The 538,474-nt window shown below is 49.7% G+C and overlaps 190 protein-coding genes across 190 annotated transcripts in view; 98 read left to right on the forward strand and 92 right to left on the reverse strand.

Annotated features, from left to right (window-relative positions):
• Positions 1-1,176: 1,176 nt before the first annotated feature.
• LTR84_002975 (uncharacterized protein) lies at positions 1,177-2,784 on the forward strand (the record flags this gene model as incomplete). Its single annotated transcript, XM_064846570.1, has 2 exons — positions 1,177-1,182; positions 1,465-2,784. The coding sequence occupies 2 exons, from the start codon at positions 1,177-1,179 to the stop codon at positions 2,782-2,784; spliced, it is 1,326 nt and encodes a 441-aa protein (XP_064705550.1).
• Positions 2,785-3,439: 655 nt separating this feature from the next.
• On the reverse strand, positions 3,440-5,368 carry LTR84_002976 (uncharacterized protein; the record flags this gene model as incomplete). The annotated part of the gene is made up of 2 exons (XM_064846571.1): positions 3,440-4,728; positions 4,789-5,368. 2 exons carry the CDS (start codon positions 5,366-5,368, stop codon positions 3,440-3,442), a joined length of 1,869 nt encoding a protein of 622 aa, XP_064705551.1.
• A 2,232-nt stretch (positions 5,369-7,600) lies between these two features.
• On the forward strand, positions 7,601-9,554 carry LTR84_002977 (uncharacterized protein; the record flags this gene model as incomplete). The annotated part of the gene is made up of 2 exons (XM_064846572.1): positions 7,601-7,649; positions 7,708-9,554. 2 exons carry the CDS (start codon positions 7,601-7,603, stop codon positions 9,552-9,554), a joined length of 1,896 nt encoding a protein of 631 aa, XP_064705552.1.
• Positions 9,555-10,548: 994 nt separating this feature from the next.
• On the reverse strand, positions 10,549-12,441 carry LTR84_002978 (uncharacterized protein; the record flags this gene model as incomplete). Its single annotated transcript, XM_064846573.1, has 2 exons — positions 10,549-12,183; positions 12,244-12,441. The coding sequence occupies 2 exons, from the start codon at positions 12,439-12,441 to the stop codon at positions 10,549-10,551; spliced, it is 1,833 nt and encodes a 610-aa protein (XP_064705553.1).
• Positions 12,442-14,626: 2,185 nt separating this feature from the next.
• LTR84_002979 (uncharacterized protein) lies at positions 14,627-15,226 on the forward strand (the record flags this gene model as incomplete). The annotated part of the gene is made up of 1 exon (XM_064846574.1): positions 14,627-15,226. The coding sequence occupies one exon, from the start codon at positions 14,627-14,629 to the stop codon at positions 15,224-15,226; it is 600 nt and encodes a 199-aa protein (XP_064705554.1).
• Positions 15,227-16,221: 995 nt separating this feature from the next.
• On the reverse strand, positions 16,222-16,907 carry LTR84_002980 (uncharacterized protein; the record flags this gene model as incomplete). Its single annotated transcript, XM_064846575.1, has 4 exons — positions 16,222-16,360; positions 16,415-16,470; positions 16,544-16,633; positions 16,713-16,907. 4 exons carry the CDS (start codon positions 16,905-16,907, stop codon positions 16,222-16,224), a joined length of 480 nt encoding a protein of 159 aa, XP_064705555.1.
• Positions 16,908-17,321: 414 nt separating this feature from the next.
• On the reverse strand, positions 17,322-17,923 carry LTR84_002981 (uncharacterized protein; the record flags this gene model as incomplete). The annotated part of the gene is made up of 2 exons (XM_064846576.1): positions 17,322-17,623; positions 17,683-17,923. The coding sequence occupies 2 exons, from the start codon at positions 17,921-17,923 to the stop codon at positions 17,322-17,324; spliced, it is 543 nt and encodes a 180-aa protein (XP_064705556.1).
• Positions 17,924-19,462: 1,539 nt separating this feature from the next.
• Positions 19,463-20,986, reverse strand: LTR84_002982 (uncharacterized protein; the record flags this gene model as incomplete). Its single annotated transcript, XM_064846577.1, has 1 exon — positions 19,463-20,986. The coding sequence occupies one exon, from the start codon at positions 20,984-20,986 to the stop codon at positions 19,463-19,465; it is 1,524 nt and encodes a 507-aa protein (XP_064705557.1).
• A 1,395-nt stretch (positions 20,987-22,381) lies between these two features.
• On the forward strand, positions 22,382-24,843 carry LTR84_002983 (uncharacterized protein; the record flags this gene model as incomplete). The annotated part of the gene is made up of 3 exons (XM_064846578.1): positions 22,382-22,417; positions 22,467-22,633; positions 22,713-24,843. The coding sequence occupies 3 exons, from the start codon at positions 22,382-22,384 to the stop codon at positions 24,841-24,843; spliced, it is 2,334 nt and encodes a 777-aa protein (XP_064705558.1).
• A 3,919-nt stretch (positions 24,844-28,762) lies between these two features.
• On the reverse strand, positions 28,763-29,449 carry LTR84_002984 (uncharacterized protein; the record flags this gene model as incomplete). The annotated part of the gene is made up of 1 exon (XM_064846579.1): positions 28,763-29,449. One exon carries the CDS (start codon positions 29,447-29,449, stop codon positions 28,763-28,765), a length of 687 nt encoding a protein of 228 aa, XP_064705559.1.
• A 1,037-nt stretch (positions 29,450-30,486) lies between these two features.
• LTR84_002985 (uncharacterized protein) lies at positions 30,487-32,255 on the forward strand (the record flags this gene model as incomplete). Its single annotated transcript, XM_064846580.1, has 2 exons — positions 30,487-31,663; positions 31,753-32,255. 2 exons carry the CDS (start codon positions 30,487-30,489, stop codon positions 32,253-32,255), a joined length of 1,680 nt encoding a protein of 559 aa, XP_064705560.1.
• A 423-nt stretch (positions 32,256-32,678) lies between these two features.
• Positions 32,679-33,959, forward strand: LTR84_002986 (uncharacterized protein; the record flags this gene model as incomplete). The annotated part of the gene is made up of 1 exon (XM_064846581.1): positions 32,679-33,959. One exon carries the CDS (start codon positions 32,679-32,681, stop codon positions 33,957-33,959), a length of 1,281 nt encoding a protein of 426 aa, XP_064705561.1.
• Positions 33,960-35,542: 1,583 nt separating this feature from the next.
• On the reverse strand, positions 35,543-37,601 carry LTR84_002987 (uncharacterized protein; the record flags this gene model as incomplete). Its single annotated transcript, XM_064846582.1, has 2 exons — positions 35,543-37,469; positions 37,519-37,601. The coding sequence occupies 2 exons, from the start codon at positions 37,599-37,601 to the stop codon at positions 35,543-35,545; spliced, it is 2,010 nt and encodes a 669-aa protein (XP_064705562.1).
• A 1,566-nt stretch (positions 37,602-39,167) lies between these two features.
• Positions 39,168-41,711, forward strand: LTR84_002988 (uncharacterized protein; the record flags this gene model as incomplete). The annotated part of the gene is made up of 3 exons (XM_064846583.1): positions 39,168-39,478; positions 39,566-39,760; positions 39,854-41,711. The coding sequence occupies 3 exons, from the start codon at positions 39,168-39,170 to the stop codon at positions 41,709-41,711; spliced, it is 2,364 nt and encodes a 787-aa protein (XP_064705563.1).
• A 2,590-nt stretch (positions 41,712-44,301) lies between these two features.
• Positions 44,302-45,320, reverse strand: LTR84_002989 (uncharacterized protein; the record flags this gene model as incomplete). Its single annotated transcript, XM_064846584.1, has 3 exons — positions 44,302-44,605; positions 44,740-44,873; positions 44,946-45,320. 3 exons carry the CDS (start codon positions 45,318-45,320, stop codon positions 44,302-44,304), a joined length of 813 nt encoding a protein of 270 aa, XP_064705564.1.
• Positions 45,321-46,315: 995 nt separating this feature from the next.
• LTR84_002990 (uncharacterized protein) lies at positions 46,316-47,238 on the reverse strand (the record flags this gene model as incomplete). Its single annotated transcript, XM_064846585.1, has 2 exons — positions 46,316-46,937; positions 47,003-47,238. 2 exons carry the CDS (start codon positions 47,236-47,238, stop codon positions 46,316-46,318), a joined length of 858 nt encoding a protein of 285 aa, XP_064705565.1.
• A 704-nt stretch (positions 47,239-47,942) lies between these two features.
• LTR84_002991 (uncharacterized protein) lies at positions 47,943-49,516 on the forward strand (the record flags this gene model as incomplete). The annotated part of the gene is made up of 2 exons (XM_064846586.1): positions 47,943-48,094; positions 48,163-49,516. The coding sequence occupies 2 exons, from the start codon at positions 47,943-47,945 to the stop codon at positions 49,514-49,516; spliced, it is 1,506 nt and encodes a 501-aa protein (XP_064705566.1).
• Positions 49,517-50,163: 647 nt separating this feature from the next.
• Positions 50,164-50,984, forward strand: LTR84_002992 (uncharacterized protein; the record flags this gene model as incomplete). The annotated part of the gene is made up of 2 exons (XM_064846587.1): positions 50,164-50,707; positions 50,773-50,984. The coding sequence occupies 2 exons, from the start codon at positions 50,164-50,166 to the stop codon at positions 50,982-50,984; spliced, it is 756 nt and encodes a 251-aa protein (XP_064705567.1).
• A 595-nt stretch (positions 50,985-51,579) lies between these two features.
• On the reverse strand, positions 51,580-53,295 carry LTR84_002993 (uncharacterized protein; the record flags this gene model as incomplete). The annotated part of the gene is made up of 1 exon (XM_064846588.1): positions 51,580-53,295. One exon carries the CDS (start codon positions 53,293-53,295, stop codon positions 51,580-51,582), a length of 1,716 nt encoding a protein of 571 aa, XP_064705568.1.
• Positions 53,296-56,655: 3,360 nt separating this feature from the next.
• On the forward strand, positions 56,656-58,485 carry LTR84_002994 (uncharacterized protein; the record flags this gene model as incomplete). The annotated part of the gene is made up of 7 exons (XM_064846589.1): positions 56,656-56,714; positions 56,782-57,006; positions 57,068-57,239; positions 57,299-57,637; positions 57,708-57,920; positions 57,968-58,294; positions 58,348-58,485. 7 exons carry the CDS (start codon positions 56,656-56,658, stop codon positions 58,483-58,485), a joined length of 1,473 nt encoding a protein of 490 aa, XP_064705569.1.
• A 431-nt stretch (positions 58,486-58,916) lies between these two features.
• Positions 58,917-60,714, reverse strand: LTR84_002995 (uncharacterized protein; the record flags this gene model as incomplete). Its single annotated transcript, XM_064846590.1, has 5 exons — positions 58,917-59,400; positions 59,481-59,531; positions 59,598-59,656; positions 59,711-60,297; positions 60,360-60,714. The coding sequence occupies 5 exons, from the start codon at positions 60,712-60,714 to the stop codon at positions 58,917-58,919; spliced, it is 1,536 nt and encodes a 511-aa protein (XP_064705570.1).
• A 403-nt stretch (positions 60,715-61,117) lies between these two features.
• LTR84_002996 (uncharacterized protein) lies at positions 61,118-62,663 on the reverse strand (the record flags this gene model as incomplete). Its single annotated transcript, XM_064846591.1, has 4 exons — positions 61,118-61,321; positions 61,393-61,720; positions 61,769-62,280; positions 62,337-62,663. 4 exons carry the CDS (start codon positions 62,661-62,663, stop codon positions 61,118-61,120), a joined length of 1,371 nt encoding a protein of 456 aa, XP_064705571.1.
• A 708-nt stretch (positions 62,664-63,371) lies between these two features.
• Positions 63,372-64,942, forward strand: LTR84_002997 (uncharacterized protein; the record flags this gene model as incomplete). Its single annotated transcript, XM_064846592.1, has 4 exons — positions 63,372-63,450; positions 63,510-63,777; positions 63,830-64,541; positions 64,598-64,942. 4 exons carry the CDS (start codon positions 63,372-63,374, stop codon positions 64,940-64,942), a joined length of 1,404 nt encoding a protein of 467 aa, XP_064705572.1.
• Positions 64,943-65,048: 106 nt separating this feature from the next.
• Positions 65,049-66,187, reverse strand: LTR84_002998 (uncharacterized protein; the record flags this gene model as incomplete). The annotated part of the gene is made up of 3 exons (XM_064846593.1): positions 65,049-65,508; positions 65,598-65,960; positions 66,054-66,187. The coding sequence occupies 3 exons, from the start codon at positions 66,185-66,187 to the stop codon at positions 65,049-65,051; spliced, it is 957 nt and encodes a 318-aa protein (XP_064705573.1).
• A 368-nt stretch (positions 66,188-66,555) lies between these two features.
• Positions 66,556-67,754, reverse strand: LTR84_002999 (uncharacterized protein; the record flags this gene model as incomplete). Its single annotated transcript, XM_064846594.1, has 5 exons — positions 66,556-66,731; positions 66,790-67,158; positions 67,217-67,303; positions 67,354-67,505; positions 67,567-67,754. 5 exons carry the CDS (start codon positions 67,752-67,754, stop codon positions 66,556-66,558), a joined length of 972 nt encoding a protein of 323 aa, XP_064705574.1.
• Positions 67,755-68,166: 412 nt separating this feature from the next.
• LTR84_003000 (uncharacterized protein) lies at positions 68,167-70,121 on the forward strand (the record flags this gene model as incomplete). Its single annotated transcript, XM_064846595.1, has 8 exons — positions 68,167-68,290; positions 68,342-68,502; positions 68,562-68,681; positions 68,733-68,897; positions 68,997-69,252; positions 69,304-69,594; positions 69,660-69,786; positions 69,836-70,121. The coding sequence occupies 8 exons, from the start codon at positions 68,167-68,169 to the stop codon at positions 70,119-70,121; spliced, it is 1,530 nt and encodes a 509-aa protein (XP_064705575.1).
• Positions 70,122-70,531: 410 nt separating this feature from the next.
• On the forward strand, positions 70,532-71,400 carry LTR84_003001 (uncharacterized protein; the record flags this gene model as incomplete). The annotated part of the gene is made up of 3 exons (XM_064846596.1): positions 70,532-70,618; positions 70,700-70,995; positions 71,076-71,400. 3 exons carry the CDS (start codon positions 70,532-70,534, stop codon positions 71,398-71,400), a joined length of 708 nt encoding a protein of 235 aa, XP_064705576.1.
• Positions 71,401-75,818: 4,418 nt separating this feature from the next.
• LTR84_003002 (uncharacterized protein) lies at positions 75,819-77,380 on the reverse strand (the record flags this gene model as incomplete). Its single annotated transcript, XM_064846597.1, has 2 exons — positions 75,819-76,830; positions 76,881-77,380. 2 exons carry the CDS (start codon positions 77,378-77,380, stop codon positions 75,819-75,821), a joined length of 1,512 nt encoding a protein of 503 aa, XP_064705577.1.
• A 3,525-nt stretch (positions 77,381-80,905) lies between these two features.
• On the reverse strand, positions 80,906-81,658 carry LTR84_003003 (uncharacterized protein; the record flags this gene model as incomplete). The annotated part of the gene is made up of 1 exon (XM_064846598.1): positions 80,906-81,658. One exon carries the CDS (start codon positions 81,656-81,658, stop codon positions 80,906-80,908), a length of 753 nt encoding a protein of 250 aa, XP_064705578.1.
• A 1,014-nt stretch (positions 81,659-82,672) lies between these two features.
• On the forward strand, positions 82,673-83,155 carry LTR84_003004 (uncharacterized protein; the record flags this gene model as incomplete). The annotated part of the gene is made up of 1 exon (XM_064846599.1): positions 82,673-83,155. The coding sequence occupies one exon, from the start codon at positions 82,673-82,675 to the stop codon at positions 83,153-83,155; it is 483 nt and encodes a 160-aa protein (XP_064705579.1).
• Positions 83,156-83,179: 24 nt separating this feature from the next.
• On the reverse strand, positions 83,180-84,004 carry LTR84_003005 (uncharacterized protein; the record flags this gene model as incomplete). Its single annotated transcript, XM_064846600.1, has 1 exon — positions 83,180-84,004. The coding sequence occupies one exon, from the start codon at positions 84,002-84,004 to the stop codon at positions 83,180-83,182; it is 825 nt and encodes a 274-aa protein (XP_064705580.1).
• A 331-nt stretch (positions 84,005-84,335) lies between these two features.
• LTR84_003006 (uncharacterized protein) lies at positions 84,336-87,611 on the forward strand (the record flags this gene model as incomplete). The annotated part of the gene is made up of 1 exon (XM_064846601.1): positions 84,336-87,611. One exon carries the CDS (start codon positions 84,336-84,338, stop codon positions 87,609-87,611), a length of 3,276 nt encoding a protein of 1,091 aa, XP_064705581.1.
• A 766-nt stretch (positions 87,612-88,377) lies between these two features.
• Positions 88,378-89,880, forward strand: LTR84_003007 (uncharacterized protein; the record flags this gene model as incomplete). Its single annotated transcript, XM_064846602.1, has 1 exon — positions 88,378-89,880. One exon carries the CDS (start codon positions 88,378-88,380, stop codon positions 89,878-89,880), a length of 1,503 nt encoding a protein of 500 aa, XP_064705582.1.
• A 472-nt stretch (positions 89,881-90,352) lies between these two features.
• On the reverse strand, positions 90,353-97,470 carry PRPF8 (Pre-mRNA-processing-splicing factor 8; the record flags this gene model as incomplete). Its single annotated transcript, XM_064846603.1, has 2 exons — positions 90,353-92,735; positions 92,804-97,470. The coding sequence occupies 2 exons, from the start codon at positions 97,468-97,470 to the stop codon at positions 90,353-90,355; spliced, it is 7,050 nt and encodes a 2,349-aa protein (XP_064705583.1).
• Positions 97,471-97,990: 520 nt separating this feature from the next.
• LTR84_003009 (uncharacterized protein) lies at positions 97,991-99,832 on the forward strand (the record flags this gene model as incomplete). The annotated part of the gene is made up of 1 exon (XM_064846604.1): positions 97,991-99,832. One exon carries the CDS (start codon positions 97,991-97,993, stop codon positions 99,830-99,832), a length of 1,842 nt encoding a protein of 613 aa, XP_064705584.1.
• Positions 99,833-100,936: 1,104 nt separating this feature from the next.
• LTR84_003010 (uncharacterized protein) lies at positions 100,937-102,049 on the forward strand (the record flags this gene model as incomplete). Its single annotated transcript, XM_064846605.1, has 4 exons — positions 100,937-101,105; positions 101,202-101,533; positions 101,613-101,834; positions 101,897-102,049. 4 exons carry the CDS (start codon positions 100,937-100,939, stop codon positions 102,047-102,049), a joined length of 876 nt encoding a protein of 291 aa, XP_064705585.1.
• Positions 102,050-102,096: 47 nt separating this feature from the next.
• On the reverse strand, positions 102,097-102,423 carry LTR84_003011 (uncharacterized protein; the record flags this gene model as incomplete). The annotated part of the gene is made up of 1 exon (XM_064846606.1): positions 102,097-102,423. The coding sequence occupies one exon, from the start codon at positions 102,421-102,423 to the stop codon at positions 102,097-102,099; it is 327 nt and encodes a 108-aa protein (XP_064705586.1).
• Positions 102,424-103,461: 1,038 nt separating this feature from the next.
• LTR84_003012 (uncharacterized protein) lies at positions 103,462-108,731 on the forward strand (the record flags this gene model as incomplete). The annotated part of the gene is made up of 6 exons (XM_064846607.1): positions 103,462-103,833; positions 103,882-103,955; positions 103,998-105,596; positions 105,645-106,321; positions 106,391-106,769; positions 107,213-108,731. 6 exons carry the CDS (start codon positions 103,462-103,464, stop codon positions 108,729-108,731), a joined length of 4,620 nt encoding a protein of 1,539 aa, XP_064705587.1.
• A 1,129-nt stretch (positions 108,732-109,860) lies between these two features.
• LTR84_003013 (uncharacterized protein) lies at positions 109,861-111,483 on the forward strand (the record flags this gene model as incomplete). Its single annotated transcript, XM_064846608.1, has 1 exon — positions 109,861-111,483. One exon carries the CDS (start codon positions 109,861-109,863, stop codon positions 111,481-111,483), a length of 1,623 nt encoding a protein of 540 aa, XP_064705588.1.
• A 478-nt stretch (positions 111,484-111,961) lies between these two features.
• On the reverse strand, positions 111,962-113,507 carry LTR84_003014 (uncharacterized protein; the record flags this gene model as incomplete). The annotated part of the gene is made up of 2 exons (XM_064846609.1): positions 111,962-112,590; positions 112,844-113,507. The coding sequence occupies 2 exons, from the start codon at positions 113,505-113,507 to the stop codon at positions 111,962-111,964; spliced, it is 1,293 nt and encodes a 430-aa protein (XP_064705589.1).
• Positions 113,508-115,140: 1,633 nt separating this feature from the next.
• Positions 115,141-116,589, reverse strand: LTR84_003015 (uncharacterized protein; the record flags this gene model as incomplete). Its single annotated transcript, XM_064846610.1, has 2 exons — positions 115,141-115,708; positions 115,796-116,589. The coding sequence occupies 2 exons, from the start codon at positions 116,587-116,589 to the stop codon at positions 115,141-115,143; spliced, it is 1,362 nt and encodes a 453-aa protein (XP_064705590.1).
• Positions 116,590-119,800: 3,211 nt separating this feature from the next.
• Positions 119,801-121,024, reverse strand: LTR84_003016 (uncharacterized protein; the record flags this gene model as incomplete). Its single annotated transcript, XM_064846611.1, has 1 exon — positions 119,801-121,024. The coding sequence occupies one exon, from the start codon at positions 121,022-121,024 to the stop codon at positions 119,801-119,803; it is 1,224 nt and encodes a 407-aa protein (XP_064705591.1).
• Positions 121,025-121,641: 617 nt separating this feature from the next.
• LTR84_003017 (uncharacterized protein) lies at positions 121,642-123,274 on the forward strand (the record flags this gene model as incomplete). Its single annotated transcript, XM_064846612.1, has 3 exons — positions 121,642-122,812; positions 122,871-123,035; positions 123,087-123,274. The coding sequence occupies 3 exons, from the start codon at positions 121,642-121,644 to the stop codon at positions 123,272-123,274; spliced, it is 1,524 nt and encodes a 507-aa protein (XP_064705592.1).
• A 444-nt stretch (positions 123,275-123,718) lies between these two features.
• LTR84_003018 (uncharacterized protein) lies at positions 123,719-123,994 on the reverse strand (the record flags this gene model as incomplete). The annotated part of the gene is made up of 2 exons (XM_064846613.1): positions 123,719-123,883; positions 123,935-123,994. The coding sequence occupies 2 exons, from the start codon at positions 123,992-123,994 to the stop codon at positions 123,719-123,721; spliced, it is 225 nt and encodes a 74-aa protein (XP_064705593.1).
• A 1,000-nt stretch (positions 123,995-124,994) lies between these two features.
• LTR84_003019 (uncharacterized protein) lies at positions 124,995-125,586 on the forward strand (the record flags this gene model as incomplete). Its single annotated transcript, XM_064846614.1, has 3 exons — positions 124,995-125,265; positions 125,326-125,460; positions 125,510-125,586. The coding sequence occupies 3 exons, from the start codon at positions 124,995-124,997 to the stop codon at positions 125,584-125,586; spliced, it is 483 nt and encodes a 160-aa protein (XP_064705594.1).
• A 168-nt stretch (positions 125,587-125,754) lies between these two features.
• LTR84_003020 (uncharacterized protein) lies at positions 125,755-128,766 on the forward strand (the record flags this gene model as incomplete). Its single annotated transcript, XM_064846615.1, has 5 exons — positions 125,755-125,868; positions 125,915-126,090; positions 127,031-127,753; positions 127,813-128,036; positions 128,111-128,766. The coding sequence occupies 5 exons, from the start codon at positions 125,755-125,757 to the stop codon at positions 128,764-128,766; spliced, it is 1,893 nt and encodes a 630-aa protein (XP_064705595.1).
• Positions 128,767-129,759: 993 nt separating this feature from the next.
• Positions 129,760-131,917, reverse strand: LTR84_003021 (uncharacterized protein; the record flags this gene model as incomplete). Its single annotated transcript, XM_064846616.1, has 2 exons — positions 129,760-130,757; positions 130,816-131,917. The coding sequence occupies 2 exons, from the start codon at positions 131,915-131,917 to the stop codon at positions 129,760-129,762; spliced, it is 2,100 nt and encodes a 699-aa protein (XP_064705596.1).
• A 2,933-nt stretch (positions 131,918-134,850) lies between these two features.
• CKI1 (bifunctional choline kinase/ethanolamine kinase cki1) lies at positions 134,851-136,470 on the reverse strand (the record flags this gene model as incomplete). The annotated part of the gene is made up of 5 exons (XM_064846617.1): positions 134,851-135,494; positions 135,554-135,959; positions 136,009-136,157; positions 136,213-136,282; positions 136,342-136,470. The coding sequence occupies 5 exons, from the start codon at positions 136,468-136,470 to the stop codon at positions 134,851-134,853; spliced, it is 1,398 nt and encodes a 465-aa protein (XP_064705597.1).
• A 1,910-nt stretch (positions 136,471-138,380) lies between these two features.
• LTR84_003023 (uncharacterized protein) lies at positions 138,381-140,507 on the reverse strand (the record flags this gene model as incomplete). Its single annotated transcript, XM_064846618.1, has 2 exons — positions 138,381-140,365; positions 140,414-140,507. The coding sequence occupies 2 exons, from the start codon at positions 140,505-140,507 to the stop codon at positions 138,381-138,383; spliced, it is 2,079 nt and encodes a 692-aa protein (XP_064705598.1).
• Positions 140,508-141,939: 1,432 nt separating this feature from the next.
• On the forward strand, positions 141,940-144,151 carry LTR84_003024 (uncharacterized protein; the record flags this gene model as incomplete). The annotated part of the gene is made up of 11 exons (XM_064846619.1): positions 141,940-142,058; positions 142,114-142,147; positions 142,214-142,327; positions 142,380-142,475; positions 142,553-142,642; positions 142,697-142,901; positions 142,958-143,408; positions 143,459-143,552; positions 143,608-143,861; positions 143,928-144,078; positions 144,131-144,151. The coding sequence occupies 11 exons, from the start codon at positions 141,940-141,942 to the stop codon at positions 144,149-144,151; spliced, it is 1,629 nt and encodes a 542-aa protein (XP_064705599.1).
• Positions 144,152-144,846: 695 nt separating this feature from the next.
• LTR84_003025 (uncharacterized protein) lies at positions 144,847-146,011 on the forward strand (the record flags this gene model as incomplete). The annotated part of the gene is made up of 8 exons (XM_064846620.1): positions 144,847-144,896; positions 144,970-145,114; positions 145,184-145,333; positions 145,393-145,500; positions 145,551-145,691; positions 145,748-145,810; positions 145,858-145,936; positions 145,989-146,011. The coding sequence occupies 8 exons, from the start codon at positions 144,847-144,849 to the stop codon at positions 146,009-146,011; spliced, it is 759 nt and encodes a 252-aa protein (XP_064705600.1).
• Positions 146,012-146,016: 5 nt separating this feature from the next.
• On the reverse strand, positions 146,017-147,279 carry LTR84_003026 (uncharacterized protein; the record flags this gene model as incomplete). Its single annotated transcript, XM_064846621.1, has 1 exon — positions 146,017-147,279. The coding sequence occupies one exon, from the start codon at positions 147,277-147,279 to the stop codon at positions 146,017-146,019; it is 1,263 nt and encodes a 420-aa protein (XP_064705601.1).
• A 584-nt stretch (positions 147,280-147,863) lies between these two features.
• LTR84_003027 (uncharacterized protein) lies at positions 147,864-149,169 on the forward strand (the record flags this gene model as incomplete). The annotated part of the gene is made up of 2 exons (XM_064846622.1): positions 147,864-147,951; positions 148,016-149,169. The coding sequence occupies 2 exons, from the start codon at positions 147,864-147,866 to the stop codon at positions 149,167-149,169; spliced, it is 1,242 nt and encodes a 413-aa protein (XP_064705602.1).
• Positions 149,170-149,599: 430 nt separating this feature from the next.
• Positions 149,600-150,625, reverse strand: LTR84_003028 (uncharacterized protein; the record flags this gene model as incomplete). The annotated part of the gene is made up of 1 exon (XM_064846623.1): positions 149,600-150,625. The coding sequence occupies one exon, from the start codon at positions 150,623-150,625 to the stop codon at positions 149,600-149,602; it is 1,026 nt and encodes a 341-aa protein (XP_064705603.1).
• Positions 150,626-151,425: 800 nt separating this feature from the next.
• On the reverse strand, positions 151,426-152,217 carry LTR84_003029 (uncharacterized protein; the record flags this gene model as incomplete). The annotated part of the gene is made up of 1 exon (XM_064846624.1): positions 151,426-152,217. One exon carries the CDS (start codon positions 152,215-152,217, stop codon positions 151,426-151,428), a length of 792 nt encoding a protein of 263 aa, XP_064705604.1.
• Positions 152,218-153,489: 1,272 nt separating this feature from the next.
• On the reverse strand, positions 153,490-154,377 carry LTR84_003030 (uncharacterized protein; the record flags this gene model as incomplete). Its single annotated transcript, XM_064846625.1, has 1 exon — positions 153,490-154,377. The coding sequence occupies one exon, from the start codon at positions 154,375-154,377 to the stop codon at positions 153,490-153,492; it is 888 nt and encodes a 295-aa protein (XP_064705605.1).
• Positions 154,378-155,640: 1,263 nt separating this feature from the next.
• Positions 155,641-157,179, forward strand: LTR84_003031 (uncharacterized protein; the record flags this gene model as incomplete). Its single annotated transcript, XM_064846626.1, has 1 exon — positions 155,641-157,179. One exon carries the CDS (start codon positions 155,641-155,643, stop codon positions 157,177-157,179), a length of 1,539 nt encoding a protein of 512 aa, XP_064705606.1.
• Positions 157,180-157,769: 590 nt separating this feature from the next.
• LTR84_003032 (uncharacterized protein) lies at positions 157,770-159,200 on the forward strand (the record flags this gene model as incomplete). Its single annotated transcript, XM_064846627.1, has 4 exons — positions 157,770-157,860; positions 157,937-158,037; positions 158,106-158,993; positions 159,072-159,200. The coding sequence occupies 4 exons, from the start codon at positions 157,770-157,772 to the stop codon at positions 159,198-159,200; spliced, it is 1,209 nt and encodes a 402-aa protein (XP_064705607.1).
• A 143-nt stretch (positions 159,201-159,343) lies between these two features.
• On the reverse strand, positions 159,344-161,203 carry LTR84_003033 (uncharacterized protein; the record flags this gene model as incomplete). The annotated part of the gene is made up of 2 exons (XM_064846628.1): positions 159,344-160,702; positions 160,757-161,203. The coding sequence occupies 2 exons, from the start codon at positions 161,201-161,203 to the stop codon at positions 159,344-159,346; spliced, it is 1,806 nt and encodes a 601-aa protein (XP_064705608.1).
• Positions 161,204-162,452: 1,249 nt separating this feature from the next.
• On the forward strand, positions 162,453-164,858 carry LTR84_003034 (uncharacterized protein; the record flags this gene model as incomplete). The annotated part of the gene is made up of 12 exons (XM_064846629.1): positions 162,453-162,614; positions 162,666-162,885; positions 162,953-163,014; positions 163,064-163,196; positions 163,249-163,533; positions 163,585-163,724; positions 163,773-163,803; positions 163,862-163,936; positions 163,990-164,230; positions 164,294-164,448; positions 164,511-164,654; positions 164,848-164,858. The coding sequence occupies 12 exons, from the start codon at positions 162,453-162,455 to the stop codon at positions 164,856-164,858; spliced, it is 1,659 nt and encodes a 552-aa protein (XP_064705609.1).
• Positions 164,859-165,565: 707 nt separating this feature from the next.
• On the reverse strand, positions 165,566-167,056 carry LTR84_003035 (uncharacterized protein; the record flags this gene model as incomplete). The annotated part of the gene is made up of 1 exon (XM_064846630.1): positions 165,566-167,056. One exon carries the CDS (start codon positions 167,054-167,056, stop codon positions 165,566-165,568), a length of 1,491 nt encoding a protein of 496 aa, XP_064705610.1.
• Positions 167,057-167,760: 704 nt separating this feature from the next.
• Positions 167,761-171,442, forward strand: LTR84_003036 (uncharacterized protein; the record flags this gene model as incomplete). Its single annotated transcript, XM_064846631.1, has 3 exons — positions 167,761-168,408; positions 168,460-168,498; positions 169,085-171,442. 3 exons carry the CDS (start codon positions 167,761-167,763, stop codon positions 171,440-171,442), a joined length of 3,045 nt encoding a protein of 1,014 aa, XP_064705611.1.
• Positions 171,443-171,684: 242 nt separating this feature from the next.
• Positions 171,685-172,761, forward strand: LTR84_003037 (uncharacterized protein; the record flags this gene model as incomplete). The annotated part of the gene is made up of 1 exon (XM_064846632.1): positions 171,685-172,761. One exon carries the CDS (start codon positions 171,685-171,687, stop codon positions 172,759-172,761), a length of 1,077 nt encoding a protein of 358 aa, XP_064705612.1.
• A 753-nt stretch (positions 172,762-173,514) lies between these two features.
• Positions 173,515-175,436, forward strand: LTR84_003038 (uncharacterized protein; the record flags this gene model as incomplete). Its single annotated transcript, XM_064846633.1, has 5 exons — positions 173,515-174,272; positions 174,318-174,524; positions 174,576-174,641; positions 174,704-174,740; positions 174,792-175,436. The coding sequence occupies 5 exons, from the start codon at positions 173,515-173,517 to the stop codon at positions 175,434-175,436; spliced, it is 1,713 nt and encodes a 570-aa protein (XP_064705613.1).
• A 488-nt stretch (positions 175,437-175,924) lies between these two features.
• On the reverse strand, positions 175,925-177,553 carry LTR84_003039 (uncharacterized protein; the record flags this gene model as incomplete). The annotated part of the gene is made up of 2 exons (XM_064846634.1): positions 175,925-177,492; positions 177,541-177,553. The coding sequence occupies 2 exons, from the start codon at positions 177,551-177,553 to the stop codon at positions 175,925-175,927; spliced, it is 1,581 nt and encodes a 526-aa protein (XP_064705614.1).
• Positions 177,554-177,994: 441 nt separating this feature from the next.
• On the forward strand, positions 177,995-179,944 carry LTR84_003040 (uncharacterized protein; the record flags this gene model as incomplete). Its single annotated transcript, XM_064846635.1, has 5 exons — positions 177,995-178,105; positions 178,159-178,644; positions 178,787-179,480; positions 179,540-179,643; positions 179,696-179,944. 5 exons carry the CDS (start codon positions 177,995-177,997, stop codon positions 179,942-179,944), a joined length of 1,644 nt encoding a protein of 547 aa, XP_064705615.1.
• A 272-nt stretch (positions 179,945-180,216) lies between these two features.
• LTR84_003041 (uncharacterized protein) lies at positions 180,217-181,874 on the reverse strand (the record flags this gene model as incomplete). The annotated part of the gene is made up of 5 exons (XM_064846636.1): positions 180,217-180,523; positions 180,582-180,664; positions 180,723-181,173; positions 181,230-181,303; positions 181,353-181,874. 5 exons carry the CDS (start codon positions 181,872-181,874, stop codon positions 180,217-180,219), a joined length of 1,437 nt encoding a protein of 478 aa, XP_064705616.1.
• Positions 181,875-185,119: 3,245 nt separating this feature from the next.
• On the reverse strand, positions 185,120-186,230 carry LTR84_003042 (uncharacterized protein; the record flags this gene model as incomplete). The annotated part of the gene is made up of 3 exons (XM_064846637.1): positions 185,120-185,463; positions 185,540-186,100; positions 186,155-186,230. 3 exons carry the CDS (start codon positions 186,228-186,230, stop codon positions 185,120-185,122), a joined length of 981 nt encoding a protein of 326 aa, XP_064705617.1.
• Positions 186,231-188,081: 1,851 nt separating this feature from the next.
• Positions 188,082-189,152, reverse strand: LTR84_003043 (uncharacterized protein; the record flags this gene model as incomplete). Its single annotated transcript, XM_064846638.1, has 2 exons — positions 188,082-188,296; positions 188,351-189,152. The coding sequence occupies 2 exons, from the start codon at positions 189,150-189,152 to the stop codon at positions 188,082-188,084; spliced, it is 1,017 nt and encodes a 338-aa protein (XP_064705618.1).
• A 3,109-nt stretch (positions 189,153-192,261) lies between these two features.
• On the forward strand, positions 192,262-195,271 carry LTR84_003044 (uncharacterized protein; the record flags this gene model as incomplete). Its single annotated transcript, XM_064846639.1, has 9 exons — positions 192,262-192,488; positions 192,750-192,969; positions 193,029-193,106; positions 193,158-193,439; positions 193,496-193,748; positions 193,801-193,957; positions 194,017-194,044; positions 194,129-194,394; positions 194,458-195,271. The coding sequence occupies 9 exons, from the start codon at positions 192,262-192,264 to the stop codon at positions 195,269-195,271; spliced, it is 2,325 nt and encodes a 774-aa protein (XP_064705619.1).
• Positions 195,272-195,966: 695 nt separating this feature from the next.
• LTR84_003045 (uncharacterized protein) lies at positions 195,967-196,981 on the forward strand (the record flags this gene model as incomplete). Its single annotated transcript, XM_064846640.1, has 2 exons — positions 195,967-195,974; positions 196,057-196,981. 2 exons carry the CDS (start codon positions 195,967-195,969, stop codon positions 196,979-196,981), a joined length of 933 nt encoding a protein of 310 aa, XP_064705620.1.
• A 496-nt stretch (positions 196,982-197,477) lies between these two features.
• On the reverse strand, positions 197,478-202,680 carry LTR84_003046 (uncharacterized protein; the record flags this gene model as incomplete). The annotated part of the gene is made up of 3 exons (XM_064846641.1): positions 197,478-200,939; positions 200,989-201,084; positions 201,136-202,680. The coding sequence occupies 3 exons, from the start codon at positions 202,678-202,680 to the stop codon at positions 197,478-197,480; spliced, it is 5,103 nt and encodes a 1,700-aa protein (XP_064705621.1).
• Positions 202,681-203,423: 743 nt separating this feature from the next.
• On the forward strand, positions 203,424-205,025 carry LTR84_003047 (uncharacterized protein; the record flags this gene model as incomplete). The annotated part of the gene is made up of 1 exon (XM_064846642.1): positions 203,424-205,025. One exon carries the CDS (start codon positions 203,424-203,426, stop codon positions 205,023-205,025), a length of 1,602 nt encoding a protein of 533 aa, XP_064705622.1.
• Positions 205,026-205,883: 858 nt separating this feature from the next.
• On the reverse strand, positions 205,884-206,946 carry LTR84_003048 (uncharacterized protein; the record flags this gene model as incomplete). Its single annotated transcript, XM_064846643.1, has 3 exons — positions 205,884-206,694; positions 206,764-206,804; positions 206,881-206,946. 3 exons carry the CDS (start codon positions 206,944-206,946, stop codon positions 205,884-205,886), a joined length of 918 nt encoding a protein of 305 aa, XP_064705623.1.
• A 1,873-nt stretch (positions 206,947-208,819) lies between these two features.
• Positions 208,820-210,400, reverse strand: LTR84_003049 (uncharacterized protein; the record flags this gene model as incomplete). The annotated part of the gene is made up of 1 exon (XM_064846644.1): positions 208,820-210,400. One exon carries the CDS (start codon positions 210,398-210,400, stop codon positions 208,820-208,822), a length of 1,581 nt encoding a protein of 526 aa, XP_064705624.1.
• Positions 210,401-215,769: 5,369 nt separating this feature from the next.
• Positions 215,770-216,438, reverse strand: LTR84_003050 (uncharacterized protein; the record flags this gene model as incomplete). The annotated part of the gene is made up of 1 exon (XM_064846645.1): positions 215,770-216,438. One exon carries the CDS (start codon positions 216,436-216,438, stop codon positions 215,770-215,772), a length of 669 nt encoding a protein of 222 aa, XP_064705625.1.
• Positions 216,439-217,104: 666 nt separating this feature from the next.
• On the forward strand, positions 217,105-219,546 carry LTR84_003051 (uncharacterized protein; the record flags this gene model as incomplete). The annotated part of the gene is made up of 1 exon (XM_064846646.1): positions 217,105-219,546. The coding sequence occupies one exon, from the start codon at positions 217,105-217,107 to the stop codon at positions 219,544-219,546; it is 2,442 nt and encodes an 813-aa protein (XP_064705626.1).
• Positions 219,547-220,925: 1,379 nt separating this feature from the next.
• Positions 220,926-222,519, forward strand: LTR84_003052 (uncharacterized protein; the record flags this gene model as incomplete). The annotated part of the gene is made up of 4 exons (XM_064846647.1): positions 220,926-220,934; positions 221,012-222,193; positions 222,244-222,382; positions 222,434-222,519. The coding sequence occupies 4 exons, from the start codon at positions 220,926-220,928 to the stop codon at positions 222,517-222,519; spliced, it is 1,416 nt and encodes a 471-aa protein (XP_064705627.1).
• A 2,055-nt stretch (positions 222,520-224,574) lies between these two features.
• On the reverse strand, positions 224,575-225,342 carry LTR84_003053 (uncharacterized protein; the record flags this gene model as incomplete). The annotated part of the gene is made up of 1 exon (XM_064846648.1): positions 224,575-225,342. The coding sequence occupies one exon, from the start codon at positions 225,340-225,342 to the stop codon at positions 224,575-224,577; it is 768 nt and encodes a 255-aa protein (XP_064705628.1).
• Positions 225,343-226,060: 718 nt separating this feature from the next.
• On the forward strand, positions 226,061-227,622 carry LTR84_003054 (uncharacterized protein; the record flags this gene model as incomplete). The annotated part of the gene is made up of 2 exons (XM_064846649.1): positions 226,061-226,419; positions 226,536-227,622. The coding sequence occupies 2 exons, from the start codon at positions 226,061-226,063 to the stop codon at positions 227,620-227,622; spliced, it is 1,446 nt and encodes a 481-aa protein (XP_064705629.1).
• Positions 227,623-227,963: 341 nt separating this feature from the next.
• On the forward strand, positions 227,964-229,469 carry LTR84_003055 (uncharacterized protein; the record flags this gene model as incomplete). The annotated part of the gene is made up of 1 exon (XM_064846650.1): positions 227,964-229,469. One exon carries the CDS (start codon positions 227,964-227,966, stop codon positions 229,467-229,469), a length of 1,506 nt encoding a protein of 501 aa, XP_064705630.1.
• Positions 229,470-229,586: 117 nt separating this feature from the next.
• LTR84_003056 (uncharacterized protein) lies at positions 229,587-230,345 on the reverse strand (the record flags this gene model as incomplete). The annotated part of the gene is made up of 2 exons (XM_064846651.1): positions 229,587-230,224; positions 230,279-230,345. 2 exons carry the CDS (start codon positions 230,343-230,345, stop codon positions 229,587-229,589), a joined length of 705 nt encoding a protein of 234 aa, XP_064705631.1.
• A 3,720-nt stretch (positions 230,346-234,065) lies between these two features.
• On the forward strand, positions 234,066-235,931 carry LTR84_003057 (uncharacterized protein; the record flags this gene model as incomplete). Its single annotated transcript, XM_064846652.1, has 1 exon — positions 234,066-235,931. The coding sequence occupies one exon, from the start codon at positions 234,066-234,068 to the stop codon at positions 235,929-235,931; it is 1,866 nt and encodes a 621-aa protein (XP_064705632.1).
• Positions 235,932-239,497: 3,566 nt separating this feature from the next.
• On the reverse strand, positions 239,498-240,263 carry LTR84_003058 (uncharacterized protein; the record flags this gene model as incomplete). Its single annotated transcript, XM_064846653.1, has 2 exons — positions 239,498-240,143; positions 240,256-240,263. 2 exons carry the CDS (start codon positions 240,261-240,263, stop codon positions 239,498-239,500), a joined length of 654 nt encoding a protein of 217 aa, XP_064705633.1.
• A 2,049-nt stretch (positions 240,264-242,312) lies between these two features.
• On the forward strand, positions 242,313-244,069 carry LTR84_003059 (uncharacterized protein; the record flags this gene model as incomplete). The annotated part of the gene is made up of 3 exons (XM_064846654.1): positions 242,313-242,355; positions 242,406-242,519; positions 242,574-244,069. The coding sequence occupies 3 exons, from the start codon at positions 242,313-242,315 to the stop codon at positions 244,067-244,069; spliced, it is 1,653 nt and encodes a 550-aa protein (XP_064705634.1).
• A 1,194-nt stretch (positions 244,070-245,263) lies between these two features.
• On the forward strand, positions 245,264-246,565 carry LTR84_003060 (uncharacterized protein; the record flags this gene model as incomplete). Its single annotated transcript, XM_064846655.1, has 1 exon — positions 245,264-246,565. The coding sequence occupies one exon, from the start codon at positions 245,264-245,266 to the stop codon at positions 246,563-246,565; it is 1,302 nt and encodes a 433-aa protein (XP_064705635.1).
• A 745-nt stretch (positions 246,566-247,310) lies between these two features.
• Positions 247,311-248,488, reverse strand: LTR84_003061 (uncharacterized protein; the record flags this gene model as incomplete). The annotated part of the gene is made up of 3 exons (XM_064846656.1): positions 247,311-247,462; positions 247,567-248,176; positions 248,276-248,488. 3 exons carry the CDS (start codon positions 248,486-248,488, stop codon positions 247,311-247,313), a joined length of 975 nt encoding a protein of 324 aa, XP_064705636.1.
• A 748-nt stretch (positions 248,489-249,236) lies between these two features.
• LTR84_003062 (uncharacterized protein) lies at positions 249,237-250,643 on the forward strand (the record flags this gene model as incomplete). The annotated part of the gene is made up of 4 exons (XM_064846657.1): positions 249,237-249,494; positions 249,558-250,011; positions 250,056-250,382; positions 250,429-250,643. The coding sequence occupies 4 exons, from the start codon at positions 249,237-249,239 to the stop codon at positions 250,641-250,643; spliced, it is 1,254 nt and encodes a 417-aa protein (XP_064705637.1).
• A 1,160-nt stretch (positions 250,644-251,803) lies between these two features.
• Positions 251,804-252,435, forward strand: LTR84_003063 (uncharacterized protein; the record flags this gene model as incomplete). Its single annotated transcript, XM_064846658.1, has 2 exons — positions 251,804-251,817; positions 251,904-252,435. 2 exons carry the CDS (start codon positions 251,804-251,806, stop codon positions 252,433-252,435), a joined length of 546 nt encoding a protein of 181 aa, XP_064705638.1.
• Positions 252,436-253,677: 1,242 nt separating this feature from the next.
• Positions 253,678-257,299, reverse strand: LTR84_003064 (uncharacterized protein; the record flags this gene model as incomplete). The annotated part of the gene is made up of 3 exons (XM_064846659.1): positions 253,678-254,242; positions 254,293-255,147; positions 255,210-257,299. The coding sequence occupies 3 exons, from the start codon at positions 257,297-257,299 to the stop codon at positions 253,678-253,680; spliced, it is 3,510 nt and encodes a 1,169-aa protein (XP_064705639.1).
• Positions 257,300-259,619: 2,320 nt separating this feature from the next.
• On the forward strand, positions 259,620-261,869 carry LTR84_003065 (uncharacterized protein; the record flags this gene model as incomplete). Its single annotated transcript, XM_064846660.1, has 1 exon — positions 259,620-261,869. The coding sequence occupies one exon, from the start codon at positions 259,620-259,622 to the stop codon at positions 261,867-261,869; it is 2,250 nt and encodes a 749-aa protein (XP_064705640.1).
• A 422-nt stretch (positions 261,870-262,291) lies between these two features.
• On the reverse strand, positions 262,292-263,374 carry LTR84_003066 (uncharacterized protein; the record flags this gene model as incomplete). Its single annotated transcript, XM_064846661.1, has 1 exon — positions 262,292-263,374. The coding sequence occupies one exon, from the start codon at positions 263,372-263,374 to the stop codon at positions 262,292-262,294; it is 1,083 nt and encodes a 360-aa protein (XP_064705641.1).
• A 1,483-nt stretch (positions 263,375-264,857) lies between these two features.
• LTR84_003067 (uncharacterized protein) lies at positions 264,858-266,489 on the reverse strand (the record flags this gene model as incomplete). The annotated part of the gene is made up of 1 exon (XM_064846662.1): positions 264,858-266,489. One exon carries the CDS (start codon positions 266,487-266,489, stop codon positions 264,858-264,860), a length of 1,632 nt encoding a protein of 543 aa, XP_064705642.1.
• Positions 266,490-267,212: 723 nt separating this feature from the next.
• Positions 267,213-267,997, reverse strand: LTR84_003068 (uncharacterized protein; the record flags this gene model as incomplete). Its single annotated transcript, XM_064846663.1, has 3 exons — positions 267,213-267,384; positions 267,439-267,779; positions 267,833-267,997. The coding sequence occupies 3 exons, from the start codon at positions 267,995-267,997 to the stop codon at positions 267,213-267,215; spliced, it is 678 nt and encodes a 225-aa protein (XP_064705643.1).
• A 1,118-nt stretch (positions 267,998-269,115) lies between these two features.
• Positions 269,116-270,117, forward strand: LTR84_003069 (uncharacterized protein; the record flags this gene model as incomplete). The annotated part of the gene is made up of 2 exons (XM_064846664.1): positions 269,116-269,193; positions 269,251-270,117. The coding sequence occupies 2 exons, from the start codon at positions 269,116-269,118 to the stop codon at positions 270,115-270,117; spliced, it is 945 nt and encodes a 314-aa protein (XP_064705644.1).
• Positions 270,118-271,007: 890 nt separating this feature from the next.
• Positions 271,008-272,322, forward strand: LTR84_003070 (uncharacterized protein; the record flags this gene model as incomplete). The annotated part of the gene is made up of 2 exons (XM_064846665.1): positions 271,008-271,108; positions 271,179-272,322. 2 exons carry the CDS (start codon positions 271,008-271,010, stop codon positions 272,320-272,322), a joined length of 1,245 nt encoding a protein of 414 aa, XP_064705645.1.
• Positions 272,323-272,729: 407 nt separating this feature from the next.
• LTR84_003071 (uncharacterized protein) lies at positions 272,730-273,471 on the reverse strand (the record flags this gene model as incomplete). Its single annotated transcript, XM_064846666.1, has 2 exons — positions 272,730-273,247; positions 273,468-273,471. The coding sequence occupies 2 exons, from the start codon at positions 273,469-273,471 to the stop codon at positions 272,730-272,732; spliced, it is 522 nt and encodes a 173-aa protein (XP_064705646.1).
• A 1,005-nt stretch (positions 273,472-274,476) lies between these two features.
• Positions 274,477-275,571, reverse strand: LTR84_003072 (uncharacterized protein; the record flags this gene model as incomplete). Its single annotated transcript, XM_064846667.1, has 1 exon — positions 274,477-275,571. One exon carries the CDS (start codon positions 275,569-275,571, stop codon positions 274,477-274,479), a length of 1,095 nt encoding a protein of 364 aa, XP_064705647.1.
• A 1,763-nt stretch (positions 275,572-277,334) lies between these two features.
• On the forward strand, positions 277,335-278,744 carry LTR84_003073 (uncharacterized protein; the record flags this gene model as incomplete). The annotated part of the gene is made up of 3 exons (XM_064846668.1): positions 277,335-277,818; positions 277,872-278,209; positions 278,268-278,744. The coding sequence occupies 3 exons, from the start codon at positions 277,335-277,337 to the stop codon at positions 278,742-278,744; spliced, it is 1,299 nt and encodes a 432-aa protein (XP_064705648.1).
• A 2,125-nt stretch (positions 278,745-280,869) lies between these two features.
• LTR84_003074 (uncharacterized protein) lies at positions 280,870-282,597 on the reverse strand (the record flags this gene model as incomplete). The annotated part of the gene is made up of 1 exon (XM_064846669.1): positions 280,870-282,597. One exon carries the CDS (start codon positions 282,595-282,597, stop codon positions 280,870-280,872), a length of 1,728 nt encoding a protein of 575 aa, XP_064705649.1.
• A 1,821-nt stretch (positions 282,598-284,418) lies between these two features.
• Positions 284,419-286,353, reverse strand: LTR84_003075 (uncharacterized protein; the record flags this gene model as incomplete). Its single annotated transcript, XM_064846670.1, has 1 exon — positions 284,419-286,353. One exon carries the CDS (start codon positions 286,351-286,353, stop codon positions 284,419-284,421), a length of 1,935 nt encoding a protein of 644 aa, XP_064705650.1.
• Positions 286,354-289,467: 3,114 nt separating this feature from the next.
• COX19 (Cytochrome c oxidase assembly protein cox19) lies at positions 289,468-290,379 on the forward strand (the record flags this gene model as incomplete). The annotated part of the gene is made up of 2 exons (XM_064846671.1): positions 289,468-289,470; positions 290,005-290,379. The coding sequence occupies 2 exons, from the start codon at positions 289,468-289,470 to the stop codon at positions 290,377-290,379; spliced, it is 378 nt and encodes a 125-aa protein (XP_064705651.1).
• A 1,841-nt stretch (positions 290,380-292,220) lies between these two features.
• On the forward strand, positions 292,221-294,330 carry LTR84_003077 (uncharacterized protein; the record flags this gene model as incomplete). Its single annotated transcript, XM_064846672.1, has 2 exons — positions 292,221-292,386; positions 292,442-294,330. 2 exons carry the CDS (start codon positions 292,221-292,223, stop codon positions 294,328-294,330), a joined length of 2,055 nt encoding a protein of 684 aa, XP_064705652.1.
• Positions 294,331-294,506: 176 nt separating this feature from the next.
• On the reverse strand, positions 294,507-295,071 carry LTR84_003078 (uncharacterized protein; the record flags this gene model as incomplete). The annotated part of the gene is made up of 2 exons (XM_064846673.1): positions 294,507-294,674; positions 294,727-295,071. 2 exons carry the CDS (start codon positions 295,069-295,071, stop codon positions 294,507-294,509), a joined length of 513 nt encoding a protein of 170 aa, XP_064705653.1.
• Positions 295,072-296,392: 1,321 nt separating this feature from the next.
• Positions 296,393-297,373, forward strand: LTR84_003079 (uncharacterized protein; the record flags this gene model as incomplete). The annotated part of the gene is made up of 1 exon (XM_064846674.1): positions 296,393-297,373. One exon carries the CDS (start codon positions 296,393-296,395, stop codon positions 297,371-297,373), a length of 981 nt encoding a protein of 326 aa, XP_064705654.1.
• Positions 297,374-300,652: 3,279 nt separating this feature from the next.
• On the reverse strand, positions 300,653-302,328 carry LTR84_003080 (uncharacterized protein; the record flags this gene model as incomplete). Its single annotated transcript, XM_064846675.1, has 6 exons — positions 300,653-301,301; positions 301,363-301,634; positions 301,690-301,955; positions 302,011-302,074; positions 302,121-302,207; positions 302,257-302,328. The coding sequence occupies 6 exons, from the start codon at positions 302,326-302,328 to the stop codon at positions 300,653-300,655; spliced, it is 1,410 nt and encodes a 469-aa protein (XP_064705655.1).
• A 4,481-nt stretch (positions 302,329-306,809) lies between these two features.
• On the reverse strand, positions 306,810-308,394 carry LTR84_003081 (uncharacterized protein; the record flags this gene model as incomplete). Its single annotated transcript, XM_064846676.1, has 2 exons — positions 306,810-308,292; positions 308,351-308,394. The coding sequence occupies 2 exons, from the start codon at positions 308,392-308,394 to the stop codon at positions 306,810-306,812; spliced, it is 1,527 nt and encodes a 508-aa protein (XP_064705656.1).
• Positions 308,395-309,030: 636 nt separating this feature from the next.
• On the forward strand, positions 309,031-310,302 carry LTR84_003082 (uncharacterized protein; the record flags this gene model as incomplete). Its single annotated transcript, XM_064846677.1, has 1 exon — positions 309,031-310,302. The coding sequence occupies one exon, from the start codon at positions 309,031-309,033 to the stop codon at positions 310,300-310,302; it is 1,272 nt and encodes a 423-aa protein (XP_064705657.1).
• A 619-nt stretch (positions 310,303-310,921) lies between these two features.
• Positions 310,922-312,927, forward strand: LTR84_003083 (uncharacterized protein; the record flags this gene model as incomplete). The annotated part of the gene is made up of 3 exons (XM_064846678.1): positions 310,922-311,162; positions 311,217-311,440; positions 311,494-312,927. 3 exons carry the CDS (start codon positions 310,922-310,924, stop codon positions 312,925-312,927), a joined length of 1,899 nt encoding a protein of 632 aa, XP_064705658.1.
• A 733-nt stretch (positions 312,928-313,660) lies between these two features.
• Positions 313,661-315,447, forward strand: LTR84_003084 (uncharacterized protein; the record flags this gene model as incomplete). The annotated part of the gene is made up of 2 exons (XM_064846679.1): positions 313,661-314,204; positions 314,267-315,447. 2 exons carry the CDS (start codon positions 313,661-313,663, stop codon positions 315,445-315,447), a joined length of 1,725 nt encoding a protein of 574 aa, XP_064705659.1.
• Positions 315,448-316,657: 1,210 nt separating this feature from the next.
• LTR84_003085 (uncharacterized protein) lies at positions 316,658-317,098 on the reverse strand (the record flags this gene model as incomplete). Its single annotated transcript, XM_064846680.1, has 2 exons — positions 316,658-316,772; positions 316,827-317,098. 2 exons carry the CDS (start codon positions 317,096-317,098, stop codon positions 316,658-316,660), a joined length of 387 nt encoding a protein of 128 aa, XP_064705660.1.
• A 678-nt stretch (positions 317,099-317,776) lies between these two features.
• Positions 317,777-320,256, forward strand: LTR84_003086 (uncharacterized protein; the record flags this gene model as incomplete). Its single annotated transcript, XM_064846681.1, has 3 exons — positions 317,777-318,076; positions 318,126-319,121; positions 319,204-320,256. The coding sequence occupies 3 exons, from the start codon at positions 317,777-317,779 to the stop codon at positions 320,254-320,256; spliced, it is 2,349 nt and encodes a 782-aa protein (XP_064705661.1).
• A 585-nt stretch (positions 320,257-320,841) lies between these two features.
• Positions 320,842-321,246, reverse strand: LTR84_003087 (uncharacterized protein; the record flags this gene model as incomplete). Its single annotated transcript, XM_064846682.1, has 2 exons — positions 320,842-320,993; positions 321,159-321,246. 2 exons carry the CDS (start codon positions 321,244-321,246, stop codon positions 320,842-320,844), a joined length of 240 nt encoding a protein of 79 aa, XP_064705662.1.
• A 1,924-nt stretch (positions 321,247-323,170) lies between these two features.
• LTR84_003088 (uncharacterized protein) lies at positions 323,171-324,610 on the forward strand (the record flags this gene model as incomplete). The annotated part of the gene is made up of 2 exons (XM_064846683.1): positions 323,171-323,176; positions 323,258-324,610. The coding sequence occupies 2 exons, from the start codon at positions 323,171-323,173 to the stop codon at positions 324,608-324,610; spliced, it is 1,359 nt and encodes a 452-aa protein (XP_064705663.1).
• A 256-nt stretch (positions 324,611-324,866) lies between these two features.
• Positions 324,867-326,591, reverse strand: LTR84_003089 (uncharacterized protein; the record flags this gene model as incomplete). Its single annotated transcript, XM_064846684.1, has 1 exon — positions 324,867-326,591. The coding sequence occupies one exon, from the start codon at positions 326,589-326,591 to the stop codon at positions 324,867-324,869; it is 1,725 nt and encodes a 574-aa protein (XP_064705664.1).
• A 508-nt stretch (positions 326,592-327,099) lies between these two features.
• Positions 327,100-328,521, reverse strand: LTR84_003090 (uncharacterized protein; the record flags this gene model as incomplete). Its single annotated transcript, XM_064846685.1, has 1 exon — positions 327,100-328,521. The coding sequence occupies one exon, from the start codon at positions 328,519-328,521 to the stop codon at positions 327,100-327,102; it is 1,422 nt and encodes a 473-aa protein (XP_064705665.1).
• A 2,241-nt stretch (positions 328,522-330,762) lies between these two features.
• On the forward strand, positions 330,763-332,013 carry HHP1 (casein kinase I; the record flags this gene model as incomplete). Its single annotated transcript, XM_064846686.1, has 2 exons — positions 330,763-330,774; positions 330,913-332,013. 2 exons carry the CDS (start codon positions 330,763-330,765, stop codon positions 332,011-332,013), a joined length of 1,113 nt encoding a protein of 370 aa, XP_064705666.1.
• Positions 332,014-334,742: 2,729 nt separating this feature from the next.
• Positions 334,743-335,893, forward strand: LTR84_003092 (uncharacterized protein; the record flags this gene model as incomplete). The annotated part of the gene is made up of 3 exons (XM_064846687.1): positions 334,743-335,139; positions 335,232-335,371; positions 335,480-335,893. The coding sequence occupies 3 exons, from the start codon at positions 334,743-334,745 to the stop codon at positions 335,891-335,893; spliced, it is 951 nt and encodes a 316-aa protein (XP_064705667.1).
• A 141-nt stretch (positions 335,894-336,034) lies between these two features.
• LTR84_003093 (uncharacterized protein) lies at positions 336,035-336,692 on the reverse strand (the record flags this gene model as incomplete). The annotated part of the gene is made up of 2 exons (XM_064846688.1): positions 336,035-336,577; positions 336,633-336,692. The coding sequence occupies 2 exons, from the start codon at positions 336,690-336,692 to the stop codon at positions 336,035-336,037; spliced, it is 603 nt and encodes a 200-aa protein (XP_064705668.1).
• A 431-nt stretch (positions 336,693-337,123) lies between these two features.
• Positions 337,124-337,820, forward strand: LTR84_003094 (uncharacterized protein; the record flags this gene model as incomplete). The annotated part of the gene is made up of 2 exons (XM_064846689.1): positions 337,124-337,727; positions 337,780-337,820. The coding sequence occupies 2 exons, from the start codon at positions 337,124-337,126 to the stop codon at positions 337,818-337,820; spliced, it is 645 nt and encodes a 214-aa protein (XP_064705669.1).
• A 580-nt stretch (positions 337,821-338,400) lies between these two features.
• LTR84_003095 (uncharacterized protein) lies at positions 338,401-339,660 on the forward strand (the record flags this gene model as incomplete). The annotated part of the gene is made up of 3 exons (XM_064846690.1): positions 338,401-338,646; positions 338,709-338,842; positions 338,901-339,660. The coding sequence occupies 3 exons, from the start codon at positions 338,401-338,403 to the stop codon at positions 339,658-339,660; spliced, it is 1,140 nt and encodes a 379-aa protein (XP_064705670.1).
• A 492-nt stretch (positions 339,661-340,152) lies between these two features.
• On the forward strand, positions 340,153-343,657 carry HIR1 (HIR complex subunit; the record flags this gene model as incomplete). Its single annotated transcript, XM_064846691.1, has 5 exons — positions 340,153-340,189; positions 340,312-340,386; positions 340,449-340,664; positions 340,724-343,453; positions 343,533-343,657. 5 exons carry the CDS (start codon positions 340,153-340,155, stop codon positions 343,655-343,657), a joined length of 3,183 nt encoding a protein of 1,060 aa, XP_064705671.1.
• A 569-nt stretch (positions 343,658-344,226) lies between these two features.
• Positions 344,227-346,039, forward strand: LTR84_003097 (uncharacterized protein; the record flags this gene model as incomplete). The annotated part of the gene is made up of 2 exons (XM_064846692.1): positions 344,227-344,982; positions 345,095-346,039. 2 exons carry the CDS (start codon positions 344,227-344,229, stop codon positions 346,037-346,039), a joined length of 1,701 nt encoding a protein of 566 aa, XP_064705672.1.
• Positions 346,040-347,103: 1,064 nt separating this feature from the next.
• On the reverse strand, positions 347,104-348,722 carry LTR84_003098 (uncharacterized protein; the record flags this gene model as incomplete). Its single annotated transcript, XM_064846693.1, has 4 exons — positions 347,104-347,156; positions 347,285-347,780; positions 348,018-348,575; positions 348,648-348,722. 4 exons carry the CDS (start codon positions 348,720-348,722, stop codon positions 347,104-347,106), a joined length of 1,182 nt encoding a protein of 393 aa, XP_064705673.1.
• A 1,421-nt stretch (positions 348,723-350,143) lies between these two features.
• LTR84_003099 (uncharacterized protein) lies at positions 350,144-351,736 on the reverse strand (the record flags this gene model as incomplete). Its single annotated transcript, XM_064846694.1, has 1 exon — positions 350,144-351,736. One exon carries the CDS (start codon positions 351,734-351,736, stop codon positions 350,144-350,146), a length of 1,593 nt encoding a protein of 530 aa, XP_064705674.1.
• A 344-nt stretch (positions 351,737-352,080) lies between these two features.
• Positions 352,081-352,930, forward strand: CRP46 (60S ribosomal protein L16; the record flags this gene model as incomplete). The annotated part of the gene is made up of 4 exons (XM_064846695.1): positions 352,081-352,101; positions 352,200-352,335; positions 352,420-352,732; positions 352,795-352,930. The coding sequence occupies 4 exons, from the start codon at positions 352,081-352,083 to the stop codon at positions 352,928-352,930; spliced, it is 606 nt and encodes a 201-aa protein (XP_064705675.1).
• A 793-nt stretch (positions 352,931-353,723) lies between these two features.
• Positions 353,724-354,443, reverse strand: LTR84_003101 (uncharacterized protein; the record flags this gene model as incomplete). Its single annotated transcript, XM_064846696.1, has 2 exons — positions 353,724-354,337; positions 354,404-354,443. The coding sequence occupies 2 exons, from the start codon at positions 354,441-354,443 to the stop codon at positions 353,724-353,726; spliced, it is 654 nt and encodes a 217-aa protein (XP_064705676.1).
• A 266-nt stretch (positions 354,444-354,709) lies between these two features.
• LTR84_003102 (uncharacterized protein) lies at positions 354,710-356,083 on the reverse strand (the record flags this gene model as incomplete). The annotated part of the gene is made up of 4 exons (XM_064846697.1): positions 354,710-355,578; positions 355,626-355,830; positions 355,884-355,893; positions 355,944-356,083. 4 exons carry the CDS (start codon positions 356,081-356,083, stop codon positions 354,710-354,712), a joined length of 1,224 nt encoding a protein of 407 aa, XP_064705677.1.
• A 1,062-nt stretch (positions 356,084-357,145) lies between these two features.
• Positions 357,146-358,789, forward strand: LTR84_003103 (uncharacterized protein; the record flags this gene model as incomplete). The annotated part of the gene is made up of 1 exon (XM_064846698.1): positions 357,146-358,789. The coding sequence occupies one exon, from the start codon at positions 357,146-357,148 to the stop codon at positions 358,787-358,789; it is 1,644 nt and encodes a 547-aa protein (XP_064705678.1).
• Positions 358,790-358,995: 206 nt separating this feature from the next.
• On the reverse strand, positions 358,996-359,976 carry LTR84_003104 (uncharacterized protein; the record flags this gene model as incomplete). The annotated part of the gene is made up of 1 exon (XM_064846699.1): positions 358,996-359,976. The coding sequence occupies one exon, from the start codon at positions 359,974-359,976 to the stop codon at positions 358,996-358,998; it is 981 nt and encodes a 326-aa protein (XP_064705679.1).
• Positions 359,977-361,354: 1,378 nt separating this feature from the next.
• LTR84_003105 (uncharacterized protein) lies at positions 361,355-362,272 on the forward strand (the record flags this gene model as incomplete). The annotated part of the gene is made up of 1 exon (XM_064846700.1): positions 361,355-362,272. One exon carries the CDS (start codon positions 361,355-361,357, stop codon positions 362,270-362,272), a length of 918 nt encoding a protein of 305 aa, XP_064705680.1.
• A 10-nt stretch (positions 362,273-362,282) lies between these two features.
• LTR84_003106 (uncharacterized protein) lies at positions 362,283-364,042 on the reverse strand (the record flags this gene model as incomplete). The annotated part of the gene is made up of 4 exons (XM_064846701.1): positions 362,283-362,880; positions 363,040-363,155; positions 363,206-363,492; positions 363,544-364,042. 4 exons carry the CDS (start codon positions 364,040-364,042, stop codon positions 362,283-362,285), a joined length of 1,500 nt encoding a protein of 499 aa, XP_064705681.1.
• Positions 364,043-364,599: 557 nt separating this feature from the next.
• Positions 364,600-365,709, reverse strand: LTR84_003107 (uncharacterized protein; the record flags this gene model as incomplete). The annotated part of the gene is made up of 3 exons (XM_064846702.1): positions 364,600-364,893; positions 364,964-365,560; positions 365,623-365,709. 3 exons carry the CDS (start codon positions 365,707-365,709, stop codon positions 364,600-364,602), a joined length of 978 nt encoding a protein of 325 aa, XP_064705682.1.
• Positions 365,710-367,000: 1,291 nt separating this feature from the next.
• LTR84_003108 (uncharacterized protein) lies at positions 367,001-368,802 on the forward strand (the record flags this gene model as incomplete). The annotated part of the gene is made up of 6 exons (XM_064846703.1): positions 367,001-367,200; positions 367,258-367,794; positions 367,842-368,495; positions 368,546-368,574; positions 368,620-368,647; positions 368,706-368,802. The coding sequence occupies 6 exons, from the start codon at positions 367,001-367,003 to the stop codon at positions 368,800-368,802; spliced, it is 1,545 nt and encodes a 514-aa protein (XP_064705683.1).
• Positions 368,803-369,310: 508 nt separating this feature from the next.
• LTR84_003109 (uncharacterized protein) lies at positions 369,311-372,208 on the forward strand (the record flags this gene model as incomplete). The annotated part of the gene is made up of 1 exon (XM_064846704.1): positions 369,311-372,208. One exon carries the CDS (start codon positions 369,311-369,313, stop codon positions 372,206-372,208), a length of 2,898 nt encoding a protein of 965 aa, XP_064705684.1.
• Positions 372,209-374,933: 2,725 nt separating this feature from the next.
• LTR84_003110 (uncharacterized protein) lies at positions 374,934-375,902 on the forward strand (the record flags this gene model as incomplete). Its single annotated transcript, XM_064846705.1, has 3 exons — positions 374,934-375,338; positions 375,392-375,457; positions 375,510-375,902. 3 exons carry the CDS (start codon positions 374,934-374,936, stop codon positions 375,900-375,902), a joined length of 864 nt encoding a protein of 287 aa, XP_064705685.1.
• Positions 375,903-377,161: 1,259 nt separating this feature from the next.
• GLE2 (RNA export factor gle2) lies at positions 377,162-378,299 on the forward strand (the record flags this gene model as incomplete). Its single annotated transcript, XM_064846706.1, has 2 exons — positions 377,162-377,419; positions 377,469-378,299. The coding sequence occupies 2 exons, from the start codon at positions 377,162-377,164 to the stop codon at positions 378,297-378,299; spliced, it is 1,089 nt and encodes a 362-aa protein (XP_064705686.1).
• A 1,744-nt stretch (positions 378,300-380,043) lies between these two features.
• Positions 380,044-380,785, forward strand: LTR84_003112 (uncharacterized protein; the record flags this gene model as incomplete). The annotated part of the gene is made up of 2 exons (XM_064846707.1): positions 380,044-380,460; positions 380,540-380,785. The coding sequence occupies 2 exons, from the start codon at positions 380,044-380,046 to the stop codon at positions 380,783-380,785; spliced, it is 663 nt and encodes a 220-aa protein (XP_064705687.1).
• Positions 380,786-381,764: 979 nt separating this feature from the next.
• LTR84_003113 (uncharacterized protein) lies at positions 381,765-383,366 on the reverse strand (the record flags this gene model as incomplete). Its single annotated transcript, XM_064846708.1, has 1 exon — positions 381,765-383,366. One exon carries the CDS (start codon positions 383,364-383,366, stop codon positions 381,765-381,767), a length of 1,602 nt encoding a protein of 533 aa, XP_064705688.1.
• Positions 383,367-385,392: 2,026 nt separating this feature from the next.
• LTR84_003114 (uncharacterized protein) lies at positions 385,393-386,512 on the forward strand (the record flags this gene model as incomplete). The annotated part of the gene is made up of 3 exons (XM_064846709.1): positions 385,393-385,596; positions 385,663-385,992; positions 386,072-386,512. 3 exons carry the CDS (start codon positions 385,393-385,395, stop codon positions 386,510-386,512), a joined length of 975 nt encoding a protein of 324 aa, XP_064705689.1.
• Positions 386,513-387,869: 1,357 nt separating this feature from the next.
• Positions 387,870-391,435, forward strand: LTR84_003115 (uncharacterized protein; the record flags this gene model as incomplete). Its single annotated transcript, XM_064846710.1, has 3 exons — positions 387,870-388,205; positions 388,268-391,011; positions 391,066-391,435. 3 exons carry the CDS (start codon positions 387,870-387,872, stop codon positions 391,433-391,435), a joined length of 3,450 nt encoding a protein of 1,149 aa, XP_064705690.1.
• Positions 391,436-393,379: 1,944 nt separating this feature from the next.
• LTR84_003116 (uncharacterized protein) lies at positions 393,380-396,138 on the forward strand (the record flags this gene model as incomplete). The annotated part of the gene is made up of 2 exons (XM_064846711.1): positions 393,380-395,710; positions 395,761-396,138. The coding sequence occupies 2 exons, from the start codon at positions 393,380-393,382 to the stop codon at positions 396,136-396,138; spliced, it is 2,709 nt and encodes a 902-aa protein (XP_064705691.1).
• A 1,150-nt stretch (positions 396,139-397,288) lies between these two features.
• Positions 397,289-398,084, forward strand: CSR1 (phosphatidylinositol transfer protein csr1; the record flags this gene model as incomplete). Its single annotated transcript, XM_064846712.1, has 4 exons — positions 397,289-397,340; positions 397,471-397,640; positions 397,703-397,809; positions 397,892-398,084. 4 exons carry the CDS (start codon positions 397,289-397,291, stop codon positions 398,082-398,084), a joined length of 522 nt encoding a protein of 173 aa, XP_064705692.1.
• A 1,580-nt stretch (positions 398,085-399,664) lies between these two features.
• On the reverse strand, positions 399,665-403,153 carry LTR84_003118 (uncharacterized protein; the record flags this gene model as incomplete). The annotated part of the gene is made up of 1 exon (XM_064846713.1): positions 399,665-403,153. The coding sequence occupies one exon, from the start codon at positions 403,151-403,153 to the stop codon at positions 399,665-399,667; it is 3,489 nt and encodes a 1,162-aa protein (XP_064705693.1).
• Positions 403,154-404,753: 1,600 nt separating this feature from the next.
• Positions 404,754-406,655, forward strand: LTR84_003119 (uncharacterized protein; the record flags this gene model as incomplete). The annotated part of the gene is made up of 3 exons (XM_064846714.1): positions 404,754-405,800; positions 405,854-406,042; positions 406,089-406,655. 3 exons carry the CDS (start codon positions 404,754-404,756, stop codon positions 406,653-406,655), a joined length of 1,803 nt encoding a protein of 600 aa, XP_064705694.1.
• Positions 406,656-407,288: 633 nt separating this feature from the next.
• Positions 407,289-407,990, forward strand: LTR84_003120 (uncharacterized protein; the record flags this gene model as incomplete). Its single annotated transcript, XM_064846715.1, has 1 exon — positions 407,289-407,990. One exon carries the CDS (start codon positions 407,289-407,291, stop codon positions 407,988-407,990), a length of 702 nt encoding a protein of 233 aa, XP_064705695.1.
• A 1,865-nt stretch (positions 407,991-409,855) lies between these two features.
• LTR84_003121 (uncharacterized protein) lies at positions 409,856-412,774 on the forward strand (the record flags this gene model as incomplete). The annotated part of the gene is made up of 2 exons (XM_064846716.1): positions 409,856-412,369; positions 412,421-412,774. 2 exons carry the CDS (start codon positions 409,856-409,858, stop codon positions 412,772-412,774), a joined length of 2,868 nt encoding a protein of 955 aa, XP_064705696.1.
• Positions 412,775-413,413: 639 nt separating this feature from the next.
• On the reverse strand, positions 413,414-413,995 carry LTR84_003122 (uncharacterized protein; the record flags this gene model as incomplete). The annotated part of the gene is made up of 1 exon (XM_064846717.1): positions 413,414-413,995. The coding sequence occupies one exon, from the start codon at positions 413,993-413,995 to the stop codon at positions 413,414-413,416; it is 582 nt and encodes a 193-aa protein (XP_064705697.1).
• A 2,772-nt stretch (positions 413,996-416,767) lies between these two features.
• On the forward strand, positions 416,768-417,925 carry LTR84_003123 (uncharacterized protein; the record flags this gene model as incomplete). Its single annotated transcript, XM_064846718.1, has 3 exons — positions 416,768-416,798; positions 416,865-417,102; positions 417,160-417,925. 3 exons carry the CDS (start codon positions 416,768-416,770, stop codon positions 417,923-417,925), a joined length of 1,035 nt encoding a protein of 344 aa, XP_064705698.1.
• Positions 417,926-418,544: 619 nt separating this feature from the next.
• Positions 418,545-419,451, forward strand: LTR84_003124 (uncharacterized protein; the record flags this gene model as incomplete). Its single annotated transcript, XM_064846719.1, has 2 exons — positions 418,545-418,815; positions 418,895-419,451. The coding sequence occupies 2 exons, from the start codon at positions 418,545-418,547 to the stop codon at positions 419,449-419,451; spliced, it is 828 nt and encodes a 275-aa protein (XP_064705699.1).
• Positions 419,452-420,060: 609 nt separating this feature from the next.
• Positions 420,061-423,296, reverse strand: LTR84_003125 (uncharacterized protein; the record flags this gene model as incomplete). Its single annotated transcript, XM_064846720.1, has 5 exons — positions 420,061-422,294; positions 422,350-422,665; positions 422,728-423,041; positions 423,089-423,198; positions 423,253-423,296. 5 exons carry the CDS (start codon positions 423,294-423,296, stop codon positions 420,061-420,063), a joined length of 3,018 nt encoding a protein of 1,005 aa, XP_064705700.1.
• Positions 423,297-424,213: 917 nt separating this feature from the next.
• Positions 424,214-425,519, forward strand: LTR84_003126 (uncharacterized protein; the record flags this gene model as incomplete). The annotated part of the gene is made up of 3 exons (XM_064846721.1): positions 424,214-424,340; positions 424,396-424,719; positions 424,768-425,519. The coding sequence occupies 3 exons, from the start codon at positions 424,214-424,216 to the stop codon at positions 425,517-425,519; spliced, it is 1,203 nt and encodes a 400-aa protein (XP_064705701.1).
• A 1,626-nt stretch (positions 425,520-427,145) lies between these two features.
• LTR84_003127 (uncharacterized protein) lies at positions 427,146-427,689 on the forward strand (the record flags this gene model as incomplete). Its single annotated transcript, XM_064846722.1, has 2 exons — positions 427,146-427,347; positions 427,400-427,689. 2 exons carry the CDS (start codon positions 427,146-427,148, stop codon positions 427,687-427,689), a joined length of 492 nt encoding a protein of 163 aa, XP_064705702.1.
• A 356-nt stretch (positions 427,690-428,045) lies between these two features.
• On the reverse strand, positions 428,046-428,792 carry LTR84_003128 (uncharacterized protein; the record flags this gene model as incomplete). The annotated part of the gene is made up of 1 exon (XM_064846723.1): positions 428,046-428,792. One exon carries the CDS (start codon positions 428,790-428,792, stop codon positions 428,046-428,048), a length of 747 nt encoding a protein of 248 aa, XP_064705703.1.
• Positions 428,793-429,394: 602 nt separating this feature from the next.
• On the forward strand, positions 429,395-432,103 carry LTR84_003129 (uncharacterized protein; the record flags this gene model as incomplete). Its single annotated transcript, XM_064846724.1, has 2 exons — positions 429,395-429,403; positions 429,629-432,103. The coding sequence occupies 2 exons, from the start codon at positions 429,395-429,397 to the stop codon at positions 432,101-432,103; spliced, it is 2,484 nt and encodes an 827-aa protein (XP_064705704.1).
• Positions 432,104-432,188: 85 nt separating this feature from the next.
• On the reverse strand, positions 432,189-433,485 carry LTR84_003130 (uncharacterized protein; the record flags this gene model as incomplete). Its single annotated transcript, XM_064846725.1, has 2 exons — positions 432,189-433,147; positions 433,416-433,485. 2 exons carry the CDS (start codon positions 433,483-433,485, stop codon positions 432,189-432,191), a joined length of 1,029 nt encoding a protein of 342 aa, XP_064705705.1.
• A 1,849-nt stretch (positions 433,486-435,334) lies between these two features.
• LTR84_003131 (uncharacterized protein) lies at positions 435,335-439,928 on the forward strand (the record flags this gene model as incomplete). The annotated part of the gene is made up of 4 exons (XM_064846726.1): positions 435,335-435,613; positions 435,674-436,064; positions 436,113-436,401; positions 436,451-439,928. 4 exons carry the CDS (start codon positions 435,335-435,337, stop codon positions 439,926-439,928), a joined length of 4,437 nt encoding a protein of 1,478 aa, XP_064705706.1.
• Positions 439,929-440,731: 803 nt separating this feature from the next.
• On the forward strand, positions 440,732-445,042 carry LTR84_003132 (uncharacterized protein; the record flags this gene model as incomplete). Its single annotated transcript, XM_064846727.1, has 1 exon — positions 440,732-445,042. One exon carries the CDS (start codon positions 440,732-440,734, stop codon positions 445,040-445,042), a length of 4,311 nt encoding a protein of 1,436 aa, XP_064705707.1.
• A 507-nt stretch (positions 445,043-445,549) lies between these two features.
• Positions 445,550-448,012, reverse strand: LTR84_003133 (uncharacterized protein; the record flags this gene model as incomplete). Its single annotated transcript, XM_064846728.1, has 4 exons — positions 445,550-446,780; positions 446,919-447,031; positions 447,108-447,546; positions 447,591-448,012. The coding sequence occupies 4 exons, from the start codon at positions 448,010-448,012 to the stop codon at positions 445,550-445,552; spliced, it is 2,205 nt and encodes a 734-aa protein (XP_064705708.1).
• Positions 448,013-450,820: 2,808 nt separating this feature from the next.
• On the forward strand, positions 450,821-451,790 carry LTR84_003134 (uncharacterized protein; the record flags this gene model as incomplete). Its single annotated transcript, XM_064846729.1, has 2 exons — positions 450,821-451,418; positions 451,486-451,790. 2 exons carry the CDS (start codon positions 450,821-450,823, stop codon positions 451,788-451,790), a joined length of 903 nt encoding a protein of 300 aa, XP_064705709.1.
• Positions 451,791-454,977: 3,187 nt separating this feature from the next.
• LTR84_003135 (uncharacterized protein) lies at positions 454,978-456,717 on the reverse strand (the record flags this gene model as incomplete). Its single annotated transcript, XM_064846730.1, has 1 exon — positions 454,978-456,717. One exon carries the CDS (start codon positions 456,715-456,717, stop codon positions 454,978-454,980), a length of 1,740 nt encoding a protein of 579 aa, XP_064705710.1.
• A 611-nt stretch (positions 456,718-457,328) lies between these two features.
• On the reverse strand, positions 457,329-458,060 carry LTR84_003136 (uncharacterized protein; the record flags this gene model as incomplete). The annotated part of the gene is made up of 4 exons (XM_064846731.1): positions 457,329-457,573; positions 457,631-457,786; positions 457,846-457,957; positions 458,046-458,060. The coding sequence occupies 4 exons, from the start codon at positions 458,058-458,060 to the stop codon at positions 457,329-457,331; spliced, it is 528 nt and encodes a 175-aa protein (XP_064705711.1).
• Positions 458,061-458,876: 816 nt separating this feature from the next.
• LTR84_003137 (uncharacterized protein) lies at positions 458,877-460,193 on the forward strand (the record flags this gene model as incomplete). The annotated part of the gene is made up of 1 exon (XM_064846732.1): positions 458,877-460,193. The coding sequence occupies one exon, from the start codon at positions 458,877-458,879 to the stop codon at positions 460,191-460,193; it is 1,317 nt and encodes a 438-aa protein (XP_064705712.1).
• Positions 460,194-460,833: 640 nt separating this feature from the next.
• LTR84_003138 (uncharacterized protein) lies at positions 460,834-463,032 on the forward strand (the record flags this gene model as incomplete). Its single annotated transcript, XM_064846733.1, has 1 exon — positions 460,834-463,032. One exon carries the CDS (start codon positions 460,834-460,836, stop codon positions 463,030-463,032), a length of 2,199 nt encoding a protein of 732 aa, XP_064705713.1.
• A 285-nt stretch (positions 463,033-463,317) lies between these two features.
• On the reverse strand, positions 463,318-464,366 carry LTR84_003139 (uncharacterized protein; the record flags this gene model as incomplete). Its single annotated transcript, XM_064846734.1, has 2 exons — positions 463,318-464,249; positions 464,330-464,366. 2 exons carry the CDS (start codon positions 464,364-464,366, stop codon positions 463,318-463,320), a joined length of 969 nt encoding a protein of 322 aa, XP_064705714.1.
• Positions 464,367-465,249: 883 nt separating this feature from the next.
• Positions 465,250-468,216, reverse strand: YSH1 (endoribonuclease ysh1; the record flags this gene model as incomplete). The annotated part of the gene is made up of 3 exons (XM_064846735.1): positions 465,250-467,566; positions 467,911-468,008; positions 468,064-468,216. 3 exons carry the CDS (start codon positions 468,214-468,216, stop codon positions 465,250-465,252), a joined length of 2,568 nt encoding a protein of 855 aa, XP_064705715.1.
• A 597-nt stretch (positions 468,217-468,813) lies between these two features.
• LTR84_003141 (uncharacterized protein) lies at positions 468,814-470,579 on the forward strand (the record flags this gene model as incomplete). The annotated part of the gene is made up of 2 exons (XM_064846736.1): positions 468,814-469,906; positions 469,957-470,579. 2 exons carry the CDS (start codon positions 468,814-468,816, stop codon positions 470,577-470,579), a joined length of 1,716 nt encoding a protein of 571 aa, XP_064705716.1.
• Positions 470,580-472,784: 2,205 nt separating this feature from the next.
• LTR84_003142 (uncharacterized protein) lies at positions 472,785-474,977 on the forward strand (the record flags this gene model as incomplete). The annotated part of the gene is made up of 5 exons (XM_064846737.1): positions 472,785-473,585; positions 473,637-473,715; positions 473,766-474,113; positions 474,162-474,712; positions 474,765-474,977. 5 exons carry the CDS (start codon positions 472,785-472,787, stop codon positions 474,975-474,977), a joined length of 1,992 nt encoding a protein of 663 aa, XP_064705717.1.
• A 1,468-nt stretch (positions 474,978-476,445) lies between these two features.
• Positions 476,446-477,129, reverse strand: LTR84_003143 (uncharacterized protein; the record flags this gene model as incomplete). The annotated part of the gene is made up of 1 exon (XM_064846738.1): positions 476,446-477,129. The coding sequence occupies one exon, from the start codon at positions 477,127-477,129 to the stop codon at positions 476,446-476,448; it is 684 nt and encodes a 227-aa protein (XP_064705718.1).
• Positions 477,130-477,876: 747 nt separating this feature from the next.
• LTR84_003144 (uncharacterized protein) lies at positions 477,877-478,862 on the reverse strand (the record flags this gene model as incomplete). Its single annotated transcript, XM_064846739.1, has 2 exons — positions 477,877-478,652; positions 478,703-478,862. 2 exons carry the CDS (start codon positions 478,860-478,862, stop codon positions 477,877-477,879), a joined length of 936 nt encoding a protein of 311 aa, XP_064705719.1.
• A 1,430-nt stretch (positions 478,863-480,292) lies between these two features.
• Positions 480,293-483,088, forward strand: LTR84_003145 (uncharacterized protein; the record flags this gene model as incomplete). Its single annotated transcript, XM_064846740.1, has 1 exon — positions 480,293-483,088. The coding sequence occupies one exon, from the start codon at positions 480,293-480,295 to the stop codon at positions 483,086-483,088; it is 2,796 nt and encodes a 931-aa protein (XP_064705720.1).
• Positions 483,089-483,765: 677 nt separating this feature from the next.
• LTR84_003146 (uncharacterized protein) lies at positions 483,766-484,987 on the forward strand (the record flags this gene model as incomplete). Its single annotated transcript, XM_064846741.1, has 2 exons — positions 483,766-483,778; positions 484,008-484,987. 2 exons carry the CDS (start codon positions 483,766-483,768, stop codon positions 484,985-484,987), a joined length of 993 nt encoding a protein of 330 aa, XP_064705721.1.
• Positions 484,988-485,597: 610 nt separating this feature from the next.
• LTR84_003147 (uncharacterized protein) lies at positions 485,598-485,966 on the reverse strand (the record flags this gene model as incomplete). Its single annotated transcript, XM_064846742.1, has 1 exon — positions 485,598-485,966. The coding sequence occupies one exon, from the start codon at positions 485,964-485,966 to the stop codon at positions 485,598-485,600; it is 369 nt and encodes a 122-aa protein (XP_064705722.1).
• A 1,033-nt stretch (positions 485,967-486,999) lies between these two features.
• Positions 487,000-488,262, forward strand: LTR84_003148 (uncharacterized protein; the record flags this gene model as incomplete). The annotated part of the gene is made up of 1 exon (XM_064846743.1): positions 487,000-488,262. The coding sequence occupies one exon, from the start codon at positions 487,000-487,002 to the stop codon at positions 488,260-488,262; it is 1,263 nt and encodes a 420-aa protein (XP_064705723.1).
• A 782-nt stretch (positions 488,263-489,044) lies between these two features.
• Positions 489,045-491,974, forward strand: LTR84_003149 (uncharacterized protein; the record flags this gene model as incomplete). The annotated part of the gene is made up of 3 exons (XM_064846744.1): positions 489,045-489,062; positions 489,126-489,270; positions 489,318-491,974. The coding sequence occupies 3 exons, from the start codon at positions 489,045-489,047 to the stop codon at positions 491,972-491,974; spliced, it is 2,820 nt and encodes a 939-aa protein (XP_064705724.1).
• Positions 491,975-492,485: 511 nt separating this feature from the next.
• On the reverse strand, positions 492,486-494,777 carry LTR84_003150 (uncharacterized protein; the record flags this gene model as incomplete). The annotated part of the gene is made up of 1 exon (XM_064846745.1): positions 492,486-494,777. One exon carries the CDS (start codon positions 494,775-494,777, stop codon positions 492,486-492,488), a length of 2,292 nt encoding a protein of 763 aa, XP_064705725.1.
• Positions 494,778-496,003: 1,226 nt separating this feature from the next.
• Positions 496,004-498,124, reverse strand: LTR84_003151 (uncharacterized protein; the record flags this gene model as incomplete). Its single annotated transcript, XM_064846746.1, has 1 exon — positions 496,004-498,124. The coding sequence occupies one exon, from the start codon at positions 498,122-498,124 to the stop codon at positions 496,004-496,006; it is 2,121 nt and encodes a 706-aa protein (XP_064705726.1).
• A 425-nt stretch (positions 498,125-498,549) lies between these two features.
• On the forward strand, positions 498,550-499,074 carry LTR84_003152 (uncharacterized protein; the record flags this gene model as incomplete). Its single annotated transcript, XM_064846747.1, has 1 exon — positions 498,550-499,074. The coding sequence occupies one exon, from the start codon at positions 498,550-498,552 to the stop codon at positions 499,072-499,074; it is 525 nt and encodes a 174-aa protein (XP_064705727.1).
• Positions 499,075-499,478: 404 nt separating this feature from the next.
• Positions 499,479-502,094, reverse strand: LTR84_003153 (uncharacterized protein; the record flags this gene model as incomplete). Its single annotated transcript, XM_064846748.1, has 3 exons — positions 499,479-501,681; positions 501,735-501,954; positions 502,010-502,094. 3 exons carry the CDS (start codon positions 502,092-502,094, stop codon positions 499,479-499,481), a joined length of 2,508 nt encoding a protein of 835 aa, XP_064705728.1.
• A 287-nt stretch (positions 502,095-502,381) lies between these two features.
• On the reverse strand, positions 502,382-503,166 carry LTR84_003154 (uncharacterized protein; the record flags this gene model as incomplete). Its single annotated transcript, XM_064846749.1, has 2 exons — positions 502,382-502,543; positions 502,600-503,166. The coding sequence occupies 2 exons, from the start codon at positions 503,164-503,166 to the stop codon at positions 502,382-502,384; spliced, it is 729 nt and encodes a 242-aa protein (XP_064705729.1).
• A 2,146-nt stretch (positions 503,167-505,312) lies between these two features.
• Positions 505,313-507,374, reverse strand: LTR84_003155 (uncharacterized protein; the record flags this gene model as incomplete). Its single annotated transcript, XM_064846750.1, has 2 exons — positions 505,313-505,515; positions 505,571-507,374. 2 exons carry the CDS (start codon positions 507,372-507,374, stop codon positions 505,313-505,315), a joined length of 2,007 nt encoding a protein of 668 aa, XP_064705730.1.
• An 814-nt stretch (positions 507,375-508,188) lies between these two features.
• LTR84_003156 (uncharacterized protein) lies at positions 508,189-509,452 on the forward strand (the record flags this gene model as incomplete). Its single annotated transcript, XM_064846751.1, has 6 exons — positions 508,189-508,222; positions 508,280-508,350; positions 508,412-508,626; positions 508,679-508,760; positions 508,831-509,122; positions 509,187-509,452. The coding sequence occupies 6 exons, from the start codon at positions 508,189-508,191 to the stop codon at positions 509,450-509,452; spliced, it is 960 nt and encodes a 319-aa protein (XP_064705731.1).
• A 2,274-nt stretch (positions 509,453-511,726) lies between these two features.
• Positions 511,727-513,693, reverse strand: LTR84_003157 (uncharacterized protein; the record flags this gene model as incomplete). The annotated part of the gene is made up of 2 exons (XM_064846752.1): positions 511,727-513,448; positions 513,604-513,693. 2 exons carry the CDS (start codon positions 513,691-513,693, stop codon positions 511,727-511,729), a joined length of 1,812 nt encoding a protein of 603 aa, XP_064705732.1.
• A 1,403-nt stretch (positions 513,694-515,096) lies between these two features.
• Positions 515,097-516,621, reverse strand: SSH4 (Rsp5p-dependent ubiquitination, sorting of cargo proteins at the multivesicular body; the record flags this gene model as incomplete). Its single annotated transcript, XM_064846753.1, has 3 exons — positions 515,097-515,872; positions 515,920-516,225; positions 516,282-516,621. The coding sequence occupies 3 exons, from the start codon at positions 516,619-516,621 to the stop codon at positions 515,097-515,099; spliced, it is 1,422 nt and encodes a 473-aa protein (XP_064705733.1).
• Positions 516,622-517,725: 1,104 nt separating this feature from the next.
• On the reverse strand, positions 517,726-518,706 carry LTR84_003159 (uncharacterized protein; the record flags this gene model as incomplete). The annotated part of the gene is made up of 3 exons (XM_064846754.1): positions 517,726-517,951; positions 518,008-518,098; positions 518,154-518,706. 3 exons carry the CDS (start codon positions 518,704-518,706, stop codon positions 517,726-517,728), a joined length of 870 nt encoding a protein of 289 aa, XP_064705734.1.
• Positions 518,707-521,731: 3,025 nt separating this feature from the next.
• On the forward strand, positions 521,732-523,134 carry LTR84_003160 (uncharacterized protein; the record flags this gene model as incomplete). The annotated part of the gene is made up of 2 exons (XM_064846755.1): positions 521,732-521,886; positions 521,943-523,134. 2 exons carry the CDS (start codon positions 521,732-521,734, stop codon positions 523,132-523,134), a joined length of 1,347 nt encoding a protein of 448 aa, XP_064705735.1.
• Positions 523,135-523,598: 464 nt separating this feature from the next.
• Positions 523,599-525,085, reverse strand: LTR84_003161 (uncharacterized protein; the record flags this gene model as incomplete). Its single annotated transcript, XM_064846756.1, has 2 exons — positions 523,599-524,982; positions 525,081-525,085. The coding sequence occupies 2 exons, from the start codon at positions 525,083-525,085 to the stop codon at positions 523,599-523,601; spliced, it is 1,389 nt and encodes a 462-aa protein (XP_064705736.1).
• A 420-nt stretch (positions 525,086-525,505) lies between these two features.
• LTR84_003162 (uncharacterized protein) lies at positions 525,506-529,759 on the reverse strand (the record flags this gene model as incomplete). The annotated part of the gene is made up of 1 exon (XM_064846757.1): positions 525,506-529,759. One exon carries the CDS (start codon positions 529,757-529,759, stop codon positions 525,506-525,508), a length of 4,254 nt encoding a protein of 1,417 aa, XP_064705737.1.
• A 2,025-nt stretch (positions 529,760-531,784) lies between these two features.
• LTR84_003163 (uncharacterized protein) lies at positions 531,785-536,512 on the forward strand (the record flags this gene model as incomplete). Its single annotated transcript, XM_064846758.1, has 9 exons — positions 531,785-531,895; positions 531,955-531,986; positions 532,039-532,083; positions 532,138-532,362; positions 532,445-533,415; positions 533,470-533,550; positions 533,616-533,713; positions 534,281-534,468; positions 534,517-536,512. The coding sequence occupies 9 exons, from the start codon at positions 531,785-531,787 to the stop codon at positions 536,510-536,512; spliced, it is 3,747 nt and encodes a 1,248-aa protein (XP_064705738.1).
• Positions 536,513-538,090: 1,578 nt separating this feature from the next.
• LTR84_003164 (uncharacterized protein) overlaps positions 538,091-538,474 on the reverse strand; it is a gene marked incomplete at both ends in the record, with an annotated part of 2,812 nt that continues 2,428 nt past the window's right edge. Inside the window, one exon of the mRNA XM_064846759.1 lies at positions 538,091-538,474. This exon is cut by the window's right edge and continues 1,334 nt beyond it. Within this exon, the coding sequence (XP_064705739.1) occupies positions 538,091-538,474 (384 nt within the window).

Consider the following 538,474-nt stretch of genomic DNA (forward strand, 5'->3'; position numbering starts at 1 on the left):
TCCCCGTTAAGGAACTACCTTGAACGTAACAGGCTTGGCGTGGCCAAGCAGGTTCGATTCATAACAAAGCGTCCCACTCCACTCTTGTACTTTGCCCGCAGCATTCTTCGCTCCTTGCACAGTCCCCAGATCACCTTCAATAAAAACAGCGCTTGCTGCTCCTTTGCTCAATAGATTATGGACTGTTGCATCACCAGCTGCGCGGCCGCGACCAACAACAGCTATATGGGCGCCGCCTGCGGCTAATGCCTCCGCAGCTGCTTGACCGATGCCAGAAGTCCCTCCAAAGAAAGCGAAATGCTTCCCAGTAGGATCACGGCCACCGTCATTCAACATCTCTGCGTCCGTGGTATTGTAGCTGGGACAAATTGACTGTGATATTGAGTATTATGGCAGGTCAGTAGGTCAAGAAATTGGTCCCCGCACCAAACAAATTGCAGGCTATTGTTCACCCTGAAAATTCAATCTGCGATGGACGGTCATCCAAGGTCAAGTGCAGCTCGAGTTTAAATAATCAACAGCGGCCCACTCGGCCTCTTTGTGGTTATTACACAAAGTTTTAGCCATGCAGCCTGTAATCTCTTCCTTGCCTTAAACTCACAAGCTATGGGAACGCCTGGCATAGTCTAGCCGACTTCCATCTACCCAAAAGCACTGCAAACCCGAACGTGGCTCGTGGAAAGTGGGCCAAAGGTAGTATGCTGACTAAAAATGAGGCGGGCCATTGTCAGGAACGGATGCACTTTGTATCCGCGATTTTATCAGAGGGGGTGGAGGGCCATCGAAGATTGGAGATATGTCATGATGAACCTGAGTTCACCAATGGGAGAAATAGTTCCTCAGATTGGCGCAGAGACGGAGGATTTCGTCCGAGTAGACGGGAAACCTTATTCAGTTGTCAATGGCATGACATTCCTAGAGATAACCAAGGTTTTTCATCGCCCAACACTTCATAGAAAGAAGTCTTCAGGAACTTTAAAATGGCTGTCGACGGCCCTGACTGTTCGGGGCTTCGGCAAACGAACGCTAAACGAATTGTCAATGTAGGATGGCAGATATTGCGGTCAACGGCGTACTGATACTACATTTCTAGGCGTGTCTTCGATGCAGAACTCGCAGGGCTCGGTGTGACGGCCGAGTCCCAAGCTGTCAGAATTGCCAGCAGCGCAGTGAGCCATGCCAGTATATCGAACGAAAGATCAGGGGGCCAGGCCGGAGGTACACATTTTACTAAGAACCCTAAATATTATTCTTTGCTGACTTTCCTCCTTCCCAAGCAAACAGCATATTCAGCAGCTAGAAGAACGACTGAATACTGTCGAATCAGCACTACGAGCAAGTGAATTTCAAAGGGGGCACGATGAAACTGTGGAAGCTGACATTCATGTGAATGCTTTCTTGCTCAGTGGGTAGCAAACTGTGCTACCCGTTTTATCGCGATGAGCTAGGACTGACTCTGCACAGCCTACAGAGCAGAATCCCTACCTGCTGGATGTGGTTGATCCTGATCATGACATGTTTCGGCAGTCTCATGCAGACAATCCGAAGCGAAGCTCCGCTGTTCCCGCTGCCGGTTCGTCCGAGAAAGACAATGTTAAACCTGACAGACCTAGATCTCCCGAATTCTTGAGTAGGATGTCCTCGATGTTGCCAGGACCAGACGCTTTCCCATCGATCATGACACAGCAAAGCCAGGGTCGCTTCTCGAGAGAAGTTCACGCTCCACTTCCGTCAAAGGCCCTCATCCTGCCCCTTCTAGGAGGAGCGCTAGATGAGATAAGCAAATTTTGGCCATTCCTTGACACCAAGTCCCTCCTGGGAATGATGGAAGAGCAATGCGCCGCAGGGCCTGAGAATTTTCACCAAGACCCGTGTCGCTGGGTTACGGTAAACACCCTTCTGGCAATAAGCATCCAGTGGAGAACCGCCAGTAGTGCTATCAACAACCTTTTCCCGGTGACATGGCCATTCTTCAAAAATGCGTTATCTGTCTTCCCACAACTTTCACTTCAGGGGAAGGACATCGCTGCATGTCATTCGGTATTGGTAATGGCCATTTTCATGCACGGAACGGGAGATATGCGAGCTACCGCCAGCCTAGTTGCTGCAGCAGCGCATCTTGCCCGAGTGGCTGGCCTACACAATCCTGACTGGTACGGTTCTATGGATGTCAACGAAATCGAGAATCACAAACGGGTATTCTGGTCCATTCAAATCATCAGCAACAATTTATCCATGAGATCCGGTCTTCCTGTGGCGCTCAACGACGACGAGATCGAGATTGACCTTCCAAGCGAACCTACAGTCGATGAGGCAGGCAGTTCGAGCGTGACTGCAGCCCACCTTTGCAGATATATGGCACAACTGTCGCTTCTTCAGTGTAGAATTCTCCGAGTCGGACGAGATGCAAAGAAAACATCCCAAAGCCCAACCGAGTTTTACAGAGATATCTCAAAATTGGATCATCGACTCGAAGAATGGAGACTCGGACTGCCTCTGGAGCTTCGGCCTGCAAGGGTTGTTCCACTGTCAGAAGATGATCTGGATCCATCGATCGTGAATTTACAGCTGACTTACTTCTCGACGGTGTGGAAGCTCCACCAAGACATGACCAACTACAACAGCCGTCCTGAAGTCAGCACATACCTATTGGCGATTCCCGAGCTAAGACAGGATTTCTTAGCCACACCATGGTTGTCGCCAACCGCAGCGGATGCTGCTCGCATGTCATTACTGCTATTTATGAAGCATATATCCTCGCCTCCCTTCCCGTTACTTTGGTGAATCGCTCCCGAGTCTAGTTGGGATTTAGGCTGATATGAATAGGAATCTCCTTCATCACATAGTTTCGGCGTGTCTAATTCTCCTTGCAACAACACTCGATAGCTCAGGCAATGCCGATGTGCTTCCGGATGCCGAGCTTCTTCTTCGGCTTGTGCCACATCTGCGAAGCCTGGACTCACGAGGATATGACCTACGCAGGCTCGTTGTCGGAATTTCAAAAATGCTTGACCTAGCATCATACGCAGTGAGTGCTCAATGGGACAAAACGTCCTTGGAGGATACGAATATACACGATGCGGACACAGCAGCCCTCCGCGAGCAGTGCAAAGTAAGTACATAGCCTAGTCGACCACTAGGTGATGACGCGCTAAGAAACGATAGCAATTCCATGAAGCTCTGGGCGAGGGCGTAGATCTGCAGCACATCTCGCAGGGATTGATGGGCAATATGCCGGATCCATGCGCAAATGCCACAAAGGCATTTTCTGGCATTCTCGAATTTCCCCTGCATTTTAATTATGAGTTTGGGCTATTTGTTCCTGCTGTGTTACAACCTGCACACCATCAATTCATGTCCTGACCCAGACATATGTTTCTCACAAGATGGCTACCCGGTAAATTGTGATTGTGTGATCGAGGTATCAGCCACACATTAACTACGTCTCTGGCCCGTCATAGTGGCCCTCAGGCATCTTCCTGCCTGGTTCCCAGACACCATCATCCCGATCGCCAGTCAGGTCCGATCGATTGATCACATCAACAAAGTATTCTCCAGATCCAAGATCCCTCACCCCATAGCAAAGCTGAAGCTTGCCGAGATGATCCACTATCTCGTCTCCTGATAGTATTGAACCCTTGGACCCTAGGTCGTCAAGTGCAGGCTTCAGCAACTGTGCTGCAGCAATGAAGCTGGTGTCCTTTATCACAGCCCTGGACGACAAAAGAGTGACGATTATTGCTAATATCAGCTGTGTTGCGGGAAGAGCGATCAAGACAAATATGACCCAATTCCAATCAACCTTCAGCTTTTGTTGATCCATTGGAGGGAAGCCGGATTCTCTGATTGTAGGACCGTGTCGATCCATGATCCCAATTGAGAATGATGAGAAAATCGCGATGCTGTATGAAATGTACTGGCTAGAATTGTCAAGAATTCCTGTACTAAATCTTGGACTCTGTGGATATTGGGCGTACATGGATCCGTCGTCAGATCTGGATGCTGGTGTCTGCCAGGCTATTCCACTGGCAAAGATCCGCGCTACTTCATCGGGGATCTGGGCATTTTCAGTATTCTTTACATTCTGTATTGTTTGCTTGAGGTTTTCGAGAGGTTCGATTACACCCACCCAGCTTTCACACTCGTAAAGGTGATACAAACCATCAACCGAGGTGTCATCAAGAATCGGCACCAATGCTTTGACAACAGTGCAACGCGTGTCACAGTCCACGCTTTGATCCGAAACAGCAGTGCAAAGCGCACCACACTCCACGGTATCATCCGAAGCCCATGTTGTTACGGTTCTAGATTGTGGCCCACTCCAAATCAGAGAGTTGCTGGTGCCATCCTCTTCCTCCACGAGTAAGGTGTTATCCGTCGAGAACCTGGAGTTCTTAGGGGTTTCACAAAAGGCAGCTGATATCACTCCGCGCGCTGTGACGGCGCACCTCTCTGGATCACCCTTCTCTTTATCTGGTTCAGAGCAATCTCGGAGTACCATGCTAGAGGCACAGAAATCTAATACTTCGTTGCAGTCCCAGAATACGGCCTCGTTTCCATCTGGATGCTGATCAAAATATGTCGCGTTCTGCAGTTCAAGTGAGAATTCACCGGCACGGCCGAATGCATTTGCTAATGCCTTTGGGGAACTATTCGGAGGCAGGAAGACAGAAATAGGGTCAATTGGACTGACTTTCAATTTTGAAAAGTCTGTGATGGTGATGTTGCCTGATCAAGAGACTAGTTAGTATGTTGCATACGTCAAATCTTTCGTAGGTTAATACCCACCTAGCTCCCTATTGTCGAAGCCTAGTTTGTTGACATCGGGCGCAACGATTAGTCCAAGCGCGGCCACAGCGACCTGCATAGCCAGGTTGAGTAACAAGGAAATTGCGCAGAACCACTGGACCTGGCTTGGAAGTTTCCGACCTTTGACTCGACCAGACCATAGTAGCTGGGCGCTGGTAATCATACTTTCACATCCCAATACCATGTCAAATTGTTTCAATTCAAGAAATCTTGAAGAAAGCAATTGCCATCTAATGTTTTGTGCAAAGCCCTTGAAAGCAGATGCAAGTTGAGCACCAAGGAAAAGCGACAGGCCAATATTAATGGCGTTGTAGTTCCTGAGCTGGCCGTCGGAAAGCTTCGCTTGTTTCGAGTAATAATAGTAAACACCCATCAAAGCAGCGCAGAATGCCGCGGTCAAGGTGACCTGCCAAAGGCCGCTGGTGAAGACCCTCCAGCATTGTTTTCTTCGGTCAAAGACTCGACTTGTACCTGAAGGGTCAGGTGTCGTGTGTGTTCTTTTTCGTTTGGTGTGTTCCCATGGCTCCGTTCGAGAAATCAGAGGCGTTAGTTTCTCCATATTGGTGGTTGACCATATTTTCTTCTTGATTTTGATGGGGACTTGGTCTTTATGCGTGACCACCTGGGTATTATTGAGTCTTGAGCCGCCATCAGTGCTTGACGAATACGAGAATTAGCGCCCCTGGGCGGAAGTCAATTTCAGCTGCCAAGGCCGATCGGGCGAAGCATTGATGGACGTGAGCGCCATGCCTTATCAAAGCTTAGATCTTTGGGATTCTAGATTTAGCAGACGGTAGCTCGCCAGAGTCATGAGTCTCGATTTGGGTGTGTGTGGCCCAAGCCTTCCCGTCTCTAAGCTCACCTTTGCTGGGTGTCTCACAGTCTAAGCATACCTTGGCGACAGTCCGTTTGGATGCTATAAAAATGAAAATGCTGTGACCCCTCGGACCAACCAAGGGCTTTTGGGAGCCTCGGGTCTTCAATTCACCTGATCAGACCATCTGACTGCTCTATTTTACATCTTGAAACATTTCCTGGAAGCGATTTGAAGCAACACTAAACGCCTAGAAGCGTCTTTCACACAATAAGTGTTGTCGGTTTGGCTCGACTCTCGTCATGTCTGTAGTATTTCACAACTTCAAAAACGTGCCTTCACTCCTTATGGTGGCTCATATCCAAATCGTTTGAAACCCTGTGCGCCAGTATATGCCTGATTGTTATTTTCCCTCACAGGGTTCGTTGTCAGCGAGGTAGGGCAATCAGGTTGAACGTCACAAGACGACAAACAAAGTTCAGGATCAGATTGTAAACAGGGTCCCATGGGTATATAAAGAGCCATCAGTCGACCAATATTTCTTGAACGAACTTACGTTTGTATTCATTCCCCCAAGTGGTTCATGGAATGCTCTTGCCATCCCCATTGACATTACATCTCGTCCTTGATACTCACTTGAGCATTCCATTCTTCCCAACATTGGATACTTCTGCTTGCAGTACATCCAGAAGCTGTGTGTGCAGTTCCTGCTCCAGTTATAAATGCTTGACTTAACATTTGTCTTAGGCTGTGATGTATCTCTCCACTTCCACCCAGCAAATGCTCCAGCCGCAACATCTCAGCTGCTTCCCCTGAGCCGCAATGCATTTGGAGTACCTCCTCGCGGTCATCCCTCACAAATGCAGCACTGCTAGCAATCGCTTAGTCGTCGTCCCTTCTCGCGGGACGTGCAAACGGGCCGAGAGATCTCAAGCATGCCTGTTTCCCAAACACGCCAAGTTCCTCGAGGTTAGTTCCCACGTTCGTTTGTCTATAAGTATCTCTCTTGCCCCCCCAACCTCTTCGTCTTTCTTTCTTTTTTCTTTTCGCTGTATATATATCACAAAAGGATTTTGCTCGCGCTATTACAGTGCTTGAGCCTCCCTCCCTTGCTGGCTTTGGCCTTTGTTGTGCAAGTGTCTGTGTGCGTGAGGCAAAGTGTATGTCTTTCTTGTTGTTGCTGGTGTTCTTTGTCCTTTGTGTTCCTTTGTCCATGTGTTCTCTTGCCACCTTTGAGATGCCATCAACTGACCAACTTCAATACAGGGGCGTAGTGGCAATGGCTTCATGAACCAGACAATCATCCTGGTGGAAATGACAGCCGAAGGTAAGTTGACTCAGTCTCTCCTGTCCGGGAACATCGCTCTGTATCTCACTTGCCAACACTCCTCTGCAGATCCTGTTGCGGATCTAGCCTGTCAACAACGAGGCTAACATCTTCCATAGAGTCCAGTCTTTTCAGACTGCGGCTGAAGCTAGATCTGCCATCCTCCACCACAACCACATCCCTTTCTGCTGTCGACATTAATGTTGAGCAACCCGTTGCTGCCGCAGTACTTCCCTTTCGAGGGTGGGCAGTCAACGCGGTTGAACAAAGCCTTGGGCGTAAAAGGTATGATATTCACTGCACTGACTTCCATCAGCTTCCACGCTAACCGTCGGCTATTAGTGGCAGTCTTGCAAGTTACTCAGCCTCGTCGTTCTGAACAAAGCTCCTGGCTGCTTCACTTTTGCGCTCTCCGGCGTTTGAACTCTTCACTTCACCTAGTCACTGGCACTTCATAGGCAGTGAACGGGAGTCGCAGCAGATTGCGCTAGCGCACACAACCTCGCACTGCTTAAGTTTCGATTCCTCTGCCCTTTTGTCCCTCTCTTTGTTTTTTCTCCTCTCCACCCTCAATAACAGTTGGCATTTTGCTGTCCTTCTTCCTTCCCTGCCCACCAATCTTGGTGTGGCACCCTTTATTCATCAACAGAATGCCTCCAAAGAGAGGCGGTGGTGCTCGTCGGGGTCGTGGGAGTAATGGTGAGTTTTCCCTCCAGCCGATCTTCAGGGTTTGACACAAGACTGACCCGTCATCCAGCCCCAGGTGACCCCAGCCTGGCCGAACAGGTCAATCTTCTCGACAACTTCCAGCAGAACATCTACCCAGGTGTTGCTGCCCGTGACATGATAATTGCAGATCTTCGGGCCAGTAACTGGAATTTGGACGCTGCAATTGCAGCATGGAGGACGAGACGGCAGGCCTTGCTCTCTCAGCAGGCTGAGGGGGAACCACAAGTCCCTGCCAATAACGCCGTCTCCGAATCATCCTCTTCGCCTTCCTCCCCGACTTCCACTGCTTCTCCCCCCTCGACTCCTTCTCCTCCACCACCAAACCGCCCAGTCACAGTGGGTCGTCCAATTCCTCGTCGCAATGCAACTTCGGCTCCGGCCAAACTCATCCTCAGACTTCACATGAGGAATTCTCGGCCACCACCACGAGCCAGCCAAGTCACAGCAGCTCAGTCGGCAGTACCATTCAATGAGAATCACGAGCAAGAGCGCCGTGACGCAGCTCTCGCATTGAGACTGCACATGGAAGAATTGATCGGAGAAGAGGGCCTGATCAGCCCAGCAGAAGCAATCTTGATGTTGAATCGACGTCGTTGGGACCTCACCCAGACAGCAAAGGAATTCAGAAAGTTGATAAAAGCTTCGCGTCGAGAGACAACCCTTCTTCGTCTAGCACGAACCTATGACCAGATGAGAACTCCACTTCAACAAGAAGTGGCACCTCCACAACAAGGAACCATCTCAATGCAGCAGAGCGAGCGTCTGGCTGAACTTCTCAACATCACGGGCCGCAACGACTGGCATTCTCTACGAGTTTGCCTCCAAAGCCACAACTGGAATCTTGTCGCTGCTGTCTCACAGTGGTTCACTCAGGGCATCCCACCAGTCCAGGCACCGAGCTCTGTAGAACACGGAGGTGTCAGACTGAATACCAATCTGCACCAGCTACCAATGCCCACATGGGATGACACAAGATCGGCATCAAGCCTTGAAGGCTGGGCCATTGAGCCAGAAGAATTCGCCAAACCCGGCGAAGCAGACAGTGACAGCTCGTCAGAAGAGGGAACTGGGCTCATCAAGCAGGACAGAAAGCGACTCCCTGGCTTTCTGATCAATGCAAGCAGAGCAACAGCAAAGAAGGGAATGAGAAACAACAGTCTGTTTCTCATTGAGTACATTTCTCGCGGCAGATACTGGTACAACCGGTTCGAGCAACAAGCGAATCTCAAATGGCCTGGCGTTGGATTCCCAACAGCCCCCCACGGCCAGAACCCAAAGCCAGACCAATCAAAGCTGGTAGAGTTCGACTGGACGAATCAACGCCATGTCGACTGGCTCAACAACTGGAGAAGACAGAACTGCGACCGAGTGACCGGTCTGAAGAAGCGGGCGGAAGCCCAGAAGTGGTCAGAAGAAGAGCTGCAATTCTTGTACGACTTGTCGGCAGAGCTCTTGGACAAGAAGAAGAAGGAGTCCCCACACCTTCCCGAAGACCACTTCCTTCCCTTGAGATTCGACAAAGACATCAAGGAAGATTGGCGAGTCCGCTTCAACAACAGATTCCGTGGCACAGTCCAGCCAGGATGCAGCCAGCCTCGACTTGATCGCGAGCAGAGCGCCATCATGACACAGCGAGCTCGAACCAGAGCAATCGTTGACCGATTCAGAGTCAAAGCAGACGTCGACTACTTCAAGAAGATCGACGCAGCCAAGAAAGCCCGAGAAGATGCAGCAGCTGAAGCTCGTGGTGAGAAGCGATCTCGAGAACATGAAGACGACAACTCTGACGATGGTGTCCTGGAAACCGACTCTGAGGATGAGGACAGTCATAAGGACAAGCGAGCCAGGACTGGCGAGGATGAGGACAAGGAGTAGGGGAATTTGCCATAGCAGCATAGCCCGGGGTGAGGGAGGAGAGGGAGAGGGGAATTTGCCTACAAGGCCTAGCCCGGAGAGGAGAGTGATACTAGACAGAAACACGCCAGACTTCGCGGAAACCAGACCAGCGAGAACAAGACTCTCAGGAAACCAGTCCATAGATAGAGCACAAAACAAAAAAACACCCAAAACAAACACACACAACGCTTCTTCTTCTTCTCCGGTTTCTTCGTAAGTTGTAGATCATTGCATTGAATTTGATTTCATTCTTCATTTGTCATCGTCGAAGAGAGTTGGTTCTCACTGTCGACTCCTTTTCTGTGGAAGTCCGTTCGGTTCTAGCTATGTATGTATGTATGTATGGGTCGCGTATGCCAGATCATCTGCAGCCTCTGGCGTCTCGAGCAAAAGCGACAGCGACATTTGGGTATGAGAAGGTGGTAGTATACACGGATTGTTTGGAGTACGGGGTTGGTATCAGTAAATCTAGATCGGGATCGAGAGCGAGATCGACAAGAAGGGAAGAGTAGCAGAGGCTGAATTTTTTATTTGAGTTCGTTTCTCCGAGGAGGTTTCTTCTCATCGTCTGTCCTCTCATCTGTGGATGTAGAGACTCGTTCTAGCTACAATTGATTATGCAGCCTTTGCTGTTCTGGGTCGACAGCGAGGTCACGGAAGGTTGAAGTGGAAGGGGCCTCAGATTGGCACGGAAGTCGATTGGTGGGTTCGAAGTGAAGCAACGTTGACATGTCCTGACATTCTAACGTCAGTTCCGGAGGACTGATTCTCATTGCTCATCATTTCATCTGCCCATGGGTTGGGCGGCTCTGCGTCTAGCTTGAGGTGGATGCAGCCTGTGGTGCCCGTGTCGCTGACGGCCGTCCGTGGACTTGGAGCACGATTACTGGATCAGATGATGGCAGGCTGCACTAAGGTTGGTAGAAACTTTTTCATTTCGATTCTCGTTTCGCTTGGTTCTCATAAGTCGATTTCAGCCACAGACTAAAGCAGCTTTTGGTATCTTATTCGCGTTCTCCGTAGATGAGCCTGGGGCGTTGTCAAGCCGCTGCGCCTCACCTTCGTCCGTTCTCTGGATCGCTTTTGCGTCAATCTCTGAAGCCGTCTTTACTGGTGCTGTTACATCTTGATTTTCGTCTGCCTTTTCCTGCATCTGCTGCTTTGTCTTCTTGCTAAGCTGCAATGCGCCGCTGCGGAGTGCGTCTTCAGGTAAGGGCCGGATGTGCGGCTGGCATACCCACCATGGTCGCTTATACACTGCGATCACCTTTTCAGTCGCAGTGAGCTCGGGCCGGGGAGGCTCGACTGCTGCAGAGACTTGCTGCAGTTCATCCGGTGAGTTTTGCTTCGCTTCAACGAGTGAATCTGGGTTTTGTGATGCGTGCTGATTTCCCGCTTGCGCAGATGATTCTGATGCAGGTTGCTGCTGTTGTGAGGCATATTCGTCTATTCCCTGCACAGTCACCTGTTCTACCATCGCTAGGATGCGTTCGAACGATTCAATGTCCCCTACTCGCGCCTTGGCCAGAGCATCCCGAATATCAGTATGGATTGATAACATTGGTCTGAGCAATTGAAAGAGGTGGCCCTGCATATATTTGACATTAGGGTCGTTGTACAGACGGCTGTTGATATCTCGTCTTCGCTTCTTGCTTTTCTTCTGCTGGCCTTCTTCGGAATGATCTTGGGCAGGGAGTCGAGATGAAAAGTCGGGCTTGTTCGGGTCACCAAAGACATACAATGGTGGCCGTGCGGGTGGATCGACTTCAACACTGTATTTGTAGATGATGTCCATATATCTACGGAACACAGCATCGATCCGATAGCCACTCCTGGCTTCTGTGTCTCCTCCATACCAGTATTCTCTTGGATTGGGTTCTTTGGGAGGTCTAGCAAAGATGGTCGGGTCTGAAAGGTTTCCCTCTGCACTCATGATCCCATCAACTCCTGTTGCAGCAAGGCAGGTTTCGAGGTCACCAGAGTTTAGAATATTGCCATTGGCAAAAAGAACTGTTTCCTGTGGAAGGTTGTCTCTCAGATACCGAATCATCTGCCAATCTGCCACACCAGTATTGTGCCCCTTCTGTTCTCTCCGTCGGCCATGAACTGTGAGAATGCTTGCGCCTGCGGATAGGATCATCTTCGCATATTCCAGAGTCTTCTCGCGAGTCTCAAGAATTCTCATCTTTGCCGTCACAGGTACTGGTAGTTCATTGTGTAGAGTATTGATCAACTTGTAAATTGTGTCCCAGTCCTCCTGCAGAAATGCTCCATAGTGGCCAGCTCTGGCGATGCCTTGGGGACAACCCAAATTCAAATCCACCGCATCGCAATATGGAGCCACATACTGCGCTGCATCCAATAGTTCTTCCGGTTTGTTCGCACAGAATTGTACAAACAAAGGTCTGTCAATTGCTGGATTTCCATCGAGCCAGGCAGGCGCAGAGGATTTCTCCTTCGACACCAATCCTTCTCTTATGGCTTGGAAATGGTGGTCTCTGAACTTTGGTGTTTCTGTAAACAATCGAGCATGCAGCATGGGAGTGTATGCCAATAACGATTTTGATCTTTCTTCATCGAGATAGGACCGTGTGAGGAGTCTCCAAGCCTGGAGAATGGTCAATAGTTGTTCGAACTGGGGCTTTGAGGGTGTTCAAGGAGGACGAACAAATTCTGAGCGATCGACCATTGGCGCCACAATCATTGTTGGGCTTCCGATACTTTGGTAGAAAGCCCTACCGGTGAGCTTCTGAGGGAGCTTGTGGCTACCACCATTTGAGGTTGCTTGTGTCATGGTTGGCTGCAAGAACTGTTTGGTGAGATGTTGAAAGATGTTCAAAACGGCAGAAGCAATACTGTTGGACATGGGGACTGCTTGCCCATACCTCAGTATTCGCAGATGATCACCTGTGGGTGTATTTGTACGAATGCATCCTCATGCGACCGTGCGAGGTCTTTGTTATGAGATCAAAGACTGAAGTGAGTTGAGTTGATGATCGACCAGAAAATCTTTGTCCATGAAAGCGCCCATAGCCCACCGTAGATCTAATCTAAATGGAACTCCGGTGAGTCATTCGGCTTCTCGAGTAGGATTGACTAAAGCTTCACTTCAGGCATGTTGGTGCTCCGTAAGGGAAGGGTTGCTACTGAATCATGGTCTAGGATTGACTGACTGACTGCGTTCGCCATCTATGGTACTTGACGTCATACTGTATTGAACTCCAAATGGTTCTCTTTACTAGTCTACGCGATTGACGAGTCGTTCAGGCTTGCGACTGTGTTGCGCCTAAAGCTGCGACGGGTATCATGGAAATAATTCTGGAGGCTTGAGATAAATCCCTGACCTCTATGTCGAGCAACTTATTATTTCGCTCTATCATAAAACGTTGATACTACTATTTCCCCCCCTCTCCGCCTGAACCAGGCTCATTCGTCAGCCTGACTATGAAGAAGAGTCAGGGTCAATGCCATTGACTCGTTGTAACAAGGCTGTGCTTTTCATTCACATTTGTGGGCGCTTCGTCTGATGTGATATTCAATTTTTGGAAACTTAATTCTCATCAGTTCCCTCCTCAGCAACCCCTGAAGCTAATAAAAGTGAGGTCCCGGCCCGTCTAATGGAGTCCTGGGCAATGGTCCATATACGGTGTTTACGCAATGAACATTGTGCGATCGAGATTAATATTCCTTCGCAGATAAGTACGGCTGTATGTATTCTCTCTGCTCGCGGAAGAGCGTTTGCATGGCCCGAGCCTGTCTCCGACACGCCGCTGTTGAGCCTGCATACACGAGGAAGAGGCTCGTGTAAATTCCTTGGCTGCACACCGTGGGACAACTCGACACAGAAACACGAACCCGTCCATTCACAGGGTTGTGAGAAATGGTGCTTGGCTGCCACAATCACACGAATCAAAACGCGGGCCAGATTGAGGCTGAGACTAACACACCACTAAGATCACACTCTAGATGAATGTCAAGTTTGTATTTCCACAGAAGTGCGATGCGGCCATCAAAATGATAACAAGCCCGAATCGTGTCCGGCCTGGATCCGAAGTTGTTTCAACAATCAACGACCATCACCTGCCGTTGACCTTGATATTCAGCATAGCAGACTGCAGCGTCTTTCAAGGGTTCTCTGAGCTATTACCTGGTCTCACACTGGTATCACGATCCCAGCCTTTCCGACCACACACATAAACCGACTCAAGACGAGACACCAACTCAGCCTGGGGGCCACTGTCTTCACTTCCTGGTCCTTGCAGATGAGATGGTGGACTCGTTTAGCACCGGTTCCCCGAACGAGGAGTTTACTCTATTGGACAGCTATTCGTACAGCCACTTTGGTGTCCATGGGTGACATCAGACCATCACGAAATCATTACACAGTCAATCTTTCAATCGACAAATGTGCCATTCGAGGCAAATCCGGTATGTTTTGATGCGTTGAGTGACTGCCAATTCTTCCAATTTGGTTGCCTGATGGACTTGTGGTGTGCATGTTTTGAGAAGGTTCACGAATCTAATATGGTCGCCACCTTCCTACAGGTGAGAGCTCAATCAAAGCCAGTCCGCGCCAGGCAGGGTTGGGAGCAGCAAATACCTTCTGCTCGAAACCCGTCCACCCTGGCAGGGCCTCCGGGGAAAGTGGTCAGTAATGAAGAGTAAGGGGTTCGGGAAAAGTATAAATTTGAACCCCATGCACGTCTCCGCCCCCTTCATATACTGTTCACGAACACCTAGATCTCATACTGAGCACATCTGTACGATGATGATTGAAAGAGAACCTTGACTTCAGAAATGCCTCGTGAATTATGATGCCTGTTGTGGCGGAGGAGGCCACAAATCTGCCTTGTTGAATACTTGCTGCCCACAGATTGCAAAAGGTTAATCGGTAAGTCGTGTGCTCACATACTGTGTTGGTCTACGACATTTAACTTATAAAGCCACTGCGATATGCCTCAGCTTTTTGGAATTATACAACATAATTTGCAATTTTCCTTCATTGTTCTTCTAATCCTTGGCCTTATTACAACCCAAACTCAAGTTTCGGCATGGCTGATAATGAACAAAACGATGCGACGGGCATTCGTCCAGGCCTCGGAAGGACTCTAACACACGACAGTGCCAATCCTGAATGGATCAGGTTTGCCCAGACTCTACAACATAAAACGCGCTTGGAAATCGAGGAGAAGAACAATAGCAGAAGTGGAGGTGTTCTCCCTGAATTCGCCAAAGGTCTCTTCACGGGTATTATCTTTCTCTCGACATTCGGCGGATCCATCACGTTCCAAACCATCATTCAAGACCTCGGAGACCAAGAGGACTCCAACCCCGGCCATCGCTTCAGCCGTAAGCGAGCAAGAACCTTCCTGGCCATCAGTTGGCTGCTGTTCGTCATTGACCTTGGCGTATCTGCACTTCTCATGGCCATGCTTTATCTCTACCGCGGCCCCAAGCAGAGCAGCTGGGCCGATACCATCTACGTCCGAGTGCTGTCGTTCATCTTCCTGCCTGGTGTTCTCATCGGAGCGCTGCTGTTCTCGTCACTGGCTGTCACCGCCTACTCGGAGCCTACTGGATGGACGGCCGTTGGCTTTTGTGGAGCCTTTGGCCTTGCAGTCCTCGTTTGGTGGTTTGTCGAGATCGTGTAAGTTGAAATCCCCAGAACCTTTCGGCTACCAGGCGTCGCGTGCTTATCATTCTCTGGGTCTAGCATCTATAATTTTGGAATAAAAGAGGAGTCAGTCTTCGGGAAGCAAGTCGGAAGCGAGGAGCAAGATGTCGAGAAATGCAGCAGTGAGAGCTCGTAAGAACATTCGACCTTGATGTACGACATGAACTTGGGTAAGCGCTGGAACTGGTGCCCTGGCTTGGCCGATTTTATTCTATGTTGGCCAGCACATTCGCTACAACCCACCTACAACCCACCTCGATTTCCTTTGAGCTTAGCGGTCTCTCACTGTTCAAGGTTATGCTCCAAGGATTTGGCTGTAGGAATTTGGAGTCTACATTCACTTTGACTCGTTCATTACCCTCAAAGACCTCCCACTTGGCCGCAACATGTTCAAGAGATTATTTTTGGAGTTCGGCTGGAAATGAAACGGCGGACAATTCGTATCTTCCTGGTTGCAATCAATCTTTCAGGCATAGTTATATATTGTCATTACCATATATCTAATTTTATACCTCCACGAGCATGCTTACACTGCAGCGCCATCGTGAATATGAATCGTGCTGACGACACTCACCTGCATCCTCGATCTACCCGGGTTACATGCCTTGATAATAAATCAGCAATATTGGATGCGGGAGATGTGACGTCAGAGGTCATCAGAGACGCGTTAAGTGCTACGCGTCGCGTCCACTACGCTACACGCGACCGCCGACCGAGGCAAAAGATCGAGTGGGTGATATTTAGTCCAAAATAAGTTCGTTCTCGAGTTCCCATTATCCAAGACATTGAGATCACAGAAGCTAAAACATGATGAAGGGATGGCATTGATCGTGTTCCATACCGTATTGCTGCTGCATCAGTATGCCCCGTCCATGGAATTCGCCTTGTCAAGCCTCGCTACCACATTCTGAGCCCTTCAGCCATGATCACCACTTCTTCCCACCCACACACTGCTCAAAATCCATCACATATCTACGAATCATAGACACATCGCATGCTGCCCACCGAATCATTGACGCCCTCGTATGCCAGGCCATCGTCAATGCCGGGTGTCCTCAAAGTGACGGTTGTCCCGTTGGCGAATTTGATGTGGTTGCTGCATTTGTCGTCGCTGATGTTTGGGGTTAGCTTTGTTACTCCCTACTGACATCCTGTGAGTTCTTACCTGTAGAATGCACAGAAACAGTCGGGATCTGGTCCGAGTGCGCTGAGGGACTGGTTCTGTGATGTTGGGTCATGTCAGTATATCTGATGTTATACGACCACGGCTCCGTCCACGGGAAGTGATACTTACCCACCAGCCCATGAATGCGAAGCACTCGCCCGTCTTGGGAAAGAGATGCTGGCACGGTTCTTCCCAGAAGCGGTTGATACAAACGTAGACCTAGTGGGGACATGTATCAGTAAGGATTCCCAGTTTCTAGCAAGATGCGGACTGGACGTGGAACCAGTTCTGGACATACCCCACAGGTGGAATCATGGGAGCCGCCTGCTGCTGTATGAGTAGCAACAGCAGGTATGGTGACGACATTTGTGCTTGTGCTTATCAGATGGATCGTGGTTGTTACCTCCCCTTCATGGTCGACGGGCAGGGCTGGAGATGCCGGGACTGTGTTCAAGGCGCTAAGGCCGAGGAAGATTACTTCTGAGATTCTCATCTTGGTGGCAGAACGTTCTTCGAGGCCTCTAAAAGTAGAGATGAGATGAGGGCAGCAAAGAGATGGTGGATAGACGCTAGTTTATCATTTCTGGGCATGGATTTTATGATCGAGGTTGTTGTGTCCTTACAGAATTGCTCCACATGGGCCCATCCTGATGTCGACGGCACATTTTCGTGTGGTTGACAAATGGGTAGTTGAAGGTGTACCTGCATCGCCTTCGTGACAAATCGAGCCACGTGGTCCCCCACGAGTCTCTATGACATCTCCATCTTGAGAAATCGGCTCGAGACATATTCAGGTGTGTCGCAAAGATAGTTCGACATAACGATAATTTCCTTACTGTATTCATACACTTCGTGGGATTGAACGGTTCCTTGAAAACCAAGTTTCAGAATCGGTCAAGAAAACACCTCAACTTCTCAGATCCACGCCGCCGTCCTCAGACCGAAGGTCATCTTCTGCTGCGCCGTTCTCACCACTGCCAAATATCTTGTCTATCCGCTGGTCACGATCCCATACAACCTCGGAATTCCCGTCCTTGCTAACGCGTTTGAAATACTTGATGCGGTGTTGCGGGATCCAGTCTTCTTCCGTGACCTCTGTGATCCAGTTCCTGGCGGGTGTTTCCTTGATGCCGTCAAATCTCTCGAGATAACCAACCTTGAACTGTGAAATATCAAGATCCTTGTCCCATTGGAGGCGGTGTAGAACATCTGTAGGCAAACATGAGCACAGTCTGGGTGCTGGTGATCCATGGGAATAGTTCACCTACCTTGAGCCGTCCTCATTCGTGAAGTCGGAGTGCTATTTGAACTGGGCATGCTGCCATCCTTCCCGCGTTTCCGCTTGGTGTAACGCTCGAGATCTTGGATTTTCCTGGCTTCGTCCTTATCTGCCTGTTCGTTTTCCTGCTCGATTTCCTGGAGATGGTTGCCTGCGATCTCCCTCAAACGGGCAATGCTATCTGAAGCGGGATTTGGTCCCTCCGATGTCTCTGCGCGAGTTTCCGCCATGACAATCACTGTGGTCCGACTGACGATTCTGATATTGTACGTAGAGAACGTAGTCCCTTCAATGCAAATATGGTTTTGCTAGACCATCAATAGCCTGAAGTCTCAGCCTTTGGCACGTGATGATGCCGTGATCTCGACGTGAGTGTTTGAGAATAGCGATGTCGAATTAGATTCTCACAAAGCCATTTTATTGCCGTCTATCATTGTGGCGCAGCTGCTGCGGAAGGACCAACACTGGCATGTTGAACGTGACTCACCTTCGCCAAGCCCACACAACTAAAATTGCAAGTGCGAACTTAAAGATGTCATTGACGTACCTACCTAGGTGTTCGAATAGCAAACTGGAGGGTAGAGAAGTCGAAGGCCGCTGAAAATTAGTGTAGCTCCAAAATCGAAAGTACGATAGAACGGGGTATCGGAGTCATGCACAGTCATACGGGCGCTCGATTTGCATGGTATGTTCCAGGCTAGTCAATAGATGCTCCACATCAGGGGCACTCCCGGATCAGTTAAGCCCAGGGCAGCCTATGAGAGCCTCCTTACCGGCCTTGCCACGACGGCGGATCCCCATCCGGATGTTTTGATGCCCGACTCAAGGCGGACGTTGGGAACAAATAATGGGAGAGTGCGAAGAGCGGTCCATAGAATACTTACCTTGCCGTGATAGAAATTACAATCTATCGATAAGACATTCGGTCAATCATCAGAGCCTATGGCCAAGCGAAACAAGGCTCGCTGGAAAGCAATTGGAGAGACATCAGCTAGCTTGCAATGGGTTCCCACTCCTGAGATGTCCGATGCCTGTCTGAGAGGACTTGTCACGAAGAACACATTGGATATGGCTCTTAGAGCGGTCAAGTTAGGAGCCATCCCTCAGCCAATATCCTATCAGCATACTCTGTGAGGCGATTGAGGGCTTCGAGCCCTATTTACAGCCTGGCTAAAACCAACTGATAATCCTGAACATGAGTAATGGGTTTCGGTTGTGAACTCGCCGAGTGAGGCTTGACACGTGTTGCGGTGTTGGAGGACCGATGTTCGTTCGAGTGGCCGAATAGGTTGGAAAGAGGAATCCTGAAGGTGGTCAGACTTCAGTGCATAACTTGATATGCACCGGGGCACTATGGCAATCAAGTTGGGTGACAGGACTGCAGGAATGGCCTGACGGCGCATGAAATGGAGTGATTCGAAAATGTAATTCCAATTTGGTGTAGAAGAAAAGAGAAAGACAGAAAGATCCCGGAAACAAGGCCTCCAGAGCCCCTTCTGCGCCGTCGTTCACTGCTAATCCCGCTAATCCATGCATGATCTGGCCTGTTGCTCTCAAAAGAGAAATTTTGTTGTATCCAAACCCCAAGCAGATCCGCTCACATGTATTCAAACAGCAAAGTGTAGTCTAGAACAGAACATTGAAAAGGCTGCGAGGTGGAAGCCAGAATGCCTCAGGAATCCAAAGCTAGATCTGTAGAAAAAAGCAGATAGGTACAAAAGGAATCAATGTCAAGGTATAGAACTTCTGATAATGAAAATTAATGTGTTTCAATCGCTATAATATTTAAGTGACCTGGCTTGGCGCGCACGTTCCAAAATTTCATTCGCGGTGACAGTAGAACTCAGCTTAAGAAGCGGTAAGGATCTGGGAGCAGCGACTACCATGGCGGCGCTTCGTGGGACATTGAAATGTGAATCAGCTTCGTTCTGCTCCATGGACTGCTGATCAGCGAACCTGCGGCGCTGTGCGAGTTCGCTCGGAGGAATGTCTTTGAACCAGGTCATGTTGATTAAGAGATCAAGACGTCGGGCATCTAGTTCGCGAGCACTTTCTCCGAGGGAGGATATTAATTCTTTCCACTGTGCATTTTCTCTGAGAGAATATGTGAATTCTTTCCACCGTTGAGGAGAGCTTTGCAATTCGTTCAACATCCATGCATTGATGAATTCTGTCGGATCGATCGGTGTCGTTTGCAACGGATCAAGATAACCCCAGACGGGTTTGGGCTCTCGTGGCAATTGTGGGTAAGCCGGTTCAGATGGGTCTGTTCCGTGGTATGCCTGTGATTCCAGGTCCAACAGACTGGTTTCATCTTCTAGGGTCACTTCTCCGTCACTAGGCGAGCGCAAAGGATGTCCCCCGGAAATAGTATAAATTTCATCGTCTGTGAGCCAGCGTCTCAAAGAGTCTAAAGTGGCTTCGGCAGCATGTAGCTCGTCAGATAATGCCTGATTCAACATGTCGAATGATTCAAGAAAGACCAAAGAATCTTCGTCTAGGCTGAGACCAAGCTCTTCGCGTGATGCTTTATCAGACAGGATCTGTTCATGCTCAAAATGCAAATCGAAGATTTTCTCACGTACAGCTTCAACGTCACCTGTTTGGGAGAAAAATTGTAGAAGCGCCGGAGAATGGAGAGTGTCTTCCAAAAGGACATTTTCAGGACCTTGTGACGGAGTGATGGTATGCGACTTGGACTGCACTGCCGGTTCGTTCGTGTTTGGCTGAAGGACATTATCAAAATACCTGCTGGAACGCCACAGGTCTTGTACAATGGGATTCTCTTGTTGCTCATATTCATCGTTGGCCGTTCGAAAATCCTGATAGTCATTACCCAAGATGTTGCTGAAATCACCATCGAGTCGACGGAACTCCTGATACAGATCGTCTGGTATAGCAGTGCTCTCGACGACGCGGGCCATATCGATCATAAACTTGTTGAGCGACGACATGAATGTCGTTAAGCTGGTTGTTAGAGGTGCTCTGACATCGTTGAATTTTAAGGTCTGATGCAACACCTTCTCGCTTGTGCGTTGTAATGAATATAGGACTGGGAGAAGGTTCTGAACTCCGTTGGTAGTTCTTCCAGCATCTGCAGATAGTAGACTGCCACGGGTCTCAGGCGGCTCAGATGGCTCACGTTCAATATAAAGGTGTCCGTCATCCTCTTCATTGATATTTTGTTCGGAGTGATTGGAGCTACTGGGGATGGGTTCTTGGGGATAAGCTGCATTTGGTGCTTCTGATGGCGAAGGGGTTGTGGGCTGGTTACTGTTCACATCTGTGTCCATATCTCTTTCTACTTCCGCATCCTCTCCTTCCACCACCTCCCATTCTTGCAAGAAAACGTCCGTTGTAAACGAGATCTACGGTGGCCTTCTCTTGCGTCAATGTTCTCCCAGGATGTGGACGAGTGTTTCTCGAGGTAGGCCAAAGGAGGTGTATTCGCGAAAACCCCTTTGAGTGCGGGCGGTCCTAATGTGTTTATTTTTAGCACGCGTATAATGCAACTCTCATATTTCTATATGCAAAAATGAACACCTACTCATACACAGAGTTCTTGGGCCAAAGGAGTCTTGACTCAAGGAGCCGAATGCCATTGACGAGGGCCTAAGATGCATGCGCGTTGCGTGCAAAAGGTCGAATGTCCTTGTGGGAGCTATCTCCACAATAGCGGACCACCAGAACAATTCTTTGGTGGCGCGGATAGACGCGAGTTAAGTACTTTAACACTAACTACTCCGTAGATCAGCCATGATGAGTTAGCCGGTACTTTCGGTCATGAGTACGTACTACGGATACTCAGCACTGAACTCCATGGGCGTGTTGTACCGCCTACACTGATACGAATTTACACATGGGAACTTGAGAAACGAGGCCCTTTCAAATCAAGCTATGCTCCAATCTTAAGGAGCACCCTTGTTCCCTGTTAATTATTGGCTTCTCGTTGGTACGAATATCCGGAAAACGGCAGGCTTGTAAGGGAGGCACCCACCCCCCAATGCCGTGATGGGGCATCCCGGGATGTTATAGGCCAAGAGCCCGAATGGTGATGCACTATGCTGTCTCCCCACGACCCTCAAGTTTTAACTAAACAGGCATGGCCGCTTTCCTGGACACCACCCTACCAAACGATCAGACAGTCTGCTGCGCGCCTGTGGGCCGATCCGCGCAACGCTTGGGCCGTACGAAGCATGTCCAGAGTTTGAAGGCGTGGAGCCGTGGACGAAGCTCTGGGGTTACGCTGTCGCTCCAGCATGCCGAAGGAGTTCCAGCAAGATACCGAGGACTTCCTGCAAGTGGAGGCATCTCCTCTTGGGCGCTAAAAATGCAAGTGCTCGTCTGGCGACCTGAAGACAGAATCAACAGTCACGAATGAGCGCTCCAACACCTGGGACACCCTTGAAACTTGAAGGTTCACTATTCGTTTGCCGTCAAGAGTAACTCTGGGACATGGCTTGGTCTAGCTTCCTCTGCCGCGGACTATGCTGTATTCACCCGACAGAGCATTTCCATCAACAGAGAGACAACCCATATTAAGGATGCATGTCCCATCTCGCAGCTACAACCTTGCCATCAATACATACATGCTTGTTATCCGGCGTGTGTCGTGATGAGTTGAGTGATCATGTCTGATCGAGGAGACTCGCCTCCCCGGCCTCCCAGGAAGCGTCCCTCGACCACAAATGACCGGAATAGTCCAACCCGTCATGCGGGGTCTCGTGAGTACTCGAGTTCCACATCTGTCGATACCCTGTTAAGTCGTGAAAGGACCACCGGTTGGTAGAGAGCCTCGATCGCCACCAAACGCTGAACAACGAACAACTCAACGGTATGCAGACTTCGGAAGTGCTACCGCACACGGCCACAGGTCTCTTCTTGCTAACAACCATAAGTCAAACCCCGAGATCCTCCGAGAACGATCCATCATATCGGAGGTCAGTAGTATACCGTCGCGACTCCGAACCGTTAGTAGAAGACCTCCCTCCTAGTCCCCAAGTACTGACATCTTTCAAGAACAAGCGAGCATTATGTCTACGTATCAGAGTCGCGAGAATCCTCGCGCCATCCTCCTTCCACACGAGAGCGGTCTGCGATCGATTCCAGTCGGCGGCTATCACCCGAGAGAACCATTGTTCGTCCAGCCCGCACCGGCTCAGGGAGATCACCATCGGCTTATCGCCGCCAGCAGCAGAATCAGCAGGCGTCGTCGGCCAGAGACCAGCCTGCACACCTCGCTTCAAGGGCGCATTACTCAGAACAGCACTCTTTCCAATCTCGACGACAAAGTTCTTCTCATCAGAATTCCGAGGAACTACCTTACCCTCCCAACACCTCCCGGCTTGGTAGAAATGAGGAAGCAATTTCGGATGACTATGAGCAGACCTTTCAGAGCCTGGATATCAGGGATCGGGCTCAACGGGAACGTCAAAGGGTACCATTGACGACACCAATCATTACTCAGCACAACCCTTCGCACATGCCTATCTCAAGTGGACAGACCCATTATGATTCCAATGCGCACATCCCACTTGGCCGTGCAACCGCAGGTCAGGTTTCAGCATCTGAACACACGACATCTCAAATCACCAGTGCATCGGCATCATCGAGACCATCTGAGAGTACATTTCGTACAACTTTGCGTTCTGCGCTATTAGTTTTCGCCAATGTTCCGCGAAATGACTGGGAGAAGCTGAAGAGTCGTATTCAGAAAGACCCATCACTTCTTGTCGCAGATCCTAAGCTGTTTCTGACTGAAGCCATCCATGCTTATGCCGCAGGAAAGGACGAGTACGCCAACCAATGCATTCATCGGGTCGCACTATTGCAACGGCTAGCCAAATGTAAAGTTAACACTGCTCTAGGCAGAATGAGCAATATTGAAAACCTTGAACAACCTGAGGCCAGAGAATTCTACAAGGAGTATGATCGAATACGGAAGTCAGGCAAAGAGGGCGCAAAATTATTAGCCTCAAGAGACTCCGGTTCAACAGCGGCTCAGAGTCGGCCTGCCCCCCAATCCATACCTGATGCCTCAGACGATAGGTATCCAAGTACCATGCCGACTAATTCAGTGGGTTTAGTCTCTGCACAGTACGCGGGTCGTACCTCTGGTAGTATCCCGATCAGTGCTGTGACTGGAACCGACATACACGGAGCGTCAGCCTATGGTTCAACGCCTAACAATAGATATCCCTTAAACACAGGTTTTCCGATCATCAATAGCCACCACCCGTATCCTCCAGTCCAGGGTTCTTCCATGAGTGGAAACCGTGATGAACGCGGCCCTGTTTCTCTCAGATCACTTGACATACAAATCGGCAGTATTCCTGGGCACTATGAGCCTTCTTCGCCTGGTCCACGCTCTGTGAATCCGAACCCTCCCCCACCAAGCCAAGAGGGCCCGGTCAACACACATATGATATCTGCACAATTACCAAATGTCGTTTCATACCAACTCAATCAGGCGGATGACGGGCAAGGCAGGTTTTCCACCGGAAGAAGGCGCCAGAGCACGAGCACCTTATCGATCGGTGATATTACGGTCACTGGAGAAGCCACTGTACAGCCTGTGCAACAAGGTAACGTGGGTAGGCTGGACTCGCGATACCAAGTTCGCACTGATGCTCGAGTCTTTTACAAGGTGGGGAGAGTTTTTTCTGTTTTATGGCATGAGCCCTACAGTCAGACGCCCCCCAAAGGTGGGGCTAAAGACTATACCAGCACTGCCAAACGTTCGACAATTGGCAAATTCGGTGAACAAATTTATAGCACAATTCGCCGGATGGTCGTTGTACGCGAAGGCCACGGCTATTGTGTGTGCATACAAATTAATACATATGGCGGGAAAGGTCTGCGTAAGTTTGTCACTGCTCGAGGAGTGGTCAGTCAGCAAGACGTCGATAGTCACTCAATAATCCACATGACGGACACCAGGCCCGGCTACTTTCAAGATGAACCTCGAAGCAAGAAGCGACCGATTGCAGTCAACAAGGCTTCGCCGGATCAAAAGCTAGGACCCGACAGCAGATTGTGCTACTCTCAACCGCACACGGTGCAGCATAACGTCAAGGCAATGCACGTTGGGCAAGTGTCAGAAGAAACTTTGCCCTACTTGACTTTTTACTACAGAGAAGCCCAGACGTAGGAAATGCGCCTCACAAGAGAAATCCGCCACTGACAGGAAGTGGTATGCTTCAATCATCAGGCACCAACCTTATATATACGTTTCTCCTCAAGTGCGTTTTCCAACAAGTACTTCGTCATGTTGGCGATCTATACCTTTACGACGGGGACAATTTCCCGATATCATCATACGCAACTGTCCGACCCACACGGACAACAAGTTTATCATGAACGACATTCATCTCTGACGGTCGAACCAAGGATAAGGAATAACACGAATGACTAGAAGTTCAGCCATTCGCACGACTTTTACATCAAAGCATACATCTATACGTATGGACTAGCCCCGAGCTACTCCCAACCATTTTTCTCCAGTTGATGGGTCAGTTCACCCAGACAACGATATACGTGTGGAGTAGTCGAGAACTACTTCCATTCATCTCATCTACGAGATTATTACGATATCTACGCAGGACACGAATTTCACTTCACGTTTGTATTTGACTGGGTTTTATTCACCGACCGGGAAGTTTTTCACGGCCAGGCGGCCGACCAACGGAACAATATCCAAGAACGCATTTTGATAACAACTGACTCGCGTTTTGATTGTGCCGCATCAGGCTTTTCCTTGGAAACAGGTGATGGGTTGGGGAGCAAGCATATGTTGTTCAGTTAGCCCGTGCTTTTCTTTCACTTTATGATCCATTTACCCGATATTTACGGCCAAAGCGTTCTAGCTTAAGAGAGGGAACAACAGGGTCTACCTCAAGTCTAGCTTATGTCCTACTCAGTTATTCATGGCTAAACCTCAAAGATTTTCAGGTTACGGGCAGGATGGCCATGTCATGCCTTCTGCAGGCGAGACGTTTTTGTCTGACAGCTATTCTACACATCAACCCTTGGGTTGGGTTGGTGGTTGCTATTGGTTTCATGAGCCTTCGGTGACGCAACAATCCGGGACCATGGCATGGTTTCACAGAGCTAGCATTCTCGGGCCAATATCAATGTCGAATGATTAGATGATCAAATAATCAAATGAGTCGTCAAGGGTTAATTTGAAGCTGTTAGCTTGAGACTATTCTACACCTGCCCTCTTGGGACTCTGTTTGCATGAAACCTTCAAGATAGTGACGATACCGAGAGATAATGAACGTAGGTCGTCCATTTGGGTGTCGTTGGAAACCCCACGCGGAGCCTCATGCGGGGTAGATGATCGGGTTTTTAAACTGAGGATAAGGGTTAGTCAGGCTCTTTGCGAGTTGGTTTGGAAGGTGGGTGCTGCAGGATACCATGCAAGGTTGGCTACTGGATAAACGTACTCGGAAGCATGCATCATGGACGAGCTGAGCTGCAGTTGCAGTGCAGACATCACCAATGGGACATCACGCGCAGTGCGACATCCATGTTGAAATTCAATCATGCCACAGCACTCTGCATTTTGCAAATGTTAGAACCCAAGTGCTGAAGATGTCACATGTATGTCGTTCGCTCCTGAAATCCCTTCCGTAGTTTTGGACATTGCAAAAGTACGGAATGTTGACCATGCTGCAGCGCCTCATCCGAAGCCGTAGAGGGATCATACAAGGCTGTCACCGCGAGGCATGACAGCTTATGGAAATAGCGAGCTCTGTACTCCAGTTCTCCGTTGAACAGCCGCGTCAGCGTTAAATGCTTTGGGCCAACCCTCTCAAATGTGCTTTACAGCTCGCGATTGAGTGGGTACTTGGTATAAAGGAATGCCCATCTCAACTCCTAGCCCGTACGTATACTCACGGCACTCGGCATCGTTGACCAAGGTTCGAAATCCCCGTGGGGGCTCCCAGGTTGTCCACACCTCATCCTGGTTCCCACCCCGCTCACCACACCTGAGTCCCGATACCTCGTGCGTCAAACCAGTTTGGCTCTTGCATGTCCTGCAACTAGTCCCATGAGCTAGACGTGGTGCATGCATGCATTGCTATCGTGGCACTTAGCCCACCAAGAAGTAAAGCCTAAATCGTCCAAGGACATTTGAAACACGTCCGCGCCCCAACCATCGGTTGTCTTCATGGTTGTATTGCGCCTTGGACCGGCAATCATGATACTGACTTCCGATAGATTTACGCCCGAATGCATCAATCTTCACCGTTTGTTTGCTACATTGCAGGAGTTGCAAACAAGAATCGCGATGTAATTGCAGGCTGAAAGTGATTTCCTCTGGCTAGGATTTCAGGAAGTTGCGAGAAGCATTTCCTTAGCACAATCCAGGGTTCTTGTCACACGACAAATCATGCTTGCTTCGACCACAAACTCGAGCCCTAGCCTGGCTGAATAAATCCGAACTATTCCTCGCTGGGCAAATAATGCATCCATTATTACAGCAGAACGAAACTTTAAACCATCTGCGCTCACACAGGTCATTGGACAATGGAGAAGATAAACCCCAGTCGTTCGAGGTGTTCCTTAGCTGCTAGCACTTCGGTATCTGTCCGATGTCCTGGACTGCAGTTCGCTATCGCTAACATCCAGAGCGTAGATCTCATCACTTGCAACTGCTGTCTTGCTTCTCCCCAGTAAATGATGGAGAACGGGTTGACCAGATAGCCTTTCTAACTAGACGCCATCAATGCATGCGCCTCTAGGAGTGCGCAGCATGACCAGTGATGTCCACGGAAATGGGGGTGCCTGGATCCCAGAGGTTTATCGCAAGAAATTTCCCAACGCGAGGTTGGCTATTCATGGAACGGTGGCTGCGAGTCCTGGGAAGCAGCACCTTGAGTTCCGATGTACAAGCGATCGCATGTGATTCCCACGGGATGAGATGTACTGTTCTAGTCACCAGCTTTGTGGCTCATTCCTAATGCATGCGCAAAACCTGGTTGTCGGCGTTGCTGAGCAGACTCTGAGCGGTGCGCATATGAGTCTTGCAGCGCAGATACAACATGATTAGGGCCGCGGTGAGAGGTTGAAATAGAAGGCCAAATGCCGGCTACCCACGACCTTGCTAGAATATTCTAAACTAGTTCAACTTTACAAGAGTCAGGATTCAAGACGTTAGAGTGGGCTTCGTCGCTGTGCACCCCAATCGAAAGTCAGAAATTTTATAGTAGCTTGTCTTTTAGCTACTGACTTACCTCGTACTCATCGAGAACTGGTGACGGCTCGGGCTCTCGGCTTGATGAGAGAGCGTTAGCCCTATGCACAAGCGTAATGGGGTACTTTACTATCTAGTCGATATCACTCTCCCTCCTTATACACTTCGTACGCCTTGCACACGTCAAAGAGGTCCTGTTTACCGACACGGCGGGCAGGTGAGATGTGCTCGACGAATTGCCCTTCACAATCGCCCAGTTGAGCTGAGCTCTCTACTTCCTTTCAGCAGTGGCGCGAAGGGGGCGCTCAAGCTCGCCATCTCAAACTCATCCTGTGAAACCTCCCGGTGCAATGCATCTGAGCAGTTTCCACACAATTCTGCTAGCCAACACTGTCGTGAGTCAAAAACCCACGCATTTGATGGCAGATTACTGTCGAATGGCTTGCACAATTCCAGTGATGGAGCTGATGAGGCCGAAAACTAGGGTGAGAATGATAGCTGCGAAGGCAGCCCACAGAATTGCCCAATCCACCGGCCGGCGACGATCAAACAGCAACTGTCTAAACGTTCTAGGTGTTGACTGGTCATAGTGATCCTGCAGTGCTTTCAGTCGACTGCCAAAATAAGGATATGAAACAAGGTCGAGCTGAGCGAATCTGTCATAACCAATTCGTCGCCCATAATCAGCCTCCACGTCAACGAGGTGTCTTTTTTGGAAGTACCTCGTTCGTCTGGCCCCACTTGTATCTATATTTGGGAAAAGAAGGTACAGTGTGCGACACACTTCATCGAGATAATTGTTGGGATATACCTTCCTGGTACATTTGTCAATCATAACCGCTTCCATTGGTCAGAGCAGAGACATAACCTACCCGTGGTCTTCGTCTTTGTACTTTTCAATGGCTGTTGCGTGACGAAAGACATGTATCTTTGTTGTTGTGGCGAAGTGTTCCATCATAAGATGGTCCCCAAGTACGCTCGTTGGCCAGAAAGAGAGCCCTGCTATATCGACCAGATTTTCGATGGTAAAGTCATACGACAATTTCCCACGCAACTCAAGCGGCGAAGGCATCCACTTCTTGGTCTCCTCTTGAATAGTGGTCCCATCAAGTCCTTTCATCGCCGCTGTGAAATCATCTCCTCGTTTGCGAGCGATCTTGTCGGCGTGTAGGGGCATGAAAAGCCATAGCCGGACAGCAAAGTCAACAATTTTGCTCAATGCGGTTGCATCATCCTGGCGGACGAGCCAAGTAGTTTGTCCGGAAGCTATCACGGCGGCTTTGATTTCTGATATTGGCCGGTGCAAGTTTCCCTTCACAATCTGCACGATTTCCGCCACCTTCTGGCATTGTTCGTCGATCTTACCAAGAGTGATTTCCTCTTTCCGAATCAATGAGGCATCGTAAAGGAGATCTTTGTAATGATCAAAGTATGACTGGGCTTGAGATTTGGCCAACGCGTCGAAATCATCAGTATTTGGACGGACCAACCCCCAGACAGAATCCAAAAGTGTAGCCAGCGCCTCCTGTTCCAAGTTCTTTGACGGATAGTTCATGATCACTCACGTCTCAGAAGATGATTGACTCACTGGGAGGAGTATTGACAGCTACACTTGATCCGTCTTTATCAGGGCCCAGTTTTCTCGTAACATAGCCCCATTGCTTAGCCACACGAAAGTCAGTCCGCCATTTTGTTCGAAGCGCCTTACCAAGCCCATGAATCCAGCCACCAATTAGGGGTGTTTGGTTGTCGACTTAAAAACTTGGAAGTCTCCCTCCCGTGCTTCATGCAATAGATGCGTAGGAGAGCAAATTAATCTAGTGGCTATTGCATGAATGTGGAGTTCCCTGGTCAAGCCTCTGTCACGCAAGTGGGGATTGAGCTGGACAATTATCACCAGGAACCTTGACCCGGATTGCACCGTGCCAGAAGCCAGCTAATAGTCTCAACCGCAAGACAGCTCTTAGGCTTACTTTCTGTCCTCTTCAGCTGCGGGTAGTTTTGAACATCTCTTCTCCAGTGGCCGAAGGGCCACTTGCACCGAAAGACACCTCCTTTCCAACAATCCAACGCCAAGTTACCCCTCGTCAGCCGCTTGCTTTTGGCCTGTGGCTCAGCATTGCCAGCCTGACTTTGGGCTCACTGAACTGAGAGAGCGAACTCATCTACCTCACATTGACGACCGCATCACATGCCACTACACATAGCCCACACAATACTCAGACTAGCTGATGATTCGGAGCTCGCACGGCATTTGGAGATCTGCCACAGCCTTGGGTCGAAGGAATCGATCTTATTTCAGAGGCATCCGCGCCGCTGAGCAGGATTCTTTGGAGTGTTCAATCACCAAGACCCCCGATTGAAAATTGCTCAGCCTTTTCAATGGAGATGAGTGTATCGACTACATTGGAATCTCCCCACCTTGTGTCTCAGACACTCCCTTTGACTATCCCTTCTGTACCCTCACACACATCTTCACAGCCTCCTGTAGGGGCTGTAGCATCTCATGCTTCGACGCTAGCCCCTCTCCATGGACCCCCTCAGTATTGCATCGATCCTGTCGCAGATGCTGCAACAATAACGTGCCCCCATATGCATTCTCGGCCTCATGTCGAAATCGTGGCAAATGAGGCTCCAATGATCCCCGATTTCATAAATTGGCATTCATTGAGCCTGGACGCAAAACTCTGTTGTATTGCTCCAATTGCAGATAGCGCTACTTACATCGGCTGGACCGCCTGGATGCCAACCAATCGCCTGGACCATAAATGGAACGACGAATGCGGCATTTTCGAGTTTATAAAGGATTTCCTGAAACAGGCCTCGAGCGAAGGAAAATTGTTTCGCCGGGCTAAAGGGCTGAATAGGATGTCTGCAGAGCTTCAATTGCTGAGCAATACTGGCCGACGAGAGGACGCTACTCCCTATGTAGTATTACTACACCCTGAAGAGTATCGGAAGGAGGCTGGCAAGCTCATTGAGCGCCTGAGAACTACGAAACTGATCATGAGACTTGGATTTAAAGTCACCGGATCGGTGCAAAACATTGTCATATCTGGGGCAGACGTGACCAGTGCTTTCAGCTCTGGCATATCGACAGTCCATGAGCACGGTCATGCAAAGCGCAGTGCTTGCGGAATGCAAATCAGCGTCCGGCCCGTCGCTACCGAAGCTAGTGGAGGTGGGCGACTAGCCACGATAGGGGGAGTGTTGGAGCTCCGGCCCAATCGGTATTTTGGGTTGACTTCAGCTCATATCTTCGCTGAGCCCAATGTAACCGACGAATACTCCGAAAATGATTCAGAGAATAGCGATCAGGAGTTCGGATTCATTGGTGATGGACACTCTCGTGAGGCACCAAAGGAGCATTACATTTTTAAAAGTGCTTCAGAAAAGCAAGATGGAAACTGGGAAGAATTCGATCAACACCGAACTAGCCTGGATTCCCCGACAAGACAAATTGGTACTGCTTTTTCGCCGGCTCAACAGAGTGAATTCTCCATTGATATGTTGTACAACGCGACCCTCGATTGGGCTCTTGTGGAGATCACTGACCCCGGAATACAATTCAAGAACTTCTATGAAGCGTCGGACAAAATCGTCAGACCGCGCCCAGATCCCCGTCGCACGAAGCCTTTCAAAGGCGATGTCTTCGTCCTGTCAGACGCCCTCGCCCCACAAAAGTGCAGAAGCAGTGGATCTAGATCAGCTATCAGTGTCGATTGGGGAGATGGCTTTGTCGAGGTTTGGAGAATTGAATGCAAGTCCGGTAAGTGTGCACTGAGTGATGAGATTTAGCATTGAACCACAACTGCCTGTTGACAAGATTTGTTGCTTACTTCGGGCATATGTGATTAGACTTTGGGTCATGCGGCTCATGGGTCGTGGATCCTGTCGATGAAATTGTCCTTGGCATCCTAGTAGCCCACAGTGAGGATCAGTCTCTCTCGTGGATGCTTCCTGCCGGCCCAATCTTTGCAGACATCGAGAGCCGGTGGGGAGTCGACTTGGCCGCTGGAGCCAGGCCACTAACATCTCGACAGACCGGCCAAAGAGGCCTTCGAGAAGACAATCCGGCACATGAGCGCGTGGCATGGGCTGCCTCGATGATATCCTCTTCTGCTACACTGGGATCGACCGATGGGCACTTACAAAGTCTCGACAGGGCTGGGCCACGAAAGGTTCGGGGAGAGGAACGCCCAAGCACCAGCACTGAAGGCCTTCAGTCGCCTTCAGCTGTATTGCGTGGACGTGGCGCAGGATATATGAGATATCCCGATGGACGGTGGAAGCGGATAATCATGATGAAAGGCAAGTCTTCGCATTGGTCGAGTCTGGACCAGGCTGATCGGCAGCATTAAGGTACACGTTTTTGGCAAGAACAACACAGTGGAGAGCTGGTGCCCTACAAAAGTCAGTACGACGTTTGGCCAGGGTCCCACGTGTAAGTCTCCAGAAATCCATGCTCTGGTCCTTGCCCTCTTACCAGCAATCTCCAGCGTCAGCCCTAGGCTTATTGAGCCAACCCAAACATCAAGTACTGCAAGCGGTTGGTATCATCAAAGCCAACAAGACCAACCGGCTATCCAAAGGGAGCGACTCGTGTTGGAACCTCCCGCTCCTTCAAGGCAGGTTTTAAGTCTACGCGGCTGTGCCACTTGCGATGTCGTAGAGTGTCCAACCGTTCCAAAGCTCGACGTCTGACACTAATAAATTATGGTAGTACTCAAACTGAACATCAATCAAGCATTTTACATTCGTCACTGATTCAGGAGAGCGATATAATGGGAGGGAGCAATGACGCCCTCCATACCTCCCGGTCGCGAAGCTCATTGCAAAGTCCAACATCTAGCACGAGCTCACCTACTAACTCTGGTGTTAGTCTGGGTGGAGTACCATATACCGACAGAGGTAGGATACACTCCTGGACTTCAGGATTGGAACCCAGCTATCAAGGAAGGCATGTCAATGTTACCACTGCGTCTAGTATCAGTAGAGGTGGACTACCAACGACAAGTTCAGATAGTCCTGCCAATCGTGGTGGAGTGACCTCGACAAGCTTTCAATATGAAGGAGATGATGCAGGACAACAAACAACTGCATACCGATTTGGATCACGATGGCCTGACCAGCCCAGTCCTTTCAGTGTACTCACACCTTTGTACCCGTTGTCAGATCCCCACCGCCCGATTGCTTTCAACCTCACTAGCGAGACCAAACCAGAAGCACAAGTCTCGTCCCAATTGACCTACTCGGATCCTCACCAGGGTGGAGATGGTACAGCCCAAGGTACCAGTCGAGCAGGTTTTGGGTATACCATACCAAATACTGGAGACGAGTCGACGACTGCGATTGAGAATCAAATGATTTCGACCCTTTTGCCCCAGACAAGCGATCTGCCTCCACCATCAGTGTACCCTCCACGGGCTATGAGCACAATATCCGAAACCTCAAGTCTCGATAGTGGCTACTATTCTAAAACTGATGGAGTTGATGAAGTACGAACCGCGGTTAACAAGATGGCTTTGACGACAGACACTGCGCGACTCGCTCCGGGCTATAATTTGAAAAACGGATATCTATTTTTTGAACCAGGGCGAGTATTCTCAACCATGCTTCCTGAACCAATGGGAGTCCGTCCAGGTGGTATTAGGGATTCACCTTCCAACGCAAATGTGGTCGAGGGTCTCTCCGGGGAGAAAATATACTATCACATCAGACGATTCATTGTGATAAAGCGACGCCGCGGCTACTCTCTCTGCGTACCGATCAACACCTATCTATTCAGAGGCGTCCAGTCGAAACTCGAGCAGGAGGCGCATTCGATTGTCTACGACAGCTCAACGAAGCAAGCCCCCAGCAAATCTAATGGAGAGAATAGAATGACGAAAACCCCTATCGCGGTGGACTTGAATCAGGGCCACAAGTTGAACCCAGCTAGCAGAATCCATTTTGGTAGGATCACGTCGATTGATTGGAACAGCAAGGTACTGGATATAGGACATGTTGCTCAGTCATCCATGCCTGTCTTCGAGAAATACTGGAAGGAGGAACTTCTTCAATGACGGTATGAGTGATTGCTGGTTGCGAGTTCTTGTAGTGCCTCATGGGGTTTCCCTAAGCAGCCAGCCGATACAACACATTTTGCAGATATTTCCTATGAGATAAAATGATAGGCGTATTTCTTGGACAGATTTGTGCTTTTCATCCCCTTCCTCGTGGTTCGATCATGGCAGCTCACGAGCATCAAGGACACAAGACTGGATAGACTCTCCTGGCCTTTGACGGCTGGATTCACAAGACGCCAAGACCTGAGCGAAATCGCATGGTCGCACAAATAACGAAATCTGTTCTGGCTCACTCATGAAATCGATACGGAACAAGCATCACTACCAGGGGGCTTAATCCGTTGATTCGAACCACCAGGCCCCGTGCAATCCAGGCTCTGCCTCGTCTATACCATACTAAGCAGAGATCTCGAGATACAGTCCTGACAAGGGGACTATAGGATTCAAGAATGTACTTAGTTAGTATCGGCTTAGGCTAGCTGCCAAGCATCCAAGTTTAGGCGGTAGGTAAACAAGCTGTGCAATACGATGCTACCGTAGACACTCCCCAGCCTAGGTCCGTATTTTTGGTCCTAAATGCAGCGAGAAAGGCTACGGAAGTCTAGTAGCTACCCCGGAGAAGAGTCAAGATTTCTCCGTGCAAGTAACATCGAACTCGGAACCTTCAGCCTCGTTGAGCAAACCTCCTATCGCTCTTCCGCCCGGAAATGCCAACACATGTTTTGGGAAAAAATTGATCTGAGCCGCAATGCCAATCTCCGTGATTGATTTCAGTCTGACATACGCTTCCCCTTTTCGACGCTACGGAGAACTCGGACATCACAACATACGATTCGGGTATGGTGATTGCCTTTTTTTATTGTCCCCGGATTTCGGCTTCTGACCTGTGCATCTAGCCCCCAAACCGCGTAATTAGTTCCGGGGGCTAGGTCCCGCTGCGGGTAGCTGCGATCTCACGTTAGCGAGAGGGGCGGACCGCGGGAGCGGAACTTTGGCGACGCAACTAACTACCCAACCAACGACTAGTAATGCAGCTGACTGTTTTCGTCCGCTCTTGCTTTTGCTGCCCGCATAAGCATAATCACAAGCTTCGAGGCCCGGGCCCGTGGTTCTGGGATAGGGATCGACGAACTTTATTTCGTCGCTGCGGGTCTGGATGGTATTCGCATAGTCTATCACAATCGTACCCACCCGATAGATGGTAAATTTCTAGCAATTCGCTGACGATATCTCGTTGCTGGGTGCTAATTACATCGTAAAGTGGACTGCGTTTGAGTGTAACAGCCGGAAGACTCTTTTCCTCACATTGAAAATGGTATACATAGAAGAAAGGTAAAGTGTAAAACATAAAACGCAGCGCGGGTATCTTGAAAAGCCAAACATCAGAAGAGTGTCAGGTCAATCGCGCACGGGTGATCAAACAAAAACCGAGCCTGATCCAATGCTGCAAGATTTTGTCACACTGGGAAACACTGATCGTATACAACCAATCGCGCCATGTTGTCACAAGGAAAGAGGCTCCGAAACACCAAAGCACGACATCTTGAGTAAGAAATGGACTGTCATGCGGAAAAGATTCATCATTGTGTGAGAGACTTTGCGTGCGAACTCCTCGAACGCCACCGCCGTAGCGGTGATCTCATGAGACGTCGCGCAGCTTTGGGTATAAATCGATCATCTTTCCGATGTGTTGTAGATTTTGGGAATATATTGCCATCGACCTGAGCCCCTACGGACCAGCGGGGGCTGGTCATTCCGTCCCTGGTGTTTTCATCAAAGTCGTCATCGAAGGTAAGAGATTTTGAAGTATGATGCCTTGTCGGTCTCTTTATAGACTTCCGTAGGCTAATATGGAGATCATGGTCGAACCAGGAAGTGAGCAGACGGGTTTTAATTGCTCTGTAATTAGGCGCAAGCATGTCATCCAGGTAGTGATAGTGAATAAATCTGGAGAATGACAGCCAGGAGGCTTGCTGGCACTTCAAAAACCAAAATGAGACATAAGCAAACATAACCTCCTTGCGCGTCCGCAGGACCGCCAAAGTCATTGATAACCAGCTTCTGGTATACTTTGGGTAGTGGATAGTCGTTGAGACTGGCCAAAGGTCGGTTGCGAGAGCCTCGAACACATCCCAACGTGCTTCCAAGTCCTCGCCATTACCAATACTGAGCGCCGATTCCCGATCATTTGTGCTGACATCTGCGAACTGGTCCATATGGAAGAATATCTGCGACACAAGAGCAACCTGTTCATTCCCATGATTAACAATTTGCGTGCAACGATTGATTTCAGACTCAATCTCAGCAAGTTGATTTTCAAGTGCATCATGAGTCTCCTGATAGCTATCGAGATATTCTTGAGAATAAGGATCCATAGCGATGCCGAAGGTCAGCTTCGTTTCAGCATCTTCCTGTAACACGATGAAGTCTTGTTGATCTTTCAGTAGGCGTGCGATGACCTGGTGCTTCTGCGGCCACAGCCTCGAAAGCCGGATCTCTGCCGCCGTGAAATGGTGATCCTGTCTTACTCCGACACTTGCGACGAGATTTTCCAAGTAGTTTGGGAGTTGCTGAACGGGACTAGAATGATGCTCAGGTTGGGATTTATGCATTTCTTCTCCTGGAGGACCTCCCTGCCTTAGCATTCCTTGCAACGGCTCCATACGCATCACCTCTAGTGGAATGAGCGTCTCCTCTCTAGGTCGCGATTCCAGCTGGTTTGCCGGTGGCCGTTTCGTCGGGAGTGCGTTATTGATCTCCCTTTGGCTTAGCAAATCTGTTGCCATGTTCTGGCCAGATATTATTGAAAGCGTCTGATTCGTGATCTCTTGCTCCAGTGAGACTTGGTCCATTGGCCATAAAATCTGTTCGTATATACCAATTTGTAGCCGTTCGAGTGTCCTTTCGGCAGGTTCGAGCATTGCATGTGCATCATCAATGACTACATTTTGTATTTTTATCTGCTTCGACAGGCTTTCAGCGTCCGCAATAAGAGCAAAAATTTTATCATGCTCTTCTCCACCAATTTTTGAATCTCGAAGGAATCGCGAAAGGTCTGACAGTACACCATCAAGTTGAGAAATTGTTGCTTCTCGTTGCCTGACCTTGTCTCGGGCTGTAGCTCGCAGGCTATGAACGACCTGCAGCTGAGAATCTACATCCTGAAGACCCCGTTGAAGCGAAACGTCGATTCTAGTTGTGTGCGGAATTTGGTTTCGATCTTGAGAACTTTGGGGGTATTTTGGTGAAGGCAGCATTTCGTTCTCCGCAGGTTCTGGGTCATCTCGGACAAGGGCAAGGCTATCGTGTCTTATAGAATGTCTTATGGGAGTATCATGATAATTGTCGTTTCTTGTGAGCGGTGGGGTATAAAGTTTATCTCTTTCATCCACCTGTGCCCGGCGTGCGCCTGACCGCTCGGAATCGATATGGAGGACACTGCCGTGCTTGTAGGTGAGATGTGTAGCAAAGGAGGGAAGTGAAGAGTCTTGAGTTGAAGGCTCATGGCTACACACAAACATTAGCAACGTAGAGAAGCTGCAGAGAGCTGTCACACTTCAATGAATATCGTGACACTGGAGTTCCTGGTGGCGATGATTGCGAAGACTGAACGATCCTTGCCAGAACTGTGCTGGCCATGGGGTGAGGGTAAGCCTGCACAGCCTTACTTGGGCGAGAAAGTAGCTAACGGGGTCCGAACCACTGTATCTGCAACCAATTGTTGGCCTGTAACTGAAGCTCAGGTGCTGCCTGCCATGGGTCCGAAGATTCCAAAAATTGGAATTTCCCGAAGACAGTCGGGAAAGTTGGAAGATTAATTAACAACATTCAAGGGAGGCACCTAGGCATTTGGGGAACTCATGGTGGATCCCTGACTTCCCTTAAATAACTGGAGAGCCTGGGGGATTGCTTTAAACTTGGACTACCCATCCGCTAGGTTTAGGTGGCTCATGGCTTGTGTAACGCTGCCCAGAATTGCCTATTTTGACTGGATTCTTTGCGGAGTTTCTCGTAGGCGCCTCACTCCAGAGATGAACGCAGGCCTCCAGCCACCTAACAAACTATCTACTTCTAGTTCTGCATTCCAACGCGGTGCCGCGAGTGGGTAGCACTCCGGGAAGTCCAACCAAAGTGCCCCTGAACTTCTCATGGACTACCTAAGTCAGGTGGGCATCACGACCCACCACCCGCGGCCCGAGCCCTAATTAACTCGATGGAACAATCTCAGGCTACCTGTTCCAACATTGGCTAGGTAGAATGTAGTACCTAAGGTGATTGCTCCTGCCTTCTGCTGCCTTCTGCTGCCTTTCACAGTACTGTTAATCCACCTAGGTAAGTACTCGTTGTCACATTTGGTCGCCCGTCAACTAACTATAATCCCGTGGTCGAAGGGAATCTGTTCGACCAAAGTTGCCATCCTACTCTGTTCAAATCCGGATCAACTCCAAGCTGAATTCAAAGCTGCCGCATTCAAACGCAAGCCAAGCATGAAGGCCAAGGGGGCGGTCAACTCCCACGAGATGTTGGCCGAGTGTAGTAGTTACCTACCCAAATACGTGGTTCCTTCAATTGGTTGTGCCGTTGAGGTCACCCTACCCTCAAGTCAGCTGCCAGTTCTTCGTGTAACCCTCCAGAAAAGCCTGAATGTCAGACAATATTTCATCAATCAACCCGGCTTCGGCGCTAAGCAAGCTGTTGTCCTAGGGGCCTCGACCTCATGAACCATTCACCAAGGACCAAGGAGCAGGCCGAGCGGCAGTCCTTAACGGTGGGCTGCTGCAACTCTGTGCTTTAGCGTCCAATGGGTGCTTCAGTTCTCCACGCGCTGCACAATGACGAACCTACGAACCTTGCAATAGCATGCAAGAGTGCCCGACCGCCATGCAGCTATCATCATGGCATTGGTGCATCTAGATGTACTCCGAACGAGAAATGTCGAATCGACGTTCTGGTTGAAAAGAAGTCGCCACCTGGCGCCATCTGCTTTGTTGCATCTTACCCCTATCAAAATTTGCCCGCTCCGCAAAGGAAAGGTAACTGATAGGCATGCGGCTCAAAGGTCAGCTTGGAATCGTCGGGGTTGATAATCCTTCTCCAAGCTCTCCGTGCCAATAATGGATTTGCTCTCGTTTCCCCCATTCTTCAGCCATAGAAACCGGGTGCCGTGGGCATGCCATCCGGCTACAAACTCTCTCGCCAGCGACGATGGGAAAATTCACGTTAGTCACCGACTACAAGAAGGACCCTGATGGTGTTGTCAGAGGCAAGGTCCGCGATAAAGATGGTCTGTTGAGCCAAACTCACTTTTTGGGAATTGGGACCCCTAACAATGACCCTCTGATCTTAGGCCGACTATACTGGCACGAAAAGGGGACCAACAATCTCGAGGAGATCCCCAGAAGTATGCCTCCAGTCGAGGGACTACGCGGAAGAAGTGTTGGTCCTTCTTCTCGGACTTCCAACGATCGACTCGAGGGGGCGAGACGTCGACCTTCCAGATCCCGTTCGCCCTTAACGTAAGCGACTCTCAGGCTGATAGTGTACCTTCAAGCCTGCCTCATACTTCCAGGCCCGAGATTATTTTGCTAATCACGTGCTGTTAGAGAGGATGATGAGGAACTGCCTTTATCATCTCCATCCACGGCAGAAAAGAATTTTGTTATTAGTACGTCTAACAAGAACAGGAATACTCGAGGGGCCGAAACCAGAGGTGGAAGGCCGGTAGAAATCAAATCTCTGCCCATAAGATCTGCCACGGGAATTGATCAAGTCGCGGAGAGGCCATTGATGGGTACAAGGTATGCTCCCTGCTCTGCAAACTCTCATGAGGGTGGAAAGTTACTGGCGTGAACCCGACTCGGATCGTTGGCCGCTAATTCTGCTATGCGTAGTCCCTACAATGCACATTTGGACCAGCTTGATTCTACAATGGGTAGAACAGCTTTGAACCAGGAACCTCGCGTAACGAACCATGTGGGAGAGGGCAGTGCTCCTTCACAGCAAAATATGCTTGCTTCGCCGCTTGCTAGACTAAATCTGCCTTCCGATGTTCTCGACTTCATCAAGCTTCCGATTAACAGGTTCCGGGGAATACTGACATTTCTTTCGGACCACCCAAGATTTCTTCGTTCAGGACAGATTCCCATGTTTGATGATGCAGCTGTTGAAGCTATGGTAGCCGGAGACTTGGTTCTCATGCAACAGTGTATTCAGCGGCGCATCATTGCTACTCAGTGCATGAAATCAGCAGGGTATGATCCTAACTATCTGAAGTGTTTGATTCAGAACGATCCAATCGTCGGCAAACACTTTTACGATAGTGTGAATCAATTTGTTCTCAGCACCAAGATGAAAGCCGCCGCAAGGAAGACCAACAAGCTCGGGTCGCTCTCTCAAACACTAGGCTATGTCCAAGTGAACACAGCTATGAACCCGGCCATCTCGTATCCTCACACAGCAGCTACTCAACCTACTGCACGAAGTCCTGGAAATGCTGTTCCCGAGACAAGGTATCCAGTGGTCCCTGGCCCATTCGAAGCTGATGGGAACGATCGATATGGAACATCGCTGCCCTATCCTAGTTCAGCGAATGTGCCAGTTTCAGCGCTCCAACCACAAATATCTGCTGCCCCTATGCACGCCGCTGCCTGGTCAGGCGACAATGGTCGTGATGATTATCATGACGACCAGCCAGGGCACTACCTGCCCCAGATGGGTAACATCAACTCAGGCTCAGTTCGAACTTATCGCCAAGGAGGGGAGCGCCAGCCACAACACAGAGAGCCAGGCGATACAGACCGTGGGGTGGGCCGTTCTGGTCCTCCAGCAAGTCACAATAGCCCACAACCCGGCCCTAATAACCCACAGCCAGGATATAATCACCCACAGCCAGGATATAACCACCCTCAGTCAGGATATAACCACCCGCAGATGCCACACCGGGAGCCAGGTGACACAGACCGCCAACCCACTTACGCTGATCACCAACAAGGCCAAAGTAATCCACATTATAACCAGCTTTCTGCGCGGACATACGCATCAACCTCCTCAGATCAGGGATTGCGAAGAGACTCACAGCCTACAGCTACAGTGACTTCAAATCCGCAGCGAGATGAGGACTATTTTAGTGGGATAACTCGACAAGCTGTGTCCAAGAGCACCCGCGTCTCTGGGAGGCAATTTGAAGACCCAGAGAAGCTGGACCGGAGATTTAAACTTCAGGATGGGAAAACATTCTTCACTCAGGGACGGGTATTCATGATGATGTATCCAGAGCCCAAAGGAAAGAACCCAAAGAGCTCAGACATCCTTGACACAGGGCCTGACAGTTCATTATCGGTCATTAAAGATCGTTACAAACAAGATGTCTTCACTCATGAAAAGCGATTTGTCGTAATTCGATGGCGCGAAGGTTACTGCCTCTGTGTGCCGATCAATTCATATCGAGATAGCGGCGTCGCCAAAAAAGGGATGCAACGGAGAGAAAAAGCAGCCCATGCTATCATATATGACAACAGCAAACGGCCAACAATGCCGATACTCCCGGGGGAAGAAGATATCGTTAAGAAACCTATTGCTGTGGATATGATTGGAAGTCACACGTTGACCAAGACAAGTCGCATCCATTTTGCGAAGATATACACCATTGAGTGGAATGTCAAGGTCATGGCAATCGGGAAGATTGCAGATAAGTCGACGGATCTCGTTGAGGAATACTGGAGGAAGGAATTGATCTATGGCGAGTCATGAGTTGCATTGGATTCCCGCCTACGTTATCAGACTCAGTCAGGTAACACTGACTCATTATCAGTCACCAAACGTTATTATCATCAACAAAAGAAAAGCCCTTAGCTTCTTTCTAACTTCGCAGGGGATGAGAGGGATCTTGCTGTCTACGGACTGTCCTCACGGTTTCCACCCATCTGCAGAGAATGTCTGGAAGTTGCAGGAAACTCTGGTACTAAACGCTGCTTTGCATTCCCTTCGAAAGTTTAGCATATCGACGATTTTCCAGTGTTCTTTTTAAATTTACAGCTATTTCTCGGCGAGCTTTTGGCTTTCGCAGCCCTGTTCTCCCCTTTGCAGGTCAGCCTTGCATGACTTGATTGGTGGTCCCGGGCGGAGACGAAACAGGCGGAATTCCAGGGCAAATCTCGTGTCCCCACGAATGGGGCCTTGTTGACAGAGGTTGACTCATATCTCCGCTCGGTACGCCACCCAGATTCAAGGTCATAATCTCCGATTGGATAGGAATCATACGTTAGCTTGACGCAGAGAGGGAGGAGACTAAGAGTGCACTAAACTGGGGTGCTGTACAAGCGTCATCTCCGCTTCCACGCTGTGATAGGCAACAACTCTAGTGCATGGGATCTCTTTGGGCAGGAGTACACGATTGAATTTGTTTCCTTGATTTAGCTCGCGCCTGCTTCATGTAATGACTGACGAATACTCACCTTTTCTGAACCTAAGATCTTCATCTTTACTTCATCTCTCATTTGTCAATGGGTCAAGAATTAGCCTGGCCACACCGCCCTCGTCACACAAGTCAGTGACCCAACTCGGCATCGTTCGCCACATATAATTGGTCAAGATTCGGAAAGGTGCCATGGTAGGCTTATGGCTAACATCCAACTGAAAAGCAGAAAGCAGGAAAAGCCGCCAGTCTTGTTCCATTCCCACAGCTGGGGGTTGAGAACGCCAGCCCAACCACCAGCACCCTTGCTGTCACTCAGCAGGGTCTCGAAGCTGTTGGGTATCATTCCCAGCCGATACGGAAGATCCTTCCCACCGAGGATCAATCTAGAGTCCCTCTTACGAGTCCATTGAGTAGGACTACCCCCAGAACGTGTGCTCGAGCGAGTGGATCTTCATATCTAGCGCAGCTGCAAGGTACTCTCTCCTCTCGCTTCCATCATTCTTGCTTGCCCATCATCCCAAGTTACTGTCATCCTGGAGACGAGCTAGAGAGAAGAAGACATCAACGATGAGCCTCAAGCCTTGCGACTGGTCAATACAGGCACCATGGGTCATGTGCCCGTCTTCCGCAGACATGGCTATCCCAGGGACCCCTGGCAATCTAGGCAGCACAGCCAGAACAAAAGTTCCAGATGAACTTGAAACACGGGTTGAATTCTCTCGCGAAACATTCGGAAAAGTTCACACCGGAATTACATCCCACACTAATAGCCCATCGCTTCCTCGTTGGATCGCAGTCTTCAGCAATCAGAACATGGGAACATAAGGGCGACCATACGGAGTAGATCTTGCGCCGAGCCCCTAAGAACGGCGGAAGTGGCTTCCCACTGATTTCGGTTACTAAGAATGAAGCGACCATAGAGAAACTTATGCGACTTCTCGGCGACGGGACTGAGATCTACTCACGCATAAGCCCTCAGCGGTGTCGAACCCAGTACTCGGTATCATCCGTGAGCTCTTTAGGCTTCTTAGGCCCACTGTTGCTGCTTACATGGGGTCCGAGTGGCCCAGGTGCCACTCGCAGCGATGAGCTGACGAGTAGGCACTTGACGGACAAGCTAGCACGAAGCATTTGCCCGACATTGGCACAAGGCCTCGGGAAGCTACTATTATTTGTCCAGACTGGGGAACTGGAGAGGAGAGTTCCGTTTCCAGCAGCCAGATACGTGTGATCTCTGAAGTACGCAAGACTTTGCTTTTTGAGAATCCATGGCTCCTGATTATCTAGTAGCTCTGCCACCTCACGATCGTGTCTGGTCGCCATTGGCTTCAAGATGTGCGTACATCACTGGATTTCGTTCGTGGCATCTTTCAAACCGCCGCACGACGGGAGTGTATTTCAAAGAACATTACCCGTGCCCGACATATGGTTGACCTCACTGCTGTTCCCCATTCACTTTCTGAGCATCACCGCATTGCTTAAATGCTAATTCGTAGCGTGGGATTCCGATGTTGTCCGATATTGCTCAAGTCTAGCGAACTGGACGAATATATCTGCAGTTGAAATGTCAACGTCCGAGGGTATCTGCAGGGCGCAGATTGAAATCCTCAACAACTGAATGCTCCGGTCAGCCATCAAGAGGCTCAAACAGCAGCATTGTCTCGAATCACGATATTGAGGCATTCAGCCCAAAAGTCGAGGCGACGGAGTCGCAAATACTGGGCACACTTATGGACTCCATTCCATTGCTGATGCTATATTCGTCTCACATTACGGGGCAACTAAGATTCTGCCCAACCAAGATGATACAGGTGGCCGTGAATCGTAATTATCGTGACGAAAACATGACGCCCCAAACCAAGACGCCATCCACTCCAACGAACCCAAGAAAAATTATCAACCCGCGCAGTCGGGCATCAACATCTACAACATGTCGTCCTTCAACTCGCCGTCGAGACTACCTCCATCCCCCAAGCCTCGGCCGCCTCCCAATTCACTGACCTCCGAACTCTCCCAGCAAACACTCGTCAAATCGAGCTGCCAGCGTTGGAACTGTTCTTCCAAGAATTCAATCGTAAGAGGTTTGGGCCAAGTCTTGAAGATGGACTCCGAGGCTGGGTCCTTCAGCATTGTTTCGTAAGACTTGAAGTGGACACGATGATGTGAGATGTTGTGCCAAGCATCGTCCATGTCGATGTGAAGCTGTGATCCCGAGAACAATTCAAATCTGGTACACCGTTAGCTTCAACCCGTAAATTGGTACTTTGTCCTTCAGGGCAGTGATCCATCATCATATCGGAATGAGCCATGGGAGTGGCGTAGCCTAGGTCCCGGATATGTCTCCCCCGCAAAGTGACTTACCCAATGTAGACACCAGCGGCACTTCCGAGACTAATAATCTTTGCACCGGGAGAAGTCTTGACCAAGTGGTAAATCTCGCAGTACGGCAGCAAATCCTGATGTCCCGGTAGATTGGGGAACAAGGGAAATTTCAACTACTGAATGTTAGTCCTTCCCGGTACCCCACAAGAATCGAAAATAAGTTAAGCTACTTAGTCAATGCTTACAAAGTGAAGATCCCTTGCCTTGTTCTCCTCGTTCTTAATCTCCCAGAAATGACGAAGCACGATCTGATCAGTCCTCGACAAATTCCCCACCGAATTCGACGGCAACGCCGTGATGGGATAATTCGTCGGAGGCCGATTGGCGAAGTCGAAGCTGGAGCTGGTGTTAACCGAGACAGGTCTCGAGTGCTGGGAGCCATGCTGGGAGGAATTCGTGGTTCCATTTGGGAGCATCATGGGCGCGTGGCTGAGAGGCGGTGTATATGAAGTTGGCGGTGAGTGTGGGAGGCGATCACGGTCACGATCACGCTCGCTTCGCTCGTTAGTAGCACGGTCGTTGTCGCGGTGGACTGATCCAGATCGGGAAAATCGTCGCATGTTGAACAGTGATGGCATATTATGAGGAAGAAGAAAGAAGAGAAGGAAGGGAATGAGAATTAGTCTAGAGCTGGGAGTCTAGCGAGATGCGAATCGGGCCAAGCGAGTGACTGTTGGAAATTGGTGTTGGTGGACTGCCTCGATGCGAAATAATAAAGATGGAGGTTGGAAGTTCCCCATCATCATCAAGTTTGGCGTTGAGATGGACCATGAGAAACGGTGAATCTTTAATGCGGATGTGTGACTTTTGATTTGCGCGGATCGGAAAATAGTGTCCGGAGTGGCTTCCATGCCTTACTCTTTGAGGTTAGCTGCCAGACAGTCCGTCCGGAAATACATCAACTTTTTTCCGGGGCTTCAATCTTAAACTTTGGATTTATTCCAACCGCCCCACGTCACCATCTGGAAATCCACCGCAGACTGGCTGCGGACTCCGAAGGAGGGCGAGCGCATGTCTTTGTCCGGCAGTAGAAACTGGTTGGTCACAACATTGGAGTGATTGACCAAGCTGCCTTGGAAAGAGTTGTTCATCGCGTCCATCTGCCACTAAGTTCTTATCAAGAAACAGTTTAGGATGGACATTACGATCACAAGTAGCCTCACAATTGGTCTTGAACTACAATGCTCGATCTCGTTCAAACACTGAGTGTGATCCAAGAATGATGGGGGCAAAGCCAAGTGAGGCGCAAAACGCTTCCACTGCGACTTTAAATCCTATATTGAAGCTAAACCTCAATCCTCTGCATGAGATTGGGGTATACTTGCGCCTATCGATCATTCCAGCTAGGTGTACGCGCGACAGATCGCTTCTTGTCGATGTGCCCCATCTTTGGTACACTGAAACATCAGGTGGGTCTCTGCAAAAAACTGAATAAACCACCCATTTCGCCATTCCGTGCCTCGTACTCGGTACTCTGGACTTGGAAATCATATCAGACTATCGAATCGGCCACTCGATTTTTCCAGTGCATGGAAGAATTGTGCACTGTTCTCCCTCAGGTTCTATGGCTCTCATACGCCGGAAGCTCTGGAACGTATGGTGTTCCCCTCAGCTCTGCTGCCATATGGCCTGTAGCCAACTCTGGCGGCGGTTGAACGGGCTGCTGCTCTGGAATGCCCGTATCGGTCTTGGTATCATGGGTCACAGTGGTTGAATGCCGCCCCTGTCTGCGCCTTCTTGCGAGGAACCAGATACCCAGCACTAGGACTGAAATTCCAGCCACGCCACCGACCACGATACCACCAATTGCACCACCGCTCAATCCATTGTTGTGATTCACTTGTGGTGTGCTTGTGTTACTTGCCTCCCCAGCTATGGCGGTGTTTGTCGTAGCACTCGAAGATGTGGAAAAAGCGCTTTGACTTATGGTATCTTGAGCGCTTGTTGTTGAGGTGCTCTGGGTGGTCGGAGTCGATGTGGCCGAAGTCATGGAGGAAGTTGAAATCGAAGAGGCAACTGCAGCTAGAGCAACCGCATCGAAATACAAATAGGTAGCTGATGGTTGTGCAAGGCTGAGTGACGTGTAAGTCTCGTTGAGAGTCGATCGACTGATGTCATTCAGCAAGTTGTTCAGCGTACTCAAGCATGCGTTATCTCGAGATTGATCGCACCGCTCCCTAATACTCTCCAATGTGAGTTAAGATCACCCGTCACGAACAACCCGAACTGCGGCAACACTGACCTTCCAGCGATGCAATCCCATGTTGCAGTCTTTCCTTGACATTTGAATGTTGTACTATCCGCGACAGCTATGTCGGCCCAACAAACATCGGTCTGGTCGCAGCAGAATGTTCGGACCGTCTGAGGGTCTCGTGCACAAGCGCTCCCAGCAGGATCACATCCGTACAGGAGAGTATCATCGCACTGAAAGTTCGTAAGCTGCGTTGTGAATTTCCATCCGTCAAGGCTGTTTGCCATCGCCAGTACCAGAATAGGAACGACGTTATGATAGAACGAGATGAGTCTGGACTATTTCCTTGAACCCGAAAGTCTTGTAATGCAAACCCAACAAGTTTCGCACCCGCACGTGCCAACACAGCTTCCCAAGCCCTTTTGGGCTGGATAACACTGCTCCTGCTAACCAGGCCAATTCCATTGCCATTGCTTGCCCACGCTGGCTCATGAATGGCTGGTGGAGAAATGGATGGCTTCTTGGTAGCAATCGTCTACCTCGTCTACTGTCCTAATAGGTATGGCGTGCAGCATGATAGGGTCTTTCTTGCTACCGCCGTTCCTCTAGCAGACGAGCCTCCCTTCGAATCCTGGTAGGTCCTTCATGCAGAGTCCTTTTCACAGAGTTGGAAGTCAGCCCGCCGCCAGTGCCAAATCAGGCCTGGAACCGCGATGAAAGGCAGCTTCCTCATAGGTTCGGTTCTCCCTTGGCGACTGCCTTACCATTACTCTACTTGGTCGCCTCTGATAATTGGCGGTTGGCCTAATCAGTGCGAGTCGCACGCGGGTTCATTGATCTTGGATCCGAATCTTCGTCGAATTCGTCAAGATGGAGTCCAAGATGTGCAACATCTCAGCAATCACTCCGCATTCAAAGGCCATATTTTCGAGGACGAGTCGTGCAGGTCGTGCAAGCGCCTGGAATCTCTGAACACTGAATCAGCCACATAATGAGTTCCGCGTTCATCTCGCAGGCAGCGTACGCCCGGAACAACGGCTGGGAGACCCACAGAGAGCGCATCACCGAGCTTTATTGCAAAAATGGTATGCCATTGAAGAAAGTCATGCATAGCATGAAGGAGGATTATTCCTTCGTCGCAAAGTAAGAAATACGAGCGTATCCGAACATTTGTGAATGCCGGCTCACTATTAACTCTGTTTCGATGTTAGTGAACGTATGTACAAGACACGGATCAAAAGGTGGCGACTGAAGAAGAACATCAGAGCGGACGAGGTAGCTAAAACGGTCCACTCTGGTCTTGCTCCTCGCCCGAACGGCAAAGCGTCTTTGCCAATGGTCCAATATCGACATATGACATGGTCAGACGTGGAGAAGGAACTCAAACGCAACCCCAACATTGTAGCCAAATTGGACAGTGGCTGCATACTCCAGATTGCACATATCGACGGAGACATTGTTCAAACGCCTCCGATTCCTCTTACCCGCGTCTGGCCAGCAATATCTCCTGCGATCTCGCTCGATGGCGCCGCAGAAGCACGTATCCCAGATGAGATACTCCGCCTGACGCGCGACTACTGCATTGGCGCTGTGGAAAGCGGGACATGGCGCCAACGCCCATCTGGACAAGGCAATTACGAGTCAAGCCGCGGTGGGGTCACAGCCTACAAACGCCTACAACACTGGGGTGAAAAGATGAAACTCGCGAGGCATTTGATAGGCAGTACCGAGCTGGACAGAGGGTTTCGGTTGCTCAACTTCCTACTGGACAAACTCTCATCCCTGTTAAAGGACGAAGATCCTTCTCTTCTGCTTCACCTCGTCCAAATCCTGTGCATCTTGCGCTCTGTCCCAGTTGACTTGCGGGATATTTTGTACAGACACTTTCAAGCATTGACTCGTGCGACATGGAAGCAAAAGCATCCCTTAATCCTCCTCGTGGATAAATTGGTCACCCTAATGCAACTCAGCCCACCTTATATGACTACTGCGTTACCTCTCCGATGGATGTCAGACAGTCTCGATCCATGCTACGACACCAAACTTTTCTATTTGAACTATGTCAGCGGCTTGTGGACCCCCCCTCCAGAACAAATGATTCATGAGGGCAGCATTCTTCGTCAGGTTGTATTGAGGTTTCAAGCCAATTTGGACCCTCATCGTTCGATATTTTACTTCAATCATCTTACTGTTGCGCTTGGTATGATGATCGAGCGAGAGAGGCTCTGGCAGGCCAGTCATGTGGTCGATGCCGTTGTCCACCGCATCAACACAACAAATAATGGGACGCACATCAAAATTCTTGCTGAGTGGTTCCAGCTTTTCAACCGTGTCAGGATCCTAGGCGCCATGGGTCGCGGTGATCAGGCGCTTTCAGTGGCATGGCAGTTGTATGAGTATAGCGAGTCAATCTATGGACACTACCATCGATTGACTCTAGAAGCCTTGGAGTTGTACTGGGATAGCAAAGCCGAGAACAAGCAGAGGGAGCCTACCGATGAGCTCCATCAAAATTGGAACGGTATCGTGGAAAGGCTGGTAGAGTTGGCACTCGATGATGAATGATGTTTGCGATGCCTTTTCAATACTTGCAGCCGGTTGCAATAGGGTTCGAAAGGTGGTATGATTCATTCTCCGCAAATGAAGTAGCCATCTTGGCTGTCAACAGCAACCAGGATCGCTAGGCAGTGGATCCGTGGAGCAGCAATTGGCCTTTGAACCGCAAACACCAGAGACCAGGGATCAGTTTCTCAATTCCGATGGGAGATTAAGGTCAGGAGAGGGACTATCATGTATTTTCGCATTTCAGGTCGGATTTGGACAGCCTTCTGAACTTGTTCTAGTGCCCGGAGTTCTATCTCACCGTCTCGAGATCCACCAATCACACATGGCCTTGGCCATCAGTATTGTGGCAGCCTGGTTTGAACATGCCGTCAGCTCTCGAGCACAGCCAATTGTGAAGCAATTCCCAAAACCTAGGAAATGATGGTCCTTTCGTCATGCCGACTGACGAGGCTGACCGGAAAGGTGGCTTGGTGATTGGTGCTGTCAGCTTTTCCAGCCTCATCTCCCATCGGATCAATTTATCCCGACTCTCGGGTAATGAATACTAAGTTTTCAACATCCTTCGAGATATAAGACAAGCCTAGGTTCCTAAGTTCTTCTAAAGGCGAATCGATCTTTCACTCTCCTCGTCAGTATTTTCCAGCAAAATGGCAACCTCGAGTACGAAAGCAACTTCACTACGGGTCGGAGTGCTCGTCATTCCTCCAGTCCAACTTCTCGATCTATCCCCAATTGACCTATTCGGGATGTGCAGCCCAGAATATCTCGAAGTCACATCTCTTCCAAGACCTCTTCTTGAACTCGCCATTCCAGTCACAATCCACTACATCTCCGCGTCGGGACCGGACTCCAATGTTCAGCTGACAGCCAATGCACAGATCCGCGCAACAGCGTCTTTGACGTCTCCGGAAGTTCAGCCTGGCGAGCTGGATACACTGTTACTTCCTGGTCCCGACCCTAATCTAGTTCCTGATCAACAATATCTGGACTTCTTGCGAGCACATGAGAAAGCTGGGAAGACTGATATTCTTGTGATATGTACAGGAAGCTATGCAGCCGGTTATGCTGGGATTTTGAATGGAAAGCGAGTGTCTGGACCACGAGGACTCCTGCCAGACTTGAAGAAGAAGTTTCCAGAGGCCAAGTATGTGGAGCGGAGATATGAGACGGATGGGCGACTATGGTCTGCAGGTATGTTTGCTTACGCCATCTTTCTGCAGTCTTGGTCAATGGGAATCTTACACGGACTTTGATAGGTGGTATCACAAATGGCCTGGACCTTACCGGCGCGTACCTTCGTTACAAAGTCCAACGGGAACTAGCAGACCTAGTCTGTGCCATGGCAGATGTTGACGACCGCGGGCAAGACTACGACACTGGAAAAGCGGGCAATACGCTATGGTGGATTTGGCTGATCCTGAAGTCAGCCATCAAGGGAAGCAAAGCAGAGAAGCCTAAGAAGCCATGATTGACCGGATGTCCTTGGCTTTTTGTCACTGATATTAGCCGCATGGTAGTCAGTATCATTACTCAGATTATACCCCGTGAATGAGGCAAGAACTAGAGCAACATCACCATGTACCATAGGACTGAACCTACACCGGCTCCTTGATGATTGACGTTCTTCGCTTAAACTAATCGCGAATTTCAGATTGGAATGCTTCGACCAATAAGAAATACAAATGGACTCAGATGTAGCAGTAAACGAGGACAGTGGAAGATTTTTCTTGTAGTACCATTCTACAACCTTCTACGAGGGTGGTGATGCCTTTGTAGAGGGATCTGTAGAGCGACAAGCGGCTCCTTACGCTTGACTAAGGCGGAGGATAAGGCAGTACGGTGGAGCACAAAATCATGATGGCAATAAAGAACCTGCCTTTATCACATCTCGTCAACCCAATTACCCCAGACAGATTGAGGATTCCAGATTCAGGTTGATATCTTACCTTCTATATGATGTCCTGCACGCTCGTTGATACACTCTGGCGATACAGCTGCACTCGAGCCCCGGATATTGCGACAGCACAAAGCTAGCCTCGCGTCCCGGTCGCCCAATTCTTCGCCTAATAACCCGAGACATCGGGCCAAGACGTCTCAATGCCTTCTGATAGAAGGATCTGGTGAAATTGATCGAAGAGATCTTTCTTTCCTTGTACCTCTTGTGGATGGAAACCCGTATCCAAGCAGTGCGCTGCCAACAACCCAGCAGCCTCGCCAATGTTCCATTCCACCGGATGCAGACGATAGCACCCATTCGTGATATGCGTGGTGCCAATGTTCTTGCAGCCGGCGAGGAGATTACTCCGTTGCTGTGGGATGAGTGCCCCGAGAGGAATCTGAAACGGACAGCATGCGACATCGATATAACTGTCTCCACCAGTGGAAGGGTGTAGGTCGATTCGGTACATGCCGACGCCAACGCTATCGGGGTACTGCACAGCTCCCTTGTCGCCACGTACTTCCAATGACAAGTCTTGCTCCAGGATCGTCGTAAGGGCTTTGATACGCCGGCTTTCCCGAATATACGGCGCCATGGCAAGTCCATGCTCAGTACCCATGACGTCGCCTCGAAGTCGCAGACCCGGATAGCCTTTGCCGCTCCCGTCTGCTCGTGGACATTCAGTTTGAAGGTAGTAGAGCATGCTGTAGGATAGCGAGGCCGCTCCGGTAAGCCGCTCTTCAAAGTCACGCTCGGGGACGTCGATTATGGGCTGCTCAAAGTAGTCGATCATTGGCCAATTCACTAGGCAGATGTCGGACTGATAGGCTCCTGGTTTGAAGTTGTCGCGGGCTGCGATACGGCGGAAGGTCCACAAGTTCATGTCTCCGCCAGACCGCCGTTGGTCGGCGAAGACCAGTGCAGGGTCGTCATTAGGGTTAGGCGTGAATTCACGCTCAACTAGTTCCAGCGTTCGTGGATGCGGCGCAACCAGGCCAAGGAGAGGTGCACCCCAGAAGGCGGGTTGGCATTTGCGCCAATAGTCGTATGTCGCTGGCTTGGGAATGGTATGATTTTCCCCTTCAGTGTGATCGACGGCGAAGCAGATGGAAACAGCTTGCGAGTTGTCTGGCTGGGCTTCTTCAGGTGCGCTCGGCTCACCAGTTTCTTTCCTGGATTCGAAACCTGTCACGTACGGAGTATTGCTCATTGGAAGCAGGTCTCCTAATTCCGTCGCATCAATCACGTAGTCCCCCTGGACTGTGAATGTGGTCCCAGTGTCGAGATGGCGGAACTCGACCGCACGAATCTGGCTGCCTTCCATCCGACATGAGATCGGCTTCGTCCGCCTCTTGATCAAAAGCTGCCTCGAGCCAAGGAATGGTGATAGCATAGCATCGATTACAGCTACAGCAACGCGAGGCTCATGACAGAGTTTGCTGACATGCCCAGCACCAGGATTGAGCTGCGGTCGTTTTCTGGCTTCCTCCGTCAGGGGATAATGATCACGGTAGTATTGCCGAATGCCATCACGCAATGCTCGATAAGAACGAGTGACGCCAAACTGCTCGACCCAGGTATGTTCGTCAGGTGGGACAGCCTGGCTGGTCAATTGACCTCCTAACCATTCGTACTCCTCGGTCAGGACGACTCGTCGTCCTCTGCGCAAAGCGCCTAACGCAGCAGCCACTCCACCCAGACCACCACCCACTACCAGTACATCGGTCGAAAATAATTGCGTATTCAAGTATTGCTTATGCCATGTTGCAGCGAATCTTGATTCACTAGACAAAGTGAGGTCCGGTCGTGCCTCTGACTCTATGTGGCCTAAATCACCCATGGTCGTCAATGTCGACAATGGACCGATGCAAAAGATTTTAGAGATATATTCAAGATTGAATGAAAATGAACGACTGGCGAAAAGGCTCACACCATGGTCTAGTCACCTTTAAGTGGCATTTCATGTTATGAGTGCGCTGTATTTGTGCCGGTCTAAAAATCTATTTCGCGACGATCAGCTTTGTCGCATTACATTCTTCCCGAGACTCCCCGGAGTAGCCTCGAGATCTCTGGGCATTTCTCAACGGCCTTGAGGGTTAACGAGGCCCCTTCCCCTTAGCAGGTAGTGTCGTTTTTTAGCTGCGGGGTAGGATGGGGAACCGAACGCAAGCCCGGAGGACCTTGTAGCACCACCGAGCGTCCCCGAACCCTGCTTAAGTATCTTCTAACCTACAACTGCGAGTTTCGCCTTCGACCGCTTCGCGACTTCGATCATATGCTTACAGCCTATGATGTCTGATCACGAATCAGGACGAATTGAGACTTGCAATCCGTCAACTGGCGCCAAACGTGCACGACCATTACAAGGTGACTCTCGCTACCCACGGAAAAGGAGCCTCAAAGCATGCCATGTCTGTCGTTCAAGGAAAACCAAATGCGATAATGTCCAACCTACCTGTGGCTTCTGTGCATCTCTGCAAATCCGTTGCTCATACGATGAAACCGATAAGGATCATTCCTCGTGAGCTGTTCTGTTACCGTGTCACAGTTACCACCACTAAATCATTGTCAGCTTTGACCCTGCGACCATAGAAATACTTAGACAGCTTGGAAAAATAACCGAGTCTCAAAATGATATTCTGCACGCAGTCCGCGACTTTTCCAACTCAAGTACACGACAATTAGACTCGGAGATTCCACCATCCACTCCGGGCTTTCCTCGTTCCCCAGAGGTAAGAAGGAACGTAAGCCAGAATGATCTAGGAGCGATACCTGAACAATTCCACGATACACCCTATGACTGGGTTGGGTTGCAACCCGACTCAGTGGCGTCAACGTCGGCTGTGTCTGCGAATATTGCTGCCGCAAGATGGTTCGACGTCTTGACGAATGACGCTCCTCGCGAGGCTCTGTTCGAGTCATTTATCATACCTGATCAGCATTCTAATGCCCTTGATCTCCCTAGCAGTAATGGCGACAACGACTTAAGTCCATTGCAACGTGCAACCAGAATCGTCGACAATTGTCCTCCAAGGCTGGAAAGATCTGAGGAATTCTACGGGCCTGGGGATGTCAACGCTTCTTTTGGGGACAGCCTCACATGGCAAGCATCCGAGAGCATATCACTGCTCAGAGAAGAGCAGGTCCTGTTTGAAAATTTTCTGCACGGTATCAGTTCTTGGGTATGCTTATCTCCATGAAAGATTGGTATGCGGCTACTGAAAATCAATCTTAGTTTGAGCCTTTTGACCTTGCTCGTACTTTTTCGACACGGGTGCCTCACCTGGCCATCAGGAATGCAGGTTTGTTGAACGCCATATTGGCATTATCTTCGTATCATGTATCGCTCAAGGAAGCCATGGATTCGGAGCGGCGGACGGAGCAACGTACTGCATTGCAATATTACTACCAAACACTTCATTACGTTCAGAAAGCAATGCAGTATTCTTCCTATCGCAACAGCCTAGAGCTAATGGCAACAACCATGATTGTTTCAACCTATGAAATGCTTCATGGTTCCTCCAATGATTGGCAAAGGCATTTACGAGGAGTCTTCGGAATTCTTCGGTCTCGACAAATCGAAGTTGAAATTTCAAGTCTCGAGAGCACGACCTGGTGGGCGTGGTTGCAACAAGATATATGGGTGGCTTTTCGCGAAAAGCGCCGGACGTACAGTACCTGGAAGCCCAAAAAGACGTGCTCAGAGCTTCGAAGCGATGAACTCGCGGCACGAGCACTTTGGAACCTGGCTCAAGTCGTTAACTTTTGTGCTCTGGAGTCTACCATTCAAGCAGATGTTCTGTTTCAAGAGCGCCGCGACTGGGCAGATCAACTCAAGGGCATGCTGCGAGAATGGCAATCGTGTCTTACAGTTGAGTTCTCCTCTTTGCCAGCCATGAATCGAGACAACTCTGGAGTGTTCGAGCCCCACCTGATACATCCTCAGTCCTATGGTAACCTCTACTTACGTACGCGACGACAATGCTTGTGCTAATATCATCACAAGGTTTGGCAATGCAGGTTTTCCACGTGTCCCAGATACTCATCTACGCGAACGAGCCGTGCTCAGGAGGGGTCGTTGGGTTTCTCAAACGGCAATCCTTGATTCAGAACAGCGTGGAGATGGTCTGCGGGATTGGGCTCACTCTCACGGACAACGCATCGAGTATACTAGCTTCACAGTGTGTGTTTATAGGTAAGGTCATACAATTTCAGAGCCACGTCACCACTGATCAATAACTCCCTTCGCAGCAGGACTATTTACCCAGCAACCCCAACAGAGGATTCGTATCTTGGAGCTGCTTGATGTGTATCGCAGACGGTGTACTTGGCCTTTGACATCTCTATCATCGGAATTAGAACAAATCTGGAAAGAACCTGACAGATTATGGGACAGTATGCAGGAGAATTAAAATAATGAAGCTAGAACCGCTCCTCAGGCGCGTTGATATACTTTCCGCGTAACATGTACAACAAGGCATTAAGAAGTTTCAAGTCCCCCATTTGAGATAATTAATGCTTGACTGAAAAATACTCGAATTACAAACTCTGAGTGATTTCATTCTCCTTTAATGTTCTGGCACTGTTCTCCAGGGCACGTTGCCAGCCATCGTTTCTACTACCGACACTCCCCGAACCCTACACGCCAAGACAGCTCGTCCTCGGCACAGAACAAACTCAGCAGTGATGACGCCTCGTTACCGAGACTCCCCGACGACGGAAAAGCCTTGCACTACCTACCCCTGCCGCATCTGTTCACGGGGACGTTTGGCGGCGACCTACTTTCGCGCATTATCGAGTTTTCAATCTTAGCTAGACACATGCAACTCAGGTTGTATACAACACGCCACATGATGCTCGACCACTACCACAAGGTATAATAATCTGGATCCGTCCTGTACGCTTCGAAATGTTTTCTAGTCCACGTGGTAAACCGTGAAGTCTAGTATCAGAAAAGTTAGGATCATCCAAACAGGCGCGATGACTATCTATGGCGTCTTGCGACGCATTGTTCGAAACGATGCGATTCGTGTTGACCCTCCAGAGATATACAACTGGCGTGTCCTGGCACTTGCTGCCTCTGTGAGTACAACCAATCCAGGTCCCAGATCTTCCGGTGCTCCCAGGAGGCTTAAAGCATTGAATCCCCGAAATATCAAAAGTGTGCTAACACCTTCTTAAGGCATGTTGTGCAGGAACCATGTTTGGAGTAGATGCTGGGATCATCGGCGGCGTTCTTGCGATGCCTGGTTTCAAAAGGTATATCTCTATCACTCCATCTACCTACACATCAAAAACTTGGATGGTGCTGATTCTGCAACGTCAGAGAGTTCGGACTCGACAAACTTCCCCCCAGTGCTGCAGCCAATCTCTCTGGCAACCTTGTTACCACCATGCAAGCTGGTGCGATTGCAGGTGCGTTGGTCTCAAGTCCACTGGCAGACCGAAAGGGCAGGAAGTTCTCACTGCTCGCCGTGGCTGTGACTGGCATAATTGGTGGATTGATGCAAGGCCTGTCATATGGACACCTTCCTGCCTTCTACATTGGACGGTGAGCTTGCGAGTGAATCTATTCTACGAATGAAATCGAATAGCTGACGGCGGAGTTCTAGCTTTATTGAAGGCCTCGGTCTTGGTGCTGGCACCATGCTTGCTCCTACTTACGTCTCCGAGAACTCTCCTCGCGCTATTCGTGGCTTCTTGGTCGGATTCTTCCAATTATTGTTAGACGCAGGTGGCATGATCGCTTATTTCATTAACTACGGCTCTCTGTTGCACTTTACAGTAGGAACAGCATTCGAGTGCAGGAAATTTTGCATTTGCTAACTTACTTTACCTTGTAGGGTAAGGCTACCTGGATGGTTCCACTCATGTGCCAGTCCCTCGCTCCAGCATTGCTCCTCATTACAATGCTCTTCTGCCCAGAATCGCCTCGCTGGCTCGCATCTCAAGATAAGTGGGATGAAGCCACAAATGTATTAGCAGATGTACGCCACCTGCCTCGAGAGCACGCATATCTTCAGCAAGAACTGCTCGAACTTCGCGTCCAGCTGGATCAGGAGAAAATAGTCATGGGCAACACAGGATTCTGGGCTTTACAGAAAGAATGTTGGACGGTTGCAGGCAACCGAAAGCGCGCGTTGCTTACCATCCTCATTCTTGTTTTTAATCAGTGGACTGGAGTGAGTATATCATGAACTTGACCTATGCCTTCATCTTCGGCACATTCTCAGAGACTGACAATGTTCTTAGACTGGAGCCATCAACTACTATGCACCAACCATTTTTCGTAATCTTGGTCTCTCAAGCACGACAACTGCTCTTTTTGCGCAGGGAGTCTACGGAATTGTCAAAACTACTGGTGCACTGATATTCGTGCTCTTCCTTGCCGATTCGTTGGGCCGCCGAATCTCTTTCATGTGGAGTGGTGCTGTACAGGCATTTTGCATGCTATATCTAGGTTTTGTGAGTGAAGCCATAGCCACTAGTCGACCATTTGCTAACCGACGCAGTATGTCCGGTTTGGACCTGATTTGGGTAACAAACAGACACCGCCACCATCCGGTATCGCCGCGTTAGCCATGGTCTACATCTTCGCCGCAGCTTTCAACGCTGGCTGGGGCCCAGTCGCATGGGTCTACGTATCTGAGATCCCGAGTAACCGGCTCAGGGCTTACAATGTGGCATTGGCTTCATTCACCCACTGGGTTATGAATCTGACCGTCTCCAAGACAACACCGGTGATGCTGCTTTCCACTCCGTACAAGACATACTTCATCTTCGGCTCCATCAATGTGGTCATGGCCATCACAGCATTTTGGATTCCGGAGACTAAGGGAGTAAGTCCTCGAGGTTCCGCTTGGCCCTATTCCGCAATTCTGACCACACACAGATATCTCTCGAACGTATGGACGAGCTTTTTGGCACTGCGGATTTGTCAAATATCGAAGACGTTGGTGTCGCTGCCCAGCAGGCCAAGCAAGAGGAAATGGCCATTGAAACCGAAAATGTGCATGCGAATAAGGTCTGATAGTGCTTGCCTATGCTGGAGGCCGCCATAGTTAGTGCTCTGAAGCAAAGTGCCCGGACATGCATTCGATGACGATCAGTAGTCCTGTCCAAGATGGGACACTACCAAGCGGGACGAAAATTATGCCACGGAGGCTGATGCTCGACGCCTTCAGACTAGTGAATATCTGGGTCTACACCCTATCATTCTTTGAGCAGTGAACTAAACCTGCCGTATGAGTCAAAAGAGAACTCACCTTGTAAGGACTTGAAGAGAGAACCACGCATACTTGAGGTCCGGTTAAGTTTAAATGAACCTAATAAATTTAGCAGTCGATATACTTGAGGGATCCTCCCGATAACAGGGGAAGCCTGGAAATTGTGGCCACCAGAAAGCTATGGTTCTCGCGATGCCTTTCAACTCTAGAATCTTGGCATTCCGTACGTGCTCAACTAGAAGAATTGATTCATAGGGAACGGTGCCGGACCTAAGTCTTGGAAAATGCTTGCCGCGATATCTTCCTGTGGGACGCAAGACCATTGACTTTGCAGGCCTGTCACAGGCATGGCTGAATATGCCAACGACCTGCGGTCTCGAAGGTTCTTGTCAATTGCCACCCGGCGTAATCCATCGCCGTGCTTTTTAGAATCTGGATTGAGGCCCAGGGCCCGTGGAATAGCCATATAGCCTGAGATATCGGATTCAAACTCCGGGAACTGATCAAACATGTCCTTGCAAAGAGTGAATGAGGAGAGGTCGTCCAATTGGCGGCGGAATAATGTAGAGAGCTCATATCTATCCGTCATTCGATTGTGCACATAACAGTCTCGAAGATCGTAAGGCCAGGCGAAGCGGAAATGCTGTGCTAATAGCGACCAGAAATGGTTGGAACAGTATTTGTGTTGGTGGTATATGAATCGCTCGCGGAGGCCAGGCCTGGAAGGAGAACGATCAGTCATCGCTTTGAAGGAATAAGTTTTGAGTTTCGAGGGTTCTGGATTCCCTCCATCACCTACCACACGAAAAAGTCGATCGCATAGGCGTGTTTCTGAGCCACTTGCGATGGTCTAAAAAATCAGTTAGCCATGTCATTATTGGAAGCCGACAAGCTATGGGCTCGATATGATAATTACCTAGGCCGGTACCAAGGGGGTAGTTTCGAAAGATTTTCTTCCGTGGGGTTCAGATGGCACTATAAGAAATCTGGTCAATCGTGAGCGAAATTACTCATATGCTCTCTCCTCACCTGCAGTAGCATGTTCATGATACTCAAGACCGCCAAGCGATCGACAGGGCGGGATTTCGCCCATACTTTCTGATCGACTCCCTGTAAGATTCGCCACGAGGCGCTCAACTTGCCCAGAGATAGATCATTCCAGCCCTGTGTCACAGCGCGCACCGCAATGTCATCGTGGTTTTCGCCACCAATGAGCTGATTCTCGGGACAGCTATGGGCTTTCCAGCCCATCAATGTTTCACTCATGGTCGACCATAAATTGGGGGTTCCAGGTTGATTCTGGTGCACACAATCGCACGTAAGCCCACTTTCTGGAAATGAGAGCTCGATGGAAGCGGCGCTTGGTGTGTCAAAGTGGAGATCATCCATAGCGTCCAGTTTCGGAGGTGCTGTGACATTTAAGCTTGCCTCATCGTATATGCCATCAAAATAATCTAAAGCTGGCGATTCGGAATTTGTGAAATCGAAGTCGGCCTCTCTCTGCCTGGTATATTCGCTCCTCTCTAGTCGACCCTCAAGTCCCTTGACGATCTCCCAGTCGACCGTGGGAGATTTGTCTTCGATGTTCGCAGACTCCGGGGGGAAATCGGTATAGTCTAACAAAAAGAAGCGTTAGCCTACTGAACAGAAGTTCGTACAATTTTGTTTCGGAACATACCATCTTGGTCAGTGTCTCGATTTACACTGGAAGTTTCGGTGCCGTTGATCTGAGCAATCGAAAGGATCGTTGCCAGTTTTTGTTTGAGAGATCTACACTCGGCACGACTTTCTTCGAGCTGCTGTTTCAATTCTCCATAGACCTCATTGCCCGAAAGACTCGTCAGGTGCGTGACCAGAGACTCTAGCTCGGCGATCTTGTTCTTATTGCGTGCCCGTGCTTCACGCTGACAGATTCGATCAGCAATCCGTTTCTTCTCACGACGTTTATCGCTCATTTGACTGGATCTCTTGCTGGCTTGACGCACACCGGCAGGTGCCTGCTTGTGTGGTGCCTCACTTGAGATGGTTTCCATTGCTGATAGATTGCACCGGCCTAGTCTGGCCGATGCCTGAGGAAGATAAGCCAAAAAAAAAAAGAAACAGTGAAAGGAAGGATCTGTTCTTGGAGGTTTTCATGCAGGGTTGCCCTCCACAAAGTTCGCAAGGCGGGGTGGCCTCGGCGTCAAAGCAACTCGGCTTGCTGTACCGACGAGCCGAGTACCACATATTGGGCGCAAAGGGTGGCTAAGCCACCTTACTCGTTGCCCTCTGATCTTGACGAGAGACATCTCACTTCCTGGAATGATTCTACCCACGGTTGTGTATAATATAAATGCTTTCCATGATAATTCCCAGGGTTTTTATTCTTACAGGTTTTGCATGTGATCAATAACTGGTGCAGAAGACGACCATGCCCATTCTCACTAACAAGACGATCTACAGCTTTTCAATTCGTTCCACATACTCAAACAACTCTGTCACTGGCATATCCCACGCCTTCGCTAATTGATGGTGCCTCTTCTTATACCCAAGATGCTTTAGCCTGGCTTGCGCTGCTGTTTTCAGCTGATCTCGGCCAACTTGATGTCTATGTGCAGCATCTGGGCCATCTGCGATCCGAACAAATCTAGCATATGTCCACTGCACGTCGTTGTTAGTAGGGGTGTGAGAGATTTTGGAACACCAATTCTGTGCGGCGGGGCAGATCTTACAGCTTCCGGGAGAAATGTGTGCTGCGTGAGGCCTTGACCACCAAGCAGCTGCATACATTCGTCGATGACCTTGGCCACTCCAATAGGCACCATGACCTTTGCCTGCGCAATTGCATATCTCCCCGCGACATTTCCCATCAGGTCCATTGTTTCTGCGGCATTCAAGACCACGAGTCGTAGAGCATCTAGTTCCATGCGCATATCGGCAATCCTTTCGATGTTGCTATCAAATTCACCGATCAACTTACCCCGAGGTTTCTTTCGCGTGTCGGTGGCTCTGATTAGTGCATGCTCATAGGCACGCTCACCTTGGCCTAATAGTCTCATACTGAAATATCTCAGTCTCCACAAAGCTTGTGTAGAAGGAGGGCCTTACCAATGGTGTATTCTTCCAGGTCCCAATCGGCCTTGGGCGATCTCAAATGCTCTGCCCTCTCCCAAGATAATGTTCTCCACAGGAATCCTCACATTCTCATACACATACTCTCCATGTCCCTCAGGGGCACAGTCGAATCCCATGATTGTCATGTATCGAACCATCTTCAATCCTGGAGCATCCCTGGGCACAATCACAGTCGAGTGTCGTTTCCACGGGTCAGCGTTGTCTGGATCAGAACAGCCCATGAGTATATAGAATTTCACATCCTCATTGGCTAATGAGTTGCCATACAATTTCCGGCCATTGATGACATACTCATTTCCCTCCCGCCGGATCCGACAGCTGATGTTTGTCGCGTCAGAAGCAGCAACATCTGGCTCTGTCATCGAGTATGCGGAAGACCATTCTCCGTCAAGAAGAGGCTTCATCCACTTTTCCTTCTGCTTTTCGGTGCCATACTTAGCCAAAAGCTCGATGTTTCCGGTTTCTGGAGCATGACAATTGAGGGTCTAGGGTTGATTTCAGTTAATCTGCACTCTTCGTAGTGGGGTGCCCTCTCACAGACCATCGGTGCCCAGTACACTCGCCCAAGAATTTCACAGCAACAAGAGTATTCCAGAATTGTGAGCCCAGGACTTTCTTTGAAATGATTAGGAAGAAACAGATTAAAAAGGCCCGCAGCTTTTGCCTTTTCCCTCAGTGCCCTGATATAAGGTGGCATTGCCCAACGGTTTTGCTCCAATTGAGCCTTGACAATGTGGTCTGCTGGAATACATTCATTCTCAACCCAATCGTATACTTTCGCGATGAGTTCAATTGCCTTGGGGCTGAGCTTTTGCCTGTACCCTGGAGGGATTCGGGCCAGAGATGGATGATCCGGTATCGTAGCCATCGCGTCTTTCTATTGAGCTCCGTACGAGATGCTTGACTTGAAATAAAATAAGCAGGTGGCCTCGATTTTTACCGCAACTTACAAGGCTCATGATATTGCTTAGAACTTAGTCAACTGGTGTTAAGTTTCTGACTAGGTTCGGGATATTTACCGGCGGACCGAGGTCAACATCATAAAGGGGGGTTGGGGGAAGTCGTCTCCGCACTGGCTCAGCGCCTGACGTCGACGCGTGCGATGTCGAGTTCCCATCTCGAAGGCCCAGTGCACAATCAATTACATCGTGTCGGTTCCCAAAGGGCCGAATGTACTGCCCTTGAGGCCTATGCGGGTCAATAACAGCAGCATATTTATCCGAATACCTTTTTTTCATATGGAGCAAATGCTCATATCCATTGCTGAGTACATCCATACACCCATGAGCTAAGGTAAAGTTGGAATTGCAAAGTTCATCCTTCCTTTTCCACGACCAGAATGTCTTTCGTTTCGAAACTTGAGTCCTTGCCTTTGCAGCGGTCCAGTATTCTGGATTTTCTCTTTCCAGACGATGCACTTATCTCAGACAAGCCTCTCTGGATCGATGCCACAGATACATCGCGCTGGCATTCTCCCAAGTCTGCATTGGCTTTGGCGAGAAGACTTGGCTCTGGCCTCGAACGGTTAGGGGTGCAATCAGGCGACAGATGTTTGCTCTTCACACCCAACCACATAATGGTTCCAGTGGCGTATCTTGGAATCGTCGCCGTTGGTGCCGCTTTTTCTGGAGCCAACCCAGCGTTCACTGAGAAAGGTGAGCTCAATATGCAAGACTTGGATCGTTGGACTGTCCACAGACTTACTGATATTCAGAATTGGAATACCAAATTGCAACTCTGCAACCAAAAGTTTTGTTGGTTCATCCGACGTTACTTTCGACCGCCAAAGCCGCTGCCGCGAAAGCAGCTGTTCCAGGTCTGCAATTATATATCTTCTCCGACCAGGAAACAGGCTCTCTTGAGGGTTTCCGTGATTGGAGAGTCATTCTTAGCACTCTTGAGCAGGGTGAACGTTGGCATTGGAGAAAGCTGAGTCCGGAAGAGTCCGAGACTACAATCGCAGCGATCAACTTCTCATCGGGGTAAGTCTGTTAAACTCCGGCAAGTTTTCGTCTAAAGCTCACGAAAACGTAGAACCACTGGATTGCCGAAGGGCGTCTGTGCATCTCACTTCAATGTAATCTCGAATGTGAAGCAAATCTCATCTCTGTATGACTTCGACCCCTCTGAAAAATGGGCAGGGTTTCTGCCTCTTTATCACGCGTATGGACAATGCTATGCCATTTTGATAGCTACCATCAACCAGATTCCTATTCTCATCATCAGCAAATTTGATTTTGTCGATTATCTCCGGATAATTCAAGTCCACAAAATAACCCGACTACAAATTGTTCCTCCCATCATGATCATGCTAGCTAAAAGACCCGAAACCTCGGGATATGATCTAAGTAGTGTCAAGGAGATACTTTGCGGAGCCGCTCCGCTTTCGAGAGAACTTGAAGCTCGGGTGTCGAAGAAATTCAACGTCAGGATCACGCAAGGTTGGGGCATGACTGAGACAACATGTGCCGCGACTGGAGTTCCATATTATGAGAACCATCGCACTGGCTCTGTGGGGATTCTCATGCCCAACACAGAGGTGAAGCTTGTCACAGACGATGGTCAGTATGCTGCTATTGGAGAAAGTGGAGAGCTCTATGTTCGTGGCCCACAGATTGCTATAGGGTACTGGAGGAACGAGCAAGCAACACTTGATACATTTGACCCTGTTGGTGGGTGGTTGAGGACTGGTGACGTGGCCGTGGTGAGCACAGAAGGATGGATGTCGATTACTGATAGGAAGAAGGTATCATGAAAAACTCGTCCGTCCCCGTTAACAATGAGCTAACTCGTTATTTGCAGGAGTTGATTAAAGTCCAAGCCCTTCAAGTGGCACCGGCAGAGATCGAAGCGGTACTCATAGAGCATCCAAGTATCGCAGATGCCGGTGTTGTTGGCATAACTTTGGAAGATAGTGAATGGCCAAGGGCATATGTGGCGCTAAAAGAAGAGGAGACAGCAAATGTAACGGAGAAGGAAATTCAACAGTGGTTGGACGCTCGTGTGGCAAAACATAAACGACTGGTTGGAGGGGTCGCATTTGTACCTGAAGTTCCTCGATTGGCTAGCGGCAAGATTCAAAGGAGAATCATGAAGGAGTGGGCAAAAAGAGATGCAGTGGTATTGAGCTCTCGGCCGAAATTATAACTCAAAATGCTATCGAGTGTCATTATTATGGTGACAAATTCAGCTACTGATGTCGGGAAGTAATTGATCAAGCATTTTCTTGACATTGATATTCTACAACAGCCACTCACGCTACACTGCCTAACATATAAGGTAGTCCAGAACTCAAACCACCATCCACTGCCCAAACTTGGCCATTGACATAACTAGCTTCATCGGTCCCTAGGAAGAGTGCAACTCTCGCAATCTCATCTGCCACTGCGCCCCGTCGAAGAGGGCATAGCTGGCCAACCTTATGAAGCGTGCCCCTTTCTCGCGCTGGGCCATAGAAAACCGGTTCCGTCATGCCAGATCGTGTCATCCCCGGAGCAATAGCATTGCATCTGATATTCCGGCCGGCATATTGGAAACACGCTGTTTGCACAAGACTAACCACTGCAGCCTTAGAGGCACTGTAATCAGTTGTCCCTCCGTTCGATCGGAGAGCAGCAGTTGAAGCAGTAGCGATGATAGAGCCGCTGGAATAAGGCTTGTCTTTGCTGGTGACCTGCATTGCCGGGCCTGCATGTTTTACTGCGAGGAAGACACTATGGTTGTTAGTTTGTCATTTTTCTCGTCTCCAGGATCTGCGTCTTCTTGGCTCCCAGGTGTTGAATGGAGAAGTGTGTAAGCTTACCTCGTCAAGTTCGTCCTCATAGTTCGCTCAAACTCCTCGACATCTGTATTCCAAACTTCCTTCCAAGTTCCTGAATTCGCTGCGTTGGCGAAGAATACATCCAGCTGTCCGTAGGTTTCCAGAGCATGTGCTACGACTTCCTTGGTTGCAGCTTCATCCGCCGCATCAAATTTTCGTGCATGCACACCCACGTTGGGATAGAGTTCATTCAACTCTTCTACGTGCAGATTCAGGTATTCATCCACGTAATCACAGATGTAGACTGCTCGAGCACCATTCCGAGCATACTGATGGGCAGTTGCTCGACCCATCCCAAGCGGCGAATTGCAGCCAGTGATGATGACCACTTTTCCCTGGGCGCGCCTGATCCGGTCCTCTTGTCAGTCTACACATACTTCTCAAGAAGTCAAACAAGAGAGATGCAAATGCCGCTCGTCTGAAAGGATAGCCACTCACTGTCCTACCGAGTCTCCAGCTCTCCGTGCAACTCGAGGCATCCCTTTGTACGTCCCTTCCTCAATGACAGGAGGCTGGGCAATCTGCCCGGCGACCTGGGCTAATCGCCTTTTCGGTGTACTGACGGTCGACATGTTCACCTTCAGATAGGTTTTGTCTGCAATAAAAAGATTTCACAAAGCCAAAAATTGGTAAATGACAGGATTTGAGACAGTTGTCAGACCTCTTGACCTCAGCGAACTTGATGGCTTCTTGGCACCTTCCGAAGTCGAGATCAATGTCTACTGTTGGCAAATTCTGACCCGTACTGCACTGACAGAGCTCTTTTAACCAAGAATCAGAGTAAAGGAGTAACGAGGAGATTGACTTAACTAGCCTCCAAGGGCCCGAGTCAGTTAACCGAGGGTTTGGAAAAAGCCGCTAGGTCGAAAGAGGAAAACAAAAACTTAATGGTGTTTGAATGAAGCTTGCTCAATGTCAAGTCCAACGTGCGCGTGCATTTCTAGAATACAGCTATAGCATTTGGGGGGCTCGCAATACCTCCAGGAGTATTCAATGGAGCACTAGTTAAGAAGAAGCTCCACCTTTGCTGGCGTTCACATTCCGCAGCCAGCGCTTCCAAGTCCCATAATTCACCCAGCGGCATTCCCCAGAGTGCAAGAATAAAGTCATGCATACCTAGATCGAAGAAAAGGTCAGCCTGGGTCCGGAAAAACATCCTATGAGGATGACTTACACCAAGGTAGCTGAGGTGGCCACGCCTCCCACCCAATGGCATCACCACCGACGGCAGCAAAATGGGAATCCCATAGCCATTCGACTACTTCTTCTGAGCCATCCACTCCAACATATTCCGATCCATTCTTGACCCGGGCAATTCGCTCTTCAGGGCTATGCTCATTGTACCATCGTATCCAGCCAGACCTAACCAGTAGAATATCTCCTTGGCGAAATGTCACACCCTGTTCCACAGCAATGGCTTTTAGGACGTCAAGGGTGATACGGTGCCTCGACATGGGGTCATACGCGATATTGTGCCGTGCTGCATAGGCGACATAGTCGAGGAGAACGCCTCTGCCAACTATACCTCCGCGTTTGCTCCAATCTTAGATGCACTTTAGTACGCATCCGAAAGAGCAAAGTACATCTCTGTCTTCACTTACGGTCAGTCCCTATGCGGTCAGTCTGCAAGAGCTCATCGTGGTGGATGCCGTTATAGTACAGTCCTGTGCCGCTATGGCCCCAATGCCCTGAGATATATGAGCATAATCGCCCAGATTTAATTTGCTCGGGTGCCTACTTAGACCGTCCCATTGACTTCCAGATTGCGTGTTGATGCTAATCTCATCATCGTATGAATACCAAGAAGAGCCTTTCGCTCGCCAGTCAGTTATATTTATCACTGGTTTGATGCGACCAAAGCCTGGCTCGTGGACATGGTCAATAGGCCAACTGTTAGACGGGTTAGAAGGTCGTGATCGGGTTCGCACACAACGATCGCTATTCCACATACTTCAAAACAACACTGGTACCTGCCCGTATCTCTTCTCGAGCCTTCAATACTGTTTCCGGGCTTAGGAGATTCAGAGTTCCAACCTCATCTCGAATTCCCTCCTTATCGAACAAGCCCCAGGCGCAACCGTGAGGCATGCCCTTCACGGGCGGTAGATTCTTCCATGACGGCAGCTGGAGGTCAGACATGCTGTGTATGTGATATCACGGAAAGCGAAGTCAACGGCTTTGCAGGTCTCGCAAACTGGAATGAGGGTGTTTCCGAAAATAAATCTAGAGCGCCAAGCAGCTCTGCGCTGTGTTGAAAATTAAGTCGTTCCTGAATGTCAGGAGCCCCCTGACCACAGTTGAATCCAGGTGTGGTGAGTGGGATCGATTCAGATGGGGGCGAGTCAGACACAATTTCCCCACATATCCCCGCAGAGCTGGATGCTCCGCCAGATCATAGACCGGGGCATTAATATCTCCACCATTTCACATCAAGAAACTTCGGGTGACGAGTATTGCGCATTAGTTTTGCAGCTCTGAGACCAGCTGGAAGGCCCATCTTCGAACTTTATCTACATGCAAAAGCACTTCTAGAGAACCTCGTACTAGCAGTATGGTTCGTTCAGAGGGTAACAAAGCCCAAAAGATCAACGCATACAATGTTTTCTTACTCTGTTTCATTGGCCTCGGGTCAATGACCTATGGTTACACAGCCTCGATTATAGGAACAACTCTTGGTATGTTCTCTCGTCAACTCGCCATTTTCCTTCGCTGACTTTGCTCTGTAGGTCAACCGTCCTTCATTGCTTATTTCGATCTTGCCACGAGAAGCGATGGAACCGACCTCATAAGTACTATGAATGGTCTTTTTCAGACTGGCGGTACCATTGGTACTTTGATACTCCCATATGTGGCCGATCGATGGGGTCGCAAATGGGCAATCGCAGTGGTAGGTGGACATAAAGCTGGAGAGTGTTGTTCTTCGTGGAAGCTAAGATCCTGGTGCAGCCGGCAATCATAGCAGTTGTTTCAGGAGCCTTCTTGGCTGGCAGCACGAACATCGGCCAATTTTTGCTCTTTCGATTCTTCGCGGGTGCCGCAGCCTTCATGATTCTTGCTGCAGTTCCGGTAAGTAAACTTCTGGCTTCCTGCAAGATATCACTGTCTTACACTTCACAGATATGGATGTCTGAAGTGGTTCCTGTCCAATTGAGAGGAGCATTGGTTGATGTACACGCTGTATTCCTCATTCTCGGTTACACTATTCAAGGGTGGATCGGGTTCGGATTCTACTTCTGGGATGGAGGCTCAGCGACCTGGAGACCTCCTCTAGCCTTGCAATGCGTTTGGCCTTTGGTTCTTCTTTGTGGGATCTATTGGGTTCCAGAATCGGTACGCTACCACCTAAGTTATAATGGGCGAAGCTAATGATATGTGATGTAGCCGCGCTGGTTGGTCATGAAAGACCGTGTGGATGAAGCTAGGGAGATTCTCTTCCGCCTACACTCCAATCCTGATGATCCTGAAAACGAGTTCGCCAGCGCAGAAGTGTACCAGATTCAGAAGCAAATCGCAATCGACAAAACGCTAGGCAACACGTGGATGTACATGATCAAAAAGCCATCTTACCGAAAACGATGTTTACTCGCAATTGGAACAACAGGAATTATTCAATGTTCTGGGGTGCTAGTTATCAACAGTAAGTTATGATGCGCACTTGGTTTGGTAACATTGGTTGACTTGCTCTAAGATTATGGCCCAACTCTATATGCAAATTTGGGTTTCAGTCCAGTCAAGCAGCTTCTGTATCCTGCTGCATGGCTTACCCTCACTCTTGGTATCAACATTATGGCGATGGCAACAGTGGACTTGTTCCCTCGAAATATATACATGGGATTTGGCGTTCTGGGCTGCATGGCCACCCTCATCATCGAGGCTGCGCTAGTTGCCGAGTTTGTGCCCTCTACCAATCAATCAGCACTACAAGCAGCTGTGGCGATGCTATTCATCTTCCAGATTTTCTACGGGTTCTGTCTTGACGGTAAGATTCAACGAGTCTGAACTTCACAGAGAGCAATCATTTGACTAAGCTATATTCATGAGCAGGTACCCAATTCAGCTATCTCAACGAGCTGTTCCCTACACATATCAGAGCAAAAGGCGTCTGCTTAGGAGTGTCTATGATTTCTCTGATGAACATCATCTGGCTTCAGGCAGCACCAACTGCTTTCAAGTGAGTGCGGTTGAAATACTGGCAATACTGTAAGCTTACAAGGGAACAGCAATGTTGGGTGGAAGTTCTACCTCGCTTTCATCATTCCTGGAACGATTGGCGGTGTCATCATGCTATTCTTCTTTCCTGATACCAAAGGCGTGCCCCTTGAAGAAATTGCAGCTATTTTCGGCGATGCGGATGAGGTTGCTATCTATCAGCGCGAGATCGAAATTGACCACACCACCCATACTGTCGTGATTCGTGGTCCTGATGAGGAGAAGACTGACCAACCTATTATGACTGAGAATATGGAAGGTCATAAAGCACCTATCAGTAATTCACAGCAAGCATAGCACAATCACTCTTTGTCATGGAGACAGAGATGAAATCAACACGCAATTGGCAACGCATCAAGTCATATCTCATGGACTCGAATATGGAAAGTGCAAATCCATGACCATAATAAGTAGGCCCAGAACTTCAGATTTTTAGTACTCGTGACAATAATATAATCGCGCCCAGAAGTATTCCGCGGCTTTTTAGCTATGGTTCACATCGCTCCAAAATGCCATTCATGAGCTGTCAACCTGACCACATCCGAGGCACATCGGAGTGACACTATTATTTATAGAACCTTGTTCTCTCGGCATGAGCATATATATATTCCACACAATTCCATTCCATCTGAAGTCTCTCTTATTGTATTCTCCAACCCAAATCTAAACTCCCCGTAAAGAGCAGAAACCCGTCCATCATCGACACAATGAAACAGCCAATTGATGAGGAATCCCTACACCTATATCTCGAACAACATGTCCCGGATGTTCAGGTTCCAGTAGAGGTCCAGCAGGTAAGTTTCAGACGAACCCGAACCTCCAACAGAAAAGAAATGAAGAAACTGACACGTTGAATCCTCTTCCATCATGTGCAGTTCGGCTTCGGAAACTCCAATCCTACATACAAACTCACGGACCGCCGAAGGCACCATTTTGTGCTTCGCAAGAAACCTCCGGGAAAGCTGCTGACTACGGCGGCACATCGGATAGATCGCGAATATCGAGTCATTCGTGCCTTGAACGGAACAGATATTCCAGTTCCAAGGGTTTATTGTCTCTGTGAAGACGAAAATGTCATCGGTACACCGTTCTACATCATGGAGTTCCTTGACGGTCGTATTTTCCAGGACGCACATATCCCTGGAGTGTTATCTTGGGAGCGAAATGCAATGTATGTATGCCAGTTATGACTGTGTTCTTGCAATCATCGTCCGGAGGTCGGAACGAGTACTGCGGACTAACTTCGAACAGGTGGAAGGAGGCAGTTCAAACACTCGCAAGACTTCATTGGGTAGATCCCATGGCGGTCGGGCTCAGTAGTTTTGGTAAATCACATGGCTTCTATACACGGCAGAGAAGGACGCTGGAAAGTCTCGATAATTCATATTCAAAAGTAGTCGACATTGAGTCGAAGGAACCGGTTGGCAGGACACCTGGCATGGATGAAATGCTAGCATACTTCGGGGATGACCAACACCAGCCACAAGACTGTGCCTCCATCATACACGGAGACTATAAGATCGATAATCTCGTGTTTCACAAGACGAAGCCAGAAGTAATTGGGATATTGGAGTAAGCTTCCTATACCACATGAACCAACGAACCCTCAATAACATGAACTAACCAATGTGAATGTGACAATAGCTGGGAGATATCAACGATAGGTCACCCTTTGTCAGACCTGAGTAACCTCATTCTTCCATGGACAGTGACACAGAAGTCGAAAAAGATAAAACAGTATTCGCATCCAGCATTCGACCTGGTCAGCGACACGCCCGGGATGCCCAGCAAAGACCAATGCCTTGCATGGTATCACGAAGTCGCAGGCTGGAACCCCGAGAGTGAGGTTGGCTGGTCTGATGCGTTTGCGATCTTCCGCACAAGTGTCATGCTCCAAGGAATCGCCGCTAGGTATGCCATAAGGCAGGCCAGAAGCGAGGAGTCTCTGATGTTGGGTCGGGAGAGAATTCCGTATGCATGCGCGGCTTTGAAGATGGTGAGAGAGATGAAAACCGTGGGGGAGCAGGGGAGAACTCCGTCAAACAGGGCTCAAAGTCAAATCGACGAGAGGAGCTTTAGTCGGCATTTGAAACTCTAAGGCATCTTTGATATGGGAATTGATGACGGCCGAAGAAGCCTGACTGCCGAAGGCTTGTCAATCTATGTACCTGCACACCAAGGACTTATATTCATACGAGTCTTTTGATAACCAGGGCCAACAAACCTTGGCCATGTCCAAAGCTAGTGATTCTCAGGCATGCGTGTTGGTCATGAGTCCAGATGAGCAAGAGGAAAAGTAATAGGCCGCTTCGACTTTGTAAATTCTGGAAGATCAAACAGCGCATCTCAGCACTACATCAGTGCTAGGTTTCCAAGCAGAGAACACAAACAAAGGCAACAGATTGTTACTCGACTTGTGAGGAATACCCCAGGTCTTTGAGTCTATGAGACGCTAAGTGGAAAAACAACTGCACGGAACTACGGATCATGATGATGTGAAGAAACACTAGCAGCAATGACACCAATAAAAAGCCTTCTCTGCTCGCGCAGGGTCTTCGTGAGTCACAAGGTAAAGAATCGCGCGGGATCTCACGCAGGGTCGAAAAATCGCAATGCAGACCATGAAAAGTGAGAAATTTTGTTTGTTTGTTTGTGAGTTTTTCTTCATTTTGAATTTTGTTCAAGTTTTGGCTATCGAATCTTCCTCATTTTTTCTGACCGCGATGTCCATGACATGATGTTCGCCCCAGGGCCATGAGACCATTCAAAACTGAGCTCTCAATTGCTTACTCTTGCCCAAGTTGCTTTTGTTTCAAGCGCTTCCAGATCTTCCTTCAGAACTCGCAGTTCCCTGTCGCTTGTCTTTCCTTCCGTCGGACAGTTCTTCCAGCAGCATTCCACTTCCAGAACAGAAGCCGAAAATATAGTGGTGCTGAAGTCCACAGATCCAAAGTTGTTCACTCCATCGTCACCGACGACTTTGCGGAGAAAGCGAGCCAGAGGCTTCTAGCCTTCTCGCAGAGGGCCACCAAAGATAAGCCAGAAGACTATCTTTATATATATAGATGGAGAAATACTCGTGGAGAGTATGATAAGACAGATTGTTTAGTCTGGCGTTTCCCGGCGCTCGAGCTGCTCGGTGGAATGTTGCCTTGTTGAATTATGGTTGAATGGAATAGAGGAAGTTGTGCTCAGAAGATCTTGAGGCATTATTGTTGATCTGTGTTCTCGATCTTTGCTGTTGATCTGTCTTGTTGATCTGTGATGAAAAACTTCTCTCTGATTCATGGTGAAATGCAGTCCACGCGCTCTCTGATTCATGGTAGAATGCAGTCGAGGAGCTCTTTTCACTGTTCAGAAATCCTTATCTCGATGCAGAATGAGTCCAGAGGCATTGATGATTTGAGGAGTGTGCAGACCCATCCAAGGCCATTGATAGGGAGTCCTCTGACACTTGTCATAACTCGCACGAATGTCTTATCCTCAAGTTCCAGACCATGATCATCAGTGTTTGGATACACAAGTTTGTAGCTTTTGAAGATGGTTCGATTGAGGCAGTCCTTTGCCCACAATCTGATATGGAGGTACGACCCATCATTCAGCTGAAAACTCCTTCCAAAGTGGATGATTGCTTGTCACAGGTTGAGCTGCTTGGTCACGTGCTGGTCATGTCATCCACAATGTGCTCTTGATGACTTCCTCCCAGAGTTGTGGTCCTAAAGCCACAGCATCTGTCTCGAGCATCTGAACAACAAAGTAGGAAGTGCTATGGAAGTCTGTTCTGATGAAACCAATGATCTTGGGCGGGAACGGCCTCAAGATCAGCATCCGCGGTAAATACCGCGATCGCTCGGCTACAGACAAGAAACATAGTCACTTGACTATTTCTATATATACCTGATGATGTTAATTGATGGTCTCGCAGGAAAGAGTTGAAGCCCACTTACCAAAAGTGATTTGATAGCTTGCTTGGCCTTGTAATGGCCTTTTGAGCTGGAAGCTCAAGCCATGCTGTGATGGCTGTTGAGGAGAATTGCTCAGTGGAGTCAGAAGGTGTATTTCAGTTGTGGCTGTCAGCAGTTGCAGGTGACGGAGCATGATTTGTTTGGAGTCCATTTGCCGAGAGAGCTACTGTGTGTGTTGACTAAACCGCCTACAAATTGATCTGTCTGCATGCTGGAGATTGATTGAGAGTTGAGCTGATTTTGAGAAGCCCCGAGTTGAATAGGGCTGGATCAGTGGCAGACTTCAATGCCAGGATTGCCAGCAACCCCGACCCGGCACGCTGGTGGTGATGGGTCAGCAGCTGCAGGGAACTTTGAGAGGATGTGCTACAGTGGAAGGAACTTACTTCGCAATGAACAATAATGCGCTGGGGGCTCCGGATTCGCAATGAACAATAGTGCGCTCCTTCCTGTTCGCAATGAACAGTAAGGCGCACACTAAGTTCGCAATGAACAATACTGCGCTCCCTCCTCTCCCACAGGGGAATCAGAGGGGGCTCCTGTTGCCAGCAACAGAAGACCACACGTTAGTTCGCAATGAACAACAGAGCGCTTTGTAACATTGCAGGCGATGCCCCAGATTTCTGTTGAATGGTGGTCAGCAAAAGTGGATATCGCGTGAGGTGGAGGACTTGAGCGGGAAGAAACGAGACTCGAAGCTGGGGAATGGATGGGAAAGGGAAAGGGGAACTCACATTTTTATATACATACAGCAGGCAGATCGGCTGCAGAATCTCTAATGTTTGAGAACCCTACGCTTGTCGACGAGACTGTTTTTGTTGGGAGAGAAGAGGAGGAGATATGAGGAAATGAAAAGTGTCATTGTGTCATGCCGATCTAATATTTCCAGGTCAGTTATCACCACAAAACGCGACAGTGTGAGGGTGGGAGAGGGATCTTACCAAGGCTGAGGGATCGAGAAGATGACGTGATGAAAGATGCAATATCTTTGCCATGCCGATCTGGAAACTTTATGTCAGTTATTCAGCAGTGCGCAGTGTGCACAACACCACTCAAGGCAACAATTTCAGTGGGAAAGAGTGCTCATACCTGTGATTCAAGCACAAAGACTGTGTCTTGTATGACATAGCTTGATGGAGGGAGCTGGGGTTGTTGGAAACTTGTGTCGCATTTGGTGTCTTGTGGTGTGAGTCTTGAGTGGAAAATTCAGGTTTGTGATAAAGTCTCGCGACATGAAAAACAAAAAGGGATCGTCCCAAGGAAGACACAAGATGATTGGAGGAGGAGACACCTATGGAGCAGAGATCGGCAGCATTGAATGGCCATACAAGAAAGGGAAGTGCTTTGATCTGTAAGAGAGAGGAAGAAGATGTTCAATGGGACTGAAATCCTCGCCGTTAAGCAGACATACAAGAGGAGGAATAGTGTTGTCTCGATTTGTGAGATGGGAAGATGATGACACAAAGAGAAAAAGAAAGGAAGAGATCAATTCTCAGGAATCAGACGGTGATATTTATAGACAGATTCTTCGGCTATTGCCAATGTGAGAGTTCACATCAATTCACGATGACAGCAGCGGCTATTGGAGGAGACCGTGAAGGGGGTTGGAGCGGGATTCTTATCGACGGCTATGGAAGGATTCCCGAGCGAGGCAGTTACGAAAACGTGACCGGTATTTGTCCCTTCGGCAATTGAACTCGACGGAGGACGTGAAGGAATGGGAATTGCTGAAGCTATGGATTGTCATGGAAGAATGGCCGGAAGAGGGAGAACTTGTCTCCGGCGAGGCTGGCTGTGATGGGGCATCGTCAATCTGGAAGGATTGGGGAAGATCGGTGATGAAGAAAAATAGAGAAATCAGGGATAAGAACGAGTATATGCTTCATTTGTCTCATTATCGGGATGGACTATCTATCTGAGGACTCGAATAATCATCAACACCATCGCCAACACCAGTCGAACAGAAAGAAAGGCCTGCAGAAGCCCGTTAAGCAAAGTGTACTCGAGCAAGAAAGTCACAAAGCAGGCTTCAAGCACCACGCTCAGCACAGTACTTCCGGACCTCCTTATCTAACTTCTCGTATTGTATGGTAGCATTTTCCATAATCTCCTTGACAACCTTGACCTCGCCTTGATTCTCAACATTGGACTCCACAGCCTGCTTTAATCCACTATCAGCATAAACCGACTGCATGAGGTCCATGACGGCAAACAGCTGATTGGGCAACCATGTGATGATTGGGCTACCGCCCGTAGCAGTAGGATGAGCTGAACGCTTAATGATGTACTCTCTCGCGAAGAGCCAATGGCGCCATCGGAAGCTTCGGACGTGGTTCAGTAGCTTGAGGTAGAGCGTGGGGAGGATGAATTTGTCTGCATCTGATGACGAACCTCCAGAGCAGTATTTCCTGACACCAAGCTCGGCAGACTTGCTCATAACCCAGGCGAGGAAGTCTCTGTGTGGCTTCGGGCGATAGGAGCGGAAGTCTCGCAAGATCTCGGTCAGAGGATTGTTGGGCATGGGGATTTCCAAAATGTGGTCGAGCATTGGGATGATGCTGTCGTTGGCGCCAGATTCGCCGCGGAAGTACAGTGGCTTAGAGTTGCCGTACCGTGTGCCTTCGTAGATGACCCCATTGGGGAACATGGATTGATTGGTGATGCCGAAGATGAAGGTGCGGTAGGAAATGTAATCTTTGGGGAGTGAGTTGGTCCACATCTGTTCCATGTGCGCTTCGATCGTTGTCATGGCGTCGAGCATCGTCTGGAATGCCGAAGCTGCGGCGGCGGTATCTTCGGGTTTGTTTTCAATGGTTGCGAGAAGAGATGTTGCACCGTCAATTAGCGGGCCAGTGGCTTGTACCATGTGGACATGAGTCAGAATGAAACCTGCTTCGGAGCTCTTGGGGTCAAGACCAAGTTCGAATGCTCGGACAAGTCGGATATTGTCGTAGACGCTGGGTCCGACTTCTGGTGATACCATGCTGTAATTGTACAGCGCATAGGAAGCTGCGTATGACATGAAAGGAGGGATGTCAAGTCTAGTCAACAGTGAGCTGTAGCACCATGATCTAGGTAAACAAGAACTTACATATCTGCAGCCTTGACCAGAGGAGACGCGATGCATTGAGGTAGGGTCGATCTTCCCAGTCCGAGCCCAGCACTATTGTCCTTAGACCATTTCTCCCAACAAGGCTCCAGCAAGTAGGCACTGGCCAGGAAACTGTAATCACGGAACAATGCAGTGATCGCCTCCAGATCGTAGTCACCACCTGGTGTGACCCGTAGCTTGTCCATTTCAGAAGTCAGGTCGGGCAGCTTCCCAGAGTCGATCAGTGGACCGAGCTTAAAGGTTGCAAGTAGACCGGAAGATCCATCAAGCTTGACAATTGGCATGTCCTCGACAATGGCTGTCATCTTGTCGAATGCCTCTGGTAGGCGGATGAGCGGTGGCCGACATGGTAGGAAGCCGGTCTTGGTCGTGATGGTGAAGGGATCCGTTGAGGCTGGTAGTGTGGTGGCATCGGAGTGCAGATGTGGGAATAGCGTTGAGAGAGGTGGTAGCGGTGGGGAGTCCTCGAGGTATGTCATGATGGAAGGTGTTTGGTAGTCGAAGAGGGAACAGGTTATATCAATGTCAACTATGCTGGAGCTCTGAGCACAAAGGCTTGACCGAACAAAGAACGTAAAAAGTTCTCCACCAGAGACCGCTTTAAGCCCGAAAAGTATCAAATTGGATAGGCCTGTGGTCTTTGACCTGATTTGGAGCGTATCAAGCCCACCTTGAGCTGAAGGGGGGGCAGCCGTATATATCATCGTTGGCCGGAATTAAAACCGGCCAATGACCACCAAAACTCTGAGCGATTGATAGGAGAAGAGCGATCATAATTTTCGCACATTCCAATCATTGTGAACCTAATACAACCCCTGCCAAATAAACTAACCGCGAAAGGAGAATATCTCCCGTATCATTTCAACTCGAAATCAATTTGGTGTCACACTGCACCGGGGGTGCCAGCCTTGTCTTGGCATTGTTTTCAACGTCGAGGAGCATACATAATATTTGGAATTCGACTTCAGAATAGTAAAAGAGACAATTTTCCCTTCTAATTGAACGTCTTGAAGATGTGGGCTTTTCATCATGGGATATCATGAAGTTGGTACTAATCTAGTGCCATGGTCGAGGACAATGGCAGAGACGCAAGCACAACATGACAAGCCAGCCATGGAGTGAAGGGCGCAATCATGCAGGAAAATTCTGGGAGCTGATGTAAAAGTGTAGGAGAAGCCCACCATGGCCCCTCTTTCACGATCTTGTTTTTAAGTAATTGATTGCATCGAGGCCGGAATTTGATACGCATTGTCTGCTGAGAATGCGAGGAGGTTAAATGTTGAGGTCGATTGTAATTGGTCTGGCCGGAATTGATACGGCCTCGCACGTGACTTTACCCAACGAGGCTGCGGAACGAGGCTGAACTGCTGGGTAAGATTATTGAAGTTCCTGTGATTGGAGGGAAATATGTCCCAAAAATATACTCGGAACTGTATTTCAACATCGGGAAAGGTCATCGTCCCGAGGGTTGTATGCCAGACATCTGGGTCATGAGAGACCCAAGGCAATGCTCTCACCCTTCATACCAACTCAAACTCCTGAAGCGCGCGTCCTGTCGCACTGAATGCATCAAATAGATCACTTGGATATAACCCGTGAACAGCACACTCACCAATAAAGTGGCTTCTGAGTGGTGCTTGTGGCAAGGATCGTATCGGGTTCATCAGGTTAGGATCAGTCGCTTCGCTTCCGTTTGCGTGTTCGGGACCATCGACCATCTGCCTCCCATCGCCCTCAAGGCTGTCATCATGAAGGGGTCGCAGAGCATACAAAACTCTTCCCCCTCGGAAGGCACACAGCCAGTCTCCAGCTTCCACGGAGGCAGATGTCCGTATTGATTCGCACTGTTCTTCTGAGTCTAGATAGGTTTGTCCAAGATCATTCGAGTATCCTTGGCTCTTCGATCGATGGAGCATCTTGACCAGTTGTGGACTGCTCGTAGTCAAGGAAGACACAGATTGTGAGAACTGCTTTCCGAAGCTCAACTTCCTAGACTCGAGTTGCTTGCGTGCAATCGTGTCTGCAATGAGGTGTGTACTCGGCCAAGAACCCGGTCGAGTTGCGATGCATCCAAGACGGACGCCTTGCACTATCAGTAATGGAGCTGGAGTCGGGAGATCAGGATATGGAATAAGGCCCATTCTGTAGACTGGAGCATCCGGTATCTCGTCCACAGGTGAGGATGGTGAACAGCCAAACGTTTCGTCGTCGAAAGCAGCTTCTGGACCAAGAATTGTTGGTTCGGTGAGAATCAAGGGGCGTAGAGGTAACTGTTGCCGCCAATCCGGTAGCCAGGATGGCCATCCTTCAGTTCGAGAATTGCCTTTGTAGAGTCCAGCAGCGCTCAAAACCGCCAGATCGTTCTCTTTGTCGAGGCAGTATCGAAAGGCACTCAGATAGAGTTCAAACAAAGTCTGCTCCACAGCGGCTGGACTTTGTGGTGCCGCCGAGCTTTTAGACATAAACTCTAGATGTGCTGTCAACTCCGGCAGCAATCCCAGAATGGCCAGGATAGCATCTTCGGGCTTCGTACTGAGTCTCGGCCGCGTCAGCATGAGTAGATTACTCAACTTGAGACCCTTGTTGACCTCACTTCTGATACTCATGATATTCTCGAAGAACCCGTCGGAGTCATACAGAAGGCTCGAACTTCGAAGTTTGGAGGCGTATTCGAAGTACCAGGCGCTCAAATCGGCCCATGCCATTTCGCGAGCTCCGCAGCAGATGATGGCAGCATTGGCAAGTACGATCTCTTGGAAGGTCCATTTTCTCCTGAACCAGGCGTGTTGGAAGATGGAGAGGGCATGCTTGAGCGATGGCGGCGTCTCCTTTCTTTTATTCTTTGGTCGGGTCGGGGTGAGACTGTTGAGGCTACTCAGACTCGAAGTGGAAGATGCAAGGCTCTCGCGCGAGCCAGACCGACGATTCAAATATTTTGAAACACATGAACGGCTGGGGATACGACGGGGCATTTTCACTGGTGTGGATGGTGTTGAGACTGATTGCAAAAAATCCGAGCGTGGCAGACTCGAACTCAGTGTAGTTCCTTCAAGTAAATCCCATGCCATGGCCATCCTCTTGTCACAAATACCCAGCCAAACAATGACTCGAGTAGCGGAAGAGTAAATGGCGCCCATCTGTCCGACTTGATTCATTAATTCTTCTTTGTCGATTTGGTTAATGGACAGCTGGTCAACCCATATTCTTCGCCAGGTATCGGGATATCTTAGATGGTCAAGAGCAGTGAAAAGCGACTCTGTAACTCTGAATCTGAATCCATTGCAATTGATTGTTCTTCGTGATTGAACCGTATCGCCCCAGACATAGCTCAACGCCTCATATTGGGTGGTTCTCGGCGTTGCGACCACACGCATCTCACACTCGATTGAGCTACCTCTCGCGCCCGGCGCAAGAAGGAGGATCCGTAGCTCCCTTGAAGATAGCTGGGTATAGACATCTCCAGAAACCGCTGTGGGGTCCAGCTTAGATCCACGATCATTCATCTCGAGAACTTCGCGGACAAGCTGCCTTGCTCTTACTCGTACACATCGATCTTCTCATGTCGCTACAGTACGCCCATCATATGACCGGTTTATCCGGAATAATGAGAAGCTCTGTTTTTCTGTACATTGGGATAATATTGTCACAAATCGGGAGGAATCAACTGTCATATCCCTCGTTATAAGCTGATGAAAAAGGAGTTTCCAATTAAGATTATTTTCGCCCCCAACCGGTGTTGACGAGAAGCCGTGGGGCTGAGTTGCAGATGCATATCCCACCTAGAAACGATCTGTTATGCTTGTACTACCGAGGCTCCGTTCTGCTTGAGGAACTCAAGCTTAAGCCGAAATTGTGAATCGGTCCGGGGCACTTGTAGGCGCAGCATGGGCACCTTGCATGTACATTACATTGACGTTTATGAAAAATATCATCCATTGGTGAACAATGAGATGGTTCGTGCCGAGAGGTACGATACCATTAGTTATTGATACAATCTTCAGATGTTAGATCCCTCTAAAGCCATCCGGGATCATCAGACCAGCAACCTCAGTGACGCCCCTTTCCATTGCCAGTAGATTATATGCCGCTGCAGCATTGCCCGTATCCATAACATCCACTCTGATCCCCAGCCTCTCGGACAGATATTCCCTCGTCTCTTTTCCCAACATCCACAGTTTCCTTCCAGTGCCAATAATCAGAAGATCCGGCTTGGGGTAAACAAGCTCCAAGACCCCTAGCGACGATTTCGGGATGTTAATGATCCCTCTCTTGTCAAGCAGCTTGCCAAAACCTTCTGCGTTCGATACTGCATTTGTGTCCCAGGGAGTCCACACGAATGCCTCGCCATCGAGCAGAAGAAGGCCCATTCCGCCGACGGTTTGTTGCCCATTGTTGAGATGGAAGCCATCGTTCACACATGCATCAATGCTAGTTGCAGGAGTCACTGCGCCTGCGTTCGCGAGGATGTCCATCTTGGAGAAATCGGTTTGTGTTTCTTCTTCGGAGACTGGACCACGGTCATGAGTTTTGGGAGCACGTGGATTAATTCGAGGCGGATCTGGACGACCACCTGAAAGCTGAGATCGTGATTGAGGTTGTGGAGCGACGGCGCAAAGTCGTGATGAGGTGGTTAATGGTCGAGTTGTGCGCACTGGCATTGTTTGCCGCGCAGCTCTTGCAAAGCAGGCATTTTGCGATGATGGGACCCGGCATGCAACTCGCATTGCCCAGAGGAGCTCCGACGATGGTGCGCGCATGCTGGTTTTGGGGAAATTTGTAGGTGTCGTGGAAAGAACAGGCTCCTTCTGATCTACAATATAGACGATTTGTGTCGTTAGATGGAAAGAACAATTGTACAGTTTCGCCCGATCATGATAGTAGATCTAGGTCATCTACAATCGCTGGTTTGATAGGGGAAAAGACCACGGTTCATGACGACTGGACGGTACAAAAATTCCCCCAATATTTAAGGTGCTCTATGACTTCATGTGTATGCGCAGCAGTTCTTCATCACCCACCGTAGTTAGTGCTGTCCTCAGCGGATCACTTGGGAAGGAAGCGCAAGGCTGAGGCCAAGCGAGGCTGCTTTCAACATCCTTCTAGGCTTCACTGCAAGCCCGCCGAATATTCACTCACCAACTCCACAAGGATATAATTTTAGTCAAGTTGAAATCTCCTCAACAATTAACAGGGTAGGGAGCTATGTCAGAGGCGGAACTCCTGGCCTTAACTGTTAGTCTGTTAGGAATCCCACTACTTGAAAGTCCTCTAACGAGGATGGTGGAGATAATACAAAATCTCGACAAAAAGAGGTTTTATCCTGCTTCGGCAGGAGTTTTTGTGGTTTCGGGGTTCGAACCCTGAAGGAAATGGTTGTTTTTTTGACCTTTTTTCTATGATTGTCTCGCTGAGTCTAGTATTACGTTCATGGTGAGAGTGACTCTTTTCCCTTAAGTTACTACTCATACCCTTGCTTTCTTCTCAGAGTTCGAATTATTTGATCAGTGAGTTGCATTGGACTTGAACAGTGCTTGACAGCATGAGTAAGTGTCGCTAGCTGCAGTGATTTTTGGACGTTAGTACCTGGCCTGTAAGAGTTTTTCAAAGTACCAGTGTTCCGCAGCAATGAGTCATCGCTCTCAAAGTGCATATATCGTAGCCCATGGTCTTAACTGCCGTTCCCGTGCTCCGCTACCAGTCATCTCAGAACATCCTACAAGCACAATCCGCCGTGGGCGCTCGAATTTGAACACAGCTACGGGAATCAAAACATGGATCCTTCACTGTTGAATCGGTCCTGGACACATGAGCAAGGGTTTCAACTCTCCACCAACCCAAATCAAATCCCTCTTTCCGACCTCAATGACTTCTTTTCCGATATGCCGTGGGCAAACCCCTTGCCAGAGGCGGCACTGAGAAACCTAATCCGCCAATCGCTGTGCTTCGCATTATACGACGTCCACAACGCAGACCACAAGCTCGTTGGAATTGCACGGTGGATCAGCGATTTTGTGTCGGTGGCATACCTAACAGATGTTTATCTCCTACCAGCTTATCGGTCGCAGGGTTTGGGGAAATGGATGATGAGCTGTATTGACGAGACTTTTCACTCAATGGAGCATCTTCGTGGTATGATCTTGATTGTCGACCGTGGTGGCGGCGAGGAGATACTTTACAGGAAGTACCTCGGCATGGACGACTTGCAAAGTCCCGCAATCTTACTGGATCGGAAAGGCCGTGGATCTGCTAGATAGACAGCCAGGATCTGACCTTCTGGGTCATCGTCGAGACTGCATAATCTTGGTTCCATGTTTTCTGATGACGTCTTCCATCTTGTTTCTGACCTGGCTGCAACCATCAACTCCAGTCGCCAGCATACTTTCCATCTTATTGTTTGAACCGCCGATCGAGATTCTCGACTCCATGATCAAAACTGAAACCTTGTCTTCCTCACCCTGGTTTCCCGCGACAGTTGCGAGAGAGAGAAATGGGAGCTCTTGTTCTTCAGCGAGGTTCAGGTCCAGAATAGGTTCCGGTCGGGCCGAGGAGTCGTCCGCAGGAGCAATAGTACCACCTGAGATCGCAGCCAGGATGGAAGGCATTGGAATACCAGCATCAACCAGTGCTAAGCTAGCTGCGTTCAGACATGCCACCAGTAAAGCACCATCCAGACTAAGAACGTGGAGAGAGATTGAGATGGTCGATCGCGGATAGAGGTGAGCAAAAAGGTGGCTTTGGAACGCTTGAGAAATGGTGGTCTGGAGTTCTTGGGTGCGCTTGTCATTTCGATTGCGCCTCCTTCGATCCATCTGCGCAAATGGAGCGAGATTGATTTCAGTCTCGACTGTTGCATTGAGATTATCTCGCCCTCGACTGTGAAACCGTTTAGCATTGACATCAGATTGCGCAGTTCTCAGAAAGTACCCTTCTCTTGGCCCTGTCACTGTACAGACAACCATTGTATTTCCCATTGTGAGTAGACTGCTTCCATCACTGGCAGGTTGAGTGGAAATTGACGCAGTAATTCTCCGCAGTTCGTTCCACCGTCGACCATCTTGACGGAGAAGGGTCTGCGAGTAAGTTGATAAAGTGTCCAGCGGCATCGCGAGACCAACGCTCGAGTGATTGTACTCAGCAGGCGTGGAAGGGAACGCATGGAAATTCTGAAGTTTCTCTGTAGAGATGGATCAATTGTTCGCTGCGCCCACGTGATGTGGTGGGGTTCTCGCGTTTTATGACGTAGCGCCACCTGACGCGGTCGCCAGCTACGTGACTGCCTCCCCTCGATTGATTTGGGACCTTTTATTTTGCCCCCGCATTTACACTTTCCTCGAACCTTCCCACATGCGCCTCAGGCATTCCTATTGATGCCCTCAGCGATCCTCTTTCCAGCATCATCGTCCATAATTCTCCATCTGATCGTGCACAATCAAAATGGTGTTCACTGATAGCAGTGATGATGAAGACTTGGATGTTGGCCGCCCTAAATTCAAGGTCTCAGTCAAGAACCAACCCTCTCAGAGACGACTTTCCGAAACCATTGATCTAGATCCGGCATCCGCCACAGAGTCCATCGTGTCCGATATATCAATCTCATCCGCCAGAAAGAGAAAGCGCAGTCCCTTCGACAGTACCGCGCCTGCTGAGCGGTTGGCCTGGGACGATTCAGAGTTCAGCGATAATGAAGACGAGATACGAGAGAAACACAAGCAGAAAAAGTCTGTTGGCAGGAGGAAAGCTCAAGCCTCCACACGTAATGCCAGAGCGATCGACAGCAAAGTCAATGGCCCTTCCAGATCGAGACCCGCTGGTGCAACCACTGGAGTTGGGCGACAAGCCACCAAGAGAAAACAATTCAAGGTCAAAGAATATGGCGACGAATCAAATCCTGATGAAGATTTAATGGAGTGGACAACGCCGGAGTATGTTAGAAATCGTCGGAAAAAGTTCGACGAACGCGCTGAAAAACTTACAATCGGTGGTCTGCATCTTCCTCCCTCATATGACGACGTTTACTTCTCCGATGACGAACAAGTTCAGACTCTGAAAGAACGCCCGGACTTTCCTGCGACCAGAGCCTCTAATCCGTACGCCGATATCCAACTCCCTTACTCTCTTGGGATCATACCGGCTTCGATCGCTCAGTTTCTCCGAGAATATCAAGTCGCTGGTACAGCATTCTTGCATGAACTATTTGTCTATCAAAAAGGAGGCATCCTTGGTGATGATATGGGGCTGGGAAAGACAGTACAAGTCATCGCTTTTCTTACTGCCGCCTACGGGAAGACTGGAGATATTCGTGACAAAAAGAGAATGAGGAAGATGCGCAAGGCTGGGAAGTGGTATCCCCGGACCCTCATTCTTTGCCCTGGCACTCTGATGGAAAACTGGAAAGACGAACTTCGACGATGGGGCTGGTGGCACACGGAACTCTACCATGGAGGTGTCAAAGCGAGACGTGAGGCTTTTGAAATGGCCAAGGCTGGTATGTTGGAGGTCATGATCACTACCTACCAGACATATCGAACAAACAAGGGAGAAATCAACACAATCCAATGGGATTGTATAGTGGCCGACGAGTGTCATAATTTCAAAGAAATGAAATCGGATACAGCCAAGTCAATGAACGAGCTCAACGCTCTTTGCCGTATCGGCCTCACAGGTACTGCAATCCAAAACAAATACGAAGAATTCTGGACATTACTCAATTGGACTAATCCTGGAAAACTCGGCCCAATCTCCACCTGGAAAATCGCGGTTTGTGAGCCATTGAAGCTAGGGCAGAGCCACAATGCCACCAACTACCAATTGGCACGAGCTCGCAAAACCGCGAAAAGCCTTAGAGACAATCTGCTTCCGCAATTCTTCATTAGGCGAACCAAAATGATTATCAAGGATCAACTGCCGAGGAAAAGCGACCGTGTTGTCTTTTCGCCTCTGACTGACACACAAGCGAAAGCCTACCAAAACTTTCTTGAAAGTGAGATTGTTCAAGCTATCAAGAATAGTGGTGAAATCTGTGATTGTGGAAGCCAGAAAAAGGCCGGCTGGTGCTGCCATAGCCTTCTTGAAGATGGTACGCCATGGCAGAAGCATGTTTTTCCAGCGATAAACAAGCTTCATCACTTGTCGAACCATTTAGCTCTTTTAATCCCCAAGAGTGATGACGCTACAGATAAACAGGCCAAAGATCTTCAGATGCTAGAGACCGCCATGCCAGATGAATGGGCTGAACTTTACCGCAACCGAGATCACATCTCAGTGACTGGTAACCCTGAGTTCTGCGGAAAGTGGAGAATATTGCAAAAGCTCCTCAAGTACTGGCACGATCAAGGTGACAACAAAGTCTTGGTGTTTTCACATAGTGTCCGTCTCCTAAGAATGTTGAAAAATCTCTTCATCAGTACTCAATACAATGTCACTTACCTCGACGGAAGCATGTCATATGAGGATCGTTATGCAGCGGTCAATGAGTTCAACACATGCCCCAGACAGTTTGTCTTCCTTATCAGCACAAAAGCTGGAGGTGTCGGTCTCAATATCACGGCTGCCAACAAAGTTGTTGTGGTAGATCCCAATTGGAATCCCAGCTATGATTTGCAAGCACAAGATCGGGCATATCGAATTGGGCAGCTGAGAGACGTGGAAGTATTTCGACTGATAAGCCAAGGCACCCTCGAGGAAATCATCTATGCTCGGCAGATATACAAGCAGCAACAAGCGAATATTGGCTATAATGCCACCTCGGAACGACGGTACTTTCAAGGGGTACAAGATCGTAAGGATCAGAAAGGCGAACTGTTTGGTCTACAAAACCTTTTCGCTTTTCAGAATGAACATACAGTTCTTCGGGATATCGTCAATAAAACGAATATTGCAGAGTCCAAGGCAGACGTTCGTGTCGCCGACCTTATCCTGGATGAAGATGAGCGGGACCCTTCTGATGATGATACCACCAACGAGCAAGATACCCTTTACGACCCCAGCAACCGCGATTCGACTTCAGAACGTGCTGCAATGTCACAGCTTGAAGCAGAGATTTTGGGTGAGGATGATCGGAAGAACACCCGGTCAAAAACAGCATTCCAATCCAACACCACTACTATTCGCAAACATGATCCCATTCAGGCGATCCTTGCCTCGGTCGGCGTTTCTTACACGCACGAGAATAGTGAGGTTATTGGATCCTCCAAGGTTGAAGCTCTTTTATCGAAAAGAGCAGAGGAAGCCTCGGAGCCCCATCGAAAATGGGGAACGCAAGAGCAACTGGCCAAAGTATTTGAGGATGAATCTGAATCTCAGTCAGACGGCTTTGGTTACAGATCAGCCAACAGCGTCATGACTCCCAATGGTGGTATACGCTACATCTATCGCCCACCACAGTCAGTCATGCAGCGCCAATTTTGCAGCATGGCTCGATGGGCCGGTTATCGTAACGATGTGGTGAACTTTGCCTTGGTTGTGGAGAGCTGGACACAAGCAGAACGAAGAGAATGCCTTGATCGATTCTACCAATATCGAAGAGATTTGATGGACGGCCTGATCAAAGAGGAAGATGTCAAGATAAAACCTCAGGCACGAGCAGAGGTGAAAGAAGAGTTCAGCATGAAGACCGAAGTCAAGGAAGAAGCAAAGCCCGATGTGAAAGTGGCAGTGAGGGATGAGGCTGATATTGAAACCGAAAGTGAGGATGAAGACGATGAGTTGTGATTTGGCGTGACTGAAAGGGCAAAAGCTCTGGTCGGATTAGATAACGATGTTACGAACCCTTGATACCCCCCAATTGCATAATGGAGCTTGACAACGAATGATTGATTTCTTTTGAATAACTGGTTCACGATTCTGTCGACCTTATGTCTCTGCTATTGCGACTCATGAGTGGCTAGCTGGATGACTTTAATTATATTGATTGAATCCGAGAAAAATTCCCACCAACGGCAAATAAATTGCATACATTAGTAGTGCCACCTGCATCCGAGGTCTTCTAGCCGTTGATCATATATCACAATAATACTTCTCGCTACAACTTTTTCTTGTGTAACAGCAAAATCTATCCGTCCATTGCCGCTTGATCTCCTAAGATCTATACCTTCCCCACCATTGGACTCGTTCGTACCTAGTCTCAAGCACTGGTTCAATATGCAAGTCGGCCCATGGAAACCCGAAAAGTTCATCAACTTGGCCAATTCCACAGACCATTCTAACTGCTTGTAGAAGGAGACATCGTGAATTAGAGTTGCGGAGACGAAAACATGGAGAACTGGAACTTTGGGGCATTTCCTGACCCACCTGCTTTTGATGAACTTCACATTTCTAGTCCACCATGAGATCATCGTCCTCCGGGGACGTGGGAAGCATGTCGTCGGGAGACGATATCGGCATTAAACTCATGGCTCTTTGATCTCAATATAAAGCTCTGTTGTCATAAAGACCGAATATTAGGGTAACAATTCCAGGTAGGAAAATCGGCACCGCCATGCAATCCCTCCTTTTCCTTGCGAGCCTCGCGGCTGCAGCCTATGCCCAAATCAACCTCACCTCGTGCAATGCAACGGACCTCGCATGTATCGTGAACCGCACTCTCGCAGACCAAGCATTACTGGAGACACCCAATTACGTGACGGTTCCCATCGAGGATGATCCTTTCTACAGCACGCCCTCGAACTTCTCCGCGCAAGATGCTCAACCAGGGCAGATCCTCAAGATCGAAGCCCACAGCAACATCTCCTCCTACGCCATTCCACCCGGCCAATCGCTCAGCCGGATAATGTACACGTCCGTCGACGAGAAAGGTTCCGTCGTCCCTGCCACCGCTGCAATCCTATGGCCGTTCACACCGAAACCCTTCAACAACTCTTCGCCGAACACCTACCCGCTCGTCGCCTGGGCGCACGGCACCAGCGGCGTGTTCCGGCAATGCGCCGTGTCCAATATGCGCAACCTGCAGTACGACTTCCGGTCCGTGTTCACACTCGCATCCGTCGGCTACGCCGTCGTCATCGCCGACTACGTCGGGCTCGGCACGGACCAGCCCTTCAGCTACCTGGCGTACAAACTGCACGCCAACGACGTCGTCTACGCCGTGCAGGCCTCGCAGTCTGCGTTCCCCCAACTCTCCGCCGAGTGGGTTTCCTTCGGCCACTCTGAGGGCGGCGGCGTCGCGTGGGCGATCGGCGAGCGGCAGGCTGTGGCGGAAATCGCACTGCCAGGGTTTCTCGGCACCATTGCCGCCGCACCACCGCCGTTCCCCATCGCGAACACTGCGCCCGTGGGCCATTCCGTGTTCGTCGCCTTCCTGTCCTTCACGATCGCGCACCTCTACGGTCTCAACCTGACCGAGATCTTCAACCCGGTCCCACTCCAGGCGCTCCAGCGCGTCCGGGATATCAGCGGCTGCAACGACGCCGGCTATGCCGCGCTCGCGACGTTCTCCGCCGACGACATCTACGCGAATACATCGTGGCCGTTGTCCCAGCCCGCACGGGACTTTGCGAAGGACTATTCCGTCAGTGGACGGCCGCTCGGGGGTCCAATGCTCATCATCCAGGGTGAGAATGACACGGTCGTGGGCACGGCGGGCGCGCAAGCCGGATTCAACGCGACATGCTCGCTCGCTGGGCTGAATGGAAGTGGGAACGAGACGGCAGCGCTGAGCGTCGAGTACGTCTCCGTGCGCGGCCAGGACCACAATCCCTCGCTGTACGCTTCGCAGCGTCTGTGGCTGCAGTGGATTGAAGACCGGTTCAACGGATTACCGACCGCGCGCAGCGGCTGTTGGAGGACGGAGTTGGGTCCGGGATCCAATACCAATGTCGACTCTGACTCGCAGGGTGGCAATGCTGCGGCCCAAGTACAGCTACCGGAACGCTTTGTTGTGCAGTATTCTAGACCTTGGGTCACCATCTTCTCGTCCACATTTTTGCCGCTCAGGCTGCAGGCGGAGAACTCGGGATTCGTGGATCCGCCGTCGGGTGCTTGAGTTGACCAAATAAGGTCAATTGCAACGATGGGATCAAATATGGGAGGAATCATCATGTCATTTATCGTGGGGACTGATTTATCTCCGGAACGTCGAATCGTATCTGTGGTGAATCTCAACAGCAAGATTAAATTCATGAATTGGTGAGAACACTGCAGGAACTGTGAGCATTTCATTCACCTGGGATTTATTTCTGTAAGAAAGATAGCTGCTGCCAGATTGTTTGCGATTCATAATCAGGAAAGGAAGTTGAGTGTGAACTTTTTATCCTTCGATTTTTGTCATGGTGGTACAATCACTTGATAGCTAACCAGAATAACCACTGGCGCCAATGTCTGAAAACAGCCATAATTGCGGTTTCCCACTGCCAGCTGTTTGCTTGCATTACGAACGCCGTCCACGAAATTTGCATAGTCCGACATAACTCATTCAACCCCCTCATGCGATTATAACACAATTTCTTCGCATTCAATCAAGCAAAGGCATCCTCCCTGTCAGCCCAAATATCCTCCAACTCATTAAAGCTGCTGAAATGCACGGGACGATGAAGATCATCGTAGAAGCGACGAGGAGTGTCGATCTTGACATAGATAGGTCGCTTCTCCACCGAGGAGAAACTGGCGCCCATAAAACTGTAGTTCCAGGTATCTGTTTCAGGGACCAAGAAGTAGCCACGGATCTTGTCAGACAAGAGAAGTTGAGTTTTGACGCCAAAGGCAGTTGAGAATCCAGCTGGGTTGTCGGATTGTGTGTCCTTGTTGGATGCTCCCCAGGTGTATCCTTCAGGAGTCAGTGACCAGGATGATAGGGAGACGGAGCCTGGTGTGAATGAGACTGCTAATGTGATGGTCTTCTTGTCCCATGATGGGTGCTGTGCCATCAATTTGGAATGCATCGTGACGTCGGATGCGGGCATGTAGCTTGTCTCGTTGCCTGCAGCGGTGTGGATAATACCGAGGGGCTCCATTGACTTGAGGTATTCATGTTGTGGAAGTTGGTGCGGAAGCTGGACTTCACGAGTACTTCCCACTTGCGGGACCATGACGATGGTTCGGATCTCCTTGACTTGGTCATTGTCCGGTGGAGATGATCCATACAGGTAGCCAGCCGTTTGCACACGGAGATCGGCAATCGTAATAAACTTCTTCAGGATGTTCTTGGGTAGAATGTAGGTGTAAGAATCGTCAGCCTCCTGAACATCATCACTCGAAATGTAGATGTTATTCGCTCGGGTGCGGAGATTTGAGGTTGCAATAGCACGAGTTCTCCATTCCGTCTTGGATGCGAATGACTGCTGTTCATATTGCGAGGTGGTGGTTACAATGATCTCTTCCCCTCTGACATTCTGAGTTTTGGTTGTCACCGCAGTAAGTTGTTGTTGCTCTTCTTGTTGCTTCTCAATTTCTGCAGCTTGTTGTCGTTGCATTGATGGTGCAGAAATTTCCATACCCAAGATGATGTCTCTGATTTCGCTGTTCGTGAGTGATTGAACATTGACATTGTTCTTCTTTCCGTAGTCGTTCAGGATAAGATCTCGGAGTTGAACTTCAACCTTGATCCAATCCTCATCGGATAGACTAGGCCAAATGTGATGAGCTTGGGTGATCACTGTCTTGTCGGGGCGTAGTAGAAGCTTGGTTTTATCGTTGTTGACATGAAGCGCGCGCAAGATTAGAACAAGTCTGGAGAATGCAGTGTATGATGAGATACTCTTCAACCACTCGTCGTACAGATTGAACAGTACCATCTGCGGTTCCTTTGCCTGAAGAATCATATCTGCGAGCTTCTCGACTTTCATGGCTGCTTGGAAGGGCAGTTGAAGCTCTGAGGCTCGGATTGAGATGTTGGGAAAGTCGAGTAAATGAACTTCCAAGGGATCCAGCAGACCCTTGCGCGTCACGATCAGCTGTTTGGGCTGTTCTTCAACAGGCAAAGATCTGATAAGAGCAGCGACTTCTTCAGCTGTTTTCCATTTTGCCAACTGACCAAGACGTTTCTGACCAGCCCACACACTTGTGTGAATAATCTTGAGGAAGAGTTGACCAGTCTTTGGGTTGAATATGAAGATTGCTCCGTTGATAGGCTTCGTGGTTAGATTGCCTTCGAATGTCTTGTGAATCGTAACCCGATAGACGTTGGTATCATCGATGAACAATTGTGTGACATTGCTGAACAGCTCGGAATAATTCTGTGAGTTCAGGAACTCTTGCGTACTCTCAGAAGCATAAAGTTGGAGGCCTTTTCTGATACGTTCGCGAAGAACATACAGTGCAGGGTTGGCTTTCATAACCTTCGCCATGGCTTGTTGAACGAGGGCTTTAAGCCCAGGGAAGTATTGGCCATAGGCAGAATAAAGATTGTAAGCCAAATCAATACCAATCATGAGACCGGTGGCTGAGGGGTAGATACTCATACTATCGGTTGTGTAGTCCAAGAATTTGGCTCTGACATAACGTTCAATATCATGAGAATCATAGTCACCATACCGCAGTTGAACATCGATCCAGAACTTGTTTGTGGTTGTTGCTTCAATCTGGTCCTTGGTATCGAAAAGGAGTGATGGTCGAGTGACGTTCCACTTATGGCTTGCAAACAAGAGAATGTCTGCACAAGAACTATTCATCTTGTACGACTTTCGAGGATGGATTGTCTCCTTCTGTACTGTCTCGATACCAAGCTGCTCAAGTTCTTGGTCAAAGACTTGACAAAGATCCATTACGACAGACTCGTGAATCTTTTGCCACAAATGGGCTCGGAAAATCTGAATCAGAGAAATCTTGAGCGTTGGAATTTTGCCATGCAGGAAGATACCAGTGAGATCGAGCTGGACTTGGAAACCGACATAAACGTTCGCCCTAAACCCAATTAGTAAAACTCAAAAATCTGTGAGAAGGAAACTTGCCTATTGATTGTGGGACTCCACCACAGCGTGAATCGACGATTGGGAATTTGGTTAAGACCAGATCGCTGAGCATTAGTGAGCTTCTTAAATTTCATCGATTCTTCGAAACCGCTAGCTCTTTCCCAAAACAGACCCTCCCATGATGGAAAAGCCGTCGCCTTGAACAGGGTGTGTTCGAGAATGGTTTCCACTCCACCTAGAGCTTGAATCACATCGGTTCGATAAGCATTCAGGTTCCACAATTTGCCATCATGACGTTGACTGGTCCACCAGAAGGGGTTGCTCTTCATGAGTTGGTATTGCTTGAATTCTGTTCTGGCTCGGAATCCTTTGTCGAAGCTGAGAGTACTTCTGTCTTTCTGGAACAAGGTGTTGATACGAGGCAAACCACGGTCCCAACTATCTTCAAGGTCCTCGAGAGTCAATCTGCGGTTCTGCTGGTTGGCTTCCAAGCGCTTCTGGGAGTATTCCGTCCAGACCCTCTGTGAGTCAATGAATTCTGCTTCCCAAGGGATGATGTATCGGAAAATATTAGGAATTAGAGTTTCTTCATCGTGGGTCATTCCAGAACGATAATGCGTCACGCCAGTATCTGTCTGCTTCGACCAGCGCTTATCGCTAGTTGGGATCAAGATGTGTGAACCAGAGATCATTCCCAAACCACCAAGCTCTTTGGGGGTGTAGAAGACCGCGGGCGGGAATCGAGAAGGCATCTTTGAGTTCAATCCAATTTTGACTCGAGTTTGGATTTTTGTTTCGCACTTGACAATGGTGTCCAATAAGTGAACTGTTGATACGGCAGCCTCACGATAGTATGTGAAAAGAGCTATCAACGTTGTGTTCCATTTATTGGCAATCTTGGTGAATGTTGTGGAGCCAGAAGACATCAATATTTGTCGGATCCGATTGTTGAATTTTTGTATGTCTTCTTCTGTGACCTGCAAGAATGCAAATGCTGTTCGTTCCTTTGTTTCATTATTCGCAAGAGCCCAAACACTGTCCTTGATTGGGAATTCATCGTTCATCGTTCGATTCTTGGGCAAGATCCGAACCTCGAATCCACACATGGAGAACAATAAGTTGGGGTTGTCGCGCGAGTAAACACTCGCAAAAGTGTCATCCCATTCGATGGTTGTGATTGAACGAGGGAGTCTGTTCTTCAGATCCCAGAATACGGCTCGACCGAGGTTAACATCATGTCTCATCAGCCGCATCCGCGAGTCTCGAGGCCAGCATTTCTTGTTCCGGTAACCAATGACATTTTCGAAGTTCGGGTCTGGTTGTTCGGTTAGGAATCGTTGAATCAGATCCTTTGATTCATCTGCGGTAAATCTGAAAAATACCCAGATTCTATCAATATATCTGGTGTAGAGTCTGATGGGATGTCTTGTCTCCGTCTCACGATCTCGGAATTGCAAGAAATCATTCGGACTTTGCGGGGGTCCTGCAAGATCGCTAGCGCGTTGTAGGCCGAGCAGAAGCAGGTCAATAACCAAGCCATAGTATTGGAAGACAAAGCCTGAGAATTGAAGACCACGAATCATACCGTAGCTGTTTGTATGGTTCATGTCCTTGTAATTCAGCTGAACGTTGTTCTTTGATGTGATGTAATCGGCCAAATTGTGATCCATTATCAGTCGAAGGAGTCGATTTAGAAGTGTCAAATCAATCTTCTCGTAGACCTTTGATAGTTGCGTTTCGATCATGACATTGCATTCGCCATCTGCAGTCTCCCAAACATTCGTCAGATTGTTAATTCCTTGGGCCCATTTGTAGACCAGAAGTGGAGGCACCTCAGAATCAGACGGCTTCACCCAAGAGGGGAAAAGATGTCTAGTATCTGCCTGATACCAAAGATACTGATCGAGATATGCATCTGTAATCTTCTCGATAGGCTCGATGTCATAGACAGGATTGATAGAGCTGTAGTTGTCGTTCATGTCAATGCCGACTTCCTTGAAAGCTCTCTGAGTGAGCAAAAATCGCTTGATGCGTGCCAATGTGGTACCAGGAGAATCATATGCTTGCTCAATTAAAGCCAACTCTTCTCTCTGGCTTTGATTCAACCTTCCTTTGACGGAATATGCTTCTCGCAATCGTTCGAGGGCCAGAATGAGAATCTTGGTGTCATGCTTGTACGAGACACTGGGGAACGGAATTGGCGAGAACTTTCGAGACTCAAGCCAATGAACTGTTGTGGTGTAAATGGCAACAGCCTCCTCAGAAGACACGTAAGGGCCATCTTTCATATAGTTGTGCTGCCTCTCTTGCTCCGACTTCAACCACAATCTTGTCAGACGACCAAGATTCTTTTTCGCTACAGTCTTGTCAACCGTAGCGCCTCTTCTGATGCGTTCTCGATTGTAGTGAGCCACAGAGATCCACCAATCAGCTTTGCTCTTCACATATCGAAGAATGATGTTTTCAATAGGTGCAGGTAGGCCGGGAACTTTCCAAGGAATGTTACTCTTCCAGCATCTCCAAGCTTCCGACAAATGCTGAAGAACAGTATTGACCTTGTTCTGTCGAATGCCCTCAGGCATCATATCCATCAAATCGGCCATGACGGAGGCTCGGAGCTCAAGATCGAAGTGTGACTCGACTCGCTGTTTGGTAACAGTCTTCGCAACACCTTTGCTGTGACGTCCTTCAAATTGTCTTGATAGAAGGTTACCGAGCCATCTTTCAAGTAAAGGAATAATACCTCTCATGAAAAACAACCAGACTCGCCAGGCAGGAGCCCAGAAGCCACAGCCAGGACCCTTGCCAACAGGTCCGGAATTGAATCGATAGTAGATAAGATGCTTGAGATCCTTGCAGGATCGGATCTGATGCATAAGTTTGTACTTGTATCGGTACATTCCAGTCAACTGACCAACATGGTTGAAGGCGTAAAGAATACCATCTGCAAGCTGGAAGGCGTCAATGTTGCCCAGTCTGTATTGTACTTGAGCATCGACAATCAGCTTGGTAAGTCTGAGGATTTCTCGCATCAAGTGGAAAGCATTGCCGAATCTGGACTTCTTCCGCTCTTTCGTCGTCAATGTTTTGACAGGCTTGAGATTGAAATTGTAATCCAAGTGCAGGTATGTCAAGTTCTTCCGGTGGATCAGAAGATTGAGCATGTTGAAACCTTGTCGGCAAACCTGAAGACCAGCCTCAACCCAGTCGATAGTGGTTTGTTGAAAGAATTTGGTCGACTTGAGAGTCTTGAGGAGATCTTGTTTGCTTTGAGCCTTGGGCTTCTTCTTGTGTAGCTCGTTGAGGACGAAACTCTTCAATAGCTTTTGGTATGAGACACGGACTTTTACCGGCTGTCCAGTCGGGCAGTGTTCAAGATACCATTGCTTGACGAGTGGAACATCTTGAGCACGAACCATTTTGCCAGATCTTCGATCGAATGGGAATGGCGCCCACCATAGTGAAATTGCCGATGCCGTTTCACTTGTGTATAACTCCTCATCGGCGAGGAAAGGTTCGACATTTCCAGGCAGCTCAAATTCGTCGTCTTCATCATTTCCAGCTCCGAAGATCTCGTCTTCGTGACTGATTGTAATATTCTTTGGCGCAACAGACCTGGACGAAATAGGATTGATTACAGGGTCGAAGTAGAATGCGGGCAGATTTGGATCTTCTGTCCGGGCATAGACAACTTGTGGGTGGGAATACCAGGAAATTTTGACACTTCTTGGTAGCGAGTTGTACAGATATGGGAAAGCCACTCTGTATTCTGTTCGGATTGGTGCGCGGAAGATGATGCGATCAATAGCATTGAATTCACCGAAATCCTCATCATTTGGATCAATGTCCTTGTAGAGCGGTTCAAATCGAGGGCCACCAGGAATGGCAACGTTCAGAGCCTTGGCGGTAAAGAAACTCTGTCTGTCGAACATGTGGAAGTAGTTCTTGTCAACCACATCACTCAGAAGTCTGTGCGATAAGTTGTACAGGGTAGCCATCTGAGGAAGAGTGAGGTTCCAGGTCCGATAACTTGGACCATTGACATGCGGCGTATCCAATAATGGTCGATGCTCGTAAAACCACTCAAGAACAGGCGCATCTTCACCCTCATCCAGTTCCATCTGAATTGGCTCCAACGGTTCAACATCCTCAATGTTCTCTGACCAGGATAGGGGAGGCTCTTCATCATCGAATGGTGGAAATCTCATACGTTTGAAGTGTCTGCGATCACTCTTTTCCCGTCGCATTGAGACCCACATAGTAGCCCATTGCGCATGAAATACCGGCTCGATAACTCGAGGAGTTTCGTTGACTAGCGTCAGACAACCATTGACGTGGTAGAGGACCTTGACCTCTCTAGCACTCTCCCACGGCATTGGCATATTTTCAAGTAGCTTCAGAACAGCATGGGGCATATATTTCAATGCACCAAGATAACTTCGCTTGTCACTGCTGAACTTCTTTTGACTAACATCACCAATATCCTTGACAATCTTTCGTAAATGCTCCGGTGGCATGTCTGCTTTTTGGGTTTCTACAAACCCTCCTTTCCGCTTTTCACCATAACGATTTCTTTGGGTCCGTAGCCATTCCTTCTTCTTCTGGGCGAACTTAGCGACCTGAGGATCGGAAGGCGGACGGTATCCTGGCGGTGGAGGAGCCATTCCAGGTGGTGGAGGGGGGCCCGCGCCCCATCCTGGAGGCGGTGGTGGAGGAATTGAAGCCATGGCGTTGCTATGGAGTGATGGGTGGCTGTAGTGGTAGAGTGGATGAATTGATGTACTCAATTGAAGTAATTGTTGAGGTAGCTTACCATTTGGGAAGAGGTTGTTGGTCTTCAATAACAACTGAAGAACAAAGACCTCCTAATCACCCTTGGATGTTAGCCTGTCACCCCGATTGACCAGACTTCTCGATAAGTGGACGAAGAATGTGATGGTCGGAGTCGCACTTTTGCCTGCGAAGAACTTCTTGATGTTTAAGATCGAGGTTTGACGGAATTATCTCCACGTGACTTTGGTCCGCATTTCACGTGACTTGAGCACTACACGTAATGCTTGGCAACATCGGATGAATTGATCCGGATGCAGTGACCTATGTTAGGTAGGCGACATCCAATTATCTGCCCCTGCGCCACGGCATGTGCTCGAGCTGGATTAAACCAAGTCCTTCACCATCTCCAGGAATGCACTTCTCACTCCCCTTTGTCGGTTGTACCTGAACCCCTTGCATTGACCTTGTCTCGTTATGGCCCAAGGGCAAGAACCTCTCCTGGCGCGGCCAACATCACCGGGTTCTTCCAATCAAGATATCGAGGAAGAAGATGCTCTATTGACTGGCCAACCTACGAATCGACACAGTGGTTCCAACAAAAACCAGAAATGGAAAGAACTCGGTCTTTTCTTATGGGCCCTACTGGCGACCGTTGCTGTTGTCATTCTTGCGGTGGTATATCAGCATGAATCCTCAATAGCACACTCGAAACCAGCGCGCGGCGGCGGTTGGGGTCCTGATGGAAAACCAACAGGGAAGCGAAACATGATCTTTATGGTGTCAGATGGAATGGGGCCAACCTCACTATCTCTGACCAGAAGTTGGAGACAATATACAAGCGGGTTGCCCATTGATGATGTCTTGGTCCTGGACAAGCACTTTATTGGTACCTCACGGACCAGGAGTTCGAGCAGTTTGATCACCGATTCAGCTGCAGGCGCCACCGCTTTCTCGTGTGCCTTCAAGAGTTATAACGGTGCAATCTCAGTACTGCCAGATCATACACCGTGTGGCACCGTTCTGGAAGCGGCCAAAAGAGCGGGATACATGACAGGGTTAGTGGTGACAACTAGAATTACGGATGCCACACCCGCATGTTTCGCGGCGCATGCGAACCGGAGAGAATACGAGGACTTGATCGCGGAACAAATGGTCGGACATTATCCTTTGGGAAGAGTTGTGGATCTGCTTATTGGTGGAGGTAGATGTCACTTTCTTCCAAACACAACAGAAGGATCTTGTCGTGCAGATTCAAAGGATGTGGTTGCTCTTGCCAAAGACAAATACGGCTTCAACTACGTTGATAACAGAAAAGATTTCGACAGCTTGACCGATGAAGGTGATGTCAAGCTACCGCTGCTTGCCTTATTAGCACCAACAGACATCCCCTACGAGATCGATCGAGTTCATGTGGCGGATATCTACCCGAGTGAGGCGGAGATGGCTCGCTTGGCGTTGAAGGCTCTCAAGGCTGCTACCAAAGACTCTGACAAGGGTTTCTTCATCATGATTGAAGGTTCTCGTATCGATCACGCTGGCCATGGAAATGATCCAGCTGCTCAAGTTCATGAAGTCATGGCTCACGATGAAGCTTTCGCGTCCGTCTTGGACTTCCTTGAGGAGGATGACACTCCTGGCGTTCTTGTTTCCACTTCAGATCATGAGACAGGTGGCCTTGCTACTGCTCGACAGCTACATGAGACATACCCTATCTATCGCTGGTTCCCAGCCGTTCTCGCCAATGCTTCACACTCTGGAGAACACCTGGCAATCCAATGGCGTGCATACCTCTCGGATACAGCTGAAACAACCTCTCGAGAAGACAAATCAGAAAAGGTTGCCGAACTTGTTCGTGCTGGCTTGGGTATCCATGATTACACACAAGCAGAACTCGATGCAGTTATTGATGCCAAGCCGATCTGGCCACCAAGCTATTTATTCGCCGAAATGATCTCTCGCCGCGCTCAAATTGGCTGGTCTACGCATGGCCACAGCGCGGTAGATGTGAACATCTACGCTTCCAACCCTGATCATGCTCCCGGCCTCGTTGGAAATCACGAAAACATCGAGGTCGGCCAGTTTATTGCAGACTACCTCGACCTGGATCTATCACCGATTTCGAAAGAACTCCGAGAAAAGAAAGTCAAGACGAGTTCCGACGATGGCGAGATCGAAGACTGGGGAGAATGGATGGGTCCACCGGGCCTCTCAAACAATGAAAACGGGCAGCTCATCCATCTGGACGACTACCATGGTGACTTCAAGCACCGCAAACGGGAAGAGCAGATGGACTGCAATTGTGGAATGAAACATTAGACTGAACCACCGTCAACATCAGGGCGCGGTATATGCATGAAGGTTTTGCTTTGCCTTCTTCTCCTCCTTTGCGCCTACTGGCAGTGAAATGAGCGATCGAAGAAGTCGGTATGGGAACATGTACACTTAGAGTCATCTCATTATGGGAATCAGGTCGAAAGCCGGATGGATTACCTTCGTATATCATATGGCTACGTATTGCAAGCATGATCACTCCGTTGTTATAAACTCAGCCGAGATAACTCTGGCGTTGCAGGAATTGGAATCCGAACTATTACCTTTTTATTCACTAACTTTCCTGTCTCTCAGCCGGCTATCCAGCCCACTAACATCAGCCAGTCAGTAACACATTACTTATAATTAAACAATTAATGCCCATGAACTTGAAAGCGCACCCGTTCCCAACTTCACAGCAGCCAGAGTCAACCCTCAAGCCCCCAAATCGGCCCCACGTCCAACAACAGTGGCGACACAATGAAATCTCGGCGCACGGCACAATTCTGAGCGAGTGCAGGCCCATGTATGCACCGGCGTGTGCTCCGGGCGAGAGCGTCCACCTCGGCACGACTCCTGGCGAGCCGGAGGGGGATCAGGAAGTCTACTGGGTTTCGCTCATCGTTACCCCGCGCCGTGGGGTTTCCTTGTTCCTTTTCCTTTTCACTGGGAAAATGTACAACCGGATGTACAGGACACTGCGAGTGCGGGCGGGTATTGTGGCAATAGGTGGTGAGTCCAGGTAGCCGCTGGTAGAGGGAGGGGAGGTTCCTCTTGGGGCATCTAGACTGGCGAAAACAGAACCAGATGTAATCCGTGTGGCTGTTGTTATTTGCGTTGCTACATACGACGCCCTTCCGAGAGAAAAATAAAATAATACCGACCAACCGACTTCGGGGTTCTCTACTCCAACTCGATCGTGATAACTTGTCTGCCGTTCGGCTTTCCTTGCATTCCCTCTTCTCCTACTGAACTTGTAATTGCCCATCTACACTTGCGTAAGAAGTACCAGCACATAAACCACATCAGTCTTTGAAATACTTCCATTGAGCCCATCAAGCCCCCCTACCATACTCCTCAGAACCTCCGAACCGGCAAACGACAGAGACGATGGCGAGCGTCATGAAGAACTCCAACGCGCTTCTGAAAGCGCTGAACAATGGGTCAGGCCTATCGTTCGGTGCATGGCAGATGCTGCCGGGAACACATCTCTCACGAGCGATTGCGCGCTCCGGGTTTGATTGGATTTGCATCGACACGGAGCATGGAAACATTGCTGGTGAGTTTTGAAATACATGTGTTGAAAGACATGAACATACATGCCCGTATATGCGAGTGGAATAGAATGCGCTGACCAAGAAAACCCCCGCACCAGATAATGAAATGCACGAGTCGGTCCATGCTATTGCGTCGGTGGGCGTGTCGCCGATCGTGCGCATTCCGGCGAATGAGGGCTGGATGGTGAAACGTGCGCTTGATGCTGGTGCACATGGTATTATTGTTCCACTGTTATACAGCGTTGAGGATGCGAGGAAGTTGGTGCAGAGTGCCAAGTTCCCTCCGGTCGGAAAGAGAGGATTTGGCAGTCCTTTCTCCATGGGCGCCTTTGACATCAAGGGCGACCTTACTGGATTTGATTATATGAAGAATGCCAATGATCATCTTTTGACGATTGTGCAAATTGAGACGAAGGAGGCATTGGACGTGGTAAGTGATTCTTGCAGGTTAAAGTTGCAATTTGTGAGCGAACATCTTGGCTGACTTGGTCTCGTTGCACCACATACAGGTTGAGGAAATTGCCAAAGTCGATGGCATTGATGTTCTCTTTATCGGACCGTGGGATCTGGGCAACAATATCGGACATCCCGTCACGGGTGATTTCTCCGATGAGTTGAAGGCGGCGATAGCTAGAATCTTGAAGGCTGCACGGGACGCAGGCAAGAAGTCGGGAATATACTGCCCCAACGGTGACTTTGCCAGAAGATACGCCGATCAAGGGTTCCAGATGGTGAGTTGACAGATTTGAGAATGGAAGACGAACAAACAGTAGCTAACCATCTACGGGATTAGATCTCCGTCGTCAACGACATGACCGCTATTCCCGTTTTCATGGCCGAGTCGCTATCAAAAGCCAAGGGCTCATATGGCCATGCTGCAGCACAGGCGGTGAAAGGAGCTGCATATGGAGCTGCGAATATCATATCGGGACAGCAAAAGGAGTAGAGCGCTTGATGATATAAGAAAAGATGGACTTTGGTGGCATGGGAGACTCAAGACGTGCTCTTCTCGACTTCAGCAACTGCCGATTCGATCTCTTCCACAGTGAAACGGTGCATGAGTTTCTTCGCAGCCTCTAGAGTCGTCGTATCGGCTTGACCCAAGTTTTTGTCAATGTGTAGAACAGGAACATCAAAATCGTAGACATTCCGCCATTTATCCTGTCCCGGGGCTGAGATGTCGATTTCTGAGTAGTCAATTTTTGGTCTCCTTTTTTGGAACTCCTGAATGCGGGTTTTGGCTGTATCACACAGTCCGCAGTTGACTCGCGTGAATAATGTTAGGCGCGTGATGTTGAGTCGAACGAGAGTTGCCCTCATTATGCAAGACTAGGTGCTGCGCTTAACCACAGCTGTTTCGAGGTTGGTCGTTTATCGAAGTCCAAGCTCTTTGATTGCTGGTTAATCGTGAGTTTTATGTTAGGGACATGTTGCTGCTTTAGACGGAAGCGTATGGCCACTTTACACAGCTAGCCTTCACTAATTACCTACCCTAAGTACCTAGGTAGATTAGTCCTGAGCAACGGGAAGGAGAAACTGGACAAGGGAGAGTCGACAATCACGTATATATTTGTGGCCGGAGCCGCTTTTCATCTGGTCTCCCGTGTAGTAGAACCTACGTCTGACTCCTCCCCACACGAATCTGATATCGCGATTGTCCTACATTTAGTCAAATCGTGTACTGGTCAAGGGTACGAGGTTGATGCGCATACGAACATTGGCAAGGATTCCTAACCAGCAGCGGGGTCAATCGATGCACAGCGACGTCGTCATTCCAGCCTCTGCTGCTTTCTTTACGTCAAGAATTGCTACGGAACCGCCTGGTTCAGAGTCTCTGTTTTTCATCCGTGATCTTAAGGTGGTGCACCTCCCCTTCCTGTCTCGGTCACCTCCCTCGTCGCTTACAGTGTGTCTTTAGCATTGAGTTGGACAATCAGGCTGAGATTTTGAAGTTCCAAATGGGTCGTATAAGGTCTCGCACCCTGAATTGCTGCAGGCGCGTTTCATTGGCCAGGCTGTCATCGTATATGCATGACGAGGCATTTGGCGAGGCGGCCACAAGATTCATTCGCCTGAAGAGCAGACACAAGATATTGAACACGCAGTTCTAGCCCTGAGCAAACTGGAGTCCATCGCACCAAGTTCTAATAGGCCATACTTTGCAGCTCCCACTTTCAGCTACAAGCACCTGGCCCCCAGCATACGGTCGATAAGAGATGTCGACCCCGCTCACCACCTTACTATTGCCTTGTCGCCACGACGATGAAGTGCATCCCTTCGCCGTGTATTCTTCTTTGAGCCTACTCTTCCTTTTTACTACGTGAAGCCTACTACTGACTGCTTTTGCTTCATCAAATCATGGCTCAACACAGAAGCACTCAATTTTTCCGCACGAATACTCAGGGCAATTGCCGTGATTACCCACAGTTCGCAGTTGAGCTTCCTGGCGATGGTGTCCATGTCCCTACCCACTATCCAGAAGCTGTAACATTCGAAAGCTACTCGTCGCTGGCTCGGGAACCGGAGACAGCACCAGCAAAACACCTTCCGCAGTCACAGACAAGAGGCTGCGATGCCAAGACCCCAGCCCAAGTCCAGCGGCATAGATCCCCTCTGCAACCCCCAAAACTGTCAGTAGAATGGTCTAGTGGCAACAATGCCTTCGACCGCGACCCAGGAGAATGCCACAACGAGGTTGCATCAGTAGACATGTCCAGATCAAGAAGTGCGGTAAGCATTACAAATATTGGGCAAGACAGCAATGAGTAACACTTTCAGGATACATTCCTGTGTGCAAATGGTCCATTCTATCAGCCTTCCAGTACTGAACACATCAATCCCCATTGTTCATGGTATGTACGCCCCAAAGTTGGAGACTACTGCTGAATCGACAGGACTCCGTCTGGAGCTGTTACTCCGTCGAATTCTCCTGTTGGTGGCCACACTATCCCTGTGAGAGGTTGTCCATCCATCCCAAGGCGGAGCTCATCAATGGATATGCATGATCAGCGACTTAGTGTGTTGCAGGCCATAGCTCAATCTACACAACGATATAGTACTGCGTCGCATGAACACTCGAGGGTTCGCGGACACTCTAGAGGCGAGTTTCACAGAACTCATTCGTCGAGCACTACTTCTCCAAATCTCATTGACGACCGTCAGCAAGGTGCAGGACATTACCGCGTTCCTTCCGTGACAGTGGACAATCATCCACTTGAAGATGCTCATCATTCTTCTCAGCAATTCGTGGTCTCGGTAGACACCAACCATCAAGACTTTCGAGGTCGAGAAGAAACAGGTAGTCGATCATCGGAAAGCCTCGCCAAGGGCACTGATGCTGGACATCAACCACACGTGCGCCACAACTCGCTGGAGCTTCCGCATGCGCACTCACAGCGGTCAAAAACGCCAAGTCCAGATTCTTCGTATGCTTATTGCCAACGCTGCAAGGCTAACCAGCATTTTGTGTCATTCTGCCCCGCATGCGCGTATAAATACTGCGTTCCGCACTGGGAGGAGCAGCCGCTCCATGACGCAGGCCAAAGGTCCATGCATGGCGTGCCTCATGAGAAGACCGATCCAAACTTGGTCGACAGGATTCTGTCAATCATTGATCCTCCCGACGATGATCACAAGCAAGCGCAGCTGCACTTCGAAGATGAGCAAACCAAATGGTTTGGCGTGTTGCCCGATGAAGCTGGACAGCTGCAGTTTCATGATTGGGGACGATATGAAGAATTTCTCGGACAATCACACCCACCCATGAGAACTCAGCAGCATCCTAGTCTGATCTCCTTCGTTGGTCCAACTGGTGCTGGTAAGAGTACGATTGTCAAAGCACTAATCCGAGACTTCGGGTCGTCTGAAGGAGCTCAGCAACTTCAAACCCCTGTTGTTGGCCTCGCGAAACAACGTGCGATACCAACAAGTGGAGAGGTCCATCTCTACTGGGATCACGCGTCTCTTTACGGTCCACGTCCACTTCTCTTCGCAGATTGTGAGGGCTTAGGAGGCGGCAGTTGTGCGCCCGCTTCAGAACGAGCAGTGTCCGCGAGGCAGCATCGGAAGGACTCCCGGCCTCGAGGATCGCAACGAGGTTCGAGACAGGACCGAGGCTCGAGCCCTGAGTCCCCTTCGACAAGTGGACGGCAGAGCCCTTCTTTGCGACCTCCTTTATCTAGGGTATATTCACATCTGGCACCGGGGCGGGCTCAGACCGGCCCTCGGCCACCGTCAAATCTATCCCTCAATACCACAGAGTTTCACTCCAGTCCCCCTGCATACGGGTACTCGCCATACTCTCCTATCGAGCCATCAGATCAAACAGAGAAAGGCTGGATTAGGGGATGCGACAAGAACACGAGAGGTTTCACTAGACCGATCAAGTGGGCTTCTGGAGAGAATAGTGACCGCCAGTTTATTGTTGAAAACCTATATCCACGCTTGCTGTACACCTTCAGTGACGTGATCGTGCACGTTATGCGTAATGTTAAGTATGGAAGATCTGCGGAAAGTTGATTCAACTACTGATACTAAGGCAGTTCTCTGGAAAATGAAATTGGCCGACTGATCCGTTGGGCTGCAACCGCTGTTGAGAAGTCGTCCAATCAGCCAATGCTACCTTACGCGATCATTGTCATTAATGCCGCTGATAACAGCAAGACGGACGACATAATGCTCAAGGTCGACTACGCGACAGACAGTCTGCTTCGCGATCTGGAAAGCGCTGTCTTCCAAAATCCCCATTTCAATACGTGGCACAGATTCTGGCTAGACAAGCACCGACTAGACATTCACACGACTAAAGAGCTTATTAAAGCTTACTACAGCGATATCCGAATCGTGCTGATTCCAGACAAAGGCTGGCCTGGCCAAGTCCATCGACAGTATAAAGTGCTATTAGGTGAGATCCGGAGAGCAGTGGAAAGCAGCAAGAGAAAACGTCAGAGTGCTCGGCTGCTGCTATCATCATTGCAATTTAACCCGTATCTTCAAATTGCCTATGGGCACTTTTCCGAGACTTTAGACTTACCTTTCGACTTTGTCCAGGCGTTCCATAATTTCAGCGAGCCTGCACAGGGACAAAACCCAATCCTTTCCCTATTCAGATGCTATTTACATTCCCGCCGAGAGTCAAAAGCCAATCAACTGCTGAACAATGTTGGTCCAATCGTCGGATCATGCATCGCTCTCAATGCCGTGCGAAAGGAGCGGCCAGGTAGGTGCTTGTTGCTAATGCTGATAGGCATGTAGACACAGTCAAGATACAATGCTGACGAGCACTCAGGATCACCCGAGACGCTGTTTCCGGACTATGAGCCACAGGTCAAAGCGGCATTGAAGGACCTTTTCGCCGAAGCATGGCCATGTGAAGCGATTCATCCGACACTTAAACAAAGATGTGTCATTGTCCGAACTACCCACAGCACGAAGGGACACCAACTTGCATCTGGCAAGATCTGGAGTGGGAGTTACGAGAGCTCACAGTCTTCAAATGTGGACGAAATATTTCAAACCTATGTGATGAGAATCTTCCAGCAGCTCTTTCGGTACATAGACGACAGCCAACGGGCGGCGAGTGGTAAGCGCGAGTCTGTCGATGAGAAACGCACTGCATTTGCCTTGCATAAAGACATAGTGCTTCGGCGACATGGCCACTTTCTGCGGTCGGAGCCACGGCTAGCAAGCCACTTCATTTGCCTGTGCTGCTTATTCGATATCCCAATGCACTCTCTGCCATGTGGACACACCATATGCGAGGAGTGCTTCGTAGCAGCAGCAGAGCACCATTGGGATACGATCCACGTGCTGCACACTTGCCCGATCTGCCTGCAAAAACTAGGATTATCCTGTGAGATCTCTGTGAAACCTTCCACCGCTGGTGTTCGCATCCTCACTCTGGATGGGTGCGTCATACAATTCCACACATGAGCAACGACTGACTTGACAGCGGCGGTATTCGAGCCATCGTCGAATTAACGATTCTAAGGCTTCTTGAGGACCGTATAGGCTTCGGCATTCCTGTACAGGAATTTTTCGACCTCATTGTTGGCACTAGGGAAGTTTCCACCAGCCCATAGAGCCCTCATCCGTTGCTGACTGGTCACAGTGGTGGTGGCATTGTAGCTTTAGCTCTCGGCGAAAGGAACATGCATGTTTCTGAAGCTACTGCTATGTTCAAGGGCTTCGCCACTGCAGCCTTCACACCGCGTCCGGGCGTAGACATACCCATCATTGGAAAGTGGATCATGATGAAATATCAGTCCCGATATCTCACCGATGGCCTCGAAAACAGCCTTCGTCCAGCTTTTGGCGATGACCTACTCTTTGGAGGCCGTCGGACTGCATCTCTATCCAAGTGCAAGGTCGCGGTAACAACGACAGACACCAATGATGATGCTCGGGTGCTGGCAAATTATAATCGAAAGCAACGCACCGAAAGTCTCCACATGTTTCAGCGCTTTGAGAGACCCGAGCAAGAGCTTGCGGTATGGGAAGCCGCGCGAGCAACTTCGGCAGCACCTGGATTCTTCAAAGCCTTTCATAAGGATTCTAATCGTCACACTTATTGGGATGGAGCACTGAAGCTCAACAACCCGATATTTGCTGCGGATGACGAACGTCGGAACATCTGGCCAGAAGCATCAGAGCTTCTTCATCTGCCGGACATCGCCCTATCAGTGGGGACAGGCATTTTCCCGGAAGCTAAAGCTGCCAGGCAGAAACATGATCCTGGGCCACGATACGGGGCCGGCGTGATAGACGGCGTCAAGACCTTTATCCATATTGGAGTGGACGCCGTCGCGCAATGCCTTGATTGCGAGAGGGTGTGGGAGAACTATGTTCAAGGCGTTCTTCCCAACAATAACAACACATCAATGAGGTTTCACCGGCTCAACGTGCCCTTCAGTGGTGACAAGATTGAGTTGGATCATGTTGACAAGATGGATGATTTGGAGAATAGAACAAATCAATACTTCGCCAGCGATACTCAACAACATTCCCAAAAACTTGACGAAATTGCCATGCAGATGACTGCAACACTTTTCTACTTCGAAGTAACGGGCTCGGAGAAACTTCAAGCTCCTGGTATTGTTATCCACGGTACAATCAAGTGCCGCTTTCCTCGCACGGTTAGCCCGGAGGGCAGTCTTGCCAAGCTGGCGCGCGGTCTAAAGGAAATAGCTCCAAAAAATCGACATTTCAAGATATTCACAAATGCTGCGGAGCCAAAATGGGTATCTGTCCCAATCGGAGATGAATTACTTGACCTCATCGTGTCACCCATCGAGCCAAACCCCGTACCTTTCGAAATCGGCGTCACTTTCTATTTGCAAAGTCAAGACATCACGACTGCCATATCTCTTCATCTTGGTGAGGCACACAGCCACATGCCGAAGCCCCAATTGATCAGCGGATTTCCTCGTGTTGTCCTGCCACGACAAGCCCCGAGGCCATCGGTTTCAAATCCCGAATTGTCAAGGTCCGGTAGCGTGCGAAAGAACCTGACACCTTCATCCACAGTCGAAAGCGTAACTCCACCACGTACGCAGTTCGCAAGGCTGTCGCCCTCGCCCTCTCGGACAGGACGAGATCTTTTTGAGCTCGAAGCGCCTCCCTTTGCGTGATCGGAAACACTGTGCGGCAGCAGTGCTCTCCAAACTTTTAGGTTTAAACTCTCTTGTTGATCAAATTTGATGAAAACGGAGCACGCTTTGATAACGTGCAGCTCCTGGAGATGGAGTGTTGATGCGGAGGACCCCCTTGGAGATAAAAATTGCTTAACAGTGGTCGAATCTGCCAGAGCTCGCGCAAACGTGTGTTTTCGTTATCCTGCGTTAGCCTACTACTCAAGACAACTACACTCCCTTGTCGTTCGCAAGTTTCAATCAATTTTTGTACACCTCCATAACCACAGTGCGTGATTATAAACTCCCAGCACAAGCTGTAAAAGATTTCGGTTTTTCAAATGGCTATGACGAACTTTAGTCGGTGTTTATGGGCCTTAGTAATTCGGGCGGGACACAAGCTCCCTCGGCCGGCACTTTTAACCAACCAGCGCGTTTGAAAACTCATCCAGACCTTAAGTAGAGGCCAGGTTTCTTTCCACTTGGTCCTTCACCGTAGGAGCGACTAGACGAACGGCTTCCATGTGTATCAATAGTAAACTTTGTAAAAAGTTCTTCCCTTGATATCTTCATTGATCGAAATTGCCCCCCTTTCCAACTCATGAACAAGCAGAATGATCATGGCTGATTCGAAGTTTTAGCAGTCTGACCATTCACCTTAGGATGTTCAAAGACCAACCAGGTAAAAAGTCTCGCCAGGAACCAACCGCCAGAAAAGGAAGGACGTACGCAAGACACGCACACGACCGCGAAAGATAGAGATTCAGACAACCCAGCTGTCCACATACAATTGGCCACTCCTGATCAAGCTCAATCATTAAGCATCAAACCATCATGAGTTTAACCGAGGCTTAAGCCAAGTAAGCACCTTGAGTGGAGCTCGTCCGATACGACCGATTTCTCGAATGCTACCCTGGATCTCTCCAGCCAACGGGATCGTTATCTATCGGCTGACCATCATGTGGCAAGCCCCGCACTTCTTGAGAGAGAGCTTTTATCATTTCCCAGCTTGTTTTACATATATATTCAACAACCAATTCCTCTGCCTTTTACTTTTCCGAACCTAATCCTCGCTTGAGTATTAATATTTCGGCTCTCGGGTTCGAAATCCAGGATCACTCAACCAACCATGGCAGCAATCTACGATGAGGAAAAGCAGCCAGGCACACATCGCCACGGCCACACGCAAGCATCGACTGTCAATCCCAGCGATGAAAAGGACCTACACAACATCCCCATCGACGGTGACTCCAGCGGCAAAGCATCCCCAACGCTGCTCTACAACGACACAGCCATCCGACCCAGCAATGGCCCGTTCTCGCAACTCCGCCGCTTCGAAGCCCGCATGGATGCCAAACTCGGCATTGAATCAGAAGCAATCGAGCGGAAACGCCCCGAAGACAAACGGCCTGTGCGCTGGCACGAAGAGCTGACCATGGCTCTGCTCTGGGCATCTGGGACGATGAACACGTCGTGCTTCGCGACGGGGTTCCTGGGCTGGGAATTCGGACTGAGCCTGAAACAGGCGATCCTCATCACCATCTTCGGCTCTTTGCTCGGCGGCTGCGTGACCGGCTACGCCGCAACCTTCGGCGCCGCCACAGGCCTGCGCCAGATCTCCGTCACGCGCTTCAGTTTCGGCTGGTGGCCGAACAAGCTGATCGCGGCGCTCAACGCTGTGCAGCAGGTTGGCTGGGCGGCCGTGTCGTGCATCACGGGCGGACTGGCCCTGACGGCAGTGGCAGACGGCCACATCTCCCTCGTCGTGGGGATCATTGTGATCGCAGTAGTTGCACTTATCATCAGCTTCGTCGGCCTCAACGCAATCCTCGTCTACGAGCGATACGCCTGGCTGATCTACTTCGTCATCTTCATGATCATCTTCGGCGAGACGGGAAAATACGCCGACAACACGACCCCCGCCTCCGTCACCGGCACCACCCTTTCAGGCACCGTCCTCTCCCTCCTCGCCATCATCTACGGCAGTTCTGCCTCGTGGTGCACCATGGCATCCGACTACTACGTGCACTATCCCACCCAGGTCTCGCGTGTGAAAGTCTTCCTGATGACCTCGTTCGGCATCGCGATCCCCACCTCCATCGGCATGCTAGCAGGCTGCGTCGTCGCCTCGGCACTCAACAACCGGCCCGAATGGAAAGACGCCTACGAGAACGAGGGACTCGGTTTCCTCATCCAAGACATGCTGTATCCCCGGGGCTTCGCGAAACTGCTGCTGACCCTGCTCGTCCTCTCCGGCATCAACACCAACATCATCAGCATCTACAGCTCGGCCATCTCGTGCCAGCAGTTCAGCCGGCCCTTCGCCCGCGTCCCCCGCTTCATCTGGACGTTCGTCTGCTTCGCGGCGATCCTGGGCCTCGCCCTCGGCGGCCGCCAGAAACTCAACACCTACCTGCAGAACTTCCTGAGCCTGCTCGGCTACTGGTGTACCAGCTACTTCGTGATCCTATTCAGCGAGCACGTGGTGTTCCGGAAGGGTCGCTTTGAGAACTATGATCTCGAGGGCTGGAACGATCCGAGCAGATTGCCGCATGGGATTGCAGCCGCGTGTGCCTTTGGATTGGCCATTGTTGCCTGGGTCATGGGAATGGTGCAGACCTGGTATGTGGGCCCCTTAGGCAAGTTGATCGGGGATTATGGCGGGGATGTCGCGAATGAGTTTGCTTTTGTCGTGACGGCGCTCGTGTATCTGCCCGCGAGATATCTGGAGTTGAAGGTTTTTGGGAGATGAGGAAGAGGCTGGACAGGGACTTATATTTGTTCACCGGACAAATGATTGGTTCCTGAGGGTTGACTGTGATGTGCTAGTCCATGAATTCCGAGTATAATTTGATCACGGAGACAGGACAGACGCCTCCATTCTGGGAGATGGCTGTGATGCAGTCAATGCCCCATGTAGTACAGAGATCGAAAGCTCGACCTAATGCGATACCACTCTTGATCTGCCAGAAGACAATGTGTGTACGAATCGAATGCTTGTGGTACAAACGACACTCAGGAGGAATCCAATCTGTATGGAATTCCAAATATCACACTATTCGCTGCCAGGCTGTTCAATACACGTACATAGAGCAAAGCTGTAGCCACCTTCCTCCGGGGCTATCAATACTAGTCATTTTATCTCGTGCCACCATCGATTCTCATATCATGCAGTGTTTTGTCATATCATGTCGTACAATTCAGTCATCCCGTAGACCTCATGGAGGATGTCATGACTCGTCCTTTGGTGGATCTTTAGGCAGATCATCATGCAGCTCACGCCCGGTCCCCTGTTTGTGAGCGGTGGCGTAATTATGCACATGGACCGCCAGTTGATTTTCAAAGTAGCGGACATGGTGGACTTCTTTCGCCTTGTCCTTTTTCTTGCCTTTGCTCTGTCCTTCTCCATCTTCACTGCCGGTATCCCAGAATTTTCCACCTTCCGTCCCAGTCACCTCTTGGTTAAATTCCTCTCCAGAACTCCCCAAATGAGCAGCCAGGAAGGACTCAAAGTTCTCGCGATCCATCAACTTTCCTACCGCACGCCACAAACTGACATCAAAGCCAGCATGGTCCAGCGCATATGTGGTGAACTCCAGCGCTTTAATCTGATTATTCCATGTGGCATCTGTCGCAGTCAGACGCAATCCTATGGTTCCTAGCGGGTCCAAGTCGCCGGAGATCAGGCGTTGACGCGCGCGGTTCAGGTCGAATTTATCTATTAGATTGGTGGTTATGGGCTTGTGGGCCGGGTCGGCGCCGCGGACGAGGAGGATGCGGTCTCGCAGGATGTAGGCTTCGGGTTCGAGCTTGCGGTTTTGTGGTGACAAGTGGCTGCAGAGGTAGCATTTGTCGACTTCTGTTGAATCTTGGAATTAGCTTGAGACGGAAGAATTGGATTTGAATGTGGAGGTAAAGTAAGGAATAGTGCTTGCTTGCCTCCTTGGGTTCGGTGATTTTTGAACTCGTGCACCTTGACTCTCTTTGCCCGTCGCGGTGCGTTTCTAGACTCGATGGTTGGAAAGCCTATCGAGATGGTGTTAGTTCACGAACTTCTCGAATTAAAGAACAGAATGAAGACAGGCCAGATCGGAATAAAGAGAACAACTCACTAGGGGAAGGACGAAAGTGTTCCGGACAATCACACTCATAAGCAATGAGTAGATTTGAATGAATCCTAGGCGTCGCGACCTCCTTTCTCAACCGCTGCACGACATAAGCAGGGAGACTGGCGCCACTTTTATACAGGCCGATGAGTTCGATCTTGCCAATCAACACGGGTAAGATCTCTCCAGACGGCATGCCATTCCACTCGGGCCATTTAGGATCATAGCTTTGCAATAATTCCATGAAGAGGAACTTGGCGATGAGACGGATGGTGTAGTCCTCATCAAGCTCCTCCGACACGATGCACACGACTTGACTGCTGGGCGGGGGTTGATCTGATTTGAAGGGGACGGCTTCCTTGCCATCAGGAGTCATACGACGGACCATCAGACCAGGGACGAAGCCTGTATAGATCGGCGGGATCAGGTAGTCGATGAGCTGGTAGTCGAGTTGCCAGATGTAGCCGTGCTTACCGAACTTGCTCTTGACCTTAAAGGCTGCGGTGAAGAGTTGCAAGAATTGTTGGAATAGGATCTTGCGCTTGGGCATGCTTTGGGTGAGATACCGGATGCCATGCATAATCAGATACCGGATGTAGTGCTCGCTCTCGTCGGACTTGGATGGCTCTACTCTGGGCACAAGTGCCTTATTTGTTACTGATGAAGACATAATCTCAGTATGGCCGGGTGGTTGGTTGAGGTGGTAAGGTTGTTTTGATGTAAGACTCTGCAGGAAGCAGGTCGAGTAAAAGTTGAGAAATACATGGCAGATGGTAGTGAAAGATTTTTCGATTCACTATCTACCTGGGTAATGTCCTTCACATTTCGGCCGGACCTAAAAGATCACACCCTGAATGTGAAGACATTCAGAGGCAGCCACCAGGGGTTGATGAGATGACAGCCTTGCCAAGACTGGCACAGCCTCGTGCTGCTCTTGATCCAAGATCTATACAGGCTTCGTCCCTGGTCTGATGGTCCGTCGTATGACTCCTCATGGTTGTACATGAAATTCATCGGCTCTCAGGGACAACCTTTTACATCCTTCAATGCACCGCATTTCCAGCTTAGGATAATCCAGACCTCTAAAGCAAGCACTGCCGATCAGGTATCATAAGCAAAACAACAAGAATGTTGCGCAGACTGCCGGGCAATGGCCTTGGGAATGGATCTCCCCTAGTCATAAACAATCACAGTCATGTTCCTACAGCTGAAACAACCATCGGTAGCTCCAACCCCTGAAAAACTTACGCTATACCGGAGGAACACGAGATACATGAAGGTCATATTAATGATGACTATCACAGGATAAATAGCGCGACTACGGCCAACTTGGTGACGAGGCTATGTTCGGAGATCTTTGTTGGGTTCCAAATGTACTACTGAATAGACGATGCTGGTACCTAGCTGAGTAGTATCCAGCCACGTTTGTCAAAATCATTCTCTCCGTGGTACTAATTCCATCACTCCTGCCAGTTTCTTCGTCTCAGCTCTCGAAGCTTTACTTCCTCTCTCGTTCGGGCGTCGTATCTAACTTTTCGCATCTAGTCCCCAACCTCCAATTTCTTCCCTAGCTTCTCATTTTGACGACAATATAAAGCAAGGACTTTTCTATGAGGTATGCAAAACATTCCAGCGAATTCTCACACCATCTTAGATCCGTCAGCTCCTCAGTGCCTCGATCATATATTTAAATTCTGAATAACGTACCAACCAAGTTACTACCCATCGCATCTATCATCGTCGCAACGAGATATAGGAACGGAGAGCAACCTGGGCATCATTACTCGACTGAGTATCTGGGTGAGCCCGCAACCGCAGGCATGCATGGCGGTCGGAATTAATACGCCTGAGTTAGGGGAATTTGAACGACTCATAGACCTTCTGCCCATGAAGAGGAGTGACACGTTGTCAAACACCTCCATCGATCTGAACGATATCTTCAACTAACCTTATCCCTGGCCAGTCATGAAGCTTCATGGGAAGCGTGTGGTCGGATACCCAAATCACGAATCAGACAGACGATGAAAGAGTTCGACATTGAATAGTGACACGCGCAATCTGGTCTCTACGGCGTGAACGGAGTGACTCAGGCGCCGTTTGACGAAGTAAAGAGAATCTTATGAGAAATCGTGCACTAACTGCTTTGGTCCGTGGTTCTTTGTTCTGTTGAGATGGCGAGGATTGACTATCAATGCGTTGGCTATTCCTGAGCTGTAAGGAGGGATCTTTGTGGGCATTCCAAGCATGGATATATTGCACATGTACCGCGTCTTGAGTAAGAAACCCAGCTCGCTACTTAACGCTCACAACGGTACAAGCTTGTACCATAGGGTATGATCCCCTCCTTCATGGAAAACAAAAATCTTGCCTTGGAAGATTACTGCGCCAGGACCGGTCGATGTCCATAGATGAAAGTATGGGCGATCTCCAGACCATTTGTTTGCCTTCCAATCATATTTGTTGCACCAAATTTTGTGGACTCCGCCAGATGCCTGATGGAATACGCAAAATCTCTCCTTCTCTTTGTCAAACACGACCGAGGGACTTGCTGAGAGGAGTGTTTCCCCAACATTGACGTGCGATTCCCAAGTCACCCCATTGAAGTCACACGACCATAGTCCACCACTATAATTCGCACCTTGGTAAAAGCAACCCAGCCTATCGTGGTGGACAACAACGGATGGTGACTCAGAGATGGTATTATTTTCCACCTTGTGCTCGCCTTCCCAGTTCTGGGCATCACTAGATGAATTGTAGGTGATTATCCCGTTTTCGCCATAGCCCTGATAGAAGATGTAAATTTTGTCTCTATAAACGCAAGCACTCGGAGAGAACGACATTCCACTGTTTTCGATCCTCTTGGGCCCTGAACTGTGAGAAGTCAGTAAGCAATGGTGATGCACTAAGATTCCGTGTGGAAAGTAAAGACCGTCCTTGCATGTGAGTCAAAGGGCTTACCATGTTCCGTCTGATGACAACACGCTATACCAAAGTTGTCCAATCTTTTGTGTGCCTTGATAGAAAACATAGATCTTGCCCTTGAATGATATCGCACTTGGACTGTAGCAAAGCCTAGCATCCCCACAGTTTTTTTCGTTCCGCCAATTCCAATTGCCGGTCCCACTCTGCTCATATACGGAGTACCAGAGGCCGTCATCATTATTCTGTCCGCGATGGAAACAATAGAGCTTGCCGTCATCGTGTGCGACAGCAGAAGGGCTCCCGGATAAATATGCACCTTCAACCTTAATAGGATTTTCAGCGCTCACTGTTAGCGAGACCTCAAAATCGACATCCGTTCCTTGTGGATTGTTGTAATCCATGGTCAGTTCTGTAGCATCTGTAGACGCGCTGAATGTGTTTGTCGATGAATAGTTTGGGTTGTCGAAGCTCATTTTCAGAAATCGACTGCGGTTTTGGTCAATTCCAGATACGATTTGATAATCTAGATTCCCTGTGATCCCTTTCATGGATCCTTCTTTTTTCTGCTCAGCCATGCACAATCCAGTGCTCCTGGGTCCTATAGTTACTGGACCTTCGGACACTGGATACTTTGATCCATTATGCCACTGTCCGTATGAGAATCCGGAGTAGGATCGTTGTAGGGTGTAATCAGTATCGTTGTTGATGATAATCAACACACTTAAGCGGTGGCCATCCCCTAGTCGATGTTGTGGTTTGGTCAGCTCATAGATGAGCTGGCCAAGAGCCATGCCGGAGTCACTTGCGAAGCCCGCTGTTGCACCAGCCATCTCAATTACCACCGAGGTGATCTGTTTGGGAAGAGCTAAGTTGACTCGTTATCTGCCTTGATAGAGTGTTCACAGAACCCGAAGAGGAACGGTTAGAGTAACTGGCAATGATTCCACATATCTTCACTTGATCTTGACCTAACTTCTGGCTCAAATGCTACAAACTCCGCATAATTTGGGCAAGCCTAGGGTCGCAAACCTAGGTTTGGAGTTCCAAGATCATGTGAACTATCGACAAATTTAGGTTTGGATTTTTTACTTAACCTTTGCTTGAGAGTCTAGGCTTTGGGCAAGCTGTGAGTTGATTGTTTGTGATTCGATTATCACTTGGCAAGTGGGCGAGTGTGGACAGAGATGCCGCGAGAAGGCAGAAGTCATCAGCTGTTGTAGCATTCACAAAGTCTAAGCTGTCCAGTAGAATCGTCCACATCTCGAACATGGTTGGGTTGTTGCTTATCGAGCGCTGGATAGTTTGTTGATATAGCTGTGACAAGCAAATTTCATATTTCCTTTGAATGCTTGTTCTCGTCCGAAAGCTTGTCGGCTTCTTGGTTCAATCCCGCCCTCGCCCCCGCCCCCTGCGGAGCATCATGTCTGTATCAGAGATTCCAGGTCGCTGATTACAGCATGGTTCACCGGCCTAAGGTTTCCATCGATGCAGGGTCACCGGGAATAATTCAGGCTGGACATGCATCTGCAGGCCAAAATCGATACTTGGCTTTCAGCTTTGCATCGAAGAATGTGGCTTGCGCGAACCAGCTCTCTGAATTAGCCTGATGAACTTGTCACACATTGAAAAATTAACAAGATGCTCACTAAGACTGGCATCCCCGTACTTAGAGGGGTCTCGACCCCTGCACGAAGAATAGAGGCCTGTCTTGAATCCAGATCGCTCCGCCCATGCCGCAAGACTCGATCACCATTGTGGAGAAGTGGACACTTCACTAGACCCCATAACAGGAACGACCTATTCAGACACATAATTTTACTCATAATTTGTCTGGGGTGCCGTAGAAGGAAGAGTTTCAGGCCACGAGAGTGGACATTTTGACTTATGAATGACTAAAGGCAAGTATGCTCTGCAAGCTCGAATCTAGATCATGCAGCCATTGTGGGTATTTCAATACTCATTTTCGCCCACATATGAGGAATTTGATTTGTAGCCACAGTATTGCGCGCCTTTATCCTGACATCCACGCTCTTCAGCGTCTGTGGCAGCATCAGGATATGGTACCTGGCTAGTTTGATTAATCTGAGAATTTTAGATCAGATGGATGGCAAGCATCGTAAAAAAAGTATCGATCGAACCAGTAGAGTCTAAAGTTTGCTGAAGCAACAGTAAGCTTTGTCAGTATCAGGTAAGCTTTGCCAGCTGGCTGGGTGACTTTTGAAATCAAGACCCTTGTGTGACCGCAGCCAACTTTGCATTGGCTATCAAAACTGCCTACCTAAACCGCGTTGCTCGACACCGTGCGACATGGTTCTTCTGTACCTCGTGATCTCGATACTCATAAAGAGGGTTCTTCACATGACAAGGAGTATCGCAGACTGGCTTAAGGCTTCACGTCTGCATGTCTACCACCTCCTGGCAGTAGTTTCTGCCCATGTCGGGGTCTAGGGCTCGTATCTGGAGCAAGCCTACGATTTTAGCAGGAGCTAGGTCGTCTTGGTTCCTAGATATGCTTTGGGATGAGCGGGTAGATGGCTGGCCTGAATGAAGATCTCGACGATCTCCACCTAGCCACAGTCTAGCTTCTGGCATCTAGGCACAGATATCTTTGTCTCAGTCCAGCCGGATCGGTTCAGCTAGCCTTTGGCTTTACAACAATGTGAAAGTAGGGTAAGTGCCAGGCGATTTGCGCTGTAGAATCGGACTTGGGCAATTGCCTAGCGACGCCTGCATCCTCTTTTCTTTTCTCTGTATTCGCGATATGCACCACGAGATCCGAGCGGAGCTAATAAGAAAATTGCTTAGGTTGGTCAAACAAGCTGCCGAAACGCCTATCAATGTACTTCTTGTCTGATCTAGTTATTATCCCGGAGAGCACGATCAGGATGTTTTCCTTCATTTCAGCGCTCGCAAAGCGGATGAACATCTGCTTATAGTGCGTAGTAGTGAGTCTCAGATTTGGAAGAATCCTTTGGTAACTGGTCTAGGTCCTTAGAGCTGTTTCCTAAGGACTTCTGTGAGCGTTCAATGTACTGGTTGTATAAGGAGTCGGCTTCTCGACCCTAGGGACGCTTTGCCATCACAACTTGAACCAACAAATACGCGCCAACAATCTAAATTCATGGCTATTTGGTCCTGTCGTGCTCGCTTTCTCTGAATCGAGTAGTTTGATGCTCTGCAGAACCCGCCAAAAGGTGAGTGCTAGTACAGCCCTGTCTTAGGTGCAAATAAACACAAGCTCCATTAGGAACTGTACACGGCTGGCTCACGTTACCACCGTGCTTGCTGTCAGGCACTCTGTAGAAAGCGGACCAAGGTAGTCATATAGCTCCCGCACTTCAGCCCTCAGCCTTTCTCGTAGATCAAAATCCGGAGGAATCGTTCCATCAGCTGCTGATATACAGAGGACGTTTCTGACCTAACCCTCTCCAACGACAAATTGCCTCAAAAATACAAAATATGCCATGATTCAACAGCATTGTGATTTAAGCAAGGTTTGTAGATCAGCCAACCATCTAATATATCAGGCCAACTATCCTTGGACCCCGGATTCACTAGGTGTAATTTCCAAGATGTATCGATAATCGTTTTCTCCGGCAGAACAACTGTCCCACCAAAGTGTATCGTCCAAGGTGTAGTTGGACTAGGTCTCTCAAAAGCACTGGCATGGTGCTCGCAGATCCACTCTTTTTGGGTGGTTCTACAATTCCTCCTTTCCACTGCATGTTCGAGTTGGAAACCCAAAATCCCAGCTCGGTGCGACTAATTCTTAATCATCGAGTCCAGTGGTAAGGATACTCTGTAGTGGGTGAAGGTTGCTAAGGCAATTCATGATTACCAGGAGATGGACTTCTACTGTAATTTCGATATCCATAACTGAAATGTCACGGGCATTCATCTCACAGCTTATCAGAAGGCAGATTCCGCGCAATGGGAGGCCGTTAAACGGGGCTCAGCTCTTAACACGCATTTTCCGAATGCATCCCCTAAACTCCATGCCAGCCTTCTTTTTCCAAAACGCGATGTTGAACGACGAAGCCATCACTGCAGGCGACAAGCTGTCCACCAGCGACCGGTTTTCTTGCTTCGCGCATCTTCCACGAGCACGCCTTTTTCCGTTTCCGAACTCTCCAATCTTTGTTTCAACCATGGAATCTCTTCAAGCGAATAGCGATAAGCACGAAACAAAGCATTAGACTCCGATGGCCAAAGTTTAGCCGTTTCGCTGTCGATATATTTTGAGAAATGTGGGTTGAGATACTCCCAGCAGATGTACCCGTCCGCCGTCACTTCGAAGATGCGCCCGTATGCGCTTTCACAAAGAACAGTGTTCCCATTCGGAAGTCTCTGTGCTGAACCCATGTATGCGGTGTAAAAGGCGTCCATCTGAGAACGATCACGATATTCCCAAACAATCCTCTTGGTTGCCACTTCCACCTCCACCGCACGTGTGAATGACATCGACACACCGTTGCGAAAGCTCCCATTATCGAAAATCAAGATATTTCCGTTTTCTAACTCAGTGGCGTTGTGCTGCTGGGCCAGAACATCAGAGCCGAGTTTCCAAACAATGTTTCCACTTGATCGCTCAATGATTATCACAGCCGAGACTGATCTCATCGATGCCAAAATGTGTTTGCCATCACGCATAGGATACACGGCATTGATGAGTGGATAATGCTCCCGAGTATAATGCGGTTGTAGAGGATATTCATCCCGGGGTAGACGCTCGGAAACTTTCCATTGCCACACAAGCTTTCCATCTGCGTCCACTTCATTTATCGTATCCGCGTACGTGATGCCGTCGACTTCAGATCCAGGAACACCACCAACCACTTTCGCAGACTCCTCAGGAGACATTGCTTCAAGACTTGTGTAAAGGATCCTCCCATCACCATAGTGATATTGATCATGATGGCCAAAAGGATCAACGAATCGACGCACAACCTGGCCTTCTGGGTTCAACTCGCTCATCACGCCACCGCCGTATTTGTTAAAAAATGGAAACGGATATATACCGCCATCTTTAGTTGTTTTCTTGAAAGGTTGTCGCGTATTTACTGCGAGATTGCCGTTTGGAAGTATTCTTGCGTGCCGTCCAACTCGGCCCGGTAGTTTCCAAGAATGTAATTCCTTACCGTCGATATCAACAAGGTAGGCCACATCGCTAGTCAAGGGACAGAACAAGGTATAGCCACCGAACGACCGTGTCTTATCAACACCAGTCAACCCAACCCCTCTTCTCTTCAGCGTGTTCTGTTCCATGTCGGGAGATATGGTTTCCGGCAAATTAAAAACTAATAAGACCTTTGGTAAAGGTGAGTCTGGTCGTTGTGGTGTATTAGCATCACTTCTTTTGGTCGGTGGGGAACGAGGTGACTTTTATGCTGTTCACGAAGCTACCAAAATCCAAAAAGTTTCCGAGCATCTCACCCTCCACCTCTCTTCTAGCAGTGTACGAGAATCAGGGCGTGTTCCGGGGGCATGCCGCGGCCGCTGGCATGCCGTTGTTTTACTTTTCGCAGATCCCTACGGTAAGCCGGTGGTTTGCCTACGGTTTGCCTACGGATAGATAACAACCCGCCGGCCCGGACTTCACTTTGCATTCAAAGCAGCCTTACGATAGGTTGATCCAATCAGCACGCCATACTGACTTATCATTGTATCTTCGACTTCTGAACATCACAGCATAATCATTTGCGACGTTGGTGATATGCAATAAAGACATCAGGCATGTATATATTGACCGACATCACCATGAAAGCTAGCATGACGACCCATCAAGCCTTGCGCTCTCGGATCTCCCAAAGATATCGCGATACAACTGGCCAACTTGCCTGCAAAATCCCCACTTGATTACACGAAATTCTACAAGTCAAAATATGACACCTCTCTCATTGAAATCGCCCCAGGTGCATTCGACTGACCCAATCAGGGCAGAGTCAGAAATCGTTGCCAACGAAGATATCCAAGTACCGGGCTACGATGCAGACCTCCAGTTTGATGCTACAGAAGAAAGAAAAGCTAAGTTGAAAGCCGACTTATTCATCTTACCTTTCATCGTTCTCTTATTCTGTTTCCTCCAATTCGACAGAACGAACATCGGAAATGCCTTGACCGATTCCCTACGAAAAGACATCAATGTTGGCAACAAAGAAATCAATCTGGCTCAGACACTCTTCATCGTGGGCTTTGTCATCACCGAGCTGCCTTTCAATATGATCAGTAAAGTCATTGGTCCTGAACGCTTCCTACCCATCACAATGTTCTTCTGGGGAATCGCAACCTGGTCACAGATCTTCCTCAAAAATGGAGCGACACTTGCTGCGGCCCGCTTCTTCATTGGAGCTCTTGAAGGAGGTTATATACCTGGTTTTGCAGTTTACATCGCCAAATTCTATACAAACCAGGAGCTCGGTTTGAGATATGCTATTTTCTGGGCCAGCAATTCTGTGGCTGGCTCCTTGAGTGGGCCATTGTCAATCGGTTTACTTTCCCTTCGAGGAACAGATGGTCTCAAAGGATGGCAGTGGCTATTCCTGATAGAGGGCGTCTTGACATGCTGTCTCGCAGTTGTTGCATACTTCTACCTGCCTCACAATGCAGCAAAGCCAAAGAGCTTCTTCGGCAAATCCTTCAACGTCTTTAGCCAACGCGAGGCATCGATTCTTGTCACGCGGAGCATCCGCAACGATCCTACAAAGGCACTTCGCTATGGTAAACCAGTTTTACCGTCTCATATCCTCGAGACTTTTATGGATTGGCGCCTTTATGGACATCTCATCGGAGCGTTCTTGTCAATGATTATGATCATGGGCATGAACACTTACGCACCTTCAATTATCAAGTCCCTTGGTTTCTCTGGTCTGCAAGCGAATGGCCTCAACTCAGTCGGGAGTATCTGCGCCTTGATCTGGTCGGTTTCCTTGGCATATAGCAGCGACAGATTTCAAGAGCGAGGATTCCATATTGCGCTTGGATACCTGTGGGGCGCAGCAGGCTTGCTCTGGCTGGCCCTGGCTCCAAGTAGCGTTGGAAGATGGGTTCTCTATGGTAAGTCGAATTTTTGCGGATGCACGATGATCAGACGTTAATCAATGGCCTCTTATAGGTGGTGTCGTTTTGACGCAAATGGGAATGGGCTCTGCCCAAGCCATCAACGCAGCATGGTTGACCTCAAAAATGGAAGACTACAAACGCCCAGTCGCTCTCGCGGCTTATGTGATGAGCATCCAGCTCGCTGGCTTCCCAGGACAACAGCTATTCCGCGCCCAAGGTACGTTCGCATTCATTCTATCTCCGACGTATTCACTAACAATCTGAACAGATGCTCCCCGATATCGACGTGGCTTGATCATTGCCGCTTCTTGTGTCATTGCTGGTGCCGTGGTAATTCTTGTTCTAAAACTGCTGTACCGCTTGTTTGATCATGGCGATGCTGGGGTCGAGGTCAAATACGGTGTTCCTCGTCAAAACAGACGTGAGTCAAGGGAATCAGAGACTGAGAAGGTCTGAATTAGTCTGAGATTTAGGGAATGAAATTCCATAGACCAATCTTGAAGCATTGAGTTACCACACAGTAGTATCAATGATCTGGTCCCATTCTCTTAAGTCATCAACCTCAATAAAAGACCGTCATCGTTGAGGATCTTAAGAGCCTTGATGGCCACATCTGGGACAGGATGCTGTGTAGTGTAGTTAGTGGAGAAAGTCGTTGTGTTCAAGAAAGTATCAACGGGTTAACGGTTGGGGCGCTATGGGCATCCATATACATATATTTTGTGTTATATCTTTGTATTAAAGAAGATCTAGCCACATAAAAAAGAGAGGCTAAGCTACTATGGTTATTTTCCACCATACCTACTAGGCAGTCAAGAATTCAGAACGAAGGGCGAGGCGATGGTTATAATCCGAACCGTTCTCATCGCTGCGCGAGCCTGCTTACAGCTCGCATCAGATCTAATCGGCCTTGCGGCATCCTAAGCCAGGGTAGCACCAATAAGTGGCGGTTTCAGCGACCCCAGCTTCGCCACGCTTGTCCTTGTCAAATGCTTCCTCAGCCGCAAAGACGAGTGGGTCGGGAGAGCGCTCCTTCAAGGCGCTGTTCGGCATGGCGTTAGCAACCTATCTCTAGTCATTAGAGGTGGATTTCAGTTAGAACGTGAACGAAAATACCGGTATGGCGGCGGCGACGCCAAGTGTAGAGATGACAGCAATGACAGTGAAGGCCTTCATTCTTTTTCTGTTGTTGGTGTAGTTGGCAGTTTTCTTTGTAATGGCGTTCGTAGATAGTGACACAGCACTCAGTTGTTGCTGAAATTTGGGAGTTCATGGAGACGGAACCGGGTTTTTATATCCAACTCGTCCCTCAAATTTCATCACGAGCACTCAACACGGCGCGGCGCGGATGTAGCTGGAGTTGCATGATCAAACGTTGGTCTAGCAGCTGAATGGTCAACATTAGTCTCGCAAGAGATCTTCCATCTCCAAGTTACTACGATTAGCCAAGTAGAGTGGTAATAATTTCCATCAAGATAAGTTTCATGACCCTGGCTAAGACGCGTGCTTGCCATAGGCGGTGGATCAGGAACGCTGATCCCCCCCTATTCCCGAAAACGCAAGCGCACATTCAGACACCTGCCCTTTTGAGTAGATTGACTCATAGCTGTTGAAGTATAGTTGTGGGTACATTTATAATTGAGCAGGTGTTCTTCGGGCAGCGTTCCGTTTCAATTAGTCACATTGCCTCGTTTGAGATGCCGTCGTGTTACCCCGCAGGTTACTCTGTAGTGGTGTGCATTGTGACGAGCGGGTCTAGCCACACATCCCTTGGTGATTGTCAACCAAGACGGGGAGAGCCCGAGAAGATCTGATAATAACGTAGTGTACTCTGAACACATAGTGTGGCTAGAGCCTGGTAACACTCCTCGTGGACATGTAGAGATTGTTCGTATCATCTAGCCATAATGATGCGGAAGCAGTCTCTACTACGCTGGCAACCAGGGTGAGCAGCAACATCAATGGATTCTGAGGGTAGCAGCTAGGATCCGAAACACGATTTCAGCTGCTGATCATCTGCTTGGATTCGACACATAGGTTATGTGTCTGAATGCGCAGCATTGGCAGAAGTCAACTCCAATTCATGATATCAAAGAATATATCCGAGATTTTGAACTTTGCGCCGTCTTCTCAACGATATCTTCTGAGTAACGCAACAAGTTTATACATTGTCAATATGTTTCCGGTGAATCTTCAAGGCTATAGCGATCTGCGACGCGTCCACTTTGCGAAGCCGGATATTGAGGATTCAGAAGCCTTTGATGGCGTGCAATATGAGCCACACCAGCAAGGTCATCATCGATGGTGGCTTGGCTATGGGCTCTTCATTCTACTGGGGGTATCCATCCTCGTCAATGGCATGCAGTATGTCAAGAAGTTGTTAGACGCCTCCAAACACACACCGCACGATATCGATGACCTTTGCTCTATGTACACTTTTGAGTACCGTATGTTCAGATTATTTGGGTATTTGAGTACTATAGTTTGAAGCTAATAGTGATATATAGCATCGCCGATACAGCAAGACATCAAGGTTAAATACAGGACCACTAAGTTCAATGATACTTTCCTAGAGCAGTCAAGGTACCGGGGGTCACCTGGGCCAGAGACAGATCGGCTCTGGCTGGAACTTGGGACAAGAAGTAAGTTGAACTCCGGCTTAGATACGTATATTCTGATAACGGCGTACAGATCGCCACTATATCGTGCCAGAAGATAAAGGTCACAAGTATGGTCTCAACCCGGGTCACGCAAAGATCGATCCCTAGTACGGAGGTGGCTACCCAGTTCTATTTCAATTCGAACATGACCTTCATTGCCTTAACTTTGTGCGACAAGCTCTCTGGTGGAACTATGAGTACTATTCCGCGAAGGGAGAGGGTCCCTTTAGCAACTCTCCGGAAGTCGTTGAGAAGCATGTTGGTCATTGCATGGACATGCTTCGTCAAGCACTGATGTGCAAGCCTGACTTGCAGGTCTTCGGGCAGTATTGGATCGGAGATACTGAAACTCCATTCGTAGACTTCAACACAAACCATAAATGCTTAAATGTAAGTGGAAAACAATCGTATTGAAAATCACGGCTTACTTTGACAGTTCTGGGGTAAGCAAATCTCAGGATCACTCCAAGGTTGCGGTGGGAGAAAACATGGCGATCTCGTCAAGAGCTTCGTGCCTCTAACGCCTCCGCGAACTGATCCTATTCATGAGGACTGGCTGACTGCTACAGAACTTAAGAATTGGGTGACGGAACATCAGATGACCACCGAGATGTCAGTACTGAAGGCTGTGGTCCGACGGCCAGGTGATACTGTACTGGCGCATATTCCCTAAATCAATTGTGGCAATGGTCCATCTGGCTTTCTGCTTGTTACATCAGTCTGAGCAAAATGACTCTAATCTAGTTAGTAGGGGGAAAATGAATCTTGTTCTGGTGATGGCCTTAGCTGAAAGCGACAAAGCCTTGCCCCGTATGCGTCGTTTTTAAGGCTGTTCGGATGATGAAATATAATCAGCCGGATATGAGGATTATTAGTACTAGAGACTAGCTCCTATTAGCTGGAGATGCTAAGGTTTGAGAGTTTTAGTGGAGGGTTAGACTCATACTGTACTTCGTAAGGTGTGATCGTAAGATGTCGCCATTCTGATAAGCATCCGATAAGAACATCCTTTCTCTTGGGTCCCTACCGTGTGAGAACTCCCGCAATGTTCCAGCATTGTACCAGCAGCTATGTCTTTAATACCAGGACATGCCACCACTGCGTAACGGAAGAGCCTCAAAAGCATGTGAGGGCTGCAGGCGCCAGAAAACTCGTTGCTATGCTTCTGATAACGTGAACGGCACTTGCCTCCGCTGCGAGACACTCGACCAGCCTTGCTCTCTCAAGAACGTGTCTGGTGCTTCGAGCCCATATCTCAATCGACCAAAGCATACTCCCGTGAGTCGCAACGCCGATGGAGACAGACCAGTGTCGGTGAACGAAAGGTACGTCTACTCTCAAGCGAGCTTCCAATACTTTCACCTGTGTCGCCTGGCAAATAAATCGGTTAATTCTTGCCCTTCCTCGCCCTGAATGACGACGGATATCCGCGGCTCAACAAGCGTGCCCAGGACATATAGAGATCTCTCACGTTACCACAAAGTCTCCTGCCAGAATTCATATCCTGTTGTCTCTTAGGGTATTCCGGGATAACTGACAAATAATGTTTCAGACTCGAACGTCTGGAGAATACTGTTTCCAATCTAGTTGAGCGACTTGACTCAAGATTAGATGTTGGCCGAAGGGAATCGCCCTCCCTTCCACCACCAGTGGCTTATACAAGATCGACTGCCTCAGCTGAACCAATACAAGCACCAGTTTTTCTGATTAGAGATGTCGCAAACGATGTCGGTATTCATTCTCCGGACGAAGCAGGAGTATATCAACCTCAGTACTCAGATGTAATCTCTGCAGGCTTGGTATCTTTAAACGAAGCTTATGACCTTGTCTCATTGTTCCACGTCCACTATGGACGATGGGTGAAGTTCGAAGAGACCATCTCTACAGAAGTTCTCCTTCCACAGGTCAGGAAGTCGCCTCTCCTTCTATGCAGCATCTGCTTGATAGCTGTGAGGCACACAACTGAGGTGCTCGTATCAAGACTTGCACCAAATCTGTTCGACGAAGCCAAGCGTCTGGTCACTTCATCTCTACTAGTGATCCCTCAAACGGCCGAGTTCTTCCAAGCAACTCTGATCCTGAGTTTGTGGTCGACAACAATCGGTCAAGTCCCCCTGAGCATTGACAGTTGGCTTCTCACCGGCTATGCACTGCAACAAGGTCTTGCGAGTCCTCATTTCTCTGAAGTCCTACGAGTTGGCCAACGGTCACCAAGCAGCAGACAGCACCTAGATGCATGGTGTTTATGGAATCACATTTGCGTCGCTCATTTGCAGTAAGCAATCTTATTTGTCTGGCATTCTCGCAAAGACTACGCTGATAGTAATTATCCAGATATTGTGTCGGTACCCGAAGGCAAGCACTTCTGAATCAGGGACAGGTCGATCGATGCATGCGCTTTACCGAGTCCGACCAGATCACAAATTTTGAAGCGAGGATGGTCGCCGAGGTCAAGCTTTATTGGATCATCTACGAAAACTGCTGTGGACCTCACATCGATCTTACGGTAACGAAAACCAATCTGCAAGCGTGGAAGCAAGATTGGGCAAACCTGTTCGGTGAGTATTTCTGCTGTGGGCAGAGTGTGGCGAGGCTAGTCCGGGAATCATATACTGACAGTATGCATGGACAGACGAACCTCGGGCACAATTCCTCCAAATGGGATATCACTTCGCTTTTCTCTTAGCCTATTGCCAGTCATTCAAGTCGGCCACTGTGGCTGCAAGAATGCGTGGATCTGTTCTGGCCGAAATGATCCAGAAATGCACTGCAATCATCAACCTCGCGATGGACACAACAGACGAACGTACCCGTCACTTGACTGACCATATCTACCACATCATCACATTCTCTGCCATCACTCTGTGCGGTCTGCTCCACAGCTACGAGCCCAAAATCCGCGGGGCGAACCACGACGTCACTGCCCTGGACACTCTTGTCCTCCGTCTCGTCAAATGGCTTCGGTCCATTGGCCTCCCGTGCCACGCCGCACATCTTCTCGGTGATATCCTCTCGGCACAGCACAAGAAGCTCCGCCCAAACGCCAGGATATTGGAGCCCATTAGTCCCTACACAGGCATGACAGGCTCACCGAGCACCCCACTGAGACAGAGACAGGATCCGGGGTACGACCAGTATATCCAGCCGCAACAACAGCAAACACTGCCTGACAATGTAGCATACTATTTTCCGGATTTCATCGGCTCCGAGCTGTGGGATGTCGCTACAGATGCACCCGTCTGGCCGCAATGGGAACAGATCATGTCTGACACGGATATGTCAGTATAGTCGTCAGAGATCTGGTCTCATCCGATTATTGCGTTTCACTATCGACAGAGAAGCATTTAAAGTACCCCAAGGTCCGCCCGCATCCACAGGTCATTTCCAGTTCCAAGTCTACACTTGCTTCCGTGGTCAAGGGAAATTAAATCGCCCGTCCGGGGTTTTCCGGGGCACGAACGATATCTCAGCCTTGCGGCAAGGCATACCATACCCACCCATCACATCACAGCCAAGAACAACAACAGCAGAAAATTCCTTTCCTCATGTCTAGGTACAAAGACTACAGCCATTCACGGACAATACATCCATCTGTCCGTCCACCCTACGACGACACGGTAGAAGGAAGCAGTTCAACTGACGTCTGCCTGGCGTGTACCATAGCCCCTCAATCCTTGAACCCAAAAACGTTGACTAAACAAGAAAAATAGACAATTCTGCCTATCTAACTAACAACCCATGGAATATCTATTCATCTTGCTTTTGCGAGATGCTTCGTCAAACATAACACCCGACAGGACGGAGGTTATGGTCTGAGCCTCAATCAATGATACATACGCCTCATTAGTTAGTTAAGTTACACGGGAACAAGCACACAAAGACGTGAGTTAATAGTTTGATTGAGAAAAAAGAGCTCGAATTCCAGATTCATTCCACGATGACGTCGTATCGCATCATATAATCTATGCACAAAACGGTGCAGATTCCTGGTATATAAACAAGGAAAAAAATTCCCATTTCGTGATCAAAAGAGCTTCCTCAAGAACGCCATTGTGCCCAAAAAGGAAAGGGGGGAAAAACCAAACAAGAACATATGGATATCGTCCGTCAAGTAATTTGACCCAGAAGACTCATCAGAAGTCTAAAACCTTCCACCAATCATAAATCGCTGTGAGATTTCAAGGCATCCAACAAATGGAAACAAAAGAACAGCACTGCAACATCATTGCATGACCAGATGCATCAAAAGGGTATCAGTCTCTCCAACAGTATTAGTAGACTTTAATTGCCGCCCAAGTACATTTGGTTTTGTCCAGGATTCGAAAAGTCAATACCAGAGGCACTGACATAACCGTCATTGAGCTCGTCATCATAGTATTCGCCACCACTCGAGCCATCAAAACTGGCTCGACCCATTCCAACATCGCTGAGATCTCCTGGGTCGTCACTGGTTGGAACTTGTGACCAATCGATATTTTGCAGCGCAGGGTATTGTGCCAAGAGTGCTGCTGGTAAGGAAAATCCTCCTGCACCAGTACTGGGATCCATGCCGACCATCATAGGCTGGGGAACTGGCTGTAGTCCACCTTGCATGTAGTGGGCCTGCTGTTGTTGCTGTTGTTGTTCCATCATGTGTCTGTTCTGTCTCTCCTGTCTCTCCTCCTCCAGAAGAGGCTTGATACAGACTCGACCTGCTTCAGAGCGGAAATGTCGTCCAAGTGCATCGGCTCTTGCAAATCTGCGCCCGCATCCCCAATGTTGCCCAGGTGATGAATGAAGTTCACCTTTACAGACAAATTTCTTTTCACCACTGTGTAGCCCTTCATGGCGCTTTCGATCGTGCTGTCTTGCAAAAGCCTTTCCACAAACAGTACATACGAAGGGTCGCTCATCAGTGTGTGTGCGTAGATGAGAGCGTAGGTTGTATGCCCGAGTAAATTTCTTCGGGCAGAGAGTGCATTGAAATGTGGCAGGATGTTTCTGAACTCGGGTACTCGTACCGGGTGGAGCATTTGGTCTGTTGGGGTCTGCAAGGTCGAGGATGTAATCTCTACTTTGGCTCACAGAGGATGTTGAAGCACGTCGATTCTTCTCCACACGACCGGAAGCCACGCCAGGTCCTGGCGACGAATCTCGAGATACCGAACCTCTCTCCCTGTCTGGAGATCGCGAATGAACAGAAAGGCTCGAAGTGACATTGGTTGATTGAAGCCCAGGAGAGGCTGATCGAGAAAAGGGCCGCGTAAAGGTTGAATCGGATTTGCTACGATTACGACCTCCTGAGAAAGAAGTTAGTTCAGAAATACTTCTACTGGGGTCATTTATGTATAGACTTACTACCTGTGTTGTTGGGAGGGCTCAAGGCGCCCTCGGTACCCTCAGCCTGTGGTCCAAAGCTCTGCTGTCTTGAGACTGGAGCGGGTTCAATGTTAATGGTCGGTGGTTCAAACAAATCGGCCTGACCGATATCAGAGACCACTGAGGTATTGCGCATATGATTGCTAGGTAGGATGGGCGGCTGTACGAAATTTGTCTGATTAGAGAAGACATCGGAGCCCGGAACACCAAGTGGTTGACTCAAGGTCAAGTCTGGATTCATGCCAATTCCCACTTGCTGATTCTCCGTCATATGCGGCATCAACCTGGGAGACCGATAGGCTTGTTCAGTCAAAGTAAAACTCTCCAAGCCAAAAGCATTGCTGGTGTCAGGTTGAGCTGGGAGATAAGGAGAATGGCTACCGACATCATGGAGTTCCGAATGAGCGAGATAAGGGGAATGCTGGGCCGATGGGATATCAGAATTATCAGATGGAGCTCTGCGATGCTGTTGAAAATTGGCCCCAGCATAGACATCTCCATAGGCGCTGTTAGGGTCTAAAGACACATGTCTCGAGTGCTGAGGGGTGTAGAATTGACCATTTGTCGAAGCGGGGGAAGTAGGTCGCGAGCTATGAGTTGTTTCAGGGGGGAAAAGATTTGGTGATTGATGATCTTGTGGAGAGGAGACTTTACTCAACTCGGCAGGATTGATGTTGGGTTGAGGATTGACATCGTAGGCATTGTTGAGGGAGTAGGGCTGTTGGAAGTTGTTGTTCATGTCGTCGCCTTGATACATGAAGTTGTTTGTATAGTTGGGATCCAGTGTCTGACCTCCGTACTGAGAGTCGGAGAAAAGATTCTGTTGGTAATTGGTCGTATTGTAGAAGTTGGGGTCGGTGGAACCCGGTTGGAGACCTCCCTGATGTTGTTGTTGCTGATGTAGAAAGGGGTTGTTGAACAGCTGTTGGGCCGTATTGAATTTGCCAGTCGTCAGGGCTTGCTGAACGGAGGGATCAACGCCTTGAACACCTGAGGTCTGGTAATGATTGGGAGAAGGCTGAGGACTGATATGCTGGGCGGCATTTCCCCTCGAAGGGGATCGACCTCGATTGTTATCCATGACGCTTGAACAATCTTTCGGCGTCAAGCCTTAGACAGGCCAATGGCCTCAGCAAGGTATGACGAGTGTACCTTGTAGCAGGACAAGGTCGAATCGGATTTCTGATAGCAGCGCAGACAAGGCCTGTAAGTCGATTGGCGGAGAAGAGGTGTGAGTAAAGACTTTCGCTTTCTCGATTAGCCTGGGGCGCAGCAGGTTAGCCATGTGGTTTCTTTGATGGAGTTGGATTGGACATACTCAGCCGCACAGTGAGGCTATGTTGGAGAGGTCTGGGCTTATAAGAATTGGTTGGTGCCGTGGAAGGTGCACTCGAATCAAATGATGACCTTTGAGACAGGCGCAACGACCGAGAAAGGCCCAATGCAGTTTCTGGATGGAGTGGACGAATGCGCGAGGATGGGAAGTGATTTATGGTGAGGTGGTGGTGTATGGTGAGGCTGTAAGATGATTGATGGTGGATGCCGCAGTTCGGGGAATGAGAAGAGTGTGCGGAAGAAAGCTTGCGAGATAAGGTATGTGGAGTATGACGCGAGATGAGATGGGGTGGGATGGTTCAAGTGGTGAGTGTAGGATGATGGGAAATCCAGATACCTCTTGCGACCAACTTGGAATCGAAACGTGTGAGATACTGAGGAGGGCAAGGTCGAGGGCGAGAACGAGAGGGAAGATGAGGGTGAGATCCGAGAATGTGAAAGTGAAGGTGAAGACACTGGCAACGGTACTTGGTTAGTGGCAGCTGGTATCGTGTTGGTCTGTATGACCGAATTACAGGTGCAAATGTCGGCTGTCTACTCGAAAGAAGTGCGAAATAGCGTCCAGGTTGAGCTAAGGTTCAACTTGGCGGCAAAAGGTGATGGTGACGGTGACGGGTGACAGCGGGGAATGGGGACCTGAACTTGAAGAAGGTTGAAAGGGGGAGGGAAGGAAGTTTGGTTATAGTTAAGAAACTTCAGTTGAAGCGTGTCTGGCACCACCCGTACTGACTGTTGCTTAACCAATTCGCTACTTAGGCATAGAGGAGCCCGCCAAATCCTCGGTAAACCTTCATCAACGGCTTGACCTGTTATCTCCTTGGTCCTTTGCTCTTGGTTAGTTGCCTTATGGAGCCCGAGCCTTGGGGATTGATACCTAAGGTACCTATGGAAGAAGCAGGAGACAAGCATCATCGTCGACCTGGCCCACTGGCATCATGCCTAGACCAAGTCCTTCTTGAACTGCTACCTAGGCCTACCTAACCCATGCACACTCGATTGTTTCGAGTCGAACCTCATCCGTCTCATCAAACAAGCGAATACATTCCTCCAAAACACAGTCACCCTGTCACAGTCCCCGACCATGTTTGAGGACCCCACTCCATCACCCAAGACCACGAGTGTCTTTCCCACCTACAATACACACTGGATCGACAAAAGCCTAGGTACTTACCCAGTAGTCATCGTCATATCACGTTCTCGAATTATTAATAGCAACATGAAAGAAAAATGCATACATAATCATCATCATTTATTCCCCATTGATCGTCAACCCAAGTCATCTATGTACCTGGTATGTACACAATTATGTATCCCAAAACCTTTAGAACCTTTAGCCTCGTAATCACCACACCACAAAATGCCCAAATCCACCGTCTTGGGATGTCGCGTTACCCATCCAGAAGGCGACCCCAAGACACAACAACCGACTGACACGCATGCACTGGCATGTGCCACAATCACCCAAGGCGGTCGGTTGCCTGGTGCCTAAATCCTCCCCTTTTCCCCCAAGGTTCGCATGCATCTCTGCACCTCCGCTATGGATGCTGTGGCATAAGTGTCGTATATGGTATATCCGTACCTGGAGATCATGACGTGGCCCTGGGCACTCTGTTCAAACATCAGAACCCCATTATCGTGGCTGTGCTGCCAGCTGGGAATCTTATCCTTCCGTTGCCTCAGATGTCAGGCACCCTCAGCCTTCAGGCACCCTCGGGCAACAGGACGGATATGACGAGCACTACTATCCGTACTGGCTTCTAGTTAGTTTCTTGAATAATGCAACTTCTCCTAACATTTGCATTGCGTAATTCTCGTCTACTCGTAAACTTGTTGACGTGCGGAAAGGGCATCGGATATTCTCATCCAGAATTGTGGCGGTGCGCGCCATATCACTACGTTCTCAGGCACCAGAACGAGCCTCGCGTTCAAGGTTGTCTCTTCAGACAAGATTGTCCCCTCTTGATGCGAGCAGTCGTATGTCTCATATCAATGCATGTTCAGTCAATTCAATAACGCAAGAAGATTTCCTGATATTTTGTTCATTAATGCCGACCCTCAAGTTCTGTTGTTGTGGTTTTTTGGTCTATCTTACAGAAACAACGGTCGTCCAAGACTCAACATCCCTCATCAATGCAAATGCACTTGCACCTCAATTGCTCCCATCCTGGTAACTCGCCCTTGAATTTGGAAACCTCCACCCCCACCTCTTCTAATCGCTCTTTGTTTTTTGGTCTTGTGCAGTGTGAGCACCGAAATTCTTTCGTCTGGCCCTCCATCCCCGTTCTTTGACTCGCCTTTCCTGTAAAAACGCCTTGCTCGCCGGCTGAAAATGCTTCCAAGAACAAAAACACCCGCTGTCCTGGTACATAATGAGATAATATGCACGCTACCCACTCACGTAGCCGCACACAAGTGATCGTGATTCGTCAAGGTATGCCCGCCCTTTCTCGGCCGCCAGCTTCCGTATATGAGTGAGCGATCTCTTGGTCTTGGGTTAAGCAATCAATACCGTGCATAAACGGTATCAAGAGTCTCAAAATTAAAGAGTATTCGTAATGCGCGAGTGGTCGCATCCTCCTTTGTCTGACCTTGTCGTCAGGGCATGCGACATTCTATACCCGGCCTCGTTGATGGCCTCGACAAGAATTGCGACCGTGTGTGAGAAAATCAGTAAGAACATCAACCACAGCAGAAAACCTTCGCCAGCTTCTGGAAGAATCCTGGTTGCTGTTCTTGCTGTGGTGTGGGACGGCCTTGACTGCTTTGTAAAGCTCCAGTAGCAGGACTGGTTCGTTGTTGTCCTCCCACCAGATTGGCATTGCTGTTCTGGAATTGTGCTTGTGTGCTGGCAGGAGGTGTATTCATATCGAGTTGTCCTGCTAGTCCACTACCTCTCTTTGGAATGTTACCCCCGGCGGCGCCGCTTGTGCGATCGCGAGCGTTCTTCCCCAGAGCTGCCACTCCTGGCTTTGCTGGTGATCCTGGGGGCGGGGGCTGCGCTGCGTTTAAACGATCGGTCGGAATGGCTTGCCGATCTCGAGTTTGTCGTGTTCCTTCTTGTCCACGAACAGCCGAATTGCCGTGAAGCGCTCGAGCCGACTCGTTCGCGGGAGGGTTGACATTGTGAAGATGAAGGTTGGATGGATGGTTCTTGACTGCTTCCCATCCACGTCCACCGTTGAGCTTCATCCAGTCATACTCGCCATCCTCAACTTCTCCAGTATTCTTGAGAGCTTGGGTGAACAGATCTCGTAGAAAGTCATAGTCAGGGGTGTCCTCAAATCCTAGATTGCGCACATAGCTTAGGTATTTGTTGAATTCCTCTGTCAATTGATTAGTCGTCACGGCCTTGTCTCCGATGTTGGTGGATGCCGAAACTCACCTGGAAAATTTTCACATAGGTCCTTGATGGCAGTCGTCTGTTTCTTCTCGCCAATCTTTTCGTACTTCTGCTTGTTGGTGGCTGCTTTCAATCCTTGCCATGGTAGCCCACCTCTCAGAAAGTACATGAAGACATGGCCCAGGGCTTCCAGGTCATCACGACGCGACTGTTCTCGTCCCAAATGTGTGTTGATGCTCATGTAACGAGCAGTGCCTGATAGAGATTTGCGCTCACGGTAAGGGATGTGTTGTTTCGTTTTGGGATCGCGGTATTGTTTGGCCATGCCAAAATCAACCACATGGATCACGTTGGCAGCTTTCGAGTTGGGCCGTCCAATGAGGAAGTTGTCGGGCTTGATATCGCGGTAGATTAGGTTTTTCTCGTGAATTGTTTGGACTCTCGACAGCTTCCAAACAAATTAGTGATGAAAGCAAACGGGGATTTCCCAAGCGTACCATTTGTTTTGCAACCATTACCACCGTCTTGATGGAAAACCGTCGGTTGCAATGGTCGAAAAGATCTTCTAGACTGGGCCCCAGCAAATCGATCACGAGGATGTTGTGTAAACCTTCCTGTCCAAAATAGTAGACATTTGGAATCCCAGCTGTAACAGTGTTAGATAAGTGATGTTCGAATTTCGAGGCCAGGTTTCGACTTACGGCATCCGACCAAAATCTTGTATGTTCTGTATTCATCACGAAGCTGTGGAGCATCACTCTTTCTCGGTTCCTTTTGGAGCTTGTCAATCGCAGGTCGTAAGAACGGTGAAAGAGACCAGTAACACTCACGAATTTGATAGCAACTTGTTGATTATTGAGAAGATTCGTCCCCTCGAAGATAACGCCAAAGGATCCCTCTCCTATCTTCTTTCCGACGCGGTAATGAACACCAACAACATTCGACGAAGAGGATGCCATTGTGGAGAGTGGTGTCGACAGACGAGACGACGAGAATATTGTGGTTCAGAAATGGATGAGATCGACAACTAGAGGGAAGGGAGCCGGTCGAGAGGATGACAGTGGCAGTGTGACAATAAGATTCGGGAGTTAGGCGGATGGCCCTCCGCGCTTCTGCAACCCAGGTGTTATTAGCGAAGTGCAGATGGATTAGTGAAGAATATACATACAACGACCAAGAGGTCAAGCAACAACAATTGGCATGCGTTGAAAGAGGCCTTTTGGAGTATTATCTCGAGGATAAGATGTGGTAAGGGTAGGGTGTTACAATACAAATGAATGGATCAAGGTTGTTGTGTCGAAAGGAACCAGAGGTGCAAGCGAGTCGAGCTCCTGCCAAGAGAGACAATGGAGAGGCTTCCTTCTAGTTCAGTTGGGAAGGCACAGGCGCAAACGGAGAACCACTCCCCGTCCCCTTTTTGCGGGCAGCAACGAACACCAACGGTCGGTGCCTAAGGGAGATCTTCTCAATGATAATCAAAAAAGAGAGGAAAAGATGGATTGAGATGGATTGGACGCTCTCAAGATCATCAACGGGACGGTGAGGAAATACGGGAAAAGTTGGACGGTGAGGCTCAGACTTTTAGTGGTCATCGACTCGCGGCCAACCCCCATTATTGAAGCTCGCTGGCATGGCAGGTTGTGGGTGAGGTGTGCCACTGATGGTGGTGTTGGTGAAGGGGGCAGCAGAACTCACATCCCGAGGCGGGTACTCGTAGGGAAGAGACCGGGGACTTGGGGATGAAGGCGCATTGATTTCCAGCACTAAACCGCCCAAGGCATGCACGCTAATCGAAGTCTGGATAAGCCTTGATGTTAGTTCCCCGTTTTCTTTCCAGGCACCACCACCACCCTAAACTCTGAATGAACCCGAGCCCTTCTTTTTCTCATGCCACCAACGATGAACTAATCTGCCACCGCCTATTCGGGCTCAGTCCGGAGAACAAAATAGGCCTCGATAAGGTTAAGAGACCTCTCAAAGTGCACCACAGGCGTACCTAAGTCAGCCAGGCCAGGCCTAACTGCCACTACGAGGTACTATGGCCCGTACTTCGCCACACCGCACAATGACCACAATAATATTTGTATCGGTCATCATCAAATTTGATCTGTCACTACGATGGAGATCGTATGCTGCCACTGATGGTACCGGTACTCTATAATTCGTAGATTGTAGGATAATACACCTACCCTGTCGCTTGTTTCGTTCGTCCACAGTGCCTGCTAATAAGCATCAGCCCCCAGCCAGCAACTGAGAGACTGACAGTGCAACACAGTGCCGCTTCACCGATCGCAAATCATTTCTAAACGACCAAAACATCGAGGACCATTGCTTGTGGAACACGTCGAGATGTCAAAGTGCTAACGCAAATGAACTGCAGGGATCAATAGCCCAATGCAAGTGTCGTCTGGGGCAAACCTTCGGAAACTGATCCACTCGAGGTAGGATCCAGAGCAAAATGGCCGATTCATGTGGAAGCGCCCGGCATTCCTAATCCGTGTCGACTCTCCGTCTGCTTCCCTGCTTCTGTCACGATCACAATTTATTCAATACAAGGGAAACAAAGCAATCAACCAGTAGAAGTTTGACTCATTGCCAGCTCGCATTTCTCCTCAGGAGCCTGTCCGAGAGACCCATACTGCAACGAAAAAACAATATATGCAGGCACCATGCAGCCAAGCCTCGAGTCCTAACTCTACCCACACCGTTCCCCATGCTTGGACAAAATGCGTTCCTCATCATGCTTCCCTACAGTTAGTCGTATATGTAGAGTCCATGCTGCTAATGACTTGCTAGTCACCGAGGACCCCATCTCGGATCTGACCGCCATTGTCCGTCCTGCTCAACCCCCTTTGTTGTTTCGAAAATTTCATGCATCCTGGGCAATCAGTGGAGGACTCTCTTGTGCAGTCGAATGGCTTCGACGAACACGAGTTACATTGCGCAATGGTGAAGGTGTCGTCGGCTGAAAGGCTATGCTTCGATCCCGTGGCGTGCTCGCACCCAAGGTAGAGCTACTTTCACGCTTGAAAAGACCACCGAAATGAAGACTCGGGCTCTTTCTGACTGCCTTTTCCTCATGGCTTCCCATCTTTTGATTCACATCGCGCTGTTGCAGAGCTGTCGGATTGGTTCTTGGAAGCACCGACGCTCTTGAATCATGTTTTGCTCCTTTCCCTGTTGACCTGCCTGATCTTGATTTGCTGAAAAGGCTCAAGGCGCTACTGCTCTTTCTCAGAGAACCTCCGAGTGTTGAGCCTGGTCTCTTTTCCTTCATAAGCACTCGCGTTGGGGTTGTGTCAATCACTACCGCCTTGCGTTGCTCTGGTCTTGTATGCTTGATTGATGGTGGGGTGTCCCGAGCATATTGGCTGAGATCTCCGAGTGAAGGTGAGTAGATTGGTGCATCTTCCAAGCTGATGGATCCACTGCCGTCAACGCTTTCTTGACTTGGTGTTTCTACTCTTGGCTGCTTCATGATGGACATGGGTTTTGTGTCTGGCGGATGCATTCGAAGAGGATGGACCCCTCTTGGATAACCGGCAACTGGATTCGAAGGTATGTACGCGTTTCTCGTTGTCGAGTAAATCATGGGCTCAGGTGCCACCTTGCGCGTGGCTAGTATCTTGGTTGGTGGCAAGTTGGCTCTTCGAGATTTGGTCATGACGGGAGCTTCTAATGTGTTGGAAATTTGAGGTCTCTGCAAGGAAGATGTTCTGGCCGGGGGAGACGTTTTGGAGATACCAATTTCTGGTTTCTTGGACTCTTGATACCCATCGTTATCAGTGGTGCCTTTCTTCATATTGAAGAAGGACGATTTTGATTTGAGAAACGACATCTCTCGCGGAGGAGTCTGAAAATCAAGTTTGTCAACGGCACTAGCGAAAGATCTGGTCAATGATCCAAAGGCCGAGTCGCCATCTTCTTGTACGGAGTTGGTCCTTGCCATATCACCATCATTCAGCCCACTAAGAAGAGGAGGATCGTTTTGTGTGTCACCGAGACCGGAATTATGGTTTACCGACTTGCGTCGAATATGACTGCTCCATCCGAATCCTTTCTCCTTCAATAGGTAATGATTGCATGGTTCTGCTCTAGGTTGGGCGTCTGGTCTATCGGGAAATGTGCTCTGAGTAGCTGATTTACCGACTAGGTTGGGTGGGTGCGGCATCAGCAGAGGAGATTCCTTGCGGCCACCAAGTGGTGAACCTTTGGAACCTTTGAGTCTTGTGCGAAGAGCATTGCCAAGCTTGAACACACGTCCGCTTTTAAACCTTCTGGTGTCGAGTGAGCCATAGTTCTGATGTGGATGCAGTGTTTCCGAACTATGGTCATGGCCAGATGGACAAGATTTTTCTGCAGATGCTTGAGGTAGCCAACCAACTTGGGAATCCCATGTGGATTCTGAGAATGCCGCATCAGATATCTCTCCACAGTCTACGCCCTCAGCTTGAGCAACTTTGACATTGGTGGTACTAGTCAAAGTAGGAGCGGAAATGATACTCCTGCCCACTGTGGAGGTACTGGAAGCTTTTGGTAACTGAGCAGAGACACTGCGAGGGTAGGATGGATCCTGGGCTGATGATCTCTGAAGGGAAAACCACGACAACGGGCGGAGTCTTTGGCTGACCTTGTGACGAGCCGAGCGTGCATGAGAAGCCAATGTAGTCGACACAGAGTCCCTAGCTAGCAGACCATGGTGCCCATGGTGGTCGAGAGATGCTTTTTCGTACGACTGGACAGTGGTAGCCTGCGGACTAGGAGAAGGAGGAGGTTGATTGTAAGGATCACAACGATAGGAGAGACTGGACTCAGTTCGCTCAAGAAGTTCATCTTTCGACGGGACTCGAGCAGCTGAATACTGATGTCAGTCACAGTAAATCGAGCGAGAAAGTGTCTCACCTTGTCGTGAGCCAGCACGACTGAGGGACCGAATTGTGTTGAGTGAAAATAGGGAGAATGAGCCCCTGCTCTGGTTGCGTTTATGTGTTGTCATTATGAGAGTGGTGGCAGATTTCTCCAAGAAAACTCGCGTCTAGTGATGTGGCATCAAAGACTCAGCAGAGCAGAGAAGCAGCGATGATTCCTTCAAGGACAAAGGTGCAATATGAGCATCTTGACATTTATACGGCCAATGATTTTGAGACTGTTGAGGTTGCTGTCTGCCACACTGGCAGCAAAGGAAAGACATTCGGACCAGATCAACAATGAAGGCATCCTTCTTGAGGAAGGTGCATGCCAGGAAGTGTCACTTGGGAAAGCACCCATCTGAGGAAGGAGAGACAACATTCTAACAGCATTCTTTGTGCCTTTCCTCACAAACTTCGATTCACGGAAAGCAACCATCAGTGTCTCGCTTGAAGGCTGGAAGATAATGCCCTTTTCCTCCACGTTGCTCCACGTTATCTTCCATTGTGAAGTGGCTGAGTTAGGGTTCAGAAGAGACCAAAGCTTTACAACAACACGCCATGCACAAACATTGTTGCCTGTCTCCGGATAGAAGATGAAGAGATTCACAATAAATGGGATCTGGCAAGTCATATGCTAATACAATGGTTGCAGCTTTATCGTACTACCACTTACCTCGGTCTCCACCGATCGTTGTGGCGGAAGATATACCACTTGCACTGGGAGATGGCTTCTGCCATTATTGGGCCACACTCTAAGACAACGAAGCTATGTGCTGAATTCCTCATCTTTCACTCGGAGAAACCATGAGGAGTACTCCACCATGAACATCTAGTCTCAGGAGACTCTGTGTACCAGTTCTATCGGAGACGCTATAAGCTGTACTAACCTTATACGGCTAATCAGTAGAAATTAAACCTATGAAAACCCAGATGTCAGCTTGTTAGATCTCACTAGCCAGGCACTAAGGCCACTAAGCTAGCCGAGGCTAGCATCGGCGTAAACTTCCTCGACGTCTCGAACCATTCGATCCAGAAAGCATTATCAACGGGAGTTGTTCCCTATAATCGAATGGAAACGACTTTAGCTCCGCTCGAGCTGCTCTGTTGCTTCTGATAAGAAATCTCGATTTGATCCTTTCAGATATCCACGGGATGTGGAGGTTGCCCTCCTCTCCCCGATGATAAGCGAAGCACTATCACTCTACATATCCCGTGTGTTCGAGACTCGAGGTTGATGGATTATATCATACTTGAGAACCAAAGTCTTTTCTGTCCCCCCGGGAGTGTATCTAGATTGTCGCCATGGATTTCCATCGTTTCCCATTCTGGCACTCGGGTATGCCAAGCAACCGATACGGAGAGCGCTCGCCCGGACTTCGATCAAGATAAATACTCAGCATATAAATATGCCACCCTGAACATGAGAGCCTTGTTCGGGTATTCTCTGTGCCTCAGGACCCTTTCAGGAATCAACGACTGCTTAGAGCGTTAGGCAATTCACTCGTTAACGCAACAGCCATGGGTGAGAAGGACATGCCAATCGCACCATTGCAGGAAGTGCTCAGTGATGGTGGCGAGCAACAGGGAACCGTTGAATCCAATCGTGTGGAAGAAAAGTATGGGCATATGCAACGGAGGTAATGTGATCCTATCACACATGCTGGTAGTGCCCGAAACTCATGATTGTTGTAGGCTCCAGAGCCGCCACATCCAATTCATTGCCTTGGTAAGCACCCTTGCAAGATGCTTCAGCATCAGGAATCCTCGGACGCATCGGCTGACAAGAGACAAGGGTGGTGCTATTGGAACCAGTCTCTTCCTTGGAATTGGCTCATCTCTTGCTAAGGCTGGTCCATTAAGCCTCGTACTAGGATTTGCAACCTCAGGTCTCGCTGTCTATGGCATGGTGAGGTTGATCGCTCGACTATTGTCCCGGATCGCCGTACTGACCTCACAAGATGGTGACTCTGGGTGAGATGACAACCTGGTTGCCTGTGCCTGGCGCCATACCACAGTTCTGCGCACGATTCGTGGACGATGCGCTGGGATTCGCGGTAGGATGGAACGTAATGCCTTCTCCTAATCAAGCCTTCTACCACATGGGGTGTCTCTTAACATCTAACGTTGCTAGAACTGGTATTTTTGCGCAATCGTCGTCTGTTTAGATATCAGCGCAGCAGCCTTGTTGATCGATTATTGGCCTGGATCAAGGTCAATATCAGTAGGCCACTGCCTTCTCATCCTTTTGAAAGAAGAATAACTAACCTTCTTTCAGCCTGCTGTTTGGATTACGCTCATCATCGCACTCATTTTGTTCCTCAACATTTTTGCAGTCTCCATCTACGGCGAGGCTGAGTTCTGCTTTGCATCCATCAAGCTCATCACAATCGTCGGTCTTCTAATCTTATCAGTTGTGATCATTCTCGGCGGAGGACCAAGTGGTGACAGGCTTGGGTTTCGCTATTGGAAGGATCCTGGAGGTTGGGATACCATCTACCAGTAGAAATATTGAGTCCCGAGTGCTAATTCCAAACAGCCATGAATGCCCTCGCGCCCGCCGAAGGAGCTACCGGTCGCTTTCTCGGTTTCTTCTCAGTGCTTATCTACGCGGCCTTCACCTACGCCGGTGTCGAAATGATTGCAGCAGCCGCTGGCGAAGCAGAGAACCCTCGTCGTAATGTTCCGAAAGCAGTCCGTCGTGTTATATGGCGAATATTGCTCTTTTATGTCCTCGGTAGTCTTGCTATTGGGTGCATGGTAGCTTCGGATAACGAAAATCTTCTTGGAGGGAAAGGGGCAGCCCGATCGCCTTGGGTAATTGGAATTTCAACAGCAGGTATCAAAGTCTTGCCACATATCATCAATGCCGCGATCTTGACATCTGCGGCATCATCGGCCAACGCCTTCCTCTATACTGGCAGCCGCTATTTGTATGCGCTAGCATCAGAAGGTCAGGCACCCAGAGTGTTGTTGACCTGCACGAAGAGGTTAGTTTTCGCAGCATATCATCCATAACAGGAATTGACCGATCGCACAGCGGTGTGCCAATATACTGCGTCCTGATCACAGGGTCTGTATCCGTTTTGACGTACATGACTGTGTCCGTTGCTGGCTCAACAGTCTTTCTCTGGGTGAGCAATCCCAGGTATGACGGAGGTCGAAAATATGCTAACAAGAGAGCCAAAGTTCGCCAACTTAGTCACGGTTGCCAGTCTTCTCACCTGGGTTTCCATCTGCATCGCCTTCATCCGCTTTCGCAAAGCCCAGCAAGTACAGGGACTTACAGATAGGAATCCCTGGTACAAGGGCCCATTCCAACCATACACCGCATGGATCACGATGATATTCTTCTCGGTATTGACTCTATTCAATGGCTTTCAGGTTTTTATGACGGGCAAGTGGAACGTCCAGGATTTCATCGTGTCGTATATTGGCATTCCGTGAGTCGCATCACTTATACTTGGGTATTGTCCAAGTACAGAGAGACTTACAGTAGTTGTGAACAGGATCTTTGCTTTCTTCATCATTTTCTGGAAGCTTGTCAAACGGACCAAGATACACTCCTTGGAGAGTATGGATCTGATGAGTGGACGACGTGAAATCGACGCAATGGAAGGCAAATGGGTTGAGCCGGTTCCAAGAAACTTTCTTGAGAAGGTATGTGTCTCGCGATCCTCCGCAATTTGCTGCGCTGACCACTCCCTTCAAGATCTGGTACTGGATTACTTGAAGCTGTTCGATACAAAATGGCGACTCTCCAAGGTCTATGGTCCTATGTTGCGTCCTGTGAAGTCAGGCCAAGATAACCACTCCGCGCCTTATTCCATAGATGATCAAGAGACTATCAAATAATAGGGTTCGAGCAAGAAGGGATGATGATTCCGCTGCGAGTTCTAGGGAACTCGGAGAGCAACGCTGTTTGACCCTCACGCAGAATCCGGAATTTAATTCTTTGCCACTCGTTATCCTTTGGCAGAAACATACCTACAAGCCTATTTGAACGTGATGCAATGGAAATTTCTCCGACGGACATTAATGTATCGGTGAGATTGTAGTTGAGAAGAGATCTCCAATATTGTTTATTAGCTAGTGAACAACCATCTCGTGCTGGTGACGTGGGGGAACACCGATGCGCCGTGTCCATGCCGGGTGTCCCCGTGCGTGAAAACCCCGCGATCTTCCAATGCTTCTGGGGACATGATTTATCAACAAACCCAAGCATGCTCTATTCTCCAAAATCCAGATAACTACCGCGGTGCCTCCACGGGCCCCTCCATATTCTTCCGACCCATAACCGAGCAGACTTGGTTAGTGATCTTGAGGAGATCTGAGACCTTGACAAAACCTTACCCACTTTGCTCAAACTGTTCATTATCGGAATCAAACTTGAAACCTTTAATCAGCATAGCATTCAACAACGCTAACATGCCGTATTCGCTGAAAGGCCGCAATGTGCTCGTGACAGGAGGGTCGAGGTCGGTCGTCCCCTTTTTTTTGAGAAGTACATGGTGTGCGGATGACATGATCAGGCTGACAAATGGGATGTAGAGGACTAGGTGCTTTACTGGCGGAGAAATTCGCAGCTGAAGGTGCCAACGTCGTGGTGAACTATGTGGCCAGCAAAGACCGGGCTGAGGAGGTCGCGGAGAAGATCAAGAAGGAATATGGCATAAAGGCACATGTCATTCAAGCTGTGAGTCCTGCTTGAAGGAGTGACAGGTATGATGGATGACTGGGGAGAGCTAACATAACACGAATGAAGGATATTGGCGTTGTGGCAGATACCCAAAGGCTTGTGAAGGAGACGGTGGAGGTTCTTGGTGGTCTTGATGTTATCATCAATAACGCTGGCTGGACCAGGTTCAGCACGTTTGGCGATATCAATGATCTGAGCCATGATGAGTGGAATAAGGTAATAATTTCAAACCGAAGCAATCTATTGTGTGGTTTGCGAATACTGACTTCAGGTAGTGCTGGTCGACGAACGTCATGTCGCATTTGGTCTTGCTTCAGGAGGCTGCCCCTATCTTCAATGCTAACCCTGATGGTGGCGTGTTTCTGATTTCCTCGAGTATAGCGGTAGGGTATCTCAAATCATTTGCTTTGCAGTTTGTTGAACATCGGTCTAGGGTATTGTCACTGGTGGCAGTAGCATGGCATATTCCGTTACCAAGGCCGCAGGGCTTCATCTGATGAAATGCTTGGCCTTTACACAAGGACCAAAAATTCGGATCAATTCTGTTTTACCAGGTCTCTTGTTGACGGAATGGGTGAGAAGTCAAAGAGCTCTGTGTGTACAGAGCCATATACTAACACACTCTCTTAGGGACAGAAATACGGCGAGGAGAAGATTCAGGCCAATATTCAATCGGCTGCTCTTAAGCATGAGGTTTGTCTAGACCCCTTCAGAGCGAATTGGGTACTGACAAGGACTAGACGTATCTCGATGACTGTGCAGATGCATTCATTGCATCGGCGAAGAACACATCACAGACAGGACAACAGATCGTCGTTGGTGGGTCAAGTCTCTGCAGCATTCTCGAACGGTGCTTTGCTAACCTTTCAAGATGCCGGTCTCGCCATTAGATGAGTCATTTAGCTCTTAGGGGCTACCTCGGAAAGGGGGTGGGAAAATCGATATACGAGATACGGTCCAAACTTGATAGGTTCGTCGAAAAGCTCTGCTTTGGCCGCGGTCTTTGCAGCGGCATCTTGTGATTTTGAGGGAATCGTGATATCCGTGATGACCAGCTGGCTGGGCCCTCCAAGTCGATCCGGTGTGACGTTGATAAAGAGAGGTGCTTGACATTCGCGGATGTTTGTATTTCGATCGATAAACGTATAGGGTACACCCTTTGGAATCAACAGCAATTCGTCTTGCAATTCCAACGGAATGTCGTGGCTAGTAGGCGATCGCAGCCACTCTGAAATTTTGAACCTGACCGGCTTTATACTCCCGTTGGGGGTGGCTTCCGCAATGAGTTTGAATGGCTGTATGGCACGATTTAGCCTGAGAATGGCAGCTCTGGTCATGGTGTGAAAGTCAACCATTCCTGTCTGTGGACTGATTTTAGGAGCCTTGGTGAGCTCACGCTGATCTACACTCGTTGACACAGGCACATACGGTGGCACATACAGCCTGTTCCTGATCGCGCGGACCAGCATTTGTGAGCCCAAGGTAGCCAGTGTCGTAGTCAGATCCTGTGGCTGTATGTTGTCGGGAATCCGGACACCAGGATAAGGCGTCTGATCAAGCACAATTCCGTGATCGAACTTGGTAGGATGCAGGGTTTGAACAGACACGCCTGTGTGTGAAAGACCTCGTAAAATAGCCCACTGGATTGGTGCCGCCCCTCGTAGATCTGGTAACATGGAGGGGTGCACGTTAAGTCCGCCATACTCTGAGCCGTTGATGATTCTCATTGGAATTAACAGTCCAAATGACACGGCAATGACTAAGTTGATCTCGGAATTGAAACTAGTGTTGTATACTGGAGGTTGCCAGTTATCGAAGGTGTTGATTCGATGGAGAGGGAGTCCATGCCTCTCGGCAACCTGCTTTATGTACGGGGTATATTTTTCGCGGTAGTTTCGACCTTTCAACTTGTCCGTCAATGTGACCACATCTATAGAGAGAATATGGCTGTCGGGAGACTTGAACTCTGCATATAAGGCATCGAGAGATGTCGCACTGAATTCATCGGATCCACAAAAGAGAATCCGTAATGGTTTGCTACTCTTGGCCTCGGGATTTGTAGATAGCCAACAACGTGATTGCTTTTGATAGAGACTTGGCTTGAAATTCCTGGGCCGAGGAACAACTCGTCTGATGTGTGACCAAGGAATGATAAGTTTCATCGAGCTTTTGATATCAAATTAAGCTTGGATTAGGATTGACTCATTCGGTTCTGATGGCAGACGAGAAAAATGTAGATGTTTAAGGAGCCACTAAGGCGAAATAATATACTGCTTTAATGGGTTAGTTCTGCTGGCGGTAACTTGATTTGGCAGCCTTGGGTAAATTGACTAAACAGCTTTAATGACATAAATGGTCTATTGACAAATCCTCGCTCTTCAATGCCTCGGTCCGGCACAGTAGTAGCCATTATTACTACTGATACCCGCGACAGCAGTTCGAAACTATCATCCTTTTTTAATCTGGTCAATCACAACGAGAATTCTATATCAGACTAGTGGATTCCACAAGTCCTGCATACTCTTACCATACAGGCGATCACAGCTTTTCCCTCAGGCCCATCAGGTTACCACCAGATACTTTTCCTTAAGACTTTACTACCCCGCAACTCGTCATCAGCCCAGCTTGTCGTTATCCAGACCGTCGAAGTTGCTACTCCCAAGACCAGAATTACTCACTGGGGCTCACGAAAGCCGCTACACTTGTCTGTGAGGACCAAGGGACGGTCTTCTCGATAACTATAAATATGGCTGAACCAACACAGCCAACGGCTTCAAAGCCACCTGACGTTGCCGTAGAGGACGATTCTGACCCCGACTTTGACGACCTAGATGGTACGTAGCATGCATTCCACAGTTCTCAGGATCATTTCGATGCTAAGATCTATCACTTGAACAGATGTACTCGACCAATTCTCCACCGCGACAGCCTCACAGCAACCTGCGACTGTCACCAGCGCAGCGAAATCCCAGCATGACCCTACGCCCTCATCATCTGGCCCAGGCAGACCAGGAGGAGACGGTCTGGAGCCAGGCACGTCTTCAGCAACAGCACTACCCTCTGACATTCCCATCCCATCGGGGCCCAAACCGAATGAATCCGAGGACGAATTCCTCGCAAGATTGACGGCTGAGATGTCAACGGTCATGTCAAAATTCTCCATGGATCCAGCGGTATCGACTGCATCGCCGGAGGACATTGCCAAGATGGGGCAGGAGTTAGAAGAATTTACACAAAGGATGGAGGCCGAGGGCATACAGCCAGAAGACATGTTGAAGGCAATTCTGGGCGAAGATGCGGGCAGCAAAGTCGTCGATGTGGCAGAGAAAGAGCGCGACCGACGGGAATCCGAGTCTCAACCCAAGTCAAGAAGTCCCGAAAAATCAAGGCCAAAAGACCAGACTTCGACCACAGCCGAATCTTCTAGCTCCCAACCCAAATCACCCGGAAAATCCAAATCCAAAGCAAAAGCCAAACCGGCGGATTCATTCGAAGACACGATCCGCAAGACCATGGCGCGAATGGAATCCTCATCCGCGGCGGCATCCAGCGCGACGCAAAAGTCGACGGCGGCGAAATCCGAAGAAGACATGCTCGCGGAAATGCTGCGGGCGCTCGACGCGGAGGGCGGCGGCGGCGGTGGTGCGGGTGGCGAGGACGGCGACCTCTCGAAGATGTTCCTCGGAATGATGGAGCAGCTGACCAACAAAGAGATGCTGTACGAGCCGATGAAAGAGCTGTCGACGAAATATCCGTCGTGGCTGGAGGAGAACACGCCGGCCAAGAACCCGAAGCTGACGCCGTCCGAACACGACCGATTCTCGCGGCAGCGCGTCATCGTCGATGAGATCGTGGCGAAGTTCGAGATGAAGGGCTACAGCGACGACGACCCCAAGTGTCGCGAGTTCATCTGGGAGAAAATGCAGCTGATGCAGGGCGAGGGCGCCCCGCCGGAGGATCTCGTTGCGAATCCGTTTCCCGGCATGGGCATGCCCGGGCTGGGGTTGGGTGATGGCGCGGAGGCACTGGAGGAGGGGTGTCCTACGCAATGAATGATGAAGGCCGTGTGGCATTCGGACGGCTCAGAGGTGTTGACGGCTCATAGAGTGATGGATGTAGGACTTGAAAAACGTTATGCCATGACTTTGGCAACCCTTCGGTACTAGAGCGGCACACGTAGACGCGGTGTTGAAAGGGCAGCAGCGGGCCTAGTCGACGACTTTTAGATATTGAGTTTACGATGGAAAAATTCAAGAGTGCATTCAAACAATTAGAGACATCAGTGATGAAGAGACTGACAGCCAAATATCATTCTGGGTAGTATCAATATCGTAACCAGTGTTCCGTGCAATCCAGCACAACGAGGTCCAGTACGGCTGTAGTCCGACGCTGGCAATCTGCCGTCATGTAACCCGAGTGGGTGGCTCATACAAACAACAACCACACAAACACCATCGCCAAGCTCGGGTACTCCAAAATCGCTCACGACATATCCATACTCGCATCAAACGACGGCTGCTGTTGCTGCGGCGGGGAAACCTGACCAGTCTGAATAATAGTCTGCATTTGATTCGACACCTGAGCAGAGGAAGAACCACTCCCACCCTGGAACAGAGCTTGGTCGAACAGCGCAACATACTCATCTCCATCGAGATCGTCGTCGAACATGAATTCCTGACTATCGTTCTTGGCATGTATCTCTTCGAAGTAAGCCGCCAGTTCTGCTGCATCAACGTCGTGCTCATCAGTTGGCGACAGGTGCCCCGAGTCCGGAGAGTCCTGCATCATGTCGGCGTTCAACTCGAGCTCGATATCAACATCGATTTCTGGGCTCGCGCCCTCCAGGACCGCTCGTCTCCGCATCTCGTCCTCCCACACCTTCCGTTCCGCAACGAAGTCCATACGTAATACTTGGTCGCCGGTATTCTCTGCGCGACTGTCGTCTCGTCGGCGTCGGATCCGGTCCAGGAACTGCGATTTCTTCTTCTCTCTGCCCTCTGCTGCATGCCGGACGATGCTGGCTGCTGGACTGGCGCTGCGGGCTCGGGATTCCCATTGCGAGGTGGTTTGGTTTGCTGATGATGAGGATTGTGGTTGCAGGGAGAAGTTGAATGTTGGTGATATCAGGTTTGATTGCTGGTCAGAAAGCGGTTGATGCTGGGCACTAGTGGTTGAAACAGAGTATGGCGGCGTGATTAGTTGAGAGTCGGTCCAGATTGCGTCTCTGCCTTTGTCGACGGGTGTGTGGAAGTGGTTGAACTCGTTGCCAGATGCTGCCTCATAGTGGTTCTCTTTCGTTTCCACAGCCCCAAACTTGCTAGCCAAAGGCGATGAGTTTAGCAATTGTCCTTGTCGCGGTATATAATTTCTCTGCCTCGAGTTTGACATCGAATTGGCATTCCTCGAGGTGCGCAGTGGCGACGGTGTGTTGGGTGAATAGGAAGAAGAGAAGCGCGGGCGGTTCGCTGCGAAGAACAGGCTAGGTTGAGGTGGCGAAGGAGAGAACATTGCACGATGTCGGAATTGAAGTCAGTTCGTGTAGACCAGAATCTGGAAAGATGGCCTTGTAGACGTATCACGAGAGTGGCTGTCGATATGAAATGGGACGTGCAAGCAACTGGAAGTGGGACGTGGAGTGGTCACTGGAAAACGCGAGTGACGCGAAAAAAGGCTTAGCGCGTCTGGCAAGCGCACTAAACCTTTTTCAGATTAATTACAATCACTGGTAGTCACGTGAGAGTGTCGTACGCGGCCTCAACTACCGAGCACGACTCAGCCACAAATTGGCCAGCTGCTGGTAATCAAGAATAGGTGCAATGTCTCATGTGTTTCGTGGTAGAACCTCTGGGCGTTGTGTCTCTACGATGTTGAGATGTCAATTGAGCATCAGAAGGATATTTTGAGCACGTGGATTGCTGACATCCGAGTTCCACGATTGCCGCCAGACGAAGAACAGGATGCTTTCGGGCCGTTCTCATGCAGGTACAGAAACCGTTGGTTCGAAGAAACTTGATTGGGAAGCACTCAGATTACCAGAACCTAGGACGCCTGAGACAGGGTAGTAATGACTATGAATTATACTACCATAACCGTTTCGGTCTCTATTCGATGCAATAACGCTTCAGAAACATGGCATCTCTGATAGAAGTGATGCCGGCATATGTGGCAAGCTGATGGCTGAAGAGCCCAGATTTGACCAATTTCGCCTGTACACAATCATAGCGTTCGTAATCCTTACAATCCAAATGATGGATCGGAGATGTGTTTTCAACCTCGATCTTTGAGGTCGAAACAAGAGGTTCTCGTTTTTAAAAGTTTGATGCTGTGTTGACTGGTCCAGGTTGATGATATTGATCCAAGGTAGACCGGAAGGGAGTGTTGTCAGAGCCAGTGGTTGCACTGAGTTTGTCTTGATTGGTGTTGGGGTCATACAGATCATCGTCGTGAAGGTTCTTCTTCTTGCCCCAGATACGCCAAGCTGTGTATGCCAATCCAGCGAGCAATAGAGCGCCTCCAATACCTCCAACCACACCTCCAATGGTCTTCTTGGCTGTCTCGCTGAGTCCTCCAGAACCACCACCCTTGCCATCTCCTCCAGTCAAGGAGGCAGGGTCAACACTGGTCGTGACTGCCATCACACTGCTGCTGGTCTTTGTGACTTGGAAGGTGCTCCCATCGCTCACAGTTGTGAATGTAGTAATAACTTCCTGGGTAGCACTGGTGGTGATCAAGGTGAGGTCTGGGGTCGTTGTCTCGGTGGCAACGGTTGAAGTTTCACGCTCGGTGGTGGTGACGCTTCCCTCCGAGTTGGTAGGTGTTCGGGTTGATGTTGTTACAATTGTGGTTACTGATGGGGTGACACTTGGAGTTGTAGTGATGGTTGAAGATTCGGTCACCACTGGGGGAGTTGTTGTAGGTGTGCTTGTGGGTGTGCTCGTAGGAGTAGATGTGGTATCATCTGAGGTGGTGTCGCTACTGGTAACCCCAGTGGACAAAGAGACGCTCTGTCGCCTGAAGAGTGCGATTGCATCGTCGAGAGGATCCGCGGACGCGGCAGATGCGAAGAGCATTCCAGCGAAGAGAAGATGAAGCTTGTGCATGATGAATTATGAAATCGACTCAACCCTTGAGGGGAAGGAAAAGAAAAGAGATAAGACGATGGATGATGGGGATGAGAGGCGAAAAAGGTTGACTTTGGGGAGTTGCAGTTGAGTGTATGTCGGCAGTGGATCAAATGTTGGGAGATGCAAACGAGAGTTGCCGGAACGAAGGTAGGGCCGGATGCACCGATGAAAAAGTGTGTGTCTGGTGACAACGATTGAAATTGTCCAGAAGATGATTTGATGTTGGGTGAAAAGGGTAGAGTGTAGAATGGGGTGAAAGAGAAGATGAAACAAGAGGAGACAAAGAAGCTGGATGGACAGGAATAGAGAGGAAGAATGGATGGGATGTGGGTTGAACTTTGAAGTGGTGAAGAAAACCCAGGAACAGAACCAGAACAAAGAAGTTTTTCTCTGACAGGCACTGGCACCACCCTCGTACCCTCGTGCTGCCGAGGAATAGGTGTTACGTCTAGGCGCACCAACCCCAGAAGACACCTAGAGGTTTAGTGGCTGATCCCCAGGAGTTGGCCTGTGGTCAATGGTTGGGTGGTCTGAGCAACGGGGGCACAGTGGGCATGTGCCAGGAACTGGACGGTTAAGCCGGGCAGAGCCGAAACGAGGGAAATTTTAAAAGGTGACATTGCAATCCAGACTTGGCACGAACCCTTGTTTCAAACTGTGCAGAGAGCCATCCACTCACATGCACTACACTCTCGCTTTGTCGTGATCTCCCTGACCTTAAAATTCGATCTTCATCAGTTAATTCGGTCACTGACGTACCACCCTTGCAGTAGAAGGCCAGTTTTTGCGAATGACGTGCAGTCGACTAAGCGATAACATGCTTCATCGTCTCGTATTCCTGTGTGCACACAGTCTCTTACCACCAAAGAGACATGTGCAATGCCTACCGATGAGTGAAAACCATCATACTGTTGCCCATGGTAAGTAATTTCACGCAATGAGGCTATTATCGCGATTAGTAGTACTGGCTATCCATACTCGGTCAATTGATAAGCATCGTCTCATCTCCATTTATCCCGTTTGCTCAAATGGGATGACTCCGCTTGTGAGACCTTGTCCATCATGAATCTCAACTAATATTGCTGACTATCATCATTATCTGAGTACTTACGGACACAAATCTCGCCCTGTTCCTGTCAAGAAGGCTACCTACATATGTAGCTATTTGGAAGATTTCAACATTCCATGTGTTACATGAATGCGACTACCTCTCCACCACAAGAACAACGCCTGGGTGAGTGCCTGGTCCTAATAGTTCGCTTCTATGTCGGCCAGCAGCCCGATTTGCGTTGGCTTCCAGCCCAACTCCCGCTGTGTTTTATCGCTTGAGGTCGGTTGATCCAGCACAAGAAGATGTGACATCAGACCCAGCTTCTCCTCTGCTTCACCAGAAGTCACACTTTTCACGGGCAACTGAAGACGTTTGCCTATTGCTGAGGTGATCTCCTTGGTCGAAATCCCTTGTTCAGCTACAGCGTTGTACGTCAAGCCAGCAGTGCCTTTCTCCAACGCAAGGCGGAAGAGCACTGCAGCGTCTACTTTGTGGACGGCAGGCCATCGTGATGCACCTTCTTCAATATAAGCAGCATAGCCATTGCTCCGTGCTGTCCCGATGAGCATCGGAATGAATCCCCAATCTTCCGCTCCATGTACAGTGGGGGCGAGTCGAACAACTGAGCCTCGCACTTGCTTCTCCTTTGAAAGTGAGTAAACGATGTCCGCTGAAGAATATCGAACGGCCATTGGATGGCTGCGATCGGGATCAACATCTTCTGTTGCGAGCTGGCCTTCCAATATGCCTAGTGTGCCAGAAGCAACAACAAACGGCTTCCCAGTGCCTGTGAGTGCTTCACCAATGGCTTTAATAGCCTCGTTGTCGATTCTCACACACCGGGCGAAATCGCTAAAGTCGTGGACGAAGGCCAAGTGGATGACACCATCGGCAGCGCGAGCACCCTCCTTCAGACTCTCCACATTTTCCAGATCGCCGCGGTGTACTTCTGCTCCAGCTTTTGTAAGTGACTCAGCATTTGCGCTGCTGCGAGCAAGACCAAGGACTTGATGGCCATGGTCGAGGAGTTCCTTGACCAGAACACGACCGATGAAGCCTGCAGCTCCTGTGACGAAGACACGCATCCTTTCAATTGGCCAGTAAATTTAAGATGTTGGAAAGAACTCGTTGCGAGATTAGAGGTGATCGATCGAGCCGAAGGAAGAAGGACACTTGATATATCCAAGAACTTTCATACGGCTCCTTTTACCTCACAGTCCAACAATGGATGCCCTTAGCCTTCAGGCAACATCAGATGATAATGTGAATTCCACTTCCCCACTGTCCCAGCTGAGTAATACGTTGCCTATTCGTATGTACGAGACTCATTGTCTGACCGATTTGCTCCAGGATCGCGAACTCGCATCCCAAAACGGGTTGTACGAAGCCATTCCACCAATTGGTAGTTTCAGGACTTTTGTTGCACCCCCATTAGTCAGCGGTCGACCGTGCTTCGCGGACGAGCGTGTCAGTTCATCTCTCAAGCTCGGCGTCCACGATCCAAGATAGAAAATATCAAGACCCACGCTCACGGACAAATGTCTTTCTCAACCCCGAGTTCTAAGAGCTCGGTCACCCAAAGTTGATCCGATTGTATGGAGGTCTTGGTTCTCGGAAAGTCCATGGTCCACTTGGTTCTCCATCCGAGCACCAAGCTCAGCCTTGCCCGTGTCGGTTGAACTACGGACGACTCCCATGTGCAAGATGTTACTTGATAGCACTGAGACATATGCTGGAGTACAGCGTAAAGCAGCCAATGAGGAATGGACAGCGCAAGAAGGTACATACCGTTTCCAGATAATTGAAGAACTGCTTGTCGTGGTAGAATCGGGTGGTGGATAAGGATATGGCTCTCTCGGCCTATTTTTGTTCGATGGACCATGTCCCCTGTATAACATTGTCTACATCACCATCTTCTCTGATCACCACCTTAATGATACATGCACCATGTCTCTTCATCGTTCCGTTTATCAATTCTATCGAGGGCGCGTTCATCCCTGTTTCTGATGCCCACATGTGAGCAAGGCTGAGTGGCGTATTTGGACCGTGGCGTATTGACACGGTTCAGGACTAGCTGATTTGAACAAACATCATCTCGTCGAAGCTTTCCCCCTCACCTACCCGCAGGGGCTTGGATAACCATCCAACACAGCCTGATGCTCTACCTTTTGGTGGAGGCGCAGCTTTCACTGATGCATCCTCCCTTAATGCCATACATGATTCTCTTCTCAAAGAAAGCGGCTACAAAGCCTGCTCAGTAACTTCGCTACTATCGGCCATTGCCTGGGTTAAGCTGTTGCCGCGAGTACTGATTACGCTGTGGGACATCTGGGTGGAATCATCACAATATGGCGGAACTCGGACTGGTGGCCAATCTTGCCGGCGTGATTGGGGCAGGCCTCGCTCTATCCAAAGGCCTCTACGATTTCGCGAGTGTGTTAGGGTCCGCTTCAAGAGACATCAAGGATCTCGCGACGGATATCAGCCTGTTCTGCTCTGTGCTGAAACACGTGCAGACAACACTGAATCGCGCGAAAGCGTATCGCCTGTCCATGACCGCTGTGCAAACCGCCGAAGATATCATCGATCGATGCCAACTCATTTTCAGTGACTTACAAGATACAATCGACAAGTTGCGAAAGGGAGACGCCAAGCTGGACTTGCTTACGCGTGTGAAATGGTACTTCAAAGAGAAGCGGGTACTGCTAATTCACGAACAATTGAAGACCTGCTCAGCGACGCTGCATTTGATGTTGACCACACTGATGCTGGCCCAGAAAATTGCCAATAAGAGGTTTGATTTAGCCCTTTTCCTCAGTCACAGCTATGGGACTTCGATGCTGATTGAGCTTTACAGATTGTCGTTAGAGCCCCAGGATGACCAGGACGACCAAGACTCCCAGGATCGCCTAATGACCCACGCCTTATTCATGGCACAGCAGGCGGCCAATGAGCGTCTCGAAGCCATCGAGGACGAGCTCGTTCTCGAAGATGCCGAAACTCAATCGGATCTCACCACCAGCATGAGCTACTTAGCAATCCCTGATGCAGACAGCCCTCCAGGTGGCCAAAATCGCGTGCACCGGAGGAACCGATCGTCTCAAATAATCTATGGCGCTGTTCATAGCCCCATCGCTCCTTCGTTATCCGACTTCAGCAAGCATAAGCGGGTTTCAGTGATTGTCGGTGATCACATCAATCGTCTCAGCCTCATCGCTCAAGATCCGACGCTGACCGAAAATCGACTCTCTATACTACAAACGGACGAGCTCCTTCGCCAATGGACAGACCAGTCAGACCCACTGGCCGTTTCCGAAGAGGACAATAGCACTTGGTTAAAAGATTCGAATGCAAAATCCGAGAACAAACAATTTCCTCTCGCTCCAGGCGTGCCTGTAACTCAACTACCTGGCTACAATATGCCCTATGCCGGATACCTGGCTTCGTTCTGGCCTAAGCCGGTAATGTCAGGGTCTCAAAACAACCCACTCCCACCAAAAGCAATGAGTTCAGGGGAGCCTGCACCGACAGCAAACATATTCAAAACATTTCGGGTCGGCCTGGACGACCCTTGCTATAAAGTCCTCCCTGCGGTACTGAAAAAGTACAATATCCACGCAGACTGGAGGCAATATGCACTTTATATCGTGTACGACGACCAGGAACGATGTGTTGGCCTAGACGAAAAGCCGCTCTTATTATTCAAAGAGTTCGACCGCCATGGGAAGAAGCCCATGTTCATGCTGCGAAAAGTTGCGAACCCCATCCTTGAGCCTCCACTTGCTCTCCAACCTGCTCTTCAACCAACTACGCCACCAGCCATAAAAACAGTTATGCCATCTAATATGCCGCCTGGGTGGATCCCATTGCCGGGTGGAGTACTCTAAATATCGGTCGCGAGCTTCACATTTTCATGCACTACCCTGCCTATCAACACTGTCTAGACGAGCCGTTCAACAGCTACGCAGGTGGCCACTCCAGTCAATTCGATGGTTGTTGTATAAGACTGTACGTGTACGTGCCTACCGACATCTTACCCGATAGACCAGCTACTATGAGTCCCCGATCCTCTCGGACAAATTAATCGGTATCGTATCATTTGCACCGGTGTGCGTTAAAAGTTGATGCAATCGATTGGAATTCTTGGTTTTCAGAAAGTCTAGGGGTTCCGATCACCAAGTCAACCACTGGTACACTTCCCCAAGCTCAGCCTTGTCCTTGCAGGCTCAACTCCGGCTGATTCCCAATCGGGAAGATAATACCCGACACCACACCGAGGCAGACACGGATCCCCACTGGGAAGGAGTTTATTGAGCTCGGTTGGACAGATGATCCATGACATGGAACACTTGCATCACGCTGTCACAAAAACTCTTTCCCGGAGACAGTGGCTATTGTTGTTCTTGCAGAAAGGCTCTTGGTAGGCTCGCTCAATTGGGTTCGTCACGAAGTCATCGACATTTGGGCGCACTCAAGGATGGACAAAGCAATGTTCGAAGCCGCGATGGCAGAAGCCGTCGATGGAGGCGTGATCTCAGGCGCTGCATGTATAGCAGGCCTCAGTGATGGTACTATTGCTCTCCCCTCGTTATTGTCATCTTTCCCGACAGCCAGCAGAAACTCATATATGCGTGAGCTGAACAGGGTCAACCCTCTACGAAGGTGCTTTTGGCAAGAACGGGGCTGAATTGGACGCCACGGCAATGCGAATGGACACAGTAATGTGGATTGCAAGCTGTACCAAGGTAAGTAGTGACGATCACATGAAATGCGGTGAGCGTTTGGAGCTTCCAATCTGATCGAACAATTCCAGCTCCTCACCTCCATCGCAGCACTACAATGTGTTGAGAGAGGCCTACTTGCTCTCGATGCCCCGGTATCGGACATTCTGCCCGAACTTGGCTCCCCTAGCATCTTAACAGGTTTGGATGCCGACAATGGGAAACCCAACCTTTGCAAGGCCTCAAAGGCCATCACCCTTCGACAGCTGCTGACGCATACTTCGGGCTTTGCGTATGTCGGTATGAATCAAGCACTTACGATGTACTCGGCACAAGTATATGGCGAGCCGCCGAGCTTCAAACTCGATTCTCCAAAGTATGGCTTTGAACTACCTCTCGTGTTCGAGCCTGGCGAGAGCTGGGAGTATGGGGTGTCGCTTGAATGGGTAGGGCGAATGGTGGAGCGTGTCAATGGCGACAAGAAGCTGGGAGAGTTCATGCAGGATAACATATTCGACGTTCTAGGCATGAATCTCACCACTTTCCGGCCTTGGGCTCGACCAGAGGTTTTGGAACGCATGGGAGGCCGCACCTGGAGGAATCCGGAGACGGGCAAAATCGCAATTGACGAAAGTGGGTGGTTTCCCTTCATCGAGCCCGAGGCGGACTATGGTGGTGGCGGTGCCTACACCTGCGCTGTAGACTATGTGAAGGTTTTGATGTCGTTACTCCTCAATGATGGGAAATTGCTGACATCGGAGACGGTGGAGATGTTCTTCACCCCACAACTGGATGATTCTACGGCGGTCGCTCTATGCAGAGAACTATCCACTGGACCTATTGCGGTGGGTGCTACTAACGGCCTCCCTCGGGATCGCCTGTTCAACCACGGACTTGGTGGTGCGATGTGTATGGAAAGCATTCCGGAGCATTGTGCTAGGGGCATGATGTTCTGGAGTGGGCTACCAAATTCCTTCTGGGTAAGTTTTGCCCTCTTCTGCATATTTCAGTTCACAACTATGCGAGGGTGTACGCTGACAATGAATTCTGCCGTCTAGTTTATCGACAGAGAAGCGGGCGTTTGTGGCATGTACCTTTCACACATGTTCCCGCCTGGTGACCAGCCCACTCAGAAATTGAATGCCAAATTCCAACAATTTGCTTATGTGGCAGGTTCACGACTTTGATCTGGGTACTGAAGAGAACGGGTCGCGAGATTTGAGCAACATTCCATCGAAGCGCATTCAACTTGAGGCCATAGCTAGCATGCTCATAGATCTCTCTGAAGTTGGGGAATGTTACGTATACTCATATGTTCTTGGGACCAGATTCATGCGCCCGTACGTGGGAATTCAAAGAATTCACCAAACCATTCTTGCACTGGATCATATAGACCAAGCATGTCCTCTGCATCAGGGCCAGATTCCCAACTGGCGGGCAAGTTGTTTCTCACATGGACCACGGCTGATGGACTGTCCAATGAACCTGTCATTCGTCGCTCCGATTCTAGTAAGCCAACTGCAATACCGTTGCCCCTCACAGCGTTGGTGTAGGGTGCTCCAGGTATAGTAGCCTGCCCGTATGTCGAATGTGGGTAAACTTGTGGAGTTGGAAAGTGCCCGGATCTGTCTTCGGGGAAGATGCCTAAGGTCTTACTCCTATGCACAATTCTCAGCAGGCCAATTGCGTGACGGGCAGAATCATAGACCTCTCGAAGCCTGTACAGTGACTGCAGAGTCTGGTCGAGACAATGCTCCGCCGCCGCCCGGACACCAAGTTCGCCGGAGTTGATGTCGCTTATATGTTGTACTCCCGCGAAAAGTAGGGTAGTGATACCAATAGGTGCTAAGTATTTGATTCGACCATCATTTGTAAGTCGCTTGGCAAGGTCTGTACATCCTTGGGCAGAAGCCCTCAGGATCGGCTGGGACTGTGCTTGAAGCGCCTGGGCCTGTGAGCCTTCAGTGTAAACCTGACATAAATGTGGTCGGTGAACCATACTACGGATAGTGTGGTAGAGAAGACCAAGAAGCGTGTGGTGCACGTCCAATATACAATACTTGCTGGTTGAATCGTGGCCTGCAAGTGCTTCAAGCTTCGCGCGGCATTCAGCTGCCCATCGACAGAGTTCTTGATCTAGAGTGATAATGTTCCCAGCTGCAGATGCACTGGTTTTCGGTACAAGAACAATTTTGGTCTCAACGTTATAGCTCCTCTGGTGGCCCCTTGGAATGTACAGTGTGTCAAGCACTTGTCCGAAGAGCATGCAAAGTTGAATCTTTTGGATAAAAAGCTCGGCTAGAACCTTAGCTTGTAGTAATGGCTCATCAATATGATAGCGTTCAAGTCGATCAGCAAGATACTTGGTCTCAAAATCGCACTCCTCAAGGGTGGGAAGCTCGACGACTTCATCACGAATGTTGATGATTTGACGTTCATTCAAGGAGATGATTCGATCTCTTGTGTAACAGCACCACCATAGGCGTTTCCTTGCCTGTTGCTCTTTAGCTGAGAGTCCAGCAAGCTGTGAATAGCGGTTGAGGCCAATCTCGTGAGCATACGAGAGTGCAATCTTTAGCCAGTGCGAACGGCCTTTTATGTCTTCTGGCATCTCGTACCAGAGAGTCATGAGCAAGACTGATTGGATGAGGGTAATTTGGTTGAGTTCCAGATTGAAATCAAAGAGGAGCTATGGTACCTCTTCGTTAGCGATATCTGGGGTATGCACCAAGAACGTACTTACCCTGACCTTCTCGAAACATTTTCTACGAGCTTCTTCTCGGCTCTCGTAGCCTTCGGTCTGAAGCAGGTATAGATCGACGAATGGAACGGCTGTAAATAGAACAGCCTGGAACAGCAGGAGTCCAATTTTTCTTGAATTCTGTTTGCCTCCTATTGCCGCGAAAAATTCCTCGAGGTCCAATAAAGGGAGAAATGGATGGACGTACAAAACATATTTGACCAGAAGCTGGTCTCGTAATTCCTCGTCGGGAATTCTAAAAGCGCCCTTTTTTTGTAAGAATTCTATATCAACCACGTCTATGTCTCCTCTCAGTGGCAAAATATAATCTGCCAAGTGGACCTGTGCATGTCGAGTGTCATCCTGTGCTGCCACATTTGCTGGATGGCTTTGGTCATCAGTCTTGGAAGGTCCGTTCATTGCGAGGCCATTGACGTTATCCGTCGACATGTGTACTTCTTGCGCGTGGGAGTAAATGGATGCGTCTTCCGTCTCTGCCTCTAGTCAGATGCTGAGGTTTCAGTGAATCCAGTGGCACACTACCTGTAGTAGCTAGATGTCCGCCGTATTCAAAGTCTAGCGAGTGAGGAGCGTTTGCCAGAAGATCATCGATTTTTGAGGTTGTATCCTTCGATAGACAACCCTTGTGTGCTACCTGCCTCTCTTCATCTGGTTGATTCATCGGGTCATTCATGCGAATGTCGAAGACATGTAGACCAGTCGGAATGCGGCCACGGGCGCTGATTCTTCCTCTTCGCCTCCTTACACTACTGACGGAACATTGATGTCCAGCACTTGAACAACCTCCACATGGAATCCCAATAATTGACACATTACACCGGACTTTCCTGTCACGGCAAGCAAGACAGGCTTTAGAACTCCTGGTATTCATACTCAAGATCTATCTTTCATGGTAGGTCGGGGTCATTTAAGTCGTAATCAGGTAGAGCCAAATATTGGTAAAACTTAATACCATCAATGGAGTTTTGCTTCTGGTTAGTGTAGATGAAGCCACCTTGGAGGGTTCATTTCCATTCTCCAGAGCAAAAGATGAGGATAAGATGAGAATAAAAGCTTGAGGGGTAGTTCGGGGGCCTGATCTGTGCCAAAATGTACGCCAAAGACCCGTAGAAGCTTACGGCTACTGAGATATATGTTTCTAAGAGGAATATCTTCTGGTAAGAGAGTTGCGCATTGCATCGTTTGATGGTGTCAATATTGGACTGTGAAGGGCACATGAGGAGATGGAAGAATACCGCCAAGCCGCAGAGAAGAGCAAGGACCAGTAGGGAAAAAGGCGTTGGTTTCCCAGAACCCGAATTCTGCCAGTGACTTGTGTTATGCTGCCAACCTCTTTCTATTCAGACCCTGACTTACTATTAATGTCCCGAAGCCACTTCACGGCTCTAGGTGGCTATCGAGGAAATCGCCGAACGTGCAGCCCTCGGGCAAATTGGAAAAGAGGGGCCCCGCGTTTCGCGTACGGCAGTGTATTTCCTCATGGGGCAATCCCCATACCAACCAGAATGCGACCGAGGCTTGCTTTGGGATGGGTGTTTGATTTGATTTAATCGCAGTCAGCCACAAGGTGGTCGAGCAAAGCTGCATCGAGGACATCTGACAAACCGGCACTCTAGCCGCCTTGTTCAGCCCTCAGCCGAAAGCATTGAATTCCACGATAACACGAAACGAATTAAACATGTCGAGGCCGAAGCATAATGTGTCTGGATACCACGAAGAGTATGTGGAACCGGAATCTGGTCAGGCTCGCATTGCCACCACCGCTGGTACAGATTTTCAAAATGAAATATATGCCTACGAGAACCGTGCTGTGGACCTCTGGACGGTGCTGGCATGTGTGGTATGTATGGACATATGCCTACGGCTTGGGTTTGACTGATTTGTTTGAAAGGCTCTTGCTTTTAGCTACGAAGCTTGCCTCTTTTCATTTGTCCTTCCTGCAGCTATTCTTCTGAACATCAACGCAGCCATCGGGCCATCAACCCGCTTCAACTGGATTGCCACAGCGTGGTCCTTGGCCGCTGCGGTTGTAACTACAATAGCGGGACGCTGTAGCGACATCTTTGGTAGAAGGAACTTCTTCATTTGTGGAAACTTGGTTGGTCTCATTGGTAGGTGCTTACCGGATCGATTTGTGCGGAAATCGCCATGAATCCAGCTTTTTCTGACAAGCTCAAGGTTGCGTCATTGCCTCACGCGCATCCAATGTGGATACTATCATCGCAGGATCTACTCTTATGGTTGGTGACTTGGACCACTCGTGAGGCTCAGCTATTGATGTTGTTTCAGGGTGTAGCTGCCGGTATTCAGCAGCTTGCCTTCGCTGCGTCCAGCGAAATTGTTCCTAAGAAGTGGCGAGGCACCGTGATAGCCTTGCTCAACCTTGCAGCTGTGCCGGGCTCTGCATTCGGCTCAGTTATTGGTAGGCTGAAAGGTATGGTGTTTCCTGAACGGCCCGCTAATAGGTCTGTCAGCATACGCTCTCGTCGCACATTTGAGTTGGCGGTGGACATTTTATCTGGGAGTGATTGCCAATGGCTTCGCACTGTCTCTCATCCTGATCTTCTACTGGCCACCTAATTTTCTCGACTTTCACAAAGAAGATGAGAAGACACGATTGGCGCAGATTAAGGAGTTGGACTTTGTAGGTATAATGCTCTCTGGTGGGGGCCTAACGTGTTTTCTGCTGGGAGTGTCTTGGGGAAATAATCCTTATCGGTGGACTAGTGCTCAAGTTCTTGTACCGCTGATCCTGGGTGGTGAGTTCTTGTCTCAATTCCTGATCAGAATCTCCAGTTGATACGTTTTAGCACTCTCTGTCATGGTAGCTTTCCCTTTGTGGGAAGTTTTCAGCCATGACAAGATCGCAAAACTATGTCCTCCAAAATTATTCCGAAACATCAGAGGTTTCACACTTCCACTGATTGTTTGTTTCCTGGGCGGCATGATGGTATGTGATGAAGTAGATCGTAACAACGACTTCTAACAGTATCGCAAGTTCATGGCTTTGCAAGTTTTATGGCCTCAAGGTTCGTGGTACCAAGCTGTCAGACCATTTTCCACTGCTTGTATTCTGACAGCCTGCAGAAATCCAACTTCTATTCACCTCTGTCCCATCCACCATAGGTTGGTACAGTCTCGCGTACAACGCATCTGCACTAGGTGAGCTGTAACTTCTAACCATGACTCTGAGCCTCCTTTTGACCCCAAAATAGTGGGGGGCGTCGTTGCAGGAAGCCTCTTTGCCATATTTAAAAAGACAAACTACCAATGGCTGATGGCCATCATCATTCAGACTATCTTCATCGGGTCAATGTCCACTGTGACAGAGCATAATCCTGGGAGGGCAATTGCTTTTGTTGCTATTGCAGCATTCATGGTCGGAGCGCAACAAGTTATGGGCCTGCTGATCATTCAATTTGGAGCTGAAGATAATCAAATTGGTATTGCGACAGGGTAATCGCCCCTTGCTTATGTGACACTCCTCAGCTGGTCTCAGGCTGACTTTGATCCTCTTAGCTTAGCAGGTTCCCTCCGCTCAACAGGTGGTGCAGTCGCGATTGCAGTTTATGGCAGTGTTATCAATAATCACATTGCAAAAAATCTTGCCTCAAGGCTCGCTGCTGCTGCCTTGTTAGCGGGTCTTGCTCCTGCCGAGGTGCCCGGATTTATTGGTAAGTGATCTTTGTCTTTGTGAGTGGCGATCAGCCGGATTAATGACTGACAAGCTGTATAGTGGCTCTAACTTCAGGTTCCGTCGATGGAATCAGTTCTATTGAAGGGATAACTCCTGGCATTGTTGCTGCAGGCATCGCGGCGCAAAAAAGCGTTTATGCGGGAGCATTTCGAGTTGTTTTTCTCGTCAGTATTGCGTTCGGTGGTAAGATCTTATCCATTCCCATCTTATCAGTAACTCTATGTTTTGTGGATCAACAAGTGGCTGACTTATTGAATCATCAAGTGCTGGCCTGTGCTGCCGCAGCGTTTGTGTCCAGCGTTGATAGTCAATTAACGAGGTAACAACTTCCGATTTGTTGAGATATTTCCTTGTAACCAGTATTGACAATATTCAGGCAAATTGTAAGTGGTGTGAGCAAACCACATATCATAGGGCATGACAAGAGGGAGAAGCTAGAGATGAAGACAATGGAAGATAAGGAAAGAGGGGCGGGATAAAATAGCCCAAAGCTTCCATCTGCGGGACCTTGAATTATGACGAGCTCCATCATATGGTCAGGCTAGAGTTCTGAGTATGCATCCATCGATAACTTCTACACAACCATCGTTTCGGACTATGTCGTGCCCAAAACCCATTGTGTTGGGCCGAGGCTGTCACCAGGCAGGCGACAGTACGAGAAGACAAGGCTGAATATCAATGATTCTAATTCTCCCTCCAGGCCTACTTGCTCCATCTCAAACTCGTGTATTCCACCCTTCACTGTCTGACAGTATGTACTTAATAATATCCTACTGCACAACCTCTGTCATCAAGTCGACTGGCCATCTGGGTGCGTCTTTTCCATTTCCTCTGGTTCCCACATTATATCCCAACAAAACTCCATCATCCTTGAATTGAATGATTGGACGGACAGTTCTGAAGATACAATCAATAGCTTTATTTCTTCGGTCCTCAAAAAATGACGGATTGAAAAGCGTAGGCCCATAATTTTGGACAATCATCGCAAAATACTCGCGAAGAGTATAATTCATGTTATGGTAAGATCTATGAAAACCAAGTTAGTTCATCGCTTGCTACAAATCAAAGGGGCTGGGCTTCGAAGGGCATCAGACTTACCGGAATACGCGTTGGCCGTTCTTCTGCCAAACATCTTGCCAAATCTCCTCCGGATACTCTCCGACTTCATCGGCTAGCCACTGGTTGTAGTAATTGAGAGCCAGATCAATCTTAAAACTCCCACCCTCTTCCGCCCTGCGCATTAGGGCACAGAGAACACTTACTACACCGGCAATACCGACCATGTAGTCGCTATTTGGAAAGACAGGAGTGACAGCCTCGTCATCTTCCAAGCCCATTGCTCGGCCAAAGCCAGTGGAAATGCCCACGCAGGCATCGCTAATTTGTTGCCATCCAGTGCGGTGACTCCATGGACCGTTCCAGCCATAGCAATTCTCGCGTACTGAGATGATGCCTCTCTCGCGATGCTTAACGAGCTCGATGATTGCATCTTGACTGAAGCCGTATTTGTCTAATACCCCGGGTCTGTACCCTTGGACTACGACGTCAGCATGGCTGATGAGATCTTGTAAGTCCTTACGACCTTTCTCGGTCTTCAAATCGATGCTGCATTGCCACTTTCCCCAGCTCAAGTCCACGGCGAGAACAGTAAAATCTACGACGTTTGGAGACGTGACTCGCATAACACTCGCCCCGAGCTCCGCGAGTCCGCGTGTAACTGCAGGTGCAGCTATGACACGACTGATGTCAACCACTTTTAGTCCGGCCAAAGGTCTAGAAGCGGAAGTCTGTGCTGTCGATGGCCACCACGCGGGTTTCTGAGATTGATGACTTGTGACGGGGATGATCTTGAACAACCCAACGTGCGCGTTCGCCTTCCCGTGCTCTGATGCTCGGAACGACTCAACTGATTCTGCAACAACACCAGCTTGCTTGTACACCTCACTGGTGAGACGTTGTATCTCGATTGAGTCAATGGTAGCCATTTTGTCGACGAATGGCTGTATCGCGTCATCCCAAGTTTTGAGTTCAGGTTTGTTTGACGGCAAGGAAAGACTGTCCAGGGTCGGATCTGGATTCATTCCACCATGAAGCTGAAAGAATCGGTTATCTCTTGTGCGATAGATACTCGTAGCACACTGTCGATATAGCGAGGAGCTCATATTGTGGAAGTCATAATTCGGAAATAGGCTATCAAGCTCTTCAATGTTGGTGCCGCTGAGGCTTATTGCTTGCTCCGTGTCAGGATTGATTGTCCAGAGGAAAGCTGACATGAAGAATAACTGTGCATGATCAGTATTGATCTCCGCGCCTTCAAGCTTGACCCCATATTTTCTTTTGATCAAGGCAGAGACTACGCATGCTTCCAAAGCTTTCAAAGCGGCAACCGATTCAGCGAAGCGCCAATTGATCGCAAGCGATGGAAGTGGAGAGCCGCTGAACCTGATGAGATGTGCAAAGTCAAGCGCTTCGGAAGGGATGTCGCTTTTGATCTTCGGATTTTCCAAGACTGATGTCGTCAGGAGCCTCATAGACTCTTCCTGGACTGAATAGGCCTCTAAACCTTTCTCGTCCATGACTTTCATGGTTTCCGATTATTGATATGGCACAAGGTTTGTGGACTCCGTGCTTGATCGTTGTCCAGAATTCTCCGAGATATTATGGGAGCAGCATAATATTTCTAATAACATGCTGCAAAGGAGCATATCTGTCCATACCCTCCACCTCGAACACGTCGTCGCCTTCGGATCTCGGTAACGCATGGACATTGGTGTAGCGCCGTCGTCTCGGGTCAAGCTGGAGCAATGCCCCATGGGGTAATCGTAAGCCTGGTAACCTCCTCGGCTTGGCTCGGGCTTTATCTTCTTGTTTGAGCATCTTGCCCGACTTTTGATTCGCGATGTTCCTGAGCTTGGGTAAAATATCTCTCAGCATAGCCATTCTGCTCGGATCGAGTAAATCACTGAAAACCCTTCGGACTTGACTCATTAGGAGTATTGCATCAGTCGGGAGACCTTCCAGTCAAAATCCTTCGAGCGCCCGGTGATCTGGACTGGTCACACCCCTGCTAGTGCTGCCGAGCCCCCACCTTGGCATTATTCAACGATGCCTAACATTTCAATTTCTGCTCAGCCTTACTATCTTGACCACATCATGCTGTCTTCTGAGAGTCTGGGCAGCATTTTGCTTAGGAAGATTGGTGTTCTCGTCCCGCCTCTGGCTATGATTGACACACCACAGACGGATTGACTGCACGAAGGAGCCCGAATTTTGGTTATTGCGCTTAACAATGGCGCCATCAGGACCAATAATCTGGTCAGAAGGCCAGGACAGGATCCAGGCGGACGTTATATTCCTCCATGGACTTCGGGGCCACGCAGAGAAGACATGGAGCAAGGGGGATACCTGCTGGCCTCGGGATCTCTTACCGAAGGATCTTCCACATGCGCGGATTGTTAGCTGGGGTTATGACTCGAGCGTATTGAAGCCGATCAAGGCATCGAGTCAGGCAAGCATTTTTAGCCATGCTGAGAATCTACTACACGATATCTCTCGGATTCGCGACTCTTGGGAGGCGGAGATCCGTCCCATTATATTCGTTGGTCATAGCCTGGGTGGCTTGGTCATCAAAGAAGCCCTTATTCGAGCCTCGGAATACCGGTCAAACGGTCAACATGATGATCTTGGTGCCATATTCAGCTGCACAAAGGGTGTGGTATTTCTTGGGACACCCCACCGCGGCAGTGGCAAAGCTAGCATTGGAGAGATTGTGTCCAACATCGCTAAACTTGGTCTTCAACGTCCCAACGACAAGCTCATTGAAGTACTTGCGGAGGACTCTCAAGTTCTCGAACGACAGATGAAATCTTTTACATCATTGAGCAGTGCGCTATCAATTGCTTGTGTGGCGGAAGAACTCCCTACCGGAATTGGCATGGTATCAATCAAGTGTTGTCTGCAGAGAACCAAACTACTAATGAAGACGTAGATTGTGCCCGCAGCCTCTGCAACACTACAAGGCCATTCGGTGAGAACTCATCCAAGTACTTGCGGAGGGTACTCTCTATCATCACAAGGTCTGATTAAGTCGTTGACCTGTCGGATGCAGTGCATCTTCTTCGTTGCGCCTTCCCTCCTAAGTAGACACGTACATTGGCCCTCGCGCCTTCCGTATCAAGAAAATGCTCAATAGCTTCCCAACAGTTTTCATAATGTTGGGCTTGCCACTTATTATGCTGGTTTACCTCCGCAACCATCTACAAACCGTCTTGTCTTTCATTGCTTGCCAGATCACCATCATGACTCGTCTTAAGAAATACTATCGTACTCGTTCGATATCCCAGAAGCGTTTCAGGCAAGACACTTTTGATGAGGCCGAAGACGAAATGGATGATGCATCCGCACAAATCTTTCCCACCCCCAGATACAAGACCCGAGGGGCAGTCCAGAAGCATATGAAGCTGATTCCTTCTCACGACTCTGAAAAGGGATCGAATAGACTGAAACCGGCCTCACATTCTGATCCTCATGCAAACACGGTTTCTGTGGCTGGACTCAAACGCTCCAGAGCGCAAAAGAGTATCAATATGAATGCTTCTACCGACTCTGAATAGGAATTGGATCGGCCAGAATCAGACTCAGACTCTACACCTCAGGAGAGGAGGGCTTCACCACCTCATCTCAATCGCCAGACTCGTGCAGAGATACTGAAGAATACACACCTGGCTATATCTACCAAGCCCAAAGAGCAATCAGCAACGCCCACATCGAAGCAGACTGGTGCTCCCGCTGCACAAGAGCCAATGGCCAAACCACACTGGCGTGATACCGGGGTTGTTCAGGATACTGAAGATGAGTCGGATCATTGTGGAAACCATATCACCCTTGAGGGCCAGAGACGTTCGAGACCAGATCTGGAACATCGGCCAATACTCTCCAACCTAGAGCAAGGTTTTAGATCTGATGATCATTCGATCGATCCGCTCACTCTTTCCGGTCAAGTCCAAGTGGCTGGCGAAACCATCCAAGACTACCAGCCGGACATCGCCCAGGGTAGAGATTCACACATCAGCTGTGACAGTGCTAGCGATTTTGATTCGGAGGCAGCTGATGACGACGAAACCGACGATGACGATGACGACGACACAGACGATGACGCCGAGATTGAAAATGTCGACATTGACGATATGCTTGGGAGACCAGAGGATTTCCCAGCCTTCAAAGTCCTACTCAACTCAACGGATGAGAATCCACTTCCCGTTCCTGAAGACCTACAGACCACGCCATCCCAAAAATCCCTCACTGACGCTTCAAAGCTCATAGCTCAACTAATGTTGGAACGATGCTCCGATCCCGCTATTTGCAATGAACCCCTCTCGGATATTCTGAACGAGATTGGGTCAGAAGCTATAGCTAGAGAAGCTAGTAATGTGTTTGACCAGAGGCTCCTTCATAATGACTTCTGGTCGATTGAAGATATGATTCTTATACTCCCTGATGTTCTCATCTCCCAAATCCCGAGCAAGGCGGCTGGTCTCTACATGTTATACAGCATCGGGCCTTCGGAGAAGGTCCACGCCTATGTAGGGAGAAGCCGTGGTCTTCGGAAGCGTCTGCAAGGCCACATCCGCAAAATCAAGGCCCTGAGAATAGCCAAGGAGTCTGATTGTCTACCAAAGACAAATTCATCGACCTTTCAAAGTTGCCATAGACACTTCGCCCGAATTGGTGGCCAAGTGAGGATCAAAATCCTTGGTCTCGTGGATAGAAACAAACCAGTTGCATATGACTGCTGTCTTGAATCTATTGCTATGCTATTTTTCAAAACCCTGCCCACGACTGACACTGCACGTCGTCCTCGCAATCGCGCCCTACAGGATCTATACGACAGCATATGGACTGGGCTAGATCTCCACAAACGTTTCAACAACCATGAACCACTGAACAGAAGTTTCCCCCCACTGGAGTTAGCTTCATCCAAACCTCCGTTTGAGCAACTATTCGGTCCCTGTGTAGGTTGTGGCATGAGCAACTCTTATCCTGGGAATGTGAAGTTTCTCAGAAATCCAAATGACCCCAGCCAGGAAGTGTGTGACGCATGTTACAGACGGGCTCGGAAAAACAAGCCTTTTCGGACCAATGCGGACATGCGGAAAGCCGAAGAGAAAGAAATCGCTTTTCTATCTAGACCCCTTCCGAAAGTTGGTTCACCTTGCGAGAATCCAGCTTGTGGTTTAGACAGAGGTACGAGAACACTTCGCATCAATTCATCGGAGATAGGGGCACTTTACGTCTGCACTCTATGCAGCGCCTACTGGGGTATGTTCAAAGTCTTACGATCAATAGAGACAGTGCGGGGAGGGCATAAACTTGATGGACGTCCTCAGCCAGAAGACAGGGCATGTGAAAACCCAAATTGCGATACTATTGTTGCCAAATCCGGGACCCAGCACTTTGCAACGATGCATTCTCATACCACAGAAGATGAAGTCGGCCTGTGGATCTGTTACCGCTGCTGGTATTACCACAAAAGGACTGGAAAGCTACCTGAGAAACCAAAGAAGCTCGAGAGACCAGACTTCTGCGACCATTGTCAGACAGCTATAAAGGAGTCAAAGAGTGAGAGCAAGTACATTTTCGAGCGGCAACAATGGTTGTGCTACATTTATTGGATGTCGTATGAAGCTACTGGTGAACCAATTGGTCAGCTTTATCCCATATTGACTGGGGATCCTGATCAGGTTCTGAGTTGTGGTGTTTGTGGACAGTCAGAATCAGGATGGAAAGGCCTCACAACCAGCAAGCCGTCAGCGGTCAGGCGTCGACAGCGCTACATCTGGGCACCATCAATTCAACAGTTCGTGTGTAACTACCAGAGAACGAATGTCGGCCGTGGTCGGGGTTTCAGGAACTCTGACGCCCGCGATTGCTCGTTCACTCCAACACCGATGGATGAAGTGAGCAGTTCTTGACCTTTGAGATCAATTCCGCGGTCTACTGGTTTGAGACTGCAAGGCAGGTCTGCTATTGTCGAATTATTCATATTTATTACTAGATAGAAGTCGACTAGAATCGCGAAAACTCTAACTAGTTAACGCTACGTACTACGCGTAAAGAGTATAATAATAGATTAGGTAGTAATCGAGCGGCGGTACTCAAGGATATGGACAATCATGGTGATAAAAGCCTCAAGTTCTCCCACTTGCATTGGACGATGACGGAGCCCAGCGTCAACGACGGCTTTGTGAATGAATCAGAGTGCACCAGTTTTATAACTCTATGCATCGAGTGCAACTTGGTTTGCTATGTCGAGGCCAAGCTCAAACAACGACCGAACGAGATCAAGGACAAAAAGGGCCGGCCCCTTCTCCACTATGCGCTGATGCCTATGACGAACTCATCGCGAGTCCGTCGTGCAGACTCACGGTACAAGTTCATAGCCTCAGGCGATGCCAATCTCAGCCTGGTCAAGACCTTACTACAACATGGTGCGGACCCGAATGAGGAGTTTACAGAGTGGCCTAGTCCCTGGGAGTATGGTCTGGACGCAAGGCCTGGCTTTCCCAGCAGCAGCTGGGACGGGGATATCCCAAAGCTCTTGATCTACTATGGGGCAGACCCCTTTGTAGGCATCATGGCACCCAAGAAGACTCATGCTCGGTCTGCATTATTCCAGGTCAGATGCAAGTTCGAGAATGCCCCCCAACGCAAGGAAGAACTTATCACTGCTCTAAAAGCTAGGGGAGGTAGGTATTTTGAAGGTGAAGAGATAGAGCTCGACTATCAAAGGAATCTGCATGGTCGTGGTCGTGATTCTCGTGCCAATCAGACTATTTCTTTCAACGGGCGTTATCGGTCTTCTCATGCAGATCAAGTTGATTGGACACCACAGCACGACTCCATCCTTCTCCAGCAGTTGATCGATAAGACTATAAAGCTGGGTAACGCTCGAGACGACCCATTTCAGACCCCTAGTTGGTCCCGTACGAAGAATACTCCAAGTCTCATCAAAAGCGACCTGTCGTACGCTCATCATTTAGTCCATGGCACTGAACGGAAAACACTGACCGAGAACGAGCAGCTGGTCGAAATCATACAATTTCACATCAGAAGGCTTGAAGACGTGGAACGATTTGGCGACACCGCGTTACTGCATTACGTGGAAATTCTCGATTCTCTTACATCCAGTCGTTTCACGAGGCGATCGAGGCGATACTTCGAGCCTTTCAAAAGTCGGGGACTTACTCCGATAACTCGAAACAGTGGTTATTACGACTACAATTATTGGTGAGGACTTAAAGCGACTCCTCTGTCGAATTTTATCAATCCTATGAAGCCAGAGAACATCCAAACTGTTTATTCTAAGCCAACAAGAAGTCCAAGAAGATCGCATACACATTACACGATCCAGACATTCAACCACAAGATAGTATCCGGAATCAATAACAATACTCCCACAACACCCAACTTCATGCTTGAAGCAGTACCAATGGTGGTTATTTACAGCGATACTGTTCTGGTCGGCCGCGATTCACATCTAGCGTCACTCGTGCTAAGATAGCCAAAATGCCCGAGAGAAACGAAGCGCTTCGAGTTCTAACGAAACTCAATCTTCTCTCGCGCCGGGAGTTCGATCTTCAACACGTGTTATGGAACTACACCTTTTCAACAGCGTTGAAGTAAAGCAAGTCGCTGATACTACCTGAAAGTCCATCGGCAGATCGACTACTTCGGTGACGTCAACAGTCTCCACATGGGCGGATCGAGAAGCCGCCTAACTTCCAAAGAAGGCAGCTCTCAGCGTGATCGATAACCAGCTTAACCACATATGGGAGTCTTTCGTCGAGTCCTGCTTCATTTGAGAATGTAGCCAAGGTTCCCCACGGTTCTCGTTAAGTATTTGCCAAAACATATTTTTACAACGTTCGCGCATATGCACGTATCTAAGGCGGCTTGGTATTAGAAAATATATATCACTGGCCGCGCACATGGGCACGGTGACCAGCAAGCTTGCCAGCCTCAATCCGTGTCTAAGCACATCAAGATGGACCACACACCTTCTCCCACATCATCCTTTGGGAAGGACCATAACCACGTACCTCTACATAATGAGAAGTCGTCGACGCCTGCAATCGTTGCCAGCGAGGCCGATGCTCTCAAGATCGCCCGAGAGCAGCGCTGGCAAGCCGACCAGTTCATCGAGAAGATGGAACAGGAGCTTGACCATGCCGGCCAAAGCAAGAGGTTCGCGGGCATCAAGTTTAAGAATCCCAAGCACTTTACCTGGGTCATGGTCATTTTCGCTTCCATGGGAGGAATGCTCTTCGGGCTTGACCAATCTCTAATTAGTGGTGCTAATCTATTCTTGCCTAATGACCTTGGCTTCACGGTCCGACAAGTCAGTTTGGTCAACTCAAGCATGCCTCTTGGTGCGGTAGCTGGTGCTTTTCTTCTCTCACCCTCAAACGAGTTCTTCGGTCGCCGCGGTGCGATCATTGTAGCTACCATTCTCTACACTGTTGGAGCAGCCTTGGAGGCTGGTGCAATCGACTATGCCATGATGGTCACAGCGCGGATCATTTTGGGCCTCGGCGTTGGCATTGAAACCGGCACCGTCCCAATCTACGTGGCAGAATCGGTCGAGAGAAGATTAAGAGGCAATCTCGTGTCGCTATACCAGTTCAATATCGCACTCGGCGAGGTGTTGGGGTTCGTTGTGGCGGCAATTTTTCTCAATGTCAAAGGCAACTGGAGATACATTCTTGGCTCATCTGTGGTTTTCTCCACAGCCATGTTCATCGGGTGTGTACGGCTTGATTTTTTCCAGTGGTGACTAACAATATTCAGCATGCTTTTCTTGCCCGAAAGCCCACGCTTCCTGATGCACAAAGGCCGGACTGTCGATGCATTTCGCGTTTGGAAACAAATTCGTGGGGTTGCCACATATGATTCACGAGCAGAGTTCTTTGTCATGAAGGCTACTGTTGACGAAGAGATCAGAAATCTGCAAAACCACGGCGCCGGAGTGCGCTTTGTCTGGATGGACTTCTTCACGTAAGCAGGCCAGACCCATTGCACCCATAAAGCACACTGACTAGGTTGTAGCGAACCTCGGGCTCGACGTGCGCTCGTCTATGCCAATGTCATGATTCTCCTTGGCCAATTCGTCGGGTATGTTCCTTAATGCGACTGACAGACCAATTTCCACGAATTTTGATGCTAATACTCTTCAGAATCAATGGTATTATGTACTACATGAGTGTTCTAATGGTTAGTGACTCCTTGCTCTACACGAAAGCGGTAATACTGATAACCTGCAAGAGTCAGGTTGGTTTTGATGAAGCTCAAAGCACGTACATGTCGATGGTGGGAGGTGGTGCCCTGTTCTTGGGTACTATTCCTGCCATCCTCCTGATGGAGCGTTGCGGCCGTCGCTTCTGGGCCATGACTATGCTGCCTGGATTTTTCATTGGCTTGGTCATCGTCGGCATCAGCTACCTATTCGACGTTAACACCCACCCAGGCACGACTGAAGGTCTCTATCTCACGGGCCTGATCATCTACATGGGCTTCTATGGTCCGTATGCATGTCTAACATGGGTCATTCCATCCGAAGTCTACCCTACATATTTGCGAAGCTACGGCATGACAACATCCGACGCCATGGTTTTCTTGGGCTCATTCATCATCACCTATAATTTCAGTGCAATGCAGGAGGCATTCACTAAGACCGGTCTGACCCTGGGATTTTTTGGCGGCATTGCTGTCTTGGGCTGGTTCTACCAGATTCTTTTCATGCCAGAGACCAAAGATATGACTCTCGAGGAAATTGATGTTGTGTTCTCGAAGCCAACTAAGCAGCTGGTGGCCGAAAACATTGCGAGCACACGCAGAACGGCTTCCAACTTGGTTCGTTTCCGATTCAGGGAGGCTTTCCCCGGATTTTACAACCGCAGGAGTGAATAATAGGTTTCGCTCTAGAGAAGGATGGACTGATTGATCTGGTGGAAGACCTTCTTACGAGTGGGATATATCGAAACTATGTAACTACGAAGATAACAAGTGGGAGGATGGCTCCTCTTGCTCTCTCTCTCGCTGCTGGGAATTGGCGTGGCTTCTTGACGCTGAGCAGCATTCATACATGCGGACATGCAACGTTTTGGCGAATATAAGCCACAGGAACAAACTCAACATCAGTAAATGCAAACAGTGCTGTAAGTCCGAGATAGCTTAGCCAATAGTATTCAACTTCAGTATGACATGTAGTCCTTTCGAATCAGTGACACTACCATGATAAGGATCCACTGGAAAAGTGTGCACCTGATCCATTCGTCTACCGCTTACAGCTTCAGATCTTGGAATGGAAAGTGAATACTATCTCAGTCCATTCACCAAACTCGATGAATAGGTTAATGGACTAAATTATGGTCATTTGTTACATTTGTCAATCAATGCTAAGAACTATTCCACTCGCTGCTAAGCTTCTCATCACACCTCGCTTTCGCCGAAATCATCAAACAGACAGGACTAGAATTGAAACGCTCGTAATGCGTGAAGCTTTTCTTGGCCTCGGGTGTAATGGTCCATTCAAACGACAGGACCATGGCCGCCACGCAGATACTCAGTTCCATGTAGGCTAGGTTTCTCCCGATACAAGCCCTGCCCCCTAGGGTGAAGGGCAGTACATAGTCCTTCAGATTCTGTCTTTCGGCGTCGGAAACATGATGGGTATCCGGAAGCCAGCGCTCGGGTATCCACTCTGAGGGATTGTGGAAAAGGTTGCTATCGCGATGCATGGTGTACACGGACGAGGAGACGGTGACGCCGGCCGGAATTGTGTGGCCTGATATTGTGGCACCGTGGCCAGTCGTGCGGCGTAGCAGCCCAAAGCGCACAGGGGGGAGTAGTCTAAACGACTCATCTAGGACAGCTCGAAGATATGGGATCTGGCACAGCTCGGTATAGGAGGCCACGGGCCGAGATGACTCTGGCAAACCTTGAAGCAAGATATCGTACAACTTTTGCTGCTTTTCGGGATGCGAAGCGAGCTCAAACATGGTGTTTGTGAGGGATATTTGCGTCGTATCATTACCAGCATTGAGATATGTATCGCACTCAGCGACTAGCTGATCAATATTGAGGGTCGTGCGCGACTTCTCCGATGCTTCATCATATGGAAGATTGGTGAAGAAGTCGGGCTCCTCTGGCTTCATTTTGATCCGCTGCACAGTCAGATAACGTGCCATGCCGGCGAAATGATCAGCTGCTTGCTTGTCCGCCGTCGAGCTCGTAAGCCACCGACCTAAGCTATATATAGGAGGTGAAAACTGAGCGCAAATCGTGTTCCAGTGTACCCCTGATTGGAAAGTTTTCATGGCGTTGACGGTTGTTACGGCCCCCTTATGGTCCATGGCGAAGCAAGAGTCGTTACCTCGATCGAGAAAGTTGTAGCATGACGACCACATCATGTTGGAGAAAGCGTCAAAGGAGAACATATTCATCCAGGGCCGGAGATCAAATACGCCGTTGTTGGCGGGATATTCGTCACTCGTTGACACCATGCGACCTTCAGCCTTGGCTTGAATGGCGTACAACAGCTTCTCAACCGAATACTGCACCTTAGGTTCCATGGAGGACACGTGCTTGGCAGCGAAGATGGCCGAGACTGCTTTTCTTCGCTCCGAATGTAATGGTCGGCTGGACGTGTTTGCCATCGCCGGGTTCTTTCCGGCCAAATTGTCGTAGAAAACGTCTTTGATGATGGCGGAGCCATGGCCGTATATCTCCTTATAAGCGCCAGGTGATGCGAAAGATAGGTGTTCAGGGCCGAGGCGAAGGACTGGCCCTCGTCGTCTGTGGGCTTCATCGACAGCAAGGAACCTGCGTCCATGCCAGTTGTGATACGCTGCCCATAGCGGTGTTAAGGCCCAGAATGATGGCGTCGGAAATCGACGGAGTCCCTTTGGGTCTTTGTAATGGTTAACTAATGGTACCAACACCACGAGAAGTAACAATAGAAAGGCTGACTGTTGTTAGCAATGACAAAGTATGTTGCAGCGATACAACTCACCGACAATTATCATCGTCCAGACCAGAAAATAAATTATCTGATAGCTATCAGGGCGAAGCACATTCAAGGCACCCCTCACGCTATTTAATTATCATAGACTACAACCACCATGTCTCGGCTTATTCGAACGAACAAGCCACACCTCTCAAGCATCCATTTGTTGATCGTCAGCCTACAATAGGAAGCCGTTCGCCGTAACAATCCCATTTGGGATATTTTCCAGATCAGACTTTGTACCGCTTCGAATGGGGTGTCACAATGAGGTAATCTGCCCCCTTGCTCCGCACATCCAGACACGCCCTTCATTCGCGGTCCCACTTCCCCAAAGCTCAAGGGCTTTCCAGGGTTTAGGTGGGGTTTGCCACTTGAAGATTTCGGCGAAGACGTCCTAAAAGCATCACTTCTTCGTTTCTCCTTTCTCACGACAACCAGGTTGTAGCATTGCGACCTTGCTATGCTATGCTACGCCATCCTCGGGGCGGCACCAGATCTCGCCTTCCAGGCTGCCGTCGTTGCCGGGAGAATCATCTTCGATGCGACCGCAAGAAGCCAACATGCTCAACCTGTAAGACGGCCAAACAGCCAGCCAAATGCACCTATGACCCGAAACCATTGAAGTTCAGCCATAGCAAATATTCCTCCGCCATCCAACATCTAGACAACAATACTGCCAACCAAGACTTTAGCATATCCGGGCACATTTCCGATCTTGCGTCGCCCTCTCCTTCTGAGGACAATATTGTTCCTGCATTCGTGGATTTAGTCGAAGGCTCCCAAAATGACCAGGGCCGAAGTCCCACCGAACCATGGGTGGGAACGACGATCAGCCCAGTGATAGTTTCCCCTGGAGTTCAACACTTATACAACGGCAGTCCGAGCTCTGTGCGGACTGGTTTCGATGCGGCTACGTTCACACATGTGCAGAGTCCGACGCAAAATAGGCCAACATGGACGTCTCCTCTTGCTGGCCTAATTCCAGGCTCAACACCCGAGCACGTGTCAGGCTACTCTTTGTCGCCCACGGCGAGGATCACTCCCTCAGTACTGAAAAATGAGCTGGAATCCAAGGTATTTGAGTTCTACATTGTATACATGGGACACTGGGTAAGTTCTTGCTCGTGAAAACACCCTTGTGCACATACATTGCTTGGCTATGGCACATTTCAGATGAGAGATGAATTGCATGGCGTCACATGCGGTACTTCCCAAGAACGCTACTGACACATGTTCCACTCGATTTAATCAGCTCGATATTGGCTCTCCCAAGCACTATTTCCAATCCCATATTCCACAATTGGCCGTGCGAGAGCCACTCGTGCTCTATGCATGCCTGGCATGTGCTGCGCAAATCATGTTCCTGATGGGCATACTGGATCGGTCCATTGAGGAACAGTACAACGGCAAAGTGCTAGAGATACTTATTCCTCTGCTATCCTCGAATATGGCCACGTCGGCCAACGAGGTTTTGCTGGCGACCACCGTCATCCTGCGAATGGCCGAACAATTCCTCGAGCTGGGGCAAGATGCTCAGCGACATCTCAATGGCGCTGCGTCACTCTTCATGGACGGGACAGACTGGCCACTGGCCGAGCACAATCTCGGCATCGCTGCCTTTTGGACCCATCTGCGCGAGACCACCCGCATATGCTTTCTGCATGAGCAGCCGCCTCAATTCGACCTTGCGCAGCTCAATATCAACGATTCCCTCCCTGACTCTGCAGCTCCCGAGGAGGTGTGGACCAACAAGATGACCTACTTATTATTGAAAGTTTGCAAGTCATGCTGGGGTACCTGCTCTGGTGATCTAGCAATTGCAGGCCAGCTACATGCATCATTGGATCTGTGGAAGGAGAACGTCCCGCCATCCTATAGACCGTGGTTGGTGCGAGAGACTGAGGAGCATCCGTTTCCAGTGATTAAATATTTTGAACCTTGGCATGGTAAGCGCAGCCTACTAGATGCCCGTGGCCGGTGACACTGATCTGACCAATTTTCAAAGTCGTGGCATGGCAATTTTACTACACGGCCAAAGTCATGCTGGCCGTTTATTACTCGAACAAACAACAAGCCGGCAATGTACACTGGATGAGGAATTATATTGAGGTAAGGGTCTGGCAGATCTAGTCCGAGGCATAGCTGACCCGCTTTCACAAAGTCGGAGATCGTCTCCCCAACACGATTGTTATGCGGACTTTGCATGTCATCGAACAACATTGGTACGAATCTCAATGGCAGCCATCTGATGGCATGGTGTGGACAGTATTTTTCTGGACAAAAGGAGCAGACACAGCTACTGGAATTCTTGACCAAGTTTGGGGAGAAGACGAAATGGCCTAATCAGACCAGCAGCAAGCGGTTGCAGGAGCAGTGGAGGAGTTCTCGTAGATCTTGGGTCGATTGCTAAATAATTGCCGGGGCAAGCACGACCTGATCATGAACCATGGATTCTTCTATGATGCATTGTTTGTGAACTCGGCTTACATTTTACTGGCGTTGAAAGAGAGGGAGAAATCGAAAACTGCTTTTCTGACTATCTGAAATGATACGTCTCACATTAGCAGGAAAGATTTGTGAGAACAAAATACGCCCTCTGCAGGCTCGGGAAGATGTCTATTATCAGGCTTTATGAACAATAGCTGAGCTGAAGATACAGATTCAAGGGTCATCACCATTGTCCTATGTGCTGTACTTCTCCCTGATCATTTGAGCAGCTTTCTCCGCAATCATATAGATTGCAGCAGTCGGATGCTGATCCACGAAGAGTGGCATGATCGAAGCGTCGACAACCCGTAACCCTTGCACTCCGTACACTTCAAGAGTTGGGCTTACGACGCCCTCATCGTCGAGGGGACGCATTGCAGCAGTTCCAGCCTGGTGGGCTGAGGAGACACTGGTCTCGCGAATAAAGTTGGCAATATCTTCATCCGATTGAACAGCTGGTCCCGGGACGATTTCGCCGTTCGCAGGCCCAGACGTGTATTGACTGAAATGCGGTAGTGGGTCAGCTGCATTCCTCACAATGGAAAGTTGCATGCACTTACGAAAATTCGCTCTGAGATATCAGAGTCCTAAGTCGCTTGATGGACAGAATCTGAATATTCAGATCGCTTGCAGCCTCGTAAAACTGCATAGCCAAAGTCAGTGAAACTTACACCATGATTGTCAGATCCGAGTAGCCTTACCGGTAGATTGATCAAAGGAGGAGCTGAGGCGTCCCGTGAATTAACAGTTACATTGCCGCCCGTTCCTGGCACCAGCATGTAAGATGCTAGCGAAACGTAGGATTCTTGGGTGTAGTTGCTGAAGTCGTAGTAGTTATTCAGGGTAGGTGTGTCGGAGGGTAAGGGATACAGAGAAGTCCACAGGATCACTTCGTAATGTGCCTGTTCAGAACGATTCACTGCAAGGTAAGATGCTCCTACTGCATCCAGGTCTGACATGTTGAGTGTAGCAAAAGAAAATGCTGGACCTGAATTTCCATCAATCGTATTGAGTGGGTTAGAGGAGCTATTAGGCTTCCGGGATTTCTCGATCATCGCGGCCTCGACCGAGCTCATGTCTTGCTGGAACTGATTGGTCGATGCTTCATCAGTTGTCCTGATAACCATGGATACAGATGGCGAATCGTAAAGGCTTGAAGAATTAGGTTAGAGGGTCTGAAACAAGGCGGGCAAGATTGCTGAACTCACTGTTTCCCCACCCACTCATTCTCGTATATAAGTGGGATCTGAAGATCTTCTAGTATTTGCCGTGGCCCTATTCCCTATGACCAATTAGAAATTGATAAAAGTGAAGACGAAAGAGCAACATACGGACAACATCAGCATTTTAGGAGTCTGCAGTGCACCTGTCGATAGAATCACTTCTTTGTTGGCATACACTATATTCTTGCGCTTTCGGCCATTCTCCACGACTGTATATTCCGCTCCATAGGCAACGGGTTGTTGGCTGGATTCGGTGTTGTGAAACAGGATTCGATCCACGACAGCGAAGGTAATCGCTTTGAAATTGGAGCTGCCGACAACAGTACTCCAGAAAGCTGAGTAGCTTGATACCCTCGTTTGGGAATGTGGATTCAGAGTGTTAAGTTCGTGCTTGCCACCAGTATTTCTACCAGAGTTGAGGTCTGTGACAATTGGAATTCCGATAGAGGGCGATGATTCAATAAAAGCGTCAATGGAAGGGGGGTTGAAGTTGGTGTAGCCGAGCGTCCCCGGCCCCGCGTCGGGCTCATACAAAGACGGATCGTATGATCTATAATGTGAGTCGGTTTCCGGTGGCTCAAGTTTCCAGGTCTGTAACATGTGAGTTGGTATATTTGGCATTCCGGACATTTATAAGTGTACTCGTTCGAAATATTCTTGTATATCGTCCCATCCCCATCCCGGGTTACCCATAGCTTCCCAGTTATCATAGATCGAACGGCTGCCACGTCCGTAGGTAAGACCATTGATAGAACTTGTTCCCCCAAGACAGTGGCCAGCGTGTTGCGCCAATGAACGTCCGTTCAATCCAGGTACTGCAAGTGAGGTGAAGTTCCAGTCAAGTGGTGTGCCTGGTTTGTGTCTTTAGTTGACTAGGAGTATGGAAGTCCATCATACACACTCACCAACCATCTCTCCGGTCAGGGAAGGAGAGTCGAAAGGCAAGCCATAGGCATCAGGAAAGCCGCCAGCCTCCAGCAATAAGACTGTGAAATTTGCTTCGACTAATCGGGCTGCAACCGTCAACCCAGCAGTTCCGCCTTTGCTATACGTCAGTGGCCGTAAGACAATCAAAGAGCTATCTCACCTCCAATCACGACAAAATCCGCTGACTTCGATATGCTCTTTCTGTTTCCTTCAGAATGAGAAGGGAATGGCGACGCATGGACACACGTCGTCAATACTGACAACACAATAACAACCAACTGCGCTCGCACGGCCAGGAGATACGCCATGGATCTGCTGAATAATCACAGAGCAAAGTAAGTGAATTATCCCACGTAGCAGTACTACCTCGCCAATCTCTATGAATTCTCACAAGAGAATGGACGATATGTTTGTACGAAGCGAATCTAGGTTGATGCAAACTAAACAATGTTATACCAGCAGGAAACGGTCCGCAAGTTTCCTTTAATTATTTTGTTGCACAGAAACACATGCCAAAAACAAAGACATCGAGCTTCGTAGATCTCTAATCGATCAATCATCCAGAATTGGCCACGCTAGTAGCATGCAGTGTGTGGGACCATGCTCGAACAGGAGCCACCATGACGTTCTTGGTATGTCGGGTTTGAGTTTCCGACAAGAGGAGCCTAAAGCGGTTCCGGAAGTCCAAATTAGTACATCACTGGGGATGTCATACTTAGACAAGGCACTGTTGAAATTATGGACCTGTCGGCAATAAGTATCCGCTCGGTACCCTACTGGGGGGAATTGACGTTGATAACAGTGCAGGTACAAGGGCATTTATCGAATCTAACCAGTGACCTTGGCCATCAGTTTTCTCCCGAGTGCTTGGCCTGAGCAACCAGCAACCTAACGTGGATGTCGAAAGCGAATGTTTTTTAAGCTATCCACAAATCGATCATGCAAAGGGTGGACCTACTGGGTGCCATGTAGTAAATGTTGACATAAACTGAGGCACTAGGTAGTTCCATTTAATCAGGGGAGGGGAGTTTTGTGGACTGGGCACCTGAGTGAGGTAATGGCTTTCATGTCATGATCGCTCCTCAGTTGTGAACTACGGTCTACTGCTCAAATCTTGAATATCCGTCCGGCTGCTCCCTAGGCTTGTCACCAAGATCAACTCAGACACCGTAGAACGCCAGAGAGTGAGACTTGAACCCACACAGCATTAACTATTCCATCCTAAGTGAAATCTATCTACCAATTCCAGCATGCCTATGAATTGCTCGACATAAATGTCAAAAGTGTTGGAGGGAGCAGATTTCAACAATTCATGATGGCTAGAGCAGGAGTGCTTGCTCAGATTAGCGTATGCTGGGTAGGGTGCTTACCGGGATCGGCACAGCATAAGCCAGATCTACTCCATATATGGTTAAGCATACGGATACAGCCTATGATACTTGATCATCGCACTCGCTTATCGAGTGTATGATTAACGGGTTCACTTCCATCACCTCAGAGAGCTTCCCATTGGTCATTTGCATACCGCATTTGATCTGATGGTGGTCGTATGAGCCGATCGATCTTCCTGTGGAATATGCGACCTCTTTCGGTCGCGGCGGATATAATATCCATCCGGAGAGCTTGCGAGCGACAACTCTAGTTAGTTCATGTTCTCCATTTGATGTTGGCTTTCCCAATAAGGACAACATTCCTGGTGAACTGGGAACCCTATGGATACGAAGTGCAATTTTCAATCTCAGCCACCACTTGTTGGCCCACTAAAAGGTGCTACACCGGAAATACCAAGAGCAATGATGTGCGAATATTTAGGAGTCAGTACTGCAGTATCGGCATGGGACACACAGCTACCCGGTAATTTCAGCCACCAATGATACGTGGCCATGTGATGATGATCGAAATCCAAATTTCTATCAGGTTCAGAACTACCTGCAGCTAGGAGATATTACACTATCAGCCCTGTTATGGTCTAAAAATGCATTGCTGCACCGGCCTAGTGTTGAAACTTGGCCTTGGCTTTGCTCAGCGACCATGCGATAGGATATAATTGTACTCCCTTGTTTGGTTGTACGTCTATCATCCTGAATTTTCGGTGCCTGCTGGGGAACACGATTGACTCCTGCAATCCTCCTGTGGCCTTGATTCATCACACCGGTGCCATACTCCGAAGTTGTAGAAGTTTTGTAGAAAGTTTCCATTTTGAGTCGGTTCAGCATCTTCCACTGTCTCTCACCTTGATCCCAGATTTCAATTGAGAGGCTCGCATTAACCTCCTCCGTGCCAGCAGTGCTCAGCCTGACCACGTTTCTATGTATTCGACTACATCACAGGCGTCATGGAGGTAACAGCTGTCGCATCGGATAACCAAGCGGGAGTGGTGACTTCAGAGGGGTTGGATCTTTTGGTGTACTTTTCTTGTCAATGCGTCCCCCTAAAGCCCTATTTCTTCGCCTAATGTAGTGCAGCGAAATGAACATTCATTCTCATGTACTGATTATGCAACCAAGATGCAGAAGCCTTGCTGTAGTGGCTACAGCAGTGGCTGGCGAGTTGAACACCAGTCGTGTGGCTCAAGCTTCCCAAAATGGCCAACACAAAATTGCAAATCAGCTGCCCAAGGCAGTCAACAAGAAAAGTCAAGTATGGCATGCCGATTGACTTGAACCTTCTGGCCTCCAGAAACATTCCGGAGTTTCCGTTACGCGGCGTCGAGGAAGCCAAATGTCGCAGCACTTCATCCGAACACAGGCACTGCATATCTATCATGTCCAAAGAAGATTTAGGGTTGATTGTACGTATAACGATCATAATACAAACGGCAAAGATGCCCGTAATTGTGCGTTTCCTGGCTGCACCACCAATACTCCAATATTTCTCATCCTTGGTGGGAAAAATATTTCTCCTAGTTGTCTTCGTCTCCTTCCACCAAGACGCAATCAATGCATTACTTAAATCAGAAAAATAGCACCTGCAATCACCGATAATACTCCTGCGACACCCAACTTCATCCCCGAAGCCCTACCGGCTGCGGCATTTGCAGCAGTAGAGCCTCCTGTGGCGCTGCTTGTAGACGAAGTACGGGTTGCTGACCCAGTAGCTGACGAAGCTGACGATGAATCGCCAGATGAGCTGCCAGATGATTGTGTAGGGGGAGGAGGGCTTGGATCTGTAGGGTCTTCTGGAGCCTTGTAGCTGGCGTCGGAGGTGGGGAAGTCACCAGCCGTTGAGAGGCGTGGACCTCCATCTTTGCCGGCAGTACCGGAGTACTTGACACTCGTGGTTTGCTTCATTCCTAGAGATGGAAATAAGATGTCAGTCCTGTAGGAAGTACGGATCTACGTCTTTGATAGCGACAATAGCGCACTTACCGTCACTGTCGGTGTTAGTATAGAGGATCTCGATCTCGGCAGCGTCAGGCGACACATGACCGGAAAGAGTCCATCCCCATTCAATACCGTCCTCGTATCCAAAGTTGGGCCAGATGTCTCCTCCATCACGACAGCTTGTTCCAGGCCAGTAGAAGTAATTGTTGGAAGGGACTTTGCCGATGAAAGTACCTGTGAGATCAAAGCCGTCACCACTCTTGGTGGCACCAAGCTCCCAGTGCTGTAGCTCTGTGTAGTAGTCGTCGGTGCTGGATTGGACATGGATGGCAATATCGGCGCCACTGGCGCTGGGAAAGAGGATATAATAGGGGTTCTTGTCGTACGATGACCGGTCGAGACTGCTGTTGCCTGGGACAGTTTGACCACCGATGGCGAATGCATTCTTCATTGTCTTGAAGACGGTGGGATCGTTGCAGTTGCCACCTCCATGGGTAATGCTTGTTGTACCGTTGTACCAGGCAAGGTAGGGTTGCATTGATGAGTCAATCCATGGATCGCAATTCCAATAGTTCGCACCGCCATATCCGAAGGCCACAAAAGAACCTGTATATCAATTCGATTAGAGAGAACAATAGACGAGTATGTTGATGTTCTTACTTCCACAATCCTGTGCAAATGCTGTCTTAAGTATTCCTGCCAACGCCAGTATAGAAACACTCTTTGTAAAAGCCATAGTGAATGAAAAAGAATGTTCTATCACGAGAAGTGAAATTCTACCTGAAATCTGTATAAAGAATGTCGGATGGTCCAAGAAGTATTCTCCCTCGACAGGGAACTCACCAGTTCATATACACTTCCCCTGAGTCTATACTCATCACCCTATCTTTCAAATTATATACCCAGGGCATTTTTTTCTTTCGCCAAAGGAGGCGTTTCCTGCTGCGGAAGACTTGGCATTCGTTCGAACCCGCCCGTCCGGAGTACAGGGGCCAGTTGGAGGAAAGCAATACAGCTTAGGTTTAAACAGACATCCATGCTCTCATGTGTTATCACGCGTAGCCATCGAACAGTTTGGGGCTCGAAACATGGCAAAATGGCCCTGAATGGGATTGCCGTCAAATTTTCGGTTGTCGAAAGTCAACTTCGGTCGGTTGTTATACATGGTCGAAAGTCCGCCTCGTATTCCTGGATCTCAATCTCTCTCCGCCGTCCTTGGCATTTGGGATACGAACTTCAGCTCTCGAGTCTTCCGCACCTTATTCGCTTGAGAAAGCTATTTAGCTTTTATAGCTCCCACTCCTCAACAACCCCTTGGTCTCGAACCGATAGTCGGAAGTTGGGACGGCTCAAGGCAGATTTTGTGGTCTTTTAATCATTTGCCAAAAGACCTCAGAAGTTTGCTGTCTAGTTTTCAGCGACATGCTTGGCGATGTCTGTGAAATCGGCACCAATCTTTCTGTCCCGCATAATCGTATAGTTATTTGACGAGATATCATAATACCAGTTCTTGTCTAAGATTTTGTGTGGCTAGGCATAAGGACAAAAAGCCCATTGGCCTGGGTGTATTGTGACGCGGGCATACCACTGATCCCGCAGTGGCTAGGCTGCATGCTTCCGAGTCATCGGTACAACTGTACTCAAGATTACCCTACCGGGACTCTTTCGGCGAGACCAAAAGATCATGACTGGTGTGTCAGCCAGTTCCTTGGCTTCAGGAACGTGATGGGGGTTTAGGTTTTGATAAACAGCGACCCTGCTCAGCCCTACAATGCTTGGCTATCGATCTCCCCCTTTCTGGCGCTGAGTGTGCCTGGGACCACGATGCCAGCGAGCAGAATGGCGTGGACGAGAATACGAGAAAACATCCCGCGTCCATGTGCCTTCTGATCAACCGCAATTTGTTTCCGGTCTGTTTACTGGTGGAAGGGAGTGAAGCAAGATGGCCAGACTCAAAGACGGGTGAAAAGTGTCAGTGCGGAGCTTGAAATATTCTTAGCATCAACCGCCATCTCGAACAATTGGACGTTCGAACAAGGGCTGTTGCATCGGGACCCGAAGCTTCGGCCATTGAATGGATGCTCGTGTATATAGTCGCATGTTAAGAATTAGGACTGCCGTAAATTTCCCGTGCCTTCAATCAGGTCTCCATAGCCATGAACAACCAACTTTGCCCCCAATGGCGCTGGCCTTAGTGTGACCCCTGGGGCACACTGTCTCATCTAAAGGCAGATTTGCATGGCGTCGAGACATCCATGTAGTCAGTAGGAAGCCCATGCTGAGGAAGATAGTGCGAGGCAAGTTGGATGACCTTGAGAGATATTTCCAATGATATTATGATATTATTATGTGCTTCGAGGCATGCACATATCTGGAGTACACTGCCCAAGCAACCCCACCTCTCGTGATTATGTTCAATAGTCGAAAAAGCTCGACTTGATGCTCGCTTTTGAAATCGTCCTGGGTCATTTCGATCATGCCCTTTTCATGAGCACCTGTCGACGAAACCCAACCTCCGGAAGACCAGCGAACCATTGCTTGCAGTCAGCAAGCACGCATCTAGTCGTGCATTTCATACCTAGTGAAATCATATGACAGCCTGTTCTGGTGCGGACTGGTCCCGAACCCTATACATGTGGAATTGAGCAAAAATGGTCACATCCTCGACCATGGTCCCCAGACTACCTATCAGCCAGGGTAAATTCTTCAGCACGTATGCTGATTCTGTTGAATGGCACAGAATTCCGGCGCCATAAGTGAGATTGCCCAAAAGAGATAGTATGAAGAAAAGAAGTGAAAGACCTGGATATCGTGTTAGCTGAAAACTTAGGGCATTCCATGATGCCTTGGTCTTACCTTCGCAACTCCGATCCCTCGCATTCTTAATAATTTGGGGAATTCTCGCTCCAAGATATGCAACAGCACTGAGATATCCTAGGATCTGTGCACCCGTTGCCATTTTCTCCTCGTCGGCATGACTAGCAAGAGGAGTTGGCTTCCAAGCACCAGATTCATATGCGATTGCCCAACCTGCCGCCCCAACCACTCCAATAGCAATGACACTCATTGCATTCTTGAACCAAAGCCTAGCACCATTCTCGTCGCTTTCCTCGAAGATTTGAGCAAGGTGCTCATCTGCAATAGCACTGCTTCTCCTTCGCCTAGCGCTTGCGCTACTTCGTCGCCTGTTGTCTGCCGACCCCGGGATAGTGACACTGTTTGTCCGTGTGCGCTTGAGTAAAGGTTCTTCCTCGTCGTTCTCTTGCGTTGGCCGTTCTGCATCTGCACTTGACGAAGAAGGCTGTGTGCTCAACAAAGCTTTTCCTTGCTTTCTCTTGTTGATAATACCATAGTACAGACATTGGCTGATAAGGACACCATCGGCGATACAAAAATATACACCTATTGCGACCACGACCGGGACCAGTCCCGCCCAAAGTGCGCCTGCAAGATTGGCGATATCACCGATAAACCAGACGAAGATGAATGCGAGGCTGATCGCTTCGGCGGATGAGTTGCGGTAGTTCTCGAGCAACTGAGGGACGAGGAGGAAGATCCAGCACGCGAGCGAGATGGAGCCAAAGATACCCGATAGCGCCTCGCGGGTGGTCAGAGGTATTTCCGCACCAGTGGTGAACAACATGAGGGCACTGGCCATTGCTGGTGAGGTGTTGCGAACACAGGAAGACTTAATGCATATTCATACAGAAATGTCTAAACAGCGAGAACTGCGCTCATGAAACCGCAGCTGAACAAGGTTGAGCTTCGAAGATTTTAGGTGGAGAGTGATCGGCATGGGAGGTCCTGTTTTTGTTGAAGCTCAAATGACGCGATATGACAAATTTTCGAAAAAAGCGCGCGCCCAAAATATACTGTGAACGACCGAATTCCCCGTCAGACGAAAAAGTCTTTATGTGCTGCAAGCATGCCCACGTGAAAAGACAACTCCGTTCAAAAGATAGCTTCAATGGAGTCTGAATCTGCTAGCCTCAACAGGGAGGAGATTTTGATCCTGACCCAGTTTCCCTACGTCCACTTTTCATCGCTGGATGCGTCGAGATTTCCGGAGCATCCCCTCGCCTGTGCCTTTATTCAGGCTGATGTCAAGTTTACCTGGAGTGCAAGAGGGGTGCCAAATGTCTTAATACACATTTGAAGATCGCTCTCTCAAGCGTACTGGACAAGGATATTTCGAACTGACGACGTACATGATATCCAGGAATTTTTGGAATCAATACGTCGAAGCTTGGTAGGCCATCCTCCAAATCCTTCTTCGCGGCCGACGCAAACTTTACGAGTGGCTCGAGGGCGGCTGTCTGCACGACCGCTGGGTGAAGATCAACTCCCCTTTGAGCTCGCGGTTGATGCATATTCATCTGACATTATCACTTCCTCTAACTCAAGCAGTTGACCTTCGAGAGAGAACACGTCAATATAGCGAAGAGATATAATTAGTATGCTATAAAATTCAGCTTGGACTTCGAAGGAGTCTTCTCGGGAGACTATGACTATGGACCAATCCAGGAGTCGGAGACATTTCTTGAGACATAAGCCAGTCTGAATGCGCCGGACTTATATGCTCAATACTCGTTACAGTCTTGAGAGCCAGATGAGCAATGTCTTGGATTTTTATGATTCAGGATCCCTAGGATCTCAAGCTCTGCTTGCAATCGCAACAACCGAACTTCCAGTGAGTGCTCCCGGCTCAGCTGGGTTGACACTACGCAGACCTTTGACGACCTCGACGTGAAGCCTTTGTTTCTCATCCTCATCATACCCCTCCGTGACGTTCTTCATGACAGGCATAAGCAACAGCATTTTCGCAAAGTCCTCGTGTGACTCATATTTAACCTCAGAACCCACCGAGAATGTCTGTACATCTGTAAAGCCCGTCGCCTCCAATTCACCCTTGGCACCTTCTTCCGATTTCCATGGCTCGGAGAGCAGCCTGAAATGTGTCCCTGGTCGAATAACCTCCACTGCATCCTGCAGGATCCCCATATGTTGACCTGACTTGCCACTGGAAACTGCTATTGCGCCGCCTGACTTCAACACTCGATATGCCTCATTCAGAGCTTTTCGAGGGTCGGCGAGCAAAAAGTACACGTGCCCACCAGTGATGTGAGACAATGAACCGTTGGCTATTGCGGACATATCGTGCGCATCGAGGTTCTTGGTCTCTAGCCTTTCCCAAACATTATGGCCGCTGGATATCTTTGCTCGCTTGGTTTCATCCAGCTTCTCCAGCATGGCTGCACTGTAGTCCGCAGCTAGAAGAGTGGCAGACTCCGGTATCTCAGAGCCGTATTCGTCCAGGATGTGCGAAATGATACCACCAGGGCCGCACCCGTTGTCCAGTATGCCGGATGTGTTGGCGAATGGTACTTTCTCGTTCATGGCAGCAATCATCTGCCGCACGGTGGGAGAGGTTTCCATCTTGGGTATCTTTTCGGCTAGCTCTTTCCACGAGTCCCCGGTCGCTAGAAGACTATCAGCTTATCGTGATCTTAGGATGGAGAGGGAAGGACATTCCTCACATGCTAGGATGTTCTTGCTCATGGTCTATCTGATATGATAATAATAAATTTAAGTCTTGTTTATGGGTCAATACTGGACTTGTAGAAGCTCTTGAGAATTCAATGACCGAGATTGAAGCATAGGGCAAGCCCATTCTTATATGTAGCCGTCCAGGCTAGCAAGTACTGCAAGGCTACGAAAACGGAGGGGTAAAGTTTCCGCAAAAGTTTCCGCGAAAAGTCTCCGACTATCAAACCCGAAGCTGCAGCACTTCGGACCTTTATTGGGGAAACACGGATACCAAGTAGTTGCAAGGCATTTTCTACGACAGGCCTGTTCCAAATTGCCTACCGAAATACTTTAATGTGCCAAGTGCTCTGTGTTCGAACTAGAAACAATGTAGCAATTTGTAGGGCTGAATTCCAGTGCTCTTAGAGCCTGATCGATCTTTGTCTACAGTTTTGCCCTCTAGCATAAGATGACGACACAGTCCTCGCTGTAGGTGCAGCCATGCCATTTTCAACGGTAGTTTCCTCCGTCGCTGCTAATGTCAAGGCCAGCTTCACGATTCTTGCAACTTCCGAGCGTCAACACGACCCCTCGCTCGCCGCAACAATGGCGGATATCATCTCATTGACAGTATGCACGACTCTGGTTTCGATTCTAGTGGGGCAGCTGCATTGACATGTCACATTCTGAATTCCGGAGGGAGTCCACGATGCACACGAGGTCCTGGCCTGCACATCGGCTGGCGCAGTCTCGCCGTAATGCCTTTCCAAAACGATATTCAATCTCTAGAGGGTATTCTTACGTGGCTTTATGTGTCCACTTCGATGGAACTTGAGATGTGAGGAACAATGACCAGAATGTGCTGTTGCAACATGCCACTACCTCGTATATTGTAACACGATACCTCGTAAGTCAAGCTGCAGCTGTCCACTAGTCTCAAATATCCTGCATCTAGGCTAAGCAATCACAAGCCACATTTCATGATAATTTAGAGCCACTCGAAGAAAACTAATCTACAACAGGTGAAGTGCGCCTCGCTATCTTCTTGGCTCATACTTCGTATCTGGGTCTCAGAGGGGCCAGCCTTGTGCAGGTCGCACTTGAGGAGTTGCCTCGCAACCTCAGCTTGAAATGAAAACGTATCTTCTTCTTTTCCTGAACTTAGCACCGCCTGATATACTTAATTTGCTCGTTCGGAAGCACACCGCTGCCATCAGAACTACTCCACTCTTACAAACGCCATGAGTTATGCTCAACGACGAACGGTCGATGACGCATTTAGCGTCCAGCCTAACGCACTACTTGCTGCTGAGATGGTGGTCAACGAGAACGATATTGCTCCTAGCGCTCTTCCAAGCGCGTCATACGAGAGTGCCTCCGAAGTTGCCGCTGTTGTCAATACCGTTTGCCGTCCTTCGCCTACAGCCGTTTCCGACAATGATCAGACTTCTCAGCCCGATGCCTCATTGTCAAACCATCCCTTCAGACATGTTGATGAAGGTAGAATCGCCAAGATATCTACACTTGAGTCTCTCCCTAGCTCTGTATCTATTCCTCTATCCCTATTCGTTCGCTCATGGTTCACTGACTAACTTCCCTTATGCACGTCGCGATTTCCATAACGATGATTTGTACTTCGTGGATGCACCTGAATCTGGCGAATTTGAGACTGAGTAGGAGTTTCAACTTTCATTGGGCACTTTTGTACAAAATTTAATGACTTACGCAGTGTCGTCTTCATCGGTTCTGGCAGACCGGAGCGAAGTTGGCTGAATACCTCTGCCCCTGGGGGCTATGACTACTTACCAAGAGACGTCACTGAGTACCTACCCCGTGCCCGCATTTGGGTCTGGGGCTTCGCTTTCGCTTTCGACGACGCGAACCCTGCCTCGTTGACCGCAAAGAACTTCCTCTTTAAATACTCCGATCAACGGCAAAGAGACCGCAGAGTAAGCACATATCCTCCAACGATGAGAATATATACATACGATGCTAATGATGGCGAAAGCACAATCCTGGATCAAGTATCTACGAACCAAAGCTGATTCTCATATCAAGTGGGAACGGCGGGATCATTGCGAAGAAGGTAAATCCTCCTATAGCTTGAAAGTGGTGTTACTGTATTGAACAAAGGCAGATCCTTCTTGAAGGACTGAGTAGTCATGGCACTCGACAGGAGATTGCACTATCTTGTATTGGCATTGTGTTCCTTGAAACATTTCACCTTCCCCTCCCAAACGACCTCAAGTCCGCTGCAAACGTTACAAGGCTCTACCCAAAATCGTTACAACGAACGTTTCTTGACTTCAATCTCATCGCTGTAATCAGAGAATTGGAGAAGGTAAATCTCGAATTTTTGAACAACATCAGATACATGCCTTCGACCTTCTCTGTTGTTAACAGGCAGAAAATTCTAGGGGTGAGGAACCGAGCACAAGACTAATCTAAGTTCTGCAGAGTTGACATTTGCCTTAGGCCCCTGACGTGACAAACGGACTTTTTCCTCCCGAAGTGAGGGGGGAGAATCGCGATCAATATATAAGCATCATACAAACCGAGCGGTTCTGGACACGGAAGCTACACAAGCAGCATCCTGTCTTCATCACCATCATGAATCAACTTCGAGACTGGACTCGAGAAAGTGGGTCATCAATCGCACCTTTGGCGAATACAAACTCAATCTCAATTGCGCAACAAGCCGTCGGGAGCGTGAACTTGCTCAGCATTGGTAAGTGCGACCCGCCAGCCATACAGCAGCCCAAATTTAGACAGTCCTTTAGATGGCGGAGGAGTTCGAGGTCTGGCAAGCCTTTTGGTGTTAGAAAGAATTATGCGTGAGATTGCCAGACTCGAGATTGCTGCAGAACCCGCCACCATCAACAAGATCAGGATACCAGCTGACTATTTCCAACTGGCCGGGGGCACGAGTACTGGGGGGTAAGTATAGAGTCACATTGCTTGAGGCAAACATCACGGCTGATACTGTCGATTTCCAGGCTTATTTGCATAATGCTGTTCCGCCTAGTAAGTTGTGATAGCCAATATGACCCTCGATAGTTCCGTTCAAGAAATTGAACTATCACTGCGACAGTCTACTAACTTTGCAAGCGCATGGACATTCAAAGCGCCATCGCAGAGTACAGAAGACTTTCACCTGAAATATTCCACAGGAGTGCAACACGATATATCGGTTCAGATATCGCGAAAGCCGCTATCGGTATGCCGTGGTTCAGAGCGGAGCCTTTGGAGGCAGGTGTGAAACGCATCATTAGTGAGCGGATATCTTGGCAGGAGCGGGAACAGCTGGGCAGCAACACTGCCGATGCTCTTCTCATCTCGCCTATTGCAACTTCGTTGGAGAACTCCTGCAAGACGTAAGTTTCATTCCAAGCCCAAGTCCCGCTCGTGAATGAAGCTTACCTCTTGGTTTGGCTTAGATTTCTATGTGCATTGAAGAAAGGAGATAACACTGCAGTCCGATTCCGAGCATACCCTACGCAGGGTAGCGGGAGTGATGCATTCCAGCAATGCAGGATATGGGAAGCAGCACGAGCCACGTCGGCAGCGCCGTTTTACTTCCCAACAGCCGAGGTAGCTGGCGTGAAGTTCTGGGATGGAGGCCTCGCCAACAACAACCCTGTACTCGAAGTTCTAGGCGAAAAATCTCGAATGTTTCCTGGCATGTCGATTAATTGTCTTATTAGCCTGGGCACAGGATTCAGCGAACGGAAGCCAACAAAATCTATCCTCCCGGTACTGGGGAAGGGTAAAAGAATCCTTGGGAACGTGACAAATGTCCATATCAACGATGCGAGAGCCGCAGAGCAGACTGCAACTCCTAATGCGGCTGACCGTTATTACTTCCGATTTAATCCGAGTACATCGGAGGATGAAATTGGACTGGCAGATCACAAAATGCTCGATGCATTAACTGCGCATACGGCGCGTTATCTTGATCGCGAAAATGTCCGGTCAGATGTGCAGCGTTGTGCTGAACTATTGTACCATCGAAGAAACATTGATGACACTAGCAGTCCAGCGGTCGATGCTTCTCCGGAAGGTAATCATGACACTGAACAAAGTTCTGCCAGTGAACATGGCGAAGCCTCAGGCACCCGCGCTCGGGCAACAGACGGACAGACTATTACTGCTGACGCCGCCTCGGAAGGACCCCAATCGACAGGCATCAACGCCCGTGCGACTGAGCAGGACGCTGTACGAGATGAGGGAGATCTGTATGGGAGTGACTAAGCAGATAAAGTTGTGGTTGGCATGCTGGTGATCGTAGTACAGTCCGGTGTACATCTGCCAAAATTTCCCATACAGGTGATGTTGTTGGCTGATGGATGCCTCATGGCCTGGATTCGCAGAAGGAATGCCATGGACGCAAATTGGTGCACTCTGGCAAACTTTTCTTTAGCAAAATCTTGTCCTAGTCAAAGGGAACATTGCGACTTCAAACCCCTTCGTCCTCCGTAACAGACGGTCACACTTCGTGTTTCCATCCTTTGCAGTGGGAGTTTCAGCTGCAGAGATAAATGTGGACGGTCCAATTGAGGCCGGCAATAGGCGAATGGAAACATTCTAAGATGATCTTATTTTGGTGCACTGAAGGACACTCACATGGAACCAAAGTCAGGGTTGTTGACATAGCTCTGCAGCAGTGCTTGTGGCTGCCAATAATTAATCGGCTTTATACATATCTTTGGTGTCCATAGAAACTTGATCGTGGTTTTGAAGCATTCGAGGGCTCTTTCTGCCAATAGCGTAAGGATTGTGTTGGCCAAGATGGGCTGAACTCTATGTCTCGTATTTGCACCGCTGAAAGATCAAGCCAACTTCTAAGGTTGCCAAGTCGAAACCCTTGAAAACAACGTTACGGCCTTGGATGTAGGTACCTACTTACTGGAAGGTAGACTCAACCACCCTAAAATTGAGGTCAATTCATGACGAGGTGATGTCGCGACCTAAGATTCTCCTCCTAGGCACCATTGACCAGTAAGTTCTCCACGCACAACTCTCCCGCTGTAGAACAGAGCACTTGTCCCTCAACTGACCCTGACCCAAAGCGCCCAGAAGCAATGGCAATCACTCTCGACACTAGGCGACCTGATAACACCTCAATCCAAGAACCGACAAGACTTCCTGGAAGAATGCCGGTCCGGCAAACTCGACGGCGTGATCGCGGCCTACCGAACGTTCTACTCGGCCGATATCACGGGGCTCCTGGACGAAGAACTAATCCTCGCGCTGCCCAAGACGTGGGAATACCTCGCGCACTGCGGCGCAGGCTACGACCAAATCGATGTCAAAGCATGCTCACGTCGTGATCCACCACTCCTGGTATCCAATGTCCCCGTGGCCGTCGACGACGCGACGGCCGACACGGGACTATTCCTGATGCTTGGCGCGCTGAGGAACTTCAACGCTCCAATGGGAAATCTCCGCCGCGGGGAGTTTCGAGGCTCGACGGCGCCACCTTTAGGTCGTGATCCCGAGGCGAAAGTCCTGGGCATCCTCGGCATGGGCGGCATCGGACGCAACATGGCGCGCAAAGCGCGCGCCGCGTGGGGCATGACAGTCATCTACCACAACAGGCGACAACTTGATGAGTCTCTGGCCGAAGGCGCCGAGTACGTGTCGTTCGATGACCTGCTCCGCCGCAGCGACGTTCTCAGTCTGAACCTGCCGCTGAACGCCAACACGCGGCATTTGCTCTCGACGCGGGAGTTTGCGCTGATGAAGCCCACTGCCGTGCTAGTCAATACGGCGCGTGGGGCGGTGGTCGACGAGGCGGCGCTCGTGCATGCGCTTGATAAGGGGATTATTGCAGGCGCCGGGCTTGATGTCTTCGAGGATGAACCGAAGATCCATCCCGGGTTGTTGAGTAATGAGCGGGTCATGCTACTGCCACACCTGGGGACTTATACTTTTGAGACTCTGGTGCGTATGATTTTTTGATGTGTTACATTTGATATTCCGAGCACAATGGCTAACCTTAATGTTAATCTGCAGGAGAAAATGGAGGAGTGGGCGATCGATAATCTGCGCTCAGCGTTGGAGAATGGAAAGCTCAAGTCTCCTATTCCTGAACAAGAACATCTCACAGCATAGAGGGAATCAATGTGCAATGTAACGCTGATTGACTGCTGCTAGAATGACTATGTGAGATTCAGTGGAACGCATTGTAGACAAATCTTAAGACGCTCAAAGGGATTTAATATGGACTTGTAGCCATGCATTCCACTTGGGGAAGGAAATCCATATGCCTAGCTGATGCAGGTTTATGAGCGCTCTAGAAATGCGAATGCTCTCTTGTCCAAACAACGCTAATGACATGTATCGAAGCTTTCTAACAGGCACTCAAGACTTATCCAACCACTTTAAGATAGGCCATATTAGTTTGTTTGAGCTCAACGCAAAATCATTTGTCTCGTAAGGCACAGAAAAGCATCGATCAATATACACCAAAATCCGCGGGTTCAAAATCATCATCCATGTCGATATCAAATGCGATGTGCTTCTCCTTCGGGTAGTGTTGGACGTTCTCGTCGTTGGCAGGGTCAAGCTCGTTAAACACATCTCTCAAGACTGACTGGGTGTCGAGCAGTTTCTGAACATTCCTCGTCTGGTTTCCTTGGGTTTTGATGTTCGGTTTGCGAAGTATGCCCTTCAATGGCGTCTTGGCGGGTGTTGTCTGTGGGCTTCGGAAGGCATTACCATCAACTGCTTGCAACGGGTTGGATTTTCGAGGCGAGCGCTGGGATCCCTTTGCTTCAGGGACAGGTTTTTCGAGAGTTTTCGCTGTGCTCGCTTGGGTAGCGCTAGTAGTTTGACTTGTCACAATGAATGAATGCGAATCAAGCGCTCCTGCTGGTGGGTCAAGCACCCAACCCTTGTCATGCATAATCGTTGTCAAGCCTTGCAGTATTGGGACACCACTTCCTGCTAGAGTGGATCGACTCCCAATGATGAGAAGCTTGCTTCGAGCTCGCGTCACTGCCACATTAACTCGTCTCCAATCCTTCAGAAGGTCTCCGACATGGTTGTTTTCGTTGCTTCGAACACAACTCAAAATGACGACTTCTTTGTCTCTTCCCTGATATTTGTCTGCTGTATGCATCTCCACTTCGCTTGCGGCGGTACGTCCAGCACTTGCTTTGAGATCATTCCTAAGGAGGGCAAGTTGAGAACGATAGAAGGTGATCACCCCAATGTTTTTCGGCGCAACTCCTGAACTTATCAGTGTCGTGACGAGTTGTACGGCCAATGTTGATTCAGTTGAGTTCGTAATCCGAGGCCCAGCTATAGTCTCCAGCCGACTTCCCAGAGGCGAAAGGTTGTCGGTGTTCAAGAAAAGACATCGAGAACTTGGAGCAAGTGATTTACGAAGCCAGCACGAACTGCTTGAGACGCAGACATTTGCCGAAGAGCTTGCCGTGCTGGGCAGGGATAACGCGGTTACATGGTGCAGGGCAAGACCACCCTCCAGAGCCGGTATGCTTAATGTTCGCTTCGCCACAGCTTCGTTGCCACACTTGATCCGTCCCGAGTAAACGAGCTCTTTAGAGAGCAGCATGATGTCTTCTGCCATGCGATATTGATGCTCCAGATTGACGACAGAGTCCGGTTGGGCATCTGAGAGCAACTTGAATAAGCTGACGTCCAAGCCACCTTGCTGTGCCTCCTTGTTCTGCACAAGTGGTGGAAGTTGATAGTGGTCACCAACCAGAATAAATGTTTTAGCCATGCGAATGGGTCCTAAACAAACGGGTAGAGTGATTTGTGAGGCTTCGTCCACAATGCAATAATCAAAAGTTCGAGCGTTGAAAATACCATGATTAACCCCAAGACACGTGGTCGCAACCACTTGACTTCCCTGCCATGAGGCATGTAGATCTTCGAGGGATCTTTTTGGGATCCCTGATACGTCCGCGAACGATTGGATATCCGGATGGACTTTGTTGATGGCTCCAATTCGGAAAGTCGGGATCTTATCATCTTTGATCTTCAAGAGAATGTTGTCTACCGCTGTGTGCGTGTACGATGCGAGCAAGACCGATTTACCTTGTGATACTAGTGCTCGAATGATATGAGCAATAGTCGTGGTTTTACCTGTACCAGGCATCCCCAGTACCAGAGCATAGTCTTTTGCACTCATGACTTTCTCGATCGCTCTGCGTTGGTCGCCGTTCAAATTCTGCTGGGAAGCAGGACCAGTCAAATTGTAAGCTGTGGGAGAGATTTTGAACTCTGGTGGCTTGTTCTCGACAATTAATTGTCTCAGTTCCTTCGCCTGCCAAAGATCTTTCTCCATTATGCGGAGGATATTATTTCGTGCAGTCGCCATTCCATTGGCAAATTCATCCTTGTCGATGCGGTAAAGAGTGGGATTATCAGAATCAATCGAAGAGGAGGACGAAGTATCATCAGCACCTAAAGTGCCCGAGAAGACTTGATTAGTCGATGGGTGGAAACCTGCCTTCCGTCGACGTCCATATTGCAATCTGCGATCAACAGAGACAACCACTCTCGTCGGACGTACATTAGTAACATAGCCCGCCGCGAAATTGAAATGGCCCTTCTCATCAGATATGACGATGGGTTCCCCAATGGTAATTTGAGACTCTGTGAAAGAAAACCCTGCTACTGGTTTATGCTTCACGAATGTGTACTCGAATCTGTTGATCTTCGAGTTTTCCGTATTTTCAATCACTGAACCAGGCAGAATGACAACTTCCGAAAAGCAACGCCCAACTGCTTGACGTTCTGAGCTTAACATGGTCCATAGTTCGCGACGAAATTTCATGGTATCTCGTTCCTCTTTGGTCAAAAGCTCATCCCACTTCTTGAAAAAGGTTTGATGGATTGGAGAAAGATGGTTGACGCTTTCAGTGAACTTCTCCCCAAGCCCACTAGTTTCGCCATCGCCATCCTCGGAGAGTTTGTGATAAGTAAAACAGGCTGACTTTGAGTAGCAACTTTTACACATATGTTCCTTTTTGATCATGGGTGGCAGGGCCAGCTTGTCATGAACATAGCATGCCAATTCATTGCGTTCGATGACCATATGGCGGATTTCGTTTCGTATTCCTTCCACTCGAAACGTCTTTGAGGTCTCCATGTAGTAAAGAACACCTGAGGCCACATTGATATCATATCGATCTGTGAGAAGGAGTGTGTACAAAGCAGTCTGAACACGATGTTGTTCTACATTGTCTCGCTTCCCAGTTTTCAGTTCCAGGGGAACCACCAGGGTTCTGTTTGTTGTCTCGTTTGGCAGCTTCATTTGGGCTTGAACTGTGGCATCGATGTTTCCCTTGAGGCCATACATTGGAGACCAAATATGCTCTTCAAGTTCCAAGACCTTATTAATTTTGGTGGGAACAAGAACACCATTGCGATCGCGGATGACAGAGTCGTCGGAAAAATTGTCACTAACAAACACACTGGCCCATGCCATCATTTCCGGCGTCTTGCTCAAAAGGTATTCTGTGGCATCTTGCGTTCGTACGCCAATTTCGTACAAAGGTTCGAGAAATGAAGGAAGAATTTTGTCAATGATCTCTCTTAATGAGTCAGGATCCCACTTGTTGAGCAGAAGTGCTTGTCCGAAGACTTCGTGGAGAATGTGTCCATAGACCTGTGGGGCTGTCGCTGCGCTTGTTGCTTTGACACGATCTTGAAGGACAGCACGACGCATACAGGTGAATGCATCACCCACCACAGTCGAAGATATCAGATGATCTGGATGGAGGATGATCATATTGTCTGCATCATTGACAATACATTGACCAAGGCGATCGAATTTGCCAATGACATGCACGTATGACCCTTTGGTACATCGAGTATCATACCATGAATCACGCAGGGAAATTATGTAAAGCATACCAGTCTTTTCGTCTTTGACTGAGAGCATCTGAATATCGTTAGCTCCGCAAAAAAGGAATTGTACAGGTGTTACTGACTTTTTCAGGGCGAGTACGGCCAGCTTTGTACTCGTACTGGTTTTCGAAAACATCAATGATAAGATAACGCTTGATAGCTCGATTATCCATTGAATTCTATATACACTATCAGCATGAGTACCAAGCAAATTGCTATTCAAGACGTACAGTATTTGCGCTACCAGCAGCTATTGTCCCACTAGCAGGTGTAGCTTTTGCAATGTTATCCCATAATTCGTCATCATCATCAAAGGCATCTTCAAACTCGTCAAGACTTTCCAAATGCCCAGTGGTGTTTTGAGGTTGTTCTTGTCGGGGCGGATGAGGATTCAAAGCGATACTTTCATTATCTGTATTGTGTTTTGCTTGAGATTCATATTTTGCTGTTAGATCAAGGAGATCATTCATCAAATCTTCGTCATCATCAAATTCGTCAACGAACTCGTCTTCATTAGGCGCTTTCGTTTCGTGGTCATAAATTTGCGAATTTCTTGGTAGAGCCACTGCCTGAAGCTGCGGACTGTGGCAACCGACTCCTTGAGAGGCTCCTGTAGTCTTTGATTGTGCAGTAAGGTCGTCGACCCTTGTAATACATCCATTAGTCGTGTCGTTTGTTATTGGACTACCGTCCATCACCTGTTGTTGCGATTGCTGAGCAATTTCCAGCTCAACACTTTCGAAAGCTTCAAGATCGAGACCATCCTCACTGAACTCAGAAAAGGAGGTCTGATCAATTTTGGCATCCATTTTCAGTGGTGAAGGTCTTTGCATCGAAATGTCTGGATTGACGACAGCAGCTTCTGCTGGTCGATCTCGACTTTTGGGCCGGGTAGGGGATATCAGATTTTGAGATCGTCGATCGGGTAATGGAGACGAACTCGATGGACCTTCCTCAGCTATTGGTTTGCTGATAAGACTTCGCTGAATTTTGTCCAGGAGCAAGCCCACACGAGTATTGTTGGATAAGTCTCGACTTAGAATGTCTTTTCTTGAACCAGCAAACAGATCTTTCGTCCGTCCGTGAGATTCGGCTATATCTGTCTTCCGGCGTTTGGGCATTGAGGTGGGCCATTCAACTCCACAGCTATGTGTACGACGTAAACCACCATCTTTGCTTGCAGTGCTTGGAGTCTGTGGGGAGGAGGGCAAGAGATGGGCGTAAGGAGGCAATGTTGGTTCAGCCTGGTTTGCTTTTGAAGCATTGGCTGCAGAATAGCGATTCCAGAGATCTTGCGTTGGGTCATTGTTTGGTGTGCGCAGGGATTTGTTTAGTACGTCGAGGTTCAAAGGCTCCTTGGAGGCTGAAAAATGTTCCGAAACTTCTAATTGAGATGAAGTTGGTGATGAGCTATGTGCACGCTTTCGACTTCTTTGTGTACTTCTAGCAGCTGCTGATGCATCAGAGCTGTCCGGACATAATTGCCAGGACACATGGTCTTTGGGAGTTGTAATAGGGATGGCACAATTGAAAGCATCCTCAGTGTTTGCGATCAGGTCTTCAATGGGTATTCGAACTGCTGGAGTACGTGGGAAACTGTCTTCCGGGGCAGCGGGACGCGGAGGTGAGACATCCTCAGGCATGATAGCGAGCACCACCTCTTCTAGACGTTGGTTTTCTTTGTCTTCTTTGTTTGCCAATAACTTCTCATCAAACTGAAAGGATTTCAACTTCTTCCTCGACTGTGACGAGATGGCGAAAGGTACCGAGGGCATGGTGAGAATGGCAAGCGATTTGATGTCCGCATGGCCGAATTGATGATGCTAGGTAATTTGGGGCAGTCCAAGTTATGAAAGGAAGAAGATGCCCTTTTGTTGTTTGTGTCGGCGGCAATGGTTTGCAGGTCCCACCATGCAAAGGCCATTTGCTGGTTGCACTAAACACGACGCGACCAAAGAAGCCGAGACGCGTCAAACTGGAAAGCGTCCCAAACACGATCACATGATCTCAGGCCCGATGACATCATATAACATGGCACACTGCAGGAGCATCCCTGAACAAACACAGCCTCAACTCGAGGTTCAGGGGACGGCTCCGTACACCCATACGAGTCTGGCTTCAGCTCATTGCTTGTTTCTGCCTGAATAGCTTCTTCGCACCTCTTATCCCCACAACATGAGATTATCTCAACTTACACTTTAGCATCTTACTATCTACTTCCGGTTCACGCCTGAACCGTGTCTAGGCCCGTCAAATATGAGTCGGCTTGGCCCTCGTCCTTTCGTGAAGACTGGAATTTTCATTGAGAGCCGTTCTCTACCGAATCGGCATTATCTCAGCCTGACTCGTATGACAGGCTGAGCCGCGAGACCCGTTTGGAACTTCCGGCTGACCTCCAACGACCTTGAAACCATATTCAACTATCGTTTGCATTCCTTTTACCAACGAGCGAGATCGAGCGCTTGAGATTCAAGAGGAGTGCCTTTCTCGATTTGACCTTGTGCGCTGGTCTTTCAACATGACTTCTTCGGCCCCACATTCTCCAGCTCGTTACAGGGACGTCGATACTGACTCAAATGCATCACCATCAAGACCTTCACCAGCGAAACTCCTTCGCATCCAACAAATAGAAGGAGATCCTCGAGCATCCTCATTGCCACCTCGTCGCATAGGATCACCAGCCAAGAAAGTACAAGTTCGTCCAAGATTGAATCAATTTTATACCATTGATCATGCTGTGTCTCTCTTGAAGGCGTCCAAGAACATCGTTGTATTGACCGGAGCTGGTATTTCAACATCACTCGGTGTTCCGGATTTCCGGTCCAAGGATGGCGTCTACGATCTACTGGAAGGGTCACCATACGCCGACCCTCAGGATCTGTTCCATATTGACAACTTCAAAGCAGATCCTAGGACATTCTTCAAACAGGCCCGGAAGATCTTCCCTAAAATGCAAGGTCTTGTGCCTAGTAAGAATACCAGGGACGGCTCAAAGTCGACCGAGCAACATAGCGTTCCCAAATACAGTACCACGCACGCATTTCTTTCATTACTACAAGCCAAAAACAAGTTGTTGACCAACTACACCCAAAACATTGATGGACTAGAGGCCGTTGCTGGAATTTCTTCGTCAAAACTCATACACTGCCATGGTACTCTGTCGACGGCAACGTGTATGAGTTGTGGTAAGCAAGTGTCTGCCAGGAAATACATGCCCGTAGTGCATGCAGGAGGGCTGCCGGTCTGCAAGTGCTCATTGCAAGATGACCCCAAGACGCAACCGAGGCGGAGTATGCTCCCAAGAGGCCGAAGTGGCAAGAAGAAGCGCAAGAGATATGAATATGAAGATACCGACTCGGAAGAGGACCAACAACCTTTCGAGAAAGGTCTATTGAAGCCGGACATGACATTCTTCGGTGAGCAATTGTCCAATACGTACGGCCCACGGCTCCAGACAGATAAACGCCAGATCGACCTTCTAGTCATCATCGGAACGTCGCTCAAAGTGAACCCAGTCAACGAAATTCCCTTCAAGATCCCACCAACGGTGCCTCAAATATGGATCAGCAAGGAACGGTGTCAGCGAGAGGGGGTCAAGGTCGACATAGAACTCCTTGGGGAATGTGATCTCATCGTCGACGAGATTTGCCGGCGCGCGGGTTGGTCCTCGGCTCTCAATGACCGCAAGTGGACGCCTGAAAAAGCCGAGCTCAAGCGATTGAAAGAGAAAGACAGCAACCTCAATCTGAAGAATTCAAGAGATCTGTCCTCCGACTCGAGTATGATGAGAACAAAAATCCGAAAAGCAATGTCGGCCACGTCCAGATCTCCGGCAGTGAAGTCTAAGAAACAGACACTCGAAATGCGACCGAAAGTCGCGGACAGAACACCTACGATCAAGTTGAATGGCAAAGATCTACCCGCAGAAAATAATGGAGATCTCGGGCAAAACCAATCCTTAGTGGCAGTACCAGTACCGCCAGCCATCAAGCTCGAAACCTCAGGGTCAGACCCAGAGCTAGCGGTAAAACGACAGGCATCGGTCCCACCACTGCCAAAAGTCAGCATCGAACTCGAGCTGGGCACGCACTCCAGATGGTTCGTCAAGCGTGCGACCTGAAATCTAAGGTCGGCTAGGTCACAGCACTTCAGCAGTTTACCCGACAGAGAAGACTGCTCAGCCTGTCAGGCGCAAAACCCCATATCATTATTGCAGGCCCATGGCAGATGACGTTTGTACGAACACAATCTCTCCTTTCAACACGGGAGAGCATATTCATCCCTCTATCTTTTTTTCTCAATCTTGGATTTCATCGGGGCTGGACAGCAGGACTAACTTAGGATCAGCATCAGAATTGGAGAAAATGCATTAGGACTCGGCATTGGGCAGCGGGCATTTTGGGATTAGCGACAGGAATAGCATCTCATGTATGTATGTATTAGGACTCGACAAAAACTTTGCAAACAACACCCTCATCTTCGTTCTTCAATTTCTTCTGTCTCCTTCCAACCGTAGTCCTTGCTCACTCAATCGGGAATGTCCAGTGATTCCACTCTCCCAGCCTCCCTCACAACCGCGAAGACAAAACATTGAGTAGACAGTAAGTATTGTATTGTATTTTGGGGGTGTGGTGGATGCGTCTATTTCTTCGAGTAGCAGTAGTAGCTTACTTAGTGGTAGTACAGGTCAAACCCATGGAAAGCAGTATGTATTTCCCGTGCCAAAACCCACCTGTCCTCCCAAAATGAAATCAAGTCGAGTCCATATGGCTTCACTGCGGTCTATTTCGTGTGTTGGGGGGGTATTTACACTGTTGTCTGAATTTCATCGTCTTCTCGCTGCCCTGTTTCACCTCTCCTTGCAAATCTCAATCCTTTCTCCGATTCGTGGAGAGGAAGGTCTCTTTCTCTCACGCACACACACACAGAAGCAATTCCTCGGGAAGTCGCCGTCACCAGTAACACACCAGAAAGCCATCTACTCGACAGGCTTGGCACCCATCTTTCGGAACCAATCCATGACGCCAGTGTAGACGACGAGCAAGACACCGCCACCTGGCCCCAATCTGAGAACCTTGGGGATGAAGCCCTTGTAGAGCGCGCCGAAACCTTCCTCCTTCATGATCGTTCCGAGACCAGGCCATGCCCAGTTGTACTTGGGGACTTGACCAACGACTTTGCTGGTGTTCTGTATCCGACTCTTGACGACGTCCATGGGGGTGTTGAGAATTGTACCGACAGTGCCTCCGATGGCACCCGAGGTGAAATCGATGAGCATGGCCTTGGTGGGCTCTGCCTTTTTGTCTGCTTTGGGCAAGAGTTGCTTGACTTGGAAGATGCAGCCGAAGTAACCAGCGTTCCAGAGGATGTGACGCCACAAAGTGGATTCGAGACCGTTGTAGAGAGCGAGAGGACCTTCATTCTTGACCGTCTTGAGCACACAATCAGCGATACCTGAGTATTTGCTGGCGGAGGCGGGGTCTTGCATGCGGATCTTGACGAGCTCGAAAGGAACGACAACGAAGGCTTCAGTGGCACCAGCGGTAGCACCTGTGAGGATGGCGAGCGGTTGGGTGGGCTTTTCCACGTTGAACAACCGTCGGTAGAAGATGCCCCAGGAGTCGTTGGCTGCGAATTTGGTGGCTCGCTTGGGTGCTTCCATCATGATGGGTGCTGCAATTCCTCGGTAGAGACGAGCTGGTCCTTCATTCTTGACGATCTTTCGGAAGCAATCTGCCATGCCCGTGTAGTAATCTTGACCGGGTACGGGTGCTTTGCCCTGGAGCTGTCTATAAGGAGAAGTGACGTGTGAGCTTGAGTTCCATCATGGTCTGGAGGTGTGGAAGAGGGAGACCCACACTCTTGTCTTGACGACATCTAGTGGGTACATCAAGAGAATCTATAGTAAACATGAGAGTTAGTATAGCACGTGGACCCTTTCACATACAACTCTAATATGAAGGGCGCGGGCGTACCTCTGAGACACCAGCAATGGCGCCAGCACCAAACTGGTAGATGAAAGGTAAAGGTTTCTCTGTCATCTTGTCGGTTGGTGCGCAGACAGAATTGGGACGTGCAATGATCGGCCTGGAAGTGAACTGCGAATGTGGCTGCGCAGGTGAGGAACGACAAAAGGAACGACGAAGGCCTATCTCAGAAAAAGTAAAGCGATGTACGATCGGATTGATCACGAGCAGTCAATCACCGATGAGAGGGAGTGCCAAGCACTCGGAGCTTCGGATAAAAACAAAAAAAATGGTTCCGCCTCACCGGTATCTTATCCGACCCCGGAGCTCAGCGCTCATCACCCACATCTCCCCCCTTGTTCCCCACAGCTTGAACAATCATGATCTCCAACTCAGCAGTCAAGCAAGCAGCAGGGATAGCTCTCTGATGTTCGACTCTTCACAGAGCCTGAGAACGTCCATCATCAGTCTTCAAGAATGCGAAGTCTGTCTCTCCTGTCTAATGGACATGTATATTTGTCTGCACGATGTGTGATCGACCTTGTGTGGCACGAGCGATAAGTTCATTATTGGAAGACCACCCTGATATAATATATCCGTTGTCATCCTTATGATCAACCACCGAAGTTGATGGCCTCAATCGTCAATGCTACGCTGGCCAAAACTAAATGACCTTGGGTCGGGCTTTCATCACCGGGTTTTTATAAGTGGTAATGGATCAGCTTGAAAAACGTAAACCCACCTCACTTATCCTTCTCTGGCCATACTCGCGAATAGAGTTTGGCTTGTCCAGGTACGTCATATGAGTTTTCAAACTACGCGGGCAGCCTCGTTGCATGAACCCTAGCTTTTCGACAACGTCTCGAGTTTCATGGTGGCCTTCCCGTATCCGAGGACTGGACACTATCAAAATACGGATCCTCTGTGACTGGCTGTCTGTCTCTTTTCCACTAGGATCCCAGAGTAGTATTCCATGGTTGATCAGAACGATGTAGAGATCTTCACCGGATTTCTTCCTGGTCCTCCGGGTCGTCGGAAGGAGGAGAGGATATATAATGTACATGTGATCTCCAGGGGTGACGCCGATGGCCGTCCGTTAGAGGCAGGATCGCATTTACTTAATTGGGATGCTCCGAGAGTATAAAAAGCGGCGAGGCTCTCGTTGATGGCATGTCAATGTTTCCGAGCTTTTATCCGTCGACCACTGCATGAGAGAAGGGTGCCCTAGCCATAGCTAGTCCCCAATTGCCAACCAAGTAAGAACGAGTGGGGGCCTCGGTGAATAAAAGAAAAGAGCGCACAGTCGATGTGGACATACACACATATAGATACTTCCTGTCCGTCTCGCCGGACTCAGGCAGCGAGAGAGGTATAAATCACCTTAAACAACTCAACAGACCAGAAGTGTAAATTATTATGACCTCCCATTCCAGGCAGGTCTTCCTATCAAGTAACTAAACTACCTAGGTACCTGCCTAGACAAATCACCAGGGCCAACACTCCGTGTCGTGCGTGTGATGAGTAGTTGGCTAGGTCCTTTGCGACTCTGAGACTCTGCATCATCACATCAAGCACCCTCAATAGCGGTGTAGGAAAAGAAAAAAAACAGAAGAGGAGATATAGAAAAACGAGGGGGTATCAAAGATCAGCACAGGAACCCATTCCATCCTCAAAAGATTATGGACAAGAAACACTCCCCCTAGTTTGGAAATCAAACGAATTCGGAGAACAATAACGTGGTGGGCGATTCATCCGACCCGACCATGAAGAAAATAACCGTCCCTCATATACTTTCGCAGCGCATTCGCCGTGATAAAATGCATTTGATGACAATGAATGAACCATTGTAGTTGCACCCTGTTGGTGTGAAAAAAGAGGAAAGTCTCTCTCAGATCTTTCATAACATCTCGTCAGTCTCGCTGCTTTCGTTCACAGTAATATTGTCGTGTCAATTCATCTCCATCAATTCATCTTCTTCCTTAAAGCTGATGCCACCATGTCCAGCCGAATGCCAGTACTGGGTTTGTCCAGCTCCATTGCTGCCACTGTTGGTGCCACTACCGCCACTATGGAAACCAGGACTCAATTCGAAATTGCTTTGCGGGCTCAGACTTGAATTTGGCGCTATCCGATCACCTGCGAGATTGGTATGTTGAGGCACTCGAAGTCCAGTTCCATCTGCTCGAGAATAGGAAAATGATGACGGATCATTCTTCTCCATCGCTTCCATGAGCTCAGAACGCATACGCTTCTCCTCATCAGTAATTTGGTATGGCCATGAACCTCCAAGCCCGGTGATGTATTGCGCGAGCTCATCCTCTTGTTGGTACTTGTGGTACAGTGCCCACATTAGATCTCTGGTCCAACTCACAGATCCATTGAGGATGTCACCTTTATTTGGACCCTTTTCTTTCTCGTCCAGCGGTAGACCAATCGTGATGTTGCCTGCTGTTCTGCGACCTGGACCCGCGAGAATAGAGGCAGCAGCACTACCCGCCGTTGGTGGACTCATGCTAGCAGCTCCAAGGGTCGGTGACAATGGACCCGTGTTCTGAAGTTGTTTCTTGACCTTGTCATCATCGAGTCGGTGTTGAGGGACCAGGTGTGATAGATCTTGAATTCGTTCGTTGATATTGTCACGTCTCCTCCGCTCCACCGCATTGTGTGAAGCTCTTCTACGACGCTTCTTAGCTTCGGCATTCTCTGCGTTGCTGGTGCCGAGACCATTCTCAACCTTGGCAGGCAATGACGCATGATGGCCTGAACCAAGGGTTTCAGAGATGCCTGCATGATGAAGTGCTCCGCCTGGCGAAGACAATGGCGAGTCCAAGTATGAATGAAGACTGCCTGGCGTGCTATCATACTGGCCTGACAAAGTTTTGGAGTGTCGGTTTTGAATGCTGGGAGCTCTGATTGGTCGTCCATTAACGATATTTGCCGACTCTGGAGTTCCTATCTGCAGAGAGGCCATTTGTGATGTTCGTGGTGTCAAAGGTGATCTTTGATCTGATGACTTTCGCTGAGCGCTTTGCATACTTGGACGTTTGGCAAATTGTGAGCCTGACAGGGGTGACATATGTGTTGGAATGGAGCTCATCTGTCGAAATTGAGAATAGTCAAAGCCAGCCAGATAAGGACTTTGAATGGGAGGTCCATCTGGGGTAGTGGAGTAGATCTGTTGATTCATAGGTATGGATCCTGCCACTCGGTTGGTGTTGTTCTGCTGTGGCATGTTGGAGTAGTCATCAAGCATGCCTTGTGGGTTGGTGAAGTCGAGACTTTCGAGTAGTTCGTTGTCGTCATAGCCGGAGTTACCCATGCTGAAGCTCGAAGACATGTTGGAAGCTCCATAGTTGTAATTCATACCATAGTTGTTCTGCATGGATAGCTCAGATGGATCTATACTAGCACCATCCTGGAGATTGTTGAATTGATTTCCATAATTCTGGGCGTTGCCATAATTCGGCGCCCGCATGAATCGGTTGGGATTATTGCCGAAATCATCAGGCTCGCTCTTGATGTACGGCATCGTGCCGGAGGAGTTAGTCATGGTCCAGGAGTAATAATTGACGAGGAGAAAAGAAATGTTTGATTCCAAAGATGGGACTGAAAATAACGGCGGGATTGCCCAATGTCTTTCACTGAAAAAGGCAACCAGGCAACTCAAGCCATCGGATTTGTGAAACCGAAATTCAACAGAGATATCAAGGTGAACCCAGCGGGGTAGATATCAAAGAGCGGAAGCTTCCCAAGAATGTGGGAGCGGAGGGGGGCCCCAAAGTTGATCCAAAGCCGATGGTCCGTAGAGGCGCAGGAGATAGTAGGCCAATCCACAAACGAATCTGACTGCAGAAAGTGCCGTAAGCAATGGCCCAGGCTGGTGGTAATGTTGCAGTGATAGACAAGCGCAGCCGGTGATATCCCGTCCCGTTAACCCCAGAAAAAAAATAGGCGATATCAAAAGTGACGCAGAGGCGGAACGAGGCGAGGCTCCCACAACGCAGGTGTAAGACAAAATGGCAGATGGTCGTAGGACAGAACCGTGGAGATGGAGTCGCCGAGTCGGTTATGACCTCTTGAGAGTGACTGCCTCTTTGGGGTTGTTGCGCAGGCCTTTGTCCGGAATGCTGCAACGGTCAAGGGCAGCGATGATGAGATGGTACAATATGCACCCCAATAACTTTCAAGTTCAGGCAACCCGTCCGCTTGTCGCAAACAGAGGACTATCACTGGTAGTGGATGAGATTGAGATTTGAAAGGAGGGGTGGATTTGGGTGGTTGCGGATTCGGGAGGTGAGACGATGCTGCGTACGAAGCGGATAAGAAGGATAGAGGTGCAGTAACCGAAGAAACCGGGATCTCGATTACGATTGCGATGTTGTTCTCGAGCTGATGGCAGAAGAGTATATAGATAGAAGTCGAGGATGAAGGTCAAAAAGTGCAAGGCTCTGAAAGTCGAGGGTTAGGTTTTGGGGATCAAGTTTGGATTCGGGAACAGAAGGATGGATCGAGGGGAAAGTTGGGAAGGGTGTGAGCAGGGTGAGTTCTGAGTCTGGAGTAGCTCGAGTTCGAGTCAAAGGCGGTGCGGCGGCGGTGGGCACTGAGCCAGAGAGGCAGTGCGGCAGTCGGAAGAGATCACGATCTGGTTGGTCTGAGGGTGACGCGCAAACTGGACGAGGGTCAGAAAGTGGGAGAAGTGGCGGTGGCCCGTCTCGCGCCGTCGTTGGTTCTCGGTTGGAGGCAGAATCGATTGTAGATGCTTGTTTGGTGGAGTTTTGACAAAGGAGGATGGGGTGGAATACGGACGAGGATGCAGTGGTCGTGGATCGTGATGAGGTGCTGAAAAGAGGACAAAGGACAGAACGAGGAAGAGATAAATTGCTGGTTCGAGTTAGAAGAGGAAGAGAAGAGTCATCGTCATCCTCCAGGCACTGGTACTGGTACTTACGGAGAGGGCAGAGGTGAGAAGTGGCAATGCCCGTAAGGACCCCTCCGGACAGTGACAGCAACAGGGCAACAGGGACTCGTGCACCGTGGCTTCTGGGCGGTGACAGTGGTAAAGGTGCCAATCAGTACCAGCCTCAGAAGGGCAATCGCTGCATCTGTCAGTCAGTACCTGTCAAACGTCGCAGGCTTAGGTGCAAGTTAGGGCCTAAGGGCCTTTTGCTTCGGACTTCTTAGGCATGAGATCAGGCTTACCGGGTACGGATAGTGGGCACTCGGAGCCTAAGTCGTCCGAGCTAAAACTTGAATCGTGAGCGTCTTGGCAGTTCAACCCCGCGTTCAAGTACAATGTTCGAGTTGTTCGCTCGTCTCGCTTCCTCGGACCAGTCTCAGCTTCCGATGCTTATGGGATCAAGCGTCTAAGTACAGTATGAGTTGAATCAAATCGCCACCCCGAGGTATTGATAGTGTTGGCTTGACAAAGGATTAGTCGGATAAGACAGGTGGGCCACTGTGGTATCTTCTCAGGATGTTCACAACAAATTCAGGTGCCTAAGATGGATGGCAGTAGTGAGAAGAACAATTAGTTACAGACGGATATCTCTCGCTACGGTGCAAGGTCATCCGGCGCCTTTTATATGTATGCAAGGCTCTACACCATCCTCAATCGTTCAGGGTCTTCTCTTTCATCCTTGAGCCAACTTGCAACCTACTTTGGATTGGAATATGTTTGCGGCGCAGCCACATGAGGCATCCAAGCCCCAAAGAGGACGGATACCTGCTTGATCAGACCTCGAACACGAAAATACCTTGCTGTACCAGGCAAAGACGACATACGAGTCTTGGTATCTCTGCACATTAGTGCGTGGTGGGTGGACCCTCGCTCAATCACAGGCACTCCAACTCGAAGGATTCCATGTCAACACGACTAAATACTCGCCTCAGATCCACTCCGCATCAAGGCTCAAAAGGCGATACCATTTCCCAGACGTCTTCCTCTCGATGACTCTTGCACTTCCAAAATGCTGGCCGTGTCTCGGGAATCTCATGGTCATTTTGGCCATTCAATCAACAGATGATCATCGCACTGCCACTTCCGACTACACCCATCGGACGCTACGGACACTAATGACTCTTATCATCTTGTGCAGCATGACTTGACCAACGACGGAAGTGATATCCTGCACCGTCTGTCGACAAGGTCAAGTGCCATCGAGTGATCATTCGCCGAACCATCCACAAGCCACAAGCCATGACGGCCTGTCAATGACCCAAGGCTGAAGGGTGCAGAGACACCATCCAACGTGGAGGCATGTTCCAGAAAATCAACGAACGACTTGGTACACCCTGTCATGATGCCCACCATTTGGGCATGTCCTGCCCGTTGGAATGCTATCGGGGGTTGGATTCATTTTCCCTCGATCGACCAGAGGAATGTCGTGTCACCTCCGAGCATAATGTAACATTCCAACGATTCGTAGAGGACGCGTAGAGTGGTCCATGCCGTGTCACTTCAATGAGACAAGCTCCTTGGGGAAGAGACCCGAGTCAACCGAGAAAGCGAAGTCTGCATTCAGCCGTACACACGAACGGATGGTTCGTACCGCTGGCTTCTGGCACCTACCCAAGGGTCGCCTCTTGCCTGTGTCCTAGTCCCGGACGCTTGTGCTTGTTCTTTGAAGCTAGCACTGGCGATTCAGTCCGAAAGGGTGCTCAGCCAGATATCACCCAGTGCCAGGCAAGGGTCACGGTCAGTATGCAAGTGATATACTAGCGACTGACCAGTCCGTGAAGGAGTAATGCCTCGAACAGTGATTGGAGAACAAGTGGGGGAGAGAAGCGAACATGGGTGGTTGGGCTGTTCGAGTTCTCTTTTGGTCCTTGAGCTGTCTCTATCACTTGGCCGCTAAACCCCATCGAACCTTGGAACTCATGCAAAGCCCGTACGCAGTGGCGTGGAAATGAAACTTGGCGTACCCCCGGATTGTCAGATCCATTCAGTTAGTGACGGGCCTGCGACACCCTCCAACCTTCAAGTTCACCATTCATATTAGCAACATCTTCATATGTACCGACACTCAACAGCAAGGAGCCAGCATACACCAAGTAACCCCCCATACTCCGTATTCAGCTTGTCCTTCACCTTGACGCCTCGCTTGATCCCGACGCAAAGTACCTCCTATACCTCCCAGACCACAAGCCAGCATCTAGCCACTTGACGAGATCTTCACCCAATACAGGCCGCAGTGGTGGTCTGTCCATTTCTTTCTCTCATTCTGGCCACCACCCTCACTGCCACTGCACCACCATCTCCGCTCTCTTAGCTGTCGATCGGTGAACCCCGAAGGCCACCATTGCCAAAAACAACCTGCAGGCAACCGCCATTTCCATTCTTCCTACTTCATCCGCCAGTTTCCACAGCGCCTGCCTTCACTTACCCCCAGACACGTCTCGATCCTCTATTCTCGACGCGCCTTGCCACGGGTAACCTGTTCCGCCCATCTACCTGCCTGAACTAGTGCCGCTAGTGCCCGGGCTGCTTAACTCCTCAGCCTTGGAATCAGTCCCATTTACATCCGACCTTGCCTACTTTGACCCCACGGGTTGTCTGCTGCCTCCTCTTTTACATTCGTATCAAAATTCATAAACAAGGTTCAAGGGTCAGTGCTCGAGAAGAAGCCCTCAATTCAGGTTTTCTGAGCCAAAACTGGTTGAACCGGAGTGTTACATTATCCATCACATTCAGCACAAGGGAAAACACATCGGAAACGCCGCGGATCATCAAGGATGGCTTCGAATTCTTTCAGAGACTCGATGAACTCTCTAGGCTGGTCTAGACGAGACCCAGACATACCCGTCAGCACCAATGCCTCAACGCCTTTCTTGTCCAAACTCAATCCCTTTGGTCGCAATGGTTTCGTTCAATTACCAACACATGAGGCTCCTGGGGCACCATTACCAGCGCCAAGTAGAAGAGAAGAAGAGGAAGGCTGGTTTGCTTGTAAGTTCGCATCTCTCGGCGTTCAGTAGCCTTGTCATTTACTGTGGGAGAGCATACACTGATCAACATGACTACAACAGTAAGTCGATGGGATCGCCTTCTAGTATTTGGTGGTTGCAATCTGGCCGCGTTGGCTTGTTTTGTGATATGTTTCGCACTTTTCCCAGTCCTATCCTTGAAGCCTCGGAAATTCGCCATACTGTAAGTTTCATGTTTACTTCACACCACCATCAACGGGCTCAAAGGCCATGTGACGGAGTTTTACCCCATGATGATGATGTCAGCATGTCTATGTCCATGCATTTCAACCAGGACATGACCCTTGGCAGCCCTCCCTTCCAACTATCGAACACCTACAATGCGCATGTGTCTTGGATTAGAGTTGAGTGTGACTGACGCGTCTTGATTAGGTGGTCTGTGGGCTCCGTACTGTTCATCGCGTCCTGGGCCTTTCTTATGGGACCCTATCAATATGCCACGCATCTCATGTCCGGTCCTCGTCTTCCTTTTACTGCCGCTTACTTTGGTTCCATTGTCATGACCATTTACTTTGCGGTCGGTGTAAGTCATGACATCCCACCTCTCTGTAGTACAGAACACATTGCTGACTGCTGCTGCCCTAGCTTCATTCCACTATTTTGACCTTGATCTCATCCATTGTGCAACTCGTCGCGTTGGTTTGGTATCTAGTCAGCTATTTCCCCATGGGCAGCACGGGTTTGCGCTTTGCTGCCAGGGTGGGAGGAGGCCGGGTAGCCGCGTGGATGAACGACTGATCTGTTCTCAAGGGGCGTGCTTGTCATATTCTGCACCACGCCATGCGTGGGGGTCAACCAGTAATCCAATTACAGCCTGACCGGTCACCGTTGTGGCACCTTGACGTCCCCTGCCGCCTCATTTGTTCGGTGTTATGTCCTCTTCCAGTGTGAAACATTGGAGCAGATTTCCACAACTCATCCTAGACGACGACGAACATCTCGCTCTTCATTGCCCACCCCTCTCACTGCATCAGTGATCAAATCCCGCAATTCTCTCTGACCCTCGTCGGTATGGAAGTTCTCTCTCCCTGCAAGCTCCTCTATGCGCCTTCTGAACTCGGGGTCCGGCTCTTGCGCCAGCTCCGGCGTGTCCTCCGTCGACGAATTGACATTTATAGTCACATTCGGCGGTAGTGCGGGCGGATCTTGTGCACCGTTGACTGATGACACATTGCCAGCAGAGGTGGAACTCGTAGACACGCCCGCATGGACTTTGAGGTATGCAGCGACCTCGGGAAAGTCCTGCTCGGACTCTATTTTATCCGCCGCAATTGTGTCCTCATCATTCTTAACATTCACATCCACGCGCAGTTCTTCCACCAAACACCTCGCCACCTCTACACTCTCGGCAACGAACAAGCATGTCTCACCGTCTTCGTCGGTCAAGTTGACATCCACGTGGAACTCATTCACAAGTAATCTGAGCAGGTTGACGTGATTGTAAGAGGCCGCCGCGTGTAAGAGGGAATAGCCATGTGCGTCTTGCGCGGAGGCTAGGGCTGGCTGCGAGCGGAGGAGGGGCAGTAATCGGGGATCGGGATCAGGGACAACGGCTGCCAAAAGGAAGGGATTGAGGGATGCCATCTCTAATAGGAGAGGTCTTGTCGGTGGTCAACTTGGTGGTCCAGAGATCTGTAGTTTCTACGTTGCAGGAAGATTGGTGGATGGATGACCGAAATCAGTCCTCAGTCTACGAAATAAATTCCCTAGTTTGTGGCTGAATGAGGGGGTCTTCCGACCAGCTGGTGGCTAGTGGGGCCAGGAGGGTTCCGATCCGGAAAAATCTCGACCGACAAGGCTGAGCTTCAGTTATTATTGCGGTGAAGCCTATGAGAGCTAGTGGGATGCTTCAATGAGGCTGAGTTCAACTTCACACTAGCAATTCGGTGGATGGGCAAGCAAAAAGCCATCGTGACTCGAAAGTGAATTGACACTCCCAGATTGAACATCGCGTGTGAGTCACACTTAGTAGTAGTCCCTTTCGCCTTGAGCAAACAGGCTGGTGACTCCCTCAGTCCTTCCTTTCAAAGTTCAATTGTCGGCCACAAAGTCTCGGATATGACATAAATATTCCACTTCTCAGCCTTCCCCATCGTCATATTTCAACACAACCATTCTTCGAGCAACACATTCGCTTTTTAATCTCTTGCATCAATTGCAGTTTCAATTTATCCGTCACTCTGTACTGGCCGTTCCTCCTGCTGAAAAGAATCGCTGCGTGTTCTGGGCTTTGCCCTTGAATCAACCACCATGTCTCAAGACCCCCACCAAATCTCTCAACTCGTGCAAACCCTAGAGACCGCCAAGGGTAAAGGCAAAGGCGGCAAGAAAAGCTTCTCTTGCAAAAAGACCACCTTCGATGTCACTGGCTCCAAGATCACTGTTGACTCCTGGCGTTTCAACGACTGGGATTACAAACGTGACGATCTTCCAACCTACGCCCGAGGATTGTTCACCACCAAGAGAGCAGATGGCACCCCCGAGATTGCCGTGAGAGGCTACGACAAGTTCTTCAATGTCAACGAAGTCCCATCCACGGAGTGGGAACACATCGAGAAAGATACCATGGGCCCTTATGAACTCAGTGTCAAGGAGAATGGATGCATCATCTTCATCTCCGGATTGGAAGATGGCACGCTTCTCGTCTGCAGCAAACATTCGACAGGTGCACGCTCAGATGTAGCCCAGAGTCACGCAATGGTTGGCGAGAAATGGGTCAAGCACCATGTCGAAAGTGTTGGCAAGACCACCCATGACCTGGCCAGGACACTGAGAGATATGAACGCAACTGCGGTGGGAGAACTATGTGACGACGACTTTGAAGAACATGTTCTGGAATACCCCCCTGATCTCGCCGGCCTCTATCTACATGGTATCAATTTCAACCGACCAGAATTTGCCACCATGTCTGGGCCAGACGTTCATCAGTTCGCAGATACCTGGGGTTTCAAGAAGGCCCAATATGTGATGATACAGAAAATCAGTCAAGTGAGAAATTTCTTGGAGGAATGTGCCGAGACGGGTTCATGGGATGGAAGAGACACTGAAGGATTTGTAGTTCGATGCAAGTTGAGTGGTCGAAATGCGTCTACAGATTGGTTCTTCAAGTACAAATTTGAGGAGCCCTACTTGATGTACCGACAATGGCGAGAAGCAACCAAAGCTATTATTGCCGGTAAGCCTCCACGGTTCAAGAAGCACAAGAAGATCACCGAGGAATACTTGCTCTACGCTCGGCGACAACTTGTGAAAGACCCACAACTGGGAAAGCTCTACAACCAAAACCATGGTATCATCAAGATGAGAGATGGGTTCCTCGCAGAGATTGGCAAGAAAGGATCCGACATTATCGCGCAAGAGCAGGGAGAGGAAAATGGTGCTGACGACAATTCTGGGCCACGAGATATTGTACTGGTACCAATTGCCACCATCGGATGTGGCAAAACCACGGTTGCAACGGCACTGGTCAAGTTGTTCGACTTTGGTCACGTACAGAACGACAATATCCAAGGACAAAAGGGACGCCCACAGAAGTTTGCCTACGCCATCACCAGTGCGATGGCTGCATATCGAGTGGTGATCGCGGACCGCAACAACCACCAGAAGAGAGAACGAGACCAGATCATCACTGATGTATCCAAGGTGGTTCCCAATGCTCGATTTGTTGCCCTCCACTATGTCCATGAACCTAAGAATCGAATGCTCAATGACATCCGCAAGGTGACACGTCAGCGAGTACTTGATCGAGGGGATAATCACCAAACCATCCGTGCAGGCAGCAAGAGCACGGAAGAAATTGTGGGTATCATGGAAGGGTTTCTCGATCGATTTCAGGGCTGTGATCGCTCATACCCAGACTCGGAGTTTGACCAGGTCATCAACTTGGATGTCACGGCCAGTAGCTTGGAAAACCTGGAGACTGTAATCACACATTTGTACAATGCGTACCCCGGATTGCTTCCTGATGAGATGCCTAGTCATGAAGAGATGCAGCAAGCGATTGATTTCTCCATGGGCAATCAAGTCACGACCAAGCACGACCTCTCATTCAACAAGGCACCCCAAGGGAACAAGAACCAGAAGCAACAGTCACCGGCGCCTCAACCAGCCAAAGAACTAACGCCAGAACAATTGATGGGCAAGCTTGAGTACTTTGGGGTTGTGGTCTCGGTCACCAACATCAACTCGGTTTTGAACTCAGTCTTCGACAAGGAGCAAGACGCGGAAGTAGGTCGCATGTATCATACGCTCAAACAGATGAGACGGGTTCAATCTCAGTTTCACGTTACTTTGATGCACCGAGCATCGGCCGTGCAGAAGCCGGAACTATGGCAACAGTATGTCAGTGCATACCTTGAGGCGATTGCAAAGAAGGAAAAGAAGTACAAGGATCAACTGGAACCTCACATGGGGCCTGCTAGAGTCAAGCTCGAGAGAGTGGTCTGGGATGATCGGGTCATGGCCATTGTTGTACGAATCTTCCCCGGAGAAGGAGGGCCTAGTTGGCAGAGTGCAAACGCGATTCCACACATCACCATTGGTACTGCACGTCCGGATATCAAGCCGGTGGAGAGCAACGCGTTGCTTGCCCGGTGGGAGGAAGGCGACACGACGGGCTCTCGGATCTACGATAAGGAAATTCCAGGAGGAGTGATTTTGGAGGGAAGTGTGAAGCCGGTTTTGCGACGATGAGTGGTGTTTGCGAGGAAGCGGAAGCGGGAACGGTCAAAAGTTAGATTGTGCATGAATGGCTCGGATATGGCAGCATCGCGTCAAAGTACGTGCGTGCGGTTTGTATGACATGGTTTTCTCTTGAATTGTAGATGAATGGCAGATGCTCGTCATGACTACCATACAATAATGATCATCTCCGTCATGCTTTATTGTACTCGTACGAGTAGACTTGTCCATGAGGTTTCGGAGCAAGACAAGGCTAGCTCGAGTGGAAGGTGGGGTTGAGGGTGGCACGAAAAAGATGGTTGCCAGGTGCAACCCCTCCACAAACATTGGGAAGGCGCGACTTTTGGAGCTGGATCCTAACCTAACCCGCCAAAGTGGAAGAGCTTCTTCTTCCGCGTTGCTTCTGGTGGTTCCCCCAGGTACCTGTAACACATACACGTTTCTTTCTTTATTGCTACCTCCAGAACTTGAACGTGTTTCATTTTGGGTGGGAATTGTAAACATCCTCTGCAGCATCCTCTTCTTCGTCTCATTAGAATCATCACATTACCTTTCAATTCCTCCAGCCGAGTTCACTCTTCAGACTTCCCTCAGAGTGGTTAGGTAGCTAGTTAGGCGTTGCGGGGCGCCTACGAAACCTGAACCACTGGCACTGCCGTGGCCGGCCCAGGTGACCACTAACCACCGACCAAAGTCAACTTGGACTTGAGCGCGACGACTCCCGTTGCCAAGGAAAAACAACTCTTTTCGACAGACTCCACTCCAACTCTGTCAACCAACTCTCAGCCTGAGCCTGAGCCTGAGCCTCTTCTTCTACCACTACTACTGTATGTACTCTCTACACGGGTCAACCACCTCCAACTTGCATGCTTCAATCCTCTCTCTGTTTTCCCTACGCGCCCTCCTCTCTGATTTCAAGTGCATTGCTTCTATCACTTGCATCTGTTACTTCTGAATCTCTTTGACAAGCAATCTCCTGATTCTCCAATTCAATAATCACAGAGAAGCCTTCCGCCGCGTTCAACGTGCCACGGCCTTCACTCTCCCATCCTCCAACGCGACGCCCCAGCAACCTCTGCTCTGTTTACCTCGATCCAACCAACACACTTCCTCCCAATCCATTCGAGTTGTTGAGCTCTTCAAGCTTCCCTCAGACATCCTCGTACATCACAACTGCTTGCCAGTTGGTTCACATAGCTCAGGCCCAGACACGTCCAGAAAAGCTCGTGCGTCATTCCCCATTTATATGGAATTCTTTCAATTCATGGTGCTAATTTACCACAAAACACAGGTCCTTGACTGCTTTCTCGACACGTCCTAATCACTGGACTTGCAGCCGAATTCTTTTCTACCTTCACCATCTCTCGCCACGACGGCGTCTTCCGCACACCATGGTTCTGGTAAGTATACACAACCATCCCGTCACTCGACAGGTATACCACGCGTGACTTGACACCACTTACTAAACACTTTCCAGCCACGTACCCGACAGCGAGTCGGTAACAATGAGAACGACGAGAATGTCGCCGCCCAATCTACACGTCTAACACGCGCAAAGGCCGCCGGTCTCTCCAACCCCGAAGAAAATTCCTCCAATGCAAAGAAGGTGGTTCAGACAAAGAAGTCTGCCAATGGCACATTGACTGGCGCACAACGTCAACGTGCATTACGAGATGTAACCAATGCTGCCAAAGGTATCGAGGTCGTTCAAGAAGGAAAGAAAGCTACAAAGGTTGGCCTTCAGTCAAAAGCTGCCCAGTCAACCGGCGGTGTTCAGAAACTCTCCAGAACAAACTCGTCGAGAGCCGCCCTTGGAGTCAAGGACAACAATGTCAAACCCAAGCCGGTTTCCGATTTGAAGAAACCGGGAAGTGGTTCAGGTGCACATCAGAAGAAGCGAACCCAAACATCCGCATCGACTATCCCCTCCTCCAAAGATGCCACCCCAGATGTCGAAGAGCCTCCTCGAAAGAAGTCATGCACTCAGGAAGATATCGAGACTGCCCAAGCAGATGATGGCACAGACATCATTGCTGATCTTGACGCTGAAGACATCGATGATCCTTCCATGTGTGCTGAATATGTGCGTGAAATCTTCGAATACTACATGGCCTTGGAAGAAGTCACTCAACCAAACGCCAACTACATGGACCATCAAGACGACCTGGAATGGAAGATGAGAGGCATTCTCGTTGACTGGCTGATCGAGGTTCACACTCGTTTTAGGTTGTTGCCCGAGACCTTGTTCCTTGCTGTCAACATTGTCGACCGTTTCTTGTCTCAGAAAGTCGTGCCTCTCGACAAGCTGCAACTCGTCGGTATCACCGCCATGTTCATCGCCTCCAAGTACGAAGAAGTTCTTTCTCCTCACGTTGGCAACTTTGTTCACGTCGCCGATGATGGCTTCACAGTCGACGAAGTCTTGAGTGCAGAACGATATACTCTATCCACATTGAAATATGACTTGAGCTATCCCAACCCCATGAACTTCTTGCGAAGAATCTCAAAGGCCGACAACTATGATATCCACACCCGAACTCTTGGAAAGTACTTGATGGAGATCAGTCTCGTGGACCATCGCTTCTTGGAATACAAACAGAGTCACATAGCTGCTGCTTCCATGTACCTCGCTCGAATGATTCTTGATCGTGGTGGCTGGGTATGTTGTTCTGATTCACCCTGTTGCTCATGATTGTTAACAATCTCTAGGATGCTACTCTCACCAAGTTTGCTGGTTATTCCGAAGAAGAAATTCTGCCTGTCTTCGAACTCTTGATCGATTATCTTCAGGCTCCAGTTGCTCACGAGGCACTATTCAAGAAATACGCAAGCAAGAAATTCCTCAAGGGTAAGCATTGACTTTGATTGAACTCGTCTCATGGATGCTAACATTTTACAGCATCGATCCTCTCTCGGAAATGGGCTAAGGACTATTGTTCCAGCTTACGAGGAGGTGGTGTGTCGCTGGTCGATACCAAGCAATAGCATGTCATCACCATCTGGTCAATGAACTCTGTCGTACCTTGCTTGAGGAAATAGAGAATTGTTCTCCACTTCTCAAAAGCTGGTATGGTACAGACTATCAACCGACTGAATCTTATCGAAGGTCATGATGCTTCATGTCTGTATCAGTCTTTATCACGATCAAAGCACGATATCCAAATAGAATTAGCATCAACATTATTATCACGGCACCGAATCGACAAAAAGCAAGCCTTCCGGTCATAACAGAACCTATTACCATTGCGAGCGAGCTGTGCATCTGAGTTTGCTGTACTTGCGCATTTCTCGATAATGTTCTTGCCTCGGGACGAGATTGACCCCCTCAACCAGGTCAACCGCGAGCAATCTCTACTATGGGTGGATATGATTTTCTGTTTCTGGCTTTTCATCGCACCTTTAGCGTTGGACAAACAAAATGGTGGATGGATGGGGATTGCGAAGGAGTCAACTATTACTTACTTTGACAGTGGGTTTTTTGTGCCAATCGGGGTATGCTTTTTTTTGTCATTATGGGGAACTCTGAAACGGCGAAAGACACGGCGTCATATGAATTGAAATGGGAAACTCGAATTGAGCACTGAATCCACCTCGGAGAACATGGGCGCGGAGATGGGATTGAACCGGAAGGGATGAATGGCAAGGGGAGACTGATTGCCTTGTATGTGTCTTCTCAGGCCCCCGAAGCAATATCTCGGAACTTGAAGGATCTGTTTGTGAATGGCCTTGACTTGAAAAGAAGTTCCTATCACTCACTCACCGGCCGGTGTGTTGAGTCTGTACTCTCTAGACTATCCATCCCAATCCCATCAAGCCTCCCTTCCTCCCATACGAATATCAAACCTTGCAAGCAATCCCTTCAGCTCAGTGGACACTGTCACCGAATAAACGAAAAGGATGCACATTGAGATCATTATCATCATCCTCATCATCATCATCATTGCCTACCTAACCCGGTATTCCGACACTCAGTCCCTCAGTCCCTCAGTCCCTCAGTCGTACCCGCTTATCACCATCGCCGCTTTGAAATGCTATATTATGTTATGCTACGTTACGCTATGCGATGCTCTGCTCACACTGACAGCCCTGCTCTCGTCTCGTCTCGTTACATCATGTCATGTCATGTCATGTCATGTCGCCTCGCTAACCAGAGTCCATGGTTGGGAGAAGTGGGAGAAATCACTTACTCCACCCGCGCTCCCTTTTATCTCCTATATATTTCCTTGGGCATTTAGGCAGGTATGAGTCCAATAATGATGAACACAAAGACCGGTGTCTCTTCCTTAGATAGGTCGAACTGGGTTGTGGGATGATATGCTGGAGGAAATTATTTAAACTACCCTAGGTAGGCAGGCAGGTAGGTATGAGTCTAATACTGGACACTGAAGACCAGTGTCTCCTACATACTTCCTAGTATCGACTCGGGTTGATGTTATGTTGGAGGAGATAATTAGGTAAGTGGGTGGATAGGTGGGTGTATAAATGTGTACATATTACTCTAGATTTATCTGTTTATCTTTCTGTTCTCCGGCTAGATGTCTAGATGCTATAATATAGTCCTATAACATGCATTCGTGTGTCATCATACATACATACATGTATACCTGTGAGAATTTCTGTCTGTCTGTCTTTTGGTGAATGAACATGAAGAGTCGTCGATTCGCGGAGAAATCAAACCTGGTCTGGAGTAGATGGAAGGCTGTCTTGATGGAAGGCTGGCTGGTATGGAAGATGTTCGAATGCTGATGACTGCCCATGCAGAGTCGGCGGCTAGGATGCGATGTCAATGGAAATCCATCTCGAGGAGCTGCTTGAAAATGGATCGGTTCGTTTGTGTAGAGTGTGAAACCTGCTTGATATGCTTCATTGGAGGTCGAGTGTTGGAGGCTGGCTGTTCAGACAGATAGTTGGATTGGGCCTTAGTGGCAATCTGATGAACAGCCCTTCTTGCCAGCCCGAAGATCGTGTCGGCTCATGCTTGGGCCCGGATCGATCGCAGAGCATCATCCACATGGAATGACCAAAGACGTCTTTGAGACTTCAGACCTTCCAGCCGCCTTTTCGACTTTTCGGATCCGAAGAAAGATCTAAGTTCTCCAATGAAGATGCTGCCGCTTGGGAGTCAAATTCGTCCTTGATATTCTGTCGAATCTCCTCGATCAGGATCTCCGATTCCTCCTCGTCGAGGTCTTCGCGGGTGCCACGCCCGAAGATGACGGCATTACGTGCCCTTGCTGGAGGAACTTCGTTCGGTGGATACTTTCCATGCTTGGGAGTGGAGGGAGCATTGGCCGATCGAGCCAGAGGTGGATAAGAGTAATTCAACGGCGGGCGAGGAATAACATGGAAATGGACATGAGGGACGACCTGGGCGGCTCCAGGCCCATTATTCTGGACGACATTGTAATCGACCTCGTCGTGCGGAATGTCAGGCAGCACCGACTTGAGCACCGAGCGTACGATGACGGGCAGGACACGGCCAATCTCGGCGCTCTCGTCGCTACTCAGATGCCCGATTTTGACGCGATGTTTGCGTGGCGCGACCAGAACATGGCCTCGTGTCAGAGGCATGATGTCTAGAAATGCTATGACGTGTGCATTTGAGAAGAGCACGAATGATGGAGGGTCGAGTTTGGTCGAGTCTAGATCTGATGAGCCTGCTGCTGACAATGGCGACACTGGTGGGTACGTCTTGGCTATCACACAGAAGGGGCATGATGGTTTGAAATCGTTGGTTTCTTGGTCGCTATCCGTCGAGCCTGGGTGTGCCGGGGAGTGTTCTTGGATCAGTTTGGCGTCTTCGTCCATCTTGCCGAGATTGTCTAGATATCCGCGGAAAATAATCTGGTATAGATTGACTTAACTGGATTGATATGAAGACAGATAAGTACTCAGTATCAGATTCAAGAGAGCAGAAAGAGTTGAGTGTTTCGAATATCAGGAGGGGAATGAATTGAAGGACAAGGCTCACAAGGCTCCCGGCAAGGCGAATTGAAAATCAGCCTCAGGTGCCTTAGCTAAGCAGGGTTTTAACCTCGGCACAAGTCCTGGCCGCCCCCGACGAGTTGCCTAATCACCCTGTCAGTCCTAAATACCTTCCCAAAGTATCTAGATACCTCCCTAATTTCCTAAATGTAACTGTTTTCGACGGTAATCTAGACTCATCACTGCTTAAGCCTGGTTCTGGTGGTGTTGAGTTCTGCCACATGGTGGAGCTGAATTTATCGAACTCCAAACAGGAGTTCAGAACACCAAGAAGAAGCAAACCAAAAACCTGTGCATCTTTGGCCGTCAAGACCTCGCTAGAATGACTCGAATAAGACAGCCTGCTGAATCCGGAGCAGATGAGAATGGGGGCCAGAAGAGTGGGGTAGCAAGGCTCAGCCTCATCCTCAGCCTGATAGAAGAATAACCTCGTGTCAACCTTGACTTCTCAACTCGAGCTGTCTGTCATAGAGGATCAATCATTGAATGGCCGTACAAATGGGAATCCAATATGGACCCACTGTCAATCACCACCGCCTGTATGGCCGCGATAGGCACGATCTCTAAGGCTTCAGTGGAAGTCCCTCGGTTCATCTCCAGCGTGCGTGAGGCGCGGAAAGACATGGAAGCCGTCCTCAGGGAACTAACTTCGTTGGCGTTATGTTTGGGTGTGGTGCGGGATGATGCGGACAAAGTGACTTTCCCCACGACATTACTCGCCGTTGTGAAGAGCTGTGATGAGATTTCTGGCGAGATCATCCGGCTGATGGACAAGTTAAGACTCAAGAAGACAGGCAGAATTCGGTGGAATCTCACTGAACGGGACGAAGTCAACAAGCTTCGATCGTCTTTGGAAAGCCATAAATCGTGCATCGATGTGGCATTGGATATGGCTTCTATGTGAGTATCTGCCATCACCGCACGCATCAAAGCTTTTCCTTGGACCTGGCTGTGATTCCATGTCAACTCTACGAGTTTTAGATTGAGTGATCCATACCATACTGAGAGTTTCATAGTCAACTTCTAGCCGCGGTGAAGGAAGATACGAACGAAATCAAGGTTCAAACAACAGCCATCAAGGCAGATACGGAAAACATCAAGCAAGACACACAGCAAATCAGTGGCTTGGTCGAAGAGATAGCACTGCTCCGGCTTCAAGTGTCGCAACTGAAACAGGAAAGTGGCAGCGCCGGTGTCACGCTTCAGAGATTCTTGGAAGAGACCAGCTCTTATGCGGAATCAGTCATTGATGCCACAGAACTGGATAAACTTGATCCGAGTGGGAAAGACAATCTTTCGGTAATATATAGTGAAGACTGGAGTGATAGCGATAGCGACAGCGACAGTGCCGGAGATGGAGATGGAAGCAAGATCGAAGACACACGCAAGGTATCCACAAAAGAGAGGGCTCCAGAAGCGTCTGTTACTGATCAAACAGGGATCGATGAGGGTTGGGGGACTGACTGGTTGGTGGCAAACGAAATGACTGCCCATACCTCTCAGGATTATGCCCAGTTCTCTCGGTATTATCAGACGATGGCCGAGGATGCCCAGCAATCTTGCTTGTTGAAAACACAACCGAGAAGAAACAAGGCTGCGGGAGTCTATGGGGTTGATCAGACATCGGCCGATAAGCTTCCAGGGTTTGCGAAACTACCACGAAAAAACAAATCTTCAAAAACCCCCTGGGCTAATCAGACAAGGATTGAGGAGGGGAAAGCCGGGAACCAAACATCATTCACCTACCCCAAGCCCGACGATGACAGGGGCAAGTTTTCAAGTTCTCGATCACCAGTCTCCGACCATTCCACGCGCGAGCGACAGTCCACGAGTCCTCGATTAATTAGTTCAGATCGTCCGGGCTCTAATGAAATTGCTACTCGGATTGCCACTCGGAATGCCAAAGCGAAGGAGGCTACTTTGAGAGCCGAGGATGTAAAACGGAGTGAAACGTCCAATAAAACAACACCCACTCCACATAAGACAAGACAAGCAGTACGCGCCGCCTCGTTCGGCCCTCCACAACCTCCAAGGCCACGCCGGACGTTGTATGGCGCCCTGCTCAAGGATCTAACTGCCAAATGGGGTTCGGGAGGATTGTAAACGGGAGCAAGTGTTGAGAGAGAAATGTCGAGACACCCGAAGCATTACCAACATTATAATATTTTGAGCCTCACATTGTGCGAATAGTCGTGGTCGTGGAGCAGAATAGTGTAATCTAAGCTCCCGTTGGACGTACTGTAAGTGGCCAGTGACGAACCTCATGCTGCCAAGACATATAAATTCTTCCCGTTTAGATTTGTTCCATTGTTCGCTCAATCGCATTTACCGTTTCACTCTCAGTCAAAACACAAACCGATCATAGAACGGGCCAATCGTTCTCATCCTCCCCAGAAAGACCGACAGAAAACCCAAGGTTTCATGGCTCGGCCGCCCGCTACAGAATGGAGTACGTGATCCGGTTCGCGCAAGCGCACGAATCCTTCCGCCGCCCCGAAATCGAAGCCTTGTCACGGCTGGCAGGACTCAGCTGTGAAATCGTATCGTACAAGCCGAAGTCACCGTTCTGCGTGGTTCGGTTTCCGGACCTCGACCGTGCCGGTCATTCCGCCGAGCGCGTGGATGAGGTCGTGCGCGCATTCTTCAAGCGCTCCGTGCTCGCCAAGAGTATTTACGAATTGTGGGCGAGAGGGCGGGATTATGACTCCCTGCATGAGACTCTGAGGGGGCGTGGGGACGGGTTCTCGGAGAGGTTTCGGCGCTCGACTTTTAGGTTTTCGGTCGATTGCTATGGGAGTACGCGCAGTTTGGCGGTGCAGAGGGAGTTGATTAATGGGTTCAAGTATCTGGGGTTGGAGGGGAAGATTCGCATGAAGGATCCAGAGGTCGAGTTTACGATCATGGAGTTGTGGCTTGCGCCTGGGACTACGGGTCAGGGGCCGGATGGGGAAGGTGAGGTCGGGGATGGGATGTTTGATGAGATCGCGGGCACGAAATTCAGAGAAGTGTTTCTTGGGCGAAAGCTGGGGGATTCCCGGAGGTATCTGAAGGACAAGCACGATTTGAAGAAGCGGCCGTATATCTCGACCACTTCGATGGATGCCGAGTTGGCCCTGGTCACTGCTACTCTGGCACTGGCTTCTCCGGGGAAATTGTTCATGGATCCTTTTGTCGGGACTGGTGGGTTCATGATTGCGGCTGCCGAGTTGGGAGCGATGTCTTTTGGATCGGACATTGATGGGCGCAGTTTCAAGGGAAAAGGCATTGGAATCGACACAGGAGTTGGTGCGAACTTCAAGAAGTATTCTTTGCAACATCTCTTTGGGGACTGTGTGACTTCGGATTTGACAAATACACCTTTTCGGATTGTAAAAGGACTTAATCATCTGAAAGATGCCAGATGGCTGGATGGAATTATTTGTGACCCTCCTTACGGAGTCAGAGAAGGTTTGAGGGTGCTGGGCACGAGGAAAGGCCTCATGCCACCAGCAGAGTGCGGTGGAGTAAACCCATCGTCAACACAGGGATCGACTCATCAAGTCCACCTGATAGGGGGAGTACCTGGCTACACATTGCCTGGGTATATCCCACCAAAGAAGCCATATTCCTTCATGCGGATGCTGGATGACATCCTGGACTTCGCAGCTAGGACACTCGTTGATGGTGGCCGAATCGCATTCTGGATGCCTAGTGCCAATGAAGATGAGTTCGGCCAGGAAGTTCCCACGGTGATCCCTTCACATACTCACCTCGAACTCAAACATGAATGCATACAGCGCTTCAATAAGTGGAGCCGCCGATTGCTTGTGTATGAGAGGCTCCGTGGACCGATCGAGATTGGGGAGGTGATGGAGAAGCTCTCTCTTGATGGAACTGCCGATGAGCTTAATCCTTTCCGGAAGAGGTATTTCCAACCTGTCGTGGACAGAAATGGTGGTCCTGTAGCATAGACGGTATGCCATAGATGACTTGGCTTACCTTGAAGCACACAACGCTCAAAGAAGCAGCTTTGACGTGCTTCCGAGCGCACACGAAGTGATTGACCCTTGTCCGCCGAGGATGGTCGGTTATTCTTTGATTTGCAGCTTTTCCACTGCTTCAACAGCATCTTCACCCTCAGCGTCGTCTTCGTCACCCTTTCCGACAAGTCCGCGCTCCCAGAGTTGTTTTCCCGTCAGCTTCTTCTCGTCAGACCTGGCACCGGTCTTTTTCTTTTTGTCTTCCGCCTCTTCTTCTTCCTTCTGTCTACGTTCTTTCTCCTGCATCTCCTTCTTAAAGTTTTCTCTCCACTCCAAGAACCGTTCTTTCGTCACCAGACTACCGTGGAATCTGCGATTCTCCTCCTCTTCTTTCTTCCGCAGTACTTGATCCCGAATAGCTTCTGCTTTCTGCAGTCTTTCAGTGATCATGTTCTCCGCACTCTCTTTCAAGGTGGTGACTAGCGTGAAGACCATTGCCATGCCCAGCGAATCTTCAATGGTCGGCGCAAGAGCTTGCAGTAGTTCAGCCTTGTCCTCGGAGACATCTAGCTCAGGATGTTTGTATGCATTGGGCGGAGATGTGATGTCCAGATAAGGGCCAACATCAGGATACGCTTCTGGGTAAACCACATTGAGTAGAATGACTGGTGGTTCGGCATCTTCGTCGGACCCATCATTTGGTACTTCGAGCGTGATGGATATCCGGTATGACGTGTCAGAGACATCTATGTACTGCTGTCAGTAGAGGGACATAGGGACGACACACGGCTACGACATACCTGTAATTTCGTCGGGGAAGATCGAGTCGAGAACTTCTCGCTCTTCCTTTTGTTCTTCAAGCCCCATGGCGGGACTTTGTACCGCGACAACGAATAAGGGCTGTTGCAAGAGAATAGAGCAAGCGTTTTACCCAAAAGTCTCCAGACAATGCGTACATGCAATTTACACAATTCTCTATGGTTCTGTCACTGAGGGGAGTTGTTTCTGTCGAGATTCAATAATGTGCCCGCATCGCTTCTACCCGAAGATAAGCCGACCGGATCATCATTCTTCCTGCTATGCACGAGGCTGAAGCCAGCCTTGTTGCACCTGTGTGCCCCAGGATCTGGAGGATCTCTGGAGTGACTGCATGAGGAGGGCGGTCATAATTTCAAACCGCGACAGGATGGACGTCAAACATTAAACATGAAATTTATGGTGGAGATCAGATTATCTTAAGCTACGAATTCCAGGATTGCACCAACGGCCATGAATTGCACCAGCTAATGACGTTCATTGGTATCATTTCTATGTCATCTCGTTCATTAACAGCAAGTGGTTGTCCTTGCCAGAGAATAATGCTCTTAGCAAAACTTGAGCAGGTAATCAGCTTCTCCAAGTTATGATATCTCTTCCTTGTGTCGGACAGGTGTCTTGTCGTCCTCATACAAGGTGTCTAAGGTTGAGAACCGGCTGCGGTACTGCGGGGGAGGGGTGTCGTAGCCAATGGTTTTGCTTGAAGGTTCAATTTCTAGAGCCTTCATGTCTTTGATCTCTTTTCTCTCACGGCATTGTTGATGGCCTCCTGTACAAGGACAGGGAATACTTCGCTCGAAAAGCAACATTGTCCTTGGTGTTCTGTCTTGCCTGTTCACGGGCACGGTGTGCTGGTTACCATCTTCGATGACACACACGAATTGCCTGGTCACAGATTTAGTGAGGGTAGTCACAGGCAGGTATATCAAATACCCACCATCCTTTCGAACGTTTGATATTGGAATTTTTCTTCAGCTGCGACTCGGCGAACCTGGATAAGGTCGCTAGACACTTGTCTGGTGTTATTCTCTTGTAACACCCTAAGTCTTCTTCAGGACTGAATTCAGCCTCATCAACATAAGAGAAGCTCCATCCATCATTTGTGCTCGACCGTCCATGCCAGCCCCAATCACAGAAGACGATTCTTCGTTGATTGAGCGACTTAGGACATTGAGGGCTGTTTGTCCTGGTCCGGCGCTTCATAAAATTCGACAACATGACTGATAGTGGATTGCGTTGGTCAATTGGGAGTGTGCTGCCGTCTGAGCGAGCAGTGTCCTGCACAGGGTAGAGTCTTCTTCAAATATCAATCTTCTCAGACAACGATTGAATGAACCGTGCTTGGAGTTCATGCACAGTTCTAACAGTGGTACGAAGTTCACAGACGCATCGGGCCCACTTACTGTTAAACTAACCCAAGGATACAGTTTCCGTCAGGTTTGGCAGACGCCAGCAGATGAAAACCAGCAAGTGAACTGACGTCAACAGGGAAACTCTGACCTTGAGGGGCTTTCAGGATCAAACGCCGAGGCGTCTGTGCTGTAAGAATGAGCGGCTAATTAAAGCTCGGACCAAAGCCTTGCCTACTCGAATCAACAATCGTCGATCATTTTTGTTGAGTTCGTGCAGTAGTTCGTGCGAGAAAGATGAGTTCGTGAGTAGATTCATCCGGCAAATTCATTAGCTCTGCAGAAAGACAATGCTTTCATGTCCTTCATCGAGGAGTTCGCCAACAGGAGCCATTGGCGATCGAGTGAAGAAGCTCAAAATTGGACTCTCTTGGGTCATCAACGGGCCTGGTCATCAAGACTTGTTTTGAGATGTGGTTATGTCAGAAGTCTGTCACTCGCTTCACCTTGTCGAATCTTGACGTTCCAATAGGGACTACAGTTGGCAAAAGCAGTGATAACCAAACTATCCCCATCGCTTTGTGGAAACAATCCAATAGTTGCTTGAGGGCACGGGCCCGTCTCAGCTTTGATAACAGGGCTCCAATGTTTTCAACGTCTTATTTATGCAATGTTGCCCTGGGAGAGTCGGCACACCTTCCTCAATGAGAAGAATCATGCACTCCTCCCCCGAATCCCCATGTCGTTTTTGGTGTTTTATCTCTGATTGCTACGAAGGATCTCCATCTGCCATCAACGGCCTGTGCTTCACTAGTGGTGAGAGCCTCAAATCGGTGGAAATTATGTTGATCGCTCTTAACCTATGTATCCTACTCCTCACACTTCTGGATTGAGGCTATTTTGGCCGACATTGAGGACTTCGTAGGGGAAGAAGACCAGCTCTATCGCATCAACTTTCCCACTGTTATCGCTATTGATTGTTACATCTCCCATGACGTCGACCAGGTGTATGAGGGATAAGATCACTGATCCATGCTCAGCTAAGTAGGCCAAACGACCTGATGAGACCTGGCTTTGCTCGTTCCGTCTTTCAACCTTTCAATAGCCAGACATCATAGTTTGTGGAGCACTCTTGTTTGTCGAGCAAGATGCACTGGCACGCAACCGAGTTTCGACTCGGCGTCATCGAATGCATCTGCTGACAACAAGCGGTTCTGCAGATCTGTACCAGCAGCCTCGATCACCTGACTCTTGGATCAAACCAGTCAACATGTCGCCCGATATGGAGGAATGTATCTGCCTTGCCTGTCGTCTGTTCTGGAGACCGGCACCATCCGCATTCGCTCTGCAGAGACTGTGGCTGGAGTCTGGCGCTTATGTACTTGTAGGGATATTCTGTACAGCGTGGTGACATCGCCCAGCGCCACACATCGCTATTCATGCACAACTCAGGGGTAGCGACTATCCAGTCTCGTGATCAACACACCTCCACCTGCCCTGACACTCGTGGTCCCCATGGATGTCAAAAGTACATTTGGCGGAGGACATTGTCTTCACATTCCGCCTTGACTGATCAATGCTTCAACCGGCCTTGCCGTCATGGTTCACGCCTAGCGATATGTCTCCTTCCCGCGGTTATCAACTGCAATCTGCACTTTTCTTCTGCATTATTAACCGAACCTGTCCATGAAAGATAGCTTACAACATTCTTGCTCAGCGCCCAGCCCCTTCTGCAGCATATTTTGATCCAGACCCTGGCTCATCCCGGCGGGGGAAGATGCAATGGTTTGCCTGCCCCTGCCCACATACGGAGTAGCCGATTCACTTTGGACATGACGAGCGCGGCTAAGTCATCCAACAGCCATTCTCCGACACAATCTTAGCGAGATTGACCCTCAGCTGCAGCATTTCGAGTCATGTCGGAAATCTAGGACATAGCTTCAACCTGGCCGTGATTCATGACGACCAATGAATACACTCTCGGTGGATATTGTTCGAGTTTGCCTTGAATGACAACGCCTTGTGCTCGGTGCGAGCTATTGCAAATGGCGCACGAGTGTCCGCATATGAGACAGCTTAGGCAGCTTGTGTCTGATGTGGCTCAAGTGGCTCTAATGACATGGACTGGACAGAGCATGCGGACCCGGTGCTTGCATCGATGAGTCTCTGAGTAGCAAAAGGCAGCGAAATAGCCCCCAATTCCACCGGCCTCCTCATTTTGACCAAGCAGCTTCTGAACCACATAGCCACTGCGAGGAGAGCGCGGTCTCATGTACCATCCATTGTTCCGCATGCTTGGTGGTTCATGATACCTTCAAGGGGCGGTGAGCAATTTACGTCCAAAGACTATTTCCACTTGTGTTGCGTCTTTCTCAATCTTTTCAACGTGATATATTCACAGAAAGTGTTAGGTACGAACACAATGTCAAAGGAGAGTGATTCTACAACGCCTTACTGGCAATATTTAGATAGGAACACACACAACACCGCAAAAGCACTTCTTCAGTACATAGCAAGGCCATTCGAAGGGAAGAAAACTGTGGCAAAAGGATTTGTCTACGTGTTACAAGAGCAGAAAAAAGGATATATCAAGATCGGTTCTTCTGGCGATACAGGTTGGGCACGTCCCGATGCTATCAAAAACTGTCGAATCACACCTATCGAAAGTCTTCGTACACCCCGGTTTCATGGAGCACTAAGATGCGAGAAGATTGTCCAGAAGATTTTGGAACATCGCGCTAAAGATTTGCATGATTGTCGATGTGGAAAGGTGGAATTACACCTCGAATGGTTTCACGTCGAATTCAAGTTTGCACTTGTTATTGTCGAGCTTGTTTATACATGGATGCTTGATCTCCCTTACGACACTTCGAACGAGGGCGCAGGTGAACTCAAAGATACGTGGCAACGCGCACTAGAGTCCTTCCAGAATGACTTGAAAGGCCAATTCCCTAAGGACTTGAAAGACTTCTTCCGCAAGGACGACTGGCAGCGCCACCATAATCATTGCGACTGGGAAGAGAATATGGTACGAGTGGATTGCCCACGAGATTTTGATATACCTACTCGCCCCAACTTTCTCGGGATAGCTGAACTTTTGACCGAAGATACAAACGACCTCACCGTGGCTCACTTGGAGAAGAACGACAGACGACCCATGGCAGTGGGCACAACCCTCAACTCGCGGAAAAATCCTACACCTTCTAAGAACGATACAACGCAGTGCCTTTCAACGCCCCCCAGGCAACCAGCTCATAGGTATCCACTCAGATCCAGGGACAGACCAAAGACTGCACCACCCGGATCTGGAAAAGGAAAGTTTAGAGAAATGGAAGAGACACTGCCTGCCAGTGCCCCTCTAGAATCGAGGTTCTCCGACAAGCATGATTTTTTCGATGAGACTCCTTCTAAGCCTGGCTCCAGGACCAAATATAAAGCTACAGGAAGTTCTCATATTCTATACAGAGCAAAAGTCAATGAGAGCGAGGATGAATCAGTGGACGATGATAACGATGAGAATGAGGACGAAGATTATACGGTTCCCGAGAGTAGCAGCGACGACGATGGCGATGGTTCCGAAAGTCCATGCGAAGAGGAGACCGAAGAAGAAGACAAGGAGCACGATGATGACAATGATGACGACGAGGATGAAGATGAAAGTGAAGAAGAAGTCGGAAGTGGGAGCGAGGAGGCGGAAACCGAAGAGGATGTCGAGACCGGCATAGATTTCAACTCCCATCCAGGATCGCGCTTCAAGGAAACGCTTGATCTATTGAAGCGAAATAGAAAACTTCCAGTTCAGAAAATGCACGTCAAATTGGTCAAAGACAAGCCGAAGGTCAAGGATTCCAAGCAATACATAACGATTTCTTCGGATTCGGAAGAGCAGACTGCAAGTGATAGCGATTCTACTCCACAGCAGGCAAAGGATAGTCGAATTGTTGGGCCCAGTGCACGGATGGCGAACAAGATTCCCCAGAGTCTTCCCAGATTTAATATTGACGAGGTGGGAGACTCAGCAGCCAGTGCCAGGGGTGACCCCAAGAGCGATGCAAGTCGTCTTAAGAAGCCACGAGCCAAGCATGGCCGGGGACGCAGTCTGGTCGAAAGCGACATTCGGTCTCTGGCAGGCAACGAGCTGGTTCGCAGACCACGCCGTGCGTCTGCTGCGACAAGCGCCACCGAAGTGATTGGAACGTTTGCCCAGCTCGGCAAGGAGGCTTTAGTGGCTGGTGCCAATATAACTTTCAACGTCAATATCAACTACGGAACGACATACAAACGGTAAGGGCGATGGTTCTCTTAATTTGATCCCTGGTGTCGAGCATTCTTGCTACGGCGGAATCTTGCTGGTCACAATCGGCAGTCAGGGTGCACATTTCAGCACGAACAACGATGGACGATGCCTGTAAGGGTTCGAGACACGCATACAGCATCGCCGACATGTTTCTCTGTTCACCTCCCTTTTCTCTACCCACACAAACACACACAAATATAAGTAAAAAAAAGATTGGAAAGAAAGCCTACAAACGCACAAGAAACATCTTCGGATCACAGTAGGCCCGAAGTAAACTCACCGAAGAGAAAACTCTACACCCCCGAGGAAGAAGGTTGGTTTCTAGGCTATACTCGCAGAAAGGGGTGGTTCTGCCTCCCTTCCACCGGACACCGCTCTGGATAAGGCCCCGAAAGACCCCTCCTCGCACCAGAGCAGGCAGTTGGTCGACGTAGTATGCTATAGGGATAGTATCATCGGCGAAACTCTGCCATTGACCACCGCGCCATCTGTTCGCCGTGTGACATTGAGCTTATGGCCTAATTGTGAGATGATTTGGTGACTTTGATATTTATTCCTCAGAGGTGCGGGGCGGGGCCGCGCTGGCTAGATATTCACTGCTGAGTAGGAAACCCTGTTTAGGGGACGAGGATTCACTGTCCCCTAAGATCAGGAGTGAATGAATATCGCAGCCTTGCTGGACGTTATTTTTGATTTCTAATTGGCCAGAATCCTCAGCCTTGCTACGCTGGTGGTCTGTAGGGCTCACCGTACCGCTACTACGTTGCACCATAAGACGACGAGACGCTGATATCAAAAGCTTCTTAATGAGATCACCGTTTCAGATCACCCATGTCCATTCCTTTATGCATCCTTGAAACCGATATCCCTCGCATTGTACATATATCTTGATGTTTCAAATAGACCCTACCGTAGAAACCCACCCTATCTGACCACTCCGCGCGCTCTTACACCTCACCTTCCACCAAACCCGACAACCCAGCATTGGACACCCCACACTCTCGGCCAGATCCAATGCCCTCGGCACCATCAAATCTGGCAGCCACCAACCTCAGTCTGAGCATAACGAACCCACTAGTCCTATACCGTGCACTGGTGTCGACGAAAAAAATCAGACCGGACCCGGCTCAACACCGACTAGCGCTTCAACTGCAGAAACTCTATTTCCGCCTGAAGGACTACGCACCCGAGGTCGAGTATCGGTACCGCCTGGAACGGATTGCACGGAGGAATGGCGTCCGGGACCGGCAGGCGAGATCCAAGGCCGCAGAGGATGTCGACGAGCAACAGGGTGAGGAGTCGTCCGGGAGGGGGAGAACGCGAGGCGGGCCCAACAAGGGTTTCAGTCTCGCGGCGCTGATCAAGGCGTACCCGGCCGAGACGCTGGCGTTGACGCGCACGGCGCCGCTGCATAGCTCGGCGTTGTCGATCTCGTCGCCTCAGGGCATGTTGCTCTACGGGGAAGTCGGGCGCGGAAAATCCATGCTGCTCGACCTACTGTACAGTTCGCTGCCGTCGCGCAAGAAGCGCCGCTGGCACTTCAACACGTTCATGCTGGACCTGTACCGGCGTATCGAGGCGACGCGGATCGAGCGCCTTGAAACGCGGGCGAATACTGGGCAGGATGGTGGCGCCGGGTTCTGGCTCTTCGGGTCCGGTACCGGCATCTCCGAGAACGAACATGTCGTGCTCAGCCTCGCCAAGGAGACCATCAGTGACAGTCCGATCCTGTTTCTCGACGAGTTCCAGATGCCAGATCGCACGGCGTCCAAGTTGGTGAATTCGTTCTTGACGGCGTTTTTCCACCTCGGCGGCGTGTTGATCGCGAGTTCGAATCGCATGCCGGACGAGTTGAGCAAGGCTGCGGGGATTGAGTTTGGTGGTGGGAGGGGGATGAATGGTGGTGGTAGTGGTGGTGGGTTTTGGGGTCTGGGTTGGGGTGCAAGGCGGCAAAGCGAGGGTGATCTGCAGGCGAAAAGCGATTTCGGAATGTTTCTGGATGTGCTGAAGGCACGGTGTGAGGTGTGGGAGATGGAGGGGGAAAGGGATTGGAGGCGGGACATGGGAGGGGATGAGGAAGCCGTGGCAGATGTTGATGATGAAGATATCACCGAGGTGGATTTCTCAGCGCCGGATGTGATTGAGAAGACGACTTCGCTTGCGGAAGCAAGTACAAAAGCTCTCACGACAGACACGGAGTTGTCATCAGACTCTCCACAGCACTACCATATCGCGCTACCCGGGACAGAGACTTCGACTACATCACTTCAGCAAGACATCCTCTCCCTTAACCCATCCGACATTTGGACGCCACGAAGCTTGACGATCTACGCACGCCAATTGCACCTACTGCATACCAATTCTGGGGTTCTCAAGGCATCGTTCTCATCCCTATGCGAAAGCTATCTCGGCCCCGCGGACTATGTATCACTATGCTCGACATTCCACACGGTGATCCTCACCGAAGTGCCGGTCCTAACGGTGCTGCAGAAAAACGAGGCACGGAGATTTATCACACTGCTGGACGCACTCTACGAGGCGCGATGTCGTCTGCTGGTCGAGGCTGAAGCACCACCAGACAAACTGTTCTTCCCGGAGAAGAGACGGAAAATAAATTCCGCAAATGGCAGCGCCAATCCCAGTGGACTACTGTCTGAAGGAGACAGCGACAACGACTCCATCATCTCGGAAGCGTTTTCGGAGATGTACCAGGACTCGACGGCGCCGTTCCGCCCCAACATCACGTCCTACACAGACAGCAACAACGCGGCGTCGATCCCATCCCAGCCGTCATTCACACGCTCTCTGCAATCGCCATCTCTGCGGTCTGTGCTGGCGGACGAAGACGCGGATTTCGGCCCCACGTACGGCAACGGCCGCAGCCAGGGGATGTCGTCGGGGAGAATCAATCTCGATGTCGGTCCGGCAGGGATGTCGGAGCACGAGTTACGACAGGGCCCGGACTTCACGCAGACGAGTGCGATGACGGGCGAAGACGAGCGGTTTGCGTACAAGAGGGCGAGAAGTCGGTTGTGGGAGATGTGTGGACGGCGATGGTGGGATGAGCGTGGTGCGGGGAGAGATGTCGACGAGTGGTGGCGGCCTGTTGGGAGGGAGGGCCGGGAGTGGGAGAGCGAGAACGAGAACGACAGGATCTTAGAGCGGTCTGCGGCTGGCGACAGGGAGGGTTCTGAAGACTTTGGCCAGGGTACGAGTCGCGGGAAGGTGGACTCGGATGTGAGAGCCGAGACCAGCGGTGATGATGTGCTGTTTAGACATGGTGCCAGTCCGTTTCGCACGAGTATGGAGCCACCTCCGAAGCTCGGGTGGCAGCACGCTTGGGGGATGATGAAGTGGGGGAAGAAAGCTGGCGAATGGGGAAAGGGTGTGGATGGGGATAGGAGGAAGGGGAGGAGTGATCAGACTTCGTGAGGTGACGTGGAGAAAGACAATGAATGATGACTGTATATACCGACCATATCCATCTGTCTAGATTATATCTACTTTCGGTTGTTCCGAGTCCGATCAATATTCGTTTTCAACCTATGTACACGACTCTAAGACTCGTCGTCGACTGCTTCAGGAGTGCTCAAATATCCCTTGTCTTCGAGATATTTGACGATGATCTTGACGGCATCTTCAACGCTCGTCTTGTCGCTGTGGATATGGATCTCAGGCTTCAGGGGCTCCTCATAGGGAGCACTGATACCGGTGAACTCGGGGATCTTGCCCTCACGAGCCTTCTTGTACAGACCTTTTGGATCACGTTGCTCGGCGACCTCGACGGGGACATCGATCCAGACCTCGACAAAGGGCACGCCGGCATCGCCACCGGGTCTCTCAGCCTCGTGGAGCTGGCGGGCCAAATCGCGATCTCCTCGGTATGGGCTGATGAAGCTGGTGATGGCGATGGTGGCCGAGTCGGCGAAGAGTTTGGCGACCTCGGCGATGCGACGGATATTCTCTTCGCGGTCTTTGGGCGAGAAACCCAGGTCTTTGTTCAGGCCGAAGCGGATGTTGTCGCCATCGAGGCGGTAGGCGGCTTTGTTGTAGGGTTGTCGGAGTAAGGCCTGTTCTAGAGCTACGGCGATGGTGGATTTACCACTGGCGGATAGTCCCGTGAGCCAGATGGTCAGGCCGGATTGTTTGCGTAGTCCGGATCGAATCTTGGGCGTCAGTGGGGTTGGGTGGTAGTGGATGTTACTGTTTTGGGGTGGTAAGTATATATTGTGTTGGTGATGTAGTGATGGTCAGGTTAGAAAGAGTCTTGGAAAACGCTGTGATATGTGAAATGATGTTGTGTAATGAGACTTACGTTGCCATGTTTGTGTGCCAGTTGCCAGTGGTTGAGATTAATAGTGTTGAGTATTGTGTACTAGTGTAGAGAAGGGCTGGTGGTATGAAACTTGAAGTTCTGTACAAAAGGGATTTCTCTTTCGCGTTCAAGTTGTACCTGAACGAATGACGAGATCCTTGGCCGTAAATTTCAATTCTCCAAAGTTCCGATGTCGTTGAGAGGTTGATTCTCTCACCAATGATGAAGCGAGGATGTTGGAGTAGTTGAACTCTGTGTGGATGATGACTTCAAGTTGCCAAGCCTGATCCTGAGTAAATCACCCCACTCATGCCTAGGAGTTAGTTAAGTAACAAGCCTGAAGTACCTATTAAATTAGTGGTTGATCCTCAGTTAGGCTGCTTACCGTGGCGTCGGCCAGGCCTGGGGAACGGGGGTTGCTTAACTACTTGTTAGGCTTGTTAGGGTAGGGCAACCCCACTCCATGCCCGGATCTGTCCTCCATCAAGATTGGCGATTGTCTTCAACTCATGCAGTCGTGTTCCAAACGACCAGATTCTTGACGACACCTGTCATACCTGTCACGGTTCGTTTGCACAAAGGACCGCCGGAATACGACGGGGGGCTCATCATCCGGGAAGCCGTCTGTGCTGGAGATGAAGATCTGGGGATTTCTCCCTCGTCTCCGAGATTCACTTTGATACTTTCGATGAGATCCATGGGTCTGCATCGAGTCCTTGTTCTTGTCGTGTTTGCTGCTTTCCTTTTGTTGTCAACCTCTCTCCATGGTTCACCAGTATGGTACCTGGCTGCCACGGCCTATTCTGTCAAAGGCCCAGCAGATATTCTTGTAACGGAATGACATCGATTCTTACCTTGGTATGCGTTTGATCTTTCCGGTTGCACAAGCTCGTTGAACCTCATCAAGTGAATGCACCTATCCCCTCCCTCCACATGAGTATCTCTTGTACTCGTACATCCGGGTAAACAGGGAGATCCCTCCAATGGAACCTTCTGGTACACATGCACCAAAGAAGTCGGTGTACCATTTGATATATGTGTTGATCCAGAGCATAGCAGGTAGTGTTGCAAACCAAACTGTGCTTGCACAAACCAAGGATTTCTGGTTCCCACTGGCGCACCTTGATTTAAAACAAAGCATGTCGCATTTTGTACCACCTCGACAACCACTCAGGGTTGGAAAGACAACACTCTTGGTGGGATCAGCACCAAGATACATGGCAAATAAGTACCTTTACTTCTTTCTTCTTTGTCCAGATGTCCCTGTCCGTCGCATCAGAATTGCGGTGTTGAAAGTTTGCCACCCTCAAATCTCTACGGTTGAGTTGATTTTATGCTGTTCATTATTGATATTTATTTGACAACCACTGAACATTGTGAATGGGCCAAACAGTGTAATGATGCTGGTTGTGACGGTCTAAAGATCAAAAAGATAACTCGGACGGCGCAAGTCCAAGTCGGTCAGCTTCTCGTCCTGGGGCTGCTGTTGGTGTGGCTCTTGCTGGGTCATATCGTGGAAGAAACAACGACGACATCGACATCGACATCGACATCGACACCAAGGCTGAATAGAGAAGGAACTCTTGAGCAGCTCAATTACCATCAGCCTGAGCCATCAATGGGTGGTGGCAACTGGTATCAGTCCTGCAATCACTGCCTCGCCTGCATCCTTCTCATCATCCTCTCTTTCACTTCCACCTTGACCACCATCTTGTCCGTCGCCTTCACTCTCTCCCTCACCCTCACCTTCACTCCCACATTTGTATTCACTCTCTCCCCCGCATCCACATCCACTTTCGCTCAACTGCCTGTTTGCAGGTTTGGACGCATGAATACGAAAGTCGCTTTTACTGTTTGCATCACTTTCACTTGTCCTTACCGTTTAATGTGCCTTCATCGAACAATCTCCACCTCCATTCGCGCCGTCGACGATAACCAAGTCAGCTCGTGAGGTTTTCCTTCTCCTTTCCCAGCTTCTTCACCTCTTCTTCCTCCCCGCCTTCAACACCCACAACGACATCCCTCATAATTGCCTCCCACTTTGACCAACCGCAATCATGGTCGCGTGGGAAAACTTAGTGAAGATGATCGTAGGTCGAGGTAACCAGTCCTCTTTCCCACTCCAGCGCCTTCTTCTAATCCGCAACCAGGATCGGCCGAAAAGAGCGAACAGCGACAACTGGACCGCCAATATAAACACGTCGAAGAAATGAACAGGAACACCAACGAGGTGACCAGAGAGTCCCCATTCGACATCCCCAGTCGTGAGTCCACCCTCATCAATCTTCCACCAGACTCAAATTGACCAATTCAATCAGCAACACCCTCAATTACCACAAGATACACTTCCCCAAATCCCAGCAAAACAAGCGGCTCCCTTCGATCGGCTCGTCCTACCATCTATATGAGATGTGCCTCCTCCCCCACCATCCCTACCCTTACCACTTTCAAATCACTCGATGGTCCACCAGACATAACTGCTCGCGACCTCACACACGAAGAGCTCAAAAGAAATTACAGTCAGGGCAATGTCTGGAACGTTCATGAACAGCCTCTCCCTCCAATGCCTCAGTTGAGTGGGTTTGGTCGATTCCGAAGATCAATTGATGCCACAACAGAGTGGCAAATGGAACATCTCGATCGTCATTTTGCCGATTGCAAAGGCCTGTTTGCCAATCAGTTTGGGGATCTTCCACCTGCCGGCCTTGACCTTCCATCTTGGAGGATGTACAGAGCTCAGCACTCTCGGACTGCCAGTGCCGCTAGCACACGCAGCTCTGAGGCTGGGCGTTACGTTACCAGACCTGAAGAATATCTGGACATCAAGACTGGTACCAGGATCAGTCGGGGTTTCTGTCCTTCCACCACTTCCAGTGCCAACAGCTCATTCAAAGAAGGCTACGGCTATCATCGCAGGGACTCCAACCTGTCTTCTCTGAGCATGACCAGCCCAACAAGTGACGTAGACCAAAAGTTTGTCCGAAGAACAAGTCGACCAGCATCTTCCCGCCGTGTCAGTCAACAAGGCAGCACAGCGTCAATGAGTGGTCTGGGTTCTATCATGGAATCACAGGAGGCTCTCCCTCAAGTACTTCGCAAACTTGAAAAACCTTGCGAGTTCGATGAGATGGGCAATAACGAAAACGCCGTCGCCTCTGACGACGATGACGACGAGGAGGACGAGGGGAGTAGTAACGACTGGAGTGATGTGCTAGAGTTCAATGGTGCCAATCGACAAAGCAACCTCACCAAAGGGCTCCAACAATTATCAATGTCTAAAGCCGGCCCAAATGCCAAACCAGTGTTGACCAGGCAACGCACAATTTCCGATGACAAGAACGGTTCACGTGGACTCAAGAGAACAATCTTTGAAAGGACCAAGTCACGCAAGCCTGTCAGTAGGATATCTACACACCCCCAACTCCACAAGAAACCTACGGCCGTCGTATCAAAACTGGTCAAAGACAAAGTCGAGCAGACCTTGAGTTATCAAGCAACAAGTCCAACTGCCAGTGGAATATCTCAACACATTGAGATACCTAAGAAGCGAACTGGTACCACTTTTTCACAAAGTTCAGGAAAGAGTTCCTGCACCTCCCCGACCCCTGGCACTGATGGTTTCGTTACCGCCACTCCATCCCCTGAACATGTAGCTTCTCATATCTTGGCATCAACACGATCAGACACTTCGCACGAAACCTTGTTCATTGGTGGTCTACCCAAAGAAGGTATTCATACTCCGTGTCGAGGGAGATATCGTTCTGGGACTGCCACAACAATTCGTCCAGGTCACTCCGTTGAGGGTGACTTGTGACCTCGGCGATCAACGATTGTATCAACCTGAAGTTGATGACATCCAGCACAATCACACGACTCAATTACGAATGATGAATGATGACGGCGCAAAATACATGAAACTGACTGATACACTAATTCCCGGTAATACTATACGGCTTCTCTTGGGTTTATACTTTTACAGTAAGAGGCAATAGTGGTTGCCACATTAATTATCCTATCGCCACAAACTATCCGAAGTGGTGGATCGATCAAGAACGTCTTGGCAGCCTCTCTGCAGTGGTCAACCCCTCTGGGCTCTACTCTAACAAGAAGGATGAAAGCGGATTGTGAAGGCAGCATTCAAGGATTTTGGGAAGGAGCATGAAACTCCTCACCTACTTCTGGTGGATTTGCCCCCAGGCAAGGCTTCAAGGACCGAGGCCTACAGAGAAGGTACACAGTGAAGCTTTGGGAGTGGCGGGTGCTTGCAAGGAGGAGTTGCTAATTTCGGGCTGAGCTTCAAAGGATGATGATCATGATGGAGAGGAATGCACAGAGATTACTTTCGGCTTTTCAAGTCCGGGATTGAACAGAGTGAGGCTATCAGTGCCTCCAAATTCAGACCACAGCAATGCAACGAACAATCCCACAGAAAACATGACAATCTGCGATGTACCAAACACTCAAAAGGCAAGGGTTCACAGCACTTGTTCGTTTGGAGAGTCGGTACACTTCAGACTACTGGTCTGTAAATGTAGCGGTAGCCACCAGATGTACTTAGGCTTATGTACATCAAGATTCGTTGTCACAGATCAAGCCGTTGATAGTTTCACGAATAAAGTAAGATCAACGATTCGAGATGTCCCCAAATTATGAAGTGGGAGTCCAGGATCCAAAAGCAGGTCCAATACGGAGGTTTCGCAACCTTTTGCCTCGCAGCGGGCTTCTCCAACTCGACGTTTTGACGTCAATCCTCAAGGCTGGTAGATGGTAGACAACTTTCACTTGTTCAATTGAAACCCACACCTTGTACCAGAAGCCCGTTAAAGGCGGAGGGAGGTATCAATCCAGTCCAGTGCTATATGGATTCTTCGAGATGAGAAAATACTGGAAAACGTATCTGTAGATCAATTCACACCACTCACCGTCCAGTAACTCACCTCTTCCATCGAACGGACCGGGACTTGGACTTGTAACTGGCGTTCCACTTCATCCCATCTCAGCCACGACGATGAGCGCCACCACGAACACGAACACGAACAACAAACGGCGACTCAAGGACATTGACACCGGCGAGGACGTCGCCCGTACACAAGACCGGACTGCAACCCAGAAAGTCTTCAAATCATCCCCGATCACAGACCGCTCATCGACATTCATCGCACACTTCCACCCGCACGACAACGACGGTCATCAATCCGGCAATGCCAGTAAATCGACGACGCAGACGATCAAAACACTGCAGAACGACCCGGCCTTCGCGTCCGCCGACCACCGCATGGCCGCGTGGCGCCGCGCATCGACGCAGCGCACGCTGCTGGGCGCCATGTCTGGGAGCGGATCTGGACCTGGACCTGGACTTGGATTTGGATCTGCGACTGTGCGCACCAGTGGTGGAGTGACATACACGACGAACTCGGACGACGACGGCGAGAAATACGCGGGCAAGCGGCTCGAAAAGGTACTCAACGAGCTCGACGTCCAAGGCACCGTGGTCGTCGCCCGCTGGTACGGTGGTGTTCTTCTGGGCCCGGTGCGCTTTGCCCATATTGAGAATGTGGCGCGCGAGGCCATTGGGAACTGGAGGCGGAGTGTTGGCGATGGAATTGGAATTGGAATCGGGGGTAAGAGGGTGAAGGTGGGTGGTGTAGTGGGGTTGCTGTCGTCGTCGTCGTCGCCTGCTGGTGTGGGCGTTAGTTCCAGCCCGGGTCCGGGTTCGGTGTCGAAGGAAATGACGGACGCGCAGAGAAAGGTCGATGAGGAGACCCGCGTGCGCCTTGCGGAACAGCTGGTGCGTCGTGATGAGAGTATCGTTGTACTCAGGGCGTTGTTGGCGGAAAAGAAGGAGGAGCAGCAGCAGCGCAAAGATGAGGAGGACAAGCGGATGATAGAGGCCGCGAGTTCTGCCATTCCAGCATCGAATCCCGCGCCAGATTCAATCCATCAAAATGGAGAGGGAGATGTGACAGCTCCTCAGCCTTCATCTCTACCGGACACAACACCTTTCTCGTCATCTGCACCGAGAGAACCTGCTCCTGATTCAGCTTCGAAAGACACTTCCACGTCCACGTCTGCGTCCGTGACCACCACCGCCAACATGGCCAGCTCGCCTCCTCTCCAAGCCACTCCAACGGCGACACCAACGACGCCCACAACAAAACCCCAACCCCAACCTATGGACTACGCACAAATGCCGCTTTCGCGCCTCCGGCAGCTGGAGAAAGCGCGCGACGCCACCATCGCGTTCATCCTGAAGCAGATCGACAAAGCGGAGGCTGAAGCGAAAGCCAAGCGAGAAGGAGAGGGAAGCTGAAAAGATTGGAAATCGAAGCGAAGGCCTTACACGATGCAGAGGTTATGCGAGCGGAACGGATAATGGAATGTGTGGGAAGATTGCGAAATGGCCAGCCAGCCAGTCTTGCGCTCGCAAACATCTTTGATCTTCGGGTCTTGCTCACTCACGGCAGAGCCGGATGGCGATGCTCTCCCCCAGCATGTCGGACGTCTTTCTTGCAGCGTAACTGCCACGGAGGCACGGGCGATCCATGATGCCCCACTGAGTATCAGGTAAAAGCCTAGTTCTCTTTTCACCATTGCTGGCGGCAAAGGGACAGAATCCTAGTGTTAGTGTTTTCATATTAACCTCGCAGCAGCCAGCTGTCTGATGCAGCGAGCGCGGGTGGGACCGAAAGTTGCGAGGACCCAGGCGCAGCGAGAGTTCAGTCAGAAAGCTCCGCTCCTTGAAGTGGTTACAAAGACACGGGTAAGCGACCCTACATAATGAGGGATATCGCGGAAGGGTACATTGCTCGACGTCAATCACATGAATCTACAAGGCGCGGACATTGGGGCTTCAGACGAGGTGCCTGTTCATGGCAGAGCCGAAAATGCTTTCTGAAGGGCACCGTTTGTCTCTCAACTATCCAGCCGTCTCTCTTACGGTGTGATATGCTACAAGGTCGAAATAAGTGCACCTTCTGCAAAAATTAAGGACCAACTTTCACACAAGACTGAAGCAGCATGTTCGAAATGGGCAACACTACTTGATGATATCAAACTCAAGCCGAGATAGAGACATCCTCCTGCGCGGCAACACTATATCCCAAGCTGGCAGTGCTATGTCTGCTGCTCACGGACGCAAGAGCATTTCGCTCTGCTTCCTCCTGCTTGAATTTCTCCACCACCATTTTCCGAGTCATTTGTTGGTAGTCTGTTGGAAGAGCACAAGTCAGTCGGTCAGTTTCAGAAGATAAAGAGAGAGCGCAAAACAACCGGGAGTAAGAAAGAAAAGAAGTCCCAAGAAAGAAAACTTACGCAATACACCACTCTCCTTGACCTGGTTCAGCACGCCCTGGGAATAAACGCCCCTCTCGAGGTTCTCCTGTGCGACCTCACACAACTCAAAGTCCTCGAGGGCGACCTTCCTCACGAACTTGAAATAATCCTCAAACCCTTCGACGCCACCGTTCCCATCGTCGAAGTAATAGTCAAACTCCATCCTCGTCTCGCCGACCTTTTCGCCAGGGCACACGCGGAAACTGCTCATGCCCCCGCCGTACAGGTTCAACGTGCACACGGGGAAGAAGTACAGGAACAGGCCGTCGTCGGGCTTGGCCGGGTCGGCGATGTGGCGGCTGTAGGTCGCGTGGTTGTGCACTTCGTAGAATGTCGGTGGGTATTTGACGCTGAACGACCGGTGCGTGTACTGGCAGTGCAGGCACTCTTGGTAGCCGTCGACCATGGTCTTCCAGTTGAACCGCCCGGGGTATTTAATTGACCGCCGGTGTGGCAGGCGCCGGAAATTATATCGTGATAGAAGCTCCAAGAATGATGCTGGGAACCATTGCTCAAATGGTGGCGCTGATGGATCTATGGTTGCGAATAGCAGGCCGGTGGGCGTTAGGTAGTTGGAGAGTTGCTGACCCTGAGGGGATAGGAATCATCAATGGACAGTGTCATAAATGAAATTGAGAGTATCTAGCATGAAGGACGAACGACGTTGGAACGAGATCATATCACATACATCAGACTTCCTCGTCACCGTAAAGTTCTCCTCGCCATCATGATGGACGGTGATGGTCACCCCAGCGAACTCGTAGTCGACATCGCGATCGACCGAGAATCTGGGTACCGCACCTACAAAATACCAGGCTTTGTAGAAGACTGCCCGTTGCTCAAGTCGATAGAGGTTTTGTGAGCAGTACCATGAAGCAGGAAGAGTCTTGGTGGCATCCATATCTTGTGATCTCTTTGTCAACACGACGAAATGGTCTCAATCTCAATCGTAGGGAAAGGGTAAGTTCCGTTCACAACAAGGAGGGCTAGGAAGCAATATTAACACATTCGGATTGAGAGATCGGCCCGTCATGAACATCCAATGACGCGGCAGGACTCGTGATAGTCATAGCCGCGAATTTCCAATAAAGAGCCATCCCGAGAAAGGTATCCAAATACCGTTTGTGCTGTCAGCGGAAGTGACGGCATAATCGGTATCAATTCCCATTCGCTCGAGTCGAATGTAAAGTCCGTAACAAAGAACAAATGATCAAGTGTGGCCGGTTCCCATGTGATAATCATTGACTTTCTGGAGGCGCGGGTTGAGGCTGATGGAGATCTGAAGGATGATGAGAGGGGTTGATCATCCTAGTCATCTATCATAACATATAACCAACGGGATCGCATTTCCACATTGGGACATCGCTCAACTCCATCTCAACCTTGAAAACACGTCAGGAAGGATATACTCGCCGATAGCAACTCCTATCTGGCCAAGTGTTGCTTGTGGTAGGATTAGCACTTCCACCACCGTCCAATGGAGTTTGTATCATGAAGTAGAGTTTCCCACCGGCTGCCCAAAGCCGGAAGGGCTGCACTTTAACGGGATGTGACATTGATAAGCTTAGGTCTGAGCGAATTTCCTTAAACTTGACGCGCACTCCCCTTTTCTCGGTCCTTGAGTAATTGTAGACAAAATTCCAACAAGAATGGCGATCTTGATATTGAAGGCCTTGGTTGATATACCTCTTCCAGCATATTTGTTCATCTCCTCATGTTTTATATATCTCTTTGGGAATATCGTTGTAAATCACCTGCATGCTGTATTTTCATCACGCGCTGATCAGAAAGCCACTGGTCCCATAAGCTCTAAGCTTGATTTAGCGGAGAGAGGAAACCTCCAAAGAGATGAGTCCCTGTCGTATGAAGAGGTCTTCCAACTCGAGAAGCGGGCATTTTTCAGTAGGGTAGGTTCTGGAATTCCAGACAGCATTTCCATCTGTAGAATTGATCTTACTGACAAAACAAAGACCTGGCTTTTTGTGTGTCACCAGAGTAGATTCTTGAAGATTGGCGACTATCACACTTTCGACATTGCTGGAATATCTTTTTTTGCTGTACTAGGCAAGGATTCTAGAATCCGAGCGTTCCACAATGTCTGCCGCCATCGAGCTTATACTGTGGTACGAAAGTCATGTGGTAATTCGACTCGATTCTCGTGCAAATATCATGGCTGGCAATATGATGATGAAGGATCATTGGTCAAAGCTCCAAAATTCGACGAATCTCCAGGGTTCAATGATGAAGAGAATGGCCTTTTCGAAGTCAAGCTGATATTGACAAGAGAGGGGCTAATATTTGTCAACTTTGACGCCAGCACAATGAAGTTACCGTTCAATGATGTCAAATCTCATATCAACCTTGGCAATTCAGTCTGGATTGAGAGTTTCGAGACGACGTCTGCTGCCAACTGGAAGGATATTGGTAAGCTCCTCATGACTGACGAAATCATAAGCTGATATAACCAGCGAACGAATTCTCAAAGCAGGCGCATTCTTCTCAAAGTAAGTTTCCATGGTTGAGAGGACTTCGTAAAATAAAGCAACATGAACTTCTTGGTCCGCTCAGTACAATCAAAGAGCTGAGCGATGGTCTCTGGTGCACAATAACGCTACTGCCACGTTCATTCTCGGAAGTCATGATCAGATGTGACTTGTACGGGAAGGAAGGGCACAAGATTCCAGAATACGCGGTAGAGAAGTGCAAAAACGGCCTGAGAACAGAAATGTCGACTTTTGCAAGCCGTGAAGTCTCAAATGATATGCCCAGGTCTTACTTCTCATACAAATGTGGAGGTAAGCGGGAATGCCTTGAACAGCAGCGCTGGTACTAACTTCTCAGGGCGGACAATTGACCTTTTCGCCATATTGTCGCAACACCAACGGAGCGAGAGGCTATCGAAGAAGCGGCTACAGCCAGCGATTCGAGTAACTGGGGCTGGTTTCATTGATACTGAGGCGGCCGATTTATGTGATGTGCTGGATGGTGCTGTAGCGCCTCCCACGTTGGAGCAGTGTTCAAAAGTGTCTAGCTGGAGAAGGACCGTCGATTGGTGAGCTACGAACAAGCTGAGCCGAAGTATTCTCCGTCAAGTAAGGTCGGCAAGGGATACGCATGAAAACGATTCCGTGTGCTGTCGAATAGACTTTCAAGGCGTTCGTAGCATTGGAAACGCCGAGAGAGGCGTCTTGCGAAACAGTGTCGTGCGTTGGCCGCCATTCCCATCTTCTAATTTGAACCGGGAAAGTGGAAGAGCAAGCAACAGGCCAAAAACACATTCAGTGCCACGACTTGGGGCAGAAACTGATAGCGAGGAGCGCATCTGAAGCCGCTTAAGTCGGTTTCCCATGGTAGTACAAGAGATAAGCTAAACACTCCGCCTATTGGGTATGCTGTGAGTGCCTCCTGAACCAATTGTATTGGTTCTTGTACTGGCCTGACTGAAGGGTTGGATGCCATGCAAGATAACGAGGAACGGTTGGCTTCCTCAATTAAGCATCACTGCCGGTGCCACTCGAAACCTCACAGCATGTATTGGCATGAGGCATCTAGTGCTATCGACGAGTATGATTCATCAAGGTCGACACGCTGAACATCGGCATGCTTGGAGAAAGCCAGCAGAGACTCCGTGGCTCATCTGCTTTAGCCGGCTTTATGATCATCCTCATAAGCGCTGGGAACATGTTGCCGTTTCAGGTATGTGCACACGGGTTGGGAGCTCTTGATCACCGTTGCATCCTTTTGTTATCGTCCTAGAACTTTGGGAGTCTGCTTTCCAAGATGGTAGCGATGTATTGGAGGATCAAGCTGTATGGCATTTTTCTGCCGACAGTATGCCTCCCTCCGTATTTGAGGAAGGGCCAGCGTAAACATGTGTTTCCGATGGCCAGTTCAAGACCGGAGCTCGGAAGCTCAGCTTCAGCATTCACCGGATTGTCCCCTTTCGACTTTGCTCTTACCTCATGTTTACCTTTGGGTGGAGGTTGATATGATTGATGCTCATCCCAGAGTGATGGAAGAAACAAGTCAAAATCATTGCCGCTTGAGCTATTCTTGGCATATGTAGGGTCATTCCCCTCATTTTCGAAAAATGTTTTTAAAGCGGCATGTTTCCCCTCTATCAAATGTCAAAGTATGGCTCGTTTGAACATCGCAGGCTCTTCCCGAGTAAACATTTGACAAACCGTCTCTCGCCCACGAATTTGGACTCTCGATCATGTTCAAGAAAGAGTAAGTAATGACCAGCGATCAAAATCCCATCACCCAAAGACCTCAAAAACACCCCAGCTGACCACATTCTCTCTGTCGTCCACCAGCCTCACCGCGGGCGCCAAATCAAAGGTGAAGTCGAGCGTGCAGCGGGGGATCCGGAGCAAAGTGCTGGAAACATACCCTCTACTCGAGCCACACATCGACGAGATCATCCCGAAGAAGTCACAGCTGGACGTGGTGAAAGTGCCCGACCGGGTGTCACTCTACGTTCTGGACAATGCACCGCTGTTCTACCAGCACATGGACGACCCGATCATCCCGCACCTGAAGGTGGTGCACCAGTACCCGCACGCGTTCAAGACGATCAAGATCGACCGCGGCGCGATCCGCTTCGTCCTCTCCGGCGCCACGCTCATGGTGCCCGGCCTGACGAGCAAAGGCGGGTGGTTGCCGGATCAAGACGAGGAGGCCAAGAAGGGCGACATTGTGGCGATTGCCGCCGAGGGTAAGGATGAGATTTGTCTGATTGGGCAGTTGGAGATCGGGACCGAGGAGATGAAGGCCAAGAAAAAGGGTGTCGCCATGAGTGCCGGCCATTATCTGGGCGACGGTTTGTGGAAGCTGGAGCTTAGTTGATGGGGTTGCGTATATTATGCAGAATCTTGCGGTCCGGATGGCTGAGAGATCCAGTCGGATATGAGAATGCTCGAGCGACAGCTACGGTGTCCCTAGATGGCGACTCCCACTGCACAAGTCGGTCAGCGAATGTCATTTTCCTGGGGAATGATTCTCAGGACCCTCGTACATGAAGAGACACCAGTACGGGGATGCTCAGATTTTGCTTGTCATGTTGAACGCTCATGGCACTGGCTTTGGAGATCGAGGCCGTATTTTGTGGTTGACTGATACCGGAATGTTAGAGCTCTATGGTACGATGTTTACAAAGATCTCTACTGGGTATTGGCAAGTCACATGAAATGAGATGAAGAGGTTGAACTATGTCGCAAGAGGCATTGGAACTCTACGGTCAAGCCAAGCTGAGTTTTTGAAGATCGATTCAATCGTCATTCCGATTGTTCTCATGGATACTGTGTACAAACTTTTATCTTCTTTCTCAACTTTGCTGATAATTGATGAACGGGGTAATTGAGGTAACTCCATGCATAACCCGGCGCTTCATGCTTTTTGGCCGATGAAAGTGCAATGAATTTCGACAGGGCGGTTCGCATGGTCACGCTGCTTGAAATGAGTCTCAGACTCTTTCGTTCGGGATGGGAATTGCACATTGAAATGAGCTCGCTTTTGTGAATAATCGTTCCAGCTCGATCAGGGGAAGTCTTTGATGGTTTCAACTCGTCCTCTTTCTTCCATTCCTTCACCACCTTCCTTCCCCTAGCACTTTGATTATGCAAGAACACAAGGAAATTAAAGAACCGTGCATGTCACATCCGACAGAAAACAGTAAATCCGGGTATGATGGTATCTCAATCATGATCGGTCGTATTTTCAAGCCAACAAGATGCGCCGCTTCGTGCAATGGTCACTGTCTTGACCTAAAGTTGGTTTGAGAGCGCCCCCAGTGCATGGTGAAAAGTGAGAAAATAACGGGAATGATTGATATCGGCTTTGTCCAGCAATAGACGCCTCAAGAGTGTCGAAGTTGGCTTATTTCGGAAGTCTTTTGGCTAGATGAGCTTTCAATGTACTGGTTTTTTTGATGAAATCATGATTTGACCCATGCCCCAGTCTGAAAAGTGATCGAGCACGAGAACTTTCGATAGTTTGCATATGATATTCACACAATCTAGTAAGGTAAGACATCTTGACCTTGACAAGAAGATTTCGAGAGAATGGGTGAGATTGAGCCATTGAGAAAACTCAGCCACTCTTGTCGAGCGGCTTCTTTTCATCGAGTTGCTTCTTCTCTTCGACCGTGAACTCACTGGTCAATCGTTTGATAGTTTTCAGGTGGGTTGCTCCATTGCGACAAGCGCCACGGAGAATTTGAAAAAGTGGACGGTCAGAGCCGTGGTCCTCGCGAGCAAGAGCAACCATGTCTTTGGCCAAGCGTTCGCTCACAGGGAGGGGGCCGCTCAATATCTTGGTATAATAGCGATTCAGGTGACCAAGACCAGCCCCATTGCCTTCTTGTGCTTCAAGCTGAGCCATCTTTGTGAATTCTTCATACATCCCAGAGTTGAACTTATCAGCTAAAAAGTCCGTCCAGAACGAATAAAGCGGTTCAAGTGCTCCATCAACACCAAGCTGCTTCTGTTGAAAAGCAGTATCATGCAGAGAAATGTATGTTTGATCATATTGGCCAGGTCGTGGAGGCGGCAGGTGTGTCTCCTGCCCATCTTTGGTGAAGTAGATGATAGAGCTCTCATCCAAATTTGAAACGCCGTTGGAGAATCCGAATGAGATCTTTCGTAGCTGTTCAAGTCTGTAATTTTGGTGAGTGATGGTAAGAAAATTTTGAAATCGCCGACTTACTGCTGTGGGCTTCCTGCACCGCCTCGCAAACTAGGCGCACGAGTCTGTTCAGGACTGGATGGTTCTAGTTGAAACCCTTTGGGCTCGGAAGCTTCCACTCGAGCAATGTTTTGATGAGACTCAGCCTCACCAGGAGACAGGGTGGCACGTGGCTGCATACGAATGTTGATGTTAGGAATGTTCTCATCTGGGAAGATGTTGGCCTCGATGTCGGATCGAGAAGAATGTCGGTGATGGCCATTTGTGTAACCAGTCGGTGGAGCGGCATTCTGAGTTGGGGATCTTATTGTAGTAGATGTGTTGGAATGCGTAGAGTGAAGAGGTGGGCGAGCGACAGTCTCTGCAGCTGGCTCTTCGAACGGTTGAGGAACAAATGTTCCATTGAAAACTTGAGGTTGCGTCGAACCACCAGGTACATAGGTCATGGGCGAGTTTGTATGAAACATCCCGTTGGGAGGGGCTCCAACAGTGCCCGGACTGCGAAGATGGCTTGGCACAAAATTTCCGTCGGCCGAAAAGTTCTGTTCTGCTGCCGAGGCGCGATTGTATTGCTCCGGATTGTGAATGGGACCTTCATGCCGTGCAGACTCGAATCGCTCCTCATAGGGCAGAACGAAATCCCTCCAGTTATCGCGGCGTCGCAGACGATCTTCACCATCAGGCCCTGGTAAGAACTCAACGCTCTTCACTGTCTGACAAACATAGCGGACGGTCTCAAGAGTCATGTTATCCTCGGTGAGCGTCTTGATTCTCTTGAAGTTTGCAATAACACTCAAGGGGACCCAACCTTGACTATCCATATGCTTTCTCAAAAACACATCCTTGCAGAGATTGTCGATGGAGAAGTAGTACTCACTGTGCAAAGAGGTTAGCAGTTGACATTGAGAGATGCAATCTTATCGCGAATCTCGACTTACATCTGAGTAATGACCATCGACATCAGGGCGAACGAATTGAGAGGGTCATTGTAGGGGACTGCGGTCATGATGCCAGGCTGCATGGGTAATTGTTGATAGCCAACGTCGGTCTGTAAAAAGGGAAGACCATGTCCAAGGTTCGGTGCATTGTTGAAATAACCTGGATAGTTCATCATCTGCACGGGAATCGATTGGGACCTCGGATTGCTTCGATTGCTGGATGTGGACTGAGCTGGTGGGAATGGTTGTGATGCCTGTCTCGCTCGACTTTCGGTATGCGAACTCGATCTAGTTGGCTCGAAGCCATTTTGCGGTAAGGGAGAGGTGTATGCGTGGTTGGGTGTGTGTGTGGAAGTATAGCTGTGGTTGCCCCGGGCTCCACGATAACCGCCACGACCACGTTCGCCTCGGACTTCACGACGAACACTTTGATCGATGGGAGTGTCCCTATCGCGCCATGACTCGACCTTCTCACGTGCCGAATCTGGCTTCTCCCGATTCCAGTCGCGATTCTTCGCTGCTGCACCGCCTCTACCAAACTCGGCGTTTCCGCGAGAGGTGGCATTTCCAGATCCCTTGAATTTATCGAAAGATTGGTTCAGGCGACTACTCTGCTCACTGTTGGCAACGCTAGCAATGGGATGTTCTACATGGCCGTTGAGATCTCCGTTCGTGGCATGAGCTGGAGGATGACCAGTATGCCGTGAGGACGATCTAGAAGTTCTGTCAACCTTGTCTAGCTCGTCTGCCTGCTGATGGGCGGATGCGGTGGATGGTATAGCATTGGGTGTGCCAGTTGGCTTTCCGGAAGACTGGGTTGATTTGTTGAAGGTTCCTCTGCTGCCCTCGACACTCGCTGGTCGCGTTGAGCTACTAGGATCAGACGCACCACGTGGCCCGCGTTGACCTTCGAACTTTCGACCACGATCCTGCTCACCAGCAGGTTTAGGAACCGGGGGCGGACCCATTAGTCCCGAAGCATCTGATTTCTCTGTTGCAGCCCCGGAATAAGCTCCTCGACCACCCGATTCTCGACCTCGGTTACCGCCACGGCCACCTCTTCGTGCAGCAAGTGTTGGTAATTGTGTTTCGAATTTGGCCGATGGAACGAAAGGAACTTGCACCCAGCTTTTCCCATGTGACTTTTGCACGGTGAATTTGCTATCGGGTTTGTCAACTCTTTCATAACTGGAAGACTTTCGTCGTTCATCTGCAAGCGAATTTTCTGGAGTTGGCCAGGATTGCGCGTCGCCTACTGTGGGTGGTGTCTCAGCCTCGCGTTTCTCACCCTGTTGGGAACCCGGTCGAGTAGCCCGCACAGGAGTTTCTTTGCGGTTACCACCGCGAGTATTGTCGACATTCTTTCCCTCCTTATCATGGATGGCACGATCTCGACCGGAAAAATTCTGTTTGAATTCCTCGGCCGCGACCTTGGTCTTTGGTGCTTGAGTGGGTGAGGCAGAAGAGGAGACCTTTTGTTGGTCTTGAACTTCTTTGACTTTTGCGGCTTGGGCTTCTTGTCGTTGCTTCCAGAAATTGACCAGAGGAATCGGGGCGGCTTTGAGCTCTTTTTCTGCAGCCACCGACGGAACAGAGACCTTCTCCCAGTCATCTTCAGATTCTTTCGATTTTTTGTCACCAGCGCTTTTGTCACGAGGCGCGGCTTCCTGGGATTGGTCGGCGGACGTTGTTCTTCTGCTCCGCATGGATGGCCTAGCGTCATCAAGTTGACTACCTTGACTCGGCGATGATACAACATCAGTGCTCATCACTTTTCCCTCACGCTCATTTTCTGATGAATTTCGTGGTGGTTGAACATCGTCTCTTTCGCCCATGTCATTTAATGACGAGACAGGAAGTGACCTAGTGGGAGTGGTATCCGCATTTTGTGGTTTATCAGCCTCAGGCTTGGACTTGGTAGTCTTGTTGGGATTGGTAGCATCCGACCCGAGCCTATCTTTTGTGCTCTTCTCCGAGGCGGCAGGACTTTCGTTCCTCGAGGTATTTTGAGTCGAAGTTGCCGGAGTAAGGCCTTTTGCTGCCTGGGCGTATGAGAAGACAGGCGCGGGGGCACCTGTCGAGGTTGACATGATCTCAGTAGAGATTGAGAAGAGGACGTGCCTAGCAGTGCACTACCACGAGTCGAGACTCCAACCAGCAACAAGCTGGTGACTGGATAGAGCGACCAGTATCAGCTCGGGCTATGTGCGAGCAATGAAACAAAGAACGAGGTCGTGGTTTCACAGTGACCAAACCACTCAGTGCTGTAAAATGCGATCTCGGAGGTCGGTAAAAGCGAATCCTGCTCTGTTTTGTCCAGACTCTTTCAGTCGGAATTCCAACACTATTGCCTGGCGGAGAAGAGTTTGCTCCAAGCTTTCCTCGGGAAGTGTAGTCGAACGCAGGCGAAAGGCCTCGAGTGAAGAGAAAAGCGAGCGTTGGCGTTTCAACGCAGGCGGCTCGTAGGTGAGAATCCCTGTTGTGAAATAGAGGTCTAGGGAGGAGTAAAAGATATCGAGTGGTCTCGGGAAGAAAACAATGAAAGGATTGGGTCCACGGTGCTGGGAAAGGATCGACCAGGGTGTGAAGCGCAGGCAGCGACCCGGGTTCTGATGAGAAAGAATCTGACAAACAGATTCAATCAAGAGAGCAGAACCATTGGCAGTTGGGAAAAGACTGTCTGAAGAAATATCGCGAGCGCAGAGAGGCACTGGCAGTCGGAGTACAGCAGAAGGATGGTGAACTGTGTAGGGTGGTTCGTGGTGGTTTGTGGCGAAGGCAAAGTGAGGTGCAATGAGCCCAAAACTTTTTAGGACGCCAGTGATGTCTAAGACTGAACCGACTCACAGTCACAGTACTGTAACTAGTGCCGAGAAAACGCAGGGACCCGCGAAAACTGGACTGCCTCCACTGCCACAAGACTCTCAAAAATCAGAGCCTGAGACTGGCAATGGACAATGGACCGAGGGAAAGAGAGGAAGAAGGAGTTCAACTAGGATACTAGGAGGATAGTATGTGTAAGCAAGAAGTTATGGAGGAATGTAGGCAGGTAGGTAGGTGGGTAGGTAAGTAGAAAGGAATGGGATGGAATAATGAGTCTAGTGGTGGTGTTTGCAGGTCTCGTGCAGTGCCAGTCCAGTAGTCCGTAAGGTGGTGACGGTGCAGGTGGTGTTGGAATTGTTCATACCAGTACAGATACAGACAAGGTTACTCACTTAATTTAGGTACCTAACCTATTCGTAGAGCCTACAGGTAGTGGGAGTTGAGTATTCTTTCGGTTGACTTGGAGTGCACACTTCTTTTTTTCTTTCAAGTTGGTTGTGGTGGTGGTGGTGGTGGTGGTGCCTCAATGCATCAGGGAGAGCTTGCTGGACTTAGTGGTGGTTAGTGCCTACCATTGCTCCTTAGGGAATGCTCAACTACGAATAGGCGTGTGGCTGCCCTGCAATGGGGGAGCCCACGGCCAATTTTTCTCCAAGAAATTTTTATTATGGGACTCTGTCTCCTACTATGAGTGACTATCCGCGAGTGAGACCGGAATAAATTATGACAAGCCTAGGTAGTTGTGACTTGTGAGTAGTGAACAAGATCAGGTCCCTGCTTGTTCCGTCCGTCCTGTCAACTGCCCGAGCCTCTTTCATCTACCGAGCACAATACATACCAACAGAGTATGGAGAGTCTCGTTATTATCATTATCACTGGACTATGAATTCACCTTCCCCCGAGTCCTCCAAACAAGAGACCCCTCCCCCTCAGTCTCACTTCTCGTAATACGTCTCCGTCGGATGAAGCCCTGGCTATGCCATTCGTACCGTGCCTTGGAACCTTGGAACTCACCTCTCCTATCCGACCGTCTGCCTGTTACGAGTATACTAACGTGCTGCAAGCATTCACTCTGCATCCTGCACGTCACTTCCTACCTATCATTCTCTTTCGCACCCTGCTCGAACCCCTCAGCTGTGACTCTTCATCGTTCCCAGCTTACCAAAGTCAGACTGTTACCCTGCTCTTTCGAGAGCTTGAGGTTGACTCATTTACACAAAAATTGTCAGCCGACAAATACTGTCTTCGTCCCTCCTCATGCCTTGATCGCTCTTGCCTCGGCGTTTGTGGAATTAAGCTTGATTCCACAATTGGTCTTGGCGTGTTTTTCAATGCCAGCCCGAGGTGGATCGCGATCATCGGCCGTCAACTTCCTGCTCCCCGTACGACTACCTACCAGTGCAAAGGTCCTCAAATGGTACAACTCGTACAACCCGACTAGCAATACCGAGATCCTCCGTAATCAACAAAGGTCGTCTGGACCTACCCAAGCGACTGCGGATAATCCCTAGACAAATGAAAATGGAGCATCTGTGAAAGACATATTTATCGGCACATCTTCAAGCAGCCACCCGTAGCCAGCACTCCATGTCGACCACCACCAGTTCGGGACTTCCTTCTCTCCTCACCATCCTCCTCGTTACTCAGGGTCGAACTGGCTCAGGCGCTCAGCTCATCTTCCACTATCCACCAGATCCACTCGACGCTGCCCGTGCTGCAAGTATATCTCAGGATGCTCAGGATGACGAGGCTGAGAGCTCCAGCAGTGACTCGGGTTCTTCTTCAGAGGAGGAAGATTTCGAGCTCTTCACCAAAAGGATCAACGGTGGTCTCGCTGCCAGCCAAGAAGTTCGTTCACTGCATTCCGATGAGGAGGAGGATACCTACAACCCCAAAAAGCCCCTGAAGGACAAGGCAGAGTGGAAACCCTCGTGGGAGCCATTACTAGGTCTTGGAGAGGATGGACTTGTCAGTCTGTTGGCCCCAGGTCGTGCTTGGCACAAACGAAAGTTTGAATTGGGCATCAACGACATGGTCTTCTTGGGACGACCCGTATATGCTCGTGAGGACGGCTTCTGGCGGAGGCCCAGGCCTAAAAAGCCCAGGGGCTCTGACGATGGTGAAGATCCCCAGGCTCCAGAAACCGCCGTAAGCGATAGTGGTGATGAGGACACTGTCGACGATCTACAAGACATCTCAGTACAAAAGAAATCAATGAAAGACCGTTCTCGAGAACCTTCCAAAAGCCAATTGACCATGTTTCATCTCGTTTTCGTCATGGATCCTCCTGCATTGGAGCGCGCTTCTCGGGTCAGAGAGATGTACGATCATGTCGTGCGCAAACTGTCCAAAGTCCTCAAACATGAGCAATCTCATTTTGACTACGTATGGAAGCAATCCGAGTTGTTGCAGTCGATCAAATCTGCCCACATCCACCAAAAGTCACCCACGGCAACCATGTACACAGAGATGGCCAAGCGCTCTTCCTTGGCTACTGCAATCGCAAAGATCTTCGACAATATATCTGCTTCCAAAATAGCTGCCGTGAGCTTGGGTCCCAGTACTTCCGTATCCCTTCAAATTCCACCAGTGACTTCGACTTCCTATCTCCCTTCCCTGTCTGAACCACCACTCGAACCAGGTCTATGGTTGACAACTGCTACAGATCCAATCTCTACAGCTTCTGATTTGGAAGCGGCTGCCTTTACAGGGGCTTTACAACTATCCAAGAACTTCAGTCTTCTTCTGAAGTCAAGCCCACATAAAATCCTCAAGGATATTCAGGCCGCTGGTGGGCCACTGGCCATTCCCCTGACCAATTTTGTTGCTCAGAGCAGACCGACCAAGTCATTCTATAAAATGTCCGTTGCCTCTCAGATTCCATTGATTGATATTCAACACCTAGCCCGACATCTTGTTTATTGGCGGAGGGCAGTTGCGATCCCCCCACTCCATCAGCGGGACATCTACATCGTTTCACCTAATGCGGATATGACTAGGTTGGCATCTGCTTGCAAAACATATGAGTCGACCTTCTCGATGATGCCCTCACTGCCCAAGATGCTGAACTCCCTGAGCGGTACTCCAATCCCCTTCGGCACCCTCATTCCAAGTAGTGACCACAAGGAAGAATATTACCGAGTTTTGGCATGGTTGATGCGCGATGGCTGGGTCACACAACTGCGAACGTTCGCCTATGTCCGTGTCGACCCAGAGGTCAAGAGAGCTGTACGGGAAAAAGATCGTGAAGAATCCCGAGGTGTCAAAACTCCGATCGAGAAAAAATCCCCTTACCTAAGTGGCAACGAGAAAGAACTATCAAGGAGTTTCAGCAGCAGCGCAGCACAGGGTCATAACCCAGGACAAGCCGCCAATTCAGCATCCTCTCCATTCAAGCGTCCAAGTATGATGAGCCGCCCATCAAGCGATGGTCGACAATCAATATCGACCGACCACACCAGCATTCGTGGGAGACAACCCACACACAACCCTAAAGCTGCGAGCCTCATTCTCTCCCCACCACGAGCCTCACTAGAGGAATCCCGCTGGTTGGACTGCATCGCTTCCAGATTTGCCACATCGACGGATAGCTCACGCACGGACCTCTCGTCCACGCCGTCTTCCGAAGTAATGTCTGAAGAGATTCGACGGCACTGGCCACAATTCGTCAAGTATTTCAACGGCACGGAAGCTTTGCAGCGCATTCCTGTGCGGGAGGGCTTGAAGAGGAAATTCGTCTGGAACATGCTCATCAAAATGGGGCTCACTTATGACGAGGCTGTTGAGGATGAGAAAGGTGAAAATCATAAGACATTGGTCACTTTTCGACATTGGTAACTACATTACGTCAACCTGTATGTAATGCGTGACTTGAGACGACCCAATGAGGACGTCCGGTACGTGGGATGTACTGAGATGGTTATGGATGACTTGGAATTGTTGACTCAATCATTGAAATTCGCCTTGGATTTCGCTTCCAACAGAATCGTTCCATATACGCTAAGGGACTTTGCTCCTGTATATCAAGTCTATAAATCTACTCACGATCTAGTGGGATATCAATGATTGAACTTGAGGGCAATTGGGATCCAAGACGCCATTCGAAGACACCCACCCACCTAACAAATCAACAAACGCCTCGCGGGCACAAACGGCGCCGCATGCAAGAAGGTCCCACTGCGAATGTGTCTCCCAAAAAACTCAAGGTCTCCAAATCCAGTGAACGCCGGAAATGACGATCAATTAATGACCAGATAGGCTCACAACTTAGCCCACTGCTCACGGTTCTGCTCCTTCAGTGGACGGGCTTCATGTGAGATCTGGTTCGGGGCTTGATCAACCTTCGGTGCCGCAGGGAAATCACTCTTCTTGGGCGCACTCTGATACCCAGCCTGTTGATTCTCCTCATTGACAACCTCTCCCGTGTGCTCGTCCCTCTGAATGCCCAACTCAAGCAACTTGGCAAACACGGCGGCGAAGTGATCAAAGAACAACTCCTTGTCCGCGGCATAGCGATCGACCCAGACGCGAAAGGCCGGGTCCTCCAGCAACGCCATGTCCGAGGGAAGCATCATGAGTCCCTCATCTTCCGGTTCTCCGTTCTCCCGTGCCTCGGCCGCTTCCTCCTCGTCGACATACACGTACTGTTCGAGCCCGTTGGCGAGTTTCTTTCGCGTCCACTCATTAGCCTTGAGTAGTTTGAAATACTGATTACTAAATCGTGTGGGATTGTTGACCCATTTCCCCTCGAAACCACTACGATCAGAATGGCAGCGCCCGAGATTATGGGCACCACTCAGCGCCACAATCTCCTGATCCGAGAATCCCATGCGATAGAAGATCCAGCGAAGATGGTCCGGCCCCTTGGACCCATCAGGCAAACGCCCACGAGGCGGAATCTTTGTATCGTCCGTGAAATCGGTGCGACCGCCGCGCCACGAGATATGTGGTCCGCCCATTTCCTCGAATGCCACGACCGCTGCGAGCGTCCACAGGTCGGCATAGGTGATCCAGGGAAATTGGCGCTTGATGGGTTCGAGGAACGCCCGTGCGTGTTGGAGACCGGCGTTGGCAGGGTCGCCGCCTTCTTTTTCATATCGCATTCCCGCGCCATTACTGCCGCCGGTATTTGTCGCCGCATCGTACGTCCCTGCGCTGTGCCAGGCTAAGCGCACCAGTACAGGTCCGGCGGATCCATCATCGTATGCAGGTTGGTGCAGGAGTGCTCGCACCGCGTCGCGGACTGCATCGAGTTGTGTGGTGGATGGTGAAGGTAGGGGTGGAGATGGGGGTAAATTCGAATTACTGTCATTGATATTGTGGTCTGAAGGATACGTCGACATGTCTGTGGTGCTCGCAAGAGTCGATTGGGGAGTGCAATTGATAATCCAAGTCCAAGGAAAAGCGAATTCAAGACACAATACTGTCGGACCGATCAAATAGTCAAAGAGGCAAGTCTGAAGTACGAGCAGACTGGGGAAAAATCGTGCTCAGTCGAAGTGGCAAAGGCAAAGGTAACAACACTCAAGGGAGAAAACACTAGGGTGCATACAGATACAGATCGCAGAACAGAAAGCAACAAGTAGCAGAAGAAGAAGAAGAAGAAGAAGAAGGCATCTTAGCCATTATCCGGAACAACAGACCCTACGGAACAGAACACCATGGAACCATCAATCGAAGAAAGTCGTGGATTAAATTAAGTAGCCTCGGCATCCATCATCTCTCACGACAGGAAGGAACAGCTCTCCTGTGCCTCCTAGTGGTAGGAAGTACCTAGGTAGTAAGCAAGCGAGCGAGCGTAATCCGAGCATGCCATGTCATGACATACTGTGCTAATGTATGCTATCTACCTCAACTAGCTAGTCAACATAGTACGCCGTGATAAGCACCGAGCAAGTACGAGTCCAGTGGAGTGGAGTGTAGTGTATTCGTAGTGTAGTGGAGTAGAGTAACTCAAGGGTTCCAGTAGTGAAAAGCACTCACTCGTGCAAAAACCCACTCAAAGGAAAGCCTCGAAGCACATGGCGCCGAGCGTAGAATTCGGACTTGGGAATGGGGAATGGAAGGCTGTGCGTGTCGGGGTCGATACGGGCACTCACTCACTGCAAGGCTGGGATCCATGATGATGATGATGAAACCACCACTCTAACTAAATTTTTCGCAGGGGTTGGCCGGATATCGGAGGGGATTGCCGCGTTGGGTGATTTGGGAGCGAGGCGAATGATTAGGTATTCGTGTAGTGTGGTCATTGGCCAGACATTGCCGAGGCAATGAAAATTGATGATAAGAAATTTATCGGATTATCAGGGTTCCTGGAGATTTGTTCCTGGGCCCTGGACTCCGGACTCCTGAGATGCATGTGCAGTGAAGTGGATGGCGGATCGGAGTTCACTGCGAGTCTACAAATCGTGGCATGATCGTCTCGTGGGCGTGTGTCTTGGCTGGCTGGCGGAGCCTGGCCATGTCGTGATTGGTGTTGAGCCGCTAAATGGATCTATCTACTCCGTATCTACGAAGAGTCTGCCTCCTCGTCAGTCCTGCATTCTATCACTCGAGAAATGGGTTTTGGATAAACAAAAGTTGCACATTGTGAATTGAGGAATGTGGGTCGAGGAAGGAACAAATTAATTCTATATGCGATCTCTCTCTGAGATCAAACCGTTCCCAAGTATGTAGAGCCGTACTGTGCTCCTCTGTCTATCACAGATCAGGCTTGATCCAAGGACCTTAACACCACGCTTGGCTGAAAACAGAAAACAAAAACAGAAACCAATCTTAGACATCTATAATTGAATAGCCTGTACCAAAGTGTCCAAATGAGCAATGTCAAAGACGTGAAGACATGGTCGTAAGTCTCGTCGCTTCACGCTCTAGTTCCATCTTCTCATCCGCCGTCAAATCGCTTTTCGCACGGGGGACACCACCCCAGATGGTGACGACGACCAAGCCCGCCACGGCAGAGCCAACACCGAGCCAGAAAGTGTACTTGTAGCTGGTTTTCAACCCGACTCGATCCACGGTGTTGGCTTGCAGTATATCGGAGAATCCCAGCATCAAGGCGACACCCAATTGAAGGACCGAGTTCAGCAGCCCGCCGGCCAGGCCCTGTTTTGCTTTAGGCAACTGTGTGGTGACAAAGACGGAGGCCAGGGTGATGGAGAGATCGATGCCGATGGTGCCGAGCAGCATCGCGGGGAACAGCCAGGCCCAGTAGTTCGGGTTGTCGGGTAGATTTGCGAATAGGAGTTGACAGCCCAGAGCGCCAAAGGCCGAGATGATTAACAGAATACGTCCGGGAACGAGATGCAGGATGAATCCTTCAATCAAAGCCAGAGCGAGGCCGCCTAGTACCATAGGGATGTACCATGCAACGACAAGAAGAGGGGTTGCATGAAGGATGTTCTGGAAGTACTGGGTGCCGTAGAGCAGGATGATTCCTATTGTGCCGTAGAAGAAGAGTAATGAGAACAGGAGGGGCGTCACAAATCGTATTGTGAAGAGATCTGCAGGGAGAAGAGGATGTTTGGCGACCCAGCCTTCGATGTAGAAGGCAGCCATCAAAGACAGACATCCAACCACGAACAGAGTGGGTATATAAGGTGTTCGCCAACCATGCTCGGCGTGGGCAGATTCCGTGATGGAGAAAACGACCAAGACAAGACCAGAGACGATTGTAGCAGCCCCGAGCCAATCCATAGAGATACCATTCTCACGCCTCTCCCGTGCGTCATTGGGAATGGAATATATCGAGGTGATGATGGCGACGACTGCGAGGATTGCTCCAATCCAGAAATACCACGACCATCGAATAAATTGGCCAACGGCACCGGCACAGAAGATGCCGGTGAAGAAACCAATGACGGCGAAGGTTCCATAGAGAGCGAAGACGACGTTTTTCCTTGGCCCGGGCCGATAGGCGCTGGCCAGAATCATGACTCCGGCTGGTACGAAAGCTGCGGAGCCCAGTCCTTGTAGAGCACGACAGAAGTCTAGCATAAGCGGGCTCGTGCTGAAGCCACAGATGATACTCCAAATGGTCAACCATGCTAAACCGGCCAGATAGACCGGATATCCACCATACATGTCGCCGAGTCGACCGAAGACCAGGAGCGTACTTGCAATCACTAATGAGAATGCAGTCGCGGGCCAGACGCTCGAGGCCTGGGGAATGTCGAGCTCAGTGATAAGAGTCGGCAGGATGACCGTAAAGCCCGACACAAAGTACTCGGTCAAGACTTGTGACATGTAGATGGAGAAGGCGAAGGCGATTTCGTGCCATATGGACTTGAATGCTGGTGGTCGTTCTCGCCCCAGTCGCTCGATTCGGGCTTCCATTGACTCCTCGACATCAGGCTGTGTGGCGACCTTCTCAGCCAGGGGTAGAGTGTTTTCCGATGTGTTTGAATCGATTGCTTCGGATGATTTATGCCTTGTGGCATTCTCTCCTTGGTTGGCCATCTTCGACTGGCCTATCGGTGTCCGATCCTAGACTTCGTTGCTCTACCAGAGGAGAAATGAACTGCTTTCTTGCGTCGAATGAATCACGTCGGTGAGAAAGATGTGTTAGCACGTGAATATATCAAAGGCCATATGGGACAATGGGATGTAGATATAAGTAGATGTATCAAATCAAATGGTAATCACCTGCAGTCCATGGGTGTAGGAGGGCCAGTCCAACCCGATAAATGGTCCATTGAGCATGGTCCATGGTCGCCACGCTAAGGCTGGAAAACCCCATGTGGTCGGCAACACAAACACGGGGCAGATCTTTCGTCGAATCATGATTGGAGCTGTTACTTCATCCTGCTCGGATGGCGTCAGGATCGCAAGGACATGATTCCAAAAATGTGAAGAGTTTCCTAATGAAAACGCGGGTGAAGAGGGCACTAAGGGTAAGCAACCTTGGCGGTGCCTCGGATCCGGTTGATCCTCCGGTTTCTCCGGGAAATCCGATGTTTCCGGAGATGTTCTCGGATATGCGAGCATTCAGGAGGGGCTTGGATCTCGAATAGTCATTATTGAATACATTTTATTGTCGGATGAGATCCATTATCCTATCTGCTCTACAATTCTATTGCCCTTGTTGTTCCGGTCTTCCCACCTTCTTTGACACCCGGCCTATCATGATCCTTTCCTCAAACCATCCTCCAGAGACAGTTGTACTTGAGCACAGTACTTTGTTCAGACAGTCTCGGCTGCAATTACCGGTTTCTGCTCAACCACCTCAGCCTCCGGTTCGGCTGCGGGCTCTACTGGTCTGGCAGTTCTATCGGCAGTAGTAGCAGCTCTAAGCTCAGTTCGCTGTTTGTGAAGGGCCAATCCAAACACCAGTAGTGTCACAGAGTAGAGGAAGCTGTGCGGGGATTAGTTTAAGTCACACGCTCAGTATCAAAAGGATGTGACTCACAACTCGAGGCCTCCGAGGCCTGTAGCGGTCCCTGCCAAAGCTACACCGACATGCCTGTTGCTGTGCCCTCCTTTCTTAGGCCTAAATCTAGGTGCTCTTTTGCTAAACCCAACATCCTCAGGAGAGTAAGGAGCATTCCAGAAGCCATAGCTGTCTCCATTACCGTACCATCGGTTGAATCCGTTGAAACGACTGGTCCAATTGGCAAGAAGCGCGAAGCTAACCAGCCAGAAGAAGACACCAAAGACTTCAAGACCAAGGACGACCCAGCGGTTATACAACGCGGGTTTGTGAGACAGGGCAATGATATAGTAGCCGAAGATCAAGAGTGTGGCACATGACTGTTTGATGTTAGTGTGCGTTCCCTGTGCATGCTGGTCGCTCGTATGCTTACTGTAAAGAGTGCAATGCCAAAAGCTGGGAAGACACCCCAGATCGAACAAGCAGCAGCGGTGAAACCAAGGACTAGAATCGCAAGAGCAACTCGAGCAAAACCAACCCATCTGGACCATTTTGGCATTGGGACGACATCGGTATGATGCCCTTGAGCTGTTGCCATCCTGAGCGAGGTGGAAGTGGAAAAGCGGGAAATAGGACGAATCTCTGGATCTCGGTTGGCTTGATCAATCATCAATCTGGTAAGTAGAAATATATCGAAGGTTGAGAAGCTCGGCTCCTAAAGCGTTGCGACTCGTCTCTCTGTTTTTATTCGAGGCTGTACATGTGATGGATAAAATCGTCTGCAAACGGTAATAAAGAATGGCCGTGCAACGACCCGGCAACGGACAAAGAATTTGGCAGTCTGGAGCACAGGAATCTGAAGATTCGACTGGCTCGATTGAATCTGGGTCGACAATCTATTTCGGCAATCCTCGGTCTTTGTTCTAAAAACAATGAAGCTCATTGCACGTGAACTGCGCGCCGGTTGTGAGGTACCTGGGGAGTGGTCTCAATCATCCTTTCACATTCCACAGTGTCAGAAAAACAGTGTTAACCCACGCAGGACCCACCTCAGTATATCAGGCGAAGCTTTCATCTCCAGTCTCAGTCAAGGCAATATGAGGATCTCTCACAAGAGATGTATATAGTAGCAAATTGTCCCTGGAAACAACAAGGAAGCAATGCGAGTGAAGCATATCGCCGTGTTAGAATGTAGATAGGCCGAAACTCCATCTGCATTTGTGCAGCATACGCGCATGAAAGGTCCTATTGAGATGTTACATGACATCCTCACGCATCTACATTCGTCTGATATGCAACCTCATGAATAGATAATTGTCTAGCAGATAAATTAAGATCCAAGAGAGAAAGTGTTGAGGGCTGAGGATGGAGGTGGTTGTTCGGGCAACAGGAGGTGTTCCAGCGGAGTCCTTCTCCGAAATCTCCTCAATTGTCTAGCTGATGTCACAGCCGAGCAAACGTCCCTACAGCAAAGAACGTGTATCACACTGCTGCTCGAGCCTCAAATCGGCGTTCGATTGCAATTGCGACTGCGTGTAGTGTCAAGTTATTTCTCGTCCCTTGTCAGGCTGTGCGATTTTCTTACTCTTTAATTTGAAGAGAAAAACACGTTCTTATCCCAATATGACCAAAGTCAAGATGTTATCGCGATTCGGCACTCAGACATGCTCGCGGCTGGCTCAAGTGTCGAGACACTTCCCTGGTCAAACTAGAACCATGGCAGGCTATTCGAAATCAAAAGCACAACTGAACACAGGCGCGGAGATACCGCTGATAGGATTTGGTACATGGCAGGTAAGATTGACCATGCATGGTTTTCATCCAAGCGTCTGTCTAAACTCGCCGTTCTAGGACAAGGACCAACAGGCCGATGCTGTCTTTGAGTGTCTAAAGAGTGGCTATCGACATATCGACACCGCTAGGGTATATGGTACCGAGAAGGGAGTTGCAGAGGCTATCGAGAGGAGTAATGTACCGCGAGGAGACATCTTCCTCACGACCAAGCTGTGGAACAATTCCCATCATCCCGACGATGTGGAGAAAGCGTGCGATGAATCATTGGGATTCCTCCGGACCGACTACCTGGACCTCTATCTGATGCACTGGCCGAGTCCTTTCAAGAGAGGCGACAAGCTGCGACCTACAAAGGACGACAAAATCTTGACTGGCGATTCCGATTTCGTCGACACCTACAAAGCGATGGAGAAACTTGTTGACAGTGGCAAGGTCAAGGCGATCGGAATCAGCAATTTCTCAAGGGCGGAATTGGAACGTCTGCTGAAAGAGACCTCTGTCGTGCCGGCAGTTCATCAGATGGAGTTACACCCTTACCTGGCTCAACACGACTTTGTTGATTTCCACAAGACGAAAGGCATTCATATCACGCAGTATTCACCCTTCGGCAACTCCAACCAGGTCTATACCAAGGGCCAGGATATCAGTAAGTTGATCGACGACCCAGTTCTAGTTGACATTGGGAAGAAATACGGAAAGAACGGGGCCCAGGTTGCACTGGCCTGGGGTATCGCACATGGTCGTAGCGTCATTCCCAAGTCCAAAACCCCGTCTCGCATCAAGGCCAACTTTGAGGGAGATTTCAAGCTCGAGGCAGAGGATGTGAAGAAGATCGATTCTCTCGATAAGAAGCTGAGGTTCAACGACCCATCATCATCGTTTGGTTGGAACTTTTATTCAGATCTGGACGGCAAAGCCAGCTAGAGGTTATGGTGATTGGCGATTGATGCATGACGCACTGCTGGGGTCTCTCATGCAAGCTACCCGACTGGAAGGAAGGTACAGAGATCAGGCATCAGCAGTCTGTATATTTAAAAAAACCAACATTTATTGACCGATGATCAGAATTCAACCAAGCATCACTTGAACTATTGTCCTCGAACTTCTCCTTCATCGAGCAGGCAGTCGTATATTCATTCATGATGATTGGTGGCTGAAGCATCTTGGAAGTTTCTGAAACAATGGCTAACAATGCAATAGCCTCACCGAAGCTGATCAAGACAATCGTAGATATTTCTGTAACGCGTACACAGTAAGCCGCAGACACGCAACTCGCAATTCATTGACCGCATGGGGCATGTTGCATTGCGTGGACACGTCAATGGTGGAAGCAAACGAATATTGGCTTTGCACAGCCTCAACCCCTAAGAAAAATCTTGACGGAGGATCATCGCAAAATCCCAAAGCTTATGGGTGGGCAAAGGGTCGATCAATCCCAGGCATCGTTGCCCATCATGCCAAGATGTGACGGGGTCCCTCTTTAAAACTGTTTGCTGATTCACTGGGCAGTGAGCATACAAGCAACACCCGGAAGGGGTGGGTGGACGAGCTGCCGCGGCACCTGCAGTGCCCCTAAGGATGCCGCCAAAGAATCGAGCTGGCCCCTTCCAGCGCCGTAGATCATAGATGACGTTCTCGGCGCCCGAGCACCACCCAGCCAATTCGAGATTGTCCTTAGCCCTGAGCCTGTGTCACCAAACACTCGCTTCCGTAACAAGTTATATGCAGGGCTGCTTTCCCGAGTCGCCAACACCACCGCCATTTCTACCTAATTCTCGTTCACAGTGAGCGTGTCGTGTGCTCACCTACCAAAAATGGTCGCCCCCGCCAAAACCGTCAACAGTCTCGCTGCTGGTGCTCGACATGTCTCCAAACGACTCGTGGCTTCTTATGTGTTGGATTGGATTCTCATCCTGTACGAATAGGCTTCCTAAACCTCCCTGTTTCGTCATTATCTTTTGTGCTGACTTGTTTGCGTTCTTCAGAGCCACTGCAGCCCTGGGAGGTGGATTGAGTTACGTTGACGGCGCACGACACAACTTCTCGTTACAAGACCCTAATATTTCCTTTCCTTATCACGAAGATACCGTCACCGTGGGAGTCTTGTTGATTGTCGTCATTGTCGCACCCGGTGTCATCACCGCGATCATCTCATTACTTCTTGTTCCCGGCCCGACTGCACATCCCTCGACTCCGAAGGCGCTGATCTGGCGACGAAAGATCTGGGAATGGAACACAGCATGGATGGGTTTGGGGCTCTCCCTCGCAAGCGCTTTCATGATCACTGAAGGCTTGAAAAACGTCTCGGGCAAACCAAGGCCGTTCATGTTGGCCGTCTGTGACCCGGATCTGAGCGAGGAATCCCTCAGCAGATGGCAGGTCGGTGGACTTGGATCCTCCATCGGTTCGGCAGTCCCCATCATTGTCGACTGGCATATTTGTCGAAGCACCGATAAGAAGAAGATGCGCAATGCCTTTGCCAGTTGGCCTTCGGGCCATTCGAGCTTCGCTTGGGCCGGTCTACTATATCTGACCTTCTTCATCTGTGCAAAGTTTGCTGTTCAGATCCCTTATTTGTCCAATGCAGCATCTAGCCGGCAATATATCTCGACCTTTGATGAGGAGGAAGACGATGACACCAAAAATCCAACGCAGTCCTCAAGAGCCTCTTCACCAGTCGCCGCATCTGCCCATCATCAACTCCCTCCTCGAAACGAGTCCGCAGCTCCTCCGATCTATCTTTTGATCCTCGCATTCATCCCGGTCGGCGCAGCCTTCTACATCTCCACGTCCCGCTGGTCTGATTATCGACATCATGGATTCGACATCATTTCCGGGTCTTTGATCGGCATCTTCTCTGCATGGTTTGGTTTCCGATGGTATCATCTGCCAATCCGTTCAGGAGCTGGATGGGCATGGGGTGCAAGAAGCAGAGACCGAGCTTTCTGGTTGGGTGTTGGTCGGGCGAACTATGTCGGGGACGAAGGATGGGAGAGTGCCAAGTTCGCGCGTCGTAGAGATGTCGAGGCAGGTCCACAGGTCAGCGGGCCTGGCCTACCTGATCAACATGAAGCGACCGAGCAGAATATTGCGGACCAAGCAGCCGGCCCGAGTGATCTGAATAGGTGAATCTCGTTGTTCTTTCCAGGGAAACGAAAAAAAGTCTTCTCGAGCTCGGCGTTGGATTATTATACTCTGAGACTGGTTTCTCGAACATTTGGTTTCCAAGAATCAGACTTATTCTCTTGTCCTCGAATTATCCATACATAGATATTCAATGGACCATTAATACATACCGTAGTCGATGTTTTCTGACGTCGTGAAACCTATATGAGGGCGTTTGCACGACGAGACCTCAGGCTTTCAATGCGCTCCCAACGGCTGTCTTTTCGACTTCCACATAGCATGCATGCTGTTGCCCGTCGCAAAGTCTGCTAGAGGTTAGTCAAACACTTCAGCTCGTACACTAACACAAGCACAACAAACTTTTATCGTACAGCTGAGCTAACAGGGCCAAGCTTGAGAGCATCAACGATTCAAGTTTCCGATGTCGCTTCCTGCCCCAGCACCTGTCTGAAAGTAGATTTCGGAACGCTGGCGACCTCCATCCCGAGCAGATTGGCCACGATCAAGCGCTTGTCGGCTTGATTGCTTGTGCGGCGGTCTTTCAGGGCTTGACGAAGCATTGCGAGATGGTCGGCACTCCCCGCGGCAGATGCGGCATCGTTTGTGCCGCAATGGTACTGCCTGAGGTGTATGTATGCCAGAAGTGGTTTGACGGGTACGTTGGAACAGTCCTCGCCTGTGGCGGATCTCTTGACGACATCCTCCAGCTCCACATACCCGTCACGCAGTTGGAAGAAGACTCTCGGCGTGAGGACGGCTTCTTGGAGCGTCCACATCCGTGAAGACCAGCTGCAATAGTTGATGCGGAGGAAGGCTTCCCGATATGTGAAGTCCTGAGGCAGTTGTTGGATGTCTGCGTCCAAGACTAGCGTCCCCACTGCTTTCTCGGTACTTTGCTTGAACGACGCACGCATCTCTTCCGTGTATGCTGTGCTGATGGATAGATGGGACGGTATGCACAGCGTGTCCATCCAGAACCACCTCGAAGTCGTGTTTGGACTGGCCGCCGTATGGATCAGGTGTACATCATTGTCTATTTGCTGGAGTTGACAGAGTGGTAGTGCCGAGTCAGTGGTGTTCCCCCTCCCATCTGAAATGCTGCCTGGGTATCAGATCGCTTTGTCATGAACCATGTGGTTGCCACTTACGCATGAGAGATCGCAATGTACAGTAAGCCAGGCTGATAAGCCTGGACTTCGAGGGACAACCCACCGTCCCTTGTAATCAGGGACACCACTGGGAATGACCCAGCTTCATATATCGAGAGTAAAGTTTTGGGGTCCGTGTGCAAAAATTTACATGTACATCCGTCTTTGGTATGCTTCGTGGCATATGTACTTGGATGAAGGTCGTTAGCCCGGCATTCCTCTTTATCACACATGCTGTGATCTTTGGTCGTTTGAGAATAGCCTAGTTCGGCCCATGCAAGCAAAAGGCTCTGATCCTGTAAGTCGCAAACTCTTTGGGAAATGTTCGGACATGGCCCCACAGCCGACTCATCCTCTGTCATTATTGCAAGAGGGCACCTTCGATATCGGTAAGGACGGCGGCAGGTTGTGTTGGGCGCAAAGGCGTATGCAGAAATTGCCTTGATTGAGGCCCCTTCAATAAAAGTTTGTCATTCGCGTCCTTCCAAGCAGTTCATGGCATTCGACAATAGAGAATAGTGACCTGAGGACATCATTGGTAGTCCTCATACGCTATCGTATGCATGTCGACCGCAACTTCTTACACGTCATTGTCGTGAGGTGTATCGAGAAATGATTGTTGGTTGTGTGTGCACAGCCTTACCCAGGCTAAATGACGAGGCTAAGAGGGAAGATCTCTGGAACTCGGCACCTAGAACTTGGGGGCTTCGGGGGCACGTGGTCAGCCCAGAGTGGCCCGTGTGCAAGGGTGTCCGCACCCGCATCAGCCTAAAATACTTCGGCAATATCGCAGATTGCCTCCTTTATTACCTAGGTAGATATATACCTACCTTCTCGGTCAATTACTCATGAATCTCTAGTACGTTGGCTACGAAGTAAGTAAAGATATGTCACTTTTCACATTTACATAGTTCGAGGAGAGAGCCATGTTGTGCCATAATATCATCCAAGTACTATTCTTTTCCCGTGCAAATTGCTTTGACAATCCCAAATATCCGCTGATATCACTTCATTGCGTTTTTGAAGCTGCTTGTTGAATAATTGCGGCTGGATGAGCTGGCTTTTTTTTCTCGTATGCCGTGTAAAATGTATTTGTTGCACTCACCCCCCTCAGGGGGAGAAGGAACCAGGCTTCCAGAGCTCTCTCCTCATCAGGTGTTGGGTCTAGTTCCGCGAAACAGTCTCGTCGCTGTTGCTCCGGTGGCGATGAGGTAGATGTGGCCTTGAGGAGCCCCCCAAACTCACTTTCGTCGCATCCCATTCGAAAGATAGCTCCGACAGTACCGGCAATGAGGAGCCCGACGGACATTAGTTGTGCAATCAGGCTTGATTGGCCTATGCAAATGACATGGATCGAAAATGCGAGCCAGCCTACAAGTCGCGCGAACCTGTAGCTTTGCTGGTGGGAGCTTGCTAATGGGAAAATGAAGCAGAAAAGGAGGGCCTTGGGAAACTTGTTCACAATGAGTTTCGTGCTGCTAGGCGGCTCGACAAGAAGTATCTTCTCTTGGAGATCCTCTGGGTTTGGATTTTGCGCGTTAAATTTCTCGCGCGCTTTCTCTGCATACTCCTTGAGCTTCAGTCGGTTCTGACGTAGTAGAAACCATCTGACCACCACGGACAAAATCATACCCACTGTGTTGGCAATGCCGTACCAATCTGCTAATAAGATACAGATGACCAATAATATGGAGTTGAGTAAGATGCTGATCATCAATGGTGGGCACCGTCGGCGCCATGACGTGGCGAGGTCTTGTTCAGGTGCCAATGTCCAAGTAATAGTCGTAATGCTGGAGTCACGTCGAGAGCTTGAATATATGTGATTATCAAGCCAGCGGGTAAAGGCTCCGTTCAATGCTGGAGGAATAATACCATCGGTGATGTTGTATGCCTTGTACCCAGGGAGAGGATCCGTAAATCGATTGGCCGCGATCAGATAAGCACCCATCAGAGGTAGGTACTCTGTGATGGTGCTGTGCTGGAGACCTCCGATGGCGCGACTTACTTCTTCCGCTCCCAGAAGAGTGACCAGACCCAAGGCATCAAGACGAAAGGGCTGCCATGGGAAAGCCCGATGGAGGGGCAAATGATCTGCTGGCGCCATAGCCTTGCCTTTGGAAAACAGGATCAATAGGAGCGTCTCCCGCGACGGAACAGAAAATGAAATCCGGAGGTGCTGCTCTGGCAATCTTCAGGGGGTAAGAGGCAGTGCAAATCGCGGGTTATGTTCACCTGCAATATTTGCTTGTGGTTTCATAGAGTAGAAAATGAGACGGAATGCGAATAATTTCTGTAGGGCGATAGCTCCCACAAGGCTAGCAAAGTAAGGTTGACTTCGTCGTACGAGGTGCCCATCTGCGTTGGCAGGCGTGGCTTGCGCCTCGTGCCTTATGCCGCCGGGCGTTCACCTACCAGGCCAGCAGGGTGGGGGACACGGGATGAAGATCGAATAAGCTTAAGAAGCAGAACAGACGTGAAGGAACTATTGTAAGGCCTAAAGTTGTCTAATAGCATAGAGCCGCCTAAACCTAATTAGGTAGGTAGATATGAGGTGCAGACGGGGTACCTAAGTACCTTAATTCTGCCGTCATGAGCTTAGTAGCGGTCCGCGCCATGTCAATCCCACCTTCCGGAAAATCGTTCTTGAATCTACCCCCTCTCAAGTTCGAGGTCTGCTTGGTACGCCTTCAACGACTTTATCCTTACCTTGTTAAGCGTCGTAAACGAACAACCTATTCCACCCCTTTGGCGCTTGTATGATCTTGTCTTGAAGTCTCTTGTCGATGGGTCGCTGCCTTTTTCAAGACACTACTTCGCCTGTGTCTCTCCTGGGTATGTGGAAAAAAAGGCCAAGCCCCACCTGAGGGGTAATATCGAACACACCTACGTACCTAGGTAGACAATCTTGCTCATTGGTTTATTTAGCCTGCGCAGACTGCTCTCACCTTCTTTCTCGACACTAGAGCTACAGGCTTCGAGTTTCCCCCGAGACTAGCAATCTGGCTAATTGAATGCCGATGACTCGAAAGTCCACTTTCCAGCCTTGGCTTCCAGGTTGGGACTGAATCATTGGATCACGATATCGAGCAGTGTCAATCTTTTTCTCTTCTTATGCCAACGCCAAACTGCAGAGTTACTTCGTCTGGAGACAATCTCCATTGCCGTGCTCTTCGACTATGATTAACCTCCTCAACTTGCCACATGAACAGCAATCCTTATGAAACAGGCTTCTTTACTCCCATGCCAGTTTAGCACAGATAACTTGCAGTAGTCTTCCGATTGCTAGAGACGATCACCTCGCCCAGATGTAGTTCACGATCGCGCATTTTGGTGTCCTCTTCTTTATCTTGACACCTTTCGTTTGATTTCCCATCTCTCATTTCTCTTCGTTGTCGTTTTTCCCACATCACATCCAGTATGGGGAATCTCAAAGAGACAAACAGCATGGAGATGCGTGAAGCCGGCAATGTTTTAATTGTCCACTCCGATCCAATATCCGATGAGTCCAAATCTTCCAGGCTGCCTCAGACGAGTGTCGCCCACGCATATCCTTCGGATTCGAGGGAGGGCGCTTCCCTCCGGGTAAGATCTTGCCCAAACAAGAACTGCATATCAGTATACTGATACTGTATCAATTCCAGAGATTGTTCAGTTTTGCCCAGTTGTTGGCATTCTCCTTGACTTTCATGGAAAGTTGGGAAGTTGTGGCTATGTAGGTTGCTGCTAGCTTTTGTTTTCGACTAACGTAGAGCGATATTGACAGGTCGACACAGGAACATATCCGCGACCTTCTGGAACGGAGGCCCTCGAGCACTGGTTTGGGGGTCTATCTGCGTGATCCTTGGAACCCTGACCCAAGCATACTCGATGGCTGAGCTTGGCTCCATCCTTCCCATCGCTGGTGCTCAATATCATTGGACCCATATCCTCGCTCCCGATAACTCAAGGAAGTTCATCACTTGGATGCAAGGATGGGTCACTTGGTTCGCCTGGGTATCAGCGCTCGCCGGAAGTACGAGTGGTGAGGCTGCTATCCTCCAGGGCCTAATCGCAGCAAACTTCCCCGGGTATACTCCCGAGAGATGGCACCTCACTCTTATCATGTGGGCCCTTCTCGTCAGTGTCGGCTTGATAAATACGTATACTTTTTGGATCATCCCTTGGCTCGAGTTGACCGCTGGTATCTTACATGTCATTCTGTTTATTATCTTCGTCGTCGTTCTGGTCACACTTTCTCCGAGACACGACGCCGATTTCGTCTTCTTCCGAGAATCTATACTATCAGGATGGGAGCGTAGTAGTTTCGTGGCATTTAATCTAGGAATGCTTGTTCCAGCTTGGGGTTTCATTGGTCAGTATTCCAGAATATTCTCGAGGCTCAATACTAATCTGATCATCTTACAGGATTCGACGGCGTCGTACACATGTCTGAGGAAGTCCGCAAAGCGAAACACGCAGTGCCACGATCCATGATCCTGACCATCATCATCAATGGGGCTATGGCCTTCGCCATCATTCTAGCTATCCTCTACACCATGGGTGATCCCGATGGAGTTTTGGACGCTTACTACCCAATCATTCCGATCTGCCTCAACGCCACTGGCTCCATGGCTGCCGCAAATGCCATGGTTTCTGGACTAATTATCGTCACCTATTGCGTGGTGGCCGCTTCGGTAGCTTCAGTCTCCCGAATCACCTGGGCGTGGGCTCGTGATGGTGCACTGCCTAAACAGCTTGCAATCGTGAGTATCGTCCGATGAAAACCCAACCACCTGTCGATATCCTAACTAGAATACTCAGATCTCCCCAAGACACCACGTCCCCATCAATGCTCTCTGGGTTCCCATCATCATCGTGATGCTCCTCTCCCTCCTGAACATCGGCTCCACCGCCGCGACAGCCTTCTCGGCATTCCAGTCTCTCTCCTCCCTCGGCCTGTACTCCTCCTACATCATTGCCATCTCCTGCATTCTGCACGCACGCTGGAGCGGCCGACTGAGCGATAAACCCGGCGCGGCGGTCCCCTTCGGTGGATGGCGTATGTGGAAAGGATTCGGTGCGCCGATGAACATTATCGCGCTTTGCTGGACGATTTATATCACGATTTGGTTGCCCTTCCCCACGACTCTTCCGGTTGTGGGCACGAATATGAACTACGCCTTGCCGATCTACTCGTTTGTGGTACTTGCTGCGTTTGGGTATTGGTTTGCTTGGGGTAAGAAGCATTGGCCTGGATTGAATATGGCCGCCATCGGCATGGTTGAGGCTCACGACTAGACCATTTTTATTACCGGCGACCACCATTTTCCAGAGGGTGTTGGAGGAAGTAGATTCAAACTTGAGGGATAATCTTGTGAAGATCAAAGTAGTCTATTCACATACACTAAGCTGATATTGGAAGGATACATCCTAGGTCCTCTTGGGATGATTTGTGCAAAAATAGCCGGACCAGCCCCACATTTCCCCTGTGTTAAGCGACGACCCTGTATCAACCCCCTGTCTCACCAGAGCCCTAGAGGCTACCACGAACGAGCCAACTCCTGAATACGACTCTCCCGAAATTGTCCAGTATTAATGCATCTAAGCATAGATATGTTGCATGTCACCCGTATCATATCGTTTGCTATGAACTTGAGGTGAGTCGTCTTGTAACGGCTCAAGTAGACCGTGCAAATCGGCCATTTTCATGTCCACTTCGGTATCTAGAGGTCGCCTGAATATACCCCATACCCAGCTAGCCGATACCGTGGTGATGCAACGTGGGTACTATAGCAGACAGCCGAACAGGAGATTACTCGTAGGAGTGAACTGTACTCCACGATACTCCACGAGGTACGTAGTACAATTAGCAATATTCTAGATTTTGCCCGCCTGCCACGTGAGTCCATCCTGGTTTCATGTCTTGATGCGACAACTCAGGTGTCGGCGTCGTCAACCCGGCTCAAGTTGACTCTAGCTTTGTGGGGAAGCCGTTGGACTACTGGAAGGAACATGCGAGAGTTCACTCTCCCCGGGCGTTATATAAATCTCATCTCGCTCCCTCATCTTGTTGATCTGGTTCTTCAGCAGTGCTCACCAGTCTTTCCTCGCTATCCATCTTTCAAAACAGCCACTTCCTTTCGTTTCGCTGGTCGAACTTCTTGCTACTTGTACATCACATACACATCTCAACATATAACATACCCAACTGAACATTTAAGATGCATATCCCACTCACCGCAACACTCTTCACCGCCCTCTTCGGGCTTGCGACCATCTCACCTGTCTCGGCTGGAGCTGTCCTTGCTCGAGTGCCTCAGAACGGAAACCGACCCGTCCCCAGCGGAGCATGCTGCGTTGCCAACACTTCGTTAAAGCAAGACGCATGCACCGCTACCAACGGCGCGGCTGGCAGATGTGTGCCTGGAGGAAACAACTGTAAGGACCTTCAACAACCAGATATACCCCTTTCCCTTCAGACATGGAACAGTGACTAACGTGGGATCTGGCCCATTAGGCGGTGGAAGACTAAGCTGTGTGGCGACAGCAAACCTCGAATGTGATGCCAATGTTATTGAGCGAGGAAACACTCTTTGCCGAGCGAAAGCTCCAGGAGGTGGCTTGTTTGATGGAGCGAACATTATTCAAAGTCTGGCACAGGCGACGGTGAACTGATCTTTTGGGCGGAGGAAATCAAACAAACAAACAGAAGACAGTCGTCGGGACTTATTTCTACTCTATTCCCCAATCAGATTCACTTGTCACTAAATCATATTTCCACGTGCAATTTGTTTTGATACCAAGCTGCCGTCTTGGATATTCTTTTTAAAGTCTGGCGTCAAAGGAGCGCCAAAAATGCAAATTGATCCAAGTTGACAGCGAACCCGAATGGGATTTCTAGAAGCTATAGGTACCACAGGGATCAGTCATTGCGTGGCTCCGAAGCTCCTAGCAGCACGTAGACTGGAGAATGGGATGTGGAGCAGCAAAAAATGCCTTGATTGATTTTTCCGCCAGCAAAGACTTTCACCGAGCGGGAGTGGTTATGATGGCCCCGAAACCAAGGCACGCGGTCTGTATGGCATACTCGGAGCCGGAACATTTCCTGCCCGATGTTTATCTCTCGTCAAGACAGAGCACGATGAAGCAATGTTCTTGTCTGAGCATGAACAAACCGAGTTTGTCTCTGTGGAAGGCTTTGGCTCCTTGCTGCATGCATGTTTGGCTGTCAGAGACATGTGCTATAGGGGCGCAATCCTTCCACACCCGACCTCGTGGAACGATATACACTGTACTGTCCGTACCGTGTTGTTGAGAAGTGCGCAAAATCATCAAGCCTCCTTCCTGTTATCAAGCCGCAAAGCCATGTACGATAGTATTCAAAATATTCATAGTACTCGTTCATTCAGGCGTAGATCGGGGATCAGTTTTCTGGCAGATAAGTGATGAATTCATCCAACGCCTTGCCAGCCGGCACAATAGGCCAAACACTGCTATTTTGTTCCGTCATGACCTCCAGCACGGCGGGTCCCTTTGACGTTATTAGCCAGTCTAGCATGCGGTCGATGTCTTCTCGTTTGTCACACCGCTCGGCCTGAACGCCCAGGGCGCGCGAGGCACGCACAAAGTCCGGGTTCTTCTGACGGTTCTGGTTAAGGCGGCCGCCGAAATAGACTCGCTGTAGATCTGACACCATGCCCATCTGCTCGTTGTTAAACAGGAGGACTTTAACGTCGATACCGTCGCGCGCCGCCGTCGACAGCTCTGTCATAGTCATATTGAAGGACGCATCTCCGTCAATATCAATCACCAGGCACTCGGGACGAGCGAGCTTTGCGCCTATCGCCGCAGGGAGGCCGTAGCCCATAGTTCCTAGGCCGCCCGAGGTGATCATGGTACGAGGATGTCGCCATCGGAAATACTGGGCCGCCCACATCTGGTGCTGGCCCACTCCTGTCGAGATAAGTGTGCGGTCCTTGTACGAGTCCGTCATGTCGCTAAGTCGCTCAATCACCTCCTGTGTGCGGATAAGGTCGGGTTCAGGCGTTGTGGGCACCTTTTTGTATGCTGACAGCGGGTATCGCTGTTTCCACTCGGAAATCTGCTGCGACCAGGCCGGTCGACTGACTACTGGAGTAACCAGCGGACATAATTGAGCGAGACGAGTAGCGCAGTCCCCATAAATACTCTCTGTCACTTGGACAATCTTATTCACATTCTTGGGCGCGATGTCGAACTGCACAATGCCTCCTCTACCCTGGCTCGCTGCGAGGGTAGCTTGAGGGGCGAACTTGGTAACGTTTCCTGTAACGCGGTCGTCAAAGCGGGCCCCAAGGGCGAGAATCAAGTCGGCCTTTTGGATCGCATGGTTGGCGTATCCTGTCCCGTGAAGTCCAAACATGTGTAATGCTTTTGGGTCGTGCTCGTCAAATGCCCCGAGTCCTTGTAGAGATGTCGTTACCGGTATTGAGGTCCGGTCAGTGAAATCCTTGAGAATCGATGGGCCTTCGGGCAGCGCGAGCATCCCTTGGCCGACGTACAGTACGGGTCTTTGCGCCATGTTGACCAGGCGTGCCACTCTAGCAAGAGCTTCGCTGACATCTTCCTCCTTAGGTACTCCTGCTGCACTCCTTCCGAGTGGGGGATTCATGGGTAGCTTCCTTGTCGGGAGTGAGTCTTGAGAAGGTTGTTTCATGGTTCGTGGTAAGTAGATCAACACGGGACCTGGACGGCCGTGAGTGGCGATCTGAAACGCCTGGGTGATTCTTGTTGGAAGGTCTTCGACCGCTGACACTTCCACGTTCCATTTGGTACAGCTCTGCGTCAAGAAGAGCACATCGGTGTGTTCCTGGGCACTCGAGTCTGCCTGGCTCATCCACAAACCAGTGCATAGAACCACCATTGGCGTCCCATCACATAGTGCGTCCTGCATGGGAGTGACCATGTTGGTGATACTACTGCCAGTTCCTACGATGACCACACCCGGCTGGCCAGTCGCTCTAGCATAACCTTCGGCCATATGTCCCGTGGATTGTTCGTGCCGAGCAATAAACATCTTTGGGCATTTATGCTCAAATTGTGCAGGGTACTTGAGCACGGGTCCTGGAGCGGCACCAACTGCGAAACATCTTAGCATTTCGCCTCCTGCCATGCTTTGGCATGTTATACATACACACTTGTTTCACCCCATGGTACGGTAGTATGTCTTGGAATACGTATTGCATGGCATGTGGGCCGCTAGTCGTATTAACGGGTATTTCTTTGGTCGGCGATAGGTGTCGGGAATCGACCTTGAAACTTTGTGATAACTCATACTGTGCTTGCCCTCGGAGAGGCTGGAAACCCTTTGGATTCAGTATGGGGGGAGACTGTGAGATGGAGGTATCGGCATCGCTGGGTCGAAACTTTTGTTAATTTTTCAATTTCGAGTCATGTCGAGCGCATTCAATCATGCAAAAAGGAGAACCATACATACACTTGTAGTGCCGTGCCCAAGCTGTAGCTTCGGCGACCTGTGCAGGAGCCGTTGAACTGAATTTCTGGCGAGAGGCTACAATCTCGTGACGATCGCGATCTATGGTTGCAGTTTCTTTCTACCTGCACGGATTTGAGGCAACTGCGAAAGCTCGCCGCTATTCTCATGGTGAAGGCCGAATGTTTGAAATTATGTGCATTCAAGTTGTGGAGAGAACAATCGAAGTATTCAGATAAAGTTAGGTCGATATTGAGATGTCCCTGGCTCCCGATAACGGGCCGTCTCCTGCAATCACCAATATGTATCGAGAGATGATGACTGTTCAACGGTCAAGTGTATCGACGGTCAGGGCATGCTCAGGTCTCTACGTTGGCGTTGTTCATGACTCATATCCCCTTTCGTTCGGCATCTTCTTGAGCTGTGGGGGCCAGTGCTCCGAGGATAACCGTCTGCGCAAGATTAGAGTACCCAATAGTGCTGCAGAAACAGATTTCCTCTCCGCTGCTCGTCCCATGAGGATATCCTTGGTCGCCATGGAGCATGGTTCCCGACCTATCGGAGCGTCAGCTCTGCCGAGTCCGGAGTTGCGTCCGGGGAGACTTGAAGCCCTCCGAGGTGAGAGGAGAGTTGCTGAGGTTGGAGTCTGCATCATCTTGACCAAGAGCATAGAATTGAAACTCTTGATAGCTTATCTGGGCCTTAGCAATGCCGATAGGACAGCAGGAGTAACTTGCTGTATATTTTTAAAAAAGACAGCAAGGACAGACCTGTGAGAGAGAAATGATGTTCTTCGGGGAAATGTCTCCGTGATGATGTGGCATGTGTGGTCGCTTTAAGGAGAGCAAGGGCGGCATCACTCCGTATCCCGATTGGGGGAAGCCTCGCCACCACCTGAGGGCGGTAGGCTGGTGACAGACTCTCAATCGTTTTATACCTAGGTGTTCATATGTCGACATGTTCCATGAAACCGCCAAGGAAGAGCGAATTAGCGGACGATTTCTGCTTATCGCTACACTATAATATGGGCCGAGTGATAATCTGCAGGTTGTTGCCTGGAATGGAGGCAATACTTCGATTAGTTACCTTGGTAAATGCACGGGAAGCCCCTCCTGCTATGGTAACAATTTAAAAATGTATACACTATCGCGGTTTGGTGAGCGCCAGGCTGCCACGACTAAAGGACAAATTTCTAGCCAGTAGAAATTACATTTAATGGCGGCTGTCCCATTCTTACAGCGTGCGTGCGCCGATAATTCCCAGTTCTAATTAAGAATGCCACCCAATATGCATACAAATTTAACAATCATATGTGCATAAATCGCATTTGGAGCCAGCAAAATTGCACTGAAAAAATAGCCAGGCATGTTCGAGCATCAATTTTTCCCCCATAATTTCACTCCTCGTAACTATCCCGATTGCATCCCCTCACAGGGGCGTGAAGGAGCACGTTTCTTCGTTCTTTCCGGGCGTGATGTAACTGCAAGAGCCATCGGTGCATTAGTGCTCTTTGTAAACGACAACACCCGGGAGCTGCGTGACATGTTCGTCATATCCGGGTATTTCGTTGAATTCGCAAGAAGTGAAGACATCCCCCTCGAGTCCACCAGGCGTGGAGGGGGAATAGCTTTCGACGAAAGTGATTTCAGTCATCTCGTAGGACATGCGCTTATAGCCCGTATGCTCAGCGGAGTTGTCAGCCTGTCTTGGAGGGCTGACATTTGCGTTGGCTCTATTATCGTTGACGCTCCCTGGACACCCAGGCAGATCTTGTGAAATGTCCGTAAAAGGGATACTGATAAACGACGGACTCTGCCCGAGATGAGATTGTTCTGTACCTGGGGGAGAATATATAGATGTTGCCGGTAGCGATACGGCAACAGATTCATCCACCGCGACTTCTTTAGTGCGACTAGCCATTGATCTGCCTTTGGCGACGATGACGGAATCCCTAATGTGGCCTTTAGCCTTGGATCGGGTAGTGACTGGAAATGAGCTCCGCAACACAGGTTCTCCTTGGTTCAATTGGGTATTCTGTTCCGAGTTAGGGCCCGAGTAATGCCGATGAAAACGCTCAAGACTCGGAACAGAATGCCCAATTGAACCAAGGAGAACTGTTTGATTTTCGTTGGTTATCGTTTCTCGGGCTCGATATTCGTCGGTCTCGGGGCTGGTGGCGAAGGGGCTTGGCTGTAAACTACTTGCATGCATTTGGGTTGAGGGAGGTATGCCGGGATCCAATGATATTACGCTTGGTGAACTGCCCAGGACAGTCGTGGCTGGTGGAAGATGGGGTTGCATGCTCAATGGTGAAAGCGGGTTCCCAGTTGTGCCGATGCGATAAGCATAAGCTGCAAGCGCGTCCTCCAAGTTCAGGTAGGCATAAGACTCGTGGCATCGAACATCTGTCGCCAGCGTCTGACGTTCAAGCGTGAAGGCGAGGGCCTCGAAAATCTTGTCGTCCAGCTTTTGCCAGTCGCATAAATTCCAGTTGTACCGTGACATTGCGCGCCACAACTGCATCGATGCCATGGACAACGAACTCACCAGCTGTCCCCGTCCCCATCCCTTGACTGGGATATAGGAGTCTCGCTGCTTTACCACTTTGAGGTCTTGGTAGTGTACCGTCTCGTGTTCCTGCCACTCCCCACGGGTGTGGAAACAGCTCGAGCACACAGGACATCCCCATGCCTTTTTGCTTGGATACTCGTGTAATGCAGCCTTGGCAGCGGACTTGGGCAGATGGGTTTGGCATGGTGCAGTATCACTCCAGTTGCAATTTTCACCGCAGATCTCCGGATGCTTGTCTCGCAGGTGGTTGCGCAATGTTTCCCAGCGTGGAAACTGAAGTGGTTTGCGTTTTGGGCAGCTAGGACAGACATAGATGCCCCGACTTTCGCATGCCTCGGAACGATGTCTTGATAGGCTGCCCTTCGTGTCATACCACTTTTGACATCTGATACAGACATGTATTGTGTTCTCGGCTCCTATGCCACCAGCAGCAGTCGTTCCCGAGCGAGGAGAGTTATGGTTGAGTTGAAGTGGATGTGGCGAGGGCGCAGTGATCGGAAATGGAGAGGACGAATCATAGTGGAATTGGCTGGCGGTGTTCGAACCCAGAGGGAGCTGATCAGGGAGCATTTCATATGTTGTGCTGCTTCGCGAGTCAAACGAAATAGTTGAACCACGGGAGAATTGTGAGTATCCGGAGGTATGCTTCGAGCTTGACGAAGGCGGGTGGGTTTGCCCATATTTCAAATCTCTGCGACATTGCGAGACGAACGCCATGATCTCATCTTTTGAGCTCGAAGGACTGGTGAAATAGTCGTAGAGTTGTTCAATTTCCGTGTAGCCACAAGTCGGACTGATTTTGCGGAGCACATCAAGCGCCGGCTGACCAGAAGCACCAGGCTGCTGCCAGAATGAGGGCGGCATATTGTCTTTCTACCCCGCGGGGTGCGCGACGAGAGTAGCGTTATGCGTCGGACATATATGAGGAAAAGACCACACGGTAATCCGGGCGGAAAGGATTGACCATGAAGAATATGAAGAAGCGAAAAAACGACGTTTGCCAGACAAGCTGGAATTGTTCTCGAGCAAACAGATGACTGCCAACCAGCCAGGAGAAACGGTCAGAGAGACTTACCAGGACGACGCCCGATAAACGGGAAGCTTCTACGCACAACCATGTGAGGCTGAGGGGCACTCAGTGGTGGCATTCCACGGCTTGCGCAGCCAGCACATCGAACTTAGAAAAGAGGATTAGCCTTCACACCGGCGGGAGATTGCGATCTTCCCCCGCGGCATAGCGGGCCCTACAAGGCAGGCTGACGGCATCTCTCTCACGTGCGAAGCAGTCGCGAAGGTACCATTTCATTCCACCATTGCAAAATGATCAGACGAAAGCATTTGGTTGTTCATATTTAGCCAACATAATCTGCATCACGATTGCTATCCTGAGTGCAGGGTCGTGTCCACAAGGGCTGATCCTGTACCATGGTAAGTGGGGGTTGGCTGACTACGGCTTCGGCTGGTGGGCTTGTGGGATAGAGCCTACTGGGATGCCGTGGGCGAATTAGCGCCGCTCTTGGGTTCACCCCTGCTCCAGATCGGTTTTGGTGCCAAAGGATGATGTCTGGTGAGCAAGCATGTTTCGAAACTCAGAGGGACTACAGCTGTTCATCTGCCCTTGGATGTTGCCTTCGCCAGGAGCTTTGCCATGGGCATCAGGAGGCCATCATCATGTAGCCCATCGATGGCCTATATATCTCTGCCCACTATTGTGAGAAGGGATGTATATTATTCCAGCTCGTCTCTTCTCGAACCAACCACGCATACACAAACTATACAGAGACGGCGCAGTGAAGAAACCTTGAACAAATCCCAAGGCCTAAACGACGTGAGTTAAAACTATCATCTCCGCACTACGCCCTGAGTGACTTGCAATTGTCGGCCACAAGGCTACCATGCCAGGAGAGCAGTATGATCGACAACCCAAAACCGATTGCAATGCAGCCATTTCCGGCACGACCCGCAGCGTGAATCCCACTAAAACCTACACGTTGGACCGATGGTTGCAGCAAGCCGCATGGGAGGAAGCTTGGAGGCCCGGGAACGCGGGTGGTAGTGGACACCACGTGAACGAGCAACCCAAGTCGAGATTGTAACTGGCCATTGAACAGAAAATTATGCATGATGTGGACTTGGATATATGGGTCTCTGTAACCTTTTGATGTGCGACTATGAGGAGAGGTAGAACTTACAGGGAACGGAAGGAGGAAGCGGTTTGGGAGAACAGCTTGATCCTTGGAAGCGAGATGTTGGGGACACCTGGACTTATGTCGCAATGCTGCGTCCCTATAGCTGCTCTAACTAGAGCGGCTGGAACAGTTTATGAATTGAAGGAGAAACCTTTTCCTTTGCGTGGCCTGTTAATCGGACTTTCCCAAGAAGTGATACCTGGGACTGTTTGTCACGCTAGGACAGGATTCCTGGAAGCAAGGAGGCCTTGGAGTCGGTCTTGCGCTGGGCACACCGCTCCAAGCTCAGTGCTGTCCTGGGCCTTTTGTCCTGGGACGGTAGGCCATCAAGGCCGAAATTTTGCCCAGGTTCAGAGGGGTCATAGGGCGTCCGGTCCTGTGCCCAAACTCTGCCTATGACTAAAGTTGCCCTCGCCCAGTAGGTGTCCTCAAACCTGTGGCCTACCACCAAATCTAGCTCTGGGACTGCCCTCCTAGTCATCGGCGGAAGTTGGGACCCCCATTGATTGATTGATTGATCGTTTCATAATCTGTGCCAGCCGACCTATCCCACGGGTTGGTCTTGGCAATCACCCCGACTCGTTCGCACCCAGGGTGAGTGCAGGGCGGCATCACCTCCAACCCGATCTGGGGTGACATGCGAGCTGTTTTCCCAAACCTTGGCATTTGCAACACCTTAAAAAAATCTTGACTCCAATTTGTTCCTTGAGAACTCCAACCCTCTTCGCATCGCTCTCGCGTGGACAACTTGATATGGATTCAAGACAGTGCGGAAAGATGTCATCTATTCCGCGAATGGCGTGTCTTTAAGCCTTCATATGGTGAGTTCACGCAAAGCAGTCCATCTCCATTGCATGATGAACATTATACAATCCAACTCCGAGACATTTCTCTGAGGACATAATTTACTCTAGAATTACACTGACAAGCACTTCCCCTTACACTACGGTCATCGCTGTGAAATGATAACGCTGACCTCAAACAAGATTTCTGTAGATGTCGTCAAATTCTCCCTGCTGTGGCGCTTGCACCTTTGGCCCCCAAAATTTCATGAAAAGGTATGGATCACCGATCACCATCTCTTCATTCTCCTCTTCTGTGATGACTCTACGACACGAAAGGCATTCCTCAGACTTAATTCTCCATGTGGAAACTGTCAACTATAAGTTTCAGCCTTGTCTGATCCAGTACAATACCAGCATTCTCTTCCGAGCAGCAATTGTTGAATCTCCCACTAACATTGTCCTCGATTAGGTACTTCTTCCAACATTTTCCCTCGATTTCTTTCCCTTCCATGACGAATACTTGACGAACGGGCGGACAGACTGCGTGCATATCGCCCTGTATCTTAAAAAGCAGGACGTACAAATCCTGTGGATGCATGGGAGATATGACACTTGTTGAGAACTCGTCAGCTGATTGATTGGAATTCTGGGAATTATCTGAACAATTTGCGCTGATAATCTTGGACGAATGTGCTAACGACGTCTCGTGCAGGTAACTGCATACTCCCCCACAATTCTTCCTGTTGCAGCATCTTATGATGAACACTATTCACACTGTTTGAACCGAGTCCACGACTTGGGTATGAACGTATACACTGAAAATTCTGATTTAATGAGGTTTGTTTTCTCGTCCCATCTCGATATCACCGCTGACCGTCTGCTAATAGCCTGATTAGATGCTTCCTTCTCCTACCACGAGCATTGAGAAACAATCGAGAATGTGACTGACTCTTTTGTTCACAGGTACTGTTCTGCTACATTCGTGAACTCTCGCCTTTGAAGACATGGTAAGTCCGCTCTCTGACCCTTTCCTGCTTTGTTATGATGAACTCTTGTATTCGCTGTGTTCTTGCTGAATTTCTATGTCGAATATACATCACCTTGGAGAACTGACAACGACTGCTCCTTACTTCTTTTATGTTCTGCAAACGAGTATCCGTTCATTGCTGACTATTGTCAGTGTCTAGTGATACCCAACTGTAGCATGTGCACTTGACGCTCAGTTCAAGCAGAGATGATGGCTTGATAGATTAGATAGACAATGTTCAAGTCAATTTTCATAACACCTGTTGCAAATAAGTCCGACAACTATAAGGAAGCGCACGCGCCTAAATCCCTAGGGCCGACTGTTGCTCGCATTTGAGTTGTACTTGTAAAGCGCGAACCATTGCTCACGTGAGAGAAATGAGGTGGAACCACTTTGTAACTCCAATTCAAATCGAACCTGCGGAGTCAAAGAACTTTGCCGAACCCTTCGCGTCAGCAACCTTCTGTCGTCTGCTCATCACCCTTGAAAGATCAAGTATAACTACCAAGACCAGGTTTCCATACAAGCCGAGGCTCAGAGCCGCTCGAAAAGTGATCTCGCAGATCCCCGGCCTTCGACAGCAGGAATGTCCGGATTTGGAGCTCCTGGTGGCCGCGCCGCCAACATCAAGCCATCACCACCAGAGCGAGGCTCCTTCCCACTCGACCATGACGCCGAATGCAAATACATCATCTCCTCTTACCTGCGCTGTCTTCGTCGGCAGAATCCACCCGGCAGAAACACAGACGAGTGCAGATTGTTTGCGAAGGAATACCTGAATTGTCGAATGGAGAAGGGATTGATGGCCAAAGATGAATGGGGGAACTTGGGTCTGGAAGGACTACACCAGGACCAAGCGGCGGGTGAAGTGGACAAGAAGAAGAGCTGAATGAGCTGTGCGATGCAGTTTACCTATTACTGAGACATTCTGGCAGCTGAACGCCACCTGCTCAGGGCTTTCCTGGCGACAGACGCAATGCCCGTGTGTCGTGGAGCCGCTATAAGACCAGACCTCATATGCTACTTCCTGGTGGGGCATGACCTGGCGTCGCATGGACAACGTGTCCACCAGCATGGCCTTCTTCCAGGGGAGAGTTCGGAGACCAAAACTATTTGGCTGCTAAGCCATTCCTTACTTTGATACTCGATGTGGGATGATTGTCCTCCCTCTGGCAAGCACGGAGCTGCTGCGATTGACCCGGGAGAGATTCTGAAGGCCACCAGAGTGGCTATAACAACGACCGCGGCATCTGAGCGTGCCGAGTGACCAGCACTTCGTAACGAGTCTCCTGTTCAGGGAAGGGTGTGCTATCCTGTGGGAAAGAAGGAAGGCATTCTTGGACCAAGATTGGCTCTTACACTAGCAGGAACACGGTCATAGGGAGTGGTCACCTCGATGAATCTCTACTATTGTCGTCTTCCAACATATGCCTTGGACATCTGCTTGGAGCCAGGCTCTAATTTGTACCAATATCAAGCAAAATGTATAATACCATGTTCTGTATTTCACCATGCAGTAAACCATGACCCCCGGCCGTTACCTTTTTATCATTAGCCTTTCATTTGCGTAGCACACTCCTGCCTGACTCGTACCTGCGATTCTCTATAGCAGTATTGCATACGAGATACGTTTGGGAAGGTCAGGAGTCAAGAACGAAAGCGTCAAGGGCCAAGGCATCCAGCGGAACGGCCCATGGCTGGGATATGCGTGTTTCGGCCCTTGATCCGTACTCCGTAGGCCAACGCCTGCAAGACATATCCAAGCCCAACGGGTTTTTCACGCTGCTGAGAACTGCCCGTCTTAAGGCTTAGCTAGACATCTCGCCCATGATTCATCCCCGACTTTCATCAAACATACTACAATCATTAAGAATTCCCCGTAAGACGTGATTACAAAGGTATTTCAGTGTGGCAATTCGCGGCGAATATCTTACCAATTGCCACTAACCGCCCCCAGAGTTACATGCCATCCCCTCGGCAGGTCTGCGGTTCTGTATCGCGATGGACGCCCGCTAAAGCAGGCGAACGACCACTCAACAACGCCGAGGAGATCGAGCGACTCCGGTTAGCCTTTTCAGGAAATGACTTCGACAATTGTAAAGCCCCTGTTGGGGGGTGCGTGTCGCTAATTTTAATGACACTTGGGTTTCTGGTTCACGCTAATGGCCATCAGAGTTTGGGCTTCCAGGGAAGAGCTTCTGGGCTTCCTGGGGCTGCGACAGCGGCACGGGGTCGAAGGAGTTTTTGAGGGCAATGTTGGGTACAGCTTTGCCTCGCTGTGTCACCATTCGCAGGTGCGACGACAAATTGAGGCTTTTAGAATGCACATTATCGATGTGCATCGTCGTGCAATATCGATTCAAGCACTGTGGCAGATGGGGGCCGCAGCTAGAGGCTGGCGGTATTGATCCCGCGTACACGCCTTGCGCCACGGACAGAGCCTCCTGGTAAGGCCTCCTGCATGATTACTACTCTTTCTGAAACCCACCACGACGACCAATTTAGGTATCGTGCAACATTGGTGTTTAACACAGTTTACATGGTATATCGGCACATGCACGGGTCAGGAAGCCAGACCATGGCTGCCTTCATATATGAGCCGCCTGGTATCCACCCAGTTCAATTTCTGTTCTGTCGCCCTAGCTGTATGCTGGATCAGCACCGTTTGTGCTGTAAGCACTTGCAGTTTTAGTTTAATCCTCAGGCTTCTGGATAACCTCAGTTGTGGTAATGGCGAACGACCAGCCTCAGTCCTACCTGCCACTATCGGCTGCAGATGACTCTCCTCATGATCAAGTAACAAATGGCGTCATTCATTCAACGCCCATTGACGAACCCATCTCTCCTTTGGAGCCAACGAATAATGCTGAAACAATACCGCGTCGAACGACTCAACGTTTGTCTTTCTCCGCGCTTGGGCAATAGTTCAGGTATCTAACTATGATGACCAGGTACAAACACCCAACTCACCGATGTCTCTGAAACATTTGAAGCGGCGAGGAGGCATTCGTCACTCAGTGTGTTTGCTCAGCGATTTCATGGATCCGTGGACCCGTCATTACACAGTCTGATAGAGAAGGACGGATCCACTCACAAGACGTCGCGAGAGTATCGCTATAACAAGCAGCGCAAACGATTACTACGATTGACTATAGGGGAGTGGTTCAACTCACTCCTTCTGTGCATTACATATTTCGGAATTCTCTGGGCTTATTCCAAAATGGAATTAATCGACAAACCGCAGCGAAGAATTTTCAACTCTTTGACAACCGGAAATTCTCTTCTCCTCGGTGTCAATTTGGCCGCATCACTGAGAAGCTATGCGAAGTTGCTGAGATGGAGGATGCTGGCCATGTCTTATCGGCCCCTCGAAACATTTGATCTTGTCATGGGCTGTGATAGCTTGATCAATGTCATATCACTCTTGCGCAAGGCGAAGAACAGCAGGAATAAGTGGCTACCATCAAGAACACAACTGTTGTGTCTGTTGTGGCTGCTAATTCATCTTGCGATTACGATTCTGGTTGGCATTATTGGCCTGAACTACAATCTCGAAACATCGACGGATTATGTGGTTCTGACCAAAGGGACAGTATCCATTCTCGATTTGGATGCATTAGCTACTGACAACTATCTTATGGATCTCGCCACGGTTCAAAGCTGGGGTGTTCGCGGGACGGTGACGACTCCGTTGGACTGGGACGCAGAATTGGAGTACACGCAATCATACTTTTCCACGTATGATGGACACACATTTTATTACTTTCAAGATCTAAACGCGAATGACGGCACCACGGGCCATGTTACGAGTCGCTACATTGAATCCTATGCATATTGTCATGGCTATCGTGTGACGGAAGGTCAATATGGTAACATGTCCTATGTTGTTTATCACGATGGTGACAAGGACGTCAATCAGACAATCCCAGCACAGCCTGGCCCTGGAGGTCTGCTCGCCATATCAATGTTCAATTCCACCTGTGGAGCGCGCTGCACGGACATCAATGCGTTTCAGGCAGAATCCCTGCCAACCACACAACTCGACGATTCCGACGGTTTCGATCTCTACGAAGCCAGGTTTTTTGTCTGTAACAACACGGTTCCAGAGATTGGAGATGATACCGAGAGTGTACAGCCGGATTACGCTGTATCCGATTTGACTGCAAGGATGCTCGCTGGGATGCTTGGCTGGAGCTCTGCTGTTCCGTCTGCAGACGGCAAGTCTCTTTACATGACCTATACCAACAATTCAGAAACCGGCTTTCTGCGGACACCCAATTCCACGCATGTGGCAAATCTGATCTCGAGTTTCACAATGGGGGGAGTGGCATTCATGGACGACTCGTTCGCGATGAGCCGCAAATACGTGACAAGTACCGATCGACCCATTGCCGCTCAATATCTGCATGTCACTTGGAGATTTGCAGGTTCGATTCTAGCCGTCATTCCTTTTATCCATTTCTGGACACTGATAGCCGTCATCTACTGGGCAAACCGCGCAATCATCAAAGACGACAGCCATCTTGCCATTGCCAAGGTGTATCATACTCTTCTGAGGGGACTTGGCGATAGTGGCTGCCTTTTGCAGGGCGATGATATTGTACGCGTACTGGCGAACCCAATGGTCAAGTATGGTGCGACGAACAGTCGAGTAGATGGTGGATACCTCCATGTTGACGTCTTACAACGAGGAGCCGAGGACATCCATCCGATGGATGGTCCATTTCGGGAAGGGTGGTATGATGGAAATGGAAAGGGTCAGGAACGCAATCATAGAACAGACCCGGCGGGATCACTGCACCGCCGCTATAGGGATGTCGACGCCAGAGACTATTTTTAAATGTTCGAATGAATTTATCGCTCAACCTTACATCTCATCGATTTGAAACAAACGCACAGAGTGGTAAATCAGGATTCTTCAAGCCCAGTCCAGCTCAGCAAGTATGAATTGAGACAAGTTGGCCCCCGAGGAAGGACTCCAATGCTACCACTTCTGTCTACAAATCCCCCCTCCTATCATCTTGCACCAGTGACTCCTTTAGGGTAAGAAAGTGTGCTTGTCTTCTGCTGCGAACCGTTGCCAGCAGGCACCGATTGCGAAGATGAGTGCGCATTCTTGACAGGGCGCAGCATATCTTGAGGATCCCCGGCCGTTTCAAGGTATCTGCCCAAATAGAGCCAATACTGTGGTATCAGTGTTAACATCAATCACAGCACAGAGAACACGAAGACAGACCTCATTTAAGACTTCCTGGGTACTGGGAGGAGCTTCGTGGTTATTATGAAAGGATGCCATCACTGAATCGCTTTGTTCCATTCTGGATTCAGATGAGCCAGAACCTGAATGCTGTGCAGAATTGCGGAGGGCGCCTTTGGCTTGGCCGTGATTAGATGGGTCCATCGAGGCAATAGGCTCCTGAGATGTGGGAGAGATTACGCGAGAAGGTGTGACCGGGGTATCTGGGGATTGATCGAAGATGTGGTGTGCTGCTCCTGTCTCCTCTTTGACAGAAATGTAGTCTTGGAACAGCAGATGGTCGGGTCCCGTCTTCATGTGATGAGCTTCATAGGAGGGTAGCATACTTTAAGTACCTCTTTTTGAGGGAATCAAGACCAGGTCTTGCAACAAGTCCGGCATCACTCCCCGAAGCGCGAACGGAAATGAAATGCACCCTTGGGAGACAAAGACACCTAGAGCCACTCATCGTCTTTCACATTTTGGTTGCAGACGATCTCGATGCTCGAGGTCTCGCCGGGCTCTGTGCAGAACCACCAGAGAAAGTGGAAGGTACAACCTACCTCTTTGGGTATATGATTGTGGTCTTGGTTGCTGTGGTTTTGACATCAAATCAAATAAGGCAGGGGCTTCACAGCTCGCCGTTGGTGCAAACTCCATAAGTGGACAGGGCTCTGCGTCATCATGGGTATCTTTTTGCCAATGTCTCGATCTCGTTTCGTGGCATCAGCCCCGGTCAGCTTCATTACCGATCATCACACAAACTTGAAGCCAGAAATGATTGGGCTTCATCCGGGCTTTCAACTGTCGGTCAAGGGACAAGACATAAAATGCCATGGCACGCGACTCAAGTCCTTGGCCAGTCTCCAGCCGAGGCCAGGTAAGTATCGAGAGCAAGGACGAGCCTCAAACTATGGAGGCTCTGCACAATGCGAATCGTTCGACGTGAAATTGTCATAAAACTCTAATTGCTGGCCCGTCATCGATCTGGCAATAATGAGACTTACTTAAGTCTCTACGAAATAAGTATTCACGGCCGTTATGGTGGTTGACACTCAGCAGTTATGTAATGCACCTGACGTGGCTCTTTCCTAAGTTGGCATCTGCATCGTTCTTTTCTCGGCATCGTGGGTACCGGTGGCCAATCCTGTCCTTGATGATCCTGGTAGAGAACCCAGCCAGGTAGGCACTTCGTAAGAGATAACCTAGGAAGGAAAGAGTCCCTATTCAAAGACTTGGTGACTACGAGGTACTTTAGTGCTAGGTACCTCTTGCCATTGGAGATATCCTGAGTACGTCAATGTTCATGAAACGTTTTTTTGTTAAGGCTGATTTAAACTTAAGCTTAAGGCCCAGGCCCGGAGATTGTCCGCCCGAGGAGCTCGCCTTAGTACACCTACCAATTTCGACCTAACCTCATCTTCAGATCTTTCCTTCTCGCCACTGGCACGCGCTTCGAGCTTCACCCAAAGCTCGGCCGTAGGTAACTTCCTTTCATCTGCATATCAGTGTTCGTACCTCGGCGGTCGACATCTACCGGAAACTTAGATCCTGTCTGTGACGAGAATCGTTGAATGGGCGTGAAACGTCTCCGGCTATATCACGCCAATCATCAAGATCTTGAACTCCCTCGCAACCTTGCACATGTCACGACATCCCGGCTGTCATGCGGTTAGCACATATACATTTCAATGGGTCGATATCATATACCCGCTCGCTAGCTTTGCAAAACGCCCTTCTAGAAAGACATTTCGCGCACAAGGACTTCCTCCGTAGGAACCCGAAGAGGCTCGAGGACGAGAACACTGGTGGAGTTGCTCAGAAATCGCCGGCGACATCCCACGATACGGGAACATCAGGCAATGGCGCTCGAGCAGAAGCCCAGGAGACGACACCTCCAGATCCCACGCTGATCACTTTCTCCACCACACCCACCTACACCGTAGGGCGACGACACCTCCAGACGAATCCCATCTCCGACACACAGCAATCATTTCTATCCGCGTCCGGGGCAGCAACGTTCCATGCATCCCCACGCGGCGGACTTCTCACCTACCACGCACCAGGTCAATTGACCGGGTACGTGGTAGGAGATCTTCGACGATTCGGGATCACGCCGCGGTGCTGGGTGCGACTACTTGAGAACAGCGTAATGCGGACGTGTGCAGCGTTTGGCGTGGAGAACACCACGCGCACCGATGACCCCGGTGTTTGGATCAGGGACAGTGATCGTAAGATATGTGCTATCGGGGTCCAAGTGTCGAGGGGTGTTACGAGCCATGGGGTCGGGTTGAACGTGTTTGATCATGTTATTCCTGTTGATGTTACAGAAAGATATGCTTTTACCAAGGCCCAGGTGGCTTCGCCGTCATACGACCCTGCCACTCGAGGCTATCTCTCCTGGGGATTCAGTCGCATTGTGGCTTGTGGACTGGAGGGGAAAAGTGTCACTTGGATGGACCGGGAGCGCTCAACCAAACCGGGACCTCTCGCGGAAGTTGTAGAGGAGGTTGTTCACAGGTCGAAGCTGATGTCTCTGGTTGGAGATGTTTTCGCCAAGGAGATCTCGCAGAGCATCAATAAGATGAAGGGAGCTGGGAAGGAGGAAATTGAAAGCGTGTACCGGCTCGAAGACCCGGAATCCTGATGGACGAATTCATCCACGAGCAATCTGGACAGGTCATGTCTCTCAGCTATAGAACAGTGCATCAACCAAAGACCAATAAGGCCCACGGCCAGCATGGACCACGGACGAAGCAGATGTGGATTACGGTAAGGCTATCACCCAATCCTCGACCGAAGCACGCATGCAAGACAGATGCATGATCCTGAACACGTGGCCTGATGGGCTCCAAGGTCCCTCTCGAAAAAGTCTCGACCAATGGACCATACTGAATCAAATATCGATAAAGGCTGCATTCGTGCAAGGCCCCTACATCCGCATCCATGCACGACCGCAGCACAATGGTTCCTGTGACAAGGGAAACCATCCAACAGAGAGGAATAAACAAGTCAACCTTGTTCCAACCCACACTCATGCAGAACAGTCATACGGTACCGAACTTTTTGCCTATTCGGACGCAGCGGCCCTTGAATGGAAACGAACAAGCAGAACGCGACCACTCGTATGTTGCGTGGTCTAGCCCGGAAGTATTTTCTGGGCCGGATTCAAGTTCCAGGCTTTCCCCCACTACGTATCATATCCAACTACCGCACCTCAATACTAACCAGATTACCGAGGATCAGGATCATCTACGCATCACGGATAATTTGGAACAAACACACTTGACATTATATTCGCCGTCGATATTGCCGAGACACGAACGGGTACAGGTCGAGCCGATGCCAGCAAGCCACGATAATCTAGCAGGTCACGATTGTCTGAAGGATGAGCAGCGCGATCCTGCCTCATATACCACAGAATCGATCTGATATTCGTCGTGTGCACTTTCCGGAGAAAAAAGGAAAGATACGGGCAAATCTCATCAGAGAGGGAGTCTTGAGACAAAAGGCTTGTACAGAAAACGAAAAGAAAACTCGATCTCCATGGCCCGCTACATCTCAATCTCCAATGCACACATGCAATGCAATGCAGACTGGCCGTACTACTGATCACGGAGAGGTGATAGACATGACCGCCGCCACTCTTGGCAACAGTAATATCATCTTGAAACCCCGTCCGGTGGAGCGCAAAGGGAGTGTAGGGTCGGGTCAGTGGAGCAGCAGACTGGGAAATTGAAGCCGTGGAGTTTTGTCAGAGGTCAAAAGGCAGGAAGACGTGTTCAATCTCCTGTCTTCCATTGGCAATTCAACATAGCACCAGCAATCGCAAACCCATGACAACACCTCCATGGACGAGGAGTAGAAGATCGTTGCGGTTGCACTAGGTAGGGCAAAGAGGTGGGCTTGAATCTCGTCGCTGTCCATGGCGTCTACTTGTCTAGATAGAGGGGGGAGCGAGCAGCAAACCTCCAGGCCGGATCTCGAGATTTACAGGGAAGATGAAGATGTCGGCGTTGATTGTGGAAGCCCTCTTGGTATTGGTATTGAAAAAACAGGACAATGAATAGTCCAAAGCCCCCATCCAGGTGCAATCCCACGCCACGCACACTGTAAAGGACGGAGGATAAGGGCCGCGGGGATGTGTGGGATGGCGTATGTACTTGACTAGAAGCGAGGTTGGTTATGGATACTGCATATCATACGGGGACCAACTATCCGTACGGAACAAATGCCTAAGTTGTAGTGAGGAGTCGTGGATCAGAAATGAGGGTGGTTTAGTTGATAGTCCCCGTGAAGATCCAGGAGGGGGAGTGGAAGCTTGGAAGCTTGGAAGTCTGGAACCCTTGAAGCCTGGAAGCCTCGATAGGAAGATCGAAGATCGTCGGCATAGCTTCTGTCGGAGGTGGACGACTCGACACGCAAGACGTCATCCGTCGCGGGCCAGGTCGGTTCTAGGGCTAGAGTACGACGGTTCGAGAGAGGACGATCAAGGCCCCGGCCAGAGAAGCCATGGAATGCTACCAAGGCAAGAAAACACCGTATTCAGGGTTTAAATACCACCGAGTACGAATCATGTCACAATCGGAGAGATCTACCTCGTACTCAACTTGATGGTAGTGGTATTTTACGAGCGATCTACAGCGGCGCGACGATCCCCCGAAGGTCAAAAATTCGAGAGTCAGATGGTCTGTGGGCTGGCCGGTGTGGAACCTGGAAATCGACGATCTGAAAGAGGGTTTCAGGCGTTGGAAAAGTCAATTTGGACATCTCGACCAAATTATGGGTTCGTTTCTCCACTTATGGTGGAAGCGATGTCTGGGGAGGGTCTCCCGAACTGCATTTACATGGGCTCATTGTTACCTCCGTAGGTAGCTGGCTAGTGTTGCGGGGGTTGATCTTCTAGATATTTACGTCTTACGTCGGAGAAGGAATCCGGCTATAGTGTGTCGTCTACCGGTAACTGGTTAGAATCCAGTCGGTTATCAAACATGGGTACCGTAGGAACTGAGTAGGGCTAGGTCTGCTGTTATTGGCGGTCCAAAAACATTGATCCTGCCTAAATTGATCAAGTCAATACCTCTAGGGTATAGACATCCGTACCCGCAGATTCCCATCAGCTGCCAGGTACCCCTATCATCACAATACCTAACTAGAGGGCCCTGGAACCTACCAATACGTCTACAAAGAACCTGAGGAAACATGTACAGTCTCGGACGGCGGTCCATGCACCCGTGCATCGAGTATCAAAGGGTCGAGTCTTCAAGTGCAGAAGTGGTAAGAACATGATCGACTTAACATAGTGAGAAGAGGCTTTTTAAACCCCCTCCATGAATTGAATTGAATGGTATTGGTTCTTGCGGATTTTAGACGTTCGATTCCATGCGCGGTCGGATGGAATACGTCCACCATGAAACTCTAAGAACGCCAGCCTCAAGTTTGCAGTATTGACTGTGCATCCGCGCCGTAATTCGAGCCCAATACTTCCTTCCACCTCAGTGACCTGAAGTGGCGCAATAAACTGTGTTTGACGGTAACGACAGACTAAGCAGACATAAATCAACGCCTTGTGGTAAAGACAGGCACAACCTTCACTGTGATCCGCAAAAATGCATCGCTTTCCAAGACATAAAAAGGAAATCGTCCATGTCGCCGGTAAATGCTTCTTCGCAAGATGATAAACACAACTGGGGGTTTGAGATCACAAGTATCAAAAACAACTCGAACTCCTTGCCTTCTATGTGAGGTGTGTTGGCCTCAATTGCCTTTCCACCACTATTAACTTGCTCGAGGCATAGCGACCAGGTCAAGGTCCTTGATGATCGTCATAATGAAAAATGAAACCATCCCCTTGAGAGAATACCATGCATCAAATCGTCATCATCAAATATGCCCATTTTCATCGTACTCATTCAAGTGGTCTGATTCAAGAATCATGCCGTCCATATTCTTGTTCTGCATTCCACATCTGTGGCTGGAAATCAGAATTGGTGAAATGAGCCTGACTCAAGGCCGAAGTGCCAAACGATCCAGGGTCCAGCGGAATTGTCTCATGCCTCCGAACTTCGTACTTGAAACAGTTCTCATTCATCCGAATCTGCGGTTCTCTGCCTTTACTCGATTTGGGAGCGGCGAAATTCCCATTCGGAGTGATAGGTGATGGTGACTGCGGACTCTGGGGTGAGGACGGGTATTGTGTTTGAGCCTGAGACACAGGACCAGAGTAATAGTAGGATGGTAAAGATTGCGATCTTATCGGCTGCTGTCGGTGGCAAGTGGGCTGTAAGGCGGGCGAGAAGTAGGATGGTTGTGCCATGGTTGTGGTTGGAAAAGGTATGTGACTAGGTTGTTTGTGGTTGATGCTTAGTGTCATGTTGTTGGAGGGATATGTGGTAGCTGGCACGCCATGGAAGGTCAAATCATTGGATCCGGGAAACAAGTACGAGGTCATGTTTAAGGATTCTTCGTCTCCTTGAAACTCTTCTGTGGCGTATGTTGACACATACGGGGGATTGTGGGTTTGCAAGAATACTTGTATTGGCTTATCGTCCTTGTAGATGAGGTCGTAATGACCACTGAGATACACTGCTGGTTAGCGTACCCACACGAAGAATGGTCCCTTGATGAGGAACTCACGGGCGGTAGATCAGACGAATGGCTGGCCAGTCCTGAGATTCGAGTACAAACGAGTGTGGAGTAACTTCATCCCCGGTGCTTCTGTCAAGATACGAAACTTCAACTGCAATACAAGCTGGAGCGACCACGGCATCGGTCAACGCTTGTAAGCCAATGTGATCGATTTCTTGATTCGCCGGATCGATTCGAGTCAGGCGATATTCAGCAATCGGTGTTTCGAGAAAAGGCTCGTAGCGATCAGGTTGGAGTTGCATGAATGAGCTGGTCATCATCTGTATGGGAATGAATTAGTCAGATGGAAAAATTGACTAGAAATGAAAACCCCACCTTGATGTGATAGACGATGGAATTGGACTTGTTCTCATCATTCATGGTCTCGAGGAGCACCGCTTCGGAGCGGTCGCCACGTCCAATGGCATTGTGAATGTCGTCGAACAGCTCCCAGGTGTATTCAAACATATCAACAATGATGTCGTAGTCAATCCCGACAGCTCGCATGGTCTGCTCAAAGCTCTGTAAGCGAACCTTTTCTTGTACAATCAAGTCAAGGTCGCCCGATTTGAGGAGGATTTCAAAGTAAGCGAAGACAACACCTGCATACTACTGGTCAGATGAGCGCGACCGGTGGTTATTCATACATGTTCTTACCACGCCAACCACACTGACCATCGCCTTTGATTGGACGATATGCGGAATGAGTTGCTGCAAGCGCCTGAAGATGGTCAGCGAGCGGGTGAGCATGGAGGAAGAAGACCTACAGTGGTTTTGAGAACATAAGTGGGATCCGCCTGGGCGTATTCCGTCACAAGTTCAGATAGGCTTCTTTTGTCACCTATCAAAGGACCCTTGAGGATGAATCAGTGAGAGCACATTTGAGGCGATGGAGATAATTACCGGCAGGTTCGCTTGATATTGGTCGGACAGGCGTTGGAATTGCTCCATTTCGTCGGCATCTGGAGTGGCCATGGTTGAGCCTGAATAATTGGAGGGTGGAGGGGTAAAGTAGTCGAAATTCTGGTTCCAGGCGGCATTAGTCCTGCGAATGGGGAGGCTTTGACGTGGAGAAAGGTAGGGCCATTGAGCGGGAATGTGCTGATAGTGGTGATGAGGTGGATGGGGATGGTATTGAGGAAGACGTTCTCGGTAAAGACTGTGGTGTTGTGGATGATAGAGACGAGATGGCATTTCCTCGGGCGATCGAGAGTAAGGCAGGTTGACAAGTCGCAACAATGATGGGAATGTAGGACTCGATGCAGAATGATCAACGAGGAACGGGGCAAGAGAGAACGGGAGAGTCTGGATCAGAGAAATTCAACCATGGTCATGGTCAAGCGACCAGGTTGGATGGAGTAGAGGGCAAGAGGAGAGGAGAGCGAAGGTGAATTGGTTAATTGTAAGATAACAAAGCAGTGGATCAACGATGAGTGAACTGACCTGGTAGGAAGGCAATACTCAGAGTCGTGGAAGGGAGTCACTATATGCAGCGGTGCAGGCGAAGAAGGACTAGTCGATACGATGGTGAGAGAAAGATGAGCAGTACGGTGGTCAGGAAACACTGGCAGAGGGGAGGTTGAGCAAAGGGTTCAGGTTTAGGCCAATGCGGGTAGGCGGGCGTGGATTAAGCCCTGGTTCGGGTGTGGAGAATGACAGTGACTCGGAGCGAGTGTTGGCAATAATGACAGGTGTGTGTCGGGACCAATCGGCGGTAGCTTCTCAAGGCCTTGTCGCAAAGTCGTCGACAGGGATTGTCAATGGCGTGGAAGTTGGAAGTTGAAAGTGCAGTCAATGTGGCAAGTGGATAGAGATAGAGACAACGCAACGACTTGGACAATTGAAAGTTGGAAGTTGCGGTGGGCGTGGCGCGTACAAATTACGGAGTCGAGGGGTAAATTGTGCAAGTGGACGTGGACGTGGAAGTGGACTTGGATGCCGAAGATCAAAGGACCTGGGGCTACCATAGGATGACGAATGTGTCGTTGATCAACATGAGACTTAAGCGAGAAGCAAGACGATCAAAGTTATAGTCAAGGAGCGATAACACAGCCACCGGGAACAAAGAATCAGGTACCAGATAATGAAGATACCTGGAAATGGTAGCAGGGCAGTCGATATACGAGGTACCACTTTCAGAAATCTGCTGCGTACTTACCACGGATTGATGTATGTACTTGCCTGCCTTCAACATCCGTTCTTTCCTCAAAGTCGCGGATCACTGCATTGCAGACGGGCAAGCTCCTCTGGTAGTTGGTCACAGCCTTGGTCTTTGGGCTCGACACGTTACACATGGCGACTGCCATGGTCGCTGCCACTGCCACTGCCTCTACAACGACGTGGCAGCTGCACCCGCAGCAGGCACAATCACTTTCCCATCCTTTTCCTCTTTCCCATCTCTTATGATACCCGTCTCCATCCACGTCCTGACACACGGGAGCCCTGTCAAACCTCAGGATAGCGCATCCGTCCCAGTCCCGCATCCTCACTCAGTTAGACCCTCTTCCTCATGCGCCGGGGAACAGAGGAACCCATTCCCTGCCGCCCAATCTCTGAACTCCAGACCCGACCTTCTTGATGTCTTTTTCCCACTCCCGCTATCATCCTTATCCATCAGCCAATTTAGTTCCCGCTTTCTTCCTCAATCAGCCTAACTCTGCACTCCTCCGGGTCATACTTCGTATCATCAATCCTGGATTCCGGATCTCTTGGACACAGTCCCTATTCTATTCCGTATCTCACCATGTCTCCATCGAGTTACATCCGGCATGTTCTGGCTGCAGCCCCCCATCCACAAAGGGCATGGCACTGCGGCTTCTGCCAGGCGCCGTCATCCCTGCGGAGCCTCCAAGGTCTATTAGAACCTCATGCTCACCAGTACGAGGTATGATTAACTAATCACTTGCCTGTGGCGAGGACGAGGCCCTCACGCTCTTCAAATTGTGGACTTGACACCCAAACAAGCCACCGGCTTGACCTTCCACCTTTGAATGACGTTCTTTCCTGGTTCACATCTCCAAATGGATTTCTTCCTGTTACTGGTTCAGTCACAGTCTAACCTCTTTCGACCTTGGGCGTTTTCAAAGCAAGACCCCTGGTGAGGAACTAGTCTTTCACCAGTCCTAGGCTTGAGTAGTCATCTCCCAAGCTTTTCGATCTCACTCAAGCCTCAGATCTGACCCTGCCTTGCCCCCTTGCTAGCCCTAAAGGCCCCCTGGTCGCTTTCGTTATTAGGGCAGGCCATCCGGACGGAGGCCGCGCAGCCAAATTCAGTCCCAGAATCCAGAATCCTTGCAAAACTTGCCTAGTGCTCAGAAACTCAACTGCGGCGATATATTTCCACCTACTTCGTATGCCAGATTGTCCTCTGCTTGGTCTCCAGAAGACCCCACATCCTACCCACCTGGGACTCGGCAGTGAGGCACACATGACCTCGTACAACAACACCGAGTACGGATACCGCTTCCTCTGTCCAGTTTGTCAAAGTGAAATTCTATCTGGCAGATTCCTGGCAAGCCCCGTGCACTGTCGGCATGGCTCGCTAGACTATCAGAAATTAAATACGGCCATGCCGGGCTCTCATCCCTCATTCCGAACACTACATACCTGGCGTCTCCATCCTCGCTTGAGGCCTCGATTTGTCTGTCCAGGCGCATTGAAAGATCCCATTCTGCACCAGCGTCCATCTGCGCGAACAGGAGCCCTCGCCGTTCGATCTGATCATCACCTGAGACTCGCATGCCATGTCTCGGTACAACAGGCGTCAGAATCAATCATTCAGATCTACCTAGTAGTATCCTTACCTAGCTACTCGCTTCCTAATGTGGAATGCGTATATCTCCATGATCATTTTAAGGTCCTTGAGCAATGAAAGTTTGACCACGTCCATAAGCGTGCAAGCCACCACGGAGACAGCTTGCAGCCAATGGGATCACTTCGAAGGGCTGTATAAACACCACGGATCTTCCATCCTGGAACTCCAGCTTCCAAGTCGTGCAACAACAGATCCACTCTGGCAGCACCTAATAAAGCAGCATTGTTTACTGTCAATACTGTCAGGGTTGGACACGGGTGGGGAGTTTGACGGGTTTGACATTGCATGAATCCCACCACGAACCCCAGAACACGTTCTGTGACGTTAGCAGAATAAGGTAATAATCTGTGGATCACCTCGCTAGGCCTTGCTTGTACGAGTGATCTGTGAGTCAAATCCGACTCCCAACGGTGAGAACACGGGCCGCGAGGGCCTTGTCGCTAGCTGGGAAAGAAATTGAAAGTACGCAAATGTGATATCATATTCTCCGGCAGCTGCAACACTCGCCTGTATACCTATCAGAACCCGCGTCCTCGCCACCAGCATCGCTACCCGCATGCAATCAGCATTCCAGCTCCACAAGGGTTTGGCGAAACTCGAAGTCGCAGCTGTTGAGTAGTGGATCCCACATGATGTCTACCACCAACCATTACTCGGTACTGTGTCAGGGTTCACGTTCACCTCTGCTGCGAATTAACCGAGGCTTGTTTATTCTAATGAGGGTGTCGTCCAATAAACAAGCCGAAGATACATTGGCGAGCACAACGATCACGATCAGTTGAAGCTCTGCAAGACTGCGACCAATCAGATTGAATACGGAGTGGGGTCCGTCAAGGGGGCACTTGCTTCCACGGCTCTAGCCCTCGCCACCATTACCGCAGTCGCGGTCTCCTGTACAAAGTAGTGCAATGCATTCACCATGAGGATAGCACATTGCACATTTGCCCATGGTCGCTTGCTCGCTTGCTCACTGCTTCCACGCAGCACGCTTTCCAGAGATGGAAATGCTCTGCACAGGCTGAGCAAGCGAGGTGGGTATGCTCGTTGAGACAAGTGCGCAAGATTACAATCCATCCATCCACCCATCCATCCATCAATTCGTTTGCTTGGTCTTGCGAGTCGCTCGTGTCAATGGCGAACCTCGTACGGCATTGAGAAAAAGCCATCCATCGCAACCAATCTCCCACCCCATTCTCTCTTCCTAGCAGTCACTTCCCGTGACGAAAAAGACATGTACCACAAAGTCAGTAGCGCTGCCCTGGGGAACAATGCTGGTCTTCCAATCTGCATATTATACTCGAAATGTCTTAGCGTCAAATGATAGGATAGCGTGTTCCTCTTCCAGGAACAGAGATCGGCGATGCGATCTGAACCCTGAAACTCGTTACCGGCATTTCGTTTCGCTCTCAAGGGTAAGCAAATGCAATAATGACTGCCGAGTGTGAGTGTTGCAGTCGGCAAAGCAAAAGCGGGAGTGGGAGAGGGAGAGAAAGAGAAAAAAAGGTTCGGTCCAGTCTGCAGCCCGCCAGATTGCAAGTGCACCCATCACCATAGTCACGGAAAGTACGGTTGGGTGGAATTCTCCCTTCTGTGTTCCCCTGGAAGTGCTGGATTCGCAGGGATGCGTCGTGTCAGGCGCATTTCAAACCGGAGTAAAGCCTTTGCCACCACCACGACCACGATGTCCACCGCCGAGACGACGGGCAGAGGCGCGATTGGGGATGCTGTTGGTGGAATCCAGGCCCATTGAGAAGTTCATCATGGACCCGAAGCTCCCCCCGCCGCCGCCTCCGCCCTGTAGTGTATCATCGAGCTTGAAGCCTTCGCCGTCGTGCAGTACCGAAGACCACAATGATTCGACGGCTGTGGTCCACTCGCGTAGACGATGCAGGTGGTCCGTGGCGTTGCTCGTGCTGATGCTGTCGACGATCACTGTGCCGTTTTCCTGGTTGATTTTGGCATTGAGCTTCTTGTCGACTATCAGTACGCCGAGAATGTCTTGTACTTCGCTCACGGGGATTTTGATGTGCTTGGAAATGAATTGCAGAGAGAATCGTGTGTAAGGCGCTATCAGCTTGAGCACTGCTTTCGTGCGCATGTTGCGGCTGACTTCGTCGATATTCTCGGCGATGAATGGGTCGGCCAGTAGATCCTGGTTGTCCTTCAATATCGATTCATACCGATGAATGTCATCTCGTTGGTAGGCGTCCACGAGATCAGTCATGGCAGAAATGCGAGGGTCGTTCTTGTATGGCTTGGTCTCTTGTGAATCGAATGGATTAATGGTGGATTTCATGAGCATTGTGGTTAGAACCAGATACTTGAGCACTTGAATCCGTTGCATGGAGCCGGCTTCATCGTAGTTCTTGAAGGACTCGAAAAAGTCGCTCTGTGCTTCCTTCCAATTTTCTTCGCTCATGTGCATCTTTCCTCCGCACTCACGGATAATGCCTTGAACCTTAGGATGAGGAACCGCTGAGCGCACGGTCAATGCCTTCTGGTACAGGGACTTGAGGCGTTTGTTGTTTTTCATTTCAGCATACATCTGGATTTCCAGAGCATATGCTTCCAGCGAATATGTGCCCTTTCCTGGGTCATCTGTTCCATCTTCTTTCTGACATGCGGTGTGAATCTCCCTCACTTTGCTAGTCAGCTGATTGTAATCCTTCTTGTCAAGGTACAGCTTAGCCAGCTTGACATTTGTCTTGAGGGCCAACCGCTCATTGTTGGTGCTTTGAAAGGTCTCGAGGGTCAGAGAGTAGAACTCTTCCATGCATTTGTACGCGGTCTGTTCGGTGGCCACCTTCTCGATGTAGTCCAACATATTGTTAATACTCTTTTCGCTGTAATTTCTCGTGACGGCGGACTTGACGTAAGTGAGGAGTTCCTTGTAGTGGGAGACGGCATCGTCGAAGCGACCGAGTGCGAACTCCAACTTGATTGCTTGCTTGAGGCCCTTAAAGCCCCAATCGCCCTTCTCAGGTTCGAGAGTCGGTACGCCGAGAAATTCATCGACAGCGGCGGATGGATCGTCACCCTTCAGTTGCTTCGCATTGTAGTATTTGTTCTCAATGTCGACGTCACCAGTGGACCCGTCCTCGTCGTCTTCGTACTCAAAATCGTACCTGCGATTTAAGTTGTCAGTTCACTGGGAGATCAGTCGATAAGCGAGGGTTGTATTACTGCTCCGGGTCAGACTCCTGCATGAAATCATCGTCGTCTGACATGATGACGAAGAATGTGGTGTTGGTTTATTTGGTGCGCGCAGACCGGAGGGAGGATTGTGGTATGTGTGGGTGTATTGACATAAGGCGGTGTTGTGAACTGGAGAGTGCAAAGGTCAATGACGAGAACGCTAAAATGCCGGTTCACACGAAACAATGAATGAGGATATGAGGAAGAAAACAAAAAGAGAACCAGTCTATGTCGCGCAAGCCTGAGTAGGAGATGAGGCCGTACTGAGTAGAATGAAAATGCACCTAAGATAGAAACACTGCCTTCGTAACCAGCCTGAGCCTGAGCCTCGCCGGTAATTGCGGGGTAATCTGGGTCGCTCCTGCCTGCCAAACCACCTAGCGTTACTTCGCGCCTAAGTTTCTTATTTAGGCATTGAGTTCACTAACAGAATTCCCAACCTTAGGTAATCGTTCTTAACGGTTCAAGGCCTTCTTTGTTCGGTCTTCAACTCTGATTAGGAAATTTATGCGAATTCCAGGCTGGCAGTACATCACACTCCCCGGCAATCATATTCGAGAGCATTACACCCAATCGTTCACCTCTCAAAGTAACTAAACCGACCAAACACCCTCGACCTATCTTCCTTAACCAGCAACCAAGTCCGCAATTGCGGCATCCACGCCAACATGGGTGGCGACCTCAATCTCAAGAAATCATGGCATCCGGTGCTCATGAGCAACCAGAAAAAGGTGTGGGAAGAGGAACAAAAGGCTCTCGAAGAACGCAAAAAAATCGACCAGATCATGAAAGAGCGTGCAGAGGAACGTCAAATCCAAGAACTTGAAGACTTGCAGGCAGCGGCAGGTGGTGCGAAAAGACAGTCTCGTGTCGATTGGATGTATTCTGGTCCATCTACTGGAGAGGCCGGTACGACCGAGGAAATGGAAGGTTATCTATTGGGGAAGAGAAGGATTGATGGTCTCTTGAAAGGCACAGAAAATCAGAAGTTGGAGAAATCGGCTAAGGAAGATTCATTTTTGGCAGCGCAAAATGCAAACACTTTGAGGGACACTGCTATGAAAATACGTGAGGATCCCATGTTGGCTATCAAGAAGCAAGAGCAAGCGGCTTACGATGCCATGATGAACGACCCTGTCAAGCGCCGTTTGTTACTGAAAGCTGCTGGAAAGGTTGACGAACCAGAACGCGATCACAAACGAAGAAAACATCATCACTCTCGCCACCACCACCGCCACTCCAGAGACGATGGGGAACGAGATGAAGCCAGAGACAGACGCAGCCGCAGCCACCGCGATCGGGATGGAGGCAGGGACAGGCATAGGGACAAGGACAGGGAGAGGCGCAAGGATCGGGAGGAATTTTCAAGACACTACACTCGTCGCGACAAGGACGGCGATGGCTACGATCGCAGCGACCACAGAAGACGGAGGTCCAATACTTCTTCAGCCTCCAGATCACGCTCTCCGCCACGTCGCGAGGAGCGATCGCAGCGGTCCAGGTCTCCCTACAGAAGACGCGGATCCCTCTCAAGAGACGAGGACCGGAAACCGCGATCTCGTTCGCGATCATATTCTCCACCTCGAAACAATGGCCACAGCAATGGTGTCCGCAAGACGAAGAGTTGGCATACTTCAAGACCCGAACGACGAAGGTCACCCAGTCCAAGCGGGCAGCAAAACGGAGATGATCGGGCCGCTAAACTCGCAGCCATGCAGCAAGATGCCTCGGAGCTCGATCTCCAACGAGAACGGAGACTTGCAGATATCGCTGAACGAGATAGACAGCAGCATGAGCGCGATGAAGCCTCAAGAGCGAAGAATGCCAGATATGGCGGACGAGCAGACTTCGTCAACAGTTTCCACAAGAAAGCTGGCGATATGACTCTCAGTCAACGAATGGGAAGGGCTGGCGTGTCAAATCGAGAGGACGGTGATTGAGTGAAGCAGTACCGAGCATATACACTTTAATCCCAAATGATTCTCCATTTCATCTCAATGAGCGGTACAATCTCGGCGAGAATGTATGCTTGCATACCGAGTATGTCACTCGGATTGAGAGGGTGGCCCCTCGACCGTACTTCGGCTACTCCTTCCTCGGTCCCAATGTCCCGTGCCAAGAGATCTCTTATCAAGATTGACCAACGTACCCTGGCCTTATGACTCTGACTTTTGCATCCAGATCCATTCCAATTTATCTGTAAAAGCCCTGGCATTCCAATCTCTGTGTCACAGATTCTAGCCGCCAGCGGTGAAAACTCCTTCCATGGAACGGCCCGCGCGTGGATAAAGCAGAGTTATGTTGTTTTTACGTAGCCTTTTTGCCTTGACATCCTGTACTACAACGGGTGTTTGCCTCGAAATTTCATCCGTGGCGAGACACAAACACAAACACTGTTGGCCAACGATAGCCAGGTAAATAAGTCTTGATCATATGACATGCGCACTATCGTGACAGCGCCGACGTTGAATCACTGACCTTCTTCTTCTTCTTTTCACGAATTTCATTCTTCTGCTTCTCCTCTTCGCCACATATCTGTCTTGCTCGCGTAGTCGGGATATGGCCCCGGCTTTGGCCTCACTGATAACAATAGGCGAACACAAATACTACTTTTCCACCACATCCAGACCCGTTATCCTTCCACAGAATTTGATAACCAGACTCGCCTTCTTTGATCAAGAATATATTCCAACGACTTTGTTGCATTGGGACCAATCCGACTTTACTCCAAATGACCTCGAGTCGATCTGTCAGGGCTTTGAGAAGCAGGACGATGTGTGGACTCGCAGCTTCTTATCGGGTAAGTTTCTCGTCGACGTTAGCGAGGCCTTACATTGATTCGTCCCCTTTCCAGTCATTGTTCTCTTGCAACCACCCGAGATAGGAACTGGTGTTAGAACCAAACGCATTTTCTCCGTCGATTCATCAAAGTTGAACCTACCGCATGGTCCATATGTGGTAGAGAAGTCTACCGGCCATGTCTTGCCGGTCTTCAAATGTATGGCAGATAGCCACGAAGCCTTTGTGAGTGGACTGCTGCCGATATCGAAATCGAGGTCAACCTTCAGTGAGCTACCCGTAAGTCAAGTCGTGACATTCTCTAAAAGCCAGTCCAGCTGATAGGAGAGCAGACCAGGAATGGTATTCCTGTGCCTTCTAAGTTATACAGTCGTCAAAGTGATAGACCACTCACCGGATTGAGATTCGCCGTAAAGGACACGCTCGCCATACAAGGTCTGAGAACAGGGTTTGGCAATCAAGCCTGGCTCGAAACTTACCCACCAGAGAAGACAACGGCTCCCGCAATACAGATGCTCCTGGACGCTGGTGCGACATTGATCGGCAAACTGAAGCCCACCGAGTTTGCGGAAGGTGTCGACCCAACTGAATGGATTGACACCATCTGTCCATACAATCCGCGCGGAGATGGTTGTCAAAAGCCCTCCTCCTCGAGTACCGGAAGTGCCGTCGCTGCTGCGGCATATGACTGGGTGGATTTCACAATTGGCACCGACACAGGTGGTTCCATCAGACATCCTGCTGGCGTAAACGGCATTTTCGGTCAGAGACCTTCACACGGCCTCATAAGTCTGGAAGGTGTACTTGGCGCCACTGACCTTTTCAACACCGTTGGGATTTTCGCTAGAAATGTACAGACATTCTCTGATGTGGGTTCACACCTCGTCAGTCCTCGGAAACTTCCACAGCTGAAGCAACACGGTCGGAGATACAATCTGCTTTACCCGACTCGTGCTCCACAAACCCAGACACCTGACCAACATCACGGCGGTCAGCATCGTTGGTTTCCTCACCCGTCGGTGGACTCGGCATCTTGGACAGAGGCCGAGAAGCAGATTGAGGGAATGCTACTCCAGCTTGAATCCAAGCTCAACTGTAAGCGGATCCCATTCAACATCAATGAATTGTGGCGAGCCACACCTCCCTTGGGTCAACCCAGATCGCTCGATGAAGCAGTGGGCCACATTTATTCTGCAATCACCACAGCGTCTGCCATTCACGGAGGATTGGACAAATTTATATCCGACTTCCAGACCGCCAATAACGGCACATCCCCTAAGATATCTGAATTGGTCAGCAAGCGCCTCGATCATGGACGTTCTCTCAAACCTGCAAAGCTCGCCGAAGCCCTGGAGGCCATGCAAGCCTTCAGGACATGGACTGAGACAACGCTTTTCAGTTCCTACGACCAAGAAGCCACCACACTACTGGTCTTTCCACAATCATGCGGCCGGCCGGACTATCGCGACGATATCCCCGATCGTACCGTTCTCTTCAACGACACCTTTAGCATCTATTCGTTTGGTTATCTGGTGGGCTGTCCTGATTATACCGTGCCTGTAGCCGAGGTTCCATATTTTTCTACAGTCACAGGGCAGACCGAGTTTCTCCCTGTGTCCATCAGCCTGGTTGGAAGACCCGGTACCGACGTGGAGTTGTTCAGTCTCTTGCGACATTTGCATCAGGAAGGCGTTATTTCCGATGTATTGGCTGGTCCTAGACTTTTTGCGAGCGAGCACGGCGTTGCTAATGCGGCTTCTAAATAGATAGACTCTTTTTCTGACGCCCGGAGTGGATGATTATCTATTCCCACGACCAGTAGATTGGCTTGGAGTTGCGTTGTAGCCACTCGCCAGGCTTTCAATTTATTGTGTCTCTTTCTCCTGGCGGTTAACAATTTTACGAGCAATGGTTCCATCGAAGCCAGTAGTTTAGCTTTATCTACTTTGAATCTGAGCGAGAAGCTCTTTATTGATTGGTCGGCAATTTCATCGGTCATGATCCATTTTTCAATCACCGAAAGGGGCAAGGTGTGAGATAGACTTTGATGTCACGACGTCACAATCAATGCCCGGTATCCCACAATCTCCTGCTATCTACCAATCCCCCACAAAGCCTGGACCAAGGTTCAACGATGCTCTCCCGTTCAAGTTGCCGCCTGCTGCGACTTGGAGGCACTGCTGACATGATGGTGAACAGGGCTTGCTTGGGCCCGTTCGCTCATGCGAATGATGGCCCTGGTCTCCTCACTTTACTGGCCGGACATTCCTGTCTCGTGCCACAGCACACGTGGTGCTTTTTTGATATTTGATACATCTAGGCTCCTGTCCATCTTCAATACAACCCATCGTTATTGTGCCCATACATTCGAACAGTCACCCTGCATCTCCGTGATGGCGGTAGAAAAATAAGCCAGCGTGGGTGTACTCAAAGGTACTCGAACTGTGTACGATAAAGGATATTTAAACACACTGTAGTGTGTCTCGAGTTGTCGTGATTATGGATTCGACAGCCCGAGACACGGAGGTCTTATTGTCTCGTGCCGAGTCCATCCATGCTGACATCGATCTCTATTCCGACGGCAGCGACGCAGCAAAAGACTCCCTGGACGACCATGACAACATCAACGATGATGTGTCCGACGGCAATGCCAAGCCTCCATGTCTCTCTATCCACTCGCAGAAAGCACTGCTCGTAAACCGTGAGCTGGATGAGCAAGGCATGGGCCGATACCAATGGATGGTATTCTTCCTCTGCGGCTTTGGATACCTGCTTGACCTGCTCTGGGCGCAAGCGTTTGGCCTGGTGGTTAGCCCCATGCAGAGAGAATTCGGATTTGACGATACTCAGCTGGGGAATATCTTCACGGCATTTTCAATTGGACTGACGGCTGGTGCCTTGATATGGGGAGTGTTCGTGGATTTACCTACCGTGGGTCGCAAGGCTGCGTTCAACTATACCGTCTTGATGTCAACGGCATTTGGGATCTGTCTTGGGATTCCGGACAGCTATGGTGTGGTCATTGTGTTGACCGCCTTCACAGGTATTTCTTCCTTTCATCCTTTAGGTATACGGGAGTTCATCCTACTAACTTGCAGTACTCAGGTTTCGGCATCGGCGGAAACATCCCCATCGACACGACAATATGTCTCGAATGTCTCCCTCAGGATCGTCACTGGCTCCTTCCAGCCTTATCGATATTTCAGCCAGTGGGAGTAATCCTCTGCAGTGGTTTAGCATATGTTTTTATCCCAGCGTACTCCTGCGCGGAGAACTTGGTCTCATGCAATCGAGTGCGAGATGCGGACGCTGTCGGGGCCTGCTGTGGCAGGGCAGACAATCAAGGCTGGCGGTATCTCATGTTCACGATCGGCGCCATGACGTTTTCTGTTTTTGCGCTTCGCTTCCTAGTCTTTCGATTTCAAGAGTCCCCCAAGTTCCTCATCTCGAGTGGCCAAGACGAAAAGGCCATAGAAGTCTTGCAGTACATCGCCCGTTACAATCATCGAGAATGCCGGCTCACTTTGGAAAAGCTCATGGCCCTTGGTCATGAGCAAGATATAGCTTCTTTGCCCCCAAACGCCGCCGATGATATTGAATCACACGCCCTGCTCGACTCCCCAAACACCAGCAAGCGCCAATCCACCAAAATCAAACAAAAACTATACTCCGAGTTATCACGACTCCAACACCTCTTCTCGACGCCATCCATGACACGCCTCATCATCCTCGTCTGGATAATCTACGGCTTCGACTTCTGGGGCTTCACGATCGCAGGGTCCTTCCTGCCAACAATCCTCGCACGCAAGGGCCAATCCCTCGGCCTCTCCCTCACCGACACCTACCGCTCATACATCTACATCTACAGCTTAGGCATCCCCGGCGTCCTCGCCGGAACACTGATGTACACACGACGCCAGTACCGACGTCTGGCACTCGTCCTCTCCTCCGCCCTGTTCGCCACCTGCCTCTTCGCCTTCACCGCCGTGCACGACCACGCATCCTACATCGCCGTCAACGCCCTCGTGTACTTCTTCCAGAGCATGTTCAATGCCCTGCTGTATGCCTGGACGCCCGAGGCGTTTCCGCCCGAGGTGAGGGGCACCGCGTCCGGACTCGCGAGTTTCTGGGGCAGAATGTTCAGTATTGTTGCGCCCGTGGTCGCGACCAGGGTGTTGGCGAGAAGTCTTGATGGCGTGCTGTATCTCGCCGGCGCCAGTGTTTGGGTCTGCACGTTGGCCGTGCTGGCTGTCCCGGGGAGGTTCTTTAGCGGTCGCGATTATTAGGTCAGGTGGTTTGCTCTAAAATAGAATCTTGTAGATATCTGGGTTTCTGGTTGCTACTACCACTACTACTTCTCCTGCATAGTTTGCTTGTTTCCGAGACGGTTTCTGATTGAGAGGCTGAGGGTCACAATTAGGCAGCATTCATCCCTCTGGATGTACACATGTACGCTCGACGGAAATCGCTTATTGATACGAAGAGATGTTTTTGTTTATCTATATCCATTTCTCTCTGTTTTGGAGATAATCGTACATAGGTATGGTTAGAAAGCTTTCTTGTTCGCGAAGTGACTCGTGCGAACGCCATTTAACGAACAACCATTCCTTTTTCGGGAGGGCCGTTCAGTACTGCCTTGTATTCGGAAGATTAGCAATCATGGCCAAATTAGGCATTTGCAAGGCTGCACGTTAGTTGCATATGGTCGACGCGGCTAGAAGTATGCAAGAAGCCATGCAAGGCTCTCGGTTGCGGGTGTACGGCTGAGTACCTAGTGGCTACTGCAACAGGTTACAGCTATCCTCATCTTGGTCATCCCACTTCCCAAAATCGACCAGAAACTGCATTCAACGGCTAATCGGCACGATTAATATGTAGACTGTTCCACCGTTTTCGCAATCCTTGTCGTGGACCTTGGAATGTAAATTGCCAGGGGTCGGCATGAACTCGTCTGGATGAACTGCATCAATGGGTGGACGATATGGGTGTGAGTATGAATAGTGCAGCATTGCATTTTTACCGAAGTGCTCGTGTCGCCGGCTGCTCCATCGAATTGGGTATGGAATCACAACTCCTCAATTGAGAAAATGGTTGTTCATCTGAGAGTGGAGATTGCATGACTCGTTATCCGGTGACTTGCCGGCAGTTCCAGGGCATTTAAGAACGCGAGATTCAATGATCGTGTAATGGGTGTCACTGACGAATGTCGGGCTCTCAAGTCATGAGGTCGTCCTTTTCAGGTTCGATCCTCCGATTATCAAGCGGTGAATGGGGATGCCCGCAAGGTCCTCCGCTAACCAGGTCCTTGGTCTCTAGATGTTGTTTTTGGCCTTGAGAATGGCGACAGAGCGACGCGCACCATGTCAAGGTATATCGGAGCCCTGGAAGTACACGACAATGAAGGTGGGCCGGCCTGAAATCGGCTGTGTCTGAATCACATTGCTTCCGGTGTAAGCTTCTTCCTCCTCCTCCTCTTCTTCTTCTTCTTCTTCTTCTTCATATGGCCAGGCAAGTGCCGAGGCTTTCATTCAGCATAGTCAAAGTGGCTGAGAATTGCAATCGAGTCTGTAGGCGGATATCGCGAGTGTAATCATTGTTTGCAGTTGTAAGCCTTTGGCTGGTCAGTGGGAACATCAGCCATAGCAGGAAACTCTCTTGAACTTACATGGTCTTGTCTCTGTTCATTTTCTGCCAATATTTGACCATGGTCAGGTTTTTGACGATTTTATGTTCAAATCCATTCTGTTGTTTGGCAGTTTCGAGAAACTCGATCGTATTCTTGATTCGGAATGCACTGAAGGCCGTGGCAGGTTGTTCTCTGAAAGCCTCATTGATGATGTCTCGGACAGCGAATCGTGCTGGCTTTGAATATTGAACTGCTTGAAGGCTCGTTCGCATCAGCTTGCGATAAGCGTGGAGGACCTCCTCTTTACTCATCGAGGCATTGAGCCCAAGATAGTATTTGTCTTTCACGGAAAAGATGAACAGGCAGTTTCCAGAGCGCAGCTTCCGTCTTGCCCAAGCTCCGCTATGTGTATTTATGGTCGACCCTATCCTTATCATGATCCACCCTAACGCTAAGCGCAATTTATGCCAAGACCCAATCCAGATCGGTCTAGTCTCAAATCTCGTGTCTGGCCACTGGAAATCAAGTCAACAGCGCAGCCGCTTCGCTCCATCTGCTTTCCTTCTTCATCACAACCTCTTCTCGTTACTCCCATTGCACCGGCGCTTAGGCACTATTAGTACACAGGAACTCGAAGGTGCCAATATCTCGTGTTACTGTCGCTGAACTTGTTGCTCTTTGCTCCAGATTTATCTGCTGCATTTGAGCAAGAAGCTGACCCTTACTCGAGAGATTTCTGCTGCAGTCAGAGCTCAAAGTCACGTCCCGACTGCCTTATTCAAGTTGTGCCTGCAACCTGCTTTTTCCTTTCTGCAGTAGCCTGCTACCACTGCCACTGCCATCTATCCGGACACCGCTTTTCTTGCCCTTGTACGACCTTGTTGTTGAACTAATTTCTAGTTTACTTCGTCAGAACCATCTCGTTTTCCTTGCTTCATGTTACCACCCTGTCCCATTCTTGTCTAGGCGTAGGTCAGAGTGTCGTTGTCATGGCGCGTACGAAACCACCTGCCAGGAAGGCAGGCAATCGTGGTGCACAGGCGGCCAAAAATCGCAACAAACACAAGATGGTGCTCGATATAACCTCCAAGGACAAGGGAAAGCACTTACAAAGTGGCGTAAGAAAGACTGTCGCTGCTGCCAGTGGTACTGCTCACCCGCGTCACCAGATCGCCTTCAAGGCAGAGCCCCCTCCCGGTTACACTTTTATTCCCGCAGGAAATCCAGAGCTTACAGCGGCTCTCAAGGAGTTTTCTCGACAAGGAGATCATAAGATCTTTGCTGTCACGGTAAGCTTGATCTTATCAATCCCTCCCTATACTCCCACTAATCAAGTAGACCACCCCACATGCTGCTCGACATGAGCTTTCTAGAGAGGTACATCGAATCGGTTTTCATTTCCCTACTCAAGTCGTTTCCCAAGTGTGTAATTACTATGGTATTCGCCTCACAAGTGGAGGAAAGGTGATTGATGAATCCAAAGAGGACAAAATGTTCTCTCATGTATATTCCAAAGGGGGCCGACCCAAAGCAAATGATGAACCCAAGGACCAGATTACCATCAACACTGAGGCAAAACAAACCATCAAAGATTTATTTCCCAATATCCCGGACAAGGATCTATTCCAGATCATCAAGACTGCATTCCAATTAGGAGACAATAAAGTTGGCACTGCACAGGAAATCCCCCAAGTTCGACGAGCTCAGTTATCCGTTGTGGCACATATTCGACATGTCTACACTGACTATGATAGGCTGTTGAGGCAAGTGGCATATAATGATGCTCGACATACTGTGGAGCAGGCCACACTTGCCAAACTTGTCGAGTGGCGTGGTGATGATGATCAAGCGGACGAAGCCGCCAAGCATGCAGCCGCTGATGCTCTTCGCGAAGTTATTGTTATCTCTGACGAGGATGATAGCGACAGTGAAGGTTCTTATGAGCCAATTGCTCAGGCAGACCTACGAGTCGAAGAACTTCCTTCATCAGCCTATACCTCTGCTCCTGGCCGTCATATGACCCCTGATTCTGGAATTCGCTATCCGACATGGCATAATCGCAACCTTCCACAAGCCGTTCCCCATCACCGACCCACTCAGGACGAGGTTGCTCAACGCGACCTGAGTAGGTATGCTGTCTGGGACCAAGCTAAACAAGATTATCGTTCTAGTGTTGTTCAAAAGCCCCCAACGGTTCTGGAGAGAATCTATGAACCGGAAATACTCCCACGATCTCGTGTTCTTGTACCCCTTGACCCTCCAGTCACCCATTCTTCGCCACATGTCCTGCGAACTCCTATTTCATCCACTACAGCCACTCGAATTGAATATGAGGTAAGTCTGACGTTTTTTCATGCTCAAGCATTCGCTACCTTTGCAGAATCTTGTCCCAATGGTAGAGACTAACGACTTGCAGCACCGCCCAGTACGAACATCCAATGCCCCTTCATTCATCCAGGACCATAATGGTGTTCTGTATGAACGAGTTGTACGAGAACATGTACCAGAGAAAAGCTCTCAACGTTTTGCCAACTCGTCGCCTCTTCACCCATCTGCTGTTACCTTGGTAAGGACACGACCTTCATCTCCTGAAGATGTCTATTATCGTGGAAATCGGCACAACGCCAACCTTCATGACGATGGTCATAATATTCTACCTTCAATTGAAGGAAGTGATGGGCTTCCCTTGTCTCCACGAGAACGTCGTGTTGCCTTTGACAGGAGTTCCCAACCCCGTGACACGCATGACCAGATTCATGAACGTCGGAATCTCCGAGATCCGATGGTCGTTGAGTACCCACAGGGGAACGACTTTGCACCCAGACGTCGGCTCGTGGAACAAGATGATCATCGTCGCCCCATTCAGCAGCATCACACACTCAGAGAAGCCTCTCCTGTGAGATATGCCGAGCCTATTTATCGTTCGCGAGACGAACCAGATCCTCCTCGGTTCGAGACTCTTCCCGCAAAACATCTTGGCGCTCCAGCAAGCCCTCGACTGTTGGCTGAGAGATACACTGAGCGCAATCTAGTACATGATTTCCGTAACTTACCTTACAGCAGCACGAATGTTGATAGAGCCACATTTGTTGCGGATGACTCACATGTGAATGGGCCTTATCCACGAAGTCTTGCCCCGAAACACGAGTATGGTATTGGCCGTACCGCACTTCCCTCTGCAAGATTGCCCCAGGATGTACCTGAGCAGCGACCGTTGCAGTACGGGACCCGCACCTATGAGGTAGCGTTTGAATCACGGCCTTACGACAACCATGTTGCGAGGGAACGAAACATGGCTGTTGGTAGAGAGTATGTGCAACCCTTTCCCCAAGAAACGGGTGTGTGTTATTCCTATCCGGCCGGAACCATTGTGCGTGAGGCCCTCGAACCACTTCCACGCCAGCAAGCGGTACACTATGAGTATGCGCCAGGTCCAGCTCGGTCCCATGCTCTTCCCAGTTTTCAGTGATTGTGAGTTGATCTGAACAAAGTGTCCTGTCACGGTAAGAGCTCAGGACATGCCATGAATCCATGCTACCTCTTTCCTTTTAGAAAGTCCATTACTAACATTATTTTAGGATGGAGTTCAAACTTGAGAAATTGCTTTTTATCTTTGATCGATAAATGTTGGAGTTCCATCTCCTGGCATTCGCATAGCGAGGAGGTCGCATTTTTACCACGGGAATAGCGATGGTGTTGGACGTTGGTGTTTACTGGCTTGTTTGGAGGACGCTGTCATAGAAGATACCCAACTTTACGTTTAGCGAGTGACGAATGATGATGGATCTCAGGCTGAGGCTCATAATCTGTGGGAGTGTCCTCATTGTGAACGTCAGAATTGCACAGATTGATCAATTCCAGCGCAGGTCTGGTTTCTCCTGGAGAGATCTCGGATACCTCGAGTGTCTACACAATCAATACAGATACTCGTTGTTGTTCAAATGAATAGTTATCTATTGACTCCCTAGTGATTTATGCTATCATGTCCCACGCCACATCCGCAGGTCGTTTATCCTTGTTGCTTTTATCTGATGCATGCCACAGCGCTCCTGATCTAGATGGGCTGAGGGACACCGTCGGCCTCGCCAGAATTGACCGTCTTGCCAGTCTTCTTGATCTTCTCCAGCACAGTCTCGTAGGACAATGAGTCTTCGGCCGTGATATCGGCGGTCTGTGTTTCGAGGGAGACATTGTACTCCTTGACGCCTGTATGTATGAGATCGTCAGCCAATGGGGACATCATTCATGAAAATTGGCAAGGGAAAGAGCGATAGGCGTCGGATGGCTGCGCTGCTGCTGCTGCGTCGTGCTGAGACCGAGCTGGGGTGCAGCGCAGTGCCAGTGCGAAGAATGTGGTTGCGGCGAACTTACCATCCAGTTTCTTGAGCACGCGCTCCACGGCCCCGGAACAGCCGCCGCAGCTCATGCTGACGTTGAACTTGTAGTGGTGTCCAGACATGTTTTGGTGGATGAGGTGGTGGTGTTGGTGGTGGAGGAGGATTGGTAATGGAGAGGGAGACTACTGAGTCGGAAGATCAGGGTGTGGGCGCGGTGCGGGCACGCCTATTATTATTGTATTGCGAACGCGAGTGGAACAAAGAAGCTGTTATAGTTTCGGAGTCCGATGGGACAAAATAAGACAATATGGTTATGGGAGGAGAGAAATGTTGTTGAGACGAGGAGAGTGAGTGAGTGAGACGTAGTAATATAATATCAGCACGATTGGGTGGTAGTAAGGCGAGGCTGTTGCGGCGGAACGAAGACAAACAAGTGCGGTGTGCAAAGCGCGGGGCTGATATATATGGACGGGGAGTGATGAATTTGTAAGAATATGAATACTAAACAGAGCGTACGTATATAGGTACTTATGGCACGCGGCTGGCTACCTAACCTACCTAACCTACTCTGTAAGATGAGTGCTTCCATCGAAATTGGCATTTGAAGCATGGGCATGAGAAATGTGCTCAATCAGCCCTTGAAAGTTCGAAACTCGGTCTGAAGAATGTGCTCATTGTTCAGTTGGCGTCTCAAAATAAGTCGGTGTGGCTGTCCCTCAAGTTGCGCATTGGTAAGCCACAGACGGTTTATTTGATAGGGGGTGAGATGACACCGTTTGGGGTCCCAAATTGCGTGATTCCAGAATATCTGGCTGAGGATCCAGGCTGCCCAGAGTTCAGGCCATGGCGCTGTCACTTAAAGCAAAGACGAACCGCCGCCTCTTGGGGCTTCCTCGTTCCAGGTCCTGGTCTCAGGCTCTCTAGGCCCAAACGCCCCTGGAACGGATGTGGCAATTTGAGAGAGGCTCAAACCGTCCACCAAGGTCTCCCACATCTCACCTCACTGGCTGGGCTGGGCAAGACTGACTTCAGGGCGACCTTCTTGTCGAGCTTGAATATCGATACATGATTTCTACAAGGCTGACTCTGGATCTGGCTAACAGTACATCGCTCTCAAACCCCCAGTTAATTCTGTTTGTACTTCAACGACATGTTATGTGATGACTGCCGACATTTAATTCAACAAGCTGATCACGAGTTTCATCTTGCACATCCTCCTTCACCAGTCAAACAAGAAGTCTCCACTAAAGACTTTTTGAGTTCTGTTGCTGTCAATTGCTATCTCTGCACAAGGCTACATACAGACCTCGGGGAGCAAAAATGGAAATACCTTCGTTCCGCGGACTTTTCCAAGGCGCACCTCATCGCGTTTGACAAGTCTGCTCATTGTCATGTCTCCAACAATCACATCCTAGTAAGGTTGGGTTGTAAATTGACGCCATTCTCTGGAATCGATCATGCCGGAGAACTTATCTTGGGAAAGAGCAATTCGTATGGCTATCTGCAGGTAGCCCTTCTACCACGCAACATTCAAAGGTTGGAATTACTTTCTTCTTGTGCACTGTTGTTGCCTTGTTACTACTTCTCATGACCATATCCGAGTTCACGTATCACGAGTATCTGACGGATCCCAAGTTTGGCCATTCCTGCTCCTGCTGTCGCTGCCAAAAATGCACTATCAACTTCAGATGCCACCGTGTTTTCCTTGATTGGCCGTTGGCTCAGCGTGTGCTTGGGTTCATCCGACCACGAATTGTGTCGCCAGCACTCCGAGCAAGGGAAGGTATATCCCACGCGGCTGATCGATGTTGAACCTCCAGGATTGCCACCTAATTTCTGGAGGCTGGTTGAGGTGCAACACGAATCCATCACTGGCCATTTTATGACACTGTCCCATAGATGGGGCTCAGGTAACATCAAACTTGAGCGCAGGACCCAGCACAAATTGCTAGATGGGATGCCTTTGTCAATTCTACCTGGCACTTATCAAGACGCTATCAAGGTGGTCAAGACTTTGCACGTGCGATATCTTTGGATTGATTCGATATGTTTGTATCCACCTAACAAATCTGTTGTACTATATCTCTGACCATATGAGAAGGTATCTTCCAAGATGAACGCACAGACATTCAGAAAGAGGCCACTCGAATGGCAGAAGTCTACGGTAACGCCATTTGCAACATTTCTGCTCTCTCAGGCAAAGATGACGGGCTTTTCTGTGACAGAATCCCCGCGACAATGAACTGCGACTCCGTCATCCTAGATCAAACCGCCTTTCAGCTCAATACGTCGTATCTCATCAATGACTTCCAGCTTTGGAGAGGTGAGCTTATTCACATGCCCTTGACCACGCGAGGTTGGGTCTTGCAAGAAGAAGTACTTGCTCTTCGTACTATCTATTTTGGCACTCGACAAGTTCTATGGAACTGTGTATCCGCCCGGGCATGCGAGACTTATCCGGCAATGCATAAAAAACCCTCGGCAGAAGCTGAAGTCCCACATCATGACAAGGAAATATTTCTTCGTGACGACGAGCTCCAACCGATCACGTCTTGGCTGTCCCTTGTCAAGACACAATCGGAGAGCATGCGCATCGGAGGCCTTGACCGCAATGAAGTGGATCAAGAAAAATTATATCGTATTTGGACTGATTTTGTGTCTCATTACTCCCTTCGTCAATTGACGTTTCCCATAGACAAATTGCTCGCCATTGCTGGTGTTTCCAAATTGTTTGGGACTGTCATGAGAGACGATTTTGTCGCGGGACTTTGGCGCCAGCATCTTATAGAGGGTTTGCTATGGTCTATTCGTGCAAATACGAGAACCGCCGATCCATCAGAATATAGGGCCCCAACCTGGTCATGGGCGTCAAAGGAAGGTTATGTCATGTATGCCGAGCCCTTCAAAGTATCCTGGATTGTCGCAAGGCATCTGGATGTGCGGTGCAATGTGGCAGCTAACGACCCATACGGACCAGCAGAAGAATTTGGCATTGTTTCCTCAGGCAGTATGACCCTCCAAGCGCCTCTCATACTTCTGAAACTTGACGAGAATCGATCCTGGACTGTACCCACGGGAAAGAGTCAGTTACCTCGACTAATGATCCGGCTTGATTCTACCAAAAACATGCCTGCCGAAGGAAAATACGTAGGTGCAATCATCCGGACGACAGCTTACCACCTCACGGATGCACCATCTGACAATCGTCGGAAGGCCCTCCTTGCTGCTCAAGGCATCATCCTCAAATCTACCGGCGAGCTGGCTAAGAACCACGATCAGGATCTTTCCAGTGAACCAACATATTCATGGAATAGGATCGGCTACTTCGCGCTCGAAGATAAGAAGTCCGGAAAACTAAAACCAAAATGGCTTCCTGCGGCGGAGGGAGCGAGGATTTTCCCATCGCCAGTCAAGAATGTTGGTGATGTCGACGTTTTCGATTTCGAGAGTTCGGCGTCCGCCATGAGTGTCGTGGAAATCTACTAGCATCGCGTGGACATGATTCAGGTCCTGAGGTCACTTGGTCCAAGTCATGATAGGGCAGATCCATGTATCCGAGCACTATGATGGGCGATTTAGACGCAGTCATCTTCGACCAACACAGCGCTTTATTCTTCGTATTGACTATCATGCTAGAATCATCAATCATGTTTCTCTTGACAATGGGACGGAGTTTCACCCCCTGTATACTCTCAGTCGATTATCGAGAAACCCTTTGTACAGCCACCTGTATTGGACTGATCTACACATCCAACTCCGTATCCCTCTCCACACCTCCTTTCTGTGCCTCCCAAACTGCATCCCAAACCTGGATCCCACGCTCCCACAACTCGTCGACACGATCGTCATGTATCCTCCCTTGGGCATCCAACCACCTCAAACGCTCCTCGCTCGCACCCTCATCCGCCCCGCCCCAGTTAACCTCTCTGCCATACAAGAAGTCTCCAAACGGCGCGAGAAACGCCTTCACTACTTCTTTATCCTCGGGCGTGAAATCCGCCCGCCACCCCGACACCCACCAGATCGGCATGTCTCCAGCATGACACACCTTGACCTCCGGCTTCAGCCACGCATCGAGCGCCGCAGCGCGCCACGAGATACGGTACCGAAGCACTCGATTCGACGGCAAGGCTTTGACCCTGGGATTCTCTTGCGGTGGATTCAGCAGAATGCGCGTCATGCCGCGCAGCGACGCGTGCACCTGCCCGTCGGAGACGATCTGGCTGAACACCTCTGCGTAGGCGGCGGGCGTGGCGGCGGGGGAGTCCGGCGCGGGGATGTCGTAGAGCTTGACCAGCGCGTCGCACACGGCCTGCGGGTAGTAGTTTGCCAGCTGGACGTGCAGGCCCGCGCGTGTGGACGGCGGGTTGACGAGCTTGTACAGCTCCTTTTCGTCGCTGACTTCGCCGAGCAGGACCGAGACGCCGGCGTCGAAGAGCCGCGTCGTGAAGGCGCCCGAGTGCAGCGCGGAGAGGAACGTGGACGGGATGAATGCGTTGTCGGTGCTGGAGCGGAAGGTGTGGATTTTCAGCTTGGAAATGGCGGCGACCAAGTCCTCGGATGGGATTTTGCGCAGCCCGGCCAGCTTTTCTCGCGCGCTGCCGGTCGTCGGGATGGAGAAGATGGTGCACAGGTCGTTGAATTGCGTGGTCAGCACGGGCGCCGTCGTGCTGTTGGGCTGGATTGCTACCGCGTTGGACCAGAGGTAGACGCGGCGGATCAGGCGCTGTGATGGTGGGAGGAGCGTGTCGTAATTGAGCTGGAAGAAGGTCGAGTTGGCGCCTGCTGAGAGTCCGCCGACCGTGATGTTCTTCGGGTCGCCTCCGAAACATGAAATGTATTTCGCCGTCCACTCCAGTGCGGCGCGCTGATCCCACAGGCCGTAGTTCGACGCTGAAGCATCTTCCTGCAGCGATGCCAGGTCTTCACCCGCGAGGAACCCAAACAGGTTCAGTCGGTAAGTCGGCGCCACGATGATCCGGGCCGTCGTGTCGGCGAGCAGGTCGTATGGGTTATGGTCGTCCTGCTGCAGCGCATCTCCAATCTGGAGCCAGCCTCCATGGATGTGGAATTGGACGGGCCAGCCGCCCTCCGGCGCCGCTGAGGCTGGAACCCAGATGTTGACGTACAGGCAGTCCTCGTCTTGGACGTTCGGGATCGGTGGCGCGGCATTGGGGTTGTCGACTTTCGCGTGCGTGTGGTCGTACTCGGGCTGTGGACAGATGGGTCCGAAGTCCGTGTAGTCACCTGGATGGTCTGGGTTTTTGGCATCGTTGAATGTGAAGTCCTTGGGAAGTGGTTGCGGGCGGCGCCACCGTAAATCGTCTACTGGTGGGAGAGCATAAGGGACCTTGGTGAAGCGGTAGAGGATCGGCTTGCCGCTGAGATCTCGTTCTTCAATGCCTTCGAGATTGCCGTGTGGTGTCTTGAGAGTGTAAGGGTGACCTGTTGATAGTGCTGGTCGCATTATGGATTATTTATTTAGATACCTGCTGGGTTCGAACTTGGGTAGAGACCTTTTATTTCTATATGTACAGGGCAATTGCAAGATTGCTCGACTTCTTCGTCAACACTCTATATACAGAAAACGGAAAGAATCTTAATGTAAATTGAACCTACCCGATCATTTCACCTCGAGTAGTCGGAGATGTCCTATGTTCAAGAGAAATGGCGGAATTGCTAGAACATGAGGAGTGAACTCTATTGCGCACCCCGGGGATTCAATTATACCCGGGCCAATGAACAATGATATCGTCTGACGTTGATTCAAGCCAGAAGGTATGAGTAATTTGTGGAGATATCATTTTTATAATCGGGTCATTCCAGATGCGTTTCTGAGCCGCCTTATCCGGGGTCAGCCTCATGTCCGGGATCTGGGCGGAAACAACCGCGGCATGGAGCATAGCCGAGACATAAATGTCCCATAGAGGAATTTGAGTTCAGACGACCTCTAGATGGTGAACGCTGTCTTCAACTCACATATCCTCATCGGAGTCTTCTCTCTCCAAATCGACTGATGCTGCATCATTGGCCATGCCATAAAGCCTTTCTTCTTCGGCTGCCAACAAGGGGGCCCTTTCTTTTGGATGTCTTGAGAAATGCCCAACAAGACTCATAACGAATGGCGAAAAGCCATGGACCATGATGGAGCATAGAACGATGAAACATACCACTGGGTAAACGGTCTCCACGGCCACATTGTTTGGAGAGTCTTTTGGTGGACGTGGAAGAGGCAAAGAAGTTCCGGTTTCGAGTCTGGCCCGGGCCTCGATGGCAAGAAATAGAGCTCCTACTCCCATGGGACCAAAGTGGCCAGTAAACAAGGATTCATGGTAGGTGTGTAGATCCGGAACAAGTCTGGTAATGGCAAGCATTACCGGCAATCGTCTCAGTGCAAGGATCAGGAAAGCACAAAGTAGCATCTTGCCGACGCCTAGATTGTTGTGAAAGAGTTCCCACGGTATGATCGAACCAAAATAAACGAAGAATGCCGAGTTGAGCATAAGATCCAGTATACTGGGTAGCTTCATCCTTGCGGTGCGTTTGGAGAACCAACCATCCCAGCAAAAGGATGAACCTGCGGTAAAACAGACCAGAAAGTCATCCAGTCCCAACGTACTGCCTACTGCAACACAGAAGATGGCAAGGAGAAAGTAAAACACGAAAAGAGTGGATTCCTGGACGAAGCCATTAGCCTCGCTATAGCGAAGCAGCTTGTTTGCAGTCAAGCCGATGACGATGCCAATAGCAATGCCGAAGAGACACTGCCATATGAGGAGGTTAGTAAACCAGTCTTTAACTCCTTCGCCAGCTGAGGTTGCCAGTGATGCATATAATGCGGCATATAAGAACGGAAAGGCTGTGCCGTCGTTACAGCCTGACTCTGCAGTCAATAGATGGCGGACTCGTTTGGGAATTCTTTGTGAAAATCTCGTTTCCGCAATGACACTTGCCGACAAGACAGGATCTGTCGGAGTGAGGCAGGCTGCCACGATCAATGCGTTAAGCCAAGTGGTATTGAGCACGAGGTATATGATGAGGGCTGATATCATCCACCCAGCAATCATATTAGGCCCAAGGAGAAGGGCAATACTCTTCCAGTGGCATTTGACATATTTTGCCGGCAGCTCAATGCCAACTGCGAAACATTGTACGCCAGTGATGACTCGAGCGAGTTCCTGGGTGATGTTGTCTTCCCAACCCCATTGAGTGATTGGGTCGAGGATCGTCGCACCTTTGGGACCAAATGCAATTCCTGCCAAGGTTGCCAAAGGTGGCTCTGATAGATGTGCTCTGTTTCGAATCAGATCGGAAAATAGTGCATAAAGAATGAGGAAAAATGAGAGCAGTAAATATGTGAGATGAGGTGATGTGGGTTCGATCTCTGGCCAGCTCATATTGATAGCATAAATAATCGACGGCTAGCAACAGATATTGATGTATATCCGTGAGCAGTATATTTCAGGTTAATACCTTGTCTAGACCTCGTAAAGAGGTATGCGGTGATGAGGTAGTTGAGTTTTCAGTTAAATCGTCATTGGTCCACTTGATAATGCGTCACCACTTCTGTATTGATACGTGCGTCCAGCCTTTTATCGAACCGTCCAGTGCCTGTGCTCATCGAGGATCAGCCGCGCCAAGCCCGAGGGGGTTGCCTAAACGCTTTCGCTTGGAGCCTCGACGTCACGGGGCTCTATTTTAAGCCTGTAAACTGTACGGATCGCCTGAGGCTTCTGCACTTGTTGCATACCCTTTGCGTTGGGGACTGCAGCAAGCCGTCCCTCGTTACGGGCACGACAGGGATCACTAATATCCCTTTCGCTACCATAGTGCCCAGGTGTGGACAAAGCGTATGCAAATCAGTCACCTTAACTTGAGAAACAATGATTCTTCTGAGCTGGTGTAGTACATCTGTATTGGACATGTGTGGTGGGAAGAATCCACTTGTCAGGTTCGTCGTCGAAACGGTCTGGAATGGTCCTGGACGTTGATTGACATGTACTCGATACTAAGATCGCCAATCGATTTCTGGATTTCCGCGTCAAGCTGTCTGAAAGAACGTTGAGCACTTTGATGTGAACGTAAAGATAGTGATCATTGGTCCTTTTGCCGACCGATCACAGTGCATGTTGGAATCAGGCATATGATCGGCATATTGCTGAGAAATCTGGTTCAGCATCTTTGACATCTCACGAGGCAAATCTAAGGTACAAGTGTATCAGTTGCTTCAGGGAAATTTTACCATTCATGTTTTTGTGATCAAAGGACCCGTCATTGTATGGAATGAGAGAACAGCATAAAGCACATCTCGAGCCCAATGACCGACGAGACTGGAATTGCTTCGGAGGGCTGCTGCCCAACCGACGAGGCAGTCCACTTGGCCGGGTTTTCTGATTGATACATGACTGGCGAGTGGATCACAATTTGAGACGACAAACACCACTGTAGCAAATTGACGATGATAAAGATCCGTTTGTTTTAGAACCCCATACAGTGCTGGCAAGGAGTTTTTGTGAGAAATGGATGAATCGTAGGTGTTCATTCAATTCAGAACACATTGAATGGAAAGGCGGAACCTTGAATGTTAACATACTTGGCCAGAACCTGGAGTTTGGTGGCGCTATCTCCTGGTTGCAAGTGCCTAATCAGAGGGTCGAGGGAGCCGAGGGGGGCCCGGAGAGAAGGGGATGACCTAAAACGCCGGTGTCCATACTGCCTATCCACAAGGCAAACACTTTGCTTGATTGCAAACCAGAATTGTGCAGATGGGAGGGGCGCGTAGGGGAGAAAGGAGCCAAGCCCCGGCGTCGGAAATGGTGAAGTTGCAGTTCTTTGCTGGCAGTCCCAAGTGCCAGTGGGCCAACAACACGGAAGCGACGGTGCCCACCTACTACCTAAGTCCACCACCGAGGCGACCTACATTGGACCTAACCGCTACTGCCCACGGCCCCAGCTCCCAGAGGCAGTAGTTCACTGAGTGCCACTGCCACTGCCACCGCTACTGCTACTGCTACCGCTCTCGCCCTTTTGCTGGCACCTCCCCTTCCCTGCGCCTGCGCCTTTCCAGTAGTACTGTGGTAGTTAATCCACCTGACTCTGACCTCTACTTCCTCTCTTGTTCTTATCCCTCAACCCCCCTCCTCTTGACAACCTCAACCATCCCATCCCAACCGGGTCTGTGTCGACAAACAACCTCAAGACCGGTGGGCGTCGACTCACTTGTCACTTCAGGCCTTTGATCCCTCTCGTTTCCATCTTTCAAATCAAGGTTAGTCATCTTCTTACAGCTTTCCGTGTTACCGCTCCGGAATTGCCTATGCCCAGCCCACACCGTCCATTGTCAACCTCACTTGCACCTCGGCCAACGGCCTTCTACTTCTCTCTTCCATCATCCTCTTCCTCTCTGCACTTCCACAACTCAAGTGCTTGGGAGGGACCATCACGGCTAGAGCCTGCCTGTGCAGCCGTTTACTCACAATTCTCCGTGACATTGCTGATCCTTTTGAAACCAGGCTGAGATCAACCTCACCCTCTCTTCCTTTCACCACCCTTCGAAAAACACCTCAAATCACCTCAAATCAACATCCGTATCACCCAAAAATCATTTGCAGCTACATTGCTGCCCACCTCGAGTCAGCATGACGACAATGGTACGTAACAATCCGCCTTGGATGGAGTTTTCACAAGTCTTGAGGGGTTAGCGAGACACGCTGGGACATGACAAGCGTCGAATCCTTCCAGTCTACACGGGGTACACATTACGGATAGAGGCTAACTGTGCTCTTCAGGATCTGCGTGTTGGTAACAAGTACCGTATTGGACGAAAGATCGGCAGTGGCTCCTTTGGTGACATCTACTTGGGTACTAATATCATCTCGGGCGAGGAGATTGCCATCAAACTCGAATCAGTCAAAGCCAAACACCCCCAGCTTGAGTATGAAGCCCGTGTCTACAAGTCTCTTGCTGGAGGTGTTGGTATTCCATTCGTCCGTTGGTTCGGTACTGAATGTGACTACAACGCCATGGTTCTCGATCTTCTCGGCCCCAGCTTGGAAGATCTCTTCAACTTCTGCAATCGAAAATTCTCCCTCAAGACTGTTCTCCTTCTGGCCGATCAACTCATTTCCCGAATCGAGTACATTCACGCCAAGTCTTTCATCCACCGTGATATCAAGCCCGACAATTTCCTCATGGGAATCGGAAAGCGAGGAAATCAGGTCAACGTTATTGACTTTGGTCTCGCCAAGAAGTACCGTGACCCCAAGACTCATTTCCACATCCCATACCGTGAGAACAAGAACTTGACCGGGACGGCTCGTTATGCCTCTATCAACACCCATCTCGGCGTTGAACAATCTCGACGTGACGACATGGAGTCTCTTGGATATGTCATGCTCTATTTCTGTCGTGGCTCACTTCCATGGCAAGGGCTCAAAGCTGCTACCAAGAAGCAGAAGTATGATCGAATCATGGAGAAGAAGATGACCACTCCAACCGAGGTGCTCTGCCGTGGTTTCCCCAACGAGTTCGCCATCTACCTCAACTACACTCGCTCTCTCCGTTTCGATGACAAGCCAGACTATTCCTATCTCAGAAAGATTTTCCGCGATTTGTTTGTCCGAGAATCATTCCAGTATGATTACGTCTTTGACTGGACTGTCTACAAATACCAAAAGAACGCCCAAGCCATTGCCCAGGCTGCTGGAAATCAACCTGCTCAAGAAGAAGAGGAGAAACAACCCCGACGTGGTGGTACTGCCGCTGCGACCGGGGCCCCTACTCCGCAAAACACTTCTCAAGCCGGCAAGCCAGCAGCCATTTCCAGCTCTCGCCGCAAGTTGATCGACCGCGGCAATGGCAACGACCAAGGAGGAAGTGACAGGATGTGAGTACTGAAACCTTCGGTTCCGTGTAAGGGATCTCCTCTGCGTTCTGCTTCGGTTTGCGTAGAGGGTTGAAATAGCATCTGACTAATACTCTAGTCTTCGACGTTAGGCTTCGTTCCGGCACGAGGATAACGACCGGCAACGGCGATTATCGTTGAAAAGGAATGACGGCTACGTGTTCTCGACGTTGAACTCGTTTCTTCAAATCTTCGAAGACTCTTGTCTTCACACAACAAACCATGGGAATGTCGGATCCCGCGCGGGGTTTGCTCTAGCACATGGCAAATCCGGAATGGGATATGTGGAACGCAGACTTGATCTGAATGGCTCTCAACTCAAGACCTCATGCAACAATTGACGACCACCAATGACTTATGGGGATCGATCCAACCACGCTTCAAATGCGTGATGCTAGCATGCAACATCAGATAACAACGAAAGTTTAGCGACATAACGACAACATGGCTTAGACAATGCTGTCCACCACTACAGATCTGATACCAAGGATATTATATCCAATTTTCGGACTGTACATCATCAAAGTCGATCATCGACTACAACAACACCACTCAGAATCACCACCGACCAGCCCCAAACACTCTACTACACGTTTTCATTTTTGTTTCTGGCTTCCATCGATCGAAACACGCTTATCACCAAAGTAGAAGTACTGGGCACGGGGAGAGAAGCACACGCTTGAAGTATGTCGACTTGTGGGGGAGAGGTTGGCAAGACGAATACAGACCATGGAAAGCTATGACTTCCTGTCACTATCTCGCAGGGACAATACACATGGGTTTGGTACCTGGCGAAGGAACTGTTAAGGGCAGCTTCCGGGGAGGTTTGTGACCAGTTACTTCTGTTGCTTGGGATGGCAACGTAATTTAATGACTTCCAGGCGAGAGAGTCTTGAACTCAGCTAGCTTAGTCAATCATGATATCAATGTGCTCAAAACTCTGTGTCTCGTACTGTTCTTATGGGCAGTCGGTACCTCGTAGTGCCTATTACTGACTGTGAGATAGAGTCGAGCACAAAATCACCCATGGCCTGACCACATCGGTGGCGTTCAGAGAACCCCACAAATCTTGAAAGGATTAGTCGACCTCGTGTCACAGCCTGAGGTTGTCCCACGCTTCCAACTTGATGATTACCAGCCACTTCAACACGAGCAGCACAGGTGGGGATGGAAGCTTGACGCAACCACAGGTTGGACGAAGAGGGGATGGCAAGGGTGCGATTGTTCCGTACTTCCAGACCCGTGGAACCTCACCGTTCTCGCACGAGTTGTTTAATATACTACGAAGCAGTAATCCAGTACCCGCCCGGGTCGAATTCCTGAGGTTGGACAACAACCAAACCATTTGAAGCGTCTGGCCGTGTTTCAGTGCTGACAACCGAAATCGTTGGCAGCTCCCATGAGCAAGCCAATGAGCAAGCCAATGAGCATCCCAGTCTCAGACTTAAGCGGCAAGCTTACTTGTACTTTACCATCGCAGCTTGCCCTGCCCTCCAAAGGATAATCACGAAGAAGACTGGCAGATGTCGTTTGAGAAAGTCAGGAAATGATCCGCAACTTTAGTTACGGCCTGGCCTGGCTTTGCTGGCTGGCTGATGGTCCGGCTGAAGCTCCCCTTCCCTTTCCCGAGGACCGGACACAAGCACAGTCGCTTACCAATTTCCAAACTGCCTTCGTTAGTGTTAGTTCTTGTAGTTCAAGTTTACTTAGCAGTCGTAGCTTGTAGTCTGGCATGTCCTGTGCCAGCCAGTTCAGTGGGTGGTGTCGGTGACGTGAGAGCGACGTATGCCATTCCACATCCACACCGACCCTTCCCCCAACTCACTCCCGACTCCATCTGATCTGAACCTGAGCTATCTACCTTCGCTGTCGTAAATTCATCCCATTGCGGTATTGACTCGATTCTTATCGGTATACCTTCACCTACCGTTGTTGTATGTCCCTGTCTGCTCTTTAGGTGTCTAACTCCTCTCTACCAATTTATGGCGCTCAGTTCCCACCCACACAGTGTTTCTGACCAAAATTGGCATACAGGTCGAGCTGCCAGTCAGCAGTGTATATTCCATCCGGCATAGGCATCGACAACTGTCGGTGATATCAAGTGAGTCTATACCTTTTATTTAAATCCCCCTTATGATTTCCCAATCCTTGCCTTTCACGGGGCGAGCCGGGCTGGGTTGCTTTCTGCGGATGTTACGCCCATTCATCCCCTGGAGCATGGAGAAGACTTCCGGGCTGCTATATATGATGGATAGCCCGGCCTTGACCTTGCTTTCTACGTGTGGCTGGCTCTGGTTGCCATGTACCGAGTCCGGCCCCAGACATGCATAACTACGTCCTTGATCGTCGCCGGCTTGCTCTGGTCTTAGTCAACTGACTCCTACGAATCTCGATATGATTTGAGCTTTCTGGTGAACGTGATATGGGACACACTTTCCCGTGTAGTGTCATCATGCATTAAGACATGATACATGGCCCTTAAAAGGCCCCAAAAACCAAGCAGATCGACTGACTGACAACTCCTCTTGAGAAGGTCAATTAGTGCTGGCGAAGACTCTCAAACAATAAAGTCCCCAGCCGACAACCACCGCCGCGACTAGCTTTTTTTCGAGGGAGGCAGCAAAAGATCAAATCCACCTGCCTAACTCGACAGGAAGGAAGCTGACCCCGACGGTGTGATTGTCAAGACAAAGACACCATCAACACACCGCCAACATGCCAGTCGAACTCCGGAAACGCCCACCGCCAAAGGAAACCGCGACTCCACCACCGACCGCCAAACGTAGCAGCAATCCGGTCAAGAAACTCGCCGAGAAGGCCAAAGAAGCCGTCTCGGGAGGTCCCAAAAACGGCGGCAAGAAGAGCACCAATGGAACTGCCACCGCCGCTGCCCCTGCTGCCGTTGCTGCTGAAGATCCAACCCCAGCTCCAGCTGTGACGAAGAACGGCGGTGCAGGTTCCAAGATCGCCGTTGGCGAGACGGTCGACCTCGAGGGGTTTGGAGGCACAGTGCAGACCCACGATGGGAAGGACACGACTTTGAAGAAGCTGGTGGAAGAGAGTTTGGCAGGTGTGGTTATTTTCACGTATCCAAGGGCCAGTACGCCTGGTTGTATGTCTTCTTTTTCTTTCTTCCCTCTTCTGTCTTTTTGGACTCCCACAGCAAAGAGGACTGACTTTTGGAATGCTTTTCTGGAAATCTAGGCACCACGCAAGCCTGTCTGTTTCGAGACAGCTATGCCCCCATCACCGGTGCTTCGCTCGCGGTCTACGGTCTAAGTACCGATAGTCCCAAAGCCAACACGACCTTTGCGACGAAGCAGAAGCTGCCGTATCCGCTGTTGGTAAGTTTGACGGTCCTGTTTTCTCCTGTTTCCTTCCCTTGCCCTTTCTTTCCACTATGGAATCCCTAAAGCCCATACACTAACAACTCCACTTCCGTGAATCTACAGTGCGACCCAAACGCGACATTAACATCCGCGATCGGGCTCAAGAAGCCCGGGCCGGGCAAATCGACCGCGCGAGGCGTGATTGTCATCGACAAGCAGGGCAAGATCCGCGTGCACGAGCAAGCCGGTCCGCAGAAGACATTGGACGTCGTGCTCGAATACATCAAGACCGAGGGCTTCACTGAGACCGGTGCTCCATCTGCCGTGGCAGCTCCACCGGCTGATGATCCCGCCGCGACGGAGGAAGCGGCGAAGCTGGCTGACCCAAAGTTGTTGGCCGATCCGGATGTCAAAATGGATGAGGCGCCCTTGATTTCGACTCCGTCCAGAGAGGAGGCGGAGGCGGCGGAGACGGCCGCGCAGGTGGGCGAGACGGCCGCTAAGATTGATTCGGCTGATGGTGCTGTCAAGGCATAAAATGGGTGCTTGAACAAAAGGGAAGGAAAAATTGCTAGTTCTGTATCGAGCTTCATGTAGCAGTTCGAGCAGCCTCGTAGGTGGTGGTCTGGGAATGTGCGTATTTCGATCCTCTTAGACTGTGGAAGCAAACCATATCCCTCACACACTTGCGATCCCAGGCGTCCAGACTTTCCCTATCCTCTGCAATTCATTGATGAACTTCTTACTTGTGATCTCCGGGCTCTTGGCCCCGTAGTTGGCGATCTGTAGAGGAGTGCGATCATCCGGAGTGTAGAAAGGATTGAGCATCAACTGGATATATGCGGTCTGGACGGCACGAAAGGCGGGTCTCAAATCGGCATCTCGTAGCCCCATAACGGCGGGCAGCTTGTTACGCTTGCTGTCTTTTTCCTCGGTTGGAGAGAGCGGTGAGAGTGAAGAAGATGGATCGGAACTGTTGGGAGGACGTCCCATCATGTCAACGACAATCACGAATTTGATGCTCGTGTTGGTCTGCCATCCGTAGCAGGAGAGGCGCTCGTCGACGGCTTGCAACAGGCCCAGGTCCTGGCTTAGTGAAGTGTTGGTGGTGTTGTTGGATGCGCGCAGGGCGAAGATGTCGAGACATGAGTTGATCAGGAACAGCATCTGCAGAGGGTCGATTTGGTGGGGTGGGAAGTGTGAGATGTGTAGTGGGTTGTCCTGGAGGAGGGTGTATTAGTGAGGGCAGTGAGGTAGGAAAGGGCATTTCACGCACATGTTTGCCTATGATTCCTATGGCTGCTATAGCTGGACCAGCATTGAGATTGAGAGCCATGATGGGTGTTGAATTGTGAGTTCTAATGTGCTCTGTATTCTCTTGAATCCATGCTGTTCGTAGAAGTTGATATGCGTTACGAGTCAGTCATTGTCAAGCTGCTCCGAAAGTCGTGATTGTGCATGACTCGCGAGGCCCATCAACCAATCACAAAGCTCTTATTCCCGTGGGGACGACTGGGCCGAAGATGAACATCCTCTCCATCATAGATATTTCAATCGCCTTTGGTCGTGGTCTTTGCCCCCCCTCTACCGACTCTCCTCTCTTTCCCTCTTCCATAACCCAGAAGCATCACCTTTGCCGGCAAGATGATGTCTCTATCCAGAACGGTCGCTCCCAGAGCCCTGAGAGGTACGCATTCAAGCTCCTGTGCACCACGATTCCATTCCGTCGAGATATTGACTCGTCGCCCGTCTACAGCTTCGACCACCATGCCTTTCTCCCTGATCCGCGCCACACCCGCCGCATTCATCTCTTCCTCATCACAGAAATCCGCCACTTCAGCAGCAGTTGCTACAGCCGGTGCCTCGGGCGATTCTTCACGACTTCCAGTAACGGGTGGCATCCGTCGCGAAGTGCCTCTTCCCAGTCAAGAACCCAAACAAGGTGCTATGCAATATGCCCTGACAACACTCGATCAGATCGCCAATTGGGCACGTCAAGGTTCACTGTGGCCGCTGACGTTCGGTCTGGCCTGTTGCGCCGTGGAAATGATGCACTTGTCTACACCCCGCTACGATCAGGATCGTCTTGGTATAATTTTCCGTGCCTCGCCTAGACAGTCGGATGTAATGATCGTGGCTGGCACTCTTACAAATAAAATGGCCCCGGCTCTGCGACAAGTTTACGATCAGATGCCTGAACCGAGATGGGTGATTTCCATGGGCAGCTGTGCCAATGGTGGAGGTTATTATCACTACAGTTATTCCGTCACCAGAGGTTGTGACAGGATTGTCCCTGTGGACATCTATGTGCCTGGATGTCCTCCAACGAGTGAAGCGTTGATGTATGGCATTTTCCAGCTGCAAAAGAAGAGTAAGTCGGTTCCCCTGGTGGCTTGGCCGGTGTTACTAACATGCACCTTCAGTGAGACACACTCGGATTACAAGGCTGTGGTACAGGAAGTAGTTCTGGGGAGAAAAGCAGAAAGCATCGGCAAGGCAAGGCAAGGCAAGGAACAGCACCTTCCATTCCTCTTCTTCCCTTTTTTGGTATGGTGGCAATGGGCGACTTTCGCATGGCAGTGGGTTTTTAGATACTTTATCCTGCCGTGCCCTTTAGTTTACAGTGTGAACTATGTACAGAATGAAATGAAGCACCGTTTATATACATTTGTGTTCGACCCTGCAAGTAAAGGGCATCACTCATCCAGAAAGAGTGGCCGCTGGTTGGTGAGTCATGTGACATTACCAAATTGCATCTCGGAGTTACCTTAGTTCGCCGTAGTCTTTCTCCATCTCCAAAGAGTCATCGAGCATCTCCATCTGAATTGCTCATCGAAGTCGTCTTGCGCCGCTCCAATCCTCTGTCCGTTCACCCTTTCCTCCCTCTCTCAGTGCGACCCTCCCACGACAATCTCTTAATGATGGAGGTCTCAAGGATAGCGGTCCGTTCTGTGCCTCGACGAACAACCTCGCACATCGTTCGAACCTCTAATGGCCTTCGCAGTGGAGCCATTCTGTCGCCTGCCACTCTTGCCTGCTCACCCATGGCCATATGGAGTCGTCGCCAGATATCGTCAAGTTCCAACTTCGGACTTCCAGGCCCTCCCGGTCTAGGTTTTGGTGGTTCTTCAGGTTCTTCATCTCCAACATACTTCCAACGCCAGACCAGTTTGCCCGCCAATACCATTATCCGCTTTGTTCCTCAACAGACAGCCTGGATTGTGGAGCGCATGGGAAAGTTCAATCGGATATTGGACCCGGGTTTGGCTATTTTGATGCCGGTCATCGACGTGAGAACATCTTTGCATGAGACTAAAGGCGGGAAGATTATACTGACAAAACTCCCATATAGCGTATTGCATATGTTCAATCATTGAAGGAATCGGCCATTGAAATCCCGAGCCAAAGTGCGATCACGGCAGACAATGTAACGTTGGAGTTGGACGGTGTATTATATACAAGAGTCTTTGATGCCTACAAAGCAAGGTTGGTTCTAGATCTTGGACTTTGCTGATGTGAAAATTGTCGCTGATGCATATTGTAGCTACGGAGTAGAAGATGCAGAATACGCTATCGGCCAGTTAGCACAGACTACGATGCGATCGGAAATCGGTCAATTGACATTGGACCACGTGCTCAAGGAACGAGCAAATCTCAACTCGAACATTACACAAGCCATCAACGAGGCAGCACAGGAATGGGGTGTGGTGTGTCTAAGATACGAGATTCGAGACATCCATGCTCCGGAAGGAGTTGTAGCAGCCATGCATCGACAAGTCACCGCAGAAAGATCCAAGCGAGCGGAAATCCTGGAGTCCGAAGGTCAACGACAGAGCGCCATCAATATCGCTGAAGGTCGGAAACAATCAGTAATCCTAGCGTCCGAGGCTTTGAAAGCAGAACAGATCAACACTGCTTCTGGTGAGGCCGAAGCAATTCTGCTCAAGGCAACGGCGACCGCCCGGGGAATTGATGCCGTTGCGGAATCCATCCAAAAGGGTGCTTCGGATGCTCAAAGTGCCATCAGCCTGAGTGTGGCCGAGAAATATGTGGAGGCTTTTGGCAAGTTGGCCAAAGAGGGTACGGCTGTGGTGGTACCTGGAAATGTGGGAGATATGGGTGGAATGATCGCCAGCGCTATGGCGGTCTATGGAAAGGTGAGTGAAGGACAGAAGAAAGTTTTACAAACGAGGACGATCGAGGCAGGATCTTCGACAACTGAAAACTCTGGGACGACAGGAAGTGCCGATGCCAGAGATGCAGTGCTCGAGTCCTTTGAAAAGACTGCTCGGTCGCGGAAGTGAGGAATGTCAACCTTGGGGATTAAATTGTACCAGCGGACTTTCAGCTCATTCACAGCCCAAGGGAAGCGATCAAAAGAATGTTTCGGATGGGCATGCAAACACTTAGCAGATGTACTATTAACAATCACCGGATCAAAAAGTGAAAAGGGTATACTGTCTTCATAGATACCTCAGCATTCAGACTCCAGGGTGAGTTGTATAATCAATTACAAAAAGCTTGGGTGGTTGGGTTCGAACTATTAGTGCAGTACGATGTAGTGGCATGTGAAGCTGAATTGTAATTGTAGAAAGTATGCGGAGAAAGTTGGTCCACTTCAAAGTTCCACCTCAACTCCGACTTGACATTTGCTTGACTTCACACCCTTTTACCACGACACCTTTCCACACCTCTGTCGCTGTAACTTCTCAAAGCTATCCTCTACTTCATTTCTGATTCCTCCCCCTTCCGCATATCAACTATGAAACTCCAGAAACCGCGCAGATAGGCCCGCCATGCACATCATTAAACCCGTCTGGCTCACTCACGGAGGTACCACTTCCCTGCAACGAAGAAGGAGACCATTCCACATCTCCCGACGCGTCGCAAAGCGCGCCATTCCTGTCGCATATCTTTGATGAGGCCCTTCAAATGCTAATACATCGGGTCCGCAGGCGAAAAGAAGGATTTTGAGGTCTACAGCTGCCACGTCTCCCCCGATGGCTCACGCCTGGTCACTGCCGCTGGTGGTGTGTTGAACCCCTCCCTTTGGTCCTCCGAGTGCTTTGCTGATTCTAATCTTCTACACAAGATGGCTACGTCCGTATTTGGTCTACTGAAGCCATCTACAATGCTGGCAACCCCAAGTACGATAAACCCCGCCAGTTGGCATCCATGAGTTACCACTCAGGTACCATTCACACCGTCCGTTTCTCCCCTGGCGGCAAGTTTCTCGCGTCTGGCGCCGACGACAAGATTGTCTGTATCTATTCCCTCGATTCGGGTCCTCCTCAACATGCGACTTTTGGTAGGTGAAGAGATGAAATATCGTCAAGTGATGACTAGCACTAAATAAGCCCCTTCCAGGCTCCAACGAAGCCCCTCCCGTCGAGAACTGGCGTATCTTTCGAAGACTGATCGGTCATGACAATGATGTTCAAGATTTGGGATGGTCTTACGATGGCACTATATTGGTCTCGGTTGGTTTAGACTCCAAAGTCGTTGTCTGGTCCGGCTTCACCTTCGAGAAACTCAAGACTCTCCCCAATCATTCCAGTCATGTCAAGGGCATCACGTTTGATCCCGCCAACAAATACTTCGCTACCGCCAGCGATGATCGTAGCATTCGGATCTTTCGATTCACCTCCCCGACTCAAAACTATTCTACTCACGATGCGGTTAACAACTTCATCCTCGAACAGACCATTCTACAACCATTTGTCAATTCCCCTCTCACCACTTACTTTCGGAGATGTTCCTGGGCCCCGGATGGTCTACACATTGCGGCAGCAAATGCCGTCAATGGTCCTGTGAGCGCCATCGCTATTATCAATCGAGGTTCATGGGACGCCGATACTACTCTCATTGGCCATGAAGGTCCGGTCGAAGTCTGCGCATTTTCTCCTAGGCTCTACGGTCAAGACCCAGATGATCGTCCAATGGGAGATGGTCCTGCACCACCACATACCACAGCCATCGCCTGTGGAGGAGCAGATAAAACCCTGAGTATTTGGACAACAAGTAGCCCTCGGCCTCTAATCGTCACTCAAGATGTTTCCAGCAAGCCCATATCCGACCTGGCATGGAGCCCAGATGGGCAGAATCTATATCTTACTGCATTAGACGGCACTATCTTTGTTGTCATGTTTGAACCAGGTGACCTGGGCTACGCCAGACCTGTCGAGGAGAACGATCGATCACTTAGTAAGTTCGGTACTTCGAGGAAAGGTCTAGGCTTTCCAGAAACGACGGATGCTTTACTGTTGGAAGAGATGAGTAAAGCAGGAGAGTTGAAGGGCTTGGAGGGTCGCATGGGTGCATTGATGGGTGACTCGAATTCATCACAACCTGCTGCAACCTCAACAACCACAACCACCAACACCGCACCGGCAACGAATGGTACTACAACCACAGAAACTCCCACAAATGGCACAGCAGTCACAACGAATGGTGTTGCTGCAGCTGCCAAATCGCAAGATGACCAAAACCAAGCCAAGCTTGAGCGACTGAAAAATAGAGTGGAAATCACAAAGGATGGTAAGAAAAGAATCCGTCCGCTACTGGTCTCGGGCGCCGGTGGAGCAGAATCCTCCCTACCTCAGACAAAACTGGTCAGTGCAAGCGCGAATGTTCAGACCTTGGATACGCCACAATCAATCCTTGATCTTTCGAAACCGTTCGATGGTCTCCCTAAAGGCGGCCTAGCCGCCCTTCTACTTGGGAACAAGAGAAAATACTCTCAAATCGATGGTGAAGAGGACGGGACAACCGAGAAGAGAGTGATTGCCGCAAGCCAAAAAGGAGCAACACCAATCCTTGTCAATGGCACAGAAGGTCTTTTGCCTGCTCAACCTCAGCCGGCCATCAGTGGTCAGCAAGTGACACCCGAATTCATTCGTCCTGCTGTCATGAATCCAGCTTTAAGTGTCAGTCAATTGAGATTGGCAGTGCCTCGAATACGAACACATATTGTTCAAGGTATTGACTCGTCAGGAAAACCAGGCGATGTCTCAGCTGATGCTCTGAGCAAATCACGAGCAGAATTTGTGTTTGAAGCGAAGAACCCATCAGGTCCATCCTTGACCCAAAGAGCTCAAGATCGAGAGCCTTGTCGAATTACTTTGACAAGAAAAGACCAACCTCTGTGGCAAGACTTTCTTCCTCGAGCGGTCCTTCTCGTCACCGGCAATCAGTCCTTCTGGGCAGCTGCTGATGAGACCGGGTCGATCTATATGTGGACTCCATATGGTCGACGACTCAACAGTGCTATCGTCATGGAAGCGCAGCCTGTCATCTTAGCGTCATATGAATCATGGCTGCTATGTATCACGGCAGTGGGAATGTGCTATGTTTGGAATGTCAAAACCATGTCATCACCACATCCTTCCGTGTCATTGGCTCCCGTGCTGGACGCTGCTATTCATTCATTGGCGGCTCATCCCACTGGTGCTCCGGCTGTCACGCAAGCTCGTCTCAACTCAGAAGGTCGGATTATCATCAGCTTGTCCAACGGAGAAGGATATTCATATTCACCTCAGATGTACTGCTGGCAGAGGCTGTCCGAAGTCTGGTGGGCAGTTGGTAGCCAGTATTGGAATACCACTGATACTTCTGTCGGCAATATTAAGTCTTCCAAGGCGCAGTCCAGTGATGAGAAGGCCGTAGATCTGTCCTCCGGAGTGATTCCGTGGTTGGAGAGAAACACCACGTCAGAAACACTGCTACGCGGTCGAGCATACTTCTTACAACGACTCATCAAGGTCCTGCTGTCACGAGAAGGGTTTGAGAGTTTTGAGTCGGGTGTATCTATTGCGCATCTCGAAAACCGAATTGCCGCTGCATTGATGCTTGGAGCCAAGGATGAATTCAGGATCTACGTTTTGATGTATGCGAAAAGACTCGGTGCAGAAGGATTGAGGCTGAAAGTCGAAGAACTTTTACGAACGCTGGTTGGAGGAATCGTGGAGCAACCTTCGCCCGAGCAGGGGATCGCTGCCAATATCAATGTTGTAGAAGGTCGTAATTGGCAGGAAGATTCGAAGACTATCTGTGGATGGCCTCGGGAAGATCTTCTAAAGGATGTGGTCCTCATTCTTGGTAAGTTTTCTTCTCTGGCGGTACCAACAATGTCACTGTCCATATATGAAGCAAAGAATACTGACTCTCCTCTTTACAGGAAAACATCGCGACTTGCAACGAATAACGGTTCCTTTTGCCAAAATGCTTGGCCTCGTTAACGACACCGCCTCGGCGTCGATGGCGAAAGCGACAGATGGGGGTGGAGAGGCTATGGATTTGTAGAACAATTACTATTCACTGATAACTCAGCGTCGGCGCAATGGCGTCAACAAGGTCATGGTGAACTTGAATTTGAACTGGGTCAAAAAGGTCGATTTGGTTGCAGTCTCGAACTTGGAGCATCTAGCACCAAGCACGATCATATTTGGTGACAGCTTCAGGTTTTCTATCTGATGCTGTTGTCTAAGCGCGGAGGAATGCAGTTTCTGTTCGCCGAGCATCAAGGAATTCTTGAGATTCCATGACAGCATGAATTACTATGGCTTTTATCTGGTTCCAGTCTCAGGTGCGGTAAGAAACCTGTAACCCATTCCAGCGTCTGTCATTCCATGAGGCGGCATGCGATGATGTCCAAGGTCGAGGTGTCTCATGAAGAATTGATTTTGAACACTTTACTCTTTTCTGTTGTCCATCACATATCTCCCTGAGGTCTTCCATCCTCCACTTTTCACTTCCACTAATCAATGCAATCCACCGAGTGACTGGTATTCACCTATCTCCATATCTCGCACACTTACCTTTCCAGCGGTGCCAGCACATGTCCAACTTTCCCACGGCCCACATTCTCAAAAATGGGCTTCACAAGGAGCAAACAGCCTCTCACTCTACGACAACGCGCTCAATCTGAGAGTCTTCCGTCACCACGTTCCTCCACATCCTTCTTACCGCCACCGACAGCTAGATTCCATAACGCGTTCTTTGCGCATGTTGCTGAACAGGCTGCTTCTTCACCAGAAAGACCGTCTTTGATCATAACTGCGAACGAAAACAGCGACTCTCCTCGACCAGTCTACACACGATTCTTACACCGCACCCGACTCCTCTCCCGGTCCATCAAACCCGGCATCTGGCGATGGCTGATCCTGGTGTTGATCGTGTCATTGTCGCTCTGCACGCTCCGCCAGCTCTATCAAAATCGCCATGGCCAAGGAGAGACCGGTCGTCATCTCCTTTCCCACCAGGACCAAGCCACCAATGCAGTCTTCCTCTTAAGACCGCACGATTTCCAGGGAGCTACAGGAGAAGGGAAGGCCGGCCAAAACACCCACCCCTACAAACACCACAGTCCTGAGCATTGGCTGCGCGAGAATTCATTCCACAACTTCGACGATGGATTTACCGACCACGACGAGGGAGAGAAAGAACACCAGGCCAAAGTGTTCCGCCAGATCTCCCGTCGTCCGCGCGCCGCACTCATTAGTCTCGTACGCAACGAGGAGCTCGAGGGCATCCTGCAGAGCATGCAGCAGCTCGAATTACATTGGAATCATCGGTTTGGATATCCGTGGATCTTCTTCAATGAGAGGCCGTTTAGTGAGGAGTTCAAGGTGAGTGGTATTGTCGTGATTGAGGACTTCTTTCACTCGTCCTTGCACACATTAATGGCCATCTCCATCACTTCGTCTGTCAACTAACAACATCCCCTTCCCGCCCACCTAGGCAGCGACCCGCAACGCGACATCCTCCAAGACCGAATACCACCTCGTCCCGCGCGCCCATTGGTCCACCCCATCATGGATATCACCCACCCGCTACATGGACAGCCTAGACTACCTGGGCACGATCGGGGTTGGCAAGGGCCACATGCTGAGCTACCACGCGATGATACGATGGCAATCGGGCTTCTTCTACCAACACCCGGCCCTGGCCTCCTACTCGTGGTACTGGCGGGTCGAGCCCGACGTGCATTTCTTCTGCGACATCAACTACGACCCGTTCCGATTCCTCGCGGAGAACGACCTCGTCTACGGCTTCAACATGGCCATTCTCGACGATGCCCGCAGCTTCGCGTCCCTCTGGTCCGTGACCCGCGACTTCATCGCCAAGAACCCTGAGCTAATCCACCCGGACGCAGACGTCGACTGGCTCCTCGACCCGCACGCCGCCATGGAATACAACAACTGCCAATTCTTTAGCAATTTCGAGATCGCCAGCCTCGACTTCTTCCGCGGAGATTCCAATGTCGCCTTCTTCGACCACCTCGACCGCAGCGGTGGGTTTTTCTACGAGCGCTACGGCGACGCACCGGTACATACGCTCGCGCTTGCGCTCTTTGCCCGGAAAGACCAGGTCTGGTTCTTCAGGGATATTGGCTACCAGCATGATACGGCGCGACATTGTCCTCCGCCTCCACCGCGGATCTATGGCGGTGGGGGTGGCGGTCGCCTACAGCAGTATCGCTGCACGTGTGAGCCGACATCCCTGGACGAGAACTTCTACAAGCTCGTCCCGATGGAGAGTCCCCAGGTCAAGCCCCGTGATACGTGCATCCGGTTGTGGTTGGGCGGGGAGTGGTTGGATAAGAAGCCCAATTGGAGTCAGGAGGTTGAGAGGGCTTTTGGTGGCGATGGGTATGGTGGGTATGTCTTGGATGGCTTTGGATGAGTTTGAGCTTCGGGAAGAGGTTGCTTGTGGTGGCGGTGGCGGTGGCGGTGGCGGTGGCGGTGGTGGTGAGGAAGAACGGTGGAATGAAATTAATCATTATGATTGTGAGACGGTCTGGTCAAAGCTTCTTGAGGAAATGTGCTAAGTGAGGGTCATGGGAAGTGCAAGCATGCTGGATACAAACTGAGGGAGAAGAGTCTCAAGGCTGATATCCAAAGCAACTAGAAAAGAAAAGCTTAGAACAGGAGACCTCACTGAGTGGCCTGTGATAGCTGAGAAGGCTGAGCTACGCGAAGATACACCGACTGGACAGTCCAATCCAACAGGCCAATAGCTACATCTTACCAGCGTCGTGTCTCTGATCTCATCGCGAGTCTTCCTGTCCTGCCAGAAGTGAGGAAGGTTTACAACCGCGCCGTGATCTTGACCTTCATACATGCCGTACTCCTGTGAAGGTCTCAAATCACATGAGGTGATTCACTGACATGCATCCTATGCTTGCACCGAGGGCAGGAGTAGAGTCTGTTCACTTTCAACCGCACCCTCGGTATGAGGCTGATAGAATGCTTTCCCTTGTGCGCGGAAAGACCCCAGATAGACAGGGTACTAGATGAATACACAGGAGACTGCAGCGGATTTGGAAATTCTTGTCTTTTCATTCGTACGGCATCAAGGGCACGATGGATGTGCCATGACTCCCGGTGGCATCCAAGCCGTGTTTGCCTGTCGTGACTAGTTAGATGTCCCTCGGACTGCTACATGTCTGATTGAGTTTCGTAGATAATTGCCTGGCGAGATCACTCGGTGGTAGGTAAAGGAGGGGTTTGAAACGTTCACTGGACGTTGCACGCGTCCATGCAAGATTAGCTAGCTAAGGGTATAAAGAGCATGCCTTGCATGGCACGTAGCCATACAGTCATACAGAATACGTAGATATCTTTCGTGAAGGTATGCATCAAGGAATTGCCTTGATCGGAATGGTGGATGAACCAAAATTCCATCTGGCTCTCAATCGAGAGTCGGCTTGAGCCTTTCGCGAAAGGGCTGTCTCTTATTGCTCGGCTCTATGCCTTTGCGGCACCGGCCTTGATGAGCAGGATGTCTCCGTCTTCGACGACTGTTTCGCAGACACAAAATGTTAGTCGAGATTCCCCGAATTTAGTTCAAGTTGAGTGGTGACGGAAGATGTCGAGGTTGGCGGGAGCAGGAGTAGTCATGCATGATGAAATGGAGGAAGAGACTTACCATATTCCTTTCCCTTGGTCAAGACTTTACCAGCTGCCTGAACGGATTTCTCATCACCGTATTCCTTCAGCACGTCGTAGTTATACACAATACATTGGATGAAAGTCTTTTCGAAATCGGTGTGGATCACACCTGCCGCAGCTGGGGCCTTGGTATTCTTCCGTATCGTCCATTGTCTCACTTCATCGGTACCTGTGGTGAAGAAACTGGCGAGGTTGAGTGCTTGACGCATGGTGACAATGGCCTTGGGTAGTGCGGACTTTGTGTTCAAAGTCTTGCATTCTTCGGCAGCTTCTGCGTCTGTCATGCTTGCCAGGCGTTCTTCGAAACTGACTGAGATGGGGAGGATTGGGTCGCCAGGTGAGTTGGTCTTGATCCATTCCATCACTTTGGGAAGATACTTGTTCTTTTGTCGGAGGTAGTCTTTTTCTGATAGATTGATCATGTAGACTACTGGTTTGGCTGTGAGGAGTAATAAAGGGTTGATGACTTCGACCTATATTTCAAGATAGTCAGGCAATTGTCTCGCACAAGAAACATGTTGAGAACGATTCAATAGTGATTGCTTTTCTTTCTTTCAGGGTTGGACTTCCTCTCATTGCAACCTCGAACGTGATATATAGTGAGGCTGCTGTCGACGAGCTGGGATTATAGAGCTGAGAGCTCTTGTTCATCATAGTAGAAATGCAAAGGGGGAGTGGTATGGTATGCTCTTTACGCAGCACGGGCTTACCTCTTTGGGACTCCAATCGTTCTTTCGAACTTCTTTTCCATCTTTCAAGTGAGCCAAGATCTTATCGATGCATGCTTCTTCTTCTTTCAATTTCTTCATTTCCAAACTCTGACCTCCTCTTCTCGTTAGTTTGGAAATGTTTTCTTTGGCCTTCTCGACAAATTCGATGTCTTTTAATCTCAACTCATCGGAGATGATTTCAAGATCTCGAACGGGATTGACATCTCCCTCGACGTGAATGATTTCTGCATCATCAAAACATCGTACCACTTGGAAAATGGCGTCGACAGCTCTAATATGTGACAAGAAAGCATTACCTAGACCAGCACCCGTTGATGAGCCTCGAGTGAGACCAGCAATATCGTAGATGGTCAAATTCGCCGGTACTTGTGACTTGGGTTTGTAATGGTCGACAAGCCAATCATATCGGGCATCTGGCACGATGACTCGAGCCTCTTCAGGGTCGATTGTGGCGTAGGGAAAGTTTGCTGGGTTGCCCAAAGAACATTTGGTGATAGATTGGAAGAGCGTGGATTTGCCAACATTAGCCAATCCGACCTAGAAACCATCATATTGTTAGCGCATCATCCTGATATGGTCTAATGTGGGGCATGAGTTGTCCCTACATACGATGCCACTCTTCAGACTGTTACCTGGTCGACCCAGAAGGACCTTCTTTTCTTCGACGACTTTCTTGGGAGGCATCCTTTTCTTTGCGTAAGAGCGACGTTGTGAGGTGAAAGTGAATAGAAGGGGTTTCGGTTGAAGAGCTTTGATGGAGCAGGGCTCAAAAGCAGGACCGGCTGCGCAAAATGAAATACGGAGGGAAGAAGTGAAGAATTTGGGGGTGAAGATTTGGGAGGTCGTGATGACAAACTTTTAGCGCAATCTCGAGGCACCAAGCACTCGAGAATAATGCGAAGGATTGGCCTGTTGCCAGGAGGTACACAGCGTTTTGAATTGTGAGCTTGAAGGATGAGGCTTTGGTCAAAGTAACGACCAGACTTTTTCGCGAGAGCCATCAAAATGTGCCAAGGCCAAACATACGGCGGATCTAGCACACATAAAGCGTACCTATGCTTGGCATTAACATCGAACGTTTACTGTGCAAGATACCTACTTAGGTACATACCTAACCCAGGTAGGTATCTCCCTGGTAAGCTAGGTATGTTTTCGAGATCACGGTGATGTTCTAATTCACACTTAATCTATGGAACGCTCTTGATTCATGTAAAGTTAAAATGGGGCTCGGCCTGGAGATGGTTCAATGAAGACCTTTGCATATGTCGTGGTGGTTATTGCCACAGATACTTCCCACATTCGCAGAATGGAAATGTTCTAGATTTTAGATCTTCGATTCATCCCTTGTGGTCATCATGTCTCGCCCAAACCCTCAGCATGAGATATTGGTGCGATCGGGACCGTGTTTGATCTTGGGTATGCCCGCTGAGGGTTCTCAACCCAAACATGAAGCAATTGAGACTTGGCGCAAGTTACGTTGAGAGCAATGATGAGTGTTGCATGTGAGTGCTAAAGCTCGAATCGCACCACTTTGGACCACATAGTTGTGCTCAATCTTTAAGAGGCCGCTTGCTCATCTTGTCGTTCGGTCAAGCATGCTGTCTACGTAGCGGACATTCTTTACCGCACCTCTGCCTTAGCGCCTTAATCCCTCAAGCCATGAGGATAAGTAGTCAATTTCGATCCGCAGTTGACCCAGCTTAGCGCCCAGTTGATCCAGTTCATCATGATGGGCCTCCTGTTCAAGCCTCAATTGATTGAGCTTAATCCTCAGTTGATCCAATTCATCACGCTAGTCAAGCCTCAATTGATAAGATTCGGCTTTGAGCTGTACCCTCATTTCTTTCATTGCTCGAGTCAACCATTCAGCCCATACCTCCATGATGGGATTTGTGCATTTGTTTGCCTCTGAGATTTCGTTGGGTGAACATGTCATTGCTGAATTCATGTAATGGTGTTGATTTGTCGTTGTTTGCTTTCCGGGCGTGATGCCACTAGAGCAAAGCTTGGTGCAATAAGAGTGTAGATACTGTTGTGAAATCCAAACCAGGATTACTTCTCACGTTCGATCCAAGTGCAGATTAACGGGCAATTGCTGCCAAGAGTCAGTCGGTAATCATACGGTCGCCGCCGTCTCCATTGTCACTTTCGTCATCAAGGGCTGCTTCTTTTGCTTCCCACCTTTTCATTGCCAACTCGCCATCTTTCCCTTTTTTCTTCGCCTCAAAGTATGCTTCGCGTTTCTTCCTTCCCAGTTCCTCCCGCTTGTCGATCTTCTCAATTCTTCTCGTCTTCCGTTTCTCCTCGAGTTCGTTAAGGGATGCAAGTTGTTGCTTTAGGAAAACAACTTCATCGGCAAGTTTCTCTGCCTTGAATTCAGCGGTTGCATCTGCTGGTAGTGCATTAGTTGTTGCAGAGCCAGTGACAAGGGCACGAAGAGCATCGTCAATCATAGACTGTGGAAAACCCGGCCCCGTTAGTGCCTGGTAAACATCACTCTGGCTGGCTCGCGCTTGAGCAGGTGCTATCATTGCGTGGAAATTATATTTTGAAGGGATCCCTATTGTACCATTCTCCTGAAGGGATGCAAACTCGAGGTTTGGTTTGACCACGTTGGTGAATTTAAAGCCTGGTGTCTTCCTCGATTGAAGACCATCGAGCTTCAACATTTCGATGAAAGTTACCGGTTGCCCAAGATTAATCAATTCATTCTGAATTCTGTGCTTGGCAACATCCCAGCGCACTAGGTTGCCACTCAAATGGCCCGATAGCAGTGCTGTGCCATCATACGATAGTGTCAAGCAATTGGTAGTGCCAAGCTCGGATGACGGCGCTGTCCACCGATCCTTGCTCGTGATTTGAATTGTCGACGAGCCGGTAGACTTGGTTATGCTATTAACAGAGTGTTGAAGCATGTCCCAAGAGTAAATATGCCCGTCCTGTCCACCGAAATAAAGTGCACGATCAGCAGGATCCATGGCGATGGAGATGGCATTGGTAGGTAATAAGATTGTCCTTAGAGTTTGACATGTATCAATATGCCAAAGAAAACAGGTTCCATCATCCGAGGCAGATACAGCAAAGTTTGTATTACTCCTGGAATGACCGCAAGCAATGGTACTGATGGCTGTTCGATGTGCAGTAAATGTGCGGACGGGGACATTCGATGGCTCACCATCTTCATACGCATCTGAGTTCTGAGAAAATGAGACGAGCTTTGGCAATGACCAAATATGAATACTGGTATCAGCAGAGCCAGAGATGATATAATCATTATTGGGCGTAATGCAGACTGAAGACACAGATTGAAGATGAGACGCCGAAGAAGTCGTCAAACGTCCCGTAGCAACTTCCCACAGTATCAACTTCCCCTCTTCCGTTCCGAGGACAAGTATGGTAGCTCCTTGAGCGTACGCTATACAGTGTATTCGCTCTGGGAACGGGACTGTCACTTCTTGATCCCCTCGCTCCCTGCTGTAGACATTGATGACTGCCTTGTCTGCTTGCGCCGCAAAAATGTGCGAGTCACTGATAGCGACACAGCCTGGTCGAGCCGAGCTCTTTTTATATCCATGACTGAAGACATTCTGTGGCTGATACTGGTAGAGAAAAATGCCTACATCCTTGAGAGCGGCACTTGTATTTCCTGGAGCTTTGTTTGTTGTCAGCGTTGCTGCAAGGAAGCTTTCCGTGGGCATCCTTATAAACAAGAATCAGGATCATTCATGTTCCATTAGTTGTGTTGATGGAACAGCCTGTGCAAGTGGAAGGTAGACAGATCTATCTAGTCCAAACAAACTTTTTCTAGACAACCGAAAGAAGTCGACAATCTGTGAAACTGCTGAGTCAGCCACGTGATTTGCGCATTGCCAAGACTTTGGTGACCATCGCTCTTGGCACACCGCACTTGCTGGCATTTTGCAAAGGCATCGTTTCGGCAACTTCAAGTTGCGAATTTCAACCACGACGACCATCATATTCCACAACCTCGCGTACTTGCGAATTTTCTATCTTTGATTATTTGCAGGAGACTCGGGGTAAGATGTCGACATTCGAGCCTGTCGTAAGTTGCTCCTCCTCGCATTGAGCGCAAACCCGAACTTGTCAACCGCACCACCATTGAGAGATGACACAAAACTGACATGGAGGTGATAATTCCAGGTTGTTATTGACGGCAAAGGACACTTGCTCGGTCGTCTCGCCAGTACCGTCGCCAAACAACTTCTCAATGGCCAGAAGATTGTCGTTGTCCGAACCGAAGCCCTCAACATCTCTGGCGAATTCTTCCGTGCTAAGCGTATGTCGACTCCCACACAAATACCAAAAGATGTTCATGCCATCGGCCATATCAGAACTACAAACTAATACAACTGTCTCACAGTGAAGTACCATGCATACCTCCGAAAGATCACTCGTTACAACCCCACTCGAGGTGGTCCCTTCCATTTCCGTGCCCCTAGTCGCATCTTCTACAAGACCGTCCGAGGCATGATCCCACACAAGACCGCCCGCGGAGCTGCTGCCTTAGAAAGACTGAAGGTTTTCGAGGGTGTTCCTCCCCCATATGACAAGAAGCAAAGAGTGGTCGTTCCCCAGGCTCTCCGTGTTCTCAGATTAAAGCCTGGCCGAAAATACTGCACAGTTGGCAGATTGGCTCACGAGGTCGGCTGGAAATACCAAGACGTTGTTGCCAAGTACGTAACGGATGCTCACTTGGAGGCTTTTAGGTGTGTTACTGACGATGTTCTCTCTACAGGCTCGAAGAGCGAAGAAAGGTCAAGGGTTCGGCATATTACGAGCGAAAGAAGGCTGCACGAAGACAGCTCGCCGAAGCACAAAAGGGCTCCTCAGACAGCAAGGCGAAGCAGGAACTCGCCAAGCTGGGCTACTAGACACACCACCCCGACAAATTCTTATCGATCACCGACAGTTCATCTTCCAAACTCTTTTCCAAATCGACATTTGTTCCCTGATAGTCCGACTTTGCAACCAACTTGGCAGTTTCATCCGAGGAAAATCTTTCAACAGTCGTTTTGGGAAGGGGTGCGGAGTGCCTGGACGGTCGGTGTGCTGGTACGGAGATTGTTATTGGTTATGGTGCGGCTTTAATTTCTCTTGAATTCGAATCAATCAACGGAACAAAACTTCAACGTCGAAGAACCTCGCACACCTGATCACACGAGATGGAGAGCTCAAGGGTATGTGAAGCCTTTTTCGACCTGGTTGTGGTGGGGGTGGGCCATGACTCAATGTGCATGAAGAAAGGAACAAAAAGTGTGTTGTTCTCTGCAGAGTGGCATTGAGATGATGCATGATGATGGCATTTGCAGGTCAATTTCTTGAACTCGAATGAAATTACCGGAGTACAATGCTGCTGCTTAGACTTGCGTGGCTTCGAAAGTGCTTCAGCTACGGCTAGGAATAACTCAAACGAGTCACCGAAAACATACAAAACGATGAAATCTGCCAAAAAAGAAAAGAACAATAAGCTTCATGATTCTATGCTATTGGCCCTGCCTGCTGGTGACTGACTGTACGTGCTATTAGCAATCGTGCATATCGGTAGGTGTGGTACATATTAAGCTGCCGATCGTTCACTGCCCCATACGACTATTGACTCGTACAATTATCGTGAGCCCATTTCAGCTTCCCCTCCCTTTATCGGTCGATTACCATTCAGAAAGTCTAACAGGTGTGTCCATTGCCTCTGAATGCAGAGCAGCGCCTGAGAGCAAGGTGGTAGCAAAAGTCACACATTGTACCGTTGTTACATTGGTACGACTGCATGTTGATCATTAGTTGCTTGTCGCACTCCATACACTTCGGCTTGGACTCCTCAATAGCTGGCACTGTTGGCTCTGGAGGAGCCTCCTCAATGACGGATCTCGGTGGTGCTGAGACTTGAGGAGGCGCAGCTGAGGGGGAATGGGTATTGAAGTTGTTGCCCCTTCCGAGGTTGATGAATGCAGCTTGTTGCTCTGGGGCCATGCTCAGATACGTCTCTGGTCTGAGTGATACGGAAAATCCATGATAGCCTTGAAATGAGCCAACGGCAAATGAGGTAACGGCTTCCTCTTGCTGGCCCCAGTTCACAGGACCAGGGAAGCCTGAGCCAGTGACCTGAGTAGCTGATGGCGGACCACGTTGAGGATTGTTTGTCCATGTCATTTGTTGTGCAACATTCCCAGGATAGTTGTTGTAGTACTGGGTAGCCCCAAACTGAACCAACTGTCGCTCAGACGAACGAGCTCCTGGGTTTGATACCTCAGCAGCCGGTGTAGGGGTCCCAGCGTCAGATGCTGGATCGCGAGTCAGTGATTTCCAAAAAAGTGGTTTCCAGGCGCAGATTTTCTTGACAAACATACCGGCAGCTGAGCCTCCGGCTTGAGAAGCGTTGTCCGGCATGGGAATTGAATGTTTGACGAAGTAAGGACCTGGTTGATGCCGACAAAACGAAAAGTGAAAGGGTAATGTCCACAGATTGACTGTTGCTGGAAAAGGAGAAGATGCAAGGTCCGGATAGAATGGAGGAATATATAGCTGAAGAAGCAGGTAACCAAGTGAATCGAAATGTGGTGAGTCAGTTTTGGATGATTCAAGGGGCGACTCTGGAGGATGAAGCGGTGAAGGGCAACAAGTTGTCTCTGGTCGTCTCCAATTCGAAGGCTGCATTACTTTGACTTCTTAACTTCGCCATCCTGTTTGCCTTCCACGTAGGGGTGCTTTATGGTGAGACACCAAATGTCTAGGTAGTCACAGATAGTTGTGATGACATCGTGAACGAAGCTGCCGTAGACTCCGAGAGCAAGACCCAAGCAAAGAAATATGAATGCAACTTGGTAAATGTCGTCACCAAGCGCACTCGGCCACAATCCAAGTCTTGGTCCCAGGCTGTCTCCCACTGCGAATGCCAGGGGAACAACCAAGACATTCTGATAGGGAAATCTAGCTTTGACCAGATGAGCGACAATCATTTGGCCGACCGAGTAAGCATTCACCATACCCGCAAAGAGGACGAACGGGATGAGATGGTGGTGGAGAATGACCGGATTCAGAGCGAGATAGGCAGGGATCAAGGTCCAGGTTATGACAAGCGGAAGCAAGCCCAAGAGTGGCTTATAAGGATCCTGACCTCTTTCTCGGCGGACTTTCATGACGCCAAGCGCGCTCGAGACGACGTTGAAAACCAAGACGAGCCCACCGTAGAGCATCAACCATTCGTTCCATGCCTTCTGGTAGATCGCATTCGGGATAAGGTCACTCTTGGGAACTCCTAGAGTGGGAAGCATGGGCTGTTGCCAATAGCTACCACCTCCCTTGAGGAAAGTGACGAAGTAGACAATGACCAGTGATATGATTCCTTCCACAGGTCCGGAGACGACGCCAAGAGTCAATGTATGAGTGTGATACTCGTCCCATGTTTGGATGTAGAAGGTAATGACCGCACCAAAGAGCGTCAGGACGGTGTTCCAGGACTGTCCAAGATTCATCGCAGCTGCAAAGATGAGAACTTCCAAGCTGGTGTTGCATGCGTCAACGCCTAGATTTGTTAGAAACATCCGGTGTGCTGCGTAACAGTAGACGTACCATGGTCGAAGAGTTCACCCAAAGGACCACTTTGGTGAGTTCGGCGGGCTTGTGAGCCGTCCACTGCATCGAACGTTTGGTAGAGAAATAGCCCAATGGACCAACTCAGATAGACCCATGGAGGACAATCAGTATCGAGGGTTGGGTTATACCACAACATGGTCAATATGTTGATAATCACGAACCCGAACCCTGTCAAAGTAATCTTACAAGCCCAGTTAACTATATTATCAACGTCTTGCTCGACTCAAAACATACCATATTAGGTCTACAAAATTGGTTAGCACTGTTTCACTGTTGGTTGAGAGAAGCACTCACGCCATTGACATGGGGAAGCATTTGATCACAACATTTGTGTAGAATGGCTTCAGCACATACTTGGACAAGAGCGATTTGTCCACGCCCGCATATTTATACTCGTGGAGCTTTTCGAGATTTCGCTGCCTGATGTAGACCATCTTTGAAAAGGGGCAACCTGTTGAACCCTTGTTCAACAAGATTTGAAGCAATTGGGAGGTCCCGAAAGCCTGTAGAGAGGTCTCGTTGTGCAATGTTTGTGTGGTGTGTTGCTCAAGGGAAAAGAAGTCAATCAAGGGGAACAGGGAAAAAGAAACAGGGACTTGAAAGTGTTGTAAACATCAACGTCATAACGTGTCCAATATTTTGCAGGCGCCACAGCACGTGCAAATTGATCTTTGGTCTGCACGTGACCGTATATCTTGGCAATGTCGGATGATGTCATAAGGCTAGCCTGATGGAACCGGGCCAGGTGCATCAAAAGGCAACCGAGTCACCTTCTAACTTCAGGCTTCTACCCTTGAAGTGTCTGGGTAATCAACGAGCCTGGCCTGGAGCTGCCCTACTTCGATTACATTGGACCAGCGAAATTTCGAGGCTCCGGTGGTGCAGAATGCATGTAGGCCTACGGTTGCAAGACGCGCAAATGCCAAAACAATGAAAGACCTCATACTCCTGATTCTTGAATTGCCATGTCAAGGCATCAGCGGGTGAAGACAAGAGAGTGAATGGCTTACTGCACCATCAATACCATGGAGATGTGCTTCTCTTTTTTTGCAGCTTCTTTCCAGCTTGTGACTACTTAACTAAGCCAAAAGTGGAATTCGTCTTCACCATCGACCTATTCAAGGTTTTCACAATAGCTCCAACCGCCAACAAGATTCACATTTTCAGTACCGTCAATGGCTATTCACCTAGTCATGCTATTATCTTGTCTCGTCAAATGTTGGACTTTTGGAACAAGTCTGCCCACCAACCATTCTGGATTCCGTGAAGGGTGAGGACTTCACTTGAGGACCTCATTCTAAGGCATGTGTGAATACTTTCCGGTCTACTGGTACCTTTGTCCGCTTTTCAAAATCTAGGATCTTTTCCTTCTCGTTTGGCATACATTGATTGCACAGAATTCTCTTGCTTGTCTTCCGCCTTCATCTCCCACTCGATCTTCTCTTCATTATACTACTCTTTCCTTATAAATATTCATACAACTATCGGCCATAAATATGAATGTTCCGCCCGCATCAGAGCTTCTGGGGAAGCCAGAAGAGCTCAGTTCAGCAGAATTACAGTATCTTCAGCGGCCAGCAAGCTACAACGAAGTCCTCCTGGACATAGCAGAGCTGAAACGACGTTTGAAGTTTCACCCTTCGTCTCCATCAACAACATTCGCCGCCAAGTCGAGCATCATTGACGCCGGAACCATCAGCAAACTGCCTGCAGAAGGCCTCATCGCTATCTTACGCCACACTACAATCTCCAATCTTTTCACACTACGCAGTATCAATTCTACTATCAAATCGGTCATTGATCACTGGGAGCCATTCAAATTGATCACAACTTATGGAGATACTACAGTCAAAGCTCTTCTGGTTACAGGTGCAGGTCACTTGTGGACAGCACCACAGCTTGTCAGTGTTCTGTTCACCACGAAATGTGAGTTTTGTAGCGAACATGGTGAGATCATTCAACTGTTGAAGCTGAAAAGATGCTGCTTCCACTGTCTGTCTGAAGAACGCGGGCTTCTGGCTGTCGACATTGAGTATGCGAAAAAGTCTTTGGGCCTCTCTGAGGAAGAAGTACAGACACTGCCGATGCTCACGACCTTCCCTCAGAAGAATCTTTGGGGCTTCTCCAGTGTCCCTTTTACTGTTCTCGATTATGAAGCAGCATTGAGGCTATCAGGCGATCGCGCCTTGAAGTGTCCTCCGAATACCGCAAGACTCGGAATGTTTCCTTTCAAAATCAAGAAAACTGGAATTTATCTTGATGAAGTGTTCCGAAGCACCCATACGAGAGTTGAGAAAAGACTCCACGAACGCCGAGGAAAGTCCTCCATGAAGCTCGCATCAGCAATTATCAAATGTCCTGAAACGAACTATTGGCAGCATGCCTGCGCTGTTCGACAACGAGCAATGACCAGAAAGCGGGCCAGGCTCGCAGACGACACTCTCAAAGACAATGTCACCATCGTCGGTGCCATACACTGTGAAAGGTGTGCCCGTTACTGGAACTATCACTCCCCTCTGCCGTTTTACTATCACAAAATGTACCCTCATCGCCCTACAGGCGGTCCTACAGAGTTCACTAATCACGTGAAGCACTGCATCTACGCTCATGCCCACTGGATAATGCTCGAGTGTCCTTGGGACCCATTGTCACCGAGCAACAGGCTCATTTTACTCGAACGTCATAGGCATATTACCTTTTCTCGGATTCCAGGTGAAACCTTGGAGCAGTCATGTGCGAACTTCGAGCGCATACCCACTGGACTTAGACAGCTGGGAGTGCTATATTCGAGCGACTTTAGGAATTTCCAGCAACCCTACGATTGGCCACAAGCTGGAGAAGGAGAAGTCGTGGAGGGTGAAAAAGCGGTGACGCTGAGACGGGTGATGGAACGAGGAAAGCAAGCTGCATGGATGCATCACCAAGATGACGATAGAGATCGATATTGGGACATGCTTGTTGCTCCAGAAGCCGCCAGCCAGAAAAATTGGGCCTGTGCGAACCTGTACAACGGGAGTTCTACCCTCTTCAGGGGGCCAACAGCGTTGCATGAGAGCAAACGCCTCCGCCTCAATAGGAAGGGTGGAAATTCACCTGCAGATGACTGGACGAAAGCGCAGTGGGGCTTGGACAAGTTGTGATGATAGGAAGGTTGTCAATTTGGGCAGTATCTGAGGACACAAGATTGAACGTGAGACTCGGAACGGAATTTGGTTTAAAATGGTTCAATGTTAATGCAATCCACTACAAAAAGTACAAAACTTGGTTTGAACTATACAATGCTCCTCAACACTGCCGTGACATAACCTTTCCCTCGTCATCACTTACAAGCAGAAGTCGGTATCGTCTAATACCACCGCGGAGTGTAGGTCGGCCAACGGCTCAAATCAGCCTGATATTTCTGCAGAACCGCACTGCCAGAACCAAAATCGACACCCTCGCTCTTCAACTTTTTATGATCGACCTCACCATCGACATACTCAGCCGCGTATGCCAGGTCTCCCCAGCCTTCCACCATCTCCTGGACATCCCTGGGCAACAGTATCTTGCTACGGCCCTGCCACCAAGCCGGACTCGCGACAAACGCCAACATGACCCTGGGCTGATCCGTCAGGTTCGGCATGCCGGCATGCCACAGGCGCAGGTCGCGGATGATCAAGCTCCCGCGCTTCGTGCGGGCCTGGATCGGGGGCGAATGCTTCCGCCGCTCCTCGAGCAGCTCGGGCCGGATGGTCAGGAGCTCCTCGCACTCGTCGGCGGGATTGTGGGCCTCCTGGACGCTGACGTGGTGCGAGCCGACCCACACCTCCGTGCCGCCGTTCTCGGGCGTCACGTCGACGAGATTGATGTTGATCACGTACGCGAAGGGGAAGTATGCCGGGTGCGCGAACTCGCAGTCCGAATGGACCGGTTGGCGCCCGTGAGGCGGTGCCTTCAGCGCCGTGTTTCCATTCGCGTAGTGGATGACGGGCTTGGGGCCGAGGACCGCCGCGAGGATGGCTGCGGCGAAAGGGTTGCACCACAGGTCTTTGAACATGAGGTTCTTGGTCGGTGGCGGCGCTTGGTCCATGTTCCTCGTGTGTTTGCCGAAGTTGAAGTGGTGGTCTGGGTCGTTGGCGATCTCCAGCGCCTCCGGAGAGAGCTTCGCGTTCAGTGTGTCGATGTGCGATACGTCGATGGCATTGTCGAGCACGATGATGCCGTCTTTGTGCAGGAAGGCTGCGCCTTCGGCGATTAGGTCCAGCGTTGGGGTTCCTGACTTGCGTACATCCTCTGGTATGTAGATTGTATGGATCTCCTGATCACTCGGGGGAGTGTAGGAGCCCATTGTTGAAGGTCAGAGCCGACTGTTGCTGTCAGTAGGTCCCCGGCGAATGCTGTCGTGACGCTTTTGCTGGCGCCTACGCCCTACCTACCTGACAGACCACGGACTGGCGGTTATCAGGTTCAGATTCAACCCTTGTCACTTCTTCAAGATATCTCGACGTCGTCCGATAAAGAACAAGCTTTTCAAGAAGCGAAGTCAAGCAGTTGTGGCCACGCGACAGGCCAGGATGCCCAATGCCATGAGCGCCGTCAATGGCCAGGTATGGTTGTTATCATGCATGTCCCTCAATGTTGCACTGCTAGCCATGCGGGGTAGACGCAACCCTTCCATCTTGACGAGGCAAATGCTATCTGGATTCTGGAGAGATACGAGAAGGTAGCGGAATTGACCGCCGCAAGAGACTTGAAACATTACAGGAAACACGTGAGATATGTATCGATCACATCGTCATGGTTACGGAGGAGGATTGGTTAGGATGATGCAGCTGTAAAGTTGCTGCCTCCGGAAATGGAGGAAGAAAGTTTTCAAGAGCGGAGAGATCATATGAGCCAGATGATAGTCGGAGAACATTTGCGCCGCGTACTGGCTATCGTGCCAAATATGACCGAGGTCACGGACGGATTCTGCCGAGTCAAAATCATGTCTTTCGCTCTCCTTTAGCTGCTCCTTGACGCAAAGATAAGTACTCCTTTGCAGGCAGTGAGGCTGATAGTAGCTGTAGCAGGATTCGACACGTCGATGAGGCCCCCCTGCCGAGGTAATTGTGAAGGCTCACAGTCTATCTAAATAATGCTGAAAGTTTCGACCAAAGCCAACCCGTCTACCTAGGTACTTGGCCCAATCCAGCGAACATCTCCTGTTTAGGATACGCCACTTTAACGGATGTCTCGCTTCCGTGTGTCTTTGGGTCACTTATCTCAAAAAAATGAGCAAATATACAGCCTAAACTGGATATCAGACTGCTGAACGAGCTCTTTGACTTTGCAAGGCTCTCCATCCTCCATCTTTCTTCTGCTCCAAGCCGGTTCCTCGGCAGAGTGGGGCATAAACACCTCGAGGCCGTTTAAAAGGCGAGAGAAATGAAGGCCCATCAGGTTGGAATAATTCCTCATCTGGCCATGAATTTCCCTTTTCGAGCAGATTGATTTGGTTGCTGGTCCGAATTCCTCAACTTCCATCAGTTGGTCCCTGGAGTACCCTCTCCTCGTTACTGGGCTTCTTCATGGGCATTCGACTTTCACGAGTGTATAAAAGCCTGAATGAAATCACATCTGGGATGATCTCCGCATCCGTGCAAAGCGAGTACCTCCCCTGGAAGTGAGGTTAAATTTCAAAAGATCGCTTCCTCTTTGATATTTTCAGAGGCTTAGATTTCGCAATGTCAGCACAAACAGCTGTTACTCAGTATATCACCGCTGCCAATGGCGTCAAGTATGCGTATCGACGTATTGGCGATAATCTTGGAGTCCCCCTAGTCATGCATATTCACTACCGGGCCAACATGGATCTCTGGGACCCTCTATTCGTCAATGGTCTTGCCAAAGCAAGACAAGTTATCATTTTCGACAACGCCGGAGTTGGTCGAAGCACTGGAGAGGTTGCAGTCACGTATCAGGGTTGGGCTGATACAGCAATAGCATTCATCGAAGCTCTCAACCTCAAACGAATCGATCTTTTGGGATTTTCGATGGGCGGATTCGCTGTTCAGATGATAGCACTGACAGCTCCACAATTGATCCGACGACTGATTTTGAGCGGGACGAGTGCCTCTCTTCCATCCGCTGATCACGTTCCAGGAGTTGTCTGGCCTCGAGAGAACGCTGCTGGACCGGCAATTCAGGCTCTGATGAGCTCGGTGACTACCGAGGAAGGGAGGCGATCCTTGGAGTTTTCTTTCTTTTATGATGATGAACGTGGCCGAGAAGCCTTTGACCGATACTGGCGAAGGGTCCAAGAACGAACCGCAGAGCCCCTAATTCTCGATCTCCTGACCAGTGACGCTGGAGCCCAGCGACAAATGGAAGCAGCAATGCACGCGAGCCAAAAGAACCCCAATAATTCTTTCGACCGCCTCGGTGAGCTGAAAATGCCAGTTCTGGTTGCCAACGGAGATGACGATCTTCTAATCCCATCAAGCCGCAGCTGGGAATTAGCCAAGCAGATACAAAATGCCCAGTTGATAATCTACCCCAAGGCTGGACACGGCTTCATATGGCAATACGCAACCTTGTATGCGGCACATATCAACCAGTTTCTTGATGGAGCCGAATATAACGATCTTTCGCCGCGACTGTAGATCAGTATCCCTAGAACGCCATAGGTGGAAGTAGGTCAACCCAGAGGGCTTCGCCGAGATTGTCATGGATTCGTTCAACCCATAAGACTGCCATGAGCTGCGACTTCATACTCTCCCATATGACTACGTCTGTCTGAGAACCTTGACAGACCCGTAGGCGTTGCCTGAACCAGTCTTTTTCAGAAGTTTCAGATGAGACTAAACCTCCCATGATGAACAACCAAAATCTCAGTGGGGAGCTGACCTCGGCTGTATCAAGATTCAGTAAGGAGAGCTTTAGTTCTTTTGACAAAGCTTCTGATGATGACTTCATAAAAGGTGCGGATCGTGTTAGGGTTTGCAGGTAGATCAGGGCCCCCAAAGTATATGCTTTCTCGAGACCTGGGCTAGTAGAGAGAGCGTGAATAAGAAGGTTATACTGTAAACACAGCAACTCTTCCTCGAACATAAGGGGATCAATTCTGGCCTGAGAATCCATTGCATGCTCGATGGCAAATGATAATTGGGAAAGTTCCAAGAGGAGATCCGAAAGTGTTGCTGAAACTCTACTAGTTTTGAGGAGCAATTCGAGTTGTGAATTATGCGTTCCTTCTAGCTTCAGCATTTCACTGAGAGATTGTGCAGTTCTCACTGGCTGCGGAAGGCGTGGATTCGAGAATGAATCAACCGCGCCAGATATATCGGCCCTTGTGTCTCATCAGAACGAGTCCGGCACTAGCCTGCATCGAGCCATGTCATTCTTATATCAGTGCAAGGGACAAGCGTACCGGTAAATCTTCATCTGCAATTCGTGCCGAATAGCTGACATCCCTCCCCTGACTTTGATCATTTCAGCCATGCCGGACATATGCATTGCAGTGCTTTCATGCTTGCCAAGCGTGTTCTACCAATCGTCAGTTCCCGAGAAAGATATTTCTCATGCTAGCATCTTACCTCGCACATTGCTAAGCAAGACACCGCTCCAATAGTAGCATCAGAAAGCGTCTTGTTCCGAAGTCTTCGATTTAGCCTGTCTAATATCACCTTCATCAACAAACTCGCGTCTTTGAAATCATGGCTATCTGAGACGTTGTGGAGATGCGAAGCAGATGCAAATAAGATAGTGTGGAGAAGAACCTCATCAGTAGCTGCGACTGGCAGCCAGATCTTCTGTAACGTGTTGTACTCGAAATTCAGATACTGTGACATGGGGAATATTGCATCCGCGAGGCGGGTGGGGTCTGTTAACAGGTCAGCGCCCACGGAAATATCCTAGTATGGGAAGAACGAACAGTAGACGATGAATTTCTCAAATGAGCTCACTTCTGGATCAATGACGGTGTAACATGGCGAGGTTGATCTCGAAATTGAAGTGATGGACAGGGTTGAACGGTCCGATGCTTCGTCTGCCGATTGTGAACCGGCAGGAACGAGAGCCGAGTTTTGCGCGCTTTCCGACAGTGATCGGGAATCACGCTTGTTGTTCTTGACTGATTTCGTTGCTTTGGTTCGTTTGTCTTTCCTACTAAGGGTGTGAGGCTCATAGCTCAAGAACTGTATGTTGTTGACTTTGGATGGCTTCGATGGGGCGCGCTCAGGGGCCGTTGCAGTGCCTGAGCTCCTCTTCTGCGAGGTCTTGTTCCCATTAAGCACTGTTATTGTGATCTCTGGGACTCGTGACGAATTCTCAAATTCCCTGGATGACGGAGAAACCTTTCTGCCACGCCTTTGCCAACTTCTGTCCACCATGAAGAGAGGCTGCGGCGGGAATAGGACAGCTTCTGCAGCCATCTTGGGCGTTCGTGATCCTTTGCAGCGGTCGACGCAAATCTGCAGATGGATTCATGCGAGGATTTCTCTCCTTGGCTAGGAAGCGCTCAAACAATATCGCAGTTGTGGCTGAGTGTCAGCAAGGTGATGACTGAACATCTCCGGCGGGGTCAAAAGATGGACAAATGCGGGCTTACCAATACCAAGAAATCAAAGGCCAAGGGGGGTCATCATGCCTAGGCTCTAGCCTAAATCCTTCGTAGCAGATCGCCTCCCGATGCCCGACTGGAGTTTAGTGCGCGATCTTTGATGGGTCAGGGGTCTTCAGCCTTGTATGGGAGACGCCATGCCCCCTCTATCCGATGGGAAATGTGAATACTGATCATTAAGTCCACTAATTTCACAGCTTGTACAACGGCGCCTTGTGCCCTTTGTCAATATGTTTTTTGGACACATCTCGGTACTCTCTTAGAACTCTTCCAGCATCTGGAATAGTTATCTTATATGGCTATGGCTCTTCCCCCAGACATAAAAGCACAACCGACAAGTTTTAGGCCATCGCGGTGCAGCAGTCAAAATCACATATAAGGGCCGACCTCTTCTTCACTCCACCTCCAGAAAGCCTCAGCATTTCCCGTTCCTCCCTCTTCCTTGCTCCTACCGTCCAAGATGTCTTGTCGCAACCTACCAATTCTACCCCATGGTCTGATCCAAGCCCCGTTCTCTTCCAAGGTAATGTCTGGAGAAAACCCAGCATACAATTCCGTATAAGCTCCAAAAATGGCTTCATAAGAGATGAGGGCCATCAACCATCGATTGAACCAGTTGAACTCACGCTGGAGCTCTGAAACAAGATTCCCGGGATTACCGCTCTGGAAACAAACGCTCATGTCAGTCTAAGACCTTTTATTCTCCACAGATATGGAATGCTGATTAGCTTACCGTACTGATCACGCCTTCTTTCCCATAAAGCTTTGCGAAGTGAAGAGCATAGAGTGCATCGCCAGCTTTTGACACGGCATACATTTCAAATGGAGAATAATGGTGACGTGCAACTAGTCTCGCCACATCCACACCCCCTGTGGGTGCCCCCAGGTATGTGGCGGATGAGGATACAAACATGACTCGAACCGATCCTGGGGTACTTATCTTCGCGGTTTTAAGCAGCATGGGAGTCAGCAATTTTGTAAACAAGAACGGTCCAAGTGTGTTAACACTGAGTTGTTGATCGTAGCCTTGTTCCGATCTAGACCCTGCTGGTGGTGCCAGAATTGCAGCATTGTTCCAAAGGATATCAAGTCGGTTCTCTTTCGATAGGAACTCCGTCACAGACTTTTTGACGGTTGTCAGGTCGTTTAGATCAAGGTGGAGGAAGACAAGGTCACCAGTCGAAGTGGAATATCTGTTCTTGAGCGCATAGATTACACCTTCTGCCTTTTCTGTCGATCGAGCTGCCACATAAACTCGGGCATTCCTTGAATACAAGATCCCCGCGAGCTCTTTGCCAACACCGGCGGTTGAGCCTGTAACTATGAATACCTAGATTGTTTTAGACCTTTTACCCAAGAGGTAGATGAGATAGGAAGCGGTCATGAATATACCTTTCCACTCTGGTCGTCCAACTCCTGCTCAGTGATCAACGGTTTGGGAGGGTATGTTTCATTCACGAAGGTTAAGATGTTACCCATTTCCCTTGGTGATAGATCAATAGACCAGGTGACAAGTTAGAACTGTTCTACTTTCTCCCGTCCAAACACCTAGCATTAGGTATCATGGTGATTGAGATACTGAGCATCTTTATTGTCGTTCATTTAAACAAATGCCTTTGTTCAGCAGAATATCGTGGCTTAGGCCCTCCACTTGTATCATTGGCTCGCTCGCACAAGAATCAGCAGGTTGCATGACCTTGACTTAGGCTTCTTGCAACTTGTTCGAGATCCGGTCGAAACTTTCCGAGAATCAGTGCGACAGTTACTGGAGGTACATCTAGGGAAATTTTCGACCGCCTGGGTGCATCTCACGGCTAGATTTATTGCCCACTAGTCAGCTCGCGCACTCTTCGTCCGAGTTCCTCCATGAGAACATGAGCCGCCAAAATAAGATGTCGGATCAAGAAGATATGAATGGATGATTGAAGTTGGAATTCTGATCCGATTTATCCTAGGGTAAACCTTCCATGGATCATTGCCTTGGAGCTCACGATGAGTTGATGATATGACTTGCGGATTGAACTTTCGTTTTGAGGTCGAAATGCTTGACCGGGTTCATTCCCGAGGTCCATCATGGTTGAGGTGGCATTTGTTTCGCTTGGTACCGTATCCTGATTCCTGAGCTGCTGTCACCCAACCTGAAGCTACCACGGTAAAGCTTATCTCCAACTTCTCCTCCTTTCAATGCAACGTTGCTAGCAGCAATCCTCCAAGCTTAACATAATCAAGGAGTAGGCCTACGCAGATCCCCGCTTGGAGGATAAGCTTGACAGTGTTGTGGCTTATCGAAGTGAAGCTTGGCTGGCCGGTGGCTTTTGACCCGGAAATGTTATCGAATGACTTCTGACCACCGGCAAGTGTATCGAGATGGACGACATTACGAGGGGGAGTGAAGAGGAAAGTCGACCTTTATTGGGCGCCAGCTCTGGCGCCCCTCATCCGTGGTATTCTAGTAAGTCTGTTTCTTGGGCGTTCGATTGGAGTCCTCTCTGTTTATCACTTTGCCCGATTTGAGGAATGAGGATGCTACCATGCCTAACCTTGGGCCTGGGTGTGGATTTACGACCTCGAGCGGTCTGTATCTCGCTACCACCAAGAGGGGTCGAACGCTAACCAGGGATGCAACTTGTTTCCCTTATCACTGACATGCAGATAAGTTTGTTGGTGCTCGGTCCGATAAATAAACCAGTTGCCCACACTCTTTAAGTTGATCTTGTGCTCGAAGCCTGTCTTTCATCTGCCCACCACTAGGCGCTCGAGCCTCGCTGACATGGCCCAATCAGATATGGACAAAGACATCGAACAACGCAAAGATGCTGCGGCGATGATAGCCACAGCGTCAATTGATGATATCAATGCTGAAGCACGTGTTGCTGCCGACAAAGAGCATTCGCATACCTTTTTCGAAGCAGTGAAGCTATATCCTTCTGCAGTGGGATGGTCGCTTTACTTCTCGCTGGGAGTGATCATGTAGGAAGCCATGTCATGTGTAGACTACCGCTATTTCTAACACTCTCAATCTCCTAGGTGCGCTTTCGATCCGCAGCTCCTTGGACAATTATATGCGACGCCAGCATTCCAGAAAGATTTCGGATACTTTTACAAGGATAGCTATATTGTCTCAGCTCCATGGCAAACAGGCCTATCCATGGGCAGCCCGATTGGTCAAGTAGTCGGTGCATTCTTTTGCGCCTATCCCATGGAGCATTTTGGTCGCAAAAAGACTTTTGGGGCCTGCGTCATCCTCACCACTGGATTTATTTTCATCCAATTCTTCGCCAGATCACTTCCTGTTCTCCTTGCTGGGGAACTTCTCGGAGGTCTTGTACTTGGATGCTATGCAGTCATCGCACCAGCTTATGCCTCTGAGGTTTGCCCGTTGGCTCTTCGAGGAGTTCTCACTAGCTGTGTCAACATCGCATTCGTCACTGGCCAGTTACTGGCGAACGGAGTGATTGCGGGGACTCACGTACTGACAAGTCACTGGGCATACAGCTTACCATTCGCTGTGCAATGGGTTTGGCCACTGGTGATTCTGATCGGTTTGCCATTCGCCCCAGAGAGGTAAGGTATAATTGAGCTGGCATCTGATACCGGCTAACATGAGGTAGTCCATGGTGGCTTCAAAGACAAGGCCGATATGAAGATGCCGAGAAATCACTAAGACGACTCGCATCTTCCAAGGTCGATATTAAGCCCACGCTCGCGATGATTATCGAGACTGATCGTGTGGAAAGAGAGATGGAGGCTGGATCAACTTATGCAGACTGCTTCAAGCCAATCAATCGGAGGCGAACAGAAGTCGCGATCGGTGTTTACACCATCCAGGTCCTGAGCGGAATTTACCTGGTCGGCTACGCAACATATTTCTTTCAACTTGCAGGACTTCCTACTGACCAAGCGTTCAATATGGGTGTTGGATTTCTTGCCATTGGATTTGTTGGAACTTGTTTCTCCTGGGTCCTTTTGATTCATTTTGGTCGCCGACGAATTTACAATGTTGGTCTGGCGACCTTGGCAGTACTCCAACTGATCATCGGTATTCTCGACTGTGCACCTAATTATGACAACAGACCTGCTATCACGTGGGCTCAGAGCGTGCTGATGCTTATCTGGAATTTTGTATACGACTGGTCGATTGGCCCAGTGTGCTTTGTACTGATCAGCGAAGTGTCCGCCACTCGCGTTCGATCGAAGACCATAGCATTGGCGACTGCAGTCCAAGCAACGGCAGGCATCGTCATGACGGTCGCAATTCCCTACATGTAAGTGGCGGAGAATGGGTCCTGTGGGAACTACACTAACATCTCTCTAGGATCAATCCAGATCAAGCGAACTTGCGTGGTAAGTTAGGATTCTTTTTCGGCGGCCTTGCATTGGCATGTCTAGTCTGGTCATGGTTCAGAGTCCCAGAATTGTAAGTTCCACGCCCCTGCCTTATTGTTGTGGAAGGATGTTAATCCATGTCTTCACAGGAAAGGGAGAACGTACAAGGAGGTGGATCTGATGTTTGAGCGTGGGGTGAAAACGCGCGATTTCAAGAAATATAATATCACCCAGCCAGCACAATAAAGATGACGGATGTGGAGCGACTTGAACTAGAATGAACCAGCAGCAGCATCAAAATGGTCGTTGGGAGTATCTCATAGTCCAGATTGACCCCATATATCACTGTCAGATGTAATCAATCAAAGTATTCTAGTTGGAACAAAGACCCGTGGCACCTTGATTACTCACGTGTCCGATCCGGATATGCATAGTCGTACTCGTCTGAGGAAGCAAGAATGACTTGCATGTGCAATGTTCAAGTGACGCGACTAGTACACGCTAGGTGCCACCCCAGGCGCAGTTTGGACCATTTAGAGACCTTTGGACACCCAGACTCAACTGTGATGCGGGGGTCCTTCACCTGAGCTTGCCCGTTGCTGCCAGTTTCTTGATATTTCACAACGGGCCGCACTGCACCTTCCGTCATTCATTCACGGCAGGCTGTTGCCTCGAACTGCACATCACCTCCTCCTCCTCCTCGTCTAGCCTCATGTCTTGTCCAGCTCCCTAATATCTACCACCGTCACCTTCAATGGCGAGATTGTCAAATCCCTTGGGGTTTACAAGAGGTCCCGTTACCGTCATCACTACTTTGGTCTATCTTGCAGTCATCATTACACTCATCGTTATTCAGACTGGTGTCCCTTCCCCACCAAAGTCACCCACTCCCATCCATGGCATCAACTTGACAGAAGCATGGCAGGATCTACAACTGCTTTCCTCCTCCTACCATCCCTATAACAGCCGACAAAACGACCATGTTCATGACTGGCTGCTGGACAGAGTCCAATCCATTATCAACGAGAACAATGCGTCCTCCAACTCCTCCACCACAGCGCATGTTTTCGAAGATAATGCCTCCAATTTGACCTTCTCGTCGGGTGGCTTTGCCACTGCTTCAGGAGTAAGTGTCTATTTTGAAGGCACCAACATCATCATCTATGTTCCCGGCACTGAAGATGATCAAAAAACATGGTGGAAAGAGCCGAATGGAAAACCATCCACGCGCAACGCAGTATTAGTCAATGCCCACTACGACAGTGTTTCAACTGGTTTCGGGTCAACAGATGATGGTGTTGGGGTCGTGACTGTCTTGCAGCTTCTCAAATACTTCACTACCCCCAAGAATACGCCGAAGAATGGTGTGGTACTTCTTTTGAACAATGGTGAGGAGGACTTCTTAAACGGGGCCAATGTTTTCAGCCAGCATCCCATGTCAAAGGTCGTCAGCACATTCCTCAACCTTGAGGGTGCTGGAGCTGGTGGAAGAGCGACGCTCTTCAGAAGCACAGATGAGGCGGTGACCAGAGCATATGCCAAAAGCCCATATCCCTTCGGCACAGCCACATCCAACGATGGCTTCAACCGAGGTCTGGTGCGTAGTCAGACTGACTATGTTGTATTCAACGGTATACTAGGGCTGCGAGGTCTTGACGTTGCTTTTATGGGCCCCCGTGCACGATACCACACTAATCAAGACGACAGTCGCCACACTGGGCGAAAATCATTGTGGCATATGATTTCTGCCGCTGTACCCACAACCAAGGCTTTGACTGAGGCATCTCTCAAGACAAACCTCGAACCCGGCCATACTCCTGGCCACTCTGCCGTTTGGTTCGATGTCCTCGGTCGTCGCTTTGCTGTCTTGCGAACGCACTCGTTCTTCGCACTCTCTGTTACTCTTTTGGTGGCTGGTCCAGTTTTCTTGATACTGACATTGGCCCTATTGTACCGTGCTGACAAGCTGTATTTGTTCTCTGGATCCAGGTCCTACCACATGCCCAATGGTGATGATTCGGTTCAGCTCAATGGCTGGCGTGGCTTTTTCCGATTCCCACTCATCCTCCTTGTGTCTTGTGCTGCACCAGTTGCACTCGCTTATCTCATACTCAAGGAAAACCAATTCATCGCCCACAGTAGTGAATGGGCGGTATGGAGCACAATGGTCTCGTCCTTCATCTTCGTTGCCTGGTTCCTTTGCAGAACAGCCGACTTTGGGAGACCATCGTCTTTAACTCGTGCGTACGGCCTTTCTTGGCTCTGGGTCGGATGGTGGGCTCTGTTGGTCGCCTCTACCGTTTTCGAGGAACACTACCACCTTCTTGGGACGTATTTCATTCTCATCTACACTGCCTCGGTCTTTGTTGCAACTTGGCTATCGTATCTTGAACTATTCTCTCTGCCTAAGAAGTCGACGTACTGTCGTGGCAAAGTCGGCGACGACTACTCTTCGTCTCGTTCGGACAGTTCCATCCATGGAGCTCAGGGCCCTTCGGCAACTACGCAGGACGATGATGCTGGCAACAACGAAGACGATGGGGAAGACGAGCCAACTGAAACATCAAGTTTGCTCAAAAATCGGGGCAGGTCTTCGTTCAAAGGCTACACCCGACCAGCTGATGAACAGAGTCCTGATTCGACACGCAAAGATGAAAAGGGCGATAGTTACGAAGAACAAGAATGGAGTAAATCTCAGTGGTCCTCATGGTGGTTGCTGCAGCTTCTGGTCCTGGTACCTGTCAATGTCATCATCGTCGGGCAAATCGCCCTCTACACGACCGAGGCGTTGCATCAGACAGGCCAAGATGGTAGTTCCATGTTCTTGGTCTATCTCATGATGGCAGTGTCGACAATTATTCTTTTCTCTCCGATTGTACCCATCCTGCACCGCTTCAGCTGGCACATTCCTATCTTCTTACTGCTCGTGCTGATCGGCACACTTGTCTACAACTTGGTTGCATTCCCTTTCTCTGCCGACAATAGAGTCAAGCTCTTCTTCATTCAACAAGTTGACCTGGATATTGGCAACAACACGGTGTCCCTGCAGGGCGTGACTCCGTTCTTGCGAGATGCGATTGAGCAGTTGCCTAGTGCAGCTGGGCAAGAGTTGAATTGTGTTCAGGCGGGATTCGCTAACAACCTCGAAAAATGTTCGTGGGAGGGGCTGCCACCTAACGTAGCCAATCAAGCTGCAACTGTCTCTTCGAAGCTCAAGTACAAAGGCTGGGTGACCTTCAACTCTACCCGTGTCAATGGTAGTGACAGTGACAACAAAGCGCGTTTCGTCGTAGCCGGGAGGAATACACGGGCATGCAAATTGACCTTTGACACTCCAATCACCGCATTCAGTGTTCAAGGACAGGCAGCGCGGGACAAGAGGTTTTCACCTGTCCCAGAAGCCGGCAGTGGTGAAATTCGCTTGTGGTCACGAACATGGGACCGCAGTTGGACGGTAGACGTTTCTTGGGACAACTCTGAGGAAAAGAATTCAAGCATGAGCGGCAAAGTGGTCTGCTTATGGAGCGACGCCAACCAGAATGGTGTGATACCTGCTTTTGACGAGGCACTGCATTATGTGCCTGACTGGGTAGCCGTGACCAAAGCTGGGGACGGTCTGGTGGAAGGATATAAACGCTTCACCATTAAGTGATGGGACAAGCTACTGTTGCTGTAATTGTAATACTGTGGCGGGCGTGCTGGTCTACAGAAATTGTGTTGCCAAACAAAGGATTTCCGCCTTTGCTTTGTCTGATGATCATGAGCGAGCATTCCTAAACGGTCTTTTAGAACGATGTGAACATTGAGAATGGGCGTCCATGCCATGAGCCATGGGATAGTGTAGAAAGGGTCAGCGGGAAAGGCTTGCTTCGGCCAGCTTTCTAGCTGTTCAGTGTCCAGCGCTCATCTATCTGTGAGCGATGGTTCTTGCCTCAAACCCATTCAAGATTCGGAATACAAACACGACCGACTTCACACGATTCCACTTCATGAATGTGTCGGATTCTTTACAAGAGCATCATAACAGTCTCATCCATCGGGCTGTGCAAGAGTGCTCCCAACCTCCCACAGAGTGACGAACTCACGATATCACTAGGCCGATAGCTTCAGACGATTACATCTCAAATCATGTCGAAACCTTGTTGGTGGCAGATCCGATCTTTGTGACTAAACTTAGACCACCCTCGCAGCCTATTGTGGTTTGTGTCCGAGTGTTTTCTCCTAGGGTAAACTTTTTCGAGACAATGACGCTGGCGGCCCTCGGCATAGAAATCATCGTAAAGATCATGATTCGTCGAGTTTGAGCCGGCGAAGAGAGTCATTGTTGGCCTCTATCCGTACGAAGCACTCTACACGGCCCACGGGTGGACAAGGTTCGTAAGGGGGAAGTCGTGTTTGACTTTGGTCCCAAAGCGAGGAATGATGCTGGATGCCAAAGCCTTAAGCGAAACCTCACTCAAGCAGAATCGGAGTCGCGATGGAGACTTCGAAACACAACCGCAATTGCCCGATTGGCGGCTTGCTCCCGACACTCCAAGTTCTTCTTCCAACGACCACAGTCTACTCTTTCCAAACTCTCTGCTTGTCTCATGTGGTGGGGTGGAAGGCTGCTCGTCGAAGAGCCGCTGCCTACGGATAGAGGAAGTTCCGTTCGTTTGCAGCAATTGGTGTGGCTATGCTTTACATTCTAGGTCTAGTCTAGCAGCCTTCCAGCTTGGACACACAGTTTCGAGCCTCATCGCTTCGAATTCGGTCAGCTTTTCGACGCGAGCGAGGTGCCCAAGCCGGCTTTTGTGCTTATCGATACAGCTCAAACTCTCACGCAACAGTCGTAACTCGAACCTGTGGCTTCAATGGACTTTTACGAGGTCGACCATCGCACGATCCACAATGCAGGCTAACCTCTTCCAAATGTCTCGAAGCCTCCCATATGTTTCCAATTAGAGTTCGACTCAATGGCATTTGGTCTCATGAACATTATTTTTTCTCATGTATCAGTCCCCACAGCACATGAGGAACAACTGACCAGATTCGTCTTTGGCGGTGTCAGACTGCTCTTATCGTGGCCCAGACCACCACTGTTGGCCTCGGCGGCGCGCAGTTGTTCTCTTGACAGCTCCGGGTTGAACCCTCGTATGTGAAGAAGGTGAAACCTCGAGCAGAGCTCCACAGATCTTGTGATATCTTTTGGCGCCATTGAATGCAGGCTGCTGATCCCACGGAGAGATATCCGTACCTGGTACTGGAGTGAGACCTTGCAGTGAAGCAACCCCTGTCTTCCCCAGAGGAACAAATACGAGGCAGGCCACTAGACGTCTAGCTGTAGATGGCGGCTGCCCGAGACGGGCAGTTGCTTGTCAGAAACATCAACCAAGGACGACTAGTGGTTGTTCTCTCGGGCACGAAACTGTATCCGTACTCCAGAAGCTGGATAATCGCATAATCCCACACGATTGATCTCTCTCTACTTACTGTTTGGTAATTGGCAACACCAGTGTACAACGCAGGTGTCTTCTTACTGTTGAAGTCGAACATGGGTGGGGAGTGAAAGCACTTACTACTCCAATCAACATTGCTGTGAGAACAACCTGTTGTATGTGTGTGACGAGGCTCGCACATCTCATCCTCACTCTGCGCCATGTCTCGCTAAGAAAGTTTTGCGGCTTACCAAGAACATTACTAGTCTAAGAGAGCTTTGGCCCCGTACTCCATTTCTGTACTACTATACAAAAAAGGAACTAATGCACTTCCGGAAGTTTGGCTGACAATCCTCTACACTCGCTCTTGAAAAGTGCGAGGTATGAAGAGGGTCCATCCACGGTGGTCAGTGCACTCGCCCAAGCCTACTACCTTCGGACGGTCTAAACCAAGATGGTAGCATCCAGCCTCGCCTCTGAACCACTAGAGTTGGGAACACGGAGGCATTCGAAACTGGTTCCAAAAGAGAATAAAACATTCCTTAGTGTCTGTCGTCTTCAATCCACCAATGGGAAGCACGCCATGCTCCAATTGGCGTCTAGTATACTGCGTGGCACATGCAGACGGTAGAGACCTCAGCTGCATGAGCAACGGTTTCAACCACATCTCCGTGACTGACGATGAGAATAGACATTCCAAATCGTAGCCATCGTGGAGACGGATCACTGGCCGCAGTGTTTTGTTGAGATACAGTTCATGCAAAAAGCAGATCCAACATGACAAGATCGAGGCAACAACAGAAACATAAATAGCGACCTTGTTCCCTCATCAAGTTGTGGTTGTTCATCAGCATTCAATCAGCATTCCTCTCAAGTCAACTATCTTCATCACCATCTTTAGTCTTTCATTCCAATTAAAAGGCAGGTCCTTTGTTACATTATTTTCAAAACCTCATCAGAATGGTTGCCTACTCATCTTTGTTGACCTTCGGGCTTCTTGCGGTCGCAGACCTCGTTGCAGGACACGGCGCAATCATTGCCGCGACCGGTGATGCTGGTGGCAGTGGTTCAGCTCTTGGCATTGACTCTTCTACCCCCCGTGATGGAACGAGAAGACGTCCATTCCAACAAGATACCACTCGATTCCAGGGAGACGCTGCCGAGACATTTGGCGAGACCCTTCAAGGTGGCGACAATGATCCAGAAGCCGGCACGGCCGCGATCATGGCTGAGTCCGGGGACGATCTTCCTCAGATCACTCCAGGTGGAGAAGTCCAGATGACTTTGCACCAAGTCAACGGCGATGGTGCTGGCCCTTACACATGCATGATCAACGCTGACGGCACAGGTGCCACTTGGACTCAGGTAAGCTTACCAATCAAGATCCAGAGATGTCCTTCATGCTAACCATGACCTAGATGACCGTTACGCAGCAGGTTCCTGGTCAGCGAGGCCGAGACCGAGATGGAGCTGAGACTGATTTCGTGAGTACTGGTAGCATTATTCACCTGACACACTTACTGACCACTACTCTAGCCTCTCACTGCCGCAGTTCCTGCCAACCAACAGTGCACTGGAACCGTCGCTGGACAAGACAACGTCTGTATGGTTCGGTGCGAGAACCCTGCAAGAGCCGGTCCATTTGGTGGTGTTGTTCCCGTACAAATGGCCGCCGCTGCCGCGAACAATGCTGTCGCCACAGGAGCTGCCACGAATGGAACAGCTGCCGCCACCAACGCAAACACCGGAACAGCCGCACAGATTGCCAATGACAATGCGACTCCTGACACAGCTAGTGCTAAGCAGGCTGCTGCTGAACTGAAAGAAGATGCCCTCAAGAAGCGAAGACTCCCGCGCCGATCTTCTCGCGTCGTTCGCGGCACTGCTTCAGAAATTGCTTACCGCGCCAGACGTGGTCTTGATTGGTAGATCCTTGAATCACATACCAGCTAGCAGCCAGCCGCTGCCGCAACATGGTCCAGCCTCATCAGTGGAGCCACCTCGAGCGACAGCAAGGACACAGAAAAGCGAGCAACAAAAATGTACCAACTATTGACGAATTTCCTTTTTTTTTTACGACTTGGGCCAAAACCCATGCCTGAACACTCCTTTTGGAATCTAGTTGACTTGAAAGAATGCAACAATCACAACGTTCCTTACAAGGATGTCATGGCAAAACATCTAATCAGCGACACAGTCGAGACGTAACAAACGCACGCACGCATATTTGGGGAAGAATATTTGCATTGGAGGGACGGAAACAATTGGAATAGACTGGACAATCTGCGATTGAAAAGCATTGCATTGGAGGATGACCTGGTACGAACCTTACGACGACTGTAACAAGACTAGCTTTGCCATGATAGCCACACTCTCCTTAATATGATGATGAGTTTTGAAAACAATGCTTGAGTCAGTGAGTTTCTTACTAAGTGAAGAGGAGCCAGGAGACTTTGTATTCCGGAATATTCTGTGGAAGGCATGTTCCGTGAGCCTCACTCTACCCTTAGAGGATTCCTCATAGGTACTTCACCCCGTCACCAGCACAGTAAAATTCACCTTGATAATTTTGAATCTGCCAAATTCTGTCACCAAATCAGCACCGCCTGGTTAAGCAGCTTTGTCTCATCCTCTCTGGCATGGAAGAAGGTTGATGGTTCAAACCTGGCTGACGGTAAAAAAATTGCGTGGAGATTTTAATCAAAATCTCGGTCTCCAATCCACTACTCGTCCAAGTCAATTGGCAGCTTTCGGATCAGGGCTAGGGTTTTCTAATCACAGGATCTAAGTTACTTCACCTCAGGCAGGTCTTAGGCGGGGTTAGTTTTTTGCTTTTTGATAGAATTATGCTTTAGATATTTTTGACTGGTTTGAGAATGTGTATGTGCAACTCGGATAGGGGCAAGGCTGAATCCTTCAGTACCATGAGTCACCCAAGATTATCACGTGCAAGATCGTGACTCGCGCAGGCAGCAAGCCCGCACGTTTAGGCTTCACTGCTAACTACTGCCTCATTTCTTTGCGGAGTATGGACCTGGAGCCATAAATAATTCCTACGCGCCAGGATCACCGCACTTCTTGGTTTCTATATCCCATGAATATCGGCCGTTGCACGCCTCCCTCACGCTCGACTGTTCTTTCATTCAGACACGCGTCATTAACAACACAGCACCGCGAAAGCGTCAACAATGTCTGGGCTATTTGGGAGTGCCTCTTCTACCCCGGCTGCCACCAGCACAACAGGTGACACGTCCAAAGATGTTGCGCTCGTCTCACCCCCGGAGGATAGCGTGTCGGATCTTCAGTTCTCTCCAACACATGACTTCTTAGCCGTTGCATCATGGGACAAGAAGGTCAGGATATACCAAGTCAGCGAATCAGGCCAGAGCGAAGGGAAATTCTCCATGGACTTCGATGGCCCTGTTCTGAGCTGCTCGTGGTCTCTTGTAAGTCTTCCGGAATCTTGCAGGGTGACTCTCCACTAACTTGTCTTAGGATGGCTCGAAAATTGCAGGCGCGGGTACAGACAAAAGTTTTCGAATCATTGACCCTGGATCAGGCAACATGACCCCCCAAACCCTTGTTGCACATGAACAGCCCATCTCAGCATGTAAATTTGCGGAGATCAACGGCCAGCAGATCCTCGTCACCGGGTCCTGGGACAAGACGGTTAAATACTGGGATTTAAGACAGCAGAATCCAGTCGCAACTCTCCAGTGTCAAGAGCGGGTTTACACAATGGACGTCAAGAACAAGCTTCTAGTCATTGGAACTGCTGATCGCTACATCAATATCGTCGACCTGAACTCACCTGAGAAGTTCTACAAGTCCCTGCAATCGCCTTTGAAATATCAAACCAGAGTCGTATCCTCCTTCACGGATGCATCAGGTTTCGCCGTCGGTAGTGTCGAGGGTCGATGCGCGATTCAGTACGTGGAGGAAAAGGACTCGACGAACAACTTCAGTTTCAAATGCCACCGCGATACGCCGCCCACCACTGGCCCGAACTCGAATGTCGCCAACGTCTACAGTGTCAACGCCATCTCGTTCCACCCCATTCACGGGACCTTCTCCACTGCCGGTAGTGACGGCACGTTCCACTTCTGGGATGGCAACGCGAAGCACAGATTGAAGGGATACCCAGCTGTTGGAGGACCAATAACGGCCACTGCGTTCAACAGACAAGGAACGGTGTTCGCATATGCAGTTTGCTACGATTGGAGTCAAGGTTATCAAAAGAATACTCAGCAAATGGTTAACAAAGTTATGTTGCACGGTGTACAACCCGAGGAGGTCAAGCCGAGACCTGGCGGCAAGAAGAGATGATGATTGCAGTACTTGACGAATCGCAATCAATCAGTACCATTGTTGAACCACGACAAAGAAGGCTCTACACGACCGACGAGACCATGACACAAATATTATCCCGCTTCGGTGATAGCTGTAAGGATGATGGAGGACAGTCTGAGGCAGCTCAGAGGCCTTGTCACACTAGGAGGAAACCTTCCACTACTCTTGTCACGGTGGCTCCCTATTGATTCCTGAACATGGCAACCATCTCATGATGAGGCAAATGTGGTCTTGATCGGTAAGGGTGTCTTGATGCAGGGCCTAAGGACGGTAAGGCGAGAGCCCGATATTTGTTTGGATCCATCCCTCAGCAAGTACTGGGTTCCTTCACAACCACATGTTCATCCCCAAGCTTGCCAAAAGAGGGTTCTGGGCCTGAGTCCGTCCAGTCGAGCGAGTCTGCCAGGTATTGAAATGAACCTCCGCCAGCCAGAAGGGTGGAGATCTAGGTAGTTACTCGGTAGATAGCCATATCACATCCACCCTGCATCAGCCCGGCATTTGGATGGTTCAATGACATTAAATAACAACACAATCTCACTGCACTCCTGAGCCTGCCCCGGCATGAGTTGACTTTAGTCTTTCAGGCGTTACTAATTTTCACTGAGCAGATATCATGGTATTGACGGCGGTCTGACCTAGGTTGGCTGCATCACAATGCGGCTTGTACTTGGGGTTATGCGGCTCTCCAAGACCTCACAATCGCTCGCACGGTGGCGGGCGACACTGTCTTCGTTGCTCATACCATAGCACGCTGTTCCACTCGATCCCAAAAGACTCTCAAAATGTACCCAAGCTGGAATTTCAGTCTGACCCTGCCCTGCCAGGACAAGGTCATAGACCATACACACAAGAAGCTAACTACTCGGGGCCACAGACGCTCGCCCACGCAAAGCTAGTGGCTCGCCTGAACAGAAATTCAATAGCGTTGGTGGCTTTGAGCCCTTTCAAAAAGATCGCGTGTTGTCCAGAGAGAGCACGAGGCCTCGCCCCCACCCTTTCTGGCCACGCCTATCGAGCCGATGAATCCTCGTGCCATGGCTCGGCTAGGACGATCGTCTGCTAAGCCTGGGAATGGTGGGGACAGGATTAGATCGAGAGATTCGAACGAGTCATTCTTTCTCGTGAGTGGGGTGGGGTTCTGGAGCAACTGTTCCTGGATTCGATAACCCCTGGCTGGTGTTACGTTTTTCAGCTTGCCTTTGTTCGGCAAGCGTTGGCGATTCAACCACCCCATGTCCAAATTATGCATGCTATTTGCGCTAGGATGAGGCTTCGTTTCTACACGGGACATGATCCGCACCACCATCTAGTTTGAGTTTATACAGGTACAGCAGCCACGTGCCATAGGGTTGACTCTTTGCAGACAACGAGATTGACTCCAAGCCTAGGACTGTGGCCCTTGGAAGAAAGCTCATATCCCAATATCTCGTATACGAGATGACTAGCTTCGAGGAGCTTGAGTAACGACTAGCCGCAGCATGCCATGGGTAGAGGGCTCGGGAATGCGGCTCGAAAGGGACTCACGCCCCATATTGGACAGCCAGTCGTCCCAGGGAAAGATGGTTGATTGTCAAGGCTTCCATTGCCATTGAGGTAGTTAACTAGGTCCTCAACTGGTATATAAGACAAGGATAGTGCGATTCCTGCCTCAAAGGATTCGATCCTTCACACCTCCTACTACACTACTTGGAGAAGCAATCAAACCCTCGAAATAAACATGGCCTGGTCAACACCCACACTCAGACTTCTCATGATCTATCTCCCGTTCTTGCTGCACCTCGCACACAGCCAAACAACCTCAGCCGACTACTGCCAAGCGCTGGTCGACGTCCTCTCGATCTGTCAACTCGAAACCTCGGGTTTCACCGCCCTGCCCTTCACGCAGCAACAGTCGTGTTACTGTGCCGATACGTTGGGCACGCTGGCGTGGGGTCCTTCCACCTTCGACAATATTGCTTCGCTCTGCGCTTCGCAATACGCTACTATCGATGTCACCATCGCCAGCGACGCTAGGGTGCTCGAGGGTTTCTGCACTGACTATGTCCCCGCGTCGCAGACCTCGGTGGCGCCACAGTCGTCAGTCGCTTCACTGACGGGAGCTGGTGTTGTGGCGACAGCGACGCCGCAAAACACGGTGAGTTTCGATTTCCCCTTCTCAAGTTATAGTGCAAATATTCCTGTGAGCTGCGGTTAACTAAACATTGGACACTCAGATCCCCAGCACGTTCGCAAGCGTGACGAGTGTCGCGGGTGGGGCAGGCAGCGGTGCGCTCACTTCGGCAGGCCCAACGCCTAACTCTCCAGGGACGGAGATCAGTGTGCTTACCGTGACGCAGACTTCTGTGCCGATTTCGAGCAAGAATGCGGCGGTGGGGGGGATGTGTTGTCCGGGGATGCAGGTTGTGGGCTATGATGTGGCTTTTGGTGCGGTGGTTCTCGGTGGATATCTGGTTGCATGATCTTGCGTGAAATTGACTAGACCAGTTACGAGGGCTGTGCAAAGCCTTCTTCGAGGGCTCTTGATCAATGATGGTGTGTAGATACTCAGTAGCGTACTAGCGAGGCTTTCCAGACCTTCGAGGCGTATTTTGCAGGCCAATGGATTGTGGAAATTCTTTGCAGCCATACTTAGCATCACATGAAATCAATGTGATTATCCTTAAAAATCTGACTATAGCCGCCAGGCACCCCCTTCGCTTCGATCATAAGTCCAGAAATGAGCAGGCGCAACACAGATGGTTCAGATTGGATCATGGGCAGTGTCGACAGGTTTCCCAGCTTTGCTTCTGTCTCAATCCAGGGACGATGGTGGCGAAGCATCAAAAAGCTAGCGGCTCGTATTCGAGGAATTGACAAAGTGTACGAGGCAGCCTTGAAGAAACGCTCCGAAGTAGGTGCTCAGTACCGAGCGGTCGATCCATTTCGAGAGAGAGAGGACCAGTTCTAGACTTGGAAATGGAGGGGCGATGTTACGAGCTGAGGCTGAAAAACTAGTTAAGCCTCCGAGTCAAGCTTATTCAAGATTTCGCCGGAAAAGCTTAGCTTGAGGCTGCATTGTACGAAGAGGGGTGCCTGGAGCCAGGGGAGCGATGTTTGGGTTCAATTTGTACACACATACACTCCGTATTTTGCAGATTACCCCCTCCTGTTCCCCCTCCCAGACTGAAGCTGCAACTCGTTATGGTTAGAGGTAGATCTCAAGAAATCAAGGTGTCTGGCCTATCAAAGTTTCATGTACACCACCTTGAGATCTTTTTGTCTTAATTCTCGTGTCCAAGTTCTTTCGTTCATGGGCGCATCCACTACCTGAGCTCTCTTTTGTCTTGCACCTCGTGATGAGGGAATTCCTTTCATGGTCACGCAGATCGTTTCTGACCGGTTATGGTGACAAGAGACTCGTTTTCGCTTGGGTGGCGTGGCTCTGGCACCATTCGCTCTCTAGGTCGGTCTCGTTTGTGCTGCTGAGATCCAATGCTCTCCCTTCTGCCATGGGCCAGGTGAGGAGAGGCTAAGCGAAGTGCCAATCTCGCTCATCGCCTTTGGTAGCTGGGCTGGACCGAGGGAACTCAGATTTGAGTCTTGGGCTTTTGTTGAACTTTGATCTCTCAATTGGCTTCTCACGGGCTGGTATTCTGGTTCTGTGTCCGTCTGCATAAGTTGGAGGCACTGATAGTTGTATGACGGTGTAAGGCTCCAGTTTTTGAGGCCTGGGTGTGTGATGGTGGGTGCGACCTCTCCAGTCGTGATCACTGCCTGTCGAATCCAATCCAACAAACCATTCGGCGTGTTATCAACGACGAGTTCGTATCGAACGGCCTCACGCTGTCGTAATGTCCTTAGACAAATCAATAATACCGCCAGATATAGCGTCAGGCCGATGGTGAAGACCGTGGCAAGGATGAATATCAAGATGGCCGCAGCCGGAATTCTTGTCTTCGTTGCAAGACATCCTTGAGTCAAGTCGGGGATCTCTGGAGGTGGGTTGTTGTTCCCTGCCTGATATGCAACTGACATCATCACGATGATGTCAAGAATCGAAGCAATTTCCACTCCTGGATCGAGTGGCATAGGTACATTATCAGTGAAATATTGATAGATACTTGCTCTGAAGTTGTTGCAATATGTGGTCAATGTTGTGATGGCCTGAATTTTGCCAAGTTGATACTCCAATGAGGGTGCATCAAGCGTGCAAAGAAATGTTCGCATCAGCTTTTCATCTGTGGCATTGGGCGACATGTCTACAGCCGCTCGAACATCCCAAGGATGAGATATCGGGCTGTTGATAATCTCGTCGGGAGTGAGACCGCTAAGCTCTTGCGACCAGTCACCTACTGAACTCGATGTTGCCATGACCTGAGTATACCAGTTTTTGCCAATGTAACTGGTTTCGCAGCCCGAATAATTTCCAAAGAGCTGGTTTCGGGAGACAAGGTCATCAAAGATGGCATTCGGATCCACTCGAACGTTATATTGCACATCCTTTCCGTCTTGTGTACAATTCCATCGTCCAATAATATCATCAGCATCTGCGCGAAAGTTCAGCTCGCCGTTGGCCTTCTTGAAGATGCCGGTCAGTCCACCATTGGATTGACTCGTGAATGTGGCCCTGGTAATTGTGTCCCATAGCGCACCTAAATTTGAAGGTGCCATGGGGCCGAAGCCACTTTGTTTAATGTATGGGACCATATAATTGTTGGTGGTGTTGAAAGGGCATCTGTCGACGACCATGACCGGCATCACCAACGTGCTCACCACAAGATCGGCTGCAAACCAGAGAAGACTTGCCAAAATCATGATAACACCCAAAAAGCCGGCGGGACTGCGTCTCATTGAATAGATGACATATGCCGCACTTGTTCCCCGAAGCCATCCAGTGGTCTGTGTTGCATCCACGGTATTCTTTTTCATCATTTGGAGTTGGGATCTTCTTCGACAACATTGGTCTCCAATGGCTGCTGCCAAAGGTAAGGTTATGTTGAAGTACACACGAAGAGCGAGTCGTACGTATGAACTTGACTCATTGAGTAGAATTTGAGCCATTGTAGCAGTTTAGCATCGAGATCATAAGAGACACTTCAGAACACAGAAAATTGGGGTATTTGAGTAAATCCTGTGTGGAATCTGAGAATCGCTGGTCGCCGGTGACTTTGAACATAGCCCGTCCGAGGTATAGTCAAAATTGTCAAGTACAGGTCACTGAGGTGGTTGCAGCTAGTGCGAAAAGCAATTGTTCAGCTCGTTTTCAGTAAGACTAGGTTCAGGGCTTGCCAGGCTGGTGAGGCACACTTCGACCACAAGATCATCCGATAGACCGGATCCACCCACATTGAGGCACATCCAGTCGCCCTGGTGCTCTTGCTCATAGTACGGCTTCAAGTGTGAAGGTGTGATCGATTGTTCGGCGCCACAAAACAAGATCAAAATGAGCCTCACGGACGAGAGTGTTCGGGATTCCGAAGATCCTCTGAGTATTTGGGCCCAGTCTCTCGAATGTGACCCTCATCATAGGTGCATGATCTAGATGGGGTCGCAGAACAGCATTCGGCAGCCTAAAGTCAGACATCCTACCCAGGGTTCAAGTCCACAAATTCAAGCAAGACAGTGGTAGATCGTAGTATGGTCAGTCATGCTTTCTGTCTGGACTGGGCTTTGAGCTTCTGGCTGTAGCTAGATTAAGATGTAGTAGGTTGGTAATTTGCTGCCTGTGTGGAATTTACCCTTGTGAAAGACCAGGACATCCACCGACTAGGAAACACAGCTCCTCCAAGCTGCTCCTTTCTCAAGAGATCAGAGCATTGAAATCGGTGCGTTTCAACCACGAATGAGCACTTGCAGAAATACTTGACGGGTTCCTGCTGTATGCCCTGTGACTTTCATCTTTGTATACTTGGTTCGGTAAATTCATCCGCCAGCCAAGGACGGCTGACGGAATCCATCGACACATACAATCGATAGATGTAGGGACTAATCTTCGGCTGCTTTTAATGATGATTCAGGAATTAAAACAAGCAATTCAAGTTGACAAGATAAGTAATTGTGAACTCCCGAATTTGGCTAGCTTGGGGAAGTCAGGGATACCTCGACGCTCTATGTTTGACCATATGCTTTCGTTTTCGACATGTGTCAGCTTCCACGAGATGTATTCTGGGTCACGGAGACTTTCAACGAGTGGGATGTCACCGGCCCTGAGTCGGCCCGCTTTGCGGTGTGCTTTCAGAATCGTATTGATGGAGCAGGAAGAATAGATACGAGATATTCAGGTACCAATTGCGTAAGACCGAATTATGGTGTGGATGGTCTTCGGTCGACGATATGGGGAGCTGCTTTAAGAGTCAAGGTAAAACAGCGACGCATCAAGTTTGGGTGAATGTTTAGTTAGTCAGGAAGTGACGTCACTTTCAGGGCCGTCTGGATTATCCCTTCGCGGGAGGGAGTCAGCTCCAACGACTTTTCTAGGCGTCAACACATCAACCCCGCGGAGGTCAAAGATAATGTGCCGCCAAATCGCCAAATCGTTCAACCGTTGATGCAGGTATTACCTTGGCATACGAGGTGCTGGATATTCTATCTCCGGTCCTTTCAATTATGCTCACGGGTAGGCGCCGTATTCGGGGGGGCTACTGCTCGAAGCCATTAGTTTCTGCTCCCCCGTTGGCTGATGGCGTGCATTATTCATCTGCTGATGACTCTTTGGACTCGCTTCATTCCCACAACTGTTCACCTGCTTTGAACGTGCGGAGAGGTTACTTCTTTCGTCAAATTCACGTTGCGTGGTAATGCATGCCGTTGTATGCTTTGCACTCGGGCTCGTGTTGGATTAATCAGAGCATGGCTGCATGGCATCAACACCAAGACCTTTGCCTAATGACATGGAAGGAAGAGGTATAAAGGTCGACTATGTCGTGCCCGAGATAGAGCTGGGAGCAATTCAAATCCAAGCAACTTGATAACAACAACCAAAACTCCAAGCACAACAGCATCGACCAATTCAACGAGCATAGTACCAGAAGTAACTACTGACAACCATCCATCCTCAGATCAAGACAAACCCCAAGAACTAAACACCATGTCCAAGCTTCTTACTGTTGTCGGCGCTACAGGCACCCAAGGTCTTTCACTCATCAATGCCGCTCTCAAAGATGGCTCCTACAAGATTAGGGGTTTAACGCGGAATCCCAACAGTGAAAAGGCCGCTGCACTTAGCAAACGTGGTGTGGAAGTTGTCAGGGCAGATATTAACGATGGAGCATCTCTGATCGAAGCATTCAAGGTTCGTGATCCTGTATCCGGTGCACTAGACCCCATGGCAAGCTAACGTGGAATCCTCCAACTCCAGGGCTCCAATGCCATCTTTGCCACGACGGATTTCTTTGAGCCATTCAATAACCATGGACCGGAAAAAGCCATCGAGATCGAAACTGCCCAGGGCATCAACATGGCTCGAGCAGCCGCGCAAACATCTACCCTCGAGCACTATATCTGGAGTACGCTCCCCAACGGCGGAAAGTTGACGGGTGGAAAATATCTGATCCCTCATTTTGTCGCCAAGAACCGTATCGATGACTATATCAAGGCCGACGAGGTCTTGTACCCCAAGACGTCGTTTCTGTGGATAGCCTGGTATGGTAACAACTTTCAATATCCAGTCTTCACACCGAGTCTGATGGTAAGTTGAATTGAGCCTCCGCCTCCTCCAGGGGCACCCCAATAGAAAGAACAGGTCCTAACCTCAGCTCTCTTTACAGAAACTCCCTGGAAAGTACGTGCAACTGTCGCCTGTGCCCGCGGACGTCCCCATCCGGGCAATTGGCAACCCGATCATCAACATCGGCATCTTTGCACTCGCAGTATTGAAGAAACCGGAAGTGACTCTGCCAGGACGCTACGTGCTGGCCGCCAATGAAGAGAGCACCACCGGCAAGCTTCTAGAGGATTGGTCTGATGTGACCGGTCACGCGTCACAATACGTGCAGACCTCGACGCTCAAGGCTTATGCAGACATCTTCCCTGCAGGCTGGGGCTATGAGATGGGTGAGATGATGGTGATGTGGGAGGAGCTCAGGGAGAAGAGTTGGTCCGGAGAAGAACCGTTGGTGACGATTGATGAACTTGGTCTGCGTGATAATGCTGAGTTGACTACGGTCAAGGACGCTTATAAAGCGATGGAATGGAGTACGCTCTTGTGATCTGAGAACGATCAGAGACGTAATCTCGCACGGTTCTGTGAATGAAAAGCCTTGAAATCAGTGAAGAATTGGTGGTATATTTTAAGTTTCTGGAATAGTCATAATGCCATGAGGATAGATTTGCTTAAAGCTCAGTCGACAGATTAGTCAAGTGGGTCAGTGGTTTCGTCGTACCTCCCTCACCGTTGATCAATTTGCATTTGATATCGCATCCGCGAGACAGTCGTTCCTAATGAAGTGAGATGGAGATGGGGTAAGGAATGGGCATGGAGGCACCAGTGGCAAGGAAGAGCCGTGCGAACAGAGTTCAGCAAGAGTTTGTTGGGGTTAGTCAATCATTGGGTTCTATTTGTTCCGTTGAGGCGACTGCCAAATACATAGCTGATTGCGTCCTACCGAATGAGTAGGTACCTAGGCATATACAAGTCTTGAAAGATCAGCATACGAATACGCCTCAGTCATGTACGAACACGTCAGCTCGCAGTCTAAGCCATTTTTTTTAAGAGAAGCGCATACTGGAGGGCCGGAATTGATTAGCTGCATGGTGATGCTCGATGATGACAGGATCAAGGACGATTGGAGATGCAGGTACCAGAATCTCTGGTGAATGACGTGGGGTATTCGCTCAAGGAGGGAGGCAGTGAGGGAGCCGGGTGCGCCCACATCTTTGTGGGTGTGAGAAATAGAGACCTCTAGTTCTCGGCAGCCCTGGAGGTACCTCGGATTAGGCGTGTCCAGCTCCCCAACCAAAGTACTTTAATAATAATGGCCCTGCATGATTTTTCCCTGTTCTCCCCATCGTTTATTCTCCAGTTGAGTCTAGCTTCATTTCCAACCGGCTGGAAATTTTATTTGTGATCCACTTCTGCTTCTGCTTCTGCGTCTCCTTCTCCTGCTCGTACGATACTGAGGCCACTAGATTAAGTACCTAGCTCACTTGAATCATGAATTAATCAATCCCATATCCGTACAGTCAACATGAGAGCATCCTCTTTATCGATACTATCCTTCTGTCATTCTTTCTTTGTCTAAAGTTGTTCCTTCTCATCCCACCCGCTCCCCATATTTCATCTGTCGGTATGTAACGGCCATCCCAACACGCATCGATCCTTGCATTCCCCAGACCGCCACTTGCCTGCTTCAACTCTTCTCAACTTTGCATCGAGTCCCGCCCCTGCCAAAAATTCCCTGCCGCCCGCTCTTCTTTAAAGTTGTTACTGACATTTGCAAGCCTTCGACGCAGGACACTGTACTACCCTCTACCAGTACCTCGAGCATGGCAGTCTAAGCTGTTTTTCTTTCGTCAATCCTAGTGCTACCTAATACCCTTCCACCCCCTCGACTCACGCCGGCCAATATGCGTGGCTCACATCTGCTCCCGAGGCAACTTCGGGCTTTGGGAAAAAGTGATGGGTGGCTGAATCGCACTGTCACTTCCAATCTTCTCGCCCTGTCGCATACGGCTTGCCAGCACCCTATTCACACGATCGTCATCATTGCATTGCTTGCCAGTACTTCGTACGTTGGACTATTGCAAGAGAGCCTATTCGACAGTGGCGTCAAGTCGCTCCAGCACAATGGCCGTGTCGATGTTGACTCTCTCTTACAAGGAAGCCGAACATTGGAACTATCGAAACGTACTCTATGGAAATGGCAGGTTTCTGATGATTCCAGTGTACCAGAATCGTCCTTGGTATGTGGTCACACCTTCATCCCTTCAATATGAACAAAAACTGACAACCTGCTATCCCACAGGGCGCTCACCATTATGCTCTGAGCACATTTATTTTTCCAGACTCATCCACCTCTCAATCCACCCCAGATGCTCATTCTGTTCCTGTTCCGGCCAATGTCACCGCCACTAATGTTCCAGCTACTTCAAATCTCCTCTCGCCGATATCGCACGACACTTCTTTAGCCTTCTACACTTCTTTCTCCGAGATCGCTGACTTTCTACGAGCGGTTCAGACTTTACCAGCACACCAGACCTCCCTGGACAACGACCAGACACTGTGGATAATGAAAGCCGCTCGTCTGAATGGAAACGGTTCTCGTGGGGCCTATCGAACATGGCTCAGTGAAGGCTGGTCCTCATTTGTCGACTTGGTGAAGCATGCAGAGACCCTGGACATTGTCATCATGGCGCTAGGCTACTTGTCCATGCACCTGACCTTCATTTCCCTTTTCCTTTCCATGAAGCGTCTTGGCTCAAATGCTTGGTTGGCCATTTCCGTTTTGCTTTCTAGCCTGTTTGCTTTCTTATTTGGACTGGTCACGACCACTAAGCTGGGAGTTCCAATCAACATGGTCCTCCTGTCCGAAGGACTACCATTTCTGGTGGTGACAATTGGTTTCGAAAAATCCATCATTTTGACCAAAGCGGTCTTGTCTGCCTCCTACGACACCAAAAGACGCCCCCAAGAAAATGGGGGTACAAATGGTCACGCCATCGGACCCACCTCCAATCTACCACACTCGATCCAAGATGCCATTCAGATTGCCGTCAAAGACACGGGGTTTGAGATCGTTCGGGACTACGCCATAGAGATCACTCTCCTCATTCTGGGTGCGGCTTCCGGAATTCAGGGAGGCCTCAGGCAATTCTGCTTTTTGGCTGCCTGGATTTTGGTGTTTGACTGTGCACTTCTGTTCACCTTTTATACCACAATCCTGTGCATCAAACTCGAGATCAACCGAATCAAGCGACACGTGGCACTCCGCAAGGCCCTCGAAGAAGATGGAATCAGCAACCGAGTAGCAGAGAACGTGGCCACCAACAATGATTGGCCCAATGGTCAAAGCGATGCGTCTGGAGGCTTTAATATCTTCGGCCAGAAGATCAAGGCCAGCAGCGTGCCCAAGTTCAAGATATGGATGGTCACTTGCTTTGTCATCATCAACGTGATTAACCTCTGCACCATTCCATTTCGCACTACACAAAACAGCAAATCCTCTGGAGCTACGATCCCCAGTGTTCTTACTCCATCGCCCATCGACCCTTTCAAGGTTGCAGAAAATGGTATTGATGCGATATACGTCACGGCGAAAAGCAAGAAAATAGAGACCTATGTGACTGTGTTACCACCCATCAAATATGAGCTCGAGCATCCTGCATTAGATGCTAGCGGTTTAGGAGATGAACTTGGATTTTTTGACTACCAATATACCGATCAGCTCTTCAACGTTGTTGGTGGCCGGGTGATTGAGGGTGTCCTTAAAAGCCTTGAGGATCCCGTCCTCAGCAAATGGGTATTGATTGCGTTGACACTCAGTTTGATTCTCAACGGCTATCTCTTCAATGCAGCAAGATGGAGTCTGAAAGAACCGCAATCCACGACACCCTCGCCAGGTGGAGCTGCTAGGGTGCCTCAACTCGAACTACCGACAACACCCCGACCGAGACCTGCTAAGCCTGACCTCCCAGCCGGCTCCACCAGATCACGGGCGGAGTGCGAGCAAATGCTCAAGGAGAGACAAGCTGCTTACCTTACTGATGAGGAGCTGATCGATCTGTCGCTGCGAGGCAAAATTCCAGGATATGCAATCGAAAAGACATTGGAGAACCCAGACGTAATGACACGCCTGGAGTCTTTTGTCCGTGCTGTCAAAGTCCGGAGAGCGGTTGTGTCACGAACACCAGCTACGAAGAATCTTGCATCGGGCTTGGAGAGCTCGAAAACTCCATATAAAAACTACAACTACGAGCTTGTCCAGGGTGCTTGCTGTGAAAATGTTATTGGATACCTTCCCCTGCCTCTAGGTGTTGCTGGACCCCTTGTCATTGACGGACAGCAATATTTCCTCCCAATGGCCACCACGGAAGGTGTGCTGGTTGCAGGTGTCAGCCGTGGATGTAAAGCGATCAATGCCGGAGGCGGTGCTGTCACGGTTCTCACCGGTGACGGTATGACTCGTGGTCCTTGTGTTGCATTCCCCACACTTGCACGAGCAGGCGAGGCTAAAGTCTGGCTCGACTCGGAAGATGGACAGCGTCAAATGAAAGATGCATTTAATTCTACAAGTCGTTTTGCACGTCTCCAGTCAATGAAGACTGCCATGGCCGGAACTTACCTCTATATTCGATTCAAAACCACTACCGGAGATGCTATGGGAATGAACATGATCTCCAAAGGCGTCGAAAAAGCACTGTCCGTCATGTCAATGGACTGTGGTTTTGAAGACATGATCACTGTTACCCTATCGGGTAATTTCTGTACCGACAAGAAACCAGCCGCGGTGAACTGGATTGATGGCCGTGGCAAGGCAGTTGTGGCCGAAGCCATCATACCAGGCGATGTGGTCCGCAGTGTGCTCAAGACTGATGTTGACACGCTTGTCGAACTGAATATTGCTAAGAATCTGATTGGCAGTGCAATGGCTGGTAGCATTGGTGGCTTCAATGCCCACGCATCCAACATTGTGACGGCCATGTACCTTGCTACAGGTCAGGATCCTGCTCAGAACGTGGAGAGTTCTAACTGTATCACCATCATGAAAAAGTAAGTTGATCACATATGCATCGCAAGAACCAGCGACTAACAATTTCTTTTTAGTAACCGTGGCAGCCTACAGATCAGTGTGTCGATGCCCTCAGTTGAGGTTGGCACGATTGGTGGCGGCACAATCCTCGAAGCACAGTCAGCTATGCTCGATCTGCTTGGTGTGCGCGGCTCACACCCTACCACACCGGGTAACAATGCCCGGCAGTTGGCAAGAATCGTTGCAGCAGGCGTCCTGGCTGGTGAATTAAGTCTCTGCGGAGCTCTTGCTGCAGGGCATCTGGTAAGAGCTCACATGGCACTCAACCGAAGTGCAGTCCCCACTCGGAGTACCACACCTGTGTCTTCGGCAGTCGAGCCTTTTGTACGCGCACAAGCAGGGTCAAACCTCCCTGCGTCATTGAAGATGACCAATGGTCGATGAGCTGGAATCGGGGAACACATTATACAATGATGTTGTTGTACCTATAACATGGGACTGTAAAAATGGGATCTTAGAGCACGGCGTTTTTCAAGGGGCAGACTACTTATTGAGCTATTGGTTGCTCAATCGGATGGTTATCAAGCTCTTGAGTGCCAGAGCAGGCGCCAACTTAGTTCGCCATTGCATTGGAGTTGGTGGTACAAGCAGTGATTCAGCTGCTCAGACATAATTCTACGTATAAATCCAAAATCCAAATCCAAAGAGATCAATATAAAATCATTGGAAGAGGATTACCCATATGCGATGTCCTGACGCGATGCAGACAATTCAGCCTTGAATGGCAAATAGACTGTTCATACTGACGACTACCAGGGAATGCCATTTAGACGTCTGGCTCAGGTGCTCTATGGACACACTGTGAAGGCCTCAAAAAATAATTAATCCAGCAGATAAGAAAGATGGAGATAAGAAGGATGCAAAAAAGTTTGAACAGCAGTGGAGCTTAGCGGCGGCAAGCCGAAAGCCACTGAAAGAAGATTATCGAATGAAAAGGAGAGATTTGGGGATGATGGGTGGGCACTCTCGGGCCACCAGTGACAAAGGAGGGGTTGACGCCCTGGCCAAACCCAAAACCAATGGCTTTCACCGCCTAACGCGATGGGATAAGGGGTAATGCCAAAAAGTCTTGAGGGCAATGATGGAAGGTTCTGATGGGATGTTCGGTGGAGGCTCCAAGATCTCGTGGCGGGAGGTGATCATGTCTTGCATGCGGGAGCAATAAGCCCAGATACGGAGTGCCGGTATAGGCAGATCATGGGACTGGGACTGGGACCTGAATTCTGCGAGTCTGTGCTCGTCTCTCCCAGGCACCCTGACCATGGAATCCAACGCAGACATAGGAGTGGGGGAAACTGGAAAGGCATTATTGTTGTGAGAAATTGGCCATCCTGGACAAAACAAAGGACGGGTTTCGTAGATACCTAATGCAGGCACTTTAGCTAAGGGACTTAGGTCCCCAGTGGTACTATGTAAATTGCATTAGGTACCTACCTAGGTACCAAGGTAATTAATGACGACGAGTACTCTCTAGGCATGGGGAGCAGGTGCAAGCCTACCTAATCATAAATAATAATGTACTGCACCATAAGTAAAAGAATGGTGCAGGAGCCTTTGATGGTGAGGTAACTCACTGCGTACCTACCTAGGTATGTAAGGATGCACCTAACCTTAATGAACAGAAGTCGCGTTTCCAGGTCCTCAGATGATGCCTTAGGCATGTTTACACACCCAAGTGTACATAATTCATTAATAACTTGATAACTAGTGATGCTAGGTGTTGACCGCCATGGTTCGACATCTGAGAGCCCGTCTCGTTGTCAAATGTCATTCGCCCTGCGAAGGTGCGCCAGGCCCTAACTTACTCCGTACTCCGAGTCCGTGCTCGTACCTGACTTTCATCCGCTTCTTCACACCCCTTGCTAGTCGCAACTTCAAGTTAGTTGCAGGTTCGCTACATCCCAACCCTACCACCACCGTCTTCACGCATTTCCTTTCCCACTTTCTTCAACTCGTGTCGTGCTCTTCTTCGACACTTTGAGTCTTCTACACCTAGACCAAAATTACACTCGTTTAATCAGCTCAACACGCCGTCTGCTGGACAGTTCTGCATCTGTGACGTTTGGTCCTCGAACCCCCTCCCTCTTTCGTTACCCTGGTCAAAGGCTTGATTCACCATCGCGCTTGCACATTGGTCTCTCTCCCTCCCTGTCGCAGGACCATCCGACACCTCCTGCTTCAGATTATTTTCTTTCATACCCTAGCCAGATCTACGAGCCCGACTCCGTTATCTCAATCGGGCTGTATCCCGGCTCACCTCTCTTTCGCCCATCACACTTTACCTTCAACCTCTTTCTCGACCTGCACACTTTCTACCAGGCCGCAGGTATGCAGGCCGTAACCCTCCCACCTTTAAGTCGAGGCGAATTGTCACCCGTCTCGACTGCCGGCAGTGAATGGTCCGGAGTCAATGCATACAATCAAATCCCCAGGAATGAAGCTCCTCTGAATACCTACTCATTACCGAAAGACGACTTTGGTCCGAACAAAGCACTCCCAGCCCTTCGCTCACCGCCCTTCAATGGACCTCCCAGTTTTGGTGGGCAGGGCCAACTCGAGCCTTTGGGCCAGCGACGGCCCTCTGACTCGGGATCGAGAGGTTCATCTCGCGCGGCGTCCATAGCGAACTCGCGCTCGAGCGATGGCACGATATCCGATCAACAAAGTAGAAAGTATAAAAAGATGGAGATTGAATTGTTCCAACATTACACCGTTCTCAAAGGCTATCTGCGAGGTGGTTCGCAAGCACCTCCACGTCCGAACAAAGCCAGAGACAAACTACTCCGACTCTCACCCGTTCAATTCCATGAGCTCAGCACCGATGTCTTCGATGAATTGCAGCGGAGACAAGCCGGTGCCACTATTCCAGGAAGACCTCCCCGCCAGATGAACATTCCCAACTTTCTCCAACCCCGATCAGATTTCCACGAAAAACGAAACCAAGCCCGTCAAAAGTTATCATCCTTGCAGGTACCGCGCTTCAAAGATCTCTCCACAGATGTCTTTTGCGAGCTCGAAAGGAGATTCCCTCAATTTGCATCTCGACCCGACACGGGGAACCGGCCTGGTAGCCGTTCACGTTCTCGAGGTCCTGGAAGTGTTTCATCTAACAATGGTCTTCCTGCTTTTCCTGCACCCCAAAGAGCCCAAACTTTTGGTCCTTCGGGGTCGCAAGGGTTTCAGAGACAAGACTCTAGTTCGAGCCTTCCACAATTTGAGAATCCTCTTCCTCCTATGGATTTTGGTCGACCGATGGCTAAGCAGTTCCAAAGCAACACCATCACTCCTAACAAGAGCACCATGGTTGAGGACGAGGATGATACACAAGCAAGTGACTCTCGATACGACCGCTCCAGTGACGCGTTTGGATTGGAAAGCTCTCTCACAAGTCCAAGAAGTGACCGGGACACATCAGCGACTTCTCAAAGCGGAGCGAGTATACCTTACAACTCCAAAGTGAACCAAGCGAACATGATCGAGTTGCAAGAGAAGATGTCCCAACTCGAATCTACCATGGACATGAAGGATCAGCAAATCCGCGAGATGACCTCAGAAAAAGCCGAATGGGAAGCTGCCAAAGAAAATGTGGAGAAGAAGTTGGAGGAAGCCCAAAACCTCAACAAGTCTCTACAACAAGAGATAGATAAACTCAAGGCCGAAACACCCCATTACAGCGGAGAGAATGTTCTTTGGAAAACAAAATATCTCAAACTAGATCACGACCATAGTATTATGCAAGAACAACTTGATAAGCAGAGAAATTTGACCGATGAAGTGAGTCGACAAGGACAACTATACCTACAAGAAATGAGAGATATGGCGGAGTCGGGGACCGGGAGTTCGGAGCGTGAGGAAAGGCTCCAAGAACAGGTACACAAACTCGAGGAGGAAGTCAAAGAATGGAAAGGGCGATACGTCAAGACCAAGACACAACTCCGGAGCGTTCGTGCAAGTTCGATAGGGCTCACGATCTCCCGGGCTGACGCTGCTCGACATGGGGCAGGTCTGCAAGATCAAGAGGGCTTGGTCAAGGATGTCCACGTCACCAAGTTCCAGATTGCGATTGACGAGCTACTTCGGATCGCTCGATCGGAGACACCTGCTGCTGTACTGGACCATATGAAGGTAGTGGTCTTGGCCGTACGGGGTATCACATCTGACATAGATGCTGCACCTCCGTCGGATAAGGATGACGAGGTGTCAAAACGAAGGGCGAAGATGAAGAGCAAAGTGTCAGCTACAGCCAACAACCTCATCACGGCGTCGAAGAATTTTGCCTCAGCCCAGGGCCTCTCCCCTATCAGTCTTGTGGATGCAGCTGCCTCTCATCTGACAGCTGCTGTGGTGGATCTTCTCCATACTGTCAAGATTCGACCAACGCCTGCAGGAGAACTTGAAGATGATGACGAGCCTAGTCTGGAGCCTTTGCAGAGCAATGGATATTTCAATGTCGTCGAGTCCCTTCGACGAAGAAGTGCGGTGGAGAGCGTTTACAGCGCGTTGAGCACTCCTTCGGAAGCAAGGACGGGCAGCAACCTGGCAAGTTCAGGTCTTTACCAGCGTGGAGGTTCGGCATATATCAATGGTGCCGGACTAGGGATCAAACCTGGAGCTGGATATGGTACAAGCCAAGAGGAGGCTGATCTTGAAGACCTCAAGGTAAGCATATGACTATGTTTCATTGACATTGCCACTAACCATGGAATCAGATGTACCTCGAGGATCAGACAGATGGGCTAGTACAATCCATTACTTCTATGGTCGATGCGATACGTGGCGACCAAGGGACAGGGACCATCCAAAATCATATCACGACAATTGCAGGTACAATTGAGAATATTGTGCGTTCGGTGGAACGAACAGGAGGAGAACCGACATCATATAAAGCATCGTTGGCTGACAAGACCGGGTCCATCATTCAATTGCTTCAAGACTGTCGTAGCAACATCCTGGGAATCAACTTGTCGGATGGCCGAGAGGCAACGCAGAAACTACCACCGTTGGCATTCCAGGTTGCACGCGAGACTAAGGAACTCGTGTCACGGGTAATGGCCATTGAGGCCCGACGGGAGGAAGATTTTAGCTGAAGTACAGGTCGGCACCAAGTCAGGCACTGCGTGTTCAAAAGGCGAAGTGGGAGATCTATCCGGTATTCACGTGTGCATATGTATTGTAATGTATCATCATAACCACCAGTAGAAGATAGTTAATGCCATATCAGTCGGCTGACGATAGATCAACTTGAAATGGTTCGGGGAGTTCAAGTTGTTGCGTGCGAGTCATGCTGAAAAAGAGAAATGGACAGACTCGATTCGAGGACCCGCCATGGGAATGGGACTTGGCAGGAGGTGTGCTATATTTTCTTGATGTGTTTATTACGGGCTGCAGCTCCCAGTTCCATCTCCAACCCGAGCCTCCCTAGTACCGAACCATTGAAGTCGAAGCATTCTTGTACCATACCAATTAGCTGCTTTCGTGTTGTATCATCGACCTATACTTGCATCCCTTGAGACTCCCGTACCGGCTCAGCGGTGTCCATTTTATCAATCATATTGTGCATTGTCTCGGCCACCTATCAAGAATTCAGCGATTATTATTGCCTTGGATCCTCCATTTCTATTGACACTCGAGCGAAGCATTTACCGTAAGTTGACTCATCTCTCTCCTGGATGTATATATGTATACATTAATGAATGATTGCGATGGAATGAGCTGACTGGAATCAATTACAGAGTATCTAGGTATTGAAGCTTTGAAAGGGGGATTCTTGGACTATCACGTCACGTGCAGCTCGTCAACTTGAAGGTGTGATTGAACTCCAACTTGAAGTCGTACAGTACTCGGTACCTACCATATCCGTACAGGTATGCCCACTATTAGCACCCGTCGTTTGCCCCCCCCAGCGGCCACCCAGCTTACAAGTGACAGCATTGCATTTCAGGCTCTCTCTGTCTGTCTCTCTGCCCCGACCTCAACTTGAAAAAGTGAATCCCACTTGCCAAGACCGTTTCACCCTGCGCAGCTGCCCCTCACTCGGTCTCCTTCACTGAAGCCACTGCCGCTTCCCTGCCTTTGGCCCTTGCTTCAAAAATGACCTCTCTGCCCCTCCGTGTCAACTCTTTCAAATCATTCCACACTCTCACCCCGCTACGAGCAACATCTTCTCTTCCTCGTCAATTTCTTGTCAACAGCCATTTCAATTCTTCCGCTAGATCCTTCTCTTCATCACCCCCAAATATGACTATCACCGCATACTTCGATGTCAACTACGCCGCTAAGAACGCGCAGCGTAAGTAACTTCTCGCAGCTCTTCATTCCTGTCACACCCTCCTCTATTTCTTTCTCCTCTGTCCCAACAACCACGAAACACCTTCCCTCTCTTGACTTTAACCTGTTGCTGACATCTCTCCGTCCTCCAGCCAAGACCGGACGTATCAACTTCAAGCTCTATGATGATGTAGTCCCCAAGACCGCCGAAAACTTCCGTGCTCTCTGCACCGGTGAGAAGGGCTTCGGCTACAAGGGTAGCTCTTTCCATCGTGTCATCCCATCTTTCATGTTGCAAGGAGGTGACTTCACCCGTGGAAATGTCAGTATAAACACCCAGAAAAACACAATCGTTGAAACCATACTGATTCGGCTTGTTTGCAGGGCACTGGTGGCAAATCCATCTACGGTGAAAAGTTCGCCGATGAGAACTTCAAGAAGCTACACAGCCGACCTGGTCTCCTCTCCATGGCCAACGCTGGTCCCAACACGTTAGTGACCCTTTTCATTTACAAATCCCATTCCACATCCGTGTCCAATGGCTTTGGCTCTGTACTAACTTTATCATTGCAGCAATGGTTCCCAATTCTTCATCACCACCGTCGTCACCTCCTGGCTCGATGGAAAGCATGTCGTCTTCGGCGAGGTTGCTGATGCTGAGAGCATGAAGGTCGTCGCAGAGATCGAAGCCCTAGGCTCTGGCAGTGGAACCGTCAACGCAAGCGTCAAGCCCACCATTGTTGACTGTGGTGCTTCCTCCTCTTAGAGGACTTGCATTCTTCACCGGTCAGACTCGAAAAGGGAAACATACTACGAGCTGGTACGGATGGGTTTCTAGCATCAGTGGTTCAGATCAATCTGCAGCTGATTGTTGGTGGCCCTTGCAAAGAAACTCCCCAAAAGTGTGTGATACAAGAGAGCATTGTTTCCCCACGCCCTCGACAAGTAAACTTAAGACTACTTGGCGAGGACGTCAAGGTTTACCGACATACCTTTTAATAGTCGGTAAATGAAAAGTTGATTCTACCCTGATGTACATGGTGACTTTCCCGTTCGTGGATTGTGAGCAGTCTTCCCAAGCTCCCGTGTTTTTCTCCGCCGCTTGCATGCAGAGATGAGCAATGCCACCCCACCTTGAAAAGCTCAATAAACAAGTTCCCACTGCCAGTGGCAGCACTTTGCGTGTTCTTCCGATTGCCCCGCACTTCACATGTCTCGGCCCTTTTCCCAACCTGCCTGCCAGTATTTGTAGTGATCCAAAACCCACCTAGCAGACTGGCAGTGCAAGTGATAGTGAATCATCAGGCCAGCCAGCCAGCCAGCCACTCCCGTGAGCGCACGGATGGTGCCACAAAAATGACCGGCTCGGCGGACACTTCCGCCGGGGGGGGGGTCCAGTCTGGTAGTAGTAAGTAGGTAGGTAACAATTCCCCTTTTTTGATAGTAGAGGAGGTATGGGATTCTCGACGTGGGGAATTTGTGTAAACACTGACTGAATGCGACTTGACTTGACTTGACTTGACTGGACTTGACTGGACTTGACTTGATCGGACATCCGAGTCTTGATTTAACATGCTTGTCGCCAAACCTCTGTCACCAGAAACAGTCAGGAGAAGGGATCGAGAGATGGATATGTATTGGTGATTATTGGTGCGAAGTAGGTAGATATGTATCCCCGCCATGCTTGACTTGGCCTGCTTCTGGTGGATATCAGACCGTACGCCCATCGCTGATCACTATGACTTGTCTGCGAACGAGTGTTCGATGAGTAGGTCGACAAAGTGCGCAAGTTGGAAATTAATCTGTATTAGGTAGGTAGTGTCTCTGTGGTATGGTTATGTATGGTGGATATATCTTCCCATCTCCTTGCATCATGTCAAGTGTTTTTCCCCTCCCTTCTCTGTCATCAAAAGGTGAAACCTGGAAACCTTTCATCTCCTTCCTCTCCTTCCTCTTCTTCTTCTTCTTGTCTCTCCGGTCGTATGTCTGTCCACACGGATGTGTGGGGGAAAATTATGTAGTACTGCAGAAAAAGACAAGAGGTTGTGCGAAATTGGATATCCGCTTTCGCTCTTTTTGGAGTCTCCGTGTACGCCTCGCTAATAACAAAACATGAAATGAATGGAATGGTCGATATCTGAATCATGAGATTTCAAAACCTAGGAATGGCAAAGCTTGGGTTGAGAGCTTCAAGAACAAAAGATGATGTTGAGCTTTTGGTGGCAAACTGTCAACCATGGTCAACCCGTAACAACTTCCCACTGGAGGGAAAACTGTGTTCTCCTAAGATAAGACAAAATTCGTATGACTCGTCAATAATCAATGTGTTGCCTGTCAGAAAAGCTTTTACCACGCAGGCCGCCCGTAAATTTCGGCCGCGCTTCCCTCGAATTCAGGTGAATCAGGACTGTAATGTATATGATCGCTCGCTCGATGTTGTTGAACAAATCCCATGTTAGAGGGCCTATCATTGCGAATATCGGCTCCATGGACACCCAGCGCCGATGAGGAATGTTGGAACTGTGTCGTCAGGGATGGATTTGTTGGAAGATTCTCATCTGTGTCCCTTAGCACACTTGAATTGGTCGACTCTGCTCCAGCTGAATAGCGCTTGTTTCGTCCAGGTGATTGAGTGTTGGAAAATGGAATTCGACTCGCACTCAGGGTTTGTTGACCTTTGTATGGACTTTGATGGGTATATGCTGAAGGCCCCATTGCGGGAACTCTCGGTCGGGAAACATTTGACCTTTCGCCGGAATCGCCTCCAGATTGTCTCCGTGAACTCTTCCGCGGAACGGCTGGTACTGCTGGTACATCGGGAATTTCTCCAGGTGGAGGTCTTCTCCGAGATTTGCGAGAAGCTTCGGAACCAATCCGGCTGGGTAGTTCTATTGCGCCAACCGAGTCAATCAGAGGTAATGATGGTGGTTGCTTTGGAACGCTCGACACAGGCCGTTCATCGTCATCGGAGTCATCTACTGATATATCATCATAGACGCTATGTCTTTGTTGAGCGGGTGATGCAACCCGCATACTCGTCCGATCTGGTCGGCTACTCTCACCTTGTGGTGGTAGCTCTTCGTCGTGATAGGGTTCTGGTTCTTGATTTTCTGGTATGGGCGTTGGTGGGAACAAGCCGGGAGGGGGTGCTCTTGCACTTCGAACCACCTCAAAGCCTTTGTTTTTCTCCTTGGTCTTTCCTCCAACAATTCCCTTAAACCAGCCTCTTGCTGTGGAAACAGGACCTGTGGGATCAGCCGGGCCAGTTTTCAGTTTTCTTGTTCCACTTGAAAGTGCCGCACCTCGAACACCATAATAAAAGTCCACCTCTCTGACAGCATAATCGGTCTTGGGGCCAGGACGTTCACTGATGGCGTCTTCGAAATCATCATTCTCTGCTCGTATGGGTGTCGAAGTACCCTCTCCATTATCATCCTCTACGGCCACTTCATTGTTGTTGCCCCTGGCTCCTCCACTTAGGGGGATTTTGGGTCTGGCGTCCCCTGCTCCGAGCGCATCCATTGTATTCCTCCGCGGAGGTCGATAGTAAGGATCTTTCGATTCTGTTTGTTTGTGATGAAGACCAACAATAGCACCGATGGAGCCAGTACCACTCAATCTCTGTGTGAGACGTTTCCCAATAGTGCTTCCACCATCAGGGGTGACATTTCCCATGGTGCGGCTATCAAGATTTGAGCTGATTCTGTTCGAATTTCTGTTCCCATCCAGTAATACGCCTGAAGTTGCAGACACACTTCGAGATCGTGTTTTTGCCATTTGCAACTGTTTCTGTTCATTGTCCATAGCGGAAAGCATTGCTGCATTGGATGACATGCTGTGGCGTGTCTGCTCTCTTCGTGGCATACGCCGTGACAGTTGTCGCATACCAAAGACCTTGTTCAGTCCACCTCTTGTAGCACCACCGGTATCTTCATCACGTCCTCCTGCGCCAGCCAGCCGAGCAATGACCTCAACAAGAGTCTGAATGGCATTTAAAAAAAAGCCAAAAACCAGAGTACAGGCATGGATTATCAGGATTGCATATCCGAGCCAGCCTCGGGAAGAATCAGCGACTCCGAGTGAAGGTACGAATGCGATTGACAAAAGAATGGTAATGAGCCTGATGACCGAAAAGCATGTATGATAGATGTTCATGGATGTGGCCGATGGGAATGGTCTAAAGGCATTGATGGTAAGAATGAGAACAATCTCACAGATGGCGAGTAATACCACTTGTGCAATTCCCGATTGTTGAACAGCACCAATTGCAATACCGCGCATGAGGTTGACCATTAAAGGAACGAGTGCAAAAGTGGCAGCATCGTCGCAGTAAGTGTTGTACAAAGGCCCATAGGCCAAGAGAGTGAGCAAATCGTCGAAGAGAACAGATCGTGGTCTTGTCCGCATGAACAAAAGGACAAGTCGACCCGTGAAAGTAAGTACGATGACCAGTGCCACTACAGATAGTGCCACCGAGTAATTGGGCCCACGCCCAGCAATGACTAGTTGATAAAAGGACAATGATGTTAGGGGGAGAAGGAAGAAGTTGAATACCACGCGAATGATGCTTCCCATGGTGAAAGGAATGTTCTTTGATCGGAGATCTTCTGGTTCGACGTTCGCAACTCGGCGATAGAGATAGCGTCCGGCGAAGCCAAGTTGGGACAAGACGACAACTGCAGCAACAATGACGACGAGCCAGATCATCATATCAGCCCAGAGATCTCGATCGGAGGTCATGCCGACAAATTGACTCATATTGTCGAGGCCGTATTTTGAATTGTTGCGAAGCTCATATATGCCATCGACGATTGGCTGGGTACCGTTGCCGCCTGTGACGAAGCTTTCATTGAACATGAGAGATGACCAGCTCACACGACTGACTGCAGGCTGGTAGAATCCGGGATAGTTCAGGCTCAGACTACCCGTCAGGACGACGAATTGAATGTATTGAAGGCAGTCTCCGAAGCCAGGAGTAACGAGACGCAAAAGATCTTCGTCGCGACCGAAATTGCTGGACCAGTTAAAAATATCACTGGAGCCCCAAGGACTGAAAACGGCGGCGGAAATGGTTGCAACGCCCACCACGATCAGGATTGCCAAGGGTAGATATCTTAAGAGGCCTTTGAGGGTTGTACCAATATCTGGAGTGATAGTGGCAGAAATACAACCCAGATATGCACCGTCCGCATCTCCAGATTGTATTTGAACGGTGGCTTGAAGAGAAGCGAATGCGTAGCTTGAGAATAAATCGTGGGCAATAGAGAAGGCGGGAAGCCGACTGAGATCTGTTGAATTGACAAAAAAAGCCGGACCAAGCGGACACTCATCGTTGAGGACCGAGTTGCAAAAACGGGTTGGCTGGGCGGTCCAGGGCGTATAACTCAGAAAGTTATATCGAGCGAAGAGAGTGGTGTATTTGTTGTTGGCTTCACTCAAGTCGGGGATTTTTCCAAAGGTGATGTTGGGATTGTCCCATGAAGGATCATCGGGAGCAGGGTAAGGTGCGTCGGTAGTTCGTCCTGTAACATTGCCATAAAAAGTGACGTTCAGGTTGTTATCGCCTGAGGTGTTAAAGACAGCCCTAGCTTGTAGAGGGTCGAATTGGAGGAGTTTGGGCTCCGCCGAGACGTAGGAGCTTGATAGACAATTCCGGAATTGAACGCGGGCACCTTTTACCGTTGAGGTACAGAAAGCAAGTAGACAGAGGAGAGTTGGTAGCGAGAAACTGAAAGGCGACGACCGGAGAAGTCGAGAACGTCGAGACCCAGGTGGATGAGAGATTTCCAATGAATTGGTATCCATGGCCACCTCTTTCTTTTGAGTCGAATCCATCTTAACAGTATGACATGGTTCTTAGTTGTGGCTCGAGATTCGCAGCGAGGAAAATAGCGTCGAGCAAGAGTGAAGAGAGTGCAAGACAAAGGCCCGGGCTGCCAAAGTTGAATCGAATCGAATGCGCACGAGAGAATGCAGATGGCAAAGTGCACAGTGCAGAGCGATCGACAACAACGGAAGAAGCGGAAGAACTTGAAGGACGCAGAGGGTGAAGAAGTCGAAGAATGTTTCAGATGGGAGAGTCGGTGGTGGATATGCAGCGAATGACGGGGAAGATTTAAATGTGGTGGTGATGGAATGGAGTATGGAGTAAGAAAAATGGTTGAATCAATGAAAGTGAAGCATGAGTGAGTTGAGGTCACCAGGCGGAAAGACTCGAACGAGGCGAAGGCGCAGGCGCAGGGAAGAGGAGAAGCAAAATGACCGCGACCGAGACACTGCAGAGTCACACACAGTGCAGTTCCAGTTCTGCGACTCCAACTTGAAGTCAAGAGCTGGCAACTGCAGGCACTCGCATGGGCAACTCTAACTACTCCATAGGGGCCCTGCCGAACTCGTTAGGGCCTCTCAGGCCACATCGAAGCCTAAAACCTGGCCTGGGATTGAACTTGAAAAGGTGTGGTACGACTTTCCTCGACATGGTCTAACCCTAATCGTTCCAGATCAGCCAGCCGGCGTCAGGAAGAACCACTTAATTCCTACACTATCCGAATCCATCAAGGCCCGCTTTGCTATTTCTGGCTCAATTCCCTTGCTTCTTCGAAAAACACGCCAAGTCCTATCCAGGACTTTGAGTATTGCATCTTTAAAACACACGTCCTTCTCAGACTCGGAGTGCTGGAACAAGGGCCTGCCACATATCACGCCTCAGCTTGTCCTCTTCCTGTGAACTTCTCGTGCACCGAATCTTGCACTTCGTATTAATTCCAATGCAAGTTCTACTTGTACGAGGTCCCGAGTACCATTAAAATGCCATGACAAACTCCCCGGAAAGCCGTTCCCGGCCTTCTCTATATGTACTGATCCAGAGGTGCCCACCAAGGCCACCACCAACAACGCAACCTTAACCAGCCATGCCGCTGATAGTTGAGTTTTGAATTTCTCTTGTCCGTATCCGGATCGGTGACGATCACTATGATTACTGTGGATCATTGCGTCATTTTATTCAAGACTTACTTTTGCCTGTGAACTAGCTCGATACGGTTAGCTTTACGGTGAATCATAGAAGCGTGACATACGTCGGGTTCCACTCCCGTCAATCCGTGACCCTGAGGCTCCACCGCCCAAGACTATCGTATCAGACTGAATGTGAGTTGAACGACAGATCAAGAACAATAACAACCATCTACTACAAAGCCACTTGGAATATCATCACTCTCTTTCCATGTCCTCTGCCAACATGCGTACCTAGTGACTGGCCAACGATATTTTTCTAACCATGTAGATGCTTACCATTGCAATACTTCTTGTTCCTTCTCTTCTCGTCCACAGCCTATCGTCAACTCGGACGCTGACGTGCTTCTCCCACGTGCTCATGTTATATCTTTGATATCGTTCTTTTCATCATCAATTTGGATATTCTCTCATTCCTCTAGACATGTCATCATCCGACAGTCTTAGCTCCCAGAGCAGCTTCGAGCCTTCGTCCACTTCCGCCGCCACCCGCCATCCTTATCCTTCACAGCGGATCCTTCCCAGAGCCTCGTCCAATGCATCCGCAAATCGTCCCTTACCAGACCTCCCTCGTCACTCAACTTCAGGCCCTAGCGAACAAATCCTCTCAAGCATACTTCGAGATCGACCATTACCCAATCCCGAGGAGCAGACTGTCGAGGAGCGAAGGCGCAGTCTGATCGCTCTCGACCGCAAAAGGAGGCTGACAAACCCAGACAATGGTGACTCGCGAAGAAGATCAAACCACTCTACTCTTCATGGGAGAAGGTTGGCTGAAGATCATCATCAGACCGAGGTTTCCTCCACCTCATCTACCCCCAGTCGAGCCTCTTCCAACACCCCTGGACCACCAGAGGTCATTGATCTGACGTCCTCTTCTCCTCCACCGCACCAAGATACTGGCCCGGAAGATAGATTGGCAAGGACACCCTCCGATAGATCACGACAGTACCTGGTTCCCCGCTGGCAGCCGGATTCGGAAGTGAACGAGTGTCCCATATGTCATCGACCATTTACTTGGATGTTCCGAAGGCACCATTGTCGAAAATGCGGTAGAGTCGTCTGTAACGAATGTTCACCCCATCGTATCACCATACCCCGTCAGTATATTGTGAATCCACCAGGTCCAGAATTTCCCACATCACCTACTAGGGGACGTGAGGACTCTACAGACCTTACACAAGCAGATGACGGCAATGCCCGTTCCCGCTCAATCTCCACTCCCGGTTCATACGGGGCTTCTGGAATAACGCTGGAGGGTGGTGAGAAAGTCCGCTTATGCAATCCTTGCGTTCCAGATCCTCAACCAGAACCGCCTTTGTACTATCCGAGCGTCAACGATGGCACTTCCCGTGATTCAAGGTGGAACAATAATCTCGTCCAGGGATTCAACTCGAACTATATCGGGAGGTCCGGTCACAGGCAGTCTGCTTCACATTCAGGAGCATTTGAAGGGCCCATAACAATAGCAGTAAGTGTTCACCCCAGTGTGACCAGAGTCATGCACTGATGGCAAGTGAGAAGAGCCCGCGAGATGATCTTATCCGTCATCAAGGTCAACGTCCAATCACCAACCGTCATGCTCCTTATGGCAATGTCGACAACAGTCAGACTGGTGCTGGTTGGTTTGGGTCTGTCATGGGGCCAACAAGATCTCGTTCTGCAACCTCAAGTAGCTCTCAAGTGCTGCACCACCAGAGTGAACATTCACGAGTAAGTCAGCCGCTCAATTTCTGTCTTCTGTCTAATGATTTTCCAGCATCCTCAGTCCCAAGGCCCATCATTGCCAATGATACGGCCGAACCCCCATGCCAATCGACAACCTCGGGATGAATACACCACCATTGCAGCCTCCATGCCCAATCGAAGCCGAGGCATGTCCCTTCTCGACGATAATAATATAACTGGTCACCGACCGCGACCATCGCAAAATCCATTTATCATGTCTTCTCGCCCACGTTTAGCCGAGAGTGATATTTGCCCAGTCTGTCGCCGAGCATTACCTCCCCGCGGACCCGGTGGAGACGAGTCCGCACGAGAAGCTCACATAGTCGAATGTCTTCAAGCTCGAGATCCTACATACCATGGCGAAGGCAGTCCCGGTGGGCCTTCTCAGATGCGCATTCACATGTTACCATTCATTGCAACCGAGAAGGACTGTGTAGGGCACGACGGCAGCGGTCAGGAGTGCTCGATATGTATGGTCGAGTACGATGTTGGGGATGAACTGGCAAGACTAGAGTGTCTTTGTAAGTTTCACAAAGAATGTATCGTGGAATGGCTGAGCAGGAAGCCTGAGTGCCCCCTCCACAAGCTACTCAACTGAGCGGGATTTATGAGTTTACGATTTACTTTGGATGATTACATGAATCTGGTAGCGTTTGCATGCAAGTCTTTTGACGACAATGGCTGACTAGCTGGATATGGGTATTGGGATAGACCATACCCTTGGTTTCAGGAGAACTCAACTGATATTCTTCAGTCCCAAAGAGCTGTTGATAACTACTCAACTTTGACAAAAAAGAACCTCCAGCTCACAATATTTTGTGGTTGATAACCCACCCCTCGTTGTGCAATATAGCAGGCCTCGCGAGGCCAGTGTGATCAGAATTTAGTAGCAGCTAGTTCCGAACTGGATAGTCATATATCGCTACACCTTCCGCAAATGAGGATGCTGAAGATTCTCTATCCACCGTGATTGAAGTTCGTCTCCAACTCAAGTTGGAGCTCAAAGTGCAATTACACTATCGCGAATACTCTCCGGAAACCTGGCTACGAAGTGTACCTTCAATAGCACACTCTTCATATCAACACAGAGTACTTTTCCCTGCCAATAAGGAATGATTTACTAATCAGTTCCCCGCGATTTTATCCCTCCTCTTTCGGCGGATCACGAATGCTTCTCTAAGTGGGCTTTGGCCGCATTTCCCATCAAAGCGCTGTGCGCCTGTTCTCAACTATGTGGCCTTTCAACACCTCTTCACAGCCCGTAGCCCTCGAAACGGCGATCAAGCAAACAGAGATTGCCATTGAGCCACAAGTTGTGAACCCACTTCCTCCCACGTCGGTTCCCGAACCAACATCGAGCACAAGCATAACATCTGATACCTGGGAATCGCGATCACTCGAGCGACTCTCTCTACCTTTCACCGCTCGAGCTCCTGTCATGATGGGCACTTCCTTCCTGTCGGGCTTCATCTTGGGAACCACCAAAGGAGCCACAACAGGAGGAGATCTCTTCAGGGCCGAGAATGCCCATCGTTTGCCAACCGAGAAGAATGGATGGTATCAATACCACAAAACCAAAAACTACCGGGCCATGATGAGCGGACTCAAGGAAGGTGGTCGATACGGAGCTGTCTGTACTGCATGGTGGTCCTTGTTCATGGTTACCGAAGAAGTGATTGATCGATCAAGAGCTCGGCTCTTCGAAGACCGCGATGACGATCATGTTTCGGGACAGCGAGACGCAGCAAGCACAGTCTTCGCTGCCATGACCGTGTCTGGCGTCTACAGCTGGACCAACGGATTGGACCATTTTGCCGCCGCCAAGATCGCCCGAACAGCACTTCGATTCTCTCTCGCGTACGGACTGATTCAGGATCTGGTTGCATCGGCCCGAGGAAGACCTCCTGCGTATATTGCCTGGCTACGAAGCTGAGATTTACCGCGCACTGAGGTTATATAAAGCTGGTCCTGTGGCAGATCTTCTCTGAAGAACTATCCATTATTGAAGCAGGATTGGCAGTGCTCAACAGCAATAATTCTGCTATTATGGCTTGCTTATACCACCGACCTGGTTGGTGTTCCATACACCTTCTACCCAGCGTTGACAATTACACTTTTGAGTGGTTGGCGCCCCAGTAGGTTTGATCAGGATTGCAGTCACGTGCGATACTATCAAACTGACCAACCAGGGAATCATTCATCCTGGGTGAGCCAGGATGTCCGAAAGGATATGAACTACTGATTGTCATCTTGATCTGCCACCGTCCGTCCTGGCATGGAAGGCAGTAACCGTCCGGAGTGTGCTGACTGTTGCCCTTGAGATTTGGAAAACCACCAATAAGATCTAGGCGGCAAAGTGGGTATCTAGAAAGATTCTAGGCGGCTTCTAGGTAAAGCACAGAACCCCGGTCGATCAGCCGCAAACCCGAGTGGTCGGAGCCTATGGCCCGCTTGTGTCTTGGAAATGGGGCAGCGAGCAATGATTTCAAGATGAGAGGTGGTTGGATCGCTTGACCATTGCTTTAAATATTTCCAAGGCAAGGCATAGAAGATTGAAATTTGAATGGTTGTTCGGACGGGTTCAACATCTCACTGACGCAGACGCACACACTCCTAGACGAGCAATGGGCAACGCTTGGTCCACCACCTTGATGTTAAATTGGACCCTGCCGACGTGAGACCCTGAGGTGACGGATAGATACCTTTGTAGTTGGCTAGACAGTCTTTCTCGTATACGCACACGTGGGGTCTGGTGAGGGTTTTGGAACTGTCTATGAAATCCGACATGTTCGAACAGAAATCTCGGATTCTGTTGACTTCCTGTAACCGCATCTAGTACGGATACCAATCCTTCCTTTACTCCTTGATGTTGAAGCCAGTTACCCCTTGGGCTCCAACGCGTCGATCCAGGGGGTGGGCTCCAACTTGCGGATAACAAACTTCTGGGGAAGGATTCCTTAAGGCTCCGAGTGTCATGCAAGCCTCAGAGTCAGCAGGGCCAGAATCGACCTTCCCCGCTACTAGTTGGGAACTTGGGATAAAGCCCAAGACCAGGCCGTAGTCTTGTACGAATGAGAATGAAACCAGCTGGGACTCTGCAAGCCTGAGGGAGTCAGGCTGGTCAAGCTGGAGATCCACAGCCCTCGGCCCCTCTCCCAGTAGTCGTATCCCAACCCAGCTCGCCAGATAGCCATCCTTTCTACCCGTAAATCAGCATCTCTTGTTTCGTGCTCGTCCTCGCTTCCTGAAATATACTAACCAACTAACCAAGCCAGACGAATTTCTTCCCAAGCCCCTCTATCCTGCACCCGCGGCCAATTTTCTTATCGACGACGTTCTTCCATTCTTCCACTTCGTTTCTGTTTCCATCTCCAATACCCTGAAAACACCCAAACATCACAATAGCCATTCCCCTGTCCCGCATCCCTCTCCCCCGGCTGCGCGCTTGCTGCGGTTTGCTCCTCAATTGCGCAATCTCCATCCATTTGTAGCTTGCGCCTGCACCTGCGCCTGCGCCAACAACTACGAAACCCCAGTGACTAAGCCAATTGACTCCTCACCCAACCTGAAGCACAAACACATTACAGCTTTTAAGTCTACAGGTTCTTCAGACGCTTCCACCATCACCTCTCGCCTTTTCCACCCTTGGAACCTTGCGGGCGAGCATCTATTATTGATAGCATCTTTCCCGCCTTCAAAAGTCGCACCATGACTGCGACTGGAGGATGAGGGGCACTCCACACCGAGCAGCAGTTCATTCCTGGTGAACAAGCGCTCGACAAGAGTTCAATTTCCAAAATGCGGCGACATCATGGGAGGGCACTGTCCCCATACCACGGTCGGACCGCCTCCCCACCATCCGCTGAGGTATCCTTAGTCCGCAGCTTTGACTCCCAAGTCAATCCATCACAACCCGTCAGACAATCTCCTTTGGCAATGTCTCAAATACAGGGCATGCCTCTAGATTTGATCGAACGAATTCGCTCCTTCCCTCTGTTCCAGACCACTTCCCAGAGCTTTCTCGCCGACATTGGTCTCCTTCTCAAACCTCAATTACACAACACCAATGAATATATCATTACTGAAGGCGATGACGCAAAGGCTATGTATTGGCTGGTTCGAGGTGCCGTAGCCGTCACGTCGCGTGATGGTGAAAGCACATTTGCAGAATTGAAACCCGGTGCTTTTTTCGGAGAGATCGGTATTCTTATGGAACGTCCACGCACGGCAACCGTGGTGGCTCGCTCCAGGTGTATGGTTTTGGTCCTGAAGAAGGAGGACCTACAAACAATCCTACCAAAGTATCCAGATGTTGAGCGATCGATCCGTGAGGAGGCTCTGGAGCGTTTGACCCAGCTGGAAAAGAAAAAGAGACAGGTCCTTCTGGGAACCGAAGATCTTTCCCCACCTGAGCGGCGAGGCTCTAAGCGCGCCCGAAATGCCTTCGGTGAGGATGTTGACATGGAAGACGGCTCCAACGCTACAGTTTCATCAAAGAGACGAAAATCCCCCAGCCCGGGGACGGCGGAAGTCTCAACCGCAAGTGCATTAGGTCATGGACTGGTCAATATCAGAGCAACGTTGAAAGAGCTGCCTTTATTCGCCTCTCTTCCTTCCGAAATGCTTCATTTTCTCGGACTTAGCGCCCAGCCAAGAAGCTTCACTCCATTTTCAGATATTGTCAAACAGGACACTCGGGGTAGAGAAATCTACTTCATCGTCCGTGGCGAGGTCGAAGTCATTGATGAGAAACACGTTTCCAGCCCGAGAGGGCGACAGGGTGGTGTTCCAAATGGCTTACCGAAAACACCACACGTGAAAGCACGACTTAGACCAGGGCAATATTTCGGAGAGGTGGTCAGTCTTTCACTTGCTGATCGGAGAACGGCCACTGTTCGCTCCGTAACTCAGGTCGAATGCCTTATGATTTCAGAGAATGTCCTTGCGGATTTTTGGCGTCGCTGCCCACCTGATATTTCACGGCAGATTGAGGCGACGGCGAAAGAGAGGTTAAAAACAGCTTCCGACAACGACGTGATCATGAATGGGCCTGATACAGCTCCTACCATTGAAACTTTAGCAATTGGTGATCAGGATACTATTCCGAGAAAAGGCGCTCATGGACCCAGGGTCACATTCACTGAAGCTGTTGCCCCCGAGTCGATCTTGCCTAGCCAGCCCGATGAGCCAAGCACCCTGGAACCTTCTGATCCCGATCCATTTCTGAGTCAAGGCTTAGAGAAAGTCAAATCTCGCTCAAGGAGAGGATCTTTGGCTCCCCCACCGCCAGATGAACCCTTAAAGGATATGAAGCGGCGATCCCCCAGATCGTCACCTATAACGACAGCAAGTCCAAGCCCTCGGAGTTCAGCTTCCGGCACCCCTTCACCTATTGCCGAACATAAAGGATTGGGCTTTCCGTTTGTAGACCCGTTCTCCCCTGGAGGAAGACCGAGGCCCATATCAAGATCAAGTCGTGGACTAAATCGAGGCACGATACCGGAGAAATTGCTACCCTTGATACTTGAACATCTTGAGCTTCATGAACTCATGCGACTACAGGCAGTTTCTCTACATTGGCAAAATGTTCTCACTAATGCTCCGAATCTCCTTCACAAGCTGGACCTATCCAAATATAATCGCAAGGTCACTGACGATTTGCTGGTCAATCGCATATGCCCTTTTGTGGGTCAGCGCCCTCTGTATGTTGACATCAGCAACTGTTTTCATGTAACCGACGAAGGTTTCGCTGCACTTGTGAGTACATGTGGCAGCAACGTCGAAACATGGCGAATGAAAAGTGTTTGGGATGTTACCGCTCCAGCCATACTGGAAATGTCCAATCGGGCAAAAAATCTGAAAGAGGTGGACCTCAGTAATTGCCGCAAAGTCAGTGATACACTTCTGGCGAGAATAGTGGGCTGGGTGGCGACTGGACATCAACAGCCACAGACTACGAGATATAAAGCCTTCGGACAGCGTCCGGTACTCAATACCAAGATTACCAACACCGCTCCACCAGCTGCTGGTACTGTCTTTGGCTGCCCGTCGTTGAAGACTATCACACTAAGCTACTGCAAGCATATCACGGATCGAACAATGGCTCACATCGCCACTCATGCCAAGGAACGTGTTGAAACCATTGATTTAACTCGATGTACAACAATTACCGATGCAGGATTTCAATATTGGGGCAACGTCAAGTTCCCACGCCTCAAGAAGCTCTGTCTGGCTGACTGCACTTATCTGAGTGATCAGAGTATTGTGTGGTTGGTCAATGGAGCTGGCAGTGGGTTGAGGCATCTGGACTTGGTAAGTGCTTACTCAATCAATCTATCTGGATCATGGCTAATTTTCATCTAGTCTTTTTGTTGTGCTCTTTCAGATACTGCAACGGAGGTTCTTGCACTAGGCTGTCCAAATCTGACCCACCTCAACATGTCCTTCTGTGGAAGTGCAGTGTCCGATCCGAGTTTACGATCTATCGGTCTACATCTGACCAAACTTAAAGAGCTCGCCGTACGAGGATGTGTCCGTGTCACCGGCCTTGGTGTCCAAAGCATTGTCGAGGGGTGTCAGAAACTCAAACTGCTCGACGTAAGTCAGTGCAAAAATTTGCAGCCTTGGCTTGTGTCCGGTGGTGTCGAACGATATCGCTCAGTGGGCCGTGACATTAATTTCATTGTCGTGAGCGTTGGTACCAAATTGGTGAGATGATCCATTCATATTTGACATTTAGCATCGGTTTGCGGGCTACATGATGAGACGAAATTCGATTTACTGAATTTGCATTGCTTCCGGTTTGGAAAGATTTGATGGATGGTATTGATGGTAGATCGACCACACAGCTGTTATGAACAATTACAAATCAAGCTCTTTTTTGGTGAGGGTCATCTCTGTTATGTATGAGGAAAACATGGAAATGCAGAAAAGGCCCAGGACAACCACAAACAGGGGATGGAGTTGCGATTATGAAAACCAGATTCGATACATTTTTGGAGCGGTGCAGCTGAAAACAGACAACACAAAGTTGATGACGATGGTTATATACTTTACCTGGGAGCATGGATGGATGGCGGATGATTTTCAGATGGTGTCTGGCTGCAATATCGGAGCCCCTTTCTTGATCTCTTGATGTTTGACACCAGGATGATGGCTTTTCTCCTGTACAGATACCCCCAAACACTCTACAACATCTAGTTTATCTAGTGGAGTTTGATTATTGATGACAGACATGGCCCAGAACATCATGTTCCATAATTACATTTGATCGAACGTACCTCTATACCCGCCCATTTCCATCTCCCCAAGATTACAACACTCTGCCTCCCGTTCTACCTACAATCCATCCCTCCCTTACAAGTTCTCCACGGGCTTATGAACAAACAAGCCCTCTCCCCTCGCCAACACCACCCCATTCTCATCCACGAACTCGCCATCAACGAAATACTTCCTCTCCCCTTTCACCTCCCTAACCTTGGCGGAACACAGCACGACCGAGGGCGTAAGCACGGGCCTCAAATACCTCACCCTCAAATCGGCCGTGACGTTATCGGGCCGCAAACCCGTGGACTCGCGACACACGGCGACCAGCAGACTCATGACCTCGTCGAAGATGGTCGCCGTCACGCCGCCGTGGCAGATCCCGCCGTAGCCGTCGAGGCCGGCGCGCAGGGCCAGCAGCGTGCGCACTTCGTCTTTGGCGTTGCGTGCCGACGTCGAGGGTTTGCGGTACAGACTGCACCATGCAGAGATGGTGGATGTCGTGTTGAGCGTCAGTGACAGGAGGTGGTTCTCCGTCGTGTGCGGTTGCAGGTGTCGCGTTACCGTGGGCTGGATCGCGAAGTCCGGGTCCGTCAGGATCGGGATGCACCATGGGATGCTGCGGAAGTGCTGTGCTTCGGTGTTGGTGCCGGGCGGCATGTTTGTTGTTGTCATTGTTGGTATTGGTGTTGATGCTGTGGTTTGAAGTAGATTTCGATGTTTATGTTGTGGAGCGATTGGAGGTAGATAGATACCCTCACCTCCTCGAGTCTGACGAGTAAAGCCTGCCTTCTTGTCCTTCTCAATAACTCCTCAAGTTGTTCTGGGTTTTTAGTACGCTGCCGCTCCTGTTCGTTGAATGGGTGAAGCAATCTGTACTAAAACAGGCATGTTCCACTTTATGAATACTGAAGATCGACGAGTATCTACATCGTACATCAGAGCACTGATGTCGCGAGAAGTACCTCGGTACATTTCCCGCTAGGGTAGAATATATTCATCCGCTGAAGATCAAATTAAAGTAAACTTATCTTTACTTCCTCCACCCTTAGCCACGACCCATGGTGAGTAGCGAATACGATGAAGCTCTTGGACCGAATCTAGACTGGATCGGTTCTGAAGCCTTCTGCATCTCTCGACTTCTCCTCTTGAAGCTCAAATGGCTCTCAGCTACTCGTAAGCGCGGCTCCGCGCTTTCCAAATTGGCTTGGCCCCCAAACCTCTGAGATATCTACCTAGTTGCCTGGGTAGGTAATTGGAATTTTAAATCGATCCTTCCTTCTTTCGGCGGGATGTTCAACCAGGACCATGGACCACTGCATCTGGTGTCTTGTCACTTGCAACTCGCAAGGAGATCCTGACCCCAATTTGAAGATGTTTGCTATGTTAGCAAGCGCGATTTCTGAAACACGGCGCCACCGTCTGAAGTTTCTCCCGGTTGCTTAAGCATTGGAGGTTCCCAGTTCCTCACCACCAATATATCTTCACGAAGGGCCACGGGAACGAAGCTGAAATTCTGATCATCATTCCCCACGATTGATTGCTATTTGGTCACGACGCCTGTGTCTACATTCGTCTGCAATCATTTTCTGTGAATGATCGTCAAAACCTGTGGCTCTGCCAATTGCCTTCCTAAAGGATGCAGACCACCAGCTGGTCTAGCCAATTTACATGCCGAAATGTCGACGGGATTTCTCTCAAGATGCTTTCAGCCTGTCATCATGTTTATCATGTGCCTCTTCACCCCAACATCTGGTTAACCCTTCAGCCACGCTAAGTTGGATTTCTGAAATGCCCAATGGCTGCCTTCTTGAAACTGGAACCTGTCGGACACCGGCAATGACACTTCACGTTACCAACTTTGCTGCCATATAACATGCTTCAGATGCCGTCCGGGAGGGCGCAGAATCTCCATCAACCAGGTATGATGGTAATCATAGAGAACAGATCAAATTTGACATGCTCCAGTCTAAACATCCACTCGAGCGCCGTGGTTGACGGAGTTGCGTTGCCAACATGATCATGTGGGAGAAGTGCTATTAAGTGTTTCGAGTCGCTTGAAGCTTATACCGTGTCTCTTCCCCAGAGCATTTGTTGTTTCAATGTCAAGAAACGAGAATATCAAAACTATCCAAGAAGATTATCGTACTATTCAACTGTCTTCCCCTGATTTGTATCAGTCATGCCATCTCACGCATGACTTCTCAGATTCTCTGGCAGCCATCATGGAAACACAAGGGAGCTCTAGACGACGGAATGTATGTTTTCATTTTCAATGCGACCGCTGTCGCTTCGGCATCAATTGTCGATTTAGCCATAGTCTTTCAACGACGGCTGTAGGCCAATCAGGCACAGCAGTTTCGACAGTTGGAGAGGAGAGTCGAACAGAAACATTGTGTCGAGAATGCACATACATGATTCCCAGATTTGATACGAAGCAGAGTCGTTTCAATGCTATTCCGGACCTGAAATAGTTCTGACAAAAAGGTTGGGAGCTTGTTGCAAGCGAGGATCCTGGGGCACGCCAGCTTGTTGTCTCTAAACTGGGAACAGAAAGTGGACTTGAAATCATCAACAAGTTAAATCGAGACGATGCGTGATGACTAAAAGAGCCACACTATTGTCTCATTCTTTCAGGAGAGTGTTGTGTCCCTGTTCAGGATTACTTCACACCCCGATGTACTGTCCTCCCTGTTACTGGAGACTAGACGTTGATGCCATAACTAGCATTCATGTTCAATAAAGCGGCAGGACTTCGGGGCATTATTAGAGCTCGGAGTGCTTTTGACAATGCCAAGCCATTAATCTCAATTCAGCGATGCGGTCATGCTCAACCGGTTTTCTCAAGTGAACGTGACATGTGAAAATCCCGAACTTTGAACGTCTATTCCGTTGTTACTCATCATCTTTGAACCATCTCACTCCACTTTCATACACACCGAGACCGCTGCTAATGCCAGTCCACTGCAGCAGACTATCTATCACTACTTCTTTCTGTCAACCTTCGCCTCTTATACCATTCGTCACTTGTCGACCCATCAAAAGCATTAAAACCCAACCTACCTCCCACTAACCTTGCCTAGATACAGTCTACACTACTACCAGGATCCCACAAAGTCACTCTGCCTCCCACCACTCGTACTCCCTTCTCCACGCCTCGGGCGCCCAGTGCATGCCCAAGTATCATCATTTCTCCAAATTTCTCAAATATAACCATCTCGCCCTGATGATTTGAGTACCGGTCCTTCGCCTAACGACTCCTCTCGAGGTTACCATCTGAATTGCAACACATGACCTGATATCCAAGGATACACATCGCATAGGCTATGTCCCGCTATTTAAAGCGCTCTCTTTCCCACGTCTGAACATCCTGCGCTTTCCCTTGATACTTTTGTGTGGTACTTAGTGGTACTTTTAAAGGCGCCTTGGTCGCCGTAAGAAAAAGAGATGGAGAAGTTCTCGCAATACCGTGACAAGGGTGAATATCCCTCCAGCCATCAGGTTGACCAATTTGATGTCACATGCAACTAACAGGTAACCTTAGGTTCTGGTATTGCTCCATTCCTTCCGATTCCTCCTGAACCAAAAGGGTTGCAACTTCCCTTTCACATCTTCCTCTTCGTCTGTCGTGTGCCTTTACTGTTGATCTTCGCCTTTTCGTATTTTGCATTCCTTCAATGGATGCCGATCGGAGTCTTTGGTAGAAAGGCGTCTTTGTGGTGCATTCTTGGGATACCGGGCATATGGTGGATAGATCTACAGATTGATGGCGTGAAGAAAGGGTAAGAGATGAATGGAAAGGAATCGAGAGCCCACACATTGACATTGCTTGTCTACAGATCTTTGGCGCAGAATAATGCTCGCCTGCCTCAAGATGGTTCCATCATTGCCTCCTCGAGAGCATCTCCCATCGATGCTTTATATCTTGCCGCCATCTTCGACCCAGTCTTCGCAGCCACGTATCCATACACTCGTCAGGTGGAGCCCATATCTCTTTTCCAAGCCCTTGTTCGATCATTCACTCATCCAAAACTCCATCCCTCGAGGGGAGCCAACTTGGTCGATTTGGATGTCTTTTTGAGGCGCAACTCGAATCGCATTGTGGTCGTCTTCCCCGAATGTACTACAACTAATGGACGAGGTATCCTCCCGATGAGCCCAAGTCTTTTGACAATTTCAGCTCGCACGAAGGTATTCCCCGTCAGTCTGAGGTATACACCTGCAGATGTCACCACGCCAGTGCCTCATAGCTATTACACTTTTCTCTGGAATCTTTGCAGCAAACCTTCCCACTGCATTCGAATTCGAATTGCAGAAGCAGTGTACAATATATCGAAGAGACAAATTGACCCAGCAATTGCAAAGAGTTCATCACTCAATGCCAATTATCTTGATCCATTAGTATCTGATGGTGCAGCCAGTGATGCGGACACATTGGTTGGCAGCGAAGAAGGTGAGGGTCCTACGACCAAAGAAGAAAGAGCATTCTTAGACAGAATTGCCGAAGCATTAGCTCGACTGGGACGTGTCAAGAGAGTGGGCTTGGGAGTCAAGGACAAGGTCGACTTCGTGGCCATGTGGACGAAATCACAGAAGAGACGATAGGACGAGAAGAAGTCCTTGATGCGATACGAGGTTAAAACCATGAAGCAAAGCCGTGCCGAAGCTGATGACGATGACGGCATTATGACCACAAGAACGAAAGAACTTGATGAAAGAAAAGTTGCAGCCAAAGTTTGGAAATCACGAGAATGAAGTCATGTGATGAGATGAGATTGGTTTTCTTAGGTGGCAGCCTTGTGGTGACAGTTGACGTGCCGTGGCACGGGAGTGCAATTTGCAAACCACTGGCCATGTAACCACTGCCCGCCATCTTGGTATCGAACATACTACTGAACTGACAGGTGAACACCACTCTCCTGTCCTCCTCAAAAGTCAAGAACATCCAAAATGCCTGTGCTCGATGTCGTTGGTTTAATCGACCTCCCGAACTCCCATTTGTCAGAAGTGGCCCCTGAATCCCAATGGCACATTGACCTTCTTATATCCATCCCTCTACCCCAGGGCCAGTGGCTAAACATGAACGAAACGGTCCACTGATAGTCATTCGACGACGAGCATATCCCATCGCAACTATCTTGTCCATATGAATTGAGAATCTCATCACACATCAGCGACTCACCAAGACCACGAATATCATACTCGGTATCTCTTGAACCTCAATATGCCCGCCACAATGCGACGAAGAGGGCCCCCTTCACTTTCAAAACTCCGTCTCCTGGTCATTCCCACCGCACTCCTGTTTTCTTCAACCTTCATCTCCCTCACCACCGCATCTACCGAATTCTCCTTTTTCGAACACAGCTCCTGCAACGCCGGCACGGCATTCTACCAACTCACCGACCCCAACCCCCTTATCACCGACCTCAACTGCCACCAAATGCCCGCCGGGTCTATCGCGCTGTATATCTCCGACATCGACGATGGCTGCTTGCGTAGGTAATCCCGGTCCCATCCCACGTGTTCTCATCCCCAAGGCTGGAATCACTTGACTCACTTCCCGCGCAATTCTAGTCCGCACATACAACACGCCGAATTGCAACCCCTCGAGCCTCTCAGGTCTCCTCGTCAACAGCGGCACATGTTTCTACGCCGACGCGCACGAGGCGGTGATGCTGTCGTGGCGCGCCGACTGCGCGGGCGTCGACTACGGAGACTCGAACGGCGAGGACCACGGGAATTCCTATACGTCATCGTCGGTTTCTGATGACGGTAGCGGTGCCTCAGAAGGTGAAGATACCGCAGAATCCGCGCTCGTCGCGAGCATCCTTGCGACGGCGACGGGGCCCGTCACCGTCAGCGTGGACGCCCAGAATGCCATTACGAAAACCGTCGTGCCGGTCAAGGAGACTACGACCGCGGCTTCGTCTGTCTCGGGTGCAGTAGGTGATTCATCCATGATGGGGTCGGCGACGGCTACTGCGGCGAGCACGATGTTTAGCTCTGTTGCGAATGATGCTGATCGTTTGTTTCCGCGGAGCGGCTTGGGATGGGGATTGGGCGTGGAATTGGGCATGGGATTGGCCTCTTCGCTGGGTCTGGTGTTTGCGGCTGCGGCGTTTTTGGTTTGAAATGCCAACTAGGTACTACTTGATTGATTTGATAGGGTATGCTTTTTGCTTTCCCACTATTTATGATATTGACGTTCGTCTCTGCTCTGCCTTCTCTTTCCACATGGTTTCTCTGAGGCTGGGCGAGTTCGTGGCTCCTCTGGTAGCGATCTGCCGTGTGGAATCGTCTCCGTCCGTCCCAGGTGATGCACGTGTATTGTACTTAAAATTATCTATCCTCTTCTCTGTAATCTAGCACGACATGTCTATTCGAGCGTAGCACACTGCACTATCGAGTGAGAAGAGCAGAGGCGCAATAACAAGGAGAAGGAAAGACCGAGTTCAGGTCAAGAAATGATATTTGGTATTACTAGGTAGTATTTTATCACTTTTTGCGCTCGGATTGGTGGGTATGCGTTTGGTTGAATGATTGTTGCACGGCCCCGAAAATGTGTATAGAAGTACAAGTGCACCTTCTGCACAGCCTGAGATCCAGAACTTGGCATTCCAGACCACTGGTCAACAGGCAGCTTCTGGGCTAAGCAGAAGAATTGCGTGTTTCATGTTGGTGATGTAGGGTAATGAGCACGAGGCTCCGGCTCCCACCGAACTTTCGCCCAAGGACTACCATCACCTCCATCTAGCGCTTGACCGCTCGTTCTCGGCGAGACTGCGCTCGATGTCGTCTTCGTATTTGTATGTGACCCGTCGACTTCCTCGAGAGGAGTGATGTTCTCCAGTACCGCCGCCGCCGCCACTACCACCACCGGGACCAGTTTTGGCCGCAGCTTTCTCCCTCCGCTGTTGCTCCTTGACCATGCGCTCTCGATTCCTTGCCTCTCGTTCCAGCGTATGTGGATCCTTATCCGTGGAGTTGCTGACAGCAGAGGCAATCGGTGCTGGTGTTCCTGCAGCGCTGGATCGATGTGAGCGATTCGTGCTCGTTGCCCCTGTGCTAGGATAATCGTCATTCTCGTGTCGATGATGATGGTCGCGTTTGTGCCGTCTTGAGCGGTGACGGGAGTCGTGGTCGTCGCCATCATTCTGGTAGTCGTAGTCCTTGTCATAGTCCTTGTCGTCTTCTCGATGTCGATCATGTCGGGATCGTTTGCGGTCGCGCTCCTTCTCCCGATGTCGGTCATCCCTGTCTCTCTCTCGGTCTTTGTCTCTTTCGCGATCACGGTCACGATCTCTTAGCCTGTCTTTCTCACGATCATGTTCTCGATCTCGATCTCGATCTCGGTTCCGGTCGTCATATTTTGATGTCCGGCTGCTGCGATGTCTACTTCTGCTGTCACCACCATCAGGACCATCCCTATATGATCGGCTAGATCCCTCGTAATCTTCCATTTCATGATCGCCATTAGCGCCTTCTTCATGATACGCTTTGGATCGAGAGCTTTGGTGTTTTGATGTTGACGGCGGCTCCTTATCAGCACGACTTCTTCTTGATGATTTCCTATCCGCCGAGTCCGAGGCCCCAACTGAGGTCTGTCGTTCGTCTCGGTCATAATCATCGTATGTTGATCGTTTAGACGATCGCCGATACCGTCTGTCCTTGTCTTTGCTTCGATCATCACTATCGTGCTCATCCTGACCATATTTGGAGCCTGAATAGTTTTCGTGTCGTGAATTCTTCTCCGAATCATCTCTTTCCCTATAGTCATCATGCTCACTTGGAGCTGATGGCTTGACAGTTATAGTTGTTTCAAAGCCGCGGGATTCTGGTCTCTTGGGAGAATCCATAGAAGCTCGACCCATGATCTGAAAGCCATTACCCACGCTGGTTGGTCGAGAAGCTGGCCTTGCAGGTACAGGCGGCTCACGCATAGCTCTGGGACCCGTGGGAGCACCTACAACCCCAGGTGTTGGTTGAGATATTTGTTGGCTAGACTTCACTGCCGAGGTAGAATGCCCATTCTGCATAGACAGCAGACCACGACCACGTTGAGCAAATCTACCATGTCCGCGAGCGCGGTACCCATAGTCATACTGAGCTGCAGGGCCTAACGGCGCGGAGGGTGGTGGCATAGGACCTTGCAAGTCTTCCTCATATGCTGCAGGGATGGGCCTCTGTTGGTCAGAACTAGAGATGGGGCCATCTGTAGCTATCGATGGTATTGGGATTGGGGCAGTGCTATCTTGCATAGAATTATCGCCATCAAGATCTTCCTTTGCACCAGTTCCGTTTGCGGAGCCTGTCTCTGGGTGAGTATCATCAGTTGTGCTGGGAATGGGATCAAGGGCCTTCCGATCATTGTTAGTAGTGGACTTTTGATAATCTTCGCCCAAGGCTTCTTGGATTTCGTCCTGGCCTCCAGGTGCAAATTCGTCATCCTCGTGGGCGTTGCTGGTATTGTTTGTATCCGTCGTCTCGTTAGCAGAGGTGTCGTTTTTGTAATCATTTGTGTTTTGAGAGCGCATTCCTTGATTTTCGTATTGATTAGGTCCGTTGGAATATTGGTGCTGCTGCTGCTGCTGCGGAAATTGCGAGTACTGGTTGAAATTACCACGACCTCTGCCATAACCACCACGACCACGGCCACGACCACGGCCGTAACCACGGCCGGAGTAGCCATTTTGGAAATCACCATTGGGGTATTGCTGCTGGAAATTCCCAGACTGGGCCATATTGAAAGCATAGTTGGAACCGAAGTCACCACCCATACCATTCGAGAATGCATTTGCATTATTATTCTGCCACATATTGTTGTTTTGGCCATTATTCCAGCCAGAATACATCCCTTGGTTGGGATTAAAGTTCATTGACATATCCATGCTATTCATTCCATTCATGCCACTATTGGGGCCGCCAAAACCACCAAACATGCCTGATGACATCGTGTTCATTCCCATGGGTAATCCTGAGACAAGTCAGTTGCAAGGCTACAAGAACAGTGATGTAGTGTATTGACTTACCCATCATTGGATTGAAGTTGGCCATGCCATTCGCCGCCATCATCTGCATCATCTGGTTATAGTCCATGTTGTTGAAACCATTCATCATATTTGCGAAATCGTTTCCGTCCATACCATTGGTGGCAGCTTGATCTTGGCCATTGGAGAAGCTAGATTTGTTATTGTTGTGCCTTTCGACCTCAGTGTCGTATTGATCCTCATTGGGGTCTTCTATGACAATCTTGTTCTGTGATGGAATGTCATCTGGGTCCTCCTCAGCCTCGACTTGGATTTCAACATGGTCATCGTCTGGTTCGTACGCGTCTTGATCCGGATCCTGCATAAATTGGTCAATAGACTGTGTGAGAGTAGGCTGAAGGCAGACAGATGCCGACTCACTTCTATGGAAGGCTGAACGTCAAGCGCGGGAGTTGTCTCACGCTCGTCCTCCTTCATGGTTTTTGACTCTTTCACTGAGAGTGTGGATCCGTTCACATCCTCCTGCTCATTTGAGATAACATTTGTTTGCTCAGGCTCGGTCGCATTGTCTGCTGCTGGTGGAGGTGCAATCTTTGCCTCAGATTTGGCCTTCTCTATAGTTTTGAGGTAGGACTTGACCGTCGTGCGCATGGCTTTGTTGGGCTTGCATACGTCGCTGTTGAAGGGCTTGTGATCGCATATTGGGCAGCTGATGTCGCAACGGGAAGTGAAGCCTAATGATTGTCAGAGGATACTCTTTAAGAGACGAGCTTGGACTGACATGGTTCACAAATCACAGTATCACAACACGTTGTCTTATATGCATTGAGGTTGAATTTATGGCAGGCGTTGCAATGAAGTTTATCAGGGATTTTCTCCAAACCCAACGCACTGTCGAGATCAGTTCTTGTTCGCAGATCACAGAGATCGGTAGTTTATACACACCTGACCGTTTCGGCCAGAGAAGCGACCAGATCGGCATCAGCCATGATTCTGTATGGATCAGAGGAGTGAAGGAATGAAAGGCAGGCTGCAGGTATTCGATGTGAAATCGTGGGTGCGATGTGATTTTCGTAGAGGCAAAGATGCAGGTGGCGCCATTATGTGACCATGGAGAATTGCATTGTCATGTCAAGAATTCAGATCAGTTTTCCAAGATAGATGAGTAGAAAGAATAGTATGATTGTGGTTCTGTTGATGCGAGTTGCCAGTGTGACATGGGCAATGACATTTTTCTGGCCATAGGAATCAGGTGCAAACTTGTCCAACCAGGAACTAACGTGCAGACGACGACAGGCGCAAGACCACCTCTGCAGTGTGCCTAGTGGGAAGGGCACCTACGGAGGAACTTCTTACCCCGAAGACAAACGCACACCTGGAAGCAGGGCCTGCCGGTTGATGGAGATCGCCAACAACCGAGATCGACCAGTTCCAAGGTTGTTACGAGGATTTAAGTTAGGCGTCCCTGGCCTGCTTAGGCACGAGGGCACTAGCTGGTTTAGGGACCTACCCAAGCTCAATTAGTGGGGAAGTCAGCCTAAATATTGTCAATTCCGCTAATAACGCTACCTATCCGTATCTCCATTCGCGGATTTTTCCACGTAAGTGAGGTATCCAAGGATCATCATTATTGTCAGCCCGCATTGCATCTCAAAAGTCGATGAAGTCACGATCCATATTCTGAAGACGTTCCCTGAGTGATAGGACCGTAGATTCAATAAAATTCGGGCTCTATACGTCTCTTTTATTTCCTTGAGAACGTTGTTGCTTAAGCTGTGATTTATCTGTTGTTCTTATTTCCTTGCATTTCTTTGACCCTCGCTTATCACGAAGTTCGATTACCATATTGTCCGGGGCAGTCGTCTGAGCGATTCGAAGTAGACCAACTCCAAATCAAAGTATAACAATGATATTAGGACCGATCAGTCTCCTCGACTGTCTGGCATTTGTGATCGTGCTAATCCCACAGCTTCTTTATCAAGCCGAGTTTTTCTCCCTTTTACTTGTCATAGTCAAGGTTATCCCATTTCTGAGTCAGCGGGCATGACATCTTCCTTCAAGATGCATCAACGCTAACGATCAACCTAGTATTCCAACTCCCCTATCAATTGCTACACGAGCGGTATTATACCAAGAGAGGGACACGATCCCCTTTTACGAGAAACGCCACTCTTTTTCAGGCTCTGGTTATCCGATGTGTCCGTTATGCCTTTGCAAATATTCCCGCTAGTATCGGACGGGTCTTCTTCTCGAAATGGGTGGCTTATCCTTTCTTTCGCTTTCGGCTCCTTCGACATGGCTACCTTCATTGCCCAATGTACTATCGAGAGATCATCAGGCATGGCGCAAAGGGTCTTTGGATCATTGATGATCCCAGCTCCGACCCAGACATTGTCATATACTATGCACATGGTGAGTTCCGTGAGTTTGTAAAGATGCCTTGTTGATTATTCGGTGTAGGGGGCGGGTTCTCCATGGGTTCGGCATATTTCTACATGGAATTTTTGATGGCCTGGGCAACTCGATTGAAGGAGAATGGGTTCGAAAATCCTGCTGTATTTGCACTTGAGTACACTCTGGTTCCTGACGCTCAATGGCCAACCCAATTCAATGAGACACGAGCTGGCTATACGTTCCTACGGGAAACCTTTGGTGATGGATCGGCCGCCAAAATCTGTGTTAGTGGAGACTCTGCCGGTGCGACATTGATTCTGAGTATGTTGTTACAACCAGGTCATCTTGAACAAGATCCTCAATTTCAAGCTCTGCATAAGCCTGGTTTGGCCATTCTGATGTCTCCATGGACTCACCTAGTCTCACCTGTCAATCAAAACACCCCAAGTGATTACCTGGACCGCGAAAGTTTGCATCTATACGCCAAGCAATATGCTGGAAAGTCATCCACCAAAGACGAGGTGATATCTCCAGGGTTGAGCACGGGACGATGGAAGCAAGCATCGCCGATCAACGGGTACCGTGTTGTGTTTGGCAGTGAAGAAGTGTTCGCGCCCGGTATCCATGAGATGTTGAAGAATATGAGGGCCAACGGGGCTGTGGTAAAAGAACAGGAACATAAGGCTGGGATTCATGCATGGCCGGTAGTCAACTTGTTCCTGGGAAGAGATCGCAAGGAGCGATTGATAGGTCTCGACATGATGACTGAATATATACTGGCTTCGAGTATGGCGTCAAAAGTGGCCAAAGCATCGTAAGATGGTTGATGATGATGCCAAATATAGACATGCCATCAGATTAGATCAAGTTTTGAAAGTCTTTCATGGGAATCTCTCGTTGTGTGAGAAGTAACGACCACAGCTTCCACTGGGTTGTTGCATGCCACTTCAACAGGAGATGGCCCTCAGCTTGCTCTGTCATCATTTGGCTAATTGAGTGATCAATTCGTTTTTGTATTGATCAATAACTTGAGCTACTACGATGGGGTTAGTTAGGCCAGGCAGATAGCCAGGCGCGTCCGAGAACGAGCAGGACGTGCAGGACGTCTGAAAGGGACAGATTGACAAGCGCGACACTGTTCGCTATTCGCTCTTCGTGTCAAGTGTGAGTCGAGCATCATCAAGTGCAATCAGTCATTACCTAGTGACACGTTGTTTTCAGGAATCGTGAAGAATGAAATTGTTTGTGGCAAGGCTGAGGGTGTTTTGAAGGGAAAAAACTGATAGGCGGCATACTATAATTTACGCGTCATGAACATGCAGCGAACGAGATTTACCACTCCGTAGTACCTCGTACCAAGTGTCCGGACAGGAATTGGAGCAGGGAATCGGGATGTTTGAAGTGGGCTAGCACAGGGCAAACGGCACATTGTGGTAGGCTGATGCGTCGGGCAGGGTTGGTTTAAAGTTAGCCTGGGGCTCTTTGGGATGATCCAGCTCGCCATCTGCAGGCCCCAAAGATTTTATAAGGTCCATCGCGCCCCTCGCCTGATCCGAAAGCCCCTCACCTCAGGCTGTGTGTTGTTTTTTTGCATTTTGCCTTGGAAACCAATCCCCGTCTAACCACGCCAACCCAACTGACACGAAAGACATTCGGATCTATATTGGTCCGACCGTATTGATCTGATCTCTCTCCGAGTCACCCACGTGATATCTAGATCTATTTCACTAGTACATCGCTCCTGCCCTGCCCGCCGGTGACAATGCATCCTGCCACGTGAAGACCGTGCGAGACATTGTTTCCCTACAAAATTGTTTGCATTCCAAAATGTCGTTGACACATACTTGCAACCGCATCAGCCACAGTATTCCCACAAGTACACCACAACCAGCATCTATTTGTCAAACCCCGAGGGAAATCACCAAGAAATGAACGAAGAACACCAAAACTACAGGCCGAAAAGTCCAGACCTTAGTGCGTTGCAACCACCTCCACCGCCTAAGCTGAGCCGGATTCCATCCTATCCGGACTCTTCTTTTCCTCCTGGTTATTCTTTTTCTGCTCGAGGTTCCTACGACGCTTCACCTTTCTTTTCCCCACAAACCGCCACTCCTACAGCTTCTTATTTTGGTCCAAGAACTCACTCATCCGCCACTCCCCAGCAATATTCACCACCGCCATTCACTCCCATAACACAATCGACTCATCAACATTCACCACCTCAAGCACAATTATATACCAACCCTCCACCTCCCCCGCCTCCGCCAAATTTCTATCACAATCAACCAACATATCAACCAAATTACGAATACGACCACATCAACACACAATCGATCAATCAACATTATCCTCTACAAGCGCCAAGCTTGCACCAATCATACGATCAGCCATACGGAGACATGCCTCGAACTCGTCAGCAGCGAGCTGAAGAGCAGCAACTCAACATGGGATACGACCCTCACGTGCCGCCAAGACAAGAAATACCTGTCAAGCCAGAGCAATTTGCACCCACCATGCCTGCTGCCCCAATAGATCCAGCTCACGGCATCGATGTGAGAACGAAATTCCCTGTTGCTCGGATCAAACGAATCATGCAAGCGGACGAAGATGTTGGTAAAGTTGCTCAAGCAACCCCCACTGCAGTTGGTAAGTCCGTCTATTTCCCTGAGAGACCGACTGAGTACTAACGGTGTCCCAGCCAAAGCCTTGGAACTGTTTATGATTGCTTTGGTGAGCAAGGGTGCAGCAGAAGCCAAGGCCAATCGATCAAAACGAGTCACGGCTCAGCACCTCAAGGCTGGATTGATGAAAGACGGGACATATGATTTCCTGACTGACATCTGTGAAAGCATCCCAGATGAAGGGTCCAAAAAGGGACGAGCCAAATCCGAGGCCAAAAGTGAAGACAGTGAAGACGACATTGCACCCAAGAAGAAAGCCAAGGGAGGAAAGAAACGCAAGGCCGACACTAGTGATGACAGCGACTGAAAAGAGACTGTCTATCGACTCGGTTCCCTCCTGTATGAGATACGAATTACATGTGAACAATTCTCAATTTGCAGAAGACGACCTGCATACCATTGAAGGCATATCAGTCCCATCGAGACGTTGACTCGGCGATGCAAAGAGCCAACGATCTTATTTGGCTCCAGCCTTCTTGCTCTATCTAACTAATGCATACACCAGTTAAGATAATCGCTGATGCCACAAGCAACTTGATGGCGATTACGAACACACCATGGCCACTCCCTTAGAATTATTACATTGCATTATGCACTTCTGGGACATACTCAGCTTCGCTGACTGGTGTCCTCCATACTCGCTTCTCGAACCCGTGGATCGATTCAGACTGTTCGATGCCTGTGAGTGTGGCTGGGGGTGTTGTCTCGCCAAGGCCATGGAGCCTGATTGATGATGGCAAGAAGGATAAACAGACCAAAGGCGGCAGTGAAACCGACTGCAATCCAACCGACAATTGGAGAATAGGCGACCACGACCAAACCCAAGACGATAAACGCGCCAATGATCAAACTGCCCATCACACCGCTGGCCAGAACGGCATACATCTGAACCTGCCATTGACTGTTCTTTCCATTCAAACCATCCCAATCTGCTATCCAGTGACTCTTGAAGAAAGTCAACAAGGTAGAGCCCAAGGACGCAAATGCCAATCCAAGTAAGAACAGAAGCCAGCTGATGGCGAGGAACTGCTGGACTTGTTCTTTTGAAAATCTTGGACTTTGGGCAGGCACATCTTGCGTGTTGTTTGAAAGGACATAGGAGAATGTAACGCTTGCACCCAGAGATGAGATGCCAATTATGGTGGTGTGTAAGCCGGTGAAGAAGGCAGCAACTGAAGAGCCCGAATGTTTAGCCATGGGACGAATTTGCGTGAGAGAATGGCCATGCTCAGAGAAGAGTCCAGTCGGTGTTTTGGCCGATTGAATCTCATTGGCGGAATGATTGTGTCCCGAATGTTGATCTTCATAGTATGAATCTCCCATTTTTCCTTGGTCGTTTCTCTTACTTGCAAGTTCAGCTGTCTCTGAGTTGACTGCAATGGTTCGAAGATTATCGTTTGAATCGGCCATGATGAAGGATAAGAGTATTATGGCCGAGCCTTGACTTGTGTAGAGTGGAGTGGCTCAGCCGAATAGTCTTTGGATACGAGGTACTGTTTGACACTGCCACCACAACTCGATGAGGCTGGTGCCTTGAGTCTTGAGGAGTGAGATTGAAGGAGACTTGGATCGACACGAGGTACGAAATACGCGTAGGTCTAGCAGTGAGCCTTCCGCGTAGACAAGCAAGTGCTTGACACTTATACCTAGGTAGGTGGTCATAATATCATTCTGATATATGATGGCAAGGGCTATGCTGCCAGCCTAAGCCTTGTGACTCGCCTTGGAGAAGCCGCCATCCACATCCACATCCACCTGCACACCACACTTGGTCCCTCCCTCAACAGTCATACCCACGGCTGGCCATCAAAGACTCCAGTTCCACACGAAGTCTGTGTCAGGAGGCCCAAAGCACCTGCATCTGCAGGCTGCACCTGATCAAGATCCCAATCCCGCGATTCAAGCAGCCGTCTCTTCCCCCTTTACTCCTCATCCTTGCTGTGGCGCAGTTCAACAGCACATAGCACCAATATGAGTCAACACCGACAAATACTGTTACACATACACACATCATGGATCTCGTATGTTCCTCTGCTTCATGTTGTGCGAGTCTACATAACTCTAACGCGGGGGATTCCTTGTAGTTGACGCGTTTGATCGCCGGCTCTGGCAACTCTCCCACCAAACGCCAGAGCAACACTCCCGCCGAACGTCTGTCGACCTGCAAAAGTATTTGCAATGCCTTGACGGTAGGCTTATACTCTATGCCGTTGTATAGTGTCCCTGACGGTCGCTGACCTCCCCAGCACACATGGCGAAGCGGTAATGTTGAACGAGAAGACGAGTCTGCCTTGGCCTACACAGCCAAACTCCTCCATCGCCTCGAAACCCTCCTTCATGACGAATCCCGCAGGGCTGCTCCTCACTCTTGCCTACGTTATGTCGCCTCGAGCCAGACATATATCATAATTACAAAGTTGGCTGTCTCATCGAGGGACACGGAGATCATTGGCCTTTCTGCCCAGCTCTTCCATGTCCTCATCAATGGCGAGACCGAAGGCCTCTTGGATAGTAAGCTGTTTACAAGATCGTTACTAGATCTGGTCTGCTTTGCAACAATAGGTGGCCAAGTCATTGTCGAGGAACGCCTGCAAACGGACCTGGTCGAATTGCTATTCGAAATTGCTACAAAGATAAGGTCTGATCCGGACATTCTGCCAGCCTGGTTCTTTCCAGAACGTGAGAAAACGCGTGGTCACAATGGTGCAGATGAGTCGAGGAGAAGTCAATTTCCCTTGTTTTACGTCTTGGTGCAATATGTTCACCATGATGGTCCTGTCGGCGATTTTGCCCGTACTGCCTTACTGTATCTGACTGAAACTGCTTCCAAGTTCAAGCCTTTGGAGATCTGGATGATAGAAAGTGATCTAGCACCACAAATGGCTAGTGGCCTAGGTGCTCTTTATAGTCGACTCAGCAGGCAATCCAATGCTCTTACCACGGGAGCGACAACGCTCCCCATTGTTTCACTATCCGATAAGCCACAGCCTGCACAAGCCAGCTCACATCCGGATCCAGATGCTCAGCATGAGACCAAAGCATTTTTCTCTTATCTGGCCTTCTGGCAGGATACATTGAATCATTGCAAGTCGGCCGAGGTCAGAGATACATTACTCGATCATTTCCAGGTTCTTTTTGTGCAACAACTGCTATATCCTTCTTTGCTGGAATCATCCGACGTGGAAGGCGGGTCGACAGCTGCAGTGATCTCCCATCTCTATCGGCTCTTACAAGGTCTTGATCATTACCAGTTAGTTGATCGAATCCTGGGCTATCTCCTGGCTTCAATGAACATGCCTCTTGAACCACGAGTCAAAGGTAATCGAAGGTCAAGGATGTCTGTTAGTCGCAGAAAGTCAATAGACCATCTGAAGGCGTTGGCCGAAGTTGCCGACACTCCTTCTCCGGATTTGTTCAATCTCCTGGACTTGATGGTGATGAGTTTGAAATCAAGCCATGCAGAAACTGTGAACGCTTGTTTGAAGCTCCTCTCCATCATCGTTTCAAAACACCACTCTCATGTCTTGCAGAGCCTGTTTCGCCTTCAATCTGCGCCGAACGTTCAACTCCGACGTGGAATGAGCCAATTCAACAATAATCTACTCGAGTTGTTTGGCTTTGCATCTACGATTTCCGAGTACGATGGGATGGACGACTCGTACCAGGGTGCTCTTCTTGACAGCCAAGTCCTACTTGAACAACACAGCTGTCTCTCAAGCAATGTCGATGAGCTTGATCGAGACCATCGGGACTTGTCAATCAGTCGCGATTGCAAATTGTTCGAGGCAATGATCTGCTTATTGAGAAACTTCTTTGCCAATGACACCATTACCAATCTCTATCTGACCGAGGCCATCATAGCCGTTACAGCATGCGAGCATTTGGCTTTAGTGGGATGGTTGTTGCCTACGGACGGACCAGGCCATGTGGAGGATAATTCATCGTTGAATATTACTTTTATCATTGGCGAACTGGTAGAACAAGTTCGGCAGTGGAAATCGCAATTTGCGGGATGGGATCAATTGATGTTGCAAAGGAGGTTCGATCTGGGAGATGAGGATGCCCGAGATCGAGATCCGAGTGAGAAACCACCTTCAGACCAAACCAGGCGTACACGTATGGCTAGTGAGGGATATGAATCACGATCGAACAGTCCATCACAATCACAGCCTCGGCCGATTACTCCGAAAGGCAATAAAATCACAACCACAGAGTTCGGATCTATCGATGACACAATCAGCAAGTCGGGGGGTCATAGAGCGTCTCTAGCAGAGCGAACTCTCGGTCGTTCTCCTCTACGAGGGCCAATAGCTTCCGAGGACAATGAGGCAATCGCGAAGCAAATTGAGGCGTCACTTCGCATGCAGACCAGCTTAGCCGCAATTCTGAAGACGAAAGTACAACTTTTGAACACTTCGACACCTGAAGAGGCATCGTCATCATTCCCTGTGTTGGCAGGCCGGAAACAGACGTCTAGTCCCGGTCCAGGATCGGGTCCAGGCCCCAGCAATCTTCGCCTCGCTCTTCGGGGAAGTGATAATTCTGGGACAGTCACGCCGAGCGTCCAAGACGAGGCGCCTCCTCGCAATCAAGCCAGCGTCAGCCATATTCTGACCAATGCCATTATCTTACAAGAGTTTATCCTCGAGCTTGCAGCCATGATACAGCTCCGGGCAACCTTTTTCGACGAAGTCGACTTGACATTGAAGGACAAAGAATGAAGGGGCCCATGGTCTATTTGTTTTTCCATAGCATAGCATTGATACCCATGAATAACAGAAAACCCATGTTTGTCAACAACCGTCTCTAAATACCATTGGGAAGCTCCGGAGTCGACGTTGACCGTTCATACTCATCCAAGAGCGCGAGAAAGTGATTCCGCCGCCACGTAGAAATCCACGAGATGGCAAACGCATTCCTCTGCAACTGCACCAACTCCTTCCTCGTCAAGTCCGTCTCCACGGCCATCTTCTCCATATTCTCATTGGCATACGCCCTGAAATAAGCCGGATCATCCGAGTTCACGGTGACCTTGACGCCCCTCCGCAGCAGAGCGACGATCTCCCTCCCTTTGAAGTCGGCGGTGACGACGCTGTTGGACACGGGACAGCAGGTCAATCCGATGCCTTTCTGCAGCGCGATGCACACCAGCTCGTCGTCGGCGACGATGTTGGTCCCGTGGTCGATGCGGTCGACCTGCAGCTCCGTCAGGGCCTGACGGATGTGTGCGAGCGAGTTGGGCTGATCGATGTCGCAATGGGTCGTGAGCAGGAAGCCTTCCTTGCTCGCGCGTTGAAACACGGCGGCGAATTTGCTCGGCGGGTTGTCGCGCTCGTCCGAGTCCAGGCCCACCCCGATGATGGCGTCCTTGAAGGGCAGTGCTTCCATGAGCGTCGCCATGGCGTATTCGGCCGAGTGGTCGCGCAGGAAACACATGATTAGCGATGCGGAGATGCCCAGTGTTCGCTGTGCGGTCGTCAGGCCCAGGCGATAGCCGCGTAGGACCGTCGGGAAGGGGATTCCTCGCCCCGTGTGTGCTTGCGGGTCGAAGAAGAGCTCGGCATGTTTGATGTTCTGGCCGTGTGCGTGCGTGAGGTAGGTCAGTGCCAGGTCCCGGAAGTCGTGCTCTGTCTGGAGGACCGAGAGGTTCGGGTAGTAGACCGCCAGGAAGGACGTGAGGTCGTGGAAGGCATAGCCTGATTCATGCTGGGAGGACTCCGAGAGCGATGTCAGTGACGGTGGGAGGGGGAGGTTGTTCCGCTCCGCTAGCGTTCGTGCCAGTTGGGGGGTTAGGCAGCCTGGTTGAGAGAGAAATTGGTAAGGTTGCTATTATTTCATTTACTCGTACTTGGTCTCTTTGAGGCCATGACATTCACTCCAGAATTCCATGCATTTGTTTCTGTTGTTTGCGTGGCATTCACCTTTTCCGGGCAGTGGGGGTGCATGGTATGGGATCAAATACATTTGCGAGTGAAGGATAAATATATTTTTATGAAACAATCGACCCGGGTTGTATCTTTCCCGATGGCTTACCTTCTAAATGAACATGTAGTTCGGCTTTGGGCATGCCGGCGATCCATGCCTTGAGATCCGACGAGGCCATGACGATATGAGTGAACTGGCAGATGATTTGATATCTTGGATGGTGCCGGAGTGATTGTTTGCGGGTAGCCTCGACGCACGAGTAGTCGGAGGTGGATAGTACGAGTACTTCAGCTGAGGATGACGAAAGGTAATTGGGTCGGTGAACCTTGGTCTGAAAGTATGACACGAACTTCAGATCCTCAGACAAAAGATGTTTTGGTGTGTGTCGTGCCAGTTGACGTTGGATAACGGGCGATGAAAACACTTCCTCACCTTATCATTTGCTCGTCTTCCTTGTTTCATGGCGGAGTTGCTCGTTAGTGCCTTACCTCATTTTGGTGTACGAACTCTCCAATGGATCAGAAGATCCGATGATGACGACCAAGAACGTACCAATGGAACTGACGATCCGTCAATTCCAGTCACGTGGGATGGTTCTTGGGTTGCTTCGCCCGGTTCAAGTTTGGGGCAAAAAAAGTCAAAATAGGATCCAACCTGCAGTTTGTGCATCACCTGCACCGCATCTTGGAATAACTTTTTCTACACTAGTTAGGTACAAGGTACCAGGAAGTGAGAGATCGGGGAGATGTGACAGCTGACAGGCTGCAGCCGGCAAGACACAGTGTTGTAGAGTTGCCTCTGTCCGGAATACGGATACAGCTGGGGTGTTGGCATTGTGATTTTCTGATAGGGATAGGGGGTACGGAGTTAGTAAAGGGTTTCCCCAATTGTTTCTCAGGCGCCTCAGGCCCAAGGAGGAGGAGCCTTTAGGGAGGAAGCGATTGAAGAGAGGAGGTCCCTCGGTCGGCTCTTGGGGTGCCTCTTTCGCAGGCGCAAACCCTGGAAAGAGTGGAAAGAGGGGCGCTTAAGTGGGAGTGCAGTGGCAGTCTAGCTGAACTGGGCCAGCTGAAACACCAAAAGTTGGAGCGAAGGTCTGCACTAAATTGTTAGTCAACCTCTTAGGAACTGCACTGCAGTGGAAGCGTGAACCTGAGATTGAATGAACCTCAGCCTGAGCAGATTCGCAGAAGCCACCAGCAGAGAGGCACTCCCTAAATCCAAGACTGCGGCTTGTTCCTGCGCCTATTCTGCACTTTGTAGGCGGTCCCTGGCTCACCCCGGACCTTTTTCAGGTACTCGGTTTCTAACTGACCGTAGCGGTCAACTCTTACTTCGAGTAGTGGAGGTCACTGGAGCGGTCATATGCAAGCACCATGATTACCTGCCTGCAGCAACAATAATTTCTCCTGATCTTCAACCTGCACCCGATTGTCTTCTCCGTTCACCAGTGACCACCGTTGCGAACTTGCGACTGGCCCAACTTTCTCCTCCTCGACTTCTAATTCCATCTCTCCTGTCGTCGCGTTGTCGAATCTCGGGCCACTTACCGCACAGACTCCTACACAGACATCACCACCAAAGTCGCGTTCTACCTCGACTACTACGACCACGGAACGTACTCCAGACTAGCCTCCTCCTTCCTACCACTCTATTCAACTTCTGGTTCCTGCATACGGCGGCCCTTGGCGATTGGGAAATCAAGCTGCGCCTCGACCAACTTTACAACCTCGTCCTTTTTTGGCCTTTCGTGCACTCCAGGTGGAATATCCTTTCGACGGTGTCCAGTCGGTCTCGTCAATCTCCTCCTGCCTTCCGTTTCCCTGTCTTGAGTATTCATTCTGTGCGACTGGCGTCAAAGCATGGATTGTTCCTGAACCAGATGTTCATGGTCGGCTCTTGCGATAATACTCGATACAACCTGTCTCACCTAGCCTCACTTTTATTCACCACCAGCGTGGTTCGAATGGTCCTGGCCGCGTCATAACTTCATCCATCCTCACCGCTGTGCCAAAGACACAGTCACGGCCATGGCCTTCCTTTTCAAGTCAAAAAAGAACGCGCCACCGCCTGTTGCCAACTCCTCTCTTCCCCCCGCTACTCGTAATATTCACACTTCAGATGGAAGTGCCCCTTCTACCCAGAATGGTTCAATAGACAAGTCTACAGATGGTCGCTCAACCACCTCCCCACCGCCTCTTGCCAACGCCAATAATCCAAATGGCTCAATCTCATCAATGGGCTCTCAGTTGGCAAATGCGCCAGGTGCTGGCTTTGCTCGCCGTGAGCGCTCAGAATCCGAGGCTGGAGTACGTCTTGTCTATTTCCATCTCTTCAGAACAATTCGGAAAGACTAACTTGCAATGCAGAATCGTCCCTCCAACCTGACCGCTCCTGCTGGTCAAGTCCCCAATGCAGCATTATATCCTTGGTCGCAACGGCGGCTCAATTTCCCTACTCCGCAATCAAACCCTTTCCCTCGCTATGGAGCTGCAGTCAATGCTGTGGCCTCGAAAGATGGTGACATCTACATAATGGGCGGTTTGATAAACGGGTCGATGGTACGAGGGGACCTCTGGATGGTCGAATCCGGTGGTGGAAATCTCTCCTGCTATCCCATCGCCACCGTTTCTGAAGGTCCAGGTCCACGAGTTGGTCATGCGAGTTTACTGGTAGGCAACGCATATATTGTCTATGGTGGTGACACCAAAATGGATGACTCTGATGTCCTCGATGATACACTGTACCTCCTGAATACTTGTAAGTTGAATGATCGCCTCTTCTGGGACTCGTTGCTGATATGCACAGCTTCCCGCCAATGGTCACGGGCTTCTCCTCCTGGGCCAAAGCCCGCCGGGAGATATGGTCACACTCTGAATATCCTGGGTTCAAAAATTTATATATTTGGTGGCCAAGTCGAAGGATTCTTCTTCAACGACCTGGTTGCTTTTGATTTAAATGCCCTTCAAAATCCCGCAAACCAATGGGAGTTTCTGATTCCGAACTCCAGTGAGACCGACAACATGACCTCATCTGGCAAGGCGCCTCCTGCCCGAACAAATCACACGGTCATTAGCTACAATGATCAACTATTTCTGTAAGTACTTGTCGCTTGACATTGAATTTGCATGACTGACAAATTACAGCTTTGGCGGCACAAATGGTACACAATGGTTCAACGACGTCTGGACATATAGCCCTGCCACCAACTCCTGGACACAACAAGATTGTATTGGGTACATTCCAGCCCCGCGAGAGGGCCACTCTGCCGCCTTGGTCAACGATGTCATGTATATCTTTGGTGGTAGAACTGAAGAGGGTACCGACTTGGGTGATCTTGCCGCATTCCGAATTCCTTCTAAGAGATGGTATACTTTTCAAAACATGGGCCCATCTCCATCCTCCAGGTCCGGACACAGCATGACGGCTTATCGCGACAAGATCATCGTTCTTGCTGGCGAACCCAGTTCAGCACCCCGTGATCCCAGCGAATTGAGCATGGTCTATGTTCTTGACACGGCGAAGATCCGATATCCCAATGATGCGCCAGGAGATGGCAAAGCGCCCACCAGTCCAACAAGACGGCCGAGTACTGATGTTAAAAACAACGGACCTCCCATCAGATCGACTTCTAGAGAAGGACAGATGGGTCAAGCCTCATCCCGTGATCAATTCTCCGGTGGCCCAGTCCAGCGGCCCGATCCATCTCAAAACAATACAGGTTCACGACTACCCCGTGCTTCCATGGCACAAGCCCCCGCCGGGCCTCCTCCTCAAGGTCAACCGCCCAATCCCCGTGCTAATGGTGTACAATCTCCTGCAAATGGCATCAAAAGTCGACAGAATGGAGGTCCAACTGAAGCTAGAGGCCCGTCAGCTGGGCCAGACTCAATTCGAACCGTGCCTGCAGATCAGCCACCAGCGCAAGCTGCTGGTGTGAGGGATATCCAGAAAGAAAATTCACGCCCCAGCAGGGAAGCTAGCCCCAGTACACAAGGTCGAAGAACGCCCATCCAACGTACTGACAGCAGGGCAAAAGCTATGGCTATGGATGCCGGTGAGGCTGCTCCTTTGGTGAGCAGCGGTGTCGCCAGACAGCGTTCCCTTCGATCGCAGCGAGCTCAGAGCTCCATTGACAGCACAGAAGATGGTGCACTCGGACGCTCCTCATCTGCCAAACACCATGGTGATTTCCAATCCGACAATCGAAGTCTGCGAAGCGTTCCAGATGAGCCAAAGTCACCCAAAATGAACGCACACCAAGAAGCGCTTCTGAAAGAATTGGATACGATGAAAAAGACCAACGCTTGGTACGCTTCAGAACTCGCACTGGCTCGGAAGCAAGGATATCAAAGTGGCACTTCATCTAGCCCAGCGTTTGATGAACGTGTTGTTGGCCAAGTCGCTGACGACGACCGTCCCTTGGTGGAAGCATTTATGACCATGCGTGGTGAAATAATGAAGATGCAAGAAGCTATGGAACAGCAAGCCTCAACCATGGCCCGGAAAGTGGCTGAAGTCGAGCATCAACGCGATGCTGCCGTCACAGAAGCTGCATACGCAAGGGCCAAACTGGCTGCACATGGTGGTAGTACACGAAGTACCCCTCAGCCTGATGCTTCCCGCGATCCTGACGAGCAAGAACGATTCACCGACCTCACAAGAAGGCTTGCATTAGCTCTGGCGGCGCAGTCAGAGCACAAAGCGAAAATAGACTCTTTGTACAATGAACTTACTGCAGAGAAAAGAGCCAGAGAACTTGCCGAGCAATCGAGCGATGCACTTCAGCAACGGTATGATGAGCTGAACAACGGTCGAAACCCCGCAGAACTCGAAGGCCTCCGTGCAGAGTTACACGAAGCGCAGAGCGAAGCTCGAGCAGAAGCTTCACGACGAATGGAAATCGAGGAAGAACTCCGGACGCTACGAGTTGAACATGGCGGGCTGAATAGAAATCATCAAGAGGCCAGTTCTCGACTAGCGAGCCACACGGCTACAATGGCTGCTTTGGAAGCTGCAGTAGCAGCCTCGTCAGGCAAAGTTTCATTGTATGAGCGCCAAATCGAAGAAGAGCGTCAGTCAAGGGAAGCCTCTGAGAGAAAGCTGGCTGCACTCAAAGGCGAGCACGAGGAGCGCACCAACGAATTGGAGAATATGACAAAGCGCCTTCGAGATGCAGAAGAGCTTGCAGAAACGAACGCAAAGGAGGCATCAACTCATCGAAACGCTCTGCTTGCAGGTCTCGCTAAGATTTCAAGTCAGGATTCGTTATCCCGGAGTGATTCTATGGCGGACGAGAAGATGGCTGCTCTACGAGAATCTGCTGAACAAGCATCGCAATTGGCAAAGAGAAATAAGGATGCCGCCGATGCCGCTTCTCAAAAACTTCGCAGTGCAGAGGAGCGCATTGCTGGTCTTGAGGCTTACCAAGAACAGTCCAGTCGTGAAGGTCTTCAGATTCGCCGTCAATTGCAAGCAGCTCTGAGAGATGCCCAAACCCATCAACAAGAGATCCGAGAAGTGCGTGCAAATCTGGAGATCAACCAGAGAGATGCTAGTGCTCTAGCTGTTCAACACAGTGCGCTCAAGGATCTCCTTGGCGAGAGAGGCATCAATGCATCAGACGTTAGACGGTCCCCCATCTTTGACCATTCGCCAAGCTCGCGTTTCGGTACGCCCGAGCAAAGCCGCCTTCGCGAGCTTGATCAACAACTTCAAAGTAGTATCAAGTCCCATGAAGAGACCAAGTCACAATTCGAGGCTCGGATGCAAGAGGCAGACAGTACCTACAAAGAAAAACTCGAGCAACTTGAGAATGATTACCAATCTGCAGTGCATTACGTCAAGGGCACCGAGAAGATGTTGAAGAAGATGAAAGAAGAGCTCACCAAATACAAACAGCAGAACTCGCAACTGACCACTGAGCTGGAAGCCACCAAGAGTGCCAGCACAACTGCAACTGAAGGAGATAATACAGTATGGGCAGCTGAGCGAAAACAATTACAAACCTCAATTGATGAGATGAAGACGCAAACCACTCAGCATATTACATTACTGGAGACAAATATCGCCAAGCTACGAAGCGAGCTAAGCACTATCCAAAGTCAGAGGGAACAACAAGCGGTCAGTCACGCAGAGCTCACTCGCAATTCCCAACGTATTGCGAAGGAATTGGAAGACCTGAAATCCGAAAATTCGATGCTTGAGCAACGTGCAGAAGAGGCTGAACATCGAGTCACGATGCTGTTGGATCAAGTTGGTCAATCTGTGGGCAACTATCGTCGACAATCGCAACTGCAGCCCTTGCCTCATGGTCTCAACAGCATCAGCCATAATCGAGATGAGAGCACTTCGACTCTAACTGATGCATCGGTGAACGATGAGACCATATCACGAGATGAGCGTGGATCTGTTGCGTTGGACAACTTGGCCTCTGAATTGGAGACCCTGAGGTCACAATGGGAGAACACCAGTCGCAGTAATTATCGACTCAGTACACAATTCGATTCGGAAAGGACTCCGACCACCGAGACTCATGGAGCTGAGATGAGTGACAGTTTGGCGGATTGGAGGAGGCGTTTGGAGGAGGAAGAAAAGACTGCCAGGAGAACACCAGTGTCGTGATTGTATTACTCTTGGACCGGCGAACGCCATGAAACGTGAAGATGGCTTTTTATGACACAGTGTTTTCTCTGATGGCTGGATGGATGTTTTGAACAAAATTTCACTTCGTTACACCCCGATCTCAACCTTGTTCTCTTTCCTTGTCCCCTTTGTCCCACTTTGTACACACATATCAGCCATCAACCTTGGAGTTTGGGAATTGAGGAATAGGTGTTTTCTCGAACAAATGAGACAACCTGGGATGACGGAGGTATGTAAGGGATGGCCTTGATAATGAAAAGAAATACCCTTTCTCCTTGTATGATAGTTCCTCGCATCAGCCGCTTGATTCTTTTCAGCCTTCCTATGGAGTTACTGTGCAGAATATCCGCTTTTGGAAATACGAAATACCACGTGACCAGAATTTTATCCCCGCATTTTTTTGTAGGGGAACCAGGTAGTGACTGCTCGCCTCGTGCACCCTCTGTCGCTCGAGTCCTGCCAGCTCATCTTCACCAGTTCACTTCACAATCTTTATTACACAAGTCTTCTTGTAAATTATGTCAAAATAGTTTCATATCCGTCTCATCAGTCTTTTGTTATCCCTCGATTTGCGCATCCCGCACCTGTCCAACCGCTCGATCTCTGCTTCCTCCACAACACCCGAACCTGCTTGCTCGTCTGCGCGAGTGATGCGCGAGCCTGACGACGTGGCCTGCGCACGCACGTCTCTCCTCCTCAATTAGCTGTGTCAAATGTCTGCCTGGGTATTCCCGAGTCCTCTCTAGGCGCGAACGACTCAAGAAGTCCAGGAGGCATACAGGATGACGACACTCAATGGACATTCAGACACTAGGCTTGTCGAAAGACGTCGGCCTGCCACACAAGGAGACGATCAGACCGCACAATCTAGAGAATTGACGGTCGATGCCACAAGAGCTCAGTCAAGCTCTGGACCCAAGCAGTCTCCACATGTTAATGGCGTACACCCGGCTCAGAATGACTTGTCATCGCGCCGGATTATTCCTCAGGAAGCTCAAGACTATCTAACTGCAAAGCCTGCTTTACTATCGCGTACCAAGAGTGACTTTGGACCACGAAGCAAAGATGGCCTCGCAACCCCTCCTTCAGACGACAAATTGGCACTTATCAGACACGGTTGGGATGATGAATACACTTCTAATGAATATCTCTCATTACTCCATGCAACATTCTACATGTATTACACCGAAAAGCGGCACGAGAGCAATGGATCGCAATCGGAAGAGTCAAAGAAATTCCCCAGTGTGGACTGGCGAATGAAAGATCGAATGAAGACTGTTTCTGCTGCCCTCGCCATCTGTCTCAACATCGGTGTTGATCCTCCGGATGTGATCAAGACGAATCCTACCGCGAAGCTCGAAGCCTGGGTTGACCCAACGGGGAATAGTGGTGGGACGACAAAGACCATGGAACAGATTGGTAAACGATTGCAAGAACAATATGAATCACTTAGTCTGCGAACTAGGTATAAGCAGTATCTGGATCCTTCTATTGACGAGACTAAGCGATTTTGCGTTTCGCTCCGACGTAATGCGAAGGACGAACGAGTTCTCTTCCACTACAATGGGCACGGTGTTCCCCTTCCGACAGCATCTGGTGAGATCTGGGTATTCAACAAGAACTATACTCAATACATACCAGTCGGCATTTATGATCTGCAGTCCTGGTTAGGTGGTCCAAGCCTGTTCGTGTATGATGTTTCCCATGCCGGAAATATTGTCCACAATTTCGACACTTTTCTCGCTAAGCACGATAAGGAGAATGAAGAGCTCAAGAAACGCGACCCAAATGCTCCAATCCAGAACTACGGAGATTGTATTCAACTGGCAGCCTGTGGTAGAACCGAGATGTTACCGACCAACCCCGATCTTCCTGCTGATCTGTTCACATGTTGTCTTACGACCCCTATCGATATTGCACTGCGATATTTTGTTTTACAGAATCCGCTTCCTGGTAATCCGGCCTTGGAAGATGGGAAGATCCCGGTTCCTGGCCGCCTCCAAGACCGCAGAAGCCCTCTGGGCGAGCTGAATTGGATCTTTACCGCAATTACCGACACGATTGCATGGAACATTCTGCCTCGACCTCTGTTCAAGAAACTCTTCCGTCAAGATTTGATGGTGGCGGCCCTATTTCGAAATTTTCTCCTGAGTGAACGAATCATGCGAGCAAACCATTGCCATCCAATCTCATCCCCACCACTTCCCGAAACACATCGACATCCTCTATGGCAGAGTTGGGATCTTGCTATTGAGATGGTCATGTCACAACTTCCAATGCTACGAGAAGCAGAAGAAGGAAAGCGCGTTTATGAATACCAGCATTCGACCTTTTTTGCTGAGCAACTCACAGCTTTTGAGGTTTACCTAAGCTCTGGACCAACAAAAGATCATGCTCCAGACCAATTGCCCATCGTCCTCCAAGTTCTCCTTAGTCAGGTACATCGATTGAGGGCCCTGATACTGCTGAGTAAGTTTTTGGACCTAGGACCTTGGGCAGTACACTTGGCTTTGAGCATTGGAATCTTTCCTTATGTGGTTAAGCTTCTCCAAGCTGCTTCTTTGGAGCTGAAACCTGTCATGGTATTCATCTGGGCTCGCATAATGGCCGTGGATTACACAGTACAGAGTGATCTCTTGAAAGACAATGGCATTCATTACTTCATTTCCATCATGAGCCCTCGCTCTGATATCCCTGTTGGGAACGCCAGTGAGCATCGAGCAATGTGTGCATTCATTGTAGCCACATTTTGCAAGAAATATCCTCCAGGGCAGACTGTTTGTCTACTGCCAGAACTTTTCAACGCATGCCTACTTAACATGTTGGAACCTGAGAATCCTTTGCTTAGGCAATGGTCTTGCTTGTGTCTGAGCATGCTCTGGTGTGATTACGCAGATGCGAAATGGATGGGGATCAGATGCTCAGCACATGCTCGGTTGTGCGAGTTATCTCTCGACCCGGTGCCGGAAGTCCGAGCTGCCATGCTTCATGCACTGACGAATTTCCTCGGTATTCCCGACCTCACCGATCAAGTCTCCCAGATTGAAGAGGGTATTGCATCTTCAGTTCTCTTCATGACATCAGATGGCAGCACCCTGGTGAGAAAGGAACTGGTTGTTTTCCTCTCTACCTTTGTCAAGCGATATGAAAATAAATTTATTGTAGTAGCATACGAGCAGCTCGTGGAGGAAAGAGAAAAGCACCCTTACAAGGAGTCGGAGCCAAGTGTGTTTGATCCTCGGGACAACTCCACTCCAGTTCCCATATCATCGAACTCAATCTACGGATCGATCTGGGTCCAGATCCTTGTACTCTCTGTTGATCCACACCCAGAGATTGCCAGAAATGCTCAGATCATTGTAGACCAGGTTCACGAAATCCTGATCAACTCGCCTTTAAGTCATATGGCACTGGCAGTGATTGATGACCTTTTGAAATTCTCTAAGAAAGAGGAGGCACATCTTAAGAGAGTGCCATCAAGAGATTCACTTCGAGCAATCGATCGACAAAGCAGTAATGTGACGCCTCCACAGCTCCAGAAACAGCAGAGTTATCTATCACTCAGTCTTAAGCGGGCTGGGAGCTCATTGCGAAATCTCGCCTTTGGTTCTCCAGCAGACAGTCCTACACAAGAAACAACACCACAAACATCCCCTACAAAGACCAGAGAACATGTCCAGCCTCTCAATACCCCCCGAAATCGATTACCACCTGAGTGGAGTAGGCCTCCTGACTCACCAAACGCCAGTAACACGCCAGGTGCTTACCATGCAGCATATTTACCAACATCGGCTGGCTTCACGCCTTTAGATCCCAAGAAGCCACCGACGCTGCCTCTTCAGAGTTCTTTATTGGAATGGTCAACAGAGTACTTCCGTGAGCCACAAATGCGACCCAATGATCCAGACGAGCCTGGTTCGGCAGACTACAACTCTCGTCTATGGCGACGTACACGTAACGAGCGTATCATCGCCGATAATCAGCCACTGAAAGGCAAAGCCGGAAGCTCAAAATGGACTCGTTTGGAGGGTCTTATCAACAACCATAGCCAACCAACGAAGATGACTTTCCATCAATTCGACGATCATCTAGCCGTCGCGGACGACAAAGACACGATCACAATTTGGGACTTTCAGAAGAATGAACTGCTCAATCGATTCAGCAATGGAAATCCTACAGGAAGCCGAATCAATGATGCCAAGTTCATGAACGAAGATGACCAGCCACTACTTATGGTTGGCAGTTCAGATGGTGTCCTCAAAGTATACCGTGGCTACCAGAGCGGAGCTGACGTAAAGGTGATCACCGCATTCCGCGCCTTGACAGAACTGATTCCCAGCAATAAAAACGCAGGTCTGGTTTTCGATTGGCAGCAGGGTCAGGGAAAGGCACTCGTTGCAGGAGATGTGAAGGTCATCAAAGTATGGAACGCGGCTACAGAGCTCTGCGTTGGTGATATCCCTGCTAGGAGCAGCAGCTGCGTCACTAGTCTCACATCTGATCAAGTCGCTGGGCAGATCTTCATTGCGGGCTTTGGAGATGGCGTGGTGCGTGTATTCGATCAACGTCTAAATCCTCGAACGGCAATGGTTAAAATTTGGCGTGAGCACCGACAGTGGGTCACCAACCTACACATGCAGCGAGGTGGGGTGAGAGAGCTGATCTCTGCCAGCCGTAACGGCGAGGTCAAGCTTTGGGATTTGAGAAACGATAAAGCCGTATTGACTCTCAATGCAACTTCTTCATCGGGCACCGGATCCTCATCACAAGCTCCACCATCAACACAAGATGGCGCAATGACACCGACCTCAGCCTCCTCGTCCAAGACTCTCCTGCGCACCCTTTCCGTCCACGAGCACGCGCCCGTAATTGCCGTTGGCACCGACCGCCACGAGGTACGCAGCTTTAACACGAATGGTGAACTCCTAGGCTCTTTCGAACCACTCGCAAGTCGTATTGCGCAGGTTGTGGGTGGAAGTCTCAGTGGGAGGGGGTACCAAAGCCCAATCGTCGCAACTGCTTACCATCCTCATCGCATGATGCTTGCTTGTGCCGCGCAGGGAGATGGACATGTCAGTCTTTTGGGATATTAGCGTATCTGGATGAGATTTATGGATTTGGCACCGAAGAACTCCAAGGGCGTCTTCTGTCCAGCTCAACGTCGCACACAGCACATACGTCACCGGGCTCAGTAGTTAGTGGATAGTTTTGATGGGACCGTACTAATCGAGTAGAATTTTAAGCGACTTGCTAGATCGGCATGGATCGATCCGCCCGGCATGGGCCGGCTTCTGGAGCGTCTTGGTTAGTTAGCATTAGTTTCTAAGTTAGTCCTTTTGCACTACACTTGACGATATCCTTAGTTATTGAATGCAAAATACATGTCCTAGCTGGTGTGAATCCCGTCCGAGCATGACCGCATACTATGATGGTTCTGCCTAGGAACTCCCTTGAGATCCCATTCCGTGGAATTCTTCAGCTCCCCCTAGGAATGGAACGTCCGGTGACTTGATATGAATAGATCGTTGTACGAAATGTGCTCGCTCCCCGCCCGAAACCGTCGCTCCAAATTAGATTCATCCAACAAAACATGCTCACGCTCATGCTCGCTGTGCGTGGTCGGAAGGAAGAGGGGTTGTGTCTTTCTGACCATCATCTTCCTGCTCTCGGTCATCAAGTCGCTTTGACAATTCTGTCTGTCGCTGGACTTCTTGATCTGGTTCGTGATCATCATCATCGTAGTCGTCGTTGTCGCCATCCTCGTTGTTGAATTCTTCATCCAAGTCGCTTTCGTCGTCATCGTCTGACGCTTCATCATCGCTATAAGCATAGTGATATATCCAACCATCCTCATCCTCTTCTCCAGAGACGGACATAGATTCCTCTGAGTCTTCGTCGTCCCACTGTCCTGGCACAATGAAATCCTTCTTTTTCGTGGCAAACTCAATACGGAAGTCCAGGACTTCTTCCCCATCGCTGTTGGTGACGACTCCGATGCAGATTCGAGACATGATCCGTAGGTTTTTGAGGTACTGGTGAAAGCTATCTCCCGCTTCTTCGTTCCTGCACTCAGACCACTCCTCAATGCCGTCCTGCTTTTCAATTCTCAGATAGTCATACAGATCCTCTTGACTCTGTTTTAAGAAATTGGCCCAGATTTTCAAGCGTCGGTTGCACGATGTCGCAACAGCCCGAAAGAACCGCCCATGCCGATCAAGACTGTTTAATTCTTCGTGTCTCCAGATATAACCATCAACGGAATGAAATGAGCACTCTCCAAGTGGGCTGCGCTTATGAGTCCTACCGTGGATGTCCACACCTGCGTCCAAAAGGATTTGAAGGCTGCGATAAACGTCAGCGACCTGCCTAGAGTCCAATGCGTCCCACATAAGTATTAGGACTAGACCAAATAGTATATCAGTTCCAGCTACAGGGTCCGTAGTGAAGCTCGTGGTGTCCTGCACTTTGTTCATCGCCGCTGAGACTAACTCAATCGAGCCCCAACTGAGACTGGCCCATGACCTTGCAAGTTGTACATAGAAGTTTTGCAGATCATTCCCAACGAGAGCTATCCTTTCCTCCGCGATAAGCCAGAGAAGGGTGTCAAGCGAACCTTGATAGTTACTCACGGCTATGAGGGGTTGTGGAAATGAGCTCGACTGCAGCGTTTGTTCGATTACCACTTTGCCACTTTCCACCAGCAGGCGTAAAGTGTCTAGCTTACGGTCACCCCTCTGGTAGTAAGAGGCTTTCCACTCAGGCCAAACATCGCTGATGGTTGGCATCCAGGTCTCAGGACTCCATCGGCCACAGGCATACGCGAAGGGGGTTCTAGGCGCTTGTTAGCGATGGTGCGAAGATTTTGGCTAGCAGGGTGAGCATCTACATACCATGCACAGATGGGAAGCGCTATGCCATAATGGCTCATGACACGGCTAGACACAGTGAGGGATAACGGTTTGGACTTACAACTCCATACCTTCTCCGGTATAGGGATTGCGGTATTTCATAATAGCCGATGCATCAGCTCCGAGGTCGATCAAGTGCTTGCAGATCTCAGGGCGGAGCCATGCTGCTGCCACCTTGTCACTTATCAGCATTGGAGGCGGTCGCCTTCAAAATCAGATAAATACGAGGAAGGTACCAATGAGTACTTACTGCCAAAGGTGTCATGCCATTGAAAGTGGTATCGAATGGTGAAGCCTTTCCAGTGGCGATCAGATCAGCAACGGCTTTATGGTCTCCAATGGCACAGGCTAGAAAGATAGGGGCATCGGCTTTGACTAAGCACTGAGGCTGGAGAGAGATGTTGAGAATACCATTGTACTTCCTCGATGTGATAGTAATGGCCCAGTCTAGAAACCATGATGCAAATGTGAATCGTGCGGCTGCAGTATCCCCTTCCTCAGCCGAACGAGAATAGAGGCGTCCGAGAGTGAGTGTCCCCAAACCGAGATAATGTGACGAGCTTGTGACGATTGATCGGCCTCTAGTAGCTTTGTTGGTGTAAGATGAAGGTGGCTTTTCCGAGGGTGCAGGGACTATCTCTGTCTGGACAGAAATCTGTTGAGACGCTAGATTGTTTGGTGAAGCAAGCCTAAGAAAGGTGAGCTACAGTCCAGGAATAGGATGTGAGCATACATTTGAGCAAGCATTAAATTAGCCTTGGCTCGTTCGAGCTTCACTAGAAGCTGATCGATCTTCTTCCTCTCCAATATAGATTTCACTGATATCCATGATACGACCCTCTTTCGGCCAGCCAAGGAGCTGGACAGCCTTGCGAGAATCGGGCCCAATTCGTCGTGAAGACTCTGGCATTGTCGAATGACTTGGTCTTGGACCGAAGTAGCCTTATTCAAGGGCTCTCGCCGAGGATGATTCTCGGCGATCAAGGACAAGAGCGCACCAAAAAGCTGAATCTCGTCTGAGAGTGATTTGAACTCGGTGGGTGCATCGCGGATTGCAGCGCACAGTTCTCTGATTCTCTGTGAATCATCAAGAATTTGGATTGCGAGGGACGCAAGACCTGCACCTCCTGCCACAATGCCAAAGACCTCCGCCATCCTTCCGATCCAGTGAACGATTCAAGTGCCGCGGAGTGGCATACTATATCAGTCAAAGCATTGTACAAGAATCACGAATGGCAATGGCAATCGTATGGATGAAAGGACAATCATTTCGAATTTGCATTGGAATCCATTTCTCGAAAACTAGAAGCAAAATGTGGTGAAAGTTGAATCAGGCTGGAGAAAGATAAAGCCTTGAAGAAAGAGGGTTGTTGGGGCTTAGAGCGGGGCTGAGCTGCCGACATACAGGCCAGGTTGTCTGCCAGTGGTCGCTATTCTATTGCGATTGGTGTCCAGGAAATGTATCCTTTCGCTTCACATCAAGTAGACTATTTCACCCTCAAGCTTGACTTGTCAACAGCTGCAGGGACGCCAACCTAGAAGTGATTCACGAGCAGGGTGCTAGGTGATTTGATCAATTCGGTAGGTATTTCGACTCCTCATCCGTGCCTGCTCGTATTCGCTACCTTGGCTCAATTCCTGACCGAAATCCATTCGCACCCGCGTTCTGGAAGGACCAAACGTGCAGTGTTTGATGTCCTGACACATATGCCCGGAGATCGATTCATACCGGAATGGTAAGCATGAAACCCATACCTGTACCACTTATTTGACATTTGCGACAGGTATTTGTGGGTGAAGTTGGGATAGAGCAAGGCTGAAACTAAGCGAGCTTACTCAAGCGAGGAAACTCAAGCCTCAGATGCTTGGTTCAAGCCTATGTCGTTGCTGCCAAACCGAATACCAAAGTCGGAGCATACTGAAGAGGTAAAGTATGACGGTTGAGAGAAATGCAACGAAGCAAAACGCTGCGACCTGAAGGATGAAGGTCAGAGTTTTAGGGCGTCAAGCATATTCATAAAGCCCAACCTACCAACCGATCGGACACACTTTGATCTTTCTGAAAAGTTCGTGTCGAAGCACAGACAAACACCACGAACCCACCCAGCCAGGAGTAGATGCTAACTTCCAAAAGGCCAACCGCCAGCTGCCAGAGGATAATCTGATGGTCGTGAGGAAGATAGTTTTGAGACTCGTCCCGTGCGCCGAGTATGTCTCGCAGAATGACGTGGTATTTTGGAACACAATGTAGGCGCATGAGAAACACGCTCTGCTGGACACCGACAGCCACGGACCCGATGGACAGAATTAGGCTGCTAAACCAGGCCACCCTGATCATTGTATATGCAACGGCAGGTAATTCGGTAAGACCTGGCCACGTAAAGCCACCAACGACCGCGGCAGTCAACACGGAACCCTACGAGAAGTCATCTTAGCCAGGTCCTCTAAGAAAAGATGGGTTGGGAAGCGAAGCATGGTTATTGGTGACCATGAGGCGTACAATGATTCCAGAGTTCGCGAGTTGGGCCTGCATTGATTTCTGCCACCGCTCTAACCGGGCAATCAACAATGCGTCGTCCGACGCATTCAGAATCTCGTACAGAGACGCGTAGGCGGTCCTCCATGCCGCTGCATGGAAAGGAAAGACACTGCGAAGGATACGAAGTGCAATCGGCTTGGAATTGCTTATTACTATGGGCAATATCCCGGGGTGATTTGCCATGTGATAGGGGTTAGACGAGCGAGAAAGATTGAGATAGCTGGAGAGTAAATGCGAGATGTTGGGAGCAACATATGTCAGAGGGCACCGAGCTAAGGCGGAGGCGAGTACTTCCGTAGAGAGACACTCAAACCATTCATAACGTAATGTTTTTTACGCGTCTATGATGAGGCACGCCAGGAGGCACTTACGGAGTAGTACTAGGCACAATATCCTCTTAGGTCTAGGTTGGCGGCGGGCTGGTATTGCTCCTTGCAATCGAGACCGATTCATCAAGCGATGCTAGGACCGATGGATAGATTACGAGTATTCAATACTCACGTCATTGGTTTTGGGGGCCTCATGAGTGTGCAATTGGGAGGCCTTTTTGGGTGTTGGTGTTCGCTCGGTGGTCTACGAGTATTCGTTTAGTGGTCTTGGCTCAGCTTTGACACGATGATGAGACGACGGTCCGTCCCGGTTGGCACAACCCTTTATCACACATCGCGCAACTCTATTCCATGTTCATAGGATGGTGGGCATGTCAATTCATCATCAACCCAGGGCCAAGCCGTCGTATTCAGCTTTCTCGATTTTGGCAAAGTAACATGGGGGCCGAGCACTTGCATCGAGCTCTCTACTCGGTACCAACTTGAATGAATGCCAGATATCTTTAGCTCCTTAGCTAGATCTTCAACGGCTAAGCACCTAATTCTGAAAGAATACTAGTGGGTACAACGAAGGTTTCGTGGGTACCTATTTTCGTTATTTAGGCGCTAAAGGGGCCTCTGTAGCGTCTTCTAGCACCGATGACGCACTAAAGGTATCGATTCCCGTCTAAAGTGTAATGATACTTCTTCGATGCTTCCGTTGGGCGGCGAAGGTGCCTGGAACGACCCTGGGGAGAAGGCCAGGCTGAGAAAGAGGGTGAAATTACTGTTCTTGATTCTAACTCTCCCTAGGTATCTAGAGGCTAGCCCATACGAAGTAATATTGGCTTAATGGAGTAGATCAAGCGATGTCTACCTAGATACATAGCGCCTAACTATCGAAAAATACCCCGTACGCCTTCGTATCATACTGTATGGCCTAGGAGATGGGATGCTTGTCCAACGGGTCATCTCGTGAGGACTTAACTCACCCTACCCTACCTCTTTCGTGCTATTCAAAATTACTTCTAGCTGTGGAATTTGATGGCGCAAGCTGTAGACTTGCGCACGTTCCTGTTGACAACTGTGCCTCAAAACGCAAAACTTTCGCCGAGCATGCTAGAAACGGCTTCAGCCCGCGCTTTGAAAAAGGCTACTGACTTTGGAGAGAGCCTGTTGGCCCACCCAGGGAGAGAAGCTGTAGATGCAGAAGCCGAATACAAATATGTCGCGAGAGCTAACTTTGTGAACGTGCCTGGTTATGAGCAAGTCAGTATTTACAAGCGAGAGCCGGACCGGACATGGGCAAATATCCCTGTGAACACTCAATTTGATCGGAGCCTTCACGTCGTTGGTGTTGCCATCAACCCTTTTGTATTTCAGGACAGCTCGGGCTCGGTCTTCGCACGCTCCATAAAAAAGCTTGGGTTGCAAAAGAAACTTGCCCATTGGGCCCTATACCTTCGCGAGGCGGACAGTGTGAGTTTCTCGAATCCAAGAGCACAGCAGGATCTTGAATTGACCAATGTCAACAAGGATCAATACCGTATGTACGGTCTGAACTTCTCCCAGGAGACAGGGCAATTGATTGTCGAAAGTGTATGGGGAACAAAGGAAGGGTGGGAGAAAGTTGTTCAAGAAGGGCAGTTCCAGAAGGATGAGAACATCAAGGAGTTGCAGATATACTGCAGTCTCGCCGAATTCATCCTAACTAGTAAGATTGACTTGCTTGATAACCGTCGGCGACAAACTGCGATGCTGATACCTGCAACACTAATTAGCACAATTTTTCGTGAGGTACGATATGAAACGACCACAGAAGATTTGGAAGTTCAATGCGGAATTTTTGACCCACGAGAATCCTGGGCGAAGCTATGACTTGCTCAGGAGCAACTGTCAGCACTTTGCTCGTGGCTTTCTTGATTTCCTTGTCATACAGGGATGGACCGATCCACGACGCAACCGAGAGCCGTTTTCACTCCAAAAAATGGCTTCAAAGCTGCAAGAACTTGAGCTTAATCAGCACGATGCTGGCTTCAAAATGCTAGAAGATTCAATGAGCTGGGATGATCTCGGTGGGAGGTAGACATGGATTTCGTGGTCTTGTTGAAAGAGCTTTCACGCTGAAGATCACGTCATGAGAAATTTCAAATAGCGCTGTGCAGGAGGGTTTCTTCTTCCTTGGTGTGAGAAGACGAGCTGGCAACCCGCAACTCAACGTGGCAGAAGTGGTAGAGGGAGTTGAGGGGGAAGCAAAGCGCAACATATTTCTGCAGGCTTTACTTGCGCGCCATAAGCCTTCACGGCTTAGCCTAGATGAGATTTATGATCTCTAGTAGATCTAGTTGTCTCTGTTACGCGCAATGCTGTAAGCGTGGTCTGATGATTTAGTAGTGTCTTGATTGATTGTATAGTCGATGAATGAGTTGTAGGAATGTGGTGGAAGGATAGACACTTTAGATCTATGACGTAGCTCTTGCCCTCAACAGTTTCCTCGTACATGACTATATAAGACGACGATTAGCCTAATAAGTCGCTGCCTTCTATGGTAAATGAGGAGAGAAATGAGAAACCTCTCTTACAATTAGAAATTAGGAGGCCAGCGCCTGGTCGGACCTTAGAAGTGCTGATATAGAAGGAGAATCCAGCCATTTCGACAGCATTGTCTAATCTTACCACACTCTCTTGGACTTGTTCCGCTCCTATTTACAAGGTAGGCAAGGACATGACGTGATGGATTGATATAGCACCGGGTCAAGCCTCCATAAGAGCAGACCTTATACATAAAGTTCCTACTGGTAATGTCGACATACCGTGAAAGCAACCTGAGTGCTATCTGACTGTGAAGCAGCTATTTTGACCACCCCAGAGTTGAGTCAAGGCTCCAAACCAGACTATAGGAGCCCCTTGACAAGCCACGGCAAGCCACGGGCGAGCCAAGGCCAGTCGAAGTCTTGATATAATGCTGATTTATCCAAGGCTCGGCCACCAACATGGCCGTATTCGCCGCATACCGAGGCGACAAGTATCTTGCCATATTTAGACCATGTAAAAGGGGGACGGCACAGGTGCACCATTACCCCAGATACTCGTCAACAATTCATCAAGTTGAGATACTAGCCCATAGTTCCATTCTTGTTTCGCTGGGTTCATTGGTCGTGATCGGCCAACGATTTCAGACGCTAAAAGATACTGTTCCTCCAAAGTCCATCTGCCTGGGTGGCTGCAATCTGTTCAGTTGCCCGCACTCAGGGTGAAGCAGTTGGCGCCAGCTGCAAGATTATTGGCATCAATCTGCTTGGTCAGGGTCAGTCGTGTAATTCCTTCAATCCACAGGTAAGAGTTTCACATAGGGAGTCGAGCGTCCTAGTTGGCCTGTATCACTATCTGAGAACCAGCTTTCCAGAAATGCTTTTGCGCATGCTCCCGCTGTAGCTGCAGCGTAGTTCTGCCATCGCTTGGTCTTATGACCGTCGGCGTAGCCCGCAATGCCCTTGATTATTAGACAGGGTAGGGGGCCTCATACACCGGCTCCCTCCATGTCGAAAGCTATTACATGATCTCTCTTGGAGACCTGGTCGCGAACCTCTTCTAATTTCATCTCAGTGTCCCCGGACGCGAACAGTCCGAAATGTCCTATCGGATTGCATGAGGACGGCTTGCAAGCGATATTCTCGGTCTCAGAAACCTTCCAACGATCTATCAGGACTGCCTTCTCGTCTTCACATTCGAGTTCCGCGCATGATGACTCAAGGCTTCTTCGCAGACGCGATCATCTTTCTTTAAGCATGCGTCACATGTCACACATCGTGATGGGGCTTGGTGTTTGCGGCGATAACTGGGACGAAACAACTTATCATAAGTAGCGCCAGGGTTCACAGATAATTCGCCGAGCTCCTGATGAGTAAAGGCAGAAACCGGAGCATTCCTGTTTCAACTCTTTGGTTGCCCATGCGACTCTTCAATTTCGCCAGATGTGCCCTGATTCCTATGTTAGGTCTGCTAAGGGTATTGAGCGTAATATCCTTCCTCGTAAAAGAGCCAGGGTAAAGTCTGAAGGGATCAAACGAGATGATTCCATCGCTGATGATGGTATCACCAAGATAGATTTCTTTCTCACCGGAAGGGGTTGGGACTGCGCCACAGATTCCGACCACAAGAGTAAGCTGGACGTTTGGGAAGCTGGACCGTAGATTAGCTGTAACCATGCCGCGTTCGTTTTCGCCATTGATAACATATGCACTAGCACAACATCATGGTGACCAATCTTGCCTGTTGTGTATGCATCACTATCTCCTCGTGCTTTCCCATAAGACGTGCCATTGTTTTCCCAGACTTTATCAAGCAAGGCATAAACAGTGGTAGCCTCGAGCGGAAGGGAGCACGTTAGCGCAACTTTGAAATCCTGGGCCAGCCATCTGCCCTAACGTATATGTGTTGTCCTCGGCTTCGGGATTATCCAACACAGGATGCTCGCAATCTAGCATACCCCGTGCTGCAGCCAGTTCCAGTGGAAGGGCACAGATCCATCCAACCGTGTAGTCATCGTGGGTATACTGCATCGTTAGCTCTTCACAGGTATAGTGCTTGTCGAGCACCCCCCGCTTAGGCGCGCAAACATCATGCTGGTCGTCGAGCCATCTGGTCGTCAGTGCCATCGTCTCGTCCATGGCTTGTTGAGTCAACAAATGTTGAGTAACTCTGAGAGGTTCAGGCCAGGGCCGCCCTTTCGATCAGAAAGCCACAGCTGCGCCAGATGAATATTTTGAAGGACGGGTGCTTATGATACGTCGTTCTGTTCAGCGGGGTATTTGTTAAAGGCCAATATGGGAGGCTGAGCCTAGGCTGCAAGCTAGGTGAACATGAGGCTGATTCCTGTGTCTCTGCAAGATGGTGGCATACTAGTTCAAAGGGTCCAAGCCTCTTGCCACGTGACTGCGCATTGCACGTTGATACGTAGGACCAGGACCAGGCTGATCTCAACGGTGAGTAATAAAACGCTGTCGGCCATTGATCCCATCTCAATGGCTGTGGCTTATTGCCAATCGAAGATCTTGCTGCGCTAGCGGCAGCTCGGTGGTTGGCCATACATAGGTCAATTAGCACGGAGAGGGCGTTTCCGAATTTAGTGGTACAGACACGATATGCCATTTAACATGTAATGTTATTATACAATCATTTCACTCATCAAGCTGCCAATGTTGGGCAGGCTGGACATGAATACCGATGCAATCTGAAGTTTGCCGTCGAATGATATCCACAGTAAGGAGGGATTACCTCCTCTTTCTCCTTCTCAGCTCAAATGACGAATCATCGTCAAATTCATTGTCATCGCCTGACTCGAGCACTGTCGCCGTGGTTTTCTTCTTTTTTGCAAGAATGGGATCGAGATCCACGCCCCAAACAGACTCTCTGTCACCAATACTTTCAATTCCATGGTTTCCCAACAACCATCGACCCAAGCCTACGACAGCTTCGTAGGTTTCTTCTCCAGTAGGGACAATTTGTGAACGCGGTAATAAAAAGCCGTAAGTGCCAGTATCTCGAAGCTTGATTTGATAGGCGAACTTGACGTTCAGGTCGTGATAGAAAAAGTCCAAAGCAGAACCACCTTGCGAATCAGCTTGTACTCTTGTGGACTTGGTCTGATCCTTGAAAGTAATGCTTCCTTCGCATGCGCTTTCCACCCCGTAGTAGTGGCCATTGGTCAGGCGGAACGACTTGGCGAGTCCCATAGCAACTTCTTCCAGATCTTCCAGGTTCGGAGGCTCCGCATCACAAGAATATGTGTAGGGGTAAAGGACTTCCTGTGAGTACGAATGAAGATCGAGATAAGCGTCAAAGGTTACATTGTTGTTCTCCGTTTCATTTCGGGCCCATTCTGTAAGGACTTTGGCCTCCAGAGCAACGAGCGGTTCGGTACCTGCATAATCATCACTGCAAGCATTATCTCGACTATTGTGCCCACTCCAACCGAATGAGAATGAGCGGTCGATGTCAATGCCTGGGCAGAAAGCGATGTCTGTCGATTGCCGGTTCTTGCGCCAAAGCCTGTCCGTTGTCCAGGTATATTCGTAGCCATCGGGGTTGACGACAGGAATGACCACCACGTCGAAATGGTCGAGCAGCTTTGTAACATGTGGGAATTGTGAATGGCCGTATCTGGTGACCAAGCTATGGGCGATATATGCAGCTGTGGAGACTGAAATCCATTCACGGGCGTGGGTACCTCCAGCTATGATTAAAGTATGTCGAGTAGTGTGGTCATCACCTCGAGCGTAGTCCTTCTGAGTACCAAGTCTGAGAGCAGAAATATCACGACCCTCGGCCGACTTTCCGATACTGATCAAGCTTGCGTGGGTTGGAAATAGAGAAGCGATAAGTCTCAACCAGGGATAGAGCACCGACAAAGGCTGGAAGTCGTGGAAGAAGAGATTCTGAGATGGCTGAACGGTTGATCTCCAGTTGTGGGAAGGGGTTGGACCATCGCGAGGAGTGTCATCGTCTGAGGAAGCCGAGCCAGGATAGGTGTCGTACACAGCACGAGCAAGATCATGCATTAGCGGAGTATATGATTTGTGAAGAGAGGCAGGGAGTAGTCCAATGAAGGAAGGTACAATGTCTTTTGCAACTCTGATATCGACCCATTCATTGGTGCCTTCCCAGATATCGAGGAATAGGATATCGGCCGCTTGAAGAAGAGCCTTTGCATCTTCTTCAGTTCTCAATTGGAATCGTAGGACCACATCGTTGCCATAACGAGCGCGAAAGAGTTCGGGAGTTTGTGGGGATGAGGTAGTAGAAGAATGGTGAGTAGACTTGTGTGGGATAGACCAGAGTTTCTCGATGATAGCATCGCGTAGTTTCCGGAAAGGACCAAATGTCTGCTCTCTCACAGAATAGGGATCATGGAGTGGCAGGGAAGACTGAGCATTGGACTCGGTGGTCGGCACAGAGAGAGCAACGGATAGGACAGTCAGAAAAAACAACAGAGTACGAAGAACCACGGCCATGATAGGCAGGAATGAGAGATGGAATTATGGGGACATGGAGATGTCAACTGCGCAGAGAGCGTCAGCTATCTCGTGAAGAGAAGAGAATATGGTGGAGGAGAAGGAGAAGTGCAGATAGAGGTGAATTGAGTTGGCAGAATACAGGTTGGAGGGAATTGAGCACACGAGCAGCAGGAACGACGCAGTTGCAGGTGAATTAGGTTCTGGAGTCGGACCTGCCACACCTTCCCCCTCGGCACCTGGAGGGAAAATAAGTGGGTGCCTGCATCTTCACCAGAACTTATGTGGCTTGTGCTGTGCCTGTGCCTCACTAATAAGCCAACAGAGGCCAAACTATTAGCCAGAGTGATTGCTAACTCGAAATGAGCTAGCGCACGAGAACCACGCCACAATCACTAGCCACAGCTCTTTCTCTCTCAACAGCAGTCGAGTCGATAAACGGGAATTTGAAGATGAGTATGCATATTGATATCCATTCTACTTGCAACGTCTATCAATTGGCTCTCATGCTGGCCCAGTGTCAGTGGATCTGTTTTGAGATCGCACCTGCAGTGGATATCGTGAAATCGTGCCCATTATTGTGTTATGCATGTCAAAGACTGGTCTGTCGCTTACACCTTGTACTCCTTGAGGCCTGCCTTCCAGACGGTAGCATATGGGGTCATGCCGTCCTCGCGGAAGTCGACCAGTACGTACATGCCGTTCTCCGCCATGGATTCTCCCTGGTAGATGTCGTAGTTCTCCCAGTTTCCTAGAATCTTCTTGGCTGCTCCTGCTGCGTCGGTTTGGAACTGCTTGATCTCTTCGGCGGGCTTTCCTTCCTCCTTGAATTTCTCGACCAATGCCTTCATGTACTCTGAAACACAAGATTAGCTCTCTCGGATTTCTCACCAAAAGGAGCAGAGAAGCCTACTCTTGAGTTCAGCCTGATAGGCCTTCTTCGACATGCCGCCCTCAATCTTCTGGAGTCGAAATTGGTCGGCAATATCAAGAACGGGTTGATTGTCGCCGTCCTCACCACCTTCCTCGGCGTCTTCGCCTTCAGCGGAGGGGTTGGCTCCAGCGAGAACTAGAGTAGAGAGTCAGAGGGGCGGTTGCCGTGCGGTGGGATGTAGATGGTTGGCTGACCGAAGTTATCCGCGCCCTTCTTCACCATCTTGCCATCAACTTCCCAGAGACCATTACCGGCGTCGATGATCTTGAGAGTATCCGAGAGGATCTCGTCATCGGAGAGGATATCCTGGGCGGCAAAGATTAGAAACAGTGGCTTGAGGTGGGGTATGCGACTGAAAAGCCGAGGGATGGGGGGGCTCCGATATAATCCTTACCTTGTAGATGAGCATCTTGGACCAGGCGGTAGAATAATTTAAGAGTGGGAGAGAAAGGTGGATAGGGAAGTTCGCGACTGAGAGGGAGGAGAATGGAACGAAGAAAAGAGACGAGCGCAGGCCTGCTGGAGGGGTGAAACCAAAAATGTGGAGGAGCAAAGATTCGAGAACTTTTGCTAGTGGGAAATGACGCTAGTATTGATATGGACTGATGGATCTTGGCGTCTCACGTGACTAGTATGATTCGCTTGAGTTGCTTGAAACGGCTTGTGGCATGTGGGCATCCACGTCAAGCTTTGTCAGGAGATGATGATGACGATTCGTATTTCGTACTACGACCCAACGGGAGATTGGTGCTCTGGAGACTCGCAAAAAGCCGTGATCGGTGGCCTTACACCTCTTCAAATCATCAAATGCTCGCTCTGCCCTGCACTAGCTCCTGAGTCCTGAGCCCTAGGCCCTGAGTCTGGGTGGCAAATTCACTCATACTACAAACCACTGCTGGAAATCACCATCATCACTTCTTCATATGTACAACGACCTCAATATTCTTCTTTCTTCCTTGCATTCGTTCAGATTATACTCCTTTTCTAATCCCAGGTCTCCCCACCTTCTTCCTCTCCTTTCAGAACTATCCAATATTTAGAGTGTCTCTTGCCTCTTGTCCACTCCCACCTTCTCATCTGCCGTCCAAGGTTCTGTCACTCCTTGACCACCCACCACTTCCGAGCCTCCCGCGCGCGACTTTAATACAGTTGACTAGTTCCACGACTTCTGGAACCACCACACTCCTTCTACACCTCTCTGTCCTTTCTTGCATGGTCGTCCACCATGGCGAACAACACCATTACTTTGCCGTCATACACCTTGACCCCACGACCGACTTTGATTCCTGGCGTCTCAGATCCCCTCCTCCAGCTCCTCGCTCCAGTTGTCGCCTACTGGGTCTTCTCTCTTTTCTTCCATGTCCTCGATACATATGACTGGTGTACTGAGTATCGACTACATACTCCAGCCGAATTACTGAAACGGAACCATGTAACACGTTACGAAGTGGTACGAGATGTTGTTGTCCAACAGATTATTCAAACTGCTTTCGGATTGTTTCTCGCCCATTTCGATCCGGTTGAGACAGTAGGTAGGGAGGACTATGATGTTGCAGTCTGGGCCCAAAGGCTACGCCTTGCCCAATCCTACATTCCCTCCGCCCTCGCCCTTCTTGGAGTTGACGCATTGGCTCTATCAAACAAGGTCGCGGAATATCCACAGTTTGCTAGCGTATTGGCTGGAGGTATTTATCCAACACCTACGGCTGCTGCTCCATGGGAATCCTTTGTGGCCAAGGCAATCTATTGGGTTGCCATTCCTTTTGTCCAATTCTTTGTAGCCATCCTTCTCGTTGACACATGGCAATACTTTCTTCATCGTGCAATGCACATGAACAAATTCCTGTACACAACCCTCCACTCGCGCCACCACCGGCTTTACGTCCCATATGCCTTTGGAGCCCTCTACAATCATCCTGTGGAAGGATTCATGCTGGACACCTTTGGCACCGGTCTTGCATATCTTCTGACGGGAATGACAGTCAGGCAAGGAATGTGGTTCTTTACATGTTCTACCATCAAGACTGTTGATGATCATTGTGGCTATGCTTTCCCATGGGATCCAGTTCAGCACATTACCTCGAACAATGCTGCTTACCACGATATTCATCACCAGAGCTGGGGTATCAAGACCAATTTCTCACAGCCTTTCTTTACATTCTGGGACAAATTCCTGAACACAGCATGGACGGGGGGTGATGTTTCTTCTCGCTACCAACGCGACAGGATATCCGCACAAAAGAAGGTCGATGCGGGAACTACTCCCCAGCAACCCTCGGTAGTCAACTCTCCAGAGATCGATGTCGACAAAGCAAAACAGCAGGCCTTGTCAAGTCAGAGGCAGGTCCTTGATGATAGCGTTAATGGAGGTGTCAGAATCTTGGAAGAAGAAGCTCGAGAGGAACAAAGCGTCAAGACCAGCACGAGACGCAGCACGAGAAGGAGAACTAGTGGCTTTGATCCGAAAGCACTATCTGACCGCGTTGCAGGAAGCCTGCATGGCAGAAGTCATGCAATTTTGCATGCTGATGGAGCACACTAAACCAGAATAAGCTGATTGCTGTGTATTACGAAACCTTTTTTCCTGGACATGATTTTGCACTTGACAGTCGGAAAACAAGAACAAATTGTGAATTGGGCCAATATCAACATGAGGGAGTTTGGGAAAGACTTTGCATCTTCTACTTATTACAAAACTTTTAATGTGTATAACATACTGGGCAGGGACCATGAGAAAGGGAATGAATGCTCTTCGTTTCGAATCTTCGATCACTCTCTTTTCACCATTTTCTCTACCCATTCACTTGATATACGGCTTGTCTTCAGATAGGGTATACCGTCCAAGATCCACGTTATTGTCCTCGTGCTTTATTCAACTTTGTCGCTTTCTGTTATAAAGCGACTAAGGTGATGCTTAAACAAACAAAGGCTTGTGCAGCTTTTCGTTGGGAGTTTCTTTGATCGACCACCTCATTGTCTATATTCATAGAAAAGCTCAACCGTGCTCCCGATTGCAGTTGAAGACGTTCCTCAACCTTTACCAAAATCTTGAAGGAAATTTTGACTTGGAAACAAAGCTGCTCAGGGACAGAAATTCCTTCATTGCTTATCGACATATCCTTTGCTCGCTCAACACCACCGCCGTATTTCATAGTGAGTTCTTCAATACCTGCCGAGACATCATGCATTTAAGCTCCTGTCTTGGGGATATTCCCAGCAGACGTATTCCGAAACTGGCTAATATCCTTCAGTTCCGACCGAAAGAAAACCATCACGATCAAGAAGAGCGCATCAAATCCACCATCAAGACACTACCAACTAGATTGAGGGGGCCAGGGCGTTTGATTCGCTTGTTGCTCCATCCTCGCATCGACGCTTGTGAATGGCACAAGGGTCTGAATCGCTGTGTCACCGATGTCATCCTCCACTCCATCCAAATCGAGATTGGCATCCGCCTCAACAGCCTAATCGCCCATTCAGAAATGTTACCTAAGGAGCATTTCGACCGAGTCTCGAGGTTGAGAGAGTTGCACGCGTTATGGCTTGGTCCTGAGACGTTCGAGAAGACATTCCTCATCCCTACACAGAATGTGCCATGGAAGTATCAAGCTAACAAGTGCGACGCCTGCATCCTCTCATGTCTCGCCGGCAATATGCAAACATTGTTGGACTTGCGATGTGTGATTAGCTCACGTGCCACTAGCAAATTTGTTGCGAAGCATGGAAATCCACGACTTCTGACCTGGGTTGACGCCTGGATCAAGAGTCTTGTGACACATGTGCGAGATGTGACTGGCCTTGACGTGCCTCTGGATGCTCAAATTGAGAAGAATGATCATCAGGCTGTGGAACTGAAGAATCTCCGTGGCAAAATTAGGCGTCTACAAAAGAAGAGATACCATAGCGCGGGCCCTCATCGTGCAATGGTTGACAACAGCGTTGATGCAGCCATTCCGGTACAAGCAATTGAAGCCGATGATCGAATTTTTGTAGATAATGGCGAAGAGATTGTTTCGTCGAAGCAAGCAAGACGACAGTCAATGGGTGACAACGATGAAGACAGCGGCGACGCTGATTTGGCATCGGTAGATGCTTTCACGGCGTTGAAGAGCTCAAGTCATGTACCCTTGGTCTTGGATCCATGCCTGCAGTATGGAAACCCATATTGCCCTGATGAGGCTGAGTTAAGGCATTCGGTCCACTCTGACATCGGCAACAACGGAAAGAAGTCATCAATTCTCCAACCGGACATCTACGTACCTCCTAGACAAGGCTGGAAGAAGCAAGAAGCTATCCGTCACTCTACTGCAGCCCGATCGCATCAACCAACAGTTGCATCGCGACGAGAATCATGGGAAAGTGTCGTTTTCGACAGCAATTTTGTCGAGTCGGGAATCATGCATCAATCACGCTACGAATCTCGACAAACGATGCATCAACCACATCATAGATCAGCTCGACCACCAAGTTCTCGATATCCTTCTGTGCAAACCGAGTTTGCAAGTCGTCGCCCTACAGTCGTGGAAGGAGGAGCATATCCAGATCCAGCAGCCTCGTATGTCAATGTTCTCCCGGTTTTTGGAGAGTATGATGTTGAGGCTGGTCACGATCGCAACGGGAATAAAACCCACTACCAGTCCACAACAGCCTCAGGATCCCAACACGATGCCACAATTAAAAGTTCGTCCGTTCTCCCTGCGGCTAAAGCCCATGCTCCACCACGCCATACCCGTCCCGATGCAATTGAGCATGTTAAAGGTGTCGACAAGAAGCATAACACAGCTCAAGACTTGCTACACGCCTACGACGATCTAGCACAGGGCCTCGGCAAACACAACGCTAAAATCCGAAGCAAACCCAGCACGCACAACCATCTGGCCAGCGATCTCAACATCTCTTCCGCAAGCCGAAATGCAATGGTCCCAGAAAGTCTGAAGGCACCTAGACGTCATGATGATCACAAAAGTACCAAACAGCGCACGGAGCACCGAGTAGACGGACATTCGAAACCTGATACCGCGCATCGAGGTGAGAAGAAGGAGAAACATGGTGAAGACCATTGTAAACACGGTCAACGAACAATACCAGTGGCCCACGATGCTGCGAAAGCCAAGAGCCCTCACGGCGGTGATGATGACAAGCACAAGCATACGCGTGACGCCGACCCAGCCGAAAAGAAAGATAAGACGAAAGTCAAGAACGACCGCACACCCGTCAAGCACAATTACGAAGATCGATCGAATCCCCACACTAAACCTACAGCACCAGCAAAGCCCGCAAAGAATCAGGAGTCAAATGCCACGACTTGGTCTGCGCAATACGGCGCGGGGCTGAGGGGGAAAGACGACTTGACTTGGTTCTACAATGGCGGTCGAAAGTGAGATTCGGGTCGAGATCTATATGCTTTGCTGTATCATGCATGTCACGCCTCTTTGAATATTACCTATGTACAAGGCTTGATACTGTACTTTCATGGTAATGTTATTTGTTCTTAGCATATTCAAGCATTGCGCTCTCGAGATTATGAGAGCTAGATGCTTACATCCTGATTTTGGTCAAATTTAACTGTTTATTGTTCAAGTCCAGTTCTTATTTATTTTTTGTTTCATTAAAAAAATTCTCGTGATATTTATCTACTCGTCGTGAAGATGCGAACATCAGTTAAATCATGCTTTTGCCGCTGTCGCCGCCGCCCCCAGCGCCGCCTGCATCCCACGGACCCACACTCCATCGGGCAAGAAAGTCTGCTCAATGAGGAACTCCTGACTCTCGTCCGCATAGGGGACGGGATGGCGGTAGAAGAGTTTTTCCACAACGCACTCGACGCTCTGGCCCGCCTTGACCACTCCATTAGGGCCGTCGCTCTTGCCGTCCTGGGCGACGGCGCCGTCTTCGGATATCAGTTCTTCGTAGGCACGCACCATAGTGCTGATCGGCGTGATGTAATGCTTCGGCCAGAGGGCGGTTACTTGGTTGGGTATCAGGCCTGTGTCGACGTAGCCGGGCATGATGCAATTGACGGCGATGTTGTCACTGGCGAGCAGTGGCTTGCCGACGCTTCGCGTGAGTGCCACGACGCCGTGCTTCGATGAGTTGTATGCCGGTGCGAGAGGGAACGGGTAGATCCCTGCACAGGATGCCGTGATGACTACCTTAGGATTGAATGGTGCTGGAGAGGAGCCCGACGCGGCTTTGAGTGCCACATTCGTCTTGCGGGCGTAGTGCACAAATAATCTCAGACCGTAGAACACGGCAATCTCATTGACTTCGATCGTGGTGAGGTTTGGCTTCGGCGGCTCGCCGTCTAGGTCCCAGCCCTGAGAGAAGTTGCCCTGCGTGATGTGGTCGCTTTCGGCCATGCCGGCGTTGGCGGCAAAGAAGTCCAGGCGACCCCCAGACCACTCGAATGCTTTCTTGAATAGCGCGGCCTGCTCGTCCCATGATGCCACGTTCGTGGCGACGAATAGATGTCGCTCAGGATCTAGTGTTGACGAGATGGCGTTGTATGCTTCTGGTCTGATGTCGGCGATGACGACCCTCCAGTTGGACTTCGAGAGTAAACTCTGAACCAGACCGTATCCAATTCCTGAAACTCCGCCTGATAGAGGTGTCAATTCCTGGGTCCGGCAGCTGCCATGGTGTGCATTGTTTGGTCATGGGAGTGGGATATCGACATACCTGTAACCACAGCGGTCTTTGTCTGTTTCACTGCCATGATCAGTATTTTTCAATCGAGTTAGGACTTAGGATGTATCGATGTCTTTGTCTTTCGAGAGCGTTGAACAACACAGCAGAGCTTCCACTCGGTCAAAGAGATCTTGAACCCAGCTCAGGATACAGCAACGCAATAATAAAGGAGCCACCATGTCCAATCTCCTTTCATGCACACACATCGGGCCTCCCCTGCGACTATGCCGCGGAGGGACGCCTGGGGCACCTAAGCTGATTCTCTATCACGATTTCTTACCGAGGTCTCTGATTTCCATCTTCATTAGGGTGCAGGTAGAACTCGTATGCAAGGACCACGGGCTGATTCGGATACATAGAGTCAGCGAGGCCACTCGGTTAGGCTTGAAGCCCTGCCCAAGAGGAGCCTAAGAGTGCTGTTTCCCCGCAAAATGCAGTGAAAAGGGACACCAAGGACGCCTAAAGTAGCGGGGCAGCTTGGAATCAACGAGTACGAAATACGGTGGGATCGTATAGGTCTGAGAGTTTGGGTACCTCATACAGAGCTTAGGCAGCTGTTGCATAATAATCTCGGGAAGTTCAGGTCGTAATGGAAAAAGCATGGTAGCTGCGACTTTGAAAGGAATACGGATGGTTATTACAATCAATCTCTACCAAATGAATTTCATGAGTAGCAGATCCTTGCACGAGGCTGCGCATCCCAATCTGCAATTCTCCCATGTGTCTCCTAAGCATCTCCAGGGTGCAGAGTATTATTTCAGGATTCTAGCTACCTGTCAATCGTATGATGGTCGATATAGGGGAGAAGTTGTGACATGCATCAGAATTTCCGATCTCGTCTGCAGTGATTATCAGCACAGAATCGTCTGATATTGACAACCACGAGATGCAGCCCCTGAAAAGAAGACATATCATGCCGAGACTGTCTCCCTGGTGTTCCACATGGGAGCCACGGTTTCGACTGCTCTCTCAACAACAGCCTTGATTCGATCTCGCAGGACAGCATTGGTGCATTCGACCTCGAGATCCTCCAACCATAACTTCGCCACAAATTTGTCAAATTTGATCTCCAATCCAGGTACCGGAATGCCCAGTGCGGCGAGTCTGGCACGTTCAGCTATCTCTGCGCTCTCAATATCATCATCACTTTCATCTTCGGATTCCTCTTCTTCTTTTTTGGGCTCACTTCCTTTGGAGTCTCGGTTTTGTGGAAGTTTCGGCTTCTCAATCGGCGTAACACCATCCCCAAACTGTTCTTCAAGGAACAGGCATAGTCGTGCAAATCGATCCTGGGGAGAGATATTGGCGTGTTGGTTGCGCAGCGGTTTCGTGCCATTCTCTTGACTGTGGCCGTGATGTGAATGTAAGGACTTGCTCGAGGAGTATTTGACAGCCGCGGGACTGCTCTCGACTGTCATCAAGACAGCCATGACAGCATCCGCAATGCCATCATTCATAGTGTTTCCCTCCCATTCCAGCTCTATTTGTTTTTCACGACCAGACCACTTGAGCGTGACACATCCCATGACAAGGAATGTTCGTTGCGGCTCAATAATGATTTCCTCATCTGCTTCCTCCTCAGTTTTGTGGCCATTGGTCTCTTGGGATACATCTGAGTTGTGGTTGCCCTTCGTGCTGTTGCTGTCTGATTTCACCTTGCCAACCTCTTCAATACTTCCGAACGTCCCTTCAAGTGCCCAACGTATCAAATCAATTCCTGCGGCTGCAAGAGTTATGTGCTGGCGACAAATGATTGTCGTTGTTGTAAGGCCTGCATATTCTCGTAGGTCTTCTGGCGCCATGAGACTCAGCTTAAACCCGTTCTGAACCAAAACACCACTGACGACTCTCGAGTCATCCGCCTCAGAGGCCGGAGGATTGATTTGAGCGAGTTTGCCAACGACTTTAGCAATTTTGTCTTTTCTAAATGGGATTTTGACTTCGGCACCGTTTTCGGGGCTGTAAACTTTGGTCTGATGGGCGTTGGGATTGTTGGCCAGTCGTCGCGTGTTAAGATCCAAGAGTCTGGATCTTAGTCGTGCGGCTTGTGATCGTTCTCCGTGTACTAAGATCACGTGTGGTGAGGCAACTTGTTCGATGAATTCGACATTTTCAACTCCAGTAACATGTGCGGCGAATTGGAATTCCTCAACAGTGCATCTTCTGGGTATCATTACTGCCGTGTCGTCGTCCTTCCGCCGACCCATGGCCTGAGGTGGTCCACTACCACCTCCACTCATGATTGCTGGAATCATTTCGGGTTCGGATAGGATAGTTCGAGCCATAGTTCCCTCCACATTGTAACCAGTCATAACTACACCGTTGCGTTGATCTGGCGCCCATCTCTCCAGCAGGACTCGGGACATTCCTGACTGCAGCATACCTGGAGAGGCTAACATGACACATCCACCAACATCATCAAAGCGATCAAGATTACGGAGACTTCGAACAAAACGGAAATCCCATGGCCCAGCACTTACGCCTTTGGCATTGCCAGCCGCCTCTGCTTCAGCCATTCGCTCACGGAAGATACGTTTGATATTGTCATTCATGGCGTTGATATATGTCTGGTAGACAACCATACACTTTCGAGCCGTGTTACCCGTGTAGTAGATAGGGAATTTTTGTAACTCAGAATGGCGTTGCCAATAATCCTCAAGAATGAGTAAAAGTTCTTGAGCTCGACCTAGGGCAAAGACAGGCATAAGAACTTTACCACCACGGTTGATAATATTGGAAACGGCTTTCAACAAGGCGGTTTCCCTCTCTGCTCTTGGTGGAGCATTAGAGATGCCAAAGGTTGACTCCGTGATAAGGACATCAATCTTGCCAACCGTAGCGACGTCTGGGACCTCTGCAGCTACAAGATGACGATCTTGTTCTCTTGAATAGTCAGCCGTGAAGAAGATATTCAGACCAGCAATGTTGATGAGAAACATGGCAGCCCCAAGGACGTGACCCGCTGGATATGGGGTTATACGAACGCCTGAGACTGTATGTGTCGTATAGAAATCTATGGTTTCGATTTGAGGCAAAGTAGATATGTGATCGGCTTCTGTGTACAAGCTCGTTCTTTGGTCGGACGTTGAAGAAGTGTTGCTGACTCGGACGGAATCTTGTATGAGCCATTTGTAGATTGCTTTAGTTGGATGCGTCATGAAGACGCGGCCTTTAAAATCTGTTTTTGCAAGGACATAGGGAAGGGCGGCGGCATGATCGAGATGAAAACTATGCGACACATCTCATCAGCCATCGGGTCAAACATCGAAGAGGGCTCGCATTTGCAAGGAGTTGGGGTATGGGAACGGGGTCGACGTGGCATGAATATTCAAACTCGACGAGGTAGAAGAAGAAGCGAATGGATTTCGGCCAACAATTGTATTGATTTCTGGTCTAAATACAAGTTGATCTCCAAGAAGATGCGGTCACATCAATCAGAGATGCTTGAAAGCAGCGGCCTTGTCTTTCCTCGTGCTTTGAGTGCACCCCAAGCTCTTTCTCTCAATAACTGACCATGAATTCAAAGTAAACACTGGGGGCGGAGAGAACGGTAATAAAAGAGAAGCACCTACTGGCTGATCAGAAGAATATCAACGGTGGAAAGGTCGAAATCGTCAAAATAGGGCATGGCAGACATTCCTTCACGGCCTGTGTGCATACCAGCATCGAGCTACACCATAGTCAGCCTCTGGGCGGTCTTGTGAATGAGATTTCGGCTCCTGTACCATGACCGTCTTGCCCTTGTATTGAAGGATATGACATGACCGACCAACCTCTTGACATCCGCCAAGACCGATGAAGACCAGTTCATCAGATGGGTCGACAGGGTCTTCATCCTCTAACTTGGACATAGCTGCGGCTTTTCTCTTGTTCGCCATGGTAGTGGTGTGGATGTGGCTATGTTATGAAGGGTCAAAGCAAGGGTTAATGATGAGGTTCCGATCGCGATCTGAGAATGGGAGATTAAGTCGAGTCGACGAGGACTTAAGCAGTATATGACCGAGATTTCGTCATATGTGAAGAGGTTCCTTAGTGAGCATCATGAAGGCGTGGTGGGTGACTACGAGCATTTCGCAGTGACAAGAACTGTCGATGAACCTCAGTGTCGCAGAAGCAGTAGTCCGAGTAGAACAAATTACAGGGTCACCCCGGAGTAACAATGTTTCCGAAATGACACGTGACTCCATTTCGCTTCATTCCGCCTACGATGCGCTTCAACTTGAAGTTCTGCCCACTCCATCCCCATCATTCATCACTTCAGTCAATCCTCATCCCAGTCTTCCACCTCAGATCGATCTATTACCAATATCTCCCAGTCGCCCAAATGACGGACAAATCTAATTAGGCATGGTACAAGCAATCCAAGCGCCGAGCGTTCACCTGCGCTCCTCGGGAAAGACGAGACCAACAATCACAAACCCATCCTCTCTTTGCTTCAGTTGACGGAATCATCGATATCCATATCCCTCACCAGAATGGCCCAGCCACAGCCTGCTCCTTCGCGCCCGCCTCTCCCTCCCACTCAGACCTCTTTCCATCGCGATTTTCCCGCTGCAAATGGAAGACCAAGTCCCCTTGGCCCTCAGTCGCCGACCATGAGTTTAGGCTTCTCATCACCATCGCCTCAGCAGTTTTCACCTCAATTTTCGCAACCACCAGCAAAAAGATTACGACTCTCACCTGAAGCTCAATCTCCCTTTCCCTCACCCAGTCAAGTCGCCACTCCAACGGCGCAGCCGTCCACGCCGGTTGGTGGAGCCTTGCTCAATGGATCTACACCTGTCGTTCCACGACCTGGCTTGATGGCTCCTCCACAACGCCCGCCAGATAAAGCAGACAACAACTACGAGGATATTCTTTCGGGAACAGGAATTAACATTGAAGAGGAGGCCCGGATGCTTGTCCGACCCGATTACTACAATATCCCAACGCCTCAGGACCCCTTTCAGTCTCGTCCCGGTGGCTTTAATAGTCGTCAGAATTCGTTTACTGCGGCCAGCCCTGGTGGTGATGGCGCGATTGGAACTCAACAGCAACAAGATGATGGGCAACCGCAAACCCAAGGTTATCAGCCGACGGCAGAGGAAGTCAAGAAACGTGAGGAACAACGCCAGGATTGGGAAGCCGCTCGACACAGCCAACATCCGTTATGGGACATGTTTCTTCAAGGCGGAGCATTGAACGAACGAATCAGAAACATCAGTATTTCGGAGCATTTGGTTGATCCTCAGTCCGGGGTGTTGGTCAATACTCAGAAATCCGGTCCTCCACCAACCGTACGTGTCAACGGGCTAGAAGGAGCATCGCGTGTCATTGACAAGGGACAAGCCATTCTCGATACGGGACAGAAGGGCGAACGTTTGTCTGAAATCATGAAGGTTATCAGCCTGGCTGCTAAAGCCCGGCTGAGTGGCCTCGTGAGTGCATCATCACGAATGTCACACGAACGGCAAGAACACTCCAAGGGGAAGATTCCGGATGACTGGCAAGACATTGCTGTTCCCGCGAAGCCAACCATTGATTTACCAGAAAGCGCTCTGAGCCCTACTAGCAGCTCGGCGCTCAAACGTGAGTACTCCTCCATTTCATCACCTCATGGTATTCTAACAATCTGCTAGGGACGTTCTCGCATGCAAACAGTGAGCCCTCCAGTGCTGGCAATCAGGTCTTCAGTGTCCCACGAATCATTGAGGCCTTGGAGAAGTCGACCACATCAGAAAAGACCGCCGAGGATGCTCGTCGGCTGAAACGGTTGAAACGCCGCGCAGCCAACAATGGTGATGGATCCGCAGGGGCGGCTACTGCAGCTGCCGAGGCAGAAGCGGCTTTGGCGGCAGCTCTCGAGGCCGAGAAGAAGACGACCAAGAAAGAGCGGAAGCTGGCTGTGTCCAAGTTCTCCGAACAGCAGCAACACAAGTCGGCGAACGAGGCAGCACGCCTGGCGGTGTCTGGAATTCTGGGGCGAGGTAAGAAGAGCCGGACGTACGACTGGATGAATGCGGGCAAGGGGGCAGGAGCCAGTCCAGCTGCAACTCCTGGAAAACCTCAGGCATCCGGCCCATCATCAACAGTTGGTACACCAGCACCGGAACGAGCGCGACCTCTTCGGGAGAAGCAATTTGGACAGTGGGACGAAGAGAAAGAGGGCAAGATTCAAGCACGAGATGTGTTTGTCGTGCTCGAGAGTGACGGACGAGCATTTAGGTCTTATCTGCGAGGACTGAGCCTTCCAGAAAATTGATTCTTGATATGAATTGCTAGATATTTCTCACCGGCATTAGAACGGGACACGCATCGGTGGTTACAGAGAGAGCACGGATTGTCAAACGGGTGATGCGGGACAAAGGCGTGCCAGGGGGATGTAAGATAATTCAATACCGAAACCAACATGGTCCGAGATGGACTTCAATAACTATCCAAGTCATAAGTCATTGCTTATTGAGGTTTGCTCAGAGATTTCCACCTTCTCAGTACGGAAGATGCATTAGGCAAGCAGTCGAAGCGAGTAGTAATATCACAAATGCATTGAAGTGATATTAGTAGTACCACTCCGGAGCATGGCTTAAGTAGTGCCACTATTGTACGAGTAAAGATGAGTTTTGGCGGGTGGATCACCTCTCGTGGCACTTCACCATTCGGGTTACGTCGTTTGCATCTAGCAGAAAAACTCGGGGAGAGGAGCATGCCGGCGTTGTTGTGGAGGGCATCATTGCATCCAGTTGGGTGGCACCGCGATGCTTCCGGTGGTTAGTCGTGGGTGGCGGATCAGATGCAGTGCATTTGCGCACTGGCAAGCGCTCCCAAGTCCTAAGAGATATGCGGGCGGGAGATGGGACGATGGGGGGGCAAAACGCATTGACGACGGAAAACACAGCACAGACATTTGACAGCGCCAGCCCGAGGATTCAGCACGTTTTTTTGGATGGTGATTACATCTGGTATGTAAATTGGGCTTCGAATGTGGAAAATGACAAACACGGATGCAGAGCAGTGCAAGAAAATGGATTCCCTTTTGAGGTTGAAAGCATGCCATGTTGGTATCTATCTTCGTGGGCTACATTTATGCCTCCGTCAGTAGAATGAGGATCAACGTCACACACACACGAGCAGAGTGGCGGTTGGATGACTCGGATGGAGTGTGAGAGCCCGAGACTCGGACGCTGAGAGGATGACTGGAGACTGAGGAAGAGGGTTCAAGGACCATCAATCAGTCAATCGGGTTAGCAAAGTCTGAGAAGTCGCGGAGAAAGTCACGTCAGTTCTGCTGCTTGCTGGCTTTGGCGGCTTTGTGGACGGAGCACGAATGCAACTCGCGCATCATTTAGCGTGGTTCGTGATTCGTGATTCGTGACTCTGGGTTCATCTTTCTCTCTTTTCCCGGCGAGTTAAAAGATGTGAAGAGATAGCCCTAGGTGGGGATGTGGTTATGGACTGGATGAGTGACGGACCACGGTAGAAATTGGAGTGAGTAACAGATTTTGATAGTCAAGACTCCGTCGACAGCACTTGGTGGAATTGGACTGGCCAGGATGAAGGATCCAGGACGAAGGAGTCGGTTGGGATTAATATCTGGTTCATGGGTGGCTGCGAGACCCCTAGAATAGATCATCATGGGGCAGCTTAGGCGTTGAAGTCACTGATACGGGGGGGCGGGTAGTCGTTGATTGTTAAGGATGAGGAGAGAATTCCTGGGCAGGGACGCCACCCGCACACGCATCTTCACGAGCACCCGTAAGCCCCTATGGAGTATCTGGTGGTGAGTTGCACGCCTAAGCTCGCCCTGAACGGTGCCCTGAGTTCCAAAGTTGCCAGTAGTTGTCTTGCCCTGGGCCCGAGGGGCCCTGGCTTGGTTCCATCGTCTCCAACTTGATCGCTACGCTGCGTCTGCGTTCTGCGTCTCCTCAAACCTGCCAGTCTGCTCACCATCGTCCTCGCCAGCAGTCTTGCACCTTCAATCTTCAACTTCATCACCTCTTGTAACTCTTCTCATCCTCGACCTAGGATTCCTCTACCTATGTCCTCTTCTCCCTCATACTCGTCATATCATTGTCAAATATGAGTGTGGATCTGTGCTAGTAAGAGAGAGGGTTTGCTCCTCTCTGGTCCGGCGTTCCACATTTCTTCCCACTGTCGACGACTTGTCTTTCGTCTGGAGTCTTGACCATACTTCCTCCTTCGCTTCTTCTGCCTCTGTTGTAATCACTCACCATTACTTCTCGACTGACCACCGACCTCCTCCTCCGTCCAAAACCCTGGAAGCCGCGTCCATTTGTGCGAGCAACCCGTCCAAAGTCTTCGCATGTTGCCAACTGCGGCCGCAGCCGATCCACTGGAGTCTGGCAAGTTGGACTGACGACTCCACAACCGTCACCACAACCGCAACTGCAACTGCAACCGCGAGCACATCCTCAACTTTCACCACGACCACTTCTGCCCTCTAGACAAAATGTCCACACCTTCAATAGCAACCACAATAATTCCTGCACACCACTCTCAATATGGCTATCCCCATCAGAACCTTTACTCTCCGTCAACACGCACATACCCCGCAACCAACACTCTTCCTGCGCCTCAGAGACTGACGACCTCCTACGTTTCCTCTTACCCGACTGCTCCTCAGTACCAACGACCACAGCCCTCTCCTGCCGTTTCATATCGACAACCATCCAATCTCTCAATGGCTCCCTCCCAGCAGAACTCTTCTACAGCCGAGTCTGCCTCCAAACGTCAGCCAGATTGGAATGAATTTTACAAAAATGGCGTCCCCAAAGAAATCATCGTTATCGATGATGATTCACCCGATCCCCAATATCCAGCAGCCACGTCCAACATGACAAACAGGCAACCCAGAGCAGATGGTTCCACTTATATATCTAATCCCGGCCGAAAAAGAAAAGTCGACCAGGGTTACGAAATCGAGTATTCCGACAGTCCAACATTTTCTACACATCCTGCAAAATTCGGTGGCTCTTCATCGGCCTCATACCAGTCTGGCGATCGGACAACTTCTTTGCAGACTGTCACTGCCCCTACATCTCTGGAGTCTTACGCCGGAAACAATGCTAGCAGCAGTTTCGAAGATGTCAGAGCCGGTCAGAAAAGGAAACGAGTTCAACCTCAAAAGGAAACCAGGGCCCAAACAAAACGAAAGCAACAGGAATCAACCACCGATGCATTTGCCGACTATATTCCACCCCCCAAGCCACTAAAGAAGGCTGGCGATGTTCATGTTCCTGTGATTCGTGATGTACGTTCCACCGCCAAAAAACGATCATGGATATTGGCTGATAAATCACAGAATTTACACAAACACCAGAAAGCCGACGATGATGATGGTCACTACATTGTTAGTCCCAATGTACCTTTGACAGATCGATGTAGGTCTCACTTTTTCACCCACAACCCATAATTCACTAACAGTTCCCAGATGATATCATCAAACTCCTTGGCCAGGGTACTTTTGGAAAAGTTGTGGAGGCATTCGACAAGAAAAAGAGGACGAAATGTGCTGTCAAGATAATAAGATCGGTTCAGAAATATCGCGATGCTAGTCGCATCGAACTGCGGGTTCTCTCCACGCTTGCCCTCAACGACAAAACCAACAGGAACAAGTGTATCCACCTACGAGACTCCTTCGACTTTCGGAACCACATCTGCATTGTCACCGATCTTCTCGGCCAAAGTGTCTTCGATTTCCTCAAAGGCAACGGCTTCGTACCCTTTCCCAGTTCTCAGATCCAGAGTTTTGCACGTCAACTCTTTACCAGTGTGGCTTGTAGGTTTCATTCTTATTCGTTCTATGTGCTCCACTGACAAAAACTAGTTCTGCATGATCTCAATCTCATTCATACCGATCTCAAGCCGGAGAACATTCTGCTCGTCCATAATGCGTATCAAACATTCACATACAACCGGACGATACCTTCATCATCTCACACCAACTCTCGCACTGCCAAGCAGCGACGTGTTCTGTTGGACAGTGAAATCCGTTTGATCGACTTTGGATCTGCCACCTTTGATGACGAATACCACTCTTCTGTGGTTTCTACACGACATTATCGTGCACCAGAAATCATATTACAACTTGGTTGGAGCTTCCCATGCGACATCTGGAGCATAGGATGCATAATAGTCGAATTCTTCACGGGTGATGCTCTGTTTCAGACTCACGATAACTTGGAACATCTCGCCATGATGGAAGCAGTCTGCAGTGGCAAGATCGACAACAAACTTGTAAAACAGGTTTGCCAGGGAAGCCGCGGTGCCAATGGAAACCCTGCCTCCAAATTCTTCAACCGAGGAAAATTGGAATATCCGAATAATGAAACGTCAAAGGCATCGCGCAAATACGTCAAGGCTATGAAGCATCTCAATGTGAGTTGATAATGGACTTGATCTTGCTTCGAATTTGCTAACCATTTTCTAGGAATTTATTCCAGCCAATACAAATTTCAACAAGCAGCTTCTGGACTTGTTGAAGAAAATCTTTGTTTACGATCCAAAGAATCGGATATCGGCAAAAGAAGCCCTCAAGCATCCTTGGTTCAAGGAAACACTTGTCGATGATGGCACAGAAGCCATTCGTATACGAGAAGAACGTGCCAATGTGGGGCCTGATCCCAAAAGAGCACGAGTGTGAGCTTCACATTGTGCTACCCACACATTACTATCACTGCGGAGTCTTCATTACTTAAATCTGGGGACCAGTGATATGTTATGATACTATTAAGCATTGAACGACATTAATGATTGCCTTGGACTCTTCGTCCAAGGTCGGAGGTGTTGGGTAGACCAGGGCAGGTGCCTCTGCTGGTCACTTAGACATAAGGTCTTATCGCAGGAAACTTACTCACCCACCCTGTTTGTTCATGAATGACTGTCTGTCAGAGTTGAAGGTGAGGGGTTGCGGTACTTCGAGCTGCTGTTCATCGCAGCAAAGTCTGCTATTGCACGGGAAACTATTGATGGCATATATCACTTAGCGAAGCTTGATCAACACTGGCTGAAAATTGAGCCGCAAGGGAGGCTTCATTGGAGCTCAAAAGCAACATTGTCGCCCAAGAAGGTATTCCTTTCACAACTTCAGAGCTCTTCCTACAGGGATTGATCTTTTATGTGCGAATCCGGCCCGGACAGACGAATTGTGAGGTGCAATCAGTGCATTGCATTGCGGTCATGACGAATTTTTAGACGTGCCAGTGGAAATCACTCGTGCCCATTATCCAACGACTACTTACTACTACTACTACTACCACCCCGCCAGTCGCTGTACTGGCAAAAAGCACCGGGAGTATGGACATTTCATCTCATTCAATTGAACATGCTTCTAGACCTATTCATTGATTCCGCTCTTGTCGTGATATCGATTAATCCGTGGTGTCGTTCGTTCTCGAGGATTGATTGTCGTATATGTCCAGCGATATGAACAGCAATTGCGTGAGTAGACCCGGATGTCTAACTGTGCTGGTGCCAGTACCAACGCGGATAGCTAAAAGAAGAAACCCATCTACCCAGCCAGCCCCAACCACCCTTCCACACAAAGTACCTACATCTAAGATAGCCACCATATGCCGCCCTCCATTTTATAGTGCATGGCAGCACATCTCATCGGCATGGGTAAGGCCACGCAGCGCAGCGGGAAACGAAACTCTCACGATATGTTGATACTCTCACATGTGGTCGACATCAATGGGCTGAGATGTCATGGGGCACTGGCATGTGAGATTCGGGTGTGGGTGCTGTGCTGGTGCTTTCCAGTAGACGATATTCGTATACTGATGGATTGGGCGTGGTGCTGGTATTGAAGGAACATATTGGATGTATACGTATGAGTGTGGGTGTGGGTATGGGTATGAGTATTGGTATTGCCAGAGGTTCATTTGTGACATCTCAATTGGGGGAGTGTGAGGTCTGGGACGAAGGCTCCCAGCAGGGTACGGCTGGCCACAATGATACCGAGCGCAGTAGTCTTGTTCCTGCTCTTGCTCAACGAGGGAGCGTCCTCGGCATCGATGGACCTCCACGATCTGCTGAAGATGCTGCGGAACATGCCCACCGGAAGATTGGAGCCCGTCTTGCTGCAAGGCTGGCGTGTACGACGGAAGATGTCAATCTCGATCTCGGTCTGGCACATAAGAGGACTCTCGCGCTTGAGACTCGGAAGGTAATAATGGCGTTTCAACAACAGTGGTTGCTCTGCTGAAACGAATCAGTTGAGTTTCAGTTTTCGTTGGAGATAACCTTGATCGAGGTCTCTGCGCTTGCCATCCGCCTCCTCGGATGCCTCCTGTGACCATGGGGCGAGGCTGTGCTTCTCCTGAAGCCGTGTCAGGAGAGCGAGTGTTGCTTGCTTTGTCGTCTGCAACCGGGGAGCCGCCTTGCTGGTTGTTGTTGTTGTTGTCGTCGTGATCGGGCGCTAGAGTCTCGATAGCATCTCCACTCGACTCGTTGGTGTTGTCTGCTGGCACGTCCGTGGGCGTGTCCTCACCGTCTGGCAGACCAGTATCATCTCCCTCCTCGGGGTTTTCAGGGCCGTTCTGAGGTTCCTGCTCTTCTGAGTCAAGGGCCGCTTCGCCGACCCCATTGTCGCCCTCGGTGTCGCCCGCCGCCACTGTTCCACTCGCAGCGTCTTCTTGAGTCTTCTGTGCACGTGTCCGTGCTCGTCGACTCCTGCGAATCACTTCTGCACGCTCAAATTCGGCTGGCAAGAGCAGTCTCCCCAGCCCTAACCAAACGCTAGAACCGCTTGGCCCACCATACCAGTTGAGGCCTGTGGCTTTCTTCTGCGTCATTCTCGTCCCGATACGAAAATAGACAGAGCAGAGTCCGTACTATGGACCCGTGTCTTTTGGGGTTCAAGTCGGTTGCCGACCATATTCAGATCTGGATCAACGCAGTTTTTATAAGAGGGTTGAGCCATCTCGCTCTATTGAACGGCTCAATGCGTAGTCATGATTGCGGCACCTATGCGGGATTCATGCTCGTGATTCATCGAGATCTTCAATCAGGCCGTGGGGTCACTCAAATCTTACCTTCTTTCTGTGATCCAAGGTAAGACCTGATTGCAAAGAATGTGCCTGCTCCGAGACAGTTCAGCATGACTCGCAATGCCAAACGGCAGTCACTGTCATCCTGGAGAAGGGAAGTCACTGGACATCACGTTGAATTGTCGCGCCGTAAGACATGTAATATGTAGTCATGATACAGTACGATGAGTTAAAGCTGAATATGAAGACTGAAGACTGAAGAACGGTTGAGGGTTCGGGCACTCTTATCAACAAGGTGAGCTTGTGCTGGAGTGGGCAGGTCACCATCCCCACGTTCTCGCTCACTCTCCACAAGCCACTCTGGGTTTAGGTAATCGCAGGGACCCGCCAGGCGTGATTTTAGTGCTCGCTTCCCCACAACCGGATATCTTCGGGTGCCAGGACACTTAAGAGGAAATGACATAATAGGCATGATATAATATGCAGTCGTGATAAAGGCAATCGTTCCGGTCATCACCCTCCCTTTCCTTTCTGCTCCTCAACAAGAGATAATTATCTGTCAATCCTTTCCTCGGACTTGCGTATCCGACCCTCACACTCTTCAACCCTGGCTTGTAATCGTTGGTTCTCTATTTCCACTCGTTTGCGTAGCTGTCGCTCTTCCGCGAGTTCGCTGGACAAATCCTCAATGTCGCATTGACCTCGCACGATTTCACTTTCTCGCTTGCGCTTCTTGGATTGCATTGTGGTCTCGGCAACAAAGACTCGGTCGTGGACCTCGGAATCACCAGCTGACACTTCTCGCGCTTTGGGTGCTAATTTGCGCTTATGTGGTCCATCAAGATGCTGGTCCAGATGATCTTTGCGCTTGAAGCCTGACCCTGGCTTCGAACGCTTGCAGTCCTCATATGGACAATAGTACTTTTCGATCTGACCGTGCTTGGAGTTGCGAGGAGGAATATTCTCCTCTTCGAGTGACAGACCAGCCGCGTTAGATGCATCGGGACGTGATAGGACAGCGGTCTCTGCTGTTGCACGACTGCCAAACTCTGTGAGTTTGATTTTGTCTTCAAAGGGACTTCTCACTGGAGCTTCAATGGCCAAGGGGTCGACTTCACGACCCATAATCGGCAGGATCAATGCATTTTTTGCAACCACTGATGATACGGGCAAAAATATTTGGGTTGTCGGCACAGTAACGTCAATACTACTATCGGAGGCATCGAAATTTTGCCGCTGGGCGTGGTCTAAGATAGCTCTCATGTCGAGATCATCCCCCATCCACGCCCATGGTGCGAAGTTGGAACTACCAGGCTGGAAACTGTTGTCTAAGAGAAGGTTTAGCGCAGGACCAAATTGAGAGGAGGAGTAAGCATACCCTGGGAAGAAACAACGAAGTCGTGACCGTCGGATAGAATAGCGGTCACATAATCGGCGGAAATTGCGTTCGAGAATGTCCACTCGCTGTTGAACCCGTCATAGAACATCCAGCAGACACCCCATAGGACAACTAGAGCGGGCCAAATTGTCCATGGCATGGTGGTGCATGGTGGCCGGATCCTGTGAGGAAACTCTGAGAGCGCCAAACACAAAAGCAAGATCCAGTAGAGCTTCTCCTGTAAGAGGATCTTTCTAGAGATGGCGATGAGTGCTTGTATTCTGAGGAGGAATTCCCAAAACTGGTGCCAGAGAGCCGACAGATCCTGGAGATCCAAATCAAACTGGCATGACAAAGCACACAGTCCTTTGGGGCCAAGGCTGAGATTGGTTTTCACGTCAAGTTTCCTGTACTAAACTTCTTTTTTGAGCTCGTCCAAAGCTTCCTCGCCCAGGGTAGGAAGCCACAAACCCCCGCGCGTTGCACGCCTGAATTCATCGAAAACTTGTAGCACCCTCTCCACCTCAAAGAGCAAACTTATAATTCCTATCGCTTCCATAGGGTATTGAGGCTGTTATAGCTTTCGAAGTTGTCATCACGCCTCAGAATGTAAGAAATTGCAGGAAGCACAATCGACATTCTGAAAAGGCTGACGAACCCGGGGAACTAATGCAATAAGTAGCCGCCAGTGAAATCCGCGACTCGCCCTAAGGCGGTTACTGACCAAGAGTAGGGAATTTATCAGGCGGTCCAGGGCGCAAGGGAATGATCCCCGCACTTGTGCTTGTATCTCATTCCCGATTGATCAGAGCCGTACGGTCTGCAAGCACCATTAGCTGGGGCGGCTTTTACCAGAACATATAAGTAATTGGCATATCCCCAAAATCAAACCGATCATCAGAGACCACGCGGAAGTTGACACAATGCCACTGAGGTTATGTATCGAGTGCGAGCTGGAGACAAGCATCAGAATGCTGAGCAGTGAGTGGTGGTAATATCTTCCTACCAATATTGGGAGAGTAGAGGTTCAATTAACCTTCTAACACGCAGAAATATGATCCTGTGGACGACGTGATGTACATGATAATCTGTTGTTGACGTTTCCCAGAGCAGAAACGGACTGTGGCAGTGCAGATCGGAACGCGGTGCCGCATTGATCCGCGCCTGCCGGAGACCGATAGTGAAGTGGTGCACATGGTCACTGCCATTATTATTGTCAGGACCAGGACCTCGATCTCCATCATCTCTCCGTTATCGTCACCAAATGGGGCATGTTGTCCAACGTCCTAGCAGATTCTATCTGATTTCATTGTTATGATCCTAGTTGACCTTCCTGTAACCCAAGCTTTTCTAAGCTAGCTTGTATCCGAGCAACTCCGCCGACTGGTCGAAGCCTTCATCCACCACGATCAGCATCCCCAAAATCGTTGTTTTACCCGAGAAGCATAAGCACCTAGTCTCAGCCTGTACTGTTTCCATAATCCCACCCTGCAGTCTATAACAGCCTCTACATCCTGTGGGCCAAATTCCTCCTGTCGACACACAATGTCCAGATAGTCATCCGCCGATCCATGTATCAAATCCATCACCATGCACTCAACCAGTGGCCCTGGGCTACGACAGCACTCTTCCACCCCAGATCAATTCCAGGACTGGGACCAAATCTTCGATGCACATGGCGACAATGATATTGAAGACAGCCCGTCGGATTCTGACCATCCCTCAAATCCCCGGATCCAAACCAATGGTTTAACCAACTACGATTTGATCGGAGTAAGTATCAGCCGACAACAGACTCATCTACGTTCCCCCGACACTCCAGTGGCCGAGAAGGCACGAGCTCTGAATGTGCCCATTACCTACTTTCCAGAAACACAGCAGCTGGATCAAGGGCTCGAGGATCTAGGGGATGTTCCCTCTATCACCGTCAAGCCACCAGCGAGGACGACCATTCGCCGTAAGACGGTGGCTTCACATGGAAGACCAGCTGAATTGGCATCCTCGCGGCAGTCACTCATTTCAGACCAAAATGGTAGATACTATGAACAACTCGACTCCCCCGACCTGTCTTTCGAGCGGTCATACCCCTCACAAATCCGGCGACCAGATGATCCAACTGTCAAACCAACATCCCCTTGGGAATATCGTTTCCCCCCTCAAAAGTGGCGATCAGAAAATGTGCTCAAGCAGGAGGAGCCATCCCAAGGCCAACCTGATGCTCCACCGACAATCCGACAATCGTTGACAAAATCCTTACTCAGTGTTACTGGTGGTGAAGGGCGGCGACGATCCTCGTCCGGCCCAACTGCTATTCTATCTAACTTGCGCAAACTTTTACCCGAGCTACCATCTGCATCTTTCAACATGAGCTCCATGTCTTTGGCCCTTTCTGCTAACAGATCCACTCACTCAGATCCGAACACATCTCAAAACAGTCCCACAGAACGATCCCGGTTTAGATGGTCATTTCGTGAGCCACCAGAAGATGGGGGCGATCAACAAACCCAAAGATTCCGGAAAATTCATGAAGACGCAAGAATCAACCAATTTGATGGAAATATCGAGTCCATCCTTGAGCCTACCAGTCCGGCTTCAATTCGAAGCCGTCCTCGTTCAAACTCAGAGAGTTCGATATACATTGGTCGACGGATATCCGGGGTCTCAGCTTACGATGATATCAGCGCTTTTGCAAATGTTGCAGAAATGACAAATGCCCGATTAAAAGCTTTCACTGACAGCTTTCAAAATTCGACCCTGAGATTGCCCAAATTGCCAACCATACGGCCATCACCAAAACGTCAGCTTAGTCCCGAGAAGGCCCAGGCCCAAGATGGCAACCAAGAGCCAGCCAATCGTGGGATTCACCATCAATACACCACATTAAAAAATTTGCGGGGTGGAAAGAAAGCTGTTGATCTCGAGTCTCCTCAGCAAAGAGCCCATCCTGTGCTCTCCCAAGCTCTCTCCAAACTCACCGGCGATGTCGTTGTACTAGGAGGGTATCGGGGTTCGATTTTAAGATCAGCTGAACCACCGCATCGACAACTATGGGTACCGATAAAAGTGGGACTAAATCTTCGGAAGGTTGATCTCGAGGTTGGTCTTACCAGAGAGGATGAAGAGAAAATGGAGCAGACAATCATTCCATCAGGTGTTCTGTCACACATCGGCCCCATAGATATCTGTCGTCGACTACTCAAACATTTGAGAAAGTGCCCAAATACTCGCGAAAATAAACTTCGTGTCCATGAATGGGGCTACGATTGGCGTCTGAGCCCGGATCTCCTCAGTGAGAAGCTCATAGCATTTCTGGAGTCGCTGGACTGCAACCAGCCCGACACGCCGCTCGAGAAACGTGGAGCAACCATCATAGCCCACAGCTTGGGTGGTATGATTACACGGCATGCTGTCAACTTGAGACCAGAGCTCTTTGCAGGAGTCGTTTATGCAGGAACACCACAGAACTGTGTGAATATCTTGGGTCCATTCCGCAATGGCGATGACGTACTGCTCAGTTCTCGAGTCTTGACGGCACAAGTAACTTTCACCATTCGCACAAGCTTTGCGCTTCTCCCTGATGATGGTCGATGTTTTATACACAAGCACACGAATGAGAGATTTGATCTCGACTTCTTCGACCCTCACACGTGGGACGAGTATCGACTATCTCCATGCATCAACCCACCTTTGCATAGTTCAACCAAGGACAACGAGCGCCGAAAATCACTCATGGGAACCATTTCAGACTCTATCAATTCTTCAAACAAAAAGGGATCATGGCTCGGAGGTCAGTCTACTGAAAAATCAGACGCCAGGGATACTATGGATTCCATCGCCCAAGAAACCGAGGATGGCGTCCGCGACGCTCGCAACAATATAGAAGAGAACACAGGGGAACTTGTTGAACCATCGATTAAACACTCTCAGCATCGACCCAGTGTCGCAACTGCCGTCACCATCCCAAGAGAACTCGCCTGGGAATATTTAGATCGAACCCTTGCAGAAGTACAAGTTTTCCGGCAGCAATTAAAGTTCATTCCTAGTCATCAGGAGAACAATGCTTACCCCCCTCATGCATACATGTTTGGTAAGACGGTACCAACCGTGTATGGAGCGAAAGTGGCCAATCGTGAGGCGATCAAGTATAGCGACGTCTTTGACGATCTCGCATTTGCAGCTGGCGATGGTGTTGTACTCGCAAGCGCAGCACAGCTGCCTGAGGGTTATCGATGTGTGAAAGGAGGCAGAGTGGAAACTGATCGTGGTCATGTTGGGCTATTAGGGGATCTTGAAGGAGTGGGAAGATGTATATCAGCAATTGTGGATGCCAGAGCAAAGGGTGTCGGGCTAGGAAAGCAATATGCTCGCAATGGGAATGATGATTAGCTCGAGGGGACGGATGTCAGGAAGAAGTATACGTATGTGGGCCAATGGCTGTCGAAATGAAGCGTGAGTGGGAGCTGTACAGTATCCATTACCTCTTAATACCTACTTAGGCACAGGAAAAGTCTGGTCAGTATCATTAGTAGCATCGGTACCCTAGAGTAGAAATCGACCCGTTTGCATGATATATGCCACAGAGTACCAGTCATCTGAAACATCACGAGCTCCCCCTCTCATCGTTCATCTAAGCTCCTCCAAGTTCAGGATGAAGTCCCAGTAGCATCTCAGATATGGCTTCAGAACAGCTTGCTGAGTCAGCCAACTAGGAGTCATCGGATGGCTGTTGAGTGGGTTGCGGGTAGCGGCCGCCTCCGGACTATCCTATCTATGCTACGTAAGATATGAAAAGTCTAAATAGATCGTCCGAACTAGAGGAGATGGAATTCGTCTGGGAAGACTTTTGTCCTTTGATCACTTACCGTCGAACTGCATTAGAATTATTCACTCGAGGTAATATTGTTTCGTTCATTGCCGATTGCATCGCCGTTATTCGTCACGTTGAAAGACGAAGGGACGGAGGAACGAACTTGAAGTGAAATTTGGACCTGGACAATTTGTCGAAGATGTGTCAAGGGTCGACTCATGAGTTCCTCAAGGCGCTGCCGAAGTGCGAGCATCATATGCATCTCGAAGGTGAGTCAGAAGATTCCTTCCATGGCTATGGGCAAGGAAGGGGTGGAGAGAGCTCCACGGGCTCAGATATGCAGAAGACCAAGGCAGGAAATTTTGAGCCCATGAGAGGGAAACCGAGTTCATCGCGATCTACAATCTCAGGGCTTTGGCCCATGGAATGCACTTGGAAATCGTGATCCCGTCCTAGGCCGAAGCACCTGCAACCATGCTAATGCCGTGTTTCAAACAGGCTCGCTCTCCCCAGAACTGCTGTTCACGCTATCAAAACGCAACAATATTACACTTCCAGCTTCCGACGATGCGGCCTTTTCATCACCAGACGCCCTTCTCGCACGATATCGCAAATTCACCTCCCTCGACGACTTCCTGCACTACTACTTCGTCGGGATGTCGGTGTTAATCACAGCCGCTGACTTCGAGGCTCTCGGATACGAGTATTTCTCACACGCACACTCCGACGGCGTCCTGCACGCCGAAGTCTTCTTCGATCCGCAAGTGCACACGGAGCGGGGCGTCAAGTATGCCACGGTCGTGGAAGGGATCCAGAAGGCGCAGAAACGCGCCGAAGTCGATTTCGGGATCTCGTCCGAGCTCATCGTGTGCATCCTGCGGCATCTTCCCGTCATGGACGGCGACCGGATGTACCGCGAGGCAATCCCAGATCTGGAATCTGGCGCGGTCAAGGGGTTGGGTCTGTCGAGTACGGAGAAGGGGAATATGCCGTTCCTGTACAAGGACACCTACGCCGATGCCGAGAAGCGCGGCTTTCGCCTCACCGCGCACGCCGGCGAGGAAGGCGGTGTCGAGTACATGGCCTCCGCTCTGAACGATCTGCACGTCACGAGGGTGGATCATGGAATCAAATTGCCCGACGACCCGAAAGTCATGGCCGAATTTGCGCGGCGGAATATCATGGTCACGATGTGTCCGATCTCGAACGTCGAGTTGCGCTGCGTGAAGAGTGTCTCAGAGCTGCCGATTCGGACATACCTGGAGAATGGCGTCAAGTTTAGCATCAACAGTGATGATCCGGCGTATTTTGGGGGTTATATCTTGGACAATTACTGTGCCGTGCAGGATGCTTTTTCGTTGAGTAATGAGGAGTGGGGGACGGTGTGTGGGAATGCAATTGATGGGAGTTGGTGTGGTGATGACCGAAAGGCGGTGTTGAGAAACAAGCTGGCTGAGGTGCTTGAGAAGTTCAAGTGAAGCAGAAATGGACCCATATATTTGCGATCCGGGAGACCGTCGGGTGCTTGCTGGACTTGATGGTGGCTGATGAGGGTGATTTGCATTACGTGCTCAGAAGTCTGTCATGAGGTTCAAGGCATCAACAATTCTGCTCATTCATATCAAAATCAATATTCCAATGATGAATGTTTGGCCGCACCCCATGTGCTGAAACCTCAGCAGCCTTCAATCTAGGGGCGCGATGCCCCTTCCTGGAGGGGGAGTCCAACCAGGCTGGCTGATAAGGGGTAAATCACGTGACATAGTATCTCTGCATGCCGACAAGCATAGTTTGACCTCGAAGGAATTCGATTACGAGTGCCTAAATTACTCGCATCAGACTAGACGAGCTCAAATGAGAAGAAGGTGAAGAATCGTGTTCTTGAAAGCACTTTTGATCGAAATGAATCATGTCCACTAAGTGGCTCCATAGCCTCCCTTCCCGAGCCTCGACTCTTTACTACGTAGGTAGACACTGGATAGACCCAATACCAAGTAGCTCTGGACATAAGACCAGTAGAAAGCGAAAGACGTATCATAGTTGTACTGGCCATCACTGAGATAGCGCCCTGATTATTCCTGAACATGATCAAGACCTTTGGCTATCTCCCAAATACTTCTCAGTGACATAGGACCAGCCACGCACACGATCGAAGAATTCCATTTCCCTTGGCTTAATCCACATTGGCTCCGTGACTTTAGTATATGGCTCGTAGTAGCTCTTCGTCAACTGGTGTTCGTTGAACCATTTTTCGTCCTTTGCCCAGACTTCGACGAAGCGAAACTTGCCGGGCTCGCTCGGAGAGTGGAAGACGTCGAAGTAGAGTAATTCTGGCTCTTTGGCACAAAGCTCCCAGACGGGTCGCAGAGCGTCTAAGAAGGCTGGCACGTCGTTTGGTGAAACGCGGATTGTCACGATCAATGTCGTTTGGTTTGTATGGGGGGTGGAGAGAGACATGGCTGAGATTGGTTTTGGGTCAAGGGTTATTTGCGTGCAAGACAAAGACTTGGAGAGAGTGCAATGGGTCAGGGATAGCATCATTCTCCTTTGACTGACATATGGGAAGCTCTGGGCTTTTATTCCATCGTAATACCTGTATCTCAGGGGAAGCTTATTGAATCATCGTCGGTTGCATCTCCGTAAACAGACTATCGGCTTGTACCAATCGTATCATTCCCGATGCAATGACTAAGATCGCAGGACTAATTTCCTGTCGACACTGTATCGGGTGCTCACTTCTCTGCTATGTGTTTGGGCGTTTGTCAGCGTTGTTGCTTTCAAATTCGCCGAGGCGATTTTGAGAGCCTCATCCTTGGTGTCCAGCCTAGAAACGTGAGCTTGTCACTGCAAAGAACACCATGCTTGGATTTCTGCTCCCAATTTTCGCTATACCGAGATAATAGTTCTGAGCATCATGAGAATCAGACCATCGGTTGTGGACTATATAGCACCATTCTACCTCCAAGGCAATACCTAACTTAGAGCAATGCAATCGATCGCTCAACTCGAATTAAGGTTGGCCGATGCGGCTGTTGGTTGGCGTTTCTGGCCAGTCAATTCCGGTATGCTGGGTTCACACCAAGCACAACAAGACCCATGGAGTCAAAGTTGCACGATAGATACAGGGCTTTGGTTATATTCAATTTAACCGAATGTCCGCTGGAGCTGGTAGGCGCCACCTGTTGCTTGCAAGCTTTATGATGTCAAGACTGGAGTAATAGCCGAAGACATCATAAGTTCTCCAAACAATGCCACTCCATTATTCAATCAGACGTGAACCCCACGGACTTGTCCACTCTCGATATGGAAGAGGCATGAAAGGCGCACAGCGATCGTTCAAGGCATCGTGGCATCTTTCCCGACCATTCAGTCTTCAACGGGTTATATACCTTCGTTCATAGTCACCGGTCAAGTATATCTTGGGGAGATTTGCTCAAATCCAGTATCGATAGTGCTGCCATAACATCACGGCATCACTCGTCGATTCAGAATGACGCCTACATCATTCGATGAGAATGCCATTCGCGCCCAGTTCCCCGCGCTGGATCAAAAGCAAGTGTTTATGGACAATGCTGGCGGTGCTCAAGTCCTGCAGTCAGTAATCACGGCAATCACCGATTATTTGACCAAAACAAATGTCCAGCTTGGAGCTTCTTACCCAGTTTCTCAAACCTCAACCAGCAAGTTTGATGATGGTTACAAGGCAGCGGCAAAATATGTCAATGCTAGCCCCAAGGACATTGTATTCGGAGCTTCCACGACACAACTGTTTAGAAATGTGGCGACCGCCCTGAAGATCGAACCCGATTCGGAATTTGTTTTGTCAAAGCTCGACCATGAAGCGAACATCGCTGCATGGGTCCAACTGGCGAAATGGAAGGGCATCACGGTCAAGTGGTGGGTGCCATCCAATAACACGAACTCCAACCCAAAGCTAGAGCCCGAAGACTTGAAGAAATCGCTCAGTCCAAAGACGAGACTGGTCGCCTGCACACACACATCGAACATTCTTGGTACAGTCACCGACGTTGCAGCACTGTCAAAAGTGATTCGGGAAAATAATCCGGATACATTGTTCGCAGTGGATGCTGTTGCATATGCACCTCACGCACCTGTTGACGTGAAGGCCTTTGGGGTGGACTTCTATTCGTTCTCTTGGTACAAAGTGTACGGACCTCACGTGGCACTGCTATACGTCAGTGAGAGAGGACAGAATGCCATTGAGAGCCTGGGGCATTATTTCAAACATGGGGACACATTGGAAGAGCTTCTCGGACTGGCTGCTGGAAATTATGAATCAGTTCAATCCATCCCATACATTACCTCATATCTCGAGCAAGTTGGGTGGGAGGCGATCCATGCTCAAGAAGAGAAGATTCAGGAGGTTCTATTATCTTATCTGCGCTCAAAGCCAGATCAAATCAAGATATACGGAGAGCCTTCGGCCGACAGGAATCTTCGTGTACCTGTGATCAGCTTCAGAGTCAAAGGACAGAGCTCTTTTGGGATTACTGATGCTGTTGAGGCGCGGTCGCCCTATGGCTGTCGTGCTGGACACTTTTACAGCAAACGACTGATACAAGAAGTTCTTGAGATATCAGATCCTGACGATGGCATCGTAAGGTGTTCCTTGGTTCATTACAACACTGTCGAGGAAGTCAAGGGTCTGGTCAAGGTGTTGGATGAGGTTATCAAAGAAGGGGAAGGCAAGCAACAGGTGGACCCAAGCAAGAAAGATGTTTCGAATTGGTAAGATAGGAGTCTCACACGTCAATCAGGTCATGAGTGGTGCATACGTAGATAGCGTCTCATGGGTAGTAAGACATGGAGTGGTTGAGGAGAGTCAGGTGATCTATATCCCAGGTACCCACCAGGGTCTTTGTTCGGTGGAGTGATGCCTCAGTCCATGACAATGATTCATGCCGAGTTTTTGCCAGGAACATGGTTTCGCGCATCGATGAAAGTATGCATTCATTGACCTCTTCTGCGTCAGTTGTGTTTCAAGCACAAAGGTGAAGAATGGATATGCGATGGAAGCAGAGGGCCCAGGTTGCACAGAGATAGGGGCGCGACCAGAATATCAATGGCAGCTGTCCGCATGGTCTTTGCGCAAAGCCACAACAACAGAGGTTTGATTGCGCGGGTAAAATTGCAAAGCTCTGAAATCAAATGGCTATCTTCAACAGAGATCGCAACCGACGTTACAGAAGTCTAAGATATCATTCTAGCATCATTGGCAGGTTTGATGATGGTGGTCTACAGCTTCTGGAAAACCCCTTGTCTTTTACCGCGTCCTCCTTGATACCAGGCACGTGATCACGCCCTGTTGCCAAGCCCCATGCCGCCGTGGTAACTCGGCTAATCCTCCACATAGGGACGATGTCAACAAACTTTTGGCCAATGGCTTATGCCTCTCATCATCGCCTCACGAACCACTTCACTTTTCTTTGTCAGTCCAGCCTCTACCAGATATGGCCCTCGAGTCTCAACAGGGTCGCAAGTTTATGTAACAGGAGACATCCCCATCTTATTGAAATGGCTGATACAGAGAATGTATGATCATCAATCTCCCCAAAGCACCTGCCAACCATCTTTGTAACTGATTCGGGTAAACAGTTCATCTCGCAACTACCTCAGCCGGCTCGACATGGCATCCCATCTCCACAGAAGCCTCTTGTCGAGATGACTCCGGCGGCTGCCAATTCTCGGATTGCTATGCCTGCGCCTACCATGACCGGGCACAAGCGCCAGGGATCCAACTGTTAGTATCCAACTGCGTTGATGGGCACTCATTCTGATGGAGAGCAGTACCAGAACCAGCGCCGAAGAGGAAGACCTTAATAGAACGTGCCGGTGAACCCGTTAAATCTATTCTCCCAACTCCGAAATCCTATACCACCGTCAACACTACGACGACATCCGCTGCCCATTCCCGAAACCCCTCGTCACAATCATACCGAACCAACATAAATTTCTCCAAAAGCACATCCGCTGCTATCACGCCCAATCCTTTCTCAGCCAGCGTCAACAGTGGTATGCGACCACCCACATCATCAAGCCTATCACGACCGAAATCGTCATTTGCAAGAGACAGAGGGAAGCAGGTTGCCACGAGGCCTGCAACATCCCTAGGAACCCGTGGAGGATTATTACAGGAAGGACCCAAACGTATGAGACCCATTGCCCCAGTTCGTGCTGTTTCCCTCGCCCCCAAGAGGACTGGATCCGTGTATATTCCCAAAAAGGACAACCGAATATCCCAAACAATGGCTGAGCAGTCCCCTTTGCTCAATCAGCAGCAGCGGGATAGTAGTACTTCCTCCATCACCGCTCGGCTGGCTGAGATAAATTTGTCTTCGGACGCTTGTCAGCCCAATCCAATGCGACCCGGAAGTCCTAGCAAGATTCCTCTACCTTCTCCTCGTGCCAGCACCCCTCTTGTTACCAACTTTATACCCCCAAAATTTCCTCCTAGAACTCCATCTCCTCAAAAGAACAAAGCAAGAACCTTTCTGACCAAAAACTCCAATTTAGAATCGTGGGATCCCGAGGAACAGTATGGCAACATGGAAAGAATGTACGAGGATGTCTGCAAACACTACAAGCAGGCAATGGACGACAACCAAGAAGCTAAACAGGTAAACTCAACGTACAAGGACACCATCATTGGCCTCGAAGAACAACGCAAAGCCACCACTGAATCTATAATCGAATTAAGATGCGAGCTTGAAACCACGAAATTTCGGCTCGAAGCCACAGAAAGATCTGCCCAGGAAGATAAGCGTGACCTGGAAATCGAAATCGAGGAAATCAAGAGTCGCCATCGTGTCGAGATAGAAAGCCATCGACAGTCGCATCGTGCGGAACTCGAACGCCTGAAAGCAGACCATCGCGAGGAATTGCGAGATTTGAGGCGGCGTCTCGAGGAAGATATTGACAAAGAGCGCAGTCAGCGCATGGAAGCTGTTGCAAAAGTATCAACACAAGGTCTTGTTGAACAACAGCAGCATCGGATGGATCTTGAGATCAAAGCTCAAGAAATCAAGGCAATAAAGTCCGAGATTGACAGGCTCCAGGCCGATCTTGATAGAGAGAAATCTCTTAACGACGACCTCCGCTCGAATCTATCAAATGCAGGCTCAAATGCAGCCAACATGGAAAATGCTCGACAGGCACTTCAAGCAAAAGTGGACTATCTGGAGTCTGACAGCAAGTCCCAATCAGAAGCATATGCGACAATGGAAAGGAGGATGAATGAAGCAATCGAGAAGGCACAAGAATGCGAAGACAAACTTAGGAAGGAAGAGATGCTTCGACGGAAATTGCACAACCAAGTCCAAGAGCTCAAAGGCAACATCAGAGTTTTCTGCCGAGTCCGACCCGTTAACAGCGTGGAATCGGAAGAGGCAGCGAGGATTACCGTTCCGGAATCTGAAGACGAACCGACTGACATTGAGGTCAAGGGTCCAGAAGAAACCAACAGTCTTGGAAAAGTCACGACCAAGATCCATCAATTTTCCTTCGATCGCGTGTTTGACACGTCTTCAAACAATGCTGAGATATTTGAAGAGATCAGTCAGCTAATTCAATCCGCTTTGGACGGTTACAACGTTTGCATTTTCGCATACGGCCAGACCGGTTCTGGAAAGACTTTCACGATGTCATCAGATGATGGAATGATTCCACAAGCACTGCGACAGATTTATACTACTAGCAAGGAGTTGGAAAGCCGAGGGTGGAGATACACCATGGAGGGTAGCTTTGTCGAAGTCTACAATGAAGAGCTACGCGACCTTCTCGGGAAGGATGGAGACAATGACAAGGGCAACAAGAAGCACGAGATTCGACACGACATGGCTACTTGTGAAACTACAATTACCGATGTCACTACGCTCACTCTGGACAGCCAGGATCAAGTTGAGGGAATTTTGGCTCAGGCAATGTCGAGAAGATCGGTTGCTGCAACAAAGGCAAACGAACGCAGTAGTCGAAGTCACTCGGTCTTCATCCTCAAACTTGCAGGATATAACTCTATCACAGGTCAAAAGAGTAAGGGTACCTTGAACCTGGTAGATCTGGCAGGCTCAGAACGTCTATCCCACTCCAAAGTTGAGGGTGCGCGGCTGAAAGAAACACAAAACATCAACAAATCACTCTCTTGTCTCGGCGATGTCATTGGAGCCCTCGGACAGCAACAAGCTGCTGGAGGATTCAATCCACGAGAGAGTGTCAACGGTGCCGCATTTACAGGATCCTCTTCCGCAGGATCTCATATACCCTATCGCAACAGCAAACTGACATATCTTCTCCAATTCAGTCTAGGAGGCAACAGCAAAACTCTCATGTTTGTCATGGTTGCCCCGGAGAAGAAGTGTCTCAGTGAGACGATCACAAGTCTGAAGTTCGCCGACAAAGTGTCGAGGACAAAAATTGGTGTTGCAAAGAAGACCGGAGGTGGGAGATGATGACTGATGGTGGCTTCCGTGTGAGGTGCCTCATGGATCCGCCTGAAAGATCCGTTGTTTGGAATTCCTGTGAGCGGCTTTATGATAACGAATTCTCTTCTTGAAATACCTAGCGGGCCTGACTTTTTTTCGGCTCATTTGGAGCTGCTCGGACGGATTGATGGGCCAAAGGCTATGTCTGTGGGCTGATGTCTGGCTTTGAAAAAAACAAACTGAAGGTGCTTGAGTGTTTTGGGATATCATCCGACTCAGACTTGGGTGGCACCCCAGTTGAGCTATGGTTGGAGTTGGTTGGTGGCTCACATAGTGAAAGAAAGAACAAACCAGGGACTCAATCCTGAAGAAGGATTCACTCGAGTGTATAAAAGACTAGAAAGTCATGATGATCATTGAACGAGATTGAGACTCCTGTTCCTCTTACCATTCGATAGCTCTTTGCTTTCTTTCAAGCTCGGAGTTTGCCTCTTTCTACATGTCTATCTATCATTGCTTGCTCTCGAACTGCTATAACCTACAGCCTGCTTGTCCTGCTAACATTCCCCAACTCTGCCACAATCCCCCTACTAACCCACTCGGCGATGCCCATCGTCGTAATCATAGGATTAACACCACTCGCGGTCGGGAAACAACTGGCATCAGCAACATACAAGCCCTTGGTACCCCAGACCCGGCCTTTCGAATCAACCACGCCGGTTTTGGCACTACTGCTCATGCGACACGTGCCCATCTGATGGGCGGACCCGAGGGTGACGGGATCCGGACTCGACAGACCCGCGGCCTTTATCTCGGCCAGCCAGGTGTTGAACGCGGCGTCGTCGTCCTTCTGCGTCTTGGAGGAATCGAGCCCGCTCGGCCGCACGAACCGTCTCGTCCCTGTATGTCCCGTGTCGATCTCCTGCGCGCCCATGATGAACTGCAGCCGAGCGTTGGCCAGGATTCCCTCGAGGATCTTGGCGCGGTCGCGCGCCGACGTCGTGTATGCGACGCGCAGCCGTTGGCGCGTCGGATCTTTCGGGTCGATGTATGCGCGTCCCGTGTCCTGGTCGCGTGTGATGGCGATGAAGCCCACGGCGTGCCCGTGCTTCGCGGCGTCGATCTTCCAGCGCAGCGCGGAGTGCAGGGCGCCCGCCTTGTCGTTGGCGGAGAGGGCATTGAGGGATTCGGTCGCTCGCCATGGGTACGTCAGTAGGCCGAGGCCTGGATGTGCGCAGGTGACTTCGAGCTTGACGCCGTGGTGAAGGCCGTCTTGGTCTTCCAGGCTCGTCACTGCCGAAGTGAGCATTGTGCCATCCCATGGGTCGGTCCGATGCTTCCACACGGCCCAAGTTGTGTTAGTCGGGTGGAGGTAGAGGTTTGCGCCAATTTGCGGGTTCGTGAGACCACTGCGCAGTAGGACTAAGGGCGAGCTTAGAGTTCCGGCTGCGATGATGACTCTTTTTGCATTGATGGTCAGTGTCCGTGTGGTCTTTCGATCGCGAGATGTCCAGATGGCTTTTACGCCCGTCGCGGTCTGGTTGGCCGAGAAGATCACTTCATCCACGAGACAGCCTTCGATAAATTCGGCTCCGTGTGCTGCGGCATCTGGGAACCAGTTGTTCAAGGGTCCTTGCTTCGTGGTGCTTGGGCAGCCATATATACAGGAGCCGCAGAGATGTGGCTTTGATCCCGAGTTCTGTGGGACGACATGGCCCGCCATGCCCAAGCGGCGAGCACCTTCTAAGAGGGTGGTGTTGCCGAAATTGTGCTCGATTTTGCTTAGAGCTTTTTCGTCATTGGCTTTGGCGACACCCATGCGACTGCACACGGTGTCGAGACAATCTTGGAATTCGTCGCCGAGGAAATGCGGGAGTCCACCGTCTGCCCATTCTTTCCGCACGGCATATTGAGGCTGTAATGAGGCCGACCAGTTGACCGTGCCCCCACCGCCGAGTGTACTACCCGCGAGGATACCTACTGAGCCATCGTCGGAGGACACAACACCACCGTTGAGGTATAGATGCTCTCCAGCTTCTTGTGGGCGCATGGGAAAGTGCGTGGAGGGGAAATGATAAGCCCGTTCCAGCACTAAGACCTTGAGACCGGCCCGAGAGAGGTGGGAAGCTGTGACGCCTGCACCACAGCCCGAGCCAACGATGATGACATCAGTGGATAACGTTGTGGGAGTGGATGTAGACGTGAAGTCGTGGAATTTGTATTCGAAGCTTGTATTTCGCTCGATGTGTTTGGGAATATGAGGATAGTCGATCATGCGCATAAGTTCGGTGGAAGTATTGATCCAAGCAAATCTCGCCAGGCTGCCGAGAGAGCAGTGGAGTGTGCGCAGTAATGGAAGACGTGCAGTCGACCACTTGCACACGATCTCGGTACGCGTAGGGAGTGGTTGTAGGTGGATCGGAGTGGTATATCCGGTCAACAGGTACGAGCCAGCCCGAGTGTTCATGGTGGAAAATATAAAGGCCAGCCCTTGTGCATCCGACGGAGGAACATAGAGATTGAACTTGCGCTTGATAGCTGCGATGAAAATTGGATCGGAGACGGTCTTCTGAGCCAGATAGGTTTTCGCAAGCTCTTCTGATGCTCCTTCTGGGAGATACAATTTCAGCTCTGCTAAGGCATCCTTCATCTGAGCTGTGGAGATTGATGATTTGGCATCACTGGAGCTCGTGGAGATCTCTGGAACGAAGACCTCCATTATGGAGAATAATATTTCCCATTGTTTTTCGGTGAAGGCCTGACCTGGTGGTGGCTCAGGAATGGGTGAAGGTAGAGAGGCCAAGTTGGGCAAACCCTGAAGTGCAGACATCGTGGTGTGGAATGCAGAGAGAGCAGGCGTGAAGCAATGTCCACACTCCGGCTGGTAGATCTCACGAAGAGCAAGCAAGAATGGAGCGAGATTTCTTGAGTTCCACCCAGTGTTGACGAGACTCTTTGTATGTCAGACGAGGCGTGCATTGAGAAGCGTCCAAGGATCTTTAAGCGCAAGAAATCTCACTACTCGTGGAGTTGGCCAGTGGATCATCACTAATAGCGGGACCACGCCCCGGGTTGTGTCCGGTCCTTTCGAGGGCTGACACGCCAGGTCAGTGACGGACAGAACTTGTGGATGAATTCGACAACCTGGTGGAGACGAGATCTCATCCAATATATAGCTCGCTTCCTTAGCTAATTTCTAGCTAAGCTGATGGCCATCCGCTGCCCACCAAGTTCGCAAAAACGAGGTAAACGAGGTACGAACCCTAGCCTAGAACCGCCAACTGTGGCGGCAGACAAAGTCAGTCCCGGACTCCCCAAGTACGACTAGGGCCTCGGTAGAAAAACCTGTGGGGATACGAAGTACGAGAGAAGGGCAATCCAATATTTTGCGGGATGGCAATTAGCCGGGAGTTTAGACAGCCTCGGTGGGTTGCTGAAAGGAGCAAGAATGGCTGTGAGTATTTTTGATCGAAAGCAAGATCAGGTCCCAGGCACCCCAGGCAGCCACAGCTTCTGCTGACGAGATGCCTATGGAAACGAAGAATGGAGTCTGTGGATATGGTTGTTTCAGGCGGAAGATGCTTCACCAGTGGTCTACTACGGGCTGACTACTGGTATATGGGTGGGTAATGGATCAGTGTTCCTGATCTTGATGCTCCGTTGACCACTTGTACGGGATGGCTGTTGTGTAAACACTTAGACTACCCCAGATGCTGACGCTGACCTAAGACGTACCTACCTACCTCGTACTCCAAGAAGCTAAATCCGTATGTAAGAAGCACCCACGCAGTTAGCTCCTTGCCGGATCTACCTAACAAATCGGCCTAGTCTTCTTCGGCTACATGTAGTTTGACTCGGACGACGGGCCAAGTCGTGACATGTGCATTTCTATCTCATGATTTTCATCCTTCAGCTTCGATCTCATAGCTGTTGGACTTGTGCTTGGGCTGAAATCGGAAGTTTTGGTGTGCTTTGCCGAGGAACATTTCACTATTTCATTCAAAAGTCAGTCATAAATCCATCCCACAGCTGACGACGAGAGTGTTCAAATCATGCTTACCTGATCTTGATCCAGTCCAGGTAGTTGTCGCTCGCCATGAGTGTTTCCAACTCATCACGACCGCGGAAACGTGGTGGTCGATCCTGGATGTTTGGCGGAAGATACTCCAAAAGTCCAATCGGTACATAACGACATGCGAAACTGAGCCATTCAAGTAAAAATCGTCGAGTCTGCCCCACACCAATCTCATCACTACCCCATGCCTCCAAGCCATATCTGCAGAAGCGCTCAATAATGGAAAGTCGCTCTGACGATGATTTGTCGAGATACTGGCCAGCTTGAATCTCCTCGAAAAGCCATGGCTTGATCAGCGCACCTCGGCCAGCCATAACCCCATCAACACCTGCATGTTCGAAGTGATCATAGTAGTGTTCGTGGGAGAAAACATCGCCATTACCGAGAAAGAAAACTTTGCCGTTCTTGGACTTCTCATGGCCATTGGGCAAGTCACGCTCATCGACCTCGCCTACAGTATCGACAAGTAAGTCGGTCTTCTCGTTCAGACTCTTGATCAAAGCTGCAGTTTGAGCGATATACTCCCAGTCTGCGGATCGAGTGTAGCGTTGCTGTCTTGAACGTCCATGGAGAGTGATAGCCGCAACGCCACAGTTATCACCTCGACTACTTGGCGAACCTAAAACCAATCGATCGACCAATTTCTGGGCTGTGGGTTGCTTGTCTCTCGTGCCCATTCGAATCTTCACCGTCACAGGCGTTTCGCCTGACACCACATTCATGCCACGAAGCATTTTCTCCAGCTTGTAAGGCGTGTCCATCAATGCTGAGCCTGCGCCTTCCCTATAGACTAGGTCAATTGGACAGCCAACGTTGAGATCAACCACTCTCAGTCCTTTGGGGAGAAGTGTTGTCAGAACCTCAGTGGTTTTGACTGCGATCCAAGGTTTGTTGGCCGCAATTTGTGCACCGAATTTGAGATCTCGACTTTGATCATAGTCGTAGACAATATTCCCCTTGGCGGTGAAAGTTGGTGGCTGTACGTCTGATTCGTGTGCCTTCATCAGTGCCCATTCGGACTTCTGTCCCTGCAGAATTGGCAGAGACATAGCCATCTCCGAGTAAGTGAACGTGGCTCCCAAGGACGTACACAGCCGGCGATAGGGAAGGTTGCCCTGTGTTGTGAGAGGTGCAAGAATAGATGTCTCAGCACCAAAGTATAGCCGTCTCTTCTCCGATGGCCGCAATGGTGGGTCTTGGAACGACGCTATCGAGTCATGCTTCTCAGCACTTCCATTTGTTGGCTCAGGTGATGATGAGTTGCGAAGAGAAGTGATTTTCGCCTCTTGGTATCGGCCTTGGTCTGATGGATTTTGACTCTGGCGCTCTAACCATTGCAGAAACTTGTGAGACAAAGGAGTATCGATCTGTCTTTTCGTCAAGGTCATACGTTGCTGATAACTGATTGTGTTCGTGACGCCGACTTCGCCATCTTCCTCCGACGTCTGGGCATAGGTAGCCATCTTTGCAGCATCCTCAACGAGTACCAGTTCCTTGCGGCCATCCTCGCGTTCAACTTCTTTCGAGTGAGAGCCTACAAATCGGCATTTCCAACCCACAGGACACCGCCCTTTCGTCTCCCACACTGGACATATGCCATTGAACGTTGTGATGTCCTCGCGTTTCTGCTTCAAATAGTCTCTGAGGTCGTGAGCGAACTTGCACTTGTCTCCAAAACCACAGGCCCCTGGTGAAAATTCAGGTGCGTGTTTCCTGGACGAGCACAACCCTACTGCATCCCTCGAACTCCCATAGTCACGTGCTTTGTTTTGACCTGTCTGTTTCTGCCGGCGTTTGCCCTTTGAGTTTTGACCGTCGGGCTGCCGATCATTGTGGTGAAAAGCTTCCGCAGCGTCATCATCAACTTGATCCTGTTGTGGCTTCGCTTGCGCGGTATCATCATCCAAGATCAAAAATTCCTCCTTGATTGGCGCAGCCCCTCTGCGTCGCTTGTCATTTCTTGGATCCTGTGACTGGCCATCACGGTCGTCTTGTTCTGCTTTGCGCTTAACAGCAGTTGAGGTGGATTGCGAAGTCAACTTGTTCGATTCCGTGTTTTCTTCCATCGTCACCTCAGGGACGGATGTAGAAATTTCGGCCATTTTTCACAAGTTTGTGGCAGTGACAGCTCTTGGCCACACAACTTTTTCAGAACGATTGACAATTCTTCAATTCGAAACTAGAACCAGTAAGCACTCGAGATGCTTAGTATTGAAAACTAGAAACGGAAAATGAAGATGTCTGTTGAAACTCGACTGTCAATGAAGAACTGAAATCGAACTGACTTTTCGCCAAGACATATTGAAATGCGCTATGGGTATTTTACTTCACCCAAATTCATGGTACTTCGCCCGAGTCCTCGGGTACGGCGAGTTTCGTATTCGGATTGGCTTCTCCACGACTTCACTCATCAACATCGCCTTTAAATTTGTGAGAAATGTCGTTTTGCCAGAGGAATAAAATCTGGGATGCTCCAGATACTTCATGTCGGAAGTAACCATCTCATTATCAACAAGCTGTCCCAACAATGCTACTATCTCATTCTCCCCCATGGGCTCTCCCTACCCTGACAGCCCTTATCGGCAGCGGAGGCTTCATCATTGGAATCTACAGCTTTATATCCCCAGTGAAGGCAGCACAAGTCTACGGAGTCGATCTTCCACTCCTGGCCAAAGGAAATCAAGCTTCCAAGGAGAAGACTGGATCAGCCGATCCTGCGCTATTTCGACCTGACGACATATCTCGGCATGTTGCATACATCTACGCCCATGGTGTGCGGAACTTTGTCACAGGTTTCACAATCCTAAGCCTTACTGGATTCTGGCAGTTCTCAGCGCAATGCAAAAAGTCGGTGATCGCAAGTTCTACCGCTCAGCGATCTTTGGGCATCGTCATTCTGGCTGGAGCTTTGACGCCTGTAGTGGATGCTGTGGTCACATGGCAAGCCGCAGAAGAAAGAACAGCAACTGATGTGGGAAAGAAAGCAGCTCGTGCGCATGCCTCGAGGTCATTGATCTGGATCGCTGGCGGGCTCTGGTGCTTGTTCGGTTGACGCGAGCACCATAGAAGACCATATTCTTCCGCTCTGCATCATTGCCTAGCATCGTGTTGGAGCTTCCTTCGTAGGCTATAGCATCAAGTGAATCTACTGTTGCTCAAGTATGGCATATGTGATGCTTTGAGCAAATCGGATCACCAAGGCCTCGTGACGTCGTGCGACGATCAGGCCATCGACCCAAGTATCGTGATTTCAAATTGCTATGCGGCACAATGTCTTCCATAGCGGTAAAGATGTTACATAAGTTTCATTCTCCACCAGTCATCAAGGTCAAAACACAGAGAAGGCTCGCCAGTATTCCTCTTTCATATCAGAGATACTGCCAGATCGGTCATTTCATGTCATCCTCTGTCGGATCATGAGCAACCCACAGCAAGACAGAGCCTTTGTGTCTTTCTCTAAGTTGTCTCTTGCTCGCCATCAATTTCCTTCTCTTCCTCACCTTCCGACCATTGCATCTCATCTCTCATTAGTTTGAGCCAATCTTGGGAATTCACCAAGTCTGGATGGTTTTCATTCAGCACACTTTGCCTTACCATAACAACATGCTCCATCAATTGACGCCCTTCGTGAGTATGCCCTGATCTCCACAAATGAGTAGCGATATTATGCTCTGATTTCAGTCGATCAGGGTGATCCTTCGACAGTGTTTGGGCTTGAATTTGGACCACCTTCCTCTCGAGAGACAATGCTTCTTGCGTCCGTCCATTTTGATAATAAGCACGAGCCAGTTCATGCTGTGATGATAATCGATTTGGGTGGTCCTCGCTTAGTGTTCGCCCTCCTATTGACACTATATGCTCCAACAGCGATATTGCTTCTTCGACTTGTCCGTGAGCTAGATAAACCCTGGCTAATTCATGCTGTGATGCCAATCGATGTGGGTGTTCCTCGACTAGTGTTCGCTGGTTTATTGACCCTATATGCTCCAACAGCGATATTGTTTCTTCGACTTGTCCATGAGCTACATAAGCACTAGCTAATTCATGCTGTGATACCAATCGATCTGAGTGTTCCTCGACTAGTGTTCGCTCTTGTATTGACACTATATGCTCCAATAGCGATATTGCTTCTTCAACTTGTCCTTGAGCTAGATAAGCACTAGCTAATTCATGTTGTGATTCTAATAGATGTGGGTGGTCCTCCCTCAGTGTTCGCTCTCTTATTGACACTATATGCTCCAACAGCGATATTGCTTCTCGAAACTGTCCATTATCTAGGTTGGTACTGGCCAATCGATGCTGCGTGCTCAATCGATGAGGGTGCCCGTCTGGTAGATTTAGACTCTGGACTTTCAGTACTTCCTCGCATAAGGTAATTGCCTCTCGAAAATCACCACGGTCATCACAGTTCTCAGCCTGGAGGGAGTACAGTCCCAACCATGGCTGATCTATTGTCGAATCGTTCAACCCCAGATGTGCCAATAACCTCTTCAAAAGAACAGAGAGATGTGCGTCACTTCTCATGCGCCTCAATTGCCACCCGCATTGATGAAGGATGCATGTGACGTGCATTGGTGGGTCAGAAGCAAACATACAGTGCATGTCCCAAGATGTCAACGCTTCGACGTGTGCTCGTAGCCTTTCATGTCGTGTCCAAGCTTCCTTTTCCTCGCTAGAGAAAGCCACGATACAGCCCATCTTTATCCATGAATCATGTTGACTATGTTTTTCCTGGCGATCTCGAGCCCAGGCATGGACAAGAGGATGCATTGATACACTGGACCGTCCAGAATCCGTGTCCATATTTGTCGACAAAAGCGCGAATGTTTCGAGGATGCGTACAGCCTCCATCAAGCGAAATGGATCCCACTGGTCGGAATCAACCTGGATCATCGGCATCAGCTGATCAACATGCCATTGGCCAAGAGACAAGGGCTCCTCCTTGTCGGCATTGTCGGCATTGTCAGATTGGGCACCTCTCCACGCCATCTCGAATAATTGCATAGGGAGAACATTTGGGGCGCAAACAGCCAGAACGGGCAATAATTCGAGAGCGTCTCTGGCAGATTCTGTTTCAGCTTTCTGAAGTGTTTCTATGGACGCCTCAAAAGTTGCGTAGACATCTGCATAACGTGACTTGGCTTGCCGTGCCTTGTACTGAAGCAGCCGCTTTCGTTGTCGCACAAATTCAGCAGGATATCGAGCCAGAGTGCAGTGGCCAGCTCGAATATATGCCCCAGCAAGCGTAAGGGCCAAGGGGTGTGACTGCAGGAGTTCAGCCACTTTGAGTGAGTCCTCTTGCACGGCAGCCCTTTGATGCTCCTTGATATCAGCTGCCTTCAGGAGCAGCTCTTGTGCTTCATTGACAGGTAAGCCTTCTAGAGCGATGGTTTTGTCGGTCACATAGTGCTGGTTTTCTTTATTGCGGGAGGTCATTAGCACAGCACCTCGTGGGCTCGACGGGAAGTAGTCCTGATAGTCAATATCTGGGTCATCAGCATTGTCCAAAATCAGGATCCAAGGCTTTGAAGCATTAGCGAGGGCTTCACGACCATCCTGCCAAGTTGACCCTGAACTATTCAATCGTTTGCCGATATCCAGAAAGGCCGATTCAGCAGCAGATGTGGTGCTAACATCGACCCAGAAGATGCCCCAGAATCTGCTTACCAGTTAGAAAGCTCTGAAGGTCAATGAAGAAATAGGTGTACTAACAAATTGTGGACGTGTTGTACAAGTTGCAAGCAGATTTCACTCTTTCCCTGACCACCGATACCAAAGATCAGGCTACGGGATTGTTGGGAGGGATGAGGTCCATTGAGAGCACTCTGTACACATGCTTCCAACTCCTCTAGGATATCGTCTCTGCCTGTGAAGAGCGCATTAGGGGAACGGGATACCCTCCAGTGGACAGGCCACCTTGGTTCAATTGGTTCTGTGTGGATCAGCCACGAAATTTCAACATTGAGTCCGATGAAGTGTAGGCTAACCATTGCTTGTGTGGTTGGCCAGGTTCTTCTCAAGCTGATCAAATCTTTGGAGGAATTCTTGGTGTCTCTTATTCGCATCTGCCATCGTCAGCGGTGAATATTGGTTCGAGAGTCATTCACAAGCAGGATGGCGGACCTGAAGAATTGAATACGTGAATGATTCTGCTGCAAGCCGCATCCTCACGACGTACTTCAGTCATGATGCCCGATACATCGTCCATCTTCGGAATGGCACGGAGAAAACGAGCTGAGGATCGATATCAAATGTTAGTTTCCATTGGCAATATTGTTGACGCGCTGGCAATGCTTAAACCCACTCATAGTGCTACGCTGGTAGTAATTTATTGCTGAGATTTGATAGCGAATGACATGCTAATAAAGGCTGATAAGATGTTGCTCGAACTGGTGGGTCAGATCTTCATTGGGTCGCGCGAGATACAAGGCCTCGATATGTTGATAGGTTGTTAAAATCACAACGATGTCTGCCACGCCTTCGAGCATGGCAGCGTATTGCTCAGAATCTGAGATTGCCAGCTAGCTACAAGTCAGCTTCCGGAAGCGATGAGCAATGTGCTATATGGAGTCCGTACCTGCATCAGCACACATAGGCCGGCTAGAGGCAGGCCGATATGAACTGGATCGGCATTGTATGCAGGTTGGCACAGTTCTTTGAACACCTGCAAGGCCTTGATTGTTCGGTCGAACTGTTGACGAACACGGATGTTCCACGATCCTGTGGTGATCGTCCATCTTTTGGCCTCAAGGTCCCGCTGACTCTGCTGTGTCGCTTGAAGCAGCAGGGACGCAAAATCGGAATTGCCCGAACCAGCTGCCTCTTGCTGTATCACAGTGATCCGTTGCTTGACTGATTCTTTATGGTCTTCGGCTTGGAGTGCATCGATGGCTAATTGCCAATAGTCTCTTTTCGTGACAACTGCACTGAGAGCCGTCGACTCGTTGGCTTCATTGCTCTGGGGAGGGATTGAGGAGTTCACGACACCTGTAGATGGAGTGTCAATAGGTGCAACTGGGGACGTGCTCTGGCTTGCGGCACTTGGTGGGGAGATGCCAGAGTGTGGACGTTGGACGTGTGGGTCAGCGGCATGACCCGTTTTGCCTCTTGAGCGGCGTGCTAATTTGATGGACAATCGTTTCATTCTGGTTCTGACGTCTTACAGGGACTTATTATATCCAAATGTCACAACTGTTGACTAAGTAGCACAGCATGGAAATCATCTCTATCTTTTAGCAGAATCAGGCTGCGTTCATCACGCTCTCCGCACAACTGCGCCCGGTTTCCATGCAGTCCATCCTGGCTCTTGCGCCACATCTACACGTGATGACGCCCCGAGTGCTGGCCACTATCCAGGATGCGTGATCATACACAACAACGGAATATCCTCAAAGCACTCTCTCCATATGCTTGTGTAATCAAGTATCCTCCTGAGCTCGGACTTTTCATGGCTTTAGGTCGAGAGTAGAGCAATATTCCAGCTGGAATAGGTAATAACACGCTTCTCAAGTAGATCCCACCTCCTCCCCAGCCATTCAACTGGTCGATAAAGTACAGACGATCTTTGACATCTGTGAGAACGGAGACTTCCCCGGATTCCTCTCTGGCCGCGGAGAACCCCAGGCTTGGAAGGCTGTTTTGACCCCGGAATTGACTGCCCGGAGCCCGTCACACGACCCAAACACGAACGCCATGTGCGGAGATTCAGTCTATCACAACATCAGGAAGGGCGGGGTCGACCATTCAAACGACAAATCAATTATCAACAGCATGAGGGAATTCAAGCTTCACGAGCAAGCCAAGTATCAGAGCATCGCCATGAAAAGGGCAAGCGATGACTTGGTTGTCCCCAACCCAGAGAGTGGCCGATTTCTTGATCATTGAGCTGCCATGGGATTTCAAGTCGAGATAATATTCACAAACGGACTGGCCCTCTCATCTACGAGCGAACCGCTTTTCCTCGGTGATACTGGCATTGATGGCTACGTCGCGCTGACTGATCATGGTGACGTCAGTATTGATATACTCCAGATCTCCCTCCATGGTGGGTACCAGTCGAACCCCTTGCAACTCAAAAACATGAGCCGTTCTCAGGGCTTTCAGGTACCCTCGTGAATACCGTCAGACGCTCGGACTGGTACTCGTTTGCATACTACCACCAAGTCCAAGAGGTACGTCTGTCGTGACTTTGTCTCCTCAAATCTGCATTACGTGCTGAAGTAGCATCAGCTCCTACACTTGACCGACATCAAACGGCCCACAGATTTCGTCGGGGATCAAGAACATGCAGAGACGCCCTTGAAATGCTTCTTCCATTTCGAGATCCCTCAATACTTGAAATGCGAACTCCTCGGTCAAAACACCGGATTACTGTGTGACCTGCCCGCTTCCTTCCCGTGCGCCGTTCGTCCTCCAAAAGCCACGGTGCTCCAAGAGCGGTGCGAAGGGGATTGCCACATTTCTTACAAGATCCAGGTTCACGCGATATGTCGACGGAAGGCAATAGCCTGTGCATCGCAGCAGATCAAGATCGTTCCGACGTTCGAGTCTCGGCCACCCGTTTGCGTGGCTGATTTTCCAAATGAGTACACGTTGGCAAAGTCGACTCACCTCAGAACCGGATTCTTGGGTTTGCACCACACTGGCGAGTGGCGGCTTGAGGCTGCTGGGCCGGTTCAGTTGGTGTTGAATCAACTGACCGATCCTATACTGCTATCGACGACTCTCACTCTCACTCAATTAATATATTCAAGTGAGAGTTGCCCGAAATGGAAGCCGTGGGATATGGCTAGTGGCCATTGTACTTGCACCCTGGTATCCTCGACATTTATCTCGTGCGTTCCGCGGAGTAGTGTCCCAACACTACAAGAACTTGCTACTTCTACTTGCCTAAGTCGCCAAAATCAGGTGTGTGCTGAGACGAGGACGGTGGTACAGTTCTCAAAGTGGAATGAATCGACCCTGACATTGCATGGCGAGAATTTCTCATCCGAAGTCACGAGACAGTGGAGATCGGATGCTTCTGTATCGATTGACATCCCCAACGACAAGTATTTGGTCCCCACGTTCGAGTCTTCATTAGTCTCGAGACGCTACAAACTTGTTCTCCACGTCCACGTCACCAAGCCTCATCGATCTGCTTTTCGCTTAACTATACCTGTACAGATATCCTACCAGAAAAGCAATGCTCACAGGTCTTGGAGTGATCAAGAACTAGCGTCACCTCCATACATCTGATGTCTGAAGAACAATGACGCAAAGCTATGTGGTTGAAGAATAACGCAATCTGCTCACTTCCAGGATTCCAATGTCGGAGCCACACAGCCTCGTATAAGGCCACTGAATAAAGCGGCATCCACATTTTGCAAAGACCATTCGTCGGTGGTGGTGCCAGAATTGGTATCGAGGAAGTCTTCAACGTAAGCCACACCTACCTCTTCGAGTGGTGCACCACTTGCGGTCCCAAACGAGGGGTTATTGTGCTTCAGAGCATCTGGAGTAAATTAGTCAGACTGATTTGTTGAGTGGAAGTGGGATGGGGAATCTACCTTCCCAGTTGAATGATCGAGACGAAGCTTCTCCAGCATTTGCGTTTCCCGAATCAAATGGTGGGAAGGCATGTCCACAGACGATCACGCCCCCAGCAGCACTATCGTCGAAGTGAGAGCCTGGGGCGAGCTCCTCTCCCGAAAGTGAGGCCTCCCTGTCATCGCCCTGTCGCACCCGTTCGGGCTCGAATCTGATGCTTCCATACTGAGGGATATCAATAAGCAGTCCATCCCGAACTTCTTGATCATTGTCGACCTCAGAGTCTGGTTTGCGGGATGAGCCGTGCCTTGTTGCATGAATCAAATAGCGTTTGCCTTTGAAGGACTCAAGCTCTATATCTAGTAGAGGCTCGAGGATCTTTTTGATTTTTGAGGCGATCGCATCGTTGTTCTCCAAAGCGATGGTTTGGATCATTTGCAGGGCGCTCTCTAGTAGCCCACGATCGCTCTGTCGTTGGTGCATGATAGTCCCCAATGGAAGGAAGAAATCAGCAGCCTCGAATTTCTGTTGTCGACGAGCTTCAATGTGTGCGACACACAACGTCGTGCTTGCAATGAAAACAATGAAGTCGATGCCACGGCAGTAGGTAACAGTAGCAACAGTATTGCGAAAATGCAAGTATTGAGTCAGAATTGTCCGACTTGCATGTGCAGCTGTGAGCTTGCTATATGTGTAGTCTTGACCCCCCGAAGGGGAGCGCAGCAGGTATGGCAGATGTAACTGAAGTAATAAGTGGTAATGGGTAAAGTGGCAGGTCAGTCGGACGCTCTCTTCGAGTGCATCTTCATCGTTGCCCATAAGAACGCTAATATCAGGACCCATCAACCACCACTTTGCGGGCATCATCTCCGAAGCCTGCCGGAGGCTTCTATCATGGTCGCTGGTCATCATAAAGTCGAGCCATGAAAATTGATTGAACCACATGATAAATCCTCCAATAGCCGTCTCCACTCGCTCGAATTGCTCTAAGGGTGTGCGCTTCCGCAAAATGGTAGAATCGTAGGTGCTGTGGTCTGAGTACGCAGACCGAGTCATACCCAGTATCAACGAGAGGTACCCGTCTGAGCAGACCAGGCGAAACCACATAACATCCAGATCAACGCGGGCTCTGGTACTCTCTTCAACGATCATACTCGAAACTGTTGCAGTGCCTGGTTTGTCGAGTCCCATCAACTGCGCAATACTAATCGCTCTGCGGTTTGTCAACCATGCGCGACGGAGGCTGCCTGCATTGTTCCTGAACATACTCTCAATCATGAGACATTCGATTCCCTCCAACGAATTGACCAACTCATCGTTGCTCGTTACCATACCATGGACGATATCAACGATGCGAGACATGAGGGACTGGGGATCGCATGTCATTTTCGCAAGCTCGCTTGAGTAACGGGGTGGAACGCTCAGGAAGAAGGTGGCTAGCATCAGGAGTCTTCTTGCGATGATGATCGGATGTGAGCCCTGCGGGGGCAACTGAAGTACATTATGCGGCGATGAAAGCTTCTCGGCAATGAATTTGGCATAGGGGACACATATGATGCCGTGAGAGAACATCGAGATATCAACGGGGATGCTTAGTGCAATTTCGAGGTCGTTCTGGCTAGGCCATAGCTTTAGAAGTACTCTCGATATCTCGTCGAAATGTCCCAAAGCCTGAGTCTCCATGTCCAGATCATGGATTGTGCTGCGAATGGAAGCTGGTAACTCGGCGTCAGTAGCATGGTCGGACGAACGAGGATTTCCCATACCTTGGGCAGATAGATTCGCGGCAATCAAATCAGACTGATCACAGGTGCGCTCAGCCATTCGTTGAACCTGCGCTTTCACCCGATCCAGGCGATCGGATAATCCAGCAGGCCCAGGTGGTTGATCACAGAATTCCTGGCTGATGCAATTGGTATGCCGGCTCCGGCAGCCGTCACATGTTGCTTCAGAGGAAATTGTGAAAGTGCATCGTGTCTTACGACGCTTACATTCCCAACAACTGAATGTACCTTTCCGGAGTTTCCTCTTCTTGGATGCGGTCGTGCTTTCCATTGGTCAAAGTACTTTGTCGCGCCTGCCGGCCTCAGAAAGTTACCATGTCGTAGTGGTTGCACAAATTGGAAGGAGCGTTTCACGACACTAATGGAAGTCGCTTACTCGAGAGTGGAAAGCAGCATCATGGCTCTCGGCTTCAAGTTCAACAACAAACATGACTTGGTCACGGAAAGATGAACAAGAGGTGTTTTCGGCAGGAGTCGTGATCTCCAAAAATGGACCTCCGCCGCGGCGGAGGAGCGGCAGAGCAATGAACCAGTTGCGGAGTCTTGAGAGTTGAACTGCCCGCTATCATATCAATACGATTCCCAAAATGACCCTTGAAAGAAACCGGTCAGGCGATGTCCGTGGGTGAATTTTAGAGATTATCTGGAATTCTTGATGAAAACCTGCGCTTTCGAAAGATTTTGTGATACTCGCCCTCCGGCCATACCTCCGGGCTTTGCCCCTATACTGTGTACAAGCGTCTGGATTATAAGTACTTGTGCTGGAGAGCAATCCATCATTCGAAAATGAATACTCTATGTGATTCCTTCACAGTCATTGGCTTCGATAGTGGTGAACACTGCACAGTACAAGGATGGTCAAGGTTGCTATTGCAGGTGGCTCCGGCCGTACGTCAGATCTTTGGAAGCCGTTACCATTAAAAGCAGTCGCTAACTATCTCACAGAGGTTGCACGAGAAGTCATCGACGCACTTATTGCAACTAAGAAGCATGAGATCACTATTCTAAGTCGGACGGTGAGTACACACTCTACCTCAACTCCAAGCATATAGAGATGGCAAGTTGACGTTTCATCAGGAGGCTACTAGCAAGACCTTTCCACCGGCTGGAACGAAGTGGCAAGCAGTTGATTACAGCGACATACCCTCACTCACTGCAGCACTTCAAGGCACCCATACAGTCTTATCCTTCATCCAGCTTCTCTCAGACCCGGAGCAGACAGCACAGAAGAATCTCGTTGACGCTGCCGTCGGTGCCGGCGTCAAGCGGTTTGCACCAAGTGAATATGGAAGGTACCGCTTCGAGACAGCCCTGGGGTGTCATAACCACTGACCAAATGTGAAGTAAGGGTACGGTTGACATGCCATGGTGGCATGGGAAAGAAATAGTCAGAGGCTACCTACGGGCCATTAACGAAGAAGAGGATGTGAGTTGTCTAATACTTCCCGAGTCATATTCCATTTTTCTTTCAAAGACTGATGCAGTTTTTAAATCAGGTTCTCGAATATACTTTGTTTCAGCCAGGCCTTTTTCTTGACTACACTGCTTTCCCCCACAAGACATCCAAATATTTGGACCCCCTACAAACTGTCTGGGATTTCAAGAACAGGCGTGCGATCATTGTGGAAGGATACGAAGAGGCTGTTATGACCTTGACCACTGTCGCAGACTTGGCTGCCATTGTTGCTCTGGCGGTAGGATATGAAGGTCGATGGCCGACAAACGGTGGCATAAGAGGCAATCGAGTCACTGTCTCACAAATTGTTGAGATTGGTGGCAGGGTCAGAGGTATGTGTCTATCAGGATTCACCTACCCATTCAAACCCACACAAACCGACACTGCTTGTACTAGGCGCCCCCTTCGCGGTTGAAAAAGTCCGATTGGACGATCTCGAAGCTGGAGAGCTCAAGACCTCATGGAATCTCGAAGCAGTACATCATGCTGTTGCTCAGGAGGATGCAGCTGCCCTTCTCAAGATGGTATCCATTGGTGTCCTCACAAGTTGTACAAAAGGAGCTTGGGATGTGTCTGACGAACTCAGCAGTCTCTTTCCAGACTATCAATCCACTTCAATCGAGGACTTTCATAGAGGATTGTGGGAGGGTAAAAGATCTTAGGTTCTGGTCAAATTGATGGATACTGCTATTGGCTCAGGAGCCTGTTGACTATGGCATTGTCTCCCCTGAGGAGAGATGTCTGGGATTGAGAGTTAGCAAGATGAAATTTGTAGGCGAAGTAGTCTCAAAGTTTCTCTAGATTCCAGGCCTGAGAGAAAAATCCACGCAGTTCAAACCTCTCGTCATTGCCATCATGTTTGAAGTCACTCCTGCCGAAATTTGAAATGCAATCCAAGCCAGTGTTCTCATCCTCTGTATGCCCGCAGCTCACAAAACACTTTTCTCTCTATTCGTGTTTTCGTGTGTTCAGCGAGCCTCGAGCGGACGCATAGGATTGGAAGAGTAACATCTAATCGGTAAATGCAGCTGAGGTGATGATTTTTGGGTCGTTGTTGGGAGGCACGGTGTTCAGGTCTGCGGGAGGCTTCAAAAATCGGAGAGAAATAAGGAGCGAGTCCGAGCGACAGCGATATCGGGAAATGGTTTTGTTGTGACCATGCAGAGGAGATTTCTCTGAGAGCCAGTTTTTGTTTCATTTGGTCAGTGTGATAAAACAACGGCCAGAAAGAAGACTGGAAGACTACAGTGACGATGTGGGCAGCCACAGCGAGATCACAGCAACAACTACAGCAGCAAAGACTTCTACATCTTAGCTGGAAAACACTAGTACTATGATGAGGGAGAGACTGTTCTCCGAAGACAAGCATAGAGCTCAATCAATGATGAAAAGGATTCTCCAGTGTTTTCTGTCCTGTCCACGGTCAGCAGTAAAAAACCACAAAAGGCAGAAGAGGGGAAAGGAGCAGTCGACAACAATAGAGGGCCCGGCCATATGAACAGAGTTGTAAAGGTGTCTGTGCAGACAAAGACGCACAAAAAATGAGGAAGGGATGGCACTCCGCGTTCAACCCGCCTTGCAAGTGTTGCAGTCATTTGAAAGCGGGCGCTGCTCAAGAGGACTTTGATAATCTTGCAAGGCCCCTCAGTTGTCTTACCTTGCAACTTTTACTTGGAGAAGAGGAAGAAGAAAGGAAGGGAGGAGGGCGAGGGAGGAGAGGTCTTATATAGACTTGGGAAGTGGGCTGACTAGGGCGGATCGATTTGAGGTGTGCTGCTGCTGGATCAGAGCGTAGTGAACGATCGGGGCAATTGAGCGTCGTGACTGGCTGGGCCGTCGGCGATTGAGTCTGATCTGCGAGTGAAGTGATCCCACTGGCTGTGATCTGAATTGATCTGATCAGTGAATGAAAGCGAGCGGAACATCGGTGGCTAGTTCGGGGAGTGAATAGAGGATCTGGAAAGTGAATACTGCAGGCACCTGCGAATTCGAGCAATCAGCATGTGTTGAGTCTTAAACTATGGAACTGGTATGGGGCCTGGCAAGAAAAACTTGAAGGACATCTGATATTGAATACTCCGCAAGGCTGAAACACATATCGCGTTGACTGGCTGACCAAAACCAGTTCGGCCCACCCCGCAAAAAGCTAATCTGGAATGCAGGCCATGGATCAGCCACCATCTCGATCGACCAACGCGACTACTCCACCCCCCATTGAATCCCTCAGGTTGTCAATGCATCGAGTTGTAGTTGCAGAGAGCTCGCCGGCCCATCTCTGTAATGAGCCAATCCCATACCCTTGAAGTTCGAGTATCATCAGTCATCTCATTCATCCGAAGACAAAGATGCAAGAAGTCAGTTCGCCAGATGCGAAACAGCCATGAAACATTCCGTAGATTGAGTAGAGCATGCTATGAGTCTCGGAGGTCATGAGGGCGATTGGCGAAACAAACCGTTTGTGGGTTGGCTATCGTCTTGGTGGAGTAAGCAGGCAACTGGAAGGCAGTCATTCATCATAGCGACATCGGAAATCGGTAACTCAGGAGACACAAGCTTCAAAAGCTTTCTGAATTGTAGTAGCCTAGATTGTGAGTTGTTCGAGGATGCATGTGAGTCCGCTTTGTACAGTCCGAGGCCACCAAACAGTAAGGTCATCACCGCCATCTCACCACAGTCATCACAAAGAAGGAGTAATACTGCAATCTCTGGCGTGAATACAAGAGGCAGCGAGCACTTGAAATATTGCGAGATAAGGAGATAATGTTTGTCCGATTCCAAATCATGGATTAAAAAGTACGGCTGGTCCACAGAAACTCCTATCGTCATCAGTTTTGGTCATTCAGCAGCATTCCACTCGACTCAAAGTAGCCCAAGGACATCATAATAAGATAACACATTTTGTACAAACCAGGAAGCCACCGATGGTTGGTTCTCTCTCACACCCAAATGCTCTGCCCTCCACTCGTAACGTTAAACTCGCAGCCTAGACCTGCCTCTTCTGACAGGACGCGGCATTGTCCGACAATGACATCGCCAGGATCAGGCCCATCCATTAATGTGTCCTTGACATGTATAATGTGTATCGTCAGGCCTTTTAGAGGCTCATTGAGCTTCTCTTTTGGTACGATTGCAAGGGTCGACACTACAGTTCCCACTGCAGTATTGAGACTGGGACCCCCTGGCAGTGCCGGTGGCTGAAATTGTACAGACCGGCCTCGGCCACCAACTGGTGTAGCTGGTATTGGCGGCGGAGCAGCGATGGTGTCAGAGCCATTCCGAGGGTGCGATGTCTTCCTCCTCGAAGATGAAACAGCCCGGTTGCCGACATAGCCACTCGGTAGAGGCTGTGAGGGTGACGGTGCTGTGTCAAAGTGCGTAGGTGCAAGCTCTGGCGTAGTCTGCAAATCCCCGTTGACGGCAGCTCTTTTACGTTTGCGTTTCAACTCGCTGGGCGTAGGTGGTTGACGCATAGTCATAGAGGGAGACGTCGACGCGTCAAGCAGCTTGGTATGACTCTGTCCGTCTGTCCAAGGGTCATTTGGAGAGGATGCTTGCTCGATATTGAGTTGTTTGCGCCTGTGCACAACGCAATGGGCGAGGAAACTCAACTCGGCAATTAGATGCCTTGGACAGAGATGGCCATACAGGTCTTCGTTGCGTACACTGTCATCATATGAACATTCAATAAAGATCGCTTTGAGGCTGCCACTTGCGATTTTGCCAGCTGCGTCGTCCCAAACGATATGATTTCGTGGCGACAGGCTCACGCTGTCAGGTTCGATATCGCCAAAAATCAGTAATTCGTTCCCGGTCGCATCGTTTCGGATAAAGAATGCAGAGCTAGAAACGGGTTCGAACATCGGGTCGAAATGGGCCTGTGGTGCCCCTGAGATACCAGGAGTCATTGGTGCAGGTTGGTTCTGCGAGGGTCCTTGTTGTTGCGCAACAGCTGCAAAATACCCGTGGTCATCCGATATCCGCGAAAGTCTCCTAGAGGGGAAGTTGTAGTCTGACTGGTTCCAGCCAAATGAATCGGAATGCTGATGAGATACACTATGGGCTCGCCTGTGGCACCGGCCATGACTCACACTCCAGCATTTTGTTGCAAGACCATCACAAACATTGACATAACCTCGTGAATCGCCAGACCCTAGTCTCGGGTTTCCGCCTTCGATCAATCTTCGGTATGTGACGAATCCAACGCCGTGGCCCTCGTCAGACAAGTTTGGCCAGAGCCAGTCATTGAAGATATGGTTCTTGATGGCCTCGATAGTGGATGGTAGAGCTACAATGGCTTTTGCTTCCCGACCGTATTCCAAGGCGGGCGTATTGATTGCCATTGCAGAGAGATGATCTAGATGAGGATGAGTGATGAGAAAGGCGTGCAGGATGTCCCGGAAGATGTACAAGGCGTTTGCTTTTGCAGAGATGCATGGGAAATTTATGCCGGCGAAGGGACCATGCTCCAGGAGCTGAGAGTAGCCCTTAGGTGGTATCTTTTCAGAGGTAGGCGGCATTTCTCGCTCGAGGATGTGTATGATTGTTGCCAGATGAGCGCCAGCATCAACCGCGATCATTGAACTTTTGCGCCATTCTGTCTGGGAAGCTCTCACGAGCATGCCAGTGACGGTGTCTTCGCGTGGGCCGCCAGAAGATCCCTAGGGAACAAGATATCAGCCCGCGACTCGATAATGGCCAAGCGATTCAATACTACATCGAAAATGAGACGATTGCATACCGAGAAGCGACAAGCCAGAAACGACACCGCAGCCACACGCAGATGGACCAACATGGAGCGACAAATTCAACGTACCAGGACTATGACTTGGAAAGAGGCACCCTCCTTCTCTCCATGAACACGAAGCTCTGGGGGAGCACCGCGGCGAGCATGATGCTCTCTCATGGATGAGGATGCACGTTGCACTCTTGCACGTGCTCGAGATCTGTCGGATTGTGATTGTGTCTGTTCGACTAGTTTTCAATGCTCTTTGTCTTCCTGCGGAACGTTGCACAATCGAGATGTTTGTATCCTTAAACCACTGTTTCACTTGTTTACAATCGACAATGGACTCGGATGCTTAGCACGGGTAGCTGCTGAGAGGGGATGAAGGGGCCGGTGTCGTTCTAGAATGCACCAAGTATGGTTTAAGCGTTTGGCTATGCGTGGTCTGTACGGACAGGAGGGAACAATTGGTCAAGGCTTGAGGTCAGGGAGGAAGGTTTGGTGGTTGCGTAGGGATGTTGGTGCTCGGAGTAACAATATTGGGGTTTACGGAGAGGGGGACGACGACGACGATGTCATTGCAAATGAGAGGTCCAAGAGGGAGAAGGACGTGTCAATAACAATGAACGGAGGAGGCGTAAGTCGGCTTGGGGTCATAATATGCAAGGTAATGCAAGCTTTGGAACTGAGTTCGTGGATTGCGGGTGACATGGAAGTCGCTACCAAATGGTACAAGGTCAATCAATGTACATACCCCATATGGCGAATGGCACTGCATTCTTCACGTTCAACTACGAATTACATGGCTCAGCTTATATGGAGATCATATAGATATTTAATATGGGCCGTCATTAATATTGGCTCTTATGGCTAGTTCTTGTCACAAGCAAATCTCACTGCTTTAAGTTGTTTGGAACCATTCACTATACAAGTCTGTCGATCAAGGTCGCTTAAGAGACGTGGGCTGATGATATTTGTCGGGCCTGCAGGATGGCTGGCAGCCTGGCAGGTAGAGCCGAGGGCTGTTTCTTCCGAAACTTGAACTTGAATCACAGGCGTTGAGCTCCACCATGCTGATGTAAGTTGGATTATCACTTAACGTCCAATCCTGCGCTTCAATATTCTCCTGGTTCATAGCGATAATGATGATTTTGAGCTCTGGGTGCTAAGTTTTCTGTTCTACTCCGATCTGAGAGATGCAAGGAGCTTAGGCTCGTCCAAATTGGTGCTGTTTTGATGGATCTGTGGAAATTCAATGGTCGTGAGGGAAGCCCTGACGCATTCTGTGAATATAAATGTCGAAACTCAAGACAGGCAGACCGGGGCCTCCCAAACGTTCAACCATTCAAACATTCAACCCGCAACCACAAGAAAGTCTAGCAAACGGCGAGGAAACGACATGCACGTCTCGGTAGCATTCAATCATTTTGCCTCTTGCACGGTAATACTTAGTACCAAGTACTAGGGCGTGGAGATTCACTGGATCGAACCTTCGAAACAGACAAGTCAAACCATAAAATCCCCATCGGTGATCGTAAAGTGCTGTACTGTACTGTGCATTTCATTTCAAACTAATGGGTATCTCATGAGGTATGGCTAGGTCCCGCCGCCTCGCTAACAGCAGCATCATACGTAGGAATAGGAGGCTGGCCTGCTCGATCGTCCAGCAGCCCTCTCCGCTCTTCATCATCACCTCCACCACTACTTCGTCGACTGCTTGGAGGACTGCTATATTCTGGTGGGGGTATAATCTGTTGACCTTGTGGTGTATTCTCCACTGGTTGATGTTGGATATCCCCCGCTTCCATGTTGCCCTGGCTTGGTAGATCCTGTGTGGATATATGGGCCAATTGCGCCAACGATATGTCGGTAGGTGATCGAATAGGCCCTGGACTACTGCCAGGGAATCCTGTGATCCGAGCGAGACCACTTCGTGTTCTTGAATGGCCTGGCTCATATGCCGACTGCCTGGCGCCTTCCCTCCCCGTCTCAAGAAGTATGCTACCTTGCTCACTGCCATACGGAGGAGGCGGCGCAAGACTTCCAGTCATAGGGGCCAGACCCCATTTCTTGACATTGGCTTCGATGAAAACAAATCCCATCTGACCAAAGTTGACATGCACCGTGCAGGGGCCATTGGCGCCAATCGTGGGGAAGAAGTTCTGACTCTTCAGATTGTGTGCGATCTCATCCAATTTCTTCCCATTTCTGGTGAAGAAGATGCTCCCAGTTCTCGGACGGTAGCCTACTCCAATCACGTCGCCTTGCACATAGGCCGGCCCGTAAAGTGTCGGAGTGAATGGCTGGTTATACCTGCGATGTCCTGAAGAAACATATGCGACAGAGGTCTTATGGTAGCCTAGGGATGTCAGTCAGAAGGTTACATTTGGTGAATTGACAACTTACCAGGTAGTCGGAACAGAGGATATGGTTTTGTAGTCATCCCAATGCTGATCAGACTGGACTCGGGTTTATCATATATCTTAGCCTCCCAATAATACACCTCATTTTGTTTTGGAACTGGCAGATTGCTTTGAACGCTACACTCGGAATCAAAAAACTCAATTTCGGTCCTGGCCTCAACAAAGCAATTGGCGATTTCGAGCTCGGGTTCAAATTCCCAAGCTGAGACACCTTTCTCTTGGATGGCAAGAAACTGCGATAGGGATATATCGGTCTGTACAGATTCGGGAGGATTCGCCTGAGTGAATGCTGAAATACTTGTTAGCCTTACCGCGCAACGCAGATGGAGATTGAACAACTCAAACCTTTGGCTCTGAGATACTCAGTCCTTTGCAACTCATCCATCGACTCCAACGCTTCCGCTTCTTCGTGCGCAAAAGCTTGTTCATCGTCAAATTCGCCAGGACGGCCTATCCGATCCAGCAGAATGCGACCTCGACTCGTATATTTAAAGAAAAAGAAGATGGCAAGGACCAGAACTGCAACGCCAGCTGAACCAAAAGCAGACAATATACCGATAAGAAACCCGCGACTCGTCGACCCGCCATCGTTGATGTTTATAACGATTGACGTCTGTGTCCCATCTGGAAGAGGCCGGTATCGACCTCCCTGCCAGCCAGGATGGTTGCCATGGAAGGAAGGCATTGATGTTGAATAGGAGGAATGTGGTGTGTATCCTCTTGGAGGTCGGATGGAGGTATCGAAAGTCATCGCATGTCGCTCATGTTGGATTTGGTCAGCACCGGGCTGCATCGCTCACAGTATGTGGACTTTGGACAAAGGCGGAAGCGTGGATGAATCGGATGGTGGCGAAGTGGTGATGCACTCGCAGGTAGTATCGAGAAATGGCGCAGGCGGGGTTGGGCCAACCAAGAACGGTGTACGCAGGAGTGGTAGGAATGTCCAGCAATCAAAAAGGATGTTTAAAATCAAAGACAATCAAGTTGTATGCCTCCTTGGAAACGACAATAGGCACAATGCCACCATTTTTGACCTGGGAAGGCGGATTGCAGTGGTGGTAAAGATGGATTGATAGCTAGGTGAGGAATTGATGGGATTGCCCTCTCCAGGTTAAGGGTTTGGGAGATTCAGCACGGCAATGCTGTAGGCGAGACAGTGTGAGAGGAAGCCGGATTGAGGGTGCTGAAACAGTTTGATGGGTGTCAAGCCACAGCCTGTAGGCACTTGACGAGACTTGGTGAGGGCCTAGAAGCCTTCCATCCAGGGACGAAATTAGGTGAGAAACGATACTAATGGGGGCGAGGTTGACTGCTCGAACTCTGGGGGAACCAGCCGCAGCAGTGCAGCAGCAACTTGAACCTGAATGACCAGTCATTTCTCCGTGGCGACAAGCGGCACGACGGCTTGACACGCCGTCATCACCCTGAACGACATCAGCCACTGACGACTCACGCCAAGACTCGCGTTGGCCCTTGATTCCGTCCAGCTGGCGACGCTGCAGGCAGGCTTGTCAAAGTAAGTTTGTATCACGAGTACGAGGAGATCATGTCAGGAGCATAAAGGGAGTAAGTAACCTCGTACTCGTATGATGGCTGCGCAACGTCAATCGTGAATTTTCTGGAGTCGAGAGGTTGAACCAGTCACCACATTTAATGTATCATGGTGCTACCTCTTGACTGACCCGCCCGCTTCTCATGTCGGATCCAGTGCGAACCGAGAGTACGGAGCTTGAAGTGGGAATTCCAATCAACATATCTTTACACGTTTCCCATATGAGAAGACTGTCCCTTATAGCTTGCTGCCTTTCTTAGATACTCTCCATCCGCTCAGGTTACTGCCTCCATCAATCTCAAGCACATTGCCAGTCATGTGAGCACCCCCGGAGCTGCTGAGGAAGAGAATCAATCCAGCGAAATCTGAAGGTTTACCAACTCGTCCGGTGGGTTGTCTCTCCAATATCGTGTCTATGAATTTGTCAATCCCGAAAGCAGTCATTCGGGAGGGGAAGACACCACTGGATACCATTAGCATTAGGTTCTTTTTACTTGCGTCCGCCGATTGGATACTCACGGGCAAACACAATTCACCATGATATTCAAGGGGGCGAGCTTGGATGCCTGGATCTTGCTCAAATGAATGCAGGCTGCCTTAGAAGGCCCATCTACAGTCGACACTGTTAGCGTCCACACTCTTGTTGTTCATTGATGCAAACATACAGCTGAACGTTCCATGTCCTGGGGCTGCAAGCCCGCCATCGTCACCCGTCGTGACATCTGCTGTTGAGATACCAGCCATCGATGCAATGTTGATGACCCGAGAGGGTTTATCAGCATTGGTGCCATTCAACAGCAATGGCTGTAATCCCTGAGTCGTGTAGAAGATGGACTTGACGTTCAATGCCATGAGCTTGTCCCAACCACTTTCGGGGAAATCATCGTATGGGGCGCCCCACGTCACGCCAGTATTGTTGATCAGGACTGTCAACCGGTCTGTTCGCTTTTTCACCTCTTTGACCAGATGATCAGTACCGGCTTTGTCCTTGAGGTCAGCAACGATGTACTCGGCCTTGCCTGGGCCAATTTTGTTCAAACGATCCGAAGTCTTTTTCAATTCGGATTCCTTTCGGCTCGCAATGATGACTCTAGCTCCGTTTTGAACAAATCCTTGGGCGGCCATCTCGCCCAGGCCAGTTGCTCCGCCGGTGACCAGGACAACATAGTCACGGAAGTCGAAAAGTGACGATACGCGGAGATCGGATTCTGAAGTCATGATGGCTTTTCCGAATAACAGCTCTGATTTTCAAATTCGTCTGGAAATTCTAGTGGTCAAACTGTTCAAGTGTTCTTTAAGAAGCTATCTTAATGAGACGCATCTAAAACAAATCATAACCGCGGGTAATTGCTGACTAGGGTCAGCAGTAATCATTCCTCTGGAGATTCGGACGGTGATTGAATTTGGGAACCTCGGCTGGATCGAATCTGGTAGCCGGTCCACTTCTCCACTGTTCATCCCCAACTCGAGTACATACTCCATAGTACGAATCGTTGGTGATTGTTTCCGGGGCTTTCCCTTTCTAAGGACTCCCCAATAATGAACGACTACTTTGTGATTGCTCTTCCCTGTTATTGTGAATCTGATGGTCAGATAGGCTTGAGACACCCAGATACAAAAGAACGTGTTGGTTGTACTTTCAAATCTCTCAATCTAAGTACGTAAGTAGCACTGAGGGCCTTGGTGTGGCAGTGAACTTGAGGTTGAAATGGCATTCAGAGGTTATCAGGTAGATGCAAGAGATGAGCAATACCTGCTTCGTACTGTTTCTTTGATCAATGTTCAGTTAGGTACCTACCTAGGTAGGTATCCATGATATGTTCACAGTCGAAAGTGAGTGAAGAGTAGTGGGGAGCACTCACACCGATGCCACAGTCCACAAGTGAGCGGAGACATGGTACACCGTACAACGCCAAGACTGCACCCGGGCTCTGCCTGATCTCATGTTGAACTTGACAACACGCAACCTTGGAACCATTTCACGATGCACCACATGCCATGGCAGATGAAAGATTCCCATGCACTGCTCACGGCAATGTCTCTCAAACGCAAGATTGATCAGGCCAACAATCTTTCATCCTGATTCAATTGATGTTTTAGGTTTGACCATATTCGACAATTGGCGAGTCACGCAATACGTTCGAGTGGTACGGCTCATACCACACCAAGCGAAAAGTGTTGTGACTCATCCACCTGGTCCGGTGTTCACGGCGACTACCTCCACGCCACCCAGTCGATGACTCTCACACCACGTAGCCTTGTTGTGCCTGCTCCTATCTCCCGACGCAGTCATACCCAACTCTTGTCATACTACCTACTCATACGGCGATCAATTATCGCCCAGGGTCCTCACGCCTTGTCTCATGTGACTCAACGTTGCCTATTCCTCTGCCCTTTGTTCAAGACTCATTCCTAGCCAGTATAAGATTTATACCTCACTCCCCTCGTAGCATTCCCGTTTTCTCCCCCCTTCCATGGTACTTCCATCCTAAGCTGGCACTCACTTGACTTTCCAACAGCGCATACACTGCATCTCACCCTCACCCTACACAAAGCACAAAGACATCTTTTCCTTCAGTCATGGCGCATAAACACAATCGAAGAAGGGTTCGCCCAAGAGGCCGCAACCACACAACACTTGTTTTAAATTACGACATATCAGGCAGTCCGTCGCCGACCTTCAATTCTGTCGCTCCTTATCCCTCCTCCAACGGTTCAACTTCAAGTCGAAAACAAACTCCTTCACCTTCATTTCGCGGTCCTTCCAACACAGGCCTTGCCTTTAAGCAGTGGCATACACGCAATACAGCCTGGCAAACCCGCGACTTGGCACAAAGAAAGGAAGCTGTCAAAATCGAGGCCGAGCAAATCAAACTCTTCGGTGGTGAACCAGGCGATGACATAGCGCTCTGCTATAAGATGATGGAAGTCTTTGAAGGAATGAATTGGATTGACTCACTTGAGTGAACGAGTCGGCGGTATAACTTTCACGACCTAAAGCCCGAGGGCTGGCGTTATTTTGAGAATCTGATCAACGATCACCAAGAAGGAAAGAACATGAACTTTTCGACTCAACGGGAGCGGAATTAGCTCAAGCTTCGACTCGTAGCAATGAAGGCATCCTCTCCATGGATGACCGGATTGGTCCAACAATGCTTGACCCGTCACTGCTGAGGAAGATGGAACGATTTGGCAAGCGGTGATTGGTGCTCGCGCATTCTTACTGAGAAGAAGTGTCTTTCTGGGCACGGCGCTTTGAGCTCATTATTGTGAGACAAGACATTCGCGAAAAGGGATATTGAAATCTCCTCGACCTGTTATGTAGCTAGGAATACATCACTACTCCATTTTTACATTCTTCCTGCTGGTAGAACCATGTCTGGTTGGATTTGCCATGGCTCTTGATGATTGAGGCAGCCTTGCCTGTCAAAGTGTTGACCCAGACCAGGAAAAGAATAGCGCTTCACGCGGAAGTCTTGTGGCGTCGACGCCACAGACACTCCAAGGCTGTCCTCCTGCATCTGCCAAGTTTTGAAGACGAAATGCTTGACTCGATGCTTGTTTCTTCGATTCTTCAAACAGAACATCCTCCCATGTTCGCACCCACCCAACAATCTGACATCAGCCAAAGCATTCCATTAGATATGACCTCAATACCCCTCCAATCTATCTGATCTCATGGAATATATTGTGATATGACTTCCCATCCACAGATCAAAGTTGACCATCACAACAGGACACGAGAGGTGACGCGGAAGCGGGGTGCCAAGAGCACTCACTAGCCACAATAACGTCACTCCACTTCGTTAGTCCCAAGCTAGGATTTCCAGGTTTGATTTCGTGGAGTCGCAAAACGGTGATCTTCGACTCAACCGTCCAATCCAGGAGATTTCTGATACCGTTTCCAGCCAAAAGAGGAGGACGAAACGGCTAAGAAACCCGTGTAACATGCAGAAAACAAGGCATGGGATTCCTCTGGTCCCCACACTAATATCATGCACTTCCATAAACTTTGCGTCATGGCAAACTGCCAGCCGCCCGTCGAAAATGGAAGATTAAAGGGACGGATATGTACGAGGAGAGTCGCGTTTGTTTTCTTTTCCTGTCGCTGTGTTCTTCTCCCCATCCACTATCCTTACCCAAGTACTAGGTAGGACGTGGTTGCAGGTACTCGAGATTCGTACCTTGCCTTCCGTATTCTTTCTCCATCTCTACCATCTCGCCTACCTCAACTACCCTCATTATGGGTCTCTTTACTAGGAGAAGTCGTGCTCCCGCGACAAACGGCCACAGTCATCGAGTTGAAAAGCGTCAAGCTCGTCAAGATAGAGGTACTAGACGACCACTTTTTGACATGGACTCCGGCCACTTCAATCGACGACCGAGTTTCGGTCAATGGTAAGCCATTCTACCACCCAAACTCCACTCCATGTCCCTACTAATTGCCTCTCAAGGCTGAAGTTCACGTGGCTTGACTTGGTCACCATGGCTGTTATGGGTGCAATTGGACTGGGTGTCTACATGGCAGACCCGGCCCCAAGCCGCTCCTTTCCCGTCACCTTCATCGACGGAGAGATTGTCTACCCTCAATTCGCCTATCCACTCCGGAAGGAAATCATTCCCATCTGGGCAGCCGCTCTTTTGGCAGCACTCGTCCCTATCTTCGTTTTCTTGGTTATGCAGATCCGCATTCGCTCCTTCTGGGATGTCAATAACGCCGTCATTGGCCTTCTGTACTCTTTGATCGGCGCAGCTGTCTTTCAAGTCTTTGTCAAATGGCTCATTGGTGGCTTACGCCCACATTTCCTGTCCGTTTGTGACCCCGATCCAGCAATGATCCAAGCACAAGGCGGTAAAGGCTTCCAAGGATTGATGTTCCAGCGCGATATCTGCCGTGGAGATAAGAATCAAATCAACGACTCACTTGAGTCTATGCCCTCAGGACACAGTACAGCCGCGTGGGCGGGTTTTCTGTACCTGTACTTCTACCTCAATGCCAAGATGAAGGTCTTCAGCAACCACCACCCAGCCTTCTGGAAGTTGATCGCCCTGTACGCTCCACTTCTCGGAGCAACTCTGATTACTGGTGCCCTGACCATCGATGAGTTTCACAATTGGTACGACTGTGTTGCCGGTGCACTGATCGGTTCCGTATTCGCCATCTCCAGCTACAGAATGGTCTACGCCTCTGTCTGGGATTTTCGATTCAACCACATTCCGCTCACTCGGCATACACCATTCTCCTACGGCGCTGGCGCTGCAGGTGCAGGCGGTTTCGAGAGTTCGGTTTTCACACGCAAGGCAGGGTGGGGTTATGAAGAGGCATATGGTGGTGCACCCTTCGATGCAGCACATGGCCTTCGAGGAACTGCCAGTGGTTTCAACACTGGTGCTGCTGGTGTCGCACCGCACTCAGATGGTACTCATCACAGCCACCTGGGACATCGAAATAATGATGTCGAACACAACGCTGCATTGCCACAAACAAATGGTCACCATCACCACACTGGTAGCAATGGATATAATCAACCTCCACTGCCGCCTCATAACGATGGTTATGTCAGCAACCCGGCACCAGTCGCTGGAACAGATCCTCGATATTCGCATCACCGCAAGAGTATGGAACGCAAGGCCATTCCAACCTGATTGACGTCTCTGATGATAGGTCTGAAATTATTCGTTGTTCAGCCTGTTCTTCACCTCAAATTGTGTAATACTAAGCATCGATTTCACGTGATTAATCAAGATATCCAATACAATGTATTCTTCAGAGACGGCGCAAGCATGGGCATGACAGATTGACAATCGGGATTTGCGTTGGTGGAAGACTGAGACCTAAATAGGAATGACGATGATATGTTCACAAATAAATTCAACTAATGCTTGAGAACTGAGATGCTACCTTGCCTTGATCCTTCTTTCGCTATTGTTCCTTCTCCGTAAACCTACGGGCTCCTTTAAGTTTGGAGCGATTCATACACGCTTGCTACACGCATGATACGCACTCTCCTCGCCCTAATGGTGAAATGGACTGAGACAAAGCCCAAAGTGAATGAACACACTTGACTACAAGTCTGCTAACAATGCCCAGCACCAAACTCACCACCTGGCTATCGTCTCCCCGTCCCCCTTTCCCTCCCATGGCCAAAGCCCATCCTAAACTCCCGAAACCCCCTCAACGACTGAATGCGCCTCAACCTCCTGGCACCATAGATCGAAAACAAGGTGCTGAGAACAACACAACCCGCCGTAATGACAGGGAACCCCCAAGGCGCCTCCTCGAGGTAATTGACGAGATTCATACCAAAGAGGCCCGCGACAAGCGTCCCCGCCGCCAGGCCCAGGGTATGGATGGCGATCCGCGCCTCGAGAAACATGATCTGATTGCGCTGCACGGCCAGGCTGGAGCGGAAAGTATTCTCCTTGCGACGCACGACGTCGATGACACTACCGGCCGACTCGGCTAGCGCGTCCGCCGCCTTATGGTACGCCTCGAGCATGTACTCGGCCTCCTGGTGGTCGGCGATGTCGTGGGGCTTCCCCGCGAGACTGTCGGTCAAATACATGGCGGCGAGGTCTTCATCGGTGTCGAGGACCTCGCGGATCGTTTCGCGCACCAGGCGCGCCTTGGACTCGATCTTGGCGAGGCGCCGCGAGTGTTCGAAGATGCGGTCGAGCTCGGCGGCGGCGAGGCCGGACTCGAGGTTCAGCCGGTCCGCGCTGGCGACGGCATCGTCGCGCGCCGCGAGCAGCTCTTCGCGCAGGATCGACAGCACCGCCACCAGCGCGGCTTCCACGGCGCGCAGCTCGTACGGCAGCGGCGGCACGTCGGCGGCTTCGTCCAACCCCGACAGCCGCTTCTCGAAGTCGTGGTCCAGTGCGGCTGTCCCGGACGTGTTGCGCACGGGATTCACCAGCAGCGCTTCGTCCGCTTGGATGATCATGCACAGGTCGAAGAACTGCAGGAGTAGAGTTTTCGGTCGCACTAGGATCCGCGTGATGCCCTCGGAGCGTAGATCGATGTCTCGTAAGTCCCGATAGCGCAGGTCGAATTGCTCGGCGATCTGCGTTTTCGTGAGTTCCTTGTGTCCAGAGGTCAGTGTGCCATTTTGGTCGAACAGTGCGCATGCGATCTTGTTGTTGTTCGCGTGCCGTTTGGGGTCCGCCGCTGCGTCGAGCGCGGGGTCTTCCAGGAGCTGTTCATGGTCTTGGTGGGAGAATCGGAGATTGAGGTGTCTTGCTGTGGAGAAGAGTGATTTCTGATGTTCACATTTTGTAATGGAAGTGCAAACGATTGAAGTCTGTATTCTGGTGCTGCTCTGGTATGCCAAACTGAAGGGTGAGGAAGTTGGAACTCGGCGACAGACGCTTGCCGCACCAAACAGGGACGGCGTGCTCAACGTCCTTCCTTTGCCGAAGCTGAAGAGCTGCACAATTGCAGCGCTCTTAGTCATGGTCACTGCTTCATTTTGCTCTCTCACAATTAGCGGGTTACTGGTTATGGTGGATCAGTATATCAAAATGTCAGTCGAAGAAGCCTCGGAGCTGGAGCGTGCTTAGCTTCTAGTTTGGTTGGGTGGGTTTGGTGAGACGTCATTGGTCTTGAGGCTGAGGCTGAGGCTGCACTGCGAAGCCATCAGGGTTGGATGACCCCCTGGAAATCAAGCTCGACATTTCTCGTTCACATGAGATCAAACCTATTTTAAAAAACATCATTATGCCCAAGAACATTTTGAGTTGACATCCAATCATTAAGGGGTATCTAAGCTATGAATATGTATGTGACCCATGGTGAATTCGTTACTCTCCGTTCCTAGCCCTGTATTTTATATGCATATTCCGAATGAAAACCGGGTGTTGCTCCATGCCAGTAGCTTGATACAGCATTCTTCATATCGGTCTTCAACCAGAAGATCTGTCTATCCTGGCCGGTCTAATCGAAATAGTCCCACGCCATGTCGAACGAGTATGACGAAAACGCAAGTTTGGCTCCCACAAGAATAAGTTTGTGGAAAACTCAGCGTGAACTTCTTCGTTGACTGGCAAACTTTGCAATGTTATCCTTCATTTTGGGAACCAGCTCAGGTATGCGGAATGGCTTGCTGACGACATCATCTATCCCACTCTTCAATGTCATCTCTATCTGCTCCGCCCGCGCATTGGCAGTGACGGCGATGACGGGGATATGGGCAATCAGTTCTCCATTGTTCTGCATTTCTCGAAGTGTTCTCGCACATGTCTGTCCATCCATGACTGGCATTTCCAAATCCATGAGAACAACATCAATGTCCATACCATCGTTGACTCGGTCGCGACTAAACTTCGAAAGTCGAATTTGATCTATTGCTTCACCTCCATGGTTAGCCACGTAAACAACGCAACCAATCTTGCGAAGTTGAGCAGCGAGGACTTTTTGATTGATGAGATTGTCCTCTACTACAAGGACATGAAGTGGCTCGGGTTGATCGATCATGGCTTTGACGGATTTGGTAGATCCTGTTGGTGATAGAAACCTTGAAGCAGCATTGTTCACTTTGGAATTGGTCCTGACAAGCTCAGACGTCTTTGAAGACTTCCGGCTCACAGGGGTCAGAGAAGTTGAATCTTCGTTAGCTTCTCCGCGAGGATCTGTAGATCTTCGAGCTTTCACATAAAATGCAAAGATGCTACCCTTTTCACTTTCGGATGCAACACCGATCTCACCACCTTGTAGTTCAACCAGTTCCCTTGAGATGAAGAGTCCGAGACCAGAGCCACCATATGTGACGTGAGTGCGAGGACTGGCTTGAGAGAAGCGTTGGAATAGCTGCTTCTTTTCAAGATCATCCAAACCCCTTCCAGTATCCTGAACCGCGAAATGGAGGTAGACGTGTTCACCGGGACCCCATTCAGCGCCGGCGGTGATGTCATTGTTCTTGGATGATGATCGCGACGGGATGTAAGTTAACCTCCACTTGTCTTCTTTTGACGGCTTGTCCTCGGAAGCTGCGATGTGCATCCGTATTATTCGCGTTTCTTGGGTAGTTGTGAATTTTATTGCGTTTGTCATCAAATTAATGAGGACTTGTGACAACCGGTGAGGGTCCAATCGGACCCAGCCGATATTTAAAGCAGACAGTGATGTATCGTACTCCAATTCAAAAGTGATATCAGCAGTCTTTAGCTCAGCGTCAAACATCTTGAGTACCTTGTGAACAACAGCGATAGGGTCGGTGTCAACGGGGGTGACAGCCATCATTGCTGAGTCGAGTTTCGAAAGTGTAAGAACATCATCCACGATTCTCTTCTGATGTTGGCCGCAGAGGGTGATCGTTTGTGCTGAGTCTATTGTAAGGTCAATGATGTCCTTTTGGCTGTCGGTAAGACCAGCTAGCATCCGGAGCTCTGCCAATGAAGCTGTGATTGAGTCTGCGCTTTGTAGTATAGCCGATAAAGGATTTCGCATTTCGTGCGAGGTGGTATCAATATAGCGTTCCTGCTGTCGTTTAAGTTCGACAGCTTCTTCCATTCTCTTCGTTTGCAGATTTTCGGCGAACTTCTGGACACTAATGTCCGTCATTGAGCCAAAGATTCGCTCGAGAATACCATCATCATTGCGTTCTGGAGAGATGCTCGTAAGGACCCATGTGGGGCCCCTGTTACCAAGTTTGTCGCTCCACGGAGTCTTAAAACGGAATTCCATAGACACTGGCCGTCTTTTCAGTAACATCGTATTCCACATATCCTTCACTTTTGGTTGGTCTTCTTCTACGATGTAGTTAATCCACTCATCACGAACTTGAACATCTCGAGGATAGGAAGAAATATCGTACCAAGCGTCGTTGACGAATGTGATCTTGCCGTCAATATTGGCGATGAACATACCGACTGGTGCTAGTTCTGCCATCCTTGTGAATTTGTTTTCTGCTTCGACTGCCTGTTGAGTCCTAGCGACTAATTGATTGTTGAGTTCAATGCGATCTTGAGCGGCCAACTGAGCAGCTCGCTCGCCCTTCCGGATCTCCTCCTCGAATAGAACGACGGAAGCAACTGAGGTAGCCAACTGTCGACCCAACAATTGAATGAAGAGATCGTAGTCTTCATCATAAGGTCGACGGGGATTGGTGCCCATAACAAGAAAGCCTAAGGTCGATTCGCCAGTTGTGGGATGTATTGGTGCTATGACAACCACCCGAGAAGGATCTCCAAAGCCGCGCCATTCGATGCCTTCTAGAAGTCTAGCATCAAGTGTGCCATCGTCAACCCTCAGAACAATAGGTCGATCTGTTGTGAGCGCTTGTCTGAACGAAGAGGCAAACCCCTTAGTACTTGTTTTCATGTCTATGATAGAAGGGGCCGCCACGTGGTCTGCCGGAATGCCCAAAGAGCCTTCCAAGTAACAAACTTTGTTCGAGGCAGCACCACTTGAAGCCGATGAACCAGCCTCATTATCTGAAAGATCTTCACTCAAGGAGTAAACCAAAACCATGGGGGCATCGAGCTCGTTGTACTCAAGACCTTCAATGAGTAAACCCCAAAATTGGCTGACCTGGCGAGCGGCGGCTGTTCTTTGGCCGATTTCGCGTAGCGTCAACATGCGGCGTTCTGCAATCTTACGACGGGTCTTCTCAAAAGCAGGATTGTAAAGACCAACTACTGCTCCATTGTCACCAATCAAGGGTATAATAGACCAAGAAAAGTATGTCTCCTCAAGAAAGCCATTGCGAGTCAGGAAAAGGCAATCGTCGTCCTTCATTGTGGCTTGAGCATTTTCGAATGCACCATCAAAGACTTCTTCCAAAGCATGCCAGATTTCGGACCAAGCGTCTCGATACCGACTGCCCATCAACTCAGGGTGCTTCTGTCCTGCTAGCAGTACATAAGCCTCATTGTAGATGGCGATGTGGTCCCTTCCCCAGTACATCGCAGATGGATGTGGACTGGCCATGATCAAATTACACATCCCACGGAGTTCCACGGGCCAATTTTCAATTGGACCCAGACTGGTCATGCCCCAATTTATACTTCTGGCGAATTGCACATGAGGTGGCAAGGACGACGATAGAGGTAGTCTTGTCCAGTCGAAAAATCCTTGCTGATCGAGCCCTTTGACTATGGCCACTTCTCCGTTCAGACTGATGTGCGATGGTAAATTCAACTCTTCTGGCGTAGGGGAAACGCGGCCTGAGATCAAATCCTCGTATTTGACAAACTCATCTGGAGGAGGTGAAGGTTCGGATTCAGGTTGTGGGGACGTACTCGACGTTACTAAACTCTGCATAGTCCGGGGTATCTCTTGAGTCGGTCGAGTAGGAAGATCAAAATAGCTAGGGGAGGCAAAGTCGCCACGGGCAGGAACAACAGAGGAAGAGATTGAGCTTAGACCTTGATACTGTTGCATGCCAGGTCGAATATGTGTCTCGTTGGAAGACAAAGAGGAACTAAGAGGTTGGCGGCCATGGATGACTCGTAGTCGTTTTCGTAATAGCGATGTATGCCAAAGATAGCCACCGAATGGAAATGTAGTAACGATATCTGGATCAGCGAGTGGACTAAGCACCCAATCCTTGAAATCGGCGAATGGGGTTCCAATGTCGAGCAATAGAGTAGAATCCTCAGATCTGCCTTGAACATGGTTCAGTACTGACGATCGAGCCTTGAGCGCATTATTCTCAAAGACCAAGTGTAATCCTGGAGCAGTTGCATTGGCCGGATCGAGAATGTCAACGACAAATGTCGGCCGGTCATCGAACTGTAGATACTCTGCAAGTCCAATCGAGTGCAGCAACTGCAGACCGTGAGGTTTGTGGGGATCTGTGTGTGCCGTCGGCCGTGCTAACACATTTTGCTCCACCCCTTGATGATCTACTTGTGTAGAACTGCGGATTGGTATTGAATCTCGACCAGGAATGGGTATTCTTGAGTTTGCCATGCCGCCCGAACTTGCAACCACTGTCGCTGCAGCCTCAAGCAATGATACGCCGCCCACACCCTTGCCCGCACCTGAGATGTTGTACTGTGATTCTTCAAAATTCCCAGTATTGGCGGCTTGTTCTTGCCGATCTTGTCGACTTTGTTTTTTAGTGTCTAAGCCATGAGGGACTGCGCTCTGACCGGAACCAAACAGACTATGTTTGAGTTGCTTAGGAGCAGGGGGTTGTGAGGAAGGAGAGCCGCAACTTGAAGTCGGAGGACGCTTCAATTGACTGGTAGATTGCTCGGAGGGCGCCACGTCCGGAGGAAGTTCATTCAACGATGTGGTAATCTGGGGTGTCGTACTGTCGATATTCATCAAGAGGGCGCATTCACCAGGATAAGCGCGTGGGATTGATGGTTATGCGACAGATGTCAGTCCCGTGGGAAGAACTTGAAGGAGAATGACGGTGCAGAGGGTGAAAAGCCTGAATCGGACAAGAACTCCGTGCGATAACAAGAGAAAGGGATCTCGAGTCTCTAACTAGCGAGGAATTCACGAGTCTTGGAGAAACACCACTTGGGCGGGGCATCAAGGAGAGTTTGAGCGAGGGTGGTGGAAGCGAACCCAATGCGTGGCTCGTTCCACGAGTGTAGCGTGTATATATGTGTGCGCGTCGTCTTTGTCGTAATTATACTCGATTAGGTACGTCTATCAATGTGTTCTGTACTTGGGTCATGGAGGAATCTGAGGTTTGCGGCTCCAGACTTGTGAGGTAGAAAGTGCCGCAGGGTGGTTTGGCAATACGGACCTTGCGTTGCGCCTTGCCGGGCTCTGCTTGAAATGGCGGCATCCGCCACTGATGTCAAGCCCAGCGACTCCAGGCACGGTTGAGTGGTTCGGAACAACACAAACTAATAAGTACTGGGTAGTTTAGTGGGTTTCCTGAGGACTCTGGCGGCCCAAACGCCTGGGGCTTGGGGTCCACCGCCCAGGGGCCACACCATTTGGATCAGACACCCCAGTGATGGCATTTTTCAATTTCCCCATGCACAGATTGCCGAGCCCGTCCTGTGCAGGCTTAGGTAAGAGATAAGATGGGGGAACGAAGAAGCGATCGCCAGTGTAGAATGCATCACTGCATACTAGATCCTGGGGTAATGATTGTTACTTCGAATATCTCGATAGGACCATATGACCGAGTTCCAGCAGCATGGATTGTGTGTCCAACTTGAAGTTTGCCAGAGCGAAAAAGAGAGTTTGTGCCATCACTGGTACCGAGCACTCTAGTTACCCAGTTAGCCACATGAAGCCCGCCCGCCAATAGTTAGGTAGTAAGTAGATTGGAACCCTTCCGTCCTTTTTGTCCTGGTCCGCGTACCTACCACACAGTAGCAAAGCTGGTGCACATAAATGCTGTGACTACCGACGACAACCTCTCGGGTCTCAATCTAACGAGTCAGTAGGCACCATACTAGCTAGTAATAATAATAATAATGGATTGTAGTATTTGAATAGCATCGCCAAATTGTTCCGGTGTTGCGGGACGATTCTCCAAATTTCAACTCATGCCGACATTACAAAACTATACTCGCTTTTGCAAAAGTCTAGTCTTTTGCGAGGCTCACTCGGTATCGTTATGTAACAGTTACTGAGGCTGTCTCGCCTGACTCGCGAGTCGACTGTGTCATATCGCCCCTAAGACTCAAGAGGGTAGAACAACTTCTGCAAAGTCCACATGATTGAACTCTCCATTATCGCCATTTTCCCTGCTTGTCAATATACCATTCAGGTTCCAGGCTGGCCAAGAACCAACAAATCACCCTGTGCTGATGGAGTTTCCACCAAGTTTACCACGAATCAGAAGTGGTCCTGGGTACCTCCATGGATGTGTCGCGAGACGTGTGTCGAAGGCCAAATCTGATGCCAGGAGATCAGCCTCAACCTCAATTCAAACTTCACCTCAAAAGGCTTATAACAGTCATGCGATTGTTAAGTAGCATCACTAACATCAGATGAATGCTAGATCAAGTCCATGGCTAATGTCTCATGTTCCATTTCTGCACCACCACTTTCGCCGTCAGTGATTGCCGAGATGAGAAAGCACCCAAAAAACAGCCTCCTTGGCAAGGCTAACTGATCCCCTTGCCATTCATCACCACCGCCTGCTAACTGAATCCACATTTGCACACCTCTCGCTTTCTCCACCAGTAACGAGAAATGGTCGACATGACATTCTGAGTCTTGACTCTGACCGTTCATGATAACGTTGCTGTTCCCAATACAGAACGGAGCACGATGCCCTCTGCTTTGTGCATATATCCTCATACCTGCCCCCATCGACTTGAATCCTACAACCAAATCAAAAGATAACGCTCTTGACACTCACTACCTCCATTTAATATGTCTACTTCACTAAGCCATCGTACCTTCGCTCGCTTGGTCTGCAATGAGGGTATCAAAGCAGATCCTCCCCAGATCTATGGTAGATATTTGGCCCGGATTATGCTGGCTGTGCGTTCCCCCTCATCCATGGCTGTGCGACCTAGCAATAATTGACTTATCAACGACAGGTGAGCTTGGGAGCGATCTCAGTTGGTATTCAGTATGCCGTGAAGCGTCTCCAATCCTAATGTACTGTCACTGACCATTCGCAGTGGTCCTATACTGGGCAGCGCAATGGGTACACGCGCTTTTATGAGGTTTGGCTATTCTCATGGCATTCTAAACGCTTTTAGTCTTCTAACACGATACAGCCGCTTCGATAATATGTCTGATAGCATCGGTACGACTGCAGCTCGATTCGCAGACATCACAACTACCTTTCAAATGGCAGTATTTGCGGGTGCACTAATCTCAATACCTATGGCCAACCGCCTTGGTCGTCGACTCGCTTTGCTTTTCGCTGTTGGGATTGTTCTCGTCGGCGATATCATGCAGTGTGCTGCTTGGGGACAGATTGCAGTGATCTATGTTGGAAGGTAAGTTTCAGCACAAACTAAGTGCCAGCTTCGGCAGGGCATGCCTCCCAAAAATCACCAGACTTATTGGCTCTTTCTAAAGGTTCATTACTGGCGTTTCCATGGGAATTTTCTCTTGTGTCATTCCTATATACACAGCAGAGACCTCTCCCCGCACAATAAGAGGCATCCTCATAGGCATTTTCTGTCTCTTCCAACTGGTTGGCGATTGGTTGGGATTCTGGATCGGTTACGGAACACAACTCCATGTGAGCCGCACCTCGGATGCCCAATGGATCATGCCACTCGCGATTCAGATACTTCCTGTCATTCTCTTCGCTCTCAGCATGTACTTCTTACCTGACACACCCCGCTCATTGGCATACCGAGGAAACGAAGATGATGCACGAACGGTCTTAGGAGATATTAGGGGCCTTGAACCAGGACACTCGTATACCAAGAGTGAGCTTCAAGATATCCATCTGCAACTTGGTGTTGACACTGAGCGCACATCATCCTTTGCACTTGCCTTCAAAAACTCCTCCCACCGCCGCCGCTTGATTGTTGGGATTGGCCTAATGATCGCACAAAGCATGTCTGGTTTTTATTCCATCTTCTCTCCCATACAACGATTCTTCTTCAGGAATTATCGTAGCACATACGAAACGGTAATGTACACTACTGTCCTCACTGGTGCTCTCCAGATCGTATTCAGCTTGGGTTTCATGCTCTTCATGATCGACCGTCTTGGAAGACGTCGATCCTTGTTATGGACGATCCCACTGCAAACTTTCTGTCTATTTCTAGTTGGAATCTTGGGGGCCGCCACAAGAAATGTGGAATGGCCCGCGATCGAAGGTGTCTCTTATGGGGCACTGGCATTTGCTTACTGCTGCATCTGCATTTTCCAACTCGGCCTGGGTCCTGTACCAATCATCTACATTTCAGAGATCCCAACCACGCAGTTGAGGGCTTTGACGGTGGGCATCGCTGTCGCTGTGCAATGGTTGTTTTCAATGGCGTTGAGTCGAGCTCTCCCATACATGCTGTTCTATGTCGGAAGAGACGGGAATGGTAAGTTTCAGGAAATCTGGAACCCTCAAGAAGTAGACTGACAGAGAGACACAGGCTTTGGAACCCATTTCATCTTTGGAGGTTGCTGCATAGTTGTCTTTATCTTTGTGTGGTATTTTGTACCCGAAACCAAAGGTGAGTGTCATTGCACCTCTTTCTCGTGATGACCAAAGGTGCTGTACTGACCACGGTGTCTTCAGGTGTTACTCTTGAAAAAATGGATGACCTGTTCAACAGCACTACCGCTAATCATGCAGAGGTTGTTGACGACGCAGATGAGTCCACTAGTATCAGCACAGTATGCAATGTGGAGCTCTCAGGCAAAAATACAAGTGAATGACCAGAACCCCCAAAGTTGGAAAATCGGAGTGAGGCAGCAGGTTGGTTCATAGTGACAATAGTATGGAATTCCATAGCCAGTCAGGTCCGAAATAGCGACGTTATTGTCATGTTTCCTTCCTCGACACCCGTTCTTCCAAGCTGGGGTTCCTGCTGGATGACCAGGCGAATCTGGTCTACTATTGGTAGGGCTTCTTGTGAGTAATGTTTGATTGGTTCTGGACCTTAGTGGGCCGAGGGAGTCTGCATAACCCGCATAGCGACTAAACCCAGGAAGGAAATAGGGACTTGGAAATGTGGCGGTGATGTTCTTCGAGGCTGTGGGCTCCAGGGATTTATCTTGAACATCTTTCCTTTCGTTTCACTTCAACATTCCACAAGTATTCAACTTCGACATCAAGACACTTTTCGGCCTTTTTTTCCTGCTCGCAAACCTCAGCTCTCCAGAATTCGGTGCAATTTACCAGACGTGCATCAACTTGTGTGACAATCATCCCAGCCTTGCTGTTATCCTTACAAGCTTCAGTCCACTGCTGAAGCAATTGAAATGGACAATGTACGACAATATGACCCTCAAAAGCCACGCAGGGCGAAGAACTTGTCAGATGATGAATGGCAACAATACGTGCCACTTGTTGAGGTCTACCGTCAGTACGGTGTTTCTTTGAAGGATATTGTCAAAGTGCTGCAGACAGAGGCCGGATTAACAATCTCGTATGTGCATCACTTAGAAATGCATACAAGCTAATGGAAATTTGTTAGGTACAAACGACTCGCTGAACGGATTGCTCGGCAAAATGCTCGTCGTCAGCCACCCAGTGGGGCCGCGCCCTACGAGGCAAGTGACGATGAGGTGCAAAGTGATGAGACCCTTATCGCGCCAGCTACTCTAGACACCAGTCCATCATTGAATGGGAGAGCTAGCTCGTTAGAAGTAGATGTTCCCGCCGCAGCTCAATCCACAACATTCTCGCTTCGCCCGAGAATCGAGAGTAAGACGACTGAACCTCAATTCCCCACTCCGGTCATACATCCGTATAACGAGCCACTGGTACATACTAGCACTACAACCGGATCTACAGTGCCAGGAGATCTGAAAGATACGATCTTGGGCGAACTGTGGGCTCAATTGGTGGCGATAGTTAGCAGCGAATATGATCTATTCGACATATTCGCGGACTACGATGTGCACACTAGCCCATCCATGGCCCGTGTGGGTGAAGTCGAGATCTTCTCGGTGGGGATGCTTAGCAGTCATACGAATAACCAGGTTGACTGGACCGATGGGGATGCAGAACCATATGACATTTACGGGCTTTTTCAGATGGCCGATTGTCACGCCACACTCGGTCTCCGTTCACACGCATTTGCATTATATCTTCGGGGGTTTCGTCTAATCTCCCAACTAGGGATTCGGCAGTATATGGCAGCTTCACGATGCAAAATTCTCGTGCAGTATCTGCTTTGGGGAATAATCGGCTATGTCACGACTTGCAGTGGGCCAGCAAGCGTGAAATACACCATAACCTGCTTGGACTCTATCGAAGAAGTGTTGCGCCAACACGATCGTGTTGATGCAGGTACAAAAATTATACTGAGCACATACCGAGCACTTCTGGAAGGGCAAACATTTGAAACAGTTCAATGCCCATCACTTGAGGACCTCAGAGGTTATCATAATCTCTTCGATTCATTGCATCCTGCCATTAGATTGAGAGAAGCCCATTTCTTGATCTCGATTGCTTTACATCCAGACAGAAGTATCTCGATTGCTTTACATCCAGACAGAAATTATCCATCATCAACTCTGGCTATTTTGCTACTGGACTCAATTTGTGTAGATCTCCAGAAGCAGATTTCGGCATATTCAAGCGCTGAGTGGACAGGATACATCGCCACCATAGGGTTTGTCAAGGCCTTTACAAAAGCCGTCGCCCTTAGTGACCCAGATCAGGTTTCATGGAGTCACCCATGCCCCATTGTTGCCTGGTACTGCACTCAACGTACAATGGATGAAGCTGGAAGCCATTTTCAATGGAGACCCTATCATTACCATGGGGCTCTCATGTGGCACAAGGAACACGCAAATGAAGCCGTCAACCCGCGAGAATTCTTGGCCCGTTATCTAGAAGGCTTGCGAGATAGGATCACCCTTAACCGTCCTCTCAATAATGATAGCTCCGATGGTCTAATGCAAGTCATCAATGCATCGTCCTTGGCAATCATTGCTGAACGAAAGGTCTATGGTTTATCGCACGTGAAGCCTGAACATCTACGCGACCACCGAGGACATAGCAATCAGCCTGTGGAGCCTTCCATAGACACTTCGTCACTCAGCGCCGACACTCGGGATTTTCGACAAACCGCTCGCCGAGCCAATAGGGATCCGATAAACAGAAAACTGGCTATCACAGACGCTATGCAAGGGATAGAAGAGCGCTTCTCGAGTGCAATGTCCATAAGCACCCACGAAAGCTGGCCAGTTCACCGACTCACCAATTTTCCAGAGGAGCAGAAGCATGCAGACGAGATCGGCGACCACAACACCGATCATCTTGCAGGCGATCTACCCCCGAAACTTGATAGACGAAGGTCCGAGAGAGTGAGGGACCCTTATGTGAGCGCCAATAAAGGTCAGCCTGAGAGCAATGAAGTTCCAGAATCTTACACGTCGTGGGGTGGAGAATGGGCGTCTTATCCTGACCACCACGGTGGCTTTCACCTCGACTCAGTAATGGAGGAGCTCAAAAGTCTGTAGATAGATGCTCTAATGGGAAGGGCATTGATAAAAGCCTTCGTATTCATATTTAACGTTCAATGCTTGGCACTAACTACCATACAAATGACTCCCTCGAGCACAGATCTAGTAATCGTAATGCGGTTTGGAGCCTTCTCTCCCCATCGAAGCTCCTTGGGGAATCAATATCAAAGGAAGGGAGAGGCGATTTGTCGACCTACTAATAAGCGGGATCTCAATAGGGTCCAAGGCATCTCGAGTTGTTCGACGTCGCCAGTGGACCTTCTCGCTCTGCGTGATGGCCGGGTTCTGCAAGAGGAAGAGAAAGTAAGGTGATGGACGGTGTACTCAGAATGGCCTAGAGGGACAGTATTTAATGTTTGAATTCCTTTCTTTTCCGCCGTAACGTCATTATTGTTGATAGTAGCTAGCTACATTACCTAGTTAACTACCTAGGTTGGTCAGTAGGTAGGTCATCCCTCCATACCTAGATACCCTCTTCGGGGCCCGATGTAAGAAAAAAAACTTGCCAATCCGCCAGCTGCAATGGATATCACAACGCCCAAGCATCCACGGCGCCTGGCAGACAGAGAGACACATAACAGCCTCATTTCATTTCAACGCTTATCCCATCCCATCCCATCCCACCCGATATCCCAACCAGATCCGTTCATGGGGTTCTCGCCTCATCCATTTCGTTATATCCTGATCCAGAGTCTCCGATGACTTTGGTCGTGAAAACGTTTAAAAACAAACATTGTGATTATCGCTCAATTCTTCCTTCTCAGTGTCCTCCGGCGTTCTCGTCTTTCTGTTCTCAGTCTTGCTTTTCTGCGGCGTCGTTTGGATCTCTAGATTTCAGATCTTCGTGTTCTTTTGCTATGTCATGCTTATTGATCGGCGATGTTGGGTGCGGAGCTCTCGATGCGTGCTTTCCCTGCTTGCCATCGTGGTAAATGTGTTTGATCATGGAGTGTTTCGTTTTTGGTTGGCTGCTCGGTCGCTCGTCGTTGCTCGACGGAGCTGTGGAATGATAAAGGGGCCAGGTGGCATGCGTTGGGGTAAGGACCGTCGGGTACCGTGATTAGGAATAACATGGTAGGAAATACCGGGTATGGCTCGTATGCTGGGATTTATGGTCATGAGAGTATTCTCGGTGGGTATCCTCGGTGGCGGGCGGCAAATATCCTATATAGGTGGTGGTGGCTATGATGTAATACACCAGCGCTTCGCTGTCCTGGGTTGAAGAAGCGGCAAGTCGTGCCCTATATAGATGAAGATGAAAACCGACGATCTCAGTAAGTACTGGTCCATGGTCTGAAGAGAGTGGCTTCTGAAGCGAGGTCTTCACCCTTCAAATGGCATGTGAAGCACGCCTAGCTGTGGACCCGGGGACGGAAATGAATCCAATAGATTCCACCGACCATGGTCAGCTGATGGTGGTAATAAGGCCGTGGCGCGTTCTTTCCGCACAAGGTAATGATGTGTTCTTGTTCAGGCGCAGCAGCAATTGCATGAGAAAGCGTAAACAAGTAACGCAGAATGAGAGGGAGGGGGTTAGACATGAATATCAACATCTCCCTCATCACCTTTCCCAGTTTACTGACTCACAGTGCGTCTTCCTTTACCACTGCCATTCCCGCCAGCAGAAACAATATTACTGGCACCTCCTGGAGTCGTACTGCCATTGACATTTCCCATGACGGCGGCGGCGAGACTTGCTGCAGGTCCAGAAGGTCTTCCGCCATGTCTGGCACTCTGGCTTGCATCTCCTGCTTTGAGTGCCTCTTCGACATAGTATCCGAACACATATCGATACAGATCCCGTAACCAGCCGAACCCGTATACGCAACTCGTCATCCCTCTGACGGCACGAGCGACCTCAACGGCATTGATCCTTCCGCGCTCGCCGATCGTGCCCGCCACGCCAAGATTACGGAAGCCGGAATCATTTGCGATGGCTTTGCGGTAGTTCTCCAGCAC

Source organism: Exophiala bonariae (assembly GCF_035927105.1).
Source record: "Exophiala bonariae strain CCFEE 5792 chromosome Unknown scaffold_15, whole genome shotgun sequence".
In the NCBI taxonomy this organism is placed as follows: Eukaryota; Fungi; Ascomycota; class Eurotiomycetes; order Chaetothyriales; family Herpotrichiellaceae; genus Exophiala; species Exophiala bonariae.